Source organism: Vulpes vulpes, chromosome 10 (genome assembly GCF_048418805.1).
Source record: "Vulpes vulpes isolate BD-2025 chromosome 10, VulVul3, whole genome shotgun sequence".
Lineage (NCBI taxonomy): Eukaryota > Metazoa > Chordata > Mammalia > Carnivora > Canidae > Vulpes > Vulpes vulpes.
The window spans coordinates 81083302-81652745 of record NC_132789.1 but is presented as its reverse complement, the minus strand read 5'-3'; the positions used below and the strand labels follow the sequence as shown (position 1 = coordinate 81652745).

General features: G+C 38.2%; 4 protein-coding genes across 14 annotated transcripts in view; 2 read left to right on the top strand and 2 right to left on the bottom strand.

Moving 5' to 3' along the window:
• The first annotated feature begins 233440 nt into the window (after window positions 1-233440).
• OTUD4 (OTU deubiquitinase 4) lies at window positions 233441-278928 on the top strand. Its single transcript, XM_026018143.2, has 21 exons — window positions 233441-233599; window positions 238989-239072; window positions 241575-241625; window positions 247569-247615; window positions 248285-248357; window positions 250595-250676; window positions 252419-252551; window positions 255286-255343; window positions 255579-255696; window positions 255791-255855; window positions 258481-258575; window positions 259777-259880; window positions 259997-260183; window positions 265842-266004; window positions 267809-267932; window positions 268228-268283; window positions 268810-268887; window positions 270301-270439; window positions 271165-271425; window positions 272429-272469; window positions 273859-278928. Exons 1-21 carry the CDS (start codon window positions 233441-233443, stop codon window positions 275065-275067), a joined length of 3327 nt encoding a protein of 1108 aa, XP_025873928.1. The 3' UTR covers window positions 275068-278928.
• Window positions 278929-282046: 3118 nt separating this feature from the next.
• On the bottom strand, window positions 282047-313406 carry ABCE1 (ATP binding cassette subfamily E member 1). Its single transcript, XM_026018146.2, has 18 exons — window positions 313197-313406; window positions 306670-306803; window positions 305546-305631; window positions 302460-302557; window positions 301347-301464; window positions 300628-300765; window positions 300421-300490; window positions 300099-300195; window positions 299433-299522; window positions 294172-294293; window positions 291030-291251; window positions 289971-290030; window positions 289810-289868; window positions 287671-287781; window positions 287237-287379; window positions 286990-287112; window positions 285476-285587; window positions 282047-283740 (listed from the first exon to the last, which is right to left on the bottom strand). The coding sequence occupies exons 2-18, from the start codon at window positions 306770-306772 to the stop codon at window positions 283693-283695; spliced, it is 1800 nt and encodes a 599-aa protein (XP_025873931.1). The 5' UTR covers window positions 306773-306803; window positions 313197-313406; the 3' UTR covers window positions 282047-283692.
• A 3-nt stretch (window positions 313407-313409) lies between these two features.
• Window positions 313410-541617, top strand: ANAPC10 (anaphase promoting complex subunit 10). 8 transcript variants are annotated; one of them, XR_011994967.1, is made up of 6 exons: window positions 313410-313531; window positions 316039-316165; window positions 331210-331300; window positions 345267-345387; window positions 514925-515047; window positions 539920-541617. XR_011994967.1 is itself a non-coding variant. In XM_072724749.1 (6 exons), exons 2-6 carry the CDS (start codon window positions 316051-316053, stop codon window positions 395295-395297), a joined length of 426 nt encoding a protein of 141 aa, XP_072580850.1. In that variant the 5' UTR covers window positions 313410-313531; window positions 316039-316050; the 3' UTR covers window positions 395298-396988. The 8 variants fall into 8 exon arrangements, 7 of the variants coding, with proteins under 7 accessions (XP_072580850.1, XP_072580852.1, XP_072580853.1 ...); XM_072724749.1 differs by lacking the exons at window positions 514925-515047; window positions 539920-541617 and adding exons at window positions 391997-392049; window positions 395252-396988; XM_072724751.1 differs by lacking the exon at window positions 539920-541617 and having other exon boundaries at window positions 514896-515047.
• A 27094-nt stretch (window positions 541618-568711) lies between these two features.
• Window positions 568712-569444, bottom strand: part of HHIP (hedgehog interacting protein) — a 92395-nt gene continuing 91662 nt past the window's right edge. For all 4 annotated transcript variants that reach the window (XR_011994965.1, XM_026018140.2, XM_026018141.2 and 1 more), the window contains one exon: window positions 568712-569444. This exon is cut by the window's right edge. The gene's annotated coding sequence lies outside the window, so the exon portion shown is untranslated.

Here is a 569444-nt window from a genome sequence, read left to right as displayed (position 1 = left end):
CCGAAGTCAGTTAATGGTACTCTCCAATTGTTCATGCACCTTTACGTGTCCACATTCTATTTTAAATTCATAGTTCTTAATTTATTTCTGCATTCCATGTTTAATTATTCAAAAGAAATGCAACAAGCCCCATAAGACATACAACACTTTGTAAATTATAGATCAGAATATCTCAGCTCATCTCTTTGTTAAGCTAGTTGAGCACTTACGGGTCAAGTCTTGGGCCTCATCTTATTTTCCCTAAAAGCAGCATTTGACACAGTTCATCATTCTCTGCTCCTTGAAACAACAGCTGGCCTGAGCCTTGTGAAATGCCACTCAGATCAGGTCACTCCTCTGCTCAAAACCCTTCCCTGATAAATAGAATGTGCTGTATACACAATGGAACATTATTCAGTCATTAACAAGAATGAGATACTGACACATGCTGCATGAATGAACCTGGAAAATATTGTATCACATGAAAGAGGCCAGATACAAAGCCTACATATTTGATTCATATTGAAATACCCAGAATTGGCCCATCTGTAGAGACAGGAAGTAGAATGGTGGTTGCCTATGTTTGGGAGGACAGGGAGATCGAGGAAGAGCGATAGCTAAAGGTTATCGTGTTTCTTTGGGGGGGGGGGCGTGTAAAAAATGTTACAAAATTAGTCAGTGATGGTAGTTACACAACTCTGTGGATATATTAAAAGCCATTGAATCATGCACTTTAAATGGGTAGATTAGATGGCGTGTGAATTTTGTTTCAATAAAGCTGTTTTAAAAAGATACAGCAACTAAATGCAGTGTGTGATCCTTAATTGGACCCAGGATTGTGGGAGAAGCTATGCAACGACAATAAAACTCACTTTTTATTTTATAAAAATTATAAAATTATTACATTTTAACCTACACATGACCTTGCTTAGTGCAGTTCTGGTCGCCCCAAATGACAATTATTAACACTGCATATGCTATGCAATTTGATTTTACCCTTTGTGCAGGTTCTTTAAATGTAAATAAAAAATTGGATACTTTTTTCAAAAAAGGACGTTATTTGGACAATTGTCAAAGCTTGAATATGGCTTGTGTATTGATATCATTGTATCAGAAAACCTTCCCTTGGCTCCCCATTTCATTCAAGTAAGAGTTCTCACCATGTGTACGAAGCCCTCCCTGATCTGTGCTCCCAACTCCTACCTGATCTCCTACTCTCTCCCTTGCTTACTTCCTCAAGTCAACCTGGCCTCCTCACAAGTCCTGGAGCAACCTGAGTCCAATCCCATCTCAGGGCCTCCACAGTAGCTGTCTCCTCCCTGGAAAGCCCTTCCCACATGGCTGTGGGCCTTCCCTCACCTCTCGCAGGTCTTCATCCAACTGTTCCCCTCTCAATGAGACCCAGCCTGGCCACTCTATCTAAACTTTTACCTACCCCTCCCAAACACACATGTTTTGTAATCCTCTTTCCCTATCACTACCTAACTACTTAGCTGAAAGAACAGGACTTTTGGTCTGTTCGGTTCATTGCTATTCTCTTAGAGCCTAGAACAGTATCTGACACCCAGTAGGAGCTTATTAAACACCTGCTGAATGAATGAATGAATGAACGAACGAACAAATGTGTGAGGCACTGTTCTAATTACAGGGCATATAGTTACAAACTACACAGATAAAAAATCCCTGCTCTCATCAAAGAAGATAAATAATGAATAAATACACAAATATTCTAGGTGGTGGGTGGTACATGGGAAGGAAGAAGCAAGGTAGGAGGGATTGGGAGCAGGGGTGGGTGCTATGTCTATAGGGGTAGGGCAAAGCTCCCTAACAAAGAGGTCTTGAAGGAAGACAGAGAGCATGCCACTGATCTAGGAGGAGGGTCACCAAACTCCCAAGCAGAGTGAAGAACAAGTGCAAAGTCCCTGAACCTGAGTTTACTTCATTCAATCGCAGATGAGCCAGAAGGCCAGTGCAGTGATGCAGGGAGAAGCTAGACACAGGAGGGAAGACAGTGTGTGGACCAGGTGCACCTGTGCTGGTAGCTGCCCAGGCGGGAACACAGGGAAGTTCTCTTCTACTACTTCTCTTATTTTAGTGAAGAACCCTACTTCCTGAGAATGGTTAGGGTGGGAGAGATTATGGAGGTTGGAAAAGAGAAGCAGATATGAAAGAGTTAGCTTCTGGGAGAGTTTCAGAGCAAATGAACTACGCAAATACGGTAGGATTGCCAGGCAGTGCTAGTAAGTGCCGACTTGAGGTTAATGGTCATGAATGCAAAGCAAGAACACTCAGCAGGGCTGTGGACTTTTCTCCAGCCTTGTCAGCCTGAGGGGACAGCACGAGGGCTTTGCAGGTAAGTGTGATGGAGGGAAAGAGGGTCAGAGAGCAGAGAATGTGGGCAGGGGAGAGGCTGGGGTGGGCTGTGGGAGCGAGGGAGGTGAGGATATAAAGGAGTAGAAGACAAAGGAAAGGTGATAAGATCAATGGATTGAAGGTCCTAATGGAGTCCAAGAATCGCCAGATTTGAGACTCACTCCCAAATAATAGGAACAGTCTGGGAATGGGATGCTTGAAATTATGGAGCTGGGGCAGCTTGGGGTGATGCCAAGATCTAGTGGTGTGGCCAGAGAAAGTAGGTGGGTAAGGCAGGGAAGAGGACAGTCTCCTCAGAGAAAAAGAGGTATCAAGTCACCAAAGGCAAACTAATTCTCTTATTGAGCTAGCCTGCTTAAAAAATGAAAACAAAACCAAAACACAACTACTAATCATTTATCAATAAGGTGAGCCCTTAAAATTGGCTGCAAATACTAAATGTGCAAAATATGACCCCCCCCCCAATTTATGTTAAGAGATAGTTCTACTCAATAGAAAAATAAATGTCATGTGGGGTTTGTGTAGCAACCCCTTAAGTGAATTTAAATGAATCAATTCCCCTGGAATGAGCTGCCCAAGGATCATTGGTGTGGTATTCCACACTAAAAAGGAATGTTCCAATGATAACTATTGTTGAGGGAAAAGTGCAAATTATGAATTTTTTATGTTGAAATTCTTCTATTCTCTCATCACACCTTTTCCTCCAGAAAACTTTTGGCTGCTTAGAGTTAGGAATGTGTTTAGGCACGCTGTTTTGAATATCAGTGGGAAGACCCTACCTGCCTTCTAAGTAATATGAGGATGGGAACCTTGTCAAGTGTTTCCCCACTGCATGCCTAAAGTTTACACAGACCTATCACAGGAGACACTCAAATATTTGCTGAAGGAATTAAATATCTAACTGAACTGCTGTGAAAATTCCAATTGGTGTTTTTCTGAAAATAGAGCATACTTTGCAGTAATGGTTCTTTCTCATAATTGCCTTCACTCTCAAATCTGAATTTCTCACTTATTATTTATTTCAATTTATTTAAACTTCTAATGTCTAATTATAAATGTGAGGAATTTGCAAAAAATTATTACCCCTTCTCCGAGTTTCATAACAGTCTGTGCACCACAGGTTTTGTGTGAACATTTTACAGTAATTATCATCATGACAAAATTTTGTAGGAATTCCCACAGTTCCTGAAGTTTGTGGAGCATTGTATAATCTTTGCTTAGCAGAATTGTTCACGGTTACCCCATTTCCAGGTGACATCAGACAGTACAGTATTTACGGCATCTAGACACAGGCCTGTGAAGACTATTTCTTCCTCCACTTGCCTGCAACACAGAACTTCAATGCTGTTATTCCCCAAAACCTCACAGTGAATATCAATGCTACTGAAGTCCTAAAAGAATATATAGCGACAGCATTTTCTGCTTACCTGACCTCGATTAATTGAACCATTATTGGGGTACCTGGGTGGCTCAGTGGTTGCGCCCCTGCCTCTGGCTCGGGGTGTGATCCCGGGGTCCTGGGATCGAGTCCTGCATCCAGCTCCCTACAGGGAGCCTGGCTCTCCCTCTGCCTGTGTCTTTGCCTCTTATTCTGTGTCTCTCATGAATAAATAAATAAAATCCTAAAAAAAAAAATTCGACTGTTAGTAAAAAGACTGACTTCCTAATTTTTTTAGTGTTGTTCAAATTGTTGTTCCTAAATTCACCTAATAAATGTTTGGACCCAAGTTTGTGCGCTCCCCCCCCCCCCCCAAACTGCTGACTTGGCACATCTACTCCCTGCCAGTTAAATCATATGGGGAGTGGTTTCCACAGGTTCATTCCTTTCCTAAGATGTTCACATCTTTCTTCAAACTCTCTCACGTCCCTCCTTTCCCATTGCCCCCAGGTACTTTGATCTCATGCTTAGATCTCTATGGTGTCCAACTCTCCTCCATGCCTCCAGTGACCCTTGTATCATTCAAATTGCTGAATTATCTCCCAAAAGGAGTTGTTTGTCCACGTCATTCCACTGAACAAACAGTTTAGTGGGTCAGCAGCACCTCCCAATCGACTTCCAACTCCGAGGCCTGGTACTCAAGGTCCCTTGAAGTACCCTGCCTGGTTTCCTTCATTCTCCTGCACAAACACCAGCAAATTTGCAGTGGTATTCCTCCAAAGCACTTAAATATGATTATTTTTCTCCATAGTTCTATGTGATCCCAGCATCTCTAGTTTTCAAATTTCTACCTGTTCTTTAAGAGCCAACATCATCTCCTAGCCATTAAACAAAGATCCTTCTGAAAGCTGGGAGGGATGGGTTGGTTGAGCTCAAAATCTTCATTTTTACAAATGAGGGAAGTGAAGTCAAGAGTTCAGTAATATCAGGGAGGGGCAAGATGGCAGAAGAGTAGGGTCCCCAAATCACCTGTCCCCACCAAATTACCTAGATAACCTTCAAATTATCCTGAAAAATCTACGAATTCGGCCTGAGATTTAAAGAGAGACCAGCTGGAATGCTACAGTGAGAAGAGTTCGCGCTTCTATCAAGGTAGGAAGACGGGGAAAATGAAATAAAGGAACAAAAGGCCTCCAAGGGGGAGGGGCCCCGCGAGGAGCCGGGCTGAGGCCGGGGTGAGTGTCCCCAGGACAGGAGAGCCCCGACCTGGAGAAGCAGGAGCTGCATCAACCTTCCTGGGCGGAAAGGCGCCCGCAGGGAGTTAGAGCAGGACCCAGGAGGGCGGAGATGCCCTCGGGCTCCCTGGGACACTAACAGGCACCTGCGCCGGGGAGAGTGCGCCAAGCTCCCTAAGGGCTGCAGCGCGCACGGCGGGACCCGGAGCAGCTCGGAGGGGCTCGGGCGGCGGCTCCGCGGAGGGGGCTGCGGGGCGGGAGCGCGAATCCAACAGCGCAGGCTCCGGAGCACAGGGCGCCGGGACACAGCCCAGGATCCGGCCTCCCCCCGGGGCAGGCAGAGGCCGGGAGGGCCCAGGACAGCAACGACGCTCCTGCCCCGAGCTGAGCAGATCAGCGGCCCCGCCCCGGAGCATACAGGCCCTGCAGACGGAGAGCCCCGGAGCTACTGCGGGGGCTGACTTCAGGGCTCCAGAGCTGCCCCCGCCACTGGGGTTGTTCCTCCTGGGGCCTCACAGGGTGAACAACCCCCACTGAGCCCTGCACCAGGCAGGGGGCAGAGCAGCTCCCCCAACTGCTAACACCTGAAAATCAGCACAACAGTCCCCTCCCCCAGAAGACCAGCTAGACGGACCAGTTCCAGGGGAAGTCAAGGGACTTAAGGTATATACAGAATCAGAAGATACATCCCTGTGAGTTTTTTTTCTGTTTTTTTTCTTTTTGATTTTTTTCCTCCCCCCACCCTTTTTTTCCCTTTCTTTCTTTTTCTTTCTCTTTTTCTTCTCTTTTTTTCTTTTTTTCTTCCTTTTTTATTTTTCTCTTTTCTTTCCTTCTTTCTCTCCTCTCTTTTTCTCCTTTTCCCAATATAATGTGTTTTTGGCCACTCTGCACTGAGCAAAATGACTAGAAGGAAAACCTCACCTCAAAGGAAAGAATCAGAAACAGTCCTCTCTCCCACAGAGTTACAAAATCTGGATTACAATTCATTGTCAGAAAGCCAATTCAGAAGCACCATTATACAGCTACTGGTGGCTCTAAAAAAAAAAAGCATAAAGGACTCAAGAGACTTCATGACTGCAGAAGTTAGATCCAATCAGGCAGAAATTAAAAATCAATTGAATAAGATGCAATCCAAACTAGAAGTCCTAACGACGAGGGTTAACGAGGTGGAAGAACAAGTGAGTGACATAGAAGACAAGTTGATGGCAAAGAGGGAAACTGAGGAAAAAAGAGACAAACAATTAAAAGACCATGAAGACAGATTAAGGGAAATAAACCACAGCCTGAGGAAGAAAAACCTACGTTTAATTGGGGTTCCTGAGGGCACTGAAAGGGCAAGAGGGCCAGAATATGTATTTGAACAAATCTTAGCTGAAAACTTTCCTAATCTGGGAAGGGAAACAGGCATTCAGATACAGGAAATAGAGAGATCCCCCCTAAAATCAATAAAAACCGTTCAACACCTCGACATTTAATAGTGAAGCTTGCAAATTCCAAAGATAAAGAGAAGATCCTTAAAGCAGCAAGAGACAAGAAATCCCTGACTTTTATGGGGAGGAATATTAGGGTAACAGCAGACCTTTCCACAGAGACCTGGCAGGCCAGAAAGGGCTGGCAGGATATATTCAGGGTCCTAAATGAGAAGAACATGCAACCAAGACTACTTTATCCAGCAAGGCTCTCATTCAGAATGGAAGGAGAGATAAAGAGCTTCCAAGACAGGCAGGAACTGAAAGAATATGTGACCTCCAAACCAGCTCTGCAAGAAATTTTAAGGGGGACTCTTAAAATTCCCCTTTAAGAAGAAGTTCAGTGGAACAATCCACAAAAACAAGGACTGAATAGATATCATGATGACACTAAACTCATATCTTTCAATAGTAACTCTGAACGTGAACGGGCTTAATGACCCCATCAAAAGGCGCAGGGTTTCAGACTGGATAAAAAAGCAGGACCCATCTATTTGCTGTCTACAAGAGACTCATTTTAGACAGGACACCTACAACCTGAAAATAAAAGGTTGGAGAACCATTTACCATTCAAATGGTCCTCAAAAGAAAGCAGGGGTAGCCATCCTTATATCAGATAAACTAAAATTTACCCCAAAGACTGTAGTGAGAGATGAAGAGGGACACTATCTCATACTTAAAGGATCTATCCAACAAGAGGACTTAACAATCCTCAATATATATGCCCCGAATGTGGGAGCTCCCAAATATTTAAACCAATTAATAACCAAAGTGAAGAAATAGTTAGATAATAATACACTTATACTTGGTGACTTCAATCTAGCTCTTTCTACCCTTGATAGGTCTTGTAAGCACAACATCTCCAAAGAAACGAGAGCTTTTTTTTTTTTTTTCTTTTTGAAACGAGAGCTTTAAATGATACACTGGACCAGATGGATTTCACAGATATCTACAGAACTTTACATCCAAACTCAACTGAATACATATTCTTCTCAAGTGCACATGGAACTTTCTCCAGAATAGACCACATACTGGGTCACAAATTGGGTCTGAACCGATACCAAAGATTGGAATTGTCCCCTGCATATTCTCAGACCACAATGCCTTGAAATTAGAACTAAATCACAACAAGAAGTTTGGAAGGACCTCAAACACGTGGAGGTTAAGGACCATCCTGCTAAAAGATGAAAGGGTCAACCAGGAAATTAAGGAAGAATTAAAAAGATTTATGGAAACTAATGAGAATGAAGATACAACCATTCAAAATCTTTGGGATGCAGCAAAAGCAGTCCTAAGGGGGAAATACATCGCAATACAAGCATCCATTCAAAAACTGGAAAGAACTCAAATACAAAAGCTAACCTTACACATAAAGGAGCTAGAGAAAAAACAGCAAATAGATCCTACACCCAGCAGAAGAAGAGAGTTAATAAAGATTCGAGCAGAACTCAACGAAATCGAGACCAGAAAAACTGTGGAACAGATCAACAAAACCAGGAGTTGGTTCTTTGAAAGAATTAATAAGATAGATAAACCATTAGCCAGCCTTATGAAAAAGAAGAGAGAGAAGACCCAAATTAATAAAATCATGAATGAGAAAGGAGAGATCACTACCAACACCAAGGAAATACAATTTTAAAAACATATTATGAACAGCTCTACGCCAATAAATTAGGCAATCTAGAGGAAATGGACGCATTACTGGAAAGCCACAAACTACCAAAACTGGAACAGGAAGAAATAGAAAACCTGAACAGGCCAATAACCAGGGAGGAAATTGAAACAGTCATCAAAAACCTCCCAAGACACAAAAGTCCAGGGCCAGATGGCTTCCCAGGGGAATTCTATCAAATGTTTAAAGAAGAAACCATACCTATTATACTAAAGCTGTTTGGGAAGATAGAAAGAGATGGAGTACTTCCAAATTTGTTCTATGAGGCCAGCATCACCTTAATTCCAAAACCAGACAAAGACCCTACCAAAAAGGAGAATTACAGACCAATATCCCTGATGAACATGGATGCAAAAATTCTCAACAAGATACTAGCCAATAGGATCCAACAGTACATTAAGAAAATTATTTACCATGACCAAGTTGGATTTATCCCTGGGACACAAGGCTGGTTCAACACTCATAAAACAATCAATGTGATTCATCATATCAGCAAGAGAAAAACCAAGAACCATATGATCCTCTCATTAGATGCAGAGAAAGCATTTGGCAAAATACAGCATCCATTCCTGATCAAAACTCTTCAGAGTGTAGGGATAGAGAGAACATTCCTCAACATCTTAAAAGCCATCTATGAAAAGCCCACAGCAAGTATCATTCTCAATGGGGAAGCACTGGGAGCCTTTCCCCTAAGATCAGGAACAAGACAGGGATGTCCACTCTCACCACTGCTATTCAACATAGTACTGGAAGTCCTCGCCTCAGCAATCAGACAACAAAAAGACATTAAAGGCATTCAAATTGGCAAAGAAGAAGTCAAACTCTTCCTCTTTGCAGATGACATGATACTGTACATAGAAAACCCAAAAGCCTCCACCTCAAGATTGCTAGAACTCATACAGCAATTTGGTAGCATGGCAGGATACAAAATCAATGCCCAGAAATCAGTGGCATTTCTATACACTAACAATGAGACTGAAGAAAGAGAAATTAAGGAGTCAATCCCATTTACAATTGCACCAAAAGCATAAGATACCTAGGAATAAACCTAACCAAAGAGGTAAAGGATCTATACCATAAAAACTATAGAACACTTCTGAAAGAAATTGAGGAAGACACAAAGAGATGGAAAAATATTCCACACTCATGGATTGGCAGAATTAATATTGTGAAAATGTCAATGTTACCCAGGGCAATTTACACGTTTAATGCAATCCCTATCAAAATACCATGGACTTTCTACAGAGAGTTAGAACAAATTATTTTAGGATTTGTGTGGAATCAGAAAAGACCCCGAATAGCCAGGGGAATTTTAAAAAAGAAAACCATATCTGGGGGCATCACAATGCAGATTTCAGGTTGTACTACAAAGCTGTGGTCATCAAGACAGTGTGGTACTGGCACAAAAACAGACACAGAGATCAATGGAACAGAATAGAGAACCCAGAAGTGGACCCTGAACTTTATGGTCAACTAATATTCAATAAAGGAGGAAAGACTATCCATTGGAAGAAAGACAGTCTCTTCAATAAATGGTGCTGGGAAAATTGGACATCCACATGCAGAAGAATGAAACTAGACCACTCTCTTTTACCATACACAAAGATAAACTCAAAATGGATGAAATATCTAAATGTGAGACAAGATTCCATCAAAATCCTAGAGGAGAACACAGGCAACACCCTTTTTGAACTCAGCCACCGTAACTTCTTGCAAGATACATCCGGGAAGGCAAAAGAAACAAAAGCAAAAATGAACTATTGGGACTTCATCAAGATAAGAAGCTTTTGCACAGCAAAGGATACAGTCAACAAAACTAAAAGACAACCTGCAGAATGGGAGAAGATATTTGCAAATGACGTATCAGATAAAGGGCTAGTTTCCAAGATCTATAAAGAACTTATTAAACTCAACACCAAAGAAACAAACAATCCAATCATGAAATGGGCAAAAGACATGAAGAGAAATCTCACAGAGGAAGACATGGACATGGCCAACATGCACATGAGAAAATGCTCTGCATCATTTGCCATCAGGGAAATACAAATCAAAACCACAATGAGATACCACCTCACACCGGTGAGAATGGGGAAAATTAACAAGGCAGGAAACCACAAATGTTGGAGAGGATGCAGAGAAAAGGGAACCCTCTTACACTGTTGGTGGGAATGTGAACTGGTGCAGCCACTCTGGAAAACTGTGTGGAGGTTCCTCAAAGAGTTAAAAATAGACCTGCCCTAAGACCCAGCAATTGCACTGTTGGGGATTTACCCCAAAGATTCAGATGCAATGAAACGCCGGGACACCTGCACCCCGATGTTTCTAGCAGCAATATCCACAATAGCCAAACTGTGGAAGGAGCCTCGGTGTCCATCGAAAGATGAATGGATAAAGAAGATGTGGTTTATGTACAATGGAATATTACTCAGCCATTAGAAACGACAAATACCCACCATTTGCTTCAACGTGGATGGAACTGGAGGGTATTATGCTGAGTGAAGTAAGTCAATCGGAGAAGGACAAACAGTGTATGTTCTCATTCATTTGGGGAATATAAATAATAGTGAAAGGGAATATAAGGGAAGGGAGAAGAAATGTGTGGGAAATGTCAGAAAGGGAGACAGAACATAAAGACTCCTAACTCTGGGAAACGAACTAGGGGTGGTGGAAGGGGAGGAGGGCGGGGGATGGGGGTGAATGGGTGACGGGCACTGAGGGGGGCACTTGAGCGGATGAGCACTGGGTGTTATTCTGTATGTTGGTAAATTGAACACCAAGAAAAAATAAATTTATTTTTAAAAAGTTCAGTAATGCGCACAAGGTCAAAAACCTGGTAAATGGCAGAATCAGGTCCAATTCTGGGCCTCCTCCTCCAGAGCAATCTCTTCTCCATACCAAAGCTTTATCCCTAGGCATTCTCTGCTCCCTTCCTTGTGCTGTGCCCTGTTCACTTGGTTGCTGTGTGTTGCACATCACATATCACTCATCCTTTGACCGATTAACTACATATCAGGAGGCCCCATGAGTACATTGTAGCGATGGATGAATAATGACTAGCCTTTTCTCCCACAAAAAGCTAGTTTTTTTTTCTCTTCCCTGACACAATATTTAAACGCAAATCTGAAAAGGGCCACATCCGAGTGCTGCTACATATCAAACTCATAATAGCTAGAGTTTACTGGGCATTTACCTGGCACAATGTGAACATCTGAGAGGCATCGTCTTTATAGTCTGAGGACCTCCTTATGAGATAGATGCCACTATCCTCATCTGCTGGTGGTATCAGGGCCTACTGCATAGGGTTTGTGGGGAACAATACTGATAATGGTAATAGCCAATACTTAGTCAGTGTTTACAATTTTCTAGGCATTGTTTTGGGCACCTTCCATATATGTTATTAACTCCTTTATCCTTCAAAACAACCTGATGATATAGTTATTATGTTATCTCCATTTTATGGATGAAGAAAATGAAGCACCAACATGTGAAGTGACTTGCCTAAGGTCCCACAGCATGTAAGTGCTTAACATGGTATCTGGTATACGGTAGTCAGGTCAATAAAGGTAGTCAGTTTTCGTTTCACTGAATGTTCGTAGTGCCTACTGTGTGCTGGGCACAATTTCTGCTTCCAAAGTCAAGTGTTTGAGGTAGACTCACACTCACACTGACAAAATATTTAGTGGACCGGTCAGTTTTTAAGTTTTAACAACTACCCAACTTCAGAAGAAAAACTCTAAAATAGTTTTGCTTCTGGAAATTTGCTTTCTGCAATTTCTCTTCACTAAGCCTACATCCACTGGAAGTTTGCCCAAGTTGAAACACTAGCCTTGGCTTCCTTTAACACAAAAGCAAAATGGCAGTGGCTTAAGCAATAAAGAAATTGACTTTATCTCTTGTAAAAAGGAAGATCAGAAATAGAAATTCCAGGGGAGGTGAGGCAACTGAAAAATGTTAAGGCCAAGATCACTATGATTTCCTTGTCCTCTCCCACTGTTTATTATTAAATGGCTGCTGCAGCTCTCCTCATCGTGTCTGCATTCCAGACTGGAAAGTGAAAAGGACAAGTAGAGAAGGGGTAAACTGAGTTCAAAGGCCCTGTAAGGAGCACACACTACCACCACCCGCTGGGGTAGGCCATTACCACCAAATGATATCAGCCCACTCCGTTAGTAAATACTATCCTATGGCCTCCAGTATTTGCAAAGATGGCTGGGAAATGTCATTTTTTGTTTTTAATTCTAAAAAATTGCCACAATAGATAATATTTCTGCTAGTGATGAAGAAGGAAAGGATGAATGCAAACATGGGCTCCAAATGGTTTGTAGTGGCTTCTGAGAGCCGATGGTTAAATTTTCAAGTTTTTTACAACCTAGTTGTTAAACACCTCGGTAGCCTGATATTGGTCCTAGTGGGAGTCTTTACACCACAAAAATTGGCAAACACCACCAATTAAGGCCTTTAAAATAAATAAATAAATAAATAAATAAATAAATAAAGCCAGTTGTCATTTACCAACATACCACTGAGTATTGGATAGGTGGCCAAGAGTCCCAGAAAATTTTTTATTTTGCCTTATTATATTTATCATTTATTTCCAACTAGAATGACTAAGACCTGTGAACACTTGGGCAGGCAATCTTTTGAAGTTGCTGGTATGCTAACAATCACCCTGTCTTTATTTCATAAAAGTGTTAAGCATGTGCATTTATATTGTGTTTTGACATTTCCTCAGACAATGTACAAGTTGTTCTTTGGTAGTAAGTCAGGGATGTCATGAAAATATTCTAAATGTCTATTCAGGAACCTGAAAAGGTTTTGTGTAAAAATAGTCCATTCTGGGAAGTTGTGCAGAAATACGTGCAGAAACAGCCTCTCTGTATTTGAGGCAATTGTTGTATCACGCCCTGCCTAAGACAGAGCAGCTTTTCTAAGTTAAAGTATAACTTCACTGAGGTATAAAAAAAAATCCTTTAAAATAATTACCTCGTCCAAAATTTATTCCTGGGAAAAGAGTAAAGTGGAACATTTTCTCCTGCTGGTTATGAGGAGGAATCAATAGTTTTGTCATCCTTAAGGAGGAGACTCCCTAGGTAGGTCTTTTTTGCTCTTCTTTTGAACACAAACAGGTACTTAAACACAACACTGATAGGGACAAAGAATGCCTTCCCTTTGATTTGAAGAAAGGAAATGAGAAGAATGATTTCAGGAGCTGAGCCAAAAAAACGAGAAGAAATCAATCTCAAAGGCTTGTGAAGATGACCCCACACTAGGGGTCTTGCCTCTAAAATAGAATTTAGACTCTTTAGAAATAAGCACCAGAAACAAAATCACATGTGAATTAGAGTTGCAAAATGTATCTTAGAAGTTTCCTTTTCTATTATTGTGATAAATGGAAAAGAAGAAGGCTTTGAAATTTTGCATTAAACTTTCCTTTCAGTTTTTATTTCTTTGGATATTACCCTTTAGGACAGGAATTTTTAGTGTTGTTTTGTTACCTTTAAAGTCCGTTATATAACTAAAGATAGTAAGGGCTTTTTGTTTCCTTAAAAGATTTTTCTTTTCAAAATCTTGCTTGGTAGGATTTACCGTAGCTAATGTTATCCAACTGTAGCAGTAGTGATAAAGGTCCTTATTTGAAAATAAAAACACTGATCAATAGTGATCAATCTAGAAGGCTTGGCTATCCAACTAAACCAACCGCATTTGAGCTCTGTCCAGGATTTTTTTTGGAGGATGGTCAATAAATAACACCTGCTTCCTGTCCTGAGTGTGGAGACAAACCAGAACCAAACCCAGAAGTCAGACAGATGGAACTCAAAATATGATCTTTATTAATTATAAAGTGTATTGCAACATTTAGCCATAGATCTGTGGCCAAATTGCCTTGCTAATATTCCACCTCCAAATTAGAAAATCTCAGGCATTAACATAGTGGAGCAGCCAACGGGCTGCAATTCACTTGCACAGCTGTGCATCAAAAAGGTCATTCCCTTCCATAGAAGAATACTCTTTTTCTAGTTTCCTGGAGGATTCTTTCACTCTGTATCTTCTACTCTGCATACACCCAGTTAGCTCATCCTTCTAAAGAAAGCCTAGTGTTGCCCTTTTCCACCCGAGACAAGGTGGTATTTGTTTTATTTTTTCCAGTTAACCCATGAATACACTACTTTGCCTGAATAATGTCCCCTAAAGTTTGCATTTTGTGTTTAAGAAGTTCAAACTCAGATTTTATCCATTTCAAAGTTTTTACAGTTGTATTGACGCCCAAAGCTATAACTACTAAATTAAAATGCCTCATGTAAAACCAAAGGAGAGAAAATACTAGGTAAAAGATGGGAAGATTATTATGGAGAGTCCTGGCAAAAGTGAAAGAACAATATTAATTCAATATTAATACATTAATTACTTGATTAAAAAACAGTATTAATTATTGAGTGCCTGCTATGTGGCAGTACAGTTAAAAGCACCAGGATTACTCTGGCGAGCAGTAGCTTTTATTTCTGGTTCGCACATATTTTAACTGGGGAGACAGACAATGAATAAGGGAAGACTGGGTAAGTTACGATATGATTATTTAAGCTGCAAGGACATAGAACAGGATACTGTGACAGTGACTTCAGAGAGTGGGCAGGGTTCTATTTTAGATAGGGTGGCTGAGAGGGCCTACCTGATTGGAGAACTTTGAGCTGAGATGTGGACAACAAGAAAGAAGCTGTAGAAGTTATACATCACTTGTAGCTCCTCATAAGAACTTCGGATTTTATTCAAAGTGAGACAGGAAGTCATTGAACAGTTTTAAGCAGGAAAGAGACAGGATTGGGATTACAATTTCCCAGCTTCTCTGTAGAAAAGTGGGAACAACAGAAGAATCAAAAGTGAAATCAGGCCAGGTAGGTAGCTGCTACAGTGATCACAAGAGAAAACTATAGCTTGAACTAGGAGTTAGTGATGGTGATGGACCAAAGAGGGGAGAATGCGATAGTAAAGATGAACACTTATTTATTATAAGCTTCAAGAAGACAAAGATTGGGCTGAGGCAAGTTACCTTTTCATGATGACTTGAGTTCCTATAAATTTGATTTAGTATTAACTAAACATTTAATGATATTATGGAATTGTTAACTTTTTTGTTGAGATAATGATATTGTTATGATATTTTTTCAAAAGAGCTCTTATCTTTTAGAGATGTCTACTGAAATATTTGCTAATGAATCAATATGACACTTACTTTGTTTCAAAAATAATACAATTTAGTAGGCAGAAGGCAGTGGGTAGAGATCCAAGTAAGGTAAGTTTGGAAAAAAAAAGTAAAATAATACTAGCCATGAGTTGACCATTGCCGATGGCTCTAGGGGAAACTATTATACTATTCTTTCTATTCTTTGTGTTTTAAATTTTATATAATAAAAAGCAAAGCAAATAAATAAAATCCCTTGGCTCCCGAAGCACTGCCCTCCTCACTCATTCTCTTTTATCTCTCTGACCCTTTCCTTTTTCTTCCTTCCTTGTGCTCCTTCTTTGCCTGTCCCATAATATTTGGTGTTTCATTTTTAGCTCATTGCCCTTCTGACCCTACCTACTCCCCTTGAGCAATTTTATGCAGAAATCTCATGGCTCTGACTCTGCCTGTCCATGTACCAGAGGGTTTCCAACCTGGGATCTCTGGCCCAGAGCTCTTGCTCTCAGATTTTCTAATTCTCACATCCAATCATCTAATGATTATATTCTCCTGGAAATCTCACACATCCTTTAAGTGCAACATATTTCAAACTGATCATCCTCACCTGAAATGCACCCTTTACTCTGGAGTATACGCCACTGTCAATGGAATCACTCACAGTCTTCCAAACTAGAAACCTGGACATAAGTCTTGTGTTTTCTATCTCATCTCCCATATCATCAGATGGTGTTGGTTTTCTCTCCTGAATATTTCTTGAATCTATTACTCATTTGTTTACTCAGTGAGTGTTTATTGAGCACTATCACGTTAGGCACTAATCTAGGTTACAAAATTAAACAAAACAGAAAAAAATCCCTACTCTCACGGAGTATATATTTTAGTTCTTGATTTTACATTAAATGTTCCTTTTCTCTTTCTTAAATTGGTGATATAGCCTCTGAAGTAATCTCCAGCCTAGCCTCCTTCCAGAACATTGTTCACAATAGTGATTCTCAAAATGTGGTCCCTGCAGCCACAGAAGATCACCTGGAAGCTGCTAGGAATGCAAATCCTCAGGCCTCATACCAAGCCTATGGGGAGTGGGACCCAGAAATCTGTCTTAAAACCCCTTCGGGTAATACTGATAACATTTGAAACCCCCTGCCCTGAAAAACCATCAGAGACATTTGTGTAAAATGCAAATCTGGCCATGCTGTTTCCCATTTAAAACCTTTCAGTAGAATCTTGCTGAATACAGGAAAAGCCCAAGCTCCATGTAAAGACACACAGGGCTCTCCATGATTGGCTCGAGCCTGCCTCAGTCTCAAACATCAACTGAACACACCCTCATCTTTCCAGGCTCAATTCTGGCATGACTTCCTCTAAGAAGATTTCCCTCATTGTTATTTCCAACCCAGTCAAAAGCCCTACTTGTGTATTTTTATAATAAAGCATTGATGGCCATCATTGCATATATCACATATAAGGAGAGTGTGTCCAGGGCTCTGGACCCATAGATGTAGGTGAATTTGGGCAAGAAATTTATGGTCTTCACTTCATCTATAAAATAGATTAATGGGCCCTAGATAGGAAGATTGTGTAAGAATTGTGTATAGTGCTGGCTGGCGCTTGGTAAGAGCTCTGTGTTATCTATTTTTGTGAATTATCTTTAAATTCTTTATATTTAAATATTTTATTTATTTATTTTGAGAGAGAGACAGCACAGGTGAGTGGGGGGAGGGGCAGAGGGACAGGTAGAGAAGAATCCCAGGCCGACTCACGCTGAGTGTGAAGCTCCAGGCAGGGCTCCATCCCATGACCTTGAGATCCTGAGCTGAGCTGAAATCAAGAGTAGGTGGCTTAACTAATTGAGTCACCCCAGACACCCCATGAATTATCTTTATATGTGCACCTCCTCACTAGATTTTGAGCTGCTTAAGGGCAAGTGCCTGGGTCTCACTTAGCCATGTGTTCAAAACACCTAGCTTGGGATCTGCCACATAATAGGCTCTCACTACATATTTGTAAATGAATTAACTTCCCAGGTGTTCATTTCAATTCGAATAGAAGACTCAGTGAGTAGGTTCTATTTAAGTCTCTGTTGTTAAGCGACCAGTATACACTGTTTATGGTGAGATATTAATAGAAAAAGTACACTGAATCAAAACAGAAAAGTATGACAAATACATGATAGAATTCAACTGACTTTATTCTACATAGGTTTTTTTAAATGTCAATAATGCTAATGGTGCAGAACAATCTCACCACCAGCTTATTCTTTTGGCAAAGTTGCCTTCACACATTTAAGTGGTGCTTTCCCTAACCAGAAAATGTGTATAAATTATAAAATGTTACTGCCTGCTAAGTTTACCTCTCCTTTCACAGTAGTGAGAATCCAGGCCTGCCTAAGCCCTAAATGTGTTTGTTTTCCCTGCTCAAGCTTTCTGAAGCCAGCTATTGTTCCAGTCTTTCAAACCCTTATGCTTTGACGTTCCTAATTTTGCAGAAAGAAGCCTTCCCATTTTGTCTGAATGAGGTATAAACTTTTCAGGCCAGAGGGATCCCGTGCCTTTGCAAGATTCTACCTCTCAAAAACTCTTCCCACACCAAAAGCAGCAAGATACAGTTGATTTGCTAGGTCATTCTCAGTATTAGCGTAAAGAAAAATATATTGTACAAAAAGTCCCTGAAAAACTGCAGCAATGGTGTTTTCAGACAACATAACTAAATTTTTATCAAGGATAAAATATTCTTCTTTCCTGAGAAGTAAAGGCTCTCCGGACCCTTTCAGCTACTCTTCGGGGAAATCCACTATTATGAGTACATGCTCAGCCACAAGAAGTCTTGGATAAGATATGTCTTCTCATCTTCTCAGTTCTTCTCCCTTAGTCTGGACATTGCAGTCCACAGACCTCAAGCCTCCCTGACAGTGGGGCTCCTTAAATTATAGAAAAAGGAACTTCTTTCCCCACACATTCTCTATTACTTCCCGGACACATATTACTCAACGCTGGCTCACCTGCAGAGGGAAGGAAATACACAATTTGGAATAGGTCTTAAGGTGTTGTCGCCTTTGTCTGTCATCTTGAATGCGCTAGAATATCTGGATATCAGGCCCAGAAAAATCAAGATTTACTTCCCCTTCCCTGAAGCTATTTCCTTGAAGTAGGGACACTGATCAGAAAGCATGTGTTCTTTGGCTCAATGTGGCTTAAAGGAACTTAGGCTGAAGCCCTCCACCACACAAGCTTTCTCCCCTGTGTGTTTGTGTTAATGTGTTCCTTCCTCTCTCCAAACCTCTCCCAGAAAATGTCTCCCTTCTTACTAATGTTTTCAATGGACAAAAATTAACCCTCATCAATCTTCAACCCTAAATTGTAGTGTTTGGATATTTTCATGCCTGTCGGCTTACTAGTTCACAGATTATTTCCTGAGCATCTACTGGGCCCTCTTGCAGGTCAATAAGCAGCACAGAGCTCTTGGTTTCATGGAGCAGTCATCCTCGTAGATCTTGCAGATGTCCTGTGCAGTGGCTTCAGGTAGGCAGCATGCTAGTATGTAAGAAGAGGCATAAAGAACCAGACTAGCATATGCAGAATTCCTGTTCTCAAAGCTCTCACCATTACCCTGTGGGTCCATTTTTTCTCATAGATAGGCTGCATGCTTTGCTTCTTATATTCCCAGAAACATTAGGCTTAACTGCGGTGTTATGGGAATACATTTAAGAAATTTTAAGAAAGACCATGAGGGAAATGACTCATTTTGCAGAAATCCATGTCAAATAGTGTATTTGGAATGATCCTTTTTACTGGCTTGGAGTATAGACACAACTGCCTCACTTTTATTGATTCAATTTATTGCTTGAGCACCCATCTGCCCTTGGTGAGAGGAAGTTCATGTATTTCCCAAGGTGTTCCCCAACCACCCTCCTTGGGCAGAAACACTAGGGTCTCACTCAGTTCAAAGGAGTTGGATCCTGCTGCAAAAAGCCAGGAAGCAGAAAATTGGGAAGTGTGACCAGTCTACTAAGACCATGGCTTGGGTCTCTGCCACATGAGGTCACAGGGGGGTACTGCACATTTCCATGTCAGGAAACTTGTTCATGGTTGCTACGATATGCCTATTGATTCAGCTCTTTTCTTCCCATCACCCAGCTGTGTCTCCTGCCTGAGCTCTGAGGCCACGTGTTTTTTATTTTTATTTTATTTTATTTTAAAGATTTTATTTATTCATGAAACACACACACACACAGAGGCAGAGACACAGGCAGGGGGAGAAGCAGGCTCCATTCTGGGAGCCCAATGTGGGACTCGATCCCAGGACTCCAGGATCACGCCCTGGGCTGAAGGCAGGCACCAAATCGTTGAGCCACCCAAGGATTCCTGCCACGTGTCTTTTAGATCACATTCACATGCCAGCCGGTTCACCCTAATGCTCCGCACAGGGCCAGGTGGGCCATAGCGGAGAACTCAGCCTCCGCCTCCTGTCAGACTGGAAAGGTTTTCCCCGAGAAGCCTTGTTCAGTCTGCTGTGGCATCTTTCCTTACCATGGCACCACATCAGCACATCCCAACAAGGGACCTCCCTGTTGCACATAAAAAGGAAAGACAGATGGTGTTAAACAACCAAAACATGTGCATTTTATTTTTTTAAGATTGTATTTACTTATTCGTGAGAGACACAGAGAGAGGCAGAGACATACGCAGAGAGAGAGAGAGAGAGAGAGAGAAGCAGGCTCCCCGGGGAGCCTGATGTGGGATTTGATCCCAGGATTCTGGGATCACAAGCTGAGCTGAAGGCAGACACTCAACCACTGAGGCACCCAGGCGCCCAAAACATGTGCATTTTACACTCAAACCATCACACTGTGATTTAAATTTTCATAACTTGGAGGATCATTTAAATCATTCGTTATGATGAAGCAATGTCTTCCAAGGGAGTGTTCTGGGCCACACAGCAGATGGGGCACCTCATTACAACACTAACTTTTTATAAAGAATGTCTGCTTCTGGGATCCCTGGGTGGCGCAGTGGTTTAGCACGTGCCTTTGCCCCAGGGCGCGATCCTGGAGACCCAGGATCGAATCCCACGTCGGGCTCCCGGTGCATGGAGCCTGCTTCTCCCTCTGCCTATGTCTCTGCCTCTCTCTCTCTCTCTGTGTGTGACTATCATAAATAAATAAAAATTAAAAAAGAAAAAAAAAAGAATGTCTGCTTCTAGGACTATGGTTATTGAAAGGGTCCCAGGACCCTGGATTGTGCACTGAGCATGACGGCTAAGCCCTTCTCTCACTGCTCCTCAACCAGATCTTATATTCCCATCAAACTGGACTATTCTTTATCCCCAAAACATAGATTGGGACTTAGCACTTAGAAGTTATTTTACATTATGTCCTATCCCTTTACTCTCCAAAAGCGGGAACTTTGTGTCCTGGTGCTCAGTACTAAACTTTGAACACTATAGAATACTACATCAAATATTTGTTTTTCCTCCTTGTGATATTTTGGAAGACTTAAATTCTTTAAAATGAAAAAGTTTATGCACAATAAGAAATTCCAAAGTATAAACAAATAGAGTGACAAATGAGAGATATTTGCTTCTTCTTCTTTTTTTTTTTTCTATTCCTTAGGGACAGATTGTTTAAAATTGTGACCTTGGCACAGATTGTTAAAAATTATAAATATTTTTAATTATAAAAGAAATACAGGAAAAAAAAAGAAATACAGGGATCCGTGGGTGGCTCAGCAGTTTAGCACCTGCCTTCCACCCAGGGAGTGATCCTGGAGTCCCGGGATGGAGTCCCACATTCGGGTCCCTGCATGGAGCCTGCTTCACCCTCTGCCTGTGTCTCTGCCCCTCTCTCTGTGTCTCTCATGAATAAATAAATAAAGTCTTAAAAAAATAAAAGAAATACAGGCTTATGATCTTAAAAACTGAAAACTTTCCAATTATACAGCAGAATAAATACAAAAATATAATCTCCATACGTCCCACTTTTCGTTAGAAAACTGCTCTTGAAAGTTTAATATTTTAACACCTTCAGAAAAGTTGCTAAACCTATAAAATTTTTGTGTTATGCTTTTGTTTTTGAGGGATTTGGGTCCTGGCACGCCACGCTGTGACCCTGACTGCGCCTCCTCCGGGCCAGGTGTTGCTAGACTTATCTCTTTGACACTGTTAACCATTCTCCTTTTCCAACTCCAGCCATTCTCATTTTTTACACACTAGCTAATCTCGTTCCTCTTTCTGACTCAGTGCATTTATCTGGGATTTCTGTTCTTTCTCCAATATCTGCACCCTCAGAGAATTTGTCCATTCCTACTCATTTCTGTTCTCAGAGATTCCCTTAATCTTCAGACTCTAGAACCACTTTGGTCTGGATCACATATTTAGAACACAGCATATACTGACCTGCATTGCTGTGTATCTTTTTAAATGTTGTTTACCAAAATCAGCAGTAAAGGAAAAGATAATATCTCATTCATCTCCTTACCCCTGGCACAAGTGTAGGCATCGTGGTTTCAATAAACATTTACTAGTGATGAATTTGTATATTCATGTTATATTACCATTAGCATACATACTCAGGAGTAGACTGTGCATATTAATTGAATTCTCAGAGGCCCAAGGTTACTACATTTATATTTTATAATATAATATATAGAAATGTAACTTGATGAGTAATAATAACAACTAATGTTTATTGAGTGCCAACCGTATACCCGCTCCCTGATAAATACTTGAGTTGTAGCATCCTCCTTAATCCTTATGAAACTTTACATGGAAAATGCTATAGTTAGCCCCATGTGAGGTCAAGTAATTTGCCTAAGATATACAATATGAAAGAAGCCAACCCAAGCATTCCACCTCCAGAGCACACGCCCCCAGTCACTTGCTAAAACTGCTTTTTGTCCCAGCAACTATTTCAGATAAGTAGTCTAGATTCAGTGCCTCCTTTTCATCATCATTTGGTCTTTCCTCCTAAAACCGGGTGTCTCCAAAAACCCACTGACACTGTTCTTGAAAATTTCAAATTACTTTTTTCTTATCAGTTCCAATGGTCTTACACAATTTTACCTCAAGATTAACATGTCAGAGCATGAAGTCATATCACCTTAAAACCCATTCTCTTTCTAACTTCCTTATTTCCATACTTAATGGTACCAGTGGCCACTTTCTAGTCTACTAGGGAACATATCGCTCCTTTCCCTTTTCCCTACACTTTGAGTCCCCTCAATTGCCTCTTCCACGAATTCTACTGCCAAATCTTAAAAAAGAAAAAAAAAAGAAAAAAAAAGATTTATTTGAGAGAGAGAGAGAAGGCAAGCAGGAGGAGGGGTTGGGGAGAGGCTGAGGAGAGAAGGGCAGAGGGAGACTACCAAGTAGACTCTCTCTGTCCCTCCTCTCTGAGCTCCATCTCACATCCCTGAGAGCATGACCCCAGCTGAAACCGAGTCAAATAGGTGACTGAGCCACCCAGGCACCCCTGCTGCTGTCTTTTAACATGCTTCTCCTTTCTAGTACTACCATCTCATTGCCTCTCAACTGCACCTGTCTAGCCTTCTGACTGTTTTATCTTTATTCATGCCCTTCACTATCTGCCCACCAGTTGCTAGACTAAATCTTTCCAAAAGCCTGACTCTAATCTTATGCTTCCTTGCTCAAAACTACCCGGTGACATTCCACTACATGTGAGTGAAAGAAATTCCTCAAGGTACCTTCAAAAATCCTCCATAAGGGCGCCTGGGTGGCTCAGTGGTTGAGCATCTGCCTTCAGCTCAGGGTATGTTCCCGGGGTCCTGGGATCGGGCCCCACATCAGGCTTCCCACAGGGAGCCTGCTTCTCCCTCTGCCTGTGTCTCTGTGTCTCTCATAAATAAATAAATAAATAAATAAATACCTCCATAACAGTGTTTCCCAAACATTTTTGTTCGGGATTCCCTTTCATTCTTACAAATTATTGAGGATCCCAAAGAGTTTATGTTGATTTGGGGGTATATCTATCGCTATTTACTGTATTAGAAATTAAGACTGAAGAAATTTTTAAGATATTTATATACTTTTAAATGACAATAGAAAGCTCATTACAGGTTAACATAAATACCACATTTTATAAAAAATACCTATTTTCTGAAACAAAAGAAAATTAGAGAGTGGCATTGTTTCACATTTTGGTAAATCAAATGTCTGAGTTAATAGAAGACAGCTGTATTCTCTCTGCTTCTGTAGTCAATCTCTTGTGATATCACAGGTCCTGTAGCCTCTGGGAAATTCCACTGTATACTTACGAGAGTGAAAAGGCAAATAGCATCTCAGTACGAATGGGAAAATAGCTTTGACCTCACAGACCCTTTGAAAGGGTCCAGGCCTCCAAACTGTGCTTTGAGCACCACTGCTCTGTGCTCCTCAACCAAACCTCATATTCCCATTAAACCAAACTATTCTTTATCCCCTAAACACAGTTAGATTTCCATGGCTATTCTGTGAAATAAGTATTTCGATTCAACAATTTGTTTGTTGGAGGTATTCAATGGTTTCCCAGGGTAAACCCAAGGGATTTTTTCATCGGATTTGTTGGAAAGCACTCTAGATTGAGAATCGAGGAACTGACATGCTAGTGACAATTCTGTAACTAATATTTTATGTCACCTTGGATAAGTCATTTAACTAGGCTAATTTCATGGTTCTCAGTCCTTGTGTTTATAAACAGAGGAAATAGATAAGATGAACTGTGGAAATTGTTCCAGTTCTAAAATCATCAGTTATTGGAATTAAGTTACCTTCAGTCTATTCTGAGAAAGTAGGAAACACCCGCCACTTCCCATATTTGGCATACTTCTCTCTCTCAACTACAAACTGCTATCCTCTTGTGAGTACATAAAAAATCAGGTTCTCTGGGTTTGCGGTTTCTAATGACTAGAAAGTTTTCAAGAAAGAACCCCTTGGAAACTTAACTGAATTTCTTTTTTTTTTTAAATTTTTTTTAAATTGAGATATACTTGACATGTAACATTATATTAGTTTTAAATGTATAACATAATGATCTAATATTTATATATATAGCAAAATGATCACACAGTAAGTCTGGTTAACATTTACCACTACACATAGTTACAATTTTCTTTCTTGTAAGAAGAACTTTTAAGATCTACTCTCATAGCTACTTTCAAATACATAATACAGTATTATTAACTATAGTCACCAGGCTGTACATTCTGTCCCCAAGACTTATTTATTTTGTAGCTGGAGGTTTATACATCTTGATCCCCTTTTTGTGCCCTGTGCCATGCCTTGGCAACCACCAGTCTGCTCTATGTATCTATGGGCTTGGGTTTTATTTGTTTGTTTGTTTTGTTTTTTAGATACCAGGTATAAGCGAGATCATATAGTGTCTATCTCCCTGTGTCTGACTTATTTCACTTAGCATAGTGCCCTTCAGAGTCATCTATGTTGTCACAAATGGGATTATTTCCTTCTTTTTTTATGGCTGAGTAATAGTCTAATGTGTGTGTGTGTGCACTATATTTTCTTTATCCATCCACTGATGGATATTTAGTGAGTATCTTGAATTAGTGGTAGTTTTTTAAAGATTGTTATTTATTCATGAGAGACACGGAGAGAGGGCAGAGACATAAGCAGAGGAAGAAGCAGGCTCCCTGCAGGGAGCCAATGTGGGACTCGATCCGATCCCCGGGATCCTGCCCTGAGCCGAAAGCAGATACTCAACCACTGAGCCACCCAGGTGCCCTGCATTGCTGGTAGTTTTAATTAAATTTGGAATGAATTTCCAATATATTTAATAAAATCTGGAACAATTTCTGCCATTATTTTTTCCTTTTATGTTCCCTTTTCTGCGTCTCCTCTCCTATAGGGACTCCATTTACACATTGTTACATACTCATGAGGTTCTATCCTTTTCTCTCTCTCTTTTTTTCCTTCCTTTTCTGTCTCTGTTTCATTTTGGATAGTTTCTATTGCTGTGTCTTCAAATGTCTTCAACTTTACCAGTCTTTTCATAAAGCATTGTCCACCCTGTCAATACCATCTATTGTATTTTTCATCTCAGATACTGTATTTTTCATCTCTAATAGTTTTATTGGGTCTTTTTTTGTAAAAACAAAACAAAACAAAAAACCTCATTCATGTCTCTTAACATGCTCATGTTTTCCATATGGATTTTATTTATTTATTTTTTAAGATTTTATTTATTTATTCATGAGAAACACAGAGAGAGGCAGAGACACAGGCAGAGGGAGAAGCAGGCTCCATGCAGGGAGCCCAATGTGCGACTCGATCCCGGGACTCCAGGATCATGCCCTGGGCTGAAGGCAGATGCTCAACTGCTGAGCCTCCCAGGCATCGCTGGAGTTTATTTATGATAGCTGTTTAACGTTCTTATCCACTAATTCTATAATTCATTTCACTGGGTCTGTTTTTGTTAATTGATTTTTCTCCTCATCATAGATCATATTTTCCTTCTTCTTTCATATTGTTTTTCTTCTTTGAATGCCCGGAAATTTCAATCGGATGCCAGATAATGTGAATTTCATATTGTGCATGCTGGATGTCTCTGTTCCTTTAAGTATTCTTGAATTTTGTTCTGAGATGCAGTTAAGCTATTTGGAAACAGTTTGGTCTTTTCTTTTTTCTTTTAAAGATTTTATTTATTCATTCATTCATTCATTCATTCATTCATTCATTCATGAGAGACACAGAGAGAGAGAGGCTGAGACACAGGCAGAGGGAGAAGGAGGCTCCCCACAGGGAGCCCAATGTGGGACTCGATCCCTGGTCTCCAGGATCATGCCCTGGGCTGAAGGCAGGCAGTAAACCGCTGAGCTCCCAGGCATCCCAGTTTGGGCTTTTCAAAGCTTGCTTTTAAGCTTGTTTAGGTGGAACCAGAGCAGCCTTTAGTCTAGGGCTAATTTGGCCCCATTCCTGAAGCAATACCTTTCGGAGTACTCTGTTTCTGTGTACTAAGAGGTTTTTCCACCTTGGCTGCATTAGACTTGTGTGATATCTGGGGATTATTCCAACTGCTCCTTTTTGGTGGTTCTTTCCCTGGCTCTCAGTACATGCATGAGCTAATCAATAATCAGCGGAAGATTCAAGGGGAAATCTGCAAATTTCTAGACATGTCTTTATGTGGGTCTTTCCTCTCTTTGTAGCAATCTTTCTATTATTTATTTCCATTCTCTCAGTGATTGCTGTCCTGGGCTTCTGATGTCCAATGTTTGAAAACTGTTGCTCCATGTCTTATGTTCACTTCTTATAAGTTTTAAAGTTTTGTCCTTTGCATTTACAACCTTGATCAATCTGGAAGAGATTTTTCATTATAATGGTATATAGTGGGCATTCTGTACAACTCGTGTCCCCTTCAAATTCATATGTGAAAGCCCTAATCCCCCAATGTGACTATACTTAGAGCCTTGAAGGGGGTAATTAAGGTTAAATGAAGTCATAAGGTGGGGCCCTACTCCAGTAGGATAAATGTCCTTTTAGAAGAGAAAGGGACACAGGAAAGTGTGCATACACAGAGGAAAGGCCACGTGAGATCCCAAGGAGAAGTCACCATCTGCAAGGCAAGGAAGGTGGTCTCATCAGAAACCCATTCTGCCAGCACCTTGATCTTGAACTTTCAGAACTGTGAGGAAGAGAAACCTCTGTTGCTTAAGCCACCTAGTTTGTGGCATTTTGTTAGGGCAGGCATAGCAGACAAATCCAGTAGAAGATACCCAGTTATGCTGATTTATTTACTGAGGGTCTTAATCTTTTCCCCACAGAGCTGCAGTATAGCCTCTGCCATACAATGTGTCTTCCTTCTGAGCCCTCTATCCTATTCCACTTGCCAACTTGTCTATTCTTGCACCAAGATAATATTGTCTTAATTATTAGAGTTTTAAACTATTTTAATAGCTGACGAGCAAGTACATTCACCTTATTTCTCTTCACCAGGAGTATTGGTAATTTCCAGCATGCACATATTTTAGAATAATTTCATCAGATTCCACCAAAAGCAATGTAGGGATTGTAATTGTGCTGCACTACAACTGTAGATCAGCTTGGGGACTATTAACATATTTAGAGTATCAAGTGTTCCTATTCATGAATATGGGATCTTATTTATCTAGTTCCTTAATGTCTTTCAATAGCATTTTACAGTTTATCCATAAGGGTCTTGTATATTTTTTTGGTGAAATCTGTGCCTAAGTACCTTTTGGTTGTTGTTGCCGTTGCAAATGAAAATTTTAGAGTTTATTTGCTCTTTGTGGCTGATACATATAAAAGCAACTGATTTTTGTTGTATTGATATTTTGGTCAGCCACCCTAACAAATTGCAGTAACTTTTGTATATCATCTGTAGGAAATGGCTGTTTTTTCTCCCTTCTTCTCCATCCCTTGTAACTTTTATCTTGTTCCTCAGACTTATTGCACTGGCAAAGGGCATCTCACACAATGTTCAACAGCAGCAGAACTTTTGACATTGTTCCTGATTTGAAAAGGAATATTTTCAATGTCTCTATCTAAAATGATAGTTTAAATAGGTGTTTGGTAGTTATCCTTTATCCAGATGAGAATTCTCTTCTGTTTCTAATTTATAGGGATTTCTTTTATCAAAACTTATTGATATATTTATGTGATTCTAATTCTACATCTGTTGCAATGATTCTGTGGTTTTTCTCCTTTAATATATTTATGTAGTAACTGACATATATGGATTTTCTAATATCAAACCACTCTTACATTCTTGGGATAAACACAACTTAGTTATGGTGTATTTTGTTTTTCTGTACATGCTAGATTCAGTTTGCTAATATTTTATTTAAATCTTTACATTATAGGGATCCCTGGGTGGCTCAGTGGTTTAGTGCCTGCCTTCCACCCAGGGCGTGATCCTGGAGCCCCGGGATGGAGTCCCACATCGGGCTCCCTGCATGGAGCCTGCTTCTCCCTCTGCCTGTGTGTCTGCCTCTCTCTCTCTTTCATGAATAAATAAATAAAATCTTTTTAAAAAAATCTTTACATTATATTCCTGAATCAGATTGGTCTAAATTTTCTTTTCTGTACCATTCTTTTCTAGTTTTAGAATTAAAGCTAAGATGCCTCAGAAAATGCATTCCTGAGTTTTTCCTCTTTTTACATTTCTGTGTAAGTTTGTGTGAGACAAATTATTCATCTCATAAAGTTTGGTAAAATTTGCCTATTATATATACACAATAGATACATATTTCTTTTGAGTCAGTTTTGGGATATATTTTTCTAAGAATTTGTGCATCCTGTCTTTATTTTCAACTTTATATTGATGTAAGCTTGTCCATAGTTCTCTCTATATTATAACCATGGATACAATAGAGAGTATACCTCGCTTTTCAATTCTAGGATTGATCACTTGCACGCCCTCTCTCTTCTTTGATCAACCTTCCGAGAAAGAGATTGCCTTTTTGTTAAGTATTTTCAAGAACCAGCTTTGGTCTCATTGCTTTTCTCTTTTGTAATTGGCTTTCTAATTTGTTAAGTTTTGCTCTTATCTTATTCTTTCTTTCCCACAGGATTACACTGTCTTTTTTTTTTTTTCTAACTTTGGTTGGATATTTAACACATTAATTTTCAATCCCTATTCTTTTCTACAACATTCCCTCAAAGTGCCATTTATAACTCATTCCACAAGTCTTGATATGTTCAGGTTTCATTCATTTGTCACTGTTTCTAATTTTTTTGAGAGAGAGAAGATATGCCTGGAGGGAGAGACAGAGCCAGAGAATCCTAAGCAGGTTCTACACCCAGCTCAGAGCCTGATGGACTTGATCTCATGACCCTGAGATCATGACCTGAGCTGAAATCAAGAGTCAGACGCTTAACAAAAGAAGCCACCCACATACTCCAATTTCTCAGTATTTTAAAATGTGATTTTGGAACCATGATTTGGTAGTCTATTTTTAATTTACAAATGTATGTAGATTATTTTCATTATTGATGCTGTCTCACATTTTTAGGATTGTTATCTAATTTAGGAAAACCTCAACCCAGTTTCTTTTATAAGATTTCAAGACTCTTCAGATTTTCTAGTGTAGGACTAATTTTAAATGGTCTTTGAACTAGTAACACTCCATGAATAGTTTGTCATGGAAGACTGATGTATTTGCTTAGCAATACATTATGAATTTTTCTTATCTTGGATGATATCAAAATTTTGTCAAATCAGCAAGGAATTTATACTTTTCCTATGTATTTGAATGCACCACTCTCTCCATTAATGGCGCTACTGAACAATTGAAACTATTCATTATTTCTGTTTGAAATGGATCTATTTTTCTTAATGATTTATGGTTTTTGGTAGGACCTGCAAGGTTTTTTTTTGTTGCAGTTTGCTTTATGTTAAAATAATTCCTATTTATTTCATTAATCATCATTATTACGTTCACATTCTAGTAATTTTAATTGAGTTTTACTTCTGTTGCTGAATATATAAAGTTAAAGATGACAAAAGAAAATACACTTTACATACGTTCAGAGTGGGCATCGTAAATGTTCCAAACATCTGGACAAATTGCAGTTAAGAGATGCCTGACTGGCTTGGCGGTTGAGTGTCTGCCTTTGGCTCAGGGAGTGACCCCGGGGTCCTGGGATCAAGTCCCATATCGGGCTCCCCACAGGGAGCCTGCTTCTCCCTCTGCCTCTGTCTCTGCCTCTCTCTGTGTGTCTCATGAATAAAATAAATAAAATCCTTTTTAAAAATTACATTTAAAATGACATAATTTGCTGTATTGGTTTTCTGAATAAACATTTTTCAGTAATGAAAATGGATTTGGATTTGGGTTCTGCTTTCAAATCTTTGAAAACACAGGTCATCCTTAAAACACAAGATTGAACATACTTACACAGGGCGGGCCATCTGAATACACTTAGTTTCTTTAAAGAAAAACCCAAGTTAGACAATTTGTCAGTTTGCTAGGGCTGCCATCATGAAATACCACAGACCAGTAGCTTACCCAACAGAAATTTATTTTCTCACAGTTCTGGGGTCCACATTAAGATGTTAGCAGGTTGGTTTCTCCTGAGGCGTCTCTCCTTGGGTTGCAGATGACTGCCTTCTCTCTGTGTCCTCACAGGATCCCTCACCTGTACATACCCTCCTTTTTATGTGCAAATCTCTTCTTGTATGGATTAAGGCCCATCCTAAGAGCCTCATTTTAACTCCATTGCCTCTTTTAAGGCCCAATCTCCAAATACAGTCCCATTTTGAAGTACTGGGGGTTAGGACTTCAACACATGAATTTTGGAGGTCCACAATGCAGCCCACAACAGTCTATATATTTAAAAAAGCCCATCAGTGGGCAAACTGGAAAGACACATAACTTTGCAAAACTTGGATGATTTGAAAGGAGTGGCCCTCATACAGCACACATGCAAACTTACTAATATTTTCAGTCATGCTTGCACCTTTTTGTCCTCACAATCACACAGGAGCATTGTCTTAAGATTGACCACAGCTGCTATTCGATGGCAGATTATAACCATCCAGAACTTCATTTTGCTGAATAAAATAACAGAAAGATGAAAGAGAATTTTTGGTTGGAAAAAAATTTTTTTAAATAGCTCCTAGGATATCCTGTGTCACACAATAATTACCATTTGCTTAGTACTTGTTACATTCGGTGTAGCATGGACAAGAACAGAATAGCATCTACTGTCCAGTTAATTTACTGAATTTGCTGTTTCACTGTATGCATATTTTTGCATTATTTTATTAATCTTTCATAAATTATTTTAGATAAATAAGTCACACTGAGTTCTTTATTTTGACATATTTCCCTGTATCTGTAGGGAAAAAAGAATCAGGTTCAGCATATTTTTCGTGAAATTTTGATTGCTTAAAGTGCAGCACATTACATTGTGATTTCTGAAAGGCAAACTTCTTTCACTTAAAATTAAATAACCATGACTACCCTTTTTTAAAAATATTTTTTTCTTTACTTATTTATGATAGTCACAGAGAGAGAGAGAGAGGCAGAGACACAGGCAGAGGGAGAAGCAGGCTCCATGCACCGGGAGCCTGACGTGGGATTCGATTCCGGGTCTCCAGGATCGCGCCCTGGGCCAAAGGCAGGCGCCAAACCGCTGCGCCACCCAGGGATCCCTAATTTTATTTATTTATTCATGAGAAACACAGAGAGGAGAGAGAGAGAGGCAGAGACACACGCTGAGAGAGAAACAGGCTCCATGCAGGGAGTCTGACGTGGGACTCGACTCCGGTCTCCAGGATCCTACCCTGCGCTGAAGGCGGCGCTAAACTGCTGAGCCACCCAGGTGTCCCCCATGTGACTATAGTTATGGCAGTTTTTATCTGTAGCTTCCCCATCTGTCACAGGACAAGATGTGTTAGGAAAACTACAGAGGGATGCATAAAATACACACTTCACAGTCAGCTTGTAGTATTGTTTACAAATACAGGAATTCTGATGGATTTTATTTCACTGTGTGTAGTTTAGGTCCATTGAAAAATCGATGCCAGGTAGACATGAAAGAGATTTTTTCAGGGAGGGCAGGAGAAGGTGAGGAAGGCCTTCGATTGTGAAGTAGATTTAGAAGAAGAGAAGGAAGGAAGATCAAAAGATTCTCAGACTCCAGCACAATTCTGAGGGTGTTCAGCCAGGCTAATGGGGGTCCTTAAGCCAAGTCACCAACTGCAAGAGTCTCTCATCTCACTAGAATTGGCCAGCTTTGGGGTCCACTTCCTTCTGTCCCAGCTATGATGACCTGCAGTAAGTGTAGCCTCAGCACAAATACAGTGCTGAGTCCAGAGGGACAGGAGCTGGGCTCTTGCAGCCTCTTGTAGCAAAATTCTCATGGCTGCCACAGCCACCTTTGTGCCACACATCTACTTCTCCATGCAGGTTCAGAAAGGGACTCCTCCATGGTTTCCATGGACCTCTCTTCCTGGGGTAGATGCAGAAGTAATAGATTTGTGAGTTGAACTTTAGCCTCGATCGATGCAGTGGGACACAGGGCTATACCTAGGCTCGTCCCTAAACCTCCTCTATTCTTCCTTCCCAGTTCTCCTCACTCCCCACTATCACCTCAGCAGACATTTGTGGCTTACCTGATGGTGGCATCCAAACCTGCATTCCTGAGGTGTCTGAGTTCTTAGCCATCATACATTTCCAGACTGGGGTTGCTGCCTGTATATGATCACAGTTACCCTCACAAAAGAGTAAGGTATTATACCAGAAGGCATAATACCTGAAGCCCACATGGGTTCCTTCATGTTCCTGCTGTGTGAGAGCAGCCTTCTTCCTCTTGACCATGGTCAATTACCCCTGCCGTGGTGTTGACTTATCACCTCCAATTCCTAATCACGAGGAATCCAAAGTGCACTGAGAGTAGTCAAGCTAGTTTGTTGTTCAATAGGATACTTGCTTGTCTCCTACAAGCATGGGACACCAAAAGCAGGCCCTTTTGGGACCTCTAACCTTGCAGAACCCAGAGTTGTGGGGATGAGAAGACATAATCTTAAGTGGGTCATTGGGAATAGTGGTAAGTGGGGGTGATTATACTTCCACCCTATGGTTCCTAGGACCATGTTTTCTTCCTAGTGGAGACACAGCATTGCTCTCTGATTAAATGTATGTGTTACATCCTGGAGCATGGTACCTAATCCTTCCAGCATACTGTCTGAGAACTGGCATTGAAATTGTACCTTAACCACATTATTCCAGTATTCTATGAGGCTGGCTGGTTCTGGGTGATGGTATGCAGAGACTGGTGGGTCTTTTGGCCATGGGCCACTCTCACACCTCTTTCATGACAGGGCTTCTTGGTTGTATGCTATGTTCCATTGGATTCCATGCCTGTCTGAACTGTTGCAAGTTTGTTTCCCTCCCCCGGGACGTTTTCTCAGGTCATCACCACTAAAATCTTTAACAACTGAGCTGCCACCTTGGGCCAGAATTCCCCATCTCTCATTCAGAACGTCTTCTTTGCCTGCTGGGGCAGTAAGTAAACCAGTCCCAGATCTCCATCTGACGGCCTATTCTTTGGAACAGTCTCACGATCAGTTTCCGTAGTTCAGGTTCCTGGAGAAGCAGATGCTAAAATAAGACTAGATATACACGAGATTTATTGGGAGAGGGAGGAAGAGAAGGCAAGGAGAGCCTTCAAATCCTGTTGCAGGGCTGACATTTATGGAAGGAAAGAGGGTAGGAAGGAGGTGGCGGGGGAGGGAGGGGAAGATAAGAAGGGAAGGAAAGGGAGGGAGAAAGAAAGGAAAGTAGCTGAAGGGGTGGAAGAGAAGGGAAGGGGTGTCAGGCTGCAGTGCACTTCCAGTGAAGGGTTTTCCAGGCTGATAGGAGTCTTCAAGCCATGGTGACCAATTGGAGGAATCCTGCTTTTCCAGAATGGGCCTGCCTCAGTAGCCCTGAGTACTCCTGCCATGCTCACCCATTGGTTGGTGAATGCAGCAATAGATTCAGTGGAACAGCAATTGGGACTGTCAGTCAGTTATGATTTCTGCAGCAGATGATCTGAATAGCATATTTTCATGGCCAACATAATAGATTCCAAGTGAAAAAAATACCGTCAGGTCCATTTTAAGTTGTATAAATTATATTGGTAAGTATATCCCTAATAGAAGGGAACTTCGGTTTTGTCTCAGCATTGATAAGAATCAAATCTCCTGGTTAAAATATTTAAACTTTAAAATACAGTAAATGTATATACAGATTAATGCACATATTTTAAGTGTACTAAATTTTCCATACAAAACATAGCTATGATTGAAAGAATTTTTCACAGATTAGCTTCTGGTTTTATGCATTTCATACATTGCTTCTTCTCCAATATCTAATGCAAATAATGTTGAGTGTCTTTGGAGGAATTTATTCAGAAAGTATTGCCAAGTCTTCTGTCATGATTCTCGGTGAAAGGACCCACCAGACAGTAACAAAATTTCCGGAAGACATTCTTATACTGGGATAGCTGGTCATAACCTGCCCATACATGAAAGTAACAACAAACCATAGAAATATGTCTCACTCCACCCAAAACGAAGGTATCACCAATTCAACTTTCCTTTCCCAGATCCTAAAAGGCAGATACTCCATCATCACCTAAAGACACAGGACACATGATATAGGGGAAGTTAGAATAGAAAGAGAAAATGGTTTTAACTGATGACAGATAAAATATCTTCATTTTGAAACATTTACAAAAATATTTGCCTATGGGAACACATTGTTTCCAAGTCCTTGCAAGGGGCACATGCCAGTAAGGGACACTGAAACTTCATAGGCTAAATCCACCTCTGAGAAGCAGCCAATAGAAATTCCTCTTCTGATATTTGCAAATGACATATCAGATAAAGGGCTAGTGTCCAAGGTCTCTAAAGAACTTTTCAAACTCAACACTGAAAAAAACAATCAACCCCATTAAGAAATGGGCAGAAGACATTAACAGACATTTCTCCAAAGAAGACCTATACATGACCAACAAGCACATGAGAAAATGCTTCACATCACTTGCCAACAGGGAAATACAAATCAAAACCAGAATGAGATACCACCTCACACCAGTGAGAATGGTGAAAATTAACAAGATAGGAAACAACAAATGTTGGCGAGGATGTGGAGAAAGGGGAACCCTCCTGCACTGCCGGTGGGAACGTGAACTGGTGCAGCCTCTCTGGAAAACTGTGTGGTGGTTCCTCAAAGAGTGAAAAATAGATCTGCCCTATGACCCAGCAATTGCACTGCTGGGGATTTACCCCAAAGATACAGATGCACTGAAATGCTGGGACACCTGCACCCCAATGTTTACAGCAGCAACGTCCACAATAGCCAAACTGGAAGGAGCTGAGATGTCCTTCGACAGATGAAGGGATGAAGTAGATGTGGTCTATATATACAATGGAATATTACTCAGCCATTAGAAAGGACAAATACCCTCCATTTATATCAACGTGGGTAGAACTGGAGGGTATTATGCTGAGTGAAGTAAGTCAATCAGAGAAAGACAATTATCATATGGTTTCACTCATATGTGGAATATAAGAAATAGTAAAAGGGACCATAAGGGAAGGGGGGGGAGACAAACCATGAGATACTCCTAACTCTGGGAAATAAACAAAGGGTTGCAGAAGGGGAGGTGGGAGGCGGGATGGGGTAGCTGGGTGACAGGCATTAAGGAGGGCACATGATGATATGAGCCCTGGGTGTTACACTATATGTTAGCGAATTGGATTTAAATAAAATTCAAAAATTAAAAAAAAAAAAATTCTCTGTCCCTAGAGCTTTTTAACTCTGGGGGCACACTGCCTTCCACGCTACTGCAGGAAAATTCTACTAGATGTTTTACTGTGGTATGAAAGAGGTCACCAACTTTCTAGACTACAATATCTATGATCTCATCGCTTGCAACCTTACTGCTAAGCCAAGGCAACATATTTTTAGTTGAGTTTTGTTTTTGTTTTGTTTTGTTTTAGTGGCACAACATTCACCATACTCCAGGTACCAATTTTTGTTAGGATAACAGGCTATAACAAGAGATTCAACAATGTGTCTTAAAGAACAAAGAAGTTTATTTCTCTTCTATGTATCAGTTTCAAGGTGAACCATTAGAGCACGTGGGCATCTTTGTTCCACCCAATTATTCAGAGGTCCGGGCTGACACTGGCTCTGTCGTCTTTGATATCTGGCTTCTAAACATAATCTAATCATTGCCCTTTCAGGCAGTATGAGGGGCATTAAAGTGGATATCCTGGGCCAGGGGTTTTCTTCTAAGTAAATGGTGCAAAAGTGGCCCACAGAGCTCCCATTCACATTAACAAGAGCTTTGTCACATAACCACAACGTACTCAAAGAGGCCAAGACATGTAGTTTGGTTGTATGTCCAGGAAGCAAGGATGGGATGGATTTTTAACAGCATAACTAGTAGTCTCTGCCACAAGACCTATTGAAGACATGTTCCTCCCTAGTGGCCCAGCCTCCGCTCCTACCTCCTTGGTGGCCACAAGGCTCAGTAGCCATGCTGCTGCCATCACCTGTCCTCTGTGCTCTCTTCTGCCCCATCCCTGAAGCTCTGCCTCAATTCATTTCTTGAGGATGGACTTTCAAACCAGTGGATGCTTCAAAGAAAGTGTCCCATTTGGATAGTGATTCTGCACTGGAAGATTTCCCCAGAGTCCTGCCGAGCACAAAGCCTCATTAACCTCTACCCTGGCTTGTCTTCACCTCTCACCACAAATGCTCTTACCAAGGCCCCCAGTGACCTTCATGCTCTTGGCCTTGATAGAGACCTTTTAGTCCTCCTCCCTCGTAACACATCAGCTATTCCAATGAGTTGAGCTGCCTTCTTAGAACCTCTTCCGTTGGGCTTTCCACTGATCTCAGGCCAGGCTTCCTCAAACTCCTTCCTTGCATATCTTTCTTCTGTATGATCTCTACTTTTGTTCATCTGAGCTCAGTCTAAACCTCCCCTGAGTTTCAAAATCCTTCAAAATCTTCCTCTGCCTTTCTATTCAATTGCATTTCTCATATCAGTTCAAATTGCACCCTTCACATTGAACACCTCAGTCCGTACTGTCCACACGGTGTCAATTCTCACTTCTGAAACTTGGCTCAGCATTCTCCTTCCTGGAATGCCAAAATTTCACCCTTCTAGCTCTTCATATAATCCATCCTATCAAGACCATTAGACCTCCCCGCTCTTGAAGGAGGCTTTCCCCACAGGTTCTAGAGCACATCAGTATCTATTTCCCTTCTCCAAACTGCCCTTACAGTTAGTATGAACTTCTTTCTACTTACGCATTCTATATATTTTTGTGTCATTTGGGTGCATGTTGGTCTTAGCTCACTGAGGGCACCAACCAGATCTTACTTTTTCTGTGCTCCCATCCACCACAGCATTTTCACCTTTCATAAAAGGCTTTCATCAAGAATTCCAATAATTGTTCTAGACTTCGAAGGAAGGTCTCTCAGACTTTTCTGATCAGAAGACTTAATGAGAAAGCTTGTTAAATATAGATCCCCAGAACCCCAACATGTTTTCTGAAACTCTCCAGAGGAGAAAAGTAGGAATCTCATTATGGTGCTGTGGTTGACCCTTAGGAACAGAAGATCCTGCTAACCTCTGGTCTATGCAAGATCCCACTCATAGTATTTATCCTCTCATATGTGTACCCCATTTCCCTTCCTCTCCCGCCATTACACGCATGCATTGTAACGTATGTAATGTTTTGCCTTTTTGTTTGTATGTATTTTTACATTATGGTATTGTTGTCTTATCTACACATATTTTTAAATTTATGTAAATATTGTTGGGCTATCTATACCTCTGCTTCTTACTTTTTCCATGAAATATTGTGCTATATGAAAAAAAGGGAAAGAGATATTGTGCTATATGTACATTTAAGTCACTATTTCTCACCACTGCACAATATTCCTTGTAGTGCATTCTCCATTCAGCAATAGATTTCAGGTTACCTCCATTTCCTGCTGCTCCACAAATACCTCCCACAAATACCATGACAACAAACAACCTAATTCTCTTCCTAGGACTCTAAGTTATCCTACTCATTTGGTAAGATTATTATTTATTTAGTGAAGATTAAGTAAACAAGTACAGAAGAAAGAGGGGGAAATCTCATGCTTTCCAAATAGCTGTTGGATACTAGCCCTGAAGGAAGGCTAGAAATCCAATTATGCTTTTTTTTTTTTTCCAATTATGCTTTAACCAAGGATGCTAACACTACAAAACAATATTTATTTTCCAGATACAGACTTTAGTAAAATTGGTAGTCCCAACAAATCCCAAGTAGTCTATAATAAGGTTTGTAAAAAGGCTGAAGGTTCTTAGCATAAAGCTTCCATTTATTTGGAGTCAATTATGGGAACACCCTCCCTGGTTATATCCTTGAGATAACCCTGACTCAAAAGAAAGTTTTGCAAACAACAGTGGTCTCCCCAAAGCACTCCTGAGGACAGTCTACCTTGTATGTCAATCAGGCCCAGTTGGGAGTCATCAAAAGAACTTTAGCAGAACCCAGTTGTCATGTGCTGTAGTGCAGGTATTTTTAAAAGCTGAGCACAGCAGAGGCTCCCCCATCAATTCTGGCTGGCCTCAATTTGTTGCCCAGAGGTATATTGCAGAACCTCAGATGTATTGCCAGAGGGGTCACTGGAGGATCGTGTATTTGCTCAAAGGTACTCAAACCCTCGTGTCTTTGCCCATAAATCATGGCACTAAAATGCATGTATTGGCAAAAACTACTCCAGCTGCCCAGGGCTTCTTATGACAAGGCCTTCAGATCTTCCACCATCATATCAAACAATACATGGAAAGAAACAGAGATACATCTATCTATTGAAATACTGAGCATAGCACCAGGCCTGAGGAATCTGAAGGAAATCTAAGAAGTTAATAAGAAATCAGAGCAACAACTTGAGGCAGCAGAGCTTCACATCTATGAGAGCATCCCTTATTTACCTATCTCAAAGAAGTAGGACAGCTTATTATTTAAAAATGTAAGAGAAAAGAAGGAGAATAAACTGCAGTTTCCTTCTATAGATTGTGCCACTGGGGTGCAAATGGAATCCAAATTTCAGTCTCTCTCTGCTCAGCCCATGGCTATAAGAGAAAGGGCACATTTTTAAAACTAGTCTAACCAAAGCAGCACTCTTTTCTAATTGTTCAGTCTAAAATGGACACATTTTTGTAAAGCCCCACTCAGAGGGATTTGGATGAGATTTCCATCTCCTCTGTCTAAAGGCACTTTATATTCTAGCTGCAGCTTCGTATTTTAACCCTCAGTGACAGGTGCAGTGAATAACATGGGGATAGGCAGTAAAAGACAAGTCTGTTGAACTGAATGTTTGTCAAAGTGGGATTTGTGGCTTTAAAATCCTGTTGTCTGCCCCCAAGACTACACTCATGATAAAGCTGATAAATGCAATTTACCTGCCTCCCTAACTAGATGGGTATTTGGCTTTTTAAGGATAGGAATCGTGTCTACTTCCTTTATGTTCCCTAAAGCAGCAGGTATAGTGTTATGCCCAAAGTACATATTCAATAAACTTTGGTGAATGGTTCATACAAATGAAATAGTTTATTTTTAAAATCTGTATTGCAGGGCCTATGCCATCTGAGAACTACCAGAGGTGATTTTCCAAGATGTTCCCCTTTAATGTAACTTTTGACATAGAACTTGGGAGCCCTAAAGGCATATTTTAATTTATACAAGTGTTCAAAATAGACTACCCTGAAGGTACACAGGTGTTTCTTAATACAGTTGTCAAGCCTGGCAATGGGAACAAAATAGTTTCTGAATTTCTTAAAGGGGCAGTATTTCTCAATACAGACAAAAAGTAGAATCCTTCTTCTTTTATTTCCCAGTGCTTAAGTAGAATATAGACTTATCACATTTACAGACAAATAATATGGTCTAATTGGTTTCCAATTCCATCTAACTTTTCACAGAAAGAATGAAACCAAGTATTCATGAATAGAAACTACAATAACACACTAAACAACATGCTGTTCCTGAAGTTATTCACAAAGTTTAATACTGGCTCTCTTGGATGGCAAAAATACTTATATTCTTTTATCAACTGTCTAATATTTCCATGATTTTTATAAATTACATATATTTTAATGGAAAAATGCTTTGTTAAAAAATCACATGGTAGCCTGCTCTCCCTGTGTTCATAGGTGGGCATATGATCCAATCTGGGCTGATTTGAGCCCTTCCTTAGAATTTTTCCATTTGGAACTAGAGAATAAGGGAGTCTTATCTCTAGGGACACATTGCTGAAAAAATGTGAAAAGGTAGTTGCTTGGAAATGTTGTCTCTGATGCATGGAGAAAGCCTGGCTATAAAAAGAAGACTGAAAACCAAGCATACACACATAGAGAGAGAATCCACAAGTCCGTCAGGCAACAGCTAAACCTAACGTCCCTCCAATATCTTTTGCATTTTACTTTGCTCATGATTCATTTTAAAGCTATTTATTAAAAAGCTACTATGTGCTATGTGATGGATACTTGAGTATGCAGGAGTGAATAAGGCATAACTGCAGGGGTTTACATATCCCTTTTAGGTACACCTTTGTTGTTGTGGAATAGTAAAGCAAATATATATACTTTAGTGAGGCAACCTGCAGGCCTGCTGTAACACTATACCAGTTTGTGTTTTAAGGTACAGACAAAGGAGCCTTGGGTGGCTCAGTCATTTGAGCATCCAACTCTTGGTTTTGGCTCAGGTCCTGATCTCATGGCTCATGGATGGAGCCCCCCATTGGGATGCAAGTTCAGCAGGAGTCTGCTTGGATATTCTTTCCTTCTGCCCCTTCTCCTACTCACACACACTCTGTCTCTAAAATAAATAAGTAAATAAATAAATAAATAAATAAATAAATAAATAAATATCTTAAAAAAAATAAAGATACAGTTTTACAACAGCATGCATCAGCAGTGTATATATTTACTTTATTATTCCACAGTAGGAAAACACAATAAAATGGATTTCTATTCTCAGCCAAAATGGGGAAACAGAGGCCAAATTTAACCTCCCTTTAGAAATAACAACCAAAAATAGACAAAATATATGAAACAATGATTTTCAGAACCCTGGAGATGATTCTTAAGACATGGGAAATGGGGACACCTGAGTGGCTCAGTGGTTGAGCATCTGCCTTCGGCTCAGGGCATGATCCTGGGGTCCCACATCAGCCTCCCTGGGGGGAGCCTGCTTCTCCCTCTGCCTATGTCTCTGCCTCTCTTTCTCTCTATGTCTTTCGTCTTTCATGAATAAATAAATAAAAATCTTTAAAATAAACCCATGAGAAATGAAAAGGTAGACCCTGCAATTTCCCCAGTTTACTGATTTGAGAGAAACTCTGCGTTTAAGTTCAGGAAGGCCAACTCATGTGGAACCCCCAAGACTTTGAGTTGAGGAGGTGGAATTTGAAAGTTCAAATAGATCAAGATTGTCAGTATTCATAGAGAACCAGAGAAGAGAGAATACTACAGACAGAAAACTCCAGAAACTGCATGAATACATATGACGAAATCATCCAAGGCTAGAAAAAGAACCACCTGAGGAGGTTAGAGGCAACATTGCCTAGTGGTCATAAGGGACTGGGAAAGTTTCTATTCCCACCAGCCAGACTGGAAAATTTCATAATTCATAGGTCAGAAATGGCTTACCTAAGAGGTGAGGAATAAATTACTCCTTGACTGAACACTGCTCTAGACATGCCTGCCAAATCTTCAAAGCAAGACCCTCTCCCCTACAAAACAAACTATCTCCAACTAATGTAACTACATGCCAGAAAAAGATGAAGTATATCTATAGAAAATTTTAAAATATCCAGCACCCAAAAAGGTTAAACTCACATTGCCTGGCATTCAACCAAAAATTACCAGACTAGCAAAGAAGTGGAAAATATGACCTGCAATGAGGAGAAAAGTTAACCAGTTAAAACCCATCCAGAACTGACATAAATGTTAGGATTAATTAAAATAGCTATTATAACTGTAGTCCATATGTTTAAAAATTGGACTAGAGACAAGATTTTTTTAAAAATTGAACTTCTAGTGGTGAACACTATGATGTCTTAAGTGAAAAATGCACTGAACAGGATCGCTGGACATTGCAGAAGAAAAGAACAGTGAACTTGAAGATAATAGTAGCAGAAACTATCTAAAATGAAATAGTAGGAACTATCTAAAATAAAACAGAACAAAGAATAACAAGAAAATCAACAGCACCAGTGCCTATGGGACAACTTCAAATGACTTAATAAAGGTATAATCAGAGTTCCTGAAAAAGGAAGGGCAGAAAAAGTATTTGAATAAATAATGACTGAAAACTTCCCAAATTTACTGAAAACTATAAACCCACAGATCTAATTAAATAATCCCAAGCACAAGAAACATGAAGAAAAGAACACCAAGGCATATCAGGTGGAGAGGAAGCACAAATTACCAATATCAGGAATGAGAGTAATATCACTTCAGATTCTACAGCTATTAAAAGGATAATAAGGGATCCCTGGGTGGCGCAGCGGTTTAGCTCCTGCCTTTGGCCCAGGGCGCGATCCTGGAGACCCGGGATCGAATCCCATGTCAGGCTCCCTGCATGGAGCCTGCTTCTCCCTCTGCCTGTGTCTCTGCCTCTCTCTCTCTCTATCATGAATAAATAAATAAAATCTTTAAAATAAAATAAAATAAAATAAAAGGATAATAAGAGAATATTACGAACAAAGTTAAACCAATAAATTGACAAGTCCAAGGAGTGGACAAATTCCTTAAAAGATACAAATTACTGAAGCTCATTTAAGAAAACACAGATTTTTTTTAAAAAAAGATATAGATAATCCAAACAGACCTATAACTAATAAAGAAATTGAATTTGCATTTAACTCCCTCCCCTGCTAAAGAAAATCCCAAGGCTCATTGATAAATAATACTCATTCTACACATGCTCTTCCAGGAAATTGAAGGAGAGAGAATACTTTCCAACTCCTTCTAGAAAGCCAGTTTTATCCTGACATCAAAACTAAAGACCTTACAAGAAAAGAAAATTATAAACTTATGTCCCTCCTGAACCTAATGCAAGAATTCTAAACAAAATTTTATTAAACTGAATTCAATAATATATAAAAAGGATAATGCATCATGACAAAATGAAGTTTGTCCCAATAAAACAAGTTGGTTTAATATTAGACAAATCAATCAAATTAATTGATCACGTTAAAAAAACTAAAGAGAAAGAAGAAAATATGATCATCTCTATAAACACATAATAAATATTTGACAAATCCAACCTCTATCTCTGAAAAAAAAACTCTCAGCAAACGAGAAATGGAAATGAATTTTCTTAATCTGATAAGAACATTTATGAAAAAACTTCAGCTGATATCATTCTTTTTTTTTCTAGAGGGAGAGGTTGCAGGGAAAGAGATAAAATCTTAAGAAGGCTCCACACCCAATGTGAAGCCTGACACAGGGCTTGATCTCACCACCCTGAGATCATGACCTGACCCAAAATCAAGCGTTGGATGCTTAATGGACTGAGCCACTCAGGCACCCCCTAGTATCATTCTTAATGGTAAAAGACTGAACATTTTTGCCTTAGGACCAGGAACAAGTCAAGGGTACCTGTTCTTGCTATTTTTATTCAACAATGTATTGGAGGTTCTAGCCAGTGCAATATGGCCATTTTAGAACATCCAAATTGCAAGAGAAGAAGTCAGTCTGCTCTCATTTGGAAAAGACATCATTGTTTATATAGAACTAGTGAGTGAGTTTACCAAGGTTGCAAGATTGAAGATCAATATCATAAATCAATTCTATTTTTATCTACAGCAATGAACAATTGACAATTGAAATATTTTTTAAAATACTATTTACAATAGCATCCAAAATTATGAAATACTTAGGTTTACATCTGAGAAAAGATATGCAAGTCTTATATACTAAAAATGTACTTTGATCCATACTTCATACCATATAAAATATAAGCTCAAAAGTATAACAGACCTGACAAGAAATAACACACGTTGGTAAGGATGTGGAGAAAAAGAAACCCTCATTCATTGTTGGTGGGATTATAAATTGGCTTAGCCACTGTGGAAAGCAGTATGGCGTTTCCTCAAAAAAATTAAAAATAGAAATACTATATGACCCAATAATTCAACTACTAGGACTTTACATGTACCCCTATGTTCATTGAAGCATTATTTACCATAACCAAGTTAGGGAAGCAACCGAAGTCCATCAATAGCTGAATGAATAAGGAAAATGTGGTATGTATGATATTATGCAGCCATAAAAAATGATGTGCCATTTGTAACAACATGCCTGGATCTAGAGGGTATTATGCCAAGTAAAATTAGTCAGACTGAGAAAGACAAATACTGTATGACTTCATACATATGTGGAATCTGAAAAAATCCAAATGAATAAACAAACAAAAAGCAGAATCAGAACTATAAATATTAGAACAAATTGATGGTTCCTGGGGTGGGATGGGGAGTATGGGCAAAGTAGGTGAAGGGCAGTAGGAGATACAGGATGCCAGTTATGGAATGAATAAATCATAGGAATAAAAGTTACAGCCCAAGGAATATAATCAGTGATATTGTAATAGCATTGTATGGCATCAGATGGTAGTTACACTTGTGGTGAGCATAGCATAATGCATAAACTTGTTGAATCACTATGTTACACACCTGAAACTAGTGTAAAATTGTATGTCAACTACACTCAAATTAAGAAAAAAATTGAGTGTAATAGGCAAATATAAAACTATGAAGCTTCAGAGAAACATATAGAAAAAAATTGTCCGTGACTTTGGTTAGATAAAGATTTCTTAGATACCAAAACACTATTCTAAAAATTGATAAATTGGGTTCACTTAAAGGAAGCAATTCATTAATTAGTGCAAGATTCCAATGGCATTTTTTACAGAAGTAGAAAAAAATACTCCTAAAATTTATATGGAACCACAAAAGACCCTGAAGAGCCAAAGAAATCCTGAGAAAGAACAAAGAGGGAGACCCCACACTTCCTGATTTTAAGCTACACTAAAAAACTACAGTAATTTTAAAAATATGGTATGGACACAAAAACTGATGAATAGATAAATAGAACAGAATTGAGACCCCAGATATAAACTCAACCATATATGGTCAACTAGTATTTGATAAGGGAGTCAAGAATATTAATTGGAGAAAAGAGAATCTTTTCAATAAATGGCACTGGAAACATTGGATACTCACATGTAAAATAATGAAACTAGACCCCTACCTTACACTATTCACAAAATTAACTCAAAATTGATTAAAGACCTAACATAAGACCTGAAACCATCAAAATTCTAAAAGAAAACAAGAGAAAAAACTCCTTGACAGGGGTCTTGATAATGAATTTTTGGAAATCATACCCAAAGCACAGCAAAAAATAAAAAATAAAAATAAAGAATTGAGACATCAAACTGAAAAGGTTCTGCACAGCAAAAGAAACAAACAAATGAAAAGACAGCCATGGGAGGGGAAAAAATATTTGTAAACCATATATCTGATAAGGGTTTAGTATCCAAAATATATAAAGAACTCATACAACTCAATAGCAAAAAAATCCAAATAATTCAATTAAAAATGGGCAAAGGATCTAAGTAGATATTTTTCCAAAGAAGATACATGAATGACCAACAGGTACATGAACAGCTGCTCAACCTCACCAGTCATCAGGAAAATGTAAATCAAAACCATGATAAGGTATCACCTCATGCCTGTTAGAAGGACCATCATGAAAAAGACAAGACACAACAAGTGCTGGTATGAATGTGGAGGAAGTGGATCTCTTGCACACTGTTGGTAGGACTGAATTGGTTCAGCCACTGTGGAAAACAGTATGGAGGTTCCTCAAAAAATTAAAAGTATAAGTACCATATGATCTAGCAATTCCATTTCTGGGATTTTTATCCAAAAGAAACAAAGACTTGAAAAGATATCTGCACCCTCATACTCATAGCAGCATTATTTACAGCAGCCAACACATGGAAACAGCCTAAGTATCCATCAGTGGATGAATGAATAAAAATGTGGTGTATATACATGCAATGAAATATTAAGCCGTAATAAAACAGGGAAATCTTACCACTGTGACAATATCGATAGACCTTGAAGGCATTATGCTAAGTAAAATAAGTCAGAGAGAGACAAATACTGTATGATCTCACTTACATATGGAATCTAAAGCAAGAAAAATAACAACAACATAAACACCAAACTCATAGAAAAAAGAGAATACATTTGTGGTTACCAGAGTTGGGGTGGGTGGAGGGATGGGGAATTGGAGGAAGGTGGTCAAAGGCATAAACTTCCAGTTACAAGATAAATAAGCACTGGGATGTCATGTACAACAGTATGACTATAGCTGACATTGCTGTATATGGTGTTGTGAGAAAGTTGTTAAGAGAGAATTCTCACCAAAAGGAGAAATCTTTCCTTTTCTTTTTACTGTATCTATGAGATGGTAGATGTTAACTACACCTATCATGGTAATCATTTCATAATATATGTAAATCAAATCATCATGTTGTACACTTTTAATTTACACGGTGGATATTTGTTGATTATTTCTCAGTAAAGGTGAGAAAAAATAAACACTCCTTCAGTTTTGAAAGATCCCATTAAGAATGAAAAGGCAAGTTACAATTAAACACCAATAAAAAATAAATTTATACATATAAAAAAAGAAAAGGCAAGTTACAAATTGGGAAAAATATTTGCAAAGCAGATATTTAATACATTAGCTCCTGTTGCTGCTATAACAAATTGTCAAAAACTTAGTGGTTTAAAACAACACAAATTATTCTTTTACATTTCTGGAGGTCAGAAATCCAAAATGAGTCTTCTACAGAGCTTAGGTTAAGGTCTCAACAGAGCTGGTTCCTTCTGGAGGGTGCAAGGGAAAATTTGTTCCATGCCTCCTCTAGCTTTTAGAGACCGTCAGTATCTTTCTCCTGAACCACATCAATCTCTGCTGCAATGGTCACAGCCCTGCTTTCTGTCCTACTGACCCTCTTGCCTCCCTTTGATGAGGACTCCTAGGATTACATGTAGGATCTTCCCAGATAATCCAGGTAAACTCCTCATCTCAAGGTCTTTAACCTTAATCAGATCTGCAAAGTGTTTTTTGCCATTCAAGGTAGGATATAGACATCTTTGTGGAGTCATTATTTAGTGTAGCATAGCTAATAAATGACTTGTATTCAGAATATATAAAGAACTGTCAAACTCAATAATAAGAAAATAAGCCACCAAATTAAAAATTAGGCAAAAGTTTTGAACAGATTTAAGGCAGATATATTTAACCAAAAAAAGATGATAATAAATACATGAAAAGATGCTCCTCATTGGTCTTACAACTGTTAGAATGGCTAAAACTAAGAAGCTTGGCCATGTCAACTATTGGTGGGAATATGGAATAACTAGAATTCTCATACACTTCTGTGGGAATGTAAAATTGTACAACTACAAGTAACACAAAGTGAAACATCTACATACGATATGGTTCACTTCTGCTACTTCTGAGTATTTATCTAAGAGAATGAAACCATATGTCCATTTTAAAATGAGATGACATTCTGAAATGAAAGCATTCTGACCAGTTGTACAGAAATGTTCATAGTGGCCTTATTTGTAATAGCCCAAAACTGAAAAGACCACAATGTCCACCAAAAGGGAAATGGATAAAAAATCATCGTAGAGTTGAGCATTAGAATACTACTCTGCAACAAAAAGGGATACACTATTAATACATGCAACCACATGAATATATCCCCATCCTCCCCCAAAAGGAATATATACAATAAACATATTCCATATGTATACAACTCACAACTCAAAAAGATGAAAACTAGTCTATAGCGACAGAAAGAAAATCAGTATTTGCTTGTGGCAAGGGACAGTGCAGGGGGGCCAGGAGGGAGGAAGAGGCATAAGAAGAAACTGTTGAAAATTGTCTTTGTCTGATTGACTTATTTCACTTAGCATATTATCCTCCAGTTCCATTTACATCGATTTAAAGACAATTGTCATATAGTTTCACACATATGTGGAATATAAGAAATAGTGCAAAGGACCATAAGGGAAGGGGGGAAAACTGAATGGGAAGTTATCAGAGAGGGAGACAAACCGTGAGACTCTTAACTCTGGGAAACACCTGGGGATAGCTGGAGGGGAGGGAGGTGGAAGGATGGGGTATTTGGGTGACAAGCACTAAGGAGGGCACGTGATAGGATGAGCACTGGGTGTTAGATGCAACCTATGAATTATTGAACACTACATCTGAAACAAATGATGTACTCTATGTCGGCTAATTGAATTTGTTTTTTAAAAGTTTCTTGATGGTGATAGGGATTAAGAGTATACTTACACCATGATGAGCACTGAGTAATGTGTAGAATTGTTGAATTACTATCCTATACATCTGAAACTAATATAACACTGTATGTTAAGTCTACTGGAATTACAATAAAAAACTTAAGTAAAAAAAAAAAAAGAAAAAACTCTTGATGGTGATGGATATATGTTCATTAATCTTGACTATACAAATGGCTCTATGGCTGTACACATTTGTCAAAAACTTACAAAACATTACACTTCAAGTGGATGCAGTTTCTTAACACCAATTATACCTCAATAAAGTGGTTTAAAAAAAAAGAATACAAGCAATAAACACTAAGTCTATGCTGTGTACTATTCAAGGGGCTTTAGTTATGCAGTGATGTAGCAAGAGAAACTTGCTCCAGTCAGTTTTATTAACTTGACTCCTTTAATATGAAGTCATATCTATTGCATCATGATAACAATGACTTAATCCTTTTGCTTAAAAAGCTAAGTACATCCCTGGGTGGCGCAGCGGTTTGGCGCCTGCCTTTGGCCCAGGGCACGATCCTGGAGACCCGGGATCGAATCCCACATCAGGCTCCCGGTGCATGGAGCCTGCTTCTCCCTCTGCCTGTGTCTCTGCCTCTCTCTCTCTCTCTCTGTGACTATCATAAATAATAATAATTAAAAAAAAAAAGCTAAGTACATTTCATCCAGGCAATCTTCCTCCTTTTATACCCAGCTTTTTGTACAAGAAACAAAACTAAATTTCATCTCTACTGTAGCAGGTAGAGATGCTAAAGAGCATCAAAAACTAAAGAAAAAAATAGTCCAAATGGAAAGGGAAAAATCAAGGGACAATCAGATAATAATATGGCTTTGAATAATGAGATTACCAGTCCGGTTTATGCCATAAATACAGTTTCTGTATTTTCAGGAATGGTGTTTTAAAGATCTGAGCATCATAAGGAAGACCAGGCTCTTTTACTTCTGTGATGCCTGCAAACGTACCCTGCATCAGATAGGGTGGGGAGTAGTGATTAAATGCAACCCATTTGTTTGATTGATGGCTGTGAAACTTGAACAAGTTACTTAATCTCTCTGGCACCCAGTTTCATTTATCTGTAAAATGGAGATAATAGTACTTGCCTAGGGGGATCCCTGGGTGGCGCAGCGGTTTGGCGCCTGCCTTTGGCCCAGGGCACGATCCTGGAGACCCGGGATCGAATCCCACGTCGGGCTCCGTGCATGGAGCCTGCTTCTCCTCCCTCTGCCTGTGTCTCTGCCTCTCTCTCTTCTCTATCATAAATAAATTAAAATAAAAAAAAATTCTTTAAAAAAAATAGTACTTGCCTAGGAAGGTTTGTTTTGAGGCTAAAATTATAAACCTTCTTAAATCAACTTTCCTATAATACATTTTGAGCTATAGATGCTCTTGAGTAATTAATCTTCATGACAACTTCGCAAAATGGGCATCATCACCTCCATTTTATAATTTAAGATATTAAAATTCAAAAGTTAATGTTTTTCAGTGATTTATCTATTTGAGAGGGGGTAAGGAGCAGAGGGAGAGGGAGAGGGAGAGAATATTCAAGCAGATTCCCTGCTGAGTGTGCAGCCCAACACAGGGCTTGATCTCACAATGCTGAGATCACGACCTGAGCTGAAATCGAGTCAGATGTGTAATCAACTGAACCATCCAGGTACCCCAAAAGTTAAATAATTTATCAAGGTAACAGAATAGGTGGTAAAGTAGATTAATCTGACCAAAAAGGGCAAATTCTTTTCGCTATGCCATTTTATTTTTGTAGCATAGTTAACAAACATGCTGACTGGTATTCAATATATGACTTCAAAAGATACTATAACATCAATATCCAAAGTGGAGTGTGTGTGGAGAGGCATTCTCTATAGAAGATGGTTACTTATACTGTGCCCAAACTTTTCAAATAGAAGCTCATTTTTTCTAATGTGCTCAATGGTGGCAAAATTTTAGGATGGATATGATTAAGGAAAATAACCAAACACATTAAATATACACGCCTAAATGATTAATCTGGGTAATTATATTTGTGGTGAAAGCAGGATAATAATATTCACTCTGCTTCTCTTTTTTTTTTTTTTTTTTTTTTTGTAGTTTTGAAAGAGCTTCAAAGTGGAAGTGCCAAAAATTTATCAAATAATGGCAGTATGGGGGCAGCCTGGGCAGCTCAGTGGTTTAGCGCCACCTTCAGCCCAGGGCCTTATCCTGGAGACCCGGGATCGAGTCCCAAGTCAGGCTACCTGCTTCTCCTTCTGCCTGTGTCACTGCCTCTCTGTCCCTGTGTCTCTCATGAATAAATAAATAAAATCTTTAAAAATAATAATAATGGCAGTATCAATTGAAATAAGTATGTAGCCTTTTATGGTGCCCACTTTAAAGTTACAAACAGTAGCTCGACTATAATCATACTCATCACAATTCATTTAGCCTTGATCCTGCCTCTGTTGGAGGGTAAAGCTCAAGGGTGAATCACTGAAGCCTCTTGTTTCTTTCTTCTTGTTGCTTCTTTCTTTCAGGTGCATCATTGAGTTATTAGCTGGTTAGTTGTCTTTGAATACTAATTTGAAAATCTGTTATATAGGGCAGCCCCAGTGGCTTAGTGGCTTAGTGGTTTAGCGCCGCCTTCAGCCTGGGGTGTGATCCTGAGGACTCAGGATCGAGTCCCACCTCGGGCTCCCTGTATGGAGCCTGCTTCTCCCTCTGCCTGTGTCTCTACCTCTCTCTCCTGTGTCTCTCATGAATAAATAAATTAATTAGTTAAAAAAAAAGAAAATCTGTTATATAGGTACTATCTATGTTTGGATGTGCCAGATTTTTTACTAATGCAATTCTCTAATATTGGAAAAGGAGAAATAAATATTTGTTACATTTTTATTCCAACTGATTAAAGTGTAGAATCTGGGTTTATAAATAAAGTTACTTATAAGAACAATTCACAGATTTATGACTATCAACAAGAAAGAGGCTGGGTATCAAGATATCTGGTTTTAGTTCCAGTTGGAGCTGTTGTGTGACTATGGACAAAGAGTCATTCCCTTTGATCTTTCTTTCTCTCATTTAAAAAAATTAAGTGATATATTGCATAGCTTGTTAATGGCAGCACCTCAGTGTTTGTTGATAGACTACTAGTTTTAACTGCTTTTTTTTTTTTTAAAGATTTTATTTATTTATTCATGAGAGACCCAGAGAGAGAGGCAGAGACACAGGCAGAGGGAGAAGCAGGCTCCCAATGGGGAGCCTGATGTGGGACTTGACTGAGAGCGAGCCAAAGGCAGATGCTCAACCACTGAGCCACCCAGGTGCCCCTGCTTTTTTGGTTTTAAACTAAGTTTTCATTGAAGCTGTAAGAAAGCAATTAAATATTTTGATGGAAAGGAATTTTTCTTTACCCAGTACTTGAAATAAGGAAAATATATACATATAAATGTTACACTGGCATTAATTAAGTGAATGCCATCAAAAAGAATGTCATTGAATAATTTGCATAGATAACCTTAGCATTTATAAAGATACTAATCTGCTGGGATAAAGAATCGATATACCCGGGATCCCTGGGTGGCTCAGCGGTTTGGCGCCTGCCTTCGGCCCAGGGCGATCCTGGAGACCTGGAATCGAGTCCCACATCAGGCTCCCTGCATGGGGCCTGCTTCTCCCTCTGCCTGTGTCTCTGCCTCCCCTCCCCCCCCCCCCCCCGCCCCCGTGTGTCTCTCTCTCTCTCTCTGTGTCTCTCATGAATAAATAAATAAAATCTAAAAAAAAAAGCTATACCTTAAGTATAAAACACAACCTTATCAACTATAAAATTTCCTGTAAAAAACTCAGTCATACACATTATAAACAATTTGTGATAAATTAAATGCAGAAATCATTCTGTTCATTTACACCTATAAACTAGAGTACATAGTGGAACCAAGCTTTCAAAAGTCAAAGACCAATCGGCCAAACACCCAACTTATCTAGCATACTAATGTTAACTAATTTACATAGGTACATAGCTTCATTGCTGATTCTCAAAGCACACAATACAAGGTGTGGGCCAGCTCCTGATGAAAACGGTATTGAAATTCTTTGCTGTAAACTATTTTCTAAATGCCCATATAGGAACCATTTTATTACTGCCATCTGATTAGATTGGAAGCAAACAACATGACATCAATAAGCAAAGCTTATGTTTGATGTCTTTGGAAGGCAGCCACACACACACACACACACACACATACACACACACACGGAAAAATAATTAACTGAACATCTGTTATTATCTTTCAAATGCAAGCTTGGTTAAAAGGACACAAAGTACACAGCAACAACCAGCTGCTGACAAGCCAAGTTCACCAAACGTTTTGACTTTGCCAAAATGTTTACTACCTCTTTCTCTTTAAAATTTAATTGTGAAATACACATTCAGAAAGTGTATAAGAAAAACCCTTAATTATGGAATATAACATCAATTAAGTTGGGCTTAATTAATGATACAATGAAAATACATGCTACCATAACCAAGTTTGTCTCTAAGGTATGAATTTACCTCTGAGAATTCACTTTGAAACTAGCAACCCAGCCTTTTTAGTTTTTTGTCTCTAGACTTTAATAGGCCACTGCAGATCGGCTCCTGACCAAAACATTTTGGCTATAATTTTCAACACTTCAGTTTGTACTTTGTCATTTTTACTGCCTTTCAATTTCTTGATATTCACCTACAAATGCAGTAATTAACAGGTGTCTGTACTCTCAGAGATCTTGGCAAATTAACCAGGTACTTCTTGTCATCTTTGAATATAAAAAGTCAATTCACTTAATTCAACAATCATTCATATGCCTTCTACTATGTGCCCAGAAGGGTCTCTGTATTTATAATGATGTATAAGACACACTCTTTTCCCCAAAGAAGTTATTATATAGCAAACAATAAGCAGGTACTCTCATGTCAAATAGTTGAATAATAGGACTTAGTGCAAGGGGGAAAGATTTTTATAACTCTCTTTTCATTTACTAATTTGGGGATATGCCCAGAGGTGCTAAGCATTTACTAGATACTAACCAGAGTCAGGAAACTCTATCTGTGGGATTTCACTAAGGAAACTATGTTAGGCATTTGCAAATGAAGATCTGAACACCTAGCAGCTAACATTAAAACTTCTCCCAATAATATAGGCATATTTCTGAGGCATGCAGAAGTACAAACATAGGAAATACTATCAACATTGTAGAGATTTAGTGGCTATGGTGGTCTGTAAAATGAAAGGGGAAAATGGTGATATAAAAATGTTTTACTGTATTTAATACAAAAATTTAGAACTCTCATGACATAGTCAATATCTGTTTTCTAATTATATAATCATAACTTTTGCCCAATTATATCAAACATCAGCTTTCACCAAGTTGGAATTAACTCATTGATAAATTTTAGTATTTTCTTATTTGGCTGATTTTTGCCCGTACTCTGAGAACATAAAACAAATAACTCTTTTCAGCATATGTCCCATCAACATTAAAGAATCCAGCTTCTAAACACAATGGAAAACCAGGATGGGTTTTACTTCCCCAATTTAAATAAATATGAAGCTAGGTTAAATATAATTATACAAAATTATTATACAAAATTATACCAAAAAATATTAATGATAGAATTAGCAGAAAAGAACATTAAACCATCTATTAAAATACTATACACATTCAAGAAGATAGAGGAAAATATAAATATGATGAAGGGAAAAATGGAAAACATCTTAACAACCCAAATGAAACTTTTAGAGATAAAATACACAATGCCTGATGAAAAAAAACACAGTGGATAAAATTAGCAGAAGATTATATACTACAGAAGAAAAAAATTAGTGAACTTGAAGACCTCACAATAAAAACCATTCAAATAAAACACACAGAGAAAAAAGACTAGAAAAAAGTGAATAGGGTATAAGTAAGTAGAAGAACAAGGTCAAGCAGCCTACCAACTTTGTAATTGCTTTAAAAAAAAAAATAAAGGTAGATCAGGGATGGGAACAGAAAAGATCCTTGAAAAAAATAATGACCACAATTTCCTTAAAAAGTACAGAGTTTGGGATTCCTGGGTGGCTCAGTCGGTTAAGCATCTGCCCTTGGTTCAGGTGATGGTCCCAGGGTCCAGGGATCAAGCCCTGCATTGGACTGCTTGCTCTCCCTGCTTATGCTCTCTCTTTATCTTTGTCTCTCTTATTTATTTATTTATTTATTTATTTATTTATTTATTTATTTATTTATTTATTTGAAAGAGACAGAGAGAGAGAGAAAGAGAGAGAGCACAAGTGGGGTGAGGGATGGAAGGAGAAGTAAACTCCCCACTGAGCAGGGAGCCTGATGTGGAGCTTGATCCTGAGACCCTGGGACCATGAAGGCAGATGCTTAACTGACTGAACCACTCAGACACCCTTAAATAAAAACCTTTTTTAAAAAAGGCACAGAATTTTCTCCAGCAGGAGTCATAGAGATGCAGCAGAAGGGGGGTTCATATGATTCCAAGTGTAAGAAGGATTTGATGTGCTGCTGCTTGTCCTAAGATACAGGGGAGTACTGCCATGATTGGAGAAAGATCTCCAGGAGCTAAGGATGGCCCCCTGCTGACAGCCAGCAAAAAAGACAAGACCTGAGTGCTACAACTGTAAGGAATGCAATTCTGCAGCAATCTGAATAAGCTGGGAACTGGATTGTTCTCCAGAACCTCTGGTTAGGAGCACAGTGAGGCCTTATGATTTGACCTTAAAACTCTAAGCAGAATAGCCAGTTGAGCTGTGCCATACCTAGACTTCAGACCCACAGAGCTATTAAATAATAAATGTGTGTTGCTTTAAGCCACTGTTTGTGGTACTTTGTTATAGCAGCAATAGAAAACGAGTATAAGAAACCAGACACAAATGACTGGGTACTGTATGATTCCATTTGTATGAAATTCTAGAAGAAGTAAAACTATGATAGAAACCAGATCAGTGGTTGATCATAGGGATTCCAGGTAGGAGACTGACTGCAAAGTGTCATAAGAGAACTTTTGGGGGTGATAGAAGTATCATGATTGCTAGAGTCATTACGTGACTGTGAACATTTGTTAAAATTTATCATATTGTATACTTTGAAGAATTGCATTGTTTTATGTAAATCATGCTGCAATATAATTGACACACAAAAAATAACATTACAGTTCTTCTTGCCTTTTGACTTGTCACAGGTATTTTGATGTTAAATTCTTATTTTTTTAAAGATTTTATTTATTTATTCATGAGAGACACACACAAAGAGAGAGAGAGAGAGAGAGAGAGAGAGGCAGAGGGAGAAGCAGGCTCCATGCAGGGAGCCCGACGTGGGACTTGATCCAGGGTCTCCAGGATCAGGCCCTGGGCTGAAGGCAGCACTAAACTGTTGAGCCACCTGGGCTGCCCTGATGTTAAATTCTTAAAACCAAAAGCTAATATTAGCGCACTGATCACCTCATATTCCTATATTCCTGAGATTGAATACATTTTTAACCATCTTAAAGACACTGATAGCAATGTATGAGATTATTACATGGTATAATCAATTTTTATGTGTATTATTATTATGTGTGCACAGACACACTATCAAACATATATACACATACACAGTCATAAAAATATAGAAAGATAGGGAGACACAGAGACTACTCTTAAGTCTATGCTATTGTTAATGAAGTGTTCAGATACATACATTGATCTGATCTTTTGGCGGCAACATGAACACATTCAGGGTGATGCTATATTTGGCAACAAATGGCACCCAGGACCCAAAAATCTGTGGTGTAGGTGAGGTTTAAGGGAAAGAATTTTTTAATAAAGAGCAAATCTATATGGTAACTCAATATAATAAGTGTACATGATTTGTCTTATTATTAGGCCAAAACTCCTAGACTATCATGCTTAGAGAGCTTCTGGGACTGGTGGAAGGTAAATACAGTCATGGACATCACTTACCTACCATGTGTTCTGCTACATACTGTATTAAAGAATCTGCATTTTTTTGGATGTTTTATGGCTGACAGCTTTTAAGTCTCACCCCTCCTTATGCCCCATCTGGGCAAGATGATAAGAAAGCTAGTGCTCTCTTCTTTGGCATCAGTAGGAGCTTCAAACCATAAAAGCCCTGGCCCTCAGCCCACCCCACCTCCTACCCACAATAAGAACCCTAAGCCAGTCTCCTTTCCTTGCTTTCTCAAGACCTTTTTGGACCAGCCTGGGAAGCCTGCCATGTTTTTCCCAAAAAAATCTTCCTCACAATAAACCTTTTCATATCCCTTTGGTATGTTTGTGGCTTCATCAATCTTGACACTTCTATCAGATTTTTGCCTTGGAGTCCATACCACTCCTGGGGGGTGGCCACACACAGATGTTCTTCTAAGCATTTTACATATGTTTCCCACTTTACAGTTGGGGATACTGAGAAACTAGCTACAGGTCATACAGTGAAGAATAGAGCAGGGATTCACAGCAAAGTCCATGCTCCTAACAAAGACAGTATTCTGCTTGACATGATGACAGTGGTGATGAGCTAAATGATGATGATGATATATGTCTTCATTACTGAAAGTATGTTATAAAAACACTAAAGGGAGTTTAAAAGGCTGTTTCAAAATAGCATAGAATAGCCTTGCTTTAGTTATCAGCTGGTTTAGGCTACTGTTAGGTTAGCCTAGTACATTAGACAAATGAGACTTATGATTCAGCTCTAGAAAGCTAAGGCTGGTCAATTTGGCACTAGAAAGAACTGTTTCAGGAATGTCTCCTTTTGACCCTCTACTGGTATTAGGTGGCCTCAGCAATCGGCACACTATATCTAGATAAAAAAACATAAGACTCCATTTCAAATGTCTTTCCAAAAGAGGTGGATGACCCACAAATTAAAGAATGTGTCACATAGTTACAAGGTTGATTCGCTGTTATGAAAGTATCAAATGGGTAAAGGATCATCACAAAGCCTTCCTGGAATTTTGGCAGTAGGGGATGGATTATGTGGGATCCTCAAGAATAGAATCAGAACAGCTAAAAATGCCCAAAACCCAAACACTCATGGTTGAGTTACCCAGGGTGGCAATCAGGAGTTCCTTTGGAAGTGACCTCTACTTTTCCTTGATCTTTTACACTGAGAGAACATATGAAACCAAAGTTTGTAGTAGTAAGTGTCATGTCTATAGAGATGTGATAAAGGTCAGTTAAAGGCATTTTTTTTTTAAAGATTGAAAAAAAGCCCAAGCAAGAAAGGGCTAAGAAGAATACTAAAATAACCATTTTTGACATCTTACTCTTTTTCAGGGATATAAAGCATTTTATATTCACTATCTCTTTTATCCTTATAATAATCATTGAAAAGAGAGATTGTTTCCATTTCACAGGTGACTGTAAACTGACAGTCAGAAAAATGCAGGGTCTTATCTAAGGTCACACACCTAGTAATTGGTAAAGTCCAAATTCAGACCCTGACTCCGAAGACCACACCCTGCCTAACCACCCTGCAATACTGCCTCCTAAATGCTGCCTACCTACTGGTCACTTTCCAAAAAAATGCTGTGAAAATCAGAATGCTATCTTTTGAAGGTCCAGCCTCATTTCCAACACCCATTTATTAACTCAGAAATATACCATAACTCTTAAACAATTTCTAAAACTGTGTTTCCCACACTTCATTCATTCATACGCCTTCATGGGTTTTTAATCTACGCATTGTTTTTTCTGTGTATTACATTAACTCCCTTTCTTTTTACTTTAGCTTTTTCCTAAATTGCAATATTCATGAAGCCACAGATCTGGTAAGCTACTTACATCTTTCTAATAGATACCAAACATATATAATTATTAAAATAAAAATATCCATCTGGTTGCACCATTGTTCACATTGTATTTGGGAAACACTATTCTTGAGCTTATAAGCAGATGGAATTGAAATGCCTTCCACAGAGCTGACCTTCTCCTAAAGCACACCATTTCTGCTCCCTAAAGAGGACCTTTCATTTCCACCTCACCCAAGCAAGCAGTGAGATATCTTCCCAGTTTCCAAAATCTAAAAATCTTCCACCCTCACTTGGTAGAAGTTACCATCAAAAGATCCAGAGAGTAAATAGGACCCTGAGACTTTGCCCTTCTTCTGTAACTTCTACCTGCCCTGGTTGGGGGTCCTCACACTTGTCCCTTGGCTCACCAGTCTCCACTCCTCTCACAACGTAAGCAGATCCCATACTCAGGACCATTATTAGCTTCTTTCTCATCTTCAAAATCTCCTTTCCCACTGAGCCATTTCTCCACCATACAATACAAACTTGTCAAATGTAGGATTAATATTATAAGGTAACACTTCTTTCAGGTAAAATACTTACATATTAACATGGTCTTCCTGGAGTTATTGCATGGCTCTGAAGGTGGAGCTCCAGGTATTTTGACAACTTATGATGAGACAGTTTTGCAATATCCTTCAGATAATCACATCAGGTATGTGACCACCAGTTCCCTCACTGTATGGTTGGATCCTGTATCCTCCAGGCATCCTGAGGCCCTTAGTAACATGGCCAAGCATGGGATTTCACTGCTATTATATCCCTGAAAGATTGTGCTATTGCACAAGCTCCTGCTTTTATATAATACTCATTCCTGTTAAGGTGTCTAGAAAACATCACACCATTTGTGAAAATTCATCCTTCTATTTACTATTTCAAAACATATTTTATTATTGTTGGTAACTTATTAAGACATTTTCCCAGGACTACATTGTCAATATGTAGAAAATGTGTATATGTATATATAATAATTATAGATCATTGAAAGTAAACTTTGTCTAACTTTGTTTTGGTGTTTGAGGTACAATTCTTTCAATCCTGGAAATCCTGGAAATGTAGAAGGACTCAAGTTTTATGCTTGAAGATGGGGGAAAGAATAAAATTATTTCCTCCATTAATCTGAAAGACAGAAAGTAGGACCTTGCTCTAGAATAGTCATGTAAAGATCAAGAAAATTTTACACTCATTCTAAGAAAAAAAGCAATAAAATAATGTTGAAGAAGATAGAAGATGTCAAATGCAGTTGGGGGAAACATGATACAGAGCTATCTGTGTTCTTGATCTTTGAATTTGCCTTTATTTATGTATTTGAGGCTCAACAGCTGCCTCCACACCTAACCAAGGAACTGTTGGTATGTTCACTCCCTCTTCTCTCTTCTTCCTGGGGGGTGTATCTCCTAGTCCACATGGTAGGTTTTGGTTGTCATTGTGTTTTTTTGTTTGTTTGTTTGTTTGTGCTAAAGGAACATCCACAAAGCGTGAGACAGGGCTGACCAAAAGGACCTGGAATTAGCCCAAAATATTTGACTATTTCTTGGCATCTGAAAAAGAACAAACTTTTTTTTCTTAAGAATAGTAATATTTTCATTGTTCCCTAAACACATGCTATCTTGAGCAGCTGTGCATGCCGGGAGACCTTTAGTTACCAAGGGAACATTCTCAATGTGTCCTATCACCTTTTTATCAAAGCACTTAGAGATATTCTATTAGATTTTTCCTTCCTAGCTAAAAATGGAAATTGTATAACTTGCTTAGGCAATTCTTTCACTAAATATAAAAGCATCCCATTCCTTACAACTGTAGAGTTATTCCCTTCCCTTAAATATCAACTTGGAGAAATGTTGCCAAGATACATGTCTAGAGCCCTCGTACCCTTTATTTGTTAGAAATAAAGATTCCCACAAAAAATTTTGTATTTGTGACTTACATATGAAACACTGGCATCATGTAAAGTAAATGGTGCGTTACAAGTCTGTGGCCACATTCTTCATGAACATAATTGAAAATAATGCACATTTATACCTTTTGTCCAAGGCAAATCTCCTCACATTTTAAAGTTTGAGTAAATACAGCTGTTCAACATAGTGGGATTAATCAGGAATAATTAATCCCAAATTATTGTAGCTCTAGGAAGAACAAAAAGGTGCCCAGCCAATTTCTTTCTACTGATTTATGCCATGATGTGTGATGTAATGACTACTTGCCATCGATAATGTGCTATCGCATTAGGTGTCCTTCCAGATGTTAACACTGGCAGAAAGTAAATACTCCTTCATTTGTCTTGCTTGTCTACATATAAATATTTTGGTATTTTTTGGGCTCATATTCTATGCCTTGGCACTGTGTTGGGCACTGGGATCAGAAGAGTAAATAAGACATAGTTCATACTCTCAAAAAGCTTCCTGTGCCCCCTAGATATAGTGATCAAGTGTCTGCTAGGTTCTTTGCATGAACAAGTGCCATAATGTAACCTTCAGGGATGGTTTGGAATGTCCCTACGGTAACCATAGTCATTCTTCATTTTGTTTTTCCATAAACATTGCCTAAAAGTGAAGAAGCAAGTGGCCTCCATTATCTAGACTATCACCTACTCCTAAACAAACTCAACATTGCTGTTGGAAGAAGTAGTAGAGTATCTATCTAGCTTTTACCTCAACTTCAAGCCTGTCCTTCTCACATTTCCCAGAATCCCAGATACACTTGGAAGAGTGAGGTGTTATGTTGATCTCATCATAGTTCCTCAGGGAGATTCTCAGCAGAGCTGGGACCTGAGATAGTGTTCCTTGGGTTGAGTCTCAGGGGAATATCTGCATCTTACTCTAGAATGGTGTTTCTCAAAGGATGAGTCACCTGAGGTAGATTTTTTTAAAAATAAAGATTCGCACATTTCTTGATCCAGAATGTCTAGGAATGGAGCCTGTACTTTATAATTTTAATATCTTTTCAAGGTCATACTTTTGGCATACTGAAACCTGAGAAACAGTTCACTGAGGAGTAGTCTGAAGTCAAGTTTAAGGAATATATGCAATATCCAAGAAAATGAAGATGCTTTGAAGAATTCCAGAATCCTGTAATATAAGAAGATCCAAGTGGGTGACACAAATTAAACCTTTTAGTCAGTCATGCCACTTCAAATTCTTCAATAATCAAATATTCCCTTGATCATATAAGCTTAACTCTTTCAATTTTCAACTTATATAAGTTGAAAATTATACATATATATTTTGTATATACATATATTAAATATATATTCCTCCCTGAGACCTTCCATTATGATCAGTTTTAGGTGTTAAGTTGGCAAGGCTACAGTACCCACTTATTTAATCAATCACTAATATAAGTGTTCCTATGAAGACATTTTGTAGATGTGATTGAATCAACTGACATCAAAGCAGATTATCTTTGATAATCTGGGTAGGCTTTATGCAATCGGTTGAAAGACTTTAAGAGTAAAACTGAGGTTTCCTTGAGAAATTAGAAATTCTGCTTTAAGACTGCAGTCTCAGATCCTGATAGTTTTTGCTGGCCTGCTGGCCTGCCCTACAAACTTTGGATTTGCCAGTTCCTCCACATCATATAAACCAACTCCTTGAAATAAGGAATATTATATATATTATACATTATATCATTTACATACATCATACATACACATATATACATATATATTACATTATATCATATACATATATATACACATATGTCATATATAATTTTCTCTATATAGATAATACTTATATATGTATATAATGTTCCTTTATATTATATATAATATGTACCATCACACACATTTCCTAATGGTTCTGTTTTTCTGGAGAACTCTGACCCATATACCATCTTACAAACTTTTTTCTTCCTGTATTAACAAAAAAGAGGTAGAAGGAGCAGGGGTGGAGGTGATGCTCAGGAGGGAGAAGAATGCCACATCCAAGGGACCCCTATTCCTGCCTTAGAGATGGTGGACAGGGACGCAAGACAGGAGAGGTTCCTGCTCTAGTACAACAACAAGTGTTCTTAGGTTGAGGGGTAAATAGACTCTTTTTATTTCTGACAGGCCTCCCAGAGATGCCATCTGGCCCTGATTTAAGTGCCATGCCCATGCTCTGCCCAAGCTTCTAAACCCACCTCCCTCTGCAGAACAGTGTGGGGGTTCATTGGGTGAGCAGCCACCAATGGATTTTTAGGCTAGACTTCACTGTTTGGACCCTGAGGTGGTTGGTCTCTCTGCTTTATCTTCCACTCTGACTCTATTCTCTCATTTGTTACTAAGATCAACTTAAAACAAAAACAAAAACAAAACAGAACTGAAGTTTCCCTCGTTGAAGGTCAAAAAACATCTATAAAATTTCTTCCCTTTGAAAATCTTCTTTGTAGAAGGTGAACCAATCTTCAGAGCTGTATTTCACCAGCCCATTAATGATAACCTTAGAATTCAGAAATAACTTGTAATTTGTGCTTTCCTATGCCTGCTCTCTGCCACACAGCCCACTAAAAACCCAACTTATTGAAATGGACTTGGATCAAAGATGTTGACTTTGCTACACCTGTTAGTGCACCTGAAAGTGCTGACACTATAGAAATATTAGAAAGATAGAAGTGCCACGGGTCAGCAATTATTTGCCCAGCCAAAGTAATTCATCTTATCAAAAACCAAGTATAGTGTCCATTCCACAACTCCTCCTGCCTTTCTCAGTAGATGAGGTCATTAAGTGATGTGGCATTTAAGGGTTCAGCAATTATAAGAGTTGGCAACAATTAAAGGAAATAAAAGCTGATTCTCAAAAATCATCCAAGCAAGCAGTGGTTTCCTACCATAAAAAAATCTCTTATTATATCATACCATCATCTTTATTTTATTTATTATTTTTTAAAGATTTTATTTATTTACTCATGAGAGACACACACAGAGAGAGAAGCAGGCTCTGTGCAGGGAGCCCGATGTGGAACTCGATCCCAGGACCCTAGGATCATGCCCTGGGCCAAAGGCAGGCACTAAACCACTGAGCCACCAAGGGATCCTCACAACATTGCCTTTAGATTTCATGTTGAGATATGTTTTGGGCATTGTTCTTTCTATTTAAGAATTTAATACAAGGTTTCACGTAAGAAAACTACAAAAGGACTTGGCCTGACTTCTGGAATTCATCCAGAACACAGTTTTTATTGTGCTTCACAGCAATTTATCTGTTTAAGAAGTACACAGCTAATAAGTGGCAGAAATAGGATTTGAATGCCTGTCTGCTCAGGTTCAATGCCCATTCACATTGTTTCATTCATCCATTTTACAGAGCCTTACTAATCACTCAGTAAGTACCAAGCGCTGTGTGTATGTGTGGGTGTCTGTGTGTGTATTATATCATACATATAATCTGTGATACAAAACCTGCAGAAAAAAGATTAAGAAGGCACAGTGATAGTGCCTGCCTAAATCCACCTCCCACCAAGTGGCAATGATGGGAAGAGACTATATGAGCTCCCAAAGCTCCAACAATTAAGAAAAAACTGTTACTAGACCAATTTACAAATAAGAAATATCATTCAGAAAGTTTATTTAAAAAAAAAAGGTTATCCATTCCTCTATTTTTGTAATCTCACAGTCCCAGTCCACTTCTACCCATTGATATCCTAAAATGAATTCATTTGGGAAAATGCCCCCTTTGGGGTGAAACAGATATCTTCATTGTATACTATTTAACCATTCATGTGCACTGAATAAGACAGTCAATTTCTAGAAACCTATCTTTTAAAAATAATCCAAAATAGAATTCTCCATGTCTGAACATTTTTACCACCATGTTACTTTAAAAAAAAAAAAAAAGATTATTTATTCATTCATGAGAGACCCAGAGAGAGAGAGAGGCAGAGACACAGGCAGAAGGAGAAGCAGGCTCCATGCAGGGAGCCTGATGTGGGACTCGATCCTGGGACCCAGGATCACGCCCTGGGCTGAAGGCAGGCGCTAAACCGCTGAGCCACCCGGGGATCCCCACCACCATGTTACTTAAAATGAAAAATTGGAAAGGGTTGGATAGGTTATGGTGCAGTTAGGTAAATTAGGATATTCTATAGTCATTAAAGTAGAATAGTCATAGATTATTAATCACATGGAAATTTTTATGAAACAATAGTAAAGGGAAATATTAACCCAACTACTGTATAAGTATGCTATGATTAAAACCAATTTTTTGGATTGTGTCCCCACAAGACAAAAATGCACTAAGATGCTAAAGGTGGTTGTTTTAAAATGATAATATGTGTGTAAAGATAGTGTTTCTGGTGGCTTTCCCTTGTTTTTTAAACATTCTTTAAGAACTGGTTTTAATATCTTGGTAATAGACATTCTGCGCTAAATGAATTGATGGCAATTCCTATCCCAGTTTGTGGGGAAAGAACGTGGTACTGGAAGCATATTAAAAACAGATACTGAATTGGGAAAGTCCCGTACAGATGTGGTTACTACTCTCTGGCGATTCCTTCATGGGCATAACACTTTCATTTTAATTGTAATTTGTTTTCCTTGTATCATGATTTCTGTTTTATCTTAACACAATGACTGGAGAGACACCATTCCTTGCCAAAAAGCAGTCTAGATCGTCTAAAAACTTTTCTGCTAATGGAATTGCTTATCTGCCAGAAGCCAGAGAATTGGGCCAAATGACTTCTTGGATTCTCTCTCAGCTCTAGGGTCGAAGCATTGGTGATTTCACTTCTTAATGTCACCGTTCTGGCAGCCTGATTGCCCTACTTTGACTTCATACCATTTCAAGGAAATGGCTGACTAATCAAAATGGAACCGGGAATATTACAAGAGTCCTGGAGATATTCATGAGCTACTGGGCACTCTGTAAGTGGGGCTGCTGCCTGGTCAGAAAGCTGGAAGAATGGCAGGAGGAGGGCTTTTCCCCAGTCAATCTCTCAGCTTTCCAACTGGCAAGGCAAGACCACATTTTGGAGAAAAACCGAACAATTGGATAAGGCGTTCCATTTGAAAAACATAGGCCAGAACTTTAGATGCCACTGCTATATATCTCGACTTAATGGCTGTTTCATTTTTTGTGACACTCTTGGTGTTCAATGAGGCAATAGATAGCAAAGACTTGAAAACATTCATGCCCCTTCACCAAGAAATCCTAGGACCTAGGAATTCATCTAAAGAAGACAAACAGGTAAGTTAGGAAGAAATATATGTACTAGACAATTTATCTGTTTAAAACAGTAATATCAACAGCATCAGTAGCAACTCTATTAGTTAGGTTTTCTCCAGAGAAACAGAACCAATAGAATAGGATACAGGGGAGATATTAGATAGGTAGACAGATAGGTAGATAGATAGATAGATAGATAGATAGATAGATAGGTAGGTAGATAGATAGATAATATAGATGATGTATACATATTGTGAGGAATTGGCTCATGTGATTATGGAGGCTGAGAAGTCCCACAACCTGCCCTCTGTAAATTGGCAGCCCAGGAAAGCTGGGGGTGTAATTCAATCGACCAGAGCTGATGGTGTAAATCCTAGTCTAAAGGCAGAAGAGAAGATGAAATATCCAAGCCCAAGCAGGCAAACAGACCAGAAAAAAAGGACAAATTCCTCCCTCCTCTGCCTTTTGCTCTATTCAGGCCTCCAACAAACTGACCTACACCAGGGAGAGCAAGCTGTTTTACTGAGACCACTGATTCAAATGCTAATCTCATCCCAACACTCTCATAGACACACCCAGAAATAAGGTTTAATCCAGATACCCCTTGGCTCAATCCAGTTGACACATAAAATTAACCATAACAACCTATGAAAACAATCCAAATGTCCAGCAGTAGAGGATTAGTTAGATTATGGTATTCCCATACAATGAAATATTATATGGCCATTCAAACTGATATTATGCCTCTATTCTTACGATGCTGATGAATTTTCACAACATATTAAATAATACATTCCCTTATAATATTATAAGGGAATATGTGATTAATAACTTAATTTTTTAGAACATGCACACATTTGCTATGGTAGAAATCTGAAAGGATATGTACCAAGAAGTTAATAGCTATTTTTTCTCAGTGTTTTAGATTTTTGCTTGGTTTTAGTTTAATATGTATTTTTATTGCTCATTTGTGTTTCTAATATTTATACATTTCTTATGCAATTATGAAAAGAAACAGTTTTAAAATAAGTTTAAAAATTAGTTTTAAAACCTTTTTCAAGTCTTTAAAATTTTTAAGAAAATATTGTAATATTCTGGAATATCTAGTATGCACCACTTATATAGGTGAAATGCAAGCATTTTTAGGGCCATAAGGGCCATATAAGGAAGTGTGGATTTTATCATAAGCATCAAGGAAAATCATAACAAAGACTGAGATGTACAAAAAATATTGAGGGCAGGAGCGAGAGATTTCCTGGAGATCAAAAGATAAGAGCATAGTGGTTGGTAGTAGAGGGGAGGATAAGAGGAAAAAAGTAAAAAAGTGTAGGCAATCTGAAAGTCTAAGAAGAAAAATGTCAACACCAGACATTCAGACTTTGGCTTAAATGGTATAGAAAAGTCAATGCCACAGATTTAGGTTAGCAGGAAGAATCCAGAATATCTATGAAGACTTACAAGATAAGGCTTAGGAAAGTTTAATTACTAAGACAGTCCATGGGTCTTGATAGGCAAGTTAAATCCAAGATCTGAGCAGTCAATATGGGTGAGACAGCAAGAAACTAATGGGTCTTAGTTCAAGTGTGATGAGCAAAGTCTTAGGAAAATTAAAAAATAACTCTATAATCAATAAATGGAAAAGTAACTTTTCCAAAACCATACAGCTCTTAAATAAAGCCAAGATTTGAACCCAGTGCTGTCACACTTCCTCCCCATGGGTTCTTTCTTGAATACAAATCGAGGAGCAAAATATTTGAGTGAAAAGCAAGCAAACACTGAATTTAGATCTGCAGACACAACTCTGCTCAGAGATGAACTTATTGCTGGGCTCATGAAATAGTAATTGACTGAATTACTTATTGTTATTATTTCCACATTTGTCCCTTAGCTAGGTCTTCAACTACACTTGCCACATGTTCTCTTTCACTCCTGTACTCTGGCCACACTATCCTTCACACCGTAAGTGATAAAGGAGCCAGGTAGGTAAATGAGCAAAGCAGGCTTGATGTGGGCTGTGATGAGCTGAAAGAGTCTAGAGGGGTAAACGCTACCCCCTTTCTTCCCACTGTCTTCTGTGTTAAACTCTCAGCTCTATGAGGGCAGAGTTCAAGTATGCTTTTATTCATCATTGTATCCTCAACAAAGTGCCTGACACATAATAAATTCTCAATAAGCACTTGGAGATAGATGAATGGATGGATGCCAGGATGTCTAATTGAATCACGGCAGAAGCCATATTCCCGAGTAGTGTAGTGAATGAGAATCTTTTAGTTATACAATGCAAAGTAAACACATGTCTTCATAATTGTATGTAGAGTCACTGAAATTGTCACTACTCCAAATCACAGTGGCTGACTACAAGAAAAGCTTATCTCTAGCTTAGGGAACAGTTCAATATAAGTATTCTGGGTCTGTTGGCCCTCTGAGTGGTGGTTGTGACTGAGAAGCCAGGCTCCTTCTATCCAGTGACTCTTTTATTTTCTATAGCAAGGATTGGTTAACTGTCCTCTGTGGAGGACCAGCTAGTAGGCTTTGGAGGACATGCATGTAGCATGAAAGCAGCCATAAACCATAAACCCATAGCTCTTTATAGACGTGTGCCTTAGGGCATCAGAAACCTTCCTTGGATCTCTCCTTCTGGCTGACAAAGGGAGAGTATGAACGGTCATATGGAAAATTATTATGAACTAGACATAGCAGTGGCAATTTGTACCTATATCTGACTGGGCATAACTCAGTTACTTGGTCCCATCAAACTTTGGGGTAATGAGGGGGACTGGGAAAGATCAGTTAGCCATGTGTCTAAGAAGAGAAAACTTGGTTTGGTGAGCCCCTAACACTATCCTTCCCTCAGTCTGTCCTTCCATTCACCAAGAATCTGTTAACTTCTTCCCACACAGAGAATACACTCAATCTTCTCCCAAAGGAACAATTTAAAATCCCAAACAAGGGGATCCCTGGGTGGCACAGCGGTTTGGCGCCTGCCTTTGGCCCAGGGCGCAATCCTGGAGACCCGGGATCGAATCCCACATCAGGCTCCCGGTGCATGGAGCCTGCTTCTCCCTCCGCCTGTGTCTCTGCCTCTCTCTCTCTCTCTCTGTGACTATCATAAAAATAATTTAAAAAAAATAATAAATAAAATAAAATAAAATAAAATAAAATAAAATAAAATCCCAAACAGGGCAGCCGGGTGGCTCAGCGGTTTAGCGCTGCCTTCAGTCTAGGGCATGATCCTGGGGACCCGGGATCGAGTCCCACGTCAGGCTCCCTGCATGGAGCCTGCTTTTCTCTCTCTCTCTCTCTCTCTCTCTCTCTCTCTCTGTCTCTCATGAATAGATGAATAAAATATTTTTAAAAAGTCCCAGCCAGTCCTTGCATCCAGCTTAAGGTCCAGGACCTCCTGGTGATACAAGTCCTCTCCATCTGGAGTAGATAGAATTCCTGATGGTTGTAAAAAGGCAGATTATTTGTCCCTTTCCCTCTATCCCCTCCCTAATGAAAAATTATGGAATAAGGATGCTATATCTACAGTAAAAAAAAACAACTCCTATTTAAAAAGAATAAGAAGACACAAAGCAGGTGCTAGTGTGTTAAATCCCACTGTGTAGACCTTCTGAAATCTCTCTATCCTGTTCAATTAGGCACTAACTTAGCTCTCTGTTGGGAGCTCTACAGTCCACTGTTCTCCTTGGCCTCTATCCCTATCCTTTTGGAAGTTCCATCTTGGCCATCACCTTCTTTGGCCACATCTGAAGGAGGCCCTGGGGAGGATGCTTTTCTTAGGGCCTTCACAGATTTATAGATTGCTTCATGTTAGATTAACTTTAGGTCTTGAAAGTTGTTTTACATTTCAAAAATATTTAAAAAATGATATCTTTGACAATAAAATTCCTCTAAAAACTTAAGCTTTTTAGCCAGTTTTTTGTACACCCAAAGTACTTGCTCATAATTCTCAAATTTACTTTATTTCATTGGTTCTTTACCATGAGCTATTCGGTCTCAAAGTAATGGCTGCTACTCCACGTCCATCTCAAAGACTACATGGGAGGGCCACGTTCCTAACCTGATCTTGGCCCCAGAGCTGAGTCTTTTGTTTAACTGAAGAGTATCGTTGTTTTGAATACTCCAAGCCTTATCTCTTACTATTTGGGAATCTAATAGGTATTGGCCACCCTGACATTTCAATGCCAGATTTCTAGACTCTTTATTCTTTTCATTTCAGTTTGCAAACCAGCCAGTTCTTCCTTGAACTCATGTCTTTTCTATAACACTTTAGCAAAGACAGCTAATAGTAACCAACACACACTGCACTCAAATTATTTTGAACCACTTCCCATAGAGCTCGAGCCAGTAAGCACATAGTCTTCTTTCAAGTTACTGCAAGTGACAGCTTTTCAAAGTGCCTTGCCACTTTATAGTACAGTATTCATTATCCTAGCTACCACCATTGGTTGTCTTACCATTCACCATCTCACTCACATATTTGAGATTTATGCCGTGGCAGCACCCCACTCTAAGGTACCAGTTGCTGATTTGTAACAAAGGCGCCAGTGTTTCAATAGGTTAAAATAATAAAAAGTTATTTTTGGCTTGAAACAGTCCAACACAGTGTCCATGGTTGGATGGATCTCCTGAGTAGCTTTCTTCCAAATGGCAACTCAGGAGCCCAGGCTGCTTCCAGTTTAGTGGCTTCACCACCCTCCAGGGTTCGAGAGTTCAGCAGGTTTCTGTCTCCAGCACTGGACCCATGACTGACCCATGTTCTGTTGGCCAGAACTCAAGTTATATGGCTCCACCTAACAACAAAGGAGCCTGGAAAATATGGCCTAGCTGTATGCCCAGGAGGAAAACAATGATGTTGGCAAATGAGCAGCATTCTCTCTGAAGAATTGTTCTGTGGTACACTATGCCTAATTGGAGGCAGTCACAGGGTCACCGGGCCTATAGAAAAGCGGTCCCTCTTTTCCTGTCTCTCAGCTTCTATGTTCTGACCAAGAAAGCAAAGAAAGAAGCCAAGAGTTGGAATGAGAAGCAGAAGCAGCAAGACACAGAAATGGTGAGGGAAAGAGGGCAAACAGAGAAAGCCTGCGAATTAGAGGCCTCTCAACTGACAGCTGAAACTGCAAACAGCTGTAAAAAGGCAACCCCTGTGTTAAATGGCTTCAATCTGTGAACACAGTCCAGGGATCTTAACACCAGGAGTTGAAACATAGTTGAAACTTTTTTTTCCCTGGGTAAGAAAGCTTGAGAACCAGATTTAGCTGTGATTTAATAGAGTTCCATATGAGAAGGATAGTTATTTATAGCTAGACATTTATAGATCTTTGAATAATATTCTTTATTGTATGCTCTTATTCCTTCATTTTCCATTGTAGGATTAGTTATCTGTTTTTGGAAATTGTAATCAATTGGATTATGAGACTTTCTTGCTCTTTTTACTTGATTGCATTCATTGCCTAATTCATCTATTTATTCAATAAATACTTATTAAGTGTCAGACACTGTGGTAGTACTCTTAAAACACAAACTGGTCCCTGCCCTCATGAAACATACAGTCTAGGGATACTGGGTGGCTCAGTTGGTTTGGCCTTCGACTCTTGGTTTCGGCAGGTAATGATCTCAGGGTCTGGGGATCAAGCCCCATGTTGGGCTTCATGCTCAGCACTCAGTCTGCTTAAGGTTCTTTCCCTCTCCCTCCTTGTCTCTGTTCTCTATTGTCTTGAGTGCATGTGTGCTCTAAAATAAATAAAATCTTAAAATGAAAAAAAATAAACTTACAGTCTAGTGGGTAAGACAGATATTGAATAAAGTACTCTGGGACAAACAATTAATTGTTTTAATATTATATTGTTACAAAGTATGAGGTTGAGGTTATGACACCACAGATCTTCCTCAACCTACAATGGGGATACATCTTGATAAAACCATTGTAAGCTGAAAATATCACAAGTTGAAATACATTTAATACACCTGATTTACCAAACACAATAGGTTAGCCAGCCTACCTTAAATGTGCTCATCACACTTAGATTGGCCTACAGTTGAACAAAATCAACTAGCACAGAGTCTAGTTTATAATAAATATCCCATACCTCATGTAACTTATTGCATACCATACTGAAAGAATGGTTATACAACAGAAGTGTACAGAAGTGATGTCAGTGTATCAGTTGTATATGTGTGTGGTCACATGGCTCACTGGCATCTATAGCTTGCTGCCCAGTATCAGGAGAGTATTATACAGCACAGCACTAGCCCAGAAAAAGATCAAAATTCAAAATTTGAAGTGCAATTTCTATTAAATGCAGATCACTTTACCCAACCACTATAAAAACAAAAGATCCAAGTTGAACCATCATAACTTCTTTCATTAGCCCCAGTGTTAGTTTCCTAGTGCTGCTATAGCAAGTTGCCAAAAATTAGTGTTAAAGCAACACACGTCTATTACAGTGCAGTTCTGGAGATCAGAAATCTGAAATGGGTCTTACTGGGCTAACATCAAGGTGTTATAAGGACTTTGTTCTTTTCTGGAGGCTCAAGGGAGGAAATCAGTTTTCTTACCTCTTTCACCCTCTAATTACTGCCTGCATCCCTGGGCTCACAGCCATCTTCAAAGTCAACCATGGTCCATAGTCTTTCTCATGCTCCAACACTCTGACACGGACTCTCCTGAAGCTCTCTTTCACTTTTAAAGACACTTGTGACTATACTGGGCCCACCTGGATAATATGGGATATTCTATTCCTCTCAGAATCAGCTGGTTGACAATCTTAATTCCATCTGCAGTCCTAATTCCCTCCTGCTATGTAATATATTCAAAGGTTCAGGGGATTAGGACATGGACATCATGGTGCATATGTGGGGGGATTATTCTGCCTACATTGGCCCTACTAATTGATATTTATGTTATTTCCAATTAAAAGAAATTTTTTAAGTAAACTCCACACCCAGCATGGAGCCCAATGAGGGGTTCGAACCCATAACCATGAGATCAAGAGCTGAGCTGAGATCAAGAGTTGAACATTCAACCAACTGAGCCCCTCAGAGGCCCCCCAGTTTTTTAATTTTAAAAAACAGCAAGGGATCCCTGGGTGGCGCAGCGGTTTAGTGCCTGCCTTTGGCCCAGGGCACGATCCTGGAGACCCGGGATCGAATCCCACGTTGGGCTCCCGGTGCATGGAGCCTGTTTCTCCCTCTGCCTGTGTCTCTGCCTCTCTCTCTCTCTCTCTCTCTCTCCCTCAATGTGTGACTATCATTAAAAAAAAAAAAAAAGGGATCCCTGGGTGGCGCAGTGGTTTGGCGCCTGCCTTTGGCCCAGGGCGCGATCCTGGAGACCTGGGATCGAGTCCCACGTCGGGCTCCTGGTGCATGGAGCCTGCTTCTCCCTCTGCCTGTGTCTCTGCCTCTCTCTCTCTCTCTCTCCCTCAATGTGTGACTATCATTAAAAAAAAAAAAAAGGGATCCCTGGGTGGCGCAGTGGTTTGGCGCCTGCCTTTGGCCCAGGGCGCGATCCTGGAGACCTGGGATCGAGTCCCACGTCGGGCTCCTGGTGCATGGAGCCTGCTTCTCCCTCTGCCTGTGTCTCTGCCTCTCTCTCTCTCTCTCTGTGTGTGTGACTATCATAAATAAATTAAAAAAAAAAAAAAAAAAAAAAGCAACATGGGCAGCCCAGGTGGCTCAGCGGTTTAGCGCCACCTTCGGCCCAGGGCCTGATCCTGGAGATCCAGGAAGGAGTCCCACATCGGGCTCCCTGCATGAAGGCTGCTTCTCCCTCTGCCTTTGTCTCTCTCTGTGTCTCTCATGAATAAATAAATAAATAAAGCCTTTAAAATAAATAAATAAATAAACTAACAAATCAATAAAACAGATTAAAAATAAATAATAATAAAAATACATAAAATAAAAATAAAATAAATAAAAACTAAAAATAAATAAATAAAAATAAAAACAGCAACAGAATAAATATATTCTTATCAATATGTCATATTCATAGAAGTTCCGGGTCAAAGACACCTAGTGTCAGGCATCATTTCATACGTTAAAAGCTATTTGCATTTCCTTTCCTGTGACTGACTTCATATTCTTTGTACCATTGTAAAACATGTATCTTGAGGGGGGAATTCATTTTCCTTTTGACTGGTAGGAGTGGTTTACATATTAAAGCAATGATTGCTTTACCATAATAAGTATTGGAATTATTTCCTTGAGGAAATTGTTCATTTTTTGACGTGTTTTATTGACTTCTTGCTATGTAGAAATTTAAAAATACATTTATGAAGTTGGATTTATTAATCTTATTTTAGAGCTTTTGGGTTTTATCCTATTCCCCCACTTTGAAGTTCTATTTTTAATTTTGCCAAGTTTTTTGTCTACAACATTGCAATCTTTGATTCATCTGGAACTTATTGTGGTTTTCTTTTCTTTCTTTCTTTCTTTCTTTCTTTCTTTCTTTCTTTCTTTCTTTCTTTCTTTCTTCTTGCTCTGGAACGGCCCAAATGGCTTTGGAATCACCTATTTTTAAAAGTTCTAGGATTTCCCAATGAAACCTTTTTGACTTGGTTCTTACCCCTTGGTTCCTGTCAATTTATCCTTATATTTCCCATATTTTTTACTTTATGGATGTTAATGTTGCATTTAACATTATAATTTGAGCTTTGTCTTGTTTAAATCCCCTTCCCTTAATCCAGTCTTTTCAAAGATTCAAATTCAAAGATTTCATCCTACTAAGATCAAACCACTGCTTTCTTTGTGTTTGCATTTGATGGATATGATTTTGGCCATCCTCTTATTTTCAACCTTTCTGAATCATCTGATTTTATATGTGACTCATGTCATAACAGTGAGACAGTATTTATTGATCTGTTACTATGTCACAGGAATCATTCTAAGTGCTTTACATACATTAACTTGCTAAATCCTCCCAATAATCCTGTGAGTTAACATTAGTTAATAACCCCTATATTTTTAAGGAGGAAATTGAGCCACTGAGAAATTAAGGCAGTTACTCCAAATAATACAGATTTAAATGTAGGCAGCTTAGCATCACAACTGTCAACAAACTCTCCTATATAGTGCCTTGTATTCTGAGTATGGTTGGTTGTTGTTTCTTTTTTTAATCCAGATTTTTTTAAATGGGTGATTTTAGCCCATTTGTACTTATTGCTAAGACAGATATATTTGGGTTTATGTCTGTCATTTTTTGGATGTGTGTGTATAACACTTCTGATTGCTTGGAAGATTTATGTCTTTGTTTTAGTGTTTTTTAAAATATACTATAATTTTATATGATATACCTATATAAAGTATTATATAACATATTTAATCCTCTGTTTCCTTTGGCAATATATACTGGCTTCTTGCTCAAGCAGAAACAAGCTAATTCATTAAAAGTAAATTCTCCCAAAGCTGATTCACTGATCCAATTTACCAAAAGCCAATTTGCTGTAAGGCCAGTTTGTTGAATGACTTTTAGAACACTGGTCTGAAGCCACTCTGAATAACGGTAAAATTAACACATTTGTCTCTCTCCTTCCTTACGTCTGACTATTAAAAACAATAATAATTCATGACACTAAAGACAGTGAGGCCAATTTTATTTAGGGAAGCTACTACAATAGGTTTTGTAGTAAAGGAGAGAGATCAGGCTCAACTCCAAACACAATAAGGAAAAGTGAGAATTTATAGCCAAGGAGCAGGCCAGTTAGTCATCAGATGGGAAATTCCTAAGGGGAAACTTCTAGGCTAGGAAGATTCTCACTAGACCAACTCAACAGGATTCTTGCAGAAGGCAGGCCAAGATCATAAGATACCAAGTGTGGAGGACGAGAAAGTTGATCAAATATCAAGAGTGGAGGATTTTCTCAAAACTGAACCATCAGGACTCTGATGAAACTGGACAAAATGAGCCAGGGACAGAGTCCAAGGTCAGGGACCAGAGAATTCAGAGGAGGCTGATTCAAGTTCTGTCAAAGGAGAGAATCTTTGCCACTATGCCCAAATCACTCATTTTAGTGTTATTTTTCTTAGTGTTTATTGTTATATCTTGAAGTAAAATTATACCTGCATTACTTGATTTACCTTTATCTTTTTTACCCCTGGTCTTAAAGATGAGGAATCTGTACATTTGTCTTTCATCTTATTTCCCCCTTTCCTCAAAATTTTTAGTTATTTCATATGACTTGTAATATTTATAGTCTGTTCCAGAACATTATCCCTTCAGTTTGCTTTTGTTTTACCAATTAAATGGATCAAATGTACTCTGTCAATTTTGTGACTGTATGGTTTTCATTTATCATTTGATTGGCTAAAGTTTGACCTCTTCAAGAGGGTCATGGGACCTTTATTCCTTGAATTTTTATATATTCAAAAATATTTGTCTGTTGCCTTTAAACCTGAAAGGTTCATTGGGAATAAAATTTCTAAGTCACAGTATCTTTCCTAAACATTTGGTAAGTACTGCTCCACTTCCTTCTAGAACTGAATGTTGAGGTTTGAAGTCAGCTCTCTTCTATATTTTGACTACTCAAATTGTTCACTCTCTTTCAAATGTTAAATTTTGCCTGTCCCATTCATCCCCAGTCCCAATTTCCATCACCCTGAGGCAGCAATGTTTAACTTTCTAAGATACCTCTTTTAGTCTGTATCTCTACAGCAGTAAGTGATGCTATCTTATAATTTTTCCAGTATTGATATCATGTATTGATTACCTACAGCACATGGTTTAGCTCTTTCACAACCTGCCCCCAACCCACATCATCCATGTGTATTCACATACATAGAACTATACATTTCCCTTATTTTCCTCTTAATTTGGAGTTAAATCAAACTTCAGTAATCATATTATGACTGTATAACCACTAATTATAGCTGGGGTATATTGTATAGAACGGTTAAATTTCTTTTCTTGAAAAACTTTTTGCTTTATTTTATTTTTTGCAGCTAAAAATTGCCTCCTTTTGTATAATTTTTCACATAAAACCTGTACCAGCACTGAAAATTTCTATAAAATATGATCAAATGTATCAAGTATTCTAAACACTTCATTTTCTTCCTGAAAATGTCTCTCCTGTTATTCCTCTGTCCTGCTTTTCTCTGGACTGTGTGCTTCCTGGGCTCTGGCCAGCTTTCAGCATAGACCTTCCCTTCACTGTCATCCTGGGAATTCCTTTCCTGTCTAGAGCCTGTATTTTACCTGCATGTCTTCTACATTCTTTGTTATGTCCTCATTGTGTTATGTCACATCTCCTATTAGCTTTCTAGAAAACTGTGCTTGAGAGGAAAGTCCTTGAGAACCTGGGTTCTCAAATTATCTTTGTTTCACCCCCAGAATTTACCCTTTGGCTGGCTATGGGATTCTAAATGGGATATAATTGCATCAAAATTTTAGAAAAATTGCTCCATTGTCCTCTAGTGCTAATGGTGTTAAGTCTTTTGCCAGTTTGATCCTCAAACCCTCATGTGTTCTCTCTGCATACTTTTAGAAACTTCTCTTTATCCCTGATGTTCTTGAAATTTGCAACAAGAGATCTCAGGGGAAGTCATTTTTCCATTAGTGTGCTGTACTCACTGTGCCCTTTCAACCTGGAAAATCATGTTCTTTGATAAAAATTTTGTATTAGTTATTTCATTATTTCCTCCCTTCCATTTTTTCTTTTCTTATTTTTGAGAAATCCAAATATTTGCCCATGATTTTTATTTCACCCTTCCCCCATTTTATCTGGGAAATTTTTCTTATTCTTTTATTTATCCTCTAGGAAATGTTAGGTTCTGGTATCTAATGAGTAATTTGAAGGAGTTCTTCTTTGTTTTCTATATGTTCCATGCATAAATATATATGTTCTTGTTTCGTGGATGTAATGTATTCTCTTCTCTCTCTGATCTATTAATTTTCTTAAAGTTTCCTTTTCCTTTTCTTTTTTATTTTTCTAATTATTTCAGTTTGTTTTTTCTTCTATGTCTTTTGTGTTAGAAACTTTTTTCAAATTCTTTTTGTTAGTTCATATTTAATAGTGAGAAGCTAGAAAGTGTATTGGGATTCAATATGCAGTGATGGAGCTTGGAAATTGATGAGCTTCCCTGAAGAGTAATTCAGGGAGACTTGGTTCTCTTGTAACCAATGACTTTCATCTGAAAGAAATTCTCCAGTTGCAAGTGGGATTGTGCCAGGGTTAAGGATGGTTTTTAGAATTCCAGACTTGAAAAAAGAAGTTGGAGGATGGTTCTCACTTCTCAGTAAGTAGACTTGTGCCACTCTTACCCTTAAGGTGTTCCTGGTGTCCCCAAGTCCAGAGTCAATCTGTCTGGTTCAGTTTCTCTGGCAAGTAATTTCCAGCTTTCTGCTCAGGTTCATAAAAGGAGATTTCAGGGGTATTTGGGATAGAGAAAGAATGGAGAAGTTTAACTTCATTTTAAAAAGATTTATACTCATTTTCCCTGATTTCAAACAGATTTTTTAAGGGGTGATTTTAGCTCATTTGCACTTATTGCCATGACAAATATACTTGGATTTACTTTCACTATTTTTGTACTGTTTTACGTTTTAAAGTTTTTAAAATATTATTTCCTTTCCCTGTGTGTGTGTGTGTGTGTGTGTGTGTGTGTGTGTGTGTGTGATACTTCTGATTACTTGAAAGGATTATGTCCTTGTTTTGGTGGCTATCTTTGTATACTATAATTTTGTATAAAATATTATGTATATTTAATGCATTATAGAAAGTATTTAATCCTCTCTTCCTTTAGGTAGTACTTACTAGCTTCCTGCTTGAGCAGAAACAGGCCAATACACTAAAAGTGCATTTCCCCCAAAGTTAATTCCCTGATCCAACTCTTTAAAAGTTAATCTGACGTAAAGCTAGTTTGTTGAATGACTTTTAGAAAATTAGCCTGAAGTCACTTTGAGCAATGGCAAAATATTATATTGCCTGTGAATCTCAAGTAAAAATAAACTTAATATTTTAAATTTTATAGTAGTTTGGTTTTTCCAGAAATTACATCTATTTATTGTTCTTTCATGTAAGGAACATAAAGAGATGTCTGAAATAATGGTCACAGATGTTAATGATAGTGATTCTAAGTGGTAGAATTTTTGGTGAATTTTTACTTTCTTTTTTCTACTTGAATACTTGTATGTATCACTTTTTACAAAGATTTTTAAGACATCGTGTGATTTTGTTAAAGTTAAGTAGAAAGAAGAATAAGGAAAATATGGGAGTAATTTTCTCAAGGATCCTGGAAATTTAGGGGCAGGTAACTTCAGAGAAAGAGGAAGAATAGCTTCTCCCCGAGATAAAAGGATAAAAAGATAATTGTAGAGATTTTAAAAATAAATCCATGTTAAGGGGTAGTTATAGTTTCACACCAGATGTTCAGATGAGCTCCATCATTTTAGAAAAGTAGATGAGGTCATTTCCAGTGAAATAATTCTTTCACAAGAAACACATCATGAAAAAACCTCCAGGTTTTGAGGCAGTTGAACCCTCTGATCTGAGAATTAATTGGGTGTGTCAGTTTTCTGACTTCATTATTCCCAGTCTAGATTATAATGTAGTTGAATAAAATGCAAAAGATGAGAATGGGGACATAGTGAAATGAAGAGGAATAACAGGAGTAGTGGCAGCAGCCACCATTTATTGAATGTAGACTATATGCCAAGAAGAATGACAAATGCTTTCCATGGGTGACCTTATTTAGTCCTCTTAACCACTGAGTTTTTGAGAAGTTAAGAAATATGCCCATGGTCACACAGCTAGCCGACGGCATATTAGAATGTAAACTGAGTCTGTCTGACAAAGAAAGATAAATCTTTGGTTTCTAAATATGAATTTTGGTTTATCTTTTCTACACATATTGATTTCTTCAAATAGAGATACACCTTTAAGTATTTTTAACCACCATGTAAGATTTTTATTTCCTTGGATATGTTAAAAGAACACATTCAAATGTCCTCCAAGTGTTCTTATCTCTGCATGATGTAAATTGAGTTTCCTCTATCTTGTTTCTGCCTCTAATGTTACTTTCATTTTTGCAAACTCAATTTCTGCCCAAATCACTGGAATGGCACCTTCTCACTCAGCCTGGATAGAATATCCATCTTTATCGCCTTCTGTTTGGTAATGTGATACCCAGATGTGGATCTAGGAATTCAATTTCAATGCCGACACACATTTCTCTTTTTGACCCTGGCCAATCTTTTTGCTTCCTTGTCCTTATACATATATGAAGCCAGCAGTGAGAATTGCATCTTAGAATACTCAAGATCCAGAAAACTTACTTTTCAACTATTGGAGGGTTCACTGACAAAACATTGAATAGAAGTATGAAGTATTAGTTAATATGTTTATTGCTTCAAAATAATGTAAAGTCTCATGATATATTAAAATATTCCAAATTCCTATACATAATTCACTAGCCTATAGAATTCCCACCAATCCACCCCACATGTTAAAGGAAAGCATTTATGTTTGTTGATGCAGTTTGATCTTTATGACTAAAGGCAGTGAAATGCAGCATTTCAAGAGTACTGGTCTTTGTTGATATATTTTCTCAACTGCTGCCTAGATCCTTTTTTATTTAGCCTAATTTTCTTCCAGGTTCTGGACTGGAACTTAACACTACAATTCCAACTCATCCACAATCAAGCAAACTTTAGTCATTAGAAGCTCTAAACAAACATTCTTTAGATTTTTGGACTATGTTTGAGGAAAGTGGCAAGCAAATATACCTACTACTGCCTCTCCTGTAGTCAAGGCTAATGGAGATGGAGCAAGATCAATTCAACTTCATGGAGAAAGAAGACTAAATGTTAGTATTCTGGTGTGATAATTTAGTACTTTTCTTTCATGAAATCAGAGCACTTCACAGCCTTTAGTTTGTTTATTAAAGAAAAATCCTATTTAAGTAGGTTCTTGACTATGAAAGGAAGAAAGGTTTAACTCTTTTCCAGGCCTTACTATAATAAATGTAGAGCTTGCATAAAGGTAAATGATAATAATCTAGTTGTTTCTTCTCTTTTTATTCAAGAGAATATATCTACATGTCTTTTCCTCTCCAGAGAAAATAGACTTTCCCTATCCTCTGACATTCTTTGGACTCATAGTTGGCCTTTGAAAATTTTCACTTAATGGTGGGTAAGAAAGAGGAATTGGCAAAATGACAGACTCACTGTGCCTGTTCTTGGGTTCGTGTGGGAGGCAGTTGTGGTACAGCAGTAAGGACATTGGAGCAGAATCAGATTGTACTTAGCTGTAGCACATGCCAGCTCTGTGACCTCTAGCCAGTCCACCCTCCCCCTCAATTCCCATATTTATAAAAAGGAAAAATTCTCAAGATGTTACTTCACCTCTTCTGGCCTTTATTTAATATGTTGGTATGTTCCTTGTGAATGTCTCTTTCTCTGCAAGACTTTACCAGGCTTCTCTATCTAAAGTTTCATCCTATCTCCACCAAACTCTTCCTACGCCCCTTATCCTTCCTACTATGCATTTTACTTGTTTATCTAGTTTACCATGTCTGGGAGCACCTGGCTGGCTGAGTCAGAAGAGATGTGACTCTTCGTTTCAGGGTCAGGAGTTCAAGCCCCATGTTGGGTGTAGAGATTCTGTACATAAATATAAGTAAACTTAAAAAATAAATAATAGTTTTTTTAAAGTTTACCATGTCTTTTCTATTAGAATGTAAGCCCTGAGGGCAGAGATTTTTGTCTGTTTTGTTCATTGCTGTATTCTCAGTTCTGAGAAGAGTTTGGCACAGACACTTGAAAAATATGTGTTATATTAATAGATAGAACGATTTTATACAGCCAAAATGTACTGAGTGTATGTCATGTCCCAGGCACAGTGCTAAAATGCTAGGGATATAGTAAAGATATAGAAATATAAAAACACACACAATAAAACACATGCAGTAGAGAGTCATTAGTTCTATGAATATATATCCAGCTAGGGGGTGATGGAGGCTCGCTAATACAAAGATCAGTTTGACTTACAACAACACAGGCTGAGGATTATCTGAAAAGGATTTGTGGATAGACTTGGGCTGAGTTGATCAAGTTGGAATGGAAGCTGGGAAAAGGCTTTGCAAATAGAAAATTCAACGTGAACAAAGGCATGAAACCTTGAAAAACTCCTGGCATGTCCTGGCAATTGTAAGTGGTTTGGCATGGTTGAAGCATAAAATGTTGGGGATTTAGGAAAGACAGGCCAGAGGCAGGTCTTCTGTTGGGTTCTGTTTGCTATGTATAATTATTCAGGGGTCCTGCCAGAAATTGTGCACCCAAAAGGAATAATTGAAGAGTTTAATGAGGAGTGTATTTACAAAGGGGTGGACATGCTAAGGAAACCAAAAAGGGATGCTAAAGCATCCTGGGTCTAGTTATAATGGCAGCCATACCACATAAAAGACCAAAAGGACAAAGGGAAGAACCAAGTATTGCAGAATTTTTCAATAATGGAACTATTGACATTTTAAACTGGATAATCTCTGACTGTGAGAGGCTCTGCTGTGCATTGTAGGATGTTTAGCAGCAACCCTGGATTCTACTCACTAGAAACCAGTAGCAATCTCCATCCCTTGTTGTGACAATAATCAAAAATATTTCCAGAGTTTGCCAAGTATCTGCAGGGGGCCTAAATTATCCACTGATTTATGGGAACCCAGCATGGAGAGGAGCTGCCTAAAAAGACCTATGAATTCAAACAGAGGAACACAATCATTGGAAGAATAAATACTCAACATCTTTCTTCTCTTACCCTCCCATCTCTTATTTATGCCTCCCATTCACCAAGCCAAACTGGAAGCTGAAAAATAAGGAAGCCTAAGTGAGGTAGATTGTGGAAAACAGACTCCCGGGGTACAGAGCAGAGTGAAGAAGAATGGAAAGAGGATCTAGAGGACAAACAAGGATTATCCAACACACCACATTGGGACTTTAGACTTCATGATATTGGCCATGCAGGATCTTGAATGCACAATCTTTTTGAGGCTTGCTGAAAGTACATTCTTCCACAGATTTTATAGCAGTCAGCTTTTCTCTTTGAAGGGAGAGGAGACTTATTTTTCTATTTTATTTCATCCCATGCTTTAGTTACTGTCTTTCTAACACTGGTGACATGTTGAGAAATGGAATCATGCATCAATTTCGAACTTCTGTTTAATAATAACATTTCTCTAAGAAGTGTCATTACTCCTGATAATAACTACCTTGTTTAATCATTCCCTTTAGAAATGGGGTTATCTCAAAGACAGCTTGGACAGCATGGGTTTAAACCATGAGGACACTTTCCCACAATCAATGGTATCATGTGGATTCTGGGTACAGTATCCGCTTGTGAGTGTCAACACAGGGAAAGCAGCATAAGTTAATTAAATACCTATCCTAAATGCAGGCAGCAGGAGACAGTATGGTAATGGAAAAGAGTCCTTGGGTTGGGTGTCAGAAATAGTGACTATGCATCACATTCCAAAAATGATGATTATACTCCTAGTTAGCTCTGAGGTAGGGCTAAATGTATACTTCCTAAGTCTTGGTTTCTATATCTGTAAAATGTAGGTATTAACTGACCACTGAAGTCCCTTCACTAACAAATACAGAAGTTTTGCAGAGCGTGGAAGGATGCCAGGTATTTTGCTTTGTTTTGTCTTTTCTCTCTCTTTATAGTCTACCATCTAACAAAGACTGAGGGCGACAGCCAGAAACAAATTTACAAATCTACTGGACTTCATTTCTACCTTTGCACAAAAGAACAATATGTTCCTAGAAACCCCATAGGGTTCCAAGTTATACAAAATCACATCAAACTAAAGAGCCTAGGAAATAGATACTTGGCAAACAAGGCAAAATGGAGTATATTTGATAGAGCTTAGTCAAACGTAGGGTTTTTTGTGCATCTGGAAGCTGAAGTTAAAGTCCTTTTCATTGCCTTCATTTCTGGACGTGAATGAAGACTGAGCATCTCGGAAAATGTCCCAACTGAAGTTTGTTTAATGGGTTTTTAACTATCTTAGTTATAACTGTTAGAAATCTTTGTGTCCTGGGATATTAGAATTCTCATAATTCCTTTCTTCTCCTGAACCCCAAATGTATAATTTTTCATTTGTGGCCCTAAATTCTGACTTCTCATTATTTTATGAGAGATTGGACCAGATGATCTCTCATATATAATGAAGGCTACCATGTAGGGCACCGAGGGGTAACCCTCCTGCCTTTAATGATATGGAGTCAATTCTATTATCCAAGAAAGGGAAAGGAACTGACACCCAAAAGCCAGCAGTTCAACTTTTAGTGTTTTTTTTTTTTTAAGTTAATAGATTTCATATGAAGAACAGTTTTAGGCATGCAGAAAAATTGAACAGGTAGTACAGAGAGTTCCCGTCTACCACTTGCACCCAGTTTGCTCTGCTATTATCATCTGCCATTAATTTAGAGTATTTATTGTCATTGATGAAGCAGTATCGATACATCAAGGTTAGCGAATATCCGTAGTTTACTCAGATCTCCTTAGTCTTTGACTTACTGTCTTTGCCCCACTCCAGGAGCCGATCAAGGATACTACATTACATTCAGTTATCATGTCTCCTTGCGTTCCTCTTGCTGTGAGTTTCTCTGCCTCTCTTTACTCTCTTTACTGATGGCCTTGACAACTTTGAAGAATACCAGTCAGGACTATTGCAGGATGCCCTTCTATTGGAATTTGTCTAACGTTTTTCTCATAATTAGATAGGAGTTTTGGAGAAGAAGATCACCAAGGTAAGATGCCTTTTAATCACATCATACTGTCTACATGGTTTGTAACTATTAATGTGGACCTTGATCACCTAGCTTACTTAGTGTTTGTCAGATTTCTCCACTGTAAAGTTACTCTTCTTTATTCTTCTTTCTGTACTCCACTCTTTGGAAGTCAGTATGTGCATCCCACACTTCAGGAGTACAGAGTCATGCTGCCCCTTCCTTACGGCAGAATATCTACCAAATTTACTTGGAATTCTTCTGCAAGGGACATTTGTCTCTATTCCACCAATTATTAATTTATTCAACCATTTTTCTATCACCATGGACTCATGGATATGAATTTTATACTTTGAGTTATAATCTAATACTACTTTATTTATTTTGCTGCTTAACTTGTTCTAGCTTTAGCTGTTGGGAACTCTTTCAGTTGGTGGCCGTGTCACTTTGGCATACCTCCAACATTGGTGTTTGTTTGTTGGTTGGTTGATGAGAACTTCCTTACTCTCTGGAACTACAAGACCCCCCAGGCTCATCTTATACATATCTTGACCCAGTCCTAGATTTAGCCATTTCTCCAATGAGCCTTTGTTCCTTTTATCGGAGAATGGTATTAGAAACCAAGGATGGTTTAGAAACCATGGTTAGAAACCTGGATGCTATGTGTATCCATTGCTACTAGAGTGTTATTTGTTTGAGGTCCTCTCAGCTGACAGAGCAAGGGAATATATGTGTGCATGCTAATCCATGTAACAAGCACATCTATAGAGATTTCTATGTGTAACCATCTATATCTATATTAAATTAAGCTTACGCTATTATTGATGTCTCTAACTCTAACTCATTACCACATGGATCATTAAAATCTCTCTTGCTTATCTGTAGACTCTCACACCAACAACAAGAAACCTGGCTCCCGTCATTTACCATTGAATTACTTAATTGTTCAATTTCAGTGTATATGGATAGCAATACCAGAATTGTTAACCTATACCCCACAAAAAGCTACTTTATCAAAGTACAGCATCTCTGCAGTTTATTTGGCCTTTAATTGATAGACTCCACTCATTTGTAAGTTTCTTGGATCAGCATATATTCCTGAGCCCTCTTCAGTGAGGTTGTTTCATACATCTGTGATATAGTCAGAGTCTCAGGCTGCATTCTTTTCTGACAACCCCAACCTCCTAAATGATTTTTAAAATAAGCCTACATTAGGGTTTATGTTTTATGTTAACATGAGGTTAAACTTTATTCGGACATTCTATAGGTTTTGACAAATGCATCCTGTCATTTGGCACCCTTGCAGCATCATACAGAAGAGTTCCATCACCTTATTTCATTCATTCAATCCTCCCCTCCTCCTCCATGAACCTCTGGCAACCACTGATCTTTTTACTGACTCTACAGTTTTGCCTTTTCCAGAATGTCATAGAGCTGGAATCACATGGCATGCAGTCTTTTTAGTCTGGCTTCTCTCACTAAGCAATATGAATTTAAGGTTCTTCCACGTCTTTTCTTCGGGGATTTATGAGCTAAGCTGCTTATAAAGATCTGTGTGCAGATTATCGTGTGGACATAGGTTTTCAATTCACTTGAGTAAATACCTAGGAATGTAATTGCTGGGTCAGCATGGCAAGACTATGTTTAGTTTTATAAGAAACTGCCAAACTGCTGTTCAGAGTGGCTGTACCATTTTATACTCCCACCAGCAATGAATGAGAATTCCCATACTGTCAGTTTGGGGGATTTTAATCATTCTAATGGATGCGTAAAGGTATCCCATTATTGTTTGAATTTCCACTTCCCTAATGACATGATGTCAAGTATCTTTTCATACGCTTACTTGGTTTTTTTATATCTTTTTGGGGAGGTATCAGGTTATTTGTTTCCTTGTTGTTGAGTTTTTAGTTGTCTTTGTATATTTTGGATATCTGTCTTTTATCGGATATGTCTTTTGCAAATACTTTCTCCCAATCTCTGGCCTGTATCTTCATTCTCTTGTGTCTTTTACAGAGCAGAAAATTTTAATTTGAATAAAGTCCAGCGTGTCAACTTTCTTTTCCCTATTTTGTGCTTCCAGCGTTGTATCTAAAAAGCACATTGCTAAGCCCAAGTTCACCAAGATTTCCTCCTGTGTTGTGTTCTAGAAGTTTTATAGCTTTGTCATTTACATATGGGTATGGTCTATTTTAAATTAATTTTTGTGGAAGGTGTAACTTCTCTATTTAGATTTATTTTTTGTTTTTTAAAAGATTTTATTTATTTATTTGAGAGAGGGAGAGAGAGAGAGCACAAGCAGAGTGAGGATCAGAGAGACAAGCAGACTCCCTGCTGAGTTAGGAGCCTGATGTGGAGCTTGATCCCAAGACCCTGAGATCATGAGCCAAAGTCATACACTTAACCAACTGAGCCAACCAGGCAACCCTAGATTTATTTATTTTTTAATAGGAAAGTCCAGTTGTTTCAGTACCATTTGTTGAAAAAGTTACCCTTTCTCCATTGAATTGCCTTTACTCCTTTGCTTTGGCAGTTGACTACATCTGTATCTATTTCTGGGTTCTCTAAAATGTTCCATTGATTGATGTGCCAATTCTTCTGCCTTTACCATGCTTCCCTGACTACCTTAGCTTTAGTCTTAAAGTTGGATAATATGTCAGTTCTTCTAATACTGTGTTTGTTATTCTGGGGCTCCTGTCTTTCCATTTAAACTTTACAATCAATTTGTTAATATCCACAAAGCACTTTGCTGATATTTTGATTGGACTGCATTAAATCTATAGATTAAGTTGGCAAGAACTGGCATCTTGACAATATTGAATCTTCCTATCCATAAGTATGGAATATCTTTCCATATGTTTAGATCTTTAATTTTTCTCACACAAGTTTTGCAGTTTCTTCCTATGGATTCTGGACATATTTTGTTGTTAGATTTATATCTGAGTATTTTATTTTTGGTGTGCTAATGTAAATGGTAATGTATTTTTAATTTTAAATCCAAATTTGTTTTGAATTTTGTTGCTGGCATATAGGAAAGCTATTGGCTTTTGAGTATTAACTTGGTACCCCGCAGGAACACCTGGGTGGCTCAGTCAGTTGGGCATTCCACTCTTGGTTTCAGCTCAGGTCATGATCTCAGGGTTGTGAGATGGAGCCCCGAGCAGGACTCTGCACTCAATGGAGAGTCTACTTGAGATTCTTTCCCTATTCATCTACCCTTCCCCTTGCGTGCTCTCTCTCTCAAATAAATAAATAAATCTTCAAAAAAAGAAACTTGATGTCTTGCAAACTTGCTGGATAAAACTACTAAAATTGTTTATTCAGATTTTTGGGGGGCCATTCTTATTATTGGATGTGATTTGCTAATATGTTGCTGAGGCTTGTTGCAACTACGTTCATGAGAGATATTGGTCTCTAATTTTCCTCTTGTGATGTGTTTACTGGTCTGGTTTTAGGATAATGCTAGCTTCATAGAATGACTTAAGAAATGTTCCCTGCATTTCTATTTTTTGGAGTGATTTGGAATTATTTCTTCCATAAATGTTTAGTGGAATTCTCTGTCTAGGGCTGGGGCTTTCTTGTTTTCAAGGTTATTAGTGAACATTTCAATTTCTTCAGCAATTATAGACTCTGATGGCTAATTTTTGTGTGTCAATTTAACTGGGCCATAGAGTGCTCAGATATTTGGCCAAATGTTATTCTGGTGTTTCTGAATGAAATTAACATTTAAATCTGTGGGATTTGAATAAAGCAGATTGCCTTCCATAATGTGAGTGGGCTTTATCCAAGCAGTTGAAGGCCTAAATATAACAAAAAGACCAGCCTCCCTCAGAGGAGAAAATTTCTCTAGCAGACTGACCTTAGGTCTCATCTGACCTGGTTCTACAGCAGGTGCCTTAGGACAGGAATGATAACATCAGCTCTCCTGGGTCTCCAGCCTGTTGGCCCATTCTATAGATTTTGTATCTACCAGTCTTCATAATCATCTAAGCCAATGCCTTATAATAAATCTCTTTACATGTAGATATAGCCAGAGATAGATATAATATATATACACGTATTATATATATATATATATATATATATATATATATATACACACACACAAATTTTATACATACACACATTCTACTGATTCTGTTTCTCTGGAGAATCCTGATGAATAAACGGGCCCATTCAGATTATCTATTTCTCCTTGTGTTGATTTTGGTAGTTGATATCTTTCAAAGAATTAGCATATTTCATCTGAGTGATCAAATTTGTAAGCATAGAGTTGTTAATAATATTCCTTAATTACCATTTTAATATTTAGGGGTTCAGTAGTGATGACCCTTCTTTACTCTGGTATTATTAATCTGTGTTTTTTTTGTTTTTGTTTTCTTGGTTAGCCTTGCTAGAATTGCTTTATTAGTCTTCTCAAAGAACTAGCTCTTGGTTTCTTTATTGATTTCCTGTTTTTTTATTTAATTGATTCCTACTAAAGTAGGAATTTTCTTTTTTTTTCATTATTTTTCTTCTGCTTAAATTTCTCTTCTTTCTCTCATTGCCCAAGACAGAAGCTTAGATTATCAGTTTTGGATTGTTCTTTTCTAAATATATGTATTCAATGTCATAAATTTCCCTCTAATCATTGCCTTCATTGCATCTCACAAATTGATAAATTGTATTTTTTATTCTCCTCTGGCAAAAATATGTGGTCCATGTTGTTGAATATTCTATGTGAGCCACCAACTCAAGTTTCATTAAAAAATCAGACTTAAAGTGAATTTACAAAATTAATGAGGTAAAATGGAAGTTGAAACAAGACAAGGTAAAGATTAATAAGATTTAGGATGCCAGTATTTTAGTTGACTACCATGATAAAATAAATTTTCAAACTTGACTTGCCACATCCCTATCCAACCACATAGACAGTCTTTGGAAAGATTTCTTGTTCAGATTTTTTGGGTTATATGTCTGAATCAGAGATTATAAAAGAAGGAGAAATTGCACTTTTTAAAGTCTTTAACTCAGGCAGCCTGAGTGGCTCAGCAGTTTAGCGCTGCCTTCAGCCCAGGCCCTGATCCTGGAGACCCGGGATCAGGTTCCACATAGGGCTCCCTGCGTGGGGCCTGCTTCTCCCTCTGCCTGTGTCTCTGCCTCTCAATCTCTCTTTCTCTCTCATTAACAAATAAATAAAATATTAAAAAAATACATCCCTGTATATTAAAAAAATAATAAAGTCTTTAACTCTTTGGTTATATCCTTGTGTAGCATTGTCCAGGTTGCAGCTACTACTGCACAGTGCATTTATCAGGCCCATAGGGATGAAAAGTCATGTTTTACTCCTGAGCTCCACATGCCCACTCCCATACACTACAAGCAAAAATAAACATCCAGGGCTGCTGATATTTCAATAAAAGAGCAATTTATTGTTATTGCTGACTATATTTTTTTGTTGGTAGTATCAGCTGGAAATGTCTAGTATATTACCACTTATAGCTCCAATGACACCTTTGCCACCAAGATGATGAAAGTGATGAATAATGTTTAGTGGTAATGGAGGTTCTGGGTGATGTATCTTCTCTAGGACTTCTTATTCCTACTACATTCCAGTCTTACAGAAAAAGAATATTCCAGCAGGAATAATCCAACTCCCGACTCCATTTGTGGCAGGGCCAGGTTCCAGCGGGTTTGGCTGGCTCTCTTGGCTGGGCCTTCCATCACCAACGTCTCTGAGCAGACTGGCTGGGGCCCTCACCCGTGCAAACTCAAAACTGAAAATATTAAGTTAAATCCTGGCTGTGGATCCAGTCAGAGATTCCACAAAATGGACTCAGGCTCTGTTTGAAAACACTTTTTTAAAAAAGTGAATCTTGATCTGTAAGATTTTTAGCAGCTTCCTGATGCAGCTGTTCATGAGTAGAAACGCATCACACACATACAGTGGTATCTTTCAGCTGTGCCAAACATCCCTCTTCCCCCACGCCTACTCCTTAGAAATTAAAACCTGTTCCTGGAGTTGGAACCTTAAACATGACTTGGCTTGGTTGCTTGGGGATAAGAAGGTCAGTGCAGGTAGGAGCTACACATCAGTCTCTCAGCCCCGTTACTGAGTGATAGGAGACCATTCTAGCCACAGAATGAGAGGAGATAGGACACACTTACCCCTGCCCTCCTCCCAGCCTCAGCACTGAGATGGCTTTACCATCTTTCCCCAAAGGAAACCTTTTTCCCTTAGGAGCCAAGACAGTAAGACCATTCTTGAGGATGAGAAACTAAGTGACTGAGGTAGGTCCACTAGGATGGGTGAAAGAGGTAATTTATGGAATAAAAGAAAATCTGAGTAAACAAGTTGTTTCCAAGTGTCCCCGCTAAGTGTTTGTTCTTCTTCTCGATTTTCTATCATTTCTATCATAAATTCCTAGCACTGCTAAACTGAGAATTTGTCTAAGGACCTCTAAGTGAGTGGGCACCATTACCCTGCTTAGGAATAGCTTTGCTTCATTTTGCTTTCCTATGAACCCAGAGGAACGGTCAAGGTCAGGCGGCACACTGTGCTAGCATGGACAGAGGTTCCACCTCTGCCCTCACAGCCTTCTTCGGGCCTCGGTTGCTTTGCCTCTTAAATTGCTCACTTCCAAAACTTATGGTGAGATAGTATGAAATATTTTACATTTTACAGAATTTGGAGTTTATAAAACATTTACATTTAAGCTTCGTAAGGAGCTTACACACGCTAAACCACAATGTGTAAGGAAGGTGTTATTATCTTTGTATACAAGAATGAAAACTGAGGAGAAGTTATTTCTCTTACCCAAGATCATATAACTCACAGAAATTGAACCAGAAGTCAATTTGGATCCCTGGGCTCCAAATTCAGTGCAGGCTTTTTTTTTCCTCCTTTTTTTCTTTGTTTTTTGGGGGTGGGGTAGGGAATAGTTGTAGGTTTTAATGTGGTAATATACACAAAACATAAAATTTATCCTTTTAATCTTTTTAAGTGTGCAGTGCTATAGCATTAAGCACATTCACATTGTTCTGCAAACATCCCCAGGACTTTCACATCATCCCTGATTGAAACTCGGTAACCTATTAAACACTAAGTTCCTGTCTCTACCTCCTCGAACCTTCCACAAACACCATATTACCTTCCATACCCATGAATCTGGCTACTCTAGGTACCTCAGGTTAGTGGAGTCACACATTTGTCCTGTTGTAACTGTCTTGTTTCACTTAGCATAGTGTTTCCAAGATTCCTCCATGTTGTAGCAGGTGTCAGAATTTCCCTGTTTTTAATGCCAAATGATATTCCATTGTGTGTATGCACATTTTGTTCATCCACTCATCTGTTGGTGGACACTTGGGTAGCTTCCACCTTTTGGCTATTGTGGATAGTGATGCTATGAATGTTAGTGTACAACTATTGTTTGAGGCCTTTCTTTCACTTCTTTTGGATACATCCTTGTATGTGGAATTGGTGGTTAATTTTTATTTCTCCTTTTTTTAACAAGTAAAGTCAGCTGTTCTTTTAAAGATTTTATTTATTTTTTCCTAAAGATTTTATTTATTTACTTATTCATGAGAGAGGCAGAGAGAGAGACAGAGATACAGGCAGGGGGAGAAGCAGGCTCGGTGCAGGGAGCCCAATGTAGGGTCGTGAAAGGATCACGACCTGAGCTGAAGGCAGATGCTCAACGACTGAGCCATCCAAGTGTCTTTATTTATTTATTTATTTATTTATTTATTTATTTATTTATTTATTTGGAAGTGAGAGCATGAGCAGGGGGAGGGAAAGGGACAAGCAGACTCCACGCTGAGTATGGAGCCCAACACAGGGCTCCATCCCACCATCCTAAAACCATGAACTAAGCCAAATTTAACTAACTGAGCCACCCAGGTGCCCCTAGCTGTTCTTTTAAAATTAAATTAAAATAATTTCCCACTTCTTGTTACTTAGATTTGAAGCCATATCTTCCTCTATTTTTTCTTAAAGCAGCCATGGGTATCCTTTTGATGTTCTAGCCTAGATGTAGCATTATACTGCTAAGGATAACAATGTCTTGCATTTATTTTGTGGTTTGTTTCTACATGCAAAGCGTCACATTGATGCTCTTTTGTTTATCTTTTCAAGGTCTATGAAAAGAGGATCAAAGGCAGATATTATTAACCTCTAAGGTTTAATTACAAAAATAAGGTTTAAGAAGGTTAAGAGATTTTCTTCAGTAAGATTATAGTAGCCATAAAGCAAAAATCCAACTTTCCCTTAATCTACTGCTTACTCAGATGGGTTTCTGTATACTTAAATGGGATATGTTGTCAACTAATTCTAGCTTGATTCTCATAGGATACTTGTTTTATAAACTTAGAAAAGTCTCCCAAACTTTTCATGCCTGTTTCCTCATCTATAAGATACCAGTAATATTACTAGCCTCTAAGGAGAGTTTAGGGAATAGCCAACAAAATAGCAGCAAAGTACTTCACAAAAGAAGAGTTATAGCAAATTATTAATGATTTAATTATATAGCCACTTAATAATTATTACTAAAACAGAACCTTCAATGGAATTACTAAAATTGCTTTTCTGGAATTTCAATGGGATAATGAAAATCATTTGAAAACATGAAAGTTTGAAAAAAAGGGTTAAATATATGTATATCCTCATGACTCTGCTTCTTCCCTCTCTTGGGTGAGCTAATGGTTTAGGACAGATGTCAGAGATCAATGCATTTTCACACTTCAGGGTGTTTGCTCATGTTTTTCCTCTGCTTTACATATTTTTCCATCTGTAATGAATTTAGCTTTCAAGTCCCTGCTCAAGGTGACATCTCACCCACCATTGCTTCTCTACTTGATTTCCCTAACTGTTCCCTTCTATATGTTCTCAATGCATAGACACTTTTTTCAGCGTGCTTATGAAGTCACATTTTAGTTTGTGGTTTCTCTCTGTCCTTCTCTAGGCTGGGAGCACCATAAGATAGGCACTGTCTCATTTATTCTTGTTTCCCCAGTGCTCGTGTCAAATGCCACGTGCTCAAAAAATATTTGCTAAATGAAAAAAAAAAAAGATAATATGAACAAATAAAGAAATCAGGGTTGATTTTCAAGGGCATACAAGTCCTTTACACAGGACACAGAAAACTCCTTCCCCTTGCAAAAACAATATCCCTGTTCCCTACCCCTTCTTCTTTCCCTCAAGACTGTTAACATCACTCTGCTTCACTCCATTCTCCAATGTTTTAGAAAAAAGCAAGCATTAGCAAGGAAACGCATTGATTTGGAAAGGCTGACCCCTAGTTTAGAGGGATTCAAATGGAATGTACCATAAAAGCAGCAAGGGTGACAGAAAGAAAAAAAAAAAACAGTGGGAAGGCAAGAGATTCTTTGTGACTAACAGAGGGAGAAATTGAAAGGGAAGGGAAGTTTTTCACTAGTCATTGTGAATGGAATTGGGGGTGGGACATGGAGAATTCCTTTCAGGGAAGACTACTTCCTGTTCAACTTTCTGAGTAGCTAGTAAATAAATGGTGGGTGTCACTATAGGGTTATTGAACTTGCTGAGATCATTGCATAACTCACTATCAATAAAGAAATGCAATTGGCTGGGGGATCCCTGGGTGGCTCAGGGGTTTAGTGCCTGCCTTTGGCCTGGGGCATGATTCTGGAGGCCTGGGATCGAGTCCTGCATCGGGCTTCCTGCATGGAGCCTGCTTCTCCCTCTGCCCGTGTCTGTGCCTCTCTCTGCCTCTCATGAATAAATAAATAAAATCTTAAAAAAAAAAAAAAAAAAAGAAATGCAATTGGCTAAAGACTAACCAAACAAACCAATATTAATAAAATAAGGTGTCAGAACCCCAAATGACAACCTCAGAGCTGCAATAAACCTGCTTTTGTACTTTTAAGAATTCCTGCCATGGTGAATGGAATTGTCTTCCAAAGGATTATTTATAAATCAGATGTTTGAAACAGAGAACTCATATGCCATAGAGATGTTATGAATAGTGGTGGGTTCCCAGGCCAGCAAACAAATACCTATTTTATCCTTGGGGTTGAACACTGAATGCTGTGGCAAAATTACCTCAGGCTTCAGAGATGATCAGACTCACTTTGATGTGGCCATTTACATTACGGGAGAAAACCAGACCCCAACCAGCACCAGGCTAGGATGGCAAGAGGAGTGTCTGAAGGAGTGAGGAGGCATAGGGGTGAGAAGGCAAGGGGCAGCACAGGGCGGGAAACCTTCCTAGTTGTCACTTAGCCCTGGAGCTGAGGGTTCTTGGTTGCTGCTCTAATCTTCTGGACTGCATCAGAATTACCTGGATATTAAAAAACAAACAGAGGCTCCTGGCTGGCTCAGTCAGTAGAGCATTGCAACTTTTGATCTCAGGGTTGTGAGTTCAAGCCCCACGTTGGGTGTAGAGCCTACTTTAAAACAAAAAAAATTTAAAACAAACAAACGAACAGCAGCTCTAGGGCCCTAGTGGATCAGAACCTCCAGGGAGGGGGCTAGTGTTCTGGTGTGTTTCCCAGCTTCTTAACTACCTCTGGTGCACAGCCTGGTCTGGGAACCAGTCTCTAATCTCTGCCATCTCTCTTCCAGTTAATGGGCTCTGGGTGAGCAAAAAAGGAATGGGAGAGATGGGATCCTGGAAAGCTTTGGAGAGCAGCTAGAAAAGGAACAGGAACTCCCCAGTTTTAGTGGTGAGAAAGGAAAGGAAGTTGCAATGGTCCGCCATGTAACTAATGAGGAAACTGAGTCAGCCAAGGTCACAGAGCAGAGGGGAGAGCTGGGATTCTAACCAATGCCTGTCTTGTTCCTGAGCTTCTCCCTTCAGCTGCTACATATATGCTTCTGCCTCCCATATGGTGAACAGATACACTTCAGAACTTGCCAGTGCTGATAAAGTGCGAATTCCTAAGAATGTCAAGCTAATTGTAATGTCCAGGTGACAGAGAAAAAAGCTGGGGGCAAGGCCAGACCAATCACATTCATCAAAGCCCATGGAAGCCATCTTCCCCATCTCCTTTTTGGCCTCAGTGGGCTGGTGACTTTGCCCCATCCTCAGTTCCTCCAGCTATAAGATAAAGATAATACTATTTACATATCTTCTTCATGGACCTGCAGTGAAACTTAATTGGTTCTTGTTTACTGTGTCCTTTGAAGATGAAAAGTCTGGGTGAGAGCTGACTGTCATCATTCCACATTTCTTGATTTTATTCGACAGCTCAAAAGCTCTACGTTCTGTAAGACTCTTCTTTTTCTTTATTTTCTGTTATTTATAACCTTTCCAAACCAGAAACTCGTGGAATTTCTTGAGCTTTCTTAACTGAAAATGGTTTGAAGGATCTAATTGCTGGCCAAGATGGAGGGAAGGCAAGGAAGGGAGGAAAGAAGCACATCTGAACAGAAGCTCCAACCATCCCAGGTCTGCCCCTCAGCCTGGAATTGTGCCATTCTCCCAGCATTGGCTCTGACCTCCAGCTACTGGTGTTGTGTATTTATAGTCTCAGAGCTCCTGGCTCTTCAACTGTCTCTCACCATTGCCCTGCCCTTCCCCTTTCACTCCCACCCACATACTCACAATCCCTGTGAATGTGAAAATGTTGGAGGAGGACGGAAATTTGTTTTTTATGCAATATTTGACTGTTTTAACACTACTTTACAGAAGCATTAAATGTTATGAAATCTCTGCTCTTTTTTGTTTATTTTTATCTTTTAAATAATTTTTTATTCAAGTGTAGGTGACACATAATATTACATTACTTTCAGGTGTACAGCATAGTCATTTGACAACTGAATTACATTATGCTGTGCTCACCAAGTGTAGCTACAGCCTGTCACCATACGGACTCTTACAATATCATTGACCATATTTCTTATGCTGTGACTTTCATCCCCACGAATTATTCATTCCATAACTAGAAGTCTGTGCCTCCCACTCTCCTTCACCCATTTTGCCCACCCTTCTCCTCCAGCAACCATTAGTTTTTTATATCCATGGGTCTGTTTCTGCTTTTTTTGTTGTTTGTTCATTTGTTTTGGTTTTTAAATTCCCACATATAAGCAAAGTCATACGTATTTGTCTTCCTCCATCTGACATGTTTCACTTAGCATAACAACTTCTAGCTCCATCCATGTTGTTATGAATGGCAAGATCTCATTCAATTTTATGACTGAGTAATATTTCAGTGTGTGTGTGTGTGTGTGTGTGTGTGTGTCTTCTCATCTTCTTTATCCATTTGTGAAATCTCTACTCTTTAAAATACTGATCCTTGGGATATCTGGTAGATTCAATTGGAAGAGTGTGTGACTCTTGTTTTTTTTTCTTTTAAGATTTTATTTTATTTATTCATGAGAGATACAGAGCGAGTGAGAGAGAGGCAGAGGGAGAAGCAGGCTCCACGCAGGGAGCCTGACGCGGGACTCGATCCCGGGTCTCCAGGATCAGGCCCTGGGCTGCAGGCGGCGCTAAACCACTGCACCACTGGGGCTGCCCAAGTGTGTGACTCTTGATCTCAGGGTCATGAGTTTAAGTCCCATGTTGGGTGTAGAGGTTATTTAAAAAAAGTAAGTAAGCTTTAAAAAATTACTGATCCTTACCTTCTTAAACCTAAAGGATCTAGAAAAAGAATGACAAATGGAGCCACTAATGAAAGAGATTGAAGATGAGACAAAGAAGTGGAAAGATATTCCTTGCTCTTGGATTGGAAGAATAAATATTGTTAAAATGTCAATACTATCCAAAGCAGTCTATACATTTAATGTAATCCCTAATAAAACACCAGCAGCATTTTCACAGAACTAGGACAAACAGTCCTAAAAATTGTATGGAACCACAAAATATCTTGAATAGTCCAAATAATTTGAAAAAGAAAAGCAAAACAGGAAGCATCACAATTCCAGGCTTAAGTTATATTACAAAGCTGTAGTAAGCAAAACAGTATGGTACTGGCACAGAAATAAATACATAGATCAAAAAACCAGAGTGGAAAACCCAGAAATGAAACCACAACTATAAGGTCAATCTTTGACAAAGCAGGAAAGAATATCCAGTGAGAAAAAGATAGTCTCTTCAATAAATGGTGTTGGGAAAACTAGACAGCAACATGCAAAAGAATGAAACTGGACCACTTCCTTACACCATACACAAAAATAAATTCAAAATGGATGAAAACCTAAATGTGAGAGAGGAAACCGTCAAAATCCTAGAGGAGAACACAGGCAGTAACTTCTTTGACATCAGCTGCAGCAACTTCTTACTAGATACATCTCCTGTGGCAAGGGAAACAAAAGTAAAAATAAACTACTGGGAATTCATCAAAATAAAAAGCTTCTGCACAGCAAAGGAAACAATCAACAAAACTAAAAGGCAACCTACAGAATAGGAGAAGATGTTTGCAAATGACATGTCTGATAAAAAGTTAGTATCCAAAATCTATAAAGAACTTATAAAACTCAACCCCCAAAAAACCAATCCAATTTAAAAATGAGCAAAAGACATAAATAGACATTTTTTTCCAAAGAAGACACACAGTTGGTCAACAGGCACATAAAGAGGTGTTCAAAATTACTGATCATCAGGGAAATGCAAATCAAAACTACAATGAGATATCACCTCACACAAAAAACAACAGGTATTGACAAGAGTGTGGAGAAAGGGAAACCCTCTTGCACTATTGGTAGGAATGCAAACCAATACTCTGGACAACAATATGGTCAAATTATGGAAACAGCCCAAGTGTCCATCAAATGATGAATAGATCAAATAAAGAGAGAATTTTACTCAGCCATAAAAAAAGAATGAAATCTTGCCACTTGCAATGACATGGATGGGGCTAGAGAATATAATGCTAAGCAAAATAAGTCAGTCAGAGAAACACAAATACCATATGATCTCACTCATATGTAGAATTTAAGAAAGAAAACAAAGAAGCAAAAGGAGAAAAGAGAGAGGGAGGCAAACCTAGAAACAGGCTCTTAACTGGAGAGAACAAACTGATGGTTACCAAAGGGGAGGTTCATGGGGGGATGGGTGGAATAGATGATGGAGATTAAGGAGGGCACTTGTGATGAGCACCAGGTGCTGAATGGAAGTGCAGAATCACTGTATTGTACACCTGAAACTAATATTACACTGTATGTTAACTAACTGGAATTTAAATAAAAACTTTTTTAAAAAAAGACAAGGAGTGATATGCCATGAGAGAGAGAATGGTTTTTGGTCCTATTCTCTCACAGAATTAAATGCTGTTTTCAAGACAATGGTAAAAATATTTGTCCTCAACAATCAAACAAAAAAATGTTAAACATTCTAATTTGGTAAGGCAATTCTTCTTTCCAGAAATACAACTCAATATAAAACTATGTCCATTTTGAAGACTTGAAATCTTTGCTTATAGTTCTGGTTGGATGGCCTTTTGCCTTAATTCCTTTCAGTGAAATAACTCCTCAGCACTCAGCCGAGTGGAGAAGTTGGGACAGTTTGTCTTTGACATCCAGGGGGCCGGGTGTACACTATTCACCTGCGCTTCTCCTGTCATCCCATTCCTGTTAGGCACAAGTAGGAGTTGTTCCAAATATTTTCCAGTTGTTAGTATGAAAATGTTCCCTGCTCCCTCCCCAGGCCCTATCTCTCTATTCTGTTCCAGTGTGCAAGGGTGGGAAGGAGGAGAGAGGGGAGCAGAAGTGATGGCCTAAGGTCTAAGGGCAGCCACCAGGCAACATGACAGAGAAGTCAATAGGTCAAGGGCTGAAAATGAGACATGAATTGCATGGTGGGTGGTCCCAGGTCTGCCAGGGAAAAGAGTTTTATCTCTTAGTTCAGGTAGTGTTATGTACACATATGGGTATTATATGGGTTTATAGCTGTACACGTAGGTTTCTATTCAAAAGGATAGACTGGGGGTGCCTCGGGGGCTCAGACGTTGAGTGTCTCCCTTTGGCTCAGGGTGTGATCCCAGGGTCCGAGATTGAGTCCCATATTGGGGTCCCTGAGGGGAGCCTGCTTCTCCCTCTGCCTGTCTCTCTGTGTCTCTCATGAATAAATGAATAAAATATTTTTTTAAAAAGGATAGACTGAAAGCCCCTGTGTGTGTAATCTGTGCACACAGCCTCTATTGGAGTCCTAGCTAAGAAGATTGACAAAGTTATAAATGACTCTGATCCCTGAGGAGGTAGGTGGGGACACTGGTCAAAGTGAATAAATAAACCTGGGGCTCTTCACGTGTCCACAAAAGAAAGGAAGTGGTTCTGTCACAATCTTTTTTGTTGTTGTTGTTGCTGAAGTGTAGGTGACAGTGTTCCATTAGGTTCCAGTGTATGACACAGTGACTCCACAACCCGGTGTGTTCTGCTGTGCTCACCACGAGTATAGCTACCCTCTACACACGCGACACTATTACAATACCATAGATGATGACACTGCATTTTGTGGATGAATAAGGTCCAATGGGTTGAGGCAAGAGAAAAATATGAGAAAGAGAAGATTAAAAGGACCATGTGTTAGCAGCATTAGGCTCAGCCAGGATCCACTCCTGGAACTTCTCTCCTAGTTTCTGTGAGATCCGTGGCACAAGAGATTCCTCTTTGGGAACTTTCTGGAATATGCCCTTGAGAAAGCCCTGTCCTGAATGCTTTTCAGAGAATCCACGGAACTGCCTGCAGAAGGGCATTCTTTGCAGGCAGAGTGATGAACCTGAAGTGAGTCTGTTCCAGGTGCTGGTAGGAAACGTCTCCATTCTCCTCTCCCAGGAGCAGGGCTTCTGCTCAGCCTCTTCCAGAAACTGGAGCCGGATTCCCGTGGGTCAGGCCCTCCACTCTGCAGCCCGGGAATGAGTGCGTCTGGCAAGTCAGGCTGTGTGTGGGTTTTGAAACGTCTCTGCTGGTGGATGAAAGTCCTGAGAAGACTTACCTTTTACACCTTAGGAACAGATTAGCTGCCTCCTCCTGAGGCTCACATAGCGGCCCTGAGAACCGGGGCGACCTTGACCCCCAGCAGCGCTGCTTCTCCCGGAGGTCGCAGGCCCGTGCAGGGTGACCCGGGGCCTCCTCCCCCGGGCTGTGAGGCTGACACCTTCCTACGGACCTTCCCCGCCCCACCTGCGCTTGGGGTCCGACCTGCGCTGCCTTCCGACGGCTCTCCCAGCCTCTCCGGCTCCCTCGTCGTCTTCTCTCATTCAAACATTTCCTCCCTGCTCCCCCCCCCCCCAAAAGAATCCCTGCACATTTGATATCATCTTAGTATCTGCTTCTCAGAGGACATTGTATTTAAGGGGTAAGAGGGTAAGTATTAAGCAGACATAAACGGTCCTATCGCCTGAAAATATTAGAGAAATCCATAGCTAGATGTGACCAATTTACATGAAAAAGTTTTCAATTTACATTGAACATTTTAAAATCTATCTGACCAAAGTTATCAGAAACATCTGTAAACTCTTACTTTCAGCATCAGTTATGGCATATAGAGTCAACAGTTATTTGACAAAAGAATTTAGAATGGATCATTGAGTTGTTAAAAACCTGCATCAAAAATGATGTCAAGAATATTAAAAGTATAAACAAATCCTTATAATGCTGTTGCTGCTGCTGATGCCAATAATACATAAACTCAGCAGCATTTACTGTTTACTTAGCACTGCTCTAGGTGCCTTGTGCATGTTGACTTCCTTACCTTGTTAGTGCGTGCAAACATTATACAGAGACAACTGGCTTCCAACAGTTTCCAATATGATAAGGGTTTCTACATCAATGCGATGCTAATACATAAATATAAGTATGTACATATGCCCACAGATACCCTTTTACAAAAGTTCTAATGCCTGAAAGGAGATGAACTGAACAGAAACTAAAGAGTAAGTGTTTTGTATGTATGTGAAAATGGTAGTCAACACAGATCACAATGCTGGCACATAGTTCATTAGATGAATGAAATGAACAGTTATTAAAATAAACATGTTTTCTTGTCATTAGGACAAGAAAAAATACATTTTGTAATGCAGTATTTCACAAACTAGTCTATTAGATTCCCTTCATGGTGATTACCTGGGGGTGCTTGTTGAGAATACAGATTCCTGAGAACCACTTTCCCAGTCTGTTTCAGTTGTCTCAGGTCGGGCACAGGAATCTGTTGTACCGAGCACCCTCAAATGATTCCAATACACACTAAAATCTGTGTCTCTGCTAAAAGCTAGGAAGCCAAAATTGTTATTTTTGAAAATGATGGCTGTTTTTTAATTCAGATGTAGAGTTCAATTATCTGTGGGTTTACACTCACACTCTTCAAAAGAAAGGTGATTTTTCTTTTCTTTTTTTTTTTTTTAGCCTGGGAGGAGGGCCGCTCAGGATCATGATCAGCCAGCAGGAGACAGTAGCAGTGATGGGATCCCGTTCCTCCGAGCATCCGAGAGGTGGCCACAGAGAATGTCCTCTCAACCCTGCAGCTGGGCCCATTTACCACTCAGTCTGTGTTTGTGTTTGTATATGAGTTAAACTAAAGTTGCAGAGCAAAAATATTCAGTCTGTTCTTAGCTGTGAGCTAAAGGACATGCCCAGCCAGAACTAATATCATAAATAAACAAGGCTGGCTATGGGAAACATGACCCTAAGACTCACTCACTATGAAAGTCATTTGGGAGATTTTGAGGGTTCATGAAGAAAGATAAGGAAAGCAACTGTTCTAATGCAATATTCTGAAGAAACATCAGAGAGAGGGGAGAGAGAGAATCCCAAGCAGAATGCCCATTAATGGGGTGTGGGGAGGGGGACTGTTAATGCAGGGCTTAATCCCACGACCCTGAGATCCTGACCTGAGCCAAAATCAAAAGTCAGACGCTTAACCGACTGAGCCACACAAGCACCCCAGAAATGTATATGTGTTTCTAAAGGGAAATCAAGTGCCTAACTGAGGTAGAAAACTAAAACAAGGGGCATATTATTTATCCAGACATCTCTTCATTGCTGGGCTTGCTAGTGGAAAGTTTTTTTTTTTTAATTTTTATTTATTTATGATAGTCACAGAGAGAGAGAGAGAGAGGCAGAGACACAGGCGGAGGGAGAAGCAGGCTCCATGCACCAGGAGCCCGACGTGGGATTCAATCCCGGGTCTCCAGGATCGCGCCCTGGGCCAAAGGCAGGCGCCAAACCGCTGCGCCACCCAGGGATCTCCACTAGTGGAAAGTATTGCCGCTCAGAGAAAGTATTTTTTTGAAGGAGTTGAAAAAAATACAAAGTTAAAAAAAAAGGAAGATAAAGACTAGAAAAATGAAAGAGCAAAGAAAAAAACCTGGTTGCTTGGAGATTTTTGGTTTTTAGATGTATCACTATCAACAGTTGTGCAGAAAGAACTGTGATCCTATGTATTTACTGAATAACTGTCCCTCCGTCTTTTCTTCGTATAGAAGGAAACAATCCTGAGACATACAATTGAGTTGTAAGCATCCGTGGGCTTAAGCTGAAAATCTAGGTCACACAGGAAAACTTTTAGACAGGAGGCCCCGGACTCACTGAACATACTTCTATTGAGATGTGTCCCTTTCTAGGCCTTCTGAAAACAAATTCACAGCAAACCTGGCTACAAGCCTGAAGGTAACTGCATCACTTTAGGGAGCAGGGTGGCATCTGGCAGGGCCTTTATCCTCCAGGATAAATGGCACACATCTAGGGCTGGAGATAGTGCCAGCAGAGGCCACTGCCCCCATAAATTACCTTCTGTTCTATTATGGGATCTCATCAGGTCCATTTGGAACCTGCTTTAAAGTTCCTTGACAAAAATTACAGTGGAACCAGCTGCTGTGACTGTTATTTTGTACCCGAAGAAGCAGTAGTTGGAAACACAGTTATTCACAGGGGCCAGGTGGAAAACTTGGGGCAGACCATGGTTGAGGGTATGAAGAATTGCACAAAACCGTAGAGCATGGTCTCCGTCTGAAAGCTCACAAATCTATCTCCTCTAAGCAGTTCAGCTTCCCCATCCTCCCTGTCTGATTCTCAGGTGCAGGAATGGTGTAGAATATAACACGATTGTGTTGGGGATCCTAAGCCATCCGAATCACACTGCACCCAGCCCATTACTTAGTCAATTCTAAGGCCAAATCAAGATTACACACATTCTTTCTCTCTTCTTTTTATTCCCCTGTGTTTTCTTATAAATCAGTATATTAAGACCTAGTTATCAACATCCTCCATAGGCAGTTAGGCACCGCATGAATCTCTAGAGAATGAAACAGTTTCTGACTGTGGGGAAGTTTAGAATGTCCTAGAGAAGGCGAGAAACAAGAGAAAAAGCAATATGGAATACATAACCCAAGAGTTTTCTCCAGGTGGTTAGCAAATGTGTTACTAGGACTCTGGAGGAATCACAGATCAAAGTGAATTGACTGCAATGCTCTCAAATTTCTTGAACAAGATGTGGCTTGAAAGCCTTGAAAAGGAAGTAAGATTAACTAGTTAGAGGAGAAAGGAGAAGAGAGGAGAGCTTAGGTGGTAGGTACAGAGTATGCAGAGGAGTACAAGTAGGTGAAGCTTTTAGCCTTCCCTTGATCCAAACTCTGAGTTACCAAAGATGATTGGAAAATAATTGGAAAGTATCAGGGGGAGGCATTGTCCTGATTGAAGAGAAGTTTTTCTTGTCCTTGTATTATGGAAAGTCCTCATGAGTGTGTTTTACTCCTTGTCGATCCAGGATTTTTAAATGCTTTGTGGCCCTGGCCGGGGATTATGCCAAGGAAAGCACTAATTCCACATTCTGGAGGAGGAATGAAGTCTCCTCCAGGATATCAGGTAGCATAACCTCTGACTGAAAATAACAGAAAACATGACTCAAAATGGCTTAAACAAGAACCATATCATCTCATGTAACAAGAAGTACAGAGGTTGGGGATATTCTCCAGGGTGGGTTAATGCAGGGACCTGACAACATCATCAAAACCTAGGTTCTCGGGATCCCTGGGTGGCGCAGCGGTTTGGCGCCTGCCTTTGGCCCAGGGCGCGATCCCGGAGACCCGGGATCGAATCCCACATCGGGCTCCCGGTGCATGGAGCCTGCTTCTTCCTCCGCCTGTGTCTCTGCCTCTGCCTCTCTCTCTCTCTCTCTGTGACTATCATAAAAAAAAAAAAAAAAAAAAAAAAAAAAAAAACCTAGGTTCTCGTCAGTTTCCTCTCTGACATGCTCTGAGCATGTTACCTTTGTCCTCAGACTTGCTCTCTTGTTGGCTGCAAGATACTACAGCAATCCCAGGTGTCCCATCATGACATTGCAAAGGGGGGAGCCTGGGTGGCTCAGCTGTTAAGTGTCTGCCTATGGCTCAGGTCATGATCCTGGAATACCAGGATTGGGCCCCACATGGAGCCCTGCATCAGGCTCCCTGCTCAGTGGAGAGTCTGCTTCTTTTCTTCCTCTGACTCTTCCCCCCTCCCATGCTCGCTCTCTCTCTCTCTCTCTCAAATAAATAAATGTAATCTTAAAAAAAAAAAAAAAAAGACATGAAAAGTTCCCATGATGGAAGATAACACCTGTGCCTTTTAAAAAAAATGAGGATATCTTTCTCATAAAGCCTCCAATAGACCTTCCCTAATATATATTTGCTAAAATTGGGTCAAATATTCCTTTAAAAACCAATCATTGTTAAGAGGAATGTGGCTAATACCAGCTGACTCAGACTAATCAGGATGTGTCTCTGAGTCACATGGGAGGAGAGAGGGACACCAGACAAAACAAAGGCTCTATTAGAAAAATGATAAAGAATAGTAGAAGGAGGGGGTGGAGATAGAGGAGGAGGAGGAAGAGAAGTACACTTGGTAGATGTGGCTTTCAAATCAGTCTGCTGATTCTTTGATACTCCCTCTGTTTCAAGAAGTTGAAAGTAATTCTCCTCCCCTTGAGCACTGTGCCACCCAAGCAGCCAACAGAGAGGCCCACAGAGCAAGGGAGTGAGGCCTCCTGCCAACAGCCACGTGAATACACCAGCTTGGAAGTGGAGCCCCCAGGCCCACTCAAGCCTTCAGATGCCAGTAGCCCCCACCAACAGCCTGACTGCAAGTAAATGGAACGCCCTGAGCCAGGACAACCGAGCCCCAACTCTTGAATTTCTACCAACACAAACTGTGAGACATAAGTGTTTGTTGTTTGAAACCACTAAGTTTGAGGTAATATGTAACTTACAGGTAACCAGTGGTGACAATATTTCTTCCAATAAGTGGAATATTCATTTTGTGCATGAAAATCACACCATATCTTCAGAATGTTTGACTAAAGGAAGAAAAGACTGCCTTGAGCCATTGGATGAAGTGGAAAGAATTTGGATCTAGAAATCAATAGAATTCTGGTCCTGGCTCTGTCACTAAGAAACCTTATAAGTCATTTCACTTCTTTTGATCTTATGCTTGTTATCGCTAACTGAAAGAACCTGGCAAAATGCTATCTGATGCCTCATCCAGCTCTTGAATACCATGTGTAAAATGCTTGCATTTTATTGTTTTAGGTTGGATGGCCCCACATTAAGAAACTCAAATCCAGAAGTAGGCACCTTGGGTTTAAATCCTGGTACAGTCATTTATGAAATAGTTGTTCTCGGATGAATGATGTTACCATTTGAAGCCTCAGTTTCCTTGCAGGTTTATTGAGAGGGTTAAAAAAGATCATGCAGATAAAGCTCTTAGCATGCAGTAGCACTTAGTAAGTTAGAGCAGCACATTTTAAAAAATAAACAAGCTTTTGAAATGACAGAGTTGTATTTTTTATGTCCTTTATAGATAGTTTATAATCAAGATATAAAGTGCACTCTATAGAAACTTGGAGGGACGCCTGGGTGGCTCCAGGGGTTGAGCATCAACCTTCGGTCCAGGGTGTGATCCTGGTGTCCCGAATCAAGTCCTGCATCAGGGAGCCCGCTTCTCTCTCTGCCTGTGACTGCCTCTCTCTCTCTCTGTGTCTCTCATGAATAATAAATAAATAATCTTAAAAAAAAAGAAACTTGGAGCATACTTTTATTGTTTCAATAAAATAGAAATTTATATAGACTCTCTAGAGTTTTGCCTTATAATTTATCCCTGGATTTTGAAGTCAACTCCAAGTTGCAATCTCATCCCTCTGGAAAGTGCATTCTGCTATAGGATGACCTATTTTGGTATGTGTTTCTAGGAAAGCTTCTCAGTGGAAAGTTAGGTGGGCCACACCTTGCTTCTCCCACATAGCACAGCCTGCGGTTGGTACTCCAGTTCATTTGTTTAAGCTGGATTTTTATCAGTATAAAAATTAATAAGACTCTAAGTCAGTTTCTGCTTGTGCCTTAAGGTCTGCTCATTAACAATTAAGTTCATTGTCCACCAAGCGCTCTGGACTTGGTTCTGCCAGTTTGGGAATCTCTTTTCTCGAGTCTCCCTGACTCGGGCTGCCGGCTGGCTGGACAAGCAGCAGTCCTCTGATGGGCTGCTGCCTTCCTCCTTCCTGTCCAGAATGCTAAGCTCCCTTTGGCCCAGGTCAGTTTTCTGGGATAAGTTTCCAAAATCAATATCTGCTGTCTCTGCTCTGGCACCTGCTGTTAACAGGTAGTGGCAAGCAGGGTTAAATATTCTGAGCTTTCCATCACCCCGTGGTACAGCCAGGGTCACCCGAGGCTCCAGACTCTTTCCAACTGGAAGCCCAGAGTATCCTGGGAAGAATTCCTGTCACAGGGCGTTTGCTGGGCCTGGCAATTGAGGGTCAGTCAGGAGTCCAGGTTCCTATGCTTTTAGGTTTTGAATTTTCTAATAAAGTTTTGTTTTGTGAGCTAAGGTTTAAAAATACAAAATGATTTCTGTTGTTTTTTCTATCATTTTTTGTTGTCGTTAATTCCACTAGCGCCATAAAACAGACATCCAGAAGCCTATTGTTCTACTATCCATGTTAGTGGGACTCTAAACACCCCCGGTTTACCTGATTGTGACCTGTAAGTATGAATTCGTTGATCAAATTTCTATCTTCGACCAGTTTATTACTGCTGTTCTCTTGTCCTTATTCTTCATGATTTTGAGTTGAAGAAGGACCCCCTCTTTCTGCCTCAGGTTTCCGGCCTAGAATCCTAATTTTTATGCAACAGTGTTTATTCAGTGGTTCTGCATTCCCTTCATGATTTCAGATGCCCACCTGCCTGCCCCAGGATCTGCACCTGCTTGTTTATCCTACATCTGTTACATACCATTTCTCTTTTATCAGGCAAAACCATCCTCTTTACAGGGAACCATGCACTGTACTTTACATATGTTAACAGTCTCCAAGCCCTGACGTCTAGTCCCCTAATCTCAGTGTTGTATAGTTTTTAGGAAATTTAGAAACAGACTTGCTTGTAGAAGGAATGAATCTGTTTTCTGTAATATTCAGGGAATTTAAAATTGTAGACCTTGAGATTCCCTTATTGTAATTGTACTCAAATTTAATATTGGACACAATCAACAGACTGACAAGGCAAATGATGGAATGGGAGAAATTATTTCCAATTATTATTATATCTGGTGAGGGGTGAGTACCCAAAATATATCAAGAATTACAACCCAATAGCAGCAATAAACAAGGAACCTGATTCAAAAATGGGCAAAGAACTTGAATGGGCCTTTCTCCAAAGATGATATATGAATGGCCAACACCTCATGAAAAGATGTTCAACATTAATCATTAGGGAAATGCAAATCAAAGTCACAATGATATATCCCCTTTACCCATTAGGGTGATTGCTACCAAAAAACAAAAAATGTCAAGTATTGGCAAGGGTGTGGAGAAACTGGAACTCTTGTGCACCATTGGGAATGTAAAATGATACTATGTCACTATGGAAAACAGTATGGTGGTTCCTCTAAAAATTAAAAATAGAAGTAATTCAGCAAGTACGCTACTGAATATGTGTGTATGTGGATATATATAGAGAAAGAGAGGCAAAACAATTGGCAAAACAATTGAAAACAGGATCTCAAAGAGATATTTGCACCGCCATGTTCATTCACAATAGCTAAGAGGTGAAGCAACCCAAGTGTCCACTAAGAGATGAATGGATAAACAAAATGTGGTCTATGCATACAATGGAACATTACTCAGCCTTAAAAAGGAAGGAAATTCTGACACATGCTACAACATGGATGAACTTTGAGGACATTATGCCAAGTGAAATAAGCTAGTAACAAAAGGACAAATACTGTATGATTCTAGTATATGAGATATCTAGAGTAGCAATATTCATAGAAACAGAAAGTAGAATGGTGTAGGGGCTAGGGGCTAGGGGAAGGGAAATGGAGAGTTGTTGTTTAGTAGGTATAAAGTTTCAGTTTTGCAAGATGAAAAAGCTGTAGACACTGATTGCATAACAATGTGAATACACTTGCTGAACTGTGCACTTAGAAATGGTTAAAATGATAAATTTTACATTATGTGGTTTTTACTACAATAAAAAAATTGGTATCTGTATTTCACATATCTGCAAAGCATAATATGCATAAATTTTTTCTTAGGAATGTCATGTCTTAATGGAGGTCATATCTATTTACCCAACTTTACAGCCAAACAGATTTGGCCCTCCTTTCCTAACCAGTGTCTGTGCCAAAACAGGCATAAGATAAGATACCAACATCCAAAAGTAGCTAAGCTGATTATTGATGGTGACCTTGTGGCACTAAATATATATTTTTATTGAATACCACTCAGTGGAGAATTATAAGAGTACTTCCCCCTTTTTTTCTTTTGAGCTAGGGAAATGGGTCTGGCTAAGCAAGAAGAAAGCTCTGAAAGGATGGAGCATTGCTGTGCCTCTACATTGTGTAGACTTTTTCTAAGTGACAAGTCAGAAGTGACAATGCACATGGGTCATACTTCCCAGCCTATCATAGAGGCCATATGGCCAACCACTAGCAGGAAGAGGAGGAAGGCTCTTTCCTGCTTGCAGAGCCCTTCAAAATGGAATATAGAGAGAGGTTCAGCAGGTGCATGGGCAGGAAAAATTTGTTTAGCAAAGGAGAACCATAGAGCAGTCAAGTGGAAGTGTAAAACACTAGATGGTATTTAGTGAACATAGGAGGATCAGGCATGAATTTCAAAGGATGAATGATAGGAATGAATACATCTTAGTCTTTATATCCACAGTCCACAGTTCTTGACAGTAAATTCTGTTGAACTGAACTAATTTCAAGAACTTGAAAATAGTTAGACATGTATGTCTTGGGTAGAAGAGGAAAGTGTTGGGAGGGTTTACATATATACATACTGATACCAACATATATACATACTGATACAAACAAAAAGAAAGATTATTATCTTCAGAAAAATCTAAACACTGTAGTCTGCTAAGCTAACTCACTTCATGAGAAGTCTGCTGGTAATTATTTTTCCAAATCACATTCATGTTCACTTTATTTCTTCTAAGATGTAATATCAATTTTTAGAGGAATCTCAGATCATTCGAAAGGCACACTAAGTATTTAAATGAAACAAAAGGCACTACAGCAATACCAAGAAGCTCCTACCATATTAAGCTACAGCAAAAACAAGAGCAAAGGTGAGGGTTATAATAGGAAAGGAGTTTTCTTTCCAGAGAGCTGAGAAAAGTAATTGTCTTCAATACCTGATGATTTGGACCCAGAAGAACATATGCCAGGAAAAGGTCAAGAGGGTTGAAGATGAAAGCCAAACAGAAAGTTGTGAGGAAATAGCTGCCTGCCCCATGAGGAGCATCTTCTGTCCCCTCTGCCTCGTCTCCTGCCTTTTAGGTAGTCCTCCAGGACTACCAGGTTCAGGAGGCTCTTGGGTTCCTGATGAATTTTACAGGTCTTGAAGAACTGTCTCCACCTGTGTGTGTGTGTGTGTGTGTGTGTGTGTTCGTACCAGGGGTACCAGAATGGATCATATCCTGACTTATGGAATCTTCACCACTCACCATTTCTCAATCCTCCAATAAGTGCTTGGAAGCAGTGGTAGCACCCAACTCCACACTTCAAGATAAAATGTTGGTCTAAAATAGGGGGATACTTTCAGAAGCCATCAGGAGAACCTCAATGGAGAGTGTTTCTGTCTGTTCAGCTATGTCCTTTTCTAACAGAATAACTTCTGAGACTTTTTAAAAATAAAATAAGCCTCACCTTTTATCTCTCCTACCACCCAGGCCTCCTAGCTGATAATCTGATAAACATTCTGCAGGAGATCCAGCTTGTCCCAGCAAAGCTGTCCACTTCTCTTCTTCACATCAGGTATGTAAAGTTTATCTTAAATTGAGAAAACTTAGATTAAGTGATAGAATTCCTTCTTGAAATGCCTCATTTTGGCTCCTCTGTTGTTTTTGTGAGCCTCACAGCTTACCTGCAGTGCGGTTGTTGCAGATTTTAGACTTTTGATGGTGTTACACGGGAGTGTTTGAATTGGATTGGGGAAACTTAAAATAGTTTGGATGGGCATGCCCCCACTTTTTCTTTGTTGAAAGAACTAGCAGCATATTTGTGCATGTCGAATCAGAAAGCAAAGACAGAATCATTTATAATTGTTCTTATTGCTCTTGATCACATAGTAAATGTGGCAAAACAGAGATGTTAACAAGACATGAACATTTTGTCTCTTCTATTGGTCCATAACTTCTTTGGAAGCAATGTCTGTGTTTGATTCATTTTTGGCATCTTAAAAAATTATTTAAATTATCAAATTATCAAAAAAGTTTATGAACTAGGTAAATAATATTAATAAGAAAAAAATAAGCCCTGGGTATCCTAAAGTTGTTAGCTTTTAATCAACACTGTGCAAGGCAGTTCCTAGTGGGAACTATCACCATTGGGATATTATTTTCATAAACTTGCCTATCTGCCTCTCAACACTGGAAAAAAAGGATCTGATAATCAGAAGTTTTATTCCTCTCTGACAGACGTTAATGATTTCTGTTATTTATTTTAAATTGTCTTCTGCCTTCAGCAAGCTATTCTGATTTATGTCATTTATTTTGAATTGTCATCTGCATTCAGAAAATTGTATTTCTAAATCTGGAAAGAAAGTTTGGCATTACAAACTAGCCTTTGGGAGTGAAGATCTACTGATCTCTTGGCCCAACATTAGTAGGTCAGGAATTTTGAGCTGCCTTTCCAGAAACAGTAATAGATTTACATAGATCCATCTACATTCCCACACCCATACTTTTGCCCCATCACTATTGTGCTAAACAATTAATGAAAAGTATTTTGAGATGAGGCACCTGGATACTCAGTCAGTTGAGCACCTAACTCTTGGTTTTGGCTAAGATCATGATCTTGGGTCATGGGATCCAGCCCTGTGGAGGGCTCTGTGCTCAGCATGGAGTCTACTTGGGATCTTTATCTTTCCCTTCCCCTCTGTCCCTTCCCCCTATGCACATGCACAAACACACTTTCTTTCTCAAATAAATAAATAAATAAATAAATAAATAAATAAATAAAATCCTGGGGGTGGGGAGACATTTTGAGGCAACGATTGGACTTAGGCATATCCCCTGGACAGTTAGACAAATCAACATAATTGGACTATCTGAGAATTGAATCCTGCAGTCACGACATCATCAGCATCATGTTCTAGCAAGTAAAGCTCTTTATATAAATGTATAATACATCCTTTACCTTTCCACAAAATCACATATATGAAAGGACACCAATATACAAATATATGTTGTGCAAAGATTTAAGCATATGTTTGAGCATATATGTATAATAGCAATTTCTATGACTGTTTCTAAATTCTGGTAATCTGATTTGTCCTAAAACTTCCTGGTTCTTAACCATATGTCTATCAATGACTCTCTTAAACATAGACTCAATCCTTTGAGGAGGCCAAAACAACACTCCTCTCTTCTGTTAGTGCTTCTCTAAGGCTGTCAGCTCCCTGCCCTGAGCTCTCCTGTCCAGACTCCTTTTTTTCTTCCCTCTCTCCTTTCTATCTCCTTCTCTACCTACTTTCCTCCCCAGCTTTCTTCCATCTTTCCTCCCAGCACAAATAGTGTTGAACAACTGTTGTAATCACTGTGACTATAGGGTGAACAAGATCCCCGGGAGAGGAGATAGTAACATTAACTAGTGTGTTCCAGGAGGGCCTTACTACATAGACAATAAACACCTGAAGAAGATGAAGAAGAAAGCCCCAAAGCAGAGTCCTTGTATTGAAAGCTAAAAGTGAATGGCCCTTTAGAATAAATAGCAGACCCTCTTACTTGGCTCTGTGATGATCAGTGAGTCAATTATGCATCAAGAAGTATCCAAAGACAACCTACAGAATGGGAGAAGATATTTGCAAATGACATTATCAGATAAAGGGCTAGTTTCCAAGATCTATAAAGAACCTATTAAACTCAATACCCAGGAAACAAACGATCCAATCATGAAATGGGCAGAAGACATGAACAGAAATTTCACCAAAGAGGACATAGACATGGCCAACAAGCACATGAGAAAATGCTCTGCATCACTTGCCATTAGGGAAATACAAATCAAAACCACAATGAGATACCACCTCACACCAGTGAGAATGGGGAAAATTAACAAGGAAACAATAAATGTTGGCGAGGATGTGGAGAAAGGAGAACCCTCTTGCACTGTTGGTGGGAATGTGAACTGGTACAGCCACTCTGGAAAACTGTGTGGAGGTTCCTTAAAGAGTTAAAAATAGAGCTACCCTGTGACCCAGCAATTGCACTGCTGGGGATTTACCCCAAAGATACAGATGCAGTGAAAAGCTGAGATACCGGCACCCCAATGTTTCTAGCAGCAATGTCCACAATAGCCAAACTGTGGAAGGAGCCTCGGTGTCCACTGAAAGATGAATGGATACAGAAGATGTGGTCTATATATACAGTGGAATATTACTCAGCCGTTAGAAACAACAAATACCCACCATTTGCTTCAGTGTGGATGGAACTGGAAGGTATTACGCTGAGTGAAGTAAGTCAATTGGAGAAGGACAATCATCATATGGTTTTACTCATATGGGGAATATAGGAAATAGTTGAAGGGATTAAAAGGGAAAGGATGGAAAATGAGTGGGAAAAATTAGAGAGGGTGACAAAACATGAGAGACTCCTAACTCTGGGAAATGACAAAGAATAGTGGAAGGGGAAGTGGATGGGGAGATGGGGTAACTGGGTGACATTCACTGAGGAGAACACTTGATGGGATGAGCACTGAGTGTTATACTATATGTTGAAAAATCGAACTTCAATTAAAAAAATAAAGAAGTATCCAATGATCTGTCTTTGGCAGAAAGACAAAAAAGTCTCTCCCTTCTTCCCCTGATTGAAGCCTCAAAGACAGTGGTGAAGACTGTACACTCTGACTCTCCATAGAAAGAGAATTTATTGGGCAGCCCGGGTGGCTCAGTGGTTTAGCGCCGCCTTCATCCCAGGGCCTGATCCTGGAGACCTGGGATCAAGTCCCACATGGGGCTCCCTGCATGGAGCCTGCTTCTCCCTCTGCCTGTGTCTCTGCCTCTCTCTCTCTCCCTCTGTGTCTGTCATGAATAAATAAATAAAATCTTTAAAAAAAAAAAGAAAGAGAATTTATCAGACAGGTAGATGAGATGAGTCCTACAGACATGGGTCCAAAGCCTGGATGGCCTTCCCTTTCACATAGCACCCTAACAAAACTCAAGGGTGAAATTAAACTCTTTCATACAGGAGATAGTCTCACTTGGTGCCAGGCACAAGTTTCTTAAACAAGTCCTCAAAATTTCAACAAACAAAAGAAAACGGTAGAGAAGAAGAAAGAGAAAACTTGAGCAGAATCTATAAAGGAGAATGTAGGAAGTCCAGATATGCACACAGCCACCAGAGAAACTCTCAGGATAATCCCGTGTTTGCCTGGATAGGCCAGATGTGCAGATGTTAGCAAGTGAGTCCCTCTAGAAGGAAGACATCCATACCACTGCTGTCATCAATATTTTAATATTTAACGACGTTGGTGAATAACTATGGTTGGTAAAATCCTGTGATAAATGCTAGAAATGAAAACAAATAAAACACAGTTCTTGCCAGATTTGAATTAGCTCAGCCACCACAAATTTATATAGTTCCCCAACAAACTGCACTGGATGCCTTTAACTACTCATCTTTGGTTTAGTCCACTTAGAACTATATTATCACAAATTTGGATAATAGTAGAAGGTGTAATGTCTGTGTCAGATGTGTATAAAATACCACCCAAACATAATATGAATGGAAGATGGAATCCAGAAAATGTGGGTCTGACATTCCAAAAGTCTGATTATTTTATAAAGAACAAAGGGCAAGAAAGCCTCTATTATATTTTTGTTTGGCCTGAACATGAGTTCATAGTGAATATTTTAAGTTAATATGTGAGCCTTCTGTGCAGTTATCACCTTGAATCTGGAAGAGGGCTGATAATCGTGTGTTCTGGGAAGAACGTCTTTCTGGACCCAATAGCCACTTTTACTTTAGAGCACCCATTTCCCAGCAAGGGCCAGAATCAAATCTTGTACAGAACACACCCAAAGAAGAGAGCCAAAAGCTTTTTTCTACTTTTGCACACATGTCAGATGACATTCATGGCTGTTGGGGAGTTAAAAACTTTTCCTGTTCCTCATAGGTTCACTGCCTGGAACCTGTAAATTAGACGGACAAAAGACAGATTAACAAGAGAAAACCAGACAGAAGTTTATTAACATATACATGATGTAAACTCATAGGATTATGTACGGCAAGGGGTGGTTAGAATTTAGGCTTATCTAGGATCTTAACAAAAGAACAATACATTTTTAGAGAACTGACAAGACAAAGGAAAACAACTCTGTTTCTCAGATGGAAAATTGTAGGAAGGTAACTGTATGGGTGAACTAATGGAAAGATTGGTATGGAAGATTTGTAGATTCCTCTGGTGCTATCTCTGGACTGATAAAGGTCTAGATTTATTTCTGGTGATTAACTTCTGTCCATCTTAATAGAGAGGGTAAAGGGGACATATTTATAAAGGTATGTCATGCTTTTAGGTAAACAGAGGGAAGAGAGATGGATTTTTTTTGTTTTTTGTTTTTTGGTTTTTTTTTTTTGGTACCTGCTTCTTAACCGTTCTCAGCTCATGATAATCTTTATACCAAAGTGGCATATTTTGGATGGCACATTCTGCTATCCTTTATATCATGACACACATCTATAATTATGACCCCATGACCAACTGAGTAGTTTCCCTGCCTCAACAAAGAATTCAACCCATTTGTAAATATATTTGCTGAGTTCTGGGTTTCCAATACTTCAAAACAACACAAACCAAAACACCATCTTGTCTCAATTTCTAGCACCCCAGTGAGTGACAAGGAGCTGTGCACATTTACCTAGTTATAATCTAGTCTTGATCATTGCACTAAATGAAGTAGATCTATAAGTAATCTTAAATGGCATGTGAACAATTATTCCTTTTTGACTTCAAAACATGTCCTGGAGTGAAAGGCACTTGGCAATAGAACTAGCCAATATGCTAGTAACAAATTCTATTCTATTTTATTTCAAAGATAGCAGTGAGTATATACTAGGAAGATCTGATTCCCAAATTTCTTAGTTTCCCAAACTCCCTTGATCAACCCTTCCCTATTCTCTATTCTGTGTTCTTTCAAAGAATGTCGAATTGCTTTCTCTGAAACTTTCCTAGAGTAAGGGGGACAATTAAGTCCTTGGGTATCAGAGTTCCCCCACTTATGAAATAAATAGAAGGTAATTAGATATTGACCAGCAGAATATCTGCTGCCAGCAGTGAGAACCAGTATAGAGTAACAATGAACATTTCTGATAGGTTAACAGAAACAAAAGAAAAGAAATTTTTCTAAGATTTGTTCTGGTCTAGCAGAAACTGCTGTGGAATCAGGTAATCAGAAAGTGCCTTGCTTCATATTAGCTGTCTGACTTTGGGCACGTTACATAAGCTCTCTGATCTTTAGGGGTTTTTTTCCCTTCTATAAAATCAGAAGAATAATTCTCATTTTTTGCAGACTATTGTGAGGATTAGACACCTCTAATAAAGCAAGCACCTTGTTTGGTGACTATCAGCAATAGCTCCTATAATAGCACATAGTAAGTATTCAATAAATATTTATTGAACAAATGGCGGCTATAACAACAACAACAATAATATATAAAAGAAGAATATATAAAATAAAATTACTATAACTCTTACATTTTTATACAATTCAGAAATAACCTGGGTGACTGCCAGTTGGGGCAGAGGACACTAAAAGACAAATAACTTCATTTTAATACTCAGAAGATTAATTCCAACCCCTGTAGGAGAAACAGATTGTGGTGTCTGATAGTTACTGCCAAAAGAATTGGAATTTTTAGAGAATTCCAGGAAACCAGAGGCTTCTAGGTAATGTATGAATCATGGGTAAAGGAATCACCATTTTCTGATGAGAGGCTGATTCTCTAATGTTAAAATAAGGTCGTAGACTTTCCATTACCTTAACTTAAACTGACCTCTTCTAAGGGGAAAGCCAAGTATGACTCAGGGAAACCCTGAAGGCTTGGCTAGTGAGAAAGTGGTTTTTTCTGCTGTTGATGTTGATCTCTTGTATGAGTTTGAACTTCTAGCTTCTTCACTTTGTTCTGGGCCTGCTTCCTAAAAAGTATTATTCTTTGGCTCTTTCTTTATTCCAATCTTAATTTCATTGGAGTATTTACTGCTTACTTTCCTAAGATGTATGTAACCAGAAGTAGCATGTGTGTGTATGTGTGTGGACTTCAGCGTGTTTTAGTCTCTTGCTTTTTCTACCTAACAGATTGCATGTTACTTCTGTTTCTTATGTGGAATGGAGGTGACCCTCAACCCAGGGCAGAGTACCATGAACTTTTCCTAATCTAGTGTCTGAGTATAATCCCTGAGCTTCCTCATGACAATAGTTGCAAGTCCAGAGATCCATCTTTCTTCTTCTAATAGACCCCCTCATTAGGCATTCCAAAGTCCCATGCACAGGAGTGACTTCAGAAAGCAAGTTAAGTTGAAGGGGCACTAAGGTCTGTGGCACAAGAGCTTTGGGTGCTATGTGGAAGCTCGTCTTGGAGAATCACAACAAAAAGGTAGAACTGGGGCAAGTCCTTGATTCTTGTAGTAACCAAAGGCCCTGGAGTGCCCTATGGATCAGAGTTACAATGGAGAGGTTTCCAATCAAACTAGCCTGGACCCACCTATTTAAAGCTCTTCTACTTCTCTATTGATTTGTAGAGCTGAGGCTCCACAAGTTCTAGCTCCAGAGAAGCGGTGTGCTAAAGGCAGAGACATCTGGGGTGAACAGAGTCTCAGAACACTTGTGTTGAATCATCTGGGATAACATCAAGAAGTTAAAGAGATGCTTACGTCCTAGAAGCTGTCTCCAGGGCAGTGCTCAGCTCACTGGAGGAGGCACTGTTTTCTACTCCTATCACTGCTCTGGTTCAAAATCAAGGCCTTTCATAGCGGTTCCTACAGGGAAAGGCCATCCCCTACCATCTCGTCCACTACAGGACCCTCATGTCCTGAGATTTCTGATCCCAAAGATTTCTCAGTGATTAACTTTTTTTGGTTCATGCAGAGTCACTTCTCAGAATGCAGCATGGCCCCAGGACTGTTGGCCAAAAAGGAAGTCCCCACCTGTTTCAGCGGGGATGGCCTTACAACTTTTCAAAGACACTTAAAACATCATAGTTCTGGTTACACTCTTCTCCCAGAATAACATCCAGCTCACCCTGCACTTAAGTGACTCAGTCAGGCCACTTAAGTGACCCTTCTCAAAACAAGGAAAATCTTTGCAAAGTGACACTGCCCATCAGGACAATGGAGTCTATTCACACCACACTTACGTAAGTGAGGAGACCACTTAAGTGATTCTTCTCCAAACAATAGTGATCTGCTTCACTGAATTTTCTGCCCCACATTCATTATACACTAAAACAGCTGCCAGACTTCTGTCTTTGAAAATGAAAGAAAAATTAAAATGCTCAGATTAATTTCAAAATGGGGCATTAGTTTGGTGCGGTGCCCACCACAGATGTCCTGATGCTTTGTTGCTTTCCTTCTCAATTGCATTCTGTATGTTAGCTTCTAAATGTACCTATACCTTTGCCTTCAATCAGTAAAAATGACAGCATGTTTAAACATATAAATACACACACACCATATTGACATATATATATATTTCACTACAAAAATCTAAAATGTAGTTTTCTCTTGCTTTCAAAAGTTGCCTGAAAACCATGATCTTAACTACATTTGATAGAATATATTTTAGGAGTAAAGATATATGTCAGCTTAAGAGTTAATGTTATGATACTCTTGTCTAAGCTCCACATGCTAAGGAAACTTCTATCATATTTTCTGTTATTTTTTAAAAAGATTTATTTATTTATTTTAGAGAGAGAGAGAGAGAGAGACAGTATGAGCAGGGGGAGGGGCAGGGGGAGGGATCCCCAAGTAGACTCCCTACTGAGCGTGGAGCCCAACATAGGGTTCAATCCTGTGACTCATGAGCTCACGGCCTACGCAGAAATCAAGAGTTGAACACTTAACCAAACGAGCCACCCAGGTGCTCCTCAATCATTTTTTTTTTTTTTCACAGAAAGTAGGAGGCTATGGAGAATCCCACCATAATATGATAGGTAGGGTCCAGAAAGGCGTACTATATAGATTGCGTAACATATAAAGTTGCATTATCTTGAGGTTAATAAATGACCTAGTCTGCCAGTCAGGAGTTATCTTAAGGAATTCTTAGTATGATTCAAATCCATCCAGATCCCTGCAGCATTTTGAAGCCTCTTGGTGTGAATTCTTCCCACTACCCCCCTCCAACAAGCCTAAACACCAGTGAGGTTGGTTCTGGATTTCCTGCTGGCTGGGATTTCCAGAACTGTGAAAGTGACTCCAGGAATTTCCTTCTGTGTTGAGAGCTGTTCCATCAACCCAACTTGAGAGACTGAACCAATGGAATACTGCAGACCTATTCTCTAGATCTTACTTCCCAGTTTGGGTTGCTGCCTGTTTGCCCATCAGACTTCCTATTCTCCTCCACAGTTTCAGCCTACTTTACACAACTTAAGAACATTGGATCTTATGCTTGGAAATTGGATCATATGCAAATGTGCATTGTCCTGGGGTGTGTTACGACAGGGTTTTACCCTACAATGGTCCTGTGTGCTTGTCTTCCTCACCCATTTCCTAAGCTCCCACCTAAGAGCAGAGGCAAACAAATATTTTTAAAGTCATTGTACGGCTTCTTTTATTCCGTAGCCTATAGTAATATATATGATCCCACAATAAACCAATAATAGCAGGGCCAAGAATATGTGTCAAGTTTGTGGGTCTCATGAATAAAAACTCACATTTAGTTTTGAAGTGGCCAGTACAAACATTTAGTTTTAAAGAGGAATGAGTGGCCTCCTGCTCTTCAAAAGCTCCTGAAGTCATTAAATGGATGGTTTCTTAGAAGCCAAAGACAATCATCAAAAAAACTTTTCATAAAGTCTTGAGCTGTGGCTGGCAGTAACCGGTTTTGTCCAGAGAGAGATTGTTTTACACTATCTCAGTAATAATTAGGCACAAAAATGTCATATCTGTGCCAGCGGTGAAACTAAAATGTCTGGATGTCAATATAAATAGACATCAGGATATAATACAAGGGGTTGAAAATATCATTGAGATTGTGGGAGTCTTTTTGGCAAAATAAAGACATTGAGCAAGCACATATGTTGTTCCAGGAAGCCACAGACTGCAAGAAATCAAAGCTTAAGTGCAGGATTGCATGTTCTCTCTTCAGTGAGGGGGCAAAAAACAAGGTTACTTTCCAAGCTGGTAAACCAAACATTCGTTAGTTGGGAACACTTGATACGTACCAGTACAGGTGCAGTCACAAATTTTTCTCCAGGGACAGGGATGTGGGAAGAAAAATATGTGTTTCAGGGTGAGGAGGTGGCAAATGGAATTGATTACTATTACCAACTGTTTAATCAAAGAGATATTGCTATCCATTCTAAGAGTGAGATTTTCAACCTAAAGTGAGCTCAGAAATGACTGCAGATTGCTTATGGCTTTGTGAGGTTTTTGAAAGCAATTTTAAACGAAGATAGCTTTACAAAGAATTTCTAGATGCCTTTATTTGCTTCTATTGCTCTCAACTACATGCTAGGCCTTGAGAGCCAGAAATAAGAACCAGGAGCTTCACTTCTTCATCGCTGCTGAGAGAGTTGTATGTGCAATTTCTATGGATTGGCTTAAGGTAAGCTGTGAGAGGTTCAGGATGCTGCTTTGGCTCTGGCACTTGACCCTGTTCAGAACAGGGCATGTGCAGAGGTTCCCAGAGCTGGTGCATCATCAATAGCATCATGGCTCCCACCCCTGGATTCCCAAAGCAACTCAGAGGAAAACCGTGAAGTAGGAATGGTTTGACCCTTTTTTCAGGGGTGTACACATACTGCCCACCCCTCCCAAAGTCTGATTCTTTTATAAACAATTAAACATATTACCTATAAATATATGAACCTTTTTTATCCATACAAAATTTAAATTACCACTTCAAAGTAAGAAGAGAAGAGAGAACTGGAAAAATCAAAGCAAACCAATGAGTTGCAATAATCAAATCTTAACACCCAACTGACATAACCATATCCCAATTTGCAAACTCTTCAACCTATCTTACTCAATTCAGCAAACTTTTTGCAGTTCATCTAGGCCATCTACTGTGCTTGGTGAATAACAGTATCAAATGCGTCTATAATATACTTCAAAATATTCTTGGATTGGGACACCTGGATGGCTCAGTAAGTTAAGCAGCTGCCTTCTGCTCCGAGGTCTCATCTGCTTCTTGATTCCGGGGTCCTGGGATCAAGCCCCATGTCAGGCTCCCTGCTCAGTGGGGAGTCTGCTTCTCCCACACCATCTGCCTCTTCCCCCTGCTTGTTCTCTCTCTCTCTCTCACTCTCTTTCTCAAATAAATAAATAAAACCTTTAAAAATAAAAAAACAATAAAAATATTATTGAGTTAAGCTATAGAATATTAATGTATCAGCTCAGGGATGTTCAGCCCACATTCCAGATGGAGCAATTACAGTTCATTCTGTTTTCTGTATCTTGAAATCAGTAATCTACACCTTACTAATCAGCATACTGAATGTCATATATGAATCTCTGGTGTTTAACAGTGTTGATTTGTATGCTGAATGTTAAATGTTAGATATGGAACAAAATTGGTGAAATTAAAAGAATATATAGGGTGCCTAGCTGGCTCAGTCCAAGGAGCATGTGCCTCTTGGTCTTGGGGTTGCGAGTTCGAGCCCTGCTTTGGGTGTAGAGATTACTTTAAAATATAATATATAATATAATATAATATTTTCAAAAGTATTTATGATGCATGATTAGTCATAAATATTTTAGAGATTTTTTTTCATTCTTGCCTGAATAAGGTATAAGAAAGAAAGACTTAGCCTTTATCCTTTGAAGTAGAACTCAAAGTTTGATTTGTAAGTAGTCTTGTGTCTAGCTGTTAGTTATGAGTGCTTCTGGTGGCCTGATGAATACCACCAGAGTAAAAGATTCCTGACTCTGGAGTGCTATGTCAACCTCTAACAGGCAAGGTAGCTTTCTTTTTTTTTTTTTTTTTGGCAAGGTAGTTTTCAAAGGACCGAGGATGACAGAAAGCTGGGACTTCATTAAAGAATTGCATAAATGGTTTTGGATCTGCTTGTTAATCACTGTTTGACTAATAAATGTCTATATAATGTGGCAGGATTTGTTGAGACTTGCTTTCATTTTGACCTAGAGCAAGGTAGAGGAGTAACTAATCCTCATCTACTTCAACTCCTACAATGGCTACTGTTACCTTCCAGAAAGAACCTAGGAATTGTATATGACCAAAATGACTTAGATCAATTACAATGCATAGGACCGACTTCCAAGGAAAACAGAGGCCTAACTATAAGCATAATTGTCACTTAATAGAGGCTACCAGAGTTCAAGAGACAGGCCAGTCTATAGCCATGGTCCAAATAAAAGGTATATATAATAGATACTAAGCCACGGTCCTCGATGAAAGATACTAATTAGTCCCTAAGCTTCCTTTAGCCAATAACTAAATGGAGATCACTTTTCTTTTATAGGAATATACATCTTGGAAAAATCTATATATTTCCACATTCCCTAAGGGTTAACTAACTCTTAAAAGCTCAAAGAGAAGGCAATCTTACAGCGTGCTGTGAGCCCAATGGTCAAAGTATCAGAGATGATTTCTTGATGTCTCCCCTAAACTTTGTTACTGACAAAGAAATCATTTTGAATGGTAAAGAAAAGGGTAGAATCTCTTGTATATCAATGTTTAACTCTGGGTTTCTCCTCAGAAGCTGTTGGTCTTAAGTTGTATTTTTTGTTCTTTTTCCCCAACTTTAGAGTGGGGTCACTGTAGTCCAATGGTGGGGGCTCTTCTGGCAGTTGCCCTTTGGAATAAATTGCTTGGTATAATTGTTAATAAGGAAACACAAGCCAGAATGCAATTTTTGTTACACCAAAAATGCGACCTTAGTTATACAAGTATAAGTCACCGTCCCTTGGCTGACTTGCCCTCTGGCTGCCATTGATGAAGCATCATGTCCTGCCACAAGCTGTAATTTGCAGAACTGTAAACTTCACTTTCCTCCATTTCCTCCTTCTTACCCATCCCATCAACCGCCACCAATTTTTAAATATAGAGCTGTCCTTTTTGGTCATAGTTCATGGCTAGTTACAGCAAGACTCTCTTGATACACAGCCAGACTTTGATGATTTTTTTTAAAGGTACCAGTTAAGAATACCATAAGTTAAAAATAAGTTTCTCTACAAGTTAAGAGTAAAATTCTTCTCCTACTTCCTTTCCCATAAATACTAAAATAAAATTATTAAGCCCCTTTATTTCCCATCCCCACAAAACTGTATTTTGCTTCAAATGCTCATCTTCTTTAATATTTGAAATCAGTCAGCAATATTCATTTTTCATGTCCTTTCTGAATACTTATTCTATGGTGGATATCTCACTGCATGAATTTTTTTTAAAAAGGAGCTTACAAGTCTAGTGGAAGAGAAAGACTAGAATACAAATAATTACTACCCAATGACACATGTGAGATTCTGGGACATTTAGCTTCCTTCCTAGAATACAGGATAGTATGATGATTAAGATCACTGGCTTTGAAAGCAAACCATTTGCCTTCAAATCCACCCCCATCATTTATAAGGTGTGCAGCCTTGGACAAATTAAATAATCTCTCTGGGCCCCAATCTCCACATCAGTAAAGTGGAGCTAATATTAATGTTTCTTTATAATAGACATAAAGCACTTAACACAGTGTCTGGCAAACAGTAAGCTTGCAACAAATGTTAGCTGTTGTTTGGCCCTCATCGTTCAAGGTCTGAATCAAATGTGAGGTCTTCATATACCAGCTAAATCCTAACTTTCCAACCTTATTGTTTGCAAATTTAAAAATTAAATTAAAAATGAATATGCATATAGAACACATGCAATAGGGATCCCTGGGTGGCGCAGCGGTTTGGCGCCTGCCTTTGGCCCAGGGCGCGATCCTGGAGACCCGGGATCGAATCCCACATCAGGCTCCCGGTGCATGGAGCCTGCTTCTCCCTCCGCCTGTGTCTCTGCCTCTCTCTCTCTCTCTCTGTGACTATCATAAATAAATAAAAAATTAAAAAAAATTAAAAAAAAAAGAACACATGCAATATTATATTATTTCTTAATTTAAAAATTACTTAATTACAAATAACTTACCCTTCTAAATGATGTGGATTTCAGGAACAATACAATAGAATGATGCATAAAAAAAACAAATTTAAATTGGTGAAGCTGAGAGAGATAATTGTTCTACAGAAGAAAAAGGATGGGTAGCCGCATGGCTCAGCGGTTCAGCGCCGCCTTCAGCCCAGGGCGTGATCCTGGAGACCCGGGATCAAGTCCCACGTTGGGCTCCCTGCATGGAGCCTGCTTCTCCCTCTGCCTGTGTCTTTGCCTCTGTGTGTGTGTGTCTCTCATGAATAAATAAATAAAACCTTTAAAAAAAAAAGAAAAGAAAAAGGTTAGATGCTTAGTTAAATATGATATATTGGGAGTTTATTTTCTCTCCCAAGACTCTGCTAAAACAGTAAGTAGGCTTTAAAGTTGTAGAAATTCAGAAACAAATACAAATAAAACAGATCTCAGGGGAAGACACTGCAGATGAAAGAGCTAAGCATATTTTTGGAAGAAATAATCTAATCGAAGACTGGTTACTGACTTAGCTACAGTCTAGAGCACCTACAAAGAGGCATCTGATTAAAAACAAGCCAAAGCTCTGAGATTCTCAAAATTACTTGGAGCTGCTTGGCATCACAGACTACAAGGAAGAGGAATAATGAAAAATAGGGGTATAGATTGAATGTTTGAAAATGGAGCAGCGGGATTACCATGCAGACAGACCACTAGCTCTTGGTACTCTCTCCTTCTCAAAGGAGAATTAGGCCAAAGACACAATATGGGAGTTACTCCAACTGCCAAGCATGTCAATCGCAATTATATAATTGGGGACCAGAGAAGTAACCATCGGGTAGGCCAATGGACCCTCATTGTAAGCTAGATTTTGGCCAGACCTCAATTATCACCTGACCTCCTTCCATGTGCCCTCTTAGGGGGCACCATCTTGATGCTTTGTATCTCTGAATACCAATGTCAACCTGGACCCTGTGTCCAACAACACTTCACAATGTCTGGCTATTCCCTTTACCCCAATATACTATTACTTGAGTAAATGGTTGTAGATGTCTGAGAAAACACTAGGGTAATCATTGCAGTGCATACTTGCCACGATGATGTGTGTATGTGTGTGAGAGAAAGTGTACATGTCTGTGTGTGTGTAGAAAAGAGCTAGGTAGTAACTCCAGAAAAAATAATAGATTACAAAAGATAATATATAATCATACTATATTAGTTGGCTTTGTAGAAAACAATATTGACAATCATAACATGTAAAACAAAAAGTTATTATTTTAGCCAGTGAAAATGATGTAATTATAATGATAGGATGAGGTTGTGGGGGGAGAAGTAGGTCCAGAGTATTGCCTATGAGCTGGCACTTCAGCTGCCCCTTCAGCAAGCCATTTCAACACACTCAATACTCTTGTGTGCTAGCTTGCAATGAGGAGGGAAAGCCACTTCTGCACATCCATAAGGTTTGGAATAGCCTGGGGAGTCAAAACCTATAGAGGCATCTGCCCAGATATTCTCATCATATGTCAGGGACTCATGTTTTTTCCAGCCAGAGTCATGACAACCTTGGTTGAGCTTTCAACAGTCTTTATAATTTAGCCAGTCTGAATATCAAATCCTGGGCTTGATCTTCAGCTTTGTCTGTGAGCCCTTTGCATGAGATGAGAGCTTTGAAAGCCACTAAAAATATACTTGGCTCTTAAATCAAAATTTTTGTTTGTGAATTGCCCTTCATTTTTCATTATCAATCTCTAGAGTTTCAATGCAATTTAGAAACAACCACCCAATTCCACCATCACTGTATGCCTCATTCCCCCACCCCCAACACAAATGTCAAATGCCTGAATCATTTCTTTGACTATTGCATTTCCTTCCACCACCACACCCCAGATCACTACCTGTGAAATTTTTATCAGTTGGCCTGCCACCTTGTTCCAGGATTGTCTGTACACCAACTGCCACCAAGAATTAATCCCTCATTAACAGCCAGGGAGGGAGTGAACTGGCATCTCCACCCCACCTTGCTGCCTGTGTTTTTGGACCAATTTAGGCACCAATGGTCACAGGTTGGAATCTCCAGGAAACAGATGTGAGCTTGACTGGAGAGTGCAAAAGTTTATAGGAAGGAACACTTGTGAAAGAAAAGAGATGGAAACAGGATTAGGCAGGATAAGTGTCAGACCACAATGTAGATGTGACAAATCCCTTCCAGTCCAACAGGAGTTTTGGAGCAAAGATCACCTGCAAGAGAAGTCTTGCAAACGTCCAGACCCCTTTACCACCCTGTTATGTGCTGCCAGAGGAAAGTATGAGACCAGTAACCCTACTTGGCTCAGTCATTGGCTGGAGCCCTGAGAAAGGATGCCCTTGACTTAAATGCTGATCTCCGCCTTTAAAGAGCTAACAGCAATGAGTCTTTTCTTAAAGGGACATCTAAGCCATACATCTTCTCTGTATCTGTTACTAATGGTTCTTAACCCGTGTTTATATTCTGGCGAAGGAAACAGAAATATGAGCATATATCTATTCAATATGGTCATCTCAGCATGCATGGAGGGGTGCATGGGTGGGATAGAGTGGAAGTGAAGACTCTTCCACTCTCACCTGCACTGAATACCAATCTCAAGAATTGGTATTTTCTTGTCGTTTGTTAGGATGTCAACTTGAAAGACTGAAATTAGACCATACTGTGTATAATAAGTATGTTCAGAGATGGTCAATCCATCTTTTACTCCAAAAATGAAAATAACTAAAACAATGTTTGACATCTCCCAACCACAAAAGGTGGAATATTTAGCCAAAGTAGAAACTAATTTGATTTTTCATGGAGTTATAAAAGAAAGCCAAGAAAATGTCTTAGTGTGGCTTTATGCTTACCCAATTTTAAGAGTTTAATAGACTTTCGAACAATCACCAAAAGGTTTTTATCAAGAGACTATCCTCTTCATGGCCCTTGTAACAGGAAAAAAAAAAACAAAACCTTTATTGTAGAAGGTATTTTGAGTTTGGGATAGTCAATTAATCATTGTAACTTCTAGACAAGCCATCATCTAGAAAAACTCAATCTATTCCTTCAAAATGCAACTGCTAAGAGTCATTATAAACGTACTTGACCTCTTTTCCCTCATTGCAATTTTTAAATTACAAAAGGAAAACATAGTTTAAAGGAGAGTGAGAGAATAATACAGAAATAGTAATACATCAGTTCTGTTTCAGAGGAAGAATACCAGTTTTATGATTTCCCAGGTACTTTTCTGAATACCTTTATTTCAGTTTGGGCAATATGCTTTACCTTGCATGTGTAGAAGAATCACCAGACTTAAGCATTCAGATCTGTTTGCAGAATAGATCACAAATCTCTACAATAACTTCTTTTATCACTGAATAATTACAATATAGCACACCAAGATGGGGATAACTGCACTCCACTACATGCCCAATCTTACTTAGCCACTATCAAGATCTCTTTGAACTGTTATATCACCTTGAAGGATCTCCCCTAGAATATGTTACAAAGAAATCATTCTTCTCTTGGTTCCTCAGATTTGTTTTCCAACCTTATTTATTGAACTATATATATGTATATGTATATATATAGTTATTTATTGAACTATATATACATATACATATTGCCATCTGCACTATGACTCCACCTGGATATGACTAGCACTCATATACACATATATATTCTATAAAAATCTAAAAATTTGTAGCTATAAATATATATTACTTAAAGATTACAAACAATTCTATTAGGTCATAATAGGTGCATAATGAATTTCAGGATCTGAAAAGGTCTAAAATGTTGGATACTTGCATGAGATCACTAAGAAAAACGACTCACAAATGAATAACGTAGGCCTTTCTAAAGTAACAATATTCTAAATCAGGTCGAAGTCAAGGTACTACGGCTAGTTTCTTCTAAGAAAACTCTGAGCTGTGAAATGCCTCTACAAGTCCTCAGTTATTGCAGTGGAAACCATCTACTAGGTTTTTTTTTCTTTCATCTACTAGTTTTTTAATCATATATTCAGCAATAGGGATTCCTTGGCCTCGGAGATTCTACTTAACTTTAATACTCCTTTGTCAAATATTGTGCAAGAAAACTGCTGAGATTCTACAGAGCCACATGCCCATGTGGGTTTGATTTAGTTAATCTATCAAGTACTTGTGTGCAATTTTTCAGGCACATGGTTTTGCTTCTCTGCTTTTCAACTGAGTTCTGTTTACTTAGGCAGATGTTGCAAATTAGCTCTTAAAAAATTGCAAATGAAGTAAAGAAATCCTTTATAGCCGTAGATCTAAGTCTAATGTGAATTTCATTACTGTGTCACAGACTAATCACAGAATTCTATATAAGTCCTCAAGGAAAAAAAATTTTTTTTAAATTTAAAGACATTTTTCTCCTCTACTTTCTTGTTTCTTGGTATGTGGTGTTACCACTGCATCTCATGAGCACTCCAGATATCTGGAAAATTTTGAACTCAGATTCACTCTTGGCCATAGAAAATGTAAATACCCTTAACCTTTTCTGAGTTTCTTCATTTGGTCCATTAAACCAAAACTTTATTGTCAAAGAAGTACTATTAAAGCATCCGCTTTAGACTTCTAGTTGCAAGAATTTCATTAATTAGGTATATGGGTCAACCCATTAAATTCAACATGAGGCAACATTAATTTATAGCACTTAAAACCTATCCAGTTAAGACATTTTAAAATGCTGTTTGGGGAATATACATTATGAATAGAAAATATTTTGAATCATTATACAGAGAATACCAAGGTTTTTCTTTTCCTTTTAATCAGTTCCATCAAAAAAGAATAAACTATGAAAAAATTTTAAATAGAATAAATTTTCTCTCAGTAAGTCCATCCATTCACATGTTTTTCACCATTTACCCATGGCTGATGACTTCTAAACCTATGTCTCCAACACATTACTCCAAAATAGTCCATCCCCATATTTTCAACCATCTGCACTATGACTTCACCTGGATATGACTAGCACTCACAATCATTATTTCAAAAGGAAACATACTATCAGTTATACCATGTCAAGGAGGGCAGGATGCTCACACTCAATAATCAAAGTATGATTTGAGCATCAGCAAGCCTCCCCTGAATCTCAATTTCCCCATCTGTAAAATCAGGATAATGATACTTACTTGAAAAGGTTGTTGTGAACATTTCTATGAAAAACATTTTGGGAGGCGCCTGGCTGGCTCAGTTGGTAAAGCATACAACTCTTGGTCTTGGAGATCATGAAGTCAAGCTCTACTTTGAGTATAGGGATTACTTAATTTAAAAAAAAAAGTTTTATATAAACTATCAGGTTGAATCATCAAATACTGACAATTTCATACAGTTCAACCTTCCTGGCAGAGTAAGCTCTTAATAAAGCAGAAGTAACAGGCACCTATACTAGTTTCTGAGCGCTGCTTAACAAACTACTGCAAACTTAATGGCTTAAAACAGTAGCAATTTATCCTCATGGTTCTGGAGGCCAGAAGTCTGAAATCAAGCTGTAGACAGAGTCCGTTCCTTTGGGAGGTTCTAAGGGAGAATCTGTTCCATATTTCTGTGCTATCTTCTGATGCTTGCTGACAATCCTTGATGCTCCTTGGCTTGTAGACATTTCACTTCAACCTATGCCTCCATCTACACATGGCATTCTCTCTGTCTCCCTCTGTTCTTATTAGGTCACTTGTCATCGGACTCTGTGTCCACAAAATATCAAGTATGATGGCATCTGGAGATCCTATTTCCAAAGGACACATTCTGGGTGAACATAAATGGCAGGAGACACTGTTCAACCCCACTACAAGACCCTTTCTCCCTCCTTCTCAGTGATACTGGTAACATCCATCTTAAAAAGTCAGGATTTTTTTTGACTGTCATGTTTCTTATATTCAGAGTTTTTCCCAGGTCTAGCAGTTTCCTCCTTCAAAAATGTTTCTCAGCTTTTAGTTATGTGGGGGCAAAGCTTGTGTTTTAAAGTTGGGCAAAAATAGAGTGGGACATCACAGAGCCGGGGCTGAAAAAGATTCCATCTTGGAGTGAAAACAGGTCCAAGGGCACAGGGCTTGGTAAGCTTATAAAAGCTTTGTTAGCAAAAGGCATCCTTTCTCTGGACGGTTGTAGCCCTGCTTTCCATGCTCACTCACTTTCTCAGTAGAGTACCCTGTGCAGTATCCCTGAGTTATAAATGAGATACATTGGAGAATAGCATTTATGTCAAAACATAAAAAGAAAGTTTGTGGAGAAATGCATCAAAATGGTAACAGTGGATGTGTTTCCAGAGGTAAAATTAGGGGCAGACTCTAGCTAGGCCCTCCTTGCCATTTCCTTGAATGTGTGTATATTAACTTATAATAGAAAAAAAAACAAACCTGGGGCACCTGGGTGACTTAGTCAGTTGAGTGACTGACTCTTGGTTTCTGATCAGGTCATGATCTCAGGGTTGTGAGATCAAGTCCTGAGGTGGGCTCTGCACTCACTGAGGAGTCTGCTTGAGATTCACTCCTTTTCCCTCTGCCCATCCCTTTCATGCTTTCTCTCTCTAAAATAAATAAATAAATCTTTTTTAAAAATTAGAAGGAAATTTAGGTTAAGAGTTTCATTAGTATCTGTATTTTCTCAGTATTAAGGCAATAGGAGTGCTTCAGTTATCTATTGCTATTTTACAAACCACCTCAAAATTTAGTCCCTTAAAATAATCACAACCATTTATTACCTTCAAAGAGCCTCTGATTTGATGGGGATCAGCTGGGTAGTTCTAACCTTTCAAGTAGTATTGAGATGGGTACAGAAATCTGGAGGCTCAACAGTGCCAGGACACTCAAGATGTCTCTATTACGTGGCTTGCAGTTGTAACAGCTGTAGGCTGGGAGGTCAGCTGGAGCTGTCAACTGGGGTGCCTCGCTTCCCCTCTATGGGGCTTCTCCATGTGGTTTGGGCTTCCCACAACATAGCAGCTCAGTTCCAAAGAATCAGTGAAAGAGAATTGCAGATCTCTTAAGGTCCAAATTTGAAAGTTATTCAATATCATTCCCTATATTCTATATACTACATGTCAAAATAAGTCACAAGACCCACCCAGATTCAAACCAGGGAAAATAGCCCCACTCTCAGTGGGAGGAGGGGCACCTTTAATCCACTGCCAGCAAAAATAAGAAAGGAAAAGAGCAATTATTACAATGATAGAAAAAACTCTGAATGTCAAATGGTTCATAAAACAATAAAAGGACAAAATCAGAAAAAATCTGCAATAAATACAATTAACAAAAGCTTACTTTAAAACCCTCAAATGTAGAGATTTGAGTTACCACATTATTTTTTCCCATTAATGGCCTCTCTCTTGTATTTTACTTATTGTCTTGCCCTTCTTTTTAATTCCTACTTCTATTCCTCTCCTGACCCCAGGCCACCACCTGGGCTACTGTGTTGCATAATTCCAGGAATTGTGCTGTGTGCAGCAACTTTGGTACCCATTCTAACATATAATATCTATATCTTAAATCCAACCTCCTAAATATGTAGCATTGTTTTGCTAATTTAAATGTACATACATAGTGGAGTCCCTTTTCATTTTGCAAATATTTTCTCCTGCACAGTTTGATTTTAGTTTCCATTGTTCTTTCCTCTTCTTCTTTTTTTATTTGATTATGGTGCACACACCACGTTAGTTTCAAGTGTATAGCATATTGATTCTACAAGGTTATATATTACCTTACACTCACCACAAGTGTAAGTAGCTACCATCTGTCATCATACAAGGCTATTACAATACAATTGACTGTATTCCCTATGCTATACCTCTCATCCCTGTGACTTATATATTCCATAACTGAAAGCCTGTACCTCCCACTACCCTTCACCCACTTTGTCCATCCCCTTCCCAACCTCCCCTGTGGCAAACATCCGTTTGTGTATCTATAGGCCTGATTCTCTTTTTTGTTTATTCATTTGTTTTGCATTTTAGATTCCACATATGAGTGAAGTCATATGGTGTTTGTCTTTAGTTCACTTAGCATTACACTCTCGAGGTCCATCCATGTTGTCACAAATGGCAAGATCTCATCTTCTTTATGGCTGAGTAATGTTCCATTGTACATATATCACATCTTTGGGGCACCTGGCTGACTCATTTGTAGAACATCTGACTCTTGATCTCAGAGTGGTGAATTCAAGCCCCATGTTGGATGTAGAGATTACTTTTTTAAAAGAGATGTATATCACATCTTCTTTATCCATTTATCTACCAATGGTCATTTGGGCTGCTTCCATATCTCAGCTATTATAAACAATGCTATAATAAACATAGGAGTGCACATATCTCTTTGAATTTGTGTTTTTGTTTCCTAATATCCAGTAGTGAAATTACTGGATCATATGGTATGTCTATTTTTAATTTTTTGAGGAAGTTCCATACTGTTTTCCACAGCAGCATCACCAATTTATACTTGGTAATGGAATACTTTAAATCCCATTCCTTTTCCTAATTTTTTCTCTCAGCACTCTGTTTCTAGAATTTATTCATGTTGCTTGTTTACATGTCTGCTTCTCCTGGCTGCATATTCCATCAACACATATTTTATTTTATTTTATTATTCCCCTAGCAACGGACACCTTTTGGCTGCAATCTCCTGCTATCACATGAGCCTGAGATGTAAATCTTTTACCTATTTTCTCTCAGCTTCTAGCCAACCCTTCTGAACATTGGGCTCTGCAAACTGTATTTTCCCAGAATCCCTTTGCCAGCTCACTTTTAGTTATGTTCTTCCAATAGAAGGTGTTGGCAGGAGATCACAAGGTGTGGGGAGGATAAAGAGGATTCTCCTCCCGCTTGTGGCTTCCACTGGTGTTCTTCCAACAGCAGCAGCAGGCATCCAGGGCTCCAGCCCAGGGCTTCCTGCACAGCTGTCAGCAGCAGCAGCAGCAGCACCCCAACTCCTGGGAGCAGAGGATGGGTATGCTGAGCACCAGCTGTGTACCTTTTAGTGGCCCATGCATCAGGCTTGTGGCACCTTCCTCTTGGAGGAAGCACAACCCCCCAGGGCCACTCGTCAAAGCCCCTACATTGCGGTCACACCACCTCTTTCCTTTTGTTCCCCCATTTCTAGAGGCGGTAGCTGTGACCCAGTTACTAATCTCTGAGTCTCCCCCATGGTTTCCCTTGACCTCTCATTCTTCCAACCTCTGTTTAATCAGGCCCCTGTATTAAATACCCCCACTTGAAATACAAGCATGATTTTTATTTTCTTGTCTGGATTCTAATGGATTAATCTACATTCCTGTACAATTGTTTTAGGAAGAGAGGGAAATTATACCCAGGAGTGGGATCACTGGTTTATAGGAAGTGTGGATATATAGTTGCTCTAAATATTGCTAAAGACTGGCCAGCATGTCTATCACAGTTAAACTCCCTTGTCAGTGATTGAGAGTACCCAGTCCCTCACATCCCCATCAATATTTGATATTATCCACCTTCTTAATTTTTGTCATTCGGGCATAAAGTGCTATTTCATGGTTTTTAAATTATTATGTCATTGTTTTAATTTGGTTTTGTCCTGATTCTTAGAGAATTTTAGTTTTTCTTCATAACACTGTTTCCCATTCAGTCTTCACATTCTTGCCTGTGTATCTCCTTTGCTAAATGTTTTTGTGTGCTGTATCCTTCTACCGCTGATTTACAGAGATTTGCTGTAGACTCTAGTTTTCAAACCCTTTTCATTTTTACAATTCGCAAATACTTTCTCTCAGTCTATTATCTGTCTACCACCTTTGTCATGTGTACATCCTTAAACAGAAATCCTAATTTTATGTAGTCAGATCCAATGACCTTTTGCTGCATAATTTTTGCTTTTTAAAATCAGATTAGTTTAGATCTAATTGAATATCCTTTAATAAAGTTCAACCTTTTTTCTGTAAAGATCTTGTGCATTCTTTGTCAAGCTCCTTACTAATTTCTTCATAGTTTTTGTTGCTATTCTGGATGCTTTATTTTTCGTTCTATTTTCCAATTTCTAACTGCTGAAAAAGAGGAACATATCTGACATTTGTCAGTTTGATCTTTGCTCCTTTTACTATTGCTGAAAAACCAGCCCCTTAAAACTCAGGGGCATAAGACAATCATTTTATTCTGCTCATGGATTGTGTACGTCAAGAATTCTGACAGGGAACAGAGGGACAGAGTTGAGTAGTATGTTTCTCCTTCATGACGACTAGAGCCTCACCTGAAGAGACTCAATGCTGCCGGTGACTTGACAGCTGAGAGCTGGAACTATATGAAGGTGCCTTTACTCATCTGTCTAGTAATTGTGACCAGATGCTGACTAGGACCTCAGCAGATCTTTTGGTCAGAACACCTATATGTGGCCATTCTACTTGGCCTCTCCTCATGGGCTAATTTGGGCTTCCTCACAACATGGTAACTGAGATCCTGGGAGGCCAAGGGGGAAGTAGGTAGGCATCTTATGACCAAGCTTTGGCTATCATAGTTTCATTTCCACCATACTCTATAAATCAAGACAGTCACCCAGGTCCTCCCAGTAGAAGAATAGGGGACATAGCACCCACCATTCAATGGAAAGACTATCAAAAATTTTTCAGGCATGTTTCAAAACTACCAAGTCTGCCCTCTGATCTCAGTATTATTATTTATAATTATTTACATTTCTTCCATACACAAAATGTACTCATACTCTCCCAAGAACTCCCCAAATTCTCATTCTGTTATGAATCAGGTTCAAAATCCCATCCAAATCAGGCCCACGTGCACCTAAGTTTTTCAGGTATGGTTCCCTGAATGCAGCTTCTTTAGCACCATCCTTATTAACATGAAGATTAGCAACAATTCATTGATTTGAGCCACTATTCAGAATGTGGGATTTGATAACCTTAAAAGACCTTAGTGATAAGGCAAACTCACTGCTAGGGTGGCCTCTAGTAGCCTGGAGGAGGTAGTTGCCTGCCCCAGAAAGGTGAAATACCTGAGCTACTGTAAGAAATTACATAGGAAGGAATAAAAAGGCTGAAAGAAATGGATGAGCCAAAATGGATATATTATGTGAGGCCAAAGGAACCATCAGAGCTTTACGTTTCATAAAGCCTAGACAGCACAGAGAACACACCATTCAACAAGGCAATCAGGAATGTGCCAATGAGAGAAAAACCCATGTTACTAGGTGTTCAGTGATGACTTCCTTCTGAAGGCCGGGCTGGTGCTATGGGATGTGGTTACAGAACTGTATTCTTTAATAGTGATAGGGGCCTTGTGATAGCACTTAATCACTAAAAGCCAGGTAAGAGGGGCAGTCAAGGGCCTTTGACTCACAGAGAGTTGTTGAGATGGTTAATTAACATGGTGTCCTCAGGGGCAAAAGAGACAGGCAGCCAATAAGACTGCTGCTTAACATCTGTAGAAAGAAGGAAGCAAGAATGGAGGAGCAGGGAGTTGGAGATGGCTATCCAGATAAATATTCATGATCCCTGGCTTTGTTCCCTATCTGAGCCAATTTTCAGATCGGAAACCATTGATTAAAGAAGGACCAAGGCCCCTAGGAAGAAAGACTCTATAACACTGTAGCACCCTGGCAAGCATATACAGTACAGATTCCCTCAGTCGCTCCCCAAAGCCACCTACAGCCATGAATTTGAAGAGCTATCCACTGCAGAAATAGAAATATCCACACTTTGTGATGTCTGTGGGACACAAAGTCCTAGTTGACATTCGGTTCTTGGAGGATTAGGTGGGTGCACCTGGTCACATTCACTTCGTGTGAAAGCAGAAGTAACCTGAGGTAGAATATACGCAGACTCATGAAAGCAGAAAATGGCTTTTATGAGTTAGGGGTTAACTGGCTAGCTAGGGACCTGGAAGGAAAAAGATTAAAATCTTGGAATTCAAAGTGAGGAATTCTGGGGTAGATAGAATTGCCCGTGAAGTATGTAAAATAACCAAGTAGGCAAAATAAGTTGGCCAGTTAGCTAGTCTTTGTCAGTGTCTGCTGCAGTGCTGGCAAAGGCACACAGAGAGTGCTAGAGCAGCTTCAACAGAGATTTTGTAGGGCCCAACAGAATAGATTCCCACTAACCAAGGCTAATCTAGCTACTTCCAATGTCTAACCTGCCAACACCAGAGAGCAGGGCTAAGGCCCTGATACGGCAGGGTCCATCAAGGAGATCAGCTGGCCACTTGGTAGCAAACTAACTTCAGTAGGATTCTTTCCCCTTGGAAGTCCCAGCGGTTTCTTCCCATAAGTATAAAAACTTTTTCCTGGTGTGGGTTTGCCTTTCCTGCCCACAGGAAAGCACCACTATCTGAGAATTTACGGAATGCCTAATCTGTAGATATGGAATTCCACATAACATTCAACCAGGGAACCCACCTTACCACGATAGAGGAGCAAAAAAAAGTGAACCCATAACCATAGAATTGAGTGGTCATATCATATAAAACTTCCCCGCATCACCCAGAAGCTGCTGGCCTGTTAAAGAAATGAAGAGCTTGATGAAGGGGCAGCTAAAGCGCCAGCCAGAAGTAATGCTTTGTGAGGATCTAGCACAATCCTCCAGGAAGCAGTACACTCACTGAATCAGGGACCTTTCCATGGCATTTTGATCCTTTCAGGAAGAGAACATGGGCTGGAACCAGAGGATAGCAGTTGAATCGGCCCCACGTACTATCACTCTCAGTGATCTCCCGAGATATTCTGTACATTCCTGTCTTCACAACTCTGGACTCTGCAATACGAGAACCCTTGCTCCCAAAGGGCGCGTGCTCTCATCAGGGAACACAAACGGTCTCGGCGAAGTAAGTTGCTGGTAAGCACTTAGAGGTCTTTGTGTTCAGGGACCAGCAAGCAAGAAGAGGAGTCATCACCCTGTCAGAAGTCATTGAGCCTAGACAGCATGAGGAAGAAGTTCCTGGTACACCAGAGGGACAAGGAAGCATATATGTGGCACTCAGGTGACCTGATGATGTGAATGGAAAAATGCAGAAATTTTGGTTAGAGAAGTTTATGTTTAAGAGGGAGTCAGACCCTTTAGAAAAACAGCTGGGACCAGCATAGGTGGCAGCGGAAGGTGAAGGAGCCTTAGAAGGATGGGTGGAAGATGGAGAGGATGAGTACCAGTTGTAGCACTGAGGACACCTGCAGAGAAGGGGCTCTAGTCTGTCACACTAACCTCAACCTCCCTTGACGTTAAGTGTCCCCTCAGGAAGTGAGGTCCGCCAGACCCCATGAGGAGCCGTTTCTAAATTTCACAGAGAAGTAGATCTGTGTGGCACAAATGGTGGACTACAGAAGATAAAAAGAGGTGTTACTTGGCTCCCCCTTCCGGAAAGGACTTGCCAACCAGGAAAATGAGGGTGGTTACCTGACAGATTGCAGCTGTTAGCTTCTTCAGGATTCATGTCAGCATTCAAGCCACGTTCCTGGTCTCCTAGGAACAGACCCTGTTTAATGATAGAGCAAGGCAGTGGTAGAAGAAGCCAGGCTCTCCTAAAGGTGGCCCCCAGCCAATAACCGAGCAAGGCAGTGGTATAAAGGCCTGGCCCTTTGCACACAACACAGGCAATTTACTCTGGAACTTCCTGCCAGGATGGCTGAGGCACCATCAGGTCATCTTGTTTCAATAATCTCCTCTGGACATCCTGCTTCTTCCACTTCTAACTTACAAGGGTCGCTCTCCCATGAAAAATTTGTGTACTTACAACTCCATCTCGGTTTCTGTTCTCCAGAGAACCCTACCTGCAACATGTGCTTTGTTCACTTTGGTAACCTAACAGGGTGCCTGGAAAGGTCACAGATGCTCAATAAATGCTTTGCAAATTGGGCTAAATTGCCTACTACATTCTATGATGTATGGTATACCTCCTCATGGTCAAATAACGTGGCAGATGCAAACAAAATTTCTTTTCTTCTTTTTTATTGTCATCTTCTAATACATGAAACTTTTAGGGATTCGAACAGAGCAAGGATGTTGATGTTTTCATTGGCCTCTTACTCATTAGACACAATCTAATTCTTCCAAGTCCTTTGCGGCTTTCTGATGCAGAAAATTTTCCACGCTGGGAAAAGAAGACAAATTTGTATTTATATCTTCACTAAGTATCCCTCTCAAGTGACTAAAGATGTGTTCATCAAAGCCAGTCGCATTCAAAATGCTGCCCGTAAGGACAAGGCAATTGAAATAGCCCATCAGTTTAAAAAAAAAAAAAAGAAAAGAAAAGAAAGAAAGAAACAACAACCCACATAAAAGCCTTCACTGCAACTCAGAAGTCGCTCACATGGCCTCCAAGCAATCAGTCAAGGCACAGAGGCAGGAACCGACTCATGTGGTGGCTAAAGGACCATTTGAAGGAGTTGTCAAAAGTTTGAAGATTTTATGAGGGGGCCTTTAAGATGAGAAACAAAAAGTGATTTGGAAAGCCTGACACATTCTCCACCACAGTGTTTCCCAGGGGGCTCAACTTGGTTTAGCTTATAAAATTTGAGGAAGCTTAAAGACCTACTGGAAACTCCCATTTAGCCCTCTCTCTTCCCACTAAAAACCCGACAGTCACTTTTGAGTGTGAATTTTGGGGTAGCTTGTGGCAGCATTAGGAGCCGAGCACTGCAGAGCCCCACAGAGCTGCTAAGACCTATGCCTGCCTTGTAGCTTAGGCCAGTACGCCGGTCTCGAACTCCCTCTTGGGCCTCGGTTACTGTGAGTTGTGCTGAAGTCTGCAGGGGCTCTGGATGGAAAACAGATGCAGTTGAAGGTCAAGGCTCTAAACTCCTTTCTTGAGATAGGGAGGAGCGCATGTCTAAGCTTCATTTCATACCATCTTAGGAGACATGGGGTAATTTGGTATTCTCCAGCCACTTCATTTACGTTCAAGGTAAAATGTAACATTTTCCTTGTGCAGAATTTCCTCACCCCCTTGTTTTGTCAAAGCAAAAGAGACTCATTTAATAAGAGGGACCCTTACGCATACAAAGCATAATTGACTTCATCTAAAGAGAATATTTTTCACAAGTTCCTGTGGATGTTTGTAATTTGTTTATACTAAGTACAAACAAACACCCCAGTTTGTTAGCACATTAAACAACTGTTACCATATGTCTGACATAATTCTGGGGATAGAGAGTGAATTTTAAAAGTAAATTCAATTTCATGTGCTAAATATATCTCTTTTAAAAGGAAAAAGAATCGCTTCAATGAAAGCTTCTGTAAGAAGCCCTTTGCATGCAAATTGCTAGAGGAACCTTGCAAATCCCTTACCAATAATATACTGTACTCCTAATTTCTCTCTAACTGTCAGGCACAAAAACAATTGCTTTTCTAAGGTCACATTGCCAATGGTTAAAATATATGTGTGCGACAGACTTTGGTTTTTAACTGGTATTAGGTTTTCAAAAGTGTAAATATGACATTGCAGCAAAAAAAAGAAAAAAACAAAGAGAGGGGTGGTGATAAATAATATTTGTTGACAATTCAAATGTGCCGAATGATTGTTTGGCACATTAAATAGCTTCTGGTAGCCACACAAAGAAATGAGCAAGTCCAGTTGCTAACCATAGTTATCGAAACACATATGATATTGCATTTCTTGGAAACTACCAGCAGTGTTCTGAACATTTTTGGTGCTAATAAGAAGTCTACTTTTTCCTGATATCAATTACAGTTCCATGAGCAGAGATGAAAACTCTTTCTTTTAAATAATTTAGTGAGCCTAATTGCACATGCCATGCCAAAAGGAAAAAAGTGCACAAAATAGTGTGTTGGTATCTTTTGCTTCAAACAAATGACACAAGAGTTTGAACAGTTGATAACTCAGTGACAAGAAGTGATTCAGTATAGACTGGGCTCAGAGGCATAATAATATCACAAGGCAGAAATTCCAATTTTGAAGACTGGAGGTATTCTTGGATGCCATAAGGGAAACAATAGGGAAATTATAAGACAACCTGAAACTAGCTTTACAGGAAAGATGATGTTCTGGTGTCCACTGGTGCATAACAAATGCCTCCAAACATTAGCAGCTTCAAACAACAATTTATTATTATCATTATGTCTTACTCTCCTGAGGGTCAGGAATTGGATGGGACATAGGGGAAGGTTTTCTCTGTTCTACAGAGACTGAAGTCTCAGCTGGAAAGACTCAAATGACCAGGGGCTGGAAAAATGGAAAGGGGAAACTGCCTCTCTTTCTCTCTCTTTCTTCCTCTTCCCCTCACCCCCCAGATTCCTCTTGTGGCCACTTTGGGTCCTCCCATAGTGTGGTAGCTTCAGGGCTATCGAACTTCTTACATGAGAACTGAGGGTACAAGAGACCAGACCAAAGCCTCCAAGCTCCTAATGTCTAGGCCCAAGACTGGCATAGTGTCCTTGATCAGCCAGGGTCAAGGGGAAGGGAATCAATCACATCACACTCCTCAAGGGATAAATTATCAAGCAATTTATGGCCCTTTTTAGTTAACCACATGTAGATAAAAGAGATATTTGAAAATTTAGGGCCTATAAAAAATCACTATATCTTTTTAAAAATCTTTTTGATGAAAAAAAAATTACCTGAGCTGTGCAGACAATCACGTCCATTCTGAATTTCCATGAATGGGCAAAATTCAAAAACACTGCGTTTGATCACATGACTTTTATCCTATATCTTTACCACTATGACTTTGGTTTTCTGTGTCCTTAATATGTAATATCAATGACAGTTAAAACATAATATTTTAATCCATAACAATAGCATTATTTTCTCCTCTGATGTAAAATCAACAACCAAGAAAGGCAATCTATTAGGAATACCTACTGTGGCTTCAAACTATCTTTCTGACAAAAGGATGGTTTTGTATTCATACTAGCCTTTAAAAAAATGAAATTTTTAAAAATATAACACAATAATTTAATATCAGAATAGCACATCTGAGTTTGAAGGAACATTGGGTCACTTGATTAAAGATAAAACAAATCTGTATCTACCAAAGATGCTAAAAGCTTATCTTAAAGACCACATACTATATGCCTGAATAAAGTGAAATTGAGTAGCAACGCAGAACCATGGTAACCTGTTGGTGCTGAGACTCCTGACAGAGTAAAATCAGGACAGGTGGTTAAACTTCACGAATGCATCAGGAAGCACCAGCGCTTCTTCCCCTTAGCATCACATGCTTGGCTTAGAGCGACCTGTTTTGCCTGACATTCAGCTTGATTCAGCAAATGTGGGTGAGAAACATGTTCTACTCTATAAATTAAATATTAAATGACATGGCCACTGCCCTGGTAGGTATCACTATCTAGTGATGACTTTCTTTCTTTCTTTCTTTCTTTCTTTCTTTCTTTCTTTCTTTCTTTCTTTCTTCTTTCTTTCTTCTTTTTCTTTCTTTCTTTCTTTCTTTCTTTCTTTCTTTCTTTCTTTCTTTCTTTCTTTCTTCTTTCTTTCTTTCTTTCTTCTTTCTTTCTTTTCTTTCTTCTTTCTTTCTTTCTTTTTCTTTCTTTCTTTCTTTCCCTTTTTCTTTCTTTCATGATGATTTCCTTTTTCCCTCCTTCCTTACCCCCATCTTCCTTGCCCTCCCTGAAGCAGACTCATAGCATCATATTCCCATTTCTCATCTAACATATACTGTTGAATGCTTAATCTGCACAAATTATGTGAATTACCTGTAAATAAAAACAAGGATACCATGGTTCCATGGGTCCTGTATTCATTTCCTAGGGCTACCGTAACTTTATACCATAAACTAGGTGATTTAAACAACAGAAAGTTATTGGCTCACAGCAGTGGAGGCTAGAAATCTGAGCTCAAGGGGTTATCAGCATTGGTTCCTTCTGAGAAAGAATCCATTCCATGCTTCTCCTAGCTTCTGGTGGTTTGCTGATGAACTTTGGCATTCCTTGACTTAGAGATCTCTGCCTTCATCTTGACATGGCATTCTCCCTATATGTATGTCTATGTCTAAGTCCCCCTTTTTCATAAGGACACTAGTCATATAGAATTAGGGACCCACTGTACTCCAGTGCAACCTTGTCTTAATAATTACCTCTGCCACAACTCTACTTCCAAAAAAGGTTACACCCTGAGGTACTATAGGTTAGCCCTTCAACATATGAACCTGGGGGTGATACAATTCAATCCATAGCTCTTTTGTGGTCAAATTTCCAGAGCAAGTATCCACTCCACCCAATAAGTAAATCAACTTTACCTCTATCCAAAAAATAAGAATAAATAAAGACACAGTGATCACAAGAGTTAGCCAGCTCTCAAATATTGTAAGCTTTATTCTGTACATGTTCTGGACAGGGATAATTTAGAATAAACATTTTATGCAAAAGAAAGTAGAAAGGTTTCCTTGAGTATCTGAAATTTATTAATGTATGCTTATTGGGCATTGTTCTGGGCACTGAGGAGACAGCAGTGAATGAAATGGACAAAAATCTCTATGCTCATGAAGATTCCATTTTAATGAAGGGAGACAGGAAAAATAAATAAAAAAGCAAGTCACATAATACTTCAGAAGTTGTCAAGTGCTATGAAGAAAACCAAGATACGGTAAGAAGAATGGGGGAATGCAGGATGTGGAGCAGGGACTGAATGTTTAGATAGGGTGATCAGGGAGGCCTCAGCCAGAAGGTGACAAATAAGTTGCTGATGGCCATAAGGGGGCAAATGTTGGGGATAGCTGGTAAAGAAGTGTTGTGGACAAAAGAAAGAGTGGGATAGAAATATGGCTGATGTGTTTAAGGAAAACAAAGAGGTCAATATGACTGGAAAAAGAGAGGATGGGGATCCCTGGGTGGCGCAGCGGTTTGGCGCCTGCCTTTGGCCCAGGGCGCGATCCTGGAGACACGGGATCGAATCCCACATCAGGCTCCCGGTGCATGGAGCCTGCCTCTCCCTCCGCCTGTGTCTCTGCCTCTGTCTCTCTCTCTGTGACTATCATAAATAAATAAAAAAAAATTAAAAAAAAAATTTAAAAAAGGAAAAAGAGAGGATGAGTGTGGTCTGTAGATAAGGTCAAAGAGATGTAAGGGGCAGATCGTGAAGTTGTGTAGGCCACTGTAAGGATTTCAGCTTTCCTCAAAGTAAAGGAAGAAGCCATTGGGAATTTTGAGCAGAGGAGTGATGTAACTTGATTTGGGTTTATTAGGATCACTCTGGCTCTAAAGGTAAAGCAAACAGGGAGACAATCAGGGAGAAACACCAGTAAGCCACTGTGATAGTCCAGGTGAGAGATGCCCAGGGTGGTAGAAGTGGAGGTGAGGAGTAGCATTTGGATTCTGGATGTATTCTGAAAGGAATGCCAATGGGGTTTGAGATGTACAGATGTAGGGTCTAAAGGAAGGAGAGAAGCAAGGAAGCAAGGAAAGAAGGAAGGAAGGAAGAAATGATAACTCTATTTTTTACTTGGGTTAAATGGCAAATTCTCTTCACTTTTTTACTGTTACTAATTATTCATTTTTGTCAAGGTAAGATGAAACATATTGAATAAATTCAGAAATGAGTAAAACAGATAATAAATTGCTTTACATTTGACATCTAAAAAATTCTCTTGGAAAGATGCAATCAGCTAAGTCCAGAATGTGAGAAATTCCACAGGATGAAAAAATCCAGGTTGTTCAATAAGTAAATTGCAAGGGGAAAAAAAAGCCAAGAAAGGTGAACCTATAGATTAAAAGATTATTAAGGGGTAACTGAGTGGCTCAGTCAGTTATGCATCTGACTCTTGATTTTGGCTCAGGTCACGATCTCAGAGTCGTGAGACCGAACCCTATATCAGGCTCCACACTGGGCATGGAGCCTGCTTAGGATTCTCTCTGCCTCTCCCCTCCTACTCTCTCCTCCTCCTTAAAAAAGAAAGAAAGAAAGAAGAAAGAAAGAAAGAAAGAAAGAAAGAAAGAAAGAAAGAAAGAAGAAAGAAGAAAGAAAGAAAGAAAAGAAAGAAAGAAAGAAAAAGAAAGAAAGAAAGAAAGAAAGAAAGAAAGAAAGAAAAGAAAGAAAGAAAGAAACAGAAGAGATTTATCAATCAAATACAATGTGCAGACCTTGTTTGAATCCAACTCTATAAAGGAAAAAAAATTATGAGATGATCAGAGAAATATAAAAATTGATTTATTTGATGGTTACTTGATAATATTAAGGAATTATTGGTAATTGGGGGGATGTGATACTGATATTATGGTTGGCTTTTTGAAAATAAGTTCTTATTTTTGAAACATATTAAAATGTTTATAGATAAAACCTGATGTCTAGGATTTGCTTCCTCATAATCCAGTAGAGAAATGAAAGATGACCATAAATGGATGATTATTATTCATTTTGCTATTCTTTCTACTTATGTGTATGTTAGAAATTTTACATAATAAAGAGTAAATGAATACAAAAATAAATAAATATGTAAAACAATGTTATGTCAATATATTAAATATTGGTAACATCAGCTGCCTTAAGAAAGGGGTGGCTGGGAGCAGGAATAAGGGAGATTCTTCTTATCTCTCCTTTGTTGTGTCTTTTGAAGATCAAAATTGAAAGATACCATCTATTAATAAATACAAGAAAAAATGTTAGGCTAGTCAGGCAGGTGGGTGGAAGGAGCAGCAGCTTGTATAGAAGAAATGTCCCAGGACAAGCTGCTGAGTATTTTCTTCTTGAGTCTCCCTATTCTGATTTCCTGCTAGCCCCAGGTTGTCTCATGACTTTTCATTCTGAGGCAATGCTTAATTCAGCAGAATATAAGCCAAAATTACAATGACTCAGAGAATAGTACCCCTGAGTATTAGAGCATATATCATTCTGAAGCAAATTTTTCCATGCAGGTTTCGTCGGCTCAGTGCTTACTTACAAAAATAGTGCTTACATTGCAGGGAACCGTGGACTACCATGAACCTCTGATTTAGGATGATGGCCTGTTTTCCTAACCTGATGAATTAATATCCTCATACTCTCAGTGAGCAGGTTAGATTTCATTATAGGACCACTGTCTATATTATGGGAGTAACTTCTATTATTGAAAGGAACATATCTTATCTAAACGATAAATATATTTTATGTAAAATTTTATGCCATTCCACATAGTTCCACTAACTTTGCAGTGCATTTTCTGTACATTAATCATAAAGTCTTTTGAACATCTAACAGTCAGAGACCAATTTCAAGGACATTAATCCAAAGCATCTTCCATGGTGCTTTCTGAACTTTAAGACCTTAACAAACAGCTTTTTCAGAAAGATGTGAGTTAATTATTTTCTTCATCCTTTTGGGGGTTCTAAAATCAGGTGAACTTTTACATTTTTAATTCCTTGGTCTAGGAATCTAATCACAGAATAAACAAAGTTGAATAGACTGATTCAGATGAAAACTATCAAGAGTTTTTTGTTTGTTTGGGGTTTTTTTACCCAAATATTGGTCATCAACTAAGTTGCTGCCCCTATGCTTTATGGCTTAAACTTCCATTTTCTACTTCAACGTTGGAAATAAAACATGAAAAACAAAGTGAGTAGGGGCCCCTGGGTAGTGCAGTGGGTTAAGCAAACAACTCTTGGTTTTGGCTCAGGTTGTGATCTTGGGGTGGTGGGATCACCACATCTGGCTCTACACTCAGTGCAGAGTCTGCTAAAGTTTCTCTCTCTCTCTCTTCCTCAGCCCCTCCTCTCTCTCTCTCTCTCTCTCAACTAAATAAATTTTTTTTTATTCATTTATGATAGTCATACAGAGAGAGAGAGAGAGAGGCAGAGACACAGGCAGAGGGAGAAGCAGGCTCCATGCACCAGGAGCCCGACGTGGGATTCGATGCCAGGTCTCCAGGATCTTGCCCTGGGCCAAAGGCAGGCGCTAAACCGCAGCACCACCCAGGGATCTCTCAACTAAATGAATCTTTAAAAAAGAAAAGAAAAGAAAAGAAAAGAAAAGAAAAGAAAAGAAAAGAAAGGAAAAGAAAAGAAAAGAAAAGAAAAGAAGAAAGAAAAGAAAGAAAAGAAAAGAAAAGAAAAGAAGAAAGAAAAGAAAAGAAAAAGAAAAACCAGCAAAGTGAGTAGATGTTACGTTTAGCTACTTGGTCAGTGTTTTTTTTGTGTGTGTCTAGTAGAAATTTGGAATCTAGTTTGGTAAAGAAATTATTAGGATCTTATTTCTAAAGATAAACTGCACAAGTGTGTTAGTTATCGAAGCAAGTAGAATGGAAAGAATTCCCATGTGAGAATCAAGGGTTCTGCTACTAACTAACCCCCTTTGTGAGCTCTGACTACCCTGCTTACATATCTCTGACTTCTTCATGTATAGAGTGAGAGAGTTTCTTTCTTTCTTTCTCTCTCTCTCTCTCTCTCTCGTGTCATAAATAAATAAGTAAAAAATAAAAAAATAAAAAATAAAAATTTAAAAAATAGTGTTGTGTTTGGCTAATATACTGCCACTTCAGGTACCCTTGCCAATTAAAGCAGATGTTGCTGAATGAGGCTTCCAGTAAAGCTCCTACAAATATGGTAGCCATCCCTTGGCTTTTCTCTTCTTCCTGCCTGGAACTTGGACACATTACTAGAGAGAATAGCCACCCTGTGAATTCAAGGCAACAAGCACAGCTGAGCAGAAAAGTGTATTTGTTTCCTATGGCGGCCATAATAGAGAACCAAAACTGAATAACAACTTAGAACAACAGAAACTTATTTTATTGTGCTAGGGGCAACACATCTGAAATCAAGATTTCAGTAGGGCCATGCTCCCTTGGCTTTTCTAGATTGTGGTGGCCCCAGGTCTTCCTTTGCTTGCGGAAATGTAACTCCAATCCCTGCCTCTGTCTTCACATAACCATCTTCCTGTGTGTCTCTATCTAAGTTTTCCTCTTCTCAGAAGGACATTAGTCCTATTGGATCCCAATAACCTCATTTTAACTTTACTACTTCTGCAAATACCGTTATTTCTAAGAAGGTCACATTTACAGGCATTGGGGGGTTAGCGCTATCAGCACCTTTGTGGTGGGGATTCAGGGGACACAATTCAACCCACAACAGTCCCAGTGGCATTCTGGAGCTACTTTACCAGCTCTGAATTTTCTACTTCTGAACTTATTACATGAGAAAAACAAAGCCCCCAATTTGTTTAAGCCTCTATTTATTAGGAGATTTTTGTCTTCAGAAAAGAACTCAACTCCTAACTGACACAATAACTTCAAAGTGAAGACTGGCAATTACAAAATTATCTGTTGTAGGGAGCCCTATTCAGAGGATGGTGGTAGTTTCTTAAAGATAGAGACAATCGTTTTCTTATGAGGGAGCAGGGTAAATGGTGGGAACCTGTGCTCAGCTAAGATTTTTCTAGTCATAATTTAAAGATCAAATATGTTTTCAAAATAGAATTGATTCTATTGCCAGATTCTATTGCCAGATTCTGAAAAGGTCATGTATTCAGCAGCCAGACTTAAGGCATAACCCTGCCCTGGACCAACACCTGTCTCAGGTATGTCTTTATTAGTCACCACTACATACCTCAATTTATCAGAATATAAATACAATTTTTGTGCTTCAATGACCAGAAGCACAGTATATTTTTCCAACACAATCAGGTTCAATTTTACAGTACTATCTTCCTGCCAGGTGTGGTGCTCAGAAACACATGTGCCAGAAAGCACTTCAAGCAGCCAAGATTGAAATTTGTCTTAATCATGAGAGAGTTGCTGAGTCCTTAAACCATTTTCATGGCAACCATACCAGGAACACAACCATGATTTATTCAGCTTATTTATGGCTCCATCAGTGGGGACAAGCAATTATTCTCATCATTTCTCTTAGTCAGCATGCCCTGAATTGTTCATTCAACTTCTCAGCAGGCTCAAAAAGGCTGACATCAGAGTAAATAGATATTCCTATCACTTCTTCCTAAGAAATCCAAGGGCAAAGTCAATAGTTAGGACTTTCCATCCTTCCATCTTTAAAAAATATTTATTGAGTTCCTATCTTATGCCAGACTAATGTCAGGCACTGAGGATTAAACAAATAAGACACAATCCCTACCTTCGAGGAACCTACAGTTTAGTTACAGAGATAGGCAAATCAACTGATAAGTCACAGGCAAAGTCAATAGTTAGGACTTTCCATCCTTCCATCTTTAAAAAATATTTATTGAGTTCCTATCTTATGCCAGACTAATGTCAGGCACTGAGGATTAAACAAATAAGACACAATCCCTACCTTCAAGGAACCTACAGTTTAGTTACAGAGATAGGCAAATCAACTGATAAGTCACAAGACATGGAAGTAAATGCTGAGATTGGTTGAATAGCAGCTGTGAGGGAAGCACACAGGCAGGATAATTAGTTCCTCTCTGGGCAGAGTGAAGCTCCTGATTAAACTGGTGTCAAAAGTTAGACCTGCAGGTACACTAGGAGTTAGTTAAGTGAGAGAGAAGCACATATGCAAAAACTCAAAAGTAAAGGAGAACATGGCATAGTTTGAGACCTACACAGAGAGCTCAGTATGGTGGAGTATGAGGTGGAAAATATGAATAAAAACAAATGAAATGTGGTTCACATTCTGTAGGCATTGGGGAGCCACGAGAACAGTGGTGAGTCAGATAGTTACACGATCAGGTTTGTAGAAAGTATCTTTCTGGCAACAGTATACAGACGGATTAGAACAGAGCAGAACCAGATATGGAGAAACCAGTAGGAGTCTACTGAAGTATTCTTTTTTTTTTTAATTTTATTTACTTATGATAGTTATACAGAGAGAGAGAGGCAGAGACACAGGCAGAGGGAGAAGCAGGCTCCATGCACTGGTAGCCTGACGTGGGATTCGATCCCAGGTCTCCAGGATCGCACCCTGGGCCAAAGGCAGGCGCCAAACCGCTGTGCCACCCAGGGATCCCCTACTGAAGTATTCTAAAGGAGGGAGGAGTAGTAGTGGGAAAGGCATGAAAAGGACACACTTAGGAGTAAAACTGCCAGCACTTGATGAGTTATCAGATTTAGCAGGCACCCAAGAATGACACTAAAATTTACGGTTTAGTTAACTGGTGTGCATGGGTGTGAAGAGGTGTTCTTATAGCTTAAAAGTTAGGAAACAACAAAAATTTTTAACTCTCCCATGTTGATGCTAAAAATCCATATTTAAATTTCATATTCATATTTAAAAAAGTAACTGACTTCTGGTCCCTAATCAAATTTCTAATATAAAAAATATTTGAATTTTTTATTTTTTAATTTTTTTTAAGATTTTATTTATTTATTCACAAGAGAGGCAGAGACATAGGCAGAGGGAGAAGCAGGCTCCATGCAGGGATCCCCATGTGGGACTTGATCATGCCCAGGACTCCAGGATCACTCCCTGGGCCAAAGGCAGAGGCTTTATTAGTCTGAGCCACCCAGGTATCCCTATTTGAATTTTTTTAAATGTGAAAAGCAAATTCAGAGATCCCAGGCAGCCACTCTGCCCATCTGCAGAGCTGAGCTGGTAGCCCCTTTTGGCCAGAAAGTTCAATTGTTAGTTCCACCTGATTTGGGTCTCCAGTGAATAGGCCATACTGGCCGTGGAACCCATTCTACTACTCCAACCCAGCAGGAAAGCAAACTCACAACCCTGCCCAATTGTTGAGTATAGCCTCCAGTCCCTGTCTTCCCAAGAAGCCTGGGCAGAGGATATGAGCAGTTACAGAGCCCATCCTACAACCCTCTTAGGCCAGAGAGTCAAGCCAACAGACTAGACGAACTGTTAGGCATAGCCTTTGACCTCACATAAGCAAGGAGACTAAACAGTGACCCTGGGCAGTGCTGGAGCCTAGCCTACAGCACCACCAAGCCGCAGAGCCTAACCCACAGCCCCACTGTAGAAATTTAAACATTTCATTACAAAAAAATCAACTACGCACAAAAGAAGACAGTATGCAGAGAAATGAAGAACAAAGGGATGCCTGGGTGGCTCAGTGGTTGAGCATCTGCCTTTGGCTCAGGTCATGATCCCTGGATCTTGAGATCAAGTCCCACATCAGGCTCCCCGCAGGGAGCCTGCCTCTCCCTCTACCTGTCTCTGCCTCGCTCTATGTGTCTCTCATGAATAAATAAATAAAGTCTTTATTTAAAAAAAAAAGAAAATGAAGAACAAAAAAACTATAGGGCAGATAAAAAACAAATAACAAAATAATGGAAGTAAACTATTAAGAGTGAATCATGAAGAAATAGAAAATTTGAACAGACCAATAACAAGTGAGGAGATTGAATCAATAACCAAATACCTTTCAACAAAGAAAATCTCAGGACTTAACAGCTTCCCAGTGAATTGTACTAAACATTTAAAGAAAACTTAATGCCAACCCTTTCGGAATGCTTCCAAAAATTGAAAAAAGACCACTCCCAAACTTATTTTTATGAGGCCAGCATTATTCCAAACCCAAATGTGGACAAGGACACTATAAGAAAAGAAAACTGGAAGTCAATATCCTTGATGAATATAGATGTAAAAATTCTCAACAAAATACTAACAAACCAAATTCAATAGCACATCAAAAGTATCATGCAACATGATCAAGTTGGATTCATCCCTGGGATGCAAGGATGGTTCAACATATGCATATCAATAAACGTGGTGCAACACATTAATAGAATGAAATATAAAAACCATATGATCATCTCAATAGATGCAGAAAAAGCACTTGAAAAAATTCAACACCCATTCATAATAAAAACTCTCAAAAATTAAGCACAGAATGAATGTACTTAAATATGATAAAGGACCGCATATGACAAGCTCACAGCAAAATCATACTCAATAGTGAAATTTTGAAAACCTTTCCTCTACAATCAGGAAGATTAAGACAATGGTGCCCACTCTCACATATTCAACATAGTACTGGAAGTTCTAGCCAGAGCAATCAGTCAAGTAAAGGAAATAGAAGGCATCTAAATCAGAAAAGTAAAATTGTCTCTGTTTGCAGATGATGTGATATACATAGAAAATACTGAAGACTCCACCAAAAACTGTTAGAACTAATAAACAAATACAGTAAAGTTACAGGATATAAAATCAGCATACAAAAACCAGTTACCTTCCTAGGTACTAACTACAAACCAACTGAAAAAGAAATAAAACAATCCCTTTTACAACAGTATCAAGAACAAATACTTAGGAATAAATTTAACCAAGGAGGTGACATGTCTATATGCTGAAAACTAGAAGACATTGCTGAAAGAAACTGAAGGAAATGTAAATAAAAAGAAAGATACCTCATGCTCCTGGATTGGAAGAATGAATAGTGTTAAAATCTTCATGCTACCCAAAACTCTATAGATTGCATATAGATTCAATGCAACCTTTATCAAGAATCCAAAGTCACTTTTTACAGAAATAGAAGAAACGATCCTAAAATTCGAATGAAACCAAAAGAGATCCTGAATAGACAAATTCTGAGAAAAAACAACAAAGCTGGAAGCATCATACATCCTGATTCCAAACTATATTTCAAAGCTATAGATATCAAAACAATATGGTACTGGCATAGAAAACAGACACGTAGCTGAATGGAACAGAATTGGGAGCCCCAAAATAAGCCTATGCATATATTATCAACTAGTATTTGTAAAGGAGCCAAGAATACTCAATGGGAAAAGATAGTCTCTTCTTTAAATAGTGTTGGGAAAAGTGGATAGTACATGCAAAAGAATGGCACTCCACCTGTATCTTACACCATTTACAAACATTAAGTCAAAATGGATTAAAGACTTACATGTAAGACCCAAAACCATAAAACTTCTGGAAGAAAACATAAAGGAAAAGCTCCTTGACGTTGGTTTTGGCAATGATATTTTGGATACGACATCAAAAGCACAAGAAACAAAAGCAAAAATAAATAAGAAGGACTATATCAAACCAAAAAGAAACAATCAACAAAATGAAAAGGCAACTTTCAAAGAATGAAGGAAAAAAGTTGCAAACCACATATCTAACAAGGGGTTAATATCCAAATATATAAGAAATTATATGACTCAATAGCAAAAAAAACTAAATAATCTGATTTTAAAATGAGCAAAGGACCTGCATAGAAATTTTTTCAAAGAAGATATTCAAATGGCCAGTGGATACACAAAAATATGTTTAACATCACTAATAATTAGGGAAATGCAAATCAAAACTATAAAGGAGACATCATCCCACACCTGTTAGGATGGCTATTCTCCAAAAGACAAGACAAGCACTGGCGAGGATGCAGTGAAAGAGAACCCTTGTGCACTCTTGGTGGGAATGTAAACTGGTGCAGCCTCTAAGGAAAACAGTATGAAGTTTCCTCAAAAAATTAAAAATAGAACTACCATATGACTCAGCAACTCCTTTTCCAGATATATATCCAAAGGAAACGAAATCACTATCTTGAAGAAATATCTGGACCCCTGGTTCATTGCAGCATAATTTACAATAGCCAAGACATAAAAACAACCTGTGTCCACTGATCAATGAAGAAATGTGATTTTATACACACACACAGACACACACACACCCGAGAATATTATTCAACCATAAAAAAAGAAAATTGCCATTTGTGACAACATGGATGAAATGTGCATTTTGCTAATTGCAACAAGTCAGATAGAGAAAGATAATACTACATGAACTTACTTACATATGAAATCTAAAAAACCAACTTACAGAAATGGAGAGTGGATTTATCATTGTGGAGAGGGCAGGGAGGGAGGAATGGGTAAAGGTAGTGCAAAAGGCGCAAACTTACAGGCATAAGATAAATAAGTGGGGTACCTGGCTGGTTCGTTTGATAGAACATGTGACTCTTGTTCTCAGGGTTGTGAGTTCAAGCTCCACACTGAGCACAGAGCTTCTTTTAAAAAAAAATAATAGCTAGAGAAAAAAATATGAATAAGTTCTGGAGGTGTAATGTACAGCATGGTTACTACTATTACTAATAACTGTATTGTATATTTGAAAGTTGCTAAGAAAGTAGATCTTAAAAATTCTCAACACACTAGCAAATTGTAACTATGTTAATGATGGACGTCTTAACTAACCTTATTTTGGCCAACACTTCACAATATGCACATACATCAAATCACCACATTGTACACCTTAACTTTACACAGTTACATGTCAGTTATATCTCAATAAAGCTAGAAGAGTGAAATAGACTCCTAAGATAAGGTTGGAGCTGCAGATTGTGAAATAGGCAATTTTTAAAATATCAGTTCCTCAATAGCTGATTTTTCTGGTAGGACTTCTACAAAACAACAATTCACTCAACAATTAATTACTCTTTTCCCAAAACAGCCTAACTTCCTAAGTGGAAGTTGAAATCACCCTAAAAACAACAAGAATTTTCCTGAAGAGCAAGTGCTCAATTGTTATTTTTTTTCCTTGATGGAAGAACAATGTGTACCTTTAGTTTTCTGACACCTGAAAGATTTGTGATTTTGTTTTCTTGAGAAGCTTAGCGAGAAATTAGTTCAATTTAGTATTATTTCAAAATAGTAGGCATTATTAAAATACTCTAGATAATATGGCAATTTAAGGATGCAGATAGGGTTAGACCAGAACTCAGTTCTTGTAGCGTAAGTAAACTAAGTAAACCCATTTCAAAACAAGTTAAAAGCATTTAGTAAGCACCTAAAGTATGCAAACCATTGTCTCAGATCCTCTCCATCCCCTGTGAGCTGTTACTGTCTTTGCAATCTAGTGGGGATGACACACAAATAACTAATAAAAATTCATGGTAGAATAAAATTAATTCTACAATACTTATATAAGCAAAGTACATTTAGGTTATCTTCGAAGAAGAAATTAATTTAATAAATGTTGAAGTAGGGGGAAGAGGAGGAAAGTATCTGACGGCAGAAAATAAAGTCAGTGTTTACCTCCCCACCCCCAGCAATTCCCATTTCTCAGCCCCTGAGACTCACCTTCCTCTGGGATATTTGAGAAAGGATGTTTGCCTCACATTTGTTCGTGAGTCAACCCTCTTTGCAGCTGCTTCTGTGAGTCACTTGCTCCTTTTTGTTGCCCTCAGCTCTGCTCTGCCTCTCCATCCTGGCCCCCACCTGGATGATCTGGGATTCCTTTTCTCATGACACAATGATGCCATCAATGGAAGGATATAATATTACACTTCCTTTTGTTGCTTTTCTCTTTAATTTCCCACAACACCATCAATACAGAACTTATGTATGTCTAGTAGATTTAATTAAAGGATTGGTGAAAACTCGGGGTGTTTATTATATAGGAGGATAAAACTTAAAATTGGACGGCAAATATGACAATTCTCACAGCCCAAGGGGAAAAACCGGAAGTCCTATAAACATATATATACGTTTCCCTTTGGGGGAAACATGCTATTTCCTAACTTTGCTCTCTTGCATAAAGTCCAGCCTCCTCTTGCCTCTTCTAAGAATGGCTAAATTCTTCAACCCTCCAAATGCAAGTCCACCTGAACCCTATACTTTTCAAGGATAGTATACTCTAATACTATTTATTTATTCATGAGAGAGACACAGGCAGAGGGAGAAGCAGGCTCCATGCAGGGAACCAGATGTGGGACTCGATCTCTAGTCTCTAGGATCACGCCCTGGGCGGGAGGCGGTGCTAAACCGCTGAGCCAGCCAGGGTGCCCAAGATAGGCCTTTTCTAAATGTGAAGTTATCTGCCTATATTCTCCTGTCCACGATGGAAATAACACTTTACACAGTTGTGTCAAGAACTTTTGGTCTCTTTTTCCTACTTCCAGGCAATTCCTGGAGGCCTACCTGTGTTTCAGAAATGAAGCCTTCCAAGCAAGAAACAGAACCATCTCCCCTGGTGGCCAGCATTTAGGTACATAAAAATGAAGAAGGAGCTTTCAGAGTTCATTCTTTCTTAGAGCCAGATTGATTTCATAGGCAGGCCTTTTCTTCTCAATGATCTCTGTTAGGGTAAGGGAGACAGTGGAAGCATGGGAATAGACACCAAATGCTATAGCTATCTGGTGCCCAAGGACCCCTTATTACCTCTTCCTTAGGGTAATAGAATCTGCCCCCTTAGTCTCAGGGGTGGACATGTGAGTAGTCTGAGCCAATCACAATACTTCATATTCTCAGCCATACAAATTCATCGGAGGGTTGGAAACACGATTTAAGCCTGGCAGATCAGAGTCCTGCCTTACATTTTAACCTAAAATTGGATGAGAGAAGCCCTTTTTCCTCTAAGGAGCATGAATGACTGAAACCTTGTTTTCTGCCATAAGGAACCCTCCCCTACTGAAAGAGCAGTAAAATAGAATAAAATCAATATGAATAGGAAAGCAGACGTGAGATTCAAAAGAGTATGTTATTTAGTACTTGAGTGCCTGGTTCCAGCCACTGAGGTCTTCAAAATTGCAGTAGTTCCTAAGAACCACTATTCAATTCTCTGAATTATTCCAGCACTCTTTTAATTTAACTCAAATTTTACCTAAACTGGATTGAATTGCGTTTCTCTTCTTGCACACAAAATATTCCTGAGATTATACCCCGTCCACACCAAATACCTTCCCTAAGGATGGGAATGAAGACAGGAGAAGTTACTCTTCCAGTTAAACATAAGCAAATCCTACACACGCAATCAGAAAGTCCTTCTCTGAGGCATGGCATTATTCTACATATAGTCGAATGTGACTCTTCAGAAAAGGATTTTCTAACATGCTAATATATCACAGATCCTATATATCCTAATCAGCCAGTTGTTAAATAGATCCCAGCACCTCCTAAGTATCAAACCAAGCATGTGCTACAAGCTTGTCTTCAGAACATAATTGCAATACATCTATGCATGTGATGTCTAATAATTACTGGGCAACATAAGGTCAGTGAAACAAAATGGTGACGTGGCATACCAAGAATTGTACTTGAAATCCATTTGATCCAAGTGATAAATCTTACCATAAGTTTTTCTCTTCTTTTCCAACTTTACAAAAAATATGGTAGAGTTTTAGAGTTGCATGTTTGATGAGAAGTTTTGTAAGCCTGTAACTGGGGTGGGTGTCCCCCAATCTGAGAGAACTAATCATGCTCATGCAGAATGCCATTGCCACTGACCCAGACCATCTCCTATGAAGAAGTGGGGAGGCTCAAGGAACCCCAGCCTGATAACTCCTGATGCTTTTGCTGCAAGTGTTTTTGTTGAGAATATAACAATAGCATCTCATCTCTGTAAGATTTTTGTGTCCAGGGATCCCTGGGTGGCGCAGTGGTTTAGCGCCTGCCTTTGGCCCAGGGCGCGATCCTGGGGACCCGGGATCGAATCCCATGTCAGGCTCCCGGTGCATGGAGCCTGCTTCTCCCTCTGCCTGTGTCTCTGCCTCTCTGTGTGTGTGTGTGTGTGTGACTATCATAAATAAATAAATAAATAAATAAATAAATAAATAAATAAATAAATATTTTTGTGTCCATTCACAAAGCCTCTGACCCAGTCTTATAAAGAACTCCTTTGGGGCCATAGAAATCAAGAAGTACTGAGAAATGTAGATTCTAGGGACATCTTTACAAATACCTAGATCAGAAAGAGCTGGGTAACTTCTAGATATTCAGCCTATGCCCAAGTTATTACCAAAGGGTAAGAAATCTCAGTGCCTACGTTATATGTCTTAACAACTACAGCTATGTGCTTCAAAAGCAATGTGAGTTATTAACATGTAACCCAGATATCAGATGAGTCCCTTTGCCTGTTAAGATAGTTCAAACTCCCATTCCATATTTCTCCAGTGAAAGTCCAGTGCCCATCCCCAGAGTTCCAGGAATTCCCAGGGGACTTTAATTCCCACTTGTTATTTCTGACTCTTAACTGCTGCTTCCACTGATTAGTTTAACTGACAGACTGTCTTGCCACATGGCACACACAGTCCCTATTCTGCACCCCCATTAATCTAGATGTGGAACCGGCCCCTCAATCCCCACAGGACACTTGCTCATATATGTACTGCATTCACACCAAGCATTCATGTATATAACAGTTTTCCAAAGATTTGGGACAGTAATGGTATTTTTATGGAAATAAAAAGATTATACAACTGAATGCTGCAAGCTCCACATCTTAAAAGATTTTAAGGTCTCTCACATATTGTCCCACCAGGTGCTCTCCCACAGATCCTGTTGGCTCAGTTTTCCCCACCCTCGAGGTGTTTACTGCAAAGCAGTTTGTTTGCTCTGAGGATTCTTTCTTTGCATCCAGCTAGCTATGCCCTCAGGATGCACCTTCTACCCAAGTAACTTATGGAGTATTTCCCTAAAACAGATTCTGGTCCCAGCTGTCAAGATTTTTTTCCTCGTAATATGCATAGAATGAATTAAATCCTGACGCTGGAGAATTCTAAAGCACCCTAGCTTTTCTCACACTGCATTTCATGGGTTCTTGCATTGGAACAATAAAAGTACTCCACTTACTTCACCGCCTACTTCACATCACTCATACTAAAGAGTAAGTACCATGCTACCCAGTCCCTTTGCCACAGGTAAGTCCCACCAAGTGACAATATTGTTACTATAATCCTGGATATTGGTCTGTTAGAACATTTAGGTTTTTGATAATGCACAATAAATTAATTTAACCCAAATTAAACTTAAAAGGACACATTTGCAAGAATGAAAAGGAAGTTAAATTCCTTCCTGTAGCAGAACATGTGGGATTGAAGAATTTAAATGACATCAGGAAACAGCTGGTCCTCAGATAGATGTGTTTGTCCTCTAAAATGATTTATAACCACATCATTTTGAACTTTAAAATGGCTATTTTCCCAATTCTGCAAGATCATTCTAAAGAAATGTTTATCTTCTTTTTTTTTCTAAGATTATATTTATTTATTCATGAGAGACACAGAGAGAGACAGAGAGGCAGAGACACAGGCAGCGGGAGAAGCAGGCTCCATGCAGGGAGCCCGATGTGGGACTCCATCCCAGGTCTCCAGGATCATGCCCTGGGCTGAAGGCGGCGCCAAACCTCTGAACCACCCAGGCTGCCCCTGTTTATCTTCTACTTTGATTTGAGGAATGGGATAGTGAGCGGGCATCTCTCTCCCTCTGGAGAGGATGGGTAATGAGTGTGATCGAACAATTCATGAGTTTGTATTCTTTCCTTTGAGTCCAGAAATATGGTTGCAAAGACTATCTCTGAGTATGGAGGGCCAGGATTTTAATGCTATGGCCTAAGGTCCCAGTTACCTAAAACCAATTCAAAAATAGCAGAATCAGGTAAGATGGAGTTAGCTTTCTTTTCTTTTTAGAACTGCTGCCATCATGTCAGCTCCACCCACTTTGCTGGCCTCAGGCTGTGATCTCTAACTCCTTCCACCCTCAGACTGGCTCATCTACTCAATCTAAACCTTCCCTCCCATTTCTCACTGAGTTCTAGCCTCAAACATCTGTATGCAGTTCCTCAAACACACGGGGCATGTTCTCTAGGTGGGCAGTTCATCCTTCATATATCCATCCCCATGGCAGCTTCACTCACTTCATCCCTTCACACAGGCTCTCTTTGACCACCTTACCTAAAATTGGGTCCTTGTCATCCTTTATCCCCCTTCCTTTCTGTATCTTTCTTCATACAACTTATTGCTACCTGATATTATATATAATAACTTATTATCTGTCTCCCCAGTAGAGTCCTTGAGATCAAGGACTTTGTTCAGGTCATCACTGTATCTCCCATGCCTAGAACAGTGACTCTCACACGATAATTGAATAATGAATGAATGAATGAATGAATGAGTGAGTGAGTGATAGCTCTGGAAGAAACTGTGTAACTTAGTGGTTTAGTGCATAGACTTTTGAGATAGCAAATCTGGTTCAAATTCTGGCTTCTCTGTTTACAAGCTGTCTGGACTTCACCAAGTCACTTACCCTGTATCACTGGATTCTTTAACAGACTAAATGTGGCACATATGAAAGTATTTAGCAGGATAAGCATCCTTGTTTCCCCAGCCTCTTATTTTATAGCTGAGGGACCAGAGGTAGACTGAGGCAAAGAAACTGGAGCAGAATCTCTAATCTTGGGGATAACTTGTGCAGAGAAGGAAACAAATCTCCTATTCCTTCATAAAGGCATCCTCAGCCAATATTAAAACCTTACAAATATGCACTCACTTTGATTCAGAGATTTCATTTCTACAAATGTATCTCAAGGAAATGATCACCTATGTGGGCAAAGATTTTACCACACAGATTTTTATAACAGTCTGATTTAAAACAACAAGAAATTAGAAGTATACTAGGTGTCCAAGAGGAAATTGATTTGATTAATTATGGTACCGCTACATGATGTGATTATACATGGCTACTTCTAAATTGTAGAAGAGTAGTAAGAGGAGAAAATGCTTACATATAAAAGGACTAATAAATAAAATAGGACTAACAGACAAAAAGTCTGGGTGGTTGGAATCAGAATGAATTGTATTTTCTTTGTATATCTTTGAATTTCCCATATTCTCTTCAGTAAATAGGCATTATTTTCATAGTATTTTAAATAAAAATAATAATAGCTTGTTTGCATGACAAGAAAGTGTTACTTCATTTTATGGGGAGAGCAATGAGAGATGCCTAAACTTGAGGAAGTTTCCCAAGTTCTGAGGGAATGAAATTTTCCCCCAAAATTTCATGATTTTAAGTGAGCAATCCCCCTAAAAGCTTTGGCACACAGCAGATTCCAGAGTTGTCTAGCTTCTTTACCATTAGGACCAACTGCCCATGTGTCCAGAACATCTACATCACTCTGTATTAGCACATTTAACTGATGACATTAGCAATGTTGCATTTTGAAAACCAAATTGACTTATAGCATTGCTCATTAGATTTAAATACTAGAGTGATTCATCATTTACAGTAAATCTATTAGATAAATTACACTGCAAAATTCAGCATCGTCAGTGTGGCAGGCCTGCCTGGAAATTAAGAATGGGAAGGGAAATTGAAAGAGAGGGATTCCTCTCCATGATTTGAAATTTAAACTTAGATAGCTATGGCAAGCATCCGAGCCCCAGCCAAAGAGGACAGGGCATCTGCCACATGTCTAAGATATTCCACTCTAATAATAGCCTAGGACCTCTTTTGGAACAGGTTAATGCCTTGCTTCAGAAGGAAGAATCTTGAATGTTAAAATGCTTTTAGGATCATTTCCTTACTATTTAATTTTTTTTTCACAATGTAACTGGGCTGCATATGTGATATATGCAACCATGGTTGGGTTTCTGCTGGTTAAATATAGTCCCAAATCCACAGTGTGTTCAGCTGGGGGCCCTCGATCACCAGATGTTATTCCACTAATAGTGAGTGAGCTCATCCTTGGTGTGGAAGGTTATTCATTTGGGAGAGAATAATGAAAGTGAGACAATCATTACGTCACCTTTTCCTGTACAGTATTCTCCCCTGCAGCTAACAAGGAAAACATGCTGCCGTGTTAGTAGTAAGCTAAGTCATGTTCTTGCTTTCTTAGATCTGCTTAATGTGAATCATGGGGTAATTCGAGTCCAAATTAATTTTAAATATGGTATGTGATAATTTGCATTTGGAGAGTGAGACTTGGGAATGGTCTTTGTCTCAGACCCAAGCACCATGACTTTCTGAGGTATGATCATTAACACCCGATGCCCAGAGGCACTGTCCTCTTTCCACACCTTTGCAGAAGTTATCTCATTGTCCTCAGGTGGCCATTTGGGAGGCAGAGCCTGCTGTTTCTGGAAACACGAAGACTTCTGAATAATGGAGTAAACTCTTCAAATAATGCCCGTGAGATCATGTATTTTTTTTTTTTTGCTTGAATGACTCATTTGGCGCTACCTATTAAACCCCAAGTCAAGTTCGGAGTAAAATTAATTGATAGATAATACAGCAAATGTGCAATGTCTCTCTCTCTCTCTTACACATACACACACACACACACACACACACACACACACACCTTTTCTAAAAAAATGAAAGCAACCTTTATGTGAAAAACTTTTGGGGGGGTGGAATCCCTGTGTGGTTCAGCGGTTTGGTGCCTGCCTTCGGCCCATTGGCTTGATCCTAGTCCCAGGATCGAGACCTGTGTCGGGCTCCTGGCATGGAGCCTGCTTCTTCTTCTGCCTGTGTCTCGGCCTGTCTCTCATGAATAAATGAATAAAATCTTAAAAAAGAAAAACTTTTTTTTAAACACACATTTATAATTAAGAATTTTAATTCATTACTTAATTTTATCACAGCTTTCCTTTAAATACAATAACAACTCAGCAGCAAGCAATTTTACTACATTTCTTTAAATGATTTTAACTTTCTGCCAAGGGCCTAAACTGACCTTGTTTCTCTAGTGTCATATTCATCTTTATAAAACTTGACTACAAAAGAAAATGAAACATCCAATAATGACCCACTGATGAAGTTCTTCAGCTGGGCGCCGGTCAGTCCCTCACGATCTCTCATGCTCTCTTGAGCTGCCCACATCTTCGTTTAGGCCCCCAAGTGTCATCTCAAAGAGAAAGATTGGTGCCCAGGGAAATTCTTGGCCCCTTATAAACCTTCCATATTTTTTTTATTTCTATCATGTTTCCAATTATCTCTACCTCATATCTGTCACCTCCCATGGCACACTTTGTGCAAAGAGCACTGAAGTAAAGTTCAGGACTGTTGGAATAGTTCCCAACTTTGCCACTTTTTCTCTCTCCTCTTCTTTCCACGTTTCAGACTCATTTGTCAAACTGGAATAATACCACAAGTGACAAAAAGTCCTGAAACAAATTTGAATAGGTTGGGACATGCCACGGGATCGAGGGCCCTAGGCACTCTTGCCTTCATGGGCCCCTTCCTCCATAAAAAAATACTTAAAATTTTATTTTATTCTCTGACATCGAACATAGCAACATCTTTCTAGCTATATCTCCTGAGGCAAGAGAAACAAAAACAAAAATAAACTAAAAAATTAAAAGCTTCTGCATAGCAATGGAAACAATTAACAAAACTGAAAGGCAACCTACTGAATGAAAGAAATTATTTGCAAGTGACATATCCAATAGGGGGTTAGTATTAAAAATATATAAAAGGGATCCCTGGGTGGGGCTCAGCAGTTTGGTGCCTGCCTTCACCCCATGCCCTGGAGTCTGGGGATCGAATCCCACATCGGGCTCCCTGCATGGAGCCTGCTTCTCCCTCTGCCTATGTTTCTGCTTCTCTCTCTGTGTCTCTCATGAATACATAAATAAATCTTTTAAAATAATAATAATAATAAGGGCAGCCCGGGTGGCTCAGCGGTTTGGCACCTCCTTCAGCCCGGGGCCTGATCCTTCCTTCCTGGAGACCCCGATTGAGTGCCACATCAGGCTCCCTGCATGGAGCCTGCTTCTCCCTCTGCCTGTGTCTCTGCCGCTCTCTCTTTCTGTGTCTCTCATGAATAAATAAAATCTTTAAAAAATAAAATAAAAATAAAATAAAATAATAAAGTAAAATAAAATAAAAATGTATAAAGAACTTATATAACTCAACACCCAAAAACCAAATAATCCAGTAAGAAAATGGCAGAAGACATGGAAGGACATTTCTCCAAAAAGACACCCAAATGGCAAACGGATACATGAAAAGATTCTCAACATCACTCATCATCAGGGAAACGCAAATCAAACAATAATGAGCTATCACCTCACACCTGTCAGAATGGCTAAAATCAAAAACAAGAAATATCAAGTGTTGGCAAACATGTGAAGAAAAGGGAACTCTGGTGCACTGTTGGTGGGAATGCAAACTGGTACAGCCTCTATGAAAAACAGTATGAAGGGATCCCTGGGTGGCGCAGCGGTGTGGCGCCTGCCTTTGGCCCAGGGCGATCCTAGAGACCCGGAATCGAATCCCACGTCGGGCTCCCGGTGCATGGAGCCTGCTTCTCCCTCTGCCTGTGTCTCTGCCTCTCTCTCTCTCTCTCTCTCTCTGTGACTATCATAAATGAATAAAAATTTAAAAAAAGAAAAACAGTATGAAGTTTCCTCAAAAAGTTAAAAATAGAACTACCAGGTGCCTAGGTGGCTCAATTGGTTAAGTATCTGCATTCAGCTCAGGTCATGATCCCAGGGTCTTAGGATCAAGTCCCATAACCAGCTTCTTGCTCAGCAGGAAGTTTACTTCTCCCTCTTCTCCTTGTTTGTGCTATCTCACTCACTATCTCTGTCTCTCTCTCTCTCAAATAAATCCATAAATAAATAAATCTTTTTAAAAATTTAAAAAAATAAAAATAGAACTACCATATGATCCAGTAATCACACTACTATCTACCCTCAAAATACAGAAACACTAATTCAAAGGGATACCCCCCATGTTTATAGTCAATATAATAGCCAATTATATAATTGGCTTATAATAGCTAATTTATGCAAGCAGCCCAAGTGTCCATTGATAGATGAATGGATAAAGAAGTGGCATTTATACACGATGGAATATTATTCAGCCATAAAAAAGAATGTAATCTTGCCATTTCAAACAACATGGATGGAGCTAGAGAATATAAGGCTAAGCGAGGTAAGTCAGAGAAAAATAAATACCATATGATTTCACTCATATGTGGAACTTAAGAAACAAAACAAATGAGCAAAGGGGAAAAGAGAGAGAGGAAAAAAAATCAATAAACAGACCTTAACTATAGAGAAAAACTGATGGCTACCAGACTGGGGAAGAGGGGTGAAATAAGGAATGGGGACTAAGAGTACGCTTGTTGGAGTGCCTGGCTGGCTCAGTCCGAAGAGCATGCATCTCTTGATCTAGAGGTGGTAAGTTCAAGCCCCACATGGGGTGTAGAGATCACCTAAATAGATAAAAAAATTTTAAGAAGCATACTTATAGTGATGAGCAATGAGTAATGTGTAGAATTGCTGAATCACCGTATTACACTGGTCACTAATATAACATTGTATGTTAACTATACTGGGATTCAAATTAAAACAATTTAAAAATTTATCTAACTTTTAAAAAAATTATGTTTTATAACCATGTTGGTATAATGATCATTTTATTAATATTATAAATTAAACCATTTCCCTTGACGCAAAAGTTAATTTATTTCTCTTCTGATATTAAAGGAAATAAAATGCTATCATGGGTCCCTACAAGCATTAAGGGCCCTCAGCTCTGTGCCTAGTAGATGAATCAGCACTGTCCATATCACTAAGTCCCCACTGATGTGTCATAGTTTGCCCTCACCTCACTATCCTAAACAGCTCTTATTATTATTGTTTCCCTTCTCCCTTCTTTCCTCTTTTTTTGCTGATTGTTTCTAGTAGAGGTAGGTTGCCTCTCACCCTTGTTCCAGCCTCCCTTAGGTTCTTCAACTCTGGTGAATCAAGACACACTTGCACACAGACACAACTCAAAGAATTAAAAATATCATGGGGTGCCTGGGTGGCTCAGTCAGTTAAGGATCTGACTCTTGGTTTCAGCTCAGGTTGTGATCTCAGGGTTGTGAGATTGAGCCCCACATAGGGCTCCATGGTGGGCATGGAGTCTGATTAAGATTCTTGCCCTCTGTCCTCTCTAAAACAAAAATCAAAAACTATCCTAGGAGAGTGGAGGATGATTCCGGTTTAGTCCACACTGCTATCCTCTACCATCTCTAGGGACACTTCTAAGTGTGCCAGAACCACTTCTAAGTGGAGAAGAGATTTCTGGGATCACATGCACAAAATTTTAAGAATGGTTTTTATTAGGCTGTGGGCTTTGAGTGATTTTTCTTGCTCTCGGCAATTTCTATATTTCTCACATTTTTGAAATGAGCATAATTTTTAATAGAAAGGATATAAGTAGTAAAATTTAATTTTAATAAGGATCGACTACTATATTTGTCAGAATAGGTGCAGACCCAGATTCTATTTACCCATTCCAGAACTGTTCCTCGGTCTTGAAAGTACACCTCACTAACTCCATGCCCCAGATAGCCAGCTTCTTTCCAGAATAACCCTGGGCTTGGCCATAGGACTTGCTTTGGCCAATAGGATAATGCTACAAGCAGAGTTTTAAATAAACGTTTTCTTGAAACCATGTTTTGGGTTGGAGATTAAGGCACCCAAGTCTTTCAAAAGACTTCCAAGTTTCTTTTAGCCAACACGATTACCAAGAGAGAGAACAAAAAAAAAAAAATCTTCACATTTTCCTTTAACACATTCTCCATTTGCTATCATCTGAAAGAGCAAAAGAACTTCAAGTGCCTCGGTAATTAAAAGGGAGGAATTAATATGCTGAGACACAATAAGTTGAATATTTTTCTCAGTGGGTGGCCTTGCAAATACACCACACACACCACCACCACACACACACAAAGCGGCCCTGGTCTGGCCAACCATATGGCCCTCATTTTCCGTATCTATTTCTACTTATGTTAACACAAGAATTCTGCCACTGTAAGATAGCTGACCAACCTTTGGCTCCTGGTTTCTTTCTTGTATTAAACAGAGGGCTTAGCTTGAGACATTTCTTGGGTGCTGTTTTCTCAGTTTTCCTCACATGGGAAAAAGAGTTCAAGGCTAAATCGCTCAGTAAAAAATCTCACTTGCATTAATATTTTCTTTTAAGGGGCTCCCCTCTCTGCCTTGTCTAAATCCTCTACCTTTTGTGTTTCATTTAGTCAAGGTCATGGTCTTGCCATCTCCTTTTCCACCAAGAAACGAAGCAAGAGATCTCGCATGACTTTAGCCATGAAGAGTCAGAATTAGTCAACAATCCAACAACTACTGGGAGCACACCACGGGCCTCGCGTCTCGCTGGACGCTGAAGGAAGTTATAAGTGGTTCCTGGAGAAACTGAGGAAGTCTGCTGCCTGGGTGTCCGCAAGCTCTCCATTCTCAGGGTGGGTGGGGACCATAGGGAACTGGATAGCACAGGCTCAGGGAAAACGGCAGCTGCTACTCAGCTCTGGCCAACTGCTGCCATGTGGGAATGTAGGCCCTGTCTTGCCAGGTCAGCTAGTTTTTCCCCAAAAAGCTAGAAATCAAGATTTGTGCATGAAAATCTCTCCATTAAAAAAAAGTTGTCAACTAATTCAAATGTTTTTAAAAAATGCTATGTGGGCCAGCAAAGGTGCGAGCCAAATCAAATAAGTCTGGATGGCCTGATTTGGGCCACAGCCTGCCAGTTTGCACCTTCTGCTTTACATTATAAACTTCCTCAGAATTTAAAAATGCTTACCACTCAAAAGGACTTATGGCCATTTATAATGATCTATATACATGTTGCAGAGAAAAACCTTAAATAAGCCTACTGGTACACAAATTCTGAACAATAAAATCAGCCACTTCAGGCATTTAGCGCTACAGGGCAAAGTTACTTCTTGACGGAATTTTTCAAGAACTTCTAAATAACTGTTTTGATATCATGTAGATTCAGCCTAAATTATGTGTGTAGCAAGTCTTAATATTATATTCTTTAGGATCAGGTCTATATCAGCATCCTCCTCCCAACACACCCACATATAAAATCCTATTCCTGGGGCTTCCTGGGTGGCTCAGGGGTTTGGTGCCTGCCTTTGGCCCAGGGCGTGATCCTGGAGTCCTGGAATCGAGTCCCATATCTGGATCCCTGCATGGAGCCTGCGTTTCCCTCTGCCTATGTTTCTTCCCCCCACCCTCTGTCTCTCATGAATAAATAAATAAAATCTTTTAAAAAAAAATCCTATTCCACAACAAAAATGACCCTTATAGAAGATTATTTGGGATTCCCACAGGATTATTATTGCTTATATATAACAAGTGGTTGGCAAGGATGTGGAAAAATTGGAACCCTAGTACCTTCTTGGTGAGAATGTAAAATGATGCAGCTGCTATGTAAGCAGTACGACGGTTCTTCAAAAAATTAAAAATAGACTTACTATATGATCCAGCAATCCCACTTCTGAATATATATATCTCCAAAAGGATTGAAAGCAGGGTCTTGAAGAGATATTCGTACACCCATGTTCATAGCAGCATTATTTACAATAGCCAAAAGATTAAAGCAACCAAAGTGTTCATTGACAGTTGAATGGAAAAACAAAATGTGGTCTATACATACAACGGTTTATGTAGAATGGTGATCACTGGGGGCTGGGAAGAGGGAAAGAAGTAGTTTTTATTTAGTGGCTATATTCATCAGGGTTCTCTAGAGAAACAGCCAAAATGATGTTCATATACATACAGAGAGATTTATTTGAAAAAATGGCTCATGCAATTGTTGAAGCTGGCGAGTGGAAAATCTGCAGGGTAGGGCCTAGGGAGGAGCCAAGATGTTACAGTTTATATCTGAAGGCTGTCTGCTTGTGGAATTCCCTCTTGCCTGGGGAGGTCAATCTTTTGTTCTATTCAGGCCTTCAACTGATTGCAAGTCCCATCCACCCTTACAGAGAGCAATCTGTTTACTCAGAGTCTACTGATTTATTTTATTTTATTTTATTTTAGTCTACTGATTTAAATGTAGATATCATCCAAAAACATCCTCAAAGAAATATCTACAATAACATTTGATGAAATATTCAGGCACTCTGGCTTGCTAAAGTTGATACTTAAAATTAACCAACACAGGGTGCCTGGGTGGCTCAGTCAGTTAAGCATCTGCCTTCGGTTCAGGTCATGATCTGGGGGTCCTGGGATCGAGCCCCATGTCATCAAGCTCCCTGCTCAGCAAGGGGTTTCCTTCTCCCTCTGCCTCTCTCCCTGCTCATGCATGAATGAATTCTTTCAAATAAATAAATAAATCTTTTTAAAAAATTAACCGTCACAATGGCTATAGAGCACCAGGTTTATAAAATGAAAGTTTCTGGAAATTAGTAGCATGTCAGTGTAAATATACCTAACACTACTGAAACTTACATTTTAGAATGGTTAACGTGGTAAATTTTATGTTATGTGTATTCTGCCACAATTTTGTAAAAAAATATATTAGACCTTTCAATTGGGTCTGCAGCACCAGCAGGATAGGGTCAGGGTCTTCGCACTGCCAGGAAACTCCACAGCCACCAATAGGACCCAAAGTGGCATGATAAACAGTACAAGAAAGAGCAGTTGGGCACGGCCCTAAAGGCCAACCCCCTTGGAGGCATATTACATTCAAAGAGAATCTTGCTGGAAAAAAGTTGGGGATAAAGCCAAACAGCTAAATTCTGCCATCAGGAAGTGTGTCAGGGGCCAACCGATCAAAAATGACAAGAAACTCACAGCTTTCATACCTATATGGCAGAAAACAATGACCTTCCGGTTGCTGGATTTGAGCAGCCAAAGTCTTGCAAAGGTAAGAAGAAAAGACCAAAATCATAAGTTTTGATGATGCAAACACGATATTAACAAACGTTCTTATTCCCCAAAAAAGTACATTTGAGAGTGAGAGAGAAATTTTCTTTCACTAAATACCAAAATAGATCTTTCCAGGAGAGACATCAGACTATAAACTGGATTGTATCCTAACTATAGGGTTTTGCAAATGATCCCCAAAATGTTCTTCATATAGCAAACTTCTATCAAGGTTGAGAGGGTAAATTATTATATCTCAAAAAAAGCCATTTCTGTGGGGAGCTAAGATTATATAATCCAGGTATATTGCTTCCTAGGGATATAATTTTCCTCAGGAATAGAGCATAGAGTGTAAGAGAAATAGAACTTAATATATTCCTTTGATTGTGGTTCGCGTGTAACAAACTTTTCAATTGAAGTGTTGGTAATGGCTGAATAGCAGCCAGTTCATGGATAATCTTTTGATAAATGACTATAATTTTAGTATTATAGTGAACATTACCATGAACCCAGGAGGCAGAATGTGAGTCCTAGGATAAGCAAATCCATGTTCCCGAAGCATTTCAAGTAGGTTTTCCAGAATTTCAAGCTCATCCTTGGGGATTCTCAGTGAAGAAAATGAGGTATCATTTAGTGACTAGTATGGCAATCTTAACTTGGAGACCCAAATCATTCACTCAATTTTCTGTATGGCCAGAAAAAGTCTTCCTAGTACAAGTTTCTGAAACTCAAACTTAACAGATGTGACAAGAAGCATCCTTCTTTGGTACCACTGTAATCCAGCCACTAGTGTATCCTATTAACAAGATTATATGAATGATAATAGTTCTGATCCTAATGCTGAGGATCAAAGTATGATCATGGCAGGTAAAATAATTACCAATTATAAAAGACAATGTAAATTCTAGTTACTCTAAATTCCATAGGAAAGATCAATTTAGTTTTTCATATTTTATTAACAGTTTCTGTAAAGGCTTTTTTTTCTGCTCATGAAATCAGAGAGTTAAATAAAAGACATAATTACTGTTGAGGTAGAAAATGAGCTTTCCTTCACCACAGGAAGCCAATGCCTCGAGAAGCCTTCCCGTCTCAAGGAAAAGCACTAACACTTCCAGAAGTTCATATAGGCTTAAGGAGAGCAAGTCCAATGAGGTGATGAGCTGACTGAAATGCTGAGTTCAGCCCATTGCAATTTCAGATTTTTGAATCTTCCTGTTTCAAAAAGGAATTTAGTATTTTCTTTCATCTTTACTTCATTTTTTTAAAATCCTCAACTGTATACACAAACTTGGCAAACCAGTGAATCATAAATACGAAGGAAATCTATAAAGGCCATCTAGCATACTTCTCTGCTTCTGAGTAAAACAAAGTTCAAACTTAGGTCCACCTTTTAAAATGTATCTCTAGGGGAGCCTGGGTGGCACAGTCAGTTGAGCGGCCGACTCTTGGTTTCTGCTCAGGTTGTGATCTCAGTGTCCTGAGATCGAGCCCCACTCCTAACAGTCAGGCTCCATACTTAGCAGGGAGTCTGCTTAAGATACTCTATCTCCGGCAGCCCAGGTGGCTCAGCAGTTTAGCACCGCCTTCAGCCCAGAGTGAGATCCTGGAGACCCGGGATCGATTCCACGTTGGGCTCCCTGCATGGAGCCTGCTTCTCCCTCTGCCTGTGTCTCTTTCTCTCTGTCTCTGTGTCTCTCATGAATAAATAAATTAAATCTTTTTTAAAAAAGAAAAGACTCTTTCTCCCTCACCCTTTCCTTCTTTCAAAAAATAAAGAATTCTTTAAAAAAATATAAAATGTATCTCTAGGAGAGGCTTTTCCATAACTTCTGTCCACCCCCCTGCCTCAGACTGGGTTAGGGTTTCTCTAGTGTAGCTTCCACAACATACAGCATCTATCTTTCAAAGCACATACCACACATGGAACCAAATAATTACTTAGACTCTCATTTATGACGGCTGACTAAACTCACATTTTTGCCTCTCTTCTCTCGCCAAATCCTGCTGAGATGGTGAAAGAAATACAGAAATACAAAAAATCCATAACAGGAAGGGCACCTATATACCAGAAGAGTGTGGAATTTCCAGATTTATTCCAGGTAGGAGAAAATTTATGGAGGCAAGGAGCCAGAAACTCCACGTAAGTGAAAAAAAGAGAAACTTCTAAATAAATTTTCCTACTAGACAACAGGAATAATCCCTCATCAGAAGTAGCTGAGGCTATTCAGAAACTGAGTCTGAGAGGAAGGTGGCACATAGTGAAGGTTCTGCAAAATACCCACAACGGCTTGCAACTCTCAGAACCACTGACATGGCCTCAGCCCTGGGGTAAAGCCATGTGTATGTTTTTAAATAACCAAATAAAATTAGAGTTGTGATGAGGAACACTCCTAGTGTAAACAAGGAGACGAGAAGGCAGGCAGTAGCCCCCCCAGTAACTGACAACTAGCTCTGAGGGACAGGGAGCCGCTCTCACTCTCAAGACAAGGTAGACAGCCACCAGAAAGAAAACAGCCAGGGACACCTGGGTGGCTCAGTCGGTTAAGTGTCTGCCCTGGGGTCAGGTCATGATCCCAGGGACCTGGGATAGAGCCCCACATCAGGCTCCCTGCTAAGCTCTGCCCCTCTCCACCCCTGCCATGTGCTCTTTCTCTCTCTCACTCAAATAAGTAAATAAAATCTTTTAAGATGAACACTGGGGGATGCCCGGGTGGCTCAGTGGTTAAGCGTCTGCCTTTAGCCAGGCCGTGATCCTGGGATCCCGGGATCGAGTCCCACATCAGGCTCCCAGCATGGAGCCTGCTTCTCCCTCTGCCTACGTCTCTGCTTCCTTCTTTTGCTCTCTGTGTCTCTTATGAATAAATAAATAAAATCTTAAAAAAAAAATAAGATGAGCATGGGGGTGGTGGTGAGGGGTGCCTGTGTGGCTCAGTGGTTGAGCATCTGCCTTCAGCTCAGGTCATGATCCCAGGGTTCTAGGACGGAGTTCTGCATCAGGCTCCCCACAGGAGCCTGCTTCTCCCTCTGCCTGTGTCTCTGCCTCTCTCTCTGTGTTTCTCATGAATAAATAAATAGGATCTTTAAATAAATAAATAAATAAATAAATAAATAAATAAATAAAATAAGATGAGAACTGGGTGTTACATTATATGTTGACAAATTGAATTTAAATAAAATATATTAAAACACAATAAAAATTTTAAAAATAAAGAAAGTAAAGAAAAGAAAAGAGCCCATTTGGCCCCCCTCGGTCCCCCTGGTCCCATTCTCTCTAACCACCACAGCTGTCTCCTATAATAGGAATCTGTCCACTGCCAGGAAACCAAACATTTTCAAACTTGCAACCATCAATATAGATCTTTTTACAAATATAAACAGACAATAAAAAAACTGCCAAGCATTGGAATAAAACCACATTGTTTCATTTTGTTATAGTATTTTGTTTCATTGGGTCGACCTCTGAGAAAATAGCGTTAATACAGGAAATGAAAGACAGTTTTAAAAGCATATAATTATTATCCTAAGAGAAATTAAGAGCATACTGCACCGATTAAAACAGAAGAGGCTGCTGTGAAAAGATCAATTGTAGTTTTTGAAAGTTAAAAATGTGATGATCTATTTTTAGAACTTTTCAGATTTTTTAAATATTAAAATTAGGATTTTCCTGTGACTACTAGAGATGTTGAGCATCTTTTAATGTTTTTTGACTATTTATAACCCCATTTTTCTGAATTGTCTGTTTATATTTCTTGCCCATTTTTTCCTCTTGGGTCATTTAGCTATATTCTGTATATTGATATGTTGTTTGATATATATATGTATATATATATATATAATATATATATATATATATAGCAGATATTTTTCTCTCAGCCTGTTACTTGCCTTTTGAACTGTCTTTCAACACTCAAAAATTTAAAAATATTATACAGACTAATCGGTAATTATTTTCCTAAAAGCTGTGGGCTTTAATTTCCCTTACGGATGTCTTCTCCAAGGATGGAGAAGATGTCTTCTCTAAGGATGTCTTCTCAACATAATAATAGAACTTCTTCTGCTAACTATAACTATTAAAACCATCTAATCTTTTTAAACATTTTACAGTTTCCTAATCTGTGAACTGGAAATAATATCTTCCTTACAGGGTGGCTATGAGAATAAATAAGAAAACATATGTAAAATGTCTAGGACATGCAGGCACTCAATAGGCTTAGTCATAGTAGACTTACTATGGAGATAAGAAAATTGAGAGCAACTGAATCATGGGAATCCACTAAGATTAAATAGACATCATAGCACAGCCTCCCAAGTCATTGATTCAGGGCAGCCAGACTATACAGCCTCTCCTTAGCCTCTGTTGTGGAGTTGGACAGTTGGCTTTCCTTTTCTATGACTTTCTTTAAACAATTCCACAGCCACACCGAAGATGGCTTATCCATCCCCCTGTACAGTGAGGAAGATGGTTTCCATGGTTGGTGTATGACTTTGTCATTCCCTTCTTTTCTACCTCTTGCTGGACCTACCATAGAGTATCTATGACTTTGTCCTGCCCTCTTCTCATTTTGTCATTTTCACCCCTGTCCTTCAAATCTATCAGTCCACATGCCTATCCCTAAAGCCCGGGATGCCAATGGACGGGTCACCAGCAAAGAAGGATCCAGGATTTCCAAACTCCACAGGGAGGAAGGAACACTTCGGACTCCTCTAACCCCTAACTCTTGAGTGTCTCATCTCATTCCCTTCCACATAAATTATTTCAACAGCCTCCATGTTTCTCACTTTCCTACCCATCTCCACTTCCCTCCCACACAACATAGCCCCCATTCTGCTGCTTTAAGAATATTTCCTTTTTTAAAAAGATTTTATTTATTTATTCATGAGAGACACACACACAGAGAGGCAGAGACACAGGCAAAGGGAGAAGCCAGGCACCCCATCTTAAGAATATCTCTAAAGCAACATATCATATCACTTTTTACTTAAAACCCTTTGGTTGCTCTGCAACTCCCTAGCTGTTTGGCATGAGGAAAATGCTCACTTTCATTTGGTCACTTTCTTCATTTGAAGAATAGGCATAATAATGGTGATCCATTGCTTTTAATATCAATTTAAATATCTTAGCCTGGCCTATAAATCCCTGTATGATCTCCAGTGTCATCCTAGCCACTCTCTCTCCTACATTTCTAGGTCCAGTCATTCCCGTCCCCTCTCTATTACTAAAACACAACACAATCACTCTTAACACTGTAATTCTAGGGCAGCCCTAGGGCAGCCCTGGTGGCGCAGCGGTTTAGCTCCGCCTGCCCCCCAGGGTATGATCCTGAGACCCAGGATCGAGTCCCACATCGGGCTCTCTGGATGGAGCCTGCTTCTCCCTCTGCCTGTGTCTCTGCCTCTCTCTCTCTGTATCTCTCATGAATAAATAAATAAAATCTTTAAAAACAAAACAAAGAGTCCTGGGATCGAGTCCGGCATCAGGCTTCCTGCGTGGAGCCTGCTTCTCCCTCTGCTTGTGTCTCTGCCTCTCTCTCTCTCTCTCTCCCATGAATGCATAAAATCTTAAAAACAAACACTAATTCTGCACATACCTTTCCCTCTGTTGGGAAGAACACTCTTTCCCCAGCTTCCCAGTGCCCTTCCATCCACCCTCATGATTACTCTTGTTTATATTTCAGATTCACTTTCCCCCTGAACTATGTTTCTAACACATAATAGTCTCTGAATGAGTACTTGTTGAGTGAATAACTTACCAAATATTGAATATCTATTATATTTATAATCTACTATATCAATAATTTTATGCACATTATCTCATTTAATGTCCACAAAATTCTTTTTTAATAATAAATTTATTTTTTATTGGTGTTCAATTTGCCAACATACAGAATAACACCCAGTGCTCATCCCGTCAAGTGCCCCCCTCAGTGCCTGTCACCCATTCACCTCCACCCCCCACCCTCCTCCCCTTCCACCACCCCTAGTTCGTTTCCCAGAGTTAGGAGTCTTTATGTTCTGTCTCCCTTTCTGATATTTCCCACACATTTCTTCTCCCTTTCCTTCTATTCCCTTTCACTATTACTTATATTCCCCAAATGAATGAGAACATACACTGTTTGTCCTTCTCCGATTGACTTACTTCATTCAGCATAATACCCTCCAGTTCCATCCACATTGAAGCAAATGGTGGGTATTTGTCATTTCTAATGGCTGAGGAATATTCCATTGTATACATAAACCACATCTTCCTTATCCATTCATCTTTCAATGGACACCGAGGCTCCTTCCACAGTTTGGCTATTGTAATGTCCACAAAATTCCTGTGAGGTCAATACCATTATTCTCATCATCAGATGTTAAAACCAAGTCTGTAAAAACTTGAGTGATATGTCCATGTGTATACAGTTATACAGTTATAGGTGGAAGTACTGGTATCCAAATCCAGGTCTGTGTAACTCTAAGACCAAGTATAGAGTGAAATAAAGGGTCAAGCAAAACACAAAGGAAGAAATAATAACAAAATCAAATCTTAAACATAAAACTCTCAAGAATAAAGCCTTCTCCAGCAGAGTCTTCATAGGTTTTCAGAAGCAGGACCAAATCTTTAAAGCCAGGCTTTTTCACCAACTCCTGGAGAGAGATGCCAAGCAGTGGATTTCTCTTGGCTGGCAAAGAGGTGTGACAAACCTCTTTTCCAGACAACCCTCACCCACGATCACTCTTGTCCTGCAGTATCTCTAGCATGAGAAAATAGAAACTAGAAAGCTCTAAAAAGGAAGTTCTTCTTAAGAAATATCTCTTTAAAAAAAAAAAAAGGTTTTATTTATTTATTCATGAGAGACACACAGAGAGAACCAGAGACACAGGCAAAGGAAGAAGCAGGCTTCCTGTAGGAAGCCTAATGTGAGACTGGATCCCAGGACCCCGGGATCACAACCTGAGCTGAAGGCAGACGCCCAACCACTGAGCCACCCAGGCGTCCGAAAATGTGTGTGTGTGTGTCTCTCTCTCTCTCTCTTTTTTTTTTTTTTAAGATTCTGTTTATTTGTTCATGAGAGACACACACAGAGAGAGAGGCAAAGACACAGGCAGAGAGAGAAGTAGGCTCCATGCAGGGAGCCTGATGTGGGACTCGATTCCGGGACTCCAGGATCACACCCTGGGCTGAAGGCAGGTGCCAAACTGCTGAGATCCCAGGGATTCCCTGGAAATGTCTCTTTTTTAACAAGGGCTGTTATTCTGACAAGTTTACCAAAAAATCAGAGTAGGAATATTATAGATATAAAGAGTAAGCTACTTAAGCATCCACTTCCAGGACTTGGGACAGTCTAATGTGTAGTCACAGCACACCGAAGAGACTGTCTTAGTGTGCTACACATGGTCATGGGTTATAGGTACAGAAATAACACATGGAACAAATATAGGTTTCCATCTCTTCAAAAAGTTTGAGCGCCTTTATTCTCTGCTCATCATAAGAAAATATTTTACAAATAGTCACATGCTGTGGTACGGTTAAGTTTGGTGGGGGGTTTTGTTAATGATATGTATCAAATAAGTCTGTAATGGTTTGTCCTCAGGCAATGTTGACTTCAAATAGAAAAGAAGGCAACTTCCTTTGATGATGCATGTAATGATGAATAGAACCCAAAGAGAAGGAGGAGCAACAATTTGATATGTATTAATGACAGAATGGTCCAAACACAGGAACTGAGAGTGAGGCACTCAAAACGTAATGGATAGGTAGGTTGTGAAGTGGGGGGCAGAGTCCTGGACAGAATACAGTGCAATTTGTGGTATATGTAGGTGTGTTTTAACCATGTCCATGTATTTTCTTTCATTTCTAAACAAAACAAGAATGTACAAGTTTGCCCAGAAGTGCAAGGCTTAGGTGTTTGGGGCATTTCAAGCTCAGCCAAGCTACCTTGGATGTAGTCTATCAGAAGCAGGTCTGAAATAAAGATACAAGTTTCAGAAAACTGAGGCTTAAAGAGCTCCACTGTGCCCTGCCTGGAGAGAACCTGATGACCCATATAAGACGCAAGGAGAGAGCAGTGGGAAAATGAAAGAGATGGGCATATGGTGCCAAGGAACATGAGAGCTGAAACTCGAGAGTTTATCCCCATTAAGGAGCCAGCTCCCAAGGTCAGTGTAAGTCTCAGTCTCTGTTGGGTCTTTCCAGAATAGTAGGCTGGTTTTCAGACCATCATAGCTAGGCAACATCTTCCACTTGTCTCTACTTGCTCTGGAGCAAGTTTCTTTCTTTCTTTCTTTCTTTTTTTCTTAAGATTTTATTTATTTATTCATGAGAGACACACAGAGAGAGGCAGAGACACAGGCAGAGGGAGAAGCAGGCTCCATGCAGGGAGCCCGATGCCGGACTCCATCCCAGGACTCCAGGATCACGCCCTGGGCGGAAGGCAGGCGCTAAACCGCTGAGCCACCCAGGGATCCCTGGAGCAAGTTTCTAATGATCACTAGGCTTCCCAGGTATCTTGATCACAGAGAAAATGTGTCCTAATCAGCAAAAGGAGAGATGAATGAGGGTGATCCTAGCATCCCCTATCTTACTGTATTTAAGTAAATGAAAAGAAAGTCATTTGTACACAGACAAGGTAATAGCTCTGAAAGAATTTTTGTTTCCAAGCATTTCCTTCTCTCCATTGACATAGCTGAATCATTAGGTATTCATCAGCTCAGGGAAGATATGTGATAGGAGAAAACAGAGAAAAAATAGAAACTTCTTAGCTTTGTGTTTCAAAAGCTAGTTACTTAAAACTAAAAACAAAAAAGGGGCGATCATAGCGAGGTTCAAGAACAGTAAGAGCAGGCCTACCCTGTTTACCTTTGCTACCAACTAGAAAAGGATTCTCTACATCTTGTGAAAGGAAAGAATAAAAGGAGAAGTGGTAAGAGGATAAAAGCAGTGTGACACTGAGAAAGGGAATCTGTGCCTTCCTCTTGAGGCTGAGCACTGGGATGTGCAACAGGGCCAAGACTTCTGCGTGGCATTATGGAAACCCATAGCAGAAGACACTGTGTCCAACCAACTGGGTAGAATCCTGAGGAGGTAGCATAATACCAGAGAAGAAATATCTCTGTGATCTGTGTAGGCAGATAGCCTTAACACCTAACTTCAGGCTATCATGACAGGGCAACAACAGAATGAGTCTCATGTCTAAGGGAGGTGAAGAAATAGTTGAGAGGGACAGGCTAGGTTCAAAGGATTGCACAGATGGAAACAGAAGATGTCTCCATGACAAATTGTGTGGACCAGTTAAGGAGGAATAGATTTTCCCCTGGCCTCCTCAAGGAAGACCAGGTTTCCCCCTATCCTACATTACCACCACCAATGATTTGGAACCATATAATCCATGTAACCATATAAACTTACATAAACCTTGTAAAGTTAGAACTCAAAAGTAACACCATGTAAGGGAGCGAGCAAAGATAATTTTCTGCCATCTTGATGGAATGGCTACTCAGAATATAAATTTAACTGAAATTTAGCTGAGCTACATAATAATACAATAATGTCTTTTTTTTTTAATTTATGATAGTCACACAATGAGAGAGAGAGAGAGAGAGAGAGAGAGGCAGAGACATAGGGAGAGGGAGAAGCAGGCTCCATGCACCGGGAGCCCGACGTGGGATTCGATCCCGGGTCTCCAGGATCGCACCCTGGGCCAAAGGCAGGTGCCAAACCGCTGCGCCACCCAGGGATCCCCTGAGCTACATAATAATAAAGTTGACATGTGGTACCTAAATTTGTGGCCTTAAATTAATACCCCTATACATATTATATACCTCAGCTTCCCGTGAGTTTGAGAAGTTGGTCCAGAGCTATTTACATGCAACATGCCATTGGAATGTCAATTTTCCCATCAGTTGAATAAGGACTTTAATATCCATCGTACGGGGTTAATAAGAGGCTTCGATGTGGCATGTATGTGTAAGGCCAGGCCCAGTGTCAATGCTCTATAAATACTATTTCCTCATTCTAATATCATCACTTCTATCAATATCCATAGAATATTACAATTTCTAAGTTTATAGCTGGTTAGATGTTAATTATACTTTAAGTTGGCTGCCTCATTTTAGCATCTTAATCTCATCAGTAAAATATCCTCAAATCACATGGATTACTTCTGGGAACGGTTTTTGCGGCCAGTTAGTCCCACCCACAGTGTGTGGTTTCCAGTAAGCTTCAATCAAAGAGAGTGTCCCCTCCCTGACCTGAGCATGCTGTCATTTCCCAGTCCTTTTGCCACAACCATCTTGGAGTCCGTCTTTCGGCATGCTAACTTTCTGTCCCTTATACATAAGATAAGCTGTGGCCTGCTTGCTCTACGTCCAGGAAATGCTTACTATCCCATTGCAGAACATCTCTTCCTACGGCTAGGTAAGGAAAATAGAAGGTATCAGTGCTGGCCCTTCATATACATTATTTCATTCAACCTTTGCAATTATTACCATTTCACTGACAAAAAATTAAGGCTCAGAGAGGCTAAGTGATTTCCCTTGTATCCAGGAAGGATAAGAGATAGAGTAAAAAGAGATATTAAGAGATAGAGTAAAACTGGAAGCTGAATCTGGAAGATTCCAAAGCTCATGCTCTTTTCACCACACAACCACACGTGGAGGAAAGGATATGAAGGCCAAGTGTGATCTGTACCAAAATCATAGTTGATTGGAGTACATGGCTAGTAATAAGGGGTATTTGCAGTTGTTACCAAAACACATGCTTGTGTATATAGATAGTAGCAGGTAAACTCAGAAAGAGAGAGTGTTCAAACATCTTTCATTGGGCTATCATCAAAACTTGGGCTGACATTTAGCTCTATAATGGTAAAAATAATGCCTTGTTTATGTCTAGTACTCGACTTTTCTAAGTACTTTCACATCCATTATATGATTTAATTCTTAGAACATTCCTGGCAAGATATGCAGGAAAAGCATCATTACTCCCATTCTTATGAGAAGGAAAACAGACACAGACTTATTCCACATGCCTTAGCAATCTCAGAAACACAGAGCTGAAGTCCCAAACGATGTTTGCAGTGTTTGTGGATACTCTGAGTGATGGTTGGAGGTATGGAGGGGTAGGATCTCTGTTTTCTTGAAGTAGGGAATGAAGTGTACCAGCCAGGGACTCAGCAGGAAACAGATGAAGTGGTGAAGTTGGATCATTTGAGGAGATTTTAAAAAAGAGATTGTTGGGATCCCTGGGTGGCGCAGCGGTTTGGCGCCTGCCTTTGGCCCAGGGCGCGATCCTGGAGACTTGGGATTGAGTCCCACGTCGGGCTCCTGGTGCATGGAGCCTGCTTCTCCCTCTGCCTGTGTCTCTGCCTCTCTCTCTCTCTCTGTGACTATCATAAATAAATTAATTAATTAATTAAAAAAAAAAAAGAAATGCAACAGATTTAAAAAAAAATAAAAAATAAAAAAATAAAAAAGAGATTGTTTACAAAAGAGCGCTCAGGGTGCAGAGACACCACCAGACACAGTGAAGTTCTCCAGTATGCTTCAGTCCAGGGACATAAATACCTGCGTCTTACTCTTCTCCCTCCTTCCCTCTAATCACATGCAGCACTTCCTGATGGGCAAATCCAAATGAAAGCCAGAGGCAAGGATACTAATCAATGTGGTCAAAACAGTTGAGCTTCATGAGGCACAGAACAGGGAACAGAAGGGTAGAGTGGATCTGGAGGAGCAAATGAAGGCTATCCCGTGTATGAGGCTTTCTACTAAGGGTTGAGGCCACGCTAGAACAGTGTGTCAGTAAGACTTCAGCTTACCTGAAATGGTTCAACAATAAAGAGGAGTTACTGGGTAGGCTTCAGGTGCAGTCAAATCAGGAGTCTTGCATCCTGTGAGGGTGTGAGATCTGTCCTCCTCAGTGTACCATTTGTGTACTCAGGCTGCCTTACCACCTGGTAGCAAAATGGCTGCAGCAGTTCCTGGTGCAGCATCTGCATACCACATTGACTGGAGAAAGAGAGGGACCATGTTTCAGAATTCCCAGTGAAAGCCCTAAGACTCACTGCAGTTGGACTATCTTCGGTCATATACTCAATTATGAACCAAAAGTTATGGCTGAGATGTGGAATGTACCAGTTGGCTTAGCCTAGGTCAAGTGCTTCATCCCTAGGTAAAGGAATAAAATGGCTTTCTATAAAACACATAGATTCTGAAACAAAATTTGAGCTTTGAAGGATGGCTGGAGAGGTCACCAAGAAGTACTCACCCAAGTAAGATTGCTGAACTGCCATTGTCAGTAAAGGGAAGAGCCAACTAAAGCTGAGTCCTTAGGTTCAAAGGGTAATCAAATGACAAAAACCTAAAACAGATTCAATGGACAAGGGTTTATTTCAGTCAATGAAGCAACAATGGGTAGGCCATCAAGTGCTGTTATGGTGCCTCAATGATGCCTTTTGGTACTCTTATTCTCTTCTTTTGATTATTACTTCATGGCCAAAAAATGGCTGCTGCTCATTCAAGTTCAAGGCAGGAAAAAAGAAAAGAGGCAAATGATGGTCTAAAGGGAAAAGAGTGTTCTTTTAGAGAGCTATTGCCTTTCTATTGGCAAAGGGAAACCCTTTACATCATTGCCAGAACTATACTATGTGGCCATCTCTTAGCTGCAAAGAAGGCTCAAGAGTAGGGAACGTTTGTGTCCCAGCCTGAGTCGTAGATGATGGGAGAAGAGGGTTGAGGATTGTTTTGGAGAGCTCACCCGTGGTCTCTGCCACAGGAATGATTGCCTAACAGCACTGAAGAAAGATCCAGCTGAGGCTGGAAATCATAAATCTGTGGTGGAGCCAATCAGCAGGGAATCACCCGCTCAACAATAAAATTAGGTTAACTGGAAAAAATGACAGTTTTTTACTAAATTTCACTGATTCTGCTAACACAGGAGAACTACAGGCCAAGCTTTCCTAGCAAAGAGGGCAGTGAAGCCAATCACATAGACAATTCAAGAAAACTCCTGGAACAATGGTGCTATCTCATTTTCAGAAAAATTAAGAGCTTTCCTGAATAAATTTATAAACCAAAGCCTATACACAGTCTATATCATATACCAACACTAAACTGATTATTTTTCCAGAGAAGCTCATCCATCAAGGGGAAACCTTTCCATCTAGTTTTAAAGACTACTAACAAAGTTTCAGCCCTTTTTAAGATCAACCCAAACTCTATTTAGGCAGGAATTCAAAAGGAATCCCTTAGTAGGCCGGTTCTCAATGTTTTTACATTATCATTGAAATACAAATTTTTTTTCTTTTATAAGTATCTAGAACAGGGCCATATACAAATGTGTATTTAACTAAATGTAGCTTAATTAAATGAATTTTGTGTATGTGATGGTATAATCCAAATATAACTTTCCTCTGACCTTAGGACCCACAGTGAAACATTTACAAAATCAACTCCAAGAGACGTGAAGAAAAATGTTGACCATCTTTAGGTATTATCTTGGAGCAGTTAAGAGAGTTTAGCCCCCACATAACACCCTACAATGTTCCTTCAAATCCTTCATCGCATGGCAGCTGCTGTAACCACAACTTTCTTCCTGTCTCTCTTACCTACTCCTGGACAGACACTCATGTCATTGTTTATATAGAACCACTCACCCTCTTTCCTAGGCTCTCTTGGGTCCAAATCTTGTTACATTCTTTCACCAGTACATCAAAGGCTCTGTCTTTCTCAGCAAGAAAGGACCTTTTTTATGAAGCAAAAGAGTAGGAAGAAAGACTGACAAAGGTCAAATCTTAGCCATGTGAAACCCTCCACAAGTGTTTAATATAGCTCCTAGAAAGTACTAGTAACTTCCCACTTTTAATAGATAAGTATTGGAGTAAAAACATTAATAATTAATTTTCACATGGCACCATAAGGCAAAAATAACAAACATCACAGATTTTCAGTGTGAAACAGAAGAGGGAAAGGACAAGGGGGAGATAATGACTTAAAAGATATGAAGCAAGAACAATAGCTAACATTGTCATTAGCAGATCATGTGTACTGGAAAAAAGACTGCTAGAGAGACACCTGGGTGGCTCAAGTGGTTGGGTGTCTGCCTTTGGTTCAGGTCATGATCCCGGAGTTCCGGGATCAAGTCCTGCATCAAGCTCCTACATGAAATCTGCTTCTCCCTCTGCCTGTGTCTCTATCTCTCTCTGTGTCTCTCATGAATAAATAAATAAAATCTTTTGGGAAAAAAAAAGAAAAGTAAAAGAAAGGGACTGCTAGAAATATGGACTTTAAGCTCTTAAATAAAAGAAGTATGTGTATTATTAAAAAATGAAATGGCTCCCACTGTAGTAAATATATGAAAAAAGTTATGCTTCAAAAAAAAAGTTACACTTCTGGGCAGCCCTGGTGGCTCAGCGATTTAGCACCACCTTTGGCCCAGGGTGTGATCCTGGAGACCTGGGATCGAGTCCCACATCAGGCTTCCTGCGTGGAGCCTGCTTCTCCCTCTGCCTGTGTCTCTGCTTCTCTCTCCTCTCTGTGTATTCTCATGAATAAATAAATAAAATCTTTAAAAAAAAAAAAGTTACACTTCATATAGCATGGGAACTAATAAAGTTGCTTTGTAGTTTGTGAATATCCTTAAATGTATTAATAACTGACAAGTAAAATAAAATTATTTCTATATCAAAAGAAAAGATGATTAGCATAGTTATTAAGCTGGCCACCAAGTCCATTAGTGACTGCTTTCAATCTCTACAGTGCTTATTAACAACCATAAGTGACAAATACCTGTATTCAAGTTGGGTTCTTTGATTTACTACCCATGTGATTTTCATCCAGCCCTTTAGCTTTTTCCATGTCTCTACTTCTTCATCTGTTAAACTGAGAAGATAATATTTGTCCTATGTCTACTTCTCCAGGTGCAGTGAGAATCAAACTAGGTAATGCTTGTGCCAGCATTCTGGAGTTGTGAAGTATGATCAAACCCAAAGTACTGCTATTATTAAAAATAGTGGTGAAGTATGATCAAACCCAAAGTACTGCTATTATTAAAAATAGTGGTAGAAAAAAAAACAGTGGTAGATAGTATTTATTGCCTATTCACAGAGCATGTTGCAAGGTGATGCTAGCATATAGGATACACAATAAGATGTGTGATGCTTACTCTGAAATGCTGAGCCTTAGTGTCACTCTCTAGGACAGTACAACATGCTCCTTGAAATTTTAATTAGTAGATCTAATACAGCTATTGTTTAGTGAGAGCTTCCAAGGCACTAAACACTTCAAATACCATGTATCATTTAATGGTCGCAAGAACATTAAATAGCATATCATCATCTCTATTTTACAGAAGAGGAAGCCAAGACTCAAAAAGAGTTTAAGTAAATCACTCAATCGCAGTTCATGAGGGTATTGAGTGGTAGAACTTGGAATGGGGGATGCCTGGGTGGTTCGGTGGTTGAGCATCTGCCTTAGACTTGGGGCATGAACCTGGGGTCCTGTGATCGAATCCCACATCGGGCTCCTTGTGGGGAGGCTGCTTCTCCCTCTGCCTGTGTCTCTGCCTCTCTCTGTGTGTATCTCATGAGGAAATAAATAAAATTTTTAAAAAAATAAAAGAACTTGGAATGGATGCAGCTGATAGACTCCAAATGCCATGTTATCTCCTTGTAGTTAAACCGGTGTTGTATCTATGTACACAGGCAACAAATATATTTTGACTGAATGAACAAAATATATCCCCATGTAGTTTCAAGTAGTTGGAACATTAAGAGATTCCTCTGACATTTATTATTATTTTCTAAATAAGGAAAGGGAAGGAAACTTTCTCATACCTGTAATAACTGTCGTCATCAAGAAATGAGCTTTCAAGAATAGAGTTTTCCAGATAGACACTTTAATCTTAAGAGACTAGGTTACACTGGGTATTATACGCAACTGATAAGCTGTTGAACACTGCATCTGAGACTAATGATGTACTATATGTTGGCTAATAGAGATTTTTTTCTAAAGACTTTATTTATTTGAGAGAGAGATAGAGAACATGAGAAGGAGGGAGGACACTGAGAGAAGCAAACTCCCCGCTGAGCAGGGAACCAGCCATGGGGCCTGATTTCAGGACCCTGGGAATGCAACCTGAGCCAAAGGCAGATGCTTGACTAACTGAGCCACCCAGGTGCCTGTTAACTATTTGAATTAAAAAAAAAAAAAAAAAGAAAGAAAGAAAGAAAGAAAAAGACTAAACATCTTTATTTTGATGAAAATTTTATTTATTATTTTTTAAAGATTTATTTATTCATGAGAGACACAGAGAGAGGTAGAGACACAGGCAGGGGGAGAAGCAGGCTCTTCGCAGGAAACCTGATGTGGGACTCAATCCCAAATCTGGGATCAGGCCCTGAGCCGAAGGCAGACGCTCAACCGCTGAGCCACCCAGGCGTCCCTGATGAAAATTTTATAAAATATGCTTTAAAAAGAAGTTTGACGACAAATATCCACCATTTGCTTCAACGTGGATGGAACTGGAGGGTATTATGCTGAGTGAAATAAGTCAATCGGAGAAGGACAAACAGTGTATGTTCTCATTCATTTGGGGAATATGAATAATAGTGAAAGGGAATATAAAGGAAGGGAAAAGAAATGTGTGGGAAATATCAGGAAGGGAGACAGAACATGAAGACTCCTAACTTGGGGAAACGAACTAGGGGTGGTGGAAGGGGAGGAGGGTGGGTGTTGGAGGGGAATGGGTGACGGGCACTGAGGTGGACACTTGACGGGATGAGCACTGGGTGTTTTTCTGTATGTTGGTAAATTGAACACCAATAAAAATTAATTAAAAAAAAAAAAAAAAAGAAGAAGTTTGAGGATCAGTGGACTAGAGATGGCTATTTGATGCCCTCTCCAAGAACTGAATTGGCTGGCCCTCTAAATTATCCTTTCTACTGTCTGAGTACATTTTTTTTTCTTTTTGCTACTCATTGTCCTTTCATTTAATATATGCAAATGTGATATATTTCTACTGCTTTCCACGTTTTTCTCTCTCTCTTTGCTCTTTTTTCCTCATAGATCATCTATTTCCTCTTTTCTCTATGCTTTCATTTGAAAATCTGGTTTTTTAAAGGCAGAATCCACCTTTTCACTCAATTATCAAAGTAAATAATCACAATGAATGAAACGTCCCTGATATTTATTTGTCTTTCCACTCAATTTCCTTGTTGCTTCTTGCCTAGGATCTGTCCTACTGGCCACAAAGAATTGGGGGCGGGGGGGGTTAAATCCTAATTGGACAAAAGTTGGCCACCAGCAGTTCCTGGCAATCCTTCCAATTTCATTACTTTATTTTCCTGCTTTCTAGAAAGACTGTCATACCTTATCTTTTTTCCTCAAACATTTGATGCCTCCTTCTCCATCTCAGCTGGTGATCTCAACACCAGTTGTTCTGAGCAGGTACAAGCAGTACAAGAGCTCTGCCGGATTTCCCACCACCAAATGCACTAACATGCTGGTGTCCATACTTGTATGCCCTCTCCATTTGCTCGCTATGCTGTGTTCTAGGCTATTCCTCTTCTATGATTTTACAAATCACTAATTCTCCCATTACCTATCTGAGAATTCAAATCTTCTTATATATTTGTACTCCGTGACTGTATTTTTCATTTACAAATTTTTCATCATTTCTTTTGTGTTTCATTTTTGTTTATTTTTATTCCATAATTTCTTGTTCTTTTTAGTAGAAGTTATGCCTTTATCCTTTTCATCATCTCAATTATATTTATATTAAAATCTTATCAAACTGCTGCAGATAAAACTGATTTCATCTATAGTCAATTCATATTCTAATTGTTGATTCTGTTGGCTTTCTTTCTGAGTATTAAACCTATCCACATATTCTGGAATCTGGGTTTGCAAGCTCATATGGATGCATTTGGAAGCTTTTAACATTTTTCTTCCTATCTCCCCCTATGCCTTCAGCCATGAGCTCACCCTACTCTGTCAGCAGACCTTCCATCAAAAGCCAAGTCTTATAGTAGCAGCTTGGAATTCCTGCCCTAAGGTGATATCGTGAATTTCACAGATCTAGTCACAGAACAATTAGGCAGCTTGGCTCAATTTTTGATTGTAAGATTTTAACTAGGTACCTCCATCTCCCTAGGTCCACAGCTTTCAAAAAGCCATGTCTCTAAGTAAAAATCATCAGGAGTTTTAATTTTTTTCAGGCTCAGTTTTGAAAAGGAAAGGATTTTCAAATGAAATTCAGATCCAGTTTCTCATGGAGCAATTTTAGTGTCCTCTACGCCTCAGGAGCAGAAACTCTGGCCTTCACAGTACTTCACACTTTCTGGATTTCCATGAACTTTGTGGCTTCAGCCTACTCCCTTGACATTTCTTCCTATTTCCATCTAGGAGATATTTGTCTTGTTTTCGAACCTGGATTTATCTTCCATTTCTCCCTTTAGGTTTGATCTATTATTGTCGTATGTTTGGGGCACAGTGGGTTATCAAAGCTTGAGCTCAGAGAGCTGTGTTAACCTAAAAATTGTACCGATATACTCTATCTTCTCTTTCACTTCTATCACAACCCAAGCTCCTCATTTGTCACTACATTTCAGTCACTTTGTCTTCTTGAGGACTTTGCTCCTGCAATTCCGGAGGAATTTCCCTTTTTCTGGAATCATTCATTTCTTCTTCTCCCCTGGGCATTCTCATCTCATACAGGTAAGCTGAAATTTCACCTATTTCATTATAAAAAGAAAAGGCAACAAATCTCTCCTTAGACTCCACATTCTCCTCCAGCTACTTCTCATTTTTTCTGCTCTTCTTTATACCAAAACTCTCTGAAGGAGTTCCCTATATTCACTGCCTTCACCTTTTCATTCCACCTTCTTCCCTCGGCTCATTCCAATCAGGCATCACGTCTGAGACTGCATTAGAAAGAGAATGCTTTGCTCATGTGCACTTTGAGGTGCCAAGTGGGCATCCAAGCAAAGATAATAAGGCTCAGACAAGAGTTTAAGGCTAGAGATATTAATATGGGATCTTTCAATATATTGAAGTTATGGCAGAGATTATCAGGTGCTTATCAAAACATCTTTCTCCTCTACCTCCTTAGTATAGAACTTCAATTTTTAGCTAAGCATATTGCTGCCTGGAATAAAGGCCACAACTACTAGCCCCCCCTTGCAAGAAGATGTAAACATCTTGACTTTACATCATGACTAAGTCCAGCCATTGAGCTAATGAGATAAACACGCAAAGAGTGGGGGGCATCCCCAAAAATCTCCTTTAAAAGGACTGATCTGCTGGGAGGGGCCCCTTTCTCTTTTCCCTCTTTCTGGAGTATGTATATAGTACCTAGAGCTAAGTCAGCCACCTCAGATCATATGGTAGACATGAGAGCTAAAGCCACATGCTAGAATGATGGAAGAAAAATCACAAGTAGCCCGAGTCTTAGGATTTTGTGGGTCTGCCACTTCATCTATGACCGACTCCTGACTCCTACTGTGTGAGAGAATGATCTCCCATGTATTTAAGCTATTGTAATGGGATCTCTGTCATCAGCAGTGGAACACAATTCATTAGGGAACAGATGGCATTTAAAGCCATGGATCTAGGAGAGAATATCTAGGAAATAAGTGGAGATAGAGAACAGAAGAGGACCACACCAGAGCCTACGGAACTGGAACAGTCATAAGAAGAGGAAGAGGATCTAGAGGAGATGAATGAGGCATCAACAAGGTAACAGGAGAACCAGGCCAGTGTGGTGTCCTGGAGGCAAGGGAAGAAAATGTTTGAAGTAAGAAACAGTCATTGTCAAGTGTTCTTCATAAGTCAAGACATGTAGAACTGAGAATGATTGACCATTGGATTTAGCAACATGGAGCTCATGAGTGACCAGCACAAGAGCAAGTTTGAGGACTGAGGGGGAAAAGTCTGATGTGAATGTGTGTAGAAAGAGAGGACAGAAAATGCAAGCAACATGTTAAGTACCTTTTTTTTTTTTTTTCAAAGAAGAGCAGAGAATTGAAGCAGTCACCAGAGAAGTAGACTCGAAATAAATTTTTGTTCACTTTTTTAAAAGATTTTATTTATTTATTCATGAGAGACACAGGGAGAGAGGCAGAGACACAGGCAGAGGGAGAAGCAGGCTCCATGCGTGGAGCCAGATGCCGGTCGATCCCGGGTCTACAGGATCACGACCTGGGCAAAAGGCGACGCTAAACCGCTTAGCCGCTGAGCCACCCAGAGATCCCCTTTTGTTCATTATTTTAAGCTGAGAAAAATAACAGTGTGTTTGATGCTTGTAGGAATGATGTAATTTAATGATGCACCAATGAGAAGGTAGAATTGTTGGTGTGTTTTCTTTTTTTTCTTTTTTTTTAAATTTTTTTGGTGTGTTTTCTTTAAATCAACCTGCTTTCTGAGCTTAACTCTAATAATCACTTCAATTAACACGTTACTATGTTTTTATAACTAGCCATCATGTAGTTCATTCTTCCTGGTTCTTTTTTATTTAGTATGTTAAAAAATAATAATAAACTTAATGCAATAAAAAAGGGCATAAATAATGACAGAAAAGAATTTTAAAGAGAATGTTTGATGAAACTATTAAAATAATTCAACCTTATTTAGATTACATCATTTAGATGTTAAGTGCTGCAAATACATACATACATACATACATACATACATACATACATACATCTCCAATGTATCAGGAGAAAGCATGAGTTAAAGGCAAAAGAGAGAGAGAGAGAGGGAGGGAGAGAGAAAAGTACAGTAATTTTACTGTAGGATATGCTTTGTGTTTGAAGATAGACATTTTGATGTACAATGTAAAGGCATGATTATGAGTTTGTCCTTCCTGTAGGAATGACAGCGAAAATAAATGAATAAATACAATTTAAAATAAAACTACTGTCTTCAAAAAATTCTTAAAGTGTGGGGCACCCAGGTGGCTGGTTGAGCGTCCACCTTCCGCTTAGGGCGTGATCCCCCAGGGTCCTCGGACAGAGTCCCACATCAGGTTCCCTGAGGGAAGCCTGCTTCTCCCCCTGCCTGTGTGCTTCTCCCTCTGCCTTTACAAAAAATTCTTAAAGTGCTACCTAGTCTTAGATAAGAATGGGCACGACTAAAATGTGAATGTTGAGCCTTAAGTATTTATAAGGTTACTTGGAAACTGGAGCTGGATCAAGACTAGAAGGTGGATTCTTTAACTTGACAATGGGATGCTTGAGGTACCAGGTTCTCAGTAGAGGAACTAGGGTGACCCCTGCTGGGAGGATGAAGTGAAAGGCTCTCCATACAGATCTAGGCATGGTGTAAATAGGAGGTTGCAAATTCAAAAACAAGTGGAGGAGGATTTAGAATGAGGAAAGAAAAACAATAAGTGATCAGTGGTCATGAATTACTGTCTGAAGTAATTAGTCTATGAGAAAAATTAAAGCAAAGACAGGTAAAAAGTCATAGCACGAAAAGAATCAGAGTACATGAAACTCCCAGTGGGTAAATTAACATGGAGGTTTTGGTTCCAGACCCCCTGAAAGTACATCTGAAAATCCCCTAAGAGCTCACAGGCCCAGCATAAGTCAAGACACCTTGCTAGGAGAAAGTAATATTCTCTGAGATGTGCAAATGGTCGGTTTAGATGCACAAAATCTCTTTAGAAACTCATCATAACTTCAGAGAAACACTGGGATTTAAAAAAATAAAATCTGAGGAAGAAAAATGTCTGAGGAGAGGACATGACAATAGGAATGACAACAGGAGGACTGGGGAAGACTGGAAAAAGTGACTTGTTTTTTTCTTCAGTGGGCCATCAGCGATGCTTGCACCACAGTTTATAAACCCCCACGCTGAGTGATTTTAGTTATTTCTCTCTCACTTCAGACAGTCATACTTAATAGATAAAGTATAGGTGAAATTGAAGTGAGAATAGAGAGAGTTTAGTACTATAAGATCAGAAATTTGAGGGGCACCTGGGTGGCTCAGTGGTTGCACGTCTGCCTTCAGCTCAGGTCACGATGCCAGCGTCCTGGGATGGAGCCCCACATCCAGCTCCCAGTTCAAGTCAGAACCCTGCTTCTCCCTCTCCCACAGTCTGCTTGCTGCTCTCCCTGCTTGTGTTCTCTCTCTCTCTGTCAAATAAATCACTAAAATCTTTTTAAAAAAAAAATAGAGATTGGACAGGTAAGAGTGGTAGTTTGGGCTTCACGACCCAGAGCTGCTGTGGATGGCTTTTGGAGGATCCACAAACTGGGAGAAAATAGATTTTCCTTTTATGTCTTCCCCAATATTTAGAATTATAGCTAGAGGGAGTAATTTTTTATATAACCTATATTTTTATTAAAGCATTGTATCATACTAAACAAGTGAAAGGCAACATGCAGAGCAATGTAAAATTTGATGATTTATAACTGGCCGGTTATAATATCCACCAAGCCTTCCTTTGATATGAATTGGAAATGTGACACATCATTATGATTTGAACATCTATCTAACTATACCTTGATACCAGCTTAGGCTAGGAAATATCAAAACAAAAAATCGAGGGGTTTTATTTGTACCCTGACCATAATGGAATGTAAAGTCAGAAGGCATCTTCTGTGGCAAGATTTGTACCTAGGGAAGCAGGAAGTCAAAGTGGTCCCTTAGACCCTAAAAATACATTGCACCACCTGCTTCTCTTGCCTAAGTAAAAGGCTCAATTGGAAAATGTTAAAACTTTACCAAGATTGGACTTGGTCCCACAAAATGTTGGCCTGAGTCATCTTACAAAATTGCTCACTCTATTACCAGACAAAAGACCTTGGTGAAGCAGTGTGTCTTGGAAATGCTTAAGTTGATTTGTGCTTTAGAGGAAAATGTAAACACTAGAAAAATGCCCCTCTCAAATGTTCCTATCCATTCCAAAATTACTATTATCTATTCCAGTATTTTGAAGCAAATCATAAAGGGATTTCCATTTCTCTTCAAAATGAAGAGTATTAACTTCTCTTAGCAGAGACAATTCCCGGTTCTCATGTTATTGGCACAAGGACAGAATCAGATGAGATTTCCCTATTTTAGGAGCCCTTTTGGAAAGTTTAAAGGCCTCCTGTGGTTTGAAATTGTAAAAACTTAATTTGCCAAACTCAAACGTTGGTACTGGCCATGGTCAAAGAACCAGCAATGCTTGGCAAGCGCCTCTGGGATTTCTGCCTTGGTGAAGAAAGAAACTTCACACATCACTAAAATTCATTCCATTCCAGATTGCCTTGCATTCATGTCAATGACAAATCCTCAGTAAAATTTTGTTTACTACGACAAAAGTCATTAACCTGTTCAACATTAGAGCCTTGAAGTTCTGTTTTTTCAGTTTTATTAGGAACGTAGAATAAAATTCTCCTCTGCTATACAGAAATCTCCTGGCTGTCTAAGAGCTAAGTCTAGTTGTACTTAATTGAATTTGAGGTAGATAACTCCTACTTGGCCCTAAGGTCTCAGGTGAAACACTTCTTTAGCATCATATCCCTCTGCTGTTGGTACTCATATAATCCCTTGCTTTTCCTCCATAACAATTTCATACTTGTGGTTGTGATGATTTGATTAATATCTGTCTTCCCTACTAGACTGTGGGCTCAATGAGACCAGGGACAAATTGTGTTTAGTTGATCATTGTATCTCTGGCACACAGCATGGTGCTGAGCATATACTGGTCTCAATAAATATTTAGAAATGCATAAATGAATAAACAGAAAAATAAATGGCAAGAAAGAATTTTTCTACAGCCTTCCAGATACATGTGGCCATTTGAATGATAACAAAAGGTGCTGTTCCTATTGTAAGTCTTCAACTGAATTAAGCTAATTCTCACAGTAATCTTGTCAAGTAGGTACGATTATTATCCCCCAATGAGGAAATGGTGGCATATAGAAGCAAGTAACTTGCTTAAGTTTTCATGATTAATAAATAAGGCAGGGACCCAAACCTTGGGCAGTCTAAATTTAGAACCTACACTCCTAACTCACTCTTTATTAGGGGAGTTACTTGAAGATTACCTACTCTTTGGATGAAGCTGCCTCTCTGAAAGTGAAGGATAGAGATAGACAGGTACATCCAGGGGAAGGTTTTGTGCCAGCTAGAATCCAGGGTAGCAATTTCTCTGGAGGAAGAATTCTTTCAAACTGGGAAATGACAAAGAACTCTGCATGTTGCTTCTGCTCAAAATACCACCTAAACAAGGGTGCTTGGGTGGCTTAGTTGGTTAAGCATCTGACTCTTGATTTCAGCTTGAGTCATGATCTCAAGATCATGACATTGAGCCCAGAAAGGGACTCAGCACTCACAGCAGAAGCTACTTGAGTTTCTATCCCTCTCCCTCTGCCCCTCCCCTGACCTGCCCATGCTCCCTCCCTCCGTTTTTCTCTCTCAAAAAAAAAGAAAAAAAAAACAACTACACAGTGTCAATGAGGCAGATCTTGACAAAGATGACCTTGGTGACTACAAAACAAAGAAATGGTATAAGTGGAATCTACATCACAACATGTTTGAAAATTCTGACAGTTTTCCTGATTTAAGCCCAACTTCACCTGGAAAAGCAAGCAATGGGAATTCTTATTCCCTCCACAATACTCACCCTTATACAGGGATTTCATAACTTAACTGCCATGAGAGGTAGAGTTCACATAATAAAATGTCAAGTATGACATGTGTCACTATGCCAATGACCATTCCAAAAGTTAAAATTCTTACTGAAGTTAAAAAAAAAAAAAAGCCATGTACTTTGACATTTCCTTTTAAGCAGAAATTTACCTATTGAAGTTTTTTATTTTAAGTATACAATCTGGATTTATTTTTTAAAATTTCAGGCATCGGCTGCTATATTTTTACAAAAAATATGGTGAAAAAGACTAATTACTTGTTTTAAAATAGTTTTCTATCCCTAAGTGGCAAAAGCATTGTATGCTAATTTGTATAGGTACTTATACGCCCCTTTGGGAATCTGTGACCAAAAAGGAATTAATAATCACCCATCTCTGAGTTGAAACTGTCTTTAACAACTTTCTAGCTAAGAAGTGGGTAGTTTTTCATTTTTTAAGATTTTATGTATTCATTCATGGGAGACACACAGAGACAGGTAGAGACATAGGCAGAGGAAGAAGCAGGCTCCCGGTGGGGAACCCAACAGGGAACTTGTTACCAGGACCCTGGGATCAGGACCTGAGCCAAAGGCAGATGCTCAACCGCTGAGCAACCCAGGTGCCCCAGAAGTGGGTAGTTTAAAGAACAAATGTATGGGAAGAGTAGGATTTTATTGGAAGTCTATGTGGGGATATTCTCCATATGCCCCTCCAGATTCACTATCTATCTCTTCCCATCTCCTCTTTGAACTCCTGGAAACTGACCTGTGTGGAGTATCTCATGGATCTCCTGCTTTACAGCCTCCAGTTGGTTTCTCCAAGGCCACGCTCTTGTCCAGCGGCCCCTCTCTTTCAGCTTCCCGTAGCTGTCACTTCCTTTCGCCTCCCTAGGCTTTGAGCTAGAAACTATTTCCTGCTAGGTCATCATCTTTTGTTTCCCTCAAACTTGACTACATCTCAGTAAATAGCATCTTCATTACAATCTTTTCAGTGACCCTTGACTATGTTTTCTATTAGGACCCTGACGGATACAGGTTGCCTCTCTTCTTTCACTTTACCTCGTCAGAGGATTTTTAAAAAAATAGAATTTTTTGAAAAAGTAATTATACCACTGAAGATCCAATCTATGAAGAAATCACTAATAAGTTGAACTTCATTAAAATTAAAAACTTTTGCTCTACAAAAGACAATGCCAAGAAAATAAGACGACAAGCCACAGAGTGAGAGAAATCATTTGCAAAAGACACCCGATAAAGGGCTTTATCCAATAAATACAAAAATTCATAAAATTCAATAGATGTTCAAAAGATGTTCCATATCACATGTCATCAGAGAAATGAAAATTAAGACAAGATACCTCTACATACCTATTAGAATGGCCAAGGTCAGAGCACTGACAACCCAAATGCTGAAAAGGATGTGGGGCAATAGAAACTTTCATACATTGCTGGTGAAATGCAAAATGATAGAGCCATTTTGGAAGATAGGCTGGGGGTTTTTTATTTTTATTTATTTATGATAGTCACAGAGAGAGAGAGAGGCAGAGACATAGGCAGAGGGAGAGAAGCAGGCTCCATGCACCGGAGCCCGACATGGGATTCGATCCCGGGTCTTCAGGATCGCACCCTGGGCCAAAGGCAGGCGCCAAACCGCTGCGCCACCCAGGGATCCCAGTTAGGCTATTTCTTACAAAACTAAACATACTCAGTCTTACCATAGGATACAGCAATCACACTCTTTGGTACTTATCCAAAAGAATTAAAATCTATGTCTACACAAAAACCTGCACATGGATGTTTGTAGCAGCTTCATTCATGATTGCCAAAACCTGGAAGCAACTAAGTCCTTCAGTAGAGAAATGGATAAATAAACTGTTGATATCTAGACAATGGAATATTCAGTGCTAACAAGAAATGAGCTATCAAGTCATAAGAAAGTATGGAGGACCTTAAATGCATATTACCGAGCGAAAGAAAGATATGAAAAGGCTACATACTACATGATTCTAACTGTGTGACATTCTGGAAAGGGAAAGTTGTAGAGACAATAGCATTTTTCCAGGGGTTGCCGGGGTTGGGTGAAGGGAGAGGTGACTAGGAGGAGCAGAGATTTGAGGACAGTGAAAATACTCTGTATGGCAGTTTAGTGATAGATATATTTCATTATACATTTCTTCAAACCTATAGAATGTAGAACTCCATAAATGAACTCTAAAGTGAACCATGGGGTATGATCCCCGGGTCCTGGGATCGAGTCCCACATCCGGCTCCCTACATAGAGCCTGTTTCTCCCTCTGCCTGTGTCTTTGCCTCTCTCTTTGTGTCTCTCATGAATAAATAAATAAAATCTTAAAAAAAAATAAAGTGAACCGTGGACTTTGGGTGATTTGGGGTGATTATGATGTGCCAGTGTAGCTTCATGCCTGATTAAAAAATATATATATAAAATAAAAAATAGGGGCAGCCCCGGTGGCACAGCGGTTTAGCGCCGCCTGCAGCCCAGGGTATGATCCTGGATATCTAGGATGGAGTCCCACGTTGGGTTCCCTGCATGGAGCCTGCCTCTCCCTCTGCCTGTCTCTCTCTCTCTCTCTCTCTGTCTCTGTGTGTGTCTCAATAAATAAATGAAATCTTTAAAAAATAAAATACAAATGAAATAAAAAATATATATTTTTATATTTAGTATATTTATATTTATATATATTTTTATATAAATTTTATATATATTTTATATATATGTATATTTATATTTATATTTAGTATATATATATTTAGTATATATACTATTCTGATGAGTGATGTTGGTAAGACTATGCATGTGTGGAAACAGGGGTACATGGAAAATCTGTATACCTCCTCTCAATTTTGTTGTAAACCTAACAGCACTCTAAAAAAGGAAAGTTTAAAAAATAATAAATAAATAAATAAATAAAGTTTTTTAAAAAGATGTTTAAAATTATAATTAAAAAATAAAGTGATTTAAGACTAAATTTTGTACTTGCTCTACACTTCTCTTCTTTTACTACCTCCTCTTCCCAGTCTAATAGTTTTTATAACCTGAATGCCCTAAAGATTCCTTGGCCTACCCCTGCTCTCAATACTAATCTGGAGAGCTCCAGAAAACACACATTGAACTCTGAAAAGTATGAATGAATAATGTCAATCTAAAGATGTTTTTCTGGGCAGATGAAGAAGAGGGTTATATTGCCCTTCCACAGAACAATTTCTTCTAAATTCCCTTGCTTTGACATCTCTTTCCCAAACTTTTTCGCCACAGGCGGCCTTCTCATCCTCTTGTCTCCAGAACTTGCCAGTCTTTCCAGACACTTGGCTCGCCTCCACCTCCTCCCCGCCACATGTTTGCACAGCAAAACAAAGACCAACCAAACCCTGCTCTCACACTACCCTCCTTCCATCACATCTCCTGAGATGTTCTGTTCTCAGGAAGCATCCTTATAATGCGGTCTGAGAGAAGGTAGCAGTAACTATATATAATTCAATTCCCATTATTCTAAAATGATTACCTGGACCCTCTTCATCAAGTCACTAAATCTATAATGATTGTCTTGATTCCATGATTTGCAAGAAGAAAAAAAAAGACACATCTTTTTTGAATAAGGAAAGTAATGCATGCTCGTTGCAAAAAAAAATTCAAACATTTCAGAAATGCATAACTTACAAATTTAAATTCCCTTTGATTCTAATATCCACAGATATCCACTCGATTGGTTTGGGGAATGGTCCTCCAGATCTTTTTCTTCGTATATACTAATCAATATTATGTTATTCCTTTTTAGTTTTTTTTTAAGAGGGCCATATTTTTTTAATAAGAAAAAATTTAAACAGATATGGATAACAAGCACATGAGAAGATGCTCTACAGTGTTAGTCATTAGAAAAATGGAAATTAAAACCACAATAACTGCAACAACATGGATGGACCTTTGGGGTATAATGCTGAGTGAAATAAAATCAGAGAAAGACAAATACCACATGATTTCACTTAAATGTGGAATCTAAAAAACAAAACAAACAAATGGAAACAGAAAAGGATCTATACATACAGAGAACAAACTAGTGGTTGCCAGAGGGAAAAGCGGTGGGGGATGTGCAAAATAGGTGAAGGAGATTAAGGGGTACAAACGTCCAGTTAAATAAGTCTGGTATGCATATAAATGTCAAATCACTATGTTGTACATCTGAAATTATTATAAAATTTTAAGTTAACTATACTTCAATTAAAACAAACAGGGCACCCCGGGTGGCTCAGCAGTTTAGCGCCGCCTTCAGCCCATGTCGTGGTCCTGGAGATCCAGGAGCGAGTCTGACGTCAGGTACCCTGCATGCAGCCTGCTTCTCCCTCTGCCTGTGTCTCTACCTCTCTCTGTGTTTCTTTCAGCGTCTCTCATGAATAAATAAATGAATTTAAAAAAAAAAAAGCTTAAAAAAAAAAGAAAACCCAATGAGATACCACTATGAGCCTATTAGAATTCTTAAAATTAAAAGACTGACTGCATCAGGTGTCGGCCAGGATTCAAAGACTGGAACTCTCATACACTATTGGTAGAATATAAAATGATATAGTCACTTTGGAAAAACAGTTTGACAGTTTCTTAAAGAGTTAAACATACACCTGCCTTATGATCTAGTCATTCCACTCCTGAGTATTTACCCAAAAAGAAATGAAAGCATATGTCCATACAAAGACTTGTATACAAATGTTCATAGGTTTTTTTGAAATAACCCAAAATGGGAAGTAATCCAAACATCCATCAACACTTGAATGGATAAAAACACACTGTACTATATCCACACAATGAGATACTGCTTAATAATAGAAAGGAATGGATTATTGATAAAAGCAGCAGTATGGATGAATAAAATGCTGAGTAAAAGAAGCCAGACAAAAAGAGTATACACTAAATGTTTCCATTTTCTTAAAACTCTAGAAACTATAAACTAACCTACAATGTCAGAAGGCAACTCAGTAATTGGGTGGTAGGGAGAAGCAAAAAAGAGATCAGGTGCACAAGAAAACTTTTTTTCATTTATTTTTATTTTTATTTATTTATCTTTAAACTATTTTATTTAAATTCAAGTTAGTTAACATATAGTGTATTATTAGGTTCAGGTGGAGAATTTAGTGATTTATCAGCTCATATAAACTTTTAATGGTGATAAATATTCTCATTATCTTGATCATGGTAATGAATTTATATTTATAGAGATATGTCAAAATTTATCAAAGTGTACCCATTAAAATATGCAACTTATCATTTGTCAATTATGTCTGAATAAAGCAGCTTAAAAGGTGACAAAACATACAACTTTGTAATTTATGATTCTCATAAAATTACATATGTGAATGATTTTTTATATGAAGAATGTGGAGAGCACAGTTAAGTTCATTTGTACTAAACAAAATGCTCACCAATAATAAGAAACTGCCTAGTTCAACAGATAATATGTTACTAAATCACCCGGGGTTTTTTTTCATATTTCATTTGTGGGATCTATAAATTTTCTTAAAAATAATGACTGGCTTAAAACTGCTAAAAGTCAATATTATAAATGTAGAGTTGAGTTATTCTATAAATTTTGTTTCCTTTCTCAGATATTTCTCAATCTCTAATTGGTTTAATTCTATTTCTATCTTAAAATCATTTGGAAAAATAAATGGTTTTAATATATACTTTTAAATGCTAATAATTTTGATGTCCATATATCAGAATCAAATAAATCTGAGTTTGATGGTAGGTAAAGCCTCCCAGTTTTAGTTTGCTCAATAATTAAAAGGGATCAAATGATACCTACTTGTTTGGGTTTTCATGAAGAGTGAATGTGATAATCCTATAACGTGCCTATCATTTAGCACATACTCAACAAATGTTAGTCCCCTTTCTCTTGTTCTTCCTAAGCAGATTCTTCTATTTCCTCCAAAATCTACTATGTGGGTAATAATAGGATGGCAAATAGGTTGTTTCTGATAATCTTGGAGTGTCAGACAGGGCCTTAAATTTGAGACCATTTGGGTAAGTGCTTATATATTCAAAGAGAGAAAATAGATACATCACCCTGGACATAGTCAAGCTGTACATCAGCCAACATCCACCAAGAGCCTAGAGATTCATTTCAGAAGAGATTTCCTTCATAGAAATCTTGAGAGTAGAGAACACTGAAGTTGCACAGACCCAAGGCTGCAAAAAGATCTCAACGCAATGGTTAGCAAGTACACATTTTTAGGGAAGCTTGTCATGTGCCTGCCCTCTGCAGTTTGGAAGGACACAGGCTGGTGCCTGAATGAACCTAGCATAGGAGGCTAGCAGAAGCAACCAGCAATGTCAGGGCCAGGAGGCAAGACAGGAGGAGGCCTGCTGTTCATACATCAGTTGCAAATATTTTGAGATGCAGTGAAGCTGGTAACTTTTTAAAAAATTTAGTTAGTTAACATACAGAGCAATATTGATTTCAAAAGTAGAATTCAGTGATTTGTCACTTATATACAACACTCAGTGTTCATCCCAACAAGTGCCCTCTTTAATACCCATCACCCAGGGATCCGTGGGTGGCTCAGTGGTTTGGCGCCTGCCCTCGGCCCAGGGCATGATCCTGGAGTCCCAGGATCAAGTCCCAAGTCAGGTTCCCTGCATGGAAACTGCTTCTCCCTCTGCCTGTGTCTCTGCCTTTCTCTGTGTCTCTCACGAATAAATGAATAAAATCTAAAAAAAAAAAAATACACATCACCCATCTGGCCTATCCCCCACCCATCTCCCTTCCAACAACTCTATTTGTTTTCTATCATTAAGAGTCTCTTATGATTTGTTTCCCTCTCCCTTATGTTCGTCTGTTTTCTTTCCTAAATTCCACAGCTGAGTGAGATCATATGGAATTTGTCTTTATCTGACTGACTTGCAAATAACAAGATTTCATTCTTTTTGATAGCTGAGTAATATTCCTGTGTGTGTGTGTGTGTGTGTGTGTGTGTGTGTGTGTGTGCCACATTTTCTTTATCCATTCATGGGCATTTGGGCTCTCTCCACAGTTTGGATATTGTTTTTTTTTTTTTCTTTTTTGTTGATAATGCTACTATAAACATAAGGATGCACATACCCCCTTAAATTTGTATTTTTGTATCCTTTGGGTAAATGTCTAGTAGTGCAATTGCTGGATTGTAGGGTTCTATTTTTAGCTTTTTGGGGAACCTCCATATTGTTCTCCAAAGTGGCTGCACCAGTTAGCATTCCCACCAACAGTGTAAGAAGTTCCCCTTTCTCTGCATCCTGCCAACACCTGTTGTTTCTTGTGCTGTTAATGTTAGCCATTCTGACACGGGTGAGGTGGTATCTTATTATGGTTTTGATTTGTATTTCCCGGATGACAAGTCATGTTGAGCATCTTTGTGTCTATTAGCCATCGGGTTGTCTTCTTTGGAAAAATGTCTATTCATGTCTTCTGCCCATTTCATAACTGGATTGTCCTTTGGATGTTGAGTTTGATAAGTTCAAAGCTGGAACTTTTCATATCAGAATAAGAATTAAAAAAAAAAGAAGAAGAATTTTCCTCATAAACTGAGGACAAATACATCTACAAGATGGAAAGGGATTTAGAGTTTCATTGGATTTCTCACTGATGTTTATATAGTTAATACACACATGAATAAGAAACAATTCAGCATTGGGGCATCTGGCTGGCACAGATAACAGTTAAGCTGACTCTTGTTTTTGGCTCACGTTGTGATCTCTCAGTTGTGAGATCTAGCCTCACATCAGGCTCCATGTCCAGTGCAGAGAATGCTTGAGATTCTCTCTCCCTCTCCCTCTGCCCCTCCCCTTCATGGTCTCTCTCTCTCTAAAATAAATGAATAAATCTTTTTTTTAAATGAATGAATATTTAAAAAAAAAGAATAATAAGAAGAAGGAAGAGTAATTCAATATAAATCCTTAGGTGGATCTGTCTGGAGGCAGAGATATTTGAATATGTTACAAAATGATAGCAAAATCTGTGATAATACAACATGAGATAAGCACTGGGTGTTACATGTTGGCAAATTGAATTTAAATAAAATATAAAAATTAAAAATTAAAAAAATCTGTGATAATAAATAATAACATGGTTCTTTGGAATAAAATAATATTTGAAGATAGTGCTACTTATTATATCCCTTACTAAAAATAACGTTTGTTCTATACACAATTATAGGCAAATTGAAACCAGAAAAGGTAATATCATTGAACTCACAAACTAATGGTTTAGCTAAAACAGATAAACTTTCTATGATCCAAAGCTGTTCTCTGTTCCCAGAACAATTAAATGCCTTGAGATAGATTTATATATATTAAAGATTGCCTCTGTTTATTGGCTTCTAGTTTGCTTATTTCTTTACTACCGATTGAGATCCATGAACTCAATAGCCCTTTAGCACCAAACTCAAATTTTTACACATCCTAATTAAAAATAACTCAATCAAATTTTAGCCATTTAGTGCCTGCCGGCTATGCATACCCCAAAAACCTCACTCAACTGTTATTATTGATAAGTCAGGGCCTTGCAGAGATAAGGCTCATCAGAGCAGTCTTTCACCCAGAAAATCCACATAAGGCTCTCATTCCTCTCTCCCTTAGGAGTTCCTTTGCCTTCCTCTCCCTCTGGGTGATGGCCCCCTATCCGAAGCTCCTGAATGGCTTCATGTTGGGGGGAATCTTCCTCTCTAAGGCAACTCCATTCAAGTACCACCCTGTGTGTTACTGTGCCTCGCCTGGCCATCTTTTTCCTTGATCAGCCCCACATCCCTCAAACTCCTCCCTTGATGAATTATAAATTTAGTGAAAAATTATGAAATGCTGCTGATATAGAACTACAAAAAGAAAAATTGTGAAATACATTTAAAATACATTTATTGTTATCTGAGACTATTAAAGAACAAAAAAGTGTGGAATATTACAAAGATTCAAAAGATGCCAGTTGGGGGTAGGCAACTAAATATTCCTCAAACTTAAATAAATTGTTCCTATTTCCACCTAACATTCAATAGGAATAGATCATGATCTTGGTACTGTCATTTACTAGTTGTATAAACCTGAGCAAGTTCTTTTTTTAAAAATTTCTCTGGACTTCTAGTTCCGTACCAATAAAATGGAGACAATCATGCTCATTGTGAAGTTAGTGTGGGTTATTGTAAATATTATTTGAGGTAATAAATGTAAGGCACTGGCACATAAAAGATTTTCAAAATTTGTTAGCTCTTCTCCCTCAATAGGGTGGAAACTTGTTTTTTCTTTAAAAGTGTTCAAAGTGTTATTACATGTATGATATATGCCAGTTATCTATACAAACAGGCACAGTACTTTCAGCAGTAATTTACTGAAGAAAAAGCTAATGTTTCAAAAGGTAAAGACAGAAAGAAAAAAAAAAAGGTAGAGATGATCCAAATCACTCACTAATGGAAAAACTATTCTTATTGTTCTCATCCTTGCCTTAAATGAAGTCTTTGTGCAAACAATCAAATGAGTTGAAGAGCTTTCTTCAGGCTTTCAGCAGCACTTTGGTTTCACTTGGAAGACAATGTGGTCTAGTGGCTAGACAAGCAAAAACGTGGAGCCAGTGGAGTCCAATACAGTGTATGGAAGGCTAGCAGCCTAGTCACCAGACACTGAGGTCCTGGGCAGATCCCTTGACCTCCCAAGTCCTAGTCAAACCCGTGACAACAAAGTGAAATGGACTAGAGTCAGATTTCCTTTCCCTGAGAGTAAAGCATCTTTTAAAGGAGTCAAAGCAACTTGAGAATTAAAAAAAAAAAAAAAAAAAAAAGAGTAAAGATGTCTTTGCTTCATTCCAAAATCCAAATATCAGAATTAGGGAGATGGCAGTTCCCCACATTCTTCATTGCTAAATGTTTGGTTTAAGCTTCCATTATGTCAAGCAGAACTTTAAATTCTGATGCCTGAAGTGTTGATTGAGAAAAATGAGTGTAAGGGATTCCTTACACTCACAAAAGAACCCCCCTTTCAATCCAAACTTTTACCATGTGTAGGAGAGAAGATAATCTCTATTTTGCTTAGGACCTCACAGTGAACTTCAAAACATTTTTAAGATTTTTGTTTTAAAACAACCTAATCCAAGGCAAAGACCTGGAGAATATTTGTTGTAGGAAAGAGTAGGAGCATAGAATTTAGTAACAATATAGCCTGCGTACTGAAAGAGGTCTCAAGATGTCCAGCTTCTATATTGATTTATCCTGCATTCTAGGCCGCAAATAACATTTGGATCAGACTTTAAATCCATCAAGCTGTCAAAACACACATACACATGCAAGATCCAAAAATCTCCACAACACATGCCCAAGGATCTAATGCCATCTAAAGGCAGCTGAGGCAAATTGCAAACAAAACAAAACAAAACAAAAAAGAAACAAAGCAAAAAACTATTAAAACTTTTCACTTTGGATACAAACATAAATGAGATATTTTTAGCTTAATATATTCGTGTATTGATTCTATATAATACCTATTGAAATCAATGAAGCTTTTGTCCAAAAATACAGTATAAGCAAAATAAAAATACAAATAACTAATCAGGAGGGGAAAAAAATGTGTCTATGTTTGTGTGTGTTCAACATAATAAATAGAATAAATATAATTAAAGATACATAGGGGAAAGTTTTGTTTTAATTCAATACTGCTCAGCCAAAATATAGAAGCAACCCAAGTATTAAAAGACAGATGAATGGATGAACAAAATATGATATGTACTTGCAATGGAATATTCCATTTTAAAAAGAAGGAAATTCTGACATATGCTACAACATAGATGAACCTTGAAGATACTAAGCTAAGTGAAATAAGCCAGTGTCAAAAGGCCAAATACTGTATTATCTCATTTGTATAAGGTATCTAGTTAGTTGAATTTATAGAATAGAATGGTGGTTGCCAGGACTTGAGGAGAGGGAAGAGAAAGACTCAGAGTGTGTGGTTTTTTTTTTTTAAGATTTTGTTTATTTATTTGAGAGAGAGAGCAAGCACAAATAAACTGATACACCATTTCTGGAAAATAATGTGACAATAAGTAGCAAGCAATTCTTAAATGTTTATATTCTTTAATTTATTATGTTAGTTCTATGTCCAGGACTCCATCCAAAATATGTCTGCCAGAGATTCATTCAAACAGTGATATACAAGGATGGTCATCAAAGCCTTCTTCATACTGGGGAAAAAACAGGAAATAGCCTACAAATCCTATGACAAGGGGAGATAAATTATAGACAATCTATATAGATTAGTGTGCTGCAATTGAATCATGTTTATGAAGAATACTTAAGAATTAGATGAAGAAAGGGATTCTTGTTTGGTTTATTTTTACAAATATTCTATTATAAGCATTTCTTACATTAAAAAAGTGTGTATAGATGTAAACAATTTGTGACTTGATGAAAGAGTTGAAGTCATTCTCTATTGGAAATGCATTGTGAAAAAAAAAAAGGAAATGCATTGTGTTTAAGAACTTTTTTTTTTTGTTTGTTTTTGTTTAAGAACTTTTAAGGCTCTTGTTGGGATATAATTAGTCCCCTCATTACACCAATAAAAATCCTTGAATATTCAAATGTATTAAAAATTAACATTATATCTACCATTATGAGAATCTACTATGAATGAAATTATAATAGACATTTAACACAGTAAATAAGTTGTATCTAAAACCACCATCTCGGGGCACCTGGGTGGCTCAATGGTTGAGAGGCTGCCTTTGGCTCAGGTCTTTTTTTTTTTTTAAGATTTTATTTATTTATTCATGAGAGACCCACAGAGAGAGAGGCAGAGGCACAGGCAGAGGGAGAAGCAGGCTCCTCACAGGGAACCGGATGTGGGACTCAATCCCCAGTCCCAGGATCATGCCCTAAGCCACCCATCATCACCGCTCATTCATCACCTATCATCACCACATCACTCACCACTGCTGAGTCCCTGGCTCAGGTCAGATCCTGGGGTCCTGGGATCGAGTCCCACATCGCCTACTCTCCCTCTGCCTGTGTCTCTGCCTCTCTCTCTGTGTCTCTCATGAATAAATAAATAAAATCTTTAAAAAATAAAAGCACCATCCCTGGGTGCCTGGGTGACACAGTCAGTTAAGCAATTAAGCATCTGCGTTTGGCTCAGATCATGATCCTGGGGTCTTGGGATTGAGCTCCACATGGGGTTCCCTGCTCAGCGGGTTGCCTGCTTCTCCCTCTCCCTCAGCCACTCCCCCTGTTTGTGCTCTCTCTCTCAAATAAATAAATAAAATATTAAAAAATAATAATAAAGCCATCATCTCTGGGGTGCCTGGCTGGCTCAGTCAGTGGAGCATGCGACTTTTGGTCTCAGAATTGTGAATTCAAGCCCCATGTCGGGTATGGAGCCTATTTTAATAAATACATAAATACATACATACACACATTAATTAATTAATAAAACTATCTCTCTTTAGCCCCTATTAGACTTCATGTCAACTTAAAAGCCATGATATAACGTTTGGATTAACAGAATGTTCATTCTGTTACAATAAATAAGATAAGCACTTGGCTGTATGTCAAAGATAATGTTTTAAAATATTGATTGCTTTATTCAATTCAGTAAGTTTATTTTAAACCCTATCTCGATATTAGAGCTATAGCAGTGAATAAAACATAAGTCTCTGCCCTCTCAGAATTTACAATCTAGTGGGGGAGGGAGGAAACAAACCAAATAAAAAAGTAAAATTTGGAGTATGTTAGATTGTGATAAGGACTGTGGAGAAAAATACAACAGAAAAAGAGAAGTGTTGGAGGGGATTAAGCTGGGTAACAAGGGAAGGTGACCTTTGAGGAGGTACAAAAGAATTGAGGGAGGATATCTGGGTTAAAGGTGAAGAGCATTCCAGATACCTGAAAGACCCTGTGGCAAAACAGTGCCTGTGTTTGAGGAAGAACAGTTAGGAAGTCAGTGTATCTGGAGCAGAAGGGGCAGGAGAGAAAAGAGGAAGATGATCTAAGAGGTGGAGGAAGTAGGAGCTCATATAAGGCCTCCTTGTAAACCATTAGAAGAACTTCAGCTTTTGCTCTACAAAAATGCCCGTGAAGCCTGGAAACATAAATAACTATTTTATTTGTTTATTTATTCATTTATTTATCAGATTGAAGATGTCCTTGATCAAATTTAGCTTATGTTTCAGACTCTTTTTTCTTTTCTTTTTTTTTTTTTTTTTTAAGATTTTATTTATTTATTCATGAGAGACACAGAGAGATACAGGCAGAGAGAGAAGCAAGCTCCATGCAGGGAGCCCGACGTGGGACTCGATCTGGGACTCCAGTATCACACCCGGGGCCAAAGGCAGGCGCTCAACCGCTGAGCCACGCGGGCTGCCCTGTTTCAGACTTTCTGAACACCCAAAATAAGACAGGACGTCACGTGGAGAGGCAAGTCACTTGGATGACGTACCTCTGCTCCATATGTCTTAACCTTCTACAGGTTATCTCCGAGATGTTCCCATGGTAAAGGCAAAGGAACCAGGAAGTGAGTAGAAATGTGCCTGCACTTTTTCAACCCTCTGTTTGAAAACATTCCATTGGTCAAATCGAGTCATATGGTTAAGGCCAGTATAAACTCCTGAGGTGGAAAGTCCAATCCAGAATGGGAGGTGCTGCAAAGCCACAAGGGCATGGCTATAGGGAGGGGTGAAGAAGTGGGGTACTGGTTGTGAGGGAGCTGTTGCTGATCTCTCTCTCTTCTGAGCCAGAAGAAAGCCTAGGGACCCCGGCTAGAGAATATCAATGTTAGCAGTTGAAATCCATAGTTCCCATGGAAAGTGTGGTTCTCAAAGATAGGCAAACCCCCAAGAGGAAGGTCAATATTCTAGGTCTAGCAGCCAGGGTGGGACGAATAAACAATCCTCAGAGCAGTTCCTGCTGAAAGGGAGCTTCAGGAAGAGAATTAAAAGTATGATGGAAACTTTAAAGAAGTTTTGTGAACAGCATAAATGGACTACATATTTAGCATACTAATTCAAAGAAAAGATGTTTAAAGTTGAGGCTGAAATTTCTGGCCTGAAGATCAAGTGATCTTAGAACAAAAGCTTAAAACAAAAATACAGAGATGGAAATCATTAGGGAAATGATAAGAGATTTGAAGGATAGGTCCAGAAGACCCAACATATGAATAATAGTCATGCCATGGGGGAATAAAAAGAAATAATAGAAAAAAGGGAATAATAAAACATAGCAGAAGAACATTTCCTTGAGCTGAAGAAAGATATGCAGGCTAAAAGGGCTCACTGAATTCCAGATGGTTTTAATAAGAAAAGATACATTCCTAGGCATATTCTAGTAAACTTGAAACTCCAAGGAGATTGAGAAATAATAAAAGCTTTTAGTCACGAAAAATTTTACTTACCAAGAAAGACATACTGCCATCTGACTTCAAATCTGTAATTTTAGAAGCTAGAAATTAGTAGGATAATATCTATATATTATTATAAAAAGAATTGAAACTCTAGGATATTTACATAATTTTTTTAAGAGTTTATTTATTCATGAGAGACAGAGAGAGAGAGAGGCAGAGACACAGGCAGAGGGAGAAGCAGGCTCCATGCAAGGATTCCTTTGTGGGACATCCCAGCGTTCCAGGATCACACCCTGAGCCAAAGAGACGCTCAACCGCTCCAGGCATCCCTACTTTACATAAATTAAAAAAAAAAAAAAAACAGAAAATCAATTGGCCAATTGGGAAAGAAAGTTATAATCAGAGATTCAAAGAATGTATCAGGTGTGGATTCAATCCAGAAAAATATCTGGGAAACCACTATAACCAAACAACATGTAAATCAAACAGAGCCCGCAGGTTGGGTGTTGAGCAAACAAGGCAAACTGACCATGCAGCACATATATATGTAGCTGCGTTCATAGTAAAAGACTCATGGAAACAGAAGTCTCAGGAGTACAGATCCTCCCTTTGCCCACACATTCTAGGGGCAAGGCAGAGACTTCTGGCTGAATCAAAGGAACCCCAGCCCTTGGGCTAGGAGGCTTTTAAGCTGCTTTTATGAGGTTAACAATAGCTCCTCCAGCACACCACTAGGCAAGATCACAGCTGGGACACAACAGCAATGTGACAGAGCAGGAACTTGGTTCTAGACATGAAATGGGGAGTGAAGTTCTTGAAGCTTGTATGATGCCATAAGCTGTTACAGGACTCAGGATCTTAACATTCACAGTTGGGGGAGCAGGATTCCATTCTCTGCTACAATCAGGATGGAGGAGCATTGGTCCAACAATTGCCATTGGCCTTTATGTACTGTAATGGGTTTCCAAGGAATTTTGCAGAAAGCCAGTTTTTTTGGGTTTTTTTTCCGAAAGACCATCCTGCAAAGGAGTCAGTGCTGTACAAGTTAATCACCACCTCTTCATGCATCCCCCAACGATTCTTATCTCCAAATTTGACCTCCATACGTCATATCTTCTCTATCAACACTGTTTCAACTACTGGGGCAGTAAGGCTGGTCCATTGATGCTATAGGGGTCACTAGAGGTGATTAGAAATGACCTAGTGTGAACCCCAGAATGCAGATAATGTGTACTCAAAGTAGATAGAGGAGGCCGTTTGTGAGAACAGCCTGGGCCTGAAAGGCATGCACTGTCCAATCCTGGATATAAACCAAGTCCAGCATCTGTGGCTACAGTTCTGCAGTTCAGAATAAAGGCTAACCAAGACTTAGGATCTGGTTCTCAAGCCTCTTCCAATGACAGGGTATCCCATGTTTGCTGGAGGGAGGAAGAGCCATCTTGCAAGGCTTGATTATCAGTCTCTCCTATATTTCATCTATCATTGCTTCCAGGTCCATAACTGGTCAGATGCCACTTGCCCTAGTAGGAGAATTATAAGGTCTGATCCAGAAGAAAACAGTTCTGTACTAGCAAGAAAAATAACCCAAGGAAAGTGGTACTGGGGCATCTGGCTGGCTCAGTCAGAAAAGCATGCAAACCTGGATCTTGGGGTTGTTGAGTTTGAGCCCCACATGGGGTGCAAAGATTACTAAAAACAATGATAATTTTTTAAAAGCTGAATTATTATGGCCTCAGTTGTTTTAGAATAAAGATTGTAGTTAATGAAGTAAAGAATCCCAACCAACCATGGTACTGGATGAAGACAAAATGATTATAGAAGGGGAGGTAAAGAAAATAATAAATATCACCCTTGACCTTGGCATAGTTACAGAAATAAGGATCACAGCAGCTATGATCTTTAAAAAAAAAAAACACACATACATATACACCAAATAGTTCTTTTTGTTTCAGATTTTTCCCTCTTTCCCACTGTGTTGAATGAGAACCCGTAGCGCTTAACTTTAAACCGAGCTCATAAGTCACTGGGACAACAATAAGGACCCACATCCAGGGAGGACTGCTTATCACCTTGAAAGCCTTGAGATGGACACAGTGGCTGATAGGGCTTTGTGTCCTTCTCCCTCCCCCAGCTCTCCCACCCCTCCCCCATCCCACCACCCTTGCTAGAAAGAAGAGGTCAGTATCTTCGTTTGCATGATGGCTAGTTGCTTCAGGTTAGGCAGAAGGTAAGAATGGTTGCTGGGTAGCAAAAAAGCCAGACCTCGAATCTGTCCTCTGCCCTTGCTGTGCTCAAATCTGTGTAAGAGGCAACTGCGTCTCCTTGTTCCTTTCCCCTGGCTTCCAGGTAGCTTCAGCCAACCAAAGGCACATGCAAAAGATTGGAGGACAGGAGGAGAGAAGGTAAATTGTTCATAACTCAGCTCAGGCAGCACCTGTGGAAGTCGTTGTGTCACATTCTGGGTTTCAGTTTCTGCCTGCCTGGCCATCCTGTCCCAGCTCAGTTACCTGACTTTAGCCTATTTTCTGGACTTTAAAATCTGCCTCCTCTAGTTGTCTTCCTGCCCTGGGGCAGTGGGAGTGTCCTGAGTTGCTAATCCCCGTGTGGCCTCAATGTCCAAGGCTCGCCTTCTCAGTTTTTCAGTCACTTGTACGTGAAACATGTAATTCTCTGAATTAAAATCCCCTTTTGTGAAAGACCTTGAGTGAGTTCTGTTTTCTTGCCTGGACTTTGATAGAAACAATATGCACATTTCTTTATAAATGACCTCAAACTCTTGAGGAAGTAAATAGGAGTCTTAAAAAGTAAAAGATGCTGGAGTACTTGTCTGGCTCAGCCAGTAGAGCATGTGACTCTTGATTTTGGGGTCATGTGTTTGAATCCTTTGTCAGGTGTAGGGGTTACATAAAAAATAAGAAATTTTTTTTTAAAAGATTTTGTTTATTTATTCATGAGAGACACAGAGAGAGACAGAGACAGAGACACAGGCAGAAGGAGAAGCAGGCTCCATGCCAGGAGCCTGATGTGGGACTCGATCCCAGGTCTCCAGGATCACACCCTGGGCCGAAGGTGGCGCTAAACCACTGAGCCACCCAGAGATCCCACGTTTTTTGTTTGTTTGTTTGTTTGTTTGTTTGTTTTATTTATGATAGTCACAGAGAGAGAGAGAGAGAGGCAGAAACACAGGCAGAGGGAGAAGCAGGCTCCATGCAACCGGGAGCCCGACGTGGGATTTGATCCCGGGTCTCCAGGATCGTGCCCTGGGCCAAAGGCAGGCGCTAAACCGCTGCGCCACCCAGGGATCCCCCTTTTTTTTTTTTTAAGCTAAAATTAAAAGATATTAAAATCATCTAAATACCTGAAATATTATTAAAATTATCTTTTAAAATTCAGTTATTAATTTCCTGAAATATTATTGAAATTATCTTTTAAAATTCAGTTATTAATTTTAGAGTATTAAAAAGTTTGCCTTTTCTTAAGCTCTAAAGCACTTTAATGCAATATGGTGTTGTTATTTACATAAATATGGCTGCGTAGTTTTCTAGTAATGTGACAAGGTAATAATCTTTTAAATTTTCGTTTCTTGATTTACATAATGGATAGAGGTAATCTTTTGATGGATGAAATTCCACAAACTTATCCAAAGAAGTCTGTTTTCTAAATTTTGTATTTCACCAAGCCCTAAATATATTCTTCCAGGCATTTTATTTTTCCTCCTTAAAATCACATGTAAAGTTGAAAATAATCCAGATGTTGCTCATTTGTTTATATTTAAGTGATCAGCATTGTTTGGCATAAAAACATTTGAAGGCATATGTGCTTTTCAAATATCTTTATCCTTTGAAAACTAAAGTTGAGTATTGCCAATGCTATGAAACTTGAACTACAAAAGACTCAAGTCTAAGTCAGCCTAAGAAATTATAAGTTTGCCCAAACCCAAAGCCAACTGATGTTTTCACATATGGCTCTGGATACTAAGCCACCAAGAAAGAGTTTTGTTTTATTTTTTTGTTTTTGTTTGTTTTGTTCTTGAGGGTTAATTCCACTCTTGTTAAAGGTTGCTATTCAATCACAAATTATATTTATTGACTTTTTCTTTTTTTTTTCTTTTGCTTTTCTATTTTAGTGAGTTGATGTACAGCCAAAGGTCTGAAAAAATCAAGTATACTGAAAGAAGAAAGGATGAACAGTATGGCCGAGTGATTAAACGCAAGATTTTGGGTCAGTAAGAGTTAGTGTGGATCCTGGCCGTATTATATCAATGTCCTCCTCTGTAACTTGAAGATACGATAGTAGCTGTTTCACGGAGTTGTGAGAAATAAGTGAGAATTTGGGGCAGGGTGGTAACAAGGGAAAAAAATTAAGTGAGAAACCATAAGTCAAGAGTTGAGCATACATACTGCCTGGCACATAGCGTATGTTTAATTACCTATTGCTATTTTATTTTATTTTTTAATTTTTTATGATAGTCACACAGAGAGAGAGAGAGAGAGGCAGAGACATAGGCAGAGGGAGAAGCAGGCTCCATGCACCGGGAGCCCGACGTGGGATTCGATCCTGGGTCTCCAGGATCGTGCCCCGGGCCAAAGGCAGGCGCCAAACCGCTGCGCCACCCAGGGATCCCCCCTATTGCCATTTTAATACGTTTTCCAGAACATGCTTTTTCCATGTTAGAAAATCCTTTTATACAAGGTAAAAGACAGAGATGAGAAGACATTTCTAAATGTGAATGGAACCAATGAAACTTATGGGGGGTCAGTGAATAGTTCCATTCACCAATACATACTTTTGTTTTGTTTTGCTTAAATTTATTTATTTTTCAAATAGTACATTTACATAGTTCAAAATTAGTACTAAACGTAGTAATAGTACTTAGTTCATAGTTCAAAAAGGTACTAAAAACTATACAATGAAAAGACTTCCTCCCACCTAGTACCCCCAGTTACCCAGTTTCACTTTTCATGAGACAACCAGTGTTAGTGCTTTCTGGTGAACCTATCCAAATATATGTTATGCACATACAAACAAATAAATATGAATATGATCTCGCTTTTACACAAATAGTAGCATACTACCCACTTTGCTTATTACTGTGCTTATAGTATACCTTGTATATATCATTACATATCAATATGGCTGTGGAGTATTCCGTACTTTATTTTTTTGTTATTATTTTTTAAGATTTTATTTATTTATTAGAAAGAGAGCAGGAATAGGGGGAGGGGCTAAGGGAGAGGGAGAAGCAGACTCCCTGCTGAGCAGGGAATCTAACTCAGGGCTTAATCCCGGGACCCTGAGATCATGACCTGAGCTGAAGGTAGACACTTAACTGACTGAGCCACCCAGGTGTCCCCATTGCTGTACTTTATTTTAATCAGTGCCCTGTGAATACAAATTTAGGGTTTTTTCCAGGCTTTTGTTATTGCAAATAATGTTACAAGACATAATCTCATGTATTCATTACTTAGCATGTATGTATATGCTATACATATCTGCAGGATAAATTCTGTATATCCATAGAATAAGTGCTTCCCAGAAGATATGCTGGGTCAAAGAGTATGTGTAATTGTAATTTTGATGATTATTTACAATTGTTCCCCATAGAGATTTTACCCCATAGTAAATTGAGGGAAGCTGGAAGCCAGTTTTGCTTTGAGGGCTGTCTCCCTGTATGTGCCTCTCCTCTGCTCACTCTGGAGGAACTCAGCCATAAGCCCCAGGGAGCAGAGAAGTAACTCTGCCAACACCCCTGGGGGCCTCATTGAGAGGGAACAGTCTCAGAGTGGCCCACTCTTGTGGTTGCCCCAATTCCTGTGGCCAGAAGAACCAAGTGCTATGGGCCATGCTGCCTCAGCAGGGATGGGCCTGATCAGGTTGTGGGGTTCCCCACTTTGGGCCTCACTTCTTCACATCTCTCTCCTTCCTGAGAAAGGCACTTAGGTATCATACCGGATCCTTAAGGCCAGCAACTACCTCCTTAGGGTAGAAGTGGAATTTTATGTATTTTTCAATTAATAAATATTAGAAACAGAAAAAAAAGAAAAAAAAACCTCTGTGAGTTTATATTTCATAAAGCAACCACCAATGTATCTGGACATTTAAAAAAAAAACCTGCCTTTTAGGGCAGCCTGGGTGGCTCAGCAGTTTAAAGCCGTCTTCAGCCCAGGGTGTGATCCTGGAGACCCGGGATCGAGTCCCATATCGGGCTCCCTGCATTAGAGCCTGCTTCTCCCTCTGCCTGTGTCCCTGCCTCTCTCTCTCTCTCTCTATGTCTGTCATGAATAAATAAATAAAATCTTAAAAAAAAAAAACAACTGCCTTTTAGGGCTAGCACAGACCAAGGGTTCGGCCCATGAGTTGATCTGAATATACTTTGAGCTTCACATCCTTTTTTTTAGTGATAAGCTCCAGGCAGAAGGATATCTCAGAGAGATTTCTTTTTGTCTCCATGGTGATACTTACCTACTTAGAAGCCTCAAATTTTTGTTCCTAGGTTACAACAGTAAAAACTCTGGATTAAAACACTCTGCCCACTCCATGTTTTAAATAGGAAACAGATAAGAAAAATTTACACAGGCAAACCGTGGTATACACACCACATCATGTGCCTGGGGACTGTTCTATTTAAGCATTTTCTTAGTGTGTTTTTGGGGGTGTCATTTTCTGCCCTCTGAAACTGTCTTTAGTCCTTCCCTCTGGCTTTTAAGAAAGAGCCTCTAATTTGTTTTCTTTATAAGCAGAACATGGAGAGAGGGTAGGGTGGAGGGGGCAGTTAATGAGTTTCTACTTAGTTTTCAGCCCCTCTAAGCAGAGAATTTTTCTATTTTCTGGCATGGCCTCTGATGACTTAATGCATTTGAGTTTCCTTTTTGCTATTAAGAGTTAAGATTGTAATAAACTGTTTTCCAAGGACAAAAATGTATCACTTGTCCAGTTTTCTGTTTCATTTCAGTAGTAATCAGAAAAAAGAATTCAACTGAGCTACTGGAAAATCTCACAGGGCAGAAGTAAACACACATACAGTCCTTAGTGTTACTAATCACAGGGGGGAAAGTGCCTCTAAAATATACTTCAAGGGGCACCTAGGGGGCTCAGTGGTTGAGCGTCTGCCTTTGTTTCAGGTCGCAATCCCAGGATCCTGGGATGGAGTACTGCATCAGGCTCTCCCTCTGCCTATGTCTCTGCCTCTCTTTCTGTGTCTCTCTTGAATAAATAAATAAAATCTAAAAAATAATATAAAATATCCTTCAAAAACAAGGGGGTGTGTGTCTGGCTGGCTCAGCTAGAAGAGCATAAACTCTTGAGTTCCAGCCCCATGTTAGGTATAGAGATTACTTAAATAAATAAACATTTTTTACAAATCAGAGAGGTATGTACATGTGTTCCTATCACTTGGGATGAATATGGAAAAATCTGTCCATATGCCAAAAGGATTTGATTGGCTATGAATATATCTGTTTGCAACACTGCATTTGTGCATTTGTGAATAAATGCCCTGCTGCAGATTAACTGTCTTCTGTATTTGATTCAAACCATGGGAAGGTATTTAAAAAAAAAATCTTCTAGCAGATTTAAGCTTTTACTAGAACCTCCTCACAGTATTGATTCTAAATTCAAATTCAACATTAAGTGAAGCCTAATTTCATTGGTCCAACTTTACCATGCTCTTCAGAATGAAAATTTTATTTATCCTTGTTGTTTCTTTATTGGTACAAAATTAGTCTTTGAATTCTGAAAAACTTGTAATTTCAGTTTGAACGAGAGAAAAAGCAAAGCTTAATATATTGTGTGTGTGTGATGAGAAATCAGTTATTTATCATACTTGAGAACCAAAACTTGACTGATACAACAAATGTTTTGCTTTTCTTTTATCATAAAAACAGCTACTGAAACATTATCTGACTGCAAATAGTCAATACAGCCCCACAAATCTTTTCAAGCTTCTTTCTGAGAACAGATGTAGAGCTGAAATGTGAACTACAGCAAATGAATTGCAATTATGTTATTTACATCAGCAATAGTTCTTTTTAAAAAGCCAGCAATGAAACTCCAGCAACTACATTTTTTTTTCAGCAACTACATTTTTATGGACAATTGCTCAAAGTATCTTAGGAAGAAAAGGGAATTAGTTGGGCAAACTAATGAAAAAAAAAACTAAAATTTGAAGTAATTTTGACCTGTGACCTAAAATCTAATAATCCCACACACTCCAAGATGTGGTGATTATTGAGAAAATGCTGTTCCATGTATCTCTTCTTAATGTATGAGCCTAAAATTTGATATAAAATTCTTATATAAAAATGGAAATAGGGGATCCCTCAGCGGTTTAGCGTCTGCCTTTGGCCCGGGGCGTGATCCTGGAGTCCCGGGATCGAGTACCGCATTGGGCTCCCGGCATGGAGCCTGCTTCTCCCTCTGCCTGTGTCTCTGTCTCTGTCTCTGTCTCTGTCTCTCTCTCTGTCTATCATGAATAAATAAATAAAATCTTTTAAAAAACTGAAAATAATTTCCTTTTATTTTTCCTAACAAAATTTAAACAAAAAGAAGGGAAGGCAATTTGGTCAGGGGATATTAAAACACAACCAACTACCAACCCTACTTGTACGTACTTGTTTTATAGTCTTTTAAGATAAATAAAACTAGCTCTAAATGATCACTGGTTTTAAAGATATTTATTTATTTATTTATTTATTTATTTATTTATTTATTTATTGAGAAAAAGCACAGTGGGCATGGTCAGAGGGAGAAGCAGACTTCAGGCTGACCAGGGAATCCAAGAGGGGGTCTCCATCCCAGGACCGAGCCACCCAGGTGCCCCTAAATGGTCACTGGTTTTATTTCAAAACTGTGTGCAGGGTTTCTCTTCACTGCCATATAAAGCAATATCAAAGGCAAATCAGGCTGACGGAGCCATTCCTAACATTGCCCCCATCTCCTTGTGTGTATACCATTAACACACAGGGTGGCTCAGTCATTTGGCTCAGGTCATGATCTTGGGTTCCTGGGATCATCGGTTGTGGGGCAGGGGACTCAGCACTCAGCGAGAAGTCTGCCTCTCTCTCTCTCTCTCTCTCTTTCTCTCATTCTTGCTCTGCCCCCACCCAAAGTTCTTGCTTCTGAGTACGGGCGTGCGCTCTCTCTCTCTCAAAAAAAAAAGTTTAAAATGGAAATAATTCTTCATAGTGTTACAATTTAAATAAGATAATGTATATAAAACATAGTTCTTTAAACATACCAGAGTAATAAATAGAGGCTATTGCTATTATAATATGCTATTTAAATATTTCTTAGGTACTATTTACTGTAATAGATAGTTAAACAAGACCCTGAAAAGGAAACAGATAACCCCATTTGTAGCCTCACGGGATTTCCGACCATCACTTAATCAGCAAACCATGTGCATGGTGCTGTAATAGATGCGAAGATTCCCATCTAACCAGTTAGAGTGTTCTAACTCCAACAAATATTTTCCCCTTTCCTCCTATTGTTGCTTCCACCCCTCCCCCCCATATTAACTTATTGTCTTAGACTGACTTTTTCTACAAAGCTGGAACTCTCATTGGGTCCAAGTTCACATCTCCCCAAGCTGGTCAGACAGGAAATGACTTGCTTTTTTAACTTCTAAATCAGAAACATCCTAACCAAAGTCTCCAACTGGCTAGACTTGAGTCCTATGCGCAGTCCTACCACAGTGTGTGTTATTGGCAACTTGCAATAAAATCATATATTTAGAAGAGTGGGCAGGAAAGGGGAGGAGCAGACCCCCATAAAGGAATAGCTGCCTTTTCCAAAATGAGAGGGTGCAGGACAGGGTAGACAAAACAATCTATGTGCAACACTTAAGATGAAGTTTAAAAGTGAGGTGCATCTGTAATTGTTGGAGCAGGAATATGATAGGATAAAGTCTAGAAACCTACACTAAGATGAATAAACCTTTTAAAAACTTGACTTTCCGTCTAATGTACATTTGTGCTGTGATTCATCATTGGTCATAGATGATGCTTGATATTTGCTCAGTTGTGTATTGATAACTGATGGAGTGAGGCAAAATAAAGCAAATGAGTATGTATAATCAGGCTCCAATCAGGATAAATGAATGACACAGTAATTTGAAAAGGGAAAGTTCTATATAAAGAATTATTAACTATAACAGGGGATTAGCTAAAGAGAATGCAAAAGGATGTGTGAATAGTAGATGTTGAGAGCAGCCATTACCCACACGCTGAGATAGACCACCAAGGAAGGGGGGACTCAGTGATGACATCCAGACTTTGTCGGAAATAGCATAGCCTTATCTCACCATATCGCCAAGTTTGTGAAGGTGCCTCACTGGTGAAACTCACTCGAAGTCCATCCCCTGGAGTGCTGGAAGAAGGTGTTCATGGAGAAATACCTTTCCATCAGCACTCAGATACAGTCACCCAAGAGAAACCATGAAAGTCTTGCTGATGGGAAAGTGCCATATGCTATTGGTGCCATATGCATATGGCACCCAAGTGCCACTGGCCACTGCTGAAGCCTGAGAAGGGAAGAGCACACTGCAGCCGGGAAGAGAAGCCTCTTTCTCCTCCAGCATGCTCACCACACCTCTAACTGACAATGCTCAAGGAAGAAGAAGAAAGTCCATTATTCTGGAGCAGGCAATGAAAGGTAGATTTGGAGGTGGGAGGCGATAAATTACTAACTGGTACAAAGTATTTATGAGATTTTCTTAGATGCTCATCTTGAAGAATACCTTGCATCAGTCTTATTCGGCCATACTTAAATGCAACTTAGCCAGAGAAGGAGGACATAACGTGTCCATGAGGCTCTGCAAATCCTACAGGTGAAAGGACACTACTTAAAATGTAAAAGAAAAACAAATGTAAAAGGAAGGGTTGAAAATCTTGGCACTAGAAGGGCTTTTTCAGCTTGAAATAGATGACTGAAGATGGAAATTTGGTGGTCTCTTACTTTGAACTGGGAAGTAGCATGGAAACACATTACTAGGTGACCCTTAGCTCTACAGATGCAGTCGAAATTACATCTAAAGTAGATTTGTGTTTTTATAAAATTCTGCTACATACTTTAAGAGAAACTCAGATGTTTATATGAAAATTCATTCACTGGTATAGGAGGCTTTATAGGTGTGTGTAGGCAGACTAAAAAACAAGTATGACATGTGTAAACTGAGATGAATTAAAAATTTTAATTTAGAAGATGATAAGCGTTAACTGAGGAGCAAAACTTACCAATGTGTTTTCCTTTTCAGTTCAGTCTTCCCTTTTTATTTTTTAATTTTATCTTATTAAAAAAAAATTTTTTTAAGACTTTATCTATTCATGAGAGACACAGAGAGAGAGAGAGAGAGGCAGAGGGAGAAGCAAGCTCCACATAGGGAACCCGACGTGGGACTCGATCCCAGGTCTCCAGGATCAGGCCCTGGGCCAAAGGCGGCGCTAAACCACTAAGCCACCCGGCTGCCCAGTCTTCCCTTTTTAAAAGAAGAAGTGGATGCCCCTACATGTTACAGCTAGTGGAGCATAGTATTGTATCCATTGGAGTCCAATGAGGAAAAAGAAAAAGAAGATAAAAAAGTAAAACACTGGGTATGTTAACAGGAAGATTTTATAGAGACAACTAATTACTTGAGGGTTATAAAACTGAAAAAACAAGCATGGAGCGAGCAGGTAACCTAAAGCTAATGGCAGAAGCAATAGGTACACCTAGGCCTGGGGAAACAATAGGGAAGACTTTGAGATTACCCGTCACCTCCTTGGACCAAGTGACCTTTGGAGCTGGGGATGAGGCTTCTGAGAAGTTCTGGCACCTGGCTACCTCCAAGGGGGTGATAAAGCTGGGGCTGCTGACAGAAGTTAGGCCAACACAGAAACAGCACAAAATCAGGAAAGAAGTCTATTCCTTCCTCCTCCCACCTTGTAATCTGGTTCAGAATTGGCAGAATTTAACACTAGCTGGCAAAGGAGTCTGGGAAATGTAATCAGCAAAGGCCAAGTTGAAGCATCAAGAGAGAAGCTACGAAAGGGTACATTTGAGGATGAGCGACGATAGGTGAATAATCAGTCTGGTGAGCTAGCTAGCTAGCTAAGGGGCATCATCTAAGAATTTTTTCTTGGGGCACCTGGGTGGTTCAGTTAGCTAAGCATCTGACTTTGGCTCAGATCATGATCTCAGGGTCCTGGAATCAAACCCTGATTGGGCTCCGCTCAACAGGGAGTCTGCTTGTCCCTCTTCCTCTGCTCTTTCCTCCACTTATGTGTGCGTGCACATGCTTTCTCTTTCTCAAATAAATAAATACAATCTTAAAAAAAAAAAAAAAGGAATTTTTTTGGGGGGGTGCCTGAGTGGCTCAATCAGTTAAGTGTCTGACTCTTGGGCAGCCCGAGTGGCTCAGTGGTTTAGCACCGCCTTCAGCCCAGGGCCTGATCCTGGAGACCCAGGATCAAGTCCCACGTCAGGTTCCCTTCATGGAGCCTGCTTATGTCTCTGCCTCTCTCTCTCTCTCTCTCTGTGTGTGTCTTTCATGAATAAAGAAATAAAATAAAATCTTAAAAAAAAAAAAAGTGTCTGACTCTTAGTTTTGGTGAAGGTCATGATCCCACACCATAGGGCAGGTCTGAGATCAGGAGTTGCATGCTCTACTGACTAAGCCAGCCAGGCGCCCCATTCTTTAAATTCTTTTTTTTTTTTTTTAAAGATTTTATTTATTCATTTATTCATGAGAGACACAGAAAGAGAGGCAGAGACACAGGGAGAGGAAGAAGCAGGCTCCATGCAGCCCAGTGTGGTACTCAATCTCAGAACCCCAGGATCATGCCCTCAGCTGAAGGCAGATGCTCAATTGCTGAGCCACCCAGGTGTCCCTTTAATTTCTTTTTAAACAAATTTTTAACAACTTTATAATTCACATACTACATAATTCACTAACTTAAATTGTACAATTCAATTGGTTTTAGTAGAGTTGTGACACCCTCACCACAATTAATTTGAGAACATATTCATCAGCCTCAAAAGAAACCCTGCATACTTACTTCCCACTTTTTCCTGTAACTTGTAGCCCGAGGCAAACTCTCATCTTTCTGTCCCTATAGATGAACCTATTCTAGAGATTTCCAGTAAGTCATACAATATGTAGTATTTTATGACTGACTTCTTTCACTTTAACACAATGTTTTTAGCATGTATAATTACCTCTCTGATTTTTATTGCTGAATAAAAATGTATGGATATGATACATTTTATTTATTCATCCATCAGTAGATGATGGACATTTGGGTTTCTTTCACTTTATGACTATTATAAATTATGCACCTTTGAATATTCATATGGAGGTTTTGATACAGACAACTGTGCCTTCTTTAATTTCTTTTTGAAACTAAAGATGTAAATAGAATTGTTTTCTTAATGTCTTTTTTATATTTTGTATTGCTAATGTGTAGAAATAAAATCGATTTTCGTATTGATCTTGTACTCCAGCAACCTTGCTGAACTTGTTTATTAAATCTTAAAATTTTCTGAAGGGTTCCATTTTCTTTTTTCTTTTTTTTTTCCATTTTATTTTTCAAAGTGAAAATATGTCTTTGGTATGTATCCCATATATATACTTCCTCCATTTTTAGAAAACCTTTTCTCTCCATTTACAACTCTATTGGTCATCTTTTGTTTAAAATCTTTCTCCTCTTATACTACTACCACTATTTTTGTATAACTTGTGAATTTGGTTATAACAGCATTTGCTGAACAAATCCTCAAATAAAAGTATATTTACACAAATCAATTAACAAACATGGATCAACATATAAATGTAATGAGGCAAACAGTTTCTCAAAATTAGAATGTTTATAAAGAATGATCTTTGTAGGGATCCCTGGGTGGCGCAGCGGTTTGGCGCCTGCCTTTGGCCCAGGGCGCGATCCTGGAGACCCAGAATCGAATCCCACATCAGGCTCCCGGTGCATGGAGCCTGCTTCTCCCTCCGCCTGTGTCTCTGCCTCTCTCTCTCTCTCTGTGACTATCATAAATAAATTAAAAAAAAAATTAAAAAAAAAAAAAAAGAATGATCTTTGTATACATCAATTTGTGATTGTCCATTGCCACGTGATAGAAAGAAAAGCACAGGGCATTTCTAAAAGATAGATTGGATGCCTCAAGAAGGCATGACAGATAAAGATATAGAGATGATTGGGATTAGTCTCCAGTAGGAGCCAAGATAGTATAGCACTCTTAGAGTCAAAATCAGGGAAATCCGAACTTATTTTGTGGCACAGCTGAAGAATCTATAAAAAGTAAAAATATTCATTGTTTGTCCTGTATTTGTTTTCAAATTATTACTTCAGACTTTAGCTTTTAGCCAAGATGGAGTAACAGGAACCTTATTTACCTTTCCTTCGAAAATGATGAAAATCCAGACAAAGCATATGAAACCATGGCTTTTAAGACACTGGACATTAGACAACAAAAGACAATAATCACCGAAAGATGGGAAACAGATCATTTGAGTTCTCTGATTATCCAAGCTTAATGTCTTGAGTTTTCAGGCCGTGGTATAAGGAGAGGGACTTAAAGCCCAGGACTCTCTGAGTTGAGGAGATGAGGCACAGAGACAAGAAAAGACCAAGGCTGCTACAATTCACTGGACATGTTACAAGAAAGGAGAAGCTACACAAAGAAAGAATTGTGGTAGATTTGTGGAGACCCATCTTACCAATGCATGGATAGGAGGAAAGTACCCAAGGTCAAGGAAAGAACTATCTGAGAAGATTAGAGACAACAATGCCCAGTGTATACAAAGGGCTTGAAATAGTCCTGTATCCCACCAGTCAGATTAGAAAATCTTAAAATTCTTGGGACATTGGGTACAATACTCAAGGTTTTCCTTGGAGTGGGGATTTGAAACTAAGGGCTGCTTTGATCCCATCTAACAAACCTTCAAAGGCCTTCCCATATTTGAACATTCAACCAAAGATACACAGACAACACAAAAGCATACTTAAGGATGCTCAACATCATTAGTCATTAGGGAAATTCATATTAAGATTATAATGAGGGGCACCTGGCTGGCTCAGTAAGAAGAACACGTGACTCTTAACCTTCAGGTCATATGTTCTAGCTCCACATTGGGTGAAGAAATTACTAAAAGAAAAAGTAAACTTAAAAAAAAATCATAATGAGATGCTACTGCTTACCTATTACAATAGCTAAAATTAAAATGTCTAACCAGGGACGCCTGGGTGGCTCAGCAGTTGGGCATCTGCCTTTGGCTCAGGGGGCGATCCTGGGGTCCCGGGGTCGAGTCCCACACTGGGCTCCCTGCACAGAGCCTGCTTCTCCCTTTGCCTGTGTCTCTGCCTCTCTCTCTCTCTGTGTCTCTCATGAATAAATAAATAAAGTCTTAGATAAGAAAATAAAATGTCTAACCATACCAAGAGCTGGTATGGATGTGGAGGAAATGGAATTCTTTTTTTTTTTTTTTAAGGATTTTATTTATTTATTCATGAGAGACCTAGAGTAAGAGAGGCAGAGACACAGGCAGAGGGAGAAGCAGGCCCCTCCCAGGGACCCCAATGCAGGACTTGACACAGGACCAGGTACCATGCCCCTAGCCAAAGGCAGATGCTCAACAGCTGAGCCACCCAGGCGTCCTGGAAATGGAATTCTTATATAATGCTGGTGGGAATGTAAAATGAAACAGCCCACCTGGAAAATAGTTTGGCAGTCTGATTCTGGCACCAGTTCCAATGTGTGTTTTTTTTTCACATCACCAAGCAATGTTCTGACACCAGCTGAATGTCCTGTAATTCAACTGAATTCAGACACTATCTACCTGAAAATAGTGTCAACCCCAAAGTTTAAGGGCTCAGTCCTGCAAGACTGTCTCTCACCTGCCCACAGCACTTCTGACACAGTCATAAGACCAGGTGTCACTGGTTTGAGGGCTGCTGCAGATTGGAGGTTATAAGGACTCCTCTCCCTAATTTGCTAGAGCTGCTCACAGAATTCAGGAAACATTTTAATTCCTATGTTATCAGTTTATTATAAAAGGTTAACTGAGGAGGTGCCTGGGTGGCTCAGTTGATTGAGCGGCCAACTCTCAATTTTAGCTCAGTCATGATCTTAGGGTTGTGGGATGGAGCCAGTGGGCTCAGTGCAGAGTCTGCTTGAGATTCTCTCCCCTCCCTCCGCTCCTCTCCCTGCTCTTGTGCTCTCTATTTCTCTCAAATAAGTAAATCTTGAATAAAATAAAATAAAATAAAATGTTAACTGAGGAATAGCCAGATGGGAGAGATGCAAGTATAGGAAGAGAGGCACAAAGTTTCCATGCTCTGAATGTTCTACTCTCTCCCAACCTATACATGTGTTCACCAACTCAGAAGCTGTCCTTTTGGCAATTTTATGGAGGCTTCATTACTTGGTCTGACTGATTAAATCGTTAGCCATTGGTGATTGAACTTAATCTTCAGCCTGTCTCCAATCCCCAGAGTTTGGGGTGGGACTAAAAGTTGGAATCTTCAGTTTGTGATTTCCTCCTTTGGTTATTTAGGGGCTTTCCCAAAGCCACTATTAACATAACAGAGAAACCTTTATCACTCTTTTCACTTAGGAAATTCCAAGGGTTTTAGAAGCTCTGTGCCAGGTACTGAGATGGACAAAAACCAACTGCGTAGTTCTTATTATAAATCACTATATGACAGGCAATTTCTTAGAAAGTTTATACACACACTTACCATATGACCCAACAACTATTACACTCCTTAGTAATTTGCCTCAGAAAAATGAAGAGTTCATAGCAGCTTCCTTTTTAACTGCCTAAACTGGAAATAACACAAATATCCAACAACAGGGAAATGGATAAACAATGTGTAGCGGATCCGGACAATGAAATATTTCTATAAATAAAAAGAAATGAACTATTTATACGTGAATGGATCAATCTCAAAGTAATGCTGAGGAATGAAATCAGGCAAAAAAAGAGTTCATATGGAAAGAGTTCCACTCACACAAGCCTCTAGAAAATGAAAACTAATATACAAGGACTGTTCTAAGCTGCACTATGTACTCTCACAATTCATCTGTTGGAATTTTAACCCTCAGTACCTCAGAATGTCTCTGTACTTGGAGACAGGGTCTTTAAAGAGGTAATTAAGTTAAAATGAAGTCTTCAGGGTGGGCCCTGATCCAATCTAAGTGGTGTCCTTATAATTTCCTTGAAGGAAATTTCTACTCAGATGGGTACAGAGCGAAGACCTTGTGAAGTCATAGTCAGGAGATGACGGTCTATAAACCGTGGGAGAAGACCCTCAAAAGAAATGTACTCTAAGCACACTTTGATATTGGATTTCTAATCTCCAGAACTGTGATAAAATAAATTTCTCTTCTGTAAGCCACCAGTCTGTGATATTTTATTATATAGTAGCCTTAGCCAATGCAGTAACAGAAAGCAGATCAGTAGTAGTTCATGGATAGTTGAGGGTTGAGGAGAGGAGGGGTGTAGAGTGTTAACAAAGGGCAATAGAGAATTTAAAGGAATAATGGCTCTGTTTACCATCTTGACCGTAGGGGGATGCTTTCATGGCTTTATACACACAGTATAGCAAGAGTTACCAAACTGTACGCTTTAAATATGTACAGTTTATTGTGTGTCAATTGCATCCTCAATAAAACCAGTTTTAAGAGTAGCGTGTTCCATATCTATTTTGATTTTGGTTATTATGGTACTTTTTTAAAAAATTTTATTTATTTGTTTATTCATGAGAGACAGAGAGAGAGAGGCAGAAGACAGAGAGAGAAGCAGGCTCCCCGCAAGGATCCCGATGTGGGACTCGATCCCCAGACCAGGATCATGCCCTGAGCCAAAGGCTGGCACTCAACTGCTGATCCACCCAGGTGTTCTATTATGGTACATTCTTGTACTTTTTATTAACGATGACTTTCGTATATTCTTATTTTAATTTTAAAATATTGATACTGTATTTTGCAACCATCTTAAGAAACCTAATTTTAGATGTCTTTGATAGTATCATATATAAAGTAATGAGTACAACATTCAGATTGGAGTCTTAAAGACTTTTTCATGATGCTTTAGGAATTATAAACATGAGAGTTTGTTTCCTCCTCTCATATTAATTTAAAAAATCCATGATTTTCTTTTCTTGAGTGGTGTACACTGCCCCATGCCACCATCCCAATTTTCAGATGATCCCAGACCCGCTGGCTGATCTTTAGAATCACCTGGGGAAACTGATAAATAAAAGAGATTCCTGTGTCCCATCCCTTGTTACTCTGGCTCAAGAAACATGAAGTTCAAAAGCCTTGCTTTTAACTTTTTTATTATAGAAAATTTCAAACTGTGTGCAAGGTAGACATAATAGTATAATTAACACCCATGTATTCATTACCTAATTTCAACAATAATTATTTATGGCCCAATCTTTGTTCATTCATCCCCATCCTCTCCCTTCAATTTCAGTGATCTGTAGTTTTGAGTTCTCTGGGTGATTGTGATAATAAAGACACACATGGAAACACACACACACAGACATCACTAAAAAACTCAATATTATTGTAATTATATGGACATATTAAAATGTAAGCAATTTTCTATTGTTGAACATATAGATTATCTTCAATTCTTTATAAAGAAGGACAAAAAAAAAAAAAAAAGAAGGACATGATGCATAACCTAACTTATAATTTTTTTTTTTTGTTTTAAGATTTTACTGTTTGAGAGAGAGACAGTGAGAGAGAGCAGGAGATGGAGGGAAAGGGAGAAGCAGGCCTCCCTGCTAGCAGGGACTCAGGGTTCAATCCTGGGATCCTGGGATCATGACCTGAGCCAAAGGCAGATACTTTACCCACTGAGCCACCCAGGTGCCCCAACCTAACACATAATCTTGACCAAATATTTAGACCTCAACTATAATTTGCATGATTATAAATTTTCACTCTAAATGGTTTCCTCATTGAGAGATTTATTGGGAATGCATTAAAATATGTAACAAATGTTGAAATATTCACCTAAATATGCAAAAATATTCTTAGACAGTTGGGAAATACAAAATAATCTTTAATTCTACAAAACTACAAAGAATTTATAATCCCACTGGAGATAATTCTCTGCAATGAGACTTTGGAGTTTGCATTGGTGAGAGTAGGAATTGAGAGGTGGTAGTGGAAAGAGGGGTAAAAAAGACTGGAAATGTGTGAGTTTATATAGAGAGATGAGGGCCTCTGCCTACCTGCTTGCATAAAAGCTTCTGTCTACTGTGAGATTGCTTAGTCTTTGCAGCTTGGGAATGGCCATGTGTTCACCTCACAAGGAAGTGACAGCCATGATAAGAAACTAAACCATGATTTGATTCTTCCAATCATGCTGATAATAAGGTTTTAGGACTACAGTTCTGTGGTTTAGAACTCACTCAGTTTATTCCCTGAAGCACAGATGGGTGTTCCCTCTCCTTTCCTTTGAGTATTCATATAGGGACCGGGCAAGAGTCTCATGACATATACTTGTTTAGTCTTACAGAGCGGTCAAGCAGAGAAAGCCTGGTGCAGTTAACTAAAATGGCCGGTGGGAGATGCTCCCTAGTAGGGAGCCTAGGGGGCAGGATGAAAAGGACTCAGCCACCCTAGCTCTTGGGATCCCTAACCAAATTTCTTGCAAGATCCTTCTCTAGGTTTGCCCACCTGGCACTTAGTTGTCAGTTGGTACCAGGGGCATGCCAATTTATCCTCCCTCCTTTCTTCCCTCCCTTCTTTTTTTTTTTTTTTTAATTTTTTTTTATTTATGATAGTCACAGAGAGAGAGAGAGGCAGAGACACAGGCGGAGGGAGAAGCAGGCTCCATGCACCGGGAGCCTGATGTGGGATTCGATCCCGGGTCTCCAGGATCGTGCCCTGGGCCAAACTTCCCTCCCTTCTTTTTAAAAAATTTAAGTTCTTGAATTAATCTTGAGAGATACTAAGGCAGAGGAAAACATTTTTTTTAATGTAGCAGCTGAAAGAGAATGTAGACTGGTGATAAAATCATTGGTTGAAATGATGGAAAACCTTTTTGGAAATCCTTTAACATTTAGGATTCCCAAATTTTCAGAAAAAACAATTTCTGAACTTCTCAGGAAAAAAAAAGTATGCTCTGTTCAACTCAGGAAGTAATTCTTACACATTTTATCTGGTCTCTGATATTACAATCTATTTAATATTGAAAGAAAAATATACTAGCACACATAGACTAAGTAGTTATAACAAGAGAATAGCAAAAAATGGACAGATAAATAAGTTTATTTTTCTCTCACAAAGTGACCTGATTGTGAGTGTTCCAATCCTTGATGGCAATGGAGCATGTAGTAGAAACTCTGGTTCCTTCATCTCCTGCTGTGTCATCTTTTAGGGTATACTCTTTGTGGTCGATGCTGGCTTAACTTCCACTGTTTTCTTTTTTTTAAAGAAAAGATTTTATTTATTTATTCATGAGAGACAGAGAGAGGGAGAGAGAGAGAGAGAGAGAGAGAGAGAGAGAAGCAGGCTCCATGCAGGGAGCCTGATGTGGGATTCGATACCGGGACTCCAGGATTACTACCGGGGCGGAAGGCAGGCGCCAAACTGTTAAGCCACCCAAGGATCCCCAACTTCCACTGTTTTCAAGCCAGCTTATGGGAGGTAGGAAAAGCAGGAGAGGGCAAAAGGCTTCATCTTTAGTGAGATGACCTGGAAGTTAAATGCATCAATTCTGTTCACATCACTGGCCTAAAATAGTCACATGGTCACATTTAGGTCCAAGGTAAGTTGAGAAATGTGGTCCAAGGCTGGGTGGTCATGCATCCAGCTAATACTGAGGAGAAATAAACTGAGAAGTGGACTATAGTTAGTAGTTTCTAGCACATAGAGTCTGAAAGAAATAGGTCTTTCCCAACAAAACAGTTTTTTGTAGGATTCAACTGCTTGAATTTTGCTTATTCTTAGATTACTCTATTTTTGTAAAGAATTTTATAAATCAAAAAAAAAATTCCTTTCACTGGCTAGTTTACTAGAGAACTAGTATAACCATGAAGGGTATTAAATTAGTGATTATTTTCATGAATTATGTAAATATATTTTATGTCTACCTAGTAAAGAGAAATAATGGAGTATTAGATTTATATTCCTTGTTGGTTGCTGTGTAATAAATTATTCTAAAATGTAGAAGGTTAATATAACAAACATTTGTTATCTCACACAGTTTCTGAGGTTAAGAACCTCAGAATCTCAGAATTAAAGATGTCAGAGTTTAGCTCAGTGGTTTTGGGGCAGGGTTTCTCATGATGTTGCAATTAAGATTTTAGCCAAGACTGCAGTTATCTGAAAGCTTGACTGGGTTGGAGAATTCACTTCAAAGCTAACTTGATGGCTGTTGGCAAAGGGCTCTAGTTCCCTACCTAGAAAACTTCTCTGTTAAGTCTGCTCAGGAATCATGGCAAACTGCTTCCACCAGAGCAAGAGCCTAACAGAGCAACAAGGAAGATGTATTATGATACATCTCTTATAAACTCTTTAACATTTAGGATTAAATGACAAGCTGTCACCTTTGCTCGATTCAATTGATCACATGGATCAACCTTGATAATACAAGGTGGGGAGATTATACAAGAATGTGAATAATAAAGAGGCAGGGATCATGGAAGCCACCTTAGAGGCTGGCTACCACAGTACCCACCTTTTATCGGAAAAAAAAAACCCTCCAGGAAATCTATCATTTTTTAAAACAAAAAACTTCTATCCAAAGGTTTGTATGATTATTAATTCCAAAGTTTCTCAGTGCAAACAAACTTGAGGTTTTACTTTGTGTGCAAAAGAAAAAGTTGACACATTTTAAGATGATAAGATGATTTGATTAATTTCATTCAGTTCTGAGGAGCATTCTGTCTTTCAGGTTTTATTTGATTAAAAATGTCTTTTTAAAAAGTTCTTCACTTTTGGGGTGCCTAGCTGGCTCACTTGGTAAAATATGTGACTCTTGATCTTCAGGTTGTGAGTTCGGGCCACATATTAAACATAGTGATCACTCAAAAAAATAAAGATAAAAAAAAAGAGTTCTTCACTTTGCTGTGCACACATGGCTTCCTCAGAGTGAACATTTTCAATCAGATGTGGTTTCTTGGAAAGTTTCAGAAGTTAATGTTAACAAGGTCCTTTGAAGATGACGTTTTGTAAATTAGGGTCCAGTTTAAAGTCATAGGATCCTTTAACCTTGTCTGAACAGTGAGCTATATTTGGGGATTTGGAGTACAGAGGGTCTGTCTTGGATTAGGTCTCAAAATACCTAAAGGATTTCCTTAAACAGGCCCCGGGTCAGATACAACAGGTGGTTCATTTCTAATTTTGGAATCAGAAGAAGCCAGTTGAGAGTGAGGCTGTTCTTCACTCATTTAGCAGGAGTGAGAATAATTTTGCCAAGATGTCAAATATCGAAAACACCGGAAATGTGTTATTCTAATACTTCTGGTAACAAGCCACAATTTTAGAAGACAATATAGAATTTTGATGAATTCTGATAAAGGCTTATTGGTATTTAATAAATTTGTCTAAAAATATCAAAGATATGCATGTCAGATTCTATACTAGAATACTTATTTGATCATGTACATTCTTTTTTTTAAGATTTTATTTATTTATTCATGAGAGAGAGAGAGAGAGGCAGAGACACAGGCAGAGGGAGAATCAGGCTCCATGTGGGGAGCCTGATGTGGGAATCAATCTGGGGTCTCCAGGATCACACCCTGGGCTGAAGGCAGCGCTAAACCACTGAGCCACCCAGGCTGCCCAATCATGTACTTTCTTATTTTGGTTATACTATTGTCAGTGAATTAAATTTTTGTAATGGAAAATAAAGACATGGTAAAGGATGTATCTAGGTTCCTTTTCTTTTCAAAGTATTCAAAGGAATTTTGGGGGCTTTAGGAAATGGTGATATTACTGTATTAAAAAATATATGTGTAGGGACACCTGGGTGGCTCAGTGGTTGGGTGTCTGCCTTTGGCTCAGGTCGTGATCCCAGTGCAGGGATCAAGTCTACATCAGGCTCCCTGTGAGGAGCCTGCGTCTCCCTCTGCCTGTGTCTCTGACTTTCTCTGTGTGTCTCTCATGAGTAAATAAATAAAATCTTAAATATATATATATGTGTGTGTGTAAGCACATTTAAATAAGATTAAAATATGGTTAAGCTTTCAAATAAAAAATATGCCTGAAGCACAGTCACCAAAGATGAAATTATTGTGCATAGAAAAGTGAGCAAAACTTTTTATTTGAATGTATTTTTAAAAAACGGGGACGCCTGGGTGGCTCAGCAGTTGAGGGTCTGCCTTCAGCTGGGGCGTGATCTCAGGGTCCTGGGATTGAGTCCCACATCCAGCTCCTCGCATGGTGCCTGCTTCTCCCTCTGCCTATGTCTCTGCCTCTCTCTCTGTGCCTCTCATGAATAAATAAAATCTTAAAAAAAATAAATATAAAAAAATAAATAAAAATAAATAAAAAATTAAAGCAATGTAATCATGAACTTTTTTTTTTTTTAAGATTTATTTTAGAGAAAGCTTATGCACATAGGGGGAGGGGCAGAGGGAAAGAATTTTAAGCAGACCCCTTCTCACCTCGGTGGAGTGTAGAGCCCAATTTGGGGCTCTACCTCAGGACCCTGAGATCATGACCTGAGAGGAAATCAACAGTGAAATAAATGCTCAAGGACTGAATCACCCAGGTGCCTGGAACATTTCAACTACAAAATCAAGGTTGATAAATTTTCAAATGTGAAGCTCCTGGAAATATATATATATATATATATATATATATATTTTTAAAAAGATTTTATTTATTCATGAGAGACACAGAGAGAGAGGCAGAAACAGAGGCAGAGAGAGAAGCAGGCTTCCTTTTTTTTTTTTTAATTTGAGTATTTTATTTTTTTTAAGTTTTGTTTACTTATTCAAAGACACAGAGAGAGAGAGAGAGAGAGAGGCAGAGACACAGGCAGAGGGAGAATCAGGCTCCACGCAGGGAGCCCAATGTGGGACTCGATCACGGGTTTCCAGGATCACACCCCAGGCTGCAGGCAGCGCCAAACCGCTGCGCCACCGGGGCTGCCCGAGGAGCAGGCTCCCTGTGGGGACCCCGATGTGGGACCCTAAGCTGAAGGCCGATGCTCAACCACTGAGCCACCCAGGCATCTCAAAATATAAGTTTTTTTTTTTTTTAATATAAGGTTTTAATATGGCCTCAAGATACTCAGCAATGCAATCTTAACATGATATATACCTTAGATTCCCTGTAAATACATACTGAACATGAGTTTAGCTTCAGAAAATCTTTTTGAAGTAATATTAAAATAAATGTTAGAAAAGGCTTAGTTTTCTTTTGGCACATCATAAAGTCTTTTGCTTATAAAATTAATACCATAGAATCTACTCACTTTAGGAACTCAATATTTAAGATCTACAGTTTAGATATTACTTGAATTTCTCTGTGGGTTTAAAAGGCAAAGCATGTTCAAATTTCTTTTCTTTTCTTTTTTTTTAATTTGACAGCGAGCATGAGGGGGTTGGGTAGGGGCCGAAGAAGAGGGAGAAACAGGCTCTCCACTGAGCAGGGAGGGAGCCAATGAAAAGGCAAAACCTGTTAAAAAAAAAAAAAAGATAAGCCACGTTGTAGGTAGTGGCAAAGTTGGTAATTCTTTGTGAATGAGAAATATATATATATGCAATGTAAATATATTTTTAAAACACTTTGAGAGGGAGAGTGAGAGCCCACAAGGGGGGAGGGCGGAGAGGCAGAGGGAGAAGCCCACTCCCCTGCCCAGCAAGGAGCCTGACTTGGGGCTTGATCTCAAGACCTTGGGACCATGACCCCAGGAGATGCTTAACCCACTGAGCCACCCAGGCGCCCTGTAATGTAGATTTTTTTTTTTTTTTTTTAGATATTTTTAAATAAAGAAAAGCAACAGGTCTGACTTGAAACTAGATTTTTCTAAAAGTGATTCCAACGTGTTTGTACAAAATGTACAAAATTTAATACTGGGACGAGAAAAAATTCACTTAGGTCACAGTAACTTTGTGTTCTCGAAAAACAGCACAATTACGCATGGACTAAACATTTAAGAATTCAAAATTAGCAGCGCCGAGGAAGCCGAACACGGGCGTCATTAATGGCTTGCACCTAAAGTACTGAAAACAAATTTCTGAAACAGAATTTTGAGTAATCGCGTTGGATCCTGACCATCTGGCTTGCCTTGCGACCATTCCAGAGTTTACTTGCCTGCATGTCTAAGCCTATGGTAACCCTACACTTTCTCCGTCTCTCCCTCGCCCAAGGCCTCAGACCGGAGTACAGTTTATGATTAACCGTGTATCTTGGTGATTAGGCCGCCAGACACGTTGTGTTTTAGCAAAGTGAATTCTGTGTGTCCAAAAACCACGCTGCATAAACTCTGGGTTCTGAAGCACAAGGTGTTTGAAGGTCGGAAGCCGCAGATGCCGCCGGAAGCCATGGCAAATCCAGCCTGCTATCACGCAGTTAATTACCAGATGAATTTTTTTTTAAGACAAAATCTTCTTCCTCTGACCAGCGACCTCTCTCTGCGCCGGGGAGCGCAGCTCCAAGCAAAGGCATCGTCCGGCCAGCGTGCGGGAGCTGTGCTTGTAACGCCTCCTCGGAGCCGGCGGCCCACGGTTGGCTTGGGGCCAGCCTGTGTCGCCCTGCACCGGGCCGGTTCCAGGGGACCTCGCCAATTAGCTCTGTTTTCTGCCTAAGCCGTTAAAGCCACCTCCATGGAGACGCCAGAGGGGCGGGGGGGGAGGGGGCCGACAGGTGCGCCCTCTGTTTGGGGAGACACAAAGGGCCGAGCCACCGCGCCCGTGTCCCTGGCAACTCCACGCACGCACTCGTCGCGGCGCCGCGGCGCTCTGGGCGGCCGCGCGGGCGGGACGGCGGGACGGCGGGACGGCGCGCGTAGGTAGCCGCGTGTCGGCTCGCGGACACCGTGGGCCTGCTCGCGGACGCGGGCCCGGGAAGCGCCAGCCGGCTCCCGGCGGCGGCGCCCGCGCTGTAGGGACTTGTAGTCCGCGCGCCTGCCGGCACCTCCTCCGAGTAGGCCGCTCCGCGCGGCCCCGCCCGCCGCAAGCCGACTTCCTGCCGCCGGCAAAACTACACCTCCCGGCGTCCTCTCCGTTGTGCGGCCGAAAGTGAAAACAAATTCTGGGCTGCGAGGGTGCTGCCCTCCGCCGGGCGCCCCCACCGCTCCCCGCCCCTCCGGCGCCCTCCCGCGAGGTGGGGAAACGAGAGGCCGCGTCTTTTCTCTTTCGGCTCCTCCGGCTCCCAGGGCGGGGAGCGCGCGAAGGACGCAGGCCCCGCTTCCCCTGAGCCGGCCCCGCGCACGCGGGAGGCGGGGGTTGCCTCGCCTCACCCCGGCCGGGACGAGGAAACTTGTGGGCGCGGCGCCCCCCGGCCGTGTTCCTGCGCGGGGCAGCGAGGCCGCCGGGCAGCGACTCCTCACGCGCGGGGTTCTCTAGGTCGCCCCCCGTTGCCGCCGGGCGCGTGGTCTCCCGGGAGGCGGCCGCGTGCGCACAGCCATGCATTAGGCAGGGCTCCCCTATGCGCGCGGGGAGCGCCGCCCGCCGCCTCGGGCCGCCGCCGCCTGCCGCCGCCCGCCGAGCCCGAGCCCGAGCCCGAGCCCGAGCCGCCGCCCGTCGTAGGCCGGGGCGTCGAGGAGCCGGCGGCGCGGCCATGTGGGGCTAGCCCGCGCCGCGCCTGGCCTGCGGTAGGACCCGCAACATGGAGGCGGCCGTCGGCGCTCCCGACGGCGTGGACCAGGGCGGCGCGGGGCCCCGCGAGGACGCGACGCCCATGGACGCCTATCTGCGGAAACTGGGCTTGTATCGGAAGCTGGTCGCCAAGGACGGGTCGTGCCTGTTCCGGGCCGTGGCGGAGCAGGTAGGGGGGGGACCGGGAGGCTGGCGGGGCGGGCGGCCGCGGGCTGCGGTGCGGGCCGCCCACGTCTGGGCAGCGCGTGGCCCGGCTGTCGTCACCGCGGCCCATTGTAACGCAGGAGCGGGACGCTGCCCCGGGTCTGGGAGCTGCAAATCGAAACTTAAAAACCCGTAAATTAACTGGGTGTCGTCCCCTCCGGGTGGAGAGGTAACGAGGACAACCTGTGAGGCCTGTTGAGCGCGTGTACGGTGGATGATCGCCGGGCGCTTGGCGAAATATTCTTCCACTCTGCTCCGCATTCACCTTCTCTCGGTTTTGTAAGCGCAGCGCTCACGCCAGTAAACCAGATGTTTGCTGGGGGAGGTGGTGCACCAGGCATTACTCGCAGAGCCTTGTTTTTTTCGGCTACTGGACTTTGGAATGTGGGGGAGGCTAGCCTGTCCGTGTCCACTTGAATCGAGCGGAAAAATATGCAGTTTGGGAAAGGCAGTTTCTTAAAAAAAAATATAGAATATTTTGGAAGAATTGTCTTTGAGTAGATGCTACTCTTTGTTACGCTCTGCAAGGTTTGCTAAAAGTACTTTACTTCTTAAAAGTCTGTTTTGGTGTTGGGGATTCTCTAGGCTTTTGACCGAATTTTTACTTGCTAATGGTCAACACGACTTTCTAACAGGAAGATTTTTTTTTTCTTTCATTAGAGATTTATTTTTTTCCGTGTTATATAACACTGTAGTTGGTATGCAATACCAAAACCCATCCTATATTGAAAAATAGCTGCTGAAATAGTTGGATAAAAGTTTCACATTACTGCCCTGGTGTATATTTCATACCTTTCACAGTTTGCTTTCCTTCAGCTTAAGATCTGTTCCTCCCTTCTCTTCCCCTCCCGTGGAGTTGTTATGATTCTGTTTTTCTCCCTTATTTTGAATGCTAACTAGTTTTTCGAAATTTGTGAGTAAATGTTTTACTTAACATCTTTCAGACTCCTCTTTTTTTTTTTTTTTTTCCTTCTGAAGAGCAGCCATTTATTTTCCAGAGGCCCTTGTTTTCACATCGGTATCATAAAATCTTTTTTTCAAATAAAATTGACTTAACTACTTAAGCTTTGCATTATGTTGTGGGCATTGTCATACAGTTCTTTGTAAAACTCCTCAAATCCAGCTGTTTTTCAGCTCATTAGATTTCCCTCATTTTTAGAAATTTAAGATGCTCCAGTGCTGTGGGGTATGTCCACACACTCCCACCCCACCCTTTACTATTAGTGGATAAACAGTCTGTCCATTTGTGAATTTTTCGGATCTCCATCTGTCCTGCTGCTTCTGCCTCAGCCTCCCTGGACTCCTCAGCACCTCTGGAAGCAGAAGGAAGGAGTGGAAGTGAATTCAGGCCTTATTTTACACACAGTGTTAGCTCTAGCAAGAATTTGGTAAGGAAGGAGGTGGAAACGAATGGAAATAAGTATGGTGCTTATTTGGTATTGGATTATCCAGATCCTGATTCCTACTGAAGTAGAAAAGTGTGTCTGATTTCAGTATCCTGTGCCATAATTGGCAAACTGGATTATACAGAAACCTCTTATTGAAGGAGGATTTCTGTTTTTAAGTAGAAAGGGGCAAAAACTAGTATCATTAAGAACTCTTTGCTCACATCATATAACACATTTTATTGTCTCTAGGATTTAAATCGGGCATAAGAAAATATCCCCTTCTAATTATGTGACTATGATTTTTAGTATATTAAGCTTAGAAAGCTTAATACCATGAGTTTTGAGGGAAACTTGTTTCTTCAGTAGACGTGGACTAAGGGTGTAGCCTTCATGGGGTGGGGAGGGAAGTAACACCAACCTCAGGCTTAAAGGGTGTGCTCCGTAAAAATATGTACAGAGGATTTACTTTTTTGGCGACAGCTTTTCCAGTAATACCTAAATTTTTTGTTTTTAAGAAGGAGCCAGAATCTAAATGGCAGTCTTTGGGAGATAAGGTCGGGTAGAGACTTAAATTAGGGGTAGTCTTTTCCTCCAACTTACCTGATTAAATAGGCCCTTCCCTTTTTACACTTCTGGACTTGGGCCTGCAGAAGGCCTGACCTGAATCAGCTCTGTGACCATGGAGCTAAAAATAGGACGCTTTTAGAGGATTTGCTAAAGCAGTGTGTCACTTGGTCTTTCCCGGTGTTTATCACTATCTTGTCCCAAGGTAAAATCTGAAAGTCTCCCATTTTCTAGGTTATTTTCACATATATAATAATTTACAGAGATATTTGTCTTACCGTTTGCCTTTAGTGTCCTTGAACTTGCACAAAGTTACACTTTTTAACAGTTGTCATTTAACTTTCCCTTGCAGTGCTTGGCTTTGTAAAGCTTCAGCACCCTACAATTTATGGAAGTTGCTGAGAATTTTGCTTCTGAGAGACAGGCTCAGATTTTGTTTGCTAATAAGATCTTTTAAAAGAGGAGAAAAAAAAAAGATACAATTGTCATTGTTTTTGATGGAAAATAAGCTTTATTCAGTTATGGCTGCCACCTGTTGCTAGGTAAATGGCTTAAAGACTATCTTCAGTTTGTCTGCCAATGGCAGGAAAGACCTATCAGACGATACTGATTTACTCAAAGTAATAATACCTTGATTCATAGTAGTGTCTAAAATCGCTCCTGTGGAAGAAATGTTGCTAAATGTCATTTGTTGAATTGGCAAAAATACTGTGGTGGTTATTTTTATATATGGGCATTTCTTCCAGGGCTGAAAGCTTAGGATATATAAATACGCTTTTTAATATTTTCCAAGATAGCAATGTAGGTGCACACTCCATTAAGCTGTAAACCAGAACACTGAAAACAAACGCATTGCTACCCTTAGTTAAGTAACATCTTTAGGGTATCTTAATGTAATGACATAATTAGCTGACCAGACAGTTGTGCCTCTGGTTCCGTGAGTATAAAGATTTTATTTATGTTAGAGAAAGTTGGGGAGGGAGGGGGAAGGGGGGGGGGAGCACAAGCCTGGGAAGGGGCAGAGGGGAGGGAAAGGGTGGAAAATCTCAAGCAGGCTCCAGTGTGGGCCTCTGTTTTATGACCCTGGGATCAAAGATCATGACCTGTGCTGAAACTAAGAGTTGGATGCTTAACTGAGTGAGCCACCCAGGCTCCTCTCTAGTACTCTTAAGTATAAATGAACCTTGGCTGTTATCCATAGAGACCTGTAAAATGTGCAGGAGGAGCCTCCCTTTTCCTGAATTCTCTGCTCACCTTCCACATGAGGAATCACTTATTTGGACCTGTAACTCTTTTTTTTTTTTTTTTAAGATTTTATTTATTCATCAGAGACAGAGAGGTAGAGACTTAGCAGAGGGAGAAGCAGGCTCCCTGTGAAGAGCCCAATATGGGATTCGATCCCAGGACCCTGGGATCATGCCCTGAGCCAAAGGCAGATGCTCAACTCCTGAGCTCCTGAGCCACTCAGGCGTCCCAGGACCTGTAATTCTTTTTTTTTCTTTTTTTTTTAAATTTATTTTGTTTTTATTTTTTTAAATTTTATTTATTTATTCATGAGACACACACACACACACACACACACACACACAGGTAGAGACACAGGCAGAAAGAGAAGCTGACTCGATGCAAGGAGTCTGACATGGGACTTGATCCTGGGTCTCCAGGATCACGCCCTGGGCTGAAGGCGGTGCTAAACTGTTGAACCACCTGGGCTGCCCAGACTTGTAGCTCTTTATATTGATATAATGTCTTAAGAGCCTTATTAGGAGTTTGACATGGTTATTTTAAATATTTCAGGGTTTGTTCCCCCCACCCCTGATCCTTTAGGGATACCAAGAGCACCTTCATTTGAGATACTCACTAATAGAAAATAATTTCAATCTTTTAAGCATGATAAAATGTTGGAGGCTAGCCAAAAAGGGTTCTCAAGCATTTGATAATACTAGGTTGTTTCAAACCAAAGCTTCAGCATTTTATTAAGAGACAAAATGCTAAGAAATTATCCTTATGTTGAAGTAGTTTAACAAGAATACAGGGATCCCTGGGTGGTGCAGCAGTTTGGCGCCGGCCTTTGGTCCGGGGCGCGATCCTGGAGACCCGGGATCGAATCCCACGTCGGGCTCTCTGCATGGAGCCTGCTTCTCCCTCTGTCTGTGTCTCTGCCTCTCTGTCTCTCTCTCTGTGACTATCATGAATAAATAAATAAAATCTTAAAAAAAAAAACAACAAGAATACAGAGGCTACAAAAGGAGAGAATTGGATCATCTTTGTAGTGTGGCTTATTTCAGTTGGTTCTTTAAGATTTTAGGCCAGGGCTCTTGGCTGGCTGTTGGTAGAGTACATGGCTGTTGGTCTCAGGGTTGTGAGTTTGAGCCCCCTCTTGGGCATGGAGCCTACTTAAAAATAAAAGATTTTTGGGCCTAAGAGCAAATTTCAAGGCTATTGGGATGACAGCACATAGCAGCATGTTTGCATCATATGTGCTGCTCACTTGGCTATTTTGAGTTGTGTAAGCCTGACACCTAAGGATTTGAGAATGAGTACTTTAATTTTTCTGAAACCCCCAGTGGACTTAAATTTCTACAATAGGCAAGTAATTCCAAATTATTGGGAAAAAAATCTAATTCTTCCAGGCTTTTTTTTTTTTTTTTTTTTTTAAAGATTTTATTTATTCATGAGAGACACAGAGAGATGCAGCGACATAGGCAGAGGGAGAAGCAGGCCCCATGCAGGGAGCCAGATGATTATTCTTACAGGCTTAATGTCCTAAAGAGGATTCCTGTTGAAGTTGCCTACTCTCTTTTCCAACAAGCATAGGATGAAGCTAAGCACTATGTAGCAGGGATTCTGTTAGTCTGCTTTGTGAAGAGGAAAGCTATAAGAGGGCTGGTCAGGAGAGGAAAAGCACGTTAAGTTTACAAAGATTTCCTCACAGGAGTGACCTAAAGGAGAAATGGTAATAAGCTTTTCATAAAATGACTTAAGGAGTAACCCTGATTGTGTGTTATGTCCTCTGGGTAGAGGAAGAGGTGAGAATGAATAAAGATTTAGAAATAACTGAACAGTGGGGGTTCCCTGGGTGGCTCAGTGGATTAGCACCTGCCTGCGGCCCAGGGTGTGATCTGGAGTCCTGGGATCGAGTCCCATATCAGGCTCCCTGCATGGAGCCTGCTTCTCCATTTGCCTCTCTCTCTCTCTCTCTCTCTCTCTCTCTCTCTCTCTCTGTATCTCTCATGAATAAATAAATAAAATCTTTAAAAAAAAAAAAAAGGAATTACTGAACAGCAAATGGGGAGAGACCCATATATGTTACGAGGTTATGTAGGGTGTGAAAGTGCTAGCTTGTAACTTAAATCCTCTTTTAACAAAATGTGTAATAGCTGTGTTGTTTTTCCTTTTCAGGTGTTGCACTCTCAGTCTCGCCATGTGGAAGTCAGAATGGCTTGTATTCACTATCTTCGAGAGAACAGAGAGAAATTTGAAGCGGTAATTTATAATTTTAAACATGGAATGGTGTCTTGAATTTACATTTTAACCTTTGGAAGTGGTCTAATAGGAGTTTCACAGGCTAGATCTTAATGCAGGTTATGAAAAAAAGAACTTAAAAATAACTGCCTTATTGAATTTAAATCCAATTATATTCAGTTGTGATATTTTTAGGCTGTATTGTGATTTTCATTTCTTTAGACATTGAGAAAGCTTCTCTGATAGTTAAGAGACTGAGCTGTGGAAGATGGAAGGATGACTTGGAGAGAATCTTGCATATTAAGAGTGAGCTTTGTCATGGTCAGGGGATTGGGGGGTCATGGTTAATAGTTTTCTGTGAGTGGTAGATAACCCCCTATGGATTTAAAAAATTTCAGACTTGGAGTATAAGAAATATACTGAACATAGTTAATACTGAGCCTTTATCAGAAGGCATTTATAGGTTTTTAATTTTCAGGGTTCGTCAATGTGAATCACATCAGAACACTGTAATTATGTAAATAACGATTGATAGTTACTAGAATGTTGTATAACAACTTACTGTAATTTCTTAGTAGTATGTAGTAGGCTGTGAAATAATATGCCACAGTGGCCTGTTTTTGTTTTACACTGAAAACCTTAATAGGATTTACCAGTTACTGGTTTTATGACCTACAATTACATCATCTGACTTTCAGGGATATTTTTCCCCTTTGACTGCCAAAAAAACATTGACACCTTGCAAATAACTCAATTCTAAAACTTAACAGGTAAATAGTTCTTAACTTGGATTTTGGGTTGGTGTTCCTATATTCAAACTAGATGTTACTACTGGTGACATTCTGGGTGTATTTGGGTACCATGTTATAAGAAAGATAGTAATAAATATTCTAGGAAGGAGGGTTGCCCACAAATCAGGAGATTTGAGAACTTGTTCTACAAAACAGAACCTGGTAATGTCTTATCTGGAGGATAGATAAGAATATTGGGGTGTAATATTAAAGGGGGAGGGGTAGAGAGAGGTGGAGTGCTCTTTAAGTATTTTAGAGAAATTACAAGTGAATTAATCATTATTATTGGCCCCAGAGAATAGATCACTGTTGACAGTAATGGAAATTGCTTTCATTGGTTGAGCACTTCCTATGTGCTAGGCATTATTTAAATTCTTTGCATATATTTATTTAGTCCTCAACAGTCTTTGATCAGAGGTTGAAAGTTCCAAGGGAAGTAGTTTCACTTTCCTTTTGTAATTTATAATAAGTACCCTCAATTCTTATTGGCCAAAATTGGAAAACGCAGTCATGGGAAGGAGGGTGGGGTGTGTGGTTTGTTTGCTGACAGTGTTTAGTCAGAGTCTAGATGGATACTTTCTGATTAGAAAGGAGAATCTCAAATTGGTTGCAGGCTTGTGTCAGAACGCTGCTTAGATCTCTTCCAACTTTAACTTTTCTCTTCCAACTTTGTGTTCTGTGCGTTTATTTTTTTCCCCAAAAGTATAAATAATCATCTAATATAGAATTGTGATTGGTGGGATATGTAAAATATATGGCTATAAAATACTGATTGACAGGATATTTAAAATATATGGCTGTTTTATTATAAACACGTGTTGAAACTTAGGATACTTTCTGGGAATTTGACAGCGCACAATCTATAAAAGAATCTCAATCTCAAAAGAAATCCTTGGATGTTAAAAAGATTTTTATAGACTGGAGAGAGTACTTTCATGTCTTTAAGAGTATCACTTTGCTGAATTAACTGGGACTGTAAATAAAATTGAATTTGGTGTTATAGACAAATGTCTTTTAGAGATTTCACAGTTAAATTAGTGTGATGGCTAACAAAAAAAAGCTTGAGTAAACCTTTTATGTTAAACAATGAAGCAGGCTGTGTTAGAAAAATCTTTTTGGTTCTTCAGAATATCTTGCATTATTCTCATCTGTGTTTTTAGTGTGACTGAACTATGAGACAATATTCATATCTGTATTAGTAAAGTAATATTCCTTAGCTAGTATATTGTCTTTAATTCTGTTCTCCATGTTGGACATTACTAAAGCAATTTGTATATTTCTCTGTTCATAATGTGACCGACAGTAACCTTGAATTGCCTTCTCCCTCAGTCTGCAATTCCTTCCTGGGCTCAGGGCCCTCTATAAACAGGTGTCTACTTGAGTTCTTCTCTCACTCTGTTCTCCACACCAAGTTGTCCAGTTCTTGCTGGCTGGTTTCTGTCTTCTCAATACGGTGCTCACTGCCTCTTCACTCTACATTGTACCTGCATACCTCCACGTCCTGTCCAGGAAATCTTTTCTGATAATGTTACCTTTTTAAAATTCTTTTTTATGTTTATAATCTTTACTTAGTGATTTTTATATATTTTAATAATTAGATTGTATACACATAAATATATATATTACTATTACTGTTGTATCCAACGTTCACATGAGAAGTCAGTAATTCACAATGAAAAGGTTTTTTGTTTTGATGTATTTCTGATAGCTTTTTTTTTTTTTTTTTTTGCAGTTTATAGAAGGGTCATTTGAAGAATATTTAAAACGTTTGGAAAATCCACAGGTATGCAGTGGTTCTGTAATATATTTCTATTTTTTATATTTTGAAGTATGTATTTAAAGTTCATTAGAATGTAATACAGTGTATGGAGGGGTTACAGCAAGTACTGTTTTTCATAAATATTTCTTAGTTGGATATTTTGCATATTTTAACTGGAAAATGGTTGGAGCTGTGTACTGGATGTTCCTCAGTAAGGACAGAGTTGTGCTATCTTCATCTTTATCATAGTGTTACCTGAATGTAGCATTAAAAACCTACAATAACAGTGGTGATAATATTTAGGATACTGTATTGGTATGGGTATTGGGCTTGATGGACAGGGTATAGGATTTGCTTGCTGCTTTAGGCCACTGAGAAGACAGGTTCTTTTATGGAGGTTCCATTTCCCATCAGCATTTGAGAAGGAGGAAGAAACCACTGAGAGGAAAAAGATGGCACTTCCCCCAGTCCTGCTGTGCCATACTTTTCTCAGTCATGTTGAAATTAAAATAATTTGTCTATTTTTTTTTCTGCTTACAAAACTAATATTCTCCCTGTAAAGATCCAAATATCATGAAATGCCACATGGAATGCTGGAAGAAACTAAGAAGAGGAGTCAAGGAGGGAGGGAAAGGAATAATAACATAGGAACCGGGTGTTTGATTAACAACTGGTGTCTCCATTTGATTCTCTGAAACTAATGTGAGTCCTTGTTGAGTGCCAAGAATTGACAGACACTCTGGGGATGCAGAGGTAACTGGGTTTTGGGTACTGTTTTCAGGACTTTTCCCTGTGGTAGGGAAAAATATCTAATAGAAGTGAAAAGCGTGGTCATAAGAAGTCTAAATAGTTTTTCTAGGCATTCATAATTTTATTTTTACCTAGGTAGGCACAGCAAGAGGTAGTGGGTTGGTATTTGAAGTCTGACTAGATTTTGAATGAGAATCTGTCTTGTAGGAAGGGAAAATTGTGAGCAAGGCAGATTCAGAAAGCAGTTCAATTTGCATGGAGTATGCGAAGGTAAGAGTAAGAAATCAGAAGGCAGGCTGTAGAATGGATCATGGAAGAGCCTTCACTGCTAGTTTGGAGCTTATGCTTTAGGCTAGCATTTCTCACAAGTGTCAGCTATAAACTGTCTGCATCAGAATTTCCCGAGGTGGTTGTAAAAATGCAGATTCCCTAATCAGGTCTATTCCAGACCTGAACCAAAGTCTATGTCTGGGACCTGAGTATCTGGTATGGAGAAGTCTTTCAAATTTTTTGATGCAGGAAGGGAGTATGTCACTGCTGAGAACCAAGAATAGTGCCTGGCATCCTTGTTGAATAGAAGAATATTGTGCAGAGGTGGTTTGGAAGTGGATGAGACCAGAGGTGGGAAGACCAATTGCATGGTTTAAAAAAAAAAAAAAAAAGAGTTTAATACATGGAAAAATGTGCACAGTACATGCAGTGTAAAAAAGGAAGTATTATGTTACTCCAGTTTTGGAGACAGATACCCTCTGAAGGCTTTTTCACTAAATCCATACCTTATTCCATTTTTATTTCTGTCATTTCAATAATAAGTTTTGCCCACATATTATGGTCACAAATACCATTTTCCTGAGGTTTTAATTTTTTTTCTCTTACCTTAAAGCCTCTTTGAAGACAAGGATTGGATATTTTATTGCTTTTGAGATTTTCATAGTTACCTTTTAATTTGGAGTGCTGAACTGATTTGTGTGTATGGTTTGACTGTTAAATCCACATGCATTTTATGGAACATACAGGAAGAGCAACACTAGAGTGTTACCTCTATGTAGTAATGTTCTTGGTGATTTTTACTCTAAAGGAAATGACAAAGTCTGTTTATTAACTGCCCCTCCACCTTTTTTTTTTTTTTTTTTAAAGTAAGCTCTACCCCCAATGTGGGGCTTGGACTCATGATTCCGAGATCAAGAGCGAGATCAAGAGTCACAAGCCCTACTGACTGAGCCACTCAGCTGCCCCCTGTGCATTAACTTTTTAATCAAGAAAAGTCTCACAAAATTTTTTTAAGATTTTATTTATTCATGAGAGACACACAGAGGGAGAAAGCAGGCTCTCTGTGGGGAGCCTGATATAGGACTTGATCCTCGGATCTGGGATCACAACCCAAGCCAAAGGCAGACACTCAGCCACTTAGCCACCTGCCCCCCCCCCCCCCCACCACGTATTTTATAGTAATCTTTGTGTAAGCAGTTCAGACTGTCAAGCTGTGAAGTTCTGAGAAAGGGTGGACATGATGAGAATGGAGAGAAAGGGGATAGAGGGGAGGAAATGAGGTAGTGTGAACTGAGACTGATTTGGGAGTCCATAGGAGGAGGAGGAGGAGGGAAGTTGCTATGGTTTTGAGCACCTGGGACAGGTCTCCTTCCCAGGATGCTGGCTGACCAGCTTTTTTATTTTCACGACCTCCCCCTTCCCAGTCTGATCACATTTCTCCTCCAGATGTTTTAGGACCTTCTGAACAGTTGTGTTTGTGCTTTTTAAAGATTTTGTTTATACGTATGTATGTACACATGCCACATGGATGGGGGCAGAGGGAGGGGGAGAAACAGATTTCCTGCTGAGTGTGAGCCCAGTGATGGACTCCATTACAAGACCCTGGGATCATGACCTGAGCCAAGGTCCGACGTTTGACTGAGCCACCCAGGAGCTCCCTGTGCTTCTTTATTAGCAGCATATATTTATGTCTTTATTTTTCTTTTTTCCTGATATATGGGATGTATGAAATGAAAGAGAAATATAGTTGATAAATTCTTATGTTTTGCTCAGTTTGCAGAGAAAACATCTTTATTCTTTACTTAAAATGCCAGTGGAACATTTTGAAAAATGCCTCAAACTTTTTGTAAGAATATATTTTTGTCATTTTATGGAGGTAAAAATGACATAGTGGAATTCACCAATTTTAAGTGTATAATTTGATGAGATTTGACAAAGGTATACAGTTGTATAACTACCACTACAAACACAATGGGACATTTCCATCACTTCACAGAGTTCCCTGTGCCCTTTTGCACTTAATCCCTTTTTCCCACCTTCTGGTTGTTGGCAATCATTGATATGCTTTGTTAAATTTTGCCTTTTCTAGACTATATATAAATGGAATGATATAGTTTATAGTCTTAGGTATCTGGCTTCTTTCAGTTAGCATAATGAAAACACATGGAGATTCATCCATGTTATTGTTGGGTGTATCAGTAGTTTGGCTCCTTTTTATTGATGAATAGTTGTTCATTATACGGATGTACCGGAATTTGCTCGTCCATTTATCATCTTATGAATATTTGAGTTCTTTCCAGTTTTAGACTGTTTCATGATTAAAACTGCCAAGAATATTTGCCTATAAGTGTTCATGTGGACATATGTTTTCTTTTCTCTCGGATTAACACTTAGGAGTGGAATTGGTCTGTCATATGGTGAATTTATGCTTAACTTCATGAGAAACTGCCAAACTCTTTCCAAGTGGCCCTGCCATTTTACTTTCTCATTGGCAATGTACAAAAGTTTCAACTGTTCTATGTCTTTGTTAACATTCAGTCTTGTCAGCCTATGAAATTGTAGCTGTTCTGGTGGTTGTGTAGTGGTATGTCATGATGGTTTTAACTTATATTTATTTCTCTAATGTTGAACATTTTCATGTGCTCATTTGCCATCCATGTATCTTTGTTGGTGAAATGTCTGTTCAAAGATTTTGCCCATCTTTTGTTATGCTGGTTTTATTGTAAGAATTTGTAAGAATTCTTTTTACTGGATATAAACTCTGTATTGGATATGTAGTTTTCAGATATTTTCTTCTAACTTTATCTTTTCATTTTCTTAATGGCATCCTTAGAAAGGTTTGTTTTTAGTAACTATTGAACATTTAAATTCGATGTTTTTGATATAGTTCATTAGTTAAAACAGATTTCTATTTTATTTACTTATTTATAGGTTTTATTTATTTATTCATGAGAGACAGAGAGAGGCAAAAACAGGCAGAGGGAGAAGCAGGCTCCATGCAGGAAGCCTGATGTGGGACATGATCCCGGGATCACCCCCAGAACCGAAGGCAGATGCTCAACTGCTGAGCCACCCAGGTGTCCAGGTTAAAACAGATTTTATAGAAATGCTCATTGTCACCTACGATAAGGAAGTATGTTAAACATTGTAAGAAGTGATGAGTAAATAAAATTACAGCTTTAAGGTGGAAGACAATGGTAGAACATAGGTACTTTTTATAATTTAAAATTGACCGTGGTTAGAGAAGATACTATGATAGCCATTGTTTATTTAACTAGACTACAACAAATTTATTCTGAAGATTAATAAGCACTTATAAAATAGTTCATTATTTGAGAGATGATATGTTGACAGTAATATAATAATAATCCTTTTTTAAAAGTGATTTAACACCTTTTGTATGGAGTAGATGTAGCTTATGTTTGTGATATAAGCAAACTGGTTTGAGTGAAGATTTTCTCTACACCAGAATGTCACTTGTAGCAGTTTATGAGAAGCCATGATTGTTTGGCAGAGACCTATTTAAAGAAATCTATTTTAATATATGGTACTCATTTCATTTTGAAAATCAGAGTCAACTTTTAAGAACTAATAGAATGAAAAATCTCTAGGGGAAAGATTATCCTTGCCTGAGATAAAAATATCTTTTCTTTACCTCAAATTTCTTTTCTTTAAAGGAAAAAAGTAGCAGCATTCACTTACCATAGCTTGTTATTTTTAGTGTGTCTTGATATTAAGTCTTTAGTAATTTCACAAGTAGTATAGGAATGCATTCTCATAGTAAAAGATTTAATACAGAATAAAGAGTGAAAATACTTCGTTTTCCCTCATCTTGGATTTCCTGTCTCCACTGTCAGATTAGGATGTATCCTTCTAGTCCTCATATACCTGCACATACATGTATTAAAGTACCTTTTTGTTTCTTTTACCCAAATGGGTTTTTTTTTTTTTTTTTACTGATTTAATGAATTCATTTTAGAGAGTGAGTGTGTGCACGAATGAGCAAGGGGAGAAGTGGAGGGAGAGAGAGAATCTCAAGCAGACTTTGCTGAGCATGGAGCCTGACTGGGGCTCGATCAAGTGCCCCATGACTGACTTCTTATACTTAATAGTCTGATCTTTCCAAGTCAGTTTATATAGGTATACCTCATTCTTAAACGATTGCATGGTGTGTCATACGTGGTGTGGATGAACCATAAATTGATTATTCCTTTCCTATTAGTAGAATATGTAGGCTTTCTTTAAAAAATTTTTTTTTAAAAAACTATTACAGATAGCTACAGTGAACATCTTTGTTTATGTACACTTTTGTGGACATATGAAATACTTTAGGATAGATACACAGAATTTGAATTGCTGGGTCAAAGGGTATATGTAGATACTTAAAATTTTGATATATACTGGCTGTTTCCTTCTAAAAGGCTTAAAGATGTAAAGTGACTCCTCTAGGGCTGTAGTGACTATAGAATTTCTATCTCATATCAAAAAGATTGCTAGCACACTGTTCTCTTTGTACTTTTAATTACCCTAAAAATAACAGACCTACTCCTTTTTTATCTCTTCTGATTCCTGAGTTCTCCTTCTATTCAGCATCTAATTTTTGGGGCATATAACATGTTCCAAGCTCTGTCCTGGGTGCTAGGAGGTTAGAGGACAAAGTCCTTGCCTTCAGCAGGTTCTCCACTTGGGAGATGCCACTCCATGGTCTTAACACAACAATCATGTCACCTTGTGTTACTGAATATTTTCATATAGGCTTAGGCTATTTTTTTTTTAAGTAGCTTTTTAGTTATATAAGGTCCATTTTATATACGTGTTTTCATAATCACAATACTAATAATATTATTGGGCTTTTTCTAGCTCATTAGGTATTTTGTACAAAAGTATGTATTAAGGTATTGTAGAAGTATGAGATACTTAAGTGACAACTTTTTTCTTCAATTACAGGAATGGGTTGGACAAGTGGAAATAAGTGCCCTTTCTCTTATGTACAGGTAAGCACTGTAGTAACATAAGTAAAAGAGTGAGTGGGAAATTAGCATATTCCATTATATTAAAATTATTAAAATAGCAAAACAGTTTTATGCCTTGATTGTGAAACATCTTTTCTAATTAAAAAAAAAATTAAGTGCACCAATTAGATTTTGACATTAAATATGCCAGCATTTAGAAATTGTAATTCTCAAAATATTTTTGGAAAGGAGTACAGACATTTTTCCAGGCTTATAAATATGATTATCACTTATTAACTTGATAGAGGAATGATTTCCTACTTTGTCAGGGCTGGTAGCATCAGATAGGCACTAGAAACAGAAGAAAAACACCATATTACTATTAAACTACGTTTGGGAGAAGAGCAGGTGAATGCTTAATTTTTTCTTTTTGAAATGTCTGTATAAAATTTTGTCTTCACAATTTCTGTTATTTTAGAGTCTCTTTTTAGAATTATATCTGAAGTTAATGTATTTGAAGTTTTACTTTTTTAAAAAGGTACTTTCATATTGGTGTTTTACAACTTACTGTATTTACTATCTTGTTGACTGCTCTATCTCTACTGCCTGGAACATGGCTTCACACATATTAGGCTCTTCGTGAATGAATGAACAAATGTTTAAATCAGGAAATATGTTTCCTGAGAAGTAATTGCTAAATTTTATTTTCAGGAAAGATTTTATAATTTATCGGGAACCAAATGTTTCTCCTTCACAAGTAACTGAAAATAATTTTCCTGAGAAGGTAAGAATTTTTCTAAGTGTTTCTAAAGAATTTAAGTAAAAGAAACACTTACCACCTTGACCTTCTAAGCTATAATTTTAAGGTGACCTTTTGAAATACTTTTGTAGGAACATTATGATAATTTTATTTAAAGTTCCTGTTAATCATTATTGAGTCATATTTTGTATTTGTTTTTTTCCCCACAAATCACTGTGTTGAATGCTATCAGAACATTTCACGAGAGGGAAAAATCTTGAGATACTAGTGTAGATTATTAACTAGACTGTTTTGCATCACTATAAACGTCAAGTAGTAAAATAACTTGTGAAAGCAAGTTCTGCCATTGTTTCCAAAAATACTTGGGTAATAGTAATATATTTTTCCCTACAAAGATAACTTACTGGCTGAGGGGTTATTATCTAGTCACAAACTGCAATCAACTGAAAAATTGAGGACTAGAAAGGGGAAAAAAAAAAAAACCCTCAATTGATTCATTGTTAAGAGAACTTTGTATTAATTAGCTGTTTTGGAATCATCCAGGCCAAGTTGAAGTGTTTTGTCATCATGCTATGGTAAGGGGGAGGGGAATTGAATGAAGTAACTACCTTTTATAAAAAGGATTTGAGAGTTTCTAAGGTGCTTGGCTCTGTATTAGGCCTTTCCCATACAGGTTTTGGAATATGACATAATCCAAACAAAATCAGTGTGTATTTCTCCTTGCATAAGTAATTGACTATTTAAAGTTTTAAAAAATATTTTATTTATTCATGAGAGACACGTAGGCAGAGACACAGAGGAGAAGCAGGCTTCATGCAGGGAGCCTGATGTGGGACTTGATCCCCGGACCCCAAGATCATGCCCTGGGCCGAAGGCAGGCGCCAAACCACTGAGCCACCCAGAGATCTCCAGTAATTGACTATTTAGAAAGTACTTTAAAACTATAAAGCAGGAAAAAAAAAAAAAAAAACTATAAAACAGGGATCCCTGGGTGGCGCAGTGGCTTAGCACCTGCCTTTGGCCCAGGGCGTGAGCCTGGAGACCCGGGATCGAATCCCACATCGGGCTCCCGGTGCATGGAGCCTGCTTCTCCCTCTGCCTGTGTCTCTGCCTCTCTCTCTCTCTCTCTGTGTGACTATCATAAATAAATAAAAATTAAAAAAAAAGAAACTATAAAGCAGCGAGCAGTCCGTGTGGCTCAGCGGTTTAGTGCCGCCGTCAGCCTGGGGCATGATCCTGGAGACCTGGGATTGAGTCCCCTGTCCGCCTGCATGGAGCCTGCTTCTCCCCCGCCCCTGTCTCTCATGAATAAATAAAATCTTTAAAACAACACAAAATTGTAAAGCAGCAGAAAAAAATTTACTTTTGATTGTGCCTCTCAGAGGTAAGCATCTTAATAAGGTTTTGGAGTATTTAGTATTTTCTTACATCTTTTAACTGTCTTTTTTAAGTAGTTGAAATTGTGTATATTTTTTTGTGATCCCATAAGCATTTCCCCAGGTCATTAAGAACTTTTTGATTTAATAGCTGTGTAACATTTAGCATTGGATATACCATAGTTGACCACATCAAAGCCTAGGTTGCTTCTAAAATAATCTTTTTCTTTTCTTTTCTTTTTTTTTGTAAAGATTTTATTTATTTATTCATGAGAGCCACAGAGAGAGAGGCAGAGGCAGAAGCAGAAGCAGGCTCCTTGCTGGGAGCCCAATGCGAGACTTGATCCCAGAATTCTTTTTTTTTTTTTTTTTTAATTTTTATTTATTTATGATAGTCATCACAGAGAGATAGAGAGAGAGGCAGAGACACAGGCAGAGGGAGAAGCAGGCTCCATGCACCGGGAGCCGATGTGGGATTCGATCCCGGGTCTCCAGGATCACGCCCTGGGCAAAAGGCAGGCGCCAAACCGCTGCGCCACCCAGGGATCCCGTGATCCCAGAATTCTAAGATCAAACGACAGGCAGAGGCTCTCAACCACTGAGCCACCCAGGTGGCCCAGTAATCTTTTCTTTTAAGTAAGCTCCATGCCCAGCATGCAGCCCAATCGGGGCTTGAACTCTGGATCCTGAACTCTGGATCCTGAGATCTAGAGCTGGGCTGAAATCAAGAATCAGACGTTTGACTGACTGAGTCACCAAAGCCCTCCTAAAATAATCATTTTCTATTTGGAAATTACTAGCAATTCAGAAAAATTTGAGATAAAAGTTTCTGTGTAAGTTTCATAAATGAAGGACTGAAAGGTGTCTTTAATTTTTTCCTTTCAGGTATTACTGTGTTTTTCAAATGGAAATCATTATGATATTGTCTATCCCATAAAGTATAAAGAGAACTCTGCAATGTGTCAGTGTGAGTATCACCCTTGTGTTTGTATAGGGAGTTCTATTTCTAAGCTATACAGTCTTAAATGCAAACAAGTCTGTTTTGTTGTATACAAAGATATACTAAGAATCTTAGGTTAGGAAAAATACTAATACTGTAATAAAAACATGTTTGACTAGGGAAAAATGGAGCTAGTAGCTTGAGTTTGACTTGTAATTACAGAGTTCTTTCCTGCAGTAATTCATTTCAGTAATAGAGACACAGAGAGAGAAGCAGAGACATAGGCAGAGGGAGAAGCATGCTCCATGCAGGAAGCCTGATGGGGGACTTGATCCTGGGACTCCGGGATCATGCTCCGAGTCAAAGGCAGATGCTCAACTGCTGAGCCACCCAGGTGTCCCCATGTGTGTTTTTAAAGCTGTTGGTCTAGGGCTTGAAAATCTGAATAAGCAAATCAAGCATTTATTTGATTGTTTTGCCTCTAGAACAAGGTTTCTTATTCTTGGCACTACTGACATTTTGGGCCGGATAATTCTTTAGAGCTGTTCTGTGTATTGTGGGATGTTTAGTAGTATCCCTGGCATGTACCATGTAGAGAGCTCTCTTTTCCATTGCAACAAACAAAACAAAATCTCTTCAGATTTTGCCAGGAATTTCCTGGAAGGATAAAAATCCCCTCTTCTTCCCAAGTTGAGAATTACTGCTCTAGTAGTTCCTTTCTACATTCTTACCCTTTATCATCTGACAAAATGCACATCACTCATACAGAGCATCAGTGCTAGGAATGTAACAAATTTTTCCTCTCTTGTTCAGCTAGTGGTGATCAGTAAAGATATGTGTAATGTGTAATGCAATTAGAAATTGATGGATCTGTTTTAAGTTGTGAAAGTCTAGCTGTCTGTATCCTGGACTATGTCCTCCTCTCCCCAACTGGTTAAAATCTAGACATTTCAGCTTTCGAAAGGCTAGCTCATGGAGCCTACCTTACCTGTACTTCTCAGTGCCTGTGGGTTGGATGATACCAGGAATGGAAGAAAGGTGATCTGTGAGAAGGTGGTCTCCTTGGGGACTCATTTAGAGGGTGGGCACCTATTGTTGATGAATTTTTAGTTTCATAAAGATCACTGCAGTATAACCAAGTGAGATTCCCAGATACCATGTGTAATGTCTTTGTGACTGTTTGGTAATCTGTATTTTCTAGAGGTTTTGTTTTGTATTTAAAGCAAAAAAAGTTGATTATGCTTCTTTCCTTTCATGGCTGCTCAGAATACATTTTTTAATAGTTGTCTTTTGAGTCCCTCATGAAAAGTTATCCTCTTCTAGGAATCTTAATGTTTCTGTCCATGTCTCTTAAGGTTGAGCAGGTTGTGTGACCTCTAATTCTCAAGTTTCCTAATTTGTACTGTTAGAATAATAATACTTTGCTGTGCCAGGGATTAAATATGAATATATGTAAAGGCTTTGCACAGTGCATGGAATGCAGTAATTGCCCAGTATGCATGTTTAGGTTTTACTGTCATACTTGTTTCACGGTTGTGATACCGTTTTGTGTTTTAAAATGGCAGTATTTTATGTAATGATTTCAGATTAATTACAGAGATAGAAATTCTAGTTGTTTTCTAGGTAACTTTTTGGTTACATTGTGTTATTGATCATAAAATGTTATAGGTCCCCTAGTTAGGATTTTGGAAACCTGTGCAATAGATATTGTCAATTTTGTGTTAAAACATAAAATTAATGTTGCATAACATTTCTCTTATTAATTGCAGCTCTCCTTTATGAATTGTTGTATGAGAAGGTATTTAAAACTGATGTCAGTAAAATCTTGATGGGACTAGACCCCTCTGAAGTAGCTGATGAAAACAACAGTGAAATATCAGATTCAGAGGATGACAGTTGCAAGTAAGAATGAATTTAAGTCCTAAAATACAGTGCCCTGTAAAGAAACAGTTCAATAAGGAATGTGAGGCATGGAGTTGCCTCACATATTGAGGTATCATGTATTCCTAAGATATAGCAGTTTGCAGTACAGGTTTCTTTTTTCTTGCCACTGATTTAATCTAATTTTTATTACAGGACTGTGTTAGAAAGTTGATGTTTTTGGTTGATAGGCTCTATTTCTACATAATCTAGATGTATATGTGTATAATAGATTAAGCCTTGCCTGTATGTATTGTAAAATTTTTAAGGTCAACATGTCATTTGTTTGCATATCCAGTGACGAAAAAATGACCATTTTATTTCTGTGACCATATTGTTTCCTTACTTTAGATAATGCCTTTCTCTTTCTTTATAGAAAATAATCCCAAGTTGGGGTACAAGTATGTGAACAGTTCTGGATAATGCCTCTGTTTCGGGTTGTGAACAAACACCTTTTAACATAGAGTCTCTGACGCTTTTATTTTCCACACAGGATGTGTAGGGTAATGGTTAAGAGCTTGGGGCTGTAGACAGCCAAATCTGGTTTCAGTCCTGGCTTCCTTGCAAGTAACTAGACTTGGGGCAAGTTATTGAAGTTCACTAGGAAGCCCCAATTCTGTATAAAATTGAGATATGTTAGTATTTCCTTGAAGGAGGGAATTTGTAAGAATTAAAGGAAATAGTGTGTAATGTGTGTAGTCTAGTTTCTAGATACTGTGTCCAACATTTTTTAGTTTTTATTAACAATATTAAAACATTTACTCTCTATTAGAACCTACCCTGTTCCATTCCTAGTGAAGATAAAAGTATTTTATTCCTAGTGTGTGGGAGTATGAAAGTATCCTCCTTGGTATTACATACTGTAAATGGAATCAAGCTTTAGGGTATCTAATTCTTTATTAAATACTTGAAATCTCTCTCCTTTTGTCTGAAATACCAGGCATTTGTTGAGTTACATTTTTCTGATCCTTATTATTATTTTTTAAAGATTCTATTTATTCTTGAGAGCCACAGAGAGAGAGAGAGAGAGAAGAGAGAGGCAGAGACACAGGCAGAGGGAGAAGCAGGCTCCATGCAGGGAGGCTGATGTGGGACTCGGATCTTGGGACTCCAGGATCACGCCCTGAGCTGAAGGCAGGCACTTTAACCGCTGAGCCACTCAGGCATCCCATTCTGATCCTTTTTTTTTTTTTTTTAAAGATTTTTAAAATTTATTCATGAGAGACACAGAGAGAGAGAGAGGCACAGACACAGGTAGAGGGAGAAGCAGGCTCCATGCAGGGAGCCTGACATGGGGGACTCGATCCCGGGTCTCCAGGGTCACACCCTGGGCTGAAGGCGGCGCTAAACCACTGAGCAACCCAGGCTGCCCTAAGTTGAAGAAGTTTATGAGGAAAGTTGTGTTCATTGTAATGTATAGTCTTTTTATTCTGTGCTAGTGTGTAGCCCATGGAACATGGAAGCCTTTTATTCCTCCAAAGATTTTATTTATTTGAGAGCGAGAGAGTGCACATGCTGCAGGCGTGCACAGATGGGAGGGGCAGAGGGAGAGGGAGAATCTTGGGCAGACTCCACACTTAGCACAGAGCCTGATGTGGGCTAAGTCTCATGACCCTGAGATAATGACTGAAGCTGAAACTAAGAATTGGATGCCCAACTGACTGCACCACCCAGGCTTCCCAACATGGAAGCCTTTTTCAAATTAACTTTTGTCGAATAAATAACGTTTCTTTTCACTTGCATCATGTCTGGCTTAAGGAGGGTAAGACTTCAATTAGGGAAGAATGCTGCATAATTATGGTACACTAAATAGGCATAGTTAGGTAATAAGGTGGAAAGACCAAGGATGTCATATTGGTCATCCTGAAGTAGTGGGGATTATGGGTAATTTTTTTTAGTCTAGACTATAGATACTTGGGGTCTCTTAAATATTGCTGCATTTAAGGACAGGTTTGGAGATTGTCCTGAAGACTAGAGATTGACTGGAGGAATTATAGGACAGAAGACTACAGGTAGTCTCATCTCCTCTTCCATTCAGACTGCCATCACTGTGTTCCTGCTTTGCCAATTTCTTGGCCACCCCAGAGTCTTTTCCACTTGCTGTCCTCTCTGCCCAGAATACTCAATAGTCATTTGCTATTAACACCTTTATTTTTATTTTTATTTTTTTTTCTATCAACACCTTTAATTCTTTATTCAGAAAGGCATCTTAGCAAGTCCTTTCTTCATCTCAGTTTTTACTATTCAAACCTATGTCTCAGCGTTATTATTTCTGCGGCCTGGACCCCACCCCACTGCATAGATGGCACTTAAGACCATCATTTCACATACTGATTATTTACTTAGTTTGTGTCTGCTCTAATTAGATTGTTGTGGAATATCTGCATTGCATATTGAAAGGAAATTTTTATATTAAATGTTTAATAAACTCAATTTTTCTGTCTACCCAAATTTCAGTTTTGTTTCTGTTTTCTTGATGATTGGCCCTTACACAAAGAATTACTGATAAAAGTTTTGATTTTTATCTTAATATGCATACGCGTGTGTGTGTTTAAAAATGCATCCCTATACTAAAGCTTGTATGAGCTCACTGGACTGTATCTTTGATTATTTGGGATGTAGTTGTGACTGGAGATTTTTATATGATATTAAGATAAGTTATTCATGAACGCATTTTTGTACTTTTAATTGTGGTTATATTTTTTTTCCTTTGTAGAAGTAAAACTACCACTGCTAATGATGTGAATGGAGTTAAAGCTTTGTCAAGTGATCAGGTATTTTTTTATTTAATGGTTTTAACTACTTTCTCCATATAAGCACATGAATTTAGTCTTCATTTTTTCTTGTACAATTTTAATGGAGTCAGAATCATCTGGTTCAGAAAATATTTGGTGACTTCCTAATTTTTTAAGTTTTCTTCTTTTGATTTTACTCTTACACGTATCTCAAACAAAAATGTTTTTAAAAGCATTTCTGTGTTGATTGGACTTCCTGACTTTGTTTGTTTAGCACCCGAAAAACAATGGGAACTCTTCTAGCCTCCCTTTGTCTAGAAAGGTTCTTAAGTCACTCAATCCAGCAGTCTATAGAAATGTGGAATATGAAATTTGGCTGAAGTCTAAGCAAGGTAAGTTAAACAATCTGTGTATTTTCTATAAATTTGCTTTGTGGCACCTGAAAATAATTAAGTCAACTTGATATTATACTGATATTGTTTACAGCTCAACAAAAACGTGATTATTCCATTGCTGCTGGCTTACAGTATGAAGTTGGAGATAAATGCCAAGTAAGTGATAGATGAAGAAGAATATTTCACATGAAATCTTCTTCTTCTTCTTTTTTTTTTTTTTTTAAGATTTTATTTATTCATGAGAGACCTAGGCAGAGAAGCAGGCTCCCTGTGGGGAACCTGATGTGGGACTCTACCCTAGGACCCCCGGGGTCACGACCTGAGCCAAAGGCAGACAGACCCTCAACCACTGAGCCACCCAGATGCCCTGATTTTACTTGAAATCTTAATTGATTCTGATAGGAACTAAGAAAAAACAGTTTAAGTTTGAATGTGTTATTAGTATGAGATTTCAGAATATGCTTAATCACATACATATTTTAATAGTTGTAAATATTTAGCTTTTTGACCCATTAGAATACATTACCAAAACTGTATGTTTATAAAAACCATGACATCTCATCAAATGATCCTTAAGAACAGTGTCAGTGTTTGATACTACTTGTTTGAAAGAAGTAACGATAACATCTTAGATTTTTAGATATTTTCATTACAGTTAGCAAATTACCAAAATTGATTCAAACTTGACATTATAGGCTAGTTTTGTTTTATGAAAGTCACCCTGGAAGATTTTGATAGATACAAAAAAGTTTTCTGTAGGATTAAGAAAGAGTGAATAGCAGTGAAAGGAGTTTTGCTGTTTAATTTGAATAAACTATTATACTGGTCTATAGTAGCTGGTTGTTAAAGGGGAACGTTGGATTAGATCAGTTCTCAATTTGGAGTGATTTCGCAGTCCTCACTCCCCATTTGGCAGTGTTTGCAGAAACCTTTTGTAGTCACAACCTGGGAGGTGCTACTGACATCTACTGGGTAGAAGCCAGGGATACTGCCAAACATCCTACGATGCTCTGAACACCCCCCTTCCCCCCCACCCAAGAAAGACTTGTCCAGTCTCTAGGGTCAATATGCAAGGCTGGAGAAACTGGATAATTTCCAAGGTTCTTTTTCTATTTTTTATGTATGAAAAAACAGTAATATTTTCAAAACAACCTATGTACACAAAAATTATTTGGAGGTAATTTTCATAAAAAATAGTTTTCAGTGAAGTGTTGCCTTTTTAAATTACTTTAAAATAGCCAATGACAGAGATTTTTCCTTGCTCTTGGAGGTTAACACTCATTTCCTGTGTGGTAAAGTGCCTTGTGAAAAGTATCTGATTGACCAGGATTATATCAGCATCAGTGACAGACTACTACCTTTCTTAAGAACTTAAAAAGTGTTCTGATTCTGAGGTATTGAAAGAAAAGGAAGAAGAGGATATGATTCATTTATGTTCTTCCTTACAGAATTGTTAGAAACGTATTATAATCACAGAACAGGATTATGGAATCTTTTGTTATAGTGATTTGGAAAACTTGGAAAAAACAGAAGAGTGAATCTAGGGCTTAGGGCCTCCCCTCCCTTCTCGCTCCCCCTTAACAGAGGATTACTTCTCTTATGGTGCATTTCTAAAACTGTTATTTGTTATTTTAAATCAAGCTTACTTCCTTTCACGTTGCAGTTGTTTTTGGTCACATAGGTGCTGTTGGTAAAGTAGATGGTAAAGCAGATATTTGAAATAGTTTTTTTCTTTTTTAGAGTATTTTGTTTCTATACCTAGTAGACTTCTCATTTGGGTAAAATTTAATTGAAATTCTTCGATGGAAACTGCTGTGACTCAAAGGTGATCCTTATTTACTCAAGGATTTAAGGTGTAGTTTAAACTTTCGATATAGATTAACTTCAGAAAGATCTGTTTTATTGCTAGACTGTTGAAGAGAGGAAGGCAAAGTGTCCTCTTGTGGTTAATGAAGGTGGAGACATCAGCTTTAGGACTTGGATCTTCTAAAAGAAGTGGGAGGTTAACTTGCAGCAGTGCTACCTACATCGGGCCCCTAGTGCAGTGATTGGCAGGTGCCCTGTTCCCTGAGTACCGTTTGATTCTGGGAAGAAACCTAAAGACTTCCTCTTGTCGGTTTGCTATTAGGTAATATGAATTGTGTATTAGAGAATATGTCATGGTTCTATTTTTATGGAGAAGAAAGGTCACAGTTACACAATTTAAATATTGGAAAAGTGAGAAGATAATAGTAATATTAGTTGCTCTCATTTATAGAGTGGTTGCTGTGTACAAGTTAGTAGTGTCCTTTTTGTATATCATATGTACCTCATTCCATCTCCATGAGGCCTATGACCTAGGTACTATTATTAGCTCCATTTTGCATGTGAGGACACTGAAGCATGAAATCAGTAACTTGCCAGAGGTCATATTGCTGGTAAATAAAAAAGACAGGCCTAGAACCTTGGTGTATGTGGTGCTATAGCCCTTTGTTCAGAACCAGGGCATGCTGCCACTCTTGTTTGGAGCCTTGATAGGTTGTGCTCCTACTTCTCCCTGAATTACTGAGAGAAACATTTTATAAAATTTTGGAAGTATAAACAAAGAAAAGTAATTTGGCTAGAGGTACAGAGGTCTGGGAGGTCAGAAAAACACTATGGTGTGCCCTTTTGAACTTGGTTGTGTTTTTAACAGTGTATAGTCATTTTCTTTTTCATTGAAAACAAAATAAAAATTTAAAAGGTGATCACTGATGCAAAGGAAACAAGTGACTGATTTTTCTTTCTGGAATTGTTCAACAGGTCAGGTTGGATCACAATGGAAAATTTTCTAATGCAGACTTTCCAGGGGTTCACTCAGAGAATGGACCAGTTTTGGTTGAAGAACTTGGAAAGAAGTATGTATTGCTCTTCAACTAAGGCGTTTATTGTCTCTCCCACTTATTGTAATCATGAGGATTTCTAAATGGCCCTGTGTGTTTGTAAATGAGTCAAAGATAATTGCCTATGTGTAGAAAATGTATTCGTTTAGAACTTTTCAAGTTCACATTTGTGTTTTCCATGTGAACAGATTTTTAAAAACTTGCTGCTTACAGTTTAAAATGTGTCATTCTTCACAAAGGCAGTTTGGGAAATTGATTCTATCGTAACTGTTAAGTGGGGAGCATTGGAGGACAGGGACCATATTCATTTAGAATTTTCACTTAGTACTGTATTGCATGTACTTAGATTTCCCTAGATGTTTGTCACATGGAGTAGTAAAATGCTGTGGTTGACTTGCTGTGGTTGAGTCTTATGTTATAGCGCCTTTTGTTTCCATTGTCTCTATTAGGAAACAGGGTAATAAGTCACACCTAAAACTTTACTGGGAAAATTTCAAACATAACACAAATCTAAAGAGAGTATAGTAAACCCCACCATAAGGATCTCCCTGTTTTATCAACTAACAGTGTTTGGCAATCTTTTTCTAATCTCTTCTCCCTAACCCCCTTTTTAAAAAATGGGAATGGATTTGAATATTTAAAAGCAAATCCCAGATACCACATCATTTCTTTTTTTTTTTTTTAAGTGCTGAGCAATTTATTTTTATAAAATCTTATTCTTTTGTTACATATTTAATCTTAAATATTCTTCCTGTCTAAAATGTTCGTTATATTACAACTTTTTCTCTGTTTCTTATCTGTTCAGGATGAGACAGTACCTTATTTAGAATATCTTTGACATCCCATCATTTTTTAATAGATACCTAGATGCTTATATGTTTCTCTAACATAGTAAGAACTCTTCCCTCCCCACATTAACTGTAGTATCATCATCACATTTCACAGAATAAAGTCATTCCTTTTTTTTATCCAGTCTTGCTTAGATTGTGTTTAAGGTCTTTTAGTCTTCCATTTTTTTAGGTTAGAAAATATGCTTTTGATTTATGTCATCTTAGTTGATTAGAATTACATCTGGATTGCTAAGTGCTTTGTACTTTAATTTTTAAATAAGAACTAAAACTAATTTATTTTGTAAATTAAAAATACTCATGCAGAATACTTAGGTAGATATTTTTACTAGGAATACCTTGTTGTTATAAGTGTTTTTCTTTTGAAGACACTCCCCGAAGAACCTCAAACCACCTCCCTCAGAAAGCTGGAACACCGTATCAGGAAAGAAGATGAGAAAACCTTCCACTTCTGGACAAAATTTCCACTCTGGTTAGGATTTTATCAAATTAGTTTTTTTTTTTGAGGGCGGAGGGGAGGATGTTGGTACTTGGAATTTTTTTAAATAGGAAAACTATTTAAAAGGTATTTTTGGCTTCTTGTCACAGACATGGATTACAGAGGGCCAAAGAATCCAAGCAAGCCAATAAAAACTCCATCAGCACTACCTCCTCGACTCCAACATCCTTCGGGAGTAAGACAACATACATTCTCTAGTCATTCTGCAGGGTCACAGTCTCAGAAACCCTCCAGTGAGCACAAAAATCTTAATAGGACACCCTCACAGATCATAAGGTAACCTTCCTGAATGTAAGAGAAATATAAATTGAGTGGCATTTCCTTCATCTGCCACATTACATGCATTTAAATTTAAAGTTACAACTTTGTGTTCGTTTACTTGTCTGTACTATAACAGTAAAAGTATTGTTGATTAAATATACCACGTGAGGATTTTAGTTCTGTATAGTTAAATGTTTAATTCTCTTTAAATCAAAGTAATTTTAGGGCAAGGCATCTTTTTTGAATAATTTTTCTTCAGATGTTTTGAGAGACCTTATTCCCAGCAAAGTCTTATTCTTGCACTTTTTTTTTAAAGATTTGTTTATTCATGAGAGACAGAGAGAGAGGCAGAGACACAGGCACAGGGAGAAGCAGGCTCTTTGCAGGAGCCCGATGTGGGACTTGATCCTGGATCCTGGGATTACGACCTGAGCCGGAGGCAGCTGCCCAACCGCTGAGCCACCCAGGCATCCCTTATTCTTGCACTTAATAGTTTTCTGGTAGCTTGCATTTTGTTAAATACTGAATGCCAAATTGCATTTCTATTCCTAGGTTACGAATGTTCCCTTTATATAGGAACTTAACGAACTTAACCAAAATGTTCGATTTACTTTATTCTGATAAGTTTGGGTTGTTTGTGGTAAGTGCCTTATATTAAATGGGCCTATAAGTTTTATAAGTCAGTGTAAACATGCATATTAGTCTGAATATCCAGAGACAAGATGAACTTCAGGATCATAATTTTCCTGTGCAGTGCATTTTATTTTTTCCCTAATCTGCTTTTCTGTGGAGTATATAGTACTTTGGAGAAACTTTGAGAGGATGTGTTTTAGTTGAGGCCGTCCTTTTCATGCAAACTTAGCCATTGGAGCCCCCCTTGTAGGTTACTGTGACCAATGCCTTCGTCCTTCCAAGCTTCCTTTTTCCAATTGCCTGGGCATCAGCTTATGTGCTTCCAAGTTCCGGTCTTAAGTTCCTTTATTTCTGGCTTTTGGGCAGTCCCCTTTCTTGGGAATGTACTTTTTTCCTTTTTTTAGAAGATATTTATTTACTTATTTTAGAGAGCACACTAATTGGGGAAGGGGCAGGGGGAGAAGGAGAGGGAGAGAATCTCCAGCAAACCCTCATCTGTGTAGGGCTTAATCTCACAACTATGAGGACTCTGAGAACATGGTGTGAGCCAAAATCAGGAGTCAGACGCCTAACAACCACCCAGGCGCCCCCTTAACTTTTTGTCATTAAAGACTGCTTATGTAATGGAGATCTTCAAGGTAGAGTTGTAGGTTCTTAGGCTGAGATACACGAAATACTTGTTAGTTTTCTGGGGCCATGGCAAGGTACCACAAACCGGATGGCTTAAAACCATAGAAATTTATTTTCCCAGGTCTGGAGGCTAGAAGTCTAAAATCAAGTTGTCAGTAAGGCCATATGCTCTTTCTGAACACTCTAGGGGAGAGTGTTTCATATCCCTCTCCTACTTCGCCTATTGCCTGTAGTCCTTCGTATTCCCTAGCTGGTGAATGTATCACCCCGGTTTCTGCCTCTGTCATCACGTGGTGTTCTCCCTGTGTGTCTGTTTTTTTTCTTTTTTCTTTTCTTTTTTTTTTTTAAATTTTTTTTTTTTTCAATTTTTATTTATTTATGATAGTCACAGAGAGAGAGAGAGAGAGGCAGAGACACAGGCAGAGGGAGAAGCAGGCTCCATGCACCGGCAGCCCGACGTGGGATTCGATCCTGGGTCTCCAGGATCGCGCCCTGGGCCAAAGGCAGGCGCTAAACCGCTGCGCCACCCAGGGATCCCCCCTTTTTTTTTATTATTATTATTTATTTATGATAGTCACAGAGAGAGAGAGAGAGAGAGGCAGAGACACAGGCAGAGGGAGAAGCAGGCTCCATGCACCGGGAGCCCGATGTGGGATTCAATCCCGGGTCTCCAGGATCGCGCCCTGGGCCAAAGGCAGGCGCCAAACCACTGCGCCACCCAGGGATCCCCTGTTTTTTTTCTAATAAGGATATTAGTTGTATTGGGTTTAGGGCCCACCCCACCCTACCTTAGTATGACCTCATCTTAACCTTAGTATGACCTCATCTTGACTTGATTACTTCTGTAAAGACCCTATTTATAAATAAAATCATATGCACAGGTACCAGGGGTTAGGATTTGAATATATCTGTTTGGAAAGAACAGTTCAATCATGAACACCAGTACTTCATTAATTACATTTTTCTTTTTAGTCTAACAAACTATTATGAATAGGAAATTAATTTATGTTGTTCAAAGTCTGAAACATTCCGAAGTTTGTTCATTCTGGTAATTCTTCCTATCCCTATTTTCCCAGTGATGTAGTTTTCTTCTGTAGAGGCATCCAGTGTTTATAGATTCTTGTGTATCCCTACAAGGAAAACTTACATATGTGTAAAAAGTACATATATATTCACAAACCAAAAGTTCTAATGAGAACAAATGGTTAAAATTCAGTCAGAAGAAGGGATGTTACCTCATTCCTGAAGATTGGTCTATATAGACAATCCTGAGAATTAGCCTGGGTAAAGAGTGGTCAGGGCCTTGCATTCTTGGCACGATCAGAGCAACAGTGCTCAGGGCCATTCAGGGCTCCTGGTGGGTTATTGCTCCCAGCAGACAGAATTGGAGTCATTCATTAATCAACTGGTTGTGACTAAAGTCTTTTTGGACATTAGACTCCTCTAACATCTGTGCAATCTTATTCAGAGCAGGCACAGTACCTAAGAGGACCAGCTTATTTTGAATATTAACTTTTGAAACCTAAAAATGTGAAGTACATACATGAAGGTCATAGACAGAATGAAGATTTTCCTTTAACAAAATTCTCACTTTTTTAATAGATTAGAAAAACATTTTTTTCCCTTGAACACAAAGGTACTCTTTAGTGTTTTAAATATTAAAGAAAATACATATAGGTTACTAAATGGCTGATTTTTTTTTTTTAAAGGATCCTGTTTATTTATTCATGAGAGACAGAGACAGAGACATGGGCAGAGGGAGAAGCAGGCTTCTTGCAAAGAGCCCAATGTAGGACTTGATCCTAGGCCTGGGGTCACCCAGAGCCAAAGGCAGACACTCAACCTCAGCCACCGAGACGTCCCCTAAATGGCTGATTTTATACTTTTGTTTACCATAAACTGAATTTATGGCTAGAGTGTTTGTGGTGTTGTATCCAATCTCCTAGGAATTGGTAGAATAATGAGAAAGTTGTGAAATGTCTTTGTCTTCCTAGGATATTTTTTTATATGTTAGCTACTTGATATATAAAAATACTTGCTGGCAGAAGACAGTGTGTATGTAATACATAGACATGAAGCTTTAAAGAATTTTTTTTAAAGATTTATTTATTAATGAGAGACATACAGAGAGGCAGAGACATGGGCAGAGGGAGACTTGATCCCAGGATTCAAGGATCACAACCTGAGCCAAAGACAGCGGCTCAGCCGCTGAGCCACCCAGGCACCCCAAAGAATTTTTTGATGTTGTAACTAATTATATAGGAACCTCCTTGGATTTGTAGTGTGCCTTCTCCACTGTGGTTGAGAGGAATTTTGTTAATATATTGAAACAAAATTAGGAGACCACTGATGATTAAATATTCACAGAGTTTTAAAACTAAAGTATGGAATTTCATAGTTAATAGTCCAATTGATTTAAGCTCATTACTTTATCTTGACTTTATTTCTTAAAAAAATTTTTTTTTTAAGATTTTATTTATTCATGAGAGACAGAGAAAGGGAGAGAGGCAGAGACACAGGCAGAGGGAGAAGCAGGCTGCATGCGGGAAGACTGATGTGGGACTCGATCCGGGTCTCCAGGATCACGCCCTGGCCGAAGGCAGGCGCCAGACCCCTGAGCCACCCAGGGATCCCTCTTCTATTTAACACATCAGTTTTGAACTCTTTTAGTTACAGAATAAAATAACTCTAATGTTGGACGTGAGACCTTTATGACCTCTCACTTTTTCATTTCCTACTGGTATTGGTCTCTCTCTTTGGAGATAATAAAATAAATCAGCGCAGGATTGCCACGTATGCTTTCACTGTGCAAGTGCTGAAATAATGTAATGTTGCTGATTATCTCCTTTCCAGCTAACTGCAAATAGGAAGCATTTGGTTCTTGCTGTGTGATGGGTGAGGGTGAGGTGGACAGTTTGGGTGATGGGACACAGTGGTGAGATAGTGTTAGCTTTCCAAGGAAGCCTGGCACTTGCTGAATCCTCTCTGGAGTCTGAGGAAGACTGGTCTGTGAATTTGAGGGTCCAGTTTGCCTTCTTTTCCTCTGTTGAAATGAGGGTGTGATTTTATAATTTATTGTTTATTTTTTTAAAAAGATTGTATTTTTATTTATGCATGAGAGACACACAGAGAGGCAGAGACACAGGCAGAGGGAGAAGCAGGCTCCCTGCAGGGAGCCCGATGTGGGACTTGATCCCGGATCTCCAGGATCACACCCTGGGCCGACGCGGTACTAAACTGCTGAGCCACCTGGGCTGCTCTAGGGTGTGATTTTAAATGGGACTATGTGAGGACATGAAATGGATATTCTTTATATATATACACATATATATGTGTATATATATGTGTATATATATACATATATATGTGTATATATATGTGTATATATATACATATATATGTATATGTATATATATATATATATATTTTTTAATCAGGTGGTATTGTGTCCTCACGTTTTTGTTTTTGTTTAAGATTTATTTATTTTATGGTGGGGGCAGGGCAGAAGGAGAGAATCTCAAGCAGACTCCCTGCTAAGTTTGGAGCCCAACACAGACTTTGATCTCGTCACCCTGAGATCATGACCCGAGCTGAAACCAGGAGTCAGATTTTTAACGAACTCTAACACCCAGGTGCCCTGTGTCCTCACTTTTAAAAGGAAGATTATATGTCTTGACATTGTGACATTGTATTTTTCCTGTATGTTTTGGATTTTCATTTCTACTCTTGTGGAACCGTTAGACATGGTAGAAATAATATTCCTATTGCTTATAATAGTTACAAGTCATAAGCATATTAGAGTTTTGTTATAAGCTACTAAGCTATTCATGGATTTCTTGTCATCCTTCTCAGACCATAATTATATTGAGTTGATGGCTGTCTTATCTCTGCACTTAGTAAGTTAGTATCTAGTCTGGTGTATTTTAATTTTTATTCTTTCTAGCTTTTCATCTCTCAGTGGTATCATCAGAAAACGGGAGAATAGTCCTCGTGTCTGCTTTGAATGGTTGCCCTTAGTACAGAAAATGAGAGTGCTCCTGAGATCCAAATTAATAACTTTCCCTTCATTTAGAAAATGAATTTTGTGACAGTATTGGACTATGACACAACAAAGAATATATATAGTGCTTAAATTTCTACCATGATGGAAAAAAGTTTTCAGTTATTTCTATACCACTTGGTACAGTGAGTTATGTTTTTTCTTTTTTTCTCTGTTTTTAGTTTTGACTGTCATGTGGCCTAAACTATAGGAACTTCCATTTTCTAAACATTCATTAGTCAGGCTGCCAAAAGTTCTATAATGTCACAGTGTAGCTAAATTAGTCAAATATTTGTATTGCAAAAAGGTATTTTATTTTAGGTACTCAATATATTTTGTCTTTTTCATGACGAGAATGTTTTATTTGACAGAAAACCTGATCGTGAGAGAGCTGAGGATTTTGATCACACGAGTCGAGAATCTAACTATTTTGGCCTCTCCCCAGAAGAGCGCAGAGAGAAGCAAGCTATAGAAGAATCTCGTTTACTCTACGAGATTCAGAACAGAGATGAACAGGCTTTCCCAGCCCTTTCCGTATGTATGAAAAGAGATTTTAAAAGTTCTTTAGAAGTCTATCCTTAATATAGTTTTTATATTAAACTGTAGTTTCTAATCGTAGACTAGTAATTTTTAAAGTAAAGGTACCTTAAAGTTCATGTAGTTTCCCCCTCTTTATACATTTTTCATGAAGAAGATGAGGTTTGAAAATACTACTCGTTGGCAGAGTTGAGACAAGTAAGTTGGTTAGCTCTTCCAGTTCAGTATTTTCTCTTGAACCAAAACAAAAATAAATTTTGCTACCTAAAGTTATGTAGTAGAGGTTCACATTCCATAAACAAGATATGTCTATAGAATCAGGAAACTCTTTTTAGTGTCCTTTACTGATCATACCAGGACCTAATTAATACGGTAAGAATTGTCATTCAGTGTTTGCTGTTAGAGGTGGTGTACATGTAATCCTGTGGCTTGCCCTTGCTCTGTGTGTCAGACACCGGGCTGTGATGGATACTTCTCTGATGAAAGACATGTTCTCTACTCTTGGTTTTCTAAATTCTTTTGGGAGAGTTAACAGGGATGGGAAAACAGTTCTCATGTAAAGTGTGAAGTGAAATGCTCTTATGAGGAGGGTTCATTGGCAGCACATGGAGAAAGGTAACTAATTCACTCTGGGGCACTGGAGGCCTTGTGCCTGTGAGCTTTTTATTGGTAAGTGTACCAAGTACTGTGTGATTCAGAGTGGTGGTTGGACACTTTTTCCTAAGATGGATGCTACCGGGTATACCAGTATTAAAAATTAAAGCACCATATACTCAATTCTCTGGCTTCTGTGGAATCCTTTAGAGGTGTGAGTGAGATGCTCTGCTGAAACTGCTGTTCTGGAGTAGTAGTTCAGTCTGGCTGCAGGAGTTAGAGCTTAGGAATTTTTGGAAGATGTGCCCAAATCCATATAGTGCACTAGGTGTGGTCTGTATGTTAAGTATATTTGTCTCTGTGTGATAGATGTTATTTTCCCACAACATAACATGTAGATAATAAAAAAGTTCAAATGATCTACCCTTGTATCCTAGCTTTTTGTCCTGTTGTTGTTAGGTAGTATTAGTTGTATTGTTAGGTAGAATAGTAAAAATATAACTACTGTAATGTGGGGATAAATTGAAAGTTTTTAATAAAATGTGTCCTTTTACTCATCATTTTTAGACCTATCTTGGACTTGATAGTGACTAAAGTTTTTCTTCTAGAAAACTGTCACAGAGGGCTGAGATCCTGTTCTCAGCTGTGTGTAACATTTACAGAGAGCTAGAGAAGTAAAGGACTTTCAGTGATAGTTCAGCTTAGAAACCCAACTTTGTCCCTTTGTTTCACCAGTTAGAAGGTTTGATCTCATACAGAGCTTAAGTAATTTGCTGATGATCAGCATTTCAGTGGTAAGAATCCTAGTGCACGGTATTTGCTAATTTGCACTTAGGTATTTTTCCCTCACAAAGAACTGTGGCCCTGCAGTGGCTGCTTTTGAAGGTTGGTTTGAAGGGTATTGTTCTTGGTGCAAAGAATATAAGTATAAATTGCAAGGGGAAGGTTTGGTCTGGATGGCTTCCTGAAGAGGGGATATGAAGAAGTCCCTCTACTAATTTAGGCTAAAGGTCTGATTGCCTAATACTTTTGAGTTACTAATAATAAGCCTATTGTCATAGAGTATGTAAGTAAACGTGAACCCTATGTCCTTTTTTTTCTTTAAAGTTTTGGAAATATAAAGACATAGGGCTGTGAATTTTGAAATTTACAGTGAAATGTATGAAAAGTAAGCTTAACAAAATGTTGGGTTTTTGTTCATTTTAAGAGCTCATCAGTTAGTCAGTCAGCTTCTCAGAGTAGCAACCCCTGTGTCCAGAGAAAATCATCACATGTAAGTGACAGAAAAGGAAGCAGGCGGAGAATGGATACCGAAGAACGGAAAGATAAAGGTATGTTATTTCATCATTTGAAAGCAGATGCTACAGCTCTGTGTCTGGTTTAAAGCCATATGTTGGAAAAGAACCCTTTGTAAATCATTAAGTAGTGTAATGTTACATATCTCACTGTTGCAGAGATACATTGACTCAGGCTAAAGCATGTTAAATGTTATTCTGAAAACTGTGTTTTTCACTGACTACACATAGTTCATGTAGTACTTTTGGCTTTGTCTTCATATTTTGTTGTTCTGTCCTCAGACCTGTCCAGTGGCTAATACAGTCTTTTTTTTATCTTGATCTTTTACAGACTCTGTTCATGGACATACTCATTTGGATAAAAAACCTGAGCCAAGCACATTGGAGGTGAATGTTTTAAATAATAATTGTATCTTTTTTTCCCCCCTTAGACATGATAAAATAGCAGAAGTAGAAGGAGAAGCTGGAGATGATTTCATCATTTCATTACTTAAGTGTTATGGAAGTAGAAAAGCAAAAAAGTGGGAAAACCTGATAGTGCCTGAGGAGAATTCACTCACAAATTATAACTATTTCTTCATGATAACCTATCTCAATCAGTGGAAAGTAGCTTTTAGTTTCCAATTTTCTATAATAGATTGAGATTTTTAAAACCATATCCTCAGTAAAAACTGCCTAGTAGTTTTGGTACAGTCAAGATGTGTGCAGGCCAAGGTACCTGTTGAAGACCAGATATAATTGAAAAAATACTTAGTCATGAGAGGGTTCACTCAGGTGCAGATAAGGGATAAGGTGAACTGTTTAGGCAACCATGATTATTCTAGAATTCTAGAATCCAGGTCTTTGAAACATAAAGTTTTGCTTTTGTAAAAAAAAAAAAAAAAAAAAATTTGCTTTTGTTTTACTTCCAAAGAATATTAGTGACGATAAATGTGCAAGAATATCATCACCATCAAAGTCAAAGAAATTAGAGTGCCCACCTGTGGAGCAAGTAAGTACATTGTTGCATTTGACATTGAATGTTTCATTTTCTAGGTTTCTTATGTCTTTATATATGATCATTTAAAAAACAAAATGGGAAGACTTATTCTAGTATAACTTGGGGGCAGTTATGATTAACCTATAATTGTTGCTTACTTAATCTAGAATATTTTCATTTTTTTCTGTATATTTTAAATATATTTTTTTAAATTTTATTTTTAAAAAGATTTTATTTATTTATTTATGAGAGACAGAGACATAGACAGGGGGAGAAGCAGGCTCCCTGCAGGCAGCCCGATGCTGGACTGATCCCAGGACCCCAGGATCATGACCTGAGCCAAAGGCAGATGCTCAACCGCTGATCTACCCAGGAGCCCTTTTATTAAGATTTTATTTTTAAGTAATCTCTACTCCCAACGTGGAGCTCAAACTCAGAACCCTGAGATCAGGAGCTGCAAGCTCTACTGACTGAGCCAGCCCAGTGCCTCTGTGGAATGTTATTTTGATAATGCCATTTTTTGGACATAGAAGCAATATTTCTGAATTGATTTCAAATAAGTTTATGTTTGGTATCTTCTGTTGTCTTTGTGATGGGTTCAGTTGGCTTGAAAATTAGATTTTTGAAGGGGAATTAAAATTTCTACTTTCGGGATGGCTGGGTGGCTCAGCGGTTTAGCGTCTGCCTTTGCCTTAGGATGTGATCCCAGGATCTGGGATCAAGTCCCACACTGGGCTCCCTGCAAGGAGCCTGCTTTTCCCTCTGCCTGTGTCTCTGCCTCTCTCTGTGTCTCTCATGAAGAAATAAAACTTGAATAAAATTTCTACTTTATTTCAAAACTTTAAAAAGAGTTGTCCAAACCTTTAACAGTTAAACCTTTAAGGTTAACTGTTAACCTTTAACTTTAACGGTTATTTCATAGGAGGGAGGGAATGTAATGATTGAAGAGATTAGAAAAACATATTTAGAAAGCAGTGCCACCAATTTACAAATGTGATGAAGAAGGATCTTGAGTGTCCGACATCTTGAGTTTCAGTCTAATACAGGAAGAAAGTTATTAGTCTTTCCTTATCTTTCAGTTAACATCTTTCATATCATTTAGAAAGCATACAGTTTAGGGTATGTCTTTGTATGAGGAGCAGTTATAAATAACTGATGGATTTCAAAACAATTTCAGGGATTTGTATATTCTTTCCTTAAAAGCGTAATGTTTAGATTGCTTTATATCTTTTGATAGGCAGCCCCTGGTTACGATCAAATTTGTTTGTTTGGAATTTTTAGCTACTGCATTTTTCTTTCATTTCTAAGATCAGAAAGACTATATAAAAACTATAGTTATGTAAAAGGTAGTTGAGGGTACATTTGGTGTTAAAATTAATGTTAAGCACAATGAACTCTTGTCTTTTTCCTCCCCCTCTCTTGAAGAAGCCAGCAGAACATGTGTCTTTGTCAAATCCAGCTCCCCTTCTAGTTTCTCCAGAGGTACATCTAACTCCTGCGGTGCCTTCTTTACCAGCCACTGTGCCAGCCTGGCCAAGTGAACCTACAACTTTTGGACCAACAGGTTAGATTGGAATTGAAAAAATCTTTGAACCAACCAACAAAACCTTTCCAAGTCAGAGACCCTTCAAGTTCTTTTTATTTTTGTCATTATCATCATCATTATCATTTAATATTTTTATTTTAGAAAGCAACCTTTACACCCAGTGTGGGGCTTGAACTCCCAACCCCAAGATCAGGAATCGCATGCTCTATTGACTGGGAGCCAGCTAGGTGCCCCAAAGATTTCAAGTTCTTGTTGGCTTTAAACTCAGACTAGATGTGTATGTGGAACCTTAGAGCTTTTTATGATCCTCTGCTTTGCTGTTTCCAGTGTGGGAGGGCCAGTTTAACCTGGTATTCATTTGAGATATACGCTCAAAATCTCAGGTACAAGATGCCTGAGCTGGTTGTCTCCACTGACAACCACTGACCAGCTCTGTATATTCCCACTGTCCCAGCCATTGAATTTTGGCTGGGCTCTGTGTCTTTCTCATGTTTGTAAGAGCTACTATTAGAAGACATTTGACTCAAAGCTAGTTTCCTGGGCTTATTTCCTATGTGTCTGAGAGAGTTCTTAGTTGATATAAAAGATACTCTTTTAGATTTCTTATGTATCTTTTTATCTATCTATCGCTCTATCAGTTGTATAGCATTATTTGCCTTTTCGCTTAATGTAATCATATTTGTAGGGAGAAATATTTTCACTTTTTATATACAGTTTTTGATTCCTTTCCCTCTGTTTTGTAGGTGTCCCTGCTCAAATTCCCGTTTTGTCAGTGACACAGACGCTGACCACTGGACCTGATTCTGCTGTGTCCCAAGCTCATTTAACACCCTCTCCAGTTCCTGTGTCAATACAGGCAGTTAACCAGCCCTTGATGCCTTTGCCTCAGACATTGAGCCTGTACCAAGACCCACTCTACCCTGGGTTTCCTTATAATGAAAAGGGAGATCGAGCCATCGCACCACCTTATTCACTGTGTCACACTGGGGAGGACCTGCCTAAAGGTGAGATCCTTCTCTTAAGTTCCACTTGATTTTATTTATCAAGTGCTGATAGGAGTTCAGTGGGAACACACAGTGGGAAGTGTGAGTAGAAGTCAGAGGTTATGTTACTGAGTAAGCCGAAGGACTGACTTTGAGAAGGAGAGAAGAGATTTGGCTATAAGTGGTTAACTTTTTTGTTTTAGCTTGTGTTTGATTTGAATATGGTTTTTTGTATGTTTAGTAACTGTCCCTCCGTTGTGTCATTTTTTTCAAAAGCGTCCTTAAAGCCATTTTGAATTAAATCTTAATATTACTAACTAGGTAACTAAACATTATTGAGTTTTCTCATCACTGGACTGGCTTTTGAAACCACTCCTATTACTTCATCCATGAAAAAATGACAGAGAAGAATAATATAACAATCTATATATTTTAAGAATTTCTTTTAAATTTGGCCCTTTTTTTAAAGGAATTTTTGTTTGCAAAATTTCCTGTCTGGAAAAACTGAAAGAGTCATGCAGTGACTGATTGCTCTTTACTTGGATTTTTGTGCCTAATTTTGTTAGTGTTTTGATCAAGTTGGAGCCTGTGGATAACTGGTTAATGTCAAATGAATACCTACTAATCTTATGTTATCAGTGAGTTAGGTTTATGTTGATTTTTGCCCATATCCCCCAACATTTTTATTTCATAATTTTTAAACCCTGCAGAATTGAAAAAGAAATACAGTGAACAGCTAAGTTTCCTTCACACAAAATTAATCAGATAAAAATCTCAGCTTAAGCCATTTTTGGACTTAGATGTTAGGATAGACAAAGCGTTTTGAACCTGGAATTACCCTATAGTAACAGAGCTTACTTTTGGTTATATTAGGGTTTTTAATCTTTGTTTTATATCACAGGCTAGAGAAAGCAATTTCAGTAGGCAAAATTGCCTTTGAGCTATATATTGTTTGAGGATAGTTGGAGGGGGGCTTTTTGAATGTATAATTTTAGTGAGTGATTATTATGTCATTTATTTTTAGATAAGAACATTCTTCGATTCTTCTTTAATCTTGGTGTAAAGGTATTTACATTTTATCATTTTAAAGTTATTTTTAAGTTAATACTGTGTTAAATTGTTAGTATATAAACAGTCTTAATTCTTACCCTGTTGGTGAATAACTTAAGTTTACTGAATCACATTTTAAGAACTAGGGTTTTTCAGTCCTGTATAGTTTGTTTTTAATAGTGGCTGAGGCTCCAGTATTTGCTTGCTTTTCCTTTTAACTGGCAATGGTATAACCCTATGAGAATATTTGGGAAATATTCCTTGTCCCTTGCGCAGCCTAGTGAAAATGCACTCATTGAGGAATTCAGTGAAAGATCTGGGTTTGAAATTCTGCTCATCACTTTTTTAGCAGTATATATCCCTGGGCACATCATTTAATGTCTCTTAGCCTAGCTATTTTCATTTGTGTTATGTGAATAATATTCTTCTATCTGCCTATTTGTTGAAAGGATCAAAAGAAAGAACTTGTGGAAGTTCTCCTGTGGAAGGTGGCATTGTTCACTAGCATAGCAGAGGTATTTTTTTGGGAAGTGGTCAGCCTAGAAATAGCTTGTCTTAGAGAGGCTGGAGAACTCTTATGTCCTTGTCAGTGCTGTGTTATATCTCCTGTTCTGGATTAATTTCTGTGGGTTTTAGACCATTAAAATATGAAATGAAGTGCCCTACTGTAGCCTAGTGGTCATTTCATAAAAGGAGACTCAATTTTATCGCCTGTGGTATTCACTGCCTAGTTTTATATTTAAGTAGTTAATGTTTGCTTCAGCTAATTAATTTGCCGTTTAACTGGTAATTTTTTCTTTATGTTTGGTGTTCAGCTGGCCCTTTTGCAAGGGGATAGATTTGCTTTATTTTCAGTATTACCTTTCTCTGACTGGAGGTCTGACTTTTCATCTATGCAGTTGGAATGCTCTCAGGGCTTCTAAACCTGCAGTATCCCATTTTTCTGGTAGAACAGAGAGGTCCAGACCAATTAACTCGTTGGCATGGGGTCACACAGAGAGTTGGTGGTAGAGCCAGAACATGAATGCAGGTCAAGCTAGAGAATCTGTGATTGAGATACTCCAAGCTGGAGGCTCAAGTACTTGATGGTGGTGGTTTCTGGGATGTGTATCACCCAAAATTATTTCCATGCAATTCTACCCAAAGGATGGAATTAATGATCATGGAATATGTGGGTGAGTTCATCATATTGTCTCCAGTCACCTCAATACCATGGGACCTTGGGTTAGTTTCAGGATAGGAATAAAGAATGGAATGTTAGAGTAGTGACTTACTTTTGTAATTCCTTTTCATGTTACATATCGCAGTGATGATATGGTCTTGGCAGGCATGAGCAACTTGAAGCACTCGCTCTAAGCTCCCGCCCCCCCCTTTTGTTAATATTTCTGTTTTTGTTTCTTTTAGGCATATAGTTGTCCTATGTGGGCTCCGCATTCTTACCTGTACCCTCTGCACCAGGCCTACCTGGCAGCTTGCAGGATGTACCCAAAGGTCTCTGTCCCAGTGTATCCTCCAAATCCTTGGTTCCAGGAAGCTCCTTCTGCTCAGAACGAAGGTGATTGTACCTGTACTGACGCACATTTTCCTATGCAGACTGAGGCCACTGTTAATGGTCAGATGCCACAGGCTGAGATTGGACCGCCAACGTTTTCTTCACCTCTGGTTATCCCTCCATCTCAGGTGTCTGAAAGTCATGGACAGTTGTCTTACCAGGCTGATATTGAATCTGAAAACTCTGGGCAGCTTCTTCATGCTGAGTATGAAGAGTCACTAAGTGGCAAGAATATGTTCCCGCAGCCGTCCTTTGGACCGAATCCATTCTTAGGCCCAGTTCCCATTGCACCTCCTTTCTTTCCTCATGTTTGGTATGGGTACCCTTTCCAGGGATTTGTAGAAAATCCAGTCATGCGGCAGAATATTGTTCTCCCCTCTGATGAGAAAGAATTGGATCTGCCCCTGGAAAGCCTGGATCTGTCTAAGGAATGTGTTTCAGTTTCAGCAGTGGATGAGTTTCAGGAGGCCAGAGGTGAAGGCACACATTGTCTCCCTGAAGCAAGTGTGGGTAAGCATGAAGGCCGGGCGGAGCAGTCATCCCAGACCCCTAAGGTGGATCTGGCACGGCCTTCCATCCTTCCTGTGGCGGAGGAAGAGGCTCATCTGCCCACTCAGATTCTAAACAGAGAGAGAGAAACTGTGCCTGTTGAACTTGAGCCTAAAAGGACCATTCCAAGTCTGAAAGAAAAATCAGAAAAAGTGAAAGATCCTAAGACTGCTGCCGATGCGGTCAGTGGGGCCAACTCTGTGGAGAGCAGAGTGCAGAGACCAAAAGAAGAGAGTTCGGAAGATGAAAATGAAGTGTCTAATATTTTGAGAAGTGGTCGATCCAAGCAATTTTATAACCAGACTTATGGAGGCAGGAAGTACAAAAGTGATTGGGGCTCTTCTGGTAGAGGAGGGTATCAGCACGCGAGAGGTGAGGAGTCCTGGAAAGGGCAGCCTGGCAGAAGCCGAGATGAAGGTTACCAGTACCATCGAAATGTCCGAGGACGGCCCTATCGCGGGGATAGGAGGAGATCGGGGATGGGAGATGGCCATCGGGGGCAAAACACTTGACGCTTGTTGCTGTGCTATTTTAGAGCAGAAACCTCTCAGAGGTGGAATGTTTCTGAAGGCTTTAAAAAAAATACATTAAAATAAAAACCCAAATTGGAACTATCTCCTCCCCTCCCCCTTTGACCCCCGCCCCCAATCCTGGACAAGAGATTTTGGATATGCATTCAAGGGGCAGGTGAATTCCTGGCATTGCCATTTTTCTTTGTTCAGAATCTGTTTATCAGGTAACTGCCCCTATAAAAAGTAGAAAATAACTTTGTTAAAGTATTTTTTATAAACCGCTTAATATAAAACTTAGATTTAGTGTTTGGTTTTTTTCCTTATTATAAGTTTAATTTCAAATGTTGGAAACGTGTGCTTTATAGTGTTTACTAAAGTGACAAGAAAAATATACCATTTGACACACTATAGATTCCAAAACATAACATTGCACCAAATAGAAATGTATATTTTATTATGCAATGCCTTAGTCATAAACTGGGCTCAAATAATTCTTAGCCTAAAACACTGTTGTCTTTTGAAATGCTTCCAACCCAAAGGCCTTTCATCTCAATATCTGTCAAACTTGAATAATGTCTTCTCTTTAATATTACACATAAGGCAGCCTATTAACCTGTGTCTTAGAAACGTTGTATATAGTTCTTTTAATATTCATAGGGTCTATTTTTGAATTTTGGTGAGTTTTTGTTGAACTTGAGATCGCATACAAGACAGATGTTTAAGAAATAATAGGATAACTAATGAAATGGCTGTTTCCACCAAGAATTCCTAGCACTGGTGTAAATATCATGGTGCCTACTTGAAAGAAATGTAGATGCTATGCATTTTGAAAATAATCTGCATCTGTTAAAACTGCAGAAGTTTTTTAATGCCACTTTAACACTAATGCACTGACAGATTTAAATATTTTGTGAGAAGAAATGTTAAAAATTTTTAGCTTGACAGGTTTCTATGGAGTTACTGTGTTTTGTTTTTCTGTTTGCACCATTGGGTTATGTGTATCACTTTACATTTGCATGTTCAACTTGTCACACGCCTGGAACTATTGTACAAAAAAAAAGGATGATTGTGATTTCTAGTTCTTTTCTAGAAGATGCTGCTAGAAAGTGGTTGCTTTGCATTTTATGGCTTGTTACCCCTTAGGTAACCTAGCTCTTCTGATCCTGCTTCTTTTCTGTCTTTGCAGTATTTGCAGAAATTCCCTTTGCATGTTGCACTCTGTTCTCAGTTCGGGATTTAACTCTGAATCAACACAGTATTCATGCACCTGTGTCACTCTTTAAAAATAACTATGGCTTATGGTTCTTGTTTGTACATATACCAATGTGAGAATCTGCCCCTTTTTTATGTTCTCTTTTGATCAGGAAGTTTGAGTGCTATGCAAATAATGTAGTGATTTCTCTTTGCATGCTGTGTGTAATATACCTAGCCAAAAATAGATTTTTGTTTTTTTAAAGGCAAATTACTTTAAAGGCAAATACAATTCACTTGAATTTGACAAACTGAAGCAGATGAGTTTTCTGGGTTCTCTGATTACCCACAGGAATGTTTGGATGCCAGCTAGGCTCAGTTGAATCTCCACTGTACTGTAATAATGGTTATTTACCTCTGTGTTGTTTTAATTACCTAATGTCTGTGTAACTGCTGATTTGAGTAGTGATTAGCATTTAGATGTTTTGTAACGTAGGATTTTAGAGAGCACTTTGAAAGATAACATTTTATTATGATGGTGCTAGGTAAACATTTGTAAAGATGGATGGTTGTGTGGAAAAGAACAAGTTTCTTGAGAGAACTTGTTGAGAGGAGTTTCTCTTGTCACCTAAGCTAGAACAATTCGGGAAGGTACTGCTGAAGCCATTTTGTTTTCTTCGTTAACATCAACAGTAGTTAATGGAATGAGAAGATTATAGGGTTCTCCACTTTCAGCTCCTGCTTTTTTATGGCATGTTAGCTTACCTGATAATTTTTATGAAAACACATTTAGATACAGTGACCAGACTTAAAAAATTCAGTAGAAGCTTGATCTCAGGAGTCCAAAAGAAATTGCTGTTTCTGGTGTCTTTCTGTTTTATTGACTGAGATTTGATCTCTGTTTCTTCTGGAAATGTCTCAAAAGTGGATAGGAAAGAATACTGTTCATTTCTTCACTGTCACTCTGTCTTACCTCAGCGGAGTAATGGAATGCTCTATAGTTCCTGCAGGAAATACCCAGTGGCTTCCTGTTTCCCGTATCTCACCTCCAGGGCTTGATGGAAACAGAGCTGAAAGAGAACTTCAGCGGATCGTACTTGACGCAGTGACCTCTGGAATAAAAGAACTCTGACTCTTGATAATTAGTTTTAAAATTCTTAGTCTTTGCATGAAGGTCAGTTTTATTTTTTCCTTTAGTTTTGTTTTAAATGTATTATGAGTGCAGGGGATTTTGCCTTATGCTGAGGTCAAATTAGGGCCAAGCAAGCTTTTGTCCTCCTTCATTTTAACGGAATCATAAGGTATGTTGACATGAGATATAATGTTTCTATATATAAGAAAAAAATAAAAGGTTAGAAGTGAGAATCATTTGTATTTTGAGGTAGAAATTATGGAACTCCACTGTATTACGATTATACACGTTTTGAAGAACAGATGTTTAGAACGACCAAAGCTCACCTGTTCATTTGAGTTAGTTGCTTTTGCTGAACTTGATCCCTGTCCCTTTTAATACTGCGTGTATTTCTGTTCAAGTCCAGTTTCCTCTTCAGCTTTTGTTCCATGTACTCTGGCAGCAGGATGCTCGCCTCCGTGCGGTCCTCGTCTTGTTTCCTGGTAACCAGCCCATATGTTCATTTTCATGGCTGACTGAAGCTCAGACCCTGCCTTGACCTGGCAGGAGTAGGTCTTCCCAAACCACAATGTTGATAACCGCTTATTTGATGCAGACCATGTTATATTCTTGCAGTGTGTTTCCTTTGTGACTCAAGGTTGAATTAAAATGCCTGTGAACTGCAAACTTGCTTATGATTGACTTGGTGCAATAAAGTTCCTTTCTAACCGTTTCTGGTTTAGAAAACATTCAGCCATCCTAGAAACTAGCAATATTTATTTATGCCTCATTTATTTTACCTTTGGTTTTTAGATGAGGTAACCTTAGTCTTTCACTTATGGGTACTAAGCAAGGTCCATTTTAGTGTAGCTGAAGAGAACATGTATTTGGCTACACGATTTCTGTTTACTGTATTTTGCTTCCTATTTAATGTCTAAATGCTATTGTGTTTTTGTTTAAAATCTTAGTAATGGCTCAGTTCCAGTATGTCTTTTTTTTTCCAGTATGTCATTTTCAAAGAACTAAGGTTTTGCTACTAGTGTCAGCCATTTATTTTCCCACTAATTGGGATGTCCCACTAATTGGGAATTTTTTTCCCCCCTGAAATATAAGTTTTAGAAAATCTTAGAAGAGGGGTGGGTGCATGTCTTAATGCTGGGAAACAGCAACTTTGGGGTTGAATTTACTTGAATGGATTAAAAATTGTTACAGAGCTAGAAGAAAATTTATGTATGAAAAATGATAATAGCCTTACACTGAGTACAAATAATACTTAAAAGCATGTGAAGATGTGATCATTTGTGATGTTACTTGTAAAAAAAAAAGCATATATACATATCTTTTGAAGTGTTGAAAGGAAAATAGTACTTTATATTCTTTATCATATCACTTTTTGTAAGTGTTGAATATATTCCTGTTTATTTTTCTATGTTCTGTTTTGTAGCCTTAAGAAGTGTTTCAAACATATCTGAATGTATAAAATAAGAGTAAATGCCCTACATGGTGTGATGCTGCATTATATATAAAACTGTGTGCATATATTAAATTTTGTCTCTTGATTCTGCTTGTGATTCTTTGGTTCCAGGGTTAACCAAGTAAATAGCATATAAATAAATCTTAGGAGGGTGTGTTAGTAAGCATCTGAAAATAGAGGATTTCCATGGTTTCTATCCAGGCAGAAGATAATTCTGGTATGTACAACTTTTTAGTGGGATTTATAATCTGTGGGGTAGATTAATTTACTTTCTCTACTTAATATATGTAATAAAATTGAGCTAGGCCAAGTAATTTAATTTAATGAGGCTCATGCAGCTAATAAGTGGTAGAATTTGGAGTTTTACCTAGCTCTGAGTGGTTTTAGAACCAGTGCTCTACCATTTTTTTCCAGCATTCATTAAATGAAATGAGATGTGTGGACTAAGAATATAATTTATAGATTCAATGACTTTTTTTAAATTCTTTTTAAAAGATTTTATTTATTCATGAGGGACACAGGCAGAGAGACACAGGCAGAGGGAGAAGCAGGCTCCGTGCAGGGAGCCCGATGCAGGACTCGATCCTAGGACCTTGGGTCACACCCTAAGCCGAAGGCAAACGCTTAACCACTGAGCCGCCCAGGTGCCCCTAACCTAAATGACTTTTTTTTTTTTTAAACGTGGTATTCAGTGCAGGCATACCTTGTTTTACTATGGTTCGCTCTATTGTGCTTCGTAGATACTGTGTTTTTTTTCAAAGAGGAGGTTTGGGGCATCCCCGGTGGCGCAGCGGTTTAGTGCGGCCTGCAGCCTGGGGTGTGATCCTGGGGACCTGGGATTGAGTCCCACGTCGGGCCTCCTGCATGGAGCCTGCTTCTCCCTCTGCTTGTGTCTCTGCCTCTCTCTCGTTCTCTCTGAATGAATGAATGAATGAATGAATAAATAAATAAATATTTTTAAAAAAAACAGGTTTGTGGCAACCCTGCTTGGAGCAAGTCCATTGGCGCCATTTTCCCAACATTTGCCCACTCCGTCACATTTTGGCAATTCTTGAAATATTTTAAGGTTTTTCATTTTATCTGTCATGATCTGTCATCCATGATTATTGACTTGCTGAAAGCACAGGTGATGGTTAGCATCTTTTAGTAATAAGATAGTTTTCAGTTAAGGTTACGTACATTGTCTTTATTTATATATATATTTTTAAAGATTTTATTATTTATTGATGAGAATACACAGAGGAGACAGAGAGGCAGAGGCACAGGTAGAGGGAGAAGCAAGCTCCATGCAGGGAGCCCGACATGGGACTCGATCCAGGGTCTCCAGGGTCATGCCCTGGGATGAAGGCAGGCGCTAAACTGCTGAGCCACCCGGGCTGCCCCGTACATTGTCTTTATACATAATGCTGTCATTGCATACTTAAAATAGACCACAGCGTAAACATTCATATGCACTGGGAAGCGAAAGCTTTGATTCCTTTAGGCGCACAGTATTGCTGAGGTATGCCTTGATGAAGATGGATAGATCATTTGAAAGTCTTACTTGAAAACTGAGGTAGCAGGTGCCCTTGAACACTTTGAAAACCCAAGCTACTGCTTAATGCTTATTTAATCTACTCACTACATGGACTTTGTCTTCAGAACGGCTTTCCCAGGAAGGAAAGCCTAAAGAAAGGCTTCCCTTCTCAGCAGTGTTTGGTGGGAAGGTAAGTTGGTGAGACACGAAAGCCAGCTGTTGCGGGTTGCCCAAGCAGGTGAGTGGGCATCCCAGAATCTTGGAATGGAGAGAGGAGGAATTGGGGGGGGGGGGGGGGGAGAAGCTGGAGTCTGAGGAAAGCCAAGAAGGGTGTCTTTCGGTGCCAGATGGAGCCCTTTCAGGATTGGGCACTTGAAGTTGATGGGATAAAAAAGGTGAAACTAAGTGATGACAAATGTTCTAGTTTCTCTAAAGTTTTCTATGATCAGAAGGGCTTGCTTTCCTCTTTGTTACGTTTTCACTTGACTGTTAGGTCCATGTCTAGGGAATAATAGGAGAATGTAGACTAAACGAAGGATGTTAAACAGCTTCCTTTCCTGAATCCTTAAGCTCTTCTGAAAAGTGTGAGTCATGCACTCATCAGAATAGTGAAGCTACAGATATTGATTGTAAACATGTTAAGAGTTTGATCCTGAATTCATTAGAAATTGGAGCTTCAAAGTCCATCCTCTTTACATTCCTGTGATTATATAGCTTTCACATTTAGCAGAAAAAATGTCTAGGCCAAAGATGTAAATATAGAAGATGAGCAGTGCGATTCTCATGGCTTCCCATCCTTTATTTTACTTAACGGTCAACAACCAAAATTCTGTGTAGTAAGATGTACCTATTACTGTGTCACTTGTGGCAAATTTGTTCCTTTCTAAATCATCTAAGGCAAAGTATATTTAATTATGTAAGAAATATTCAGAGACTAGGGGCCAAAAAAGGAGGCCAGAAACCAGAGGTATGGACGTGAAGCAGCACAAAGGCCGCAGCCCAGGAGATGGGAGGGACAGACATGGTTGATCTGAGACCAGTGCAGGCAGCTTCGGGAGTTAGAACTAACATGCTTGCCTTAAACCAGGAGCATCCCAGTATAAAGGGCCATCATAAGAGTAAACATTCCCTATAAAAAATCCCAAACACTGATAATGGTACCATTCGTTCCCTGTTGGCGAGCCGAGATGAAGAGTAGTTCCCAGCTGGTGCTACGCTGGGTCACTGGCAGAAACCACCTTTGGGGAGACGGACTCGGCCATGGAGGGAGGCACGGTTACTTGAACAGGCAGCCTCGATAAGCCAGCCTTTCCCCTCCTAGGGGGCTGAGCACTTTCAATGTGAAGACTAGCAACCTGGTGGCCGCCTTGCATTTCCGGGTCACCTTCCCCGCAGAACGTGTCCACAAGAAGCAGTACCACATACATAGCTTTTATTAGGAAACCCAGACTTCTAAATTTAACATCTGCACTGTTGGTGTATTTGAATTGGTATTACTGATTTTTATAGAAAAACTTTTTTTCTTGTGTTAGCAACCTACTGTAAGACCTTTTGCTATGTAAAAATTTAAATGTATTTTTAAAAATTTCATTTATGTGCACAATATACATATTCTGTCATCAGCAATAAGCAGAACTCTGTTCTCGTCACAAGGGTTTTCTTTAGGACAGAATACGGAATCAGTAAGTAAAAACAGCTTTTGTCTTCTTTTATTCAATATACTTGAAATAATCATTCACAAATTTAACCTATCCTTAAAAATAGGCACTACTTATTTTAGTATAATCCCATATATGTACAAAACAAACCCTTTACATATTCACACTTGGTAAGTGCACAGAAAAAAAAGCATAAAAGGATATATATTATTAAATGCAAACACTGGTAACCTTTGGGAGGGTAATGTGAGGAGATATAACATTTTATTACATGTATTTCAGTAGGTTTGAATTTTTCACAACAAATATTTATGGATCACTCCTAAATGAGTATTTTTAAAGGCCTATTTTAAAGACCAGTTAAACCAAACCATTATTTCCAATTCACCATCTGCATATTAGTGCTTCTGTATTGTTTCAAGAAGCTCTCAAATTCTGTTCAGTAATTTCTATTTTGTTTGTCCCATTAATTTATTAGTAAACTCTCTTCCTCACTTGTAGTAGAAGTTAGTTCCTGTTCACTGTATTAGAAGTGTAACTGAACGTGGTCTCATGCTGCATCTCACTGTTCAAACTCAGGAACTCGAGATGTAAGTTTTTAGAGTTCTTGCTGCATAGTATCCCAAACTCCCCACCCCTTTGCCCCCTTACCTCTCCCCCCTGCCCCCGCCCCCCCGAGTCAAATGGGTGTAGATCACGTACTCTATACCAAACATGGATATAAATATATTTGGTACCAAGAGGTATTTTAACATTGCTATCTGGGGGCTTGTTTGCATTAATGTTGCCTTTAGGAAAGTGGCTGTCCTTGACTGTCCATTAGAAATCTGTGGAAGTTTAAAATTACATGGATGAATCAACTCTAAAGAAAGATTTTGAGCCTATACTTTTAAAGAAAGGAAATATTCTTTAAAATGCTTTTCCTAAATCGTGATCAGTGATTACACAGACTTGTAAAGAATGACATTACTTTGAGAATTATACAGAATCATACAGAATGCTAAAACTGAGTAATTCATAGTTAGGTATTTTTCTGGTGGTGGGGCAGAGGGATGTGGAAATGAATTTTTGATATTCAAAAGCACCAAAAACATGGTAAACAATGCTTAAGCTGGGAACATGGCCATTTTCCAACAGTGGTGTTTTGTGGCAGATCATCTTCCTTTGAAAGTCTAAACACACTGAAAACAGTGCAAAGACTGAAAACAAGTAACAAATATAATCCTGATGTTTATTTATCAAATTTCATTAGTGGAATCTTCGACCGGCTTTTAAAATAAGGGCAGTTTCTATATTATAGTGGAATATTTGGCAAATGAAGTCTGGAAAGCTTTTTCAAGATTTTTAAAAGGGGGCAACACTGGTCAGCATTTGGTACATGAATATGGTAACACCTACTGAAAATCTTCCCATACATCACGAAAACCTGGAGGTAATTTGTGTAGCTTGAAATGTCTTCATTTTAGAATGTTATACACAAGGGCCTCATCAAGAACAGAAAAGTGCATTTTCTGTGTTCAGACTATAATTTACAACACAACTGGCTTTTGATGTTACATTAAGTAAATTATACTTCAAGCTCCAGAGTATGTGGGGCATAAAACCTGATTAAAGTTTTATACGACAAAAATCCCAATAAATGTTAAGAAATGGCTTCTCAATATTCTGATTCAGTCTAGTCATCCAAGAAAAAGTAGTTTCCGCTCTTCTTTTGTTCTACATCCTAAAAAAAAAAAAAAAAAGGTAACAAAATCAACACCATCCTCCTATACTTTAACCCACAGTATTGTTTAGCAGTGTTTACAACAGTGTCTATACAACTTCCTCTGCAGTCACTGTCTGCACTGCTGCTGGATATTCCCAGGTCTGCTAAATCGAAAGCAAGATTATTACCTCTGCTACTCATCCCTACCACCAGAACACTTCCCTTGGTCCACCTCAAGTAAAGCCCCTTTATATAAAATGCCTTATTTACTTATGTAGAATTTTGCTACATATTATTTCCAGCTAAACTATTAAATTCCATTTTCATCATTTTGACTCTAAGCCCTTAGTCCAAAAGGTAACAGTCAACTGCCTATTACACAAAAGGCATGTAAATGTATTTTTTCCCAGGACTGTTTACAGACTGGCCAGTAATGATCCACCTACTCATCTGCCTATGTGCTTCCTTTACTAGGATCAAGGTATGATGAAGATGAGTGGGCACAGAGAAATGATGACTAGGTATACCTAGGGACAGAACCATGGATCTTTACACAAGAAAATGAAAGTACAACATTTGTAACATTTCAGAAGGAATTCTTAGTAAAATTAAGCTGTTCATAATAAGCATTGTAGGGTTTAGTTCCCTCTTTTCTTCTTACTGTGATTTTTTTTTAAAAGATTTATTCATGAGAGACACAGAGAGGCAGAGACAAGGGGCAGAGGGAGAAGCAGGCTGCCCGTGGGGAGCCCAATGTGGGACCTGACCCCAGGATCACGCCCTGAGCTGAAGGCAGATGCTCAACCACTGAGCCACCCAGGTGTCCCTTAGTGTGATTTTTAAAAACTTTTCAATTTTAAGACAAAATCTGTAATTTCACTGTCTTGGCCAAGAGTAAAACCATTTATAAACAAAAGACACAGCAAAATCTAAGACATCAATACACTCTGTCAGGTGCTTAAGGATACATTACATATACACTGACCTTGTCTCTAAGAGATCATAGTTTAATAGCAAAGCTAGAGTACAAATATGAAAATAATAAAATCTAGTAAAAGCTAGTATTAAGGACAAGAGTTAGAGGGCCATGAAATGTAAGCAGCATTTTAAGTAGGTATTGCAGGTGATAAAAACACAGAAATGCTTTTTTAGAGCTCAATTTTTTTCCCCCTGAGGGACCAAGAGATTACTGCTTTCTAAAAAAAAAAAAAAATTTCACAAAGTACATGAATTGTAGGAGGCATAGTTAATAATTTTATGTACCACAAAGAAAGGAAATCGTTGCCAATTAAACTGACAAAATGTTTTTCCATTGTGTAGTATTTTATGTTTACTGAAGAGCTTGTCTGCATTCTTAAAATATTTTAATCAGGTGATGGCTCTTGTGTATGCACAAGAAAAATAGAGGAGAGAAACTGGTTAAGGTCTTTGTAAAAATAACTGCTTTGTTTCAACAGTGAATTAGTATAATCTTTCTGAAGACATTTAAAATGGCAATTAAACTCAACACAGGCAGTACAACAGTGGGTACAACTCAGACAACATGAACACGTCTGAGTCCATGGAGCAATAGCAACTAAAAACATAATTACTGCCTACCAGACTGAAGGATGCCATCAGATAGTAACATGTGAAAAATATGAATCTTAGAATGAAATGACAAAATTTCCTGTGAAATAGCCTTCCAGTTTGAAATATTCCTTTCAATTATTATGAGAAATTATTCCTGATTTAATATAGTTTTTTTACCTACCTTAATTGAATTCAGTTTGTTTATTCTTGGCCTATAGTTGTTTGGATCTCTTCTGAATGTAATTTCAAGCTGAGACAAAAATTTATTCATGCCAGCCAGAAGAGTTTGAGGACTAGAGAAAAAATAAGGTTAACTGTGATTAAAATTTACCCCATAAATTTAACTACATTTTGGAATGAAGAGTATTAATCAGCACTGTTCCTTGAAATTCCCCAATCATAAGTCCTTTAGGTAATAATACAATCATAAATTCTATGTTCAGAAGGGTCTTTGCTTGGACTATTTGACTATATTATTTTTGGGTAAAAAGAAACATTTAAGAAATACTAGTTTAGAAAAACGAAAGATCATCAATTAGGAGATTATAGAATTTCCAATCTGACATTTTCAGGGAAGAAGAAAAAATTTAATAGAAAAAAGTAACATTAACATCACAAATTTTGCACTGGAGGGACAATGTACAGCACAATGGATTGTTTTTTTTTTTTTTTTTAATTTTTTTTTTTAATTTTTATTTTTTTTATTTATGATAGTCACAGAGAGATAGAGAGAGAGGCAGAGACACAGGCAGAGGGAGAAGCAGGCTCCATGCACCGGGAGCCCGACGTGGGATTCGATCCCGGGTCTCCAGGATCGTGCCCTGGGCCAAAGGCAGGCGCCAAACCGCTGCGCCACCCAGGGATCCCCAGCACAATGGATTGTACTCATAACTCCTTTTTCTATTTCCATGCTTAATCCATCTCTTTTTAACCCAAACTAATTCTTACATCATACTAAACTGTAACAAACCTGTGGAACATTTTAAGCATTTTTATAAATACAAAGAACTGTTATTTAAGTAAGCTATTATACAGTCCAAAAAACTTCCCTCTCAAAGAAATATGTTAATTCTCAATTGGTAAGTAAATTTAAAATGAAAACAAAGGAATTTTGGGAAGAAGTTCAGTAAAGTACTTTGTTAGGCTTCTCTATATCACAATTGCTATCAAGCCAATAAGGTAAAATTAGAGAAAAAAAGGGGAACAGTAAAATCATTCATTTTGACTCTGCTATAGATCAATACCAGATATTTGGGGTCCACTGTGAACATTACCACTAGCAGTCTAAGTGAGGCAAATCATGTAACCTATGTGCATCCTGTTTTATCTGCTGTATATAACATCAGTGGTTTCCAGGGAATCAAAATCCTAACCTGTTTTGAAAATCCAAATAATTAAGCAGACAGAAGTTAACTTGCAAGAAAAGGCAAGCAGCCCAGAGCTCTGCATGCTTATTCCCCTGGGTCAGGAGTTCTATACCACAGTCTGAACACTAGTCTACCCAGTCCCTTCTAGTATTCAACATTAATAATCCTGTGAGTCACACAATCATTCCTAGAATTTCTGGCTACTTCTTTCCTTTAAAAATAAAATGGTATCATTAATGTTTATAAGCTTATTGCAAAGTTTTGACTAATAATTTTCTGATTGTTAGGACTTATAAGGACTTCTGAATGTTTCAGAAGATAGTTTTACCTGTTTGCAACCGTGTTCTTAGATGGAATACCATCAAAAACGATGACTCGATCTGCTAGATAGGTGGCCATAATGAAGTCATGTTCCACAACAAAGGCTGTCTTCTTAGCATGGAGTATGAAACTAAAATATATGATTTTGAAAATGTTTCCAGTTTTATATTATGAAATATTCAAATGCTATATTAAGCACCATTGCATACTGGTACACATAATTAAAAGCAATACTCTTACTGGCAGGACATTACCGTTTGACAACTCGAGCTGCCATCAATCTTTGCTCAGAATCCAAATACGCAGATGGTTCATCAATTAAATAGACATCAGCAGGCTTGCCCAAACAAAGTGCTAAAGCCACTCGCTGCAGTTCACCACCAGATAACGTCTGCACCTATTTGAAGTGTGTTTATTATTTTTTAAAGATTTTATTTATTTATTCATGAGACAGAGAGAGAGAGAGAGAGAGACAGAGGCAGAGACACAGGCAGAGGGAGAAGCAGGCTCCATGTAGGGAGCCCGACGCAGGACCCGATCCCAGGACTCCAGGATTACGCCCTCGGCCGAAGGCAGACACCAAACCCGCTGAGCCACCCAGGGATCCCTATTTGGAGAAGAATTTTAGCGAACTATGTAGAGCCACCCAAAGTTTAAACAATAAAATGACAAAAATCAGAATATGTACTTCTTGATCGATGATGTTCTCAATTTGTAGAGGCTTCATTACATCAGTCACAAATTGTGGATGAGTGTAAGCATCTCTTATCTTTTCATGTAGCAACTGTCGAACACTTCCCTGTGGTTAGTGAAAAAAAAAGTATTGAAATTTTATTTCAGTACAGAACTCCCCTAATTATGAATCTTGACAAAGTTAAGCTCCAGAGCAAAAATAGATGAATTTGCCACCCACAGATAGGATAGTATTTTTATGCTTATTGTCTGTGGCATGTTCTGAAATTTTTATATTAAAAAACCCATCATGTCCAATAAGTAAAAAAAAAAAAACCAAAAAAAAAAAAACCAAAAAAAAAAAAAAAAAAAAAACCAACTTAAATCTAAAAGCAGTATATGATGACTGTTTCAAGAAAGTTATCATTTGAGACTAGGAATAATTCTCAAGGTCAGTGTGGTTATCAATTTCTCTTTGTTTTTTTTTTTTTTTTAATTTTTATTTATTTATGATAGTCACAGAGAGAGAGAGAGAGGCAGAGACACAGGCAGAGGGAGAAGCAGGCTCCATGCACCGGGAGCCCGACGTGGGATTCGATCCCGGGTCTCCAGGATCGCGCCCTGGGCCAAAGGCAGGCGCCAAACCGCTGCGCCACCCAGGGATCCCCAATTTCTCTTTGGCAATGAGTAAGATAACAAAATGTATAATGTAACAGTGAAGAACTTAAGATGTCTTTTGCTTGATATTTAAGGAGGGGAGAGTCAGAACTTAAAAGCTGAGCTTATACAAAAGGTCAATAATAAAACTTTTATTGTAAGCTAAGCTATCTCATATAGGTGAATAAAGTGGTACTAAGGGCAAATACTATAGTTAAGAAATTTATTACAACACTTCTAGAACCAAAGGAGGTTAACTTCCTAATGTTTTAAAGGTTCATATTTTAACATTTATCAGTATTTTTAATGACTGAATGGCATTCAATTTCACTGATATACCATACTGTCTTATCAATTTACCAGTTGATGGACATTGAGTTTGTTTTCTTCCACTTTCTGGCTATTATGAATAACACATTTGTGTCAAATTTGTGCTTTGAGACAGGTCTTCATTTCTCCTTGGTATGTATCTAGGAGTGGAAATGCAGTTCACATGTAACTCTATGTTAACCATACGAGGAACTGACAGGTTTTTTTTTTTTATTGGCTCTACCATTTTACATTCCCATCAGCAATAGGAGGTTCCAATTTATCCTCATCCACACCAATACTTGCTACTACTTTTTAAAGTCATCCTAGTGGGTGTACAGAATCTTACTGTAGTTCTGATTTGCATTTCCCTAATGACTAATGGTGCCGAGCATCTTTACATGTGCTTATTTGGCCATTTGTACATTTTCTTTGGAAAAAAAAAAAATCTATTCCAATCCTTTGCCTGTTTTTAAACAGAGTTGTAACCGTTCTTTGTATATTCTAGAGATAAGCAATTATTAAATAATTGGCAAGTGTATTCTGTCTTGTACGTGGCCCTTTACTTCTTTTGCTGGTGTTATCTGCAGCACAAAACACATTAAGTTGTTGCTGATGGTTTTTTTTTTTTTTTTAAAGTAAGCTCTACACCCAACATAAGGCTTGAACTTAAGACCCCAAGATAAATAGTCACAAGCTCCAACAACTTGAGCCAGTCAGGTGCCCCCTCCTTAGGTTTTTGTTTTGGAAAAAGATGGTGAGGGGTAGTCCTGGTGGCACAGCGGTTTAGCGCCGCCTGCAGCCCAGGGCGTGATCCTGGAGACCTGGGATCAAGTCCCATGTCAGGCTCTCTGCATGGGGCCTGCTTCTCCCTCTGCCTGTGTCTCTGCCTCTCTCTCTCTGTGTCTCTATGAATAAATAAATTAAAAAAAAAAAAAAAAAGATGGTGAATAAAGTTAAAAGCATTTCCTAACACTGGAAATGAATCAAGGACTGACATCTTAATACTCTCCCTTAGCCACTTTTTTTTTTTCTTTTTTTTTTCCCTTAGCCACTTTTGGTAAAACTATACAGAAACTAATTTGGAGAAGAATTTTGATACGGTGAAAGATTAAAGCTACAGGTGTGCTTTGTGTGTTATGTGTATAAACTTTCTATTTAATAACCAAGTAACAGAATAATAACTCACAGTTGATTTGGGACTGATTTTCTGTGGCTTATAACTGACATTCAGAACAGGTACTTCGCCTGCAAAATAATGCAAATAAAGAAGACAGTGGAAATTACTCATTATATTCAAAGTTTCCTATATGGGACAGAGTAAAAACATTCAACAACATACAACAGTACCTCCTTCATCAGGTTTAAGTCTTCCAGCAAGCATTCTGATAAATGTCGTTTTGCCAGTACCTGCCAACACAATATACAACAAATGAACTTGAAAGATGTTTCACATTTACAGGAAATCACTATGTGCACTACTAAAAATTAGTTTTAAAGATACACACTGACACTACTAAATTTTAACAGTTACATAGAAAAATACTTAAAACTTTCATAGTTCACCTCTGAAGTATCATTTGAAACTAATTAGGAGTAGTAAAGAATAATAAATCTTATTAATAACCACTTTAAAATAAAGGTAGGTCTATAAAATACAAATCTTGGGTTAGCTTTTAGAACACTTAGTTAGCTAAAATACCAATACAATTTATTGTTGAGTAATATAGTACTGTTACAATTGATGCCATCCTTATAAAGTCCGTTTACATGAAATATTTAAGTCAAATGCAACCCAGTTCAAAATTCTTCCATTAAGCTAAAGCCTGTTACATTGTAAAATCTTCCTAGGGAATTTCTATAGATTTAATAAGCTCTAAGTACAGAATTAAAATCTTTTTTTTTTTTTTTTTAAATCTTGAAAGCAATACCAGTCATTTGGTACTCAGATTCAACTCATAGCTGTTTATTACAGCAATCTAATATTGAAAATTCAGGTAATACAACTATTTACAAAGACAGACTAGCCTGAATTTAAAATAATGAGAGCGCAAATGGAGAAATGCAAGAAAAAAAAATTAAACTGGATTGTTTTTGCATTACCTAACTTATCCTTTCCTTTCTCATCCGTTTTTTCTAAAACAAATAAATGCCCTATCAATTTTTACAAAGAAAAACTATTTTGGAAAAAAAAAATCTTATTTTCACCCCAGATTATGAAACAAAAGATATACTTGACTGAATGGCAATAACAGGAAAACATACACTGTCACAAAATGTGAACTACACTAAGGAAATGTATGGATTCATTCTAGCTCCCAGACCTACATGTGAGTCAAAGTTTTCATGGAATAACTAAGTTATTGGATAAACAAAAGAGACTTTCAAATGTAATAAAGGAAAACTTACCATTTTCCCCCAACATCACCATGATTTCAGAATCTGTAAATTCTCCAGCTACAATTGCTAGCTCAAACTCTCCCATCTTTTTCTTCATTCCAGGATATTTATACATACACATCTTTTTAACTTCTTCCTCATTTGCTGTCTCAGCCACTTTAAAAACAAGTGAGGCATCTCTGAATCTCAAGTTTTCTGTTGGAACGTAGCCATCCAAAAAAATGTTTATGCCTGGTGGAAAGTCATTGACAAAAGATTAGTAAAGATCAATTAAAGACTAGTCTTTCTCCACAGCAAGAAATTATTTTGAGAGCAATCTAAGGATAGATTTCAAATTTCTGTGGATTTGTGGTAGCATGCAATGACAACATTGGTGTTTTAGGTATCTAATTCAAGCTGAAATAACTTTTGCATATATATGTGCCTATATATACAAAGCAATAACTTTTCAATATGATATGATTTTAATGTGATTTTTATAAGATTTTTTTCCATCAGGTTTTACGCAAAAGAATATGGTGTCATTTCTGTATTTTTAAATTCAAAACTTACAATTTTTCTGAAAAAATGACAAAGGTAAAAATGGGATCTTTTCAGAGCGACATAAAATGATAGTTCGAGGAATAATTTTTTAGGAGTATGCATTTTCACATGAGAGCTAGGTATCACAAACTGAAGTCATAATATATACTCCATTTTTTTCAGATTAATTTTGCAGGTTTGTAATACATTTATAGGAATAAACTGACCTCATTTAATATTTTTTTTGGCTTCCCTATACAAAAATAAACATCATTATCTAAACAGACTTTAGTAACTGAAAGAACACATAATAATCCCTCTATACTAAATAATCATGAATATACTAAATATAAATATACTAAATAATCATGAAAGAACACATGATAATCCCTCTATACTAAAACTGCTAAGATCCACAATGGCAGATGCAGAAATGAAAAAGTGGATTATTTGGGAAAAATGAAAAGATGTTTTCAGTGTTTCCTATATTTAAGATAGTAAAAAAAAGCTCAAGCCTGGCCAAGGTCTTAAAAGAAAGCCTAAGGATGCTACTCGTCTCCTTTGGAATTGAGAGCCATATCAGGGGGTCTATAGCCTCAGCCTAGAACACAGATATTCATTATTTGTGGAAAGAACAAATGAATAGACAAACTTATTCTGCCAAAAGCAGCATATTTTTTTTTAACTTAAAGCTATTTAAAAATTACAAATAGGAGGTTAAAAAAATTAAAACCAAAAATTAAATTAAATAGGAACATAAACTTGAAGGAAACCTTAGTGGCTATTTAATCCAGATACCTAATTCATCAGGTAAGGGAATGAGGCTCAGAAAAGTGTGACTGTGCAAAAAACCATTAACAAACCAGTCCTTCCATTTCTACTGTGTTTGTCAATTTAAAATAGTTCAAGGTATAACTGCCTTTACAGTTCAAGAAGAGCCTTTACATATATGTGTCACATTAATTTTAGTATATTAATGGGAAGCAGAAAGTAAGCTCAGTTTACCTGAATTATTTTAACAGAGGAGGAACCTCAAAAACTTCACCAGGAACCATTTCTTAAATGATACAGCTTTTAGACATGGCATTTATAACTAGTACTGTGAAGAGTGAATGCTAGCGGCCTACATCATTATCAGTGCGATTCTGGACCTACCCAATGGTATAGAGTAGGTACTCAACAAATGCTTGCTAATTGAGAAGAACAAAAAATTTAATAATTGTTCCTGTTATCGTCTCTTAAGACTACTGGAAAGAAAACTGGGCAATTTCACAACTTTTTCCTTAACATATGCATCTATTTATCTCAAATGTACAAGTAGGTGATAGCAATTCTATTATCTTAACATAAAAATTTTATGTATTCTTTATAAACTGAAAATCTACCACTGCCTTTTTATGCAAGTGTATGACACAATATAAATGTATTTTTCCAAAAGCTTCTTAGGTATATCAGAAATGATCTCTTTGAAGAGACTGCTTTCAAAAAAAAAAAAAGGGAGCCTGCCCAATCTGAAGACAACACAAATAATTATTCTTCTAAAATATGGTGTTTTTTCAAAGTATGAACTAGGTAGTCCTTTTGGACGTTCCTAATTGTTCTAGATTGTCAGCTGAAGGCACAGCTGCAGAGATGAAGTATAAAGTAAAAAAGGTTCTAGGGATCCCTGGGTGGCGCAGCGGTTTGGCGCCTGCCTTTGGCCCAGGGCGCGATCCTGGAGACCCGGGATCGAATCCCACGTCGGGCTCCCGGTGCATGGAGCCTGCTTCTCCCTCTGCCTGTGTCTCTGCCTCTCTCTCTCTCTCTCTCTGTGTGACTATCATAAATAAATTAAAAACATTAAAAAAAAAAATAAAGTAAAAAAGGAGAGAATCAATGGAAGGAAATGCAAAAAAATTAAAAGGAAAAAGGCATACCAGGTAGAGAATGCACTGACATTTGTTTCCAGAGCCATTTAGTGGTAGACTATTATTATTATTTTTTGCCTAACTTATTAGGTAGATAAGAGACATGGAAAAGAGAGGCCAGAGAGTCCCTCTTTCCTGAAAGTAGAAGAAATAAATGAAAATACACTTACTAAGCTATTTAATTAGACTTGATTACTTATTAAACCATACTTACTAAACTTTCATATTTTAATATGCTTATTAAACTATCTTATGAAGTTTTTAGACAATCTACTACAAACTTAAGATCTAGATTACAGATAAATTTGAAACATGAAAACAAGATGAACACTAAATCAATTATAGGAGTTTTACTACTGGTATTGGCCTTTCAAAGATAAAGATGACAAATACTATAATGATGCTATAGAAGCCAAAATCTAATAAAAATTTTAAGATCGCAAAGAGTGAAATTGAAAAAGCATTTCTACCCCTTCCAACTGAAAATTCTCCAAAATGAAATGTTTTGAATAACAACTGATGGTTATAACCTCCTATATATACATTCTGTTGAGTGATTAAATTCCATTAAGGGGATCCCTGGGTGGCTCAGCGGTTTGGCAGATCGGAGTTTTAGATAAATATCAGAGCAACATGTAACTACTTAATATCAACAATAATACATTTTCTAAGCATTAGAGTGAAAGAGAATACAGCATTGTGGAAATAGTTTTTCAAGTTACCTTCTCTTACACTAAAAGGCATAGTGACAACACCATAAGCACTTGGTACGCCATATAAACAGCAGATGAAGTCAGAGAGATAGTCTAATACACTTAGATCATGCTCCACCACAATGATATATCTGCAAATCAATATAGATTTTTATTTTTAAATGTAACATAACATAATGAAATTAAAATTATATTTAATTACAACTTAAACTCTTACACAGAACAGTGTAAATGTCAAGGAAAATAGATACGTTAAAAAAAAAATGTAGAGACCGTATTAAACAAAGCCTTAAAACATATTCTTTAAAGTAAGACTCATTATCAGTCTTTTGTTTCAAATTGTTTTCCTACACTAAAAGGAAGGGGAAAAAAATTAACAGGAAACAACTTATGAATACGTGAAATAAATGTGTTTTGTCAATAAAGAACACATTTTAAAATACACTTTACCAAGCAGAAACAATTACAATAGATTTTTTTAATCTGATGTAGCCTAAACTCTTTATTATGCTATTCATCTTATACATTAAGCCTTTCTAGTTGTCCTGTCCCGTATGTCAGGTGTAGTAGGGGATATAGAGAACACAACGGAACACTTAATCTGGGAATTTTCAATTTATCTCGGGAAAACACTGAATAGACATGAAACATTATCAAAAAACCTACACAGCCAAATATGTTTAGATATAAAATCCAGTGAAGATCAGAAAGGAAACAGGTGTGTACTGAAGTACTTTATAAGTGGGAGATTATGACTTGACTTTTGAAGTGGTAAGAACACAGTATTGCTATGGTACAAATATCAGGCAAACAAAAGTTATGACACTTTTATGTAGCACTTTATTCCTATTCAAGTTGGCTCAAAATGTTAAAAAAGCAATGTCCTACAGACACCTCAAATTCCAACTTAGTTTCCTATACAAATAAAAAATCTCCATATTTGTATTAATGGAATCATCACTCCTGTTAAAAAAGCTAATTTTATTCCCAATGATATACTGCTTAAATTGTCAAGTCTGTCAAGTCGAATTTCTCAACATGTGTATTTATTTCATCCTTTCCTTTTCTGCCTAGATTCTAGTTCATGCTCTCAGATTTCTTTCAATATTGCTATAGACTTTTAACAAACCTCATCTTTTTCAGGTTCCCAGATATGGCTCTCAGTTGCAAATAAATCAACATCCTGAGACTTTCTTTCAAGACTTTCCAAAACTTCAGGTACTATTTTTCTTCATGAATGTCTAAGATACACTGAAAAATTGATCTTTCATTGTTTCCTGAATAATCCACTTTTCCATTTCCCTGTGTCTAAGGGATTGTTCCTTCTCCTAAATGGTCTCCTGTCTAAATCCTCACCTGCTGAAATCTTACTCAATACTTTAAGATCCATCACAATTTCAACCTATAGAGCACTCCTCCTAATACGCAAATCAACTTTCCCCAACACATGACCCCCTGTAACTATGAAAAGATACTTGGATTTTATTATTTTTGAGTACTTCTATAACCTGTTCCTCAATTTTATGAAGTTAGACTATATAACACATTTAGCACCTCTATGGCTTTTAATCTTGTGATATGTACTAAGAATATGTTTAACAAAGCTGTTGAATGACAAAAGAACTTGGACTTATGCTGACAATGAAGGAAAATGGTAGGTTCTTTTTTTTTTTTTTTTAAATGGTAGGTTCTTAAATAGCATTGTCCAGTAGAACTTTCTATGGTTGTGAAAATGTTCCAGTGTCCATATATGGTAGCAAGTAGCTCCTTGGGATGTGGAACACGTGGAATGTGGGTAAGTCTGACTGAAGGGATAAATTTTTATTTCAATTAAAATTAAAATAGCAATGTATGGCTAGAGAGTACAGCACAGTTCTAAAATAAGAGAAAAATAAGAAAAAATATCACTTCAGAAAGACTACTCTGGCAAGAAGAAAGAACCATAGACTTCTTAAAGGAAGGTACCACAGCAATTTAGGTATCAGGTGGTAAAAGGAAAAAAAAATAAGGGCAAGTCTAATTATGAAAAGAAAATATTAAGAGGAAAATGTTTTCTACCATACTGAAGAAGCATCAATTGAAACGGCAAATCAGGGATGCCTGGGTGGCTCAGTGGTTGAGTATCTGCCTTCGGCTCAGGGCATGATCCTGGAGTCCCGGGAATTGAGTCCTGGGATCGAGTCCCGCATCAGGTTCCCTGCACAGAGCCTGCCTCTCCCTCTGCCTATGTTTCTGCCCCCCTCTCTCTCATAAATAAATAAAATCTTAAGAAAACAACAACAACAACAACAAAAAAACCCCAAAAAACAACAACAGCAAATCACTCAAGTGAGCCAATACTCATCCTTGCCTTGGTGTCTTTGTTGGCAATGTTCCATTATCTGGAATAACTATTTTTTTTTACCATTAAAATCTTCAAGACTCCGTATAAGGCAGCATAGTATACCATTTAGGGGCTTTTAATTTGCTTTAGAAAGGGAAAAAAACCAGGTCAAACCTTCTGATATTGCTACTTCTAAATGGAGCTTACACAGAATTCCAAAATGTAAAAAACAATTTAGGTGAGCCACTGTATCTTCTGAGGAACTGCTGCATGATGAGAAATCTATGCTGTGAAATTCATATGATTCGTTTTGAGTCACCTATTGGTTTTTTATCTTACCAAAGATGTCCGTAGAGGTCAAATGCTAAAAAATCTTGTGTATTAGTGTCCTTTCTACAATCCATTCTCTATTTCTTTATTTTAAGGATATGCTCTTCAAAATCTTTTTATAGCATCAAGACTGAACACTGCCTTGACATGTCACAGAATTTCAGGATGCCTATACTTGTTTTTTTATCACTGTATCACTTACAAAGACATCATTTTAATCCTTTATCTATAAATAAGATGCAAAACAGTTGTAAAAACGTCTAACCCATTTTCTTTGTCAATCTGTTTTGACATGTTATCCCTATTACAATCTCTCAAGACACAGAATTTGTAGTGATTTGCCTGAACATTTTTTATTTTTATTTACTTAATTTATTTTTTAAAAGATTTTATTTATTTATTCATGAGAGACAGAGAGAGAGAGAGAGAGAGAGAGAGAGAGAGAGAGAGGCAGAAACAATGCAGGGAGCCTGCTTCTCCCTCTGCCTGTGTTTCGGCCTCTCTTGTCTGTTGTGTCTCTCATGAATAAATAAATAAAATCTTTATTTATTTATTTTTATTTATGATAGTCAGAGAGAGAGAGAGGCAGAGACACAGGCAGAGGGAGAAGCAGGCTCCATCCACCGGGAGCCCGACGTGGGATTCAATCCCGGGTTTCCAGGATCACGCCCTGGGCCGAAGGCAGGCGCCAAACTGCTGCGCCACCCAGGGATCCCCAATAAATAAAATCTTAAAAAAAAAAAGTATATATATGTGGATCACTTGCTCCTTTAAGAATCTAAGGAGTCAAATTTTTCACTTCAGAAAACTTCTCAGCTCAGAAAACTTCTCAGCCTTGTCATGGCTTTATTTTTCAGACCCCTATTAAAATATATGTAAATTGTCTCCTCATTCTATTCTCTAAACTTCCCTTCTGCACTCAATCTGAGTTCAATCTCAATCTCTGCTGCATTCTGGTAATTTACACAAATCAGTTTTCAGGTTTTTCTTTTTTTTATTTTTAAGATTTTACTTATTTATTCATGACAGACACAGAGAGAGACAGGCAGAGACACAGGCAAAAGGAGAAGCAGGCTCCATGCAGGGAGCCTGATGTGGAACTCGATCCCGGGTCTCCACGATCACACCCCAGGCTGAAGGCGGTGCTAAACCGCTGGGCCACTGGGGCTGCCCACTTTTCAGGTTTCTAATGCTCTTTTATACTGTCCTTTTTTTTTTTCTTTTTTCTTTTCTACTGTCCTTAACCTGCCCAAGCTGTGCAGCGAATTTCTAATGTCACAGCTATACTTTCTAAAGCTGTTTGAGTTTTTGAACACTTACCTATTGCCTTTTTGTGGTACCATATTCTTAGAATTTTGTATCCTTTTGTTTTTATTTTAGATACTATTATTTTGCAGTTTCTTTGAGAATGTCACCGGAGACATTCCTGAAGGTCTAATCCTGTTGTCTGTTGTGTCTACTGATTCATTTGCAGAAGGTTTCCTCTTATCATTTGGATCATGAGTTTTTCTTGTGGGAATCATGTGACCAGGGTTAAAGGTGTTATCTCTGCAGTTGCTTCTGCTAGGTATCATAGGACTAATGATTCTAGGACCCTCTTTTTATTACTTTCTTACCGCGAAGAGTTTAGATTCCCGTTTATATGAATTTATAAATTTTAATTCCATATCCATGTAAGCTTATAATAAATGAATATATTTGAAGGGGAGCCATCCCTCCACTCTCAATGAACTCAGTGAGATATATGCTTCCTTGACATCTTCACATGCTTGCCTTTTGCTGAGAAAACAGTTATTTGAGAGTCCTGGCATTTTATATGTGATAATCAAATATAAGGCTTTGTTTTCTGCTCACAAGTGGCTGTTAAATCCTGGTCTTTTCTCTTTAATTTATAGTTTTCTCTTTGGTTTTGATCCCTAGGGATTTCTCCTACATTCTTATAATTTTGGCTATGCATTAAATCAGTTACTAAGGAGGGGCATAGAAAATGCTACATACAACATGATCCGTGGGTTTTGGCTATAGCTCTGCCATGCAGTAGATTTGTAACCTAGAACAGATCACTACTTTTTCTGACCTTAAACTTCTTCATCTACAAAATTGGAATACTACCTAAAGACTATGAGGCTCAAATAAGAGAATGGATTTAAAAATTCTACAAATTACAAAAGCACCCCATAAACACAGGGTGGCTGTGATTATTTAACAGGTTAAGAGATCTCTGGAGTTCAGTAACACCCTGAACAACCAGAGTTACTCTGGTGATCTAATGTATATAATGTTCTAAATTTTGTGTGTTTGAGTGACATATCCACTTGAGGATCTGGTAAAAGCTAAGGATCTGCCTTCCAGAAATCAATACATAGATGCCAAAACTTTCGTATCATTTCAGAGTATCCCCAGAGTATTACCTGGACACAGGCATGGTAGTAAGTAAATCTTGTATTAAGAACCTCTATTCTAGATAGAAGATAGTAATTTTAACTGCTTGCTCTAAATAACCAAAATAGAAAACATACACATGTATAGGACATTGATGATCCCAGTGTTCAATCTCCAGAAGTTTGTGTAAAACTACCAAACAAATAATATAAATATATACCAAATCTGTACTTACCTATCTGGATTTATTAGAGATCGTATAGTGATAGCAGCCTTTAAACGCTGCTTGACATCTAGGTAACTAGAAGGTTCATCAAACATGAAACTATGAAAAAGAAAAGCAAATATAGTAATTTGCAAGACAAATATAATTTTCTCTTGCGTGATATTTTAAATCCCTGTAACATAGTTTCTGATTTAACCAAAACAATAATCTCCTCTTACACTCATGAGGAGCCCATTGCCTAAGGGTAAGAACTTCTGTATTCTGTTCAGAATTAAAAAGAAGAAAAAAAATTATGGAAGCAGAGCTGCATATCAAGTCTGGGGAGAGACTCTCAGCTTGGGGTAACTTACAAATTATTATCTCCTCATGAAAAATATTCCAATATAGTCTGAAGTAATTTAGGGATGTTTCTCTTTGTTAGCTGATGTCAGTTGCATTAAAACAAGTAAGAGTTTTTGAAAAGGAGGGCATTGCACAGAATTATAGAATACTTTGTGGAAAAAAGTCCACTGGATGCCAGAGTTGAAATGTGGACAACTGTTTCCATATCTTACCTCAAAAGCAGAACCTCAGATATTATTTAATTTCTCTCAAATGCACTGCTTTATTAGCAGTATTACAAATGAAGACTCTAACATAAGGATTATGATATACAAAAGGTATAAAACAACCTACATATCAGCTTTCTGTATGCAAACGACAGCACAAGCAAATCTCTGCAACTCTCCTCCTGAAAGATCTTCAACATTTCGTTCTTTTAGATGGGTTAAATCTACAAAGAACATAGAGGCATTGTGTTCAATGTTGTTTTATTTTACCTCTTCTAGGCAAAAATCATTCTGGGTGTGAATGATATTTCAGTTGAAAATCGTGTTAACACAGAACTTAAATACAACAATTAGAGATTTTCCCATTTATTTCAGCAATCCATAAAAAAGGTGTCTGTCTTTATAAGTCAAGTTCAGGGCCAACTGAGTCAAGTTCAGGTTCAACTTACCAAGCTGCTGACATACAATTGCTTGTGTCTTTGTTTCATCCTTTCGGTCCAAAATAGACCCCACTGTCCCCTGTCATAATATACCAGAAATAGTTAACTACTACTTTTCTTCAATATTAAAATGAGTTACAAAGAAAAACAAGTTTAGTTTAATACACCTCCACAAATACCTATAATATATAAATTTCCTCCTGAAGAGCAACTGACCTTTGCAGCCTTCGGAATCTGGTCTACATACTGAGGTTTGATAATGGCTTTTAAGTCATCTTCTAGAATCTTGGTAAAGTAATTTTGCAATTCCGATCCGCGGAAGTAAGTCAAAATTTCTTGCCAATCAGGTGGATCCTAGAAATACAATGATCTGAATTTAACAATACATAATAACGCAAAAAGGATGACTTCTACAGTTGAAGTCCTGAACAACATGGGTAAATTGTTTTTTTAATTCAAGTACTGTAAACATATTTTTTCTTCCTTAGGATTTACTCAGTAACATTATCTTTTCTTCAGTTTACTTTACAGTAAGGATACAATACATAATACACAAAATATGTAACTGTTTATGTTCTTGCTAAAGCTTTTGGTCAACAGTAGACTATTAATAGTTAAGTTTTTGGGAAGTCAAGTTATATACAAATTTTTTACTGTACGTGAGGGTGTCAGCAGAACATGTGCATTGTTCAAGGGGCCAATTCTATATCCAAATAGAATCATCTGTACTTTAAAACTTCTAAAATAGTTTAAGGAAACTCAGATTTGTCAGTTAAGTAGCATTAACAGATCCTAGTTAAAAAGAAGTTTAATCTATATATAGTTTCTCAGCATTAATTATGTTGAAAGTAAGAACATTAAAAAAATTATATACTCTCCTTCAAAGTCTCATAAAACTGACCTAAGTATTCATTTTCATAAGGTGGTATACATACGTCATATTTTCCAAGGTTTGGCTTTTGCTTTCCTGCTAAAATTTTTAAAGCAGTTGACTTTCCAATTCCATTAGTTCCAACTAATCCCAAAACTTCACCTGGACGAGGGATAGGCAACCTGTCATAAGTACACACACACAAAAAATAAAACAACTTGGACTTAGGTAAAAAAGCTACATAATATTTAGAATCATGTATTTTAATGCACTTGCACTCCACACACATCCATTAATGAGATAAGAGATATATGCCAGATAGTACTGGCTATTAGAGGAAAAAAAAAAAAAAAAAAAAAAGCCAAGATTAACCTAAATTGTTAATTGTTAGAAATGCATCCATGACCAGTATTACTCCAAATTTTATTTTTCAGTTTTCATTCAAGTCCATTCTAAAGTAATTCTCCTTTGCATAGAAGGTTGTTTTAATGTATAACCAAATGCTTTGGTACAAAATTACATAGCAGGTGCAACCTCACACTTTTTTTTTTGGCCTGCCATTTACTTACAAGGAGAAAAGTACCACATCAACCAGACATATCCCACTTCACTCTCCCTGTTGCAGTAGGCTCTTTAAAGCTGGCAGGTTGAGAAATACCTTTTTATTAATTAAATCTGGACTCCCAGATTCAAAATATCAGTGTTCTGCAGATTAAAAACCTTGAAGAATTCCTGTGATTTAACAATATATGTCCAAGTTCAGAGTAATATTCTCTGTAGATGAGATTCATGGATATACAAGAGAGAGCAAGTTCCTTTAAAAGTTATTTTGGGAACGGGGGTATTAACAATAGTGACTGTCAACCCCACTTGCATATTCGAATCACCTGGGAGCTCTTACAACTTACTGAGGTCTAGACCCTATTATCTAGGGATATGACGTAATTCAACTGGGCTGAAACTGAGGTATTAGTTTTTTAAAAGAAATCCCAGGTCATTATAACGTTAGCCAGAATGAACTACCAACACATACAGTATGATTCTGTATGATGTTATAGTTTTGCATCTTTCTTTAGTGGATGGTTAATACCTTTTCCCATTTTTATATTTCTCTGAAAATTCCAAATGTATTTTACTTTTGACCAAAGTAAAGAGGAATGTTAACTTGAAAATATACCTGTGAAGTTTGAAGGCATTGGCACAATATCGATGTGTCGTTTCTTTTTCCAAGTTGCTTGGTAAATTGACAATTGATAAGGCGCCAAAGGGACATTTCTGTTATTTAAAGAATTATGTGTTAATTTTTAGAAATATACACATGAAAAAAAAAAAAAAAAAAAGAAAAGAAATATACACATGACTGGGCCCCTGGGTGGCTCAGTCAAATAAGTATCAGACTCTTGATTTGGCTTGGGTCATGATCCTGGGGTTGTGGGATCAAGCCCTATGTCAGGCTCTGTGCTCAGTGGGGGGTCTGCTTGAGATTCTCTTCCCCCATGTACTCTCTCAAAAATAAATGAATAGGGCAGCCCCGGTGGCGCAGCGGTTTAGCGCCACCTGCAGCCCGAGGTGGGATCCTGGAGACCTGGGATGGAGTCCCCTGCATGGAGCCTGCTTCTCCCTCTGCCTGTGTCTCTGCCTCTCTCTGTCTCTATGAATAAATAAAATCTTAAAAAAAAAAATAAATGAATAAATCTTAAAATGTATGTATGTATAAATATATGTATACATATATACACATACATACATACATACACACAACTAAAATAGATATGTTAAGAATATTTTTAGGGATCCCTGGGTGGCGCAGCGTATAAGCAATCTTCTAAATGTGGGAATTATGGGGCACCTGGCTGGCTCAGTTAAGAGAGTATGTGACTCTTGATCTTGGGGTCATGAGTTTGAGCCCCACATTGGGTGCAGAGAGTGAAAAAAAAATAAAAAACTTAAACTCACGCCCAAATGTGGGAATTTCACAAAGATGTAAAATATCGATTCATTTATTTTTACTTAAAAAAATAAAAGTTAAGTTCTTTGAAAGCAAGAATCATATTAACTAGTTTTCTCCCTTAGTGACTGGCATACTTTTAGACTTTAATATAGGTTTAATACTTACTGAAAAACCTTGCAAAAATGTAGGGTATTTTTTTCTCTATTTTTCTTTTAAACATTATTAGATGAGGCTAAGTAGTAAGATAAAACATGGTTACTGAGTATGTCATTCCATATTCAGTTGATGACAGATACCTTCTCATTACTTCCTTCTTCATATCTTCATATGCTTTCTTTTCTACTTTGTAGAGTCCTTGATGGCTAAAGTTTAGTGTATGCTTTTTGGGTCTATTTGTGTTCCATTAACAGCTAATAAAATATTTGCACAGATCAACGATTAAGGTCTTTCCATTGTGGTTTTTAACCATCTCATATGAAAAAAAACCCCTTTATATTCTTTATATTCCAATTGAGTAAATTCACATTAAAAAAAATTAACTCACAGCAAAATTTACTCAAGTAACAGTTGACTATCAATCACCTAACTGTCCAAGGTACAAGGATGGCAAGAACCGGAAGGTTACTGAAGCTCATCAACGTGACTAGAAAAATCTCCCAGAAAACTATATAAAGTTACATCAAAAGAATATAACCTCAGATTAGAGATTTGTTGAGCAGAACTGTTCAATGAGCTGAAGGGATCAATTCAAAAGTCTTTGAATACAAAGATTTCAGTCAATTCTCATTTTATAAGTTATAAGAACACAGAGAATTAAAAAACAAAAACAAAAATCTTACATTCTAACAAAGTAATTACCACTCTCTAACCAGAACTAGTAATTCTTTACATAAGATAGTTTTCTGTCAATGCTGTTACTGCCATTTATGGAAATTTTCTATTATTCCCAATGTACATAAAATATTTACAGGTTGCAAAGTAATATAAACTTCTTTAAATCTACCAAAAAAAAAAATCCATACTGTTTCATCTAAGGTACATTTTAAGTAAAAATATATCTTAGTATTCAGAAGGTATTTAATATCTCCACCCCCAAACAGATTCATCACATCAGTATCTTTTCAGCCACTAAAAGTGTGTTTCTCCAAATTTGGGAATCCCCTTTTTTATAGCAGTAAAGAAGAAAACAGGGCAGAAGATAACAGATCATTCAAAATCAGATCTCTGGAACCATCAACACTGATAGGCATATAATAAGAGATTCGTAAATGTTTGCTAGAAGGAATGTTTCCTGATTATATTTTCAAAACAAGGGAAAACACTTTCAGATACCAGTGAAGTCTTTCTGGATACTTAACTAAGGATTCAGAAACCAATGTACAATACGCATAAGCCTTATTAGAATCAGTAACAGGGTGGTATCCATACTCTAATAAAGTTGCTTTCTAAATAAAAATATTATCTACAAATAAAAATACCTATAATAAGAATAAAATGTACTGGTTCTTAAATAACATTTATGAATTAAATTTGGTGATCACTTTAAGGTCAAAAGCCCTAACCAAACTATTCAGTGCAACAAAAACTAATTGAGGCATTTTGAAAAATTACTGTGATAACTCCAACAGAAGAATGTATAATATAGCAGAAGCATTAAGGATTAGGTTAAATTAAAACAATTTTGGCTGTATGCATTTCTATTTAAAGTGTGTGATTTACAATTAAATACAGACTCAAAAATATTGTATGTCATATGACTCATACTTTTAATATTTACATTTCTAAGAAGTACCTGTAAAAACATGGGGAAGAATGTCCTTTTCATAAAATGGTGCAAAAAAAAAAAAAAAGAGAAATTAATTTTTGTTGGAAATGGCTTTCCAAAGTTGAGTATGGCAAGGATAACTTTTTTTTTTAAGATTTTTTTTTTTTTTTTTAATTCGTGAGAGAGAGAGAGAGAGAGAGAGAGAGAGAGAGAGAGGCAGAGACACAGGAGGAGGGAGAAGCAGGCTCCATGCTGGGAGCCCGACGTGGGACTCGATCCCGGGACCCCAGGATCGTGCCCTGGGCCAAAGGCAGGCGCCAAACTGCTGAGCCACCCAGGGATCCCCAGCAAGGATAACTTTTATAGGAGGTTTAATTAATTCAAAAAGCAACAATATTAGATTATTGATAGAATACCATCCTCCTAAATCTACTTTTTTTAATTAACTGCTTTATACTTTGCCTCTTTAAAAATAGTTATAATGTATTCAGAATTTTCTGACTTCTTCAGGTTCCAAATTTGATCCCAAAAATAATGTATCACTTACCTTAATACAAATACCACAACCAATACAAAGGGTTTCAGAAATCCATGCTATTTTGCTCTGGGGTGTAACCTCTATGCATAATTTTCCTGGCAAAGGAAAAGACAAAGTTATTTCCCTGCCATTCGAATTTTCTGAACATTGTTATATAGGTAATTCTGGTTCCAAATCTTCATATAAAAGCAGATTTCCAAAAACAAAGGCCACACAAAGAAATACAACTGAGACAATATCCTAAAAAACCAGTGCTTTTTGAGGCTTTTAACATATACTAATGGGGAAGAAAATATGCTCATAAAACTATGGCAAATCCTAAACAGTTTTACTTTAAATTTTTTTGAAGTTATTTATTTAAGTAATCTCTACCCCCAATGTGAGGCTCATGACCCTGAGTTCAAGAATTGCATGCTCTTCTGACTGAGCCAGGTAGGTGCCCATAAACTAGTTTTATTTTTAAGCTGTCTGACCTGAATATTTAATTCACAAAATATGCCTTAGAAATGATAATGTACACCAGAGGAGGAATATAATACATTAGCTAATTCAGTGAAGCTCCAAAAAGGTATGTAGTCATCCAATATACACACGAAATTAAACTTGGCATTAGGGATATTAATAATGGAATTTCTAAATAGCATGTAGACCAAGTTTCTTTTAAGATTTAAAAAGCTTACACCTCACTAGTATACTTACTTTAACATAGTCCTTAAAGACTACCAATAATTCTGGATTGTTTTAAATTTACTTAATCTTGAAAATACAGCAAAGCCTCATGAATTAGCCATTCTTACTAAGTTATTTATTATTGCTTTTTAAAATTAGAATACTATCAAAAACAAATATATTGGTAGTCCTTTCTTCATGAAAAGTATAGAACTTTTCCAGAACAGTAAGAATCTCGGTAACAAACTGATTTTATAGTCCATGAACTTTAAAAAATATGGATACTGTTTTTCTAGCATTAACAAAAATGGGATCATTTAGTCACAAAGCAGTAAAAGAAATTTAGAAGAAAATCTGGTCTTAGCTCCATGTTTTAAAGAAACTAATAGGAAAATGGCATATGCCTACAGAACTATAAAGCCAATTTACTTTTTTAAAAACCTCTTATCCATAGAACAGCTTACCCATTCGAACCACAGGGCAACTCTTTTTGCACTCCTGCCGACATTTCTTAGGTTTACATTTGTCATGGTTGACAATAGCAATTCTTGTTAATTTATCTGCCATAATTTGAAGAAAGTAAGAATATCCAGCTCTTCTATTAAAGAAAAATCAACAAAATTATGGCACAGTCAATGTAATTATAATTAGTTAAGAGAAATGAGTCATAGGCATAAAAATTAGAACATAAATTATCACTACATTCAGATACGATTAACTGGAACTACTGGAAAAACTAGTGAAAGCAAGAAAATAATTTAGTAAGGTTGAAAAAACAGAATTTTACATATATACTACTAATCAGAAGATTTTTTATATAAATCTTGAAAGAAAGAAAGAAAAAACACCATTTTCAATGGTCATAAAAAAGATCTAGGAATCAACTAACAAAGATATATCCATGTGAGGAAAACTTTCAAACCACAACTGAAAAACATAAAAGACCTGAACAAATAGAATGTCATACTATTTCAGTTTTTACAATTATATAGTAGTCATACCAGAAATTTCAACCTTCCCCAAATTTATATATTTAATTCAATTTAAAGGGAAAAAAATAAACTAGATAAACCAAGCTGAAAGCTCTTATGCAAAAAGAAGAGGAAAAAGAGCAAAGGGGATGTGGGAAACTACACGATAGATGGACAAAAATGATATAGTATCTCCACAATTAATACTGACACCAGTGTCTTAGTATAGTCCAATAAAACAGAATAGAAGGAGCTGATGTGAAGTAATACATAATAAGGATGTTTACTCCTCTCTCAAGTATTACTTCATGTCATATTGACTATTAATGATGCTACTAATGGAAATTATTAAGATTATGACCATGATGTTAAAGGACAAATATAAAAACTGCATTTCTCTGGAAATTTATAATACGGCCAAGATGAATTTTATGCTAATCACATTAAAATTAAAAGATCAGGGATCCCTGGGTGGCGCAGCGGTTTGGCGCCTGCCTTTGGCCCAGGGCACGATCCTGGAGACCCGGGATCGAATCCCACGTCGGGCTCCCGGTGCATGGAGCCTGCTTCTCCCTCTGCCTGTGTCTCTGCCTCTCTCTCTCTCTCTGTGTGACTATCATAAATAAAAATAAAAAAAATTTAAAAAAAAAAAAAAAATTAAAAGATCAAGGTATCATATAGACTGTGTTCACTTTTGAAGCTTTTCTAAGTCTTGATAATTAACAGTGCCATCAATTATGCAACTAAGGTCAAAGTGAACTTAAAAATCTTCTACAGTATTAGACTTAATGACAGATATCAATTTTCTCAGAATGGTGATTAAAGTAAATAATTCCAAAAATTATCTTAAAATTCCAGGTTGTTCCAGTATGTAATAGGAGAACCTGAAGCCAAAAGACTACCCACTGATCAAAACAATTTGTTCTATCAAGGGCTGTGATCCTCAATTCTGATTTTTTTTTTTTTTAACCGACTGCTTCCCCTTCCAGATCTCTGTCATTCTCACACCCTGAAATACTATTAGGCTTGGAGAGTGGTAAGAGTTCCTGCTCCTCAATGCTGCTCCCAGACTATCTCCTCTCTCTCTCTCTCTCCTCACTAAAGTCAGCTATTGCCTCTCAGATCATCCAACTGCTTTAGACATTTACTGACCATCAGATCACTCCCTCCCAATTTGAAGATTTCTGCCCTTGGCTAACTTTCACTCTCTCTTGATTTTAATATGTTCATTGATATTTCTTGTCTTCTTAGTTCAGTAAGCTCTCTTCTCCAGTGACCTTTCTTTCAATCTCCCTAAGCCCTTCATTCTTTGGGGGGAAATCTTTGATCTTGTTATTAACAATAACTGCAATCCTTCTATAACCTCCACATCAAATACCCCATTCTCCAACTACCACTCCTATTTTTCAGTTTACCCCTGTCATACCCAACAGCCCAACAACTCTTTGACTTTCTCCCTTCTCTAAACCAACAATCATTATCTCTTGATTCTACCACATTTCCACTGTCCGTCAGCTCTTATCTCTTCACGCCCCTCTGTACCCCAGCTAAAATTCCTTTGTCAATGATTTACACCCTTAACTACAACCTGGTTACATACAACTCTTCCCCTGTACTCAAAAAGCTGAAAATGCGTAGACAAAAAAGCGAAGCCATGCTGACTAGTGTCATTTCAAATGAACCCTTGGCCTTATGCCAACCAGCAATCACATTATATATACTTCCAAAGTGAAGTCCACTTGCACACTCAAAGACATCTGCTAAGGGGAATGTTCTAACAATTCTCTCTCCTGTCTTTCACATCATCAATTATTCTTGCCAATAGCTCGTTCCTATTAGCATTCAAACTTTCTATTATCTGGCCCCATCTTTCCCCATTGCTTTATTTCTCTTTCCTTTTATACAGGACTACTTGAAGGAGTTGCCTAGAGTGTTCCAAACTTGTATGTATTTTTTCTGGACTCCATTTCAGACTTCAATGCCCATCATTCCATCAAAACAGTTTATCAGGTCATCGCTACTCTATACATGGGTAAAACAAATAGTTAATTAACAGTTCTTAATTTACTTGAACACCTATTGTATCTGACACAAATTATGACTTTTTCCTACTAGATAGAAACCCTTTCTTAACATGGTTCTGGGACACAGCACTAATCTGGTTTTCCTCCTATTTTCTTGGTTACTTCACCTCATCCTTTAGGCTAAAAGTTGAGAGTGCTCTAATACTCAGTCACATTTTTTATCTATATTCATTTTTATGAATGAATATTCATAAATATTCACCTTATATAATCAAAATTCACCTTATATTCATAAGGTATTGTCTTCTGATCTCTTGGCTTTAAATCCTACCTATATGCTGTTAATTCCTAAATTTCTATCTCTAGTCAGGATACCTCTCCTAACTCTAAACTTGTATATCCACCTGAGTATCCAACATCTCTTCCTGGAGGTCTGTATGCATCTCCCAAATTCAATTCCTAAAGTTCTCAACAAAATTTGTTTCTCTAGCAGTCTTGCCAATTCTGTTATTTTTTTTTTTTTAAAGATTTTATTTATTTATTCATGAGACAGGGGGGTGGGGGGGGAGATAGAGACACAGGCAGATGGAGAAGCAGGCTCCATGCAGGGAGCCTGATGTGGGACTCAATCCCAGGTCTCCAGGAACAGGCCCTGGGCCGAAGGCGGCACCAAACCGCTGAGCCACCCAGACTGCCCATTGCCAATTCTGTTAAATGACAATTCTAGTCCTTCACTTACTCAAGCTAAAACCCTTGAAGTTATCTTTTACAAGCCACAACAGCAAATTCTGCCCAATTTACCTTCATGAATCTGACTTCTCATTCTGATCTAAGCCACTATTATTCTTTACCTGTGTTACTCTAATAGTTCCCTATCATGTCACTTTACTATTAACTTTTTCTAATCTGACTTTTGACAGTTCCTTCTTACTACAAAAGCCAGGATGATCCTTTTTAAGTGTAAGCCAGATCATGTCACTCTCTACTCAAAGTCCTACAATAGCTTCCCTACTCACTCTAAGTAAAAGCCAAAGTTCTTAAAATAACTAATGAGGTATTGATCAACCTCTATTAGTTTCTGATCTCATCTCTAACTACCTTAGCTCTAGTTCATTCTGCTCTAGCCACACTGGCTCCTTGTTCTTAGCATATGTTCTTGCTTAGCATGTTCTTGCTTCAGGGCATTGGCATTTTCTATTCCCTCTGCCTGTAATGCTATTCACCCTAGTGAGTTACAAGGATCATTACTTCAAGTCTTCAGTGTCTATTTCTCAGGAAGCCTTCTCTAGCTATACTACGAAAAAATATACCCAAACTGCTATTTCTCTTTAGCTCTTTCTACTATATTGCAGTCTATATTTCATATGTATGTGCACAAATGGTTTATGTAATATTTATTGTGTGTATATACATGCATTTATATACTTTTTCTCTACACACAGAATTTTTCCCACCCCAAGTAAAAGATACTCCATAATGAGGGCAAAGATTTGTCTATTCAGCCCAGTGGTTACACTTGTGCCCAGCACATCATAAAAGCTCAAATATTTGTTGAATAAATGAGAAAATGAATTTAGATATGATAATTTTCTTAAATGTTATAATGATACCAGAAATATTTTAATTACCAATACTTCACAGTGACAGCTATCCACTAAAGTATATACTGAAAAAAAAAAAAAATCACCCAAAAGCAGACTAAGTTATTTACGTAATTAACAGAACTATGGTTACTGATAGATCCACATTACCCCCTTAAAACCTTTAAAAATTGGTCCAGTTCATAGACTAGATGAGCAAGAAATTAAATGACTTCTGAATTGCTACAAAAAAGCTTTCATTTTAAGTGACAACTCCCTGAAAACTGAAGAGTTAATTAGCTTTTAAAATAAAGCTGGACACCATACAAATTACGTGGTGAATGAATGTCACAAAGTCCTTTAGGGCAAATCTTTTAACACAAAATTGCTAAGATTTCTGCCAAACTACTAAAGTGTTTTATCTGATATTTCAAACCATTTCAAAAACCAAGTGACTGAAAGAGATGACTTATAGAATAAAACCATACCAGAAATAATAAGCTGATTTATATGAAATAGTAATAAATTAAAATGCATTTAAGAATAAAGAATATAGATTCTTTGTGGAACTGTTACTTGTGTGAACACTACTGACTAAATTTATATATTATTTTCAAATTTTTAAGAACTGGGGAGGAGGTGGGACGTGTGGATGGCTCAGTGGTTGAGCGTTTCCCTTCGGCTCAGGATGTAATCCTGGAGTCCCAGGGTGGAGTCCCACATTGGGCTCCCTGCAGGGAGCCTGCTTTTCCCTCTGCCTGTGTCTCTGCCTCATGTGAATAAATAAATAAAATCTTAAAAAAAAAAAAAAAAAAACTGAGGAGAAGGGATCCCTACTTTCTTTTCCAATGACAGAGCACAGTGAAGTTGTGGAGGTGGTGGGGGGAGTGGAATTTAATAAGAGAGTCTTAGAAACAAAGAGGAATTTGAAGGTATTTCAGATCTGAAAACAAACTGTGTTCAAAACAGGTATTCAAACAATGACCCTCACTGTCATTCTTCCAGCTGGGAGGAAAAAAAGGAAGTGAGAGGCATTATGGAAAGAAAGTATTTGCAGTCTGAGACCAAAATTATATCACCATGTGAAAGCACTTAAAAGACTGCTGTGAACAAATGATGCTTGATATCACATAAAACATTCCAACCTATGGTTACTGTAGGTTATTAGTCTTATAAAACATGTAAATGGGGAGTGGTGCAGAACTCGTCATTTCAGAGTCTTAAACTGAAGACATTTAGAAGGAACACCAATTAATACCACTTTCTTTTTTCCCCTCAGAAATTGTATTAAATGTTCTTCCTAAGAAAATGTTTTTAATGGGCATAACAAGATTTTTAACACGAAAAAAATACCCTTTTGGTACAAATAAAGATTCCTTGGTTAATACTGACAAAGCTTTACTATCAAGTAGCTGATACAGTATGAATATTCTCAGTATACGAGACAAATGTACTTAAAAATGCAACACGAAATACCACTATCATAAATGTCTAGCAGTCCCTGTGGAGGAGTAAACAAAACAAAACAAAACAAAACAAAACACAAAACCAACACAACCCCTTTCACAACCCTCCCCGTTGTTTTGACAAGTATTTCTCTCTTAGGGACTTTACCACGAACACAGAGAAAACAGACTTATGTAGTTTACGGGATGTGGTAATCAGCTTTGGCCATCGTGTCTACAAGGTATGAACCGCTGCACACCTGATTTCATGCCGCTCATATAAAGGTAGGGAAAACAAGTCACTAAGCAGAAAGTGCTAAGTGCTATAAAAGCTTACAGGCGTTGAACTGGGAGATTGGGATAAAAGAATACCCGCTGCTCTATACGAAAAGCAGACCGACAACTGCCCATCATTTCTGTAAAGACGGGATAAGGATTCGACTTAATGGCGGCAAAATGCCATGACTCATTCCATAATCACAGCAGAAGCCGTGGAAGGAAAGGCCACGACTTCTTCCTATAATCAAATACGCCACGTGTGGCACTATGTCCATTTTACTGTGTCAGGGTAAGGACGGGAGGAAAAGGGATGCTTTAAGTTCTCAAGTTGCCTTCCTTCTCCGTTAAGATTCAGCTCTCGGGCGAGAGCGCCGTGAAGGGGGAGCGGAGACGACGGAGACTGGATCTCTGAGACGGCATCTAAGTCCCTGCCGGTAGCCCCTGGCGGGTGGCAGGCAAGAGGCGGAGGTCCAGGTCAGCCGGAGGAGAGGAGCCACGCGCCTCCAAGCCCTCGGTGGCGCCCGCGCTCTGGCGATTCCAGCTGTGCCTCCCGAGCCGGCTGCCACGCGCCGCTGCGTTCTCCGCCGCCGACTCCGGAGGCCTCACTAAGGACTCTCCGAGAACGTCCCTACGGTCTTTAAATCGTGTGCCACCTCGGCCAGCGGCCAAACCCTCCCGGGCTATTCACGTACCTGGAGAAAACGATCCCCTCGCGAAGGGGAGCTCAGAGGCCAAATCAGTTCTTCCTTTCACTTCTTACCCACACGGCGTGTTCCTACGGCCACCGGCCAAAATGGCGGTGCTCAGCCGCCGCCTCGCGCACGCCTTAGGGACGTAGTGCGCGCGCGCGACAGAGAGCGACAGGCGGAGCCCTGGAGTTGGTCGGGAGAGACGGCGAGAACTGACGTCATTGTGCTGCGACTGCAACTTAACGTCTCTGGGAAAGCCGGGCAGTGCTGAGTGGGAGTGGCACGGAGCTGCAGGGTATCCTAAAAAGCTGGGTTGCGGCAAGCCGCGTCTGTAAGCTGTAAGTTCGTGGGCTTTTCACCCTTGATGTTGAGGAGTGGTTCTAGCGTAAGCGGATGCGTTCTCATCTCCATCCTCAATCCCCTTTTCCACCCCCGGTCTAGCGGCCCTGGAGAGCCATTGCGATTTCTAACATTTCTAGAAGAGGTATTAGGACCAACAGAGTCTGGTCCAAATACTGCTGTTGGTGGTGATCTCTCCTTGGCCGCAGCGCATTCTTAAGAGGGTGGCCAGGAACCCAGGCTTTTCCGAGCCTCGTGTTTTAACCACTTGGTGGCGTCCAGTACCAAGTCGAGCAGTTGAATTGTGCTCCAGTGTAGACATGGGCTCCCCGACAACCCCTTTCTTGAGTTTTGGAACGTTTGACGACAGGATATTCGGCTTGTAATGGTAGTCACAGGTTTACTTATCTCATCCTAGACCTTTATTTAAAAGCTAGCAGAAGGCAAATATTTTAGCTTACGACTGTACCTATTCATTCATTGATTTGTTCATTCAGTAAATTGCTAATTGAGCATTTAAGCCTCAGGCCTTTCTGAATTTTACAGTTTAGTGGCTCTACTATTATTTAATGAATGTCGAGTGCTGTGTGGAGATTAGGAAACATCTGAGATCTAAAAGGTGTCAAGGAGATGGTATACTGAACTACTGGGCCAGGTTTACAATAGTGTATATAACCATGTGCAGTATCTGTAACTTTGCAGCACCTAAGCTGTTTTATATATTGTTTCCAATTGGAGGGTTTTTTTTTTTTCGTGTCTGCATAGATTTACCAAAATTAACAAAAGATGTGAAAGATGAAGTAAATTTTGGGATTTATTCACTTCTATGCTTTGAAACCATTTTCCCGACACCTTCTGTGTCATATAAATGGAACTTTTGACAACTTGTGGGGAGAAGTGATTTTTCTCTGTACCACTTAATGGATTGTTTAAAATATAGACCAGACCAAAATATCATTGTGGTTTTGTTTTCATTTCTCCCTACAATTAGTGATGTTGAGTATTTTTTTTCATGTTTCTGTTGTGAGATAATCGCGTTATACCTGTCAGAATGGCTAGAATCAAGGACAAGAAATAAATGTCACCAATGGTGTTGGAGGAAAAGGAACCCTTGTGCACTGTTGGGGAGAATGCAAATTGGTGCAACCACTGTGGAAAACAGTAAGGAGGCTCTTTAAAAAATTAAAAATAGTATTACCATATAATCCAGTTATTCCACTACTGGGTAATTTATTCAAAGAAAACAAAAACACTAAAAAAGATATACGCACTCCTATATTCACTGCAGCATTATTTACCATTGCCGAGATATGGAAGCAACACAAATGTCCATCAATATATGAATAGATAAGGAAGATATGGTATATACACACAGATAGATACAACATGCACACCACACACGATGAAATATTAGCCATAAAAAAGAATGAGGTCTTGCCATTTGCAACAACATGGATGGACCTAGAGGGTATAAGGCTAAATGAAATAAGTCTGGTAGAGAAAGACAAATACCATATGATTTCCTACTCATACATGGAATTTAAGAAACAAAACGGACTCTTAAATATAGAGAACAAACTAGTGGTTACTAGAGGGGAAGTGGGTGAAACAGATAAAGGGGTTTAAGAGTAGAATTATTGTGGGGCACCTGGCTGGCTCAGTCAATGGAGCATGGGATTCTTGATCTAGGGGTTGTGGGTTTGAGTCCCATGTTGACTGTAGACATTACTTAAAAAAACAAAAATCTTAAAAAAAGACTTACTGTGATGAGCACTGAGAAATGTGTAGAATTGTTGAATCATTATATTGTATACCTGAAACTAATATAATACTGTATGTTAATTATACTTTAATAAAAAAATAAATTATCAAAGTAAATTTATGTTCAAAATAAAAAAATGGAAAGTAACATTTACATATTCTTGGAATAAGGATATTTCAATTTAACTTTTCTAAAGAAAAAGATTCATTTGAATTTAGAATTTTTACTCAGAGGGGAGCCTGGCTGGCTCAGTTGCTGGAACGTGCAGCTCTTGATCTCAGGGTTGTGAGTTTGAGCCCCACGTTGGGTGTAGAGATTACTTAAAAATAAAATCTTTTTTAAAAAAGAATTTTTTCTCAGGTATAAAATTGCGTAGCATTATAGAATTTTAGATCAAGTCAACCTCTATTAGAGGTAAGGAAATAAAGCCCAGACATGCCCAAAGTCTAGGCTAGTTAAAGGAGAGACTGAAGTTAAAACCCTGATTCCATGCCCTTTTGGCTACTAAATTCTACTGTTTTGCATGTCTTGTTAAGTCTTAATATATTTTAGAAAAAAAACCCTGAATTCCCGAGATTTTTTTTTATTACAGTGATTGAGTTATGTTACCTGCATTTGAGAAATAGATGATTAATATTAAGGGTATATAAGTGCTACCCTTTTACTATTAAAATTTAATTTTTTACCTTTTGTAGAAGGTGCGCAGATCCCAGTATAATGTGGATATTCTTGTTTTCTACATAGTATATTTTAAAAATGACCACACCAAATAAGACACCTCCTGGTGCTGACCCTAAGCAGTTGGAAAGGACTGGAACAGTACGGGAAATTGGGTCACAAGCTGTTTGGTCACTCTCATCTTGCAAACCAGGTAAATCCAAACAAAACAAACATATCGTTTATAATAACTACTTATAGTTACCTTGTACACTGTACTGACTTTAATTTTCTTTTTTGTTTAGATGCTTTATTTTTATTCTAAAATAAATTTGAGTTTTCACTTGTTATATGTTTCTTCCCGATTGCTTTACTAATATCCATTTCAATTTAACTGCATATTTTAAAAGGTCTCTTTATCCTCCTCTATATGTAAAATGAGTTAGTTATTTGGTGAGCACTTTTTTATTGGCTGTTCCTCTAGATGGGATAAATGGATGATACATTCTTTTGAGTGATTGCGTATTCCTAGATAACTTCATTTTACTCTTTGAATTTTTGAGTGGCAGTCCTTTTCCAAAATTTATGGATGCTATTTCACCATTTCCTTTTTTGTTACAAATAAGAAGGCCTATGCTTGTCTCTCCTTTTTTTCTTTTTTTTTTTTTTTTCTCTCTCCTTTTTTTCTAAGTGACTTGTTCTTTCTCTCTGGAAAGCATTTAAACTTTTTCTATTCTTAAAGTTCAAGACTTCTGCCAGGATATGCCAGGATACATGTGTATCTTTTCTCATCTGTCTAATTTATAATTTGATGGGCACTTTCAATCTGTAGACTTAAGCTCAGAGAAAGTTTTTTAGCTTGAGGAACTTTTATTATCATGTTACTGGTTTAATAGTCACTTTTCTTTGGAATCTTGTTATTTACACATTAAGACTGCTGTAGCAGTATTCCCAACCAAGTTTCTTGTTTCCCCTTAAGATTCATTTCTCTCCTTTTATAAGTGATTTTTGAGATATAATTTATTTGCAATAAAACTTATCCTTTTTAGGTATGTAGTTTTAGGAATTTTAACAAATGCATATGATCATATAAGCACCATTACAATCAAATAGAGAAAATTTCCTTTATCCAAAGAAATTTCTTCATGCCTCTTTGTAGTCAGTCTTCTGCCTCCTTCTCATCTCCTAACAACCTTTTTTTTTTTTTTTTTTTTAAGATTTTATGTATGTATTAGAGAGAGATAGAGAGCATGTGAGCAGGGGAAGGGGCAGAGGAAGAAGCAGACTCCCCACTGAGCAGGGAGCCCAACATGGGACTCGATTCCAAGACCCTACAATCATGACCTAAGCCAAAGGCAGACACTTAACTGACTGAGCCACCCAGGCGCCCTCCTGACAACCTTTGATCTGTTTTGTATTCCTTTGTTATGCCTTTCCCAGAGTATAATACATCATACTGTACATAGCTTTTTGGGTCTGGCTTTTTCTCTTAGTATTTGTGATTTTTTTTTCATGTTGTTACATATGTCAGTAGTTCTTTTTTATTGCTGATTACTATTCCACTGTATGGATATACCATAGTTTCTCTATTCACCAGTTAATGGACATTTAGATTGTGGTAGCCAGCTTCCAAAATGGTCCCAGTGATTCCTTGTCTCCTGGTATTTATACCCTTCTGTTGACCTCTTGCACTGTCAGGATTGGTATCTGGAACTTTTGGCAGAAGTGATTGTATGTTACTTCTGAGGCTAGATTGATAAAAGACAGGGTGACTGCCTTGTTCTCGTTTTGATCACTCACTGGGGGAAGCCAACTGCTATTTTGTGAAGAAACAAGGAACCCTGTGGAGAGGTTTGTGTGGCAGGAGACTCTGGCCTCCTGACAGCAGCTAGGTAAATACTTAGGAGTAAAATTCTGTAGAATTTGTAGGAGTAGAATTTGTTTTTATTTCTTCCTTCCCAATCTGTACCTTTTATTTCCTTTCCCTATCTTACTCTAAAAGGTAAGACTTCCAATATGATGTTGCATGGGAGTAGTGAGGAGGGACTTCTTTCTTATTCCTGGTCTCAATAGGAGAGCTCTTAGGGTCTCACAATTAAATATGGTGTTAGCTGTTGGTTTTTTCCATGGATATTTACAATTGAGGAAGTTTCTTTTTATTATTAGTTTGCTAATAGATTTCATACTGAATGGGTGTTGGATCTTGTCAGATGCTTTCTCTAGATCTATTGATCATATATATATATTTTTTCCTCTTTAGCCTGTTGATCTGGTGAATAACATTATTAATTTTGGAATGTTGGACCAGCTTTGCATGCCTGTTGTGTCATACATTGTACTTCTATCACTTTTGAATCTGTCAGTCAACTATCATTAAATGATTATCATTTTATATATAAAGAGTGAATGACTATGCTTTATTAATGAGATGAGAAGGTTGTTTAACCTTTGCTTCCATGATCGGGTATTTTTCATTTCCAGGCAGCAGATAGTTGCTGAAGTCTATAATGCTGTTACAGAATAAAAGATAAAAAAGACAGAATCCTTGCTATTAAGGAGTTCACAATCTAGTGGAGGACTTATAGCTTTAAACTAGTCATTATTTTTTTTTTTTAAACTAGTCATTATTATACAGTATAATAATTCATGACTTTTATTTAGTGCTTACTAAATTACAGGTCCTGTTCTAAGTACTTTACATGTGTATGCAGTATGGACTATTATTTTTATCATTTTCTAAATGAGGAAACTGTAGTAGAGAAAGATGAAGTATTTTGGCAATGATCACATAATTAGTGGGAATGTTGTGATTCCAGGAGGTCAGGTTCTATGGGCTCAGGTCAGTAGTGGCCTGGGGGAAAGTGACTGATTCTGCCTTAATCAAGGGAGGCTTCATGGAGATGCTTCTCTTTCATCACGGAACAAGGAAAGGGCTGAGTAAGGACCTAAAGGCAAGAGGAACAGTATACACAAAGGTATACAGCTTGGACAAAACATAGCTCATTCAAAAATTATAAGTAAAACTAAAACAGAGGGAAGTGGCATAGGTGAAGCTAGCTAGTTAAGTAGAGGCCTGATCATAGAGGGCTTTGTTAAACAGTTGATACTTTACGGTACAGAGCCCTGAAAAATTTTAAGTAGCAGAATAAAACAATCAGTGTTTGTTCACATTTGAGAAGTATAGAGGATGGATTGAAGTGAAGCAAGGTTAGAGGCTAAAGAAATCATTCGGAGGACATGCAATAATTCAGGTGAGAAGTGTTATAAGGAAGTCTTTTAATAAACTTTCAAAATGTTAATAAGTTTGTTGGAGGTACAAATTTCCTTGCCTGCCACATGTGGTAGGTCGTATAGAGCTTTCAAAATTATTTTTTCTGTCTTTGGAAATACTGGTTCAATATTTCACTCAGATTAAAGTTGGAATGTATTTAGTAGATTCAGCTTAGTTGAAGACACATCACAAAACAATTCCACAATTCAGCACAATTGTCAGTCTCTGTCCAAGAGACTGGAAAAGCTAAAGGTCAGATTTCTGTGACTGCTAGCATTATTAACAGAGTCTTATTATAATAACTTAATCATTTTAATTTCATAAGCACTAAATTCATATCATGTTGGGAAACAGAATTAGGGGAAAAATAGGTACATCTTCTGTGTTTGATGCACTTTCGATACTTTGTAAGCCAACAAAAATAAGGATTTAGTGAGGCTGTATTTTGTGAACATCTGATCTATGATATATTTTCCATTCAGGATAAAGAAGATGTGGTCTATGTATACAATGGAATATTACTCAGCCATTAGAAACGACAAATACCCACCATTTGCTTCGACGTGGATGGAACTGGGGGGTATTATGCTGAGTGAAATAAGTCAGTCGGAGAAGGACAAACATATGGTCTCAGTCATTTGGGGAATATAAGAAATAGTGAGAGGGAATAAAGGGGAAAGGAGAGAGGATGAGTGGGAAATATCAGTGAGGGTGACAGAACATGAGAGACTCCCAACTCTGGGAAACGAACAAGGGGTAGTGGAAAGGGAGGTGGGCGGGGGTTTGGAGTGACTGGATGACAGGCACTGAGGGGGGCACTTGATGGGATGAGCACTGGGTGATATGCTGTATGTTGGCAAATTGAACTCCAATAAAAAAAATAAAAGAAAAAATATAATAAAAAATATTTTCCATTTAATTCACATCTTTTACCAAGACATTGCTTTTATGAATTGATTTTGAGAAGCATAATTCTGTTCTTGTTAAAAAAATCACTAAATTTTAATTTTTTTAAGTCCATACCATAATTGACAATTGTGATCATTGAGTTTCTAGTTGAATAGCAATATGTGGTTTGGAGAAAATAAAAGAGCAATATAATAAATAGACCAAGAAAGGCTTCTCTTGGAAAATTAAATTTGTGCTGAGATATAAATATTAAGAAGAATACATTGTGCAAAGATATCAGAACCTTGCTGACACAGGGAATAGTTCAAAGGCTGCTCTGCGCTAAATGGTTTGCATGTTTGAGATTTAGAAAGAAGTCTAGTATAGCTAGAGGATGGTGGGTAAGGAGGAGAAGTGGAGGTAGAAGATGAGGTTGGAGACATAATTAGACATGGGCCAAATTATGAATTCTGGTAGAATCTGAAGTACAAGTAGGTGCCACTGGCAATGTTAAGCAGGAAAGTGAGATGATCTGATACAGAGTTTTTAAAAAAATCCACTATGGCCACTGAGAATGATTGGTAAAAGAGTAATAGTGTAGACCAGAGGGGAAAGGCTAGTACCGTAATTTGTGTCACATGGTATTGATTTGGAATAGGCTGATGGTCATTGATACGGAGAGAGATGATGGCTTTGGGATGTATTTTTAGAGATGGAAAAATCATGACTTACTAAAGGAAAGGAAAGATTCAAAGTGACTCTTAGGTGTCTGATTGAATAACTCGGTGTTATTCCCTAAGTTGAGAAAGTGAGGTGGGGGAAATAAATGGGTTTGGGTAAGAAAAAAAAGGTATGATTCAGATACATTAGTTTTGAGATCAGCATTCTAGTGAGGTGTTTATTAAGCAATTGAGTAGAGAAACTTGGAGCTTTGGGGAAATGTCTGGGTTGGAGACCCAAATTTCAGGGTTTATCTGTACACTGATGGTATTCTAAGCCTCCACTAGGGAGAGATTGTATTTAGAAAAAAAAGAGTAAAGCTTCAGGGCACTTGAAGATACAGCTGGCAGAGCAGCAGGAGTAAGAATCAGTACACGGCACTGAGGAGAAGTAGCTGCTGAACTAGTGGAAAACCAGGAGAGCAGAAGATCAAGGGTAGAAGCCAAGAGAGGACAATGTGACGAGAAGTTAGTTAATTCATCCCTTTTCTTTCTTTTTTCTTAAATTGAAGTATTTTTGACCTACAATGCTATGTTAGTTTCAGGTGTACACCATAATCAGCCGATACTCAACTCAGAAGTTGTAGTTTCCGCCTGTCACTGTGCAATGGTGTTACAGTATTATTGACTACATTTCCTATGCTTTACTTTAATGTCCATGATTTATGTTATAACTAGAAAGTTGTACCTCTTAATCTCCTTCACCTGTTTTGCCCCTCCTTCAGCACTCTCCTCCCCGCTGGCAACCAGCAATTCTCTGTATTTATATTCTGGTTTGTGCACTTATTTTATTATTAGATTTATAAGTGAGGTTGTATGGTATTTTTCATTCTATGTCTGACTTATTTCACTTAGCATAATATCCTCTAGGTCCATCCATCAAAAAGAATGAGATCTTGCCATTCACGACAACTTGGATGTCCCCTTTATTTTTGCTTTTGTTTCCCTTGCCTGAACAGACATATCTAGAAAAATGTTGCTGAGGCCAATTGTCTGAGAGATTACTGCCAATGTTTTCTTTTGGGAAGTTACAGTTCTAGGTCTTACATTTAAATCTTTAACCATTTTGAGTTTATTTTTGTAGATGGTGTAAGAAAGTGGTCCAGATTTATTCTTTTTCATGTAGCCATCCAGTTTTCCAAAAGCCATTTATTGAAGATACTATCTTTACCCTATTGTATATTCTTGCCTCTTTTGTCATAGATTGATTAGCCATATGAGTGTGGGTTTATTTCTCAGCTCTCTATCTGTTCCATTGATCTATATGCCTGGTGTTGTGCCAGTACAATGCTGTTTTGATTACTATAGCTTTGTATCGTAACTTGAAATCTGGGATTGAGATATGATCAGCTTTGTTCTTTCTCAAGATTGCTTTGGCTGTTCAGGTTCTTTTGTGATTTTTTTTTTTTAAGATTTTATTTATTTATTCACGAGAGACACAGAGAGAGAGAGAGAGAGAGAGGCAGAGACACAGGCAGAGGGAGAAGCCGGCTCCATGCAGGGAGCCTGACAAGGGCCTCCATCCGGGGTCTCCAGGATCACACCCTGGGCTGAAGGCAGCGCTAAACCGCTGAGCCACCAGGGCTGCCCTCTTTTGTGATTTCATACAAATTTTAAGATTATTTGTTCTAGTTGTGAAAAATACTATTAGTATTTTGATAGGAATTGCACTGAATGTGTAGATTGCTTTGGGAAGTATGGACATTTTAACAATATTAATTTTTCCAATCTGTGAACATGATATATTTTTCTATTTGTTTCTATCATTTTCAGTTTCTTTTTTTTTTTTTTAATTTTTATTTATTTATGATAGTCACAGAGAGAGAGAGAGGCAGAGACACAGGCAGAGGGAGAAGCAGGCTCCATGCACGAGGAGCCCGACGTGGGACTCGATCCCGGGTCTCCAGGATCGCGCCCTGGGCCAAAGGCAGGCGCCAAATCGCTGCGCCACCCAGGGATCCCATCATTTTCAGTTTCTTTTATTAATGTCTTACCGTTTTCAGATTACAGGTCTTTTACCGTTTTGATTAAATTTATTTCTAGGTATTTTATTCTTTTTCATATAACTGGATTATTTTTTCTTCTTTTTTTTTAGATTTATTTATTTTATTTTTTTATCTTAGAGAAGCATAAGTGAGAGGGGCAGAGGGAGAGGGAGAGAGAATCTCAGTCAGACAGAGCCTGAGGCTTGATCTCATCACCCTGAGATCTTGAACTGAGCCAAAGCCAAGCATCTCTTGCTTAATTGCCTATGCCACTCAGGCGGCCCTGGATTATTTTCTTAATTCCTCTTTCTGCTACTTTGTTATTAGTGTATAGGAAGGCAACAGATTTGTTTACTAATTTTACATCCTGCAACTTTACTGAAATCGTTTATTAGGTCTAATAGTTTTTGGTAGAGTCTTTAAGGTTTTCTATGTATACCATCATGTCATCTTTGAAGGGCGAGAGTTTTACTTCTTCCTCACCAGTTTTTTGGATGCCTTTTTTTTCTTTTTCTTATTTGGTTGATGCAACTAGGACTTCAGTATTACATTGAATAAAGTGAGTGTGGACATCCTTGTCTTGTTCTTGGTCTTAGAGGAAAAGTTTTCAGTTTTTTACCATTGAATATGATGTTAGCTACCGGTTTTTCATATATAGCCTTTATTATGTTGAAGTATGTTCCCTGTAAACTCACTTTGTTGAGAGTTTTTATCATGAATGAATGTTTTACTTTGTCAATTGCTTTTTCTTCATTTATTGAGCTGATTATTTTATCCATTTTGTTAATGTGGTATATCATGTTGATTGATTTGTGGATATTAAACCATCCTTGTATCCCTGCAGTAAATCTCAGTTCATTGTGGTTAATGATCCTTTTAATGTATTGTTGAATTCCATTTGCTAAAATTTTGTTGAGGATTTTTGCATCAGTATTCATCAGGGATATTGGCCCATAATTATGTGTGTGTGTGTGTGTGTGTGTGTGTGTGTGTGTAGTGTTTTTGTCTGGTTTCAGTGTAATGCTGGCCTTTCATTACTTGTCATAAGTATATTCAGATTTTCTATTTCTTCCTGATTCAGTCTCAGAAGATTATATGTTTTTAGAAATTTTATCTATTTCTTCCAGGTTGTCCAATTTGTTGGCATATAATTTTTAATAGTAGTTTCTTATAATCCTTTCTATTTCTGTGGTATCTGTTTTTAGAAATTTTATCTATTCCAGGTTGTCCAGTTTGTTGGCATATAATTTTTAATAGTAGTTTCTTATAATCCTATTTCTGTGGTATCCATTGTTATTTCTTTCATTTCTGGTTTTATTTGAGTCCTCTTTCTCTCTCTTTTTTAAAAGAATTATTTATTTTAAAGAGAGAGAGTGAGGGGGGGCACTTGGCGGGATGAGCACTGGGTGTTATGCTATATGTTGGCAAATTGAACTCCAATAAAAAAAAATTTAAAAAAAAGAGAGAGTGCATGAGTGGGAGGAGGGGCAGAGAGAGAGGCAGAGACAGAATCCCAAGCAGACTCCCCACTGAGTGTGAAGCCTGATGTGGGGCTTGATCCCATGACCCGTGAGATCTTGACTTGAGCTGAAATCACAAGTCAAATGCTTAACTGACTGAGCCATGTAGAGCACCCCCTTTTGATGAGCCTTACTAAATGTTGTCAATTTTGTTTATCTTTTTAGAGAAACAGCTCTTAGTTTTATTAATCTTTGTGGTTTTTTTAGTATATTTCATTTATTTCTGCTCTGCTCTTTATTATTTTTTTCCTTCTACTAATTTTATTGTTCTTTTTAAATTTCCTTTACGTTTAACTTTAGACTATTTGAGACTTTTCGTGTTTCTTGAGGCAAGCCTTTATCTCTATAAAGGTCCCTTTTAGAACTGCTGTTGCTGTATCTCAAATATTTTGAACTACTATGTTTCCATTTTCATTTGTCTCCAGGTATATTTTGGTTTCCTCTTTGATTTCTTTTTTGACCTATTGGTGGTTTAGTAGCATGTTGCTTAGCCCTCACTTCTTTTTTTTTTTTTTAAGATTTTATTTATTTATTCATGAGGAACATAGAAAGGAGGCAGAGACACAGGCAGAGGGAGAAGCAGGCTCCCTATAGGGAGCCTGATGTGGGACTCGATCTCAGAACTCCGGGATCACGACCTGAGCTGAAGGCAGATGCTCAACCACTGAGCCACCCAGGTGCCCCTAGCCTTCATATGTTTGTGGGGGTTTTTTCTTCATCTCTTTGTTATAGCATTTAACACTTTATATTGTAATTTATCTACTTAAGTCCCTCAGTGCTGGCCAGTAGAACATTGGGACTGTACAGTGAGGTAGCTGCTAGCTAGGTGTAGCTATTGAGTACTTTTAAATGTGACTAATGTTACTGAGGAATCAAATTTTAAATTTTATTTATTTTTAATTAGTCTAAATGTAAATAGCATAAATTATGTATTAGATAGATGAACTCCTCCACAGAGACCATGTGTTCTCTTTGTGTCTTCAGAGCCAAGATATATGCCCTAATTATACTAGTGCCTTAGCAAATGTGAAGGGGTTTGTGTTAAAAGATATGCTTGTTGGGATGCCTGGCTGGCTCAGTGGTTGAGCATCTGCCTTTGGCTCAGGGTGTGATCCTGGAGTTCCGGGATCGAGACCCACATCAGGCTCCTTGCAGGGAGCATACTTCTCCCTCTGCCTGTGTCTCTGCCTCTCTCTCTGTGTGTCTCTCATGAATAAATAAATAAGCGTTTTTTTTAAGATTTTTAAAAAAATTATTCATTTTAGACAGAGAGAGCACACGCACATGAGCAGGGGGAGAGGCAGAAGCAGAGACAGAGGGAGAAGCAGGCTACCTGCTGAGCCAGGAGCCTGACATGGGGCTTGATCTCAGGACCTGGAGATCACGACCTGAGGTGAAGGCAGATGCTTAATCATCCAAGCCACCCAGGTGCCCCAATAAATAAGCTCTTAAAAAAAAAAAGGTATGCTTGCTTTAGAAGTAAAACAGGATAATGGCTGTTTTACTCCTAAAGGCAATCTAAGCTGGGCTGGTCAAATGTATCTCATCTGCTGATGTTGTGTTAGTCAGCTCTTGCTGCACTAATGGTGTATAACAAACAACCATTATCTCTCAGTGGCATATTATAACAAAACTTATATATTCTTGTTTGGCTGTGGCTTGGCTCTAGGTTAGGAGTTGGGCCCAGGCTTGCTCCATGTGTTCAGGCATGATGTGTTACTGGGGTGCCAATATTTAAAAGGCCAAAGAAGACCTGCAGGCACACTTAAAACCTCTGTTTGGGGGTGCCAGGGTGACTTGATCAATTGAGTGTTTGGCTCTTGGTTTCAGCTCAAGTCATGATCTCGGGGCCCTGGGTTGAGCCCTGATTTGGGCTCCAAGCTTGGTTTGGAGTTCCTTGTCCCTCTCTTCCCCTCTCCTCCTCCCTCAACTCATTCTCTCTGTCTCCCCCCCACCCTTCTTTTTTTCATAAATAAATAAATAAATAAATAAATAAATAAATAAATAAATAAAATCTTTAAAATTAAATTAAACCCCTGTGTCACATTCATTTACATTTTGTTGACCAAAACAAGTCATGATTAAGCTCTAATATGACTGGAGTGCAGAATATTTTCTTCCCTTGGAGGATGGGTAGAGAAGAATGGATATTTATTAAACAGTAACCATAGGTGAATGCTGGTTTTCTTTTCCTTAGAGCAATAGTTCTCACCTGGGGATGATTTTGCCTCAAAGGAGACATCTGGTAATGTCTGCAGAGGTTTTTTGATATAACTGCTGGCATGGGGAGGATTGTGACTGGCAACTGGCAGATAGAGGCCAGAGATGCTGCTAAATATCTTGTAATGCATAGGTCACCCCCTGCCCCTGAAAGAATCATCCAGTGCACACTATCACTAGTGCTTAGGTTGAGAAGACTTTCCATTAAATAGTAGTTCTAAAATTTTAGGATGCATCAGCATTACCTATAGGATTTATTAAAATACAGATTCTTAGAGGAGTTAACTCTGGAAGCTTCTGATATAGTAGGTCTAGAATTCCTAACAAGTTCCAAGATGACAATGATACTGCTGATCCAGGGACCATACGGCGAGAACCACTTCCTTAAGAATCAGTCATTATCTACATTTTTTTTTATATCATTTGTGTGCATTATCATGGGACCTGTTAAAGCACTTACCACAGATCTGTCTTGTAGTTCTTTTGTTTGGACTAAAAGAAATGAGGTATAATACTGAGTGGGAAGCTTTGGAAAAGAAGTTTACTCTATGAGTCATGGCATTGGCACATAAACAGATGTTTGTAAAATGTTCTGTTTGTGAGACATATTTTGAAGAAGTAGAAGCTGATAATCATACTTAGCACTCCAGAGGTGCTAAGACTGGTCATTGATGAGATTGCAGAGATTGCACCTACTTAGTTGTATTGCTATAGTTTCACAAGCAGTATCTTAGAAAAAAACTTAAAATGATTATCTTGAGTTACAGGACATCTCTTATTCTTGTAAGTTTTTTGTTTAGTTTTATTTTGCTTGTTAAGAACAAACACCATTTTTTGAAATTCTTTGAGCTCACACACATATAAAATTGTAAAATGAAGAGAAAGAAAAACTAGACAAATAGCTAGTTACAATAGTCACAGTAGTTACATAGCTAGTTACAATAGTAAGTGACAAAAGTCTTTTAATTAATAGAATATTTAGTTGTGGAGTTCTTAATTATCTTAGCAAACTCATAAACTGGTAAGAAGAAAAAGGGATTTAAAACTTAAGAAGTCTTTATATTGGTGGCAAAACAACTTTTTATCTTATAACTTGCAGAAATAAATATTCTGGATTAGCCTTCGAATAATGTATAAAGAAAGAATAGCAGCCTAGTCAAACTACTGTCCAATAGAAGTATAATGCAAGTGGCATGTGTAATTAAAATCTTTCTAGTAGATACATTAAAAAGGATATTTTGGTTAAATTAATTATAATAATGTTTTTAATCCAAATAAGTAGACTTATTATTCATGAGATATTTTGGATTTCTTACTAGTCTTCAAAAACCAATGTGTATAGCAAATCTCAAGTTGAACTAGCCTTATTTCAAGTGTTCAGTAGCCACATATGGCTAGTAGCTGCCATATTGTACAGCACAGATCTAAGAGTTACAGAGTGAGTAATGAAGAGCTCAGTTTTTGTATTTTAAGATTTTCTTTGGGGCAATAGCTGTTTTTTGAGCATATATCTTGGTCACTGTCTGAATTCAGACTATCATCATTTGTCCCTTCCTGGCACTGAAGAACCTGTCTAAAGGTCTTAATCTGATTATTGCCTAATCATATGACTTCCCTACTAAAAATTCTTCAGTAGGTTGTCATATTTTTCAAGGTAATTTATACTTCGTATCTTAGTGCACTAGAGTCTATGTGATATGACTCCTTTCATATGTCTCTGGCTCATTTCCTGATTCAACACAAAGTTGTAGCCTTAGCTTCCAAAAAGATCTGCTGTTGTTTCCTACAGATTCCACTTCTGTTTTCCCATGCCATTGCATGTTTTTCTATTTACTGAATGCTCTTTTTTTTTTTTTTTTTTAAGATTTATTTATTCATGAGAGATAGAGAGAGAGGCACAGACATAGGCAGAGGGAGAAGCAGGCTCCATGCAGGGAGCCCGATGTGCGACTCGATCCCAGGACTCCAGGATCACGCTCTGAGCCAAAGGCAGACGCTCGACCACTGAGCCACCCAGGCGTCCCTACTGAATGCTCTTTAACCTTGCTCTTCTACCTCTTTTCTTAGCCAACTCCTATTAGTACTTCAGAATTTAATGCAAAGATTATTTTCTCTTGGAAAACTTCTCTTATTCACTAGTTAGTATACTGTAAAGGCAGCATGTGCAGATTTGAGATACACATCTCAGACTGGGGAGAGCATATTTGGATCATATGGAACAAATATAGGCATAATATCTATTAATAGGAAAAGTTACAAATCGATGAAAAGACCAAAATGCAATGAAAATATATGAAATTATGAATAGGTATATTCTATGGGAAAAATATAAATGATCAATGAAAGTTTGAAATATAATTTTTCACCTATCACATTAGTAAATACTTGAAAGAATGATTACATTTTAGCATGAGTACAGAGCAGAGCTGTCCAACAGAAATTAATGCAAACCACATATGTAATTTAAAATTATCTAGTACCCATATTAAAATTAAAAAAATACAATTTTCCTAATTAATTTGTCTCAGTATATCCAAAATGATTTCAGTATTTAATCAATATAAAAGCTTATTAAATAGATATTTAATGTCTTTAAACTAAGTCTTCAACATTTTGTGTAAAGATTTCAGAATACCCCAATACTTACTAGTTATGTAGAGGAATAGATGTTTTTGTGCAATATTGGTGAGAATGCATTTTGGAGGAGAATTTGGCAATATTCATCAAGTTAAAATTTTAATGACCCAGGGTTCTATTCCTAGAAATCCATCCTCCAGAAATACTGATGTGCATTTAAGAATTAAAGATAGGGATCCCTGGGTGGCGCAGTGGTTTAGTGCCTGTCTTTGGCCCAGGGCGCGATCCTGGAGACCCGGGATCGAATCCCACGTCGGGCTCCCGGTGCATGGAGCCTGCTTCTCCCTCTGCCTGTGTCTCTGCCTCTCTCTCTCTCTGTGTGTGTGACTATCATAAATAAATAAAAATTTAAAAAAAATTTATAAAAAAAAATAAAATAAAAATAAAAATTAAAGATAGGTGGATGTTTACTGCAGTGTTGTACAGGAAGACATTGGTAATAACCTAAATGTCCTATAGGGTCTTTTTTTCCTGTAGGGGTTTTGTTAAATAATTATATTTCTAGATAGTGAGATACTGTATAACCTTTAAAAAATGTGGGGGCTGTTTATGTTAACTGAGTTATTATATGAGTTAAATAAATACTAACATGATATCATGTAGAATACTTAGAATGTCTGGCACATAGTAAATGTGATATGTGTTTGCTGCTATTATTATTAATTATTATTACTGAATGGAAGAAACTTGCAGATACATTAACTGAAACATAAATGCAAAGTATAAAACTGTATCGTATGCCATTATTTGTGTAGAATGGAAAAAACGAGATATATATGTGTGTGTGTATATATATATATATATATTTGTTTGTATATGTGTACAATATCTGTGAAAGAGTATGTAAAAAAATGATAACATTGATTATATTTGGAGAAGGAAACCAGATAGTTGGGGGAGGGATAGAGACTTTCCACAATGTTCTTTTTTTCTATCATTTGAATTTGATCCATTATGAATATAATACTAGTGAAAAATTTTAAATGTGAATTAGATTTATTTGTCTTAAATATTTTTGAGAAATCTATAGTTTACCATTAATTATTTCTATAATTGGTATGCATTATTATGATTTTAATCAAGAAAAAACAATACTGGGTAGCTTTACTTCAGTTCTGTAGAATGGCTAGATGATATGAAATTCTGAGCAAATTTAAATTTTTATTAATCAGAATCTTGATCAGAAACACTTGGTTTCAAAATTTATATGGCTTTGAAAATATTTCTACATTGTCCTTTTTGTTGTCACAAGAAAGATAGATAGGTGGCATATTGAACTTAATAAAATCAGATTTTGCAGGTCATGAGGATCATTCTTATTACCACTTTGTAGAAAGTGTAAAAAACTACATGCTATCTTGGGGCACCTGGATGGCTCAGTGGTTGAGTGTCTACCTTTGGTTTGGGTCGTGATGCTGGGGTCCTGGGATTGAATCCTGTATCCGGCTCCTTTTGGGGAGCCTGCTTCTTCCTTTGCCTGTGTCTCTGCCTCTCTCTGTGTGTTTTTCATGAATAAAGAAATAAAATCTTAAAGAAAAATTTTTTTAAAGATTTTATTTATTTACTCATGAGAGACAGAGAGACAGAGAGAGGCAGAGACACAGGCAGAGGAAAAAGCAGGCTCCATGCAGGGAGTTCGATGTGGGACTGGATCCCTAGTCTCCAGGATCACACCCTGGACTGAAGGCGGCGCTAAACCGCTGATCCACCTGGGCTGCTCTAAAGAAAATATTTTTAAAAACCCTACATGCTATCTTCAGAGTATATTTAGACATTCTTTAAAAGTTAAAGCTCACACCCAAGAATGCTTTGGCCCTAATAGAAACTTTTGCGTGTGCAGGTGATATTCTAAGAGTTGAGGTCTGGTGAAGAGGATGGAAGAATTCTAGTTAATTTAAATTTTACAATACTGACTATCCTGTTGATCACATTTTCTGGACAAATGTGGATGGTAATTTTATATTTGGAATATATAACTCTTTGTTTTTCATGAGAACTTACTGTCACTTGCGTTTTAGGATTTGGAGTGGATCAGTTACGGGATGATAATCTTGAAACTTATTGGCAATCAGATGGCTCCCAACCTCATTTAGTAAACATCCAATTCAGGTAATACATTTTTGTATTTTTTGATTTGTGTAGGTTAAGTGGACAAAGTAACCTATTTTATTTATATAAAATTTAAAGAAATATAAAAATTATAGTAAAATGCACTTAACTCTGGTTTTTATAAGCCTTGAGATTATTTTTCTACTCATGTAGATTGTTTTAAGTTTACTCATCTTATCTTTGTGGATTCTTTATAGTATCTTATAGAATTCTACACAGTTCCTTTTACATAGAGATTTTTTTTTTAAGATTTTATTTGTTCACGAGAGACAGAGAGAGAGAGAGAGAGAGAGAGAGAGAGGCAGACACAGGCAGAGGGAGAAGCAGGCTCCAGGCAGGGAGCCCAATGTGGGACTTGATCCCAGAACTCTGGGATCATGCCCAGAGCTGAAGGCAGATGCTCAACCGCTGAGCCACCCAGGTGGCCTTACATAGAGATGTCTTAAATATACTTTTCAAGATGATTTATCTCAGAAAAATATGCTCTGCTTATGACCCAAAGCAATGCCTTAATGTATTGCATTAACTACATCTGGAGTGATAACAGTATGTCCTTTATGTATAGTCTATTCATGTAATTCTCAAATTTATATTTCCATTGGAAAAAAATTGTCTTAACTTAAAACCTTTAAGGACATTTTCAGTTTTGAAATGCTTACTTTCTTGGGGAAAGGAACATGCACCCAGTGTGGGGCTTAAACCTGCAAACCCAGGTTGATCAAGACTCACATGAGCCAGCAAGATGCCCCTTTAGTTTGTTTTTCTCCCTGATGGTACAGATCAGCACATTTCTTATGGAAAAATCAGAAATTAACCATTTTTGCTTTCTGAGCTATTTGGTCTCTATTGCAACTACTAGGGCCATTATAGCATAAAAGCAGCTATAGGCAATGTACACTGGCTAAATTTAGTTGTTCTAATTAAACTTTGTCTTAAAAAAGTAGTTGGTGGGCATAGTTTACCCAGTGGGTCATAGTATGCCAATTCTTGTCCTTATGTATTAAATATGTATTTACCAGAAATAAAAACAGCACCTAGTATTTTTAAAGACTTAAAACATCAGATACTTTGCTAAAATGTGTTGTCTGTTCATTTCATTTAACCTTTACAGCTATTTTTATCCTTTTTTAAACAGTCTCAGAAGCAGACCTATATAAATTAAGTAACTTGCCCAAGATCACGCAGCAAATAACTGGCAGCTTGCATCTGAACACAAGCACTCTGACCAGAGAGCCTGTGCTTTTAACCATTATACTGGGTAGGGTAAATTTCTTTTCTATGACAACAAAGGCTATCAAAGCTGGTACAATGAGTGTCTTAATTTAATTGTATTATATTAGAATGGCAGGATTTTTTCTTTTTTTTTTTTTAATTTCTATTTTTTTATTTTTTTAATTTAATTTTTTTATTTTATTTATTTTTATTATTTTTATTTACTTTTTTTAGGATTTTTTCTTTTTAGGAAATGCAATTTTATACAGAAGGCCAATGTATTGAAGAATTAATAATAAAAATATGTTATATTTATAGAGCATTAAAAGTATCAGGTATTGTATTGTCTCATTAAAAGTTTAATATTTAATAGTTGTTAATATATATCATTTTTAAATGATCCTCAAAACATCTTTGGTAAGATGTAGGTACTATCATTTTTCTCATTTTATAGATGAAAAAACTAATATTTAGAAAAATTAGCTTATTCAGGTCACAATCCATGCAGTTATAGAGCCTGGATGTGATCTAGCAGTCTGGACTTAAAGAACTGTTTGTAGTTAGTATTTAGCTGTTTCTCAACTAAGCTTATTAAAACAGTCAGGAACTTAAGGCCCTCCCTGCTTAACTTAGCCTTTGTCCTAACTAGGGAAGCCTAAGGCTTTGACAAACACATTTTGAAAAATGTTTTAGAAAAAGGGAAATTGATTAAGAATTTTGAAACAATCTCACACTTAAAAGTTCTAAATACATTACAATCCCTCCCTCCCACAATTGTTTCAGACTACATTGCCAATGTATGTCTCAGCTCTCCAGAATGCTTTCATATGTCATTCCTATAAATAAAGACCTTCTTCTATATAACAACAATACATCCTTAGGAAATTAACAGTGATACATTTAATTTTACAACCCCATTCCTGTTCTACCAATTTAGCAGTGAAGTTGAATCACAGGTTGAATTTGGTTGTCCCTTCTCTTTACTCTCTTTTTAATATGGAACATTTCTTCACTCTTTATTTGACTCAGCATTTTTGAAGATTATAGGCCAGTTATTTTAAAGAATGTCCCTTAATTTGGGTTTCTTTGATCTTCATGAGTAACTTCAGGTTCTACATCTTTAGGGAAAGTAGCACAGAAGTGATGTTCTGTCCTTGTCATTGCATCTTAATACTTGAGGTACATGATTTTTATTTTGTCCCTTGACTGATGAGTGTTTACTTCTATTATATGATTAAGGTAGTATCTATATTTATTAAACTTCTCCACTGAAAAGATTCTTTCATTTTATTCAAAATTATTGCTATCAGCATGTGCTCAAAGTTTACTGTTTTATTCACCTGTTTTAAATCTGTTATTATCATCGTTTGTGTCAGTGCTCAAATTGCCTCAGATTTGGCCAGTGGGAGTCCCCTCCAGTTGATGCTATTACGTTTTGACAGTCTCTGTTGATTATTTGAGCAATTTCTTATGTTCTAGCAAAAGATTCTGTGCCCCATTTCTCTAAAATCAGGTGTATTTTAGTGGAGAATAGTAGTTAGAACCAGATTTTGTGGGGGTACTGGGGTGTCTCAGTCAGTTAAGCACCTGACTCTTGATTTCATCTCAGGTCATGGTCTTGGTTGAGAGATCGAGCCCCACACTGGGCTCCCTGCTCAGTGGGGAGTCTGCTTGAGTTTCTCTCCCTCTGCTTCCCCCTCCCCCGTTCTGTCTCAAAGAATTAAATCTAAAAAAAAAAAAAAAAAAAAAAGCCCCAAAACAAAACAAAAAAAATGAAAAAAGAAAGAAACCAGCTTAGTGTATTGAGCATACCCAATATACCATGTCTTGTATTGGATATGCTCATTGCTGTGTGATATTGCTGTTTCTAAGCCTTCTCAGTAAGGGGATATATGTATGTAATACATACATATATAAACATATTTACATCAGTATTTATTTTTCTGTCTTCATACATATACAAAAATCATAAATTCATTCCAACACTTCCAGTTACAGTCCAGAGTGAACAGGGTTTATTCTCTTTTTTTTCTTTCTATTCATAAGCCCTTTCATGAATGAGAACCTGGTTGGTTCTCTTATCCTTCCTACTTACTTCGTTAATTCCCCAGTATGTAACCAGTGTTCCAGTTCTCTCATTGTTCCCTCCCCTCCACAGATGCCCCTTTACCCCACCTAGGCTCTCAACCTATCCTGTGCTGTTGTCTTTTCACTCTATATGCTCTTCCCTATTTTGTAGATAACCTTTTTCTCCTGGTCTGGGATCATCAGTCACTCCCTTGTGTGGATGTTCTCTTCAGTCCACTTGGACTTTGACGTTGCATGCCAGGCCAACTTTCTAACCCTTCTTGGCTCTAGAACCTCACTGTATTTCCTGTGGGAAATAGGTATGAATCTCCATACCGTTTTCCAGAGTGGAGGTACTGGCTTGCTTTCCCACCAACAGTGTAAGAAGGTTCCCCTTTTTCCACAATCTTGCCAACATCTGTTGTTTCCTGACTTGTTAATTTTAACTTTCTGACTGGTGTGAGGTGGTATTTCATTGTGTTTTTGTTTTTGTTTTTTTAAGATTTTATTTATTTATTATGAGAGACAGAAAGAGGCAGAGACACAGGCAGAGGGAGAAGCAGGCTCCATGCAGGGAACCCAACATGGGACTCGATCCCAGGACTCCAGGGAAATTCTTCAATTTCGTTCATATACGTTCTATAGTTTTCAAAATACAGATCTTTACCTTCAATCATCCAGTAATCATCATCCAGTAAAAGGTTAGGTTTATTCCTAGGTATCTTAATGGATTTTGACGCAATTGTAAATGGGATCAATTCCTTGATTTCTCTTTCTTCTGTCTGTGTATAGAAATGCAATTGGGGGATTCCTGGGTGGCTCAACGGTTTAGCTCTGCCTTGGGCCCAGGGCGTGATCCTTGGAATCCCGGGATGGAGTACCGCATTAGACTACCTGCATGGAGCCTGCTTCTCCCTCTGCCTGTGTCTCTGCCTCTCTCTGTGTGTCTCTCAAGAATAAATAAATAAAAATCTTAAAAAAAAAAAAAAAAGAAATGCAATTGATTTCTCTGCATTGGTTTTATATCCTGCCATTTTGCTGAATTTCTGTATGAGTTCTAGCAATTTTTGGGTGGAGTCTTTTGAGTCTTTCAACATAGAGTATCATGTCATGTACGAAGACCAAAATTTGACTTCAGTGCTGATTTGGATACCTTTTATTTCTTTTTGTTGTCTGATTGCTGAGGCTAGGGCTTCTAATACTATATTGAACAACGGTGATGAGAATGGATGTCTCTGTCCTATTCTGACCTTAGGGGAAAAGCTCTCAGTTTTTCCCCATTGAGGATAATATTTGCTGTGGGTTTTTTGTATAATGCTTTTATGGTATTGAGGTATGTTTTCTCTATCCCTACGCTGCAGAGAGTTTTAATCAAGAAAGGATGCTGTATTTTGTCAAATGCTTTCCCTGCATCTATGGTGAGGATATATGGTTCTTGTCCTTACTTTTATTAATGTGGTGTATCACGTTGATTTGCAGATGCTGAATCACCCTTGCAGCCCAGGAATAAATCCCACTTCGTTGTGGTGAATAATCCTTTTAATGTAACTGTTGGATCCTATTAGCTAGTATCTTGATGAGAATTTTTGCATCCATATTCATCAGGGATATTGGTCTGTAGTTCGCCTTTTTGGTGGATCTTTGTCTTGTTTTGGAATCAGGGTAATACTGGCCTCAAAGAATGAGTTTGGAAGTTTTCTATATGCCATATCTTTTTTATCCATTCATCAGTTTTGGACATTTGGTCTCTTTTCATAATTTGGCTATTGTTGATATCAATTTTATTGTTCTTTACTATTAGCTTATTAAGTGTATGCCTTTATTTTATTTAATATTGTTTTAAAATGTTAATGATTCTAAGATTTACAATATGCATCTTTAACTTATTACAGTCTGCCTTCAAATAATAACATTTCACACATAATACAAGAATCTTAAATTCTTTATTCCCATTTCCCCATTTTCCTTTATGCTGCTATTGTCATGTACTTTATTTCTCCATTTCTTATAAAGTCCACAACATTTTGCTTTGTTTATTTTTTTCCACAACATATTGCTTTAAACAATTACTTTTAGAAAACATTTTAAATGTGAAAAATATTTTATATTCACTTATATATTTATTATTTTCAGTACTCTTTTTAAAATTTTTTTATTTTTGGTACTCTTTATTCCCTTATATAGATTCACGTTTCTGTTTGGTATTTTCCTTCCTTCTGAAGAACTTTAATGTTACTCATTGTGCAAATTTGTTGGTGACCAATTCTCACAGCTTTTGTTTGTTTGAAAATGTCTCTATTTAGTCTTTTATTTAGTTTTTTAAAGATTTTATTTTTAGAGAGGGTAGGGGGAAGGGCAGAGGAAGAGTAAGAGAGAATCTTAAGCAGACGTCCTACTAAGTGGGGAACTGGACACGGGGCTCGGTCCTACAACCCTTAAGTCATGACCTGAGCTAAAATCAAGAGTCGGATGCTTAATCGATTGACCTACTCACACGCTCCTGTTTTGTCTTTATTTTTACAATATAATTCACTGGGTTCTGAATTCTAGTTTTTTTTTTTTTCTTTTCTTTTCTTTACACTTTAAAGATGCTGATCCATCAGTGATTCTGACATGAAGTTTCTTGTCTTTCTTATCTTTATTTCTCTGTATTTAATGTGTCTCCTCATCACCCCTACTCCTATTTTTAAGATTTTTTTCTTTATTGCTATTTTTTTTTTAAATCAATGTAATTATGACTTATCCTGATGTGAATTTCTTTGTGTTTATCATTGACCTTCATGAATCTTTGGGTACTTTTCATTGAATTTGGAAAATTTTAGCTATAATTCTTTCAAATGCTTTCTACTCGCTTTTTTCCTGGGACTCCAATTACATGTTAGTCTACTTTATACTGTCTCATAGATCACCCATATGCTATTTATTTTAATGGGGGATGAGAGCTTTTTGTTTTGTATGATTAATTTTTGAGTTTCTATAATTATATATCATTACGTTCATAGTCTTCTGCAATATTTAAACTGCTGTTAATCCTCTCCAGTGAATTTTTTATTTCAGATTTCTTCATGTCTACAAATTCCATTTTTAGAAATGCTCTTTATCTTTCCACATTGTGCTCATGTTTTCTTTTGAGTATCTTTATGACACATTGTATTTTCCAATATGCTCACAACATTCTTTTTTTTTTTTTTAAGATTTTGAGAGAGAGAGGTAGTGCATGTGTGTACGTATGAGAGAGAGCACCAGAGAGAGCATGAGAAAAAGCATGAGCAAGGGGGAAGGGGCAGAGAGAAAGAGGGAGAAGCAGATTCCCCACTCACCAGGGCACCCAATGTAGGGCTTGATCCCAGGACTATGACCTGAGCTGAAGGCAGACACCTAACCAACCTAGGCATCCCATGACATTATTTTCTATTGCACATGTCCTTCTACAGCTTTGCAACTGCCTATTAAAGAGATGGCATTTATGTCTCCTCAGTTGCAGCTGGTCAGGCCCTTGTGGGTTTGTTGCCTGAGAATATGGATGACAGTTATTTCTAAGCCTGGGTCATAAAAAGTATATAACCTCTACCTTTTTTCTCTTTTATGTGATTCTCTTCCTGATGCTCATCTATCATGCTGTGAGAAAACCCACATCAAAAAGAGAAGCCCATGAAGAAATGGACCAAAGGCCAAAGCCTTAACTAATAAGCTCCCAGCCAATAACCAGCACCAGCTTTTCAGTCATATTAGTGAGCTGTCTTGGAAGCAAAGCCTTTAGATCTCAAGTCAGGCTGCCACACCTGAGCTGTGTAGAACTTCCCTTCTGAGTCCTGCCCAAATTCCAGATTCATAAACAAAATAATGATTATTTTTTAAGCCACAGGTTTCAGATGGTTTGCTGGGCCTGTAGGTAGATATTTATATTTTCTCTTTTAATTCCTTGTTTTTTTAAATCTGTCATCTCTGTCTTTTCCATATCTTTATTGACCAATTTTTTTCCCTTATTGCTGGTCACATTTTTCTGATTCTTATAGTAATTTTTGATTGGATGCTGGATTTAGTATTTTGTTTCATTTTATTTTATTTTTATATATATATATATATATTTTATTTATTCATGAGAGACACAGAGACAGAGAGAGAGAAGCAGAGACATAGGCAGAGGGAGAAGCAGGCTCCATGCAGGGAGCCCGATGTGGGACTCATCCCAGGACTCCAGGATTATGCCCTGAGCTGAAGGCAGATGCTCAAACCACCCAGGTGCCCCTATTGTTTCATTTTAAAAGAGGATTGGATTTTGTTCTGGCAGTCAGTTAAGTTACTGAGGAATCAACTTGATCTTTTTGAGAGTTGATCTCTTTACAGTGGGTTTGGAATACCTTTTACTCTAGGGTGGGGCTCAACAAGCCTTTTTGTAATAGGATAGATAGTAAATATTTTAGGCCTTGCAGACCATATTTTAGGCTGTTGCAGCTGTTAGAATTTGTAGTACAGAGCAGCTGTGGACAGTAGATAAATGAATGGATGCTTCTTTGTTTAAATAAAACTTTATTCACAGGAATAAGTGGTGGGCCACATTTGGCCTGTGAGCAATGTTTTGCTGATCTCTGCTCTAGGGCAGTAGTTCTTTAATTTCTTTGGTTTTATTTTATTTTAGGTTTTTTCTTTTTAAGATTTTATTTATTCATTCATGAGAAAACAGAGGGGAGGGGGGCAGAGTCACAGGCAGAGGGAGAAGCAGGCTCCATGCAGGGAATCCAACATGGGACTCGATCCCGGGTCTCCAGGATCACACCCTGGGCTGAAAGCTGGTGCTAAATCGCTGAGCCACCCAGGGATCCCCATTTTATTTTAGTTTTTAAAGATTTTATTTATTTATTCATGAGAGACATAGAGAGAGTCAAAGACATAGGCAGAGAGAGGAGAAGCAGGCTCCATGCAGGAGCCCAATGTGGGACTCGATCCTGGAACTCCGAGATCATATCCTGAGCTGAAGGCAGATGCTGAACCCCGGAGCCACCCAGGCATGCCTTTTTTTTTTTTTTTTTGGTTTTTGTACCATTAACTTTTATCTAGGTCTCCAAAGATCTTTTATTTTATTTTATTTTTATCTGTCAGTATTTACCATGTTAGAAATTATGGCTGAAGAATTTTAGAATATTTGTTCATCTAAAATTAAATAATGATTAACCTATTATATGTTTGCTTAAATAACATTTTTTGAAATGTAAAATAACTGTCTCCTCCAAAAAAAAAAAATAGTGAAAATAATGTTATTGATTTACTTTTTTGGTATGAATGTCTTTCATGACTGGCTTAAGAGAGAACAGCTGGAATCTCATATGTGCTTCTTCATTAAATCTTTTGCAACATCCCATGCCAGATAGTATTTGGAACACTCCACTGTGTACTCATAAGAGAGTGCTTCTGAAAAAGGCAAGTAACATCTTGGTATTATTAGGGATATAGTTGTGACCTTGTCAATCCCCCAAAAGGGTCTTGAAGTCCTCCACAAGTCCCTACACCACACTTTAAGATCACTTTTCTTGGGCAAGATTAGCCTCAAGTATACTAAGGCTTGACCCTTCTGGGATCTCAACTGAATATACTAAATATCTGAAGAGGTGTTTGTACTCTCCCCACTTTGGTTCTTGGGAACTCCAGTGATTCCCTACACTTTGTGACCTCTGGGAATTATTTAGCTTACTTTTTCCCAGTATTTGTTCCTTGCCCAGCAACTGCTGTTCTTTGCTTGTCTTTGTAGAGTTTCATCCTGTGCATGTGCAGGACACTGCGTGCAGACTTCTGGAGTTTTTCCACAGGATCACTCCTTCCTCAGCTTAGTGAGCCTGAAAGATTCTGTTAGGCTGTGCCCACCCTGCATTGCAGTCTGGAAATTGCCTTTCAGTTAGCAAGCCCAGTTGTTCTTAGAGTTCGCCTCATTTATATCCAGTCTCTCAGAATTCTTAGTGCTGTCTTCTGTTCAGTGTCTGCAGGTAGTTGTTTCATATGTGTTTGTCTGGCATTTAGTTGTTTATTGTGTGGGGGTCAAGTCCTATAGCAGTTACTTCTTCATGTGCAGACATCCCTGACTGGTGTTTTTTGTTTTGTTTTGTTTTTAACCATTACTGCTGACAAAATTACACTGAGGTTTTATATATCCTATTAAAACATGGTATTTGTTGTCTTACCCTTTAGTGAAAACTTGCATTTTAGCATTCTGTTTGTATTGATGAAAATTAACTTTTACATGAAGAGACATTTTTTAAATAATAAATTTATTTTTTATTGGTGTTCAATTTGCCAACATACAGAATAACACCCAGTGCTCATCCCGTCAAGTGCCCCCCTCAGTGCCCGTCACCCATTCACCTCCACCCACCGCCCTCCTCCCCTTCCACCACCCCTAGTTTGTTTCCCAGAGTTGGGAGTCTTCATGTTCTGTCTCCCTTTCTGATATTTCCTACCCATTTCTTCTCCCTTCGAAGGGACATTTTCCACCATTGTATGAGGAACAAAGAAGAATGTAGTCACTTATTCTAAATGTAAACCATTTGTTTGCCTTTTGTTTTAGGCAAGTTTGTGGACTCTTTATGTCTCAGTCTCTTAGTAATAATGTATCTAGAATGTTAACATGAAATGATAAATAGAATATTGTAACTATTTCGTTAGTGTTAAGTCTTGTGCCTCAGGAGTTAGTACCTTCTCTTATATATTGTAGTCCTACAGACCTGGATTCAAATTCTGGCTCTGGGCTTTACTAGATCTGTAAATCAGACTTTTTGCTTACCCTGCATCTGAGCCTCCATTTCCTTATCTATAATGGGGGACATGATTAAATAGGAATGAGACCTTCTGCTAACAGAGCTGCTGCCTATTTTTTTTTTTTTTTTTTTTGTAATAGAGCTTCTAATAACAATGCTTTAAACAAAGTAGAGGTTTATGTTCTCTTTCTCTTCATATAAGAGGAACCTGGCAATTCAAGAGTGGTATGGCAGCCACACAGTGTATTGTGGACTCAGATACCTTCTCTTTCGATTCTAGCATTCTTAGTTCAAGGGCTCTATCCTGAGGGTCACCTCAAGGTGCCTATTGGAATTCTACCCATCATGTCCATATCCTAAGCAACAGGAAGGAGTAGGTGGGGAAGGTAAGAGGGTGTGTCTTCCTTTAAAGAAACTTTATAAAATATAGTCATTTGATTCAAATCTCACTGGCCATAATTTAGCCATATGGTCATTTATAGATTTAAGGGAAGCTGGGGAATATAGTCTTTTAGCAGGATAATATGAAGAAGAAAGGGAAAAGGGGCTGTTAGGTTGGCATCCAGGAGCATCTGTTACTAATGTTTTCTCTTACAATTTCATGGGTTCCCAGTGAGTTGAGAAATTTATCCAGGAGTCAGCAAGTGGAGACCAAAATATCACCCTTGTAAAACCGACAAAGCTGATGCTTGAGAAAGGGGCTTACATCTGCAGTTACATGTGTTTCTTAATATTAAACCCTAGAATTAAACAGACATGCCCATCCAGTCATAAAAGTGCCAGGCCAGGTAGATCCTGCTCCTATTAAATTTATGGCATGAAGGAACAAAGTCAATGTATGTATCCTGCCAGCAGCTCTTTCTCAGAAGAAAGGGAAGGGTGGGTGAGGAATAGAGATGTTACTTATGTCGTCAGAAATGGGGAAGGGTTACTCTTTTCCCTTTTCCCTTCCTACAGTACTTTATCCTAAGAGTTTAGCATGTTGCTTGGCACTGAATAAGCATTCAGTATATGGTGATTATTATTATAATGGTGTTTTGAGTAATTTGAATAGCCACCATGATGTCTTAGAATCTATGTATTTAATCTTCCCACATGCATTGCTATTTGACATATAGCATGGTTTCTGTGCTATATTATTTTTTTTGCTGCACCATGAGATAAAATTGATAATTTTAAAAGGTTTTATGGATACCTTCTAGAGTAACAGTTTTTATTTTTTTATTTTTTTAAAGATTTTATTTATTAATAAGAGAGAGAAAGAGAGAGAGAGAGAGAGAGAGAGAAGCAGGCTCCATGCAGAGAGCCCGACGTGGGACTTGGTCTCCAGGATCAGGCCCTGGGCTGAAGGTGGTATTAAACCGCTGAGCCACCCAGGCTGCCCTAGAGTAACAGTTTTTAAACTTCTGGTGACGTTGTAGTTTCCTTTGCAAATGTAATGAAATTATGTATATAGCAAACATTATACCTATGATTTCTGGGAATACATGGATCTTAAGAACTTATGGCAGATAAAATTTAATGAACTACAGATACCTACATATTACTGTAAAGTAGTATCAATGACTGTTGAATAAGTTAAGTACAATTAATTAACAGGAAGGTAAGACCATGTGAGGCAGACAGAAGGACACATGTTTGAACTCCCAACTGTGCCCACCTACTAGCCAGTTATTATTAAAATAATGTTTTTTCTTATTTTAAATCAGTGAAATGAAGGTGATAATAGCTTCTATATCCAAGGTTGAGGAATGAATGAAATAATGCATATAAAGCCTTACTTCTGGGCCACAGTATCCACTTGCTATTTTCTAGCTGTTGCTGTTGTTTTTATAGTCATTATTGTTGTTACCCTTCTTTGCCTTTCTAATCTTACCCTGATGATCTTGTGGGTTCCAGTGACTAAATGATCGTGAATTTCATAACTTGGAGATAAAATATTCTGAGCAAACAGCTTGATCCTTTAGATCTGTTTTTGTTAAAAAGGAAAAGCAAAAGTCCTCAAGAGTCTTCATGATCTTTGATCTCTCCAGAATAAGAAAGACCTTTCACTCCCTGCCTCTGGCTCATCAGGGAAAAGATCTTCTGTATGCCCTTCAAAATTTCCCCGGCTTCCCTTACTTCCTCTTATGTCTCCTTCCTGGCCCACCAGAAAGAGAAAGATGTCAATTTGATACCTCTGGCCTCTTCTGAAAACCTGGAAATGGTATTTATCCTGTCAGCAGTTCCTAGGTATTTAAGTGTTTTACATCTTGATCTGTCTTTATTATTTAAGGAAAAGTCCTTAACTTTCCCCATTCCTTTCTGATGAATAGCTTGGGCTATAGAAGTTTGGTCCCCTCACTAAGAGCTACAGATCCCCTGCTGTTTTTATAGGTTGACTTTTGACACAGACTACTTCTGTTCAAGGAACTCATTGTTATTAAGTTAGTGCCAGTTTATACCAGAACTTAACTTTTAAAGCTCGTTTAAATAGACTTCTTAATGGTTTTTTTGGTTGATGTTTAAATTATCTAGTGTTTTTCTTTTTCCTAATGATCCAAGTAGCTTATACTCAATGCAAAAAAAATTAATCAGAAAATACATGAATCATAAGGAAGAAAGCTCTCCCATAGTTCTACTCTACCAAACTAGTCACTTTTATTATTTTTTATATGATTCTATGTACATCTATGTATGTGTAGTATGTATATATGTATTTATATAGAACATGTATACTTATAGATAGGTTTATTATACACCTTGAAATTTTTTTTGTTTTCCCCAAAATGCAGTCCTTCTGTATATATTGTTTTGTAATCTGCTCTTTCCTCTAACCTATATATGTATAACTTATACAATTTTATAGACTGAGTATAATTTATTTAACTAATTTCCTATTGAGATGATATTTAGGTTGTTTATGATTTTTTAGTAATTTAACCCCAGGATGGTAAACATTGTTCTGCATCCATTTTTGAGTAGTTGTGTTATCTTTGCTTTTTAATGCATTCTTAGAAATTGAATTCATGAGTCAAAGGCTGTGTACCATAACTGGTTGTGAAAGTACCTTTTTCTAATCAAATTTGAGTATTAGTCATTTTAATATTTTTCAGTGTGATAAAACTAATATCTGTATTTTAATTTCCCTTTCTTTGATTTCTAGAGATTAAACATTTTCATGTTTTTTGGCCACTTGCATTTTTCTGAGATTAATTTTGTGTTTTATTAGTATGCTTATCTTCCTAAGATATGTATGTTTTAAAGACGGCAGAATTTTATTTCTTGCAGTAAGACATTATATTTTAAAATTATGCTGTTGTAAAACATATGCTATAATATGTTTATATATTATAAAATTATATTACAAATGATTTTTTTTTTGCTGGACTTAATTTCTTACTGAGGTAGTTATTTTCAAGTATTGGCATAGGAAATTAAGTAATTTACTGATAAAACCAAGCTTGTTAGAATAATTTGTCTAAAATACAAATGAAGAAAACTGAAATTCTTAATGCTTATTTGCACTTTAAAGTTCCTCTTTTGGTTTAACTGTTTTTAATTTGCTAACATCTGGTTCTTGGCCATGTTCTTTTCGTTGTTGTTGTTGTTTTGAAAGATTTTATTTATTTGAGAGAAAGAGTACGTGCAAGTAGTGGGAGAAGAGGGCAGAGCTGAGCAGGGAGCCCAATTGAGGGCTGGATCCCAGAACCCTGGGATCATGACGTGAGTCAAAGGCAGACACTTAACTCACTGAGCCACCCAGGCATCCCTTGACCATCTTCTAGATAAGAGATGCCCATATAAATGTATATCTGTATATTCATTATTTATTTTTATTGCTAAAATGAAAGGAATTATAAATGATTGAAGTACTCATTTTAGCAAACTATGATCAGAAGTTGCTTTAGATATGATCTATCTGCATGATAAAGAGCATATTTTTATTTTATTGTTTTTAGAAGAAAAACAACAGTGAAGACATTATGTATTTATGCAGACTACAAATCTGATGAAAGCTATACTCCAAGCAAGATATCGGTCAGAGTAGGAAATAATTTTCACAATCTTCAAGAAATTCGGGTATGTCATTCACATTTTAAAAAATATGTCATCCTGTAAGTCTTGTTTTTAGAAAATAGTTATATTTGACATTAGATTAAAATGTTAATGTATGAGGAAAATTACTAATATTTAAGAAAACATTTTAAGTTTTTATATTTGAAAATTTTTTTGAATTCTAATTGTCATCTCACTTTTTTTCCAGTGTTTTATTATGGAGATTTTCAGACATACAGAAAAGCTGAATTGTATAGTGAACTGCAGTGTACTAACTTTGTAGATTCTATAATTATTATTTTGCTATATTTACTTTATTATAATCTGTCCATCAGTTCATCTGATTTTTATATACATTTCAGTATAAGTTGCAGATATTTGTACTTACCACCTCAGATACTTCAGCATGTTCTGTGATAACTGGAATTACGAATATTTGCTTGAGGTTCATTTTTTAAAGTACAATTATATACAGTTTACACAAATCTTAAGTGTATTATTTGGTTTTGACAAAAGCAAACATATGTGTAATCCCGACTCCTGTTGAGTTATAGAACATTTTCATTACCCCATAAAATTCCCTCATATCCCTTCCCCATCAATCTCCATCTCTATCCTACTCTCAGAGGTAAGTGTTGTTCTAATTTTTTTGTTTGCTTGTTCATTCATTCTATAGATCAGTTTTGCCTCTTCTAGCATGTTGTGTAGATGGAATCACAGATGATATAACTTTTTATAAGGCTTCTTTTGCTCAGCCTAATTTTTTGATAATCCATCCCTGTTGTTGCATGTAAGAGTGCTTCATTCTTTTATATTCCGGAGTTGTACTCCATTGTTTGAATACCCCAACTTATTTATCTGCTATATAACTTTTTGAAACTATTAGGATAATGCTTTTGTGACCTGAATGTTATTAGTCCCACAATATTTACATTTCAGAGATACCTTCAATGAGTTTCAACTTTGTACTTGTTAAGTTCTGGCCCTTGTCAGAAAGTCACTGAGCTCAAATAATCATTAAAAATCTTTTAAATTAGGTGATTCTGTGAGATCTGGGAAGCACCTGTGATTTTTGAAAGACCTCCAGCCAATTTGTGGCCTGGACTAATTTGACTTAGTGTTTATAAGACCTCGTCTCTACATTTATATTTCTTCCCTGAGTTAGTTAAAATACTTAATAAGAATCACATATTCTTGGGGCATCTGGGTGGCTCAGTGATTGAGCATCTGCCTTTGGCTCAGGGTGTGATCCTGGGGTCTTGGGATCGAGTACCTATCAAGTACCTTTCTCTGCCTATGTCTCTATTTCTCTCTGTGTGTCTCTCATGAATAAATAAGTAAGATCTTTAAAAAAAAGAGAATCACATATTCTTTCATTATTTACTTATTTAATGCAGTGTTGGTTCCTTGTGAAATTTATTTATATACTGACAAATAAGTAAGGACATTGTCACACACAGGCATGTTGGTTTTTTGTTTCTTTGTCCTTCTTTGAGATAAGTTTGTCACTTTTTGAGATGATCACCTGGTCTTAACCTTTTTCTTTTCTTTTTTTTTTTTTTAAAGATTTTATTTATTTATTCATGACAGACAGAGAGAGAGAGGCAGAGACACAGGCAGAGGGGGAAGCAGGCTCTATTCAGGGAGCCTGACATGGGACTCAATCCTAGGTCTCCAGGATCACACCCGAGGCTGAAGGCGGCGCTAAACCACTACCCCCTGGTCTTATTCCTAAAGGAAGATAAAGTTATCTCCCTTTACTTTTAAAGAATGATCCTATAAATTTTCTTTTTCTTTTCTTTTTTTTTAAATTTTCCTGAATACTAATTTATCTTTGAAAAATAGTCCTAAGTAAGATACTCTTCTTTTGGTTTAAAAATACTTATTTTGCCTGACCATACTGGTTAATATGTACTTTCCAGGCTTGAATAAATTCACAAATTGATCAGTTCTTCATTTTCTTTGTAAGTTTCCTCATTTACTTCCTCAAGTACTCTAAAATGTACTTTTTTCATTCATAACATTTTAGATTCTTTTTATTACCATAATTATATTGAATCTTTTGCCAGCCCTTCTTTTAGTCATGTATCTGATACATTTAATCAGTATTTAGTGCTTTAAAGACTTGAGATGCTACTTTTTTACTTTGTTAAACATTTTGTATTTACACAAGATTGGGTTACTCATATTGAGCAGCCTTTTGGGAGCAGAGCTGGCTTGTTTTGGTTTAAAATTAAAGGTTTGTCCTTTAATCTCTCAGGGATTATGAATTATGTGACACACTGAAAATCAGATCTTGATCCAAAATGTGTGGCATATATTTGAAACGTCCACTAGATGTCACCATTGTCCTTTAATTCCTGGTCTCAGTCTAGTTGTTAGTAAGACCTTAAGTAGTCTTAGTTGTAACCCGTTTTTCTCAGAGTATATATATTCAAATATCTTTGATGCATTTGGGGAAATTTACATCTTCATACATGATTTCTAGGCTTATGTATTAAATATGTACTTTGTATTCTGTTGTAAATTGGACAAACTTGAAATGGTATTTGGACCATTGCAGAATACTTTAATCTGGTTTTTGCTTCTGTTATATCACTTAAGTACTGAAACATTAGCCACATAGAATAAGGCCTCTTTTAGGTAGTCTCTTAATTTTATTCCAAGTATGTTTATATTTCTGTGTAGTGACCACATAACCTCATGAGACCAGTAATACTAAACGTTACCAGGTGATAATGTAAGTTGTTTTCCTGAAAAACTTAATGAACATACTGCTTTTCTGCCACAGTTCTCACTAAGGAACCATAATTTTTGGATTTTGCTTTAAGATATTAGTGCCACCTTTGCAGCTCATGATATAAAGTATACTTTATCTTTTAATTATACATCTTTATATGTGATTTATTCTGTTTACCTTTTTTTCTAAGATAAGGAAATAATCTGATATTTTGTTTTTTAAGGGAAGATAAGTAGATCATGATTTTATTTGTTTAAATTACTACTCTATAGGATCTAAACTGTTATTTTTAAAAAATCTTTCTTCCAACTCAGATACTAAGACAAGTGATTAAAGTAGTGTTAACTTTTATGAGGTTTTTAGAGCCATCATTTCATTAGTTATAGGACTGATTTAACTGAGTGGAAAATCCAACTAAATCTTTTTATATTTTTCCATGGAGGCTTGCCCACGGGAGGGTGTAGTGTGTATTAGAGTGTTTAATGGGTTTTCTTTTTTTACTAGAAATTATGGATTTGTTTACTTGAAACATTCTAAAAACCTACTTTCTGGCATTTTATCATTGATTTGAAGTAGTAACTTTACAAAAATTTAGTTCAGGGCAGGAAAAGCTAATGGCTACCATATCAAAAAAATATTCTTTTTCTATCCTGTGTTTTCCTTCATTTCAGTTATAAAGCACACTGTTCTATCTTGATCTTTGTAACCTCTGTTGAAAAATCTCTATGGAGAGATCAGGCCTTCCCTTTACTCTTCCAGAATGCATATTTCAACCTCTATACCTGAGGAGGCATTTACAGTGGGAATGAAGTTTAGACTTTCTGCTTAATGATTACAAGATACTAACACTAGGTTTGGTCAAATAGAATGTTTTGACACCAAAGCTTCTCTTGAATAACTTCCTTGATAACATGAATTCATTTATGCCACTCATGCTACTTTTTTGTTTTTATGATTGTCTGCTCTACAGAAGTTGGGAACCAATAGCCTAAGAACATTTCATGAGATGTGTGTCATTTATTGCTTCCACAAGATTCCTTCTGTATAGAAGTGAGGATTTAGCATTTCAGAGTCTTTATGGCATTATTTTCTTAAAACACTTCATCACAAACTGTGTTACTTTTATGCAGAAAGTCATGTCTATCATGACATTGGAGGGTTATTCAAGAGAAGTTTTCAAATAAAGATATTTGCTTTAAAATTTTTTATTTATCCCGTTGGTTATTTATTTATTTTTTTTTCAAGTAGGCTTCATACCTAATATAAGGCTTGAACTCAAAGCTGTGTGATTGAGAGTCATGAGGTCTACCAACTAAGTCAGCCAGGTGCTCTGCTTTTAAATTTTTTAAATCCTTTGCCTTTTAGCATTATGTTTTGGTTTAATGCTGTTTTTTCCCTTTGCCCTCAGAAGGAAAAATATGTGTGAAGGAAATGTTTTGTCATTTAGAAATCAGAGTAGTCTATCTTAGATTAACCATTTTAACATTGAAGAAAACATCTCCAGCTAAAATTCAAGGAAACTTAAAGTCCTTTTCAGTTTGTTAACTAGTTCTTTATCTTTTTAAAAGTTATTATAGATATTTTTGTACTTAAAAATGAAACTAAAGTGGTTTATTAGATGTAGAATGACAGGTCTCAAAATTATTTCTATATAGTTCTGTAAAAAACAACTTGTTAACTGACGGTTAAGCAGACACTTTCAGCATATGTGAAAGTTGTCCTTTGATTCATTGTTAGCATTTTGCTTCTAAAATTTGTGACCGCAAAGGATAGAATATTAATGGAACACAAGATTGAACACTTAAGTGAATTTTAAGCTTTGTTTTTGTCTTCAAATAATAAAGCTGTTACCAAAAGATTTTTTTTTTTTTTAAGAGGAAGCTTGAAACAAATCATCAATGTTAAGAGAGCTGTAATGATATTTTTCTTTTCTTCCATCTGGGTGAGCCTTTAGGCTCTCTTCCTTATGTCTTGAATCAGTAGCATGGCTATGGGAGTCCACATTTGGTACTTTGACAAAAGTGGTTAAAAAGTCAGCTCTTCTATTAGCAGAACATTTACTATTATAATTTGAGTTCTGTTAATGTGTGTGGTAGTGTAAGAAGATGCAGACAAAGTCTTTAACTCTATCCATTGATCTTAAAATCTACTTATATTTACTTTCTAATGAGGGGTCTGTTTTAAACAACTTCATATAAAGTAGAATGATTTAGGCGGTACCTATAAACATAAATTGGTTTGATAGGACAGTGTTTAATTTATTGAGCCTTTGGAAAAAATGGTTTTTGCTGAATTTAGGTAGTTTAAAAGAAATTTTTTTAAATTTGAGAGAGAGCAAGTGAGTGTGAGAGAGAGAGAACAGGAGCAGTAGAGAGGATTAGAGGGAGAAGCAGACTCCCTGCTGAGCAGGGAACCCGATGTGGGCTTCCATCCTAGGTGGGGTCATGACCTGAGCTGAAGGCAGACTCTTAACTGGCTGAGCCACCCAGATGCCCCCAAAAGAAAATATTTTTTTAAATTAATTTTTATAACTGACCCTAGAACATCTTTGAAATGAGTGTGGAATATTTTGTTGCAATACATATAATTTTTAGGCCAGAAATTTTATCTTCTCTTATCCCTTTCTAAAAGTAATATATGCAATTTAAAAAAAGTTATTCATGATTACACATTACTTATTTCCAAAATGGAGTTGAGAGGACTATGCATTTGGGGTATATTTCCTTTTGAATCTAAAATGTTACACAGTGGAATATATGTATATTTTTAAAGATCTTATTTATTTTGATAGATAAAGAGCAAGCATGAGTGTGAAAGCAGGAGAGGGAGAGAAGGAGCGGGAAAGAGAGAATCTCAAGCTGATATCACACTGAGCCTGGGGCCCCACACAGGGCTCCCATCTTCCCACCCTGAGATCATGACCAGAACTGAAACTAAGAGTCAGACATGTAACTGATTGAGCCACTCAAGCTCCCCTTTATATATATTTTAAGAGAGTAATATTCTTTGTCTCTTGTTTTTTGTTGTTGTTGTTTGACCACAGACTGTAGAGGTATAATCTAGCATTCCCATTACAAGACAGATTCATGCTTTATTTAGTAGATGCTTATTTATGGCCTGCTAAGTGCCAGGCCTTATATTAGGTACTGGGAATACAGTAAAGATAATCACTGTTTCTGCCCTTAAGCACTTCATAGTTTGGTGGAAAAGACAGGCAAATAAATAAAAGATTACAATAGCGTTTAGTACATACACATGGAGCTGTGGGAACACAATGGAATATTAGGAGCAATGGCTTAAAAAGTTTTTCTAAAGGAGGTGATGGTTCAACTGAATCTTAAGGATAAATATAAAACCTCAGGTGGGGATCAAGTGCAGGCATTTTAGAAGGGGCATGGTGTATAGAAAGGTATAGAAGCTGGTAAAGCATGGCATAATGGCAGAACTGCAAGTAATTTTCCTGGAAGTTGGGTAGGTATGGAGGAGTGGCAAGAAAGACTGAGGAAGTATGTATGCATTCTACACATTTATTGTGATGGTAATGGTAATATGGCCTCTGTACGTAAGGAGTTTACATTCATTCAGGGAATTGTTACAGTGAAGATACATAGGCCAAAATCAGATTGTGCTTAATGTTAGACTTCTAGGGAGTTTTAGACTTTAAATGAGGAGACATTGATAAAGTTTAATTTGGGGAATGCTGGGGCTGGAGCAACGGGAAGACGGGGTATGTAGTATCCAGGTGAAAATTATGAAGATTTAACCAAGGCAGTGGGAATTGGATTCAAAAGAAAGGGATGTTGTTGAAGTAGAATGAAAAGGGCTTGTGACTGATTGTTAGAGTATACTGGAAGTATGGGTGGGGGTTCAAGTAGGTAGAAGAGAGCATCTCACATTTGGCGCCTGTTTGATTGTTGCCATTAATCAGAAATGGAGTGCAGAGTTAAAGAACTCTGGGGTTGGAGAGAAAGGTTAAGCTAATGAGATTAGTTTTTGTCACTAATTTCCAGTATTTTTTTCAGACGGAGGGCTTTTTAGTGGGTAATTGAATTAGAACCCAAGGAAAGAAGTTTTGGTTAGAGGTGTAGTTTTGAGAATCATCAGTTAATAAATAGAAGCTTAGGTGTGAGTTCTGATTCATTCAGGGAGTGCATGTAGTAGGAAAGAAGAGTGTTGGGGCTGGAACTATGGAAATGCCAGTATTCAAGGGCTGCGAACAAAAAGATGATTCAATGCGAAAAAGCTGGAGGAGCTGCCAGCAACTAGAAGGAAATTGAGAGACAGACTGAGAATGGTCAGGAGTATCTAGTTAGATGAGGACTGAAGGCTTCCTGCCTAAGCCTGTGTTTTAACAGGCAATTTATTTAATGCGATTCGGTACTAAGGCAGCTTCTGCAAATAGTTTAATCACTCTTTGGAATAATAGTTTCTGCAATTATAGATTGAGACCAGTGAAATCATTTAATAGCAGGAATTCAGTTTTTCCTACTCTAGTATTTGAGCCACATAAGAAGATTCTGAAGGAGATTCTTGTTTTGTTTCATGATGTTTTGAATTGGAAGGTTTTATACTGCAGATGCATACTTAAACTTTGAAGTTGATGAGGTTTCTTTTAAGAGTATTGTGCTCCAGAGTGGCTTTTCTCAAATGCTCTTTCATAGCAGTTAAGGAAGAATTGCACTGTTTCTTTTAGGCAGAGTGACAGTAGTAACAGCCGGAGGCAAAGAAAACAAAATTAAAAACCCTTTATTTAATTATATGGCAGGATACAATACAATAAAAATATGCACCTTAAAAAAATAAAGATCCTGCGGTTTCAGAGACATAGATTATCAACACCCTTTATGTTGGAAATAGTAGGGACTTAATAAAAAGTTGTCAAATAAGTATACCAGCAGTCGGTCACTATGCTTGCCCATGCTTGTATAGTTTGCTTCAAAAAAGATTCTGGACAGGTCTGGTTCCTTCTAAAAATTAAAAAAGTTTTTAAATTGCTATAGAAAACATAAAATTTACCATCTTGACATTTTTAAGTATATAGTTCAATAGTTAAGTGTATTTACATTGTTGAACAAAAGTTATCCAGAATTTTTTCATCTTGCAAAACTGAAAATCTATATCCATTGAACAATTCCTCCTCACCTTAGCCCCTAATAACTACCATTCTACTTTCTGGTCCTATGAATTTGGCTGCTTTAGATACCTCATGTAAGTGGGCTCATAGTATTTGTCTTTCTCTGACTAGTTTATTTCACTTAGCACAGTGTCATCAAGGTTCACCCAGGTTGTAGCATATGACAGGATATCTTCCCTTCCCTTCTTTCTCTTCCCTTCCCTTCCCTTCCCTTCCCTTCCCTTCCCTTCCCTTCGGCTAAATAACATTCCACATTATGTTTATCTATCCACCTGTTGATCGACCTTCCACAGGAGGTATGAATAATGCTGCTATGAACATGAGTATGCAAACATAAATATCTCTTGGAGATCCTGCTTTCATATCTTTTGGGTGTATACCCAGATGTGGGATTTCAGGATGATAAGATGGTTCTATTTTTAATTTTTTGTCTCTCTCAGCAATATGACTCACAGGAAAAGCAAGTTAGTAGCAAGACTTGATACAGAGAGGTAGTGCTATGAAGAGGGTGGGAGGGTGAAGGGCCATGTGCATTCTGAAGTTTTAAAGTTAGAAGAGTATAGACTATGAGATATGAGAGGAGGTAGGTTGGTGTAGAACGAATAGAGTAGGTGCAAGGACACAGATTGGTCAACAGAGAGAAAAAATAGAGTTGAAGGAATGGCTGGTGCTCCCAGTATTTTTCATTTGCTGATCTTTCTGGTACCTGGTTATTTACTTTATCCAGGGTTCCCATGGCTATCTAAACTTTTTGATAAGCTCCCTTTCCCTGTGGAAAAATTTTTTTTAAAGATTTTATTTATTCATAAGAGACACAGAGAGAAAGAGAGGCAGAGACACAGGCAGAGGGAGAAGCAGGCTCCATGCAGGAAGCCCGACGTGGGACTCGATCCCAGGTCTCCAGGATCACACCCTGGGCTGAAGGCAGGCGCCAAGCCGCTGAGCCACCCGGGCTGCCCTGTGGACTTGAATGCAACTTTCTTTATGCTTGGCAACTAAAAATGGCCCTAATTAGAACAGAAGGAACTGCAGCAAATTTTGCTGAAAAACTACCTGCTGAAAAATTTTATCATAGTTTTAAAATAGATTTTATTTGAGGTCAGCCCACTCAGGACCTTCATTTTTTTTCCTCAGCCTCTTATTTTATACATGGTGAATGAAGAATGAATGATCTCAAAATTAGTGGCAAGTAGCAGATCTTTGATGGTATCAGTGCTGTGTTTGGAAGAGGAGAATCAGCACGTCACTTTTGATCTAGATTGGATTGACCATCATAGAACTGTATTTTGAGTCCTTAATGCACTGTTACTTGTGTTTCTCATGTCTCCTGTTTATTCAGCACTCTCAACATGCATGTCCCTGTGCTAAGCAGTCACCACTTACTATTTCGTTCTGTCTCCAAAGTTCAAGTGGTGATCAGATGCTCTTTAGTACTCCTACATTCAGGTAAAGTTGAGACTTAGGTTACATGGACCTTTGGCTATGTGGTTCATTCTAAATGTTTTGAGAGTGTTAGAGCTGAAAGAAACTTTAGAGGTAATCAATTTCATCAAAAACTTAGAAACTGAGCAGTCAGGCAAGTGATATAACATGAAGATTCCATGCCTTTGTGCAAAGGAGGCAGCTTCTGTTCAGTTTCAGCTTTTATTACCACATGGGAAGGTAGGCCCAGTGATGTCAATCTTAAAATTTTTAACGAGAGAGTGGAAATCTTGATTTTAGTGTGAAATTTCCCAATTCTTAAAATACACTGGGCAAACAAGGTATGTCCTCAGGCTGGATGCGGCTAAGGGATCACCAGTGATCAACTTCTAATAAATTGCAGTCTCATTATTATTTTACAAATGAGACACAGAGGTGGAGTGAACTACCCAGTGTTACACAGCAAGTCAGTGGGATAGGTGGGAATCAACATGCAATACATATTCCTTCCATTTTTCCCCTTAAAATCACCTTATAAGTTACCATAATATTTCTTGAAATTAAAAAAAAAAAAAACTGAAGTGTGGAGTTGAGGAAATGAACTACTAACGGGGTAGATTAACTATAGATTTTTGTAATGTATTTAAAATTTATTTACTTCCTTGATATATTCTATGGAAAATTGATTGATACGGTAATGCTAATGCTTTTGGTATAAGCATTCACAAATATTTGCTTTTCTTTCTGTTGATTGCTTTTGCTTAATGATTAACGGGCTTTACATGGTGTACTTTGGAGCATAAAATTTCTAAGGAAAGAAGAAAAAACATCTCCAAGGCTCTGAATAAAAGAGTGAGAATATTGGAGTGGAAACTGTGGGAATATGAGCCAATTGATTCTTCTCTGGCCATTTTACCTTCATAAGAGAGTTATGAAATATCATCACACTAGGGTTTGCATGTTTGAGGGTGGGGTGGGTAGTCTTTCCTCTTGTGTTTGCAATTACATTTGATGGTAGAAAACAGAAATAGTAGCTCGTCAATTTCAGCAACATTTTCAGAACAAATAGTCTATTTTGTAATTAGCTTAGAATGATAATTAGGTAATTGAATGGTCCATGGTTAGTCTTCATCTTTAGTGCTTAATTAAGTAGGACAGAGGCACTGGACAGAGGAGATCCTCAAGGAGCACTGATGAGAAAATATCTAGCTTCAGACTAAGTGGTACCATAACTTTAAGACAGTAGCAGGGAAATTGTCCAGATAATATGTTAGCTCCATTTTTATTGAGCCTGAAGTCTTTTATCTTGTTCCAAATTAATGTGGTGTTTACTAAATAGCTGTGTACATTTTTTTGTTACTTATTTTTGATAATGAAGAGTATAAGTTCTTGCTCTGGGGGTGCCTGGGTGACTCGGTTAGGAGTCTGGCTCTTGATTTCTTTTCAGGTCATGGTCTCGGGGTCATGAGACACTGCACTCATTGGGGAGTCTGCTTGAGATTCTCCCTCTTTCTTCCCCTCCTTATTGTGTATGCTCTCTTTCTCTCTCTTTCCAAATAGAGAACTCTATCTTAAAAAAATTAAGTTCTTGTTCTGGGACTTATATATTGGGTCATAGGTTCCCATTCTTTGCCACCAAATAAATAAAATCACATGGCAACAAGTACCTCAGGCTGAAAATACATAATATCAAGAGAATGAGAAGACAAGCTATAGACTGGGAGAAAATATTTGCAAAAGACACATCTGATAAAAGACTCTTATCCAAAATATACATGATACTTTTAAAATTCAACAATAAGAAAAACAATAAGCCAAAAACCTTAATGTACACTTACTTCCCCAAAGAAGATTTGCAGATGGCAAATAAGCATATGAAAATATGCTTCATATCATGTCTTCAGGGAAGTGCAAATTAAAATGAGGTACCACTACAAACCTATTAGAATGGCCAAAATCTGGAACACTTTACAGTGCCCAGTGCTGACAAGGATGGGAAGGAGCATGGGTCTTTCGTTCACTGTTGGTAAGAATACAGAAGGGTATAGCCACTTTGGAAGAGTTTGGTGGTTTCTTACATGACTCAACATACCAACCATATGACTTAGCAGTAGTGCTCCTTGGTACTCACTTAAAGGAGTTGAAAAGTTATATCCACATAGAATCCTGCACATGGATAGTTATAGAGCTTTATTAATTATTGCAAAAACTTGGAGGCAACCAGGATGTCCTTCAGTAAGTGAACAGATTAATAAATGTGGTACATCCAGAAGGGAATGTTTATTCAGTGCAAAAAAGAAATGATCTGTCAAGCTATGAAAAGACGTGGAGGAGGAGACTTAAATGTATCTTACTAAATGAAAGAAACTAATCTGACTGAAAACGCTGTTTGTATAATTCCAACTATGTGGAATTATTTGTATAATTTCAACTATGTGACATTTTGCAAAAGGCAAAACTACGGAGACAACAGGAAGATTAGGGATTGCTAGAAGTTGGGGGTGGTGGAAGGGATGAAAGGGCAGAGCACAGAGGATTTTTAGGGCAGTGAAAATACTCTTTATGACACCATAATCATAGACACGTGTCATTCTACATTTGTCCAAACCCACAGACTGTGCAACACCAAGAGGAAACTGTAATGTTGATATAAAAGAGGCTCTGCATTTGGTGGTGGGAGGCAAGAGGTGTATGAGAAATCTTTGTACCTTCCTCTCAGTTTTACTGTGTATCAAACTGCTCTAAAAATTATTTTCCTTAGTATTTTAAATATAAAAATATATATAAATAAATAAATATATATATATCTTCACTAAGATTACATTCTTGCTGCAAAGCAAATGAGATTTCATAATGATCAGTACCCCAGTATTTTTTTCCAGTATTTTTTTCTGTAGGAAAACATCTCCAGTTTTATAATAGAAATCAATAAAATCATGATAACAAACTTACAGCCAATTGCTACTAAAATGCAACTTCAGTATATTATATATCTGTTTTATCTCTATTTTGAAAGCAACTTTGAAAATACAGATTCTAATTCTGTAGAATGTTTAATGTTATTTTACTGTAATTTAATTAATTAATTAATTAATTTTGTTTTTTTAAAGATTTTATTTATTTTTTCACAAGACACACACACGCACACACTCACGCACACAGAGGCAGAGACACAGGCAGAGGAAGATGTAGGTTCCATGTAGGGAGCCTGATGTGGGACTCCATCCCGGGACTCCAGGATCATGCCCTGGGCCAAAGGCAGGTACTAAACCACTGAGCTACCCAGGGATCCCCTAATTTATTTTATTTTAAGGATTTTTATTTATTTATTTGACCGAGTAAGAGAGAGTACAAGCAGGGGGAGTGGCAGGCAGAGGGAGAGGAAGGACCAGGCTCCCCACTGAGCAGGAAGCCCAAAGTGGGACTCCATCCTCAGACCCCGGGATCATGACCTGAGCCAAACGCAGACACTTAACTGACTGAGCCACCCAGGTGCCCCTTTTACTCAATTTTAAAAGAAGAATCCCTGTGAACATAATCTTATATTCTTTAATTAACTGAATTTCAGTTTTGTATGAGTTAATCTAAGTATTCATATTCAGTAAATTCCTCTGAAGTTGAGCAAAAGTTACTCCGATTATTTAGTAGTAGAGTGTTTAGAGTGTGTTTTTGCTTTTTCTCTTATTTAATTGTAGTGAATCTAGCCAATCAATGTATATTGTTCCCATAGTGTATCTTTTTTTATAAAGCCATATACAATAATAACTGTGGCCTTTGACTAACTCCTCTAATTGCAGTTTCTTTGAGATTCATGAGAAAAATGAACAGCCCTCTTAAAAAATAATGCATCTGTTTTCATTATCCACTAAGTATTATACTCATTTTAGATATAATTGCTAAAGCATCAGAACTTAATTTGAAAGCTCTATTTTCCTATGTTTTATGAATTACAGTTAAGAGGTGTTAACACACAGAACTTGCGTAAGCAGTGACTGTATTACCAGTAGTCTTAAAAGCTTATTCTTAGATCTTCAGGCTGTTCTTCCAGGAGTTGAATTTCCTATTTTCTTTCCTTTCTCTCTCTCTTTTATTTAATTGGGAGCTGCTTGGAAGACATGCATGTGCTTAAGCTATTACAAATATTATATTTTGGCTACATTATTTTGTAAAATTGCTTTTATAGAAGTTCTCTTTAGTGGTATTCCATAGGCCTACATTGAGACACAGAGGAAATTGTAAAATTTATTATTGTAATTCTGTTAGGAATATTGTTGAGGATGTAGTCCACTATATCACAAAGTGGCATTTTAGTACAGATCCAGAGTAAAAATTTCATTCAGATCTGAATTCAGGAAAGAGTGTTTTGTTTGTATTTTAATAAACACACACATACACACACACACAGGTTCCTTTGCTCAAGACCTTTCAGCTTAGGGACTTTGGTAGATAGGAAAAACCTATTGCTGTGAAGGAGCAGTGGTTGGGGGCAGAAGTATGGCAACTCTGTTAGTCACTAATAGATGGTATTAGCAGTTGCTTCTGTAGTTAAAAATTTGCACGTGATTAAATGGACTTAATGATAGCTCTTTGGAAACAAATCTGTTTATAAGTAGAAGAACCTCTGTACTATGTTAGAACCAATAATGATACTCACTTTGCTTTGCCAGGAACTGTGGAGCCGAATTTGTGACATACTTAATAATTGTGTATATATTTTTGTGCACTAATCTTATCTTCTGCCATCTGTTTAGTAATTTCATGGAATAGTTCTTTTTCTTTTTAGTTTTCATTTAAGTTCCAGTTAGGGGTGCCTGGATGGCTCAGTCAGTTAAGCATCTCTTCTGCCTTTGACCCAGGTCGTGATCCCAGGATCTTGGGATGGAGCTCCATGTTGGGCTCCCAGCTCAACGGGGAGCTTGCTTCTCCCTCTCCTCCCTGCCTGTGCTCTCTGTTGCTATCTCTGTCTCTTTCTCTCAAATAAATAAATAAATAAAATCTTTTTAAAAAAATGCATTCCAATTAACATATAGCATTATATTAGTTTCAGGTATACAATGTAGTGATACCATACTTCATACAGTACCTGGTGCTCATCACAGCAAGTGCCTTCCTTAGTCCCCATCACCTATTTAGCCCATGCCCCCATCCCCCCTCCTCTGTTTTCTATAGTTAAGAGTCTGTTTCTTTGCCCCTCTTTCTTTTTTTTTCCCTTTGCTCATTTGTTTTGTTTCTTAAATTACACATATGAGTGAAATCATGGTATTTGTCTTTTTCTGATAGACTGATTTCATTTAGCATAATACTGTCTAGTTTCATCCATGGCAATTACAAATAGCAAAATTTCATTCTTTTTTATGGCTAATATTCTATTGTGTGTGTGGTATATTCTATATACCACATCGTTTTTATCCATTCATCAGTCGGTGGATACTTGGGCTTGTTTCCATAATTTGGCCTTTGTAGATAATGCTGCTATAAAATATCAGAGTGCATGTATACCTTTGAATTAGTATTTTTGTATTCCTTGGAGAAATGTCTAATAGTGTGATTGCTGGATCATAGGGTAGTTCTATTTTTAACCTTTTTTTTCCTTCTGTTAAATAATACCGTTTTTCATTTTTTTTTTAAGTTTTTATATAAATTTCAGTTAGTTAACATACTGTGTGATATTAGTTTCAGGAGTACATTTTAGTGATTCAGCACTTCCATACAACACCTGGTGCTTATCCCATATTTTTAACTTTTTGAGGAACCTCCATACTGTTTTCCAGAGTGGCTGTACCAATTTGCATTCTCACCAACAGTACAAGAAGGTTCCCCTCTCTCCACATCCTCGCCAACACCTGTTGTTTCTTGCATTGCTGATTTTAGTATAGCATATTTCTTATCAGCTACCACAAGTCTTTGATGGCTTCTACCAGCACAGGGATAGTATCTGTCTTGATGAAACCTCATGCCTAAATAGTTAGCACATGTGTGTTCAGTTATATTTGTGCAGTTTTTTTTTGTCTATGCAGTGGCCCTTGAATTTACTTTAAAGATAGTGGAGGAGCATTTGTTTTAGCTTTACTTTAGAGAAAGGTCCAAAGCAGATTACTTTTTAAACTGAATCTATCCTAGCAACCCCACTGTCTGGTATAAGCATGTGATCTTAGAGATAATGATTCAAGGGAATGTAATTTACTAGAGAGAATCCAGGAGACTCATAACTTACCTCTTATCATGGCCCAAATGTGATGAGCCTCAGGTTAAGTATGATAAGGAAGGTGCTTCAGGGAATGAGAACAAACTTAGGAATGGAAAGAAATCTCTGTCTTCACACATCTAAGTATTTTGGGTAGCTGCTTCACATTTAAGAGAATGAAAGGATAAAAAATGAAAATTATTCTCAGGTAGTTTGTAAAATCTAGTTGTTAAGTCTTCATTTTATCTGTTTAAATATTTTACTATTTCTCTGAGGAAAATTAGTGAAAGGCACTGAGAGGTTTTCCGTGCTTTAAAATACTTATTTTGTATGACAAGTTGCCTTGTGTTGAGAGAGAAATGGAATTAAAATTTGAAAATTTTCTATTGACTATAATCAGGATTATCAGTGGCATGGAATCATCATGACTCACTGAACTCCATTTAACCTGAATTTGTAGTCCTCTGAAACTTGCTGCTATTCCCCCAGAGTCCTGTTGTACTCAACATTGAACTCAGAGTTCTCTTAACCTTGGCTTACAGGGGCAGAAACCCAGTCTGTTTCATAATCTGCAATCTGGGTTTTAAATAATGTATTCAAAATGGGACAGAAGGAAGAGACCTAAGCCAGAGGAAGGAACATGTTTCTCGATTGTCTCTGCCACATGCTGCTTTAATCACAGGTTTTATAGTCAGATCAGAGTTGCAGTCTTGGTACTATTACTTCTTTATTTTGTGATATAGGGCAGTTTCTCTGTTCTTTCTGAGCCTTTGTTTACTTTAAAAAATGATAATCATAATACCTGTTTTGTTTGGGTGGTTGTGTAGATGAAATGAGATTAAGCTGTGTAAAAACATCTGTAATGTACCAAACATAGGTTTCTCAGTCAATATAAATTTATATCTTTCCATATGTCTTTTTTCTTTAGTTTTGTAATGCCTGATTGCTTTATCTCTAATCTTTCATGACTGCAGAAGGTTGGAAAGTGGTAGATAAGGGTGTTCTCTTTAATAAGGAATGTTCTAGTAATAGAGAGTAGAGAGGTTATCTTGGATTCAGTTCCTTACTGCCAGATCTAAGTGTGAAGGTTTTTATTTTTAATTAATGTTGATATTTTGCATTTTAATATCAATTGTTTGGCATAGCTTATATCCCATACAAATTTTCTATTTTTTGTTTTTTATTCTAATGAAATTTCCCTTGGTAGTGGATTTAAATATTACAGATTCAATTCTTTGAAACTGCAGCATCAGTGACATTAGTATAAGGTGGCTTTTAAAAGGGAATACTTAATTTAGCAATTGTAATTTTTCTGATATGATCCAGTTAATAGCATATGATCTGTTGGATCACATAGTGATCCATTGTGTCAATATATTAGATCTTTCTTTACTAATTAAGGCGGTAGCTTACTAACTTGGATACATCTTTTGATTTTGTATTCTGTTACTGAAATTTTTTGTGCTTATGGAATTTATTTTTGATTCCTTTAGAATGTAAGGAAAGCTGACAATATTGATGATTCTGAATTCTATTTCTCAGCCCTCCTACTTTCTTTGCAGAATATATTCTTTTAAACCAACACAATATTGATAGTAAAAAGCATATAGAGTAGGGGGATAATTGGACACTTAAAAAATGTCATTTATACACATCTGAACTGTCATTATTTTTAGTAAAGCCAGTATTTTCATAAAAGCTCTGTTTATCCTAATTGCTACAAATACTTTTACAGATATTTCCACTAAGCAGTGAATGAAGCGCTGAGAGTCACTCTAGCCACTCTGAAGGCTTCCATTGCAGGGAAGCTGGGAGTAATTGAGTTTTGGGAATGCACACAGGCTTGCTCCTGTTAATAGGCGTTTGCTGTTAGGGCAGTTTGCCCTAATGATTGAACAAATTGTTTGAAATTGGTAAAGCAAAAACAGAGGTAATCACAATAGACTTATTAGATTAGATAGTTTTTAAAAACAGTACTATAGGAAAAAGTTATTCCACTTAATTTAAAAATCTTTCTTTGCAAAGAAATTTGATACCTTGATAACTGCAGGATTAAGGCAGCTTTTTACTTCTCTGTAGCCTGGCATAACAAACAATACTTTTGGTTTAGAAATCAGGATTATTAGGTATGACAGTTTGGATTACTTTGTGTGTGTGTATGTGAGCAAGTAGTTGTACAGGCCTGTGTGTGGAAGATCACATGTACATTCATATACGTGAGAGTGCTTTTGGGTTGACAGTGATATGAAAAAAATGAATGTTGTTTTACTCTTAATAAAACTTTAGTGTTGATACTACTGTGTGGTTATCAAAATGCCCTTATTCATTCATTCATTCATCTCTTGCTAGTTGTTGCAGAGTAATAATTGGATATCATTCTTCTGTACAGTGATTTTGAAGCTTTGGCAGTATAAGTGACCCTGGGAGGTGACTGGGTATTATCTCATAGTTTTTAGGCTGAGTAATGTTGAAAGACACAGTTTGGCAAACTATTCAGATCTGGGTTTACATCTCTTATTTTTGCCACTTATTAGCTGTGTGAAACTTGGGAACATATTTAACTCCTCTGAAACCTTAGGTTCCTCATACATAGAATAGGGTTAATAGTGCCTTTTTCATTGGATTCCTAAGATGATTAAGATCAAGTTTGCATATTGCCTGTCACATAAGGAAACACATAGTGCAAACTCTCCTTCCTTTTGTGTTTTTAAAAATTAAATATACTTGACAACTTAAAGACTTTTGAATATTTGAAGTACAATACAAACTAATTTCCACCTAACTTCTGGGACCAGTAGTGCTTTTTGCACTTTGGGGAAAGCTTGATAAGAGCACTGGGTATCGCACATTAAAAGATTCTCCAATTCTTTATTTACTTGTATAAACCATAAGCAAATGTAGGTGTGATAGCTGATGGGTTATGAACGGTCCCACTTGAATAATCCACCAAGTTATCAGGCAGAAAGACCAAGAAGAGTTCACAGGACTAATTGACCTTGTCAGTATAACAGGAACACTTACAAATAAAATTCTCTTTGCCAACAACATTGCAAATGAAAACCCCAGAAGAAACTGTTATGTCCTGTAACTGTCCTGGAATGCTATGTATGATTCAGTTACCAGACTGTGGCTGGAGGTGGATCATGGTGGGCAGGAATTGGAGGGAGGGAAATGTAAAGGATAGGAGGGAGAATTTCAGAGGGAAATAAATCAGGCAAAATGTTAGAGGACACACACAGTTTTAGAAATTTTAGCCATCTTGAATCTCTACCAAGTAGTGTCATTGAATCTCTGTAAAAATAGTGTCTTAAGTTTTTAAAAAATTTTTCACCCTTCCTGATATGTAGATCAATCCTTTTTGTACAGATTTGATAGTCATTATTGCAGTGGGCTTTTTTCTGAAAGGTAAGAACACCTCTTTGACAAAGCACAGTGCTGTTCTGAGGATGAAGTGTGTTTGTCATCCTGCAGTCTTGCTTCGTTTATGTTTTACCAATATAAGACAAGTATTGTCAGGGCACCATTATATCCTTGACTCTAAAATGGGTTTTCGTTTTTGTTTGTTTGTTTTTTGGTATAGGTTTGGATTTGTGCCAGAGTGGGGGAAGGGAGGAATGTTAGGTGACTTAGAATGACACTCATTCTGTGACAAATTTTGACAGTTTGTTTCTCTCGTTTTTGGTAATGATGAAAATCATGTATTTTGATAAAGAACCCTCAAAGCAGTAGATCAGTTTTTCTAAAAGCAAATGTTTTCAAATGCTCTAAGAAACTTAGTGAACCAATGTCAAGACTTGGTCTTTAAAGGAAAAATAAAAAGAACGTTAGCACAAAATGCATTTTAGGTAAATAGGTCCCCAGAATAAGCAATGAGAAATTGTGCAGCAGATAACAGCTTTCATGGTAATACTGTATAGGGTGATAATATTCCCGTTGAATTTTCTTTTTTGAAAAGGCATCTTTTACATTGTAAGGAAAAGACAGTCAGATTGTTAAATGGACTTCAAAAATAGTAATAAAAAAAGATTTATAGTGGAAAGAATTGATGGTATATTTCACCTAGAGTAAGAAACAATGTGTAATAAGGGATTTTGTGGTTTCACAGCTCAGTGCATGTGTTTGAAAGCTGTTCTCTCAGCAACGTGGGTGGCAGGTTATGCTACCATATAATGTATTGTAGTTGGCTCTCCACACTTGTCAGGGTTAGTGTTCAACCATTCGGAAAATTTTCCCATTGTTCTATCATGTGAACCAAGACTAGTGTTGAATTCCCAATAACTTACAGAAAAAAGGTTTAATTAGAAAGTTTGAAATTTGATTACATCTTTTTGTTTCAATACAGTACTATATGTTTTAGTATTTTATCTTTGGCTGCAGTTACTTTTCAGTCAAAAAGATACCAAAATCAAAACTTCATCTTTTTCTTTTTTTAAATAGGTTTTACAGAAATTTGTATACTGAATCTTGCTCTTTTTTCTGTATTAACACTCTATTTCCATCTTAAGCATTTTGCTTTAGATGGACCATGGCTCTTGGCAGCTAGTGCATTTTTAGCAAATAATACTGTTTCTAGTAAGAGTTGCAGAGAGAGAGAAAAAAAAACTTAGTGTGAGGTCCTTGTAAACTGAACCTTTGGAACATTACTTTATTTCTTTTATCCCCCTTTTGTGCTTCTTCTCTATTTGTGTAATGGTTATAAATTATATCCTTTGAAAAGAAGAATTAAAAACATTTTGTTTTGTTATTTTTGTAATTGATTTTTTCTTTACCTGTTATTTTAAAGATACACAGAGAAATAAGCAATTATAGTATTGAAATTCCATTGTGCCAGCACCTCCAGAGCATAATCCAAAAAAAACAGAAAACCGCCTGCTGGGTTGTCTGCAGTATGCTTGTGTGAACATCAGTGTCTGCTGTTCACACATCATTTTTTTTTTTACCAAAAGTTCCTCTTGGAATAAAGACTCTGTGTTTTCTGAGTGTAGTGAAACATTTGTTGGTCCTTATATTTTAAATTTGTGAGGATTTCTGTTTATAGAAGAAATAAAGATGTATATTACATGATTGTCACTGGCACATCAAGAAATAGAGAAAAGCTTTGTATGTCTGTGTACAACAAAATAATGAAAAGCTTTAAGTGAAATAACTATTGAAGGTGAGAAGTAATGAGCTTTTGATATAACGAAGGATTAATTTAAATATTGACTTTTGCCTTTTAAAATCTATTTTATTTATAAAGTTGAAGTGTATCTTGGCTAGATGAATATGAAAATATCGTAAATTTGTTCTGTATTCCACTTGAAATTCAGATACTTAAATATGGTGGCTTTTTGACAATATTAGTAAAATTTTTCAAATAACCCTGCATAATTACTCTAATCAAGAAATGTATTAGAAAGTGCATTTATGGATCCTTAGATTGATTTTTTTCATATCTAATCATATTCACTCATTTTTATTCTTATTATGCAGCTGGGTATCAGAAAGACAGCAAACTTGGAAAATGTGGTCCAGTGTATTCACAGTTTCTGCCTTTCATTCAGATTCATAAAACATCGAAAAGAAGAAGCATTTACCAGATAATAGGGAACTTCAGGCTTAAATTTGGTTAAATGGAAGTCAATGTCCACAATATCCCATAAGGTTTCTTTGAATCATTCAACATCATTTGTTTTTTCTTTGAAACTTTCTGTGTAGAGGTTAATAAGAGTAAATATACGCACATCTTTGCTGATCCTGGGTTTTTACCCATTTCAGCTATTTTTCATCAAGAGATAATTTCAGGTTTGTTTGCCTCTGAATTCCATTCTGAATTTCTTGACCAATTAAAATGTACATTTACATTTCATAATAATTGCATTAAACTTTAAATTATCATTTCTTCTGATTATTGGGATGAGATTACTGACTACCTGGGACCAGTTAGTACATTTAATCACTAAGTCCAGTAGACCATGATGCTACTAATCTCTCAAATGTTCTACTCAATTTGTTTATCAGTTGTCTCAACCTTGTCAGTCCTGTCGATGGAAGAGATTGTCATCTATACAAGATGTATCTCACATATGCTTCCTGGAAAAGGAAGTAAAAACACCAAGTCCTTAACATACTAGTTTTCTAAGGGCCTAAGACTCCTGAGTCTCCTGATTGCCACGAAGCCTAATTGCTCACAAGGCAACCTGGCACACTGCCATATCCCCACTGAGCTGTTTGTTGGTGCTTGTGAATAGAACAAAAATGTCTTTGCTTTTTTTTACTCAGTTGCCACTGATTGCAGTTTTAGGAAACAAGTTAACATTTTTCTTAAAATTATAGTAATTCTCATCAAGATGAAGTCAAACCTCATAGTGTCTAAGCAATAAGTTGTATAGTTAGTTCAAGAGCTTTTAAAATCTGTATAAAATAAAATTCATTATTTCATACTCCAAAATATTCATTTTGTATAATTCCACCTGAACTATTCTAGACAGCTGTTCTAGATTTGGATAAACACCTTTGAAAATAGATTATGAGGTGAATTTTTTGAGGTTTTTTTTTTTTTTTGGATACTTTTATTTATAAACAAAATCTGTTATGTATGTGAATTATGGGACCAAGGGAAATCACAGGTCTGGCAAACATGGTATGTGTATGGGCGAACTACTTCAGCTGTTTTGAAACCGGTTATTGAAAATACTACAGATGTTTGCATTTTAATTTTTAATATAACTGGAGGTGTGTCATGGGTTTTGACCTCTGCCCAGACCTGTAACAAGAATTTCATTTGTTCCTGTTGTCATGCTTTACTTCCAGGTACCATAACTAACAGGAAACAATGAGTATTGTGGGACTTTCACAGAGCTGCAGTACTTTTATTTTCTCCCCAAATTCCCTTCAGAGTTCCACATCTCTTTGAAGCATATATATAGTATTATAGCTTTTTGAATTGTCAATATTTATTCACTTGTACTCAGAATATATTCTCATTTTATTTTTATTCCAGACAGATGTATTTTTTTTAAAGATTTTTTATTTATTTGAGAGAGAGAGAGGGCGAGCGCACAAGTGAGCACTAGCAGAGGGAAGAAACAGAAGGAGAGGGAGAAGCAGACTCCCCGCTAAGCAGGCAGTCTGATGCAGGGCTCCATCCCAGGACCCTGGGATCATGACCTGAGCCAAAGGCAGATGCTTAACTGACTGAGCTACCCTGGCGCCCCCTCACAGACATTTTAAGACTCCTTTATTACTTTGATGTTCACAGTTTTGGCAGCAAAATTACTTTCAAATCTTGGCTTCATCCTTCATCAGCTAGGTGACACTCAGCAAACTATATAACCTCTCAGTGGACTTCAGGTTCCTCAGCTATAAATTAGGGATGTGGTGTTTGGATGATTAAAACAAATGTATGTTAAGTGCCTAACACATAGTAGCTCAATAAATGGTAGTTAAAAGGCACAAAGCCTTGAAAACTGGTAATGTTTTTATAGGTTGTAAAAGCATCCACAACTATGCTTTTCCATTTTATCTTTTGAAATTGGGTTTAACTACATATATCTATTGGGTATACATTTATGTCTTTGAGTTGATAAAGATTCAAGATCATAGGCTTTCAAGTCATCTGCTGGGGGTTGAGTTCCTGCTCTGCCACTCAACTGTGAACCTTGGAAATTAGCTTTCTTTTTGCTTAAGATTTCTTATATCTAAAATGATGATGAAAATATTGTACATCATAGGGCTGTTGCAAGGCTGGAATAAATCAGTAATGTAAAACTCTTAATGCCTGGCAAAGATAAGTGATCCAAATATGTTAGTTGGATCCCCCAAAAGAAAAACCATAAAGCAGTAAAACTTGGAGTCAGCCCTAGTTAATTAGTATCTCTTTCATCTGCTCCTAAAGACTTTGTATTACCTTTCTTTCCAGTCTCTGCAGAGCTCCACATCTCCTTATGTTTAGGATTATATGTAGCAGTTAGAATTCTGCTTTTTGTTCATTCTTGTCATAGAATTGTGATATCCTTATAGTAAAAATTTTAGATGTCTCTTAATCAAAAACAGCTGTTGAGTTTGTCACCTGCTTCTTATAGGTCTTGCCCTAGTTAGCTTTTTAACAGTCCTTTTGAAGGCAGCTTGATTGTGAAAAGACCTTTTAAAGGATTCATTGCTTTATTGAATGTTCTTTTTAAAAAGTATTTGCATCTCCATGTATCCTTCTTCTTCAAATGGATTTTGTACATAAGCAGTTATTTTCTTAGTGGTTAAATGATTGATACAAAAGCATTTTATAGTGATTCTTTGGAATCTCAAACTCCTGATTCTCCCATTGTTTTCCAGTGTTTTATGACCCAGTGGTAGGTCATCAAAGAGCCTGTTGCCTTAGATATATTACTGACGTGTGTGTGAATGCTATTTCTAACCTTTCCTTGTTTCAGGTATTTACTATTAAGATTTATGGTGCTAGAATGACAGTGTACTTTTTAATTTACTTAAAAATTACTCGTGCATGTGAAAAGTCCCAATTTGTATATATTTGCATGAGGTTTTCGCAGATTTGCAGTACAATTTCTGTTTCATTTTTGTTCTGGGATAAAAGATAATTTACCATCTAAGTGAAATATACATTCAAATGTTTTAAAGCTCATTTAACAGCATATTATAGTTCACTTCGACTATCAAGGACTAGTGAATTTATCAAGCTAAACTTTATGGCATGAGAAGTTCTACAAATGTACACTGGAGTTTAGTTGTTTACTTTGTGCTTTCTTGTCCCCAGAGTTTATAAAATACTCATACAGTTTATATGTGTATATAATCTATTTAAGGTAAGAAATAGAACTTTATGAGCATCCCAGAAGCTGGGGGTATACCCTCTTTTCTTCCCTACCACAATGTTTTCTCTACTCTTTAGAAGTAACCACTATCCTAACTTTTTATGGTAATTTCTTAGCTTTCTTTATAGTTTTACCACCTGTGTATGCATTCCTAAGCAATTAGTGCCTGTTTTTGACCTCTAAGCGGCTTAGACTTGGTATTGTCAGATTTTGCCTTCTCTTTTTTTGTTTCTGCCAACTTGATAAGTTTTAGTCTTTAATTTTCAATTATACTAACTTTGATTTTTTTAAGCTTACCTTTTAAAGTTTAATTTTTCAGCTTAAGTGTATTTTTACTAGAGTGAAACATGTACATAGGTTAAAAGTCTAGAAGGACTGTGATAGCATTTATAGCAATAGCACACCTATCTCCCTATTGCATATTCCTATCCCACTCCTTAGGAGCAATCCTTTTCCTTTAGTCTTTTCTCTTGTATTTGCTTTAATATTTCTAAATAATATATGTACACAGATTTCTGTAATGGATATGTGCAACTCTACATGTATGGGTACCTATCTATATTTAAAGACATGATCTAATGTCTTAACTGAAGCATTGGGATTTAGTCATATAATCCCATTTCTTCTCTCTCTCACAGACTCCCCTTCTCTTCATCTTCCTAGTGTGACTTTTCATGGCATTTGTTGAAATTTGCACATTTTCATTATTATGACCACATAAGTGTTGTTCATGCTTGGTTCATGTCATGTCCTATTCTTAAATTTCCTTTTTAGGTATAGTTTTATTTTTATGGAATTACTGGTTGCCTCATTTTTTCCTTAATGTTTAAAATGTTATCAGTTATCAATATATCCCTAAATTCTCTTACAGAACAGACCTATAAAACACCTTTTGAAAGAGTTACGTGGACTTTTTCAGTTCCACCTGTTTTTCTTGAAGATATCCCTTCTGGACCTCCACCTCAGCCAGCATTGTCAGCATGTCAGTAGAAATTCAGTTAGAGAAGCAGAGCATGTGTATGTGTGTGCAAGTAGCATATACACACGTGTATGTACATATATGCGTGTATGGAAATGATGGGTGGTGGTCTGTAATGTGGGTTTGATATAGCGATTTTATGTTACACAAATAGGAAGTGATTAAATTCTAAGGCTGTTGCTTTCATGTCTGATGCTGGAGCTTGAAATTCAGAGAGCAGGAAGTCAAAAGTGAACACAATTATGAAGTGGTGGAAAGCAAAGATAAGCTGGAACCCATGAGCACAAACTAGATGAAGTGGAATCCACATCAGTTCTCACTGCTTCCAACCTTGTGATGTGAGCGTTCTGCAGAAGCTGATGCCCTTCATCATGGAGTAAATACAACTGTCCCAGGAGTCAGAACTGCAGGAGGAAGGTAGAGCAGTTGCATGCCTGACTGCTGCACCATGACAGCAAGCCAAACCAGCAGATAGTGATACCATGTGTGATCTACAAAAGCACCTACCTCAATTTGAGTGTAAAACCCAAAATATGACTGCTGCTTCACTTTGGCTTTCCAAATAGTGCATGAAAATATCTCGTGTCTCATGTAACCAGAAACATGTGAGGAAGAGAATCCTGGGAAATGTAGTTTAGGCTAGCTACAGTGGCACATTACAAAGCCATCACAGATGGCCATGAGAATGTTCCTTTCAGATCTCTGACTGTGGGGAGTAACTGACTGATGGCCCCAGCTGCTGCTTTCTGAAATCCATCACTGCATTTCTGCTGAGGCCATGCCTCCCACAGTCTGTCTCCAGCCAGTGACTGAGACACCAGGGGTATAAAAGCAGCTCATTCCTGGGGACTCTGGAGTCCTCTGACAGGCTGCCAACGGCTCACGGAGTCCCCGATGGCCATGCTGAATTTTCCCTAGAACTGCCTTGTAGTCAAACACGAGTCCACCCAACCTTCCAACCGTCTTTCCTTCCCTGTCTCCTTCCCTGGGGGTTAGACCTGCATTGTTGTCTGATAGCTCTTCTAGCCTTCCTCCCCATGTTCTCTCACAGATGTTCTGCCTAATAAATTTCTGGTATTTCTAATTTCTAATTGCTATGCATGCCTTGGTGTCTGTTTCTCAGAGGACCCACTCTGAAAGCTATTTTCTTAAGATGTCTCTTCAACATCATCCTGGGAATTTCCTTCACCTTCTCTTTTGGTAGATCCCTTGTTTCCTGGATCCCAGGTCTTCATCTTTTTGATTTACTTCCTTTTTTGGTAGAATGCATCCTCCACATGGGAGGTAAAATTGTTGAAACCTTGCATGACTGAAAAGTTTGTTTTAATCTCACCCTCGAGGGATGATTTGGCTGGGTATGGAATTCTAGTTTGAAAATAATTTTTCATCAGACTTTTAAGCACATTCTCCATTGCCTCATAGTTTTCAGTGTAAAAGTTCAGAAATACAACACCACTTTTGATTCCTGATGCTTTGCATGTGATTAGTTGTTCTCTATAGGAGCTTTTTTAATCTCCTTACCCTTGATATTCAGAAATTTCGTGCTGCTATGCCATGCTTGTGTGTGTGTGTGTGTGTGTGTGTGTGTGTGTGTGTTTCCTTCATTGTGCTGGATGCTCTGTGGAGCCCATCATTGAGGAAGCACCTGTTCTCCTTCTGGGAGGTACTCTTATGTTCTTTCATATTTTTCCTCTCGGTTTTCTCTGTTCTTTATGAGTTCACATTTGTTAGCTATGACACCTCCTGCATTGAGCCACTGATTCTCTATATCTTCTGTTTTCCTTGTCTTCCAAGCAGATCATTAAAATTTTTAAAAATATTTGCTCCCATATATATAACCATAGATATCCATGACAGTATACATCCAGGATAATTGATCCATTTTAAATGATATATAATTAATATTTGTCATCTCTTTAGAATATTTTCAGAGCCAGCTCCTGTACGATGTAAATTTGTTTTTGTATTATTGCAGGTTATATGGCTAAAATATAAATGAGAGGCCATTCAGAATATGGCTGAAGAGGTAAGCAGGGACCAGATCACACAGGGCCTGATCAACTGTGTTAAGGATTGTGAATTTATTCTTACCGAATTAACCTAGTGAGATATTTTTCAACTTTACATTTTTATCAGATGACTCTGCTGCTAACCCAAGCATAGACTGGAAGAAGACAAGTGACTATGGCAAGACTAGTTAAGAGGCCATTAATAATAATTCTAGGTAGCAGAAAGTGTTGATTACCTATGCAGCATTCCTCCATCTTTCTTCCCTGCCAACAGAGACGACTTTCCTCCATAAAAATAGAAAATGCCTGATTCTCTATTCAGTTACCTTCCCTTTTCAGTTACCACTTAGACATGTGATTCAGACATGGCCAATGGGAAATCTGATAGCTTCTGGAAAATATTTTCCTTCATAATTAAAAGAAGAAAAAGCCTTTTTGGACATAGTTGTATGAGAACATGATGCTTGCTGCTGCTGCAGACATCACACACACACAGCGCATGATAGAGCAGAAGGTTCTGGGTCTTTTTTTTTTTTTTTAGCTTTTAATTTTTTTTTTTTTTTTTTTAGCTTTTAATTGTTATATTGGAACAGGAGAGTTCATATATCATAAGTGAAAAAGCTCATTGAATTTACAGAAACTGAACACACCTATATAACCACAACCAAATAAAAGTCCAGAAACCCTCTATGTTTCCTTATGCTCCTTCAAGGCTAATAATCATTATTCTGACTTGTAACCGTATAGATTACTTTCATCTGGGTTTTAAAATCCTTTTTTGTGTGTGTTTATTTTGTGATGTTTTACTTTATAAAGATGGAACCATATTGTGCCTGTGTATCTTTTTTGAAGTAAGCTCTGCCCAATGTGGGGCTTGAACTCATGATCCTGAGATCAAGAGTGGCATGCTCTTCAGACCAAGCCAGCCAGGTACCCTGTGCCTATACTTTTTTGTGTCTGGTTTCTTTTACCCAACACATCTGTGAGAGTCATCTATATAGTTGGGTAGTTGTAGATTGTACATTCTCATTGGCTGTAGAATATTTCATTTTGTGACTTCATTCCAATTGATCCATTTGACTATTAGTGTGTATTTGGATAGTCTGGCTATTATAACTAATGTTCATGTGAGCATTTGAGTGTACACTGTTAAACATCTGTATGCATTTCTGTTGGGTATATACTTCTTTGATTTGTAGTGGCTATATTCATAGGAGAACTCATAATTCAGTGGTTTTATATATATATATATATACATATATACATATATATGTCTCTCTGTATAGATATATTTATATTTATATATTCAAGATAGATGTCCCTTGCTGGATATAGGCATAATACTTCCCAGTCTATAGTTTGTTTTTTACACTTGCATAATTGTGTTTTTTAATGAACAAAAGTTCTTAATTTTAAGATAGCTGATCAGTAGTTTTTGATTAGTGCTTTTGTGTCCTGTTTATTTATTTATTTATTTAAAGATTTTATTTATTCATGAGAGAGAGAGAGAGAGGCAGAGACATACGCAGAGGGAGAAGCAAGGCTCCATGCAGGGAGCCTGATGTGAAACTCAGTACTGGGACTCCAGGAACACACCCTGGGCCAAAGGCAGGCGCTAAACCCCTGAACCACCCAGGTGTCTCTTGTGTCCTGTTTAAGAAAATTTTATCTACTTCAAGGTTACAAACATGTTTTATTTTCTTTTGGAAGCTTCTGACCTTTTATATTTGAGATTTACATTGAAATCCATCTGGAACTCATTTTTGTTTATGGTGAGAAATGTAGGTGTCAAGATTATTACGGGTTTTTTCCCTATCAAATGGAAGCCCAAATTATCTAGCATCATTATTTGAAGAAACCATCTTTCCTTTGCTGGACCAGTGTCATCTCTGACCGTAATCAAATGCTGTAAGTGTGTGGGTCTGTTTCTGTAGTCCCTTAGCTGTTCCATTGGTCTATTACTCTATCTTTGCACTAATTCTAGACTCTTTTAGTTATAACTTTATATATTGACCTTGTATCTAGTGATCTTGTTAAATTTTCTTATTAATCTAATAGTTTATAGAATCTTTTGGATTTCTAGATATGCAGTCATATAATTTACAAATAATGTTATTTTTTTCTTCCCTTACCATCCTTTTTTATCCTGTCTCTTCCCTCTTACTCCTCTCTCTATTTCCTTCCATTTTCTTTGCAGTATTTCCCTGCTTGACACCTCTAGTACAGTGTTAAATCGAAGTGGTGATGATCTTGTTTTGCTTAGAATCTCATTGGGGAAGTTTCCAAGATTTCACCATTGTATATAAATGCTGTAGGTAATTTGTCTGAAAGATGCTATTTTTCATATTAAGGAAATCCTATTTACCAAGATTTTTAAAATTATAAATGATTATTGAATTTTTCAGATGCCTTTTTTTTTTTTTTTTGCATTTAACAAGTTGATTGTATGATTTTTCTCCCTTCTTCTTAGTGAAGTCAATTCCACTAATTTTCAAATGACAATCTAACCTTGTATACCTGGAGTAAACCCTCCAAAACTATTTGGCTGTGATACATTTTCCTTTTTATATATTGCTTGATATAATTTATTGCTAATATTTGCTCTAAATTTATTGTTATCATGAGAAAAATTGGTCTGTAATTTTTCTTTCTTATGTCCTTACCAAGTTTTGGAACTAAAGTTATGATACCTTCATAAAAACACTTAAAAGTGTTCCTTCTTTTTCTATTCCCAAAGCATTTGTGCAAAATTGATATAATTTCTTCTTTGAATATTTGGAAGAATTGACTGGCAAAATTCTGGAACTGGAGTTTTGTGATAGATTTTAAATTATGAGATGGTTTCCTTAATAGATAGTTCTATTCGTATTTTGTTTCTTCTTTTTTAGCTCTGATAATTTTTTTTGAAGAATATGTTCATTTTGTCTTTTCATATGTATAACTTGTTAAATCAGTCTGATGAATTCTTAGTTGCAGATATTTTATTTTCAGCTCTATCATTTCCATTTAAAAAGGATATTCCAATTCTCAGATGAAATTCTTTATCTTTTCATTTATTTTCTTCATCTTGGCCTCTTATTTCTTAGCCATGTTAATAGTAGTAATTTTTTTATTGATTGCTAGACATTGGGGGCGGGGGGAGTTCTTTTTTCAGCTCCACTAGCTGTGTGTGGATTTTAGTTTTAAGCATTTGCAATGTGACTAATCTTAAGATGTGCTGTAAGTGAAAAATGCTGGATTTTTTTTTTTTTGTATAACAAAAAAGAATGTAAAATATTTCATTAACAACCTTTTATATTGATCACATGTTGAAGTGTTATATACTAAATATATATATATATATATATATATATATATATATACTAAATATAAAATTAATTTGACCTGTTTCTTTTTACTTTTTACAAATGCAGTTATTAGAAAATTTTAAATTATGTACACGGGTCACATTTGTGGCCCACACTCTTATTCTACTGGACAGTACTGCTCTTAATATATTCTTTCTCTAGAAAGTTTAGTTTTTCCTGGGCTAGACAGATAGATGGAATAGCTTTACTCCTCTCAGTCTCTAAGTTGGGTTGAGGCTTTGATGCAATTTGGGTAAGGTTCTGTCTACCTCTGTTCTTTAATACTCCTATATCATAAAAAAAAAAATACTCCTATATCATAGCTACTCAAGGTTGCTCAAGGCTTTCATCTAGGGGCCTGATGTATTTACTGGGTTCCTTCTCCTTGGCATGTTCTAGACTGTAGTATTTGTTTCTTCACCCCTGAGAGATTACCAGAAACTATGCTCTGCTCTCATTGACCGCTTGCTTATCCCTTTAGCCTCCCATTTCAGACAGTTTCACAATGTGGCAAATGTTTTGAGGGGAAAATAGGATGTGTGCTTGAAGCTCTTGAAGTCTCTAGTTTTGTCTTTTCTGAAAAATTACTAGTAATAGCTCTGCATGTCTCTCTGTCTTCAAGAAGCAGCTCTCTGCCTGGACAAAACCACAGTTCTCAGCATCTTGCCTCATCTTAGACTCTAGACCCTGCCCATGGTGGAAGTGGGTACAGAAAGACTTCTCCCCAGGATCCTGGGCTCCTCTAGTCTTATTTGCTTCAGTAGCTCTGATAACTCTAAAATGATTGTATGATTATAGTTATTTTCAGCAGAAACATTGATTTGCTACCAACCACCATCCTCCTTGGTGAGAAGATACTTTTAAAAGTATCTTCTTTACTTAAAAGAGATACTTTTAGAGTCCAGACCTTTCTCATGTAGCTTCTATGGTGGAATCTTTCTGTCTTGCCTTTCCTTCCATAGGATCCTTGCTAGTCCCTTTAGGAGTTGCCTCTTAAAAAGGAGGTATAAAATTTTGAGTCATCAGCATATAGCCACTTGAGGTATCTGAAGTCATAGGTCTGGATATGATGATATAAGACAATTGTGTAGATTAAATTCTGAGTTGTGAGACTAGCTATAGGACAGGACTATGAGGAATATAACACTTAAGCAACAAACAAGGAATCTCCAGAAAGACAAGGAGGAAGAAAAGAAAGAAAAGGAAAGGAAAGGGAAAGGGAAAGGGAGAAGAGGAATATCTGAAGAATGTGAAATCAGAGGCCATGAGAAAAGAACATTTCAACAGAGGTTACATCAAGTTATGCAGAAAGGATAAGAAATTTCAAACTGAAAAGTGTCCCATGGATTGAGCAATGATGACACTTATTATATTACAACATTCTTATGAGGAAAGCTTATAAATTATACAGGAGTAAAATTATCCTACTTTTATTTTTGATCTACTATACTACATATTTTTATCTATTGTCATTTCTTGATTATTCATTAGATAAGACATTTAGCTTTTCTTTTTATTTTTTTAATTTTTATTTATTTATTCATGAGAGACACAGACACAGGCAGTGGGAGAAGCAGGCTCCACACAGAGAGCCCGGCGTGGGACTCGATCCCAGGACTCCAGGATCACACCCTGGGCCAAAGGCGGCGCTAAGCCGCTGAGCCACCCTCGCCGCCCCCTAGCTTTTCTTTAGAACTAAAACATAAACCAAAACTAAAACATAATTTTAGTATGTATATATGCATGTATTCATATTTACTGGTTTCTTTTAATGATAATTAAGTCTGGTTAACTTGGTTTCTCAAGTTTTTTTGTTGTCCAAAACTATTTAGTAGTTTCTTCTTAACATTTCTTTGCCATTTTGGGTGTTTGATGAAATTATTATTTTAAATGACATTAATTTCAAATTTATTCAGAACTGCTCATGTAGATTAGTAGAATACTAGTTCTTTTCTCTTTGTTATACTTCTTTAAAAAATAAAACAAAACGAGGGCACTTTTAGACCAGTTAAGCAATATATTCTTAACTCTGTAGGAACTCTTTCTGTAGTAAATTTGTCTGTGTAGAAATTTTTTCTGACTTACCACCCAAAATGAATGTCTTGACAATCTGTAGCAAGGTGACTGGTTTTGACCTCAAAGTCACCTTGTTACGTAGTTGCCTTCTTCACTGGGGCAAAAGAGCTTGCTTTCCATACTGAGCTTTTTTCGAGTTGGATTCTCTTTTGTTAAGTTGCTTTTGTGGTATTCTTAAGTAAGAATAGCACATTTGGAACTTCTGAAGTTTCTTTTGGATCATATTAGACTTTTTTTTTTGTCTACAAGTAGGTCATCATTGCTGTTAACTGATTCTGTTCCTTCATAAGTGGAAGGATGGTTAAAATTCCAGGATGTGCTCCTTTGTGTGTTGACAGTTCTCTTTGAGATTTTATAGAATTTTATCAAGTCACAGCTATGGCTTATGAAGGAGGAAAAGATAGAGTGAAGAGTAGAGGACAGCTTTCTTGAAACAGCTATCAAACAGCTATTTCTTATTTCATTAATTTTCCAGGGATATGTGTTTAGCAATAGCAAAGGACTTATAAACAACTTTGTATTTAATACTGCACAGGATTTTTATTGATAAATGTTGCTTGTTTTTTTTAAATGTAAGCTTTGTTTATGGTGGATTTAATCAGTGTATCCTTGGAAGGGTACATGTGCTCATAAATAAATCATAGCCAAAATAGAGGTAATGACTCAGGCTGGTGATTAGAAGTAGAAAATCCCAGAGCCAGGCTGAAAGATACCTTGATAGAGAAACTAATGGATTGTATTTATATACAGTTTTTACCATTGTAGGCTTTGCACCATAGGAGCTGATATCAAGGAAGGAATATTAAGGAAAGGTGGTGGCTCCTGTTCAGAAGTGACTCAGTAGACTTTGGGCTGTCAGTAGTGCTGATGTTGTGGTCCATTACATGGCTTCTCCTACCACTAGATGGAATACCTACTATGTAGGTTGCCTCTAAAACACATATTTTAGAACTAATTAACTAAACAAGATCATGGTCAAATAATGAAATGAGGGCAGTCTGGGTGGCTCAGCGGTTTAGCGCCACCTTCAGCCCAGAGCGTGATCCTGGAGACCTGGAATCGAGTCCCACGTAAGGCTCCCTGCATGGAGCCTGCTTCACCCTCTGCCTGTGTCTCTGCCTCTCTCTCTCTCTCTCTCTCTCTCTCTTTCTCTCTGTCTCTCATGAATAAATAAATAAAATCTTTTAAAAAAAATAAATGAAATATGTGGTTTGTTTTTTTTAAATATTTATATTTGTGGGGTGCCTCGTAGCTCAGTTGGTTAATTGTCTGCCTTCTGCTCAGGTCATGATCTCAGGGTCCTGGGATCAAGCCCCACATCAGGCTTCTTGCTCAGCAGGCAGTCTGCTTCTCTCTCTCCCTCTACCACTTCCCCAGCTTGTGCTCTCTTGCTCTCTCCCTGTCAAGTAAATACATAAAATATAAAATCTTTTTTTTTTTTTTTTAAGATTTTACTTATTTATTCATGACAGAGAGAAAGAGAGGCAGAGACACAGAGACACAGGCAGAAGGAGAAGCAGGCTCCATGCAAGGAGCCCGATGTGGGACTCAGTCCTGCAACTCTGGGATAACGCCTTGAAGCCAAAGGCAGACACTAAACTGCTGGGCCTCCCAGTCGTCCCATAAATACATAAAATCTTTAAAAAATATATTTCATGTATTTTTTAGAGACCAAGAGAGCACGCGCTGCAGCAGGGAGGAGAGCAAAGGGGGAGGAAGAGGGACAAGCAGACCCTATACTGAGCACAGAGCTTGACGAGTCCTCGGATCATGACCTGAGCTGAAACCAAGAGTTGGACATTTAACTGACAGAGCTACCCAGGCTCCTCAAAATGAAATGTTGAAGAAATATCTATTTCAAATTAACACTAGGAATTGTCTCAGTTTGTTATATCTGTTTGAGTTAGTTATAAACACTTGTAAAAACCCTAGATATTTTTTAACATGGAATTTTTACTAGTCTTATATAAATTTTTCAATATTCATTATTCATCTGATGCCCTTATGTATTAGTTTTCTGTTTCTGTGTAACATATTACTACAAATTTAGTAGGTTAAAACAACACATACTCAGTTTCTGTGAGTCAGGAGTCTAGGTATATCTAAGCTACATCCTCTGCCTGCAATCTTACAAGGTTATAATCTTATCATAGGCTTGACTTGGGAAGGACCTCTTTCCAAGTTCACTCAGGTAGATGTATCTTTAAGCACATGATTTCAAATATTTAACTTACTTTAATAAGTCTTGACTTTATTAATCTTTTAAGTTTATCTCTTTGCCAAGTTTCCATTTATTTTCTCTGTAATTTAGAACATTCTTTTAACATTCTTTGATAAACCATGTTATGTATTTTGTATACAAAACTGTGTTTAAACTACAATATTACATAAAACCTTAAAACTTTAAATATAAATATATATTGTGGTCAGGATCATTAAATAAAATCATTAGATAAAATCCAGAATTCAGTAACAAACTGTATCAAGAACTGTTCTGAGAGGAATTGATCTGAGAAGGTGGGGGTCCCTGGTAACTTTGGCCAGATTGGTCAAAGATTGGTTTCAGTGATAGGAATAAAATTCAGACTGCAGTGGGATAAAAATAAAAAGTAAAAAAAAATTTTTTTTAAACTTTAAAGGAGTTTTGCTGTAAAAGGCAACAGAGGATTGGGTCAGTAGGTGGAGGAGAATATAGGATTTAGAAAGGGTTTTATTTTTAATTTTTAAAACAACAAATATTGTGGCATATTTGAATACTGATGACAGGCTTCAGTTAAGAGAAGATTATTTGGAGAGAGAATGTTTATTAGGGATCAGGGTCTTTGGGTTGGGAAAGTCTTCGCAAAGGGATCTGTTGGCAAATGGAAGAACTGGCCTCAGAAAAATTCAGGAGCAGTTAGTTATTTTACTGTACACAGCTGATGGAAAGATGGTATTTTTTCTGATTGTCTCTGTTTTTTTAATAGACAGTTTTTAAATTGTCAGTTAAACAGGGATTTTTTTGTTTGTTTTTTTTTATTTATTTTTTTAAAGATTTTATTTATTTATTCATGACAGACAGAGATAGAGAGAGGCAGAGACACAGGCAGAGGGAGAAGCAGGCTCCATGCAGGGAGCCTGACGTGGGACTCAATCCTGGGTCTCCAGGATCACACCCCAAGCCGAAGGCAGTGCTAAACCACTAAGCCACCGGGGCTGCCCTAAACACTTTTTTTTTCTTTTTTTAATAATAAATTTATTTTTTATTGGTGTTCAATTTACCAACATACAGAATAACACCCAGTGCTCATCCCGTCAAGTGCCCCCCTCAGTGCCCGTCACCCATTCACTCCCACCCCCCGCCCTCCTCCCCTTCCATCACCCCTAGTTCGTTTCCCAGAGTTAGGAGTCTTTATGTTCTGTTTCCCTTTCTGATATTTCCCACACATTTCTTCTCCCTTCCCTTATATTCCCTTTCACTATTATTTATATTCCCCAGATGAATGAGAACATACAATGTTTGTCCTTCTCCGATTGACTTACTTCACTCAGCATAATACCTTCCAGTTCCATCCACGTTGAAGCAAATGGTGGGTATTTGTCGTTTCTAATGGCTGAGTAATATTCCATTGTATACATAAACCACATCATCTTTATCTACTCATCTTTCGATGGACACCGAGGCTCCTTCCACAGTTTGGCTATTGTGGACATTGCTGCTAGAAACATCAGGGTGCAGGTGTCCCAGTGTTTCACTGCATCTGAATCTTTGGGGTAAATCCCCAACAGTGCAATTGTTGGGTCATATGGCAGGTCTATTTTTAACTCTTTGAGGAACCCCCACACAGTTTTCCAGAGTGGCTGCACCAGTTCACATTCCCACCAACAATCTAAGAGGGTTCCCTTTTCTCCGCATCCTCTCCAACATTTGTGGTTTCCTGCCTTGTTAATTTTCCCCATTCTCATTGGTGTGAGGTGGTATCTCATTGTGGTTTTGATTTGTATTTTCCTGATGGCAAGTGATGCAGAGCATTTTCTCATGTGCATGTTGGCCATGTCCATGTCTTCCTCTGTGAGATTTCTGTTCATGTCTTTTGCCCATTTCATGATTGGATTGTTTGTTTCTTTGGTGTTGAGTTTAATAAGTTCTTTATAGATCTTGGAAACTAGCCCTTTATCTGATATGTCATTTGCAAGTATCTTCTCCCATTCTGTAGGTTGTCTTTTAGTTTTGTTGACTGTATCCTTTACTGTGCAAAAGCTTCTTATCTTGATGAAGTCCCAATAGTTCATTTTTGCTTTTGTTTCTTTTGCCTCGATGTATCTTGCAAGAAGTTACTGTGGCTGAGTTCAAAAAGGGTGTTGCCTGTGTTCTCTTCTAGGATTTTGATGGACTCTTGTCTCACATTTAGATCTCTCATCCATTTTGAGTTTATCTTTGTGTATGGTGAAAGAGAGTGGTCTAGTTTCATTCTTCTGCATGTGGACGTCCAATTTTCCCAGCACCATTTATTGAAGAGACTGTCTTTCTTCCAATGGATAGTCTTTCCTACTTTATCGAATATTAGTTGACCATAAAGTTGAGGGTCCACTTTTGGGTTCTCTATTCTGTTCCATTGATCTATGTGTCTGTTTTTGTGCCAGTACCACACTGTCTTGATGACCACAGCTTTGTAGTACAACCTGAAATCTGGCATTGTGATGCCCCCAGCTATGGTTTTCTTTTTTAAAATTCCCCTGGCTATTCGGGGTCTTTTCTGATTCCACACAAATCTTAAAATAATTTGTTCTAACACTCTGAAGAAAGTCCATGGTATTTTGATAGGGATTGCCTTAAACGTGTAAATTGCCCTGGGTAACATTGACATTTTCACAATATTAATTCTGCCAATCCATGAGCATGGAATATTTTTCCATCTCTTTGTGTCTTCCTCAATTTCTTTCAGAAGTGTTCCATAGTTTTTAGGGTATAGATCCTTTACCTACTTGGTTAGGTTTATTCCTAGGTATCTTATGCTTTTGGGTGCAATTGTAAATGGGATTGACTCCTTAATTTCTCTTTCTTCAGTCTCATTGTTAGTGTATAGAAATGCCACTGATTTCTGGGCATTGATTTTGTATCCTGCCACGCTACCAAATTGTTGTATGAGCTCTAGCAATCTTGGTGTGGGAGGCTTTTGGGTTTTCTATGTAGAGTATCATGTCATCGGCGAAGAAGGAGAGTTTGACTTCTTTGCCAATTTGAATGCCTTTAATGTCTTTTTGTTGTCTGATTGCTGAGGCTAGGACTTCCAGTACTTTGTTGAATAGCAGTGGTGAGAGTGGACATCCCTGTCTTGTTCCTAATCTTAGGGTAAAGGCTCCCAGTGTTTCCCCATTGAGAATGATACTTGCTGTTGGCTTTTCGTAGATGGCTTTTAAGATGTTGAGGAATGTTCCCTCTATCCCTACATTCTGAAGAATTTTGATCAGGAATCGATGCTGTATTTTGTCAAATGCTTTCTCTGCATTTAATGAGAGGATCATATGGTTCTTGGTTTTTCTCTTGCTGATATGATGAATCACATTGATTGTTTTACAAGTGTTGAACCAGCCTTGTGTCCCGGGGATAAATCCTACTTGGTCATGATGAATAATTTTCTTAATGTACTGTTGGATCCTATTGGCTAGTATCTTGTTGAGAATTTTTGCATCCATGTTCATCAGGGATATTGGTCTGTAATTCTCCTTTTTGGTGGGGTCTTTGGTTTTGGAATTAAGGTGATGCTGGCCTCATAGAACGAATTTGGAAGTACTCCATCTCTTTCTATCTTTCCCAACAGCTTTAGTAGAATAGGTATGGTTTCTTCTTTAAACGGTTGTAGAATTCCCCTGGGAAGCCATCTGGCCCTGGACTTTTGTGTCTTGGGAGGTTTTTGATAACTGCTTCAATTTCCTCCCTGGTTATCGGCCTGTTCAGGTTTTCTATTTCTTCCTGTTCCAGTTTTGGTAGTTTGTGGCTTTCCAGGAATGCGTCCATTTCTTCTAGATTGCCTAATTTATTGGCGTATAGGTGTTCATAATATGTTTTTAAAATCGTTTGTATTTCCTTGGTGTTGGTAGTGATCTCTCCTTTCTCATTCATGATTTTATTAATTTGAGTCTTCTCTCTCTTCTTTTTAATAGGCTGGCTAATGGTTTATCTATCTTATTAATTCTTTCAAAGAACCAACTCCTGGTTTTGTTGATCTGTTCCACAGTTCTTCCGGTCTCGATTTCGTTGAGTTCTGCTCGAATCTTAATTAACTCTCTTCTTCTGCTGGGTATAGGATCTATTTGCTGTTTTTTCTCTAGCTCCTTTATGTGTAAGGTTAGCTTTTGAATTTGAGTTCTTTCCAGTTTTTGAATGGATGCTTGTATTGCGATGTATTTACTCCTTAGGACTGCTTTTGCTGCATCCCAACGATTTTGAATGGTTGTATCTTCATTCTCATTAGTTTCCGTGAATCTTTTTAATTCTTCCTTAATTTCCTAGTTGACCTTTTCATCTTTTAGCTGTATGGTCCTTAAGCTCCATGTGTTTAAGGTCCTTCCAAACTTCTTGTTGTTATTTACTTCTAATTTCAAGGCATTATGGTCTGAGAATATGCAGGGGACAATTCCAATCTTTTGGTATCGGTTCAGACCTGATTTGTGACCCAGTATGTGGTCTATTCTGGAGAAAGTTCCATGTGCACTTGAGAAGAATCTGTATTCAGTTGAGTTTGGATGTAAAGTTCTGTAGATATCTGTGAAATCCATCTGGTCCAGTGTATCATTTAAAGCTCTCATTTCAAAAAAATAAATAAATAAATAAAGCTCTCGTTTCTTTGGATATGTTGTGCTTAGAGGACCTATGTAGTATAGAAAGAGCTAGATTGAAGTCACCAATTATAAGTGTATTATCTAAGTATTTATTCACTTTGGTTATTAATTGATTTAAATATTTAGCAGCTCCCACATTCGGGGCATATATATTGAGGATTGTTAAGTCCTCTTGTTGGATAGATCCTTTAAGTATGAGATAGTGTCCCTCTTCATCTCTCACTACAGTCTTCAGGGTAAATTTTAGTTTATCTGATATAAGGATGGCTACCCCTGCTTTCTTTTGAGGACCATTTGAATGGTAAATGGTTCTCCAACCTTTTATTTTCAGGCTGTACGTGTCCTTCTGTCTAAAATGAGTCTCTTGTAGACAGCAAATAGATGGGTCCTGCTTTTTTATCCAGTCTGGCACCCTGCGCCTTTTGATGGGGTCATTAAGCCAGTTCACGTTCAGAGTTACTATTGAAAGATATGAGTTTAGTGTCATTGTGATATCTATTCAGTCCTTGTTTTTGTGGATTGTTCCACTGAACTTCTTCTTAAAGGGGAATTTTAAGAGTCCCCCTTAAAATTTCTTGCAGAGCTGGTTTGGAGGCCACATATTCTTTCAGTTCCTGCCTGTCTTGGAAGCTCTTTATCTCTCCTTCCATTTTGAATGAGAGCCTTGCTGGGTAAAGTAGTCTTGGTTGCATGTTCTTCTCATTTGGGACCCTAAATATATCCTGCCAGCCCTTTCTGGCCTGCCAGGTCTCTGTGGAAAAGTCTGCTGTTACCCTAATATTCCTCCCCATAAAAGTCAGGGATTTCTTGTCTCTTGCTGGTTTAAGGATCTTCTCTTTATCTTTGGAATTTGCAAGCTTAACTATTAGATGTTGAGGTGTTGAACAGTTTTTATTGATTTTAGGGGGGGATCTCTCTATTTCCTGGATCTGAATGCCTGTTTCCCTTCCCAGATTAGGAAAGTTTTCAGCTATGATTTTTTCAAATACATATTCTGGCCCTCTGTCTTTTTTGGCGCCCTCGGGAACCCCAATTAAACGTAGGTTTTTCTTCCTCAGGCTGTCGTTTATTTCCCTTAATCTATCCTCATGGTGTTTTGTTTGTCTCTTTTTTCCTCAGTTTCCCTCTTTGCTATCGACTTGTCTTCTATGTCACTCACTCGTTCTTCCACCTCGTTAACCCTCGTCGTTAGGACTTCTAGTTTGGATTGCATCTCATTCGATTGATTTTTAATTTCTGCCTGATTAGATCTAAATTCTGCAGTCATGAAGTCTCTTGAGTCCTTTATGCTTTTTTCTAGAGCCACCAGTAGCTGTATAATGGTGCTTCTGAATTGGCTTTCTGACATTGAATTGTAATCCAGATTTTGTAACTCTGTGGGAGAGAGGACTGTTTCTGATTCTTTCTTTTGAGGTGAGGTTTTCCTTCTAGTCATTTTGCTCAGTGCAGAGTGGCCAAAACCAAGTTGTATTGGGAAAAGGAGAAAAAGAGGAGAGAAAGAAGGAAAGAAAAGAGAAAAAAAGAGAAGAAAAAGAAAGGAAAAAAAGGGTAGGGGAAGCAAACAAATCAAAAAGCAAAAAGAAAAAAAAAAAACCACGGGGATGTATCTTCTGATTTTGTATAATTTAAGTCCCTTGACTTCCTCTGGAACTGGTCCGTCTAGCTGGTCTTCTGGGGGAGGGGCCTGTTGTACTGATTTCAGGTGTTAGCACTTGGGGGAGCTGCTCTGCCCCCTGCCTGGTGCAGGGCTCAGCGGGGGTTGTTTACCCCGTGAGGCCCCAGGAGGAACAACCCATTGGGGAGGCCAGCTCTGGAGCCCTGGCTTCAGCCCGCGCAGTAACTACAGAGCTCTCCATCTGCAGGGCCTAGAGGCTCCGGGGCGGGCCGCTGATCTGCTCAGCTCGGGGCAGGAGCGTCCTTTCCGTCCTGTGCCCTCCTGGCCTCTGCCTGTCCCGGGGGGAGGCCGGATCCTGGGCTGTGTCCCCGGCGCCCTGTGCTCCGGGGCCTGCGCTGTTGGATTGGCGCTCCCGGCTGTGCAGCCTCCTCCGCGGAGCCGCCGCCCGAGCCCCTCCGAGCTGCTCCCGGAGCCGCGCAGCCCCCTCCGCACGGAGCCTCTTCCTCTGCCCGAGCCCCTCCGAGCTGCTCCGGGTTCTGCTGTGCGCACTGCAGCCCTTAGGGAGCTCGGCGCACTCTCCCGGGGCGCAGGTGTCTGTTAGTGTCCCAGGGAGCCTGAGGGCATCCCCGCCCTCCTGGGTCCTGCTTCAACTCCCTGCAGGCCCCTTTCCGCCCAGGAAGGTTGGTGCAGCTCCTGCTTCTCCGGGTCGGGGCTCTCCTGTCCTGGGGACACTCGCCCCCGGCCTCAGCCCGGCTCCTCGCGGGGCCCCTCCCCCTTGGAGGCCTTTCGTTTCTTTATTTCTTTTTCCCCGTCTTCCTACCTTGATAGAAGCGCGAACTCTTCTCATTGTAGCATTCCAGCTGGTCTCTCTTTAAATCTCAGGCCGAATTCGTAGATTTTCAGGATGATTTGAAGATTATCTAGGTAATTTGGTGGGGACAGGTGACCTGGGGACCCTACTCTTCTGCCATCTTGCCCCTCCCTCTAAACAGTTTTTTTAATAAAACAATAGCTCAGAAAAGATTAGAGATGTTAGGATTTGAGGACAAGCCTAGAAACAGCTAATCCAGAGACCGTGAGCATGGATATTTTTCTTCAATAGGCGTAGAATAAGCAGAGAGTTGGATATAACCAGGATTATTTCCTTAAAAAAAACAAAACAAACAAACAAAAAAACAGAGAGAGACATTGAATTTAAGTGTGTAAAGAGATTGTCATGATGAACTATCAGATGTCTTGAGATAAAGTAGGAACTAAGATTGAATGGATTAATGAATAGTCAAGAAGTAGGTGGAATCAGTGGTCTAGCTGTTTTGCTGGGGGTAAGACTATTGCCAGGGGTATCACTAAAGAAAGCCAGTAATTTAGGAGCCTGTAAAGATGAGGTATTTTAAGTCAACATTTCAGCTATATTGCAGCCGTTGCTCATGATCAAGTGTGAATATGACTAATCAAAATTGTTGGAAGTGAAGAAATGAAGAAAAGGAGAATCCACGTTGTTAAATGGATGTATAAATCACCAAGAAGGATGAGTCTATTAGTGGAAGAAAGGAGTACTATTAATGAGATACTAAGCTCAGGTATTGAAACTTCCTGAAAATCTTTCTTCCCCCAACCACCATCAAATTAAAAATAGCTTTTTAAATAAGATAAATACATGTTTATTAAGAAAAACATAGGCAATACATAAAGTTAGAATAAAATGAAAATGATTTATATTCTCATCACTATAGATATTATCTATATTTTAGCGAATATCCTTAGACTTTTTCTCCATCCATAAAAAAATCTTTAAAAAATATAAGATCATACAAGTTATTTATTAGTATTTTACTTTTTAAAATTAACCAGAGATAGCTGCAAATAACTGCAAATATATAGAAAGATACATCATTTTTACTTGCTGTAGGATATTCCAGGATATGGACTATTATTTAGTTAACCACTCTGTATTTTACTATTGCTATGTAACAACCTAAAACTTAGTGGTATTAAACAACAGTTATCATTTATTATCTCTCATGATTTCTGTTCAAGGATTTGGAAAGATCTTGGCTAGCCAGTTCTCTCTCATAGTCTCTCATGCAGTTAAAGTGGTATGTCAGCTACGCTGACTGAGACTGGAGAATCAATCCACTTCTAAGGTGGTTCACTCATGTGCTGGCAAGTTGGGCCTAGGTTTCTCTCCATATGGACCTCTCCTGGGGGCTTCTTCAGTGTCTTCATGTCATGGAGCTGGTTTCTCCAGAAGGAGTAGCACAACAGAGGAAGAAACTGTAGTGTCTTTTATGACCTATCTGCAAAGTCTCTCATTGTCACTTGTGACATACTCTGTTGGTTGCACAAAGCCAACCCTAACCCATTGTAGGAAGAAACTAGTTAAAAGCCGTGAATCACCAGGGTCATCTGGTTACCACGATCACCCTTCAATTGGTAGTCATATAACTTATTTGCAAATATGAATATTATTATATTTATAATCATTATGTGTATAGTTCCAGAAGTGAAGTTACTCTGTTAAAGGCTAATTACATTTAAAATGTTGGTAGGTCTTACCAGATTACTTTTCAGAAAGCTTATACCTATTTAATTTCTATATCAGTCTATGAGAGTACATTTCCCTTACCCTCACCAATAATGAGAGTTCTTAATTATTTTAATCTTTACCAGTATGATATTATACACACACACACACACATTTTTAAACTTGTATCTATTATTGAGATTGAACAATTTCCTTGTGTTTGTTGGCCCATTACATTTCTCCTTTTGTATATACATATATACTGTACATAGCATATGTCTATTTTTTAAATTTGTGTTGATTTTTTCCCCTTAAGGTTTTGTGACCTGAGTTGATATCAAGAGTTAGGTCCTTAACTGACTGAGCCACCCAGGTGCTCCTCTGATTATTTCTAAGATCTCATTTCTTTGTTGTGAAATAGAGGTGTTTTTTACCCTCAGTTTACTGTTTTGTTTTTGTTTTTGTTTTTTACTATTTTTTACTTTATTTTTAGCCTTACAGAAATTTTTGATGTTTATTGTAGTCAAATTTGTTTTCTTCCTTTATCTTTTGGTTTGTGAACTGCTTTGGAAGGTGAACCCTACCAGAAGATTGTAAACGTGATCTTGTATAATTATTCTAATACTCTTGTAGTTTTGTTATTGTGATTGTTTATTTGTATAGATATTTAATTCTTTAAGAATGTACTTTTGAATTTGGTATAAAGTTAAAATCTAAACTTTTATTAAATAACCAGTCGTTACAGTGCTAGTTTTGAAAGCCATCCTTTCTTCACTATGGCAGTTAGTTTTCCACTCAATATCCATTCTCTTTAACCTTTTTTTCTGATAGAACTCCAATTTTATTCAACTTTCTACCTTCCAGAAAGTAGCTATGTGCTGCCACTCAGGGAATGAGTCCAAATTGAGGCAAACCAATCATGGTGGTCCTGCTCCTCTATTGATGATTAACCTAAGGATGGATATTTAACAGGAGCTTCTGAGAATCTGTGCTTGTTCTTTTTTTTTTTTTTTTTTTTTTGAGATTTTATTAATTTGAGAGAGAGAAAGAGAGAGCATGAGTAGGGGATGAGGAAGGTCAGAGGAGAAAGAGAAGCAGCCACCCCACTGAGCAGGGAGCCAGATGCGGGGCTTCATCCCGCGACACTGGGATCATGACCTGAGCCGAAGACAGACCTTAACTGACTCAGCCACCCAGGTGCCCCAAGGTATGCTTATTCTTAAAAAAGATCCAAGACGTGAGTAGTATTTAATTTCTGCCTCTGGAGGAGTGCTGCAGCCATCAAGTGACTACTATAAGGGAAATCAGTTTGAGAACAGTGCTATCCTGGAAGAGTGAGAAGATGAAAGGACCTGAGTCTTAGAGAGCATCCTTGAGCTTTTGAATTAACCTATCCTGTGACCATATTAACTCAGACATTCCTATTATATTCCTATTGGCTAAATTTTCTCATTGTTTAAGTCTCATTGAATTAGATTTTATGCTACCTGCAGCCAAATGCACCCTGACCTGATATGAAATGCACACCTACTGATATGAAATATAGTACCATACCATTTATTTAATATGGCTTTGTACTAGGTTTCACTTTCTAGACTTACCAGCTTTATTCCTTGTCCTCATTTTTCTCTTTTGGATATTAACTTTTCTTATCCTCCCCCATTTTTCCCCAGAAAAACTTAAGAATCTAATTAATATTTTAGTTCTACTTTCTTTCTTTCTTTCCTTTTTTTTTTTAAAGCCCAACATGGGGCTTGAATTCATGATCCTGAGATTAAGACCTGAGCTGAGATCAGGAATCAGGCACTTAACTGACTGAGCCACCCAGGCATCTCTCTCTCTCTCTCTCTCTCTCTCTCTCTCTCTCTCTCTGTTTTCTCTTTGATTTCATTTGTCAAGTATATTTTTAACATTTGCTTGTATTTAGAATATTTCTCTTTTTTAAATTTCTTTTTATTGGTGTATTTAGAATATTTCTTAATCACTGTATTAAAACAGATTTGCCTTTTTTTTATATGTAGTCAGCTTTACTGAGATATAATTTACATACTATGTAGTTCATTTAAGATGTATAACCTTGGTTTTTAGTGTGTTCATGGAGTTGTACAAGCATCACCAGTCTTAGAACATTTTTATGACCCCCAAAGGAAACCATGTACTGATAAGTAATCACTTCCCATCCCCTGCACCCCACCACCACCACTATTCGGCCCTACGCGATTACCAATTTACTTTTTGTCTGTATGGATTTACCTACTTTGGACATTGATATAAATGGAATCATATAGAATGCAGTCCTTTGTGACCAGTTTATTTCACTTACTTTCAAGGTTCAAAATATTTATGTATATATCAGTGCTTCATTTCTTTTTATTGCTAAATTATATTGCATTGTATGAGTATGGCCTATTTTATTTATCCATTCATCAACTGTCGGACATTTAGGTTGTTTGCATCTTTTGGCTACTATGAATAATGCTGTTATAAACATTTGTGTATATATTTTTTGGGTGAACATGTGTTTTAATTTCTTTGGAATATATATCTGAGGATAGAATTGCTGATCATCTGGTAACTATGTTTAATCACTTGAGGAACTGTGAGATGATTTTCCAAAGTGGTGGCACCATTTTACAGTGTAAAATGTACAGCCAGTACAGTATTTTACAGCCAGCAGTATTTTAGGGTTTCAATATCACCACATGACTTGGGTTTTTTTTTTTTATTTTTTTATTTTTTTTATTTTTTTTTATGACTTGGGTTTTTTTTGTTGAACGGAGAACTGGAGTTTTTGTATGGTAAAATATACATAACATAAAATTTACCATTTTAATCATTTATAAGTACAGTTCTGTGGCATTAAGTACATTGTTGTACAGTCATCACCACCATCCACCTCTACAACTGTTTTATCTTCCCAAACTGAGACTCCATACCTATTAAACACTAACTCCCCATTCCCTTCTCCCTGCAGCCCCTGGCAACCATCATTCTACTTTCTGTCTCTGAATTTGACTACACTAGCAGGTACCTTACGTGAGTGGAATCATGCAGTATTGTTCTTCTATAACTGGCACAGTTCACTAGCACAATATCCTCAAGAGAACCTGTTTTTGTTTTTTAGTTGTTATTTTTAAGTAATCTCCCTACCAAACGTGCTGCTCAAACTTACAACCCTGAGATCAAGAGTTACATGCTCCACCAATTGAGCCAGCTGGGCACCCCAAGACCCTGATTTTTTAAAGATGGTGTTTGATGCATATATCTTTTATCAACTTATTTTATACTTTCTATATACCACCCTACATGGTAGGGTGGTATAACTTTTTTCAGTATATATAAAAAATAATAAATAAAAATTTTTAAAAAATGAAAACTTTTTTTAGTATATATAATACTATTTACTTTTTTCCTCTTTAAGATTTTTGAAATTGAAATATATATTTAATTCTATTATTGTTCTCTTTTATAATTCCCTTTATGTCATATGTGTATATGTTTATGTGTTGGCTTAAAAGGAAGTTGTATTATGATAGGATTGTGGGGAATTCTCTCCTACCCATAATTCATTTAATTCATGTTTTTTTTTTTGTATAATATAGGATTTCAGATAAAATTATAGCCACTAAATTATTATCTTTATATAATATAAAACACATTATATTTATAAAAGCATAGTCCCTGGAATCATACTGCCTGTTTGAATCACAGCTCTGCCACTTACCAGCTGTGTGGCTTCACTGAAATTACTTAACTTTTCTGTGTCTCACTTGTCTCATTTGTGACAGCAGGATAATGTTACCTGCCTCATTGCTAGGATTAAGTAAATTAATATACTTAATGCACTTAGAACAGTACCTGGCACATAATAGTGCCAGGTAAGCACTTGCTGCTATTATTGTCATTAGCGTTCTTTTTGAGGAATTATTATTGACACATTTTATTTTATAAGTATATTGATTTTTTCTTTTTTTATTCTTTTTGTTGATTTTTCTTCCTCACTACTAATATTTTTATTATGACTTCTTTCTTGAAGTCATGTGGGTTTTTTTTTTTTTTAAGATTTTATTTATTTATTCATGAGAGACACACAGAGAGAGAGGCAGAGACAACAGGCAAAGGAGAAGCAGGCTCCATGCAGGGAGCCTGACGTGGGACTCGATCCCAGGTCTCTAGGATCAGGCCCTGGGCTGAAGGTGGTGCTAAACAGCTGAGCCACCCGGGCTGCCCCTGAAGTCATGTTTAAACCCTATCTTTAAAAAAAAAAAAAAAAAAAACCTATCTTTTTGTACCTCTTTGAGTAGTTTTTTTCAGGCATGATCTTATTTGCCACTGTATTTTTTATTTTTAGCCCCTATAACATTGTTCAACACATAATGGTTTCTCAGTAAAGATTTCATATATGTGGAGCTCTTGCCTGGCTGTTAAGTTCTGGTAAAAGGGTAGGCTACAGGAAGACTGCAGGGCAGGAAGAGGAAAAAGACTTACTTCCCTCTGTTAATTGTCCTGTTTGCTTTCCATCATCCTAGCAGTGTTTCTCCACAGCAGCAGTTCCTTCCCATAGAGATACCTGAGTTCATTTTGCAGTTTTTCTAACACAGCATCAGCATAGTGAATCCCACCCACATCAGAAATGTCAGCACCACAAGCTGCTGCCTTTGGCCCAGGGCAGGATCCTGGAGTTCCGGGATCGAGTCCCACATTGGGCTCCCTGCATGGAGCCTGCTTCTCCCTCTGCCTGTGTCTCTGCCTCTCTGTGTCTCTCATGAATAAGTAAATAAAATCTTTTTATTTATTTATTTTTTTAATTTTTTTTAAAGATTTTATTTATTTATTCATGAGAGGCATAAAAAGAGAGAGAGAGAGAGAGTCAGAGACAGGCAGAGGGAGAAGCAGGCTCCATGCAGGAAGCCTGAGGTGGGACTTGATGCGGGGACTCCAGAATCACACCCTGAGCCAAAGACAGATACTTAACCGCTGAGCCACCCAGGGATCCCCTCCCCCCTTTTTTTAAAGGTAAGTTAGCACTGATACAAGTTTTTTAAAAGCAACAACAACCACTGACAAAATACTATGAGGAGTAGAGATTTATTCATTCTTACATTCTGTAGTTAAAAGGAGAAATCATTGTCTTAAAAAAATAACTACCTTTTCATAGGATTCCTTTTCTCTTTGTCTTGTCCACATCTCTATTTTTATCTACCCACCCTTCTCCTCCATAAAAAAAAAAAAAAATGAATAAAAGAATAAAGAAAGAAGAAGGGAAGGAAGGAAGAAGGGAAAGAGGGAAGGAGGAAAAGGAGAGAAATGAAAGAGTGAAAGAAAGAAAAAAGAAAGAAGGGAGAGAGGAAAGGAAAATAAGAAGATACAGTCATGTTCAATTAATTGTTTTAGTAGAGTAACTCATAGAATCCAGATTTAGATTCTTTTGACACTGCCATTTGTTTGTGTTGTTAAGGTAAACCTGTGTTTTTGGTGATGTATATAGTTTATATATGTTCGATAATTAAGATAATTTAGAAATAAGTATTTTTCTTTTAAAAACTACTTCAAAGAAAAAATTTTAGAAACTTAGGTTTACCTTTTGACTTATGATTTTCTTTCCCTTGTTAAGGAAGGATATTTTGGACTCTTGATTAAAATAAAATTAAGAATTAAAAAAATTTATCTGGCATTTCTTATTAAAAATCTAGATTTTAGGCTTAGAATATCATCCAGACTAGATAAATCGCTTACTGTTGTTCAAGAAAAAAAAGCTGTGTTTTTTTTTTAATTATTGATTTTCTTTTGTTAATATTTTTTGAAGTTTATATATAATCTGATTTATTCTTAAATGTGTTTCAGGTATATTAGGTATGGTCCTTGAAATAAAGTATACCTGAGATATAACGTTAGATTCTTTTCCTACTTATATCAACATGGTCTTCCATTGGCTATATACATTAATACATGTCTGATTCTGAACTTGAATGGTATACAAGTTTCTATAAACACTAAGACTGCATACATCTATTTTTATTTTGTCTATAACATGGTACATGTAGAGTGCTTATTAGCAAGTGTAAGAATGGATCATGATGTAAAAATGCCAAATAACTGGTAATGGTTGTTATACTGTCATTCTCTCAGTGAGCAAAATGTTAATTTTAAGCCAACTTTAAAATGTATTCATTATAATAAATTATATTCATTGGGTAAAAATATAATCTGACTTCTGTTTTCTTGGCAGCAACTTGAATTGGTGGAACCAAGTGGCTGGATTCATGTTCCCTTAACTGATAACCATAAGAAGCCAACTCGCACATTCATGATACAGATTGCTGTTCTAGCCAATCACCAAAATGGAAGAGACACCCACATGAGACAAATTAAAATATACACACCAGTGGAAGAGAGCTCCATTGGTAAATTTCCTAGATGTACAACTATCGATTTCATGATGTATCGTTCAATAAGGTGACCTTAACACAGAACAAAAGTCATTAAACATATCATTGTTTTATCTCATCAGTAAATATATCTGGAATCTTTATTCGAAAAAGCATCAGTTATTTTGCAATTTTGTATGCATCGAAGAGTACTTTATTGTAACTTTAATGAGTAAATTTTGGGTCATCCTATTTTTATTTTCTTTAACATATAATAAAGCTCACATATTTTACATTATTAAAAAAAGATTTAAAGCCAATCATGAAATTTTTTAGTATATCAAAAGAAAAACAATTGAACTGAAAATTTTAAGAGATACACAATTTTTTACTAAGTGATTATTTCATACAGTGAACATGCATTAGGTAATAATTTATTGCATGTTTGGGAACAATATTTTATCAATAGATACTATCTTTAATAGGCCAAAATTATTTTTTTTCCTTTCTCTAGAGGAAGCTTATTTTTTTAATATGGGACCTTTTAAAAAACAGTGTCAAAATACCTTAGCATTAGGTGTCTTATGAGAACCATTCTGATTTGGAGAATATAGTTATATTATGACATAATTACTTCCATGAAATACTTTTAATCCCAGGGTTCTTTAAATCCTGATATTGGGTCAGAGATTGATAGTATCATCTGCTATTTATCCCAGTTCTGCTGCTTATAGAAGAGTTCATTTCAAATTTGTGTCTGACACTGAAGCATAATGAGGGATAATGATTCTCCTAAAAATTTTTAAAGTACATAAAATTGTTCTTTGTATATAAAAATATTTTAAAGGAACTGAAATGTGTTTTCTTTCCATGGTTTAAAATGATTAGATTTGATTCTGTATCAATTTTTCCCCCCATATGTCTATTACTTTTTAGGAGGATCATTGTTTAGCTACAAGAGCTTCCACAGATTGGTTAATTGTTTGGGAAAGATTCCTTGGTGGTTCTTGCATTGCTGGGTAGACTGAAGTCTTAAGTAGTAAAGTTTTCGTTCTTTTTTTGTTTTAATTGAAGTATAGTTAACATGCAATGTTCTGTTTGTTTCATGTGTATAACATAGTGATTTGATAATTCTGTATGTTATTTAGTGCTCCCCAGGATGAGTGTAGTCACCATCTATCACCATACAAAGTAATTGACTATATTTTCTGTGTTGTACTTTTAATTTCCATGTTTTATTTATTTTATAACTCTTAATCCCATTTGCCTGTTCCACCCATCCCCCTAACTCCCTCCCCTCTAGCAACCACCAGTTTGTTCTCCATATTTGAGAGTTCGTTTGGTTTTGTAGACTACACATATGAGTGAAATCAGATGGTCTTTGTTTTTCTTTATTTGATTTACTTCACTTAGTATAATACCCTCTAGGTCCCTCGATATCATGAATGGCAAGATCTCATTTTTTACAGCTGAGTAATATTCTATCATGTGTATTTATATAGCACATCTTCTTTGTTCAACTACTGATGGACACTTTAGGTTGCTTCCATATCTTGGCTATTGTTAATAATCATTCAATAAACATAGGGTTGCATATATCTTTTTGAATTAGTGTTTTTGTTTTCTTTGGGTAAATACCCAAAGCAGTGGAATTGCTGGGTCATATGGTGGTTCTTGTTTGTTTTGTTTTGTTTTTTAAAGATTTTATTTATTTATTTGAGACATAAAAACAGTGTGTGCACACATGAGCTGGGGGGGTATGGGTGGTGGTGGGGAGAGGCAGAGTGAAATGGAGAAGCAGATTCTCCACTGAGCCAGGACCCTAACGTGGGATCCAATCCCAGGACCCAGAGATCATGACCTGAGCAGAAGGCAGACACTTAACCGACTAAGCCACCTAGGCGCCTTATGGTAGTTCTGTTTTTTACTTTTTGAGGATCCTCCATACTGTTTTTGACAGTGGTTCCATCAATTTACATTCCCACCAACAATGCGTAAGAGTTCCCTTTTCTCCATATCCTTGTCAACACTTGTTATTTTTTGTCTTTTTGATAATAGCCATTCTGACAGGTGGGAGGTGATACCTCATTATGGTTTTGATTTGCATTTCCTAGGTGATTAGTGATATTGAGCATTTTTTCATGTGTCTGTTAGTTATCTGAGTGTCTTCTTTGGAAAACTGTCTATTCAGTCACCTTGCCTATTTTTTAATCAGATTGTTTTTTGGTGTTAAATTGTGTAGGTTCTTTACATATTTTGGGTATTAACTTCTTATTGGATATATCATAGCAAATATCTTCTCTCAATGAGTAGATTGCCTTTTTGTTTTATTGGTGGTTTCCTTTCCTGTGCAAAAGCTTTTTATTTTGATATAGTCCCAATATTTTATTTTTGCTTTTGTTTCACTTGCCTGAGGAGAAAAATCCACAAATACGCTGCTAAAGCTGATGTTCAACAGATTACTGCCTGTGTTTTCTTTTAAGAGTTTTATGTTTCAGGTCTCACATTTAGGACTTTAATCCATTAAATAGTAAAGTTTAAAAAATAATTAGGTATATGCTTTATTCTGGCAAGGAGTACTAATTTACATGAATACTATAAAAAAGGGTTTCATTTTTTCACTCAGCAGAATTTCTGCTGTTCTTTCTATGAGTTCCAAAAAGAGTTTTATTGTTATTTTCATTTTGTTTCTTTGAAGTAAGCATGGTAGGTGATCTCTAGCGTCACCAAAAAAAATCTGTAACCAAGACTCATTTCGGATCAGCACATTAATCCAAATGTAGATGTGTGATGCTGGAAATGGTAGAAGAGAGGAAAACATATGGATAAGAATTAAAAGAAAAGGAAAGAGGGTCACCTGGGTGGCTCAGTTGGTTAAGTGTCTCTCTCAGCTCAGGTCGTGATCTCAGGGTTGTGAGTTCAAGTCCTATTATGTTGGGCTTCATGCTGGGTATGGAACCTACTTAAAAACAAAACGAAACAAAAAAAAAGAAAGAAAGAAAAAAGAAAAGGAGAGAATCAAGAAAATAATAGCAGTATTCACTAGGTACTGTATTTAATGTTTTGCTTTAGTCTAATAAGGAAAACATTCATGTAAACATAGGGTCTTAGGAAAAGAGAGAAATCTAATAAAAAGTACAGAAGGTTTTATTAGTAATGTTACTATTTGCTAAATCCTTTTTAAAATTTTGCTTAGAAGAAACAAGGAAGAGGACTATCATTTACATGATCCACTCAGTTATCTCCTGTTAATAGTTTGTTAAGAGGCTCCTAAAATCAGGAGGGATAAAGAAGAATGTTGAGAAAACCAGTACGTTTTCTATTTCTACTCTTATTCTTTATTTTTTATATGCCAGCTGGCTGATCACCTTTATTAGGCATGGGAAAACTTGGTAGCTGAGTATTATGGAGATAATGCATCCCTTTTTATAAGGATTATATAAAATACAGATAGACCATGTATATTGGCAAAGGATAATTATCTAAAGTAGTTGCATTTCTCTTTTAAAAGTGCAAGTAATATACCCGACAAAGGATTTGTATCTAGAATATATATATATATATATATATATATATATATATATATATGAATAATGAATTCTTACAACTCAAAAGAACACAACCCAATAAAGCAGAAAATTTGAATAGTCATTTTACCAAGGAAGATCTTGAATTGGCAAATGAGTTTGTAAAGAGATGCTCAGCTTCACTGGACATTAGTGAAATGCAAAGTAAAAACCACAATGAGGGGCACCTGGGTGGCTCAGTGGCGTGATCCTGGGGTCCTGGGATTGGGGCTCCGCATCAGGCTCCCTGCATGGAGCCTGCTTCTCCCTCTGCCTGTGTCTCTGCCTCTCTCTCTCTCTGTGTCTCTCATGAATAAATAAATTCTTAAACACACACAGTGAGATACCATGTTGCAACCACTAGGCTGGCTGCTGTTAAAAAGACAATTGCAAGCATTGGCAAAGATGAGGAACTGGACCTCCCAATGATGGTGAAATTGCAATTACTGTATAACCACTTTGTAAAATAGTTCAGTAATTCCTTAAGAAGTTAAACATAGGGCAGCCTGGGTGGCTCAGTGGTTTAGTGCCACCTTCAGCCCAGGGTGTGAACCTGGAGACCCTGGATCGAGTCCCACGTCAGGCTCTCTGCATGGAGCCTGCTTCTCTGCCTGTGTCTCTGCCTCTCTCTCTCTCTCTCTCTCTCTCTCTCTCTCTCTGTGTCTCTCATGAATAAATAAATAAAACCTTAAAAAATAAAATAAAATAATAAAATAGAATCTTTAAAAAAATAAATAAACATATACCTATTATGTGATCCAGTCATTTCACTTCTTGAAATTTACCCGACAGAAAAAAAAAAGTGTGTTTATACAAAGAATATTCATAGCTTTATTTGTAATACTTGAAAACTGGAAACAACCCAAATATTGATGAGTAGGAAAATATATATGAACAAATGTTCATATACTCACATAATAGAATACTACTTAGCAATAAAAATGAAAAATTAATACATGCAACAACATGGATAAATTTTCATAATAATTATGCTGAGAGAAAGAAGCCATACAAAAAAGTATATACAATTTGTTTTTGTTTTTTTAATTCTAGAAAATACAAACATATCATATGACAGAAACAGATCCATGATTGTATAGGATGGGAAGTGTGGAGAAGTAAGGAAGGATGGACTATTTTGGGGAATGATAGCTATGTTCATTATCTGGATTGTGATACTGGTTTCACAGATATATCCATATGTCCAAATTTATCAAATTATACACTTTACATATGTGTAGTTTATTTCATGTCAATTATACCTCAATAAAGCTGATTTAAAAATAGCTTATTCTACCTGTTGCACATAGTAATCATTCAAAGATGCTAGATCTGAAGTAGTTTTATGTGTTACTGAAAGGATCTGAAAATAAAAAACCTAAGATTGAAGAGCCATTTTAACAGTTAATAAAACAGTGACAGCAAATTAATTCACTCATTCATTTATAATCAGTATATGCCTTTGAGTATTGGACAAACCATGCAGTTTTAGATTTAAATTTTTAAATTTCACATATAATCTAAAATGTAAGATACTTTGAAAATGAGTTTATTAGCTGGAGAAATATTATAAGAAGCTGTAAAAATGAATTTTAAAATACAGCAGTTCATTGAATACTAATAAATACACAACTCTAAAAAAGACTAGTAGATTTTGGGTATTAACTTAGATTTAATTAGGAAACCAAGGTAAATCTGATGCAGACCTTGGTTTCCAGTTGCTTCTAGTCTATTAGGGGTAGTAATAGGTCTCTCTCTACTCAGCCAAATCAGAAATTAGAGTGGTAAAATCTCTGATGGCAAGGGGGTAGAAGGGAGAGTTGACTTTCTCTTCAGGAAGATGGAGGTAAAGCTAAGACATTTGTGGAGAAAGTGGAATTTTTAAAAGAAAGACTATTTGTAATATTATCTAGTTATTTACTTTTCAAGCCTATTCTTGAATCCAGACTGTCATTGTTTTTATGAGTAACAATTAATTTGAAACAGATGATTTGTGTTTCAGAATTAAGTGATGTTTTGTATATTTACTCTTGTTTGAAAGTTTCCAACAATTAAAACACTGACAATCTTGAAAAGCAATTTTAGTTACCATGCCTTCTGTTCTTTTAGCCATTATAACACCAAGATTATTTTCTTTTGCCCACATTGTTTTGGCTTTCCCCACTTCTCCTATGACTCCTTAGGTGAAAGTACCCTCTCTTTATTCTGTGGCTAATCCCATTACCATCGTTTGTCTTCTCTTGTCCTTTCTGGTGAATAGAACCCACTTACTATTTTGCACATATAGGCAAAATTACAGTTGGACCAATCTAGAAGTGTTCTACTTGCTTATGAAACCTTTTCCTGGCTGAATTTTTATTTCAGGAAATGATATTTCACCTCCTGTATTACAGAAGCTCTAGCATTTACCATTTCAGTTGTTTTAATGACGGGTTTGTGGCCTAAGCTTTCCACTGATGAAGTTCAGTGATCATCATAAGATATTCTTCCACTTTGCATTTGCTTTTCTGATGTTGGGAGTAAATTATGATTCTCTCCCTGTGGTCCTAGGAGTAATTTCCCAAACTGTTTTTATAGACTTTATTCTGAGACTAGCTCTCCTCTTTACCCTGGCATTCATCTATAGCTGGAGATCCAGATTTTAACAGATCATTTCCTGTTATTACTACAGCAGTATCAAAATACTGATCACTTACCAAGAAGCAAAGTATCCAAAAGACTGAAGCAGAGAGTTCAGCCAGCTGTTTGTTTTTCAACTGTTAAAATTTGTGAGAATCACATGTTAAATGGATATGGCTACAGAATGAAGCAGGGGTGGTCTAGGTAAAAGGAGAATGATAACAAGCCATCCAGCTCTTAAGTTCTAACACACTCAGGTGTTTATCAAAGACAAAGAAAAGGAATTTCGCTATTTTAAAAGAGTGCTTATTTTTTAAGGTAGCATTCAGTAACTACTAGGAGATGCAAGTAACGTATTCTTTGGAAGTTTAATTTTTTTTCTCAGTCATTAGGACTGTTTAGAATAAAACTCATTTTTTTGTCTTGAAATTTTCAATTGTTAGACTGGCAGTCAGGTATGATTTTGATTCTTCTTCTTCCCATACTCGGTAACCCCAAGTCCTGCAGATACTTTCTCCACATTCACTTTTAGTTTCACTCCATTTATATCACTGTAGGCCAATTGCAGGAAGCTCCCAGCTGGACCATTAGTCTTTAGTTTATGCTAAGATAAAATTATCCAAACAATATTCCATCATATGGCTTTCTGTAAAATCTATACTAATTCCACATTACCTATATAAATTTACCTATGTAAATAAACCCGAAGTCCTCTGGCATCCCTTCAAGGCCATACATCTTCCTTGCCTCTTTTATAACCTTTTCATTATCCTCAGACTTCTCGACCTAGCCCAGCAAATATGCTTGTCTGTCTTCTGTGCACAACTCCCTCCTTCTCATTTTTAGTATTTTATATGTAACATCTAGTGGCCTTTAGTGTTGTCACTAATTCTACCAATTGATACCACTTTCCTAAACAAACTGGCTCAAGAGTCACTCCCTTGAATGCCTTTGCTTATCTGATTTTAATGCTGTGTATTTTGATAATTCTTTTATTCTAAATCCTCTTAGCACTTATGTGCTCTGCCAGCACTATATTATCGCATAAATGCTATATTGTGTGTATTGCTAATAACTCTTGACAACAGAATCAGACAGGAACTCAATGGTTTGCATTATTACAATTCTCAACATACAGTAGCATGAAATAAATACACCTTGTTTTTCTAAGATCTTGCATTGACATACTTTTGCATCTTATATCTCATTTTCACAAAATCACTGTGTCGGGATACATTTAGTTACAAATGATAGAAATCCCTGCCACAGTGACTTAAATAAGTTTTTATATTTCTTGTATATTAAAAGGTCTGGAGATCCATGTTTGCTTCATTGGTCCAGCAGCTTAATAACACTGGCTTTCTGAGAATTCTTAGGTCATTCTCAAGGTAAAAAAATAGTCATTATCATCCTAACTCTCACACTGGCACTTGAGAGAGAAGGGAGAAGACTAGCACTGGCCATATCTTCCTTTATCCCCGGGAATCTCCAGTGTGCTGCTTATATCGTGTTGGTGAGAACTGGCTTACACAGCTGTCTCTACCTGAAAGAGAGGCAAGCTTGTCTGGGAAAGCAGGGAACATGATTGTCATTGTTGCCTCAGGCAAACTACTATTTTCTTTCTTTCTTTTTTAAAGATTTATTTATTCATTCATTCATTCATTCATGGCAAACTACTATTTTCTTTTTTAAAGATTTATTTATTTATTCATTCATTCATTCATTCATTCATTCATGAGAGACACACACACAGAGAGAGAGAGAAAGAGAGAGAGAGAGAAAGAGAGAGAGAGAGAGGCCAAGACACAGGCAGAGGGAGAAGCAGGCTCCATGCAGGGAGCCTGACATGGGACTCCATCCTGGTCTCCAGGGTCACACCCTAGGCTGAAGGCAGCGCTAAACCACTGAGTCACCCGGGCTGCCCAAACTACTATTTTCTAGGACAAAATACATCATCCTGAAAAAAACAAAAAACTACAAACAGTATTCTCTCTGCGAGGAAGAAGGGAGAATAGATAAGAGGTAAACAGTAAGCAGCATCTGCCTCACACAATCTTTTTGAGCCTCGGCACCCTTATCTGCATACTGTAAATAACAGCAGTACTCATTTCAGAGGATTAAGTAAGATAATAAAAGTAAGCACTTAGCACAGTGTGTGGCAAATAGCAGTATCCAACAAAAAGTAGCTGGTTTTATTATTATTTTGTCTTCGGCTCATGTAGTTTAATCTGAGAAATCTATGGGGAAGAAATGGCTGTTTTTCCCCCTTCTTTGTGAGTTCTGCTGGACTTGAGAAGATAACCGCTAGTTCTGCAGCACTGCCTGTGTGGTAACCTTAGAACCCCTTTTTAGCATCTGCATTTTATCATCTACCATATACTTATACCTTGGCCATGATAGTTAAAGTGGGTGGGGACTAACATAGCCTTTTTATTTATTAACTATGTTGTCCTTTTGAGCTCATGCAAGATATCAAAACTCTTAATTCTTGCATTTTTCAACCTTACCAAAAAAGAAAACATACTTGATAAAACTTTCCAGTGTTGCAAGCTAGGAGTAGAAGAACAGCCCTGTAAATTCTTTAAAACACACATTCATTCCCAGAAGCAGGAAATGAGCATCATGCCAAAAGAGAAGTTCCACACTTACTGTGTCTAACCAGTTCTAAGCCAGTCTACTAGGCGCATTGTCACTTTTGATCTAGATCGGAATCCCTTAGCTGCTGGTAGCTACTTGATGTCCTGTCTTGACCCTTCAGAATTTTATGATAAGCACTATTTTGCTAGCTCCAAACTTGTCTCTCTTCAATGTTGTTCTTTTGGGCCACTAAGAGTAAGCTTCCTCTATTTTGATCCACTGAGTTGAAGTTTCTGTTCTAGATGATCTCTAATAACTGATCAAGATAGTGATACTGTGCCAATGAAGAAAGATAAGTAGTTTGGCTTAGGAAATACACTAAGGCTAGAAAGCATACATTTTACAAAGATTTACATAGAAGGGAATAATCCACAGTGTCATGTTTTACTTATTATGGATACTTGATTGCTCATTCCTATCAAATAAAAAGATGTTTACAATGCTGTGATCAATTGTTTTACTTATAGTTTCTAGGAGAAAAATACTGCATCTTTTTTCAAACAATTAGCATGTACTATTGAATGCCTTAAATCCTGTGTAAAATACAAATAAGGAGAAAACATGTTTTCTTATTTATAAAGAATTTATAGTCTAGCTGATGATGGCTAGGGACATTCACACATACTCAGTTGGAAGTAATAATAATCGAGTGAAACAGATTTTCAAAAAAAAAAAAAAAACAAAACAAACAAACAAAAAAAGATTTTCGCTAATGCCTAGTGTAGTTGTAAGATTCCTGTGGAAGAGATAGACACTCATATATACAGCGTTATCTGAAGAGGCCTCCTTCCTTGATTCTATACAAATTGAGAAATAAATAGTGAAGATGAAGGCTGAAATAATTACCTTCTTTCCTGAAGGCTGATGGATGTCTTTTTAAGTCTTAGCTAATTTGGGTTTCTAATAATAAATCCCTAAGGTTCATGTTGTAGCTGGTTGCACACTGAATGGGGCAGGATGCTGTCTCAAAGCAGGAGGATGGAACGGAGCCATATATTCTCAATTGTTCTTCCTATATTTTAAAATCAGATGTTAACCTCCTCAGGACCAGTTTAACAGGGTGGAGAGAAGCTCAGAGTAAAGGAATTGAGCTTCCTTACAGATAGGAATCATCAGAAGTGGGGAAGAAGTGTTCCTAAATTTACATTCTAGTTCCAAAACATGTAAATTTAAGTAGAGATGAAATGGGGAGGCATTTTAGGGATGGACAACTGCACAAATTTACGGAGTGAGATTATATTCATTTTTTTTAAATTTTTAATTTATTTATGATAGTCACACACAGAGAGAGAGAGAGAGAGAGAGAAAGAGAGAGAGGCAGAGACACAGGCAGAGGGAGAAGCAGGCTCCATGCACCGGGAGCCCAACGTGGGATTCGATCCGGGGTCTCCAGGATTGCGCCCTGGGCCAAAGGCAGGCGCCAAACTGCTGCGCCACCCAGGGATCTCTGAGATTATATTCAGCCTATAGTATAGTGGGATGCTAGCCTGAGTAATCTGTAACATCTTTAAGGTACATAGTGGAAAAAAAGTAGGGTAGGGTGTGGTGAAAATTTGATCTTACCCTGTTATAGTTTTATATCCAAATTCTTCCATGATTCTTATATTTAATGCTATATTAAAACTTTGGAGGGGAAGAGAGGCAATATGAGTAGTCTAACACCCACCACCATTATAAGTTGTGGAAGAGACTGTGAAGTAAAATCCTTATTTTTTGAAACAATTTTATGTAAATTAAAGCATTTAGCTAATATTTGTCACATATAATTATCTAAGATTGAACCATGGAGAAGGTTAACAGAAGTTTGTCTGGGGTAAAAAGTTGGGTGGAATTCTGTGTTTTTCCGAAGAGCATTCCTTAGAGATTGACTCAGAGATGTCCATCCAGTTTGGATCCATTATTCCAGGTTCCCTCCTTCCATTCCAGAGATTTAGATAGTAAGTGGAATTCTTAGAAAAATACACTTGTAAGCAAGACCATCAGAAATCATACACAGCTCCAAATAAGGCTCTCAAGTGGCCATTACAAAAATATTTGAGTTCTTGGAATATGGCACATTGTGTGTTTAAACAGAATCATCATTAGTAGAACACAACTTCATTCCTTTGGGTCCAATTTGTGCTTATCTTATGTCTAATTACTTTTGGATTCAAAATAAGAGAGCCTTGTTTTAAAACTAAAGAAGTCTTTGAAACAGTATTATTCATACTATAATTCTTCTTCAAGATATGTCAACTGAAGCATGAGATATACTAGTGATATAAAGAAACAAAATAATGAAAGGAGTTTCTTTTAAATAGTAGTAATCATTTTGCATATACTCTGTAGCTGGTTAAAAGAGGAAATCATAAGAGGAAATATTTTAATGGGAAGGTTCTGTATGTGAAAATTTTTCTTCATTATTTGCAAGCTAGAAGGAAGTAACTTGATTGTATAAGAATTAGATGGGCACCTGAGTCCTAGCTACAATAATCTTTGGCTGATTTTGTCAGCCTTTTTCCTTTTATTTTTTTCCTTTTTAAAGCCCCTATCCTTTTAATTGTGTGCACGAAGCATAATGCAGATACAGTAAAATGTATGAAACAGCAGCTCGATGAATTAGGTCAAGGTGGACACCTATGTACGTGCCAAAGATTAGAATACCATGGTACTCTGGAAGCTCTCTTTGTGTCCCCTCTCAAACACTTTTTTCCCTCCTCTCCAAGGTTAGCTTCTACCCTGAATTAAAAGGTGCAACTGAGTTTCGCCTCTGTTTAATGTAATAGAAATTATGTTCATATGTATATGTAAAGGTAATATATATTGTCCTTTGTGTTGGTTTTCTTTTACTCAGCATGACTTTTGTAGTATATATCCATGTTACTGCTTATAACTATAGTTTTCTTATAACTGTATGATTTTTTCTTTATTATTATTATATTGAATTTATATTAGTTGATTTTTACATGTTGAATTAACCATCTTTCTGGAATAAATCCAACTTGACTATAGGCATTATTTTTTGCTATGAATCACTGAAGTTGGTTTGGTAAAAATTAGTTTAGAAATTTGTCATCCATGTGCACCAATGGTTTTTGCATCATGAGTGATATTAGCCTATTATATTCCTTTTTGTGCTTTCCTTTTCATGTTTTGGTATGGGAATTATTTTGGCTTCATAAAATAAGTGGGAAAGTTTTTGTTTGTTTTCTGGAAGAGTTTGTATGAGCTTAGAATAATTCCTTAAATGATTTACAGAATTCATTGTGAATACATAATTATAGGTTTGATTTCTAATTCTAAATAGATGGAGAACTATTTAGATTTTTATACTTCCTCTTGTGTAAGTTTTGGTAATTTGTATTTTTCTGGGAGTTCATCCCTTTCATCTACATTTCAAATTTATTGCCACCAAGTTATTCATATTATCGTTTTATGATCTTTATATTGTCTGTAGGATCCGTATTATTAGGTCCCTCATCATTCCTGATATTGGTTATTTGTGATATCTTTTTTCTTTTCATTAGTCTCAGCAAAAACTGTTTTGATAATTATCCACTGTCATTCAGTTAGAATATGTCCTAGTATCTATTACAGTTTTTCTCCTTGACCCATGGGTTATTTAGAATTACATTTCATAATTTTCTTCCCAAATATATGGTGATTTTCTGAGTTTTTTTTTTTTTAATATTTCTTTATTTATTTTAGAGGAGGAGGATTTGAGGGAGAGGGAAAGAGAGAATCTCAAGCAGACTCCCCATTGAATGCAGAGCCCAACTGAGGTGCTCAGTCCCATGACTCTGAGATCATGACCTGAGCCAAAAATCAAGAGTGGGATGCTCAAGCAACTGAGCCACCCAGGTGCCCTTTAAAGTATGTTTATCATTGATTTCTAGCATAATTACTCTGTGGTCAGAGAACATATTTTGAAATTTGTTGAAACTTGCTTTAATAGCCCAGCATATGCTCAATTTTTATTAGTGTTTCATTAAAAAAATTATATACTACAGTTTTTTGTTACAGTGCTCCATATATGTTCATTAGATCAGGTTAATTATGTCATCCACTATTTTATATTCAACTGATTTTTTATCTGCTCATTCTTTCAATTAATAAGGTTGTATGAAAATCTACATGATTATGGATTTGTCTACCTTTCCTTGTAATTCTGTCAGTTTTCTTTTTATATATATATTGAGTCTGTTGTACATACACATTTAGAATTGTATCTTTCTTTATTTTTTTTAAAGATTTATTTTTATTTATTTATGATAGACATAGAGAGACAGAGAGAGAGAGAGGCAGAGACACAGGTAGAGGGAGAAGCAGGCTCCATGCCAGGAGCCTGACGCGGGACTCAATCCCGGGACTCCAGGATCCGCCCTGGGCCAAAGGCAGGCGCGAAACCACTGAACCACCCAGGGATTCCCTGTTACATCTTTCTGATGAATCAAACCATCTATAATGAGTGTATTTATTTGTCTCTAGTAATGGTTGTGGTTTTGTTTTGTTTTTTTGCCATAAAGCTACTTTTCTTTTTTTCTTTTTAAGATTTTATTTATTCATGAGAGACATGGAGAGAGAGGCAGACATAGGCAGAGAGAGAAGCAGACTCCCTGTGGGGAGCCCGATGTGAGACTCGATCCCAGGACCCTGGGATCATGACCTGAGCCAAAGGTGGCACTCAACCACTGAACCACCCAGGCATCCCCATAAAGCTACTTTTCTGATTTAATAAAGCTATACCAGTTTTTTTTTTTTGATTTGTGTTGAATTTATGTATTTTTCCATTCTTTTATTTTTGACCATGTCATATCCTTATATGTTTTCTGTAAATTGAATATAATTGGGTTTTGTTTTATACTCAGTTTGGTGTTTTGGGAGGAAGAAATCTGTATGGCTTATTTGGAAGATATTGCTTCTTAGGGTGCCTGGCTGGCTCAGTTAGACAAGCATGGGACTATTGACCTCAGGGTCGTGAGTTTGAGCACTATGTCGAGTTTAGAGATCACTTAAAAAAAAAAAAGAAGTTAAAAAAAAAAAAAAGAAGTTATTGCTTCTCACCTGACCTTAACCAAAAGGCTAAGAAGCCATGGAATATATTGCTTCTCAAACCAATACAAGTAAACATTTAGGAGAGAAGTGAGAGAAAACTTTAGAAAGGTAGTGTGGGGCCAGATTTTGGAGGGCGTTTTCATGTCAAGGTGAAAGTTTGGCCTGTATCTTCTTTCAGGGAACCTTTGATGAATTTTGAACAGGTAGGTAAGTGATACACATTTTAAGATGGTTAAATCAGTAAGGTTCAAATGGAACAGGTCGCATTGGAAGGAATAAAGATAGGTTCTGAAAACATCATAGTAACATAGCATTTGGAACAACATAAGCTTGCAATGAAATATTTGATGACTAAATGAAAAGCCCAGGTGAGATGTGATGAGAAGCCAGATAGGAATATGGCACTGGAAGTGACAAGGATGATTGGAAATATAAAATAGACAGAATTCCTTATTTGCTTACTGTGGCTGAGAGGAGGTTTAAGTAAAAGAAAATCAACCAACAGATATAAATATCATGGTGAGATGTTTGCATAAGTATCTATTATAGGGGGCCTCAGAATAATAAATTAGGTAAGGAGACCATGCTCGATATATTGATTATTAATTTATAAAACATCACAATTAGTTAAATATAGGATAAAATTTAAAGATGAGTATAACATTTTTCTTTTTCACCACCTCTTCCAACTTTCAAAGTACTATGTTCGCTTTGATGTGTAGACCAGGAACCTCCAGATCCTATGTAGGTGCTTGCTCCACATCACTGTTTTTGCAGGTACTTTTGATGAAAGAGCCTCAGTTTACACATTTCCAAAAGGAGGCCATGTTACCCTACAGTAGCTAACTATTAAGTGCATTTACAACTTTATATTCTTAAATGATGCCAGAGTAATTCAGTGGCAAATAATTGAATATTTCCTATTTCTGGGTTTGCCCTGATCTTCCCCCCAAAATGCAATTATTAATCTCCATGAATGGCTGCTCATACATTTTTCATTTTTATGTATGTTAAAGAATGCAGATTTGAATTAGTTGTTAGAATTTTGGACTAATTAGTTAAGATACATGATAATTCTTTTAGTCATTATTTTGTGGTCTCTCAGACATTTCTATTGTGTTAATTTCTTGGGTGTTTTAATCCACTGTTTTTATTGTCTCTTTTGTCTTAAATCTTGGGTTATGAATTTATCTATAAAATTCCTGTACAGCTTGAGTTAGTGTTCTTCCAGAATCGTTTTGAGTTTACTTCTGTGTGCGTTCATTGGAGATCCCTGGTTGAGGACTTAGTTCTTTGTAATTTTTTGACTTGTGGCTTACTAGACCACATGTGACATAAATGCAATTCTCTGTGTTGTGCAGGTCCAGATGATACATACCTAAGGAAGGGATTTACTTTGCCCCAGTACAGATAAACCAATTTCCCTATTGTCTATTGTCTTCTTTTGCTGGTGGGGAGATTTTTTGCCCCCAACTGAGATTTTAGCCCTTCTAGTTTTATGCAGGGATCTTAATTTCAATTCTCCACCTTGCAAGAGCCAAGGTCTCATCTCCTGTCTTTTGTCTCAGCATTTCCAGCTAAGCTAGCAAAATATATATATATATATATTTTTTTTTGCAAAAGATATTTTTAATGTATAGTCTGCTGTATTGCTGAAGCTCAAATCTTGAATTCTTTCCCCATCTATAGAGTTTTTTCTCCACATATTTCCAGATATCCTTGATTTCTTTTTTTAAAGGACATTGAATTTCACAGTTTGAGTGGCCTTAAAATAGGATATTTTCTCTTTTGATTTAATTTAAAATTCTGATGTTGCTAGACCTTGCCGCATCAAAATTCTACTCAGAGGCACAAAGGGAAAAATTAACTCTAAGTATTGATAGAAGACTAGCCTTTTTATCTTGGTCTGAGAAAGTAACCTTGAGATTATTTATATGTGTATTCTTTTCATTTAAAAATATATGAAATATTTCATTATAAAAATGATTGTTAAGGGAATTATCACTATAATGAAATTGTATCATATTTTTAGTTTTTTCTATATTAGACTTTGTTTCCACATGCCTGTTAAATATATGACTGACCACATACTTCAGCCTATCCAGTGATCATTGCTACTTCCAACCTGGGGAGTAATTATAGCATTATCCAGAATATCCACAGGTTAAAGCTGAATGATCTAATATGCTAAGAAAGCCCTTTCAAGTGTTTTCACAATCAAATTCCTTGCTGATTCTCTTTGTTCACGTCCATTGCAAGTGTTGCTGTTCAGTGATCTTGTTCACTCACATCGTTTAACACTTGAAATATGTAGAGCCATCGAGGTTCTTTGAGATGTTTACTGAGGCCTGGCATTCTACTTGCTGCCTTCCATAGACTGCCTCTTGTCCTCACAGCAACATGAAAAATAATTAACACTTTGTGAGTGCTTTCTTTGTGCCAGTCATTCTGAAACATTCTTTATATATTATCATATTTAGCCCCTATAGCAATCTCATAATTATTATTCTCCCTTTCTTTGAATGAAGGAAACAGATTAATTGCTTTGACTAAATCACACAGCTACTAAATGATGAATATTTACTGAAGTAACTTTCCTCTCTCTCATCTGTCTCTGTCTATAAAACATCATCTAGTATTGATACCACATTGCAGTAATGAATAATTTCATATTACTTAAGCATCAGAAACATTCATGTAGCTATGATCAAATGTAGGGTTTAGCTGTTTTGTGTTTAGAAACAGTAGAGAAGAGGAGAAAACAGGGAATGGATGAGCAGTCAGAAGCTAGCTGGGTTATCAGGATGCAGGAGTGGTTGGAGGGCAGCATGCTTGTTAGAAAACACTGCCTGAGGCTGTGGGAGCATACCTATTGATGTTGATGGTATGTGTGGATAAGATAGGTATGCGGCCTCTGGTTTTATGTTTTCTGTCATAACAAAGACTATTAAAAGGATAGTATTATCCTGGGACTCCCACCTTTGACCTGAACAAATAAAACCTTCCCTCTCATATCACTCCTGTGAGGAGACGGGGCAGTGCAGGATGGGGACACAAGGATAAAGAAATATGGAAAGGTGACCAGACCATATTGCTTCTATTTCTTTATAGACTAAGTCTGTTGCTTTTTAGAAAAAGAAAAAGAAGGAAGAACGGAGGAGAAGGATGGAGTGACAGAGAGGTGGAAAGCAGGAAAGATTGATTCAATACAGAGAAAAGTATTTATATTTCTCTCTGTGACCCCTTGCAGAATAAGGGGCTTGTGTGATTGTTTTGTGACTTTACACCTTTGAGAATAAATCGATGTGATTTCATTTAAACTGAGCCTCATAAAGAGCAAGGGATCTCTGGACCCCTGGGTGGCTCAGTGGTTGACCGTCTCTCTGCCTTCAGCTCAGGTTGTGATCCCCAGGATCCCATGATGAGTCCTGTGTCAGGCTCCCCTCAGGGAGCCTGCTTCTCCCCCTGCCTATGTCTCTCTCTTTCTCTGTATCTCTCATGAATAAATAAATAAAATCTTAAAAAAAAAAAAGAGCAAGGAATCTCTTTTCCTCCAGGCTTTCTTAGAGAAACTTACATATCTCCAAATTTTGTCTTGAACTATTATTTATGTATCATACTGAGGCTTGTGTTTAATTATTCTGAGCTTGTTTAAATAATTCTGGACCTGAAGCATTTAGACCTTTAGGGCTCTTCATTGGATTCTCAATAAATCATAAAGGAGTTAGTCTAATCTCAAGTGAAATACTTCGTATAGCCAATTTAGCATTGTCATCTAAATATGGCCTAATCTGAGTATGAATATACTATAATCATTATTAATAAATTAATAATTACTGATAAGTTAATAATAATGTTGGGTCATAGGACCCAGAGACTTGAATAGGGATGCAAGAGACATTTTCTTTTGCCTTCAGAATTTTGCAGGTGTCCAAAAACATTGTGAAGATGTGAGAAGGGGCCAATCTAAAGACAAGTACCCTGAGGTGACCGATAAATAGCTCTGCTTGTATGACTATTTTGCTGCTTTGTAGTTATAATATCAGTAATTAAATTGAAATTGGGTCTTGTGGAAAACTGCTAATCTGTTGTCTTCAAACTTTCTTGAAAGATTCAAGTGTTTTCAGTACTCTCCCTGATGTCAGATTTTGCTCTGTTCTCTGATCCCTTGGGCAGCTGCTACCTTGCTATCCCCTTCCCTATGTTTCTGATAAGGACAGAAAATTTCACGGGAAATCTTTTATGGTCCTTTGGAAACTTTTTAATAAAAATTTCTTTAAAAAACATACTTAATTTTCTGTACACATAGGAGGAATGTGAATTATTCATATGTTATCTAAAGCACTTTATTGTTTACAAGGGACATTCATTTATACCCACTGTCTCATTTAAATGCTTAAAGCAGCTTTGTCTGGCAGGTAAGGTGGGTGTCACCCCCATAAAACAGATAAAACTAAAACCACAAGGCAGCACATGACCCAGGTCTTCTGACTCTTAACCTAGTGCTCTTTCCTTATTTCAACTCATTGCTTAACCAAATGCCAATGAAAGGGTTCTATTTTAATGTGGATTCTTGGGTTTTCATATTATTTACTTTTTGAAACCTAATAGAATTATTAGGACTATCACTGTTTTTTTTTTTTTTTAAGATTTTATTTATTTATTCATGAGAGACACAAAGAGAGGCAGAAACATAGGCAAAGGGAGAAGCAGGCTCCCTTATGGGGAGCCTGATGTGGGCTTCGATCCCAGTGCCCCAGGATCACAACCTGAGCCAAAGGCAGATGCTCAATCACTGAGCCAACCAGGTGCCTCAGGACCATTATTGTTAATGAGAAGGACAATTAATAGTTAATAAATTATCAGTTTGCTTCCATTAACTGACTTTGTTTTCTCTTCCTGTGTATGTTCTGTGTCTCAGAAGTGCAGGATCAAGTGTGAATGGAGAAGGTGGAGGCCTTATCACTAAACAGACATTTAACTTATTGCTCTAGATGGTCAGCATGTAATGAATGCCAACTTCAAAGAACATTTCAACAGGATACAGAAGGAGATTCTTAATTCAGGATTGTAAGATTTAAACACTTTCTTCATTTAGTGGGAACTGCACACACTTCAAGTCACATCTTCCTAGGATTTAGGTGCTCTGCATTTTCTTGTGTCATCCCACAAGAGTAGCATTAGTGCCAACAATGCAACTGTGGTGCGTTGGTTCAAAGGTTGTGAACTCTAACATCACTGTGTTTATTTTTATGAGAATTAGGTCAGGATTAGTCTAAGCAGAGGCACGAAATAACTTAGGATCACAAGCAAAATGGGAAATAAAATGTGTTTTATACTGAATCTTTACAGATGGGTTTTGCAAAGAACCGTTAATTGACTGTGGGACCAACTGGGGATACATTTTAAATGATTTGTAGGTAATCTAGAGAAAAGGTAAATAAAAAAATTCCAGCCCTAACTGCTCTTCTAAAATGGACTAAGAACTATAGCAGTGAATTAAAATAACCTGTGAATTTTTCTAACCAAAATAAAAATACCAGTTATGAAATATTTCTTTTACTCTTTGCCAATTATTTAATAGTCCATTAGGTATTTCTAGGAGGTGGAGTAGTTGAGATGAAAATTTGAGCTCAGAAGGCTGAAAGGCCAGAATCTTGAATAAACTGATTGAGGCGAGATGGAACTGCATGTGACAGGAGGCTTTTTCTGTGGCAGACTTGCCTTCAGACTGGGCATGTATTTCATTTGGATAAGTCTTTGAAAGTTCCAGGAATCAGTGAAAAAAGAGACTTGAAGGAACTTAGAAATAGCTAGTCTAATCCTACCATAGCCTAAGAGTAGGCTACTTCCTGGAGAAGGGATTCAGTTCCTTCTGTATGACCTCGCTAAAGTATTCTGTCCATTTCAGACAAAGAGGTAAGCCACTCAACTTGGTTCAAGAACCTGCTCTTTCAACTCATTCCTTCTCCCCCATCAGACCCTCTTTATAAAACCAGATGTCTTGTATACTCCTTCTCCTTACCCTGACCTGAAAATTATTGATTAAATGTGTTGTCTTTCCTGTCATTGTTTATAGAGAAAAACAGAATGAGTATCTGGCCTTTACACTGTATTTCTTTCAGCCCCACAGGCCAACAATTAAGAAAATTTCAATCTTCTTTCTGTTGCTTGCACTGGAAATGCTGAGAATTACATTTTCCCTTAGGTAGTACATAGGAGTGATTTTCAACTCCCAAGGCCTTTCCACAGCTAGGTGGGGTTTTTTGGTCTAAAAAAAACTTACCTGCAATAAAAATAGTTCATTTATAGGGTCCCTTCTTTTGTGAGCTGTTTTATAACACAGGGATACTGGCATGGTATTTATACCTACATAGATAGGTTTAAAAAGAAGATGCAGTCATATGGGACATTATTTCATTAAAGACAATTTTCTTCTAAATCATAAATTTTATCTTCTTTTTTTTTTTTTTTTATGACTGCTTCTTTAAATAGCAGCCATTCCTGGTTTCATTCTTTAAATACTACCCTAAAGGAATAAAGCTAAAATAGATGTCTTCAGCTTTTCTTGTTCCATAGATTTTATTTTAGAAAAAAAAGAAAAAAATCAGATTTCCTTGAGGAGACAACAATTGGAAATTTCGCTCTACCCAGGGTTCTTTAAACTACTAGTTACTGAAAGAAAAAGCAAGATAGAATTATGGAATGTTAGCTCTCAAAATCACTTAGATAAATTTCTTTATTTAATAGACAAGCCAAAGCCCTATGGGCTAGCCAGTTATCTCACAGGTTACAAAGATGTGTGGTGGGGAAGTCTGTGGGGACTTCTCTCAACTCAGAATGATTTTGTTTAATCCTGAATATTTGGTGGGATCTGGCTTGGGAAGCAGCAAAAGAAGGGAAGCTAAGTAAAAACAACCCATGACAGGTTTATGGCCAGCTTGTTAAGTGAGATCCTTTGCTTGACACTGTATTGCTTTCTTTGCTGGGTGTGGATTGACAGGTATTGATGAAATGTCTTAGGTTCTAATTCAAAATGCCTGGTGACAAATTATAACTCTGATAAGTTGAGGTTATCAGCAAACCACAGGGTGAGTCTGTGGACTGTAGTCTGCAAGAGCCATTATACTATCTCTAGCAAGCTTCTGTGCTTTAACAGGGATGTACTTGATCTCTTCACCCCCCAAGAGTAGATTAAGTGCTTCAGTAAGTATGCCATTAAAATACTTCATTATACTAAGCCCTTAGTGCACACCTCAAATACACTGGAAGCAGAGAGTCTTCAGCCACCCAAGAAGCATTGTAAATGGCCTAGAGAAATGCCTAGTGCTGTGTTTACTTGGATATACACTATTAAATATACTTTTCCTATTAGATTGAACAAAGCCAGAGTGGAGAAAATAGCAAATTCTTTTTTAGTCCACTCTAAATAAGTCCCTCTGCCACCATGTCCACTTTGTTGTGGTTCTGCCTACATTAACTCCTTAACTTTGTGCCTGACTCAGACTGTAGGCTACAGAGTACGTTTTTACCACCAGCTAAAACCCCTTTGGGATTTCATTTCCTTATGAAGAAGCTACATTGGAAGTGTTTTAGAAATGTTTATCATGGATATACTACTTATGTTGGTTGTTTGCTGTTTTCTTTCTTACCTTTCTGGATGTAGTTCTCATGATAATAGAAACAGCATGGTGATAGAATTTTGCCACCACATGAAACCCAAGGTATAGATATCATTTAACTCAATCTTTCATTTTAGAGGTGAAGAAATTATAGGTCAAAGACGTGAAGGGGCAGTCATTAGTGATGCCTTTGCTATCTTAAAGGAATTTGATATCTGTAGCTTTTTTTTACTCTAAAAATTTAAACCTATTTATCCTCTTAAATCCTTAGTTATGATTTGGTTTTCATCACCTTCTAGTGTTGGTATGATTTGTGTGAGAAAACTTAGGTACAAAAAAATGACTTGGCTAAAGTCAGAGTTTGAGGTAAACTAAAGAAAAACCTGGTATTGAATTTTGGGGTGCTAATCCAGAGAAGAAGCCCTTTTTAAAAAAGACTTGCACTCATTTCTTTTGACATTGAGAAAAAGAAAATTTGCATTTTTCACATTGATTTTTTTTTTGCATAGATTTAAAAAAATTTTTATCTTAATTTTTTTGCTTAAGTGTAGTTGACACTCAATGTTACACTAGTTTCAGATGTACAACATAGTGATTCAACAAGCTTACGCACTGTGCTGTGCTCACCACCAGCATAGCTAGCGTCTGTCACCATACAAGGCTATTACAATATAATTGACTATGTTCCTTATACTATGCCTTCTATTTCCATGACTCATTCCTTCCATAAATGGAAACCTGTGTCTCCCACTCCCCTTTACCCATTTTGCCCAACCCCTCACCCCTCTTCCCTCTGACAGCCATAAGTTTGTTCTCTGTGTTTACAGGTCTGATTTGCTTTTTGTTTGTTTGTTTGTTTATTCATTTTTTAAAAAATTCTACTTATGAGTGAAATGGTATTTGTCTTCAGTCTGACATGTTTCACTTAACATAATACCCTCTAGGTCTGTCTGTGTTGTTGCAAATGGCAAGATCTCCTTTTTTATGGCTGCATAATACTGTGTGTGTGTGTGTGTGTGTGTGTGTGTGTGTGTGTGTGTGTATGACATTTCCCTTATCCATTCATCTATCAATGGACTCTTAGATTGCTTCCATATCTTGGCTATTATAAATAATGCTGCAGTAAACATAGGGGTATGTATATCCTCTCAAATTAAAGTTTTCATTTTCTCTGGGTAAATACATAGTAGTGGAATTATTGGAAAATGTGGTATTTTTATTTTTAATTTTTTGAGGAACCTTCATACTGTTTCCACTGGCTGTACCAGTTTGAATTCCCACCAATAGCATATAAGGATTCCTTTTCTCCACATCTTCAGCAATACATGTTATTTCCTTTCTTTTTGATTTTAGCCATCCTGACAGGTATAAGGTAATATCTCCTTGTGGTTTTGATTTGCATTTCCCTTATGATCAGTAATGTTGAGCATCTTTTCATGTGTCTTTTGGCCAAATCCCTCTAAGCCCCCTTTTTATCATGAGGGTGAGTCGAGAGTTTTTTTTTATCATGAATGCATGATGAATTCTGTCAAGTGCTTTTTCTGCATCTCTTGAGATGATCATGTGATTTTTATCCTTCATTTTATTGATGTGGTGTATCATGGTCCTTGACTTGCAATCACTGAACTACCCTTGCCTCCCTGGAATAAATCCCACTCAATCCTGGTGAATGATCCTTTTCATGTATTTTTGAATGCACCTTGCTCATATTTTGTTGAAGATTTTTGCATCTGTGTTCATCAAGGATATTGGGCTACACTTTTCTTTTTTTGGGATTCCCTTATCTGATTTTGGTATCAGGGTAATGCCAAGGTTGTAGAATATATTTGGAAGCTTTCCTTCCTCTTCTATTTAATAGTTTGAGCAGAATAGGTATTAACTCTTCTTTAAACAGTCATAGATGCTCTCTTTGTGTAGCTGATCCTTGAACAACATGGGGCTTAGGAGTGCTGACCTCCTGCATAATTGAAAATCTGTGCATAACTTTTGACTTCTTAAAACTTACTGTTGACCAGAAGCTTTACCAATACATAAAAAGTTGATTAATATATGTATTTTGTATGTTACTTGTATTATATACCATCTTATAATAAAGTAAGCTAGAAGAAAGAAAATGTTATTAAGAAAATCATAAGAGAAAATACATTTAGAGAACTGTACCATATTTATTTTAAAAAAAAATTGTAAGTGGTTCCATGCAGTTCAAACCCGTATTGCTCAAGGGTCACTTGTATTCTATAGAATTAAGTCATATATTAAACTGGGATCTAATAACTCTTTTATTATCAGCGAAAGCTTAAAAAAAGAAATGAAATAGAGACCATTGTTCTTAAGCAAATCCTTTTTTTCTGAATCAGCTCTAGGGATATAATATATCTTACATGAAGAATGAACAGGTTTTAGGAGTAATGTACTACTGACCAGTATTACTCTTGTTTTTCAGAAAAAAACATAGTTAAGAATAATAAAGTGATGGGATTGTGGATGGTTTTTTTATAATAATCATATGTTACTTTTATTATTTTATTAGAAAATAGCAGAATGACTGTTAGCCATATTCTAACCTTGTGAAAATGTTGTCATACTCATTTGCACTGTCTTCTCCACAGAGACCGTATCTTACTTTTCTTCATATCTTCAGTTTATAGAACAATAATGTACTCAATGGCTATCATTTGAATGAATCTATTTATTAAGTTCTATAATCCTGGTGTGCATTCTGAATTCCTTATGGGTAGGGCAAAATTCCAATTCTAAATGTATGTATAACAGAGTAGTGTTCTAATTTGGCATTATTGCTCTATCATATATTACTTGATATGGCTGTTAAGTAAATGGGAGGACATTGCAAGGCATAGTAAATGGTAGAGAATGAGCCCTTCTCGATGCTGATGACATGGTTTTATTAATACAAACCACGATTTCCCTTTAGAAGCTGCTGAACCTATTGCCTACTCACTGTCAGAACAGTTTAACATCAACTGTGCTACAATGAAAACCATTGTATTTGACAGACATTCTCCAGTATTTAAATGAACAACACTAAGTAACCCCATACAATAGGTCAACTCATTCAGCTATTGGAATGTATATTTTGCAGCTAACTTAGGCTGGTGGAATACAATTCTACTTAAAAAACAAAAAACAAAAAAACAAAAACAAAAAACCCCAGACATTCACCAAAGGCCAGGCTGAACTGCTTTTATGGTCAAAGCAGCTCATTGGTAGTTTACAGAGTGCTTGGCTGTCTAGGAACCACCCTCCTCCCTGTTTAGAGAAGGGGATCCTAATCCCTCCTACCAGTCTCCTTGCTCAAAATTACATGAGTCTTTAGATTCTGAGTAAAGCTGCCAGCTGCCTCGACTGGAAAATAGATAAGAAAAATATTCCTGAGGAGAAAGAGTGGTGCAGGTTAGAAGGAAGCTGAGGGGCTGAGGTCCAAAGAACAGATAGACCCACAAAACATTAGGATAGTGAACAAAGGCTCCTCCATGCCTGGATTGCAGTAGGATGACCAAGGGAGACCTCCGGTGGTGGTGAAGGGGGAGAATGGCCGAGGGTGAGGTCATGCTTGTCGGGATGGTGGCAGAGGGAAGAAGGCTTCAGCTTCTGAATCGAGTCCTGCCTTTGCATCTAGAGTCTTCCTTGCAGGTCTGCACCTTTGTTTCTGCCAGTTGGGCAGCTGACATAAAGGAGCACAAATACCAGGGAGAACAGTTCTAAAGCTATGGAAATACTGTGGGCCCATCAGGGAAGCGCTACTCCTGAAGCAGTTGCTGCAAATACCAATGAAGCCTGGTATTAGGTACCACCAGCTTTCAAACTTCCTCATGCCCAGATTGTCTTCCATAGTTCATGGCACAGGACCCTCGGTGTCAATCATATACACACCAGAGTATTTGAGCAGAGTCATTATTGCATTTTGAGAAAATAATTTGGCCTTGCTTATTAGGAAAACCCTGTGTCCTATTCCTGCACAGAGGTAGAATTCTCTGTTCATCTAGTAGAGAATGTCAGGTTTCTAGGAATTTTAAAAATGTAAGGTTTGTTCTGCTACATGTGTGGCATTATTTTAATAGGCACTATGAAATATTGGCATCTCAGATACCAGTAGAGAATTCACTTATGAAATGACAGCAATTTGCTTGCCAAAGCATGGCTGAAACACCTGTGAGGTTAAAGAAAGCTGTTAGGGCCGAAGGTCAAGTAAACTCTGTAGAAAAACTTTTGTGTTTCAATGGAAAGCTAAACTTATCCAGAGCATACCCTTCCAAAAGATGGAATTCTAGCCCCAGTGCATTGTCTTCGAGCTATTCTACTACTGTGTTAGTCGTAGGGAGCTAATAGATACAGATATTATGTCTGATCCAGCAATACTTTTAATTTACTTCCTCCCTCATGCGGAAAAGCTAGTTTTGCCCTATGTGCAATGTTCCTTTACTCCTTATGAATTTGTGCTGCATTGACTTTTCCTTGGAACTGGCTTATAACATCTCCCTGGTGCCCTCATATCATATGGTTTAAAAGAAATTCTTTGACTCATGTTCATTTTAATAGCTGCACGGGAGCCATGATTTTATCTTTTCCTGAAACTTAGTTTTTTAACAACTCTCCTTTCTGCGAGGCTCTCAAGGCACTTTTTCTCTACTAGAGGTAAGGAAGAAAAATGAATATTTACATATTTTACCAAATATTATTCAAGTGACCCAAAGACATTTTGATGTTAATTCATCAGGAAGTAAATTACTACAGCCTAGTTCTAGCTTCCTCCCTAGCCTAACACTTTAATCATTTGCCTTGATGTCCTGGTGCTTCAGTTTTTTTTTTTTTAATTTTTATTATTTATTTATGATTTTATTTATTTATTCATGACAGACACACAGAAAGAGAGGCAGAGACACAGGCAGAGGGAGATGCAGGCCCCATACTGGGAGCCCGATGTGGGACTGATCCTGGGTCTCCAGGATCACTCCCTGGGCCGAAGGCAGGCGCTCAACCGCTGAGCCACCCGGGCATCCCTAATTTTTGTTTAAATTCAATTTGCCAACATATAGTATAACACCCCGTGTTCATCAAGTGCCCTCCTTAATGCCCATCACCCAGTCACCCTATCTCCCCACCACCTCCCCTTCTGTAACCCTTTGTTTCCCAGAGTCAGGAATCTCTCATGGTTTGTCTTCTTTTCTCATTTTCCCCACTCAGTTTCCCCCCTTCCTTTATGGTTCCTTCCACTGTTTCTTATATTCCACATATGAGTGAAACCATATGGTAATTGTCTTTCTCCAACTGACTTTTTTCACTTCTCATAATACCCTCCAATTCCATCCATGTCAGTGTAAATGGTGGGTATTCGTCCTTTCTGATGGCTGAGTGATATTCCATTGTACATATAGACCACATCTTCTTTTTCCATTCATCTGTTGAAGGACATTGTGACTCCCTCCACAGTTTGGCTATTGTGGACATTGCTGCTGTGAACATTGGGTTGCAGGTATCCTGTCGTTTCACTACATCAGTATCTTTGGGATAAATACCCAGTAGTGCAATTGCTGGATCATAGGGTAGCTCTATTTTTAACTTCTTGGGGAACCTCCATAGTGTTTTCCAGAGTGGCTTGGTGCTTCTGTTCTTATGCAAATTCGTGTGAGCTGTTTTCTTTCTGGGCAGGAAGATTCAGGGCTTCTGGGCAACAGTCAGGTGAGGTTTGCCAATTCCCACCTCTTTTGGGTCATTGTGGGCCATTGTAAATTGCCCTAAGTTCTCTTTGAGGAAGGTAGACCCTATTAATTCATCAAATAATTGCTCCCCCCTCCATTTTCTTACTATCAAACAGCCAAAATATCTTAAGGTTGCTCTGATGAAGTTAAACATGACTAATTTTATCTAAAAATGACTTTTTTGGAATGTCAGGAACTGTTAAGAACTATAAAGAAAACATTTCACAAATTTTGCTTAAGTGTGTAGTATTGTGGGTGTTGTCTTGTGACTTAGTTATTCATGTTTGCAGTTCACTCTGTTGACTGAAGCCTACTGCGAGCTCATAACCGTGTAAGAAACTCAGCTACAAGACCAAGTAAAACAAAAGCTCTGTCTTCAAAGAAGTCATAGGAAAAAAACTCACATGTACAACTAACTATAAAGTAGTGTGAGAGATCATCCAGTAGCGGTGGCCAGTGAGGAGATAAGAACACCATGGTGGGATGCCATTCTTTCTTTGATGTGCAGAAGAGGCTGGCTCTTAACTTGGCTCATTGGATGACAATCCAAAGTGCTGAGCGGCCTGACCAGATTCCAGGTGTTGTGCCCAAGATTGCGAATCCGAGAAACCGCCAAGGAGCCGATACCGATGCAAGTACATGAGGATTTATTAGCAAGCTCAAGCTTGAGTCCAAGTATACCTGACACAGCGGAGCAGGGGCTTGGACACTGAGGTTAAGAGGCGTAGCAGTTTTATAGGGGCCAGTGGCCAATGGGGATTGTAACACATACAGAAAGTTACATGGTCATGTCAGTCCATATGCAGGTGGCCAATTGAATTATAATTCATCCTATAGGGTCCGTTTGAACTAGCCTGTTATTCTGGTCAGAATTGGCAGGCAAAGGGCAGGGTTTACATTCTTCAGCGGTTGGCGGTCCCGCATTCCTATATGAGCCAGTGGCTTGACTAGAGTGGGGGAGTGGTTTCTTCCTGTAAAGTTCAGCTCTTATTCACAGGGGCCTGAGATGGTTGTACTTGTGCTAATGCTAAACTTGAGGTGGAATGGCCTTAATTTTCTCAGCCTCCACACAGGTCGATGGAATTCTATCCTATTTCTTTTGAAAAAGAATAGATAGAATGTGCACATGGAATTGGTGGTATCTGTGCAGAGAAACGGTGCAAGATAGAATTTGATGATTTTGTAGAATGTGTGCTTCCACAGGAGGCAGCAAGATAAGCTAATAAAGGTAGGGAAATACACACCTCCACCTCACCACTTGGGCAAGGAGGATCCTGCCCTGAGCAGAGCTGCTGCTGATGTCTGGAGGCTGATGTTTTTCATGTTCTCTCTTCCACTAGAAAGTTCATTTACTGAAACCCCTTTGTGAAAATGTCTAAAAATAAAGGCTTGATCTATCCTATTTATTTTTTTAAATCATGTGACATCATGGCTATACTTAGCCATAAGAATACTATAGGAGAAACAGAATGGGTCTAAAAGTGAATATAATTGCTTGGTAAAAAGTAATCTATCTAGAATTTTAATTGAACAGACTTGAGAGTTGTCCAGTCAGTTTACAGATGAGGAGACTAAGCCCCAAAGATGTTATATGATCACAAACCATTCAATAATGCAAGCACAGAATTATGTATTAATGTGTGTGCTCCTACCATGACTGAATAGCAAATACATTTCACCTTTTCAGCTATAGCTGCTAATTTTGTCAGTTCAGTGAATTAGCCTGCAAAATGTGTTGCTGTATTTCTAGTCGGTCTACTTGTGAATGTAAAGAAGTCATTTGTAAAGGCTTTTTGGCAGGTTAATGTGTTAGGCCTGGGGGAGAATTTCTCAGGTTTTGCTGGATATCCCATTATCTGAGCTATTATCTGAGCAGCAATTCTGGGAGGTCTTCCTGGGCTAAAGCATACAATCTAGCAACTGGGGAAGCTGGGCTGGGAGTGATGGTGGTACCCCTAGCAGGGTTTGTCTCCTGGGCTGGCAAGAATTAAGTAGAGCGAGGGCTACAGCTTTTTTGGCTGGGGTTCAGGGCTGGGCTCCTATCCCAACAGGGAACTAGGGTGAAAACCAGAAGCTGGGCAGGAGGCCAGTCAGATGAAATGGTAGTTCAATTCCTGGGGGTCTCAATGTACCTACAGGAACATTGGACAAACTAATTCCAGATTCTGCTCAGTCATGAAAAGAAGCTTCATACATATTGACAGACTGAACCATTCCCAGCACAGGGCTCAGGTGGGGAGCAGTTGGGAAGGGTTGGGACAGTCAGGGATTCACAAGGATGGGTGAATAGATTTGGGGTTTCTTTTAAAAATATACCTATTGATAGTAGAAAATACAGGTAAGGGGGAAAAGTTAGAATTAGCCAGGAATTCAAAGATAATTTAAAATGAGACAATATTATATACATTATTAATGAAACTGATTTTCCACTATTTTGTGTACATTTTTGAAATTATTAAATGTATATTTTTATGAGAAATGACTCTTTTCTTATTATACACATATAATGGATATTATATGGATAATTGTCTGAGTTGGTATTATCCCTGTTTGTATAAATAATCTTAATTTTAATCACAGATTGAATTTAACAGTTGAGAAGGACATAGTCATCCTGTCACTCTCATTTTACAGATGGAGAAACTGAGGTCCAGTTTGATTCAGTGATTTGCAAGTTTAAACGCGGTAGGTTTAAACACAGCCAAGTCTAAAATCACTCCAGCATACTTTATGCTGCACAGTGAAATCCTAAATTATTCATCTCACTGGCATATGGCTTGTCTGCCTTGCCAGACTATGCATTTTCCTTGAGGACAGAGCTCGTGTCATATGGTGCTTTGCTACTTCAAGTGTGTCTTTAGATCAGCAATAATGGCATCATCTGGAAGCTGGTTAGAAATGTAGAATCTCATACTCTACCTCAGGCCCAATGAATCAGAATCTACATTTTCAAAGATGCCTGGGTGATTCATATCCACACTAAAGTTTGAGTAGCACGGAGGGAATGGTCATTAAATGTTTGTGATTGTTATGGTGTTTGGTCCCCATCCTTCCCCACCTCTGGGCAAACTTGTATGTTGAAACCTAATCTTCAATGTTAGGGTGTTCAGAGAAGGGTCTTTGAGAGATAATTAGGTCATGAGGGCTGAACCTTTTGTCTATGAACCAGGAAATGAGTTCTCACTAGACACCAAATCTGCCAGGGCCTTGATCCTAGACTTCCCAGCCTTCAGATGTAAGAGAAATGCATTTCTATTGTTTATAAGCTCTCTGGTCTCTGGTATTTTGTTGTAACAGCCCGAATGGAAAGACCAATGGTATTAATTGTTTTGTTCAAAACAATGGAAACTGATTTCTGGTCCCTGAAAGGAGAAAAAGGAGTGATGGCATTTGTTGAAAAGGGACTGGTATGTTATGGAGAATTGAAAACCAAACCTCAGGGATTAAGCTTCAGAGACTTTAGAGATAAGACTTGGTTGACTTTTTCTATGGGACTCTCCCATAAACTTGACTCCCAGGAGCAATATCTTTACATTCCAAGTTTTAAATACCAGGGAGGGAGAAAGAGAGGGAGGGAGGGAGAGGGATAAATTTTTCCTTGTACCGGGTTTCTATTATTTTCATCAGTACCCAAGGTGCGGAGTCATGAGGCAGCGTGGGCACTGGACTCCATCCCTGTGGCCATAAGCCCTTCTCAGAGATGGAGGATCATTGAGAAGCAGGTACTATCACAAAATTTGCTTGCTGTAATTTTAAAACTGAAGTGGCCCATTTTCTGTTAATAATTGGGCCTAGAAGTCTGAGAATGGCCTATTTTTATTCTTCCCCTTCGTAGCCCCCATTTCTCTGATTTTCTTTATTGCGATTTTTCCATCAAAGAGATCATGCATTCTAATGATTTCAGCAGTTAACATTTCTGCTGGTGACACCCAAATGTACTTCCAGCTTGAATCTCTTTTCTGAGTTCCAGCCTCATATCTCCAAATGTTCTGTCACTACTTAAAGTTCAACATGGCCAAAATTGAGTTCATCATATGTCCCTCCCAATTTCTTTATTTCTATCAAGATGCTACTGTTTTCCATGATAACTAGCATCTGTGGCTCCTTCCTTGTTTTTCAGATTTCAAATTCCGAACTTTAAAATGTGAACAACTTTAATACCTGCCCTCTATGCTGACTGCCAACCAGAGTTCAAATCCTCCTCCACTCTCATTTAGGTCATAGTCTATTACCTGGCTATGCCCTCTTCCTTTCTAATCTTTCTGTCTTACCATCTGCCATGTAGATTTTTCTTAGATGCCACTTCTAATGTACTACTGCCCACCTCAAAACATACTGAATGCTATTTCAGGGTATTTCATATATAGGTCTGAGGTTGTCACCACAAGATAACACTGGTAACTCAGAGGTACCCACTGTCAGTGTTCTACTTAAAAATGAATTGAAAACTTTTTTTCTAGAAATCTTCTGTGACACAGATAGCTAACTCTATTAGACATGAAGAGCATAGTGTTGACATAAGGAATAATATGTTATCATAACCATTAACCTATTAGAGGAAAAACTATTTCTTCTACTCACATAGCCATTTCTGACACCCAACCTGTGGGTTTTGTACACCAAGAAATTCTCCAACTCAGCATACCAACTAAGATGTCCTATTATAATTCGATTATGACATTAACTACCTGGAGTTAGTGTAAACCCCGTATGTTAAAGGGCTCTGGTCCACAAGACTGCGCCCCACTTAAGATGCCAATTGCAAATCTAGATGGTTACCTATGCATCTGACCAAAAAGCTATACATCAGAGGTTCCCATAATCCCTTCCTCAGGTTTGATAATTTGCTGGAAAGGCTCAAGAGAACTCAGAAAATGTGCTTAACTTAGTAGGCTACTGATTTATCATAAGAAGATACAACTCAAGAGCAACTAGTTGGAAAAGATGCATGAGACAAGGTATTCAATGCTTCCATGCCCTTTGAACTTGCCACCCTCCCAAGTTCAGGAACCTGGAAGTTCTCTAAACCGTATGGTCAGGGTTTTTAATGGGGGCTTTATTAAGTAGGCATGACTGATTAAATCATTGGCTGTTAGTGGTTAACTCCAGCTCCTCCCTCCCCCAGAGATCTGGAGGTGGGACTGAAAGACCCAACCCTCTAATCAGATGGTTGGTTTCTCTAGCAACCAGCCCCCATCCTGAGCTATTCAAATGCTCCCACCACCAGTTATTTTCTTAGCATACAAAAAGACACATCATTTGGGAGGTTCCAAGGGATACTGAAGACAGGGACAAAGACCAAAATATATATTTCTTTTTATATCTCAGTATCACACCTGTTAGTTTTTTTAACTTTTTCTTTTGAAATAATTTCAGAGTTCCAAAAAAGTTACAAAAATAGCATGTGCCCTTTGTTCAGCTTAACCAAATATTAGTATGAGTTCCAAAAAAGTTACAAAAATAGCATGTGCCCTTTGTTCAGCTTAACCAAATATTAGTATGCTATAGCCATGATAAAATAATCAAAGCCAGCAAGTTAACATTGAAACAATATTATTAACTAATTTACATTAGTTCATTCAAATCTTGCCATTTGTCCCACTCAAGTCCTTTTTATTGTCCAAGATCCAATCCAAGATTTTGCATTGCATTTAATTGTTATGTCACTTTAATTTCCTCTAACCTGAGATAGTTCTTCAGGTATCATTTGTTGCTCGTGACTTTGACACTTTTGAAGAGTTCTGGCCATTATTTTCGTAGAATGTCTTTTGATTTAGATTTGTCTGATGTTTCCTCATGTTGAAACATGCATGTTGAATTATGCCTTCTTGGCAAGAATACCACCAAAGTGATGTAATATCCTTCTCAGGCATCATATCAGGAAGTGTGTGATGTTGATTTGTCTCATTGTAGATGATGTTATTTTTGATCACTTGGTTGAGAAAGTGTCTGTAAGATTTTGCACTTAAAGTTAGTATTTCCCCTTTGTGATTAATAAGTATTTTGTAGAAAGATATATTGAGACCATGTAATATCCTGGGTTTTTTTTTTTTTACCATACTTTTGCTTACTAATTTTTTAATCCATTGATTTTTCTAGCCTGCAATAATTATTAACTCAGGTATTACCAAATGCTAATTCTTATTTCCATCATTCAATGTACATTTATTAGTTGGAATTCTGCTGTAAGAAAGCTATCTCAGGGCATCTGGATGGCTCAGTTGGTTAAGTGTCCAACTCTTGGTTTCTGCTCAGGCCGTAATCTCAAGATGGTGAGATCGAGCCCTACCTCAGTCTCTTCTTCCACATTTACTTATTTATTCAATTATTTATATTAGTATGGACTTGTGAATGTTTACTTTATTCTATGGATTACAATCTATTACTATCATCATTTATTTTCTTGTTCAAATTGCCCCATACTAAGCCATCAGATTGCCTCCAGAGAGATTGGCTCCTGTGTCCTTTCAACATGCCCACATCATCTTGTGGTTGTTGTTATTACTTCTTTACTTTCTGGCAGGAAATTTCCAGCTCATCCTGTATTTCCCCTGCTCTAGTAGTGGAATCAGCTATTTCTCTCCAATGTCCTGGTTCTTTCTATTGCCATGAGGAGAATGACATTTGAAAATCAAGATCTGGATACGTGATATGTTCATTTCTACTGCAGTGTGATTGCATCTAGGCCTATCAGTGGACAGAGCTAGGAAATATATGCATGTATATACATACATAACATTAACTTTTAGTGTGCTTTCTGTGTCCCCAGCAAGGGGTCATAAATAGGTGACTTGTTAGCTAGATATAGACCACAGATATATTTTACTTTGTATTTAAAAAGAAAATATGAAATAATAGAATTTATTTAGCTACATAAAACAAACACCCTTTCTCCAAACAATATTTGAAACAAGATAATGGTTAATTTTTCCATTTTTCTATTATGTAAAAGAAGTTTGGAAGTAGGCAGTCAGGGTGGAATGGAAACGTCACAGTCATCAAGGACCTAGACATCACCCATGTTTGTGCTTTACCATCTCTAACTCATAGCTTTTATTTTCAAAGTCATGTCATGAACTCAGAGCTCCAGCCATCATGTCCAATTTCAGGCTGGAAGAAGGTAGAAAGGAATAAGGGCAAAAGGAGCATCTGTTCCAAGTGACTCAACCTTTTCTAGAAGTCACCTGACAACTCTGCTGACATTTCACTGGCTGCCCAATCAACAAATGAAGCCAGGAAGTGTCAACTTTTAATTGGGACAGTGTGGCTACAATAAAATTGGGATTCTGTTAGTAAGAAAGGAGGGGAGAATGGGTGTTGACGAGGCACAGAAGAGTCTCTTTCACAGCACCAACATTTAAAAACCAGAAGGATTCACATAAAATCTGAATTTATGACTTTTCTTGAAAAGTTTCAAAATCAGGCATTGCTGAGCCCACATTTGGGTGGCACTTGTCAGCTGAAGTGTCCTTCTTTGGATAAAATGTAACTTCTTCATGGAGTATAAATTGTTCACCAATCCTTCAATCTTTTTTTGCTGTTATTTCTACTAATAATAAATATTTTGCTTTTAAACATGCACTCCAGCAAAGCACTCTGAAAGAAAAAAAAAAAAAAAAACATTGAAGAAGCTTAATTTCTTCCAGCCTTTAATCATTTGATATTCCCTAGACAAATCCTCCAGATCAGACATTTTTGATTCATGATCTCCTAATATTATTTACAATGTTGCTGTGAGTGTGTGTTTGTGTATCTGTATGTTTAACATATATGCATTTTCCTAGAGAGAGTATCCATAATTTTACTTAGACACTCAAAGGAGTTTTTGACTAAGAAAGGGGTGTCTTATTTAGGTCTATATCTTAGCATCTAGCACAGAGCCTGTTACAGTATTAAGTATGCAATAATGTTTTCTTAGATTAAAAAGCTGATTTGTTTATTTCTGAATCCATTGCATTTATAGTGTTAATATGTGAGCTAGTTCTTAACTATATTCTTATATTGTCCATTAATTGTTATATAATTCATTAATCATTTCATTTTGGTTCATCTTTTGCACTAATCTAAGTTATAAGGGCAAAGATCATGCCTTATCTTTCTTTTCTTTGTCCCATAGCACCCAGCACAGTACTAAGCATCTAGGAAATTTCAAAAAAAGTTCATTACTGATTTATTTCCTAAGCTCACTGACCCAGGAATTTGATTTCTATATAATTTACACAGCAAATTTGAAGAGTAGGTCTACAAATGGTCTGTTGATTATGATGGAAACCGAGCTATTTCTAAGGTAACTTTCAGGTCTTTGCACTTATGGAAACACAGAAAAATAATAATTACTCTGATTCATGTTTTTTTCATCAATCACATATTCATTTTTCTAATTATTTAACAAATATTTTTTGGAATCCTACTACGTATCTGGCACTGTGTAAGACACTGAAAGAAAGAAAATGATATTTGTTCCCTCCCATTGAAGAGTTTATACCCTAGTATAAGACCAGATCTCTAACAGTCAACTATAATATATTAAGTGCTATTATAGAAATAGCTTCGAGGTGCTATAAAGAAGTGAATAAGTAGCTATAGAAGTCAGGTAAGTCTTTATGGAAGTAACATTTGAGCATGTTTTGAAGGAATGGGCAAAGAATGGGCATAAACCATTTTAGACAAGAAACTTCGAAATAAGAGAAAGATTTTCTATTCATTAAATAAAGAATCCTTAAGTGTGATTGAGAAGAGGCTTGAGGACCTGGGTTGGAGATAAATTGTGGGAAGTGGGTGATGCAACAAAAATTTATTAATTCAACAAATATATATGGCAGGCACCATGGTAGGTAATGGGGATGTAGGGATGAATCAGACAGACATAGCCTTTTCCTTCTAGAGCTTATAATGTAGCAGAGGACAGAAACTAAGCACATGGTGAAATGTTGGCCTATAATAGGGATAATAGAATAATTTCTATTAAATATCTAAATAATAGAATAGCATCTATTCTGAGAGGGAGGGAGCAGGTATACAAGGAAGGTAACATTTAAGCCCTGAAACATATATAGGGGGTGGAAAGGGGAGGTGGGAGGAGATGGAGAAGAGGATGGGGGAAAATTCTGTTATAGTGCTGGACATTTGGATATCCACACGTAAAAGAGTCAAGTTGGACTTTTACCTCCCATCATATATAAAAAACTAACCCAAAATGGATCAATGGCCTTATGAATATAAGAGCTAAAACCATAAAACTCTTAGAAATAAATGTAGGGGCAAATCTTCATGACCATGGATTTGATAATTGATTCTCAGATATGACACTGAAAGCATAAGCAACAAAAGAAGAAATAGATAAATTAGACTTCATTAAAGGGGTGCCTGGTTGGCTCAGTTGGTTAAGCATTCAACTCTTGGTTTCCGCTCAGCTTTTGCTCTCATAGCTTGTGAGATCAAGCCCTGCATCAGGCTCCAGAGTCAGCAGGAGTAGGCTTGGATCTTCTCTCCCTCTACCCCTCCCCCCACTTGTGCTCTCTCTAGGTCTCAAATAAAAAAATAAAAATAATTACCTCATTAAAAAAATAAAAAGCTTTTGTGTATCAAATGGCATTATCAAAGAAAGTGGAAAGACAGCTATACAGTGGAAGAAAATATGTGCAAATACATATCTGACAAGAGTTTAATATCTAGAATATATAAACAACTCTATAATTTAACAGCAAAAAGATAAGCAACCCAGTTTAAAAAATGGGCAAAAGACTTGAATAGACACTTCTCCAAAGCAGATATACAAACAGGCAAGAAGCTTTATATGTTCTCCCTTTGTGTATATGTATGATGCTCAAAATCATTAGTCATTGGGAAGTGTAAATCAAAACCATATGAGACACACCTCATACCCACTAGGATGTCTATAATCGAAATGTCAGATAAGTGTGATGAGGATGTGGAGAAATTTGAACCCTCATACATTGCTAATGGGAATATGAAATGGTTCAGCTGCTATGGAAAACAGTTTAGTGGTTCTTCAAAAAGCTATGAGTTAAGCTACAGAGTTACCATATGATTCACATTTCCATGCTTAGATATATACCCAAAAGAACTGAAAACAGGTAGTCAAAAAAGCACATGTACCAGCATGTTTTTAGCAACACTATTCAAAATAGCCAAAAGATGGAGATGGCCCAACAGTCCATCAACAGTGAGTGGATAAACAAATAATGGGTTGTTATCCAAACAAATACACACAATGGAATATCATTCAGCCACAAAAAGTAATGAAGAACTGATATATCCCATAATATGAATGACCCTCCCAAACGTTATACTAAATGAGAGAAGCCAGGCACATGATACCACATATCATATGATTCCATTTATACGAAGTATCTAAAATACGCAAGTCCATGGAGACAGAGAGTAGTTTGTTGTTGCCAGGAGCTAAGGAGAGGTGGGAATGGGAAGAAACTGCTTAATGAGTAAAAGGTTTTACTCTGGTGTGATGGAAATGTTTTGCAACATTATAGAAGTAGAGGTTGCACAATGTTGTGACTATCCTAAATTTCGCTGAATTGTTCACTTTAAAATGATTAAATTTCTTTTATGCAAATTTCACCTCAGTACATTATAAATTTTGTTATCAGTAGTCAGTAAAGTCCAGGGCAGTGGAAATAGTAGTATGTATGAAGGCAGATAGGCTCTAAAAGAATTTTAAGAATTGAAATAAGATAATTGTAGCCAAAACATAATAAACTAGATTGAATCACTAAAGTATAGGCTAGAGAGATAGGCAGAGGTGATAGTAGTAAGGGATTTGTTGATGGTAGATAAGAAGATGAATATCATGATACAATTCATGTTTGTTTTTCTAATTCAGTTTTTTTAAAAGATCATTATATTTACTGTGTAGAAAATGGATTTTAAGGGGTCATGAAGCATTCAAGGAGTCTGACTAGAAGGCTATTTTAGAGATCTAAGCAATAGACAATGGTGGGTAGGTCTAGGATAGAGGCAACGGAAAATTGTTTGATCAGATTGCAAGATAAAATACAGTGTGCTCAGTTAAACTTCAGTATTTGGGAAATATTAATACTGAAAAAGTATTCATTGTTTACTTGAAATTAAAATTTAGTTGAAAGTCCTATATTTTAATTGCTATATCTAGTAACCCTACATGAGAGGTAAAGGACATCTAGGTTTTTGGCACCAGCATCTCTTAAATAATATCTTCCTTTCCTGAAATATGGGACATGGAGGAAAGAATCTGTTTTTCTTGGAGAAGGGGACATCATGCATTCACTTTGAATTATTACCATACAGTCAGTATATTAAGATCAATAGAATTGATAGAATCACTCAAAGGCTGTTTGTAGAGTGAAAAGAGAAGACTGTATAGGATGATATAGGGTCATCTGTAATTAAAAGATGTTCAGAGAAAAGAAGCCAGTGAAGGAGACAGAAGTTCTAAGACTGGAGGATGGGAACCATCATGCTGGTGGTGTGAAAGCCCAAGACAGAGAGAGTTTCATGGAGGCAGAAGTACTCTATAAGGTAGAAGTTACAGAGAAGTCAAATCAACCAAGGACTGAAAAAAAGACCAGCAATGTTGGCGATTAGGAGATTTCAGGAGACTTAAACAAGAACTACTTTAGTGTAATGTTGTAGGGGGAGGATTGTGCAGATCTAAATTTGATGGGCTATGGAATGACCAGGTAAAGAAATAGAAGGAGCTACAAATTTGGTAATTAAGGGTTTTATGTTGGAATATCTAGTTCGACAGTGGTGGCAGTAAAGAACGTCAATTCTAAATTCTATATGTTGCCCTCATCTATTTTTTCTGCAGAGCACTGAAGCAAGAAACTAAGAATCCATTTTTTTATACTATACACAAATACAAAATGATGGTATTGGGTTTTTCAAGAGAGTTCCTTTTGTTTTGCAGAGGAAGGTCACAACTTTTTATATCTGACTCAACGTTGTTGTAAGTAGTAGCTAGACTCTAGGCAAATACAAAATGAGTTTTCTTTTTCTTTTCAAGATTTGCTTTTCAGCTCCAGTGATCTAATGTAGTTATTCTCTTGAATATCTGGAGAGTTGATTAACAGTATTTATCACTTCATAATATGTAGAGCAGGTGTGTTTATGGGTATATGAGCTAGAGATAGAAGAGCGTGTCTAAATGCTAAGTCAATTAACATCGATTTGGTATATAGTGAAGCATAGCATGTTATAAGAAAAATAAATATAACTTAAAGGCAAAGAAACACTAAACACCCAGTTAATTTATGATGAAGCATACTTAGTTTATGATTTTGGTACATACTTTAACTAGAACAGTGTTCTGTGCTCATTTTTATTAAATACTGTAGGTGTTTGCTAGGGCATGAGGTAATAACCCAAATACAATTAAAATGACCATAAAATTAGGGTCTCCACGTAGGCTCCCAAGGATGGGTCTGTTTGGAGCTTCTAGTCATCAGCATTGGGTGGTCTGCTATTGGTGCATGATACTTAAATAGAGCTTTTTCCCCCTTAGGTCTGTAAGGTGTTAAGGTGTTTTTATAAAACCCCATAAACCCTTGTTAAACACTTTTTTTTCATAAAGAAAACTTAAATCTTTATTTCACATGTTTTCTGTGGCACTATTTTGGCATTTTAACAAGTCCTTTAAAGAATCACTCTAATAATTGCATACACCTCTGGGGTGGGAGTGGAGAAGTATTTATTCAGGTTTTTTTTTTTTTTTTTACATCAAACTGCCTGACCCACTCAGCAATAAGCACAGCATTTTGGTACATTTTAATTTAATAAGGAAAAAGATCAAAAGATTCTCCAGGTGGAGAAAGTTAGGCTAATTTGGGTATTGTATATTAACTGATTGAAAGGAAGGTTTAACTACTGACAGAACTGACTATGATTCAAATATATTAGATGATTTACTGCAGTGAGAGTTTCCCTAAACACTACAGAAGAAATGGCAGTGCTTTTACCACCCTGACACTCTTCATTCCTTTTCCCACTTTATATTTTTTCTCCATAGCACTTACCACCTTTGAACATACCATATAATTTATTTGTCATGTCTACAATTTTTTGTCTAAGTGTAAACTCCATTAAGAAGAGACTCTGTTGGGACACCTGGATGGCTCAGCAGTTTGGCACCTGCCTTTGGCCCAGGGCGTGATCCTGAAGACCCCGGATCGAGTCCCATGTCAGGCTCCCTACATGGAGCCTGCTTCTCTCTCTCTGCCTCTCTCTCTGTGTCTCTCATAAATAAATAAATCTTAAAAAGAAAAAAAAAAGAGATTCTTTGTGTTCATTGCTTATTTAGTGTCTTAAAACAGTGCTTGGTACATGATGGTATATAATAACTTTCTTTAATGATGGAAGGAAGGAGAGAAAAGAAGAGTGGAGGGAAGGAAGGAAGGAAAGGGAGGAAGGAATAAATTATGTTTCATTTGTGTTCCAATATACAGCATGAATTCAGCTCTCTCAGAGTCCAGATTTTACATGTATGTAAGTTTCTCTTACTTAAAGATCTCATTTCTTTCCTTTAACTCCACATCTTGAACAAAATTTTGGCATCATTAAGAATAATATTCATTCTAAAAAAAGAATAATATTTGTATGTTATGGGAATCATGTGATGTCAGACCATGTTTTTTCTATGATGTCATGAGGCAGTATTCTATATAAATGCATTAGCACTCCAGAATTTCTTCCAAGCAGAAACAGGTGGTTATGTTAACTTTCTCTCTCTCTCTTTCTTTCTTTCTTTCTTTCTTTCTTTCTTTCTTTCTTTCTTTCTTTCTTTCTTCTTTTTCTTCTTCTTCTTCTTTTTCTTTCTTTCTTTCTTTCTTTCTTTCTTTCTTTCTCTCTCTCTCTCTCTTTCTTTCTTTCTTTCCACTTTAAAAGAAAGAAAAGACTTCAGTTCACAGCAATGTTGATATTTGCAGACTCTATTTCTTAAAAATATTTAGCGGGGCAGGAGGATTCTGGAATGATGAAGTAGGAAGCACCAGGAATCTCTCTTTTCACCTAGACAATAATCACACTACAAAATCTGTCTGGTGTAACTATTTTGGAACCCTAGAGTCTATTAAAGGCTTGCAGCTTCCAAAGAAAGACTTGGACATTTCATTTCAATTAATTCCAACTCTTAGCACAGAGGTAGCTCCCCTATCTTCCACTCCCTAGGCCAAGGCAGGCAGCTTGGTACATGATCCTATAGTGGCTTACATGCAACTTACGGAAGCCAGGGTGGGCATTAAGGACTCTGTCCTTTAAATATTGAAAGTCTGGTATTTAGTTCTGATTCCTGCTTTTACTCATGGAAGTGCAGATGCAGAAGTGGCCAGCCATTGTTGCGCCATTCCTCTCCATTGTTATGAGCCTTTCTCTGCCTGGCTCAAGTGACTTCAGGGGCTTTGATGAGCTGGCACCCCCTTTCATTTACCTCTTCCTTTTCCCCTTTTTGGGAGCCACACATTAAAGACTAGGACATTCAAAAACAGCTGCAGATCCAAAGGAAATGATAAAGTCATTACACATGCCTAAGAAGAGGTTCAGGCTCAGAAAAGATCTGAAAATACCTTGTTTATATCCCAGGGTTATCCTCAGCAAGGAGATAGTGTACAAGGATCAAAACAAACAAAACCGGCAAACCCTTGAAGGAAGAGGAGAATCCGATCTCAAGAGATACCACATTATTAGATTAAAATGTCCAGTTTTCAACAAAAATATCTCAAGACATATAAAGAAAGAAAGTAATATTGCCCATTCAAAGGAAAGAAATACAAATAGAAACTATTCTTGAGGAAAACCAGAAGGCGGAACTACTAGACAAAACAAGTATCATAATAATGCTCAAAGAATTAAAGGAAGATGTGGAAAAAGTTCAAGAAAAATGTATGAACAAAATGGAAATATCACTGAAGAGATAGAAAACCATAAAAGAAGCCAAAAAGAAGTTCTATAGTTGAGAAGTATAATAACTGAAGTAGAAAATTCACTAGAGGGATTCAAAGAGTAGAACAGGCAGAAGAAAGATTCAGCAAATTTGAAGATAGGACAGCTGAAATTATCCAGTGTGAAGAACAGGAAAAAGAAAAGATAAGAAAAGTGAAGAGAGCCTAAAGAACCTGTGGGACACCACCAAGTGGACTGTACTACACATTGTGGGAGTCCTAGAAAGAAAAGAGAGAGAGAAAGGGAAGGAGAGATCATTTGAAGAAGTAATGGCTGAAAACCTCAAAAATCTGATGAAAGACATGAAGATAAACATCCAAGTTGCTCAATGAATTCCAAGTAGGATGATCAAAAGAGATCCACACCAAGACACACCATAATCAAATTGTCAAAAAGTTAAAGACAGAGAGTCTTGAGAGCAACAAAAGGAAAGCAAATGGTCATACACAGGAGATCCTCAATAAGATTATTTGCAGATTTATCACCAGAAACTTAGGAAACCAGAAGGCAGTAGGCCAATATATTCAAAGTGTTAAAAGAAAGAACTGTCAACCAAGAATCTTATATCCAGCAAATCTGTTTCTCAGAAATAAGGGAGAAATTAGGACATTCCTTAGTAAACAAAATCTGGTACAGTTCCTTACCACTACAAGAAATGCCCTACAAGAAATCTTAGAGGGAGTCCTGAAGATTGAAATAAAAGGACATTAGATAATAATTTGAAGCTGTATGAAGAAATAAAGTTCTCAGTAGTCTATAACTCCACTTTTTATTTTTCACATAACTTATATGAGACTAATACTTTTAAAAAATTTATTGGCTTAAAAGCTAGTGTTACTGTAACTTTTACTTATAACCTCATGTTTTGTTTTTAACATAATTTCAAGAGACTAGTGCATTTTTAAAAACAATTATTAGTTTAAATTCTTGGACATATAATGTACAAAGACATAATTTTGTGACATCATTAACCAAAGAGATAGAGATAATATATAAAAGGCAGAGCTTTTGTATCTTTTTGGAGTTAATCTGGTATAAATTCAAATTACAGTATTATAACTTTGGGATATTCAATGTAATCTCTATGGTAACTACATGAATAATAGTTATAGAATATACATAAAAGAAAACTAGAAGGGAATTAAAACATTTTACTCCCCTAAAATCAACTACATAGAAAAAAGACCATATGTAGGAAACAAAGGATAAGAAAGCTGTAAGAAATATAGAAAATAAATAACAAAATGACAGAAGTAAGTGCCTCCTTATCAACGATTATTTTAAATGTAAATACATTAAACTCTCCAATAAAAAGACAGGTATTGGTAGAATGGTTTAAACAACAGATCCAGGGGTGCCTGAGTAGCTCAGTCAGTTAAGTGTCCATTTCTTGATTTTGGCTCAGGTCATGATATCAGGGTCATGAAATCAAGGCCTGTGTCAGACTCTGCACTAAGTGTGCACCCTGTTTGAGATTCTTTCTTTCCCTCTCCTCTGCACCTCCCAACTTGCTCTCTCTTTCTCTCTCAAAAACAAAACAGATCCAACTATATGCAGTCTACAAGAGGCTTATTTTAGATCCAAAGACACGAATTAGTTGAAAGTGGAGAGATGGAAAAAGATATTCCATGCAAAAAGTAACCAAAAGAGAGCAGAGATAGTTATGCTAATATCGGACAAAATAGACTTTAAATCAAAAAAGATCACAAGAGACAGAGGAGGACATTATATATTAATAAAAAGTTTAATACAGTCAAGATAAAACCATTATAAACACTTATACATCTAGTAATAGACCATCAAAAATTTTATATTTAGCAAAAATTGATAGAATTGAAGGGAGAGAAAGATATTTCTACAATAATAGTTGGGAGACTTTAATACTCAATTCTCAATGATGGACAGAACAACAAGATAGAAGATAAGTAAAGAATTAGAGGACTTGAACAACAGAATAAACCAACTAGATCTAATAGACATATATAGGATACTCTACTCAATAACAAAAGAATACACATTCTTCTCAGGCGAACATGGAATGGTCTCTGGGATACACATATGTTAGGTCATGAATTTTAAATTTAAAATAGACTTTAAGATATAGATATCATACAAAGTATCTTCTTTGAGCACAATAGGATGATGTTAGAAATCAATAACAGAAGGAAACTGGAAAATTCACAAATTTATGAAAATTAAACAACCAGTGGGTCAAAGAAAAAGATACAAGGGAGTTAGCAAATAGTTAGAAACTGTTATGGACTGAATGTTTATGTCCCCCTAAAATTCATATATTGAAAACTTAACCCCCAGTATGGCTATATTTGGAGATGAGGTCCCTCAGGAAGGAATTAAGGTTAAATGAATTTAAAAATGTGTATCCCTAATTTACCAGGGTCAGTCTCCTTATAAGAAGAAACACCAGAGAGGACTCTACACACCCACCAAAGAGAAGCCATGTGAAGACACACTGAGAAAGTGAACATCTGTCAATCAAGAAGAGAACTGAAGCCAGGAAACTTAATCCTGCTGGCCCCTGATCATTCTAGCCTCTAAGAATGTGAGAAAATGAATTTCTGTTATTTGAGCCACACGGTCTGTGGTATTTTCGTATAGCAGCCTGAGCAGACACATTTGGTACCCTGAAGTAGGTATGCTGCTATAACAAATACCAAAAGATATGGAAGTGGCTTTGGAAAGGGCACTGGGTGGAGGCTGTTGCAGATAAGTGCTTTAAAAATTCTAGATTTTCATGAAGAGACTGTTGGTCAAAATATGGATGTCAATGGTGATTCTGGTGGGGTCTCCTCAAAAAGAGAAGAGAGCTGGAGAGAAAGCCTCCATTTAAAAAAATAATCAGGATTAGAATGTTGGCAAAAATATGGATGTTAAAGGCTACTCTGGTGAGGTCTTGGATGGAAATGAAGAACAGTTATTGGAAATTGGAAGAAAGGTGATCTGTGTTATAAAGTGGCAAAGAAGTTGGCTGAATTGTGTTCTAGTATTTTGTGAAAGATAGAACTTGTGAACAATGAAATGAGATATTTAGCTGAAGAGATTTCTAAGCGAAATGTTGAAGGTGCCACCTGGCCCAGGAGCAGAAGGTTATGGACTGAATGTGTCTCCCCAAAATTCGTATGTTGAAGCCCTGACTCCCAGTGTGGCTGCATTTGGAGATGGGACCCTTAAGGAAGCAATTAAGGTTAAATGAGGTAATAATGGTGAGACCCTGAGTCAGTAGGATTAGTGTTCTTGTTAGAAGAGACACCAGAGAGCTCTTTCTGCCACTATCTCTCTCCCTCATCCCACAATGCACAAGAATTTATGTGAGCACAAGATGAGACAATGGCAGTATACAACTCAAGGGGAGAGTTCTTATCAGACATCAACCCTCCTGGTACTTGGATCTTTGACTTCCAGTCTTCAGAACTGTGACAAAAGTAAATTTCTGTTAATGTACCCAAACTATGATATTTTGTTATGGTGTCCCACACTAAGCACACTAAGACAGAGACAAATTAAAATGACAACATGCCAAAACTTATGGGGTGCAGTGAAAGCAGTGCTAAGGGAGAATTTATGGTTGTAAATACTTATACTAAAAAACAAAGAAGATCTCAAATTAACATTTACAACTTAAGGAACTAAAAAAAAAGAGCAAACTAAGCTGAAAGTTAGTAGAAGAAAGAAAATAAAAATTAGAGCAGGGATAAGTGAAATAGAGAATAGAAAAGCAATAGAGAAAACAATGAAACAAAAAAATTTTTCTTCAAAATAATCAACAAAATTGACAAACATTTAGCTAGATTGACTAAGAATATAAGAGAGAGAAGACTCAAAATACTAAAATAAAAATGAAAGTGGTGACATTACTTCTGATTCTGTAGAATTTTAAAAATATTTTATTTATTTATTCACGATAGACATAGAGAGAGAGGCAGAGACACAGGCAGAGGGAGAAGCAGGCTCCATGCCAGGAGCCCAACACGGGACTCGATCCTGGGACTCCAGGACCGTGCCCTGGGCCAAAAGCAGGTGCTGAACCGCTGAGCCACCCAGGGACCCCATGATTCTGTAGAATTAAATGGATTATGAGAGCACGATGAATGATTGTATGCCGACAAATTGCATAACTTAGATGTAATGGACAAATTCTTAAAAATACAAAACCTTATCAAGACTAAATAATGAAGAATTAGAAAATCTGAATAAACCTACAACTAGTAATGAAATTGAGTCTGCAATCAAAGATCCCCTAACAAGGAAAGCTCTGGGCCTGGGGGCTTCCTTGGTGAATTCTATCAAATATTTTTATTTATTTATTTATTTATTTATTTATTTATTTATTTATTTATATATTTCAAATATTTAAAGAAGAGCTAACACCAGTCCTTCTCAAACTTTTCCCAAATACTGAAGAGAAATAAACACTTCCTAACTCATTCTGTAAGGCCAACATTACCCTGATAACAAAGCCAGATAAAGAAACTACAGGAAACACACACACACACACACACACACACACACACACACACACACAGGACAGGAAAAAAAGTACAGACTAGTATCTCTTATGAACATCGATGCAAAAATTGTCAGCAAAATACTTACAAACTGAATTCAAACAGTGTGTTAGAGGGATTATACCCCATGACCAAGTGGGATTTATTCCTGGAATGAATTATGAATCATCCAATGATGATTTAACATACAAAAATCAGCCAATGTAATATACAACATTAACAGAATGAAGGGAAAATTCACGATCATCTCAATTGAGGCAGAAAAAGCATTTGACAAAATTCAACACCCTTTCATAATAAAAACCCTCAACAAACTAGGAACAGAAGGAAACTACCTCAACATAATAAAAACAATATCTGGAAAACTCACCATGAACATCATTCTCAAGGTGAAAGGCTGAATATGTTTCCTCTAAGATAAAGCAAGCTTCAATTTAACATAATAATAAAAGTTGCAGCCTGAGCCATTAAGCAAGAAAAAGAAATGAAAGGCATCCAAATGTGAAAGGAAGTAGTAAGATTATCTTATATGTAGACTTTTTTTGCCAAAGGCTTTAGGAGATACATTTTTATTTCTCTAGCTCAGTAATGGAATTTCTCTAGTCTCTTTTTACCCACAAAGAAGCCTTCCTAGATTCCTGGCCTTACACAGTAGCTCAACTTTACCTTCCTGGGTAAAGTTGGATCTACCCTTGAGTCCCCTTCAGTTCCCAGGCATAAAGCTCTAGCTCGTGGATGATAAGGCTCATCACTGGTCCTGATTACCCAGTAAGCCCCATATCTTTGGCTTCAGCTCACCACTTGTATTAGTTTTCTGGGACTCCTGTAGCAAAGTAAAAAAAAAATTGTGTGGCTAAAACAACAAAAATTTATTACCTCACTGTTCTGGAGGTTAGAAATCTGAGATCAAGGTGTCAGCAGGGTTGGTTTTTCTGAGGGCTATGAGAAAGATTCATGCCTCTCACCTAAGTTTTGGTGTTTTGCTGGCAGCCTTTGGTGTTTCATGCCTCTCACCTAAGTTTTGGTGTTTTGCTGGCAGCCTTTGGTGTTCCTTGGTGTATAGGAATGTCTCCTAGATCTTTGCCTTCACTTTCACATGACATTTTTCTGCACGTGTGTGTGTGTGTGTGTGTGTGTGTGTGTGTGTGTCCAAATTTCCCCTTCTTATAAAGATACCATCATGTTGGATTAGGGGCTCACACTACTTTAATATGACTTTATTCTAACTTAACCATTTATATTTGCAGTGAACCTATTTCCAAATCAGACCATATTCTGAGGTACTGAGGATTAAAACTTCAATATATGAATTTAGGGGAGGATGTAATTCAACCCATACAGTCTTCTTTAATAAAGTTCCTTCTTCATTTTTAGCACCTGCACATTTCTTTTTTAAAGTTATAATTCAACTATTTAATTTTGTTTGTGCTATTTTATTCAGCATAGGTATGTATTTGAAGTGAGAGGGTAGGTCCCACTTCAGCACAATCTGCTCACTGGCTGGAATGTTGTTCTCCCATGATTTAAATGGTGAGGAAAAAAAAAAAGAATCATCAACTAATATTGCAAAAGAAATTAAATAATTTAGGCCACAAAAGAAGGACAAAAAACAATTTTAAAAGATTCTATCATTAAAGAAAATGTAAATTTGAAAAATAACTGAAGAGAACTTTTAGAAATGAAAAATGTAGTCATTAGAAATGCAAAAAACAATGGATAAACAAGTTTATGTTATGTTAGGAACAACTGAAGAAAGATTAGTAAATTAAAAGATCTGAGAACATACGAATGCAGAAAATAAAAAATGAAAAGTGGGGCACCTGTGTGGCTCAGTGGTTGAGTATCTGCCTTTGGCTCAGGTCATGGTCCCGGGGTCCTGGGATTAAGTCCCACATTAGGCTCACTGCAGGGAGCCTGCTTCTCCCTCTGCCTGTGTCTCTGCCTCTCTCTGTGTGTCTCTCATGAATAAATGAATTTTTTTAAAAATGAAAAAAGTAAGAAAAGTGTTTAAAAGCACGGATTTTAATTTCAAATTAATCTAATTTTAATTTAAAAATTAAAATGAGGAGATATAATATTTGCTTCATGAGAAGTTGTAGAAGAGGAGATGGGAGGGACAGAAAGAACTGGTGATTCCCATATATGAAGAGAAAATGCAGAGAAATTTTCAGAAGTGAGAAAAGCATTGATTTATAAAAATACTGACTGTGGTTAATTCCTGATTATTCAAGAGTTGACACAATAGAGTCTTGCTTCTTCCTACCACCTAGGGAGGGAAACTCTAAGGAGGATCCTTAATTTTGTGTTGGTATTTCTGGGAAAAGATTTGCTGGCCAAGATGTTTAAACTACTGGCTAGGAGGTAAAAAAAGACTTGTCTGAAGACTTCTCCCATTTTTCTCCATTTCCAAATCACATTATGTTACAATAATCCAAATTTCCCTTTTAGTTGTTGGATGGTGTATTATCAAAGTGAAATTTAGTGTATTTGTTATACTGAGCAGTTGAATGAATTAAATAATATTATAAATTGAACTATCTCACCAAAGAAGATTTAGAAAATGAAATTTAGACTAAAGCTATGGCCATACATACTTAGGGTGTGTTTCATAATGCTTAACTAGTATGTGGTTCTTATTCTGAATGTAATACTTGTTTTGAAATTTAAATAATAAACAATACTTTATACATATTTTGCTAAAAGTCACATTTTGTCATATTTGGCTGCAAAGCATATGGTGGAATCAGCACAGTGCCCAACCAATGGAAATATGAACAGGACCACACAAAATGGTTCCACTGTGTCATTTTGTTCAATGTGGCTTCATGAAAATAAACTCTTCTCACCACAAAAACTTGCTTGTCATTTCCCACTTTTTAAAATGATCTCTTCTAACTTCATTTCCAGCACCTTATCCCTTTTCTAACCGTTGTCTACTCTAAAGTGACTTGAAGATTTGTTTATTTTGATTTGGAATCCCTCATTCTTCATTTTTACCACATTTCTAGCAATAAAATGCATATTATTAAAACATGTTGAACCTTTGGGATAGTTTGATGCTGGTAATGTAAGATTTTTGGCTCATTCATTTAGAGTTTTGTGGTATTTGTATTTTTGGTGTATTTAATATTTTTCTATGTATTTTAACTTTTAGAGATTTTCTTTTAGCACACAACTGAGAACTGACTTTATTCTCCAGAGCATTCAATTTAAATTTTACTCGGATTTCTTTTTTAGTCTGTTTATCAGACAGTATATTTGTGAGTATTTTTTTATCCAGAAATCTTAGCTTTCTTGATGCTAACCTATGACATGGAATTCAGTTTTAAAATGGGCATAAATTATTTCCACATCTTCTAAATAGGTGGGAGACAGAGTAATAACATAATGCATTATGTTATAAGCAGACGTGCAAGACATGGGCAATTATAGTAGAACCTATTTTTAATAATTCACAACTTACATTTTCTAAAGGGTCATACCCTAGCTAGGATACCATGTTCTAATAAGGATTTGGTACAGAATATTGTTGAGGGGAAACTTTAAATGTCTATTATCATTTATTTTATTATATTCCTATATCACATATTTTTAAAATTTGTTTCTCAACTTAAACATATTGAAAATTTGGGTCAGATAATTTTTTATTGTGGTGGTGAACTTTTGTTGTGTGTAGGATGTATAGTATATCCCTGGCTTCTATCCACTAGAAGGTGATAGCACCTTTCCCCCTCATAACAGTGAAAGATGTCTCCAGATGTTGCCAAATGTGTCCAGTGGGGCAAAACCATCCCTGGTGGAGAACGACTGGTTTAGGACATTAGGTTACTAACCCATTCTGCTCACAGTCAAATTTAGCCCATTATGTTCCAATTGTTTTCTTTTGTACCTAAGGTTTACCTGTCAATTATACTTTATTCTACATATTAATTATTTATTTTGGTTTCAAAATATACACATATTTTGTTTCTTCTTCTTTTATTTAATTTTATAGGAAATTTACCCATTTAATCAAAGCCATTTAAATTAATCATTTAAAGCTTTTATTTATTTATTTGAGAGAGAGAAAGAACATGAGTGGGTTGGCCAGGAATGGCAGAGTGGCAAGCAGACTCCCAGCTGAGCACAGATGCCGACACAGGGCTTTACCTCAGGACCCTGAGATCATGACCTGAGCTGAAATCAAGAGTGGGCTGCTTAACTGACTCCCCCCAAGCGTCCCTAAATTAATTTTTAACAGAGCACAACCAACTGCAAGTTTTTAACTCCTTTATTCTCAACATTAATAATGATAAGAAATGATAAGCACAGGTATAGTGCTTATACCTGTGAAACAACGTGGAAGGTTTCTCCAAATTGATTATATACCACTGATAGTTGTCCTCTGAATGTAACCCCCATGTCAGTCATTCACTTGTTTAATATACACATGACTCAAAACCTCTTTTTCTAAATGTCTTTAACTTTGTTTTGTAAAACAATCAAAATACCTTATCAACATCAGGAGAGATTACATCTCTCTTTGGTAGAAGAATATTAATTAAGTCTCTCAAAGTTTCTTTTTCACAGTCACATCGGTTGCTCTCTAGTGACTGAGTGGAATCATTCTTGAACTATACAGCAGAACACTGTATAGTCTATGATCTTCTGTGAAAATGGAGCATGCTGAGAATGGCCGGGGTGTGTCAATAAATGCCCTTTTTATAAGTCATGGATGGTAGCAAGTGGCATTTCTTTTATAGATGTAGAAAACCTTTATGGTTGAGCTGTGAATAAGCATTATTAAGCATCTTTTCTCCCAGATTTATTTATTTTTCCTTTCTTTCTCTCTTTCTTGTTCTTTCTCTCTCTCTTTCTCTCTCTCTCTCTCTCTTTCCCACTTACCTATTTATTCAACTAACATTTATTGATCACTCACTATGTGTCAGGCATTGAGAGTACAGTGAAGAAAACAATAGGGACTTTGCCTTCAAGTAATAGGAAAACTAATTTGGAGAATAGAGTAGAGGAAGAGAAGAGAACACTTATTTATGCTATAATGTGCCACATGTAGTGATAAAAGGAGCACACCATTATAGGAGTATCTAGAAAAGGTGGTGCCAGAGTTTACTTCTCAAAGTACTCAGTATTAAAGAGTAGGAATTATTCTTGGGAAAAGTGAGAGAGATGTTCTAGGTGAAAGGAGTGGAATGAAAGAAGGCATGATTGGGGAAACTCAAATGGTTCAGTTTATATGGAAAGTTGTCTGTGACCAGAACAAAATCAAAGAAGGAGACACTGAATATACTAGATGACCACCCATGATTTAGATAAATACAGTAAGTGTCCACAGTGCATGAGTATTTGTTTATTCCTCCCAGATTTATACTGGTAATGGGAATATCCAAAAATTGCCACATCATTTTTTTGAGTGAACATTTCTTAATGGAGACATTGGTAGTTTTTCTAATGGAATATTAGCAAAAAAAGCTGTTGCCTCATATAATGACCCAACAGTCAAGTTTGCATTAATTTATTCTCATACTCCCTTATGTTTTCAATACCATATTATGCTATTTTATACCAATATTTCAATTTAAGTCATACCTTGTGAAAAAATAAGGCAGCCACCATGTAACCACTGTTTAAATTACAAGGAAATTAGTGCTCTCTCTCATTTATTTGTAATAGTTCTAGTCTCCTTTCTTCCTAGGTTTTTCTTCCTTTACTGATTTATTCTTCCTTTTTTTCTTTTTTGTACTTTAGAACTTCTGCCTTCATCCTACCATATCTTATATATAATTATATACTGGACTAGACCATGTTCACTGTTGTCTAAGAGGATAAACAGATCACAAGACATAAATAATCCTTATGTCTGCTTACAAATGGGCATATCATTTTTGTGTCAGTTTATTATAAGTTGAAAGCAAAGACTAATTATTGTTCATCTTTATTTAGTAACTTGAAAAAAATTAAACCAAGATATTGATCACTACCTCAAAATAAGTAGCAATTATTATCATACACTTTGCAGGTAAGGAAAGAGGTAAAAACAAGGACTTGAAGAGGGTTTGTGGTATCAAGGAACCTATCAATATTCAAGCTTGATGCATTGAATTGACTGAGTGTAGCTTATCAAAAATATATAAAATATTCTAATTATATTCTTTCAAATGATCCTTTTTATTGTCAAAAAAGAATGTGATACATTCTTTTCCATTTCAATGATGATATGATAGATATTTCTAGAATTTGCATTGGGAAGATGCAATTTGCCATCTAAAAAAATTCTCCTTGGTATCATAAGCATGTGCTGCAAAGTCTCTCTTGGGAAGAATTGGTTCACATCATTACACATCAGTATTTAAGGTAATCTGAGAAAAGAGATGAGATGGCCTATATTTTGTGATTGGCAGAATTGTGGCCTCCCAAAGATGTCCATGTCCTAATCTCGGGAACCTGTGAATATGTTATGATATACGGCAAAGAGGAATTAAGGTAGGAGACAGATTTAAGGTTCTTAATCAAGTGACTTTAAATAGGGAGATTATCCTGGATTTGGGTGAGTCTGATATAATCACAGTGGTCCTTAAAAGTGAAAGTGGGAGGTAGGAGAATTTGTGCCAGAGTGATGAGATGTGAAAGACCAAACAGCCACTGCTGGCTTTGAAGGTGGAAAGAGGCCACAAGCCAAGGAATGCAGGCAGCCTATAGAAGCTCAAAAAAGCAAGAAATGGAGTCTTGCTTAGAGCCTCTGGAAAGGAATGCAGCCTATTGACACCCAGTGAGATCTACTGGAGGCATTTGACCTCCAAAACTGTAAAGATAATAAGTCTGTATCATTTTAAGCCACTACGTTTGTGGTCATTTGTTATAGTGGCAACAATAAACCAATACAGAATTATAGAGAGGAATTTGGGATAAAATGGAGGATTCATCCTAGTGGATTCAGTCATTACACCAATTCATTTAAAATTTAGGGGAAGAATATAAGAAGAATTAAAGCATTTAAGTATCAAAGAAGATCTCTTCTAGACATGTATACCCTTTGATAATGGTAAAGTCAGACTTGATGGACACTAAATACACCTGAATAAAGGACTTATATTTTGCTAAATTTAGTCAACTATTGTCAATTATTTGCTAAATTTCCTATAGTCAACTACCTTTTTGCTGTTCTTTCTAAGGGGAAGAAAAACATAACCATACTCAAACCTATTTATAGCTGATTTTTGATGATGCCACAGCATCTGTTGGGTCCATCATCACACACTCAGGGCACATTATGAGTTCAATATTTCCTGTTTGGAATTTTTAACATCCTAAAGTTTTTCTGTGCTTTCTGGAAATAGTGTTTTTTAGGGTTCTGGTCTAGTGGGAAATGTTAGTGCTATTTACTCTAGAATCCTTGAGGAAAGACTTGAAGTCCCTACTTGATAGAGTTGGACATAAAAACTGATGCAGACATTTAGAATATTCAGTGTCATTTTTCTCAGCTGGCCATCAGTATTGCTAACATTCATTCCACTGTGTATATGTGTAATCCATGATGTCCTGTTTCAATAACAAAGTGAGAACTTTAGGTTGTGTGGAGCATATTTATTTCCTAACATATCTTTCAGAAAAGTATTGAAGATTTCTTGCTTGCCACTAGGAAAAAGATATTCTGTTGGCTCTGGACTGGACATAAGGGCACTTTCTGGAATGTCAAGCAGTTATTGATTTCTGCACTTATATATCACGGTAAAAATAAACTCCTGCTTTTTCTTTTAACCCCATTACTTTGTTTTCATTGCAGAAAATTATTAACTTAGGTTCATGACAGGTATGGTGAATTGATGGAAAAATTGGCCCCGATTCTCTATCCTTTCCTGTAATAATACCCTTTGCAATATAATTTTATAACAGCTTACATTAAGAGGTAGGGTCTATTTCTAGCCCAATGAGTTTGGGCTGGACTCGTGACTTGCTTTAGTTAAGAGAATGAGGCATAGCACCAATTATGAGATTTGGCTTTAGTTGACTTTAGGAGGCCTTGAGCATTTCAACTGTTTCACTTGGATACCTGTCTCCACCATGAGGATAAGTCCAGACAAATTTGAGGATGATAGACCACATGGGACTTTGTTAGATAGAGCCAAGGTGTCCTGGCCTCCAGGAGCCAGCACCCAGAAGCATAAACAGCATCCATAATTGACCTGTGGCTCACCAAAAGTGGGGGTAGGGAACCCGGACAAGACCAGAAGAACTGTTCAGCTGAATCCAGCCTAAATTGTTGACCCAAATAATACTCAGGTAAGTAGTATTGTCTTACACTATTACGTTTGGGTTGGTTTGTGATGCATTCAGTAATAGCTAACTGATCAATAGATTTTATGGTAGTCTGTGAACCATCTGAAATTTTTCATAAAATTGATGTGTATGTATGTTTTTCTGGGAAGAACTTTTAGTGTTTGGCACTTCTCAGACAATTATGGCCCAGAAAAGTTTTACAAATTGTTACCCCATTGGTTTATTGATAGGCTTAAACATGTGCCAGATATCAGACCCATTCACCTATTGAATGAGACTGCACAGATTCTGATGAAGACAAGTTGTTAGTGTTAAAAACAAATAAAGCCATTTCATATGTGTGTGTGCATGCACACTTTTGTCCATTGAACTGGAAATCTTTAGGTCTCTTTTCTAGGTATATGCTGGCATACCTTGGTATCAACTGTTACGTAGAACTTAAGTCTTTTGTGCACTGCTTGTGATTAAATGCTAGAGGATTAGATTAAAAGATCAATATCAAGTGCTAATACCCCAATCAGATTGCTAATATATTCTTCTTTGGACAATTTGCTGTTAAAAAACTTTCATAGTCCATGACTTAGGATAATTTCTTTCAACTCTTGCTACTTCCATCCTCACTCTGAGCTGATAGCCTCTCCTTCTTTAGAGGAAAGATAAATCATCAGAGGGAGACCTTCTCATATGTTGTTTAGGACAACAGTTATGTGAATTAAATAAATCCTATAACATATGACCAACTGCTTAGCAAATGTAGCTAATGGAAGCTTTAGTAATTGTTTAATTATTTTAACATTGAAAAGCTAATTTATTTTTTTAGAATTTTTGTTCCCGAGGTTGTAGGGTATTTTTGTCTGTGGTGTCCTTTGGTGAGCTGATGAGGCCAACACACAAGGCTTTGCTTGAATGTGTGGTATTTGCTCTGCACTTATCTATCATGTGCCAAGGCTTGAGAACTGTGCATTTTCCCCAAACTCAGATCTTCTGGCTCATTGTCAGTCAAGTCATGCCAGAGCTGCTAGCCAACAAAAGCATATAGGGAAAATAAATTTGTCATAGGAAAAGTACAGAAAAGTGATCACTTTCGGGCAAGACTACAGTAAGAACACTGTTAGGCTGCATTTCACTAATGTCAAAAACAAAATGCCCTGCCAAATATCTTAAAAAAATTTTTTTTGGTATGTGTCAATTAAAGTACAAGTGTTTGGTTATTTTCACCATATAGTTAGACCCAAATTTAGTTATGCACATAATACCATAGACATTTGCAAGAGTTGTTTATCCAGGAACCATATTTTAACCCTTCCCCCACATCCTACCCATATGTGGTTTTGCTAGCCAGCTCCCAGATGTGAGTGGTTGAGAGATGGGGGTCTGGGGGAGTGGGAGGTTTGAATTTCAGTAAAGCATAGCAGGTGTAATGGTGGTCTCAGAGAAACACCTTCTTTCTTTTGACAGAATAACAGGTTATTTCACTGAGGAAAGAGCTGGGTTTTCTCCAGCACTTGCACCTTACAGCTTCAAATACATACCACATGGAGAGGATTTACAGAAGAGTATGGAATGGCTGCTATAAACACCAGTGGCTAGAAATGGCGGTTTCTATCAGTTCTTTGTCTTTTCTCTAAGGTAGACCATAATAGTAATAATGTCTGCCTTCTTTATGGCTCTGGAATTGCTTTGAAATGCATATAAAAAGATAAAAAGGAGGTAAAGCCAATCTACCAGAAATTGATGTTCTAGGTATTTAAATACTCATTTTCAAAGACAACATTGTCTGCTTTGTGTGCATCTGTCAGATTCTAGTAGATTTTGTCACCCATAGATGTAAAATGGAATAGGTACAGAAATCTGAGGTGTCCTCCACATGCCATATTTACCACAAAAATAATTTCTGATGTTGCTTAAACAGGGATTCAGCAATTTGGTGGGCTCAAATGCTGATGCTGTGAGAACCAGGCATCTGAACTTCCTTAGGAAGGTAATCATAGTGGACAAAGGAGGTGGTGCCTACCACCCAGTGGAAAAGAAAATGAACCACACATAAAGTCCATACAGTTCAGAAGTAGTTATGAGAGTCTCCTTACTGCTTCCATATTCCCTAAGTCACATGCTCTTCTGTTACATCTGCATCCTTTTTTGTCCCCAGCAAGGTGGCCATTAGTGTTCATTTTCACTAGATATTATCTGTATAAACATTTTGGATTTTCAGGATGGGAGACACACACTGCGTTTTGCCCTGCCCCACATGTTAAGGAAGGCTATGTTTATTACATATTATCCTCAGAAGATGAACATGATTTAGGGATTTCGGCCATGCTTGTCCTGGGAGGTGCATGTTGGAATGAAAAAATCCCACACAAAGAGATTAGGCACAAGTTGAGCTCCAAAGTTCCATGCTCTGTTTCCTTTTATTATTTTTTTTAAAAGAAAATGTTCTCAGATTTTCCTCTTACATCAACCCAAGATAGTCTTTTGAGCAACTTTTAAATTTTCAGCTGCCTCCACCCTCTGTTTTTGGATTGCTTTTGTTTTCTAACTCTTGTGGGCACTTAGTTATTTACTAATGGTTCAGCAAGTGTCATTAAGCAGAAAAGTGATTTTGTTGCTATATGTAATTAGTGACATACACATAAAATATGTGCCATGTAAATTTATCTCTAAATGGATTCTAAGGTGGCAAGAAGATAATCTACAGTTGGCATAATATTAGCTAAACTTGTTTTGACAATTGTTTTCTTTAGTAAAGAGAACTTTTAAAAAGTTTCTATAGTAGATGAACTTTGATCATTTTTTTCCTTCCTCCCTCCCTCTCCTTTTTCTTTCTTTCTTTCTTTCTTCTTTCTTTCTTTCTTTCTTTCTTTCTTTCTTTCTTTCTTTCTTTCTTTCTCTTTTTTCTTTTTTCTTTTTTTTCTCTCTCTCTAAGTATAGTTGACACATAATATTATGTTAATTTCTGGTGTACAACATAGTAAATCAACAAGTTCATATATTGTGCTATGTTCACTACCAGTATAGCTGCTCTCTGCCCTGTTTCATCACTATTACAATATCATTTGCTATATTCCTTATGTAGTGCTTTTATTCCCATGACTTATTCATTCTCTAACTGGAAACCTGTATTTCCCATTCCCATTCACCCATTTGACCCATCCCCCACCTCCTCCCCTCTGTCAATCATGAGTTTGTTCTCTATTTCTAGATCTGATTCTGCTTTGTTTTGTTTCCACTCATGAGTAAACCATATGGTATTTGTCTTTCTCATTCTAACTTATTTCACTTAGTGTAATACCCTCTGGGTCCATCCATGTTATGTCAAATGGTACAATCTCATTCTTCGTTATGGCTGCGAAATATTCCAGTGTGTATGTGTGTGTGTGTGTGTCTTATAGTGTATAATCTTCCTCATCTGTTTGTCCATTGATGGACATTAGGTACTTCCATATCTTGGATATTATAAATAATGCTACAATAAATGTAGGGATGCATATATCTTTTTGAATTAGTAGTTTTTGTTTTCTTTGGGTAAATGCCCAGTAGTAGAATTGCTGGATCATATGGTAGTTTTATTTTTATTTATTTGAGAAACCTCCATTCTGTTTTCCACGGTGGCTACACCAATTTACATTTCCACCAACAGTGCATGAAGGATACTTTTTCTCCATATCCTTACAAAGCTTGTTATTTCTTGTCTTTTTTATTTTTGCCATTATAAAAGGTATAAGATGATATCTCATTGTAATTTTGATTTGCATTTCCCTTATGATGAGTGATATTGAGCATCTTTTCATGTGTCTGTTGGCCGTCTGTCTGTCTTTATTGGAAAAATGTCTCTTCAGGTCCCCTGCCCATTTTTTAATTAGACTAGTTTTTGTTTTGTTTTGTTTTGGTGTTGAATTGTATAAGGTCTTTATATATTTTGGATATTAACCCCTTATTGGATATATCACTTGCAAATATCTTCTCGCATTCAGTAGGTTGCCTTTTTTTGTTGTTAATGGTTTTCTTTGTTGTGCAAATGATTTTTATTTTGATGTAGTCCCTTGATATTTTTTTCTTAAAAGTATTTTGTGCTGTACAAATATAGTCAACTATTTATATATATATATGTATTTCTTTTTAAAAGAGAGAGGGAGAGAGAAAGTGAGTTGGGTGTGGGGGAAGGAGCAGAAGGAGAAAGAGAGAGACTCTTAAGCAGACTCCACACCCAGTGTGGAGCCCAGTAAAGGCTCCATCTCACAACTCTGACTGAGATCATAACCTGAGCCAAAATCAAGAGTCAGAAGCTTAACCCACTGAACCACCCAGGCACCCCAAATATAGTCAACTATTTTTAAAATTTGCCTTATCTTTATTTCAACTCAGGAGTTACAGAAACTGTAGGGCTCAAGTTTTTCCCTAGTTTGTATGACAGGTACCTACAACTTAGAAGCAAGAGTGCAGGCAAAGCTCGAGTCCTCAGTATAAACTTAGGTCTCTGAATTGTCACAATTGACTCTAACTTGATCTGAAATCCTGGGATATAGAAATGTTCATATTTATGAAAAGTTGGGAGAATCAAATGTTCATAACTTGAGCTATTTTTTAAATGTCATAGAATTTGATATTTAAAGGAATTCTATTGTGAATCTTGTTTTTTTGTTTGTTTGTTTGTTTTGTTTTGTTTGTTTTTTGAGTCTTTTTGGGAAAGAATTATCTTGAAATCTATTTTCTGTATGGATCCAGACCTTGTATTTTTGCCTTAGGTGATACACACCTCCCTTCATCCTAGCTAGTAATATCTATATAGTGAGTTCCATTTTATTACTTACCATAAATACTACACTCTACCATTACTTCTGAAACTTTTTCACTAAATTACTCTCAGTGGTAGAGAATATGAATTCTAAATTCATCTGCCCTGGGGAAGTCTAAGCCTCAGTCTAAAATGTTCCAAATCATGTTTGAACTTTCTTTGACCATTTTACCTTCAGTATTAATCCTCTGTGTTTATACTATGATTTGTAGTAAGTCTTTGCTTATTTTAATTTAAAATATTTTAACTTACTTGCCATTGTATAAAAGTGAAGCAATAGGAAGAGGTGTCATGTGCATTCTGTCCCACTCCAGCACCTGCTGCATGGCTTTAAGGCAGTAAACTGGATTCACATTTTTCATCCACTCATTCATTAACATATTCAGGAAGCTTTTTTTTTTTTTTAAGTGTTTATTCTGTGTTCAGCACTGTGCAAGGTGTTAGGGATAAAGATGGCAGATTCTTTCTTCCATTATCTAACAATTTAGTGGGAAGGATAAACACGGAACCTCAAGTGTAATAAAGTCTATCAATGCTATGATTGAACTGTGTGCAGAATACAGTTAGGGCCCCAATGCACAGGAGAAATGATATCAAGAAACTTCATAGAGGAGATCATATGTGAGGAATATTCTGAAGCCAAGTCAAATGTTCAGCAGGAGAAAAAGAAAGGACATTTTTAAAAAAAGATTTTATTTATTTATTAATGAGAGACACAGAGAAAGAGAGGCAGAGACACAAGCAGAGGGAAAAGCAGGCTCCCTGCAAGGAGCCCATTATGGGACTCGATCCTGGATCCCGGGATCACACCCTGAGCCAGAGGCAGATGCTCAACCATTGAGCCACTCAGGCATCCCAAAGAAAGGGCATTTTAGAGAAAGCAGCATGAGCAAAGGCATGGAGGTATGGAAGGGGTTGGGGTTTTGGAGATATTTCAACATGACTGGTACTTGGGCATGCAGTAAGAGGGGAGAGAGAGAAGGTTAGAGAAAGAGGTAGAAGCCAGATTGTGTTGGGCCTTATATGCCATATTTCATCATGGAGTTTATCTTAGTGGACAGTCAGGAATCACAAAGAGTTTTAGCAGCACAGTGGATAATGAACTGAAGAAAGCAAGACTTGAGGCAAAGAGATAGGTCAGGTGACTGTAACAAGAGTCCAGGTGCCAAGTATTGACAGTTTGAATGAAAGCTATAAAAATGTGATGAAGATGAAGGGATATAAATGAGAGATGTTATAGAGAGGAAATTGACAGAACTTGGTCATCAATTTGATGTGGGAGGTTAGGAGAGAAGAGAAAGGGAAGAGAAGAGTTTAGAATGATCCTGAGTTTTTGACTTCGGTGAGGGCAAATAGTGTCTTAACTTAATACAAGAGGAAGATCACTTTTGTTTATTTGTTGATTGGTCCTGGGTGTTTTTTATGCCCAACACGAGTGATACACTCATTCAACAATGAGACTCTGGGCTGTGGCAGCAGGAAGCAAGTCTGATGCACATGAGTCAGGCCTATGTGGTTCACATATTGCAGACAAATTCCTGCTGTGCCTTTTAAGATAGAGAACTAGTGACTTCCTTAGCGGGAGAAGTACCCAAGGATCTTTAAGGTCTACTACCTCTGCTCTTTCCCAGCCTTCATTTGAGGTCCTTAATCTTTTACCTTGTCCAAATGTCTCCATCTCTAGCCTTTACTAACCCAATACCAAACTTTTTATGCAATATTTTGGCCATTTCCTCTCTTCTTCCCGGTCTAGGTGTATAGCTTCATATGGCTGAGCAACCTCTAAGTGAAGATGACTACTGGCACTGCTAGGCTTCCTGGACACACGTTTGTAAATGCAGTCAATGTGGAAAAAATGAGCCAAACAGACTTGGACTGTTACTTACTTATGGCACAGCACCAGTTCTTCTTCCCTAAGTCAGGTGGACAATGTGGAGCACACCCAGTGAATGCTAAGCACACTGTCATCTGTCAGAGCTGAGGAACTCTGCGCAAAGGAATCTCCTAATCTTTAAAGGGCCTGCTAGCAAAGCTTCCCAATCTTGGCCCATAATAGAGACATTATCTTTATTGTCCTGGTCAGGAAATGTATCTTTATTTTCCTGACCCCAGAGAGAAACACTGCCTTTGTCTTTCAAGGTTGCTTGCTGTACTAACACCCTTGAAAAGATGGTCTGAGATGTGTAGCTGAAAGTGCCATAAAGAATTGGCCCTTAGAATGACTCCCAAATATACCAGTTCCTTGTGGTGGAATCGATGAGTTTCATTTTGGGAATATTAAGTTTGAGGTGTTAATGGGGTGTTAAGGTAGGTACTTTCACTTCCTAACATAGAACCGGTAAGCAGTTTGCTATATGCACTTAGAACTTCAGGGAAGGAGTTATATTGAGAAGTTGATTAGGTTTTCATCCATATGTGTGGTAGTTAAAGCCACAGAAAAAGATGAGGTTCTCCAGGGAGCCATTAAGGAGAGGAAGGCCAGGAGTAGAAAGAACCTAGAGTGTTAGCAATGTTTACAGGACTAGGAAAATGAACAACAGGGGAATTTATGATGATATGGGGCAAGAGAGAAAGAGAATTAGGAGCGATTTACACCTTAGAATTCGAGAAAAGGATACATTCCAAAAAGAGTGGAGGCAGTAGTATCAAATACAGCAAAGAGGTCAAATATGATGAAAGGTGACAAGAGTTCACTGGCTTTAGCAATGTTGAGAACACAGATGACCTTTACAAGGGTATTTCACTGGAGTGGTAGGTAGAGTAGTTTGACTATAGCAGTATGAAATATGAGAGGGAGCAAATGGAGAGGGAACAAAGCATGCAGACTAATTTATTTATTTGTTTATTTTTTATTGGTGTTCAATTTGCCAACATATAGAAAACACCCAGTGCTCATCCCATCAAGTGCCCCCCTCAGTGCCCCTCACCCAGTCACCCCATCCCCCCACCCACCTCCCTTCCCACCACCCCTTGTTCGTTTCCCAGTTAGGAGTCTCTCATGTTCTGTCTCCCTTTCTGATATTTCTCATTCATTTTTTTCTCCTTTCCCCTTTATTCCCTTTCACTATTTTTTATATTCCCCAAATGAATGAGACCATATAATGTTTGTCCTTCTCCGATTGACTTACTTCACTCAGCATAATACCCTCCAGTTCCATCCACGTCGAAGCAAATGGTATTTGTCGTTTCTAATGGCTGAGTAAAATTCCATTGTATACATGGACCACAGCTTCTTTTTTTTTTTAATTTTAATTTTTATTTATGATAGTCACACACAGAGAGAGAGAGAGAGAGGCAGAGACATAGGCAGAGGGAGAAGCAGGCTCCATGCACCGGGAGTCCAACATGGGATTCGATCCCGGGTCTCCAGGATCGCGCCCTGGGCCAAAGGCAGGCGCTAAACTGCTGTGCCACCCAGGGATCCCTGGACCACCGCTTCTTTATCCATTCATCTTTCGATGGACACCGAGGCTCCTTCCACAGTTTGGCTATTGTGGCCATTGCTGCTATAAACATCGGGGTGCAGGTGTCCCGGCGTTTCACTGCATCTGTATCTTTGGAGTAAATCCCCAGCAGTGCAATTGCTGGGTCGTAGGGCAGGTCTATTTTTAACTCTTTGAGGAACCTCCACACAGTTTTCCAGAGTGGCATGCAGACTATTTTAAAAGTGTTTACTTGAAAAGAATACAGCGGTACAGAGTAAAAAAAAATTAATAATGATAAGTAATTTTTTTTTAAGATGAGAGAATATTGCACGGATGTATGGGCTAAGGGAAAAGTGGCAGTAAAAGATTGAAAGTGTAGGAGAAAGAAGAGCTAATTGATATGGCCAGATCTTTCTGGCAGGGAAGCTATATTCATTTCCTATGGTTGCTATAACAAATGACCAAAAATTTGGTGGCTTAAAACATCAGAAAATTTTTTTCAGTTCTGGAAGTCAGAATTCTTCTGAAATCAAAGTGTCAGCAGGGCCACCTCTCTCTGGAGCCTGGGGGATTGGGAAGACCCCTGCCTCACCTTTTCTAGCTTCTGATGGCTGCTGCCTGTCCTTGGCATCTTTGGTTATATTTTTCATCAGTAGTATGCAAAACAACTACAACAACAAACAAAGCAATGCAAAACAAACACCCATGAAAATAAAGCATCAATCTGCTAACTCAGTCTAGACTAGTCCAGCAAATTCACTTCTTTCTCATCATGAAACCTAGGGAAATACTGATGGTGACTAACGCACAGCCAGAATTAATGTGGGAGAGAAGGGAATGAAAGCCTTCAGTCATTGGGAGGTCTACGGGGAGCAGGGCAAATTGAGCTGAATTTTCTTTGGCTTCTGATCTGAAGTTTCTCCAGAAAAGTCTTTTCGAGGAAATGAGAGAAATGCCAAGAAGGGGAGTGTGCTAAATGTGTGGTAGATAAGCCTCTGAACATACTGTACTTGTCTAAATGATCAAACCATAGGAACAAACTTCAGTTTGTAATTTTAGCCTTATTATCACTTAAAAAAATTAACATGGGGGTATTTACTGGGCACCTGCCATGTGTTGGCCTCCATATTACCTTGAGTCTGTATTTGGTGGAAATAGTGCCAGCATTTATCTAAATGACTCCAAGCAAGTTCTGATCTTTCGTCTTTCCAGTGTGTACCATGAAATCCATGTGCAAATGTCGAAACTGTAAAAAAATAAAATAAAATAAAAAAATAAAAATAAATTAATGAATAAATAAACACCGAAACTGTTTTAATGTGATCAGAAGAAGGGATCAGACATTTTTCTGGCATCCTTCATATTTAGATGAATGAGTAAATGAAGTATTGATATTAGAATTTTACTTTTGGAGCCCATGATGTTAATTTCTTGGCTCCTCAAGTTCCATGCTACAATAAGTTATATTACCCTGTATTTGCTGTGTTTCATATTATGTATAGTATCCCCCAGGCACCAGGAGCCAAGGAAGTGACTACATATACCTTGTGGTAGTGCTTCTCAGACTTTAATGTGCATATTAATCTCTTTGAAATCTTGTTTAAATGCAGATTCTGTAAGTTTGAGGTGGGCCTGAGACTTTGCATTTCACACAAGCTCTCACTTGATGCTGATGCTTCTGGTCCAAGGAATATATTTTGAATAGCAAGATGTTAGGCTATTTAAAAAACTTGTAAAATACTTACATAGGATCCCAAAATATGTGGATCAGTAGCTATAGCATCAGAAAAAATCAGAGATCACAACAAACTGGAAATGTTTCCTATATCTTTTGAGAAGACCCATAATTTTTTAGCCTCTCAGCAAGTCTTTCTATTGACCATAAATCCATACAGCTTTCTTTGTGGTGAGTATTCAGCAAATAAAAGGAGCCAAAATATCTATTCTAAAGATAGTGAGTATGAAATTTCTTAGTTTTGAGGTTGAAAAGGCTCAATAAATCTCTAAGAATATATAAGATTTTTATTTTCTTCTTCCTTTCCTTTCCTTTCCTTTCCTTTCCTTTCCTTTCCTTTCCTTTCCTTTCCTTTCCTTTCCTTTCCTTTCCTTTCTTCTTTCCTTTCCTTTCCTTTCCTTTCCTATTAAACCTCATGCAGAAACTGGAAAATCTTTGGGGCACCTGGGTGGCTCTGTGGTTGAGCGTCTGCCTTTGGTTCAGGTTGTGATCCTGGGATCCTGGGATCAAGTCCTGTATCCAGCTCCCCTCAGGGAGCCTGCTTCTCCCTCTGCCTATGTCTCTGCCTCTCTCTCTGTGTCTCTCACGAATAAATAAATAAATAAAATATTAAAAAAAATAAACTGGACAATCTCTTAAAATCTAAGATCTTTATGTTTTTATAATCAGAATTTCAGTAGTAGTTTGGAGACACTAAAATGTCTTAAACTCCAGTCAACCCTTGAATAATGTTGGGGTTGGGTCACTGACCATCCGTATGGTTGAAAATCCCTGTGTAACATTTGACTCCCCCAAAATTTAACTACTAATATCCTACTGTTGACTAGAAGCCTTACTGATAGGATACACAGTCAATTAACACATATTTTGTACATGTATTATATGTTATATTCTTACAGTAAGGCTGGAATAAAGAAAATATTGGTAAAAAAATCATTAGGAAGAGAAAATACATTTATGGTACTCTACTGTATTTATCAAAAAATATCCATGTATAAATGGACCCAAGCAAAGCAAACCATTGTTTTTCAAGGGTCAGATGCACTTCCAGATTTAGCTATCAGAGAGGATTATATTGGTTCCTCATTTAGTATCCATTTTCTCTTTCTTTTTTTCTACCAGAAACCCATTTTTATGAAACTATTGCCTCTCTCTCTCCACTCCCCCAACACCATGGAGTCATGTACCTGGGACTAATGGATGCCTCCTCAGCTACAACAATAGGGCTGATTTATTTAAGGATAATTTCATTGCCTTTGCCAGTGGTGATTTAGGAATGAGATGTAGAAGCTTTGAGGAGAGCCTCTGGGACACATTTTCTTGTTCCTAAGAGAGATCCATACAAGAGAAAAATATATCATCTGTATTTTATCAGGATATGAGCTTTGGAACTACCAAAATCTTGTAACCAGCCTGAGAATAAAGCTAACCACAGTGGAGAGAAGGATAGAACTGATAACGTTGTTCACCACTGACTTAGCCATCTTTTTTTTTTTTTTTTAATTTTTTTTTATTTATTTATGATAGTCACAGAGAGAGAGAGAGAGGCAGAGACACAGGCGGAGGGAGAAGCAGGCTCCATGCACCGGGAGCCTGATGTGGGATTCGATCCTGGGTCTCCAGGATCGCGCCCTGGGCCAAAGGCAGGCGCCAAACCGCTGCGCCACCCAGGGATCCCTGACTTAGCCATCTTATAGCCCTCTCTACTTCTGGACCTTTTATTATGTGAAATAATTTATTTGTTTGTATTTTGAGAGCCTCATTACTTGTAACTGAAAACATCCTCCTTTTTATCTTCACACTAAATAAAGTTGAGAAGGACAACACTTGGAGAGCAGTCATCTCTGGATAGTTGCCTTTGGAATCCCCAAGAAGATCATAATGCAATGAAAATTTATAACCATCTTATTAAAACCATATAAACTCAATTTGGTTACATTGAAATAACCAACCACATTGATTCTCCTCAACTAGGTGAATAGATGAATATCTTTAATTTTAACAAAATTTTTCAAAGGGTGTTATTTAAAAAGTCAACTTTCAAATTACACTGAGCAAATTAGAACTGAGCAGGTTTTTAAAACATTTATTTATTTATTTTTATTTTCTATTTTATGTACTTTGTGTGGCTTCTGATGAGTGGTCCTAGATTATTCATGACTGCTTCTACTGTGAGTAGATATATTTTAAGAAAAACAAGTCACCAGCCACTCTTTCTGCACTCCGAACACACACATTGCCAGAGTGGATACTGTACAAATTTGAAAAATTAGAACTCATATTACAGTTCAGGCAGCTGCAATGCTTTGACACTGGCTTCTCCAAAAGTAAATAGTCTTAGTTTGTTGATCATTTTTTGTTAAAACTCCATTTGTGAGTGTTGTGAAACATTAAATAATCCTTACATTTGCACTGCTGAGTATGATGCTGTGTGAAGCAAAGGAGTTGAAGAATGACTTCTTTATAATAGCATATGGCAAATCTCTCTAATGAAAGGCCATTTACAGTACAAGTCTCCTACATGTGGTACTTGATAGCAGGTGTCTGGAGAAAATCCTGTGAACATTTTCAAGTATACTGTTATTGGCGATTGGTAAGAAAAGGTAAAGATCTGAATGTGGAAGATTGAACCAAAAAGGAGAATAAAATGCAAAACAATAATGAAAGAGAGAGAAAGAAAGAAAACCTAAAAACCCCACCTCACTAGCTTGTTTCTGCATTAAGGAAGTGTATAAATAACTCCATTAGAGGGCACTAAACATGACATATTACCTACAGCGAAGAGAAAGGTCTTATTGTACTCGAACCACTAAGTTACCTAAGGCTCCTTTCTCAATAGAGAATGGATGCTAGTGACTGGCTCACGTCAGTGTGGAGTTTAATTAAACCACTCAACACTAGTCTGCAGAAGCTGAGAATGAAATTTATTGGGGAAAAATATTCATTTGGACAAGTTTTACATGAGATTTTTGCATCCCATGCTTAATGTCAAATGCAGGGCTGTCACTCATAATTGTGTGTTTGTGCACTGAACAAAGGCACCTGGTCCAAGAGGTGAGTGGGGGCTTCAATCAAAGCCACATTGCACTTACCAAGCTGAAACCTTGGCTAACAGACTACATTTGCTGGGAGCAAAATGCATTTTTTTTCATCCTACAAAGGTACTTTCTTTAGTTAAGCCATGTGCTCTCCTTCAGGGGGCATCTTTAACTAACTCACCATGTGGGAGGAAGGGGAACTTTTTATAATGATATTTTCCTAATCTGTCCACCAAGGGGAGACACCTTTTTCATCGTTAGCACAAAAGCCTGTATAAGTTAATAGCTGCCCTGTTCAAGAAGATTGAGTCTCTGCTCCTGAAATTGGACCACACAAAAAGAATAATGTAGAGTATATTTGGGCATTTAGCTAGTGATCTGTAGCAGATTTTTCTGATAGTTTCAGATCTCTTATTAATAAAGGATAGATGTGGCCTTATGATTTACATGCTATTCTAGGAATTGGCCTACTCTGCTGGTGAAAGTTAATAAACCAAAGGAGGGAGGAATACACCTCTGTCCCTGAAAGGTGGAATCTGTAATCCCACCATTCCACTGCCACCCAGTGTCCCTGGTCTCAGCGGTCTTAGTGATGGAAAGTGAGCAGAATTAATGGGGACTGGTTTGTTGGTTTGTTTTACATAGTACACTTTATGTATAAGTGGAGAGGGAGTGAAAACAAAGCATTCGAGAGCAAAAGGAAGTCACACACACAGTCTGTTTTTTCTTTTTCTTCTTATAAAAGTTTTAGTGGGGATTTTGACTCATTTATTAATTCTCTTGCTTGTCAAGATCAAGGGAGAAAAATATATTTCTTTAATAGTTCTATCCTTAACCAATGTAGTTGATATTATGATTTCTTTAATTATTTCCTTCCTGTTCTTGTGAGATTATACATTTTTACCCTGCAGTTCTCATCCATTAAAGAGTATTCTTTTTGTCCCATTGATCTCCAGTTTTACCACGTGACTTCCTTTGACTAGTCCTATCTGAGCAGATGTGGTAAATGCCCTTAAGTGGTTGACTATACCACATAGTCTTTTATAAGCCACAGAAATTTGGGGGATCATTGTTATTACAGGAAAGCTGACTGGTACCAGAAGTGAAATGCTGCATAACAAAAATCCTAAGAGATATGGCCATTGGCTTCTGGCCAGTGTGTGACAAGAAACTTTAAAAACAGGGGGAATAATGGTAATCTATGACATTGAGTGGTATTTGTTATAATGGCTGTTCAGAATAATTTGAAGGTAGATAGTTTTATCTTAATATACTTGTGACTTTAGGTTAAGATGTGGTGAAACAGAATGTCACTAATGTGCTGCAATGGTTACTAGGTGCATTTGACAACTATAAAGAAGAAATGAACTCAGCAAGGAATTAGCCAAGCAGGGATGAGAGGAAAGAGAGAATTCAGAAGTGTTGAGAGTTGTAGGGTTGAAATATGTAACTGTTTCTCTTATCTACCAATAAAAGATAAACTTTAGGAATGCTTTCAGGAACAGAGGTCAATTCAAACTTAATCTGGGCAGAAGAACAAATCAAGGGGCATGGTTACCACATCCCTTCTTAAAATTTCTAACTGTATTAAGGTGTCTCCCTCTCTCCCAAATAAATCCTTAAGCTGAACAGGAGAAAAGAGATGACTCAGAGAAAAGAGATAAGGGCCTGTCTATCCAATAAAAGACCAATAAACTCAAACTACTTATGGTGGAGAAGAGGTCTTAAAAAAATTGTAGTGGCTATTGTCACATGGACCTAACTGGAATCAAATAGATATGAAGACAACAACTGTGTGTGTGTGTGTGTATGTGTGTGTGTGTGTGTGTGTGTGTGTGAGAGAGAGAGAGAGAGAGAGAGAGAGAGTGTGTGTGTGTGTGTGTGTGTGTGAAAGAGAGAGAGAGAGAGAGAGAGAGAGATTCTTAAAAGAGCCACCACTGGCTTGAATTTGAAAAGACCATGACTGCAAGACATAAGAGCAAACTTTTCAGTCGCTGCATATCTATAGATAGAAAGCAGGCTGAGAAAGATGCTGACCCTTAGGAGCCCTCTTTTCAACTACTTTTCCCCTCTGACTCCCATTCTAGAATTCCTTCCACCCTTGATCTCTGGTTACCCTAGCAGATTGCTTGCCTTCAGCAAGAATCCCACATCTTCTTTATCTATTCACCTATCGATAGACATCTGGGTTCTCTCCATATTTTGGCTATTATGGAATATATACTATATATGATATTATATGTAGCAGCAATGTATATAATATACACACACATATACACATATATTATATATTATACACACACACACAATGGAATATTACTCAGCCATCAAAAGAATGAAATCTTGCCATTTGCAATGATGTGGATGGAACTAGAATTTATTATGCTAAGCAAAATAAGCCAATCAGAGAAAGACAAATACCATATAATTTCACACATATGTGGAATTTAAGAAACAAAACAGATGAACATAAGGGAAAGGAAGGAAAAATAAAATAAGACAAAAACAAAGAGAGAGGCAAACTATAATAAACTTAACTATAGGAAACAAACTGAGGGTTGCTGGAGGGGAGGTGAGTAGGGGGATGGGGTAACTAACTGGGTGATGGGCTTAAGGAGGACACATGATATAATGAGCACTGGGTATTATAAGCAACTGATGAATCACTGAATTCTACTTCTGAAACTAATAATACAGTATATGTTAATCAAATTGAATTTAAATAAAAAAAATTTAAAAAAAGAATTGCTATTATCATGTTACTGCTGTGTATCTCTCATTCTTCCCCTTTCTGAAGAATGTTTGTTGCTGTTATCTTATTCCTGAGCTATTATTATAGTTTAACCACATAACTTGTGTTTTAGTCCATATATCGCTGAAGAAAGAGTACTCATACCCAGTTGCAAAGTAGAGACTATCAGGAGATCCTTGGACTTCAGATGTGCTTTCATAATTCATGAGATTTTGCATGTGGAGAGGATGAAAGCAACTCTTCATGATCCAGAGGGTAAACCATGGCAGATTGTGTATTGTCCCCCCTCTACTTTTTCTCCCCTTCCCTCACAGGGAATTATTCATACTCACCCATTGCCATATGATTTGCGGTAACCCTCCCCACCTGACCCTCCCACCATGGGAGGGGTATATTTTGTGGAAACAAGCAAAGACCACCCAACTGAGAATAAACAGAGGCTATTTATTCAGAGTTTGCTACATAGCAAGGCAGTCAGCCTCCATCACTAGCATTTGGCAGAGATTCAAAGGTACGCAGGGGAGTAGGAGAGCGATTTTATGGAGAAAGAAAGGGAAGGTTTTGGGTATGCTGATTGGATGTTGTTGGCAAGGGGCAGCTGGCGGCAGATCTAACTGGAAGTGGGGAATGTAATGTGATTGGTTTGGGAGCATAGTTGGCTTGCTCTGCTTGATGCTGAGTTGGAAGCAGGGGCAAACATTTCTGGCAGTCATCAACAAAGTCCTGATCATTTGGGGCCAATTGCTAAAGATGTTGTGGTTTGGCTTCCTGGGCTGGTTGCTGCCCAGGTTATGGGTCTGAGTCTTATTGCATCAGTTTGATCACTGTTCACTTGTATATTCAGTCTCTCCACTTTGACTCATTGATATTGAACTTAGCTGTGGGACTCTTGGGCCAATAAGGGGTAAGTGGGCATCATATATGTCATGTTTGAGCAGGAGGTTTGAGAGCCATGATGTGTTTGACTGTGGCCCTCTTCTCCATCTGCAGTGAGAATGGCATGCCCCACACGGGGGCTGCTTCTTTAGTCTATGTTCTACATTGTGAAGACTCACAGAGCAGAACTACAGCCTGCACATTGTCAAAAACAGCTGTGGTGGACCTGAAGTCCAGGTGAAATGCTAGTGAAAAAATAAAACTTTGTTTTAAGCTATTGTCAATTGAGATTCATTGTTAATTTATTTTTGACTTTGCATTTTGGTTTTATTTATTTATTTTTATTTTTATTTTATTTTTAATTTTTTTTATTGGAGTTCAATTTGCCAACATATAGCATAGCACCCAGAACTTATCCTGTCAAGTGCCCCCTTAGTGCCCATGACCCAGTCACCCCCATCCCCCGCCCACCTCCCTTTCTACCACCCCTTGTTCATTTCCCAGAGTTAAGAGTCTGTCATGTTCTGTCACCTTACTGATATCTCCCACTCATTTCTTCTACTTTCCCCTTTATTCCCATTCACTATTTTTTATATTTCCCAAATGAATGAGACCATATATTGTCCTTCTTCGATTGACTTACTTCACTCAGCATAATACCCTCCAGTTCCATCCACGTTGAAGCAAATAGTGGGTATTTGTCATTTCTAATGGCTGAGTAATATTCCATTGTATACATAGACCACATCTTCTTTATCCATTCATCTTTCGATGGACACCGAGGCTCCTTCCACAGTTGGGCTATTGTGGACATTGCTGCTATAAACATTGGGGAGCAGGTGTCCTGGCGTTTCACTGCATCTGTATCTTTGGGGTAAATCCCCAGCAGTGCAATTGCTGGGTCATAGGGCAGGTCTATTTTTAACTCTTTGAGGAATCTCCACACAGTTTTCCAGAGTGGCTGTACCAGTTCACATCCCCACCAACAGTGCAGGAGGATTCCCCTCTCTCCACATCCTCTCCAATATTTGTTGTTTCCTGTCTTGTTAATTTTTACCACTCTCACTGGTGTGAGGTGGTATCTCATTGTGGCTTTGATTTGTATTTCCCTGATGGCAGGTGATGCAGAGCATTTTCTCATGTGCTTGTTGGCCATGTGTATGTTTTCCTCTGAGATTTCTGTTCATGTCTTTTGCCCATTTCATGATTGGATTGTTTGTTCCTTTGGTGTTGAGTTTAAGAAGTTCTTTATAGATCTTGGATACTAGCTCTTTATCTGATATGTCATTTGCAAATATCTTCTCCCATTCTGTAGGTTGTCTTTTAGTTTTGTTGACTGTTACTTTTGCTGAGCAGAAGCTTTTTATCTTGATTAAGTCCCAGTAATTCATTTTGCTTTTGTTTCACTTGCCTTCACAGATGTATCCTGCAAGAAACTGCTGTGGCCAAGTTCAAAAACGGTGTTGCCTGTGCTCTCCTCTAGGATTTTGACGGATTCTTGTCTCACATTTAGATCTTTCATCCATTTTGAGTTTATCTTTGTGTATGGTGTAAGAGAATGGTCTAGTTTCATTCTCCTGCATGTGGATGTCCAATTTTCCCAGCACCATTTATTGAAGAGACTGTCCTTTTTCCAGTGGATAGTCTTTCCTCTTTTGTCGAATATTAGTTGACCATAGAGTTGAGGGCCCATTTCTGGATTCTCTATTCTGTTCCATTAATCTATGTGTCTGTTTCTGTGCCAGTACCACAATGTCTTGATGATCACATCTTTGTAGTACAACCTGAAATCTGGCATTGTGATGCCCCCAGTTCTGGTTTTCTTTTTCAATATTCCCTTGGCTATTTGGGGTCTTTTCTGATTCCACGCAAATCTTAAGTTGATTTGTTTCAACTCTCTGAAGAAAGTCCATGGTATTTTGATAGGGATTGCATTAAATGTGTAAATTGCCCTGGGTAGCATTGACATTTTCACAATGTTAATTCTTCCAATCCATGAGCATGGACTATTTTCTCATCTCTTTTGTGTTTTCCTTAATTTCTTTCAGAAGTGTTCTGTAGTTGTTAGGGTAAAGATCCTCTGCCTCCTGGGTTAGGTCTATTCCTAGGTATCTTATGCTTTTGGGTGCAATTGTAAATGGGATTGACTCCTTAATTTCTCTTTCTTCAGTCTCATTGTTAGTGTATAGAAATGCCACTGACTTCTGGGCATTGATTTTGTATCCTGCCACACTGCCAAATTGCTGTATGAGTTCTAGCAATCTTGGGGTGGAGGCTTTTGGGTTTGCTATGTACAGTATCATGTCATCTGCAAAGAGGGAGAGTTTGACGTCTTCTTTGCCAATTTGAATGCCTATTTCTTTTTGTTGCCTGATTGCCGAGGCTAGGACTTCTAGTATTATGTTGAATAGCAGTGGTGAGAGTGGACATCCCTGTCTTGTTCCTGATCTTAGGGGAAAGGCTCCCAGTGCTTCCCCATTGAGAATTATATTTGCTGTGGGCTTTTCATAGATGGCTTTGAAGATGTTGAGGAATGTTCCCTCTATCACTACACTCTGAAGAGTTTTGATCATGAATGGATGCTGTATTTTGTCAAATGCTTTCTCTGCATCTATTGAGAGGATCATATGGTTCTTGTTTTTTCTCTTGTTGATATGATGAATCACATTGTTTTACGAGTGTTGAACCAGCCTTGCATCCCGGGGATAAATCCCACTTGGTCATGATGAATAATCTTCTTAATGTATTGTTGTATCCTATTGGCTAGTATCTTGTTGAGAATTTTGGCATCTGTGTTCATCAGGGATATTGGTCTATAATTCTCCTTTTTGGTGGGGTTTGGAATTAAGGTTTTGGAATTAAGGTGATGCTGGCCTCATAGAACGAGTTTGGAAGTACTCCATCCCTTTCTATCTTTCAGAACAGCTTTAGTAGAATAGGTATTGTTTCTTCTTTAAACATTTGATAGAATTCCCCTGGGAAGCCGTCTGGCCCTGGCCTTTTGTGTTTTGGGAGGCTTTTGATGACTGCTTCAATTTCCTCCCTGGTTATCGGCCTTTTCAGGTTTTCTATTTCTTCCTGTTCCAGTTTTGGTAGTTGGGGATTTTCCAGAAATGCGTCCTTTTATTCTAGATTGCCTAATTTATTGGTGTATAGCTGCTCATAATGTGTTTTTAAAATCGTTTGTATTTCATTGGTATTGGTGGTGATCTCTCCTTTTTCATTCGTGATTTTATTTTTTTATTTACTTTTTTTTTTAGATTTTATTTATTTATTCATGATAGACAGAGAAAGGAGAGAGGGAGAGAGAGAGAGAGAGAGAGAGAGAGGTAGACACACAGGCAGAGGGAGAAGTAGGCTCCATGCAGGAAGCCTGACATGGGACTTGATCCTTGGTCTCCAGGATCATGCTCTGGGCTGAAGGCAGTGCTAAACCGGTAAGCCACCGGGGTGCCCTCGTGATTTTATTAATTAGAGTCATTTCTCTTTTTGTTTTTGATAAGGCTGGCTAATGGTTTATCTATCTTCTTAATTCTTTCGAAGAACCAGCTCCTGGTTTTGTTGATCTGTTCCACAGTTCTTCTGGTCTCCTGAGTTCTGCTCGGATCTTTATTAACTCTCTTCTTCTGCTGGGTGTAGGTTTTTTTTTTTTTTTGTTTGTTTGTTTGTTTGTTTTGGGGGGGGGGTGTAGGTTTTATTTGCTGTTCTTTCTCCAGTTCCTTTAGGTGCAAGGTTAGCTTGTGTGTTTGATTTTTTTTCCCAGTTTTTTGATGGATGCTTGTATTGCAATGTATTCCCCTCTCAGGACTGCTTTTGCTGTATCCCAAAGATTTTTGAATGGTTGTATCTTCATTCTCATTAGTTTCCATGAATCTTTTTAATTTTTCTCTAATTTCCTGGTTGACCCTTTCATCTTTTAGCAGGGTGGTCTTTAAACTTTCTAGTCATTTTGCTCAGTGCAGAGTGGCTAAAAACGAGTTGCACTGGAAAAAGGAAGAAAAAAAAAACAAAGAAAAAACAAACAAGTAAACAAAGGAAAAACCCAAGGGGCAGTATCTTCTGGTTCTACATACTGTAAATCCCTTGACTTCCCCTGGAGCTTTCCAGCGCTGCTTGGTCAAGAACTTGCTCTTTCTGTGTCCTTCCAGCTGGTCTTCTGGGGGGGGGGGGGGGGGGCTGCTGTGCTCATTCTCAGGTGTGTGCACCTGGGGGAGCTTCCCCGCCCCCTGCCAGGTGCATGGCTCAGTGGGAGTTGTTGACCCTGTGAGGCCTCTGTTTCCTGGCGGCCGTGCTCCGTCCCCGGCACAGGGTGACACCGGGAGGAACAACAGCACTGGCGGCGGCCAGCTCTCCAGCCCTGGAGTCAGCTCCCGCAGGAACTACCGCAGCTCCCAGTCCGCAGGGGCCTGGATGCTCCGGGAGCGGGGGACGCTGACCTGCACCGTTGGGGGCTCCTGGCGGCAGGAGCGTCCTCACTCTCCTGGGCCCTCCCCGCCTCTGCCTGTCCTGAGGGGAGAGCAGGATCCTGGGCTGTGTCCCCTGGCGCCCTGGGCTCGCTGCTGGAATCGCGCTCCCGGGGCGGCGCAGCCCGCTCCGCGAGGAGCCCCCGGTGAGATGCTCCCGAGGCTACGCTGGGCACGCTCCAGGCTCTAGCCCTTTCCCGTGCTCGGCCCGTGGGTGTGGCGCGCTCTCCCCCGGCGCCCCTCCTCTGTTAGTGACCCCGGGAGCCTGGGGGCTCCACGGCCCCTCCTGGGGTCCTGCCCGAGCTCCCTGCGAGCGCCTTTCTGTCCGGGAAGAATCCGGTGCGGATTTTTAAAGTTCCTGCTTCTTGGGGTTGGGCTTTCCTGTCCGGGAGGCTCTCACCGCCTCCCTTAGCCCGGCTCCTGGCGGGGCCCCTCCCCAACTGGATATTTATTTATTTATTTATTTATTTATTTATCTATTTATTTATTATTTATTATTTTTTCCACCTTCCTCCTTATTAGAAGTGCAAACTCTTCTCTCTGTAGCATTCCAGCTGTTCTCTCTTTAAATCTCAGGTCGAATTCATAGGTTTTCAGGATGATTTGAAAGTTATCTAGGTAAGTTGGTGGGGACAGGTAACCTGGGAACCCTATTCTTCCGCTATCTTGCCCCACCTTCCGAGATTCATGTTTAGGCAACACACTAACTAATACTGTTATCCTTGGTTTGGATAAGAGAGATTTTGATAGGCGGGTGGTTCTGCCTTAAGGAAAATCTAAATAAAAGTTCAAAGGCATGTTTTTCTACATACTAAGAAACAGTCCAGACAAGAACCATATGATCCTCTCAATAGATGCAGAGAAAGCATTTGACAAAATACAGCATCCATTCCCAATCAAAACTTCTGTAATACTCTTCAGAGTGTAGTGATAGAGAGAACATTCCTCAACATCTTCAAAGCCATCTATGAAAAGCCCACAGCAAATATAATTCTCAATGGGGAAGCACTGGGAGCCTTTCCCCTAAGATCAGGAACAAGACAGGGATGTCCACTCTCACCACTGCTATTCAACATAATACTAGAAGTCCTAGCCTCGGCAATCAGGCAACAAAAAGAAATAGGCATTCAAATTGGCAAAGAAGACGTCAAACTCTCCCTCTTTGCAGATGATATGATACTGTACATAGCAAACCCAAAAGCCTCCACCCCAAGATTGCTAGAACTCATACAGCAATTTGGCAGTGTGGCAGGATACAAAATCAATGCCCAGAAGTCAGTGGCATTTCTATACACTAACAATGAGACTGAAGAAAGAGAAATTAAGGAGTCAATCCCATTTACAATTGCACCCAAAGGCATAAGATATCTAGAAATAAACCTAACGAAAGAGGTAAAGGATCTATAACCTAACAACTACAGAACACTTCTGAAAGAAATTAAGGAAGACACAAAGAGGTGGAAAAATATTCCATGTTCATGGATTGGCAGAATTAATATTGTGAGAATATCAATGTTACCCAGGGCAATTTAGACGTTTAATGCAATCCCTATCAAAATACCATGGACTTTCTTCAGAGAGTTGGAACAAATTATTTTAAGATTTGTGTGGAATCAGAAAAGACCCCAAATAGCCAAGGGAATATTGAAAAAGAAAACCAGAGCTGGGGGCATCACAATGCCAGATTTCAGGTTACTACAAAGCTGTGGTCATCAAGACAGTGTGGTACTGGCACAAAAACAGACACATAGATCAATGGAACAGAATAGAGAATCCAGAAGTGGGCCCTCAACTTTATGGTCAACTAATATTCGATAAAGGAGGAAAGACTATCCACTGGAAGAAAGACAGTCTCTTCAATAAATGGTGCTGGGAAAATTGGACATCCACATGCAGAAGAATGAAACTAGACCACTCTCTTGCACCATACACAAAGATAAACTCAAAATTGATGAAAGATCTAAATGTGAGACCAGATTCCATCAAAATCCTAGTGGAGAACACAGGCAACACCCTTTTTGAACTTGGCCACAGTAACTTCTTGCAGGATATTATAAGGTTTTAGGAGCTGTGTGACAGGAACTGGGGAAGAAGACCAAATCTATATTTTGAAGCTTTTATTTTAATCTCTCGATGCTCACCAAAAGTGACCTCCTTAATCCCCATCACCTATTTCACCCAACCCCCCACCCACCTCCCCTCTGGTAACCATCTGTTTGTTCTCTATAATTAAGAGTCTGTTTCTTGGTTTCTCTCTCTCTCTCTTTCTTCTTTGCTTGTTTTGTTTCTTAGATTCCACATATGAGTGAAAGCATGTGGTATTTTCTTTTTCTGACTGACATTTCATTTACCATTCTAGTTCCATTCATGTCGCAAATGGCAAGATTTCATTCTATTTTTTTATGGCCGAATAATATCCATTGTATACATATACCACACCTTCTCTATCCATTTATCAGTTGATGGACACTTAGGCTGCTACCATATCTTAGCTATTGTAAATAATGCTGCTGTAGGGGTACATGTACCCCTTTGAATTAGTATTTTTTTATTCTTGGGTAAATACTCAACAACTGCTGCATTGTAGACTAGTTCAATTTTTAACTTTTTGAGGAACCTCTGTACTGCTTTCCAGAGTGGCTGCACCAGTTTGCATCCCCACCAACAGTGCACATCCTTGCCAAAAACTGTTTTTGTTTTTGCTGTTTCTGTGGGCTGATCATATTGTGATTTTAGGCGTTCTGACCAGTGTGAGGTGATAACTCGTTTTGATTTGCATTTCCCTGATGATAAGCAACTTTCCATGTGTCTGTTGGCCATCTGTATGTCTTTGAAGAAATGTCTGTTCATATCTTTGGTACATTTTTTAATTGGATTATTTGCTTTTTGGGTGTTGAATTGTTTAAGTTCTTTATATATTTTGGATACTAACCCTTTCTCAGATATGTCATTTGCAAGTATCTTCTACCATTCAATAGACTGCCTTTTAGTTTTGTCAATTGTTTCCTTCTCTGTGCAGAAACTGTTTACTTTGATGTAGTCTGATAGCTTATTCTTGCTTTTATTTCCCTTTTTTGGGGGGGATCCATGTAGAAAAAAAGTTTCTATGGCCAATGTCAGAGAAATTATTGCCTATGCTCTCTTCTAGGATTTTTATGGTTTTAGGTCACACATTTAGTCCTTTAATCCATTTTGAATTTATTTTTGTGCATGTCATAAGAAGCTGGTCCAGTGTCATTGTTTTGCATGTTGATGTCCAGTTTTTTCAGTGCCATTTGTTACAGAGAGTGCTTTTTTCCCATTGGATATTATTTCCTGCCTTGTTAAAGATTGACTATATAATAGTGGGTTTATTTCTGGATTTTCTATTGTGTTCTACTGATCTATGTGTCTGTTTTTGTGCCACTACGTTACTGTTTTGATTACTACAGGTTTGTAGTATACCTTGAAGTCCAGAATTGTGATACTTCCAGTTGTTTTTTGTTTGTTTGCTTGTTTTTCATGATTGCCTTGGTTGTTGAGGATCTTTTGTGGTTCCATACAGATTTTAGGATTGTTTGTTCTAGTTATGTGAAAAATGCTGTTGTATTTTTACAAGGATTGCATTAACATCATAGATTGCCTTGGGTAGTATAGATATTTTAATATTTGTCCTTCCAATCTATGAGCATTGGATGTCTTTCCATTTTTTTGTTTCATCTTCAATTTCTTTTTTCAGTGATTATCATTTTCAGAGTACCAGGTGAAAGCACCTCTTTAGTTAAGTTTATTCCTAGGTATCTTATTATTTTTGGTGCAATTATAAATGGAATTATTTTCTTAATTTCTCTTTCTGCGGGTTCAATATTAGTGTATAGAAATGCAACAGATTTCTGTAGATTGATTTTATATCCTGGGATTTTACTGAATTCATTTATCAGTTCTAGAATTTTTTAGGTGGGTCTTTTGGGTTTTCTATATATAGTATAATGTTGTCTGCAAATAGTGAAAGTTTGACTTCTTCCTTGTTGATCTGAATGCCTTTTATTTCTTTTTGTTGTCTGATTTCTATGGTTAGGACTTCCAGTACTATGTTGAATAAGTGGTGAGAGTGGATGTCCTTCTCCTGTTCCTTACTATAGAGGAAAAGCTCTCAGTTTCTCCCCATTGAGGATGATGTTAGCTATGGGGTTTTCATGTATGTCCTTTATTATGTTGAGGGATGTTCCCTCAAATTTACTTTGTTGAAGGTTTTTATCATGAAGGGCTGTTGTACTTTGTCAAATGCTTTTACTATATCTATTTAAATGATCATATGGTTCCTATTCTTTCTCTTACTGATGTGATATATCATGTTTTTGATTTGCAAATATTGAACCATACTTGCAATCCAGAAATAAATTTCATTTGATTGTGGTGATGATTTTTAAAAATCTATCATTGGATTCAGTTTGCTGTATTTTGTTGAAGATTTTTGCATCTATGTTCATCAGAGATATTGGCCTGTAGTTTTTTTCGTGTGGTGTTTGTATCTGTTTTTTTAGCAAGATAATGGAAGTTTTCCTTCCTTTTCCATTTTTTAGAATAATGTTAGAAGAATAGGTATTCACTCTTCTTTAAATGTTGTTAGAGGGGTGCCTGAGTGGCCCAATCAGTTAAGTGTCCAACTCTTGATTCAGTTCAGATCATGATCTCAGGGTTGTGAGATTGAGCTCTATGTTGGACTTCATGTTTGGTGTGGAGCCTGCTTAAGATTCGCACTCTCCATCTTCTGCCTCTCCTCTATAAATAAATAAATAAATAAATAAATAAATAATAGAATTCACCTGTGAGGGGCGCCTGGGTGGCTCAGTTGGTTAAGCGTCTGCCTTCAGCTCAAGTTATGATCCTGGAGTCCTGGGATGGCATTGGCAGGGATTCTGCTTCTCCTTCTGCTCCCCTGCACCCCTGGCTTGTGTAGTCTCTCTTTCCCTCAAATAAATAAGCAAAATCTTAAAAAAAAAAAAAAAAAAAAAAGAAAGAAATTTACCTGTGAAGCCATCTGATCCTGGACTTTGTTTATTGAGAATTTTTTTTATTACTGATTTAGTTTCTTTGCTGGTTATCAGTCTGTTCAAATTTTCTGTTTCTTTTTGTTTTAGTTTTGATAGTTTATATGGTTTTAGGAATTTATACATTTCTTTTACATTGTCCAATTTGTTAATGTATAGTTTTTCATGATATTCTCTTATAATTGTTTGTATTTCTGTGTTGTTCGTTGTTATTTCTCCTCCCTCTTTTGTGATTTTATTTATTTCAGTCCTTTCTCTTTTTTTTCTTGATAAGTCTATCTAGAAGTTTATCAATTTTGTTGATACTTTTGAACAACCAGCTCCTAATTTCATTGATCTGTTCTATTGTATTTTTTTTTTTTTTAGTTTCTATTTATTTCCATTCTAATCTTTATTATTTCCTTCCTTCTGCTGGATTCAGGATTTGTTTTTTGTTCATTTTCTTGCTCCTCTAGGTGTAAGATTAGATTGTCTATTTGAGATTTTTCTTGCTTATTATGGTAGGGCTGTAATTGCTACAAAATTCCCTCTTAAAACTGTTTTTTTGCTGCACCCAAAGGTTTTCAACCATTAGGTTTTCATTTTCATTTGTTACCTTGTACTTTTTAGTTTGTTCTTTTATTTCCTGGTTGAGCCAGTCATTGTCTAGTAGCATGTTATTTAGCCTCCATGTATTTGTGATCCTCACAAACTTTTAGTTTCATAATATTGTAGTCAAAAGAGATGCGTGGGGGATCCCTGGATGGCTCAGCAGTTTAGCGCCTGCCTTCGGCCCAGGACATGATCCTGGAGTCCCGGGATCAAGTCCCATGTTGGGCTCCCTGCATGGAGCCTGCTTCTCCCTCTGGCTGGGTCTCTGCTTCTCTCTCTCTCTCTCTCTCTCTCTCTCTCTCTGTATCTCTCATGAATAAATAAATAAAATCTTTAAAAAAAAAAGAGACAGGGATGCATGGTATGACTTTGATCTTTTTAAATTTGTTGAGGCTTATTTTGTGGCCTGATACATAATCTATTCTGGAGTATATTCCATGTGCACTTGAAAAGAATGTGTATTCTGCTGCTTTAGGATGGAATTCTGAATATATCTGTTAAGTCCATCTGGTCCAGTGTGTCATTCAAAACCATTTTCCCTTATAGATTTTCTGTTTAGATGATCTGTCCATTGATGTAAGTGGGGTGTGAAAGTCCCCTACTATTATTGTGTTATTATTGATTAGTTCCTTTATATTTGTTTTTAACTGTTTTATGTATTTGGGTGCTCCCATGTTGGGTGCATAAATATTTACAGTTGTTATATCTTCTTATTGGATTGTCCCCTTTATTATTATATAGTGTCCTTCTTTGTCTCTTGTTATAATTTTTGTTTTATTTTTAAAAAAAATTTTAATCTTTGTTTTAAAGTCTATTTTGTTCTATATAAGTATTGATACTCTTGCTTTCTTTGACATCCAGTTGCATGATAAATGTTTCTCGGTCCTCTCACTTTCCATCTACAGGTGTCTGTATGTCTAAAAAGGGTCTGTTGGAGGCAGCATATAGATGGGTCTTGTTTTTTGTCCATTCTGTCACCTTGTGTCTTTTGATTAGAGTGTTTAGTCCATTTACATTCAAAGTAATTATTGATAAGTATGTATTTATTGGCATTTTAGTACTTGTTTTGTGGTTGTTTCTGAAGACTCTCTGATCCTTTCTTGTCATTCTCTCTTTCATGGTTTACTGGTTTTCTTTAGTGATATATTTTGACTTCTCTCTTTTTATTCTTTGCATATTTATTAGTGGTTTTTGATTTATGGTTACCATTGCAGTAGTATATAACATCTTCTGCATATGGCAGTCTATATTGAGTTGATAGTTGTTTAAGTTTTAATTCCTTACTCCTTTCCTCATGTTTTAGGTATAAGGTGTGATATTTTACATCTTTTTATCTTGTGATTCCTTGACTGATTTTTTTACAGAAATATGAATTTTTACTGCTTTTTTGTTTCCTACCTTCATACTTTTGCTTTTGGCCCTTCCTTTCCACTCAAAGGGTCCCCTTTAATATATCCTGCAGGTGTGGGTTAATGGTCATGAGTTTCTTTAGTTTTTGTTTGTCTTGGAATCTTTTTATCTCTCCTATTCTGAATAATAGCCTTGCTGGATAGAATGTTCTTGGCTGCAGGTTTTTCCCATTCAGCACTTTGAATATATCATGCCACTTTATTCTGCCTTGGAAAGTTTCTGCTGAAAAATCTGCTTATAATCTTATGGGGTTTCCTTTGTATGTAACTGTCTTCTGTCTTGCTGCTTTTAATATTTTTTATCATTATATTTTAATTACAAATATGTATTGATGTGGATCTGCTTTTTTTGATTTTGTTGGGGGTTCTCTGTGCCTCCTAGATCTGGATATCTGTTTCCTTCCCCAGATTAAGGAAGTTTTCAGTTATTATTTATTTAATTAAATTCTCTCCCTTTTTCTCTCTTCTTCTTCTGGGACTCCTATAATACAAATGTCATTATATTTGATGGTGTCACTGTGTTCCCTAAGTCTATTCTTACTTTGCATGATTCTGTTTCTCTCTTTTGTTCAGCTTAACTACTTTCCATTACTCTGTCTTCTATGTCATGATTTGTTCCTCTGCTTTTTCCAGCCTGCTGTTCATCCCTTCAAGCATGTTTCTCATTTCATTTACTAAACCTTTTATCTCTGCTATGTTATTTCTTATCTCTGTGTTAATGGTCTCACTAGAGCCCTCTACTCTTTTCCTCAGTCCAGTCCAGGATACTTATGATCATTACTTTAAATTCTCCATCAGTAATGCTACTTATATCTGTTTCACTTGGATATTTGGCCGTGGCCCTGTCTTGTTCTTTCATTTGGGACAAATTCCTCTGTCTTCTTATTTTGTCTCTGTCTGTCTCCTCTTTCTTTGTGTTAGGAAAGTCAGCTATCTCTCCTGTTCTTGAAGGTTATGTTTTTATGAAGAAGAGGTTCTGTAGTGTCCTGTAGTATATTGTCCCCTATTCCCCAGGGTGCTTTTGGGATTGTCTTCCATGTGTGCTGTGTGACTCTGCTGTTGTGTCTTGGCTTCTTTATCCTTTAGGCCAGTAGTCTGCAAAGGTTCTCTTTGCCTGTTGTGGGTAGTGTTTGGTCCCTATCCTGAATGTGGCTCATTCTAACTAGATGTGCTCTGATCTGCTCGTAAGATGACACCTGTTGCCACTGAACCAGAACTGAGGCTTTGCAAAACTCCCTGGTCGGGAAACATGGTGATGGCAGGAGTTTGAGCTGGTCTTCTGAAAGAGAGGTCCCACCGTACTGGGACTGAAGCAGGTGTGACTGGGAAGGGCAGTTCCACCAGAGCATGGGGTGGCAGGGCTGGGTGTATGCAAGTTAGGTAGCAGCTGTGCTGGTTCCTGAAGGTGGCTCTGTGTTTATACTGAGGGGCAGGGAAGGGAAATGGTACCAGCCAGTTCCCATGTTCCTGGAATGGTCTTTCTGTGAACACTGCCTCTCTGGGACATGCTCCAAGAAGAGCAAATAATCTCCCCACTGTGTGCCCCAGGCATTCCCCAGATCACTGTTTCCATACTGTATGTCTGTTGGATGTTTGCCCTGTGTTTTCTCCAAAGTTAGTCTCAGTGCCCTCCAAGCTCCCCCAGAGCCAAGCATGGTGACCTTTAAAACTCCAGGCTTTAAGGCCCCCTGGTTGCAAGAACTGAGGAAATTCAGGCTTTCTTGCTTTCCAAGCCAATTGCTATGGGCAAACATTTTCCTTGTGTGCTCTCCTGTATGTCAGTTTGTCTTTCACCCTTGTCTGTGACCATAACTCCCTCCCCATTAGAGTGGCCATGATCCATTTCTCTCCCAAGTCTCATCTCCATACTTCCTACTTTCTTTGATGTGGCTTCTTCTCTACCTTTAGTCATGGAATTTGTTCTGCCCGTCTTCAGATCAATTTCTGGAGTATTTAGGATGATTTGATAATTATCTAGTTGTATTTGTGGGATGAGGCAAGCTTAGGGTCCTCCTACTCTACCACCATCTTCCTTCCCTAGAATCCAAATCTGTATTTCTTATTAAACACTACTTCATATGTATGTTGTGAGAATTAAATGAGTCAGGTCTATGGAATGCTTTGTATAGGGAGGATCACTCTTAAATTTAAATGAAAAGCAGACTGTCAAAATAGGTTACTTGGAGGTAGGGAAAATTGAAAGATGAACTGGATATGCACAAATACATACATGTACACTTCTTTTTAGTATCAAAGGAAATTAGTAGACCCAGAGATAAACAGATTGGAAATATCATTTCATAATTGTCTTTGTGGCTGAATAGTATGGTAATTAAAGCACAAGTTTAAAAAATGGGTTTTAGGATCCACTGATCTACTTGATGAATTATGTGTAATTATTCCTAGTTAATCAGAATGAACAAAAGGTTATTGAAGTTGAAGGTCAAAAATTTAAAATAATAAATTCAGTTAAGGGAAAACATATTGATAGAGTCCAGAATGTGGTATTTTATCTGTTTAAAAGTATGAGTCACATGATACACCCTAATCTATCTGTATTGGTTAACTTCATTTCTTGTAGTCCACAAATATAGCCTTTTGCCTTCCCAGAATAGCCAAAACAAGTTTTAACAAAAATGCTGTGAGGCTTACTCTACCAGATGTCAAAGCTTATAAAAATTAAATCTGTGGTACTGCTGCAAGCTTGAAAAAATAAGCAGTGAAACTGACTAGACCCAGAAAAAAACGTGTGCGTATGTAGAATCCTGGAACAGGACAGAGGCAACATTACAATTAGTGGGGTAAAGACTAACTACCTAATGGTTCTGAAATAACTACGCAAAACATAAAAATCACATTGCTATCTCATATAGCTACAAAGATAAGTTCCAGATTTCTTACAGAGGTAAAAATGAAAAAATTCAAAACTTTTAAAAGAAGACTAAAAGAAGACATAAGAAAATATCTTTATGACATGTAATAACAGATTTCTTAGATAAGACACAAAAAGCATGGACAATGAAACAAAAGCTTGATATATTTAACTACATTAACGTGAAGATTTTTTTGTGTAGCTATAATAACCCTAGTAAAATGAGAAAGCATGCTACTAGATAGAAGATATTTGGAATTGCAAAACTAGAGTGTACATAATATATAAAGAATTCACAAATCAATACAAATAAGCAGTTCAGCAGAAAAATGAACAAACCATATTACCAGGCAACTCATTAAAAAAGAAAACTGAATTACCAATCAACATATGAAAAATCATTAATTGCAAATTAAAATGAGATCCTTTTTTGTACCCATCCATTTAACAAAAATTAAAAGTGTCATAATAACAAATTTTGGTGGAGTTTTCTTATGAGAATGCAAATTGGCACAGTAGATTGTAGAATATTTTGGCAATATCTAATAAAGCTAAGAGTGTTTGTACTGTAAGCCAAGAATTACACTCCTGGATATATACCCTGGATAAACTTACATGCAGTTGGTATCAATCTCAGTTCCTCTTCAAGGAATAGAATCTATTCTAGCTTGTTAAGCAAGAAGGCATTTATTAGAAGTAGTTAAATGGCTTTAGAATGATTGAGAGGGCTGAAAAACTCTAGGTTGTGATTTCAGGAATGACTTCCCAGGATAACAGAACCGGATCAACATGGGAGCTGCTGCTCCTCTGCGATCAGGAAGCTGCTGGTTCCAGAACCAGACTGCCCCTGCCAGGTTCAATAAGTTGTCACAGCAGGTAACTGTCATGATCAGGAAACCACTGTGATCAGAAAGCTGCTGCTGTCACTGCTGGATCCAGATCAGTGCCATGCCTACGATGATCACATCACCAAAACAGATAGCTTGCTCGGGCTCTTGACACCTACAAAGCTCATGACTAGCTGCTGGGATTTGGCCAACACATAGTCCATGATCACTCTTGCCAGAGAGCACAGAAGCAGCAGAAAGCTGTACCTTTTTAGATTATATTTTAAAGAAGATTTTATTTTAAAGAAGGGCTCTGCCTCACTTCTACCTCCTAAAGCTAGAGTTCATCTGATTGGTAGAATCTAAATCACTTCCAGAACCTAGTTGTAAAGGTGAGGGGGAATTGTTTTTATCTGTCTAGTGTCTGCATGTGTGAATCTCAATCTGTGACATACCACATTGTACCTCTGTGGTTTTTCAGCGCACCAACATGCCCTTTTTCCCTGACTTAGGTTTCCAAACGACAATATAAAAGCTTAACTTATTTTTTCTGTCACTCACACAAATAAGAACTTGCTTATCTCCACCAGAGTAGGGGAAAACTAAAGTCCCATCAATCCTTGCATGTAATTTTGCGAGTTATTCATTCCTTCTTTATTTCAGTTTACAATTCTATCTTGATATCCAGTGACATATGAACTGAATTGTCAGGACTTTGAACTTTTATGAGGTTTATCTTCTATGTACATCTTATTTTCTAACATACATCTCCCTTAAGGAAGAGATTCAGGGTAACTGCTACTCCTTGCTCACCAGGTCCGATCAGTCTGATGTCATCAATTTAATCACCACTGTGACCTCCTGGGGAAAGTAAGATGATAAAGGACGCTGTGACTAGAGCTGGAGAGTTAATTAGCCTTGTGGCAAGATGGTAATGGCACATGCCTTTCCCTGCCATGTGCAATGGAAGGGCTTCTGTTGTTTTCTGCTTACTAAAATAGGGATAGAGAGTCGCTATATCTATAGCTGCTAATCAAGTGCTTATCAGAGTCATTCCAAAATGGACTGAATGGCTGTATCTTCCCAATATTCATATATTGTAACAATAACCTCAATGTAATGGTATTAGGGAGTGGGGCTTTTGGGAGTTAAATTTAGATGAGGTCATGAGGGTGGAGCCCCAAAATGGGATTAATGCCCTAATAAGAAGAGGAAGAGACTAGAGGTCTCTCCCCTAATCTGAGGATCCAGCAAGAAGGCATCCCTTTATAAACCAGGAAGAAGGCTCTCCCTAGACCCTGAATCTATGGTCACCTTGATTTTGGAATTCCCAGCCCCCAGAACTACAAGAAATGATTGTCTGTTGTTAAGCTACCCAGTCTATAGTATTTTGTTATAGCAGACCAAGCCAGTTTGGGATAATCCACTATTGTTCTCCAAGAATGTCTTCTGCACAATCTAAATAAGAGTTAAAGGGAGATGTGATAAGAATCACCATCCTTATGTCTTTTAGATCTTTGGTGATAGCACTAATCTCCGATTCCTCTTAGAGATTTGATATTACCTTTTGTTTTCTACTGTGGAAAGAAGTGGTAATTCCAGAAACTTCCCCTTGGCTTTCCTACATGTATAATAGCCATCAGTCCACAGATCAGGAAGCTAGTGTGAGAATTAATTTAGTTGTCAATCTTTTCTTTATTAAAAAGTTTTTTTTAAGTAATCTCTATATCCAATGTGGGGCTCAAACTCAAAACCCTGAGATCAAAAGTCGTTTGCTCTTCTGACTGAGCCAGCCAGGTGCCCCTAGTTGTCATTTTTTTCAAGTCTGCATTACAGGAATAGGAAATAACTACAGGATGTCTTCAAGAACACGCTGGGCCCATTGCGAGATGGACTTGGATCAAAATTCCATTTATCACTTGACATCAATAAATCCCCCTTCTTAATAGTTGATTACAAAGGCAATATAGGGCCCCAGGGATTAGCATGTACTCAGAGCCCCCCATATTATAATTCTTTAAGTAAAGGTATGGGTAGTTCTCTTTTTCGAGGGTACATTTATACTATTGAATGTCCCCAGGAAGGTGAGGTAGAACAATGATAGTAGGGGACTTTCAGCAACATTTTGACTTTCTTCCTGAGGTATTCCTGGTTTCTTCTTTAGTCATGGGGCTCTGGTGCTCAGATCTAGGAATTGGGGAGCAACCTTCATTGTCTATCATTTTCATTCAAGTCAAGCCTCCATTTATCAGCCAAAGAAGTTTTTTGCTTTTGGTGGGAGGTATATAGAATAGATCAAACCATTCTGACTATCCCTGATTTCTATTTAATAGGTCTATTTCTTTGACCTTAGGTCGTTACTTGCTGCCACATGGTTTCTGCTACTCTGAAATGGCCTCATCCTTATTAAACTCAGGATTCTATTTCTGGGGAAATGTCTGCTATCTTGATCTGTAGCCTGCAAAAGAATGACACTGCAGTGATTTTTCAATGTTTTGGTAAAGAGAGGGTCCTCCGAGTCCCTTCAAGGCTCACAGGTAATGGGTGGGTAAGTCAGTCATGCATGTTAAATTTTCCCAACATTCCTTTCTCCCAAAATCTCTGCCTTTTTCAAGGAATTCTTGGTGCCTAACTTTATTTTGTGAGTTAAGTTTCAGTTAACTAATTGAGCAAACACTTTAGATTACTTCCAAACCCTACGAACTGGAATACTGAATCCAGAATGTCTAGTAAATGCTCCATGTTGATAAATTTAGCCTGAATGATCATTCTCAGAATTTATTCCCATAAATCTCCAGATTTTTATTAATACAATTTAGCAAAATCTTAACACTATTTTGTTATCTAAGATTTCTCCTCCTTAGTCAAACTTTGTACTTGCATGGAATCTGACTCCTTGACCAGAGTGAACAAGAACTAGCAGGATGAACCATAAGAAGAATTAATATTTCCTACAAGTTAATTATGGCAGGTACAGTTGCATTGGGTCTTTAAGTATGACAGATTTATCTGACAGAGGTGGGAGTGTGACATTTGCTAGCCTGGAGAGCTCAGCAGGGCTTGTACCTTCAGACATTTAAATCCATTCAAACATCCCATCCCTATTTATAGTGTCCCACTCTCTCCAAACTAATGTGTTTTTACACAAGAGGCTAAGTGAAACTGAATTAACCTAAGTTGTATTTTGGCAACCTGTTGCATCTGCTTTTTAGTTATATCTGTCCTGCAGGTAGAAAAGGAAAGGTGTTCATTTAGGGCCGTAGAACCAAACTACCCACTATGCTGAACAGGAAGCTACCACAAACAGGAAACATATCATGTCATCAGGTCCAATTCCAAACCCTCTGTGCACTGAATTAAGAACTTAAAATGTGGACTTTGTCCTGCTCCTCCTCCTCCTTAACTCTCTAATGCAGTTAGAATTAGCCAGCTCACTCCCCATTTCTTTTATTCCTCATTCTTACCAGAAGGGTTGTGCAACAGCCAGCTGTTCTACTAAGCCTTCCATTTGATAGGTATTTCATTCTTGGCAAACATAATTCATCATCTGCTGCAAATGTCATAGCTTTCAAACCCACCCAGGTGAGATAACTATTTCCAGCAGACCATTTCTTTGAAAATCGGTTACATGCAACCATACCTGATACTAATTAATTACTCTTTTAGAATTCCATTGCAGGGAATAGAATCCACTTTAGTTAGTTTAAGCAATTGATTTATTACTGACAAAGAAAGACCTAGTTCTTTGGGGACATGAATTTAATACAAAATTTGGCAGCTTCTTTAGGAAAAAAATACAATATCACAAAAACAAAATTGGGTATGAAATTCAAAATTTATTCATAATGAGAAAAGAAATCACCACAAATTACAAATTCTAAAAAGCTGACATTTACCACAAAGAACACAAAATCCAGTAAAGTAAAATAATATTTTATTAATCAAATACTTAACGTATCTTTACAGTATTTTTCCTACATTTTTTGCCTTTTACATGCTTTGATTGCCTCTTGATAATAACTTTATATTGTCACTTTTATAGAGAGAATAAAAAGACAAGTTAGTCTTTCCATTTTTTGTAACTATGGTTTTATTATCCATAGTTTAGAAAATTTCTTTCATCTTTACAACTCATTATTGATAATGACATGTATATTTTTAGAATTATTGTCAAAATTGGAAAAACCACTGTCAAATCTCTTTCTTATATGAACTATAAAATTTGGAAGTTTTCTACCAATTATCTTCTTGCTCTGTCGACTTTAAACTTTGTTACTCCTCCAGTACTCACTCTTATGGTGGTAGCACTGTAGGATACCTTCTGACTATAATATTATCTCCAAATCTGTCCCTTCCTGTCACAAAAGTATATCTTTTAACCCTATCTAAATATATACCCTTAATTCCTCCTTAATTGGATCCCCAAAATGCCTAAGGCCACTCCATCAACCCTAGAAACAAATGTAACTGAGGGGAAGTTTGAGTGGGAAGAGATAATAGCCTTAATTTAGAGTAGTGAAAATATCTTACTTCTGCAATTTTTATAAAAACACATACCAGCAATGGGCCCCACACAGTGAGGATCTCTGAAGCTTAAGCTTCATAGTAAATCCATCTCTAATGATAGGGATTCAATTAAATCATTAGTGGTATGAAAAAATAGACTCTTGGTTGAGCTCTCAGGTATGACATCCAAAGTCACACTACAGAATTGGCTCCTGAGGCCAGCTCTTTTATGATCAGAAAGCTGCCAGCCATAGAACCAAACTACCCACTACCCTGAGCAGGAAGCTGCCACAAACAGGAAGCTATCATGTCATCAGGCATCACTTGATGCCAGTTCCAAACCCACAGCAGGTCTGCAACGATTCACATTGACAGAATGGATACACTATGCCCTGCCTCTCAAACCTCATAAAATGACTGTACACTAGGATTTCTGCCATCTCTATGTAGAAAAATTCGGTACCTCCATGACATGTGAATAAACAGCAGCAGCAGAAATGGCAGGCATTTAGCGTCTATCTTACTTCCATGCTGAAAACTTTTCATGATTGCCTTTGATTAGCTAAACCTAAATCTCTTGCTGTAAGGGGAACTGATAAATGTAGTTTTTAGCTTTTTAGATACTGATTTATAGAAGGACACACAAGAAGGACCATGGAATAGTTGTTGTTCACCAGTGTATTGAATGCAAAACAAGACATGTAATAATAGCTAACATTTATTGCATATTTACAATGTTCTCATTAAAAAAAAAAAAGCAGAGAGAGAAAAAAAGCCGTAACTGTTCCTCAAAAAGGAGACTCGATAAATAATTACATTGGTTGTTCATATATTGAAATTCTATTCAGCAGTTAAAAATGGATGAACTGGGGCTACACCAGTCAATCGGACTATCTCTTACAAGTATAATGTTGAGTTTATAAAAAGCAAGTTACAGAATGATTTGTAAGAGTGATACTGTTCATATAAAGCCCAAAGCAGAGGAAATCTATACAAATAGATACATATGTAATAAAAGTATCAAAATGGGAATAATCAACACCAAATTGAGGGTGCAGGCTCCTGAATGATACATGGAAGTAGTAGTAACTGGAGGTCTGGGATTGTGTTCAGGTTCATTGTTGCATAGCTCAATCCTAGGGGACACCCTTCACTTAGAATACATTGTAGTAACCTCCACGGGAATCATTCATCCACATTGTAGGAAGTACAGTGCCTTCTGCACAGTAGTTGCTGGACATGCCAGCCCTGAGTGTACTGGGAATGTATATTCTCTACAAATCTGTATATATAAGAAAGGTTTTATAATAAAATATTCTATAAATTATAATTGAAAGTTCTAATTCCATCTATAGAATTCTATGTAACCTGATCTGGGGAAAAATAATCTTTCAGACCTATGAATTTGATAGTCAAGCTCCACTTCGCAGTTCTTATTCTTAGGATTTTACACTAGGAAGACTAGGCACATACCTTTTATCAGTGCTAGTCCTCATTTTGGCAGTTTTTTTGGTACCAATAGGCCAAAAATGGCTAAGAGAGCTAACAATAAATATGTGAGAAGTGATTCAGCTTCTAATGAAAATTTTTAAGAACTGACTCATGGCACATTTACTAAACACTTTGAGGTCATTGAGTTTCACTGGCATTGCTGCTTGGACTCAGGATTCTGATGATTGAACAATAATTTTTTTTTGTTGAAATCTTGTTTTTTGCACCATCACCTAAAATATAACTATGATAATCATTACATTTATTGAGTACTTATTATGTTCTAGGCACAATTCTAAGTGCTTTATATATACAATGATTCATTTAAAACTCATACCTGTTTTTGGAGATAGGTACTATTATTATCTTCATTTTACAGATGAAGAAACTGAGCAATAAAGATGAAGGAATGTATCACATGACCAAAAAAGTGATAGAGTTGGATCCAGGTAGGGTTGATCCCAAAGCATGTAATGTTCCACTTCTAAAACACAGTTCTCTAAGTTTTCTTTGATAGCTTTTCACTCAGATGGTACAGAAGTAGATTCCCTTCTTCCCTCTAACCCCCACTTTCCAGACTTACACGCCTTAAATATTTAATACTGTAGAAGATAGAATTTCCATCCATGGAAGAGAGCCATTCTAGAATATCAAGTTGAAGATTAGTCAGTAGATGGAAAGAGGAAATTCTAATGTTATTCTGGAATTCAATAAAATTTACACACACCCACACATATTAAATTCTCCTTCAAATGAAGACTTCTGAGTATTAATTTCATATTATTGTGCCAAATAATATGAAATTATTCACATAGTCTGGTGAATATAGCCTTTTAAAAATTCCAAGCCTTTCTCTCATTCTGTTTTGTGGTTTGTATAGCTGATTGTTCAACTACTTCTGAAATTATTCCCCAAAGCTACCTTGGGTAGCCCATCTCAAACATTACCATCTAGTACATTTGTCAGAGAGAAAAACTTCTGGCAAGTAGCAAAGTGTGTTCATTGAAATATTATGTTTTCAAAAACAAATATAAGCAGTGAGACCTTGGGTCCTAGGTCAAAGACTTGAGGTATTTTGAGCATCATTTTCATAAGTGTGGGTCAAAGACTTTCTATTTTAATAGCTCATTTTAGAGAGGTTAAAAATGATTTCTCTGAATGCTGACAGAGAAGGAAACTCACAGAGGCCCTTTACACGCAACCTTGGCCCAGCGGCAGTAGCCAGAGAGAGGGTTAGAAGTTGCTGTGGCAATGACCTGTATTACATAATGCCTCCCATCGGTCCACAGATGTGTGAGTTTGCTCACATGTTTTATTAGATTTTTATTACATTTTCATGCAGCTCCAGCCCATCTGCATTTGCCAGCCTGGGTGCAATTTCTAAAATACCTAATCCATTAGTTATTCAATATATGCAGATATATATTGAAATATGTTCTCTGACCAAGTCCCTCGTGCCATTTGAGTAATACTAACACCCATTTTATGGATATAATACATAGGATTGGTCGGGTAGGGATTGCAGTCCTCTTGATGACTCCAGTGATGGTGACAGTGATGACCATGATGACAACGGTGATGTCTGTCTGGATCAGCTCAGTGCCAAAGGCTCTAAATGAGAGTTAGTGTTCTGTGGTTAGTAACTTTAATCTTACTCCAATCCACTCATGATTGGGTCTACAGAGAGAGGAGACAGAGGACACAATAACAACTGCAATAAAAACAAAACAAAAAGTTCATAATAAATTTTAGTTTGTTTGGATTTCTATAACAAAAATACCATAGACTGGGTAGCAAAATGGAAGGGTTCTGGTGAGAACCCTCTTTTGGGTTGCAGACTGCTGACTTCTCTTTCTACGCTCACATGGTGGAGAGCTGAGGAAGGAAGCTTTCCTAACTCCTAAGAGTGTTAATCTCATTCACAGGGACTTGACCCCGTGATCTCATCTAACCCTAATCAGACACCAAAGGCCTCACCTCCTAATACCATCACATTGGGAGATAGAGTTTCAACATGTGAATTTTGGGAGGACACAAACATTCAGTCTATATAGCAAACTCTATGTAAATTTTTTAAAAACTTATTCCTTATTTGACACACAGAGAGAGAGAGAGAGAGAGAGAGAAAGAATGAGAGAGAGAACACAAGCAGGCATAGCAGGCAGAGGGAGAGGGAGAAGCAGACTCCTCACTGAGCAGGGAGCTCAATATGGGGCTCAATCTAGGACCCTGGGATCATGACCTGAGTGAAAGGCAGATGCTTAATTAACTGAGCCACTCAGGTGCCCCTATGTAATTTTTTCTTTTTTAACTCGCAGAAGTGTTTTAAGCATATTTGTTCTTTGCAACCCCATCAGTAGTTTGGCCTGGAGGAAGCTGGAGCAAGAGTTCTCCCATTCTGACACCAATGATAATAGCTCTTTCATCAATCTGAGATGTCACTACCATTTATAGCTTGGCAAGCCCAGTATTGGAGTGAGACCATTTTTACTCTACATGAGAAGAGCACTATGTCTATCTTGCTCACACCCCAGCTCCCAGCATGGGACTGAGTATGTGGTAGGCCCTTAATAAATATGTCCTGAATAGATGATGGAATAGATATAGATTTTTATTTGGTGTGTCTTTTCCAGTTGGCTCATAGTTACTGAATGCTTGCTGACTGAATAGATTTCTAGCCTACTGTCAACTTTAAATTTTGTGGTAGAATTTTAGTTAGTCATAACCATCATTTGTCATGAAAATGCAATCTTGGAACTCCTCTGAGAGCTTGAGAAAACTTTCTGTTGCATATGAGAGATTCCATGCTGGCTAATAGTGGCTTTCTTAGGCTGAATTGTTCCTATGGTTAGTTGGAAAGGTCTGCATACTAAAGCTGAATGATTTTCATCTTTTGATTTAGGGGTAGGATTTGTAGGAGACTCATTTTTAAAAATTTATTTATTTATTTATTTTTACTTAAACTGAGAAAGGTTTTGAGTTTTTAATTTCTGGCAGCTATCTATTAATAGATGGAGTGTCTCTCACCTCCCATAAGCAACTGTTTCATTCAAATGCCATTTGTGAATATAATACACTTTCAGGTTGTTTATTCCAGCTAAAAATGTGTTTCACATATATTGGAAGGTCAAGAAATAATGTCTTCTCTTTTCTGTTTTAGCATGTGTGAAACTCATCTTGGTGTTATTTCACTTTTGTTTAAAAGGAAAACAACAACATCGAAGACATCATGAAATAGCATTCATCTGGCACGTAGGTCCTGGACTTTCTAGTTCCAATTCCATCCCTTTCTGTGCCAAATCCAGTAGGGGGGTAAAGATGGTTTGCAGGTGTAATGGAATTCCAGTGTCTCACTTGCATTGGGTAACCCTAGGAAGGAGAATTTCCATACATGTAGCCAATGTTGATTTGTCCAAAGAAAGCATCCTTGAATCTCAGGCTGAAAATAAGGTATTCGGTTGTATGAGAGGATGAGCTCAGCAGTTGGTAACCCAGCGGGTGATTCTTCCCTGAGAAATTGTGATTATTTTCACATGCAAAGAAAGAGACAAATGAATATCATTTTCAAACCTCTATCAGACTAAACACACTAACCAGAAATGCATCTACCTACATCATTTTAAAGGAAATCCAGTGGGGCTTTGACAGCGTATGAGCTACTTCCACTGACCTTCTTTCACTGAATGTTTCTCACACTTATTTGCTCTCTATTTTCATGTTTATAAAACGTGTTCCCAAGCCCTTTAGGATAAAATCAACAATAGTGCCCAGGGCTCCAGCTAAAGATTCCCAGTAGGAGGGTCTGAGCCTTTTGTTCTGGAGGATCTAATAGAGTGCGAAGCTGACACAAAAATGGGAGGACCATTCAGTGAAAATTAAAGTCTTTGTCCCTTCATTAGTTGAACGTGAACTTCACATTTCTGAAGTTCTGCTAGGTTACTTTCTCTAAAATTCTGATTTAATCAAGGTGAACAGGGAAGCTCATTAAAATCTCTCCCTTTTAAAGAGATTGCAAAAAATCCCATTTGTCCGGTACAGCTAACATTCCGGTATTTTTCATGAAATTTTTGAGAAATTGACTTGACTCTCAAGTGTACATTATTCTTAATCATTAAACACGGTTGTTGTTGCTGTTGTTTTTTTTTAAAGTTCTGAGAGAGACTTCATTTTATTTATCACTTTATTGACTTTCTCAGCCTTATGGGAAAGGTGGAAAGTCAACACCTGGGTCTTCATGGGATTAATGAGTTAATGTGATTAAATAAAATTTATTTTTATTATCTTTCATTTTCATGGGAACCATGAATGGGGGAGGAAACTTTTGACAGTAAGTTTTCTGATTGATCCCTTAACTTTCATATCAGACTTGCTGTATCCTATTTTTAATATGAGCTCATTTCTTGCTTTCTTCAGTTAGCAGAAAAAAGGTGAGAATTATTAAAATGCAATGATTGAGGGTATGTTGATAGGTGGCTTTGGCATTTCTGTGACATAAATTCTTTTGTATTTCCAGAATGCAGCAAAACTTATTGCCAAAGCCAGTGAGACTTTGTGAGATCCTGATATAACAGATTCTAACCATGAGTATTTTTTAGTTTTATTTTTTTTTCTTCTCTTTGAGAATGGAAATTTCTGGGGATCCCTGGGTGGCTCAGAGGTTTGGCGCCTGCCTTTGGCCCAGGGCGTGATCCTGGAGTCCCGGGATCGAGTCCCACGTCGGGCTCCCGGCATGGAGCCTGCTTCTCCCTCCTCCTGTGTCTCTGCCTCTCTCTCTCTCTCTCTCCTCTCTCTCTCTGTCACGGATAAATAAATAAATAAATCTTTAAAAAAAAAAAAGAGAGAGAAGGGAAATTTCTTTTGTTTCTCCCTCCTTCACTGTGCCAATCATCAAAACATGGTCACAGTCAGTCCTTTCCTATTCTCTTTCTAAGTGAACAATGATATTCTTTGAGCTTTTATTGTATTTTTTACATAATACAGAACTCCCTATATTATTTGTCTCTGGATGTGCAATTTCTTGCTACTTATAGTAGGAGGTAATAAAAATTCCACAAGACCCTCCAATTTTAAGCGAATTAGGCATGAAATAGGCAGTTAGTGTTTTTTACTCTGATCACGGCAGATATTTAAGGTAATGACAGTGAAAGGGTGAGTGAACTATGGATGTACCATTGGGTAAATCGACATCAAATTCAGATTTTAAAAAGTGCAATTATATACAAATGCTGATTTATCCTAAGCCAAAAGGAAAACAAACAAACCCCATAAAAACCTCAAACCAAAAAGCAAAAAGCTTCAGAAAATGCTTGGGGGAATACCCATTATCTACCCATGGCAGAGTGCTGTGGGAATCAAAAGGAGAATAAAGCATAAGGTCTGATATCAAAGAACTTCCTTTTAATGGGGAAGAGAAACTGGGTTATAAGCAGCTGCTGCAGGAGGCTAATTCTTCCATGTCTCTGATTCTACCCAGGAGGTTACAAATTCAGGTGCCTACAGAGAGCAGCAGGTAAATAAGATCAGGGAAACCAATGACAGGGCCACCAGGGTGGCTCAGCAGTTGAGCATCTGCCTTTGGCTCAGGGCGTGATCCCAGAGTCCTGGGGTGGAGTCCTGCATCGGGCTCCCCACAGGGAGCCTGCTTCTCCCTCTGCCTGTGTCTCTGCCTCTCTCTCTGTGTCTCTCATGAATAAGTAAATAAAATCTTATTAAACAAAAAAAAGAAACCAATGACAGCGATAGCTAACTGAAGGACCAGTGGTCATTCTAAAGGTAGCCATTGCTTCTCAATTCCTTCTAATTATTGACAAGCGGAAGCACGAGACCAGTGTTGCAAAGCCTTCTAATTTTCAAAAAAAGCAAAAATTGATTTTTTTTTGGATGAAATGTTTGAACCTTTAAGTGTCATCAGATAGCACTGTTTTTAAAAACATTGGGTGGGGCAAACAAAACTCCTGTGTTGGTTCAGTCCAGAGCAGGCTGCCATTGGTAGCCTCTGCTTTTCTCCCTGTCTTCTTGTTGGCTTCATCCATTCCCATGGGCTTTTATTTATTTTTTTTAAGATTTTATTTACTTATTTAGTTTTTTTTTTATTGGAGTTCAATTTGCCAACATATAGCATAACACCCAGTCAAGTGCCTCCCTCAGTGCCCATCACTCAGTCACCCCAACGCCCTGCCCACTTCCCCTCCACCACCCCTTGTTTGTTTCCCAGAATTGGGAGTCTCTCATGTTCTGTCACCCTCACTGATATTTCCCACTCATTTTCTCTCCTTTCCTCTTTCAGCAGAATACCCTCCAGTTCCATCCACGTTGAAGCAAATGGTGGGTATTTGTCATTTCTAATGGCTGAGTAATATTCCATGTGTACATAGACCACATCTTCTTTATCCATCATCTTCAATGGACACCGAGGCTCCTTCCACAGTTTGGCTATTGTGGACATTGCTGCTAGAAACATCGGGGTGCAGGTGTCTGGGCGTTTCACTGCATCTGTATCTTTGGGGTAAATCCCCAGCAGTGCAATTGCTGGGTCATAGGGTAGCTCTATTTTTAACTCTTTGAGGAACCTCCACACAGTTTTCCAGAGTGGCTGCACCAGTCCACATTCCCACCAACAGTGCAAGAGGGTTCCCCTCTCCTCACATCCTCTCCAACATTTGTTGTTTCCTGCTTTGTTAATTTTCCCCGTTCTCACTGGTGTGAGGTGGTATCTCATTGGGGTTTTGATTTGTATTTCCCTGATGGCAAGTGATGCAGAGCATTTTCTCATGTGCATGTTGGCCATGTCTATGTCTTCCTCTGTGAGATTTCTGTTCATGTCTTTTGCCCATTTCATGATTGGATTGTTTATTTCTTTGCTGTTGAGTTTAATAAGTTCTTTATAGATCTTGGATACTAGCCCTTTATCTGATACGTCATTTGCAAATATCTTCTCCCATTCTGTAGGTTGTCTTTTAGTTTGTTGACTGTTTCTTTTGCTGCACAGAAGCTTTTTATCTTAATTAAGTCCCAGTAATTCATTTTGCTTTTGTTCCCCTTGCCTTCACAGATATATCTTGCAAGAAGTTGCTGTGGCCAAGTTCACAAGGGGTGTTGCCTGTGTTCTCCTCAAGGATTTTGATGGATTCTTTTTTAAAAAATATTTTATTTATTTATATGAGAGAGAGAGAGAGAGAGAGAGAGAGAGAGGCAGAGACACAGGCTGAGGGAGAAGCAGGCTCCATGCAGGGAGCCTGATGTGGGACTCGATCTTGGGTCTCCAGGATCACATCCTGGGCTGAAGGCGGTGCTAAACCGCTAAGCCACTGGGGTGCCCTCTAATTTTATTAATTAGAGTCATTTCTCTTTTTGTTTTTAATAAGGCTGGCTAATGGTTTATCTATCTTCTTAATTCTTTCGAAGAACCAACTCCTGGTTTTGTTGATCTGTTCCACAGTTCTTCTGGTCTCCTGAGTTCTGCTCGGATCTTTATTAACTCTCTTCTTCTGCTGGGTGTAGGTTTTATTTGCTGTTCTTTCTCCAGTTCCTTTAGGTGCAAGGTTAGCTTGTGTATTTGAGTTTTTTCCAGTTTTTTGATGGATGCTTGTATTGCGATGTTTTTCCCCCTCAGGACTGCTTTTGCTGTATACCAAAGATTTTTGAATGGTTGTATCTTCATTCTCATTAGTTTCCATGAATCTTTTTAATTCTTCTCCAATTTCCTGGTTGACCCTGTCATCTTTTAGCAGGGTAGTCTTTAGCTTCCACGTGCTTGAATTTCTTCCAAATTTCTTCTTGTGATTGAGTTCTAGTTTCAAAGCATTATGGTCTGAAAATTGCAGGGGACAATCCCAATCTTTTGGTATCCTAAGACCTGATTTGTGACCCAGTATGTGGTCTATTCTGGAGAAAGTTCCACGCGGACTTGAGAAGAATGTGTATTCAGTTGCGTTTGGATTTAAAGTTCTGTAAATATCTGTGAAGCCCATCTGGTCCAGTGTATCATTTAATGCTCTTGTTTCTTTGGAGATGTTGTGCTTAGAAGATCAGTCATTTGCAGAAAGCACCGTGTTGAAGTCTCCCAGTATAAGTGTATTATTATCTAAGTATGTCTTAACTTTGGTTTTTAATTGATTGATATACTTGGCAGCTCCCACTTTCGGGGCATAAATATTCATGATTGTTAGGTCCTCTTGTTGGATAGACCCTTTAAGTATGATATAGTGTCCCTCTTCATCTCTTACTAAGGTCTTTGGGATAAACTTTAATTTATCTGATATGAGGATTGCTACCCCTGCTTTCTTTTGAGGACCATTTGAATGGTAAATGGGTCTCTAACCTTTCATTTTCAGGCTGTAGGTGTCCTTAGGTCTAAAATGAGTCTCGTAGACTGCAAATAGATGGGTCTTGCTCTATTATCCAGTCTGAAACCTTGCGTCTTTTGATGGGATCATTAAGCCCATTCACGTTCAGAGTTACTATTGAAAGATATGAATTTAGTGTCATCATAATACCTATTCAGTCCCTGTTTTTGTGGCTTATTTCTTTGGGCTTCCTCTTTCTTTTAGAGTCCCCCTTAGTATTTCTTGCAGAGCTGGTTTGGTGGTCACATATTTCAGTTTCTGTCTATCTTGGAAGCTCTTTCTCTCTCCTTCTATTCTGAATGAGAGCCTTGCTGGATAGAGTATTCTTGGCTGCATGTTCTTCTCATTTAGGACCCTGAATATATCCTGCCAGCCCTTTCTGGCCTGCCAGGCCTCTGTGGAGAGGTCTGCTGTTAATCTAATATTTCTCCTCATATAAGTTAGGGATCTCTTGTCTCTTACTGCTTTAAGGATTTTCTCTTTATCTTTGGAATTTGCAATTTTCACTATTAAATGTCGAGGTGTTGAACGGTTTTTATTGATTTTAGAGGGGATCTATCTCCTGGATCTGAATGCCTGTTTCCATCCGCAGGTTAGGGAAGTTCTCAGCTATGATTTGTTAAATACACTTTCTGGTCCTCTGTTCCTTTTGGCGCCCTCTGGAACCCCAATTAAACATAGATTTTTTCCTTCTGAGTCTGTCATTTATTTCTCTTAACCTTTCCTCATGGTCTTTTAATTGTTTTTCTCTTTTTTCCTCAGCTTCCTTCTTTGCCATCAACTTGTCTTCTATGTGCTCCCTCTTTCTTCCACCTCATTAACTCTCATCATTAGGACCTCCAGTTTGGATTGCATCTCATTTAATTGACTTTTAATTTTGGCCTGATTAGATCTAAATTCTGCAGTCATGAAGTCTCTTGAATCCTTCATGATTTTTTCCAGAGCGACCAGTAGCTTTATGATTTTGCTTCTGCATTGGCTTTCTGACTTTAAATTGTAATCCAAATTCTGTAACTTTATGGGACTGAGGACTGTTTCTGATCCTTTCTTTTGTGGTGAGTTCTTCTTTCTATTCATTTTGCTCAGTGCAGAGTGGCTAAAAATGAGTTGTACTTGTTAGAAGCGCAAACTCTTCTCTCTGTAGCGTTCTAGCTGTTCTCTCTTTAAATCTCAGGTAGAATTTGTAGGTTTTCAGAATGATTTAAAAGTCATCTTTTTCTGTTTCCTGAATCCTTGTCCTGGTTCACCTGGCAGGAGAGCCGGAAGCCATCCTCACCTGATCCCGTGGTGCCCACTCATACCAGCCCACGATGTAGGGAGAGAGAGCTGTGTTACATGGGAAAACTGGATTTGAGTCCTACCTCTGCTGTTTAACACCAACAAGTGATCTCCAACAAGTTACCTGATCCTTCTGAGCCTGTTTTATCATCTGTAAAACTGCAGACTGGGGGGTGGCCACAGTTGTCAGGGTCCTATGCGGGTCGAGGTGGCTGTCAGGGGGCGGTGGGTGCACTCCAACATGGCACGGGCTGCTGGGCAGGTGTCTCTTGTGCTGCCCACGCTTGTCGCTGGTGACACCTGGCTGGAGCTGGAGTGTAGGATGAGATTTTATTTATTTATTCATGAGAGACACAGAGAGAGAGTCAGGGACACAGGCAGAGGGAGAAACAGGCTCCATGCAGGGAGCCCAATATGGGATTAGATTCCAGGACCCGGATCACTCCCTGAGCCAACCAGGGAGATGCTCAACCACTGAGCCATCCAGGTGTCCTTCCCATGGACCTTATAATTAGAACTTCATATCAGATATATCTTGATAGCCATTGTTGCTAGCTGATCCCACTCAGGTAGCTCTTGGGGATATCTCGATGTCTCCCCACTGTTTTCCTTCCTTCTGAGGAAGTGTTGGTTTAGGTAGCATTGCTCCGTGATGAGCTGGTCTGCAAGAAGTATGTGCAGGATATCCACAGTGTAGAATGGAGACTCACCAGAATTTGCATTCCCAGTGACTCTGACCTCAAGCCCAGCTTGGTCTCACAGGACTTGGCTGGGAAGGGTACCACTCTTGTTGCAGGTGCTGAGGAAAGACTTTTGGTTCTTTAAGCACCCTCTGACCAAAGAATGCATTCCTAAGATGGACCTCAATATTTTCATGGTTATAACGTTAAAGACCAGAGACTTCTTCTAAGATGCAGTTCTAATTATGTTTTGCCCTTGCTCAGAACCTTTAGGGGTAGATTCTCACAGTTATAAAATTCAAATTTCCTAACTTGGAATAAAAGCCCTTCCCATCTTGATTCCAGTTTTCTCCAGTTGTATCTGCCATACCTTAACCTTAACTATGTATCTCACCCTCCAGCTGCGTCTATTTGCTTTTCTTTACATAAATCAGGCATTTTTAACATTTCTGCGTTGTTGTTATCCCTGCCATTCCACAGTCTGAAAGACTCTTTCTGTTTGTGGGGCTCCCTCTTGCATTGGAAGAATAATTTCTTTGAGAAAGCTTCTGCATTCCTCAGGAGACTTAAAAATTTCCTTCTCTGTTGCTATACCGCCTGACGTGTGCTTCCATTATTGGATCTGATGCATTATATTATAATTCTTTACAAATGAGTCAATAGCTTCCATGACTGCACTGTATTAACCTTTTGGGAGGAGACCAGCTCCTTGGAGAAATTGATGAAAACTATGAGCTCCACTTTACCCATAGGGAAAAAAAAAAAAAAAAACGCCTGAGGATCCATGCCAGATATCACATACCATTTCGGAGAAGTCAAGGTCTCTTTAAATTCCTCAGTGGGCTCCCAATTAAAAACTCGTGTCCCCAGAAGATAAGTCCTTGAAGGGAAGAAATGACCAGTTTCCATCTCTTTATTATACCTAATACATAATTGTATTGTACCCCAAAACTGCCTAACAAAACACCTTGAAACTTAGTTGCTTAAAACAATAGCTGTTCATTAGCTTATAATTCTGTGAGTTTCCACCTTAGAGTTCAGTTGGGTGGCTCTTCTGCTCTTAGCTCCTGCTGTCATCCATGTATAAGTCTGGTCGCTCAGCTTCAGAGCATTTGTGAGCCATCATTTGGAGCATGTCAGCTATCTGGCATGTGGACAGTCATCTAGCCCTCCCTTATTCTATGGGGTAGTCAGGGTCCCAAGTGACATATTACAAGTAGGAAAGACACACTATTACCTCTGCTACATTTTATTGACCAAAGAAAGTCCCAAAGGTCGTCCACATGTGAAAAGTGGGAAAGTAGACTCTACTCCCTGATGAGGTGAACTGCAAAGCCACGTTGCAAAGAGCTTATAGGCATAGGAAAAAAGACCATTTTTGCAAGTCATCTACCATAGTCATATGTAACACAGTAGTATCCCCAAAAAGTTGCTGAATGAAACTTGGGTATGGACCCCAAAGGACAAAGAAAACTCAGGTAAGATGGAAGAAGGTGAGGTAAGGCATTCTAAATAATGAGAATATAATCTGTTTTGTGATATAAGCATAATGTTTTTCCCTCTGTTGTGTGTTTATGTGAAGAGAGAGGTCAGATAAAAAGAAAATAATATAGTGTTTATTTATGTAATTATTTACTTAAATACATCTCAGCACATTCCAAAACAGATTTGAGAACCTTATTTATGAAAGTAGAAGTATATACATGTAGATTATATAGGAAAATCTACATGTACAGTGTTATTTCCCTAAGAAAGGGTATTCTTTTTTTTTTTTTTTTTATGATAGTCACAGAGAGAGAGAGAGAGAGGCAGAGACACAGGCGGAGGGAGAAGCAGGCTCCATGCACCGGAAGCCTGATGTGGGATTCAATCCCAAGTCTCCAGGATCGCGCCCTGGGCCAAAGGCAGGTGCCAAACCGCTGCGCCACCCAGGGATCCCCAAGAAAGCGTATTCTTGACTGCAGATATATACTCTGAATTCTTTCATGGACAACATTTAATACAAAGAAGAAAAGAGCTACATAGTATTCCTTGAATAAATGAACTGATCTCTCTATTCTGAGGAAGAATAATACCTAAATCATTCCGATGGATAAGGATTTATTTTGTGTCTCCTTACCTTTACTATAATGAAAAGTCTTCCTCATATCCAGTTTTGGCCTTCTATATCAGTTTTAGACCATTTGCTTTTATAATGAAGAGTAATACATTTCTTCCCAACTGGTTTCCCAGAATTTATACAACAGTGTTCTCTCAATTTTGTATGCCTATCAGTGCTTGCTTTGGCAGCACATATATTAAATTTTATAACCCTATCCCTAAAAACAATTTTATGTATGAACAAAATTAACTCATTCATGAATTATATCCATGTACTATTTATTGATATGCACATTATAAAATGTATAAAAGAGACATTAACATAGGCTTAAATGAAATGAAAAATATTTTAAAAATTATTTTACTTTGGGGGCACCTGGGTGGCACAGTTGGTTAAGCGTATGCCTTCAGCTCAGGTCATGATTCCAGGGTCTTGAGATTGAGCCCCACGCTGGGCTCCCTGCTCAGCGGGGAGCCTGCTTCTCCCTCTGCTTGTGCTTTCTCTTTCTCTCTCATGCTCTCTCTCTCTCGGTCAAGTAAATAATAAAATCTTTGAAATAATTATTTTCCTGTTTTATTTGTGGTACCAATCCCCCTTTTGCTGTTATCAGTGAAGGTTATGTGAATTAATATGCTTCATTATTTTTCCTAACTTTTGGTTTAATATTTTGTAATGTAATGAATCCAAAATCTGTCTCAGTTTTGAATTTTTTCTCAGTTTTGAATTTTTGATTATCTTATCTTAAAAAGATGCTTTATAAATATTTGTAGATCCAAATAAAAAGAACCCATTACTGACTAGGCTTACTAAATCATAATACTCCTATTTTTCAATTTTGCAAAGATTTATGGAAATCTGGGTAAAAATTTTTCATCTTTCTTAATGTCAATCAATTGTTCTTACAGGCTAATTGGAAGTTACTATATTGGCATTGTCTTACTAATATGATTCTAAATCATTAAAACTCTTTGATAAATTATTAGATAGCTTAAATACTAGATTTTTAAGTGAAATTATTCTGTTATAAAAATTTACATAGGGCTACATTTGTATAATTATCTGCAACAACACCTGCAGTGATAAGAGTACTTTTAAGTATGTTTTGAAATATTCTCACCATAGCTTGAGTTCCCTTAAAGAACAGTTATTTTTTTAGCTATTGTAAAATATCATCCTTACTTTGGAAGCAGATTATGTGTGTGTGTGTGTGTGTGTGTGTGTGTATGTGTGCTCTTTGCTCTTTAAACAAAACAGCAAACTTCTGAGTGGTAGAAAATATTTTCATTGTTCCTCCATATCTCACTACAAAATATTGTTAAGACTCCTTTTTTAAAAAAATATTTTATTTGTTTATTCAGAGAGAGAGAGAGAGAGAGAGGCAGAGACACAGGCAGAGGAAGAAGCAAGCTCCAGGCAGGGAGCCCGACGTGGGACTCGATCCCCGGTCTCCAGGATCCCACCCCAGGCTGCAGGCGGCGCTAAACCGCTGCGCCACCCGGGCTGCCCAACTCCTTTGTTTTTAAAACAATTTTAATTATAATAAAATATACATTGCAAACTTACCATATTACCCACTTCTAAGTGTACAGTTCACTAGTGTTAAGTACATTCACATTGTTGTATGACCAGTCTCCAGAATTCTTTTCATCATGTAAAACTGAAACCCTATAGTGATTAAATAACAGCTCCCCATTCCTGTTCCCCAGCCTCTGGCAATCTCTGTCTCAATTTGACTGCTCTAGGTATTCATGTAAATGAAATCGTCCAGTGTAAATGTAAAAAATCGTCTTTTTTATGGCTGACTTATTTCTCTCAGCATAATGTCTTCAAGGTTCATCCATGTTGTAGTATGTATCAGAATTTTCTTCCTTTTAAGGCTGAATAATATCCCATTATATGCAGATACAACATTTCATTTTTTCATTCATCTGTCAGTAGACATGTAGGTTGCTTCTACATTCTGGTTTTTGTGAACGATGCTGTTACGAATGCGTGCATACAGATAACTCTTTCCGACACTGCTTTTTGGGCACCTGGGTGGCTTAGTCAATTGAGCATCTGACTCTTGGTTTCAGCTCAGGTCATGACAACCCTACCACAGGCTCCATGCTCAGTGGGGAATCTGCTCAGGATTCTCTTTCTCCTTCTCCCCCCCCACAATAAATAAATCAATCTTTTAAAAAAAAAAGACATTGCTTTCAGTTATTTTGGGTATACACTCAGGAGTAGAGTTTCTGGGTCATATGGTAACTCTATTTTTAATTTTTGAAGAACTGCCATATTGTTTTCCATAATGGCTGCACCATTTTATATTCCTACAAACAATGCACAAGGGTTCCAATTTCTCCATATCCTCTTCAACACTGATTGTCTGTTTTTTTTTTATTTTTTTTAAATTTTTTTATTATTTATGATAGTCACAGAGAGAGAGAGAGAGAGAGAGAGAGAGGCAGAGACACAGGCAGAGGGAGAAGCAGGCTCCATGCACCGGGAGCCCGACGTGGGATTCGATCCCGGGTTTCCAGGATCGCGCCCTGGGCCAAAGGCAGGTGCCAAACCGCTGCGCCACCCAGGGATCCCTGATTGTCTGGTTTTTTGATGTAGCCATCCTAATGAGTATGAGATGATTGACTCCTCTATATTTTAAAGGTCTAGTTTTTATAAAAGTAACCACATCCATGACATTTTATAACATTTTCTTGCAGTAGCTTACCTATGAATGGTGGAACAAATACATTTCACTTGTGCTACAGTAAACATATCCCAGAAACCTATTAAAAAATTGAGTCAAAGAAATTGTCCCATCAGTGGCTATGCTTACACAGTACAATTTTCTCTTAAAATACTGGTTTTGCTAACTTTACTATTGATACTTTAATGAAAACTCCATTATGGTAAGAGTAGGTGCTTAATAAGTACTGGTTGAATGACTGTTGAGAAGATACATTCTCTAGTATATAAATACTGAAATGTATTTGAAATGAAATAATATATATGAAATATATATATATAGTGAGTGTGCAGGTAGGCACAGATGTGCAACAGACACCTACACACAGATTATTGTATATTGATAAAGGATCTAGCAAGTGCTATAATCTGGGATATGTGGAAATAACTGTACTTTCATTCATTTATAAATCAAACCCCAATATTTAATAGAATACTTTAATTCTTATTTCTTATAATCTCAGCAATTTTTTCAATGTTGACAAAGGAATTATTTGATGCCAGATTGTTTCACATTTATTTCACATTTATCTTGACATTTTAATACAGAGGAAAGGAAAAATGAGGAGAACCCAGTGCTATGTGGCTTTTTGTATTTTGTTATTAAACAAGAAATCTCAAAAGAAGCTTCTACACATCTATCAACAAGATTAAGAAAACTTCTCAAAATAATATATTAAGTATATTATTACACTAAACTGTAACATAAGGGGCACCTGGGTGGCTCAGTGATTGAGCATCTGCATTCAGCTCAGGGCATGACCACAGGCCCTGGGATCAAGTCCCGCATCGAGCTCCACACAGGGTGCCTGTCTCTCCCTCTGCCTATGTCTCTGCCTCTCTCTCTGTGTGTGTCTCTCATGTTCATTTTGTGAGATTAAATTTCATTATAACAGTTAAACCTGCATAAGGGGAACACGTAGACTGTGGCATGTTGTGATAACCAGATGGCTGAGGGTGCCTATGGACTGCCGGCTGCTCCCCATGATCCGTTTTCCTCTTCTTGGGCCCAGCACCAAGTTCCATTTCCTGGCCTCATTTGTAGTTAGGTGTGGTTATGAGACTAAGTTCTTGCCAGGGAGGGCTGAAATGTGTGCTTCTTCTAGGCTGGGCCTAAAAAAAATCTCCTAAAACTAATTCTCCACGTCCCACCCTTCTTCTGTTGGAAGAAATGCAGATGGCCATGCTGACCGTTGGCGGAAGTTCCTGTGTACCTTGGGCTATCCTGATGATCACCAAAACTATTACCTGAGCAAGAAATAGATTTCTATTGTGTTGAGCCATTACATGTTTGGTCTAGTTATTGCTGCAGCCCATCTTACCTGAACTGACATAGCACCTGTCATGCCCTTAACACTGTTGACCTCAGCTTTCTTTCAGGAAGACTCAACAGTCCACAGTGGTATGTGACCATTTACATCTGACGAAGTGAGGATACCTAGTGTCGTTCTGATTTTAATTATTAATGAGGCTTTCTTTCTTTCTTATTGTTTATGTCAAGAGTCAATAGAATTAGAAGTTCTAATATTTCTTCCTGCATTCTGAGAAATGACTTCACTTAGCAAACTATTGCTTTAAGAAACTTGTGTCAGTGGGTGTCACATTTCTTCATTGAGTCAACTATACAGTGACAATGGGAGGAAGAGTTTGGTGTTGTCAGGAATGCGTTATTCTGTAAGAAGAGGAAAGGAGGTCTGATTCTGATTCTGTAATCCTGGCTATAGAAACAGAAGCAGCACGAAATATGGCTTTGGTTTATCTTCCATTGTTCATGTGCCCTTAATGGGATTTCCTGACTGCCCCCTCTTTATTCCATAATGTCATCGGTTGTTAATTTGCCATATGTGAAGAGTTTGGGTATTGCTAACCATTTTATTTCTTTTTCCTTTTTTTATTTTTCTTTAGCAAGTGATGGGAAATAGAACTACACTTGAGTTCCAATCCCATTTGGTGTGAGACTGGGCGACCCCATCCAGCCCAGATTTGTCTCTCTCCTCGAGATTAGCTTTTGCTTATGAAAGCATGTTCCTTCAGTTAGCCCAATCCCTGCCCTCCCACCCATGAAATAAATCACAAATGTAGAAGAGAGCTGAAATCCAGTTGATCCACTGCCATTGAATAGCTTCATCCGATTTTCCTGGCCCCTGCCCCACCTGCCCATCTTCATCTTATATGAATTGATATTAAACAAATGTACAACCACCCAAAGCAGACAGCATTTTTAGAATGACTAGGGCAGGCTGAATCTCAACACCCTGGTTGACAGAATTAAAACTGATGAGAAAGTAAAACATTACTTCAAATGTTTGCTTAAGGATCGGGAAGTTGGGCCTGGCCCCTTTGTATTGCCAAATGTTACATGGAGCATCGTAAAATCAAATTCTCACATCTTGTTGTCCTCCCATTAGATCACATTAAACTCTGGCAGCGAGGCCAGCCCGCCTTGGTGGTTTTCTGATTTGTGGTTTGCACTTGGCTCTCCTCTCAGGCTTTAAAAATGGTTTTATTTTGCGAACAGTCAGTGATAGACTCTAGAGTAAACTTGCCTGGGCCAACATTCACAGTAATAACACTTCACATTATCAAGAGTTTCCTGAAGGACTGCAAAGAATGAAAACAAAGAAGAGCTTTTCTGGTATTGGTTGTTTTTCTTGAGATGCTGGTAACCTCCTGCATGGTGGTGGGGCTGAGAATTTAGGCTTTCAAGGGCTTCGCACAAACATCCACAGTTCCCTGCTTTTAAGGTGAAACTAGAGAACTGGAACAGATTTGAGTTTTCTTGTTCCCTGAGTTGTTGAATATGTAACTGATTCTCCCTTTTTCTTTTCTTGGGTGGTTTTTCTGATTATCTCATTCAATCTTTTTGTGGCTTTTTGTGGCATGGGATATGAAGAGTGGTGGGCTGGGGAGAGAGGTTGCCCTGGGCAAGGGGAGTGAATGTGGAGTTCAGGCAAATCCATCTAAATATTCCAAATAAGGAATCTCTTGATGTCCTTGTTAGAGTTTTTCACCAAAAACCATTTTGAAAAAGAAAAAAAAAAAAACATTTTGAATGTACAGTTCAGTGGGATTAGGTACATTGATATGGGTACAACCATCACTACTATCCATCTCCAGAACTTTTTTCATCTTGCAAAACTCTGTACCCTAAACAATAACTCCCCATTCTCTTGTCTCCTCAGCCCCTGGCATCCACCATTCTGCTTTCTGATCTCTATGAATTTGACTATTCTAAGTACCTCGTATGGAATCAGCTCGTTGTGTCCTTTTGTGACTGGCTTCCTTCACTTAACGTAATGTCCTAAAGCCTCATCCATGTTTAGCATGTGTCAGAATTTCCTTTCTTTTAAAGGCTGAATAATATTCCATTCTCTGTAAACACCATAATTTACTTATGTGTTCATCCATTGATAGACACTTGGGTTTGCAGACTCAATTCTATCAATGGGATTTGAATGGCAAAGACTGAAGTTTTAGAGAGAACTGAATAGCCATTCAAATTATATTGGTTTGAAATTCTTATAAGCCAAGTCAAATGGATAATACTGTATCAATAAATTCACTGACATGTATTTGCCAAATGTCATAAGTGACCTCTCTCTCTTTAAAAAAGAGTTATAATCTTTTATTATTACAAAGATATGTCATTTTTAAAAACCTAGAAAATATGGAAAAGTGTGAAGACAAATATAAAGGATACTTCTAGAACTGTAGCCATCTTAGCACTGTCAATATTTATTTGAAAAATAATAATCTAAATCTAAACCTAAGTACTGTAAATATGAATATAGATAGAGATTTTGTATTTTTACAGAACTGGAAACATGTTCACATGCTTGCAAACTGCTCTTCTTAATTTGCAATATATTGGAGACATACATAAATATAGTTTTACTTGGTAGTTTTAAAATTCTTTAAAATAGTGGACCTTCCTATATGAACTCTCAGAATACTAATTTATAAGGGAGGGAACTTTTCTACTTAAAATGAATAAGAGAAGTCCAGAGCTCATCAGCTCAGTACCCACAGTTCCTCAGTAGTGGTTTTTGAGGCACTTCGCAGAAACGCTAAGATAAGACTCTGTTGTGCATTTGAATTGTAACTCACAAAAGATGTTGAAATCCTAACCCCAGATACCTGTGTGACCTTATTTGGAAATAGACTTTGCAGATGATCAAGTTAAGATGAAGTCATTAGGGTTGGCCCCAACCCCATATGACTGGTGTCTTTATCAAAAAGGAAAATTTGATCACAGAAAGGGAGAAAATTTGATACACACACGGAGGACACCATACAAGATGAAGGCCAAGATCAGGGTGATGCTTCTACAAGCCAAGGAACACCAAAGATTGCCAGCAGACACAAGAAGCTAGGAGAGAAGCATGTTCTCCCTCACAGCCCTTGAAAGGAACTAACCCCCTGGACACCTTTACCTAAGATTTCTAGTCTACAGAACTATGAGACAATTTCTGTGGCTCTAAGCCACCCAGTTTTGTACTTTGCTATGGCAGCCCTGGAAAAATAGTCCAGCCTCTTGGAGCATGATTTGGAAACCACTACTTTATATAATTATTTTATAAGCCTGCAGGTATTCCACTGTTAGGAAGTACATAATCTACTTAATCATTCCCTTAGTAATGTATATGCATAGCACAAGTATCTCAATATTTTAAAGAATGAAGCTTTGAATATTTTTTTAAGGTGAATCTTGGCATATCTGCTGTGTTGTTTTCCTGAAAATAATTTGCCAGAGGAGGAATTAATTGGGCTAAGAGAAACATTTGAAATTTTGATACTTACTGCCAACATGCTCAACTGAAAAGCTTATAATAATTTATTCTCTCTCTGTAGTGTCCAAGTATATATATTTCTCCGCATCCTTAGTAGGTATTGTCATTCTTGCTTTCTAAAAATCTAGAGGTCACACACACACACACAGAGGAATATTACACAGCCATAGAAGGATGAGTCTTGCCATTTGCAACAACATGAATAGACCTAGAGGGTATTATGCTAAGTGAAGTAAGTCAGACAGAGAAAGATAAATACCATATGATTTCACCCGTGTGGAATCTAAAAAACAGAACAACTGAATAAATAAACAAAAGGCAGAATCAGACTTAAAAATAAAGAGAACAAACTGATGGTTGCCAGACGGGAGAGGGTTGTGGGGGGGTGTGGATTGGCATAAAGGGAAGTGGGAGATACTTCAGCTGTGGAATAACTAAGTCATGGAAATAAGAGGCACAGTGTCGGGAACGTAGTCAATGGTATTTTAATAGTGTTGCAGGGGGACAGGTAAGAGCTATATACGCTTGTGAACATGGCATAGCATACAAAGTTGTTGAACCACTGTGTGTACACCTGAAAGGAGTGAAACATGTGTCCACTATACTCAAATTTAAAAACATAATAAATTTAAGTTTTTATCAGAGTAATACATGCGGATATTTAAATAAATGAATGAGTTTTAAAAGTGAACAAGCTTGCAACAAAACCCAGCGGTCCTAGCTGCATCCCTGTCTACCCCTGCACTCCCCAGTAGCATCACTTTCAGTTCTTACAGCTGCTTCTTCTGGTTTTCACGTTTATACTTCTAAATAATATGCTTCTGCTAGTGTCTCTTTTTACTTTTAAATTTTAGATATTATCTAATGACTTCTGACTATGGAAGATAAGGAATTAGCTTTCTTGTACGAAGGGCCCCTCCCAACATCCCACTCTCCCAGAAAGGTTATATCCCAATTTTGGTTAAATCAATATTCAGAATTTACATTTATGATTATATATATTATTTGCAGATAAGTCATATAATGTACTATAATCTGATTATTTTTCTTAAATAACTCTCCCCAGAGTTAATAGTTTACTACTTTTTTTTTTGTTTATCTAGGTACGTATTAGTAATTCATATGGAAATTCTGCCTGAAGTCTATATCTCTTCTCATTATATTCTAACAGTGTTCTATCAGTTTCTGTCTTTGCTTTTCTTTCCTCTTTTGTTCAAATTATCCTGCCTGTGGCCATTCAGCTTCCTACCCCTCACTCTCTAGATCTGCTGCTGCACATCTATCTGGCTGGCTTTTCTTTCACCACAATTCTGGGGCTTTCATTTGCCTTTCTGCTGTGTTGCATTACCTGTTTCCTGGGTCATACATCTCCCTGTTCCCTCATTTGCTGCCTTGTTCTACCGGAGTAGTTTCTGCTGACAGTGGCAGGACCCTTCACTCTAGTGGAAATGCTCTTTATGATTCATTGAAAACATCATGCAAGTGTCTGGTAGCATCTTCTATCAAGTTGCTTAAGAAAAACTGTTCTTATCAGGAAAAATTGCTAATTTTAGCAAATGCCTTCTCATATGTACTGAGATAATCAAATACTTTTTCTCTTTTAAGCTCTTAGGGTAGTGAATTACACTAAAAGACAGACTAATGAGAGACACACAGAGAGAGGCAGAGACACAGGCAGAGGGAGAAGTAGGCTCCCTGTGGGGAGCTGGATGTGGGACCCCATCCCAGGACCCTGGGATCACGACCTGAGCCAAAGACAGATGTGCAGCCACTGAGCCCCCCACGTGCCCTTATCCTAGGCATTATTGTGAAAATGACTACTAGTTCATGATATAATTCTCTTTGTGAAGTATTGCATTAAATTCCCTTATATATTATTTGGGATTTTTGCCTCTATTTGTCTTTGGGTTTCTTGTTTTGTTGTGGGTGGTTTTTCTCTCTATTTTTATCTGGTTATGATTTAGTGTTATGCTGTATTTGTAGAATGAACTGAAAACTTTCCACCTCTTTCAATGTTCTTTAATAGTGTAAATAATGCAGGAATTATCTATTCTTTGCAGGTTTAATACAATGTGCCCAGAAGGTTATCTGGGCATTGTGCCCTTTTTAGGGTTTTTGTTTCCTCTACGGTTATTGGTTTTTTCAGGATTTCAGTTCTTTTTGAGTCAATTTCATTATTTAGTTTCTCCTACAAAAATAATCTATTTCAACTAATTTTCAAGTTTGTTCCACATTTTTTTCTCAGTCCTAATGTTGATTATTTTAGTTGTCTTCTTCTTCTTCTTCTTTACCATGGTCACATTTGACAGTCTGTTTATTTAATTGCTCTTTTTAAAGAACTCATCAAAAAATTATATTTTCATTTGATTAATCATCCACTTATTTGTGTTTTCTAATTTTTATGATTATTAACTTATCTTTTAGCTTATTTGGTTTTCCTCCTTCTTCTATCTCCTCCTCCTCCTTCTTCTTCTCCCTCTCTGTTTCTCTCCTTCCCTTTCTCTGTCTTGCTCTTTCTTTAGCTTCTTGAGTTGATACTTAGTTCATATACTTTTTAGGATTTTGCCTTCCACTCTCAAAAGGCAGGTTTTGTCCAGTATTTGCATCATTTGGTAGATTCTGCAAGAATATCAATGTAATTTATGCCAATATCAATGTAAATATTTTTCTTAATTATATCTTTTCCTGTTTTTTCCTAATATTAATATTAGTACTCCAGCATTATTTTTCCAGTACATCTTCCTAGTTATTTACAATAAACCTTTCTGCATCATTTTCCTTTATTTTTTTTTTTTAAGATTTTATTTTTAAGTAATCTCTATACCCAATGTGGGGGCATGAACTCACAACCCTGAGATCAAGAGTCACATGTGCTATCAACAGAGCCAGCCAGGCTCCCCTGCACCATTTTATTTTACAATATCTATTATATAATCATCATATAGCTGGTTCCTGCCACCTGTCTCTGCAATCTGAGTTTTGTTATCTTTTAATATTATGATTAATAATTGTTTTGATTTATTGTTTCCATTATATTTACTCTGCTTTTTTTTCACTTTCTTTCTTACTTCCTGCCATTGTCTTCCAGCATCCAGAGTTGGTGATGAGAAAGTGAATACCAATCTGAATTTCATTTATTTGTGAACAGCTCCTTATTTTACTCTGACCATTTTTAGGATTTGTACTTTATGCTTGGGGTTCTGAAATTTTACCAAGATGTATTTAGTATTTTTTTTCTTTACTAATTCTGAAACTTTTAAATATGTGAATTTATTACTTTGAGTAACTTCTTTTTTATTTCTTTTTTTAAAATTTAAATTCAATTAGCCCACATACAGTACATCATTAGTTTCAGATGTAGAGTTCAATAATTTGTCAGTTGCATATAACACCCAGTCCTTCTTTTATTCTTAAATAATCACTTCCATTCTCTGTTTCTTCTGAAATTCCTAATTCCTATCATCTGTCTTCTATGTCTCCATTTTTCTGTGCCATAGCCCTGTGTTTGGGGATATTCTTTCCTCTCAATCTTCCAGCTAAACTATTTAATATTCACTCATATCCATTTCCCCTCTTCAGTCTCTATTTTGAATTATTTAAATTATTAAATTATTTTCAAATCTCCCTGAGAATGAATGAATGTACATTAAAAAAAAGTTTTCTGACGTTTCCTCATGGCAAGGCATTTAGTACAGCATTTTCTTTATCTTCCCTAGTGAGAGAAAGTCCACATTGCTGAGCCGCACATCATTTCCATCTCTATCAGGCCGAGGTGATGCTATGCCGAATGTGCAGGCTCTAGAGAAGGTAGGAGAGGAGGCTAAATGAAGTTCACAGAATGGGTTTTCTCCTCCTGACTAAGTGGGCCTCCCCCTCTCTCTGCCATTTCTGAAGTCTGTGTACAGGCCTTTTCTCTAGACCTTCTCATAATCAGTCCTCTAATTTTGTTCCGTTTCTACCCATGACTGTCTGGCCAACCATATTCTGTTGCCTATGGAGCACTATAGACGCACACCTCTCTGTGTCTCCTTTTAGTCAAAGTGGAGAACTGGGTACACAGCTTGAGCTTTTGCCCATTGAATATATTTCTCTTTCTGATTGTCCTTCTGCTGGGCTGTGTCTAACTGGGGATTTCTTGTGCAGCAGTTCAGTTTTAGCTGGTGCTGGCATATCTTGCAAAGCTATAAACTGGCCTGACATTTTTTCCTTCTGCAGCGTGTTGGCTATAGGGAACTCCTCATAAAGCAAGGCTATTGGTTTGGGGAGAGGTTGCAGTGTAGTAGGGGTGGGTGCCATGGGCACCTGAGTCACTTACTTACATAATTTTTGTATCTGCTTGTACCCAGTGGCCTCTTCAGTTTGGGAACCTTATAGTTCTGGTATCAGATAGCACCAGGTTTTATTGGCCGTTCAGATCTTATGCTCACTCACTTTTTCAAGAGCAGACATTTAGTCACTATTAGTACTTACTTGAAAAACCTATTGCAGAGGGTATATCTTGCTCCAGAAACTTTAGGATTTTCCTCTCAAGGCTTGCTGGAGGACTCATGTTGTGTCTGCATCTTTTGTAAACACTTTAAATAGTATTGGGTTTACTGGGTCATAAAGCCAGAGCCGCTTCAACTGCAGCCTGGACTAGTAGCAGAGCCTTCTCTTGCTCTGGGCCCTACTCAAAACTGGCAGCTTTAAAATTTATTCAGTTTAGAAGACCATTATTTTACTAGCCCCCAACTAATGGCCTGCATGTATCCATATACTTGGACTTGTAACTTTGTAGTATCTTCCTACTCTGACTCTGACTGGGCTACCAGATTTGTCTTGGTCAATAGGATAATAGATAACTTGACTCAGGAAGAAGCTGGAAAGGTCCTCATGTGTTTCTGCTTCTTCCCCTGAATCCTCTACTAGGTAGGCTGCTGGAGGATTTGAGATCATGTGGAGGAGGGCTGAGTTTTCCCAGCTGGAACAGCCAATCCTCTGTTGACTGATAAGAAATAATAAATGACTTTTATTTTCAGCCACTAATTTTTGGGTTTAGTTTGTTTTGCAGCATTACTGAGACTATTGATAACTTATGCTCTTGGTAAGTAGATAGGAACAGCACACTTAAAGTTGGCACCTACTTACATTGCCTCTAAGCCTAAAAGAGGCTACCAAATCCCACCTTTTTCATAATTCTAGGGGTTGCAAGGTGCAGTGACTTATCTTCACTTTGGAGGAGTGATCCCTACCTGACTTCAGAAAAATAGACTCCTGAAAGCTTCCCTGAAATGTCCTCCAAATTTTCAATCTTGTCAGTGGATACTGCTGTTGCACAAACCTGGCTTCCATCTTCCTTCTGCTTTCCAAATTTCACAAGAGTACATCTCACCAACAGAATCTTTTATTTTATTTATTTTAAAGATTTTATTTATTTATTTATTCTTGAGAGACATAGAGGGAGGCAGAGACACAGGCAGAGGAAGAAGCAGGCTCCATGAGGGGAGCCCGATGTGGGACTCGATCCTGCAACTCTGGGATCACTCCCTGAGCCAAAGGCTCAACCACTGAGCCACCCAGGCGTCCCTCATTGACAGAATCTAAATCGTATATAAAATCTTAGCTGCATAGGAGCCTTACAAACATAATATTTAACTTTCCAGATCCTGCTGTATGAGAGCAGGGTATAGGATTGAAAGGGCTGTGAGTACATACCAAGTACCAGTAGGAACTATTGCAGGCATTCGTACCCTGAGCCTGGAGAAAACACTGCTCATTGAATCTACCTTTCCAGCCCCAGCCTTCACTTTTCTTTTTGTATCTCCTTTTCCCCAGCCAACAGGACAACTAGAGAATCTCTGACTGCTCGTTTTCTGTACTTATACCAAGCAGTTTCCTCCTTTTAGCCCTGCAAGTTGAAATCCTGTTGATCTGTCACTGCTGTCTCGATCACCATTTCCTCTCATTAGACTTTGTGCAGGCCTCCAGAAACAGATGCCTCCTTCCTTCTTTAAAATTCCTTCATGTAAAAAAAAAAAATTCCTTCATGTTTGTGGCACCCAGGTGGCTTAGTTGGTTAAGCATCTGCCTTTGGCTCAGGTCATGATCCCCGGATTCTGGGATTGAGCCCCTGCTTCTCCCTCTCCTCCCCGCTGGTTCTGTCTGTCTGTCTGTCTGTCTCTCTCTGTCAAATAAATAAATAAAATCTTTAAAAATAAATAAAATTCCTTCACGTTTTGGTGCTTCTCCCATGACACTGCTCTTACTTTACCTGGCCTTCCTGTATAATCTATCTCTAATTCCCTTCCTCTGCAGGACAAGGACCTGAGAATAGGAGTCATCTCTTAGCTTCCTTTATAACCCATGTAATACTAATAAAGTATTTTGGACAATGTGTACTCTCAGTAAATATTTGCTGATGCAGATTGAAACAGATCCACACACACTCTGGTAGATCCTGTGCTAAATACCACAAAGAGCATGGACGGCACTCTTCAGGGATAGACTGCTGATATCGGACATCTTAGTCCTGTGCCTTTGAAGAGGACAAAATTTATAATGTTTTACTTGGGGCTACAATTAGTAGGTTGGGTTCTCTCACAACCTACTGGGGCAAGACTCAATTAGAGAAGTGTGGGGAACTTACTCCCTTCAAGCTTATTTTTAATGAATAAGGTCTTGCCTGGGAAGTACTTGAGCCATAACAAAGAGTTAATAGCATAGTCACAGGTTTGCTTTACTTCCTAGCCAGTCCTAGCTTAAGCATAGTGGAAAAAAAAAAAAAAAAAAGGCCTTTTGGCTATATTCATGGTCATTGGGTCATTGGGACATACTCTGTCTCTCTACAGTTCCGTGTATGTGCAATTTCCTGATGCAGGTGACTGTCAAGTTCCATGACCAGTAACTGGTGGCGTCCCTCTCAACTCCGCTTCCTCCTGCTGCTGGAATGGACCCCCGATTGCTTTGACTCCAGATGGGCCATCGTTAACTAGGTCAGCAGGTGAGTTGACTGTCACAATTTTTCCTCTGCCATGTTCTACTAATGGGGGAAAATGGGAGGAGAAGAAACCTCTCCTGGCCTCTTCTATTCAGCTGCTGGTTGGCTTTGGGAAATGCAGGAAGCCCCGAAGGAAAGGGAGAGGTACCGTCTGTGGTGACTTTGAATCCACTAGGCTGTGGGTATAACTTTCTCCACTCTAAGCCTGAGCGAGACTGATGTTTTGCAGACTCACAGAAGATGATCGTCTCTATATGAATACATGGATGGCAAGTGTCATGTTCAGACATGAGTGATGACTGCCCTCTATTGTTCCCATATTAGGAAAGTGGAGCCTCCCAAAGCTGGGTGCCTGTGGAAAAATGAACAAGTATACCTGTCACTGAGGAAAGCAGTTCAGCGAGATTTTGTTTTACCCTTTGCCCACCTCAGCTCACTAATGTGCAGGCTACATATGTTTAGAATTAGCAAGTAAGGTTCTTATCCTTCATTTCCCCGTTTCCCATCCCCCCACTTTTGAGGTTGCTTATTCAAAATGGAACTAAGCTTCCAGGCTCCTCAGAGGTCACCCATCTCTCAGTACAGGTGCAGTGGAAACCTGTTTACTGAGCTCTCATTAGGTCTGGAGCTGTTTTACTTTCATAGCTCTCTGGAGGGCTAATGAGGTTTTAAGAACCACTTGCAGCAACTCCGATTTTACACAGCAACCTAATTTTTCAGAGAATGTTTTCAAGAGTACCTTCTGGGGGGATACATTCTTTGCCCAGATAAATGCAATTGCGAATATGAGAGAAGTTAATCCAACATCCACATTCACTTCCTTTTTTTAAAAAACTGATATGCCCAAGCTCTAATACCTTCATTTCCCCCTTCATTTGTAACGGCAAAGCCCTTGACCAGAAAAATGAATGTGCAGTTGGCAAGAGCTGAAAAGAGGTCTGCTTAAATGATTTTTAATTTATGTTAAAATGCTAAGGGCAGTTTTCCAGGTCCCTGTTGAATACCTCACAAAATTAAGGTTTTTGAAGCCTACCTTTAAAAGAAGAACTAAAATATTTTAAAACATTCCTTTTAATTTTAGCTGCTCCAACTATATCTTTTATTCTTACCCTACTGGGATGCAGCCACTAGTTAGGAGTGGGTCTTAGAGCTCTGGTCTGGAAGTTAGAGACCTGTCTTCTACTCTTGCCCCCAAAACAAAAAGTGGTGTTAGTGTGAACTTATGAAATGGTACCCCTTCTTCTCTTCTTCTAAAGTGAACACTGACTTGATGTGAAGAATCATAAGCATGCCTTTCCAAAATACTTTGCATTTACTGGTGTTTTTATGTTCGCAGCATGTACTATCTCCAAAGGGATTGGTGTCTTCTTGGCAAGAAACCACAAAATAGTTGATCATCTAAATTGTGAACTCTTGATACTGTTCATTATTTGGCCTAATTTTTACAGGAGGCTGACTTTTCATTCGCCACTTAACATGTATCAAAGTTAAAATTGTAATAGTATTTCTTTTTTTTTTTTAAAGATTTTATTTATTTATTAATTCATGAGAAACACACACACAGAAAGAGAGAGAGGCAGAGATACAGGCAGAGGGAGAAGCAGGCTCCATGCAGGGAGCCCGACGTAGGACTCGATCCCAGGTCTCCAGGATCACGCCCTGGGCTGAAGGTGGCACTAAACCACTGAGCCACCGGGGCTGCCCTGTAACAGTATTTCTTGAACAAGATACAATCATGCAGATATACACCAGGAGATAAATGCTTAAAAAATAAGAATCATCTTAAATGTTGAAACTAGGTAAAAAAAGATGCCATTTTAAAGAAAATTTGTAAGATGCACTCTCCAAATAAAAAGAGATACCTTTTAAAATGATCTTTACAGTGACACCACATCATTATTTAGGATGATAGTCATTATTATTCTTCACTGAGGTAGTTAATCATCACACAATTTTCAGGGTTTTTTTTTTTAATTCATTTTTTAGTTTTTTAATTTAGGTTTTGCCTATCACTGTGCTAAGTTCCATAGGAGATATTAAAGACACACAAAGTCTTGACCTTATGGAATTTATAGTTTAGGCCACACGATTACTGGGTGGATGGGGGTGGGATGTGGGTATAACATAAATGATCAAGGTTGAATGAGGCATGCTAATCCTAGATGCAAGCAGCTCAAAGAAAGGAAGCACAGAAATGTAAATGATCAGGAGGAGCGTTTAAGACATTCGCTAGGTTGGGGGGGTAGTTTCAAATATGAAAACAGATGAAAGGCACAAGGGAGGTTTAGACAACTCTCCCCTAGGTATGGCCACCTAGAGGGCTCAGATCTAGAAACCAAACCCAACTGAATGTAACCATTTTCTCTCTGAAACCCTCTCTCCTTTTGTGTTCCTGAGTCAGCAGACAGTACCAGTGTCCTCCCAGTTTCTTAGACTAGAAAACTGGGACTTATCTTAAATTCTCCCCTCTCCCTTTCCTCCCACATCAGTTCTGTCATTTTCTCTTTGGGGGCCACCTTTCGAGAGCTCCCAAGATGCCCATTGCCACAGAACTGAGACCAGTTTGATATTGTCACTACTCTGCTCCCCCCATTCATTGCAATCTTCTCTTCCATTAGCTCCTTTTCTGAGAGGTTTATTCTTATATTTCTCATCTTGCCTAAAGTTTTCAAATCAGTGAATTGGTTTAGATTGACCTCCCTGTGCCAGTCAGACACTTCCTGAGTTAAAGGTTCTGATCTAGTTTCTTAGTGTCCTGACAAGGTTCATCCCTGCCCATCCCACCTTGCTCCAGCCCCCAGATTCTGGTTATGGGGTGTTTCAGCTTTCCTGACTCCCTCTTGTCCATTCCTACTCTGCCTACCTTGGTTTAGGTGTTCATAATCTTTTCTTGGTGTGGTAGGTTGAGTTAATATGTTCAGCAAATATTTACTGTCCCCTTTTACCCTATGGGTAGAGAATCCTACTGTGTCCTGTACACACTGAGGTTGGCCATGTGACTTTGGCTGGTGTAGTGTGGGCAGCAGGGATAGTGTGCTATCTCTGTGCAGGGGCTTTAGGGGATATCACACATTCCTACCCACCTCCCCTGCATGCCTGTCATCCATAATAGAAGAGCATGGCCCACAGAAGTCATTGCTCCTTCATCTTGTGTCCCAATGTGGAAGACCCACGGAGCACACATGATCTGCCATGTCTGGAGCCAAGCCACACTCGGTCCTGCACAGCCCAGCTGAATTAATACCAACCTACAGCTGACCAACAGACCCCTGAGTCTGTTGTTGTAAGATACAAAGGTTTTGGAGGAAATGAGTATTTGTTGTTGTATGCCGCTAAGATTTTGGATTGTGTATTACTGTGGTAAACCTGACACATACATCTGAATTTCAGCAAAAACCTTCTACCCAATCTTCTAGTCTTCAGTTTTACCTTCCTCCCATTTATCCTTCACACTAGAGTAAATACAAATTCTTCAGTAGCTCCCATGTACCACAGGACAGATATCCAAGATAGAGTAAAAGATTTACCTGCCCACCTTCACCTGTTCTCGATCTTGCATTTTAAGCTCTAGCCATGTCTACATACCCAATGTCCCTAATATTCACAGTACTGTCTCTCTGTGCTCTCTTTGCAAATGCTGTCAATTCTCAGGCAAATACTTCTCCCAGACCCTCTCCCTCTACACCCTCCATCCAGCCCTTTCACCTGCAAAACCCTTTTGAGGTTGAAGTTTGCCACCTCTGGAAATCCTTCCCTGGCTTCCCTAAACTCTCAGAACAGTTTGCACCATTCCATAATTGCACCCTATGGTTTGAAATCGATTATTTTTATACATCTCTTTCAGTTAGGTTGTAAACAATTTGCTGACAGGAAGTTTGTCTTTTCATCTTCTTGACTGAAGGACTTAGCATTGTTCCAGGCATATTTTAGATACTCAAAAAGCGAAGCAATGAATGTGTAGTTGATATTGCAGTCAATTCTGCTTAATGTCTTTCTCATCTGGTTGAACCATGTTCACTTATTGTAGACCATGAATTTGGATTGGCCCACATCTGTCACCAAGGTGCTCCTTCTCAAACTATACCTGAAACACCAAGTGAATACTCTCATGTGACCAATGACCAGGTCAAGAAATGAAGCATTCCTGGCACCTTTCTTTTTCTGCAGTCACTGCAGCTTCCTCTCAGATGTAGGTGGTGTTCTGCCTTCTATCACCATAGATTTGTTTCGCCTGTTTTAAAACAATATATAAATGGAATCATAAAGTATATGCTTTGTGTCTGGCTTCTTTTGGTCAACATTATAATTTGTGAGATTCATTCAAGTCATTGTGAACAGCAGTATTTCATTTTCACTGCTGTATAGCACCTCATGGTATAAATATAACACAATTTATTTATCTTCACTGTTAATAGATATTTAGGTTGTATCCTAAATGAGTAGGATGCTATGCACATTTTTGTTTGTGTCTTTTTGTGTCCATATATAAATTTCTGTTGAGTATATATGTAGGAGTAGAATTTCTGGGCCACAGAGTATATAAATGTTCACTTGTGGTAGATGCTTCTAGACTCTTCTTCAAAGTGTACCAATTTTTGCTCTCATCAATAGTGTGTGAGAGTTCCTCTTATTTTACATCCTCATCAACTCCTGATATTATCATCTTTTTCATTTTATTAAATCTGGTGGATATGCCATGGCTTTAATTTGCCCTTCCCTGATGACTAATGATGTTGAACATTTAAAAAAAATTATGTTTACTTACCATTTGGATAACTTCTATGAAATCCCATTTTTCCATTTGATTGTCTTTTTCTTAAGAATTCTCTGAAATCAGATGCTAATATTTTGTATAGTATGCTTTGTTTCTATCTTCCCAAGAGAGATTAGCTGATAATTTTCCTTTTTTGTAATATTCTTCTCGGTTCAGAGCGAAGAATATTTTGGTCTTATGAGATAAGTTGGAAAATGTTCTTTTTCTAGTCTCTGGAAAAGTTTAATGTAAGAGGGTGTTATTTCCAATGTTTTCTTTAAGAGTCCGTATACATAGTGCTTAAGTCATATGAGCCTTGAAATCAGACTGCTGATTCCAGCGTGAATCATGGCTTTGTCACTTTCTTAGTGTGTTGACCTTGGGAAAGTAACATAACCTCTTAGTGCCTCAGCCTTCCTACCTATTGAATGGGGTAATAAAAGTACCAGCTTCATAAAATCATTGTCAGGATCTCACGGGTTTTATATGTAAAATTCCTAGTACGGTGTCTGACACGTTAGGAATTTACTGATTATTAGCTATAGTTATTATTTATCTGTCTAATCTGTGCTTTTGCTCACGGCACAGTGTTTCGTAGAAACAGAAGCTGGATTCTCTTCATGGTGTTGGTTTGACAATAAGCCTCATATGGATTGAGGAAGTAAGTAGAGATTTTTAATTGGGATGCCGAAATCAAATTCTGCTTCACACTTGGCCTTTTCTCAGGCATATTTTTTCCTTTCCTTTTTCTCTCTTTTGTGAAATGTCAGGGAAGAGACATAAGAAGCTCTCTGCGGAAATAGTACCCAGGGAAAGACACGGATCTTAGTCATGGTACTTTCTTGGGGTTTTGGCAATATCCTAGGTGGGTGTAGGTCCACATGGCAGATATTCCGTGGTTAGAGTACCTTAGAGATCTTCAGTTTTTGTTCTTAACAAAAGGAAGCCGAGCCTTCCCAGGGTGTGGTTTGAATTCTTGATTTGGTGGTTGTTAGGGTCTCTGAAAATACCATGCAGCTTTAAAGCAATGATCGAGTCATTACTATGCAAATCTTTTTTTTTTCTCTTTCAGCCTTTGTGTCACTAAAATACCACTTAAGTGGGATGTCTGTTTTCATCTGGTTTATATCTGAGATTGAAGACACATGGCTCTCTGATTAACTCTGAAACCATTAACACCACATCTTCATCAGAAAAACCACAGAAAGTAGGGTTAAAAGGGTCCTCCTGTGATTTTCTCTAATCCTTGTCCAGCTTTACTGGCTTCTCTCTCTGCTTCCCTTATGTCTTCTCTCTGCTTTTTACTTTGGATGGAATTACCCATCCCAGACCTCCCATACCTACTCCTACCTTGACATATTCTTCTTGCACAGTTCCTGCCTTCAGGATGCAGACCATGCTCCTCTCATCCTTCTTTATGAACACTGAGAAAACAGAAAGATAACACCTGTGGATTCCTATTGTTTGCAGGTGTCTGGTCTGAAGATAATCACTGTATTCTATGCAGCCACAAAAATATTTGCCATTGAAAAAATAGTTTTAATAATGCTGTCCTTCTGTTTAACCTCAGTTGTTTGAAATCCTACTCATTTTCTGTAACATAGACCAAATCAAACATTGTGTTATTTATTTGTGGTGTTACTCTGATGTCAGGATGAGATGCTGGACTTCCTTCGCATTTTGTTCGTACTCTTATTTTTAATATTCTTGTCTGTCACAGGTATGAATCTCAGTTCAAAATCCTACATGTGCAAGCATCAAGAAAAATGTGATTTTATTTTTTTTTAATCACAGATTTTTAGCTTTTTACAGTCCCATCATTGTTTTTTCTTCCTTCTCTTTCAGGGGCATCATTTAATTTTAGATGTGGCAGAGACAGAATTAATAGCCCTCATTCCCTACCATTCCCTTATCATGTAACTTTGTATTGCCCTCCAACTATGGACAAGATTATCCACAGCCCTTGACTCTAGGACCTGCTTTAGTCAGTGGGATATTGGCAAACATAACGTGATCAAAAGCTTGAAACATGTATGAAGAGTTGGACTTGCTTACTCTTGAGCCTCCACTGTCACTGTTAGAGAAAACAAAGCCTAGACTAGCTGACTAGTTCCAGGAAAATGGTGAGAGACAGGTAGAGCAGAACTCATCCCCCAGTTACAGCAACCTAGGCCAGTGAAACCCAGCTGATCTGCAACTAAGCAAGTGGTTGTTTTAAATCATTGTGTTTTGGGATAGTTATGCAGCATTTTTATAGCAAGAGCTGATACATTAAGTCCATTAGGCTCAAGAGAGTGGCGTCTTGGTAAGATTCTTTGCTACTTCCTTGTCCCCCTCTATACTTCAATCATAAATCCATTGAAATCATTGTCATGTTTTTCTTATATTGGCCAGAAGGTCCCTAGAATTCAGATCTCTCTCAGCTACTTCTGTGATTTTCTCATGCCTTACCAGGGTGTGGAAACTCAACCTATTGAGGCAGGTCTGCTTATTTCGCTGGGCCATACTGAGGCAACTCTGAAGGACATGAACCTCCCTGGGCTCCGCACAAAGTCTAAGGTTTCCTCTGCTGTTTTACCCCCTGACTAACATATCTGGGATTTCTGTTATTTCCTCTTCCTCCCCTAAGACTCAGCCCAGGGTAGGTAGAGCTACAAGGTGAGGAATAGGTTTCTTTATCAGAGAAATAACCCAAGACCAAGGTCTGTTATTTCTCGTTTATCCAGCCCTTCACTCAAACCCTTTATCTTTCCTGGAGCAGAAAAACTAATCAACTGGTTGTGTATTCTTCTGAATCTATTGTTTATTGTGCAAAGTTTGGACCTTGGCATCCTTCAAAGCTTTTAACTTGGAAGTCTAGAATTTGACTCTTTTGTTCTTTTCATGCAATTAAATGTCTTATGTAAAGTTTTGTTGCCTGAATGGAGGATGGTTATGGGGTAAAATTCTGAGGGGAAAAAAAAGTAAATGTTAACATGGTACAATATTACCCTACTGCACATTCTGTTATCAATAAAAAGTAGAACTGCTAACACCCTATTGAGGCCTCTCTCTAAAATTTCAGATCCATATATCCAGCTGTCTACCTCAGACCTCCAGACCTGGGTGACCTGTAGAGATCTCAAGCTCAACTCGACCAAAGTGAACACATCTTCTTGCTCTGATGTAATCACTTATTTCAGTAATTGGCATCACTATCCACCCAATTGTTTGGGAGGATCCTTGGGAAGCCTCTCTGACTTGAGGCTTTCCTTCACATGTGACATTCAATCATCAGAGTGCATCCTACATTTCTTTCTCTCTATTCCTTCTACCAGACTCCTGTCACTGTCATTTCTCACCTGTGCTACCACAACAGCCTCCTAAATTGTCTCTCCACTCCAGTCTTCCTTCCCTTTCATGAATTCTCCGCATGGTAGCCATCTTCTCATAATATAAACCAGGTCACATGAGTCTGTGCTAAAAGTCCATCTATGCATTTCTTATGTTCATAAGACGGAATTCAAAATTCTTACTGTGGCTTTGAAGACCACACTCTATCTGTGTCTCAGCTTAGTGAAGCTAAGCTTGTCACTTGTACCCTAGCTCTCTTTGCTCTTGGCAGTCTCCTGTCAATATTTTGAATAAGCTATGCTTTTTTTATGCTTCCAGGATTTTGTTCAAATTGTTCGTTCCCTGGAGAAGTCTCCTCATTTTGACTCCTCACACACCACACACCCTTCCCTGGTTAATTCGTATAGTTCAATTTAAATATTATGTCCTTGAAGACACTTGCCCTGACTTCATCTGTACTCCATGATGTACTTGTATATCATCCTATTTTCTAAAACTCTCATCAGACTTACACTTACTGATTTTTCCTTTTGAGTGATTTTTTAAAGATCTTTTAATTTATTCATTCATGAGAGACAGACAGAGAGAGAGAGAGAGAGGCAGAGACACAGGCAGAGGGAGAAGTTTATAGTGCACCCAGCATCCCCGTTGAGTGATTTTTTTAATTGAAGTACACATCATACAAAAATGTGTACCGATCTTGAGTATATAATGATGAATTTTTACAAAAAGAACACACCCATGTTATCACCCACCTAGATCAAGAAATCAGAAATTAGCAGCACACCAGAAATCCACTTGTGCCTTCTTCCAATAAAAACTGCCTTCAAGGTAACCACTATCTTGACTTCTGCTGTCACAGATTAAATTTGTATTTTCTTTAATTTTATATAAATAGAATAAATAGATATAGTATGTATTTTTTAAGGTCATCTTTTGCCCTGTATTATGTGTGTGAAATTCATGGTATGTGTGGCAATGATTTTTCTTTCTCATTCTTCTCAATGAGTATACCACAATTTGTTCTCTGGTTAACTGACATTTGGGTATTTCCAATTTCCAGCTGTTATGAATGCTACTACTATGATCAATATTCTCACATCCTTATATCCATTTTTGTTTTTGTCTTTTTGGGAAAGATTTCCATATTTCTATTCTACATATAAGTAGGAGTGGACTGTAGGGTCATTGGGTGGACATATGTTTGTTTAACTTTAGTAGATACCATCAAACAATTTTCCAATGACATTGTACTTATTTAAACTCCCACCAGAAATGTATGAAAATTTTGCTGGTTTTACATTCATGCTAACATCTGGTACTGTCAGTATTTTTTATTGAGTCTTTCTTGTGTGTGCATAGTGGTATCTTTATTGTGTTTTATAATTTGGGTCTAATGGCTAATGAAGTTGAATATCCTTTTATTGTCTGTATGTATATACTCTTTTGTGCCATTCTTTTTCAAGTCTTTGGGCTTTTTTTTCTCTTATTGATATGTTAGGGATTTTTGTGTGTGTGTGTGTGTTTAATATATTCTGTACATCATCTCTTTCTTTTAATTTAAATTCAATTTGCCAACATGTATCATTAGTTTCAGATGTAGTGTTCAATAATTTATCAGTTGCCTGTAACACCCAGTGCTCATCACATCATGTGCCCTCCTTAATACACATCACCCAATGTTCTTAGCTTATCTTTCATACTTCCAAGGGTGTCTTCTCAGAACAGAAGTTCTTTATTTTATTTTATTTTTTAAAAAGATTTTATTTATTTATTCATGAGAGACACAGAGAGAGAGCCAGAGACACAGGCAGAGGGAGAAGCAGGCTCCATGCAGGGAGCCCAACATGGGACTCGATCCCCAGTCTCCAGGATCACACCCTGGGCTGAAGGTGGTGCTAAATCACTGAGCCACCCAGGCTGCCCTTTTTATTTTATTTATTTTATTTTTTATTTTATTTTATTTTTTTTATTTATGATAGTCACACACACACACACACAGAGAGAGAGAGAGGCAGAGACATAGGCAGAGGGAGAAGCAGGCTCCATGCACCGGGAGCCCGACGTGGGATTCGATCCCGGGTCTCCAGGATTGCGCCCTGGGCCAAAGGCAGGCGCTAAACCACTGTGCCACCCAGGGATCCCTGCCCTTTTGATTTTAATAAGGTCTAGTTTATCAGTATTTTTCTTTGTGGATTTTTGTGTCTTATTTAAAAATTGCTCCCTATCCCAGAGTTATGGGATCAATCCTTGCCTGGGATTTGATTTTGAATGTCACTGGATTTATAGAAAAGTTTGAGGAGAATCAAATCTTAATAATCTTGAATTCTTCCAATCCATTAACATGTTCCATGTCTCAGTTTATTTAGGTCTTCTTTACTTTCCCTTTAATGTTTTGTAGTTTTCAGTATATATTGCTCATATACATCTTTTGTTAAATTCATTTCTAGTTATTTTATTTTTTATGAGATTATATACAGTATTTTTTTAAAATTTCAATTTCCAGTTGTCTTTTTGTTAGGTCATAGAAATGCAATTAATCTTTGTATGTTGATTTTGATATTAGTGATGCTCTAAATTCACTTATTAATTCTAATAGTTTGCAGATTACTTTGAAGTTTTTATGTATATAGTCATGTCTTTTGCAAATAAAGCTAGTGCTTTTTCTCTTTCCAATCTTTTTACCTTTCCCTTCTTTTTCTTTTCTATTGTATTGACTAGGGCTTCCCATACAATGCTGAGAAAATGCATTGGTGGTACACATTGTTGTTCTTAGACATTATTGGTTGTCACCACTGAGGAGGTGGTGCCACTAGCACTAGTGGGTACAGGCCAAGGATGCTGCTAAGCCTCCAAAATGCACAGGCCATACTCCTACAACAAAGGATTATCCAGACCCAAATCACAATAATGCCTAGTTGAGAAATCTTGATGTAAAGGAAAGCAAACTAACATCTCATAAACCTCAGGACATGGCTACTGATATTCATAACCTTGACCCTGAATCATTAGGAAAACATTAGATTATGATCAGTATACCCTAAAATATAATGCATTCTAGAAAGATTTATGTAAAAGTAGTTAATATTTGCAACAATTTGGGGCCTTACGACATGTTTTAACTGTCTAAAGAATTAATTTATGTGAAAGATCTCATTTCCAAATAGTGCCAAATGCAGGAAGTATTACAGAAAGTCAAGACCTCTTTACAATTTTTGTATTGTTCAAGATAATTTAAAAAACATTTCTGGCTTACTGGATTGATATTTACACAAAGAGATTATTTTTTTAAAAAAATTCTAAAACAAATTGTGGTTTGGACTTCAGGGCACCAGTGAACATTCTTCCTCTCTATAGAGACTTTTTAGAAAATATTCGGCCTGGACCTCGGACCTCAACAGCATTTGGCTATCAGCTGGGAGCTCATTCAAGGGAGTTCCTCCTGCAGACTAATCATTCCTTTCTCTTTCAGAGCTGGGGCACATTCAGTTGGGGCATGGAAAAGCCAACTGAATTTGGTGTAATTGCAGCAGGTTTCTGGAATTCATCTGAATGGAATGGAGGAGGCGCAGGAAGGTGTCATGGGAGAGAATTATGCAAAAGTTCAGGAAAGGATAAAATGTGCTGGAAATAAAATGAATAAGAAATGACATCTGGAAATTGATTGAAAAAAGGCAACAACTGAAAGTACATCTGGGGAAGAGAAAACAGGATCCAGATTGCCACAGATCTGGAAAGATCAGGAGTCTAGAGAAAGTTCTATTAAAAACAAAACAAGACATAAATCCCTGTGGCCTGGTGACATGCATTGGGCAGCAAACAAACTTGGGTTGACTTTCTGACCAAGATATCTCTATCTGTATTTAAGCATGCTTTCTGAGCTATGAAATATGTGCAGAAAGGAAGCCCAGAAGGGCCAGAAATTCCAGTGGTAAGGAAAGATGGCACTGCTGTGGCAAAATACAAAAACGTGCAGTTGAGTGGAGATGGTCTTTCTAACTGATAGGTCATGTATTAGGCAGCAAGAAGCCAATTTTGTTGCTTTTTTGATCCCTGCATTTATGTCTCACATTCCACCTGTCTCCTTAATGAAATACTTTGCTGAGTCCTGGGTCATAATATCATCAAGCTGCTCAGATGACATTGGCTTGTGATGTGACATGAGTGTATTTCTCAGTGTATTTATAACATAATACTGAATAATAGCCACATTGGCATTGCTGGTCATAAATCATGCTATCATCACAGTCTCCAATCATACAGAGCCAATCGTAATTTCCCCTATCCATCTACAGGCTGAAGAGAGCCTAGCATTATCCACTGGACCTCAATGTCCTCATTTAAGTCACAGAGGAATGAGTGTGTAATGCAATCTCAAGATACAAAATAAATCTGTCATATCAAATCTCCAGGGGTGATGAGGTGAAGACCACCAGAACTTCTGGCTAGTGATTTTTGTGGAGACTTGAAACCAGGACAGAATCCCAGCCTTTCACTGTGGGGATTGTGATAGGACTCTTCATCAAGTAACATTCAGTCATGTTACTCAGGAAGTGCACAGATTCCTTCCTGCTGTATATTTTGGTTTTCAGTATCTCTTCCCTTTAGTTCTTTTGGTCCACTCTGTAATGCTAAGCATCAAAGTCTAAACAAAGGACACTATTTTGTGGTATGCATTATACTAATCTGTGGAGAAGAGTGTGACAGGGAAATCATCTATCCATTTTGCCTCTAATGACAAACATGACACAATACACAGATACCTCCTGTTATGAGTTGAATGCACCCTCACTTCATATATTAAAGGTCTAACCCCCTGTGTCTGAGAATGTGACTGTATTTGGAGAAGTTAGTAAATAATTAAAGAAGTAATTAAATTAAAACGTGGACTCTAGGGTAGGCCATAATATAATATGTCTTGTGTTATTATAAGAAAAGATTCAGGTCCTCATACATGCAGAGAGAAGACTATATGAAGACACAGAGAAAACAGCTATCTACTACCTAAGGAGAGAGACCTCAAAAGAAACCACTGTGCCAACATCCTGATCTTGGACTTCTAGTCTCCAGAACTGTGAGGTAACACATTTTTGTTGTTTGAGCCACCCAGTTTGTGGTACTTCGTTATGGCATCCCTAACAAATGAATATATCCACATACAATTTGATGTATTTTTCTGGATAAATATTTTCTTCAAGTTTAAGTATTAAATAAATACTGAGTGTTCTAAAGAAAATGAAGAGATAATGCCAAATAGCCCCTACAAATTTTTTTTCACATAAAAGGATAGACAACAGTATGAATTTACCCTCCATGATACATGTCTTTTTTTTAAAAATACAGATTTTATTTATTTACTCATGAGAGACACAGAGAGAGGCAGAGACACAGGCAATGGGAGAAGCAGGCTCCCTGTGGGGAGCCTGATATGGGACTCGATCTCAGGGCCCTAGGATCATGACCTGAACTGAAGGTAGACACTCAACCACTGAGCCACCCAGGTGCTCCACCAATGTTGTCTTAATTTGAGTTTCCATAAAATCAGATCCACAGACTGGGATTGAAGTATATATAGACTATTATGGGAAGTGACAACAGGAAACCATTGTAGAGAAGTAAAACAGAAAAGCTGGGTTAAAAAGCAGGCTATCATTTTGGGCAAATGGGGCTTAATCCTATTACAGAACTCTGGGAGAAGGTGTAGAACGTGCCTCAAAACTGTTGCTCTTGAAGAGTGAGGTGGGTGCAAAGAGCAAAATAACTAGGAATAAACTTAAGTGAAGAGGTGAAAGATCTGTACTCTGAAAACTAAAACACAGATGAAAGAAATTCAAGATGATGCAAAGAAATGGAAAGACATTCCATGCTTATGGGTTGAAAGAACAAATATTGTTAAAATGTCTATACTACTCATTCTATACATTTAATGCAATCCCTATCAAAATACCAATATTATTTTTCACAGAACTAGAATAAACAATCCTAAAATTTGTATAAAACCACAAAAGACCTCGAACAGCCAAAGCAATCTTGAAAAAGAAAAACAAAACATCACAATTCCAGATTTCAAGTTATATTACAAAGTGGTAGTAATTGAAACAGTATGGTATTGTCACAAAAGTAGACACATGGATCAATGGGATAAAACAGAAAACCCAGAAATAAACCCACAATTATATGGTCAATTCATCTTTGACAAAGCAGGAAAGAATATCTAATGGGAAAAAGACAGTTCTCTTCAACAAATGGTGTTGGGAAAACTGAACAGCAACATGCAGAAGAATGAAGCTGGGCCACTTTATTATACCATACACAAAAATAAATTCAAAATGGATTAAAGACCTAAGTGTGTGACCTGAAACCATAAAAAGCCTTAAAGAGAACACAGAGAGTAATTTCTCTGATATTGGCTATAGCATCTTTTTTCCAGACAGGTCTCCTGAGGCAAGGGGAATAAAAGCAAAAGTAAACTATTGGGACTACATCAAAATAAGAATTTTCTGCATAATGTCCACAATAGCCAAACTGTGGAAGGAGCCTCGGTGTCCATCGAAAGATGAATGGATAAAGAAGCTGTGGTTTATGTATACAATAGAATATTACTCAGCCATTAGAAATGACAAATACCCACCATTTGCTTTGACATGGAGGGACCTGGAGGGTATTATGCTGAGTGAAATAAGTCAATCGGAGAAGGACAAACATTGTATGTTCTCATTCATTTGGGGAATATAAAAATTAGTGAAGGGGAATAAAGGGAAAGGAGAGAAAATGAGTGAAAGTATCAGTGACGGTGACAAAACATGAGAGACACCTAACTCTGGGAAATGAACAAGGGGTAGTGGAAGGGGAGGTGGGTGGGGGGGTTGGGGTGACTGAGTAACGGGCACTGAGGGGGGCACTTGGGATGAGCACTGAGTGTTATGCTATATGTGGGCAAATTTAACTCCAATAAAAAGAAATTTAAAAAAAAGAATTTTCTGCATAGAGAAGGAAACAATCAACAAAACTAAAGATAAGAAGAAGATATTTGCAAATGACATATCTAATAAAGAATCAGCATCCAAAATAAATTAAGAACTTAATTCAACACCCCAAAAACCAAATGACCCAATTAAAAAAATGGGCAGAAGATGAACAGACATTTCTCCAAAGAAGACATAGAGGTCACCAACAGACAAATGAAAAGATGCTCAACATCACTTATTATCAGAGAAATGCAAATCAAAACTACGGTGGGGTATTACATTACACCTATCAGAATCACTTAAAAACAAAAACACAACAAACAACAGGTATTATATGTGAGGATGTGGAGAAAAAGGAACCCTTTTGCACTGTTGGTGGGAATGCAAACTGGCACAGCCACTCTGGAAGACAGTGTGGAGGTTCCTCAAAAAGTTAAAAATAGAGCTATCTTACAATCCAGTAATCACAGTGCTGGGTATTTACACTCAAAATACAAAAACACTAATTCTAAGGGATACATGTATCCCTGTGTTTACTGCAGCATTATTTACAATTGCCAAAGTATGGAAGCAGCCCAATTGTCTGTCAATACATGGCTGGATAAAGATGTGGTATATATACAACGGAATATTATTCAGCCATAAAAAGAATGAGATCTTGCCATTTGCAACAACATGGGTAGAGCTAGAGAATATAATCCTAAGTGAAAAAGTCCGTCAGAGAAAGAATAAATATCATATGATTTCACTCACATGGAATTAAAAAACCAAACAAATGAGCAAAGGAAAAAGAGGGAGAGAGAGAGAGAGAGAGAGAGAGAGGCAAACCAAGAAACAAACTCTTAACAAACTGATGGTTACCAGAGGGGATGTGGGAGGGAGGATGAGTGAAATAGGGGATAGGATTAAAGAGTGCACTTATCATGATGGGAAAAAATTAGGTTGTGATATCCAAGTGCTTAGCCCCATGCCTGGAACAGCATAAACAATGGTTGCTCACCATCAATATCATCATTGTTAAGGTGGCTACTATTACTCTGGTGGATGGCTGGGCTGCTCTGAGGGCCTGGCCCTCCACAGCTCAATGGTCAACCGTAGCAAGTCGTTTTGGGGGGAGGCATAGATGGCACTCCCTGCCAATAATGAAACCAGTCTTTCCTACTGTGTTTATAACAGCATTGTAAGTGTCAGTATTTGTGTGGTAAATAGGCCCATGATAACCATGTTTTTACCCAATTACAATTCAGTTTCTATCTCCTCTGACAGGAGGTTATGTTAATATTGAATCAATTCACTCAAACATAATCTTTAGAAAGAAAAAAAAAAAAGCCTTGTTAAATAAAATGCCCAGGCCACCTGTCCTGTGGTTCCTGGCTGGGGAGAATGTGTTATTCACTCACACAAAAACTCCCATCAGAGTAATTTTCCCAGAATGTGTTAATTATTTGCAATGTCTCATGCAAGCGTTGGTGACACATGATGACATCTTGGCTAAATGCACTAGGGATGAATCAAGGTTTACCAGTCTTCTGTGCACTGGCACGGGGACCTCGTCTGTTACCTAACCATAGCTGGGCCTTCATCCTGTAGAAGACATGCCAGGCCCAGTGGGCCCACCTGAATGAGCACTGAAACTGAGCCTGAACCCCCAGCAGAGGGGCCCACTGGAGCATTTGGGGCTTCCTGAAGAAATGTGAGGGCCCAGGGGCGGGAAAGCACCAAAAGAACATAGTGCTGGTGTGGGATAGCACTTATTCAGCTCCCAGTTGAATCCAGACTCTGTGGGTTCAAATCCCACCTTCATCTCGTATTACCTTGTGACTTTGGACAAGTCTCTTCATATATTTACTTACTCCAGACCCTGCCTTTAGGAGTTGGAAGGTAAATGGGGGACACAGGCAAGTAAGGGTGGAAATTGCAAGAGAATGTCATGTAAACCTAGGACATAGTGAGAGAAAAGAAAAGAAAAAAAAAAAAAAAGGAAGAAAGAAAGAAAAAGAGTGAGACAGGTGGGGATCCCTGGGTGGCGCAGCGGTTTAGCGCCTGCCTTTGGCCCAGGGCGCGATCCTGGAGACCCGGGATCGAATCCCACGTCGGGCTCCCGGTGCATGGAGCCTGCTTCTCTCTCTGCCTGTGTCTCTGCCTCTCTCTCTCTCTCTCTCTCTCTCTCTCACTGTGTGCCTATTATAAATAAATAAAATAAAAATTAAACAAAAAAATAAAACATCTATTAGATGTTTAAAAAAAAAAAAAAAGAGTGAGACAGGTGCAATATTTCCCCCATCAGATCCATTTGTCACTGGCTGAAAGCTTCCCATCCCCAGGAGGCCTGAGCGCTCTGCTCAGGGAGTCCTCAGGCAGAGCCTCAGCGGCAGCAGTGGGCAGCCGGGCTTCTGGGGAGCAGCCCCCGGGGACCGTCCCCGTGCGCCTGGCTGCCAGCGGCTCTGCGGAGGAGGAAGCCTTCCCTGGCCCTTGGGCCGCGAGCCTGGGCCTGCGGTTGTGCGGTCGCCGGCCGAGCAGAGCGCCCGCGGGGGCTGCCTGGGCCCCGGGGTTGCAGGCTGCGGGCCGCCAGCTCTAGCCCCAGTGGGGGCGAGGCCCTGCAGCCCACGGCGGCTCACGGCGGCCCACGGCGGCCCACGGCTGAGCAGGCCGGGCTGGTGGGCCGGCGGCTCCCGCTCCCGCTCCGTGGGGGGCTCCTTCTCCCCGCTGCACACCCCACCCCACCCCACCCCACCCCGCTTGTGCGCACTCTCTGTCTCTCTGTCTCTCCCTCTCTCTGTCAAATAAATACATTAAATCTTAAAAAATTAAAAAGGATACATCCCAGGATCCAGACTTAAGCTTGGGCCTCGTAGTTACACGCATCCATCAATTCCCTTTGCTCAAATTATTCATTTCAACTGCGTTTTGTTGTTGTTGTTGTTGTTGTTGTTACTTTGAACTGGAAGAGGCTCATCTTACCATTAAAAATACTTGTAAATCATATATTACTTTCACTTTTCTTTCTCGGATTTTAACATTTTAGGATACAAATTCTTTTTTTTTTTTTAAGTTGTAGTAAAATGTACTTAACATAAAATATACTTTTTGTCTTAGCTCAGGTTGCTATAACTGAATACCATACCCTGAGTGGCTTAAACACTAGAAACGTATTTCTACTTTTTTGGAAACTGGCAAGTTTGAGATCAGGGAGCCAGCATGGTTGGGTTTGAGTGCAGGCTTTCTTCCTGATTTATAGATGCCCACTTTCTCGCTCTATCCTCATGTGGCCAAAAGAACAAGAAACTTTCTTCTGTCTCTTCTTAGAAGGGCTCTAAGCCCATTCATGAAGGCTCTACTCTCGTGACTTTAATTAATTCTCAGATGCCCCACCTTTGAGTAGGATCACATTGGCAATTAGGGCTTCAACACACAATTTTGGGGAGGACACAAATATTCAGTCCCTAGCACCATTTTATCCATTTTTAAGTCTTATTAGTTCCTCCACATTGTTGTGTAACCATCACCATTATTCATCTACAGAACTTTTTCATCACCTCAACCAGAAACTCTGTGCCTATTAAACAGTAATTCTGGGGGCACCTGGGTGGCTCAGTGGGTGAGCGTCTGCCTTTGACTCAGGTTGTGATCCCAGGGTCCTGAGATCAAGTCTCGCATCAGGGAGCCTGCTGCTCCCTCTGCCTGTGTCTCTGCCTCTCTCTGTGTCTCTCATGAATAATAAAATAAAATCTTTTTTAATAAACCCAATAACTCTGCATTACCCCTTTTCCTTGCCCCTGTTAACCACTGTACTACTTTTTCTCTGTGAATTTGCCTCTTCTAGATACTTTATATAAGTGGAGGTGTACAATATTCCTTCTTTGCATATGGCTTATTTCACTTAGCATACTGTCTTCAAGGGTCATCCGTGTTGTAACATGTGTCAGAATTTCATTCCTTTTTCAGGCTGGCTACTATTCCATTGTATGTATATACTACATTTCATTCATCTGTTTATTTGTCGATGAACGGTTGGGTGGTTTCCATCTTTTGGCTATTGTGAACAACGCTGCTGTGAACCTTGGGGCATGAGCACGTTCTGCCAGTAGGAGCTCAGATCAGTCCTGAGGTGTCGTTCAGCGTACTCTGTGGGCAGCTGCTTCCACAGCTTCAAGATTGGCTAAGAGCCCCAATATCTCACCCTCTCTTATTCCTACCTGTTGCCTTATCCCTTTCAAAGTGAATTATATAAATGAATCCTGCAGTCAGACAGTTCTGTTTGATTCCTACCTCTTCCACTTACTAGACTGCTATTTGTTTATTTTCTTCCAACATTTTATTTAAATTCCTGTTACCATACAGCATCATATTGATTGCAGGTATAGAATTTAGTGGCTGAGCACTTCCATACATCACCCGGTGCTTATCACAACAAGTGTGCTCTTAATGCCCATCACCCATTTAACCCAGCCCACCACTCTCCTCCCCTCTCGTAACCAACAGTTTGTTCTCTATAGTTATGAGTCTGTTTCTTGTTTGCCTCTCTTTTTTTCCCCCTGTTCATTAATTTTGTCTTTTTCTGATTGACTTATTTTGATTAGGATAATATTCTCTAGCTCCATCCACATCATTGCCAATGGTAAGATTTCATTCTTTTATGGCTGAATAATATTCCATTGTATTATATATACCACATCTTTATCCAGTCAGCAGTCAATGGATATTTTGCCCTTACTAGCTTTGAACCTTTGACTAGTTATTTAACAATCACAACTATACCCATTAACAATTATTTTAATATCTACCAATATTAAAATAGGATTTTGTGCAAGCACCAAAATCCACCTCTGAATAATATATACAAAAAAAAAAAAGAATAAAATAAAAGGACATTTTCCCCAAACTGATGGGGAAACAGACTTGAAAAAAGGAATATTTAGTCACTAGGGGTGACTGACTCCAGGATTAAGCCTGGAGTGACAGAAACCAGCTATTTCATCTCTCATTGAGTCATTTCCCTTAAGATTTTAAGTTGCAGAAGAGGGAGTCTGATAGAGTTGATCCTATACCCATTCATCTGTTGGCTGGGGTCAGGCTAGAGTGAGTGGGGAAAGGAGTGGTCATGAAAGGCAGGTGGTCAGTAATAAGAGAAAGGATGTTCCAGGATCCCTTTGACCTCTGAAGACAAATCAGAGCATCTGAATTTACCATCCCACTAATAATGGTACACAGTTGTAATCCCCAAAAGGAAATTAGAGTGCTTCTGGGACACCATTTAATTTTTTTCATATACACCCTAAAATAGAATGAAAACTCTTTTTTTTTTTTTTTTTTTAGAATGAAAACTCTTAAATTAGAGTAGTGTTTCTCAAATTTTAATGTGCGTATGAATTACCTGGGGATCTTGTTAAAATACAGATTCTGATTCAGTAGATCTGAGGCAAGCCTGAGATTTGCACGTAACAAACTCACAGGTCGATGCCTTTGGTGCTGACCTATGAACAACATTGTGAGAACAAGGCATTGGAAAATTGTGTGTGGAGCAACAGTTTGATACTAATAATCATCTTTTTATTTTTATGTTATATATAATTCAAAAATTTAAATTTCTTTTATTGAGATACAATTCATATACTATAGAACTTATCTGTTTATACTGTACAGGTCAATGGCATATTGTGTATTCACACGATTGGGTAAATACCACCACTATCTAATTTCAGAACATTTTCATTATCCCCAAAAGAATTCTCCCATGAGTAGTCATTCACCACTTCTCCCTTTCCTCAGCTCCTGGCATCCACCAAACAACACTCTGTCTCCATGGAGTTGCCTATTCCGGATATTTCATATAAATGAAATCATATAATGTGTCACCTTTTATGTCTGGCTGCTTTAAGTTAGCATAATGTCTTCAAGGTTCATCCATTCAGGGCAAGCCTGAGCCTTCAAATCTTTTTATGGCTGAACAATATTCCATTGAATGGACATCTCACCTTTTGTTTATCCTCTCATCATTTGAGGTTATTTCCATTTTTTTTACTATTATGAATAGCGATGTGACATTTGTGTGCATATTTACGTGTTTACATACTTCAGATCTCTTACATATATCTAAGAGTGAAACTCTATGTTTAAATTTTTGAGAAAGTACCAAACCTTTTCACACAGAGCTGCTTCATTTTACACACCCACCAACAATGTCTGAAGGCTTTCATACTCCACATCCTCATCGACACTTGTTACTATCAGTCTTTGATTATAATTATTCTAGTGAGTATAAAGTGGTATCTTACTGTGGTTTTTGCATTTCTCTAATGACTAATCATGGTAAGCATTTTTTCATGTGCTTATTGGCCATTTATGTATTTCCTTTGGAAAAATATCAACTAAAATCTTTTGTCCATTTTTAATGGTGTTATTTAATCTTTTTATTATTTAGTTGTAAGAATTCCTTAAATCTGGATACTATTTGTTCAAAAGACCATTCTTTTCACCCATTGAATGTTGTTGGCAGCCTTGTCTAAATCAACTGACCATAGATGTGTGGGTTTATTTCTGGACCCTCAATTCTGTACCATTGATCTATCCTTATGCTGGTACCACAGAGTCTTAATTACTATAGCTTTAGAGTAAATTTGAAATTAGGAAATATAAGTTCTCCACCTTGGTTCTTCAGTAAATTATTTTGGGTATCCTTTTGTCCCTTGCATTTCCGTAAGACTTTTAGAATCATCTTGTTAATTTGTCAAAAAGGAAAATTTCTTTGGGTTTAGTCTTTCTTTCTTTCTTTCTTTCTTTCTTTCTTTCTTTCTTTCTTTCTTTCTTTTCTTTCTTTCTCTTTCTTTCTTTCTTTCTTTCTTTCTTTCTTTCTTTCTTTCAGATTTTATTTATTTATTCATGAGAGACACACACACAGAGAGAGGCAGAGACACAGGCTGAGAGAGAAGCAGGCTCCATGCAGGGAGCCCAATGCAGGACTCTATCCTGGGACTCCGGGATCATGCCCTGGGCGGAAGGCAGATACTCAACTGCTGAGCCATCTGGACATCCATTAGTTTTCTCTTCTTAGGGTGGAAGAGTAGTTATTAATTTGAGATCATCTATCTTTCTTTAAAAAAAAAAAGGTTGTACTTATTTATTTGAGATAGAGAGAGCATGAGCAGGAGGGAGGAGCAGAAGGAGAAGAAGCAGACTCTCCACTGAGCAGGGAGCCTGACATGGGGCTTGATCCTGGTATTCTGGAATCATGACCTGAGCTGTAGGCAGATGCTTAACCAATTGGTGCCCCTGAGATCGTCTTTCTTAATATAGGCATTTTACAGCTATAAATTTCCCTCTAAGTTATGGTTAACTTAGTCTCATAAGTTATGGTATGCTCACCTCGTAAGTTATGGTATGTTGTGTTTTAACTGCATCTCATAAGTTATGGTATGTTGTGTTTTAGGTTTATTCATCTCTAAGCATTTTCTGATTTTCCTGCGATTTCTTCTTTGAAGCAGTTTCTTAAGAAGGTGTTTAATTTTCACACTTTTGTGACTTTTTCAAATTTCCTTCTGTTATTAATTTCTAATTTTATTCTTTTGTGCTCAGAAAAGATACTTGGTATGATTTTACACCTTTTAAATTTATTGATATTTGTATCAATAAAAACATTGAGAGCCTGGAGAATATCTCATGTACATTTGAGAAGAATGTGCATTCTCCCATTCTTGAGTAAAATGTTCTCTCCATTAGGTGTGGTTGGCTTAGAATGCATTTCAAGTCTTCTATTTAATTGTTGATTTTTTTTTGTCTCTTGTTCTATTATTGAAAGTGGAGTATTTGAAGTCTTCAACTATTATTGTTGAATTGTCTATTCCTCCCTTCAATCCTGTCAGTTGTTGCTTCATGTTTTTTTGGTGTTCTATTGTTAGGTGCTGTTGTCTTTTAAATCAGAGAGGAGGGAAAAAGAAGAGTTATAAACAAAATTTCATTTATTCTTTTATTTTTATCCATATATTTGCCTTTACAGGCCCTCTTTTTTCTTTACGTAAATTTAAGTTACTGTGTAGTATCCTTTCATTTCACCCAGAAGGACTCTGCTATTTTTTGTAGGGGAACCCTCAGGTTCATTTACTGGCTTCTTATTTAATTTTTTTTAGAAAGAAGATGATGTAACCATAGAAGTGGCTATGAAATCTTTAGAGATAACTGATTAAATGATAAAACAAAAATTAGTCCTTGTTATAAAAAATATTTTGCATTCTTTGGAAATACTGTAGTTCTTTTATTTTGATCCAGTTCTATAGGTTCTCTTGTTTCTAAAACTGAAAAAAAAAATTTCTGTAAGAGCGATGGAAAAACCTTTCTTGAATGTAGCAATACTAACAATTAAATTATGAAAAGCACTTCAGTCTTCAATTGTGAAATAAATTCTTCGTGAAATCAAATCTAAGTCGGTAAACAATGGTGTTTGTTTTAAAAAAAACCTGAACAAATAATGGCAAGTTTGGATAAAGACACAGAACATAATTCTTGAATATTGAGTGATAGGATTGTCTTTCATAACTCCTTCCAAAGTGTTTTATACATATTAATTTAAACATCACAAGTGTTCACTGGTAGATCATTTATCCACAAGTGTTTGCCAGTAGATCGTTTGTCCCAGAGATAGAGGATGGAATTGAAGATACAATTAATATTGGAGCCTGGAATTATAATTCTTTTTACCAGAAGCAAATGTTGTTTCTCTCAGAATAGCCCTGGACCTTTGGAGAGGGCTAGTGGCCTAGTAGCGTTTGCCTTTAATCATGGACAGAGAAGAATCTAAAATTGGCCTTGGCAAATGGCAAGTGTATTTAGTGGCCTTGCACCATAGAAACATGTCAATTTGCAATGTACAGTAATCCCACACTATTTCTGATCTTGCCCATCACAGACTCTCTTGTTTCCTTTGCCAGGTAGACAGGGAGGCAAGTTCCTTTCTTCAAGTCACTGAGGAACTGACTCCTGTCATAACACATCTGTTGTTATCATTTGGGCCAAGCAAGCCTTGTTGATCTTATTCATGAATACTACTATGCTCAAAGTTCTTCTGGAGAGCTCCTTCCCAACGTGACTCATCAGGAAGTTTTCTCAGAAACTTAGTGGCTATCTGTGAGGTCCAGCCACTAATGATCTACCTTCCTGTTCAGGCAGGATATTTTCCTTTTGCCAACTAAAGAAATTCTTTTTATAAAGAGTCTTCCTGCTGAGCTTTTGGAGGATTAAGTGCCTAGTTGAGTGCCCTCCACCAGGAAAAGCTGGAATGGATTTGGTTTATTTCTTAACTTTGTGGATTCCACCCATAGTTGAGGGCTTGATCTGAAGTCTTACGCATCTTGAATGTGATGCATTGAACAGGAAGAGTAGAACAACCCTTTTCAATAAATCTTGATACTTTATGAATATCAGGTCTAATGCTAACCCAATATGATTTTTCAAGTGAAGTCTTGTTGATAGAGGAGCTATTTTTCTCAAGGTCTCTCCATCTAGCAGGGTACCAGAGGCCTAGTTTATTTACTTCTTCCACTAGGTGGCAGGACTTTTAAGCAATGTCGGTAATGTGTCCCAGAAAGTTCTCTTGGAACAGAGAAGTTAGAATTGTCAACATTTGATGCAGGTCAAGAAGTTTAACTGGATTATGCCTCTGGGTTTCTATGATTACCTTGCTCTACATTCCTCCCTGTAATGCAGTTTATTTTTCCAGACAAACAATGCATTAGAATGTGTTTTTGCTTTTGGCATGATGTCTCCATTGCAGAAATTATTTTAATCACAGAAATTTGACTGAAACATCTGTGGTTTCTTGTTTTCAACAGGAAAGAGGAGTGCACTCTGGACTCTGAAATGACAAAGGATAGAATCTTTCATTTCCATCTTGAAATGTCAAGGGAGGAGGATGGAGTGTTGGTGCTGGTGGGAGAAGGTTGGAGTGTTTGGGTCTGAATAGAATGAAACTACATAAAAGGAAATAAAAGGTATGATATTTAAGATGTGGCAAATACTACAAATGTAACACAGAGTCAGTTGCTTCTATTAAGGAGTATCTCATGGATTATTGGGTTCAAATTATGTTTTGGACATTTTGGCCCATGATTCAGTGTGAGTGGCATTTGGGGTGATCCTGGCTAATTGAGAAATTAGTCAAGATATGTTAGAAATCATGTCATCGAATACAAGTGAAAAATATTTTCCCAGCAATCTGAAAGCAAACTGGTGAAAAATGAAAAAGTCAAATTACCATAAACGCTTTAACTTTTGTTATGGGCAGTTGTGAATAGCATCACTCACTCTCAGATAACTGGAGCTTGAGTTGCATGAAATAAGCTTTTGGAATTAAGTTGATGGGTGGTCTTTATTTTACTTTGTTACTCTGGCACTTGGGTACCAATACTTAATATTCATGATTAAGTCCAAGGAGGAAAATGCTTGAAATTACAACCTTCTTTTGTGTTTGGGGAAGAATCTAGTTTCAGCCAAGCTTTTCATTTAACCAACATGTTTTAACTTTCCCTAACAGAGAAGGAGTAGAGTTCCAAGTACTATTAGATGTTTACCTTTGGTTCACTTGCTGTAGAATGCAACAGGTTTACGGATGTGTCTCCAATACGAAGACAGGGAACCTGTTCCTTTCTCTCTCCTGCAACACAAACGTCACAAAAGCCTATATAGGCTATTATATAATGCAGATCCAGCTATTGGGAAAATTCAGGCATAAACACGCCCCAAACATATCCTCTATTGTCTCCTTGGCTGCTCCCATGAATGTCTGGCTCTCACAGACAGGTGCCCTTATTTATAAACACCCTCCATGAAGATAGCCAAAGGTGTAAGGTGTGCCTGTCAGGGTGAGTGATGGGTGCCGTAGGGCCGAGTAAATGGGTGGGACGGTAGGGAGTTGAAACGTGATCTCTTCTAATCTCTTGGCCTGGGACACCTCGAAGCTCCTCCTGCTACTTCCCACTTACAGTCCCTGTTTTTTTCAGATCTGGGAGGTGGAGAGAAGTAAATAAATAGCCTGTGTCTGTGGAGGGGGGATGGGATGAAGAGACATTTGGGGAGTTTAATCCCAGTCAGTGAATTTCAAAAAGCCCCTCATGCGTGAAAACAAAGCTCTCAAGGGGTGGTTCTTTGAGTTTCACCTTGGTGGCCCTTGCAGCGCTGCAGGTCCTGCCTTTGACCCACTGCTCTGCCAGCCATGCTCCTTTTGCCTCTTGAAATTCCCTGGGTGGTGGAAGCTAGGGTGAGGTAGGGAAATACTTGAAAAGAACGGCCACTGTGAAATCTTCTTAGTTGGCTGTGTAAGCCAACCCCTTTGGTGACTTTTGAAACATTGGTTGGATCCATCACACACTGGTTTTCAGACCTGTAAAATGCAAATATTCTCTTATCCTCTATAAGAATAAGAGAATATTTTTGATTTCATGTTAGTACTCATTGAATTCAATAGTTTGTGCCTGATAAAGTGTTATGATCTCATGACTCTGCATGCTTTTGTCTTGAGGAAGGAAACTTGGGCAGCCCCGGTGGCTCAGCGGTTTAGCGCTGCCTGCAGCCCAGGGTGTGATCCTGGAGACCCGGGATGGAGTCCCACGTTGGGCTTCCTGCATGGAGCCTGCTTCTCCCTCTGCCTGTGTCTCTGCCGTTCTCTCTCTCTCTCTCTCTCTCTCTCTCTCTCTCTGTCTCTCATGAATAAATAAATAAAATCTTTAAAGAGAGAGAGAGAGAGAGAAAGGAAACTTGACTTTGATGCCATTAATAAGCTAAGTTTTTTCTAAGAGGCAAAACCTTGTACAAACAAGTTCATCCGCCATAAAGGCAAGGCTTTGGAACTAGGCACATTTGATTTAAATTTCTAAGTCAGCATTTATTACACATAAATGACCCGGGACAAGTTATCTTCTTTGTGCCTTAGTTTTCTCCCTAAGAAGGGATACAATCTCCCTCTTTTTTTTTTAATTTTTATTTATTATTTATGATAGTCACAGAGAGATAGAGAGAGAGGCAGAGACACAGGCAGAGGGAGAAGCAGGCTCCATGCACCGGGAGCCCGACGTGGGATTCGATCCCGGGTCTCCAGGATCGTGCCCTGGGCCAAAGGCAGGCGCCAAACCACTGCGCCACCCAGGGATCCCCAATCTCCCTCTTTAAGTGCGGTGGCTGAGTGAGTGCCTAATATTAAGTGTGGAGCACACAGTCTCATGCAGAATATGGGCTCGGTGCCTGCCAACTCCTGATTTATGACAGCACCTGTTTTAAAACAAGAATCAAGGGCAGCCCGGGTGGCTCAGCGGTTTAGCGCCGCCTTCAGCCCAGGGCGTGATCCTGGAGACCCGGGATCGAGTCCCACATCGGGCTCCCTGCATGGAGCCTGCTTCTACCTCTGCCTGTGTCTCTGTCTCTGTCTGTGTCTGTCATGAATAAATAAATAAATAAAATCTTTAAAAAAAAAATAAAACAAGGATCAATCATGAAGCAGCACCTCTAAAATGTTGTCTTCTTGGTCAAATTTTAATCACAGGAGAAAAGGTTTTCCTGGATGTATTGGAGTGTTCTGTTTTCCCTCTCTTGGAAGAAACCCTAGGTACAAGAAGGGCAGTTAAAGACAATGTTTGGCGAATGGGAAATGAGTAGAACACAACTGGTGTCCTAATCAGGAAGATTTTTTCTTCTTCTGGTCATAGAATTTTCATTTGCCCCTATTAATACCATTTCAAGAGATGAAAGTGTGTATGTGCCTTTCTCTACCCAAGTGACCGCATCTTGGAAGATACTTACGTACTCCTACCTGTTTGACAAGAATCTCATTCTGAGGTTTAGAAAATATTAGGACTGGGAGAAACTATCCTTATTTTAAAAACAGAATGTTGGAGGACTTAGAAGGAGTTTGAGAACCTGGAGATGCCAGACAGTGAGTTCACAACAGAGCAGGATTTAAAATCCAGAGTATTTGATTTTTAATCCAAAACCCTGTATTTCAGAAAGGGTGATTCATTGCAAGTGGTTGTGTGTTTCATCTCTTAGCTGCTACTCTTGGTTGATGAGAAAGATGAAAGCTGACATTAAGAAGGTAGGCTTGGGACGCCTGGGTGTCTCAGCAGTTGAGTGTTCGCCTTAGGCTCAGGTCGTGATCCTGGGGTCCCAGGATTGAGTCCCACATTGGGCTCCCTGTGGGGAGCCTGCTTCTCCCTCTACCTGTGTCTCTGCCTCTCTTTCTGTATCTCTCATAAATAAATAAAATCTTAAAAAAAAAAAAAAAGGTGGCCTTTTTTGCTTGTCTTCAAACAATCCTTTATTGACTTGAAAGAGAAGAGGCAGATGGATTTCCAGGGCCAAAAAGGCAAGAATCAAGAATGGCTTTTCCAGGCTGCAATCACCCTACAAGTTTCTGTTTGGGGCAAATATTGGAATATTGAATCTCAAGTTTGCCATTTATTCTATCAATTAATGATAAGCACAGACTCACTGATTTGAGGAGCATCTAATTAATATAATTTGTGGGAAATCAGAGGCATATTTATTAAAGATGTATGAGGAACTATCTCACATGGGTATGTTTTGATTAGTGTCTGAAACTAAATCATAGTGAGATTTCTCAGGCTTTACAACTATGCGTTAAAAATTAACAACGAGTCTCTGGCCAAAATCTTCTCTCTAACCTGTGTTCCATATCTTATTCCAAGAGCAGCATACTTGGCCAAGCATACCGGATGGGACATCTGCAACAGGGATTGGAAAGGAGAATTTTGCCCTCAGTTTGAAGGTGTTATTTTTCCCATGGTTTGATTTGCCTGGCATTCTTTGCCTGGCATTTTTTTTTTTTCCCTTTGCCTTTGCAAGGAAAGGGAGAAATGAGGAGTGTTAGTTGCTGACGAAGTCAAGAGGGCGCTGAGGCTGGCTGGGTTTATTACTTTTGGCCGATAAATAGTGTGATGTGGTTTTACTTCCTATTTGTAGAGCCTTTCTAGAAACCTGGGCCCTGTTCTTTAGTGAGTCCTTCTTGTCGGCTTATATACATATTAAAAGAGAGAGAATGAAAGTCCAAAAGAAGGAAAGGAATTTTAAAAAGCAGTTTCTTCAAGAGAACAGGGAATCCCACGGGGAAGCAATGGAATCAGAAGGGATAGCACAGAAGATGATTATCAGCATGTCAAGTGTGCCTGTCTTTCCAGGATAGAATTTGTGGAATTTGCATGCATCATGTCCCTCTCCTCGCCCACTGGAGGTACTAATAATGAAAACAACAGCATCAGAGAGGACATGTATGTGCACATCCCAGTTCATCAGTGACTTGTTTGCACATATTATTTCATTTAAATAATGAAGGTATGGAGCACAAAGCAAACTTTTTGAGTTTTTGTATTGAAAGCCCCCAGGGCTTAGGCCCCAGGATGTCACTCCAGTGCAGCACAGAGCGGGAGTACGTGGGCCCGAGATCTAGGTATCTGGTTTTGGTTCTGCTCTGTCATCAAAGCCTTGAATACAGCATAAGCCCCCATCTGTTTTCTCATCTTTATTATTATTTTTTAAACTATTTATTCATTCATGAGAGACACAGGGAGAGAGAGAGGCAGAGACACAGGCAGAGGGAGAAGCAGGCTCCATGCAGGGAGCCCCATGTGGGACTTGATCCCGGGTCCCCAGGATCACGCCCTGGGCTGAAGGCGGCACTAAACCGCTGAGCCACCCGGGCTGCCCATGTTTTCTCATCTTTAATACAATAAAATTACATGAGATGATCTTTAAGAATCCTCCTAGCACTAACAGTCTAATTCTATGATCCGTTTCCCTTGATGGGGAGAAGTTTTCATCTTAGACAAGGCATCATTAGAATGTTGAAAGGCTCTCTCTGGAGAGCCTGGGTGGCTCAGTTGGTTAAGCACCTGACTCTTGATCTCAGTTCAGGTCTTGATCTCAGGGTCATGAGTTCAGGCCCTGCATTGGAGCCTACTTAGGAAAAAAAGAAAAAAAAAGAAAAAGAAAGGCTGTCTCTGCTCTTGGAGGAAACTGCATTGCAGCCAGCAGTTTGTTCAGAGGTTTATACTTGGTTTACAAAACCATTATCTTTTCAAGCATGCAACTAGCTAAAAAAAATTGCCTTCATCACCACGATTCTATTTTGAAAGAGAAAATTCTCCTTGAAAAGATTTAAGTGGGAGTGTGTACTGCACATATTGTGTAACTACCCCACCGTGTAACAAGTCTAACAAAAACAAGGATCATTTATTGGATGCTGCAAGCCAAGTCTTTTTGAATGTAATTCTAAGCCAGGAATATCTTCAATCTGCACACATAAATACTTATGTTACTTAAAAAGAAGTTTCTACATGGCTAGGCAAATATAGGAAAATGAAGAGCATGTGTGCATACACGAAAGGACGAGCTAACTGTGTTTCAGCAATGTTCTGGGGGGTGTGTGTGTGTGTGAGAGAAAGAGAGAGAGAGGAAAAGAGATTTAGGGAAGGTGGCAATGAATAAAAGAATGAGTATTGTAAATTCAGAGTTAAAAAATAAAATTGTAAGAATCTTGCTTCTTTAACCTGGAATGTAAGATTCCACTACATACTTGTTCATTTTACACAAGCCTTGAAAGGTGATCTTAAAACCAATGAGAGCAAATTCAAAGTAGCATGAGAGAGGGAAAAGTCCAGTCAGAGTATTGTCTTTCGTAGACCATCCGTTTCCAAGGTTTGGAGTTTTTATGTATATTTCTCCTTAGCTTCAAGAAAACTTTGTATTTTGTCACTGGGAGCTAGATGGTTTCCTAACACCAACTATGTGCTCTTCTTTTTTAGTAGCTTATTATTCATTTTAAGGATTCTTTTACATAAACAAACATTTAAAAAATAAACTTATTGGGCCACCTGGGTGGCTCAGTTGGTTGAGCATATGACTCTTGGTTTCAGCTCAGGTCATGATCTCAGGGCCATGGGATCGAGCCCTGCATCAGGCTCCACACTTGGCAGGGAGTCTGCCTGAAGAATCTCTCCCTCTGCCCTTCTCCCCTTGCGCACATGTGTGCTCTCCTGCTCAAGTAAATACATCTTTTTTTTTTAAGATTTTTAAAAAAGATTTTATTTATTTATTTATTCATGAGAGAGAGAAAAAAAGAGAGAGAGAGAGAGGCAGAGACACAGGCAGAGGGAGAAGCAGGCTCCATGCAGGGAGCCTGACATGGGACTCCATCCTGGGTCTCCAGGATCATACCCTGGGCTGAAGGTGGTGCTAAACCGCTGAGCCACCCAGGCTGCCCCCAAGTAAATACATCTTTAAAAAAAGAAGAAAATAAAAACCAAATCTATTATTTTGGCATAGTCTTAAAATCGTGGAAAAGTTGCTAAGATAGTGTGACGAGTTTCTAAACATCTGTCCCCATTTCCCCAGTGTTACATCTACACTGCGATGCACATTAGACAAAACTAAGAAATCGATATTGGCATGTTGTTATTAACTGAACTCCAGACTTTGTATGGATTTTACCTTTTTTCCACTCATGGCCTTTTTCTCTTTCAGAATCCAAACCAGAATACCATGCGGCATTTGGCTGGCCACGTTTCCTATGGGCAGGCAGAGGGGTCCACAGATTCCTCTAAGAAGCATTGCCTTTCAACTAGAGTTCCCCTCCACATGGTTCTGGAGGCACAGTGCTTATCTAGCCACCGATTGCCCCCAAAGTGGTTTTGGCTGCCCCCCTTGCCGTGCCATATGCAGAGCCCAGCCAGGGTGCTGGCTCGTCAGGTTGTATTGCAGGCCCCCTGGCAGGGGATGAAAGTCAGTGCGTACCAAAGCCGTGTGTCAGGGACAGGAGCGACGCTGCACGTTCAACTGGTGTGCTGTGTTTCGCATGGGTGCATGGTAGGGACTGAAGGAGCTCTGAGGCCTTTGTTCATAGCTGGTAGGGCTGGGCCCGAAGCCATGAGCCCATGAGGCAAAGGTTGATTCTGTGTGGGTAACCACGGTCTTTCCAGGCCCACCTCGTGCCTGGCACAAAGTGGGCTCCTAATAAATATTTGTTGACTGGATGAAGGCACAGAGAAGTGAGCCGCTGCGGGGCTGCAGGAACACCAGCAAAGCCAGGGAACCCCGCGGTTGGCCAAGGAAGGCATCTGGCGGGCTCCCTCCCCACCCAGGCAGCCTTGGCAGGGAGCAGGAAGGAATCCTCCCCAGCGGGGGGCAGTTTGGAGCTCCTCAGCTGTTCCTAGTTGGAAGGCTCCCTTCACTACATCACACCTGGCTGTATTTCAAAGATTAATGAACAGCATCTTGTCAGATTTAATATATTGCATTTGGGGAGTTGACTTTGACGATGTAATCATAAATTCCCTGAGCTGCGAATTATACCTTAAGGACTTCAATGAAGTTCTAGTGAGAACCAAAGAAACAGGAATCACTATAAAATGTAAAAAGTGCCAGTTTTGAGAGAAAACTGTAAATTTTCTAGGACATTAGGTTTCAAAAGAAGGATTACACACAGACTAAACAAAGTAGAAGTCATAAAAATTTAAAGACACCACAAAACATAACAAAAATAAGATCCTTTTTAGTTATGACAGAATTCTAAAAGGAAACTTACACCAAATTATGCCACCCAAGCAGAGCCATTAATTAACCTAATGAGAAAATATGTTCCATTTCCATGGCCAAAGCATGTCAGGAAGTCTTTGACATTTTAAAATAGGAAAGAAAGAGAGAGGGAGAAAGAGACAGAGACAGAAAGAAAAAGAAAAAGAAGAAAAAGGAAAAAAAAAAGGAAAGAAAGGAGAGAGAGAAGAAAGGAAAGAAAAGCAATCACAGCATTCTAAAAAGTTTTAGATATTAACTTATCAGTTCAGAAAACCTGAGGTACTTTTGATAACATCCTCAATGACCCCCTTGGGGAAATTTTTGCAATTGTTGCATAAATAAAATGTGGATTACAAAAGTGGTATTGGGAAACTCATAGGGAACCATCAGGAAACCAAGTATCAGGATCTTAAGTGTAAGCTTAGCCACTGACCCTCAGGCAGCACATCACAAGATGAATTTGAGCAACATGGAGGGAGCTGGAACCTCCCTTCAACCCTGCTCCCCTCAAACCAACACCAACCCCGTCGAAAGACTAGCACAGGACAAGAAGAGAGAAAAATACACATTCTGAAGCAAAAACAACATTTCCGGAAGCCTGCCCTCTTTCTGTTGCCTGGGAATTCTGCTGGTTTCGTGATTAATGTTGCTTACATCACAAGCAGAGTTGTTTCCTCTCAGGATGACCTTTTTCTTTTTAATTCCCCTCTTCCTGAGCGCCCTTGGGGACCCAAATCTCTCTTGGTGCGCTGAGCCCTGAGCCCAGTCAGAAGCTCCGACGAGGCCTGGGCAAACACGCTCTCTTCTCTCTCGTCTGATGAGGATTGGAGACCATGATGTTTCTGTTTCACTGAAGTTGTTTGAAGGAGTGGAGAGGTCGTGCGGGCTGGTGCTTTGAGGGCTTCAGATGCCAAAACGGGCTGTAGGAGCCTAACATCCTGTTAGTCAGCACTATTCTGCTGCAAGGTCTTGTGCTCCCACAGTTACAGTTGAGGAGGCATTGGTGAGGGGTTTATGTATTTCTCCACAAGATCACTCTTAAAACTGAAATTGCAAAGTGATCCCAGTTGTGAAAGCTGAAATCAGAGTAGGTATGAAGGCTCTAAGCCTGATTCATGGGTGTCTCAGGTGGTGGCCTGTGGCCTGGACAGGCTCCAGATTTCACCTTCTCTGGTGACCTGAGAGGTAACCTGCCCTTTCACACTCTCAGAGGTGATAGACAGTTAACAGGGTCTTGGCAACCCTGGAAATTTTGCCTCAAGGTCTGGGGTCAGAGATGTTTTTCCAGCCTACGTAAGGAGGGCGGTCTAATTCTTGCTAGACTACTGATCCTGCCAATCATTTTAGGAGGTTGCTCCATTTGGCCTACTCCATTGGAGTAAAAGAAATGACTCAAGTCCACCACTTTTCAATCTGAGATATCCCTGAGCCATCTATTCATCTCCCTCTAAGGATAACCACCAGGCCCCCGGAAATGTTCAAAGATGTGCCTAGACTCCAAGAACTCCAGTGCTCCTTGGCTTGGCATCTATACTTGGGCATTAAGAGCCTGGCTTTCAGGATTTTGGACTTGTCCCGAGATCATATTATTTTTAAACAATTAATCTTTTTAAATGCGAAAAATGCTGAGGATTTTTATATGGAAATTGCATTCTGGTGATGATGAAACATTTTGAAATGATTTTCAACTCTAAACTCTAGATTTGTGTTAAATACATCAAACTTGTTGATTCTAGAGTTGTTGATTATTAGATCAAAGTTTGGAGAGAGGGGCTAAAAATTCTTATGTCCCCTAGAGTGAGGGAATCATGATAGTGCCTTAGGTCTCACTCTTTTGTGTACATCAGAATCCCCGTGTGCTCACTAACATACTGAGTGAGGAGCCTTGTTGCTGAAATTTCAGATCCAGTAGGTGAGGCCTGTGAATCTGCATTTTAATAAGTTCCCCGGTGATGCTGCTGGTCTGGGGACCATGCTTTGGGAACCACTGTCCTGGGGCATGGGCTGTAGAATCTGGATTCTAAACTAGAATCTGGAATGTAGACTCTTCCTACCTCAAGTGTGGTTCTGGACAACAGCATTGATATCCCATGGAAGCTTGTTAGAAGCTCGTTAGAGTTTTGGGTCGCACTCAAGACCCATTGTATCTGAATCTGCCTTTTATAAGATGCCCAGGCAATTAGTACAGAAATGAAAATGTGAGAAGTGCCGTTCTCGAGGTTCCTGTATAACTGTTATTATCTAGTAACCCGTGAGTTGTTCTGGATTCTCAGAATGGAAAGCTCTCTGAGTTGCAGAACTTCCAGTTTTAATACAGCTCTGATAGAGTATGTCCAAGGACTCCCTGAGAATCAGCGTAGCACAATATACTCTAGGTTTTTCTTGTCTTTCACTCATGTCTCCTTAAAGAGTGAATTGAGACCTGTAAAAATGATCAATGAACAAAATCAAGTAGCCTAAGTGTGCTGACAAGCTTGCTTTTACCACAAGCACTAAAAGCACAAGTAGAGAGTCTTCTCTTCTATAATCATGGATAAGGTGACTCCTCTGGAACTGGAATCCCATGAAGCAGAGGGGAGCTTGTGGGTGTCCATCTTTTAGCCCTGTTACACAATTCTATGGAGCAGCAATGTCGATGCTGCTCTTGGCAGGGCTAGCTGCAGCTCTCCCTGTGTGAAGGCAGGTGTTCAACATCAAATAACACTGCCCTGGACCTGAGAAACCCAGAGAAAAATGTAAATGAAACTAAACAGTTATGATAAGAACCAGTTGACCACCCGGTCCACCCTGCCCAACTCATCCCACTCCCCCTCTACCTCCCTTCTTTGCTCACAGAACTCTGATGTCTGGGAACGTCTCTAAATTCCAAATGCCATTTAAAAAACAGACTCCACAAACCTCAGAAATCAAGGCAGATTTATTGAAGGCCCTTAGCACAAAGGACTTCATCTAGAAGAACCCATCAAGATAAGTTAAGGATGGAGTTTGCAGGGTTAAGAGCAGGGTTTGCAGGCTGCATTTTATTGCATGCACAGAGTTGGCTACTAAATCAAACATTTGGTGTGTCTTTCATGGTTTTGCATTGTTCTAGCAAGTCATTCATTCAACAAGTCTCTACTCAGTAGTAGGGTCTGCAGGGAAATGCAAAAATGAAATTCCTTGTCTGGAAGTAAGTATGAAGATTAAAAACTAGAGTGCACAGTTGAGAGGGTTTGAAACTGGACATCTTGGTCAGCAGGAAACCCTGTATAGAACATAGGGTGCCAGTCTCTGAGATAAAAGAGACATCTGCCATTGCATTATGAGCAGACACTGCTGATTGAGATGGTGGATGTATTGTTTATTGATGTCAGTCAACTTCAGTTTCCAGAGGATACCGAGGCCCATTTTTGGGACTTGTGGCCTGGAGGGAGAGCCTTGGAACTAACGCGTCTGTAGTAATGGTTTGGACTGGTGTTAGTTAGTGGCTTCAAATCACCCAAAGGCTTTTCAATGCACTTAAAACCCCATACTGCTTATCAGGTGCCTACAAGACCTTGTATGATTGTCTCCTAACTACATGCAACTCATTCTTCCTTTTGCTTCCAATACTTCAACCACACTGACCCCCCCTGACCACGACTGGTCTTTTCCTCCTTCAAGATCTTGGGTGTTGCTTCTGTCTGGATGGCCTTTTCCAGATGCTTCACATCCTTCTCTTGAGACGGGATTTCGGTGACCTCTCCATTTCAAGTAGCTCTCACGTCCCGTTACTCTCTGCCATCACCCCGTTCATTTCCTTTTAACTGCTTTATTTATCAACTACTGTACAACAAATCACTCCGAAACTTAGAGGCTTAAAGCAAAAGCAATCATTCTATTAATGTATCTCTAAGTTTCTTTGGGACAGGGATTGAGAAAGGCTTGGCTGAGTGGCTTCTGTTCAGAGTGTCTCATGCAATTGCAGTTAGGAAGTGACCGGAGCTGGAACTGCACGGGGGCCAGGAGCGTGGGCTGGGCTGGGCAGCGCTCTCCTTCATGTAATCTCAAGGTCTCTCCAGGCAGGCTAGTTTTAGCTGCTTCATAGCATGGTGGCCTCAGGGTAATCCAGCTGCTTACATCGTGGTTGAGGCTTCAAAAGGGAAGTGTTCCTGTGAGCAAAGTGCAACTTGCACGACCTTTTATGACGTGGTGATACTGAAAGGCTTGCAGCTTCATTTCTACTTCTTATTGGCCCCGGTTCAAGATCAGGGCAATAAGCCTTATGTCTCCATGTGAGTTGACTCTAGGAGGCACGTGGGATAGGAGATCTTGTTGCGGCCACCTTGGAGGATACGGCCAGCCACAATACCATTTGTTACAATATACAACAAATCACTGCGAAATTCACTGTCTATTGTGAATTTCTCTACTATGTCTCCCTCCTTAGTAGGAAAGTTCTTCCCGGCTTGGATCTTTGTCTGTCTTTGTACAGAGCCCAAAGTGAGTGTGCAGTTATTGTTTAATGGAATTTTGAATGAATGCCCCAAAGCCAGGATAAACCGATGCTTTAACTCAATTTTGTTAAAAACACAGAATTTGTGCAATATCTTTCCCCTTGACCCACAGAGTCTCCAAAGAAGGCAACAATAGGGTAGCCCCGGTGGCTCAGCGGTTTAGCGCCGCCTGCAGCCCAGGGAGTGATCCTGGAGACCCTGGATCGAGTCCCACGTCAGGCTCCCTGCATGGAGCCTGTGTCTCTGCCCCCCCCCCCCCGCATCTTTATGAATAAATAAATAAAATCTTAAAAAAAAAAAAGAACGCAACAATAACCATACAGCAGGGTAAGAAGCCTGGCCTACCCCCTTCTTCCTCGCAAGTCAACATTCCTCCAGGGGTTTAGTTCCTATTCGGAAGACACAGACATTCTGACATGCCCTGCGTTTCTGGGCCTTCCACCCAGCCCCACATTGCAGAAATGCAGGCTGTGCCAGCAAGGACCTTCCTTCCCTCTGGTCTGCTGCCCTGTCTAGTCTTTCCTGTAGCCCCCCGAGCCCCCGAGGCAGGCCAGTGGGTACATCAAGGGAGTTCTCTGCTGCAGATACTCCACTGACTGATCACTGGATCGCATTTTACCTAGTCAGATAGTGAGACGTTTGGCTACTCATTAGCTTTCCATATAATGTTTTATATCTGGGTAAGGAGCTATTTCCTGAACAGTTTGGGCTCCCTTTAAGTTTTTCCCTTAATTAGCTCTACTTTCACTACACATGCTGCAAGTGTTTTTGTTAAATTGCTTGGAAAGGAATTTGGGGACAAGTAGAATTGAGGTTGAATAGATTCAATCAAAGTGTTCCAAGTAGACTTTTTTTTTTGGGGGGGGGTCTCAAAAGCTGCTTTTTTTTTTTCGTAAGTGAAATGCACTTTGTCTCCTAAAGGAAGAGTAATGATGTATCTTCACATGGTAGTTTTCAGATAAGAATTCCTTGCAAATATTAGCCTTGCTGTTTCTCTTCCCTACTGAGTAGAGAAGCAACTTAGATAATGAAGAAAGACTGGTAGTATGAAGTTTTAATCTCAAGAAGTTCCATAATCTTGTTTCACTTTTTATGGAGATGTTCAGGTGGTATCTTTTTGTTAGGAAATTTAACTTCATAGAAACATTAACTAAATATATTATGTTTGTAGCAGTCTGACAATGCCACATTTATATTGGCCCAGGCTGCCTGCCTGTGAGTAAACTTTTCTGAATCTGGGCATGTATATGTCGTGGCTGTCTCTGCTTCTAGTGAGGTAGCTCATAAATGCAATAATGAAAGGAAGAGTATCCATCCTGAGGTGGAGTTGAATTGACAGGCTGATCAAAGAGGCTGAAAGCAGGAGCTTATGACACTTACGGTGATGGTGGAAGATTGTTTGGCTGGCCTGAGGGTCTGGTCAGTCTGGATATAGGGAAATGGGAAGAGCAGGGAATCTCCACGGTGCCCAGGGTGACAAATGTTGATGGGTTCATTTAATGGACTGAGTGAAAAATCTCATCTGGAATTTTAATTGTGACACAAGATCTCACCCTTCTCTCTTGACTCAGGCCCCAAACACAGGCCTTAGTTGAATAATCGAAGTGGGTTGGATTTAAGCCTAAAAATTTGCTTTGCCAGGTAAGTACTTTGAGACACAAATAATGTTATCTTTTAAGTCTGCATATTTTCCCTTCTCCCACAGTCTCTCAGCATTTTGAGAAAGAAGAACTTGCCCTCTACACCTTTGTCTTCCCAACAGGGCCTGGACTGCTCTTCAGTAACTATTTATCAATTGGTGCATTGTTGTAAATGTTCTTAACACCATCATGTGATTAAATCAGTGTTTTCTGGCCCTAATGTCTAGTTGTATTATATAAATGTGAAAGAAAGAGGCACCTGGGTGGCTCAGTGGTCAAGCATCTGCCCTTTGGCTCAGGTTGTGATCCCAGGATCCTGGGATTGAGTCCCACATCAGGCTCCCCACAGGGAGACTGCTTCTCCCCCTGCCTGTGTCTCTGCCTCTCTCTGTGCCTCTCATGAATAAATAAAAAGCAAAAAAATCTTATAAAAAAAAGCAAGAGAAAGCTTATAGCAAAGAAACCTCCCAATTTCTTCCCCTCTCTCTCCTTCCTTCTTTTTTCTCCTTCTTCATTCCCTTCATCTCTTGTACCTTCTTTCTTTGATTTTCTCTCATTATAGAGATGCAGGGCTGGGTTTATATTGTTTTGTGGGACCCAGGAAATTTAACAAAAATCCTCTACCCCTGGACAAGCAGAACAGTACTAACTCCATTTTGTGCTGCACCTGCCACCTCCTGTATCACCTCCACATGACCTGGTTATTGCTTAAGGCGCTGCCCCACCCTAGTCAAGCTGCTGGGCACACCCTAATTGGAAATCGGCTCATAACAATGTAACCCCCCCCCCCCTTGTGCCCACCAAAACTGCCCGCAGATTCTGGCCAAAATAATAGGCCAGCTCAAATGGATACTATAGGGTAAAATGTAATTCAATCGGCCACCTGCGTGTGAACCGACATGACTGTGCAACTTTCTGCGTATGATACGATCCCATTGGCCACTGGCCCCTATAAAGCTGCTACCCCTCTTAGTCTCCGGGTCCAAGTCCCTGCTCCGCTGCATTGGGTACACTTGGACCCAAGCTCGAGCTTGTAAATAAATCCTCATGCACTTGCATCGGTGTCGGCTCCTTGGTGGTTTCTCGGATTCGCAATCTTGGGCACAACAGTTTTTGGTTCTTTTTCTAAAACTTTGGTAATCAAACTTTTCTTTCTCATTTTATGTTGTAGTAAGTATACTACATTGATATGAATGTTTTGTTGATTTCTCATGTTGTAGATGGGATCAATTAGCACATTAATATGAGATCCTAAGTCGGAACAAGTGGGAGCAAAACATTTTAAAACAAGCTTCTAAGAAGCCAACAGGAACAAATCAAATTATTTCTTACGAAGAAACAAGGAAGTACAGAGGCCAATCTGCACATATATCTTTGGTAGGAACAGGGGTTGAAAGTAGGTTAAAAAAAAATGTGAACTCATGTCCAGAATGATATCACGGCACTTTGAGATAAATGCTATAGGCCCCCCATGTGATTGCCATATTTGATACTCAGCATGCCTTTGAAAAATCCTGTGGACTTTGTTTTTACCAAAGTTGGTAACATAGTGAGTCTGGCTAGACAATGAGCAAACTTACCAACAAAATATGACTGTATCATGGTGTATTAAACTCATCATCGGAAATAAATGTTTAAAAACAAGATGAGAATAAATATTATCATGAATTTGGCAGTCACTTGTGGGAGGCAACACAAATACCTAGAAATTTGTAGTAATTAAGTCATTGTAACCCTAATAAGGTTTTCAAAGAAATAGACACATTTAAGGAAACCGCAATCTCCCTTCCCCCTTTTCTCCTTACCAGACAGAAGAACCAAATGGTTTGTCTATTATGCCAAAGAGATAATGGCCAATTTTGTCTGTCAGACTTCAAATGAATTACATCTATATGTGTGGAACACTATTTTTGAGACACTTTCACAATGTTACCTTATTTAACATTTGCAGAAATATAGCAGTTATCCTTATATCTATTTTACCAAATATGAAATAACAAGAGATCATGACATCTTCCAAATGTTAACCTTCCAGTGTCTCTTGAATATGGCACTGGGAAGACCACTGGTCAATGACTTCTGACTTAATTTCCACTGCTGGTCCAGTGATCCCAGCACTATGTCATTATCTACTCCAAGTTACCCTGGGCCTCGAACTATGAACACAGAGTAACTCATTTAGTCATCATTAATTCATAGATTTCCAGTTAGAATAATACATGATCTTGAATTACATTCTGAAGTCAAAGGAATAGAATAAGCATTGCCCTGGGGTCCATCCACCCCCATCTTCTCTTGCTAGGAGCATAGTTCTTAGAAGCCATCCTTAAAATTCAGGTGTCTCTCAGCTTCCGTATTCATTTAAGGCTTTTCCCCTTGCACAGGCCTACAGGAGAAGACAATTTTTAGTTTATTCCTGTAGTTTTTTAGTCGAACACTTTGGAGGTTACTTTTGAAAAAAGTTGGAATGTGAAATAGAATTTCCAGAAATGTTGCTACACAAAAAGGAGTTTATGGGGCAGCAACATTGGAATCAGAATCTGCTTAGAAACAGACTCTGTTTGAGCCAGGTGGCTCAGCGGTTTAGCGCCACCTTCAGGGCATGATCCTGGAGACCCAGGATTGAGTCCCATGTCGGGCTCCCTGCATGGAGCCTGCTTCTCCCTCTGCCTGTGTCTCTGCCTCTTTCTTTCTCTCTGTGTCTCTCATGGATAAATAAATAAAATCTTTTTTTTTTTTTTTTTTTAAAAGAAACATAGACTCTCAGGTTCCACTTCATACTTAGTGAGTCAACTGTTCTTCACAAGACTAGCTGGCAAGTGGTAAGAAAGGACATTAAAGTTTGAGAAGCACTGGCCTAAAAGCCAGCATACTGTTGAACAGGGCCGGGGCCTGGGGGACCTGGAGCCAACCAGCATCTGAAGTTGAAGTAATGAAGGCATCCTTTCTGAGGTTTGGTGTTCTGGAGGTTTGGTATGTGCTGTCTGCTGTGCAAGGTTTCTGGCACTAGAGGGTGACATTGGGCCACGTGGCTGAGGGGACAAGGCCTCTCTCCAGGAAGCAAATGGGCATCGTAAAATGAGGTATACTATTAAACATTTTTGGTGGCATATTAAATTTTCTCTAGTTACCAAACAATGACTGACATTTATTTAGAATGAATTATGTGCCAAGCACTGGGCCAGGCCCTTTATGTGAATGGCTTCATTTAATCCTCAGAGGTGTCATTGCCCTACCTTAAGGATAAATTGGGGCTTCAGGAGGTCAGGAAATATGTTGATTGTCACCCCAGAAGTGCTGAGAAGTGATGGGTCGGGCTGAGCCGTCTGACCAGAGCCTGTGCTCTGAGCTTCCCCACTGCACTACCCTCTTTTTGCTTCTCCCAACAGCCCTGCAGGGCTTGCATGATGAAATAAACTGTGACTCTGTTAAATAATGAAAATTAAGAGAATTAAGAGAATTAAGTTAAAGTTCTGTACACATTTAATATACTTTGTGAGGCGGGAGAGCACAGAGGTTATGTCTATGGGCTCTAAAGTCAGTCTGTACAATATGGGAGCCACTGTGTTGCTCACTAGCTGATGAGCACTTGGAATGTGGCTACTGTGACTGAAGAAATGAATGTTTAAATTGTTTCATCCTGATTAGTATACCTTCAAAAACCAAGACTTGATTCAGTTATTGGAAGCTTTTAAGTCTACTTGCCACAAATTGGGTACATGAATCTACTTTTTCAACTTTCAAGTAGTTTTGATAAAAATTTCATGTCTGAATTACAATGTATTGTACGTGTAGAGTACACACTAGTTTTCAAAGACTAAGTGTAAAAAAGAATATAAACTATTTCATGAATAATTTATATATCGATTACATGTTGAAATCATATCCTGGGTACATGGCGTTACATAAAATATATTATTAAAAATAGTTTCACTTGTTTCTTATTTTACTTTTTAACTGTGGCTACTAGAACATGTTAGGTGATACACAGGGCTCACATAATGGTCCTGTTGGACAACGCGGCTCCTGGAGCCCAATTGTTGACTTCAAATTCTCATTCTGCCATTTAATAGCTGTGGGAACATTGTGTTCCTCTATTTCCTCATTTGTGAAATGGCGTGAGAACACCGACCTCGCACGGCTGTTGTGAAGGTTAAGTGAATTAAAAATATTTGTGAAGTGTTCATTGGGCGACAATCCTTCATGGGTCTTCCATGTTTCTGCACATCTTGTAAAGCAGAAGGCCCGAAAGCCTTTGTTCCTAACGTTCTTTTCAAGGATGCTTATGTAGCAAACAGCCTTGGAGAACAGGGGTGGCTTCTCCCTCCAACAAAATGATCAGGTAGGTTTGCCTACTGTCCATCATAAAGAGTTGGCATTCCTAAGCTCAAAGTTCCTTTTCTGCAACTCAACCCACTGTGTGTGCAAGTACCACCTGGCCCTTCCTGTGTTATTTTATAAAATTGGGAGCTCAGAAAACTAGATGCTGGTTATGGCTATCGTTTTGAGTAATAAACTGTCCTTTGTCTCTGAGCCAGGAGTGTCGTGTCTCCTGCCAGCGTTCATGAAAGTGTGGCAGGCTAACTTGTTAGCTTCTAAGGAGAGTGAAATTCTCAGACTTCCTGGTCTTGTGGTACTTAGAACAAGTGCCTGGCACATAGCGTTATGTAAGGATTAGGTATTATTATTTTCATTCCCACTTATTTCCACTTGTTTTAGCTGAATTGCTACCGTCTTGTGCCTTTTGTGTCTATTTTCATTTAGGAAAAGATCTTTTCTTCACTTCATTTCCCACTTCCTTTGGGTCCCAGACCCTCTGCTTGGCCATACCTTACATAGTGGCCCTGCAGGGCTTGCATGATGAAATAAACTGTGACTCTGTTAAATAATGAAAATAGAAGAACAGAGAATTAAGTTAAAGTTCTGTACACATTTAATATACTTTCTTTGTGAGACGGGAGAGCACAGAGGTTATGTGTATGGGCTCTGAAGTCAGTCTGTACAATATTGGAGCCTCACAGGCTCATGCGTCACAGGCACATCAGGTTGCATGTGGTAAAATTGTTAGAACTGAATCTTACAGGCAGCCTAACGGATTTGATTTTCTCTCTCTAAATGTTGATTATTGCTCCAAAATTCTTCTTTTCCAGGAGAATTTTATACAACCCAAAATAAAAGCACACAGTTATACTCTCATGACCCTGGTTCCTCTGTCTGTACTTTGGGAAGTTTGGCACATGACAAGTGTCTGTCCACCAGCACTCTGTGTGTGTGGTGCTACTTCTTCACTTGTTTATACTCAGAGATGTGCATACACATTATTACAGTGCATAGTTTCCACACATGCATAATGGTTAACTGTACTATAAAACTATACCTAGAGTTAAAAATTTTATTGGTTTTGGTCCAAAGCCAATGTAAAAAATCTCAGAGCGAAGAGTATACAGTACTCTTTGGTACTGCAATAGTACAGTATGCTATTTCGAATAAGCTACAGGATCAAAACAGAACAAAGTTACAGGGAATATGAAACATTTCAATGTGAATAATATATATGTAAGGGATTATGAAACAAACACATCACCAAAACATTTAAACTAACCTGTCTGAATTACCTTTAGTTCTAGCTTTTGAAGTAGCCAATATAAAAAGACATTCTATTTCATATTGGTAACTTAAATTCAAATTTAATTAAAACTAAATAAAATTAAACATTCAGTTCCTCAGTCACATCAGCCACATTTCAAGGGCTCCATAGCCACATGTAACTGGCTAGTGGCTACTATAACAGACAGTGCAGACCTAATACATTTTTGTCATCACAGAAAGTTCTAGTGGACAGACCTGCGCTAAAAAGTGCATAAACATTTGAATCAGATAGTATTATTCTTCAGTGAACAATGTTAAAAGTTGCTTCCAAGGCATTTTGACATAATTCTAGATATGTTTATAACTCTAAGTAACATGATTATATCTTGGTGTTATGATAAAGGTATAAAACTTTATCTCTGAAAACTCAATATAACACAAGTTATTTTCTATTTTTTCAAGTCTATATCTTTATTTAAATATTTTTATTCATAGTGATATTTTCCTTTTTAAGGTTTTTTCTCTTGATAGGAGTCTTTCACAGTTTCCTGTTATTATTACATACTATCTTGGCACAATTTCCACAGCTTTAAACTAACATAGATTTTATTTATGGGACATATAGCCTCAGCAGCCCAGTTTAAGTTTATTTTGAACAGATAGATGAATTCCAGCATACATGAAAATATTGTACTTGTTTGTGCGATTACAATGCCGAAAATGAAAACAGTAACTGTAGTAACAACAGTAGGCAGCCCCAGCTCCACATCGTGGGAATGACTGACTGCCACGCATGAATATTTACTCTGTGCTCTGGTGCACATTCTACCCCATTAAGCACAAGCCTGGTATTAAGATGTAAGACATTTGCTTCTTTCCCTTTTGGAGACAGAGCCATGTTTCCATCGAGGACAGTGATACTCTTCTGTCCTTAGAGTAAAAACAGCCTATGGACCATGCTTTGGATTCTCGCCATTCAAAGTGTGACCTGGCCTGGGATTTATTAGAGACACGAAATCTCAGGCCTCACCCTGGATCTACTGAATCAAAATTGTACTTTAGTAAAGTCCCCGAGTGACTAGAGGCACAGGGGAGCTTGAGAAGCACCTACCTGTAAGACAATGGAAACGGGGCCTCAGTAAGTGTGGTGCCATTTCTGGAGCATGGCATTATGAGTTGAATTGTGTCTCCCTCACAAAATTCCTATGTTAGAGTTCGAACCTCAGCACTTCAGAACGTGTCCTTATTTGGAGATACAACCTTTTACAGAGGTCATCTAGTTAGAATGAGGCCACTAAGGTAAGCCCAAATCCAACATACTGAGACATGGCTAAAATGTTTTAAACAAAAGGTATAGGGTCTCTGGGCCTATTTGTATGTTATGTATGTTATGGATATGTGGTATTTTTCTACCTGTAGATCATATTGGCAAAATTAATTTGTAAAGAGCCCTATTTAATTGGCTTAAAAGAAAAATAAGCACTTATGTAAATTAACAAACCCAAATATTTTTTGAGTTCACATGAGCTGAGATCATCTTCGATAAATAAAAGCTCCTTTTAAGTTGTTGCCTAAATAAAAATAGGCATGTCTTCAGAGTTAACAGCATTAAATACAATGCCAATAAATAACTGATTCCACCTGGGTTTACTAGTCAAATAAATTCATGTTCTGTTACAAAACTTGTTAGCAAGAAAATCCACTTGAGATGATGACTAACTTTGCCTAATGTCTCATAACGTTTTTGTGAGTAATGTAAACATAATTGTTGGGAACGAATGATTAAGAGAGATAAAAATGGGATAAGAGTTTTTAGATGCCATAATTATGTTTTATGGTATGTGTAGTTAAAAAAGTAGCTTCCACAAATCTTTTTGGTAACTTGAAACTGTCGAGTTCTGCTAAGTTAAATTAAACGTTGGAATTTCATTAAATATCTGGATCATTTTCCAAGGAAGATAAAACACTAAAACATTAGTCACTGAACAGAGGTTTATCTACTTTTGGCTTCTTATTACAGAGAAATTAAAGTTAAATTTGGGACTGCAAATAATCATGTCTTGTGCCACACCGAAAGACTGTACTATTCAAAAGGGCATATGCTTCTAGATATCATAAAATGTATTTATAAATCTGTCAGTTCACAATTGCTTACTTCTTAATTTTCACTATGAATTAAGGATTCTAATGGTTAAGAATTCTAGTTAATCTATGTAAAAATAAACTCGTAGGAACAATAAGGAGGGAAGAGAATGACCATATATGAGAAGGAGGCAAAGAAAGTAAGATGTGCATTGTCAGTAAGAGAATAGTAAGTTCTAGAAAGTTTGCGGAATAGACATCTTTAAAAAAATTTTTTAATATGTGGTCAAGCTGGCTAAGATTAAAATGAACTTATTTAAAAATCAGCTTTAATATTAGAATACATTCATGCAAAATTAGAATTTCTCTCTGTTAAAAGGATGACTTTTTGTTGTGGATTTGTTTGGATTATTGGTCTCTTAATAAGAAATTGTAAACAAAGTTTATTTATCTTTAATGTAATTTGTCTAGCAAACAGAGATTCTGTGTTTTTTCTTTATCGGGTCATTGATTACTTAGAAAAGCTGAGTTTTCTCTATTAAAAGAGCAAACAGACAAAACCCCCAGATTCTTAAATACAGAAAATAAATTGGTGGTTGCCAGAGGGGAGGGATGGGCAAAACAGGTGAAGGGGATTAAGAGTACACTTCCCTCCAAGAGCACCTAGTGATGCATAGAAATGTTGAATCATTATGTTGTACACCTGAAATTAATATAGCACCACATGTTAATTGTACTACGATTATAAAATGAACTAAGGCTTTTGCTGTCATGCCACCTTTACTTGTCTTTGAAATCTTTTGGGCACTTTGGTTAAATGAATAATTAAATATTGTTTTATAATTTCCTGTGATCCTATTTGGTCAACTGTGCAAAACATTTTGATATATTTCACAAACTTCCCCAAACCAAATTCCAAGTCTTTTAGACTATAGGGACTAGGTTGGTTTTTTTTTCAGAGGACCCTTAGAACATCTCAAAGGATTCATTCTCTTTCCTTTATAAAAAGGGAGATGTTAAACCAATGAGGCTTATTTGATATGTTAAATTACATGGGAAACATTGTCAAAAGTAACACTAAACCTTCTTTACCTTATACTTTTATAGGCATGTGTTCATGTAAGTGTCCCACAAATTATATACAATTTCTAAAATTCTCAACATGTCCTGAAATAATGTTATCAGTCATCATTTTAAAATGTATGTCACAAAAATAAGAAAAATAAACCTTTTGCCATTTATAGGCAGTTATTGCTTTACTCAATGCTTTTACAAATGTGTTTCATCTTGGGGTGCCTGAGTGTCAGACTCTTGGTTTTTGCTCAGATCATTATCTTATGGCTCCTGGGACTGAGCCCCAGGTTGGGCTCTGAGCTCAGAGGGGAGAGTCTGCTTGAGTCTCCTTCTGCCCCTCCCCTCACACTCTCTTTTTCTCTCTAAAATAAATCTTTACAACAACAACAAAACCAAATGTGTTTCTCCTTCAGAGAAATTCATAAAAAGGACTCTGACAAGTTCTTTTGAATACAGACCTCTAGTAACTTCATACCACTGAATTGAATTAAAGGAAACTTTTCTCAAACTATCTGTGAATTACAGCAATTTGGTAAAATATATCTTTGTGAACATACATAAAACACTGACTTTTTCTCCCTATCTGATACCTCAAGAATTCAAGAACTCAATGAGTATTCTTATTTTCATGGTAATAAAACTATTTGCATAAGTTTGATAAGAGCCTGTTCTCCTTGTGGACAGGCTACTGCTTTCTCCACGGCTAAAATTCTATTAGAAAGGATCCTTCATACTTGGAGAACCACCCCCCAACTTTTGAACTACATGGTGATTGGGGAACCCACTTGACTGGCCAGGTACTTTGACAAGTTTGCGCTGTTTGGCCAGTTCTACAGCATTTTCACTGAGCTTATCACCCTCAGCTTCCAAGACTAATGGCATTATGAAGACTTAATTGACAGATTTGTAGAAACTCTTCAAATACCCTGGCTAAAAGCACCACCATTGCTTCTTCTGAATCTTAGATCTCCTTCTTTTGGAACCCGTATCCTCTCTTCTTTTGAGATACTCCCAGGATGCCCACTGCATCCAGTTTACTTTAATCCACAACTGATAAAAGGGGGTAGTTTCAGTGTGGTTAAATCCAACTGCTTCTGTTGGAAATAACTGTACTTCAGTAGAGTAGTCTTTCCAAAGTGCACTCCCAGGAAACAAAAACATCAGACATCATAATCTAAAGAGTATGATGAAGATTTCATCACTGGAAAGGATGCCTTCAGAAAGACTCCCTCTCTGAAAGGGACTTACCAGGAATTGGAGCAGATGACAGCTGAAGCAGACAGCTTTCCCAAGGTGACTGGACTAGACTTTTATACCTTTTTTAAGTTAGCTTTTTTTTTTTTTCTTCAGACCTGTATACCTTTTCCCTGTTTACCTTATTTTTCTCTTTCTTTAAGACAATGCTTTTATTCACTTTTCCCAATCTGTTGCAAAAGGGGAAAACCTTGGAGCACCTGGGTGGCTCAGTCAGTTGGGTGTCTGACTTGGTCTTAGCTCAGGTCTTGATCTCAGGGTCGTTAGTTCAAGCCCCACATTGGGCTCTATGCTGGGTGTGGAGCCTGCTGAAAGAAAAGAGAGAAGAAAAGAAAGGAGAGGGGTACCTTTCTGATGGTTGGATATGTTCATGATATCTGATTCCTCTTGGTCTTAACCTGTAACAATCTCTTTAGTTCCCCTTGCCACGTCAATTATACCTGCAAGATTACTAGTGTAAACTATTGGCTTAGGATATTAGAGCCAGGTGTTCCCATACTGTACTATCTCAACTAAACACTTCCACTTTTGAAAATCGTATGCTATTCAGTTCCCCATGTTTTTTTTCCTTATTTAAATATGATCTGTCCCCCTGCACCCAAGGGAGATGCAAAAGGTTAACTCCTTTCTTCAAGGCTTTTACAAAAGGCCTCTTTAGGAGTGGATGGTACCTCACAGAATGTTGTTCCAATTCCTCTGACCCTTTGCTTAAAAGGTCAATCAGGACATTTCAGCTAATGGATCTTTCAATGACCAGACCTTATCTAGAGCCTCTGTGCTCCACCTGGCTTCTTTTTTGTCTGTGGTGGATGGTATTTTCATGGGCATATGAATGTTAGATAGTTGGTGAATTGGAGGTCAATGTTTATTAGGACATTTAACTGTCCCTTTTGATATCCATAACAACTTAGAAGCTTTCCATTTGTCCTCCCACTGGTTCATCCCATTAAGCCTCCATGGCTATCTTAAACAGCAACTTCCAGGAGTCACAAATGACTCTGAGTTTGCCTCAGTAGGGACAGCCTTTTTCCCTTGGGTCACAGTAAGTGCCAATGAATGTCCATGATCAGAAATCTCTCCCCATTGTTAAGAGATTCACAGCCAAAGCAGTAGCAGCCCAACAATGATCACTTGACTCACTGGCTAAGGTAGTTTTGGACAATCTTATAGCCCTTGATTACCTACTTGCTGAAGAAGGAGGCATTTGTGCAATAGCCAATACCACCTGTTGTATCTGAATAAATGCCAGTAGAGAGGTAGAAGCCCAATTATACAAGATCAGGGAACAAGCACACTGATTATAACAAATTTTGCCCAACTCTCCCTGATTCTTTGTTCAGTTGGCTACTTTCAGGTCTTACAGTCATGGTTTATAACTGTCCTATAACTTGGATTTGACATGTTATTTTTAATTCTGTTTTGCATAATTATTTTTAAACTTCATACCTGTTGCCTGTCAACTCTCTGCAGAAGTGATGCACTAAAAATAGAATGAATGATGTTAGCTCAATGCTTTGAGATGATTTCCAATGCATACAATCTAGACAAGGTATGAATGTGAGGGTGGAAAATGCCTAAGAGCTCCGCCTTATACTTTCATTGTTGTTCAAATGTGGCTTCTATAGTTTCCATCACCACCTGCTCTCCTCTGCAATATGGGACATAACTCTCAGGAAAGGTCCTTCCTGGCATCAAGGAACATAGACAAACATTTAATAAATAAATAACCAGATACTTGAGTACTGATGCATTTGAGGAAAGATCTAGATCCAAAGGGGCAAATGTGAAAATAAAGAAAACCTAATTCAACACAGAGTCAGAGAGCAAGGAAGGGAGAGTTCTCACTCATGTACCATTAATCACAGCTTACTTTACATCCCCCAGCAGGAAGAAGCTTACTTTACATACTCTAGAAGAAAGAAGGAAGATTTTCCTCTTGCCTAGCAACACCCCAGCCAATGAGAAACCACCACTACCTGAATTCTTGCTCTCCTCCAATAGACTTTTGTTTAAAATAATCCCTCCCTACTCCCTTCCTTCCCTTATAAGAGCAAGCCCCTCTCCTTTATTCTTTGGATTTGCCTATGGTTCACCATATCTTGCATGTCCCAAATTGTAATTCCTCTGCTATTCTCAAATAAACTATTTTTGCTGGTTAAATCACTGGCTATTTTATTTTTAAGGCTGACACTTCTGTATCATGAACTGTCCACTTTTTAGATGGTATGTATCAGGCATTTATGCCCTGCATCTGGCTAGAATATGGTATCTATCTGTCAGGTAGGGTGCCTAGAGCAGTCTTTTTGAGAATACAGTTCGTGGAAGACAAAATAATGTTCCCGACAGGTTCTGGTAGCGAAAGTAAACATTTAGGGTCCTGGAGGGAATGTAGCCTCCCCATAATGGCGTACTTCTTCAGCACAAAGAAAATGATTAGATAGTGTGGTAGAAATTTAGAGTGAGAACTGTAGGAAACCTGAAAGGACTTAAGAAAGAACCATGCTCAGATGGAAGGAGCAGAAAAAGGAGATTCCAAGAGCACATCAGAGAAAACAATAGAGAAGCCCAGAAGGTAGGAGAAGAGGCTGGGAGACTCCTCGAGAAAAATGAGTAAGACTTTCTTTTCTAATTATTTAGCCACCACAAATAAATGAAATGGGGTAATTAACAGACTCTTAAGATGTGCCAATTTCAGATCTGCAATCCACACAAATCCTGGGATTAGTAACATCTAATAGCAATACCTGTTAGGGTTGAGTCTCTCATTTTCTACATAAGGAAACTGAGTCCTGGTACGTTGAGAATCTTATGCAGTATCACCTGCCTTATGAGCTAGAGACATGAGCCCAAGATCCACATCTCATAGCTCCAGCCCAGAGTTGCTGCCAATATACCTGGCACACATGGCTTTTAGTAACTGCAGATCATAGAACACACTATGATAATATAAATTGCTTTACATGAAGCACATGGATTTTGCATCAAGTAATTTTAATTATAAAGCTAAAAATATGTCAAAAGAATCTGATAACATCTTATTAAGTTATAAGAATGAGCTCAAGTAGTTTCTGATGTGGGCATGTCCCCAAGAAGAATGAGTTTCAGTCAGGAGCTACCCCGGCTTCTCACTCCCTCTTCCTGGCCCTCTTTCCCTTTTTAAAACTGTTTGTTTTAATCATCAAAGATATTGCATGGAAATCAAACATAAATCAAATTATGGAAATGCAGAAGAAATATTTCATCCAAGTTGTTTTTCTTCCTTTTATCTTCTCATTTCTTTGAATGATGATAGGATTTAATCTCCAGAGGGACCTGTTTGGGACTCCAAATAGGAAAAACTGTGTTTTTTTCTGATGAGATACTAGGTGTAGCTGCTATTTTAGGTTGTGCTTCCTTTGGAAATTGTACATTAGCTTAAAAAAATCTAAAAAAAAAAATGTGAGTGCAAAGAAGCAAGTTCAAAGAACTATCTCTTACATTAGCAATCAGATTCCTGGACAAAACTAGAAGCTGATAGTTTTTTGTTTTGTTTTGTTTTAGAAACTGATAGTACATATGTGAGGTATGAAGATTCTTAATGTCAACTGTTGAGTATAATGGCCTTTTCCATCGGTAGCTGCCTAAATAATTCAAGAGTTTGTATCTGGTTTAGGTAGGATCTCACTGATTACATCTTCCTGTGATCACTCTGGGATTCAAGGCAATGATTTCTGAATGTTTTCTCCTCCGGGAGATCTCATCATGTCCCTTTGCAGTTCCACTATGTTCTCTCTCCTCATCTGTGTCTGAAGCACTTTTATGAATACATGTATCAGTTTCTAAAAAAAGGAAAACAGAAACCATTTCAAGTGTTCACAACAAAGGGAATTTAATGCAGGGGAATTTATTACATTGGTGATGGCAGAGTTCAGAAGCCAAACTGGGGAGACTGAGGGAACCCAGAGAGATTAGCAACAGCAAGAAACACTTGAGTCTCTAGTCTGTTACATACATAGGATTATCATTTTCTTTATGGCAATTATTCAGGAGCTGTTCTAGGTCTGTCAGGGATTATAGAAGTGAAGATATCGGGACTCCTGGGTGGCTCAGTGGTTGAGTGTCTGCCTTTGACCCAGGATGTAATCCTGAGTCAGGGGATCGAGTCCCACATCAGGCTTCCTGCATGGAGCCTGCTTCTCCTTCTGCCTATGTCTCTGTCTCTCTCTCTCTGTCTCTCTCTCTCTCTCTCTGTGTCTCTCGCTAATAAATAAATAAAATCTTTGAAAAAAAAAAAAGAAGTGAAGGTATCCTCAGGAGATTTATAATCTGGTGGGAAGACCAGATCTGCACAGGAAACACAGGGTGATTAAGTGCTGAGTGGTGGGGATGCAAGCTAAGAACCAGAAGGGCCGAGCCTGAGGAATAGAGCACTCTGGGCCTTCCCAGATCACTGTGAAATGAACTACAGGATACTTTTCATGGGGTGATTTTGCCTAACTTAAAACTTTTAGAGACTAATCTGGCCTCAGGGACTATGACACTTATAATGCTTTTTATTCCCTTTGAAATAAACATGTTTTAGGGAGAAACAGCTTTTCTTCTCAATGAGTCAAAGAGATGTATTTATTCCGGAAGAAAGGAGACTCAGGTGAAATAATTTTGCTTTCTAAAGAATATTGGCAGATTTAAAATTTACGCTCAAAATAGCTTATTGACCATGTTTAAATATTTTGATATGGTCATATATATGCAATAACTGACCCTTAACATTGGCATATACTTTGGGGAATAACATTTTAAAATTAGAACATGAAAAGTGACAAAAAGCAAGAATATTTTGAAGAAGTCATTTGAGTATAGAATATTTAAAATAAGCATTTATATAACAATATGAATATTTAGGAGAAACTTTTAAATACTAAAATAAAAAAGAAATTTAGAATAGCACATGTACATCAGGTCATAAGATAAAGTTTAATACATTTGATCATGTTAAAGGACACAAAACACGGCCAATCTAACCAAATTTCAGGCATGCATTTACATAAATATATTAAATTAAGAAAAGAAATTGTACACTTAAACATCCTTTTCACCTAAAAATCATTAAATCCACAGATCAACAATAAAAACCAATTCTCTGCATTTACCACTTCAAGATACAATCGTTCTATTTTAAAGATAACACAAATACACTTGTTAGAATTTATATGCATTATACATATATTATATATTACATAGATAGTGTGTATACATATGTAGTGTTTGTACAGATAGATAAATATATATACATGGGTGTGTGCACACGTACAGATACACACAGATGTACTTTAGGCCATCTGTACTATTATTGCTGGATTCTACAGTTGAGCTGAATTGGAGCTGGTTGGGTGTGATTATTGTCTTTTGCTTCAAACATGTTCATCATACCCACTGGGCTCACAATCCCCCACAGTAAATGTCCTTGCCTTTTCTATAGCACATAATCATCTTAGGCACTTCAATAAATATTTGTTGGATTAATAAGTGGAATGATAGCTGAATAATAGAGGATTGATCAAAGAGAACTGCATATTATAATAACTGGGTTAAATACATCAGATTAAGTCAAATTCAGAGGGATTATCTGAGCCAGTGGCTTTGCATGTTACTCTTCCTAAGAACATTTACAGAAGTCCCAGCTAGTAC

What these genes read in the sequence shown, in the direction of transcription:
- OTUD4 (XM_026018143.2), top strand. Translation starts at nt 233,441, where the DNA reads ATGGAGGCGGCCGTCGGCGCTCCCGACGGCGTGGACCAGGGCGGCGCG. An exon ending in GAACTCTGCAATGTGTCAGT is followed by an intron (nt 250,677 to 252,418) that starts GTGAGTATCACC and finishes TATTAATTGCAG; the next exon opens with CTCTCCTTTATGAATTGTTG. An exon ending in AAGCTTTGTCAAGTGATCAG is followed by an intron (nt 255,344 to 255,578) that starts GTATTTTTTTAT and finishes TTGTTTGTTTAG; the next exon opens with CACCCGAAAAACAATGGGAA.
- ANAPC10 (XM_026018170.2), top strand. Translation starts at nt 316,051, where the DNA reads ATGACCACACCAAATAAGACACCTCCTGGTGCTGACCCTAAGCAGTTG. An exon ending in TTAGTAAACATCCAATTCAG is followed by an intron (nt 331,301 to 345,266) that starts GTAATACATTTT and finishes TATTGTTTTTAG; the next exon opens with AAGAAAAACAACAGTGAAGA. An exon ending in ACAATCTTCAAGAAATTCGG is followed by an intron (nt 345,388 to 395,251) that starts GTATGTCATTCA and finishes TTTTCTTGGCAG; the next exon opens with CAACTTGAATTGGTGGAACC.
- ABCE1 (XM_026018146.2), bottom strand. Translation starts at nt 306,772, where the DNA reads ATGGCAGATAAATTAACAAGAATTGCTATTGTCAACCATGACAAATGT. An exon ending in TGCATACAGAAAGCTGATAT is followed by an intron (nt 299,523 to 300,098) that starts GTAGGTTGTTTT and finishes TCTTTTTCATAG; the next exon opens with TTTCATGTTTGATGAACCTT. An exon ending in GCAGCTCGAGTTGTCAAACG is followed by an intron (nt 287,113 to 287,236) that starts GTAATGTCCTGC and finishes CATATATTTTAG; the next exon opens with TTTCATACTCCATGCTAAGA.